At 46.5% G+C, this 576,716-nt stretch overlaps 3 protein-coding genes across 7 annotated transcripts; 1 reads left to right on the top strand and 2 right to left on the bottom strand.

Moving 5' to 3' along the window:
* Nucleotides 1-13,513: 13,513 nt before the first annotated feature.
* LOC141160833 (uncharacterized) lies at nt 13,514-78,940 on the bottom strand. Of its 3 annotated transcripts, XM_073645624.1 has the most exons (7): nt 78,738-78,865; nt 38,875-39,085; nt 31,827-31,990; nt 31,519-31,732; nt 29,462-29,562; nt 16,584-16,721; nt 13,514-13,769 (listed from the first exon to the last, which is right to left on the bottom strand). In XM_073645624.1, the coding sequence occupies exons 3-7, from the start codon at nt 31,967-31,969 to the stop codon at nt 13,682-13,684; spliced, it is 684 nt and encodes a 227-aa protein (XP_073501725.1). In that variant the 5' UTR covers nt 31,970-31,990; nt 38,875-39,085; nt 78,738-78,865; the 3' UTR covers nt 13,514-13,681. The 3 variants fall into 3 exon arrangements, with proteins under 3 accessions (XP_073501725.1, XP_073501724.1, XP_073501723.1); XM_073645623.1 differs by lacking the exons at nt 38,875-39,085; nt 78,738-78,865 and adding an exon at nt 34,711-34,853; XM_073645622.1 differs by lacking the exon at nt 38,875-39,085 and having other exon boundaries at nt 13,516-13,769; nt 78,738-78,940.
* A 33,265-nt stretch (nt 78,941-112,205) lies between these two features.
* LOC141161604 (uncharacterized) lies at nt 112,206-138,601 on the bottom strand. Of its 2 annotated transcripts, none has more exons than XM_073646641.1 (6): nt 138,346-138,601; nt 120,418-120,581; nt 120,115-120,328; nt 115,571-115,671; nt 114,291-114,428; nt 112,206-112,635 (listed from the first exon to the last, which is right to left on the bottom strand). In XM_073646641.1, the coding sequence occupies exons 1-6, from the start codon at nt 138,454-138,456 to the stop codon at nt 112,548-112,550; spliced, it is 816 nt and encodes a 271-aa protein (XP_073502742.1). In that variant the 5' UTR covers nt 138,457-138,601; the 3' UTR covers nt 112,206-112,547. The 2 variants fall into 2 exon arrangements, with proteins under 2 accessions (XP_073502742.1, XP_073502743.1); XM_073646642.1 differs by having other exon boundaries at nt 138,329-138,466.
* A 104,699-nt stretch (nt 138,602-243,300) lies between these two features.
* On the top strand, nt 243,301-484,289 carry MREG (melanoregulin). Of its 2 annotated transcripts, XM_073646639.1 has the most exons (7): nt 243,301-243,487; nt 255,694-255,768; nt 399,662-399,755; nt 409,585-409,738; nt 456,712-456,802; nt 482,216-482,379; nt 482,457-484,289. In XM_073646639.1, exons 1-7 carry the CDS (start codon nt 243,421-243,423, stop codon nt 482,556-482,558), a joined length of 747 nt encoding a protein of 248 aa, XP_073502740.1. In that variant the 5' UTR covers nt 243,301-243,420; the 3' UTR covers nt 482,559-484,289. The 2 variants fall into 2 exon arrangements, with proteins under 2 accessions (XP_073502740.1, XP_073502741.1); XM_073646640.1 differs by lacking the exons at nt 243,301-243,487; nt 255,694-255,768 and adding an exon at nt 399,432-399,582.
* The last annotated feature ends 92,427 nt before the right edge of the window (nt 484,290-576,716 follow it).

Below are 576,716 nucleotides of genomic sequence, written 5' to 3'. Positions count from 1 at the left end.
ACTGTAGCGTCGGCGTCCCTGCCTCCTGCTAGGCAGGGACGCTGTTCCCCTCACCTCTCCGCACCGTGCCCGGCGTCCTCCTCCCGCTCTGCTGGCAGCGCGTGCTCCTTCCCGGCCACGGTGCTTAGGGCGCGTGTGCGCGCGCTCCCCCTCTCTTAAAGGGGCCGCGCGCGCCGTCCTAAGGAGTCCCCGGCCAATGGCCGGAGGACTTCACCATATATAAGGCACCTCCTCCAAAATGGAGGTGCCCGAGCAATGTTGTAGCACAGTTCATCACTCTGCTTCAGCCCTCAGGTCCCGTTTCCAGTTACCTGCCAGTTACCTGCCAGTTTCCTGTCTGATACCTGCCAGTCTCGTGTCTACCTGCTACTATTCCTGCGGTCCGACAGTCTGTCTACCTGCCCTGCCAGTCTGTCTATGGATCCCTCTGCCCGTTCACCTGAGAGCGCACATCTGCTACCTGCCTGCTAGCCAACCTGGAGGCTCCGCCGTCACGTGCTGTGACCACCTGCCTGTCCAGAGACTCTTGCCCGCTCACCTGGGAGCGCTCACCTGCTACCTGTCTGCTAGCCTACCTGGAGGCTCCGCCGTCACGTGCTGTGACCACCTGCCTGCCCAGAGACTCTTGCCCGCTCACCTGGGAGCGCTCATCTGCTACCTGCCTGTTAGCCTACCTGGAGGCTCTGCCGTCACTTGCCGTGACCACCCGCCTGTCAAGAGACTGTCCCGGTCACTTGCTGTGACTCCCTGCCCGTTTACCCAGAGACTGTCCCGGTCACTTGCCGTGACCACCTGCCCATTTACCCAGAGACTGTCCCGGTCACTTGCCGTGACCACCTGCCCGTTTACCCAGAGACTGTCCCGGTCACTTGCCGTGACCACCTGCCCATTTACCCAGAGACTGTCCCTGTCACTTGCTGTGACTACCTGCCCATCTTCCCTGGGCGCCACCCACTTCCTTACAAGGACCACCCCCTTGTATAGTTGCTCAGAGGTTCCGCCTTCCAGACCCGTTACAAGGTGGAGTAATGTTTTCGGCTGGAATCATGGGGAGAGAGATTGTCGGCCCCTTTAGGATCCCTGAAGGGGTACATATGAACTCTATAATGTATGTGGAGTTTCTCAAACAGCACTTCCTGCCATGGTTCAAGAAGAAGAACCGTGTATTCCACAGCAAGATCATTTTCATGCATGATAATGCACCGTCTCATGCTGCACATAACACATCTGCATCTCTGGCTGATATGGGCATAAAAGGGGACAAACTTATGGTGTGACCCGCATGCTCCCCTGACCTCAACCCCATTGAGAACCTCTGGAGCATCATCAAAAGGAGTGTCTATGATGGCGGGAGGCAGTTCACATCTAAGCAACAGCTCTGGGAGGGTATTCTGTCCTCATGCAAAACAATTTAAGCAGAAACCATCCAAAACCTGACAAATTCAATGGACGAGACAGTTCAGAAGCTCCTTTCGAACAACGGGTTCTATGTGCAAATGTAGCATCACCTAGAATAAAGTTTTGAGTTGAAAACTGTTTGATTTCAGTTTCTAATAACCTGCTAATGCTTATAATTTCAAAAATGACCATTTTTTTCGTCTTAATTAAAATGAAAAGGTTGATCGAAGAGTGTGGGGGATCTAAGAGTGTGGCAACCCAGTAGTCAGGATTACTTTGAATTCTGACAATCTGAGGGTCATGTTGCAGGTAGTGCAGCAAGAAGGCACTCATGTGTCTTGCGCATCTAGGAGCCCCAAAATTATTGTCCGGGCTAGATGCAGCTAAAAATTATTATTAATTTTAAATCTGGTGGAGCTTAGTATAGATGGCCTAATAGAATCAGTACTGCACACTGCTACAAAGCCCAAATTATTTTCCAGCCAAGATACAGATAAAAATGATTAGTAATTTTAAAGCTTAAAATTGTTGGTGAGGTGATTTTAACAAATCATCAAGCTTTTACTCTCCCCAGGATGACACAGGGGTAGAAAAGTCGTTTCGGATCCATGATTTGTTCATCTTTATGAACGTGAGTCTGTCTACATTATCAGTGGAGAGCTGCGTGCGCTTATCTGTCAGCACACCACCAGCAGCGCTGAACACACGTTGCGGGGCATGACAAGATCTCCAAGGCGTAAGTGGCGAGCTCCGGCCATTTATCCAGATTGGAAGCCCAAAAAGAGCAAGGGTCTAGTGACACAGTCATGGCTTCAATGCTTACTTGGAGATACTCCTGTACCATCGTCTCTAGGCGTTGACTATGTGTCAGACTTCTTGTCTCCTGTGGCCTTGCAAAGGATGGGCTAAAAAGGTGGTGAAATGATTCCGCAAAATTGATGTTACGGTTTGAGTGCTGAACACTCGACAGTCCCACGGTTGGCAAGTTGGAACTGTGAGATTCACTACGTGCACCACTGGTGTTTTGTGGAAAAGCACATGTAAGATTCTGCAACAGTCTCTGCTGATACTCCTGCATGTGTGCATCCCTTTATATGGCAGGAATAATTTCTGCAAATTTACTTTTGTACCGGGGATCTAACAGTGTGGCAACCCAGTAGTCAGGATTATTTCTAATTCTCACAATTCGAGGGTCATGTTGCAGGTAGTGCAGCAAGAAGGCACTCATGTGTCTTGCGCATCCAGGAGCACCAAGTCCCTGTTGTGTTGGTGGCGAGGTAACAATCATGCTTCCTTCCTCTGTCCTCTCCCCCCAACCTCGCACAACAGAAATGTGATCCAGGTCTCCCTCATCTGATGAATCTTCCATCAGTTCGTCCTCCACTTCTTCCTGGGCTCCTGCACCTTCCTCACTAGTTTGGCTGCTACCATGCGCCCTGGTAAAACCATCTCCCCCACCCTCACATGCCTGCCGCCTTGGTGCTGCCGACCGTCTGGACCTTGCAGATGTTAGCCCTTCCGCATACAACTCCTCCTCCTCTACTTCCTCCACCTCCTCTTGTGCCACCACCTGACTCCGAATTCTGTTTAACATGTGCTCCAGCATGTAAATCACCGGAATAGTCATGCTGATAATGGCATCGTCAGCACTAAACATCTTCGTCGCCATTTCAAAACTGTGCAGAAGGGTGTATAGGTCCCTGATCTGAGACCACTCCTCCAGCGTGATTTGCTCCACCTCTGGATCTCGTTTGCCCAGGCTATAAGACAGAACGTATTGCACCAGGGCTTGTCGGTGCTGCCACAGTCGCTGCAACATGTGCAGAGTTGAATTCCACCGGGTAGGCACATCGCATTTTAGCCGGTGAAGTGGCAGGCCCAACGACTTCTGTAGAGATGTAAGTCGCTGAGCTGCGGGATGCGAACGGCGGAAGTGAGCACACAGCGACCGTGCCCTCTGCAGAAGGCCATCTAGTCCGGGATAGTGGGCTAAAAATTGCTGGACAACCAGGTTCAACACGTGAGCCATACAAGGCACGTGTGTGACATTGCCCCGGCGAAGGGCCGCACCCAGGTTTGCAGCATTGTCGCACACGGCCTTCCCTGGTTTCAGCTCCAGTGGAGACAACCATTCATGAAACTGGTTCTCCAGAGCTGACCACAACACCTCAGCTGTGTGATTCACATTTCCTAGACATTTCAAAGTAAAAACCGCCTGATGACGTTGAGCCCTACTGCCAGCATAGTAAGGAGATGTGCAGGATCCCTTCTGCGCAGTTAGAAAGCTTGTGGCATGACCAGACAGGTTTTGGGTGCAGGTGGAGGACCGAGAGGAGTTGAGGAGGCAGAAGCAGTGGAGGAACTTTGAGATAAAGAGGATTGACGCACAACTCGTGGGGACGGCAAGACTTGGACAGCAGCCCCTTGTCCTGCTGTCACCATAGTTACCCAGTGCCCAGTCAGCGACATATAACGCCCCTGTCCATGCCTACTCGTCCAAGTGTCTGTGGTGAAATGCACCCTGTCACACACAGAGTTTCTCAAAGAAATGGTGATGTTGTGTGAGACATGCTGGTGGAACGCAGGCACACCTTTCTTTGAGAAGTAGTGCCGACTGGGCATCTGGTACTGGGGCACTGCGACGGACAAAAGGTCTCAAAAATCCTCTGTGTCCACCAGGTGGAAAGGAAACATTTCTGTAGCCAAGAGCTTGCAGATGGTGAAATTCAACCTCTTAGCTTTCTCATGGCTAGGAGGAAATGGTCTTTTACTTGTCCACATCTGAGGGACCGAGGGCTTCCTGTTGTGCTTAGACGGGCTTGAGAAGTGTGTCCCCGGCAAACTGCAGGTCTGTGAGGAAGATGCAGGCGGACATGTTAGGTTGCCTTGATCCAAAGGTGGTGCTCTCGATGTCGGAGAGCGCTCAACTCCAGCTGGTGTTACCACCTCCAAAGAAAATGATGACCTGCCAATCATGCTGGCTGTTGCGGGTAAAGAGGTGGCAGGTCTGCGTCCCAAAACAGGTGTGACTGCTGTCCCCCCAGTCACAGAGGATGAAGAGGCCGCGGATGCACAAGATGTGGCAGACGGTGGTTGGCCTGGCCGGCTAGGCCGCTTTGTAGCACAGTGAGCTTCCCACTGCAACTTATGCTTCATGTCCATGTGCCGGTTCATGCATAAAGTACTCAAACTATGTATTTTTTGGCCTCTACTTAGCTTTTGCTGACAAATGTTACAGATAACACGAGTTGGGTCATCTTTATCGATCTGAAAAAATGCCCAGGCTATGCAAGGCTTAGCACCCATGGGACCTGAAGAGCCACCACAACTTGTGGTCAGATGCAGAGTTGTGTTTGAGGATGCAGTTGTTGACGTGCTTCCAGTACTACGTCTCTGTCCAGGAATGTGCAACCTGACCTCGTCGTCACTAGCATCCTCCTCCACCTCCTCTGCTCACCTCATCTCTTGGCTGACTGTGGGTTGACAGTAAGTGGGATCTCCAACCTTATCATCATCACCCTGTGTGTTATCACACCCGTCGTCCTCAGAGCAAACCTCTTCCTGCCCTGACAAAAAACTAAAGTTGTCGCTCCAATCAGGTATTTGAGTCTCATCATCGTCTTCCTCATTGTCTCCACCAACAGGAGTTACAGTTTGGGAAAAAGGGTCTACATTATGGTCAGAACCTTCTGGGTCTGGTCCTGGATCCGACTCATAAAGATTCTGGGCATCAGTGCAGATCATTTCCTCGTCTGGATTCACAGAAGCTCTGGAGCCGACCTCTGATTCCCAGGTTATAGTATGAGTAAACAGCTCTGCAGACTCAACCATCTGTTCTACCCCATACTCAGACGGGCAGCTGGAGATTTGGGAGCTGTGAGGAAGCAAGTGCGATTGGGGTGACACCTCTGAGGACTGGAGTATTTGTGATGTTGAAATTGAGGTGGAGGAGAGCCCACTTAAAGGAGCAATTGATATCCGTTGAAGCACCTGCAGTTTTTGTGCCTCATCTGGAATTTGTAGCGATTGGCGCGGCCGTAAGAAAGGGATCTTATCACATTGTCCGCTAAAATTAGTAGACATTTTAGTTTGGCTGGAAGATGGTCTTTCTTCTGCAGATGTTACTGTAGCACCCTGAGGATTCGGCTGCTACAGGGGTATTGCACCTCAGCCAGAGGTGTGATATTCCACTCCCGGGTAAGGATGGAGTGTGGAACTGAGCTCAGTAGGCTGCATGCACTACACACATCCCATTTCCGGGGGACAGACCAATGGTACTCCCACTAGAGAAATGTGCAGGTACGACAGTGTCTGTCCCTGGCTGGAGTGGGAGGGGGGGTGGAACATCCCAGTAGTGTAGGGGCAGATAGGGGGAGCAGTCTGGGTAATGCTAGGAGCTCATTGGGTGCTGGTCACCTGAGCTCACACATAGAGGGAGTATATAAGGTGGGAACCATCTTAGAACAGGGTCTTTTGTAGAGGTTTGGTCAGTCTGTCAGAGTTGAGTCAGAGAAGCAGAGCAGCTCAGCCAGCTCCAAGGCCAAGAGAGAGAGAGAGGAGAAAGAAGGACCCAGAGGGGGAAAAGAGGGAACTCCAAGAACCCAAAATTAGACCAGAGGGTGAAGAGTTGGCACAAGGGTACCGGATCCCAAGCTGGTGGAGGGCCCTAATCCTTAGCCAGAGACCGGAGGTCGTGGGCAGGATCTGCCACGACCACCCACTAAATCCACCCGGAAGGCACACCAAGAATAGGGTCAGGGAACCCAGACACAAGGGTTTTACCAACAAGAGGCCCGAGGGAGCCGGACATAGGTGGATCCCTGGTGGGGAAGGCCAGAGAGAAGGACAAGTCAGAAAGGGAGCTCAGGACCACGCTCCAGAATCACCTGGGGGTTGGCCGAGTCCAGGACCTGGTGGACGCAGCACGGCTCGGGTGGTCACTCAAGGCCGGAGTGACCAACACAAAAGCAGTAAGTAAAACCCTGAACTGCACAGCCCGACTCGGAGTCTTATTACCACTCTCACTGCACCACCACAACCACCACCCTCTACAACTGACCCCCTGAGGCTATACCCCTCCCGTTGGGGGTTATACTACCTGAGCTGCACACACACCACCAGCCTCAGCGAACCCTGCTGCAGCGGCGGCCGTAGTGACCGCAAATCAACGGGTGGCGTAGTCGACACTAAAGAACATCCAGTAACATCTGTAGGACTGCCACACACTGAGCTTGACACCCTGGGCACGGACCGGGTCACCGCCACTCGGAGACTACAACCCCCATCTGATCCGGCTCCGGGTATCCCCCAAACAACACTGGCCCAGGGGGCGCGTCATTACTGTTACTTTAACACCTACTCCACGGACACAACCTTTTTTCCCCTTCCCAACACGCCTATTCCCCTTTCCACCAGCAGCAGGCATTTTTCCACTCATTTTGGTGGTTAACTAATTCACAACTCTGGAGTTGTTTGCACAAATAACAATGGATGGGATCCGAGCAGAGCTGAGTGGCCAAACTGTGGTATTAGGCCAAAAGGATTGGCTGGGTTAGATGCCGAAAAAAATTATATTGAATTTGCAACCTGATGGAGGTCAGTATAGATGGACTAATAGAACAAGTGCCACACACTGCTAGAAGCCTAAATATTTTTTCAGAGCTAGATGCAGAAAAAAATTATATTGAATTTGCAACCTGATGGAGGTCAGTATAGATGGACTAATAGACCAAGTCCCACACACTGCTAGAAGCCTAAATATTTTTTCACAGCTAGATGCAGAAAAAAATTATATTGAATTTGCAACCTGTTGGAGGTCAGTATAGATGGACTAATAGACCAAGTCCCACACACTGCTAGAAGCTGAACTAATTTTTCAGAGCTAGATGCAGAAAAAAATATTGAATTAGCAACCTGATGGAGGTCAATATAGATGGACTAATATACCAAGTCCCACACACTGCTATAAGCCTAAATATTTTTTTAGAGCTAGATGCAGAAAAAAAATATTTTTAATTTGCAACCTGGTGGAGGTTAGTATAGATGGACTAGTAGAACAAGTCCCACACACTGCTAGAAGCTGACATATTTTTCAGAGCTAGATGCAGAAAAAAATTATATTGAATTTGCAACCTGATGGAGGTCAGTATAGATGGACTAATAGACCAAGTACCACACACTGCTAGAAGCCTAAATATTTTTTCAGAGCTAGATGCAGAAAAAAATTATATTGAATTTGCAACCTGATGGAGGTCAGTATAGATGGACTAATAGACCAAGTCCCACACACTGCTAGAAGCCTAAATATTTTTTCAGAGCTAGATGCAGAAAAAAATTATATTGAATTTGCAACCTGATGGAGGTCATTATAGATGGACTAATAGACCAAGTCCCACACACTGCTAGAAGCCTAAATATGTTTTCAGAGCTAAATGCAGAAAAAAATTATATTGAATTTGCAACCTGATGGAGGTCAGTATAGATGGACTAATAGACCAAGTCCCACACACTGCTAGAAGCTGAAATATTTTTTCAGAGCTAGATGCAGAAAAAAATTATATTGAATTTGCAACCTGATGGAGGTCAGTATAGATGGACTAATAGACCAAGTCCCACACACTGCTAGAAGCCTAAATATTTTTTCAGAGCTAGATGCAGAAAAAAATTATATTGAATTTGCAACCTGATGGAGGTCAGTATAGATGGACTAATAGACCAAGTCACACACACTGCTAGAAGCCTAAATATTTTTTCAGAGCTAGATGCAGAAAAAAATTATATTGAATTTGCAACCTGATGGAGGTCAGTATAGATGGACTAATAGACCAAGTCCCACACACTGCTAGAAGCCTAAATATTTTTTCAGAGCTAGATGGAGAAAAAAATTATATTGAATTTGCAACCTGATGGAGGTCAGTATAGATGGACTAATAGACCAAGTCCCACACACTGCTAGAAGCTGAAATATTTTTTCAGAGCAAGATGCAGAAAAATATTATATTGAATTTGCAACCTGATGGAGGTCAGTATAGATGGACTAATAGACCAAGTCCCACACACTGCTAGAAGCCTAAATATTTTTTCAGAGCTAGATGCAGAAAAAAATTATATTGAATTTGCAACCTGATGGAGGTCAGTATAGATGGACTAATAGACCAAGTCCCACACACTGCTAGAAGCCTAAATATTTTTTCAGAGCTCGATGCAGAAAATTTTTTTTTTTAATTTGCAACCTGGAGGAGGTCAGTATAGATGGACTAATAGAACAAGTCCCACACACTGCTAGAAGCCTAAATATTTTTTCAGAGCTAGATGCATAAAAAAATTATATTGAATTTGCAACCTGATGGAGGTCAGTATAGATGGACTAATAGACCAAGTCCCACACACTGCTAGAAGCCTAAATATTTTTTCAGAGTTAGATGGAGAAAAAAATTATATTGAATTTTCAACCTGATGGAGGTCAGTATAGATGGACTAATAGACCAATTCCCACACACTGCTAGAAGCTGAAATATTTTTTCAGAGCTAGATGCAGAAAAAAATTATATTGAATTTGCAACCTGATGGAGGTCAGTATAGATGGACTAATAGACCAAGTCCCACACACTGCTAGAAGCCTGAATATTTTTTCAGAGCTAGATGCAGAAAAAAATTATATTTAATTTGCAACCTGATGGAGGTCAGTATAGATGGACTAATAGATCTAGTCCCACACACTGCTAGAAGCCTAAATATTTTTTCAGAGCTAGATGCAGAAAAAAATTATATTGAATTTGCAACCTGATGGAGGTCAGTATAGATGGACTAATAGACCAAGTCCCACACACTGCTAGAAGCTGACATATTTTTTCAGAGCTAGATGCAGAAAAAAATTATATTGAATTTGCAACCTGATGGAGGTCAGTATAGATGGACTAATAGACCAAGTCCCACACACAGCTAGAAGCCTAAATATTTTTTCAGAGCTAGATGCAGAAAAAAATTATATTGAATTTGCAACCTGATGGAGGTCAGTATAGATGGACTAATAGACCAAGTCCCGCACACTGCTAGAAGCCTAAATATTTTTTCAGAGCTCGATGCAGAAATTTTTTTTTTTTAATTTGCAACCTGGAGGAGGTCAGTATAGATGGACTAATACAAGTCCCACACACTGCTAGAAGCCTAAATATTTTTTCAGAGCTAGATGCAGAAAAAAATTATATTGAATTTGCAACCTGATGGAGGTCAGTATAGATGGACTAATAGACCAAGTCCCACACACTGCTAGAAGCCTAAATATTTTTTCAGAGCTAGATGGAGAAAAAAATTATATTGAATTTGCAACCTGATGGAGGTCAGTATAGATGGACTAATAGACCAAGTCCCACACACTGCTAGAAGCTGAAATATTTTTTCAGAGCAAGATGCAGAAAAATATTATATTGAATTTGCAACCTGATGGAGGTCAGTATAGATGGACTAATAGACCAAGTCCCACACACTGCTAGAAGCCTAAATATTTTTTGAGAGCTAGATGCAGAAAAAAATTATATTGAATTTGCAACCTGATGGAGGTCAGTATAGATGGACAAATAGACCAAGTCCCACACAATGCTAGCTAGAAGCCTAAATATTTTTTCAGAGCTAGATTCAGAAAAAATTTATATTGCATTTGCAACCTGATGGAGGTCAGTATAGATGGACTAATAGACCAAGTCCCACACACTGCTAGAAGCTAAAATATTTTTTCAGAGCTAGATGCAGAAAAAAATTATATTGAATTTGCAACCTGATGGAGGTCAGTATAGATGGACTAATAGACCAAGTCCCACACACTGCTAGAAGCCTAAATATTTTTTGAGAGCTAGATGCAGAAAAAAATTATATTGAATTTGCAACCTGATGGAGGTCAGTATAGATGGACTAATAGACCAAGTCCCACACACTGCTAGAAGCCTAAATATTTTTTCAGAGCTAGATGCAGAAAAAAAATATTTTGAATTTGCAACCTTGTGGAGGTTAGTATAGATGGACTAATAGAACAAGTCCCACACACTGCTAGAAGCCTAAATATTTGTTCAGAGCTAGATGCAGAAAAAAATTATATTGAATTTGCAACCTGATGGAGGTCAGTATAGATGGACTAGTAGACCAAGTCCCACACACTGCTAGAAGCCTAAATATTTTTTCAGAGCTAGATGCAGAAAAAAATTATATTGAATTTGCAACCTGATGGAGGTCAGTATAGATGGACTAATAGACCAAGTCCCACACACTGCTAGAAGCCTAAATATTTTTTCAGAGCTAGATGCAGAAAAAAATTATATTGAATTTGCAACCTGATGGAGGTCAGTATAGATGGACTAATAGACCTAGTCCCACACACTGCTAGAAGCTGAAATATTTTTTCAGAGCTAGATGCAGAAAAAAATTATATTGAATTTGCAACCTGATGGAGGTCAGTATAGATGGACTAATAGACCAAGTCCCACACACTGCTAGAAGTTGAAATATTTTTTCAGAGCTAGATGCATAAAAAAAATATTTTTAATTTGCACCCTGGTGGAGGTTAGTATAGATGGACTAATAGAATGTTGCTATGCCCAAAAGGTTTTACTTCACTAGGTGCAGTAAAAAAATTTGTATTCTATACACAGGTCGTGTAGCTTGCAACAGAGATAGGCTACTCCACTGACTAACACACTCTGCAATAGGCCAAAAAGGATTTGCTTTGCAAGATTTACCCAAATGCTGTGAAAAAAACTTGCACAGCACTGGCACAGACCTGCCTGGCAAAAAGTGATAGGAACTGGTGTAACCTAGCCCTGAAAAAGACTGCAATTACAATTAGTCTTTACTCCCAACCTATCTATTTTAGAGCACAGGCCTGCCTGATAAAAGTCGTATGAAATGATGTAACCTAGTCCTTAAAAGGACTGCAATCACAACTCTTCCCTACTCCCAAGCTATCTGTAGATTTGTGCGAAAATTGGCTTGAAATTAACAAAGTATAGCGCACACAGCAACAATGGTGCCGTCTAACCCGCAGCTGCAGCAGTGAGAAAATGGTGGCGACGGGGAAAATGGCTGGGTCTTGTAGGGCAAGGACATGTGATGTACACTGCCAATGACACATGCCCTTGCTTGTGTGAAAAAAAGCAGTTCGCTCCGTGTGTGCGCTGCTGATAGGCTGACAGACTGCACCTCCCCACTGTAAATGCGGGAAAGAGAAAAAAAATGGAGATCTTCATTATTCCTGCAGAGATCCATCCCCTGCCCCTCCCCCCGCCCCGCTGTACACTCAAACTGCGTATTAACATTAATTTTAAGCATTACTGAGAAAAAATCCAGTTATGATTTTGGTGCACGAACAGTTATCGAACATAACCTCGAACAGCTGAATTTTTTTCAAATCGTTCGTGTTCGCCGAACGGCTCGAACACCTCCCAAAACAGCTCGAATTTGAGATTGGTGAACAGTTCGAGTCGAACACCGCTCATCTCTAGAGGAGAGTTGATCATCCATAATGGTGGAGAACCTGGATTTGGAGGAAGATGGTTGAGTAGTTATGAGGAGGGATTGTGGTAACTTTAAGCAAAAGCTTTGTCTGATGGTGTCAATCTTCAACTTGAAGAATGAGACAAAGTCTTCGGCTGAGATGAGAGGAGAGGGAGGAGGCGCGGGGGGATGGAGGAGAGAATTGAAAGTTTTGAATAGCTATTTAGGGTTGTGTGACAGCGAAGATATTAGAGATGAGAAGTATGTTTGTTTTGCTGCAATAAGTGTGGACTTGAAGGTAGTGAGAACTGTTTGAATGTGATGAAGTGCTCATTGGAGTGGGACCTTTTCCATTTCCGCTCAGCAACCCTTGAGGCCCGTAGCACTTTTTTAGTCAGGTTGGTGTGACAGGGTTGCCTGTTGAGTGGGCGAGTTGTGGTATGTGTGAGGGGGGCGAACGAATTGAGAGCTGCAGCTGTTGTGGTGTTATATAAAGTGGCAGCAGCATTTGCATCCTGCAATGAACTTATGCCTGTGAGAGGGAGAAGGGATTCAGAGAGTGAGTGTAGGTCAAGGTGCTTGAGATTTCTGTGAGGGTGTGCAAGTTTGTGGAGTGGGGCATGTGCACCTGGAGAGGAGAGGGAAGAGAATGTGAGTAGGTTGTGGTCAGAAAGAGGGAGAGGTGAGCTAGAGAGGTTAGATAGGGAACAGAGGAAGGTGAAGATGAGGTCCAGTGTGTGGCCATCTTTGTGAGTGGGGGCAGAAGACCATTGAGCAAGGCTGAAGGAGGAAGTGAGGGATAGAAGCTTGGAGACAGATGAGTGGGAGGTGTCAATGGGGATGTTGACGTCACCCTTGATGATAGTGGGGATGACAGCGGAAAGAAAATGAAGCAGCCAGGTGGTGAAGTGGTCAAAGAAGGTGGTGGCTGGTCCTGGGGGGCGGTAAACGACGGCCAGTTGGAGGTTGGAGGGGGAGTAGATGCACACACAGTGCACTTCAAAAGAGGGGAGAGTAATGGAGGGTGGCAGTGGGATATGGGTGAAGAAGCAGTTGCCTGACAGGGGAAAACCTACTCCTCCACCATGCTTGCCATTGGAATGAGGGGTATGAGAAAGATGGAATCCATCGTACGAAAGTGCCGCTGGGGAGGCAGTGTCTGAGGGGGTGAGCCAGATTTCGGTGATGCTGTGGAAGGAGAGTTTGTTAGTAGTGAAAACATCATGGATGTAGGAAAGTTTGTTGCAGGTGGAGCGAGCGTTCCAGATTAGGTGGTGAAAACCTGGTGATAGATTTCATTTAAATCGTTCGGTTCTTATTGCCTTGATCTCCTCTATATAGACCTGCCAACTTATTAGTCATTTTAGCAATTTCTATTAAAGTACTATATGCTGGAAGTATATGTATCCGTGTGTCCAGTCCAGTAGGGTTCTACAGGAGGATACAGCATATGTGATTGAATTAGAAAGTGTTTCTCGCAGGCACATATCTCGGGCGTGATTGTTGCATATTTGCATAAAAATTATTTCAAAATTAAGTTAAAAAAGAGTAATTATTTACTTTTTACTTGGTATCACTGTTTGAAGGACAGATTCATTAACAGTTTAAAAAAATTATATTCTACAGAAAATGTTTAATTTTCAAACAAATAAATGCTAAATATATCTACTGTACCAATACCCTACTGTACCATGTTTCAAGAAAATAACAATCTCAGAATTACTTGGGTAGTGAAATATGAAAATAGCCTCTTCGGAGAGGAGGCGGACAAGAATTCTAGTGGATTTAACAGGTCTTCATGTTAATTCTTGCAAGCAAGGACACAGTAGTGTTTCATATGAATGTTCATTCGGACAGAATCAGTTTCTTCTCCTAGTATGTCTCGGAATCTGTAATGATAAGGTAAATTCAGCAACAACATAGAAATGTGGAAAATACTTTACAAGGACATGTGTGTTTAGTAAACTTCAGACTGTGATATGCTGTAAATCATTACAAAAAGCATCTTTATAAATGATTTGGCACATGTACATGAGCACATGCCGGGGTTTTAAGGGGGTGAGTGATTCCTAAGTATGATGGTGCCCATCACAAATGGCTAAATTCCCCTTCTTAACATAACATCCCTAATTTTCCTTTTTTTTTGTAAGTTGGGGGCCAATTTATTAAAACTGGCGTTGCATACACCAGTCTTAATAAATGGACTCACTGGAGTACGATGTGCCTAAGTCTTTAAAAACCGCAAGTCAAAATACAATTCGGATAATAAAGGTATATACTAATTTATCTCATCATTGTTTTTGAATAATAATAAAAATATAGTATAAAAATGGGAAGAAAAGAAACCACCATGGTGTTGAATAGGATAAATAGTACAAGTACAGAAGATTAAAATATATTACAAACTACTATTGACCTCCAGGTAACATTGTGTGCATACATAAGCACTAGGGTAGGAGACTATGAAGACTTGTGAGTAAAGCTTACAAATATAAATAACTGGCCTAATGCTCTATAACAGGGCAGGCATCAGCCAGTCAAATTCCGGGGCCCTGAGCAGACAGGGGGACCCACTCACCGTCGGGCACACTGCCGCGCTATGGGACGCTTGAGCGGTGCGGTGCCGCTGCCAGTGCACGCCCCCGCTTGCTCAGGACCACAACACAATACTTACCTCTCCCCGTGCCTCCGCAGCAGCTCCGGTCTCTTTCGCGGCGGCTGCACTGTGACGTCTCAGGTCAGAGGGCGCTGTGACGTCTTTACACCGCGCTCTCTCCTGAGCCGTCATAGGCAGCACAGATGCCGGCGCTTGTGAGGGGTCCGCAGCAGCGGCAGCAGGTGAGATGTGAGGTGAGTATTTGATAATTTTTTTTATATGTATGGAGGCAGGGCCGGCTCCAGGTTTTTGTGGGCCCTAGGCGAAAGAGTCTCAGTGGGCCCCTTTAACACATACCACGATTCATGATGCACAGATACCGCAGAGATATATACATATAGTACAATGCCGAAGATTTCACTTTTTACATTACATGAGTGATATCTATTGTAAATTCTACAATAGCTCAGAAACCGGCAAATTATCTCAATGCACAGTGCAGACAGGACAATATAGTCCTCCATACAGTATTATGGGCCCAATATATTGCTCCATGCAGAATACTGGTCCCCATATAACGCTCCATACAGGATACTGGTCCTCATATAACGCTCCATACAAGATACTGGTCCATATATAATGCCCCATGCAGGCTGTCACCCCCCCATATAATGCCCCTGCAGGATGTCACCTCTCCTCCCCATATAATGCCCCATGCAGGATGTCACCTCTCCCCATCCATATAATGACCCATGCAGGATGTCACCCCCCCATATAAGGCCCCATGCAGGATTTCACCTCTCCTCCCCATATAATGCCTAATGCAGGATATCACCTCCCATATAATGCCCCGTGCATGATGTCACCTCTCCCCCCATATAATGCCCCATGCAGGGTGTCACCTCTCCCCCCATATAATGCCCCATGTAGGATGTGACCTCTCCCACCATATAATGCCCTATGCAGGATGTCATCTCTCTCCCCCCATATAATGCCCCATGCAGGATTTCACCTCCCCCACATAATGCCCCATGCACATTCAGGATGTCACCTCTCTCCCCCCATATAATGCCCCATGCAGGATGTCACCCCCCTCCCATATAATGCCTCATGCAGGAGGTGACATCCTGCATGGGGCATTATATGGGGGGGGTGACATCCTACATGGGGCATTATATAGGGGGAGAGGTGACATACTGCTTGGGGCATTTTATGGGGGGGAGAGGTGACATCCTGCATGGGGCATTATATGGGGGGGAGAGGTGACATCCTGCATGGGGCATTATATGGGGGGAGAGGTGACATCCTGCATGGGGCACTATGTGGGAACCAGTATTCTGTATGGAGCATTATAAGGGGGCCAGTATCCTCTATAGAGAATTAAATGGGGGCAAGTATCCTGTATGGAACGTTATATGGGGACCGGTATTGCACATTGCATAGATTCATCTGTTGTTGGAGCAGATATCAGCTGAAAAGGTGCCAGGTGTTCGACACCCATCATTCTCATATTCGTGGCCTATTGCCCATTAATTCTCCATTAAAGGGGTTATCCAGGACTTTTGTATTTTTTATTCTTTCTGCACAAAGAACTTACAGGCTGATAGTTTATATTAAAGGGGCTATTTTATGTTTGTAAATGGGTAAAATTGTAAAAACAAGCTTCTTTGCAATTTACTTATTATTAAAATAAATCCTCTCTATTCTCAAAACCAAAGCAATTTTTAATTTTGCAGTTTACAGTTTATTTTCTAGGTTACTGAACGCCTTTGCAATGGCTGATTTCATAGAGAGCGCTCTTGTAAGCTGTTTGCTTTTCAGCTAAAAAATATGGTTTGAAGCTGGATGAATCATTGGATCTGGCCAGCTTCATTTCCTCTGGCCTCTGCTAGCAACATCAGAGAGACCGCAGCTCGGGCCAGCAGCTCAAACCATACAGCTAGTCAGAACTGTCAATCATCACGAGCATGACGCTCCCTTGCTAGCAGGAAACCAAGTGACGGGGGAGCAGTGCCCCCCAGCAGAAAAACATGAGACAAGTACTAAAAAAAATCTATGAAATGTAATAACCAAAATGATGATAAGAAATCATGTATTTATATTGTACCTTTTAGTAATATGTATTATAAACTGCTCTGCTCTTTTTGCGTCTTTTTCTTTCAATTGCTGAAACATATAACTTGACTGAGTAAATCCAATCATTTCTGGAATAGACAGTTGAACTTTGGCAGGTATATCTGTGATACTATAAAAGAAGAATGTGACATAATTTATCAGGCAAAGTCCAAAAAAATGCATATTTTATTCAATCAATCAATCTACTGTATTCAGCAAATGCAGAGAATGTGCACTTACGCAGATTAGATGCTGACAAATTCTGCTTTAGTTATTAAATGGACTAAATCATTAAAAAATGTATGTCATTTTAGTTTTACATTTTCATTGTGGATTCTGCTCCAAAATTCACTACGATTTACAGAAAAAAAGTGAAAACCCCATTCATAAATAGCAGAAAAATGTCTATATTATTATTAAAAAATGTCTATAAAATGTCTATTTTATCATTGTTTTTCCTTCCTGCAATGCAATGGGTAAAATATGTAAAATATCCAAATAGCAAAACACAAATTTAGTAACTTATTTCAAGTAAAATCTGCAGAGAAAATGAACTGTGGGGTCTAATTTCAGTCTGTCTCTTTTCTGCTTATGGCACTGGTGAGCACAAGATATAATAGTTAGTGATGAGCGAGCACTAAATTGCTCGGGTAGTCGTTGCTCGGGTTGATCAAATTGGAATACTTGGGTGCTCGACCCGAGCAACGAGCCCAATGTGAGTCTATGGGAAACTCAAGCATTTTTCTGGCGTCTCCCCCGGAGGTCTGCAGAGGGCCAAAAATTGGCCAAGTCGATGGGAACAGTGCTCAAATGACATGGGAAAAGCATGGGGAAGACCCCTGGAAGCATTTCTGACTTCCAGGTCACTGCTGTCAACAACATTGTCAGAGGAATAACGTCACTTTTACGGACTCACAATAAAACATATAAAAACAAAACCAAAATGGATTTTCCTGGGAAATATGTTAAGGAACATGCTTTCCAGGGTAATGACTTGTATATAAGGCAAAATAAATATACAAAAGCAAAAATGCTCCTCCACACCTTGGGCTATGTACACACGTAGCGTTTTTGATGCATTTTTGCATTGCTTTCAACCAAGACAAATGCATTCACTGGGAAATGTCATTTTAACATTTTACAACCTTATCTGGCCATGTGGTGTGTGACACATCATCAGACACATGCATACAGTGCTGAAAAGACATGGGAACAGCATGGGGAAGACCCCTGAAAGCATCTCTGATTCCCAGGTCACTGCCTAAAAGTGTGCTCATCATAAGTGATCCTTGTCCCGATGTCATCTCCGCCTTCCACAAGCATGGATCCTGCAACATTACCCGTGCCCTCCCCAGTTTATTTACTGGGAAGGACCGCCTAAGCACAAACACGTGAACAAGAGAATGTGGCCAGGGACAGTATGGAGCCAGTCCACAGCTTTTCGGTGAGTTGTATTTCACCACAGCCATATTTTTTAGCTTGGTGAAAGGACTGACTTTTGGGAAACCGTAACTACTCCAGCTGTCATTTCTCCCAGGAAGTCCTATAAAGCTGCTTGCACTTGGAATGTGGCTGTTTAGGCTCGTGGAGGAGGCAGCTTTTCACAACCTCATGCCGGCGGCGGCCGGGTGTCCATACTCGGTCCCCAGCCACCACTATTTCTCCCGGTGTCGTCTCCACCTTCCACAAGCACGGGTTCCACAACATTACCCGTGTCCTCCCCAGTGCACTCACTGGGAAGGACCAACTAACCACAAACATGTTGTCAAGTGAATGTGGCCAGGGACAGCATGGAGCCAGTCCACAAACATGTTGTCAAGTGAATGTGGCTCGGTGAAAGGACTGACTTTTGGGAAACCGTATCTACTCCAGCTGTCATTTCTCCCAGGAAGTCCTCTAAAGCTGCTTGCACTTGAAATGTGGCCTTACTCGGTCCTCAGCCGCCACTATTTCTCCCGGTATCATCTCCACCTTCCACAAGCAAGGGTCCCTGAACATTACTGCTGGTACTTTTCTGTGGGAATCTGCTTGCCTCCTACCAGCCTGTAATATTTCCAGTGATCTATGGTACGACTGTTAGGGGGAATGGTTGCAGACAACTTTATTTAATGGAACGCAACCGACCCCGGAAGACTGCTGCCGAACACTTCCCGGGTGGAAAGGCAAACGACAACCAAAAGATAAACCCTTCCGTGTTAACTACACACCGGACAGGGTATAGCGGTACGCTCCATCTCCGTTTACTGCACGGAGGAGAGAGTGACCAGCGACGCACCTAACAAATATCTTAGCCCTTTGTGTTAACGCACACGGAAGGGTAAGACGGTACGCACAATCTCCGAGAACCGCAGGGAGACGTGCGTCCGTGGGAACAGCAGTATCCCTGTCTTTGATACAGGCGCTACGCCATGGGGACTGGCGCTAAAGCGGTTCACACAATCTCCAAGAACCGCAGGGAGACGTGTGACCGGACTATGAGCAGTAGCCCTGTCTTCGGTACAGGCGCTACGCTATAGGAGACGGCACTAGCGTGCGGGTGATTCCCGCTGGGTAATCGAGCACTCAGCCGGCGTGCTACCGGACTGAGCAAACCCGCTCTATTTAGCTCACAGGCGGCTCGGGGTGCAAGGCGAACCCCCTGGTTAGAGCCAGTCAGCGAGGCGAAGCTACCTGCCTACTAAAGCTATGGCTCTTTGAGCCCGGCCTGCCTAGCTAAAGCTATGGCTCTTTGAGCCCGGCCTGCCTAACTAAAGCTATGGCTCTTTGAGCCCAGAGTAAGCGTGCACACCACAAACAGCTAGCCCAAACGATCTGAGCGCACCGCCATGTTTGTGGGCAGGCCTTTTAAAGACTAAGCCCTGCCCAGCGACGCGCTATTGGTGACGTTACCCGTGAACCAATCAGGGAGTGCAGATCACCGAGTCAGGTGGGTGCCAACCCACCAATCATGATCCGCCAGGTCACGGACATGCTCAGTGTGGCGAATCCTGGACTTAGACTCCACGAGCCCTGTCTCCCTCTGCAGCCTATGCTTAACACTGCTGGGCACAAATGCCTGGGAGACAATCTGCAGGGCTTGTGGAACAGCTAGGTGTTGGGACTGACAACAATGCTGAGCAGTATCAGCCCTGGCTGGCCTGGAATGGGAGACCACAGAAGGTCCTGGACCCATTTTGAATCCAGCCCCAGACCGATGCTTAACATGGTATTAGCACTGCCCACAGTACCTATAGCGAAGCCATCCCCAATTTCCTTCTCAGGAATTCTATTTGGTAGACTGAGTAGCTGACTGAATATATTAGTTTCTCATAAAGGAGCTGAAGATATGTGGCAGTAGGTGCAAGTTTCTCCAGCCTGTTAGATATCAAAGGGTGAATGGTAGCACATTGGCTCAGTGGTTAGCACTGAAGCCTTCCAGCGCTGGGATCCTGGGTTCAAATCCCAGCAAGGACAGCATGTGCAAGGATTTTGTATGTTCTCCCCGTGTTTGCGTGGGTTTCCACCTCAGTAAAAATGGAGCCATAGAGTGTCCGGGAACCTTCCCACACACTTTTCATAGCCAGGACTACTTCTCGGCAGGGTTGGACAGTCCCACCAAAGAATCCTCGGGTGGGCCTTGGCTTCTCCATCAGGAGAGTTCATGATAGCGCAAACTTTTCAGCAGCTATGGGGCTCTTGAGCGGGGGAGAAAGGTGAGCTCTCAGAATCAAATCCTCTGGTGGGCCCAATGTTATTCAGTTTGAAATTGCTTCTCAGTGGGAGTTGTATTTCGCCACAGCCATATTCTTTAGCTCAGTGAAAGGACTGGCATAGAGGGAAACCATATCTACTCCGGCTGTCATTTCTCCATCACCAGGCTCCGCCCATTGTCACACACGACCATGCCTGGCTGTATGTTCAGCGGTGAGAGCTACAGATCAGGCTGCTCTGTTACACCTTACAACAACTCTGCAGCGCTGGGTGGTTTGTCACCTAAGCATGTTATCTTCAGCACAGCCTGTTGCTGCTTGGCCAAGGCTGTCCTGCAGTGCTTTCAGCTTGTGACTGATGTGGTCATTTCGGAGATGGAGGCTGAACAGGAGGAGGAGGTGCTGAACAATGTGATTACATTGAGGTTACATTGGCGACTCTGAATTTTATACTAAAGAAAGATCCTAATCTTTTTTTTTTACGTTATTTTTTAAGACAAATGCACTCACCGGGAAATGTAATTTTAACATTTTACAACCTTATCTGGCGTGTGGTGTGTGACACATCATCAGACACATCCTATTTCATTTATGATGGAGGGACTCTGAAAGTCACAAAGCCTATTTTTATAGGGCCATCAGGCGGCCCTTACTATTCTTAAAGGGCCAGCAGTCGGCCCTCGCTATTGTTAGAGAGCCATCAGCTGGCTATGCTTTGCTGTTCCCATTATTAACGAGTGGGACGTCTATACTGTTATTGCGTATGCAGTAACTGCAAGGGCTGCCAAAAATTCGGATGCCACCCAATACCCCTTTGAAGAGACATAGAGGAGGGTATCAGTAAAAAAAATTTTTCCCATTATAAAGGAGTGGGTCTCCTATAGTGGTATAGTGGTAATGCCCATGCTGTGACTGCAAGGGCTGCCAAAATTTGGGAAAAACCCCACTAACAATTTAAAGTCACATAGAGCAGGGCCACAGTATTGACATATTCTCATTACAAAGGAGAGGGTCTCCCATACTGTTTGCCTATGCAGTGAAGCAATGACTGCCAAAAATCTGGAGGAACTCCAATGCCCCTTGCAAGAGACGTAGAGGTCAGAGAGCCTCCTAAAAACAATGTTCCCCTTATTACGAAGTAGGTCTCACATAGTGTTTGCCTATGCAGTGAATGCAAAAGCTGCCAAAAATTTGGAGGAACTCCAATGCCCCTTGCAAGACACGTAGAGGAGGTGATAATGTAAGATATGGTGGTGAATGATATGGTGATGGAGGATGAGCAGAAGGAGGAGGACCAGAGCAAATAGACAAAATCAGGAAGCATATATCCATGTGTAGGTGTGAAGAGGTGCATGGGAATAGACCTCCTAAAAAAAGACACTGAATTTGAGTTTATGTTACGCTGCTTTCATTCGGTGGTGTTGAAAAGTCTGGCCCAATCCAGCCCTTGTTCATATTTATAAGAGTCAGCCTGTCAGCATTTTCAGTTGACAGGCAGATGCGCTTACCAGTTATAATTCCACCGGTGGCACTAAAAACCCGCTCTGACAAAACGCTAGCGGCAGGGCAGGCCAGGACCTCCAAGGCGTAGAGAGACAGTTCATGCCACGTGTCCAGCTTGGATACCCAATAATTGTAAGGCACAGAGGAATCACAGAGGACATTGGTACGGTCGGCAAGGTACTCCCTCACCATCTTCTCAAACTTTGCACTCCTTGTGAGAGTACCCCACACTCAGGGCCTGTAAGATGGGAAGGTCTGAGAAAACTGTCCTAGAACTTTGACAGTGTTCCCCTGCCACTGCTGGATTGGAGTTGTGTCTCTCTCGCCTGTACTCCTTGTTTGTCCAACGAACTGTGACCTCTGCCGCCAGCGGCCCCACACGGGACTTCTGGTAGTGCCACATTGTAGTAGACCTGTCCGCCTCGGGAATAAGAGATAGAAAGCTCTCCTTGTAGCATGGGTCTATAAGTGGCACCTACCAGTAATGACTGTCACCCAAAATTTGGAGAACGCGAGGGTCACGGGAAAGGCAGCATAGCATAAACTCAGTCATGTGTGCCAGACTGCTAACAGGCAAGACATCCGTGTTCTCACCAAGAGGATGACTGACCATGCTCTCCTTCTCCTCCTCCTCCCTGTCCTCAGGCCATCCACGCTGAACAGACGGTATTACAGTTGTGCAGATAGTACCATCTATAGCGCATGAAACTAGCTCCTCCTCCTCCTCTTCCTCATTGTCTCCCAATCCACGTTGGGATGAGATGAGGCTGGACTGTGTGTAATCACCCTGTATGGTTCCTTGCTCCATCTCATCGTGCTCCACCTGCAATGCATCCTCTTTGATTGTGAGCAGAGAGCGTTTCAGAAGACAGAGAAGTGGGATGGTGACGCTAATTATGGCGCAATCGCCGCTCACCATCTTGGTGGAGTCCTCAAAGTTTTGGAGGATGGTACATATGTCTGACATCCATGTCCACTCCTGAGGTCTTATGTGTGGAGTCTGAACTGAATGCCGACGGCCATGTTGATGCTGGTACTCAACAACTGCCCTCTTCTGCTCACAAATCCTTCCCAACATCTGCAATGTAGAGTTCCAATGCGTGGGGACATCACACACCAGTCGGTGAGCCGGAAGCTGCAAATGCTGCTGAAACACGGCAAGGGCGGCGGAAGCTGTAGGTGACTTTCTAAAATGGGCACACAGGCAGCCTACTTTGACAAGCAGATCCGGCAGCTCCAGGTAGGTTTTGAGATATCGCTGAACCATGAGGTTAAGCACATGGGCCAGGCATGGTACGTGTGTAAGCTCGCCTTGCCTCAGAGCCGCCACCAGGTTCCAGCCATTGTCACACATGACCATGCCTGGCTATAGGTTCAGCAGTGTCAGGCACATATCTGCCTGCTCTTTCAGAGCTGTCCACAACTCTTTAGCGTTGTGTGGTTTGTCACCAAAGCATATTAGCTTCAACACAGCCTGTTGAAGCTTGGCCGAGGCAGTGCTGCAGTGCTTCCAACTTGTGACTAATGTGGTCATTTCGGAGATGGATACTGAAGAGGAGGAGGTGCAGGAGCTGTAGAATGTGGGGGCAACCCTGATTGACCCAGCACCCGCAATCCTCGGTGTCGGGGGGGACGTGTTCTGTCCCAAGGTCCGACTGGGTCCCGGTTTCCACTATGTTAGCCCTGTGTGCCATCAGCGAGATGTACCGTCCCTGCCCACAAGCACTTGTCCACGTGTCCGTGGATAGGTGGACTTTCCCAGAAACTGCATTGTTGAGGGCACGACTAATGTTGTGGGACACGTGCTCGTGTAATGCGGGGGTTGGAACAATGGGAGAAATAGTGGCGGCTGGGGACCGACTTCTGAGGGTCGGCCGCTGCCATGAGGTTGCGGAAAGCTTCGGTCTCCACGAGCCTAAAAGGCAACATTTCGAGCGCAAGCAGTCACAAAATGTGTGAATTTAGTAGTGAGGCCTGGTGGGCATTGGCTGCTTTGCTGCCATGTGCCTGATCATGCTGGTGGTGGTCAGGCTGGTAGTTTTGCTGCCCCTGGTGATGCTGGCCTCGCAGGTGGTGCAAATGGCCTTTTTGGGGTTATCGGCTGAGTTTTTAAGACTCGGGAAGACCTACCAGTTGTATTGGCAACTTCCATCGTGTTGCTGTTACGGGGAGCGGTTGCCCGCTTTCTGTCTGCGGCCACCACACTGCTTCTTCCTGCCTGTTGTGGTGCTACACCTCCCTCCCCCTGTGTGCTGCTGTCCTCGCTCTGTATGTCCTCCCGGCCAGGTTGGGTCAGTTACTATATCATCCACCAGTATCATCCAGTACTGAGACTTGACCGTGTGGAAGACAGGTTGGTGGGGGTGGTGGCTAAGTGACTGGAAGCATTATCTGCTATCCAAGCAATAACCTTTTCACACTGCTCTGTGTTCAATAGTGGTTTTCTGTGGTCCCCTATTAATTGGGACAGGAAGGTCGAGAAAGAAGATGTGGGCGTTTGTTGTGGCACAATTTCAGCTAGTCAACGGCCTCGGCCTCATCCTCTGCATGCACCATCATCACCATCACATCCACTTCCCCATCCTTTGCCATGTGCCTTGCCCATTTTAAATGGAGGACAATATTTTCCACGTTCAGTACAAGTGGCTGGATTTAAACTGCAGTGATATGTGATATGTGTGATGGAAAACCACAGTTTTAAATAGCTGGCCTGTAGGTAACTATTTTTAACAGCGACCTCGTGTCAATAACTTCACTGACATACTGCAACAAAATTTCAATGGAGGCCAGAAATGGCAAAGTTTTCAGCGCAATAATATGTGATCCGTGTGACGGACAAACCACAGTTTTAAATAGATGGCCTGTAGGTAACTATTTTAACAGCAACCTCGTGGCAATTACTTTGCTGACAGACTGCAACAAAATTTCAATGGAGGCCAGAAATGGCAGAATTTTCAGCGCACTTATATGTGATCCATGTGACGGACAAACCACAGTTTTAAATAGCTGGCCTGTAGGTAACTATTTTTAACAGTGACCTCATGTCAATAACTTTGCTGACACACTGCAACAAAATTTCAATGAAGGCCAGAAATGGCAGAATTTTTAGTGCAATTATATGTGATTAGTGTTGAGCGAGCATTCTCGACACTGCTCGTTACTCGCCCGAGCATCTTACTACTCAGGATGTTCGGCGAGCATCGAGCATTTCCGGGTTACTCGGGCGGGAGCTTGGGTCTCCGCCCTGCACGTTTGGCGCTCTTTACAGAGCCAATGAACATGCAGGGATTGCCAGCCAGTCACTGTAATGCCACAGCCATGTTGTTTGTGGGCATTACAGTGATTGGCTGGCCGCACAGCGTCACCTCAAGTATTTAAAACCGGGCGCCGCCATCTTGGACACAGTCGCTTCGGATCAGACAGTGTAGGGTCAGTGCTGCAGAGTTAGGGAGAGATTTATGCTGCAAAATAGTTAGTGTAGGGTCTCTAAAGCCTGCCAAATGTAATATCCATCCCAGATATCAGGCAGGCAGGCAAGCTGTATAGGAGACGCAGTGGTTATACCAACAAACACTGCATTGCAGTCCTGTGTGCTCCTGCTGGTCAAATTTCTAGACTTAGACTAAATCCTGTTTTTTCTTTTCCTCAGTCAGACTGTACAAATATCCATCTTATTAACCTTTTGGTATCCCCCCCCCCAAAAAAAAAAAAAAAAATTGAGTGTGTCTGTGAGTGTTCAGACACAAATATATCTGTTTAAAAGAGTCTGGTGTAGGCCAGAGAACTAGAACTGTGGTTTTCCTCTTCCACCGTTCAAATCTGGGTGTTATCAACCTGCTTGCCTTTCTTCCATGAAAAAAAACAGTTTGAGTGTGTCGCTGACTGTTCAGACACCAATATATCTATTTTAACAAGTCTGGTATACAGCAGGAAATTATAACTGTGGTTTTGCAGTTCCACAGTTCAAATCTCTGTATTATCCACTTGTTTGTGTTTTTTGCATAAAAAAAAACATTTTCAGTGTCTCGCTGACTGTTCAGACCCCAATATATCTGTTTAAAAGAGTCTGGTGTAGGTCAGAGAACTAGAACTGTGGTTTTTCTCTTCCACGGTTCTAATCTTTTTATTACCCTTTCGCCATTGATAGTGCGAGTGTAAGCTATTTTACATTTACAATGGGCAAGGTGCATGGCAAGGGACATGGAACTGGACGTTCTGGTGATGGTGTGTGCAGAGGATGGGGCTGTGGCCAAGGTGAAAATGTGCCACAACCAACAGCCACATCTTCTTGCTCCCAGTTCTTGACCGAATTACTAGGGAAGCACACAACAACAAGACCACTATTGCGAACTGATCCGTGTGAACAGGCTATTAATTGGATAGCAGATAATACTTCCAGTTACCTGGGCACCACCACCTCCGGTCTGTCTTCCACACGGTCAAGTGTTGGTAGCCGTGAGTCTCGACCGCATACTCCTCCTCACCCTGATGCTCTTTCCTCCCACCATGCCGAGTGTCGTCAGACAGCAACTGATCCCACAGTGGTGGAAGAGGAGATCCCATGTAGCCACGGCCACAGGAATTTGTCACAAAATGTGGACGATGACGATACACAATTGCCACGAAGTGAGGAGGAGGACTGTGATGCGCAAGTGGAAGAGGAGGAGGAGGTGGATGATCTAGTAACTGACCCAACGTGGCAGCAGGACACGCAGAGCGAGGCCAGCAGCACAAAGGGGGAGGGAGGCAGAGTACCCCAACAGGCAGGAAGAAGCAATGTATTGGCCACAGACAGAAGGCGGGCAACCTTTCCCTGTAACACCAACACGAGGGACATTGCCAGTACAACCGGTAGGTCTTCCAGAGTCTGGAATTTTTTTAAAGACTCTGCTGATAACCCCAAAAAGGCCATTTGTACCACCTGCCATGCCAACATCAGCAAGGGGTGACAAAACTACCAGCCTGACCATGACCAGCATGATCAAGTATTGCAGCCTGGGGGTGGGTGGGTGGCATGCTGCACACTTATGTTTGCATTCCAAGAAAACAAAGCAGATGCTAACTTCTATCATCATCATCATGCTCCTCACCTTGGCACTCTCAACTCCCCTGATGGAGAAGCCAGGGCCCACCGGAGGAGTCTGGTTGTCTGGTGGGCTCGGACAATGCTGCCCTAAAGCAGGCCAGGCTAAGAAAAGTGTGGGGAAGGTTACCTGGACAAATAGGGGCGGCTGGGGACCGAGTATGGACACCCGGCCGCCCCCTGGTGGCTGGGGACCGAGTGTGGACACCCGGCCGCGGGGCGGCTGGGGACAGAGTATGGACACTCGGCCGCCCCCTGGCAGCTGGGGACCAAGCGTGGACACCTGGCCGCCGGGTGGATGGGGACTGAGTATGGATACCTCGCTGTGGAAGCAGCCATGAAGTAGTGGCCAGCTTCGACCTCCTCCAAATTAAAAGGCCCCATTTCAAGTGCAAGCAAGCTAGCAGTATGGTATTGCAGCCTGGGGGTGGGTGGGTGGCAGGCTGCACACTTACGCTTGCATTCCAAGAAAACAAAGCAGATGCTAACTTCTATCATCATCATGCTCCTCACCTTGGCACTCTCAACTCCCCTGATGGAGAAGCCAGGGCCCACCGGAGGAGTCTGCTTGTCTGGTGGGCTCGGCCAATGCTGCCCTAAAGCAGGCCAGGCTAAGAAAAGTGTGGGGAAGGTTAGCGGGACAAATAGGGGCGGCTGGGGACCGAGTATGGACACCCGGCCGCCCCCTGGCAGCTGGGGACCAAGCGTGGACACCCGGCCGCGGGGCGGCTGGGGACTGAGTATGGATTCCAGGCCACCGACGCAGCCATGACGTGGTGGCCAGATTCCGCCTTCCCATGCCTAAAAGGCCCAAGTGAAAGCAAGCAAGCAGTATGGTATCGCAGCCTGCGGGTGGGTGGGTGGCAGGCTGCATACTTGCGCTTGCATTGCAAGGAATGGGGGAGGTACAATTGAACACTGACCTGGGACAAGGACTTGCACAGGGATAGTTGCAAGTCTGCATCTTCTGATGCGGCAAGGATCACTTCTGATAGGCACACTTTTAGGCAGTGACCTGGGTGTCAGAGATGCTTCCCCATGCTGTTCCCATGTCTTTTCAGCACTGTATGCATGTGTCACACAGCACATGGCCAGATAAGGTTGTAAAATGTTAAAATGACATTTCCCGGTGAATACAATTGTCACGGTTGAAAGCAATACAAAAGTGCAAAAATGATAAAAAATGCTACTTTTGAGCATAGCCCAAGGTGTGGAGGAGTATTTTTGTTTTTGGTTATTTATTTTACCTTATACACAAGTCTTCTTTACCCTGGAAAGGATGTTCCTTAACATATTTCACAGGAAAGCACTTTCAGTTTCGTTTTTCAACGTATTATTGTGAGCCCGTAAAAGTGGCTTAATACCTCTGACCACGTTGTTGACAGCAGTGACCTGGGGGTCAGAAATGCTTCATGGGGTGATCCCCATGCTGTCCCCATGTCATTTGCGCACTGTCACTATCGTTTTGGACACTTTTTAGGCTTTCTACAGACTGCCGGGGGTGCCGCCGCAAAAATGCTCGGATCTCCCATAGGCTCGTTGCTAGGGTCGAGCACCCGAGTATCACGGTGAGCTCGGCCCGAGCTTCGAGCACCCGAGCATTTTAGTGCTCGCTCAACACTATATGTGATCCATGTGACGGACAAACCACAGTTTTAATAGCTGGCCTTTAGTTAACTATTTTTAACAGCGACCTCGTGTCAATAACTTTGCTGACACACTGCAACAAAATTTCTATGGAGGCCAGAAATGGCAGAATTTTCAGCACACTTATATGTGATCTGTGTGACGGACAAACCATAGTTTTAAATAGCTGGCCTGTAGGTAATGTGGCGCTCCTGAGGGTTCAGTCGCCACAGAGGTACTGCACCTCACCCAGAGGTGTGGTGTCTACCTTCTCTCAGGTAAGATGGGAGTGCTGCACGGAACCCCAAAACACCTGCATCCAACACTACACTGCTCCAGGCCGCCTGGAGGGGCAAGAAGCAATGTATGTTTCTGCTGAGCCCTGACCATGGCTGGAGTGGGGGAACCCAAAGGTAGGGGGAGCCAGTAGTGGGTGTGGGTGGAGGAAGTAGTTAGAGGGAGCACTTTAGTAGGAGTATAAATAGGGAAGCCATCTTATAGTGGCAGGATCAGAGTCAGGGAGCAGTTCGGAAGAACAGCTCGGGACAGTTCAGAAGAACAGTCCGGGAGCAGAGTCTCATTAGGAGATCTGCTCCACAGTTAGGGCCAGATCAGAAGGCCCCAGAGGGGAGCAGGGAGTAGGCTCTGTTCTACAGAAAGGATCCCAGGGGGTACGGCGTGTGCAGGACGACACCCGTACGCCCTGCAGAGCAGGAGGGAGAAGGACCAGAGTAAAGATGGTTAAAGTAGGAACACAAGGTATTCTCTTGTCCATAGATGTAAAAAAAAGTTCACGAAATTAACAATATGATTTGAAACAATATTAAATTAAATAAGATAAATCTAGAATGAAAAAATACTAAATCTGAAGGGATTAGTATTTTGGTAAATCTATAAAAAGTGTTGTTTTTTTTACAAACATGTATTGTGCATCTATAGAAAAGTGGACATAAAAAAGTAAAAACTTACCGTTGCTTGTCTTTTAGTGGAATGGCCTCATATAAATTTTGGTACCGACAAAGCATGTCATCTGTCGAGTTATCAACGTGCTGGAACAATGTATCCCAGACCTGCAAATATTTTAAAAAAACTGTTAGCAAAAAAAAAATGTTACTGATGTCTTTAACATGGATGAGCTGTCCACAATCCTTTATGGGGCCAGAACTTTGAAAACATAATAAGCCCCCAATAAAAGAGGCTTTTAAGGCTATTGTACAGGTCAACCCACCTTGGATCTAATCACATGCTACTTAAGTCTATTTCTAATTATGTTATTCACAAATTACCTATTAGACCTTACTTACTGTATAAAAGTTTTAGTCTGTGCTTTGATGACAAAATTGCAATTGAAAGTGGCACTGCACATGAACTGTATGGATGAATGGTGGACCCAGAGTATAATTTTTTCAGGTGTTATATTTGAATACATCAGTGTAAGAAAATTACTCCACACCTAAATCACTGTAAGAACAAAGACCCATCCAACATTAGAGGTTGTTACACAGTATTTTAGAGAAAGAATTACAATATTTTAACTAAATATCACTACAAGAGGCAGTGAATGATAACAGGAGATTTATATTATATAGGGTGATTCACTCGTTACTTTACCTGTAAAAATTGCCGTGACTTCTGAAAGAGACGATGTATCGTACTGAAATTTGGACTGTACATACTTTAGTTCATGAGAAACTGATGTTTTTAAGCAGGTGTTGAAAATAAGCACCGTTTGCATCCAAGCACGCCTGTCTGTGCCTTTACATATTGCTGAATTTATTCCGCAGGACATCTGGGGTCATAGCCTGAGTTTCTCGCTGTGTGTTCTCTCAGAGTGTCTGTAATGTTTGTGGCTTGTTACTGTACACCCGACCTTTCAAATGGCCACAAAGGAAAAAAACAGTGGTGTTAAATTAGGCCATCTTGATGGTCAGTCTCTTACTTTGTTATCAATGATGGCTTCAATACACGGTTTGGACGGTGGATTTTGACCTCGAAACTTCTTTAGAAACTCACATTGGCATCTCTTTAAGGATTCTATTTTCCAATAAGATTTCACAATGAAAACATACTCCTCCAAACTGCATCTGTACATTGTTAACAAATGATGAATCAATTTGCCAGGAGAGATACGCAAGCACCACATATAAACTACCAATGAGCAAAAAAGCGTGGAGCAAGTCTATCTCATAGTGGAGACAACCGGTGGGGCAAAAAGTTGACGAGACCACTCTGCGCGAGGATGTTTCTTGTCACTGTCACTGAGGTTCATTTCACTCTACTTCTCATGAACCAAAGTATGTACAGTCCTTATGTCAGTACAGTCAACGGACTCTTTTAGAAGTTACAGCAATTTTTTCCAGTAATGTAGAGAGTGAATCACCCTGTACTATACTAGTTTCAGTAAATGTAGAAAAACAGGGATCCGGCACTGTTTCCATACACATTATGTGCATTAAAAAGAAATGAAAAAAATTGTCAAGATTCAGCAGCTAATAACCAGTCTCGATGGTGCTCACCAGGAAAAAGTCAATTTCATATTGTAGGTAGAAAAATGGGGAACTCACCACTGCACATTAAAATAAGCTTTATTTGCGGTTCCAAACAGAGTTTGAGGAGACAAAGTGACTGGCAGTCGTTTTGTGTGTTTATCACGCTTCTTCTGAGTCAAATGCAAAATGGCTGTTAGCCAATTTGTCTCCAAAATTTGGTACTGCAAATAAAGTTTATTTTTATTGGTGACTGCCTTATTTTTATCCTTACAATTAGTATGGATTCTCCCTACATTGTATGCAATCTACGTCAGTAAAGATTGGAGATGAGAGAATTTATTTGAGTAGATTTGAATTCTACTCAAATATACCAAAAATCCGCATTTTTGAGAATACAGATTACTGTTAATTTGCTTTGCGTGGATTTCACTAAATGACGACTTCTGCCTGTGTCAAGAGGCTACTAAATGACCATCGATGGGTAAATATGGTTGTTTCTTGCTGCAAGTTAAGTGGTGTAAACCCATCTTAAATTACCTCTGGCATTACTGCATTCAGGTCATCAGACAAATTCTTGTATTCAAACTCAGTGACTGGTTCAAAAGCATGGACAGCCAAGCATCCTCTTGTGTTCAATACCCGAATTGTTTCGTTAAGAAACTTGTCTAATTTGAACCAATGAGCGGCAACTGCAACATGCACCAAATCCACAGTATCATTCTTCACAGGTAATTTCTCAGCAGGAGAGACTCTACAGACAGAGGACAGACGATTGCCAGTGCCATTTATGCCATCTAATCTTCTCATTATACAAGCATAATTTAAAAATTCAGTTTAGTACTCACATGTATGAAACATTTTTTGCCAAGGTCATTTGTTTAGCCACAGATATTTGAGATTCACTGATGTCTAGTCCCAGGACCTTTTTGAAGTGGGAAGCTAGAGGTAAAGTGTAACGTCCCGTCCCACAGGCAACATCCACCGCCATCTCAAGGGGCCGCCCATTTGTCTTTAGAGAAGAGTAGAGTACATTTAGTAAAGTTAAATGTTTATTACACTTACATAGAGCTGGTGAAATAAGTATTGTACATGTCACCAATTTGCTATGTAAATATATTTCTGAATTTTCTAATAACATAACATGTTCACCAGATGTTGGTAACAACCCATCCAATCCGCACAGGAAAAGAAATCAAACCATAGATGTCAGATGTCCATACATTAGGTATAATAATGCGAAATGACAGAGGGAAAAAGTACCTCATATGATGACACAGCCTAAACCTGGCCTGGTACAGGGGTGAATTATTCTAACCTATGCCAGATTTATTATTCCTTTGTTCAGTAGGGCCAGGGACATGAGCCATTGTTTCATGTGAGTCTGTCGGTTGGCTCTTGTAATGTTAATTTATGGAATGCCTGCCGATTACATCTTGCATCAGCCTCCTGCATACTAGTCTGCACAACTTGGATGATAACTATGAAGGCTAATTGAACAATTGATCAATAAGAGATTACCTCCCCCCACATCCCCACAATCCTGTGGGAGAATGCCTTGAATGAGAGCTGTGGAATATAAAAAGGGGCCTGCCTCTGTCTCCAGAGAGACTGTACATGACATCAGCCCAGGGAACCATGGCTCCAGTAGGTGGAATACAGATCTGCTCATCAATGAAACCCACGAAGATGCTTGGATAACCCAGGTTGGGACAATCATGTCAACTGGCTACATACCTCACTGTGCTCGGTCAGCTTCCTAAGCTTGCCGCTACCTCCTCTCTGTGGGTGTCCGCCAAAAGCGGAGTGCTACTGGTTGGGGGAGTTGGCCCTGGATGCCTCGAAGTCGCAGAGGTTCTAATCCTTGGTGAGCCAGGGGAAGGGTGAGACTCTGTTATTTGCACATCTTGTGTACTTGCTGGAACTGTACTATATGTTGTTGCTGGCTGTAGCTGGATTCATACGATACAATCGTTTTATCCTTCATCTGGAGAAGCATAGGCTATGACTGCAGAATATACCGGCGGAATATACAAAAGCTGTGGGCCAACCAAAAGTTAGGAGACAGTGGATATTGCCTGGTACGTGGGCAGTGGAGTCTTGTGGACTGGGGGCATCTCATTGTATCCATCTACACGGAGTTGCTGTAAGACTGTGAGACGAAAGAAATAAAAATAATTGCATTGTTAACCTGCCTTGGTGATTAATACAACCCACAACCTCAGATCATTATGGAGATGGGATAGTCACCATCCCTATCCCCAAAAAAAAGGTATCCCCAATGGTCAATACCTGAGGCTAAGATGAAATTGCTCAGGTATGGAAGATTTCAAGAGAAAAGCGGATGGTCTACGCTTGAGATTCCGTGACAGGGGATGCCCTGACTGGGTGTTGAGGGAAGCTTTTCATCATGCTGTAACTGTAAGCCGGGACAGAGAGGGATTACTGGTACCGAAAAGTAAAAAGAATGAGGATAACAACTTGGTCTGCCTTATCTGTACACTTGATAATGGGGCATCAGCCCTTATAGAGATCCTCATGAAACATTGGAGTATACTAAGAATGGATGATGACATCAAGTATATCATTAGCATGTTCCCCCCAGATAACGTACCGTAAAAGCAGATCGGTGGGGGATAGACTGGTACAGAGTCACTTTTCTCCCCCATCGACCAGTAAAAACTGGTTACCAGCAAAACCAATGGGATCTTTTAAGTGTGGGAATTGTGTATCATGTGAACATGTTCTAGTAGGAAAACAGTTCTGCAATAACGTTATGGGCGAAACATTTGAAATAAAAGCTTTCATTAATTGTAAGACTCAAGGAGTGATTTACAAGGCCAGTTGTTGTTGTGGAAAAAGCTATGTTGGTAAGACAAATAGGGAGTTTAGGAGGAGAGTGAGGGAACGCATAGGAAACATTCGTAACAATAGAGATACCCCACTGGCGAAGCACATCAATGAATTACATAGAGGTAATCACAAAGCTATTAAATTCATGGGTATTGACAAGGTGAAACCACCTGTAAGGGGGGGGTAATTTTGATAAAATTATTCTTCAAAGGGAGTTACGGTGGATTTTCCAGCTGGACACCTATCAACCTAATGATCTCAAAGAACAATCAATTGAACTTTTGTTGTTTAATTTAGTATCTAGTCTAGCCTGGTCTGGTCTTCTATTCTTTTCATTTCCTAAACAAACCCCCCTTCCTTTCCCCCTTCCATCACCCCTCTGCATTGTTCCTCATGCTCCATGTTTTAATTACTCCTCCCACTCTCCTCCTACTCCACACATATACATAAAAAGAAAATGAAAATTTTTCTTAGTGTCGTGCTGCTGTATTGAGCCTGCATAAAGGCATATTCGACAATGTTTATTTACTTAAGACAATCTGGGACCAAGATTGCAGTGGTTTCGGCCAAAATTGATTTGGTTTGTTTACAGTAAACCCTCTTTTATATCCAATGTTGAATCAGGTTTTTTTTCCGCATACTGTTGCTATTCTACTATTCCCCCTTTACGGCCGTTAATAGTATGTAGCTATATACTCTGCAACATACATAACTTGTGTCCCCAGTAAACTTTTAACTTTAAGTCTGTCCATTTTTGGCCTTTACTATATTCGGGTTTTAAATTGTTCTATTATCTGTAACTACTGTACATTACAATACTAGAATCATGTCTTTGATCTAGGAGACATTGGTGCAATGTCACTCTGTGCGGGTTCTTACACTATCCGGTGGTTCTAATGGCCGCCTGGAGTGATAGAAAAAGACTAGATTGCATGGTGTTAACGTATGAGACGCGGCTCTACGCTGCGGTCTAATAAGGCCGCATTAGAGTACCGGGCATGATGTGTTCGATCACGTGGGATGGTAACATGTGATACGGCCATGTGACGCGACCGGAAATGACGCGGCCATACGCCGCGATCGCATATAAAGTTGCCTGATGGCACAGCCGGAAGTCACACGGTCGCCCTTGGATACCGAGCATTATGCGATCATATGGCATGGCCGGATATGACGAGGCCAAATATGTGACCGCGATACATTTGGGCCTAGGATAGGGCGGCACTTGATGCAGCCTGGCATATTCTGTACATACACAGTGGCCAGAAGTGAGGTGATTATAATGCATGGCTCGGAAGTAAGAGTCCGTGCTTTCCATGATGCGGTCCAACGGTCGCATCATGGTATATTCACAATAGGTATATACCTGAATCTTCCCTCATGGATAATATGGTTGACCTAGAAACCAGAAATTACATCAGACACCAGTAGTTGTTGCTGGGAATACATAAAGTGGTGGATTAAATGTGCTATAGACACAACTATTTTAGAGAGTAGTGACACTAGTCAGACTTCTGATCACCTGCCACTGCAGAGACCAGTACCCATTATGACTTTATATCCCCTGATGAGTCCCCTTTATTGGGGATGAAACGCGTTGGGATTATACCTACATATAAATTATATTCTATACTGGAGTGGGGTACATTAGTCCAGATGTACCATTTTTTATAGTATAATTGTTTGGATTTAGCACTTGCACCTTAGATTAATTTGTGTCCCTGATTCCTAGGTATCATTTTATTGGTATATTAATAAAAGTTATATTTTAATTGTAGTATATATTCTCTCCTGCTGAATGCTCTGATTTATAATAGGAGAATTGTCATAGGGATGATAACCACATTGTCACCTTGCTGTATTTCTATTAGGCATCTTATTGTATCCATCTACACACAGTTGCTGTAAGACTGTGAGACAAAAGAAATAAAAATAATTGCATCATTAACCTGCCTTGGTGATTAATACAACCCACAACCTCAGATCTTCACACTTCATACAAAAGCGCTTGTTAAAGATGGCAGCTTCAAGACACCTCCTTTATGGGTAAACTAGTCACATGCATTGCTCAGGTGTGATTATGGCTAGTGATGGGCAAACACACGAACAGTGTGAGCCCGCAGATGTGACAGGAGGTAAAAAGTTTAGCTCTGGTCATAGACGTCGGCAGATAGGACTACTACACCCACCAGCCTACGCCTGCTGTCGCAGATAACAGCGAGAGCAGGTGTAGCTGATGGGGGTATTCATCTGCCAGCGCCTACGCTATAAATAATTCAGTAAAGAAAATGGCGTGGATTCCCCTGTATTTTTGATAACCAGCCAGGCAAAACTGACAGCTGCGGGCTGCAACCCTCAGCTCTCAGCTTTAGTAAGGCTGGAGGGGTCCCCGTCATTTTTTTAAATTATTTAAATAAATAAAAGAAATGGCATGGGGTTCCCTTCATTTTTGACAAACAGAGAAGCTAAAGCAGACAGCTGGGGGCTGGTATTCTCAGGCTAGTATGTGACCATGGATATTGGCCTCCCCAGCCTAAAAACAGCAACCCCCAGCCGCCCCAGAAAGTACACATCAATTAGATGCGCCAATTCTGGTGCTTTGCCCAGCTTTACCTGCTGTGGCGGTGGCAAGTGGGGTAATATTTGTGGGGTTGATGTCACCTTTGTATTGTCCGGTGACATCAAGACCATGGGTTGGTAATGGAGATGCATCTATAAGACGCCTCTCCATTACTAATCCTATAGTTATATCATAAATAAAGACACAGCCAAAATAAAGTCTTGTATTTGAAATAAAAAACACACAATTTTACTTTTTTATTTAAAAATAAAAAACACAGTTATACACACCTAATCCCCAATGCCCTCGTCTCCTGTAAGAAAACAAAAATAAAAAACAACAATATCCCTCACCTGTCTGAAGTTCTGTTCCACACTGTAATCTAAGTTTAGGATAAATAGTTTTCAACCTGGACGGTGCCAAGATGCAACTGTCCAAGCTGAAAACCATTGAGTGAGCTGCTGTGAGCTCAGCCTCAGTGACTAGCGATGACGTCAGAGTTCACCACCGTCATTGAGGTTGCATTCCCAGATGGGGCAATGAACTGTGGTGACCTCAGTGAGATCACTGCAAGTGGCCCACCTCCCTATCCCTAACTCTATGATGTTACCGCTATTCACTGAGGCTAACCTCACAGCAGCTCACTACTCAGTGGTTTTCAGCTGGGACAGTCGCCTCTTCGCACCGTCCATTTTGAAAACTATTCATCCCAGACATGGATTAAGGCATCGGACAGAACTTCGGACAAGTGAGGGATATGGTTATTTTTTATTTTTTATTGTTTACAGGAGACATTGGCTTCTGTAGATTGGGCGTTAGGTAAAATTGTTTTTGGTAAATTGAGAATCATCAATAAAGGAGTCTGTGTCATTATTTCAAATAAAGTACTTTATTCTGGGTGTTTGTGTTTTTTTTTTACAATTTGACTATGGGGTTAGTAATGGGGGCTTCTGGTTAGATTTTATAGGGAGACCCCAGGTAAAAAATTTTCTGGGTTCCCCTGTAATATAGCCAGCAAAGGCTAATCAAACAGCTGTGAGCTGTTATTAATAGCCAGGGAACATTTTGGGCTAATGGCCCTTATCCTGGCAAGTAATATCAGCCCTCAATGGTCGACTTTCCCTCTGCTGGTTATGAAAATGACGTGGAAGCCCTCACAGTTTTTTTTTTTTTTAATTCTTTATTTTCCACCTAAAGTACACTGTGGGTGCTGACTAAAACTCCCATCATTGTCGCCTGGCCGCTCTGATCTCAGGGAGACCAGGCGTCAATGATGTGAGCTGCACTCAGTACCCGGCACTCCGGCATTCAACAGTCCAGCACTAGAGCTACCAGGAGACCCAGAGGTATAAATAGTCTTCAACCTGGACGGTGCGAAGATGCGACCGTCCCAGCTGAAAACCACTGAGGAATTAGCTGCTGCGAGCTCAGCCTTAGTGACTAACGGTGACGTCATAGAGTTCACCGCCGGTCATTGAGGCTGCGTTCCCCGAGGGCATCGGGGATTAGGTGTTAGCTTAGTATAACTGTGTTTTGTTATTTTTAAATGAAAAAATAAAATGTGTGTGTTTTATTTCAAATAAAATAATTTATTATGGGTGTGTCTTTATTTATAATATAACTATAACTAATCTGTGAGCTTGATGCTACCGGACAACCCCACAAATATTGCCCCACTTGCCACCGCCACAGGGCAAGTGGGTAGAGCTGGGCAAAGCACCTGAATTGGCGTATCTAATAAATGTGCCTTTTTTTGGGTGGCTGGGGGCTGCTGTTTTTAGGCTGGAGGGGGGCAGTATCCCCATGGCCCCCTAGCAGCCTGAGAATACCTGCCCCCAGTTGTCTGCTTTAACTTGACTTGTTGTCAAAAATGGGAGTGACCCCATGCTGTTTCTTTTAATTACTGTATTTATTTAAATAATTTAAAAAACGACGGGGACCCCTCTTCTTGATAACCAGCCTTGCTAAAGCTGACAGCTGTGGGTTGCAGCCCGCAGTTGTCAGTTTTACCAGGCTGATTATAAAAAATATAGGGGAACCCACTCCATTTTTTTTTAATTTATAGAGCAGGCGCCGGCAGATGAATACTCCCATCAGCTGGGCTTTGCCTGTGTAAATTCAATGGGTTGTTTCCGACATCTGATGAGAATTTCATGTCAATAGCACCTTTAGAAATATATTTACTTTGAAAATTGGTGACGTGTTCAATACTTATTTTACCCGCTGTATGCACATGCAACAAAGATTAGACATTTTTTGTCCATTTTCATACTTTCTACTTTTACTTAAATATATTGGAGCTAGAGATGAGCAAATAAATTTGAGTGTTATTAAATTCCACTAGTTTTTGTAAAATTCCAATTCGTCAAAATGTGGATTTTTTTGTAATTCACTTCTGTACAGTTTCAGCCAGGATACGCCATTTTTTATAATCGGGATAGGCCATCAAAATGTAAAAGAATAAAAAGATTCCTTATACTAACCTTACTGCTCACCTCTCCGGCCCCTGCACTTCTCTGGTCCTAGCCGCATCTTCAAATCGCTGCCACTTGAGCTGAAATCCCTGCATGCATGCAAAAGTTCATGATGTGATGACGTCATGATGCATGTGAAGAACCCTCTCGGGCCTCATTAAAGCCAGAAGTTCTGACCCAGCGTGAGAAGCCCGAGGATTTAGGCGCATGCTGTGGTGATCTGAATATACAACAAGCACATTAAGGATGCTGGTGAGGAACAAGAGGGATGAAGAGGTGAGTGGTAAGCGGCGTTTAAATATTTATTTTATTTTTTAATTCTTATGTTCACTATGCTCTGGGATCCAGACAGAAACCAGAGCATAATGAGGGACGTTATATTTGCAGGGAGTAACTTCCTAACAAATTGAATTGCCTGGGAAAATAACTGCGGGCAGGTGAATTAGAATTTTTCCTGCTCCACTCATCAGGTGTGAGTGCAACACAGAGAGGAAAGTGAAAGAGAGCCCAGACACTAGGGAAAGGGAGAAGAGGTGACCTCTTAATCTGGACTAGCGTCACCCTGTCTTCCCCTAATGTCCCTATACAGCCTCCGCAGCTGTCGTAAATCACGTGCCTCGCCCTACTGTCCCTGGCGTAAGGCTAAAGCTGGGGGTGGAAGGAGATGAGCACTAGTTAACCTCTGCTAGCACTCTAAAGACAAAAGGAGAAGACAACACAGGGAAATAATAACTCAGCTTTAGAAGAACTCCAACAGGGCAAGGGGTCCAAAGAGGATGTGATGCTGCTTCAACCAAGTTCCAAGCAGAAATGAGTATAACTGGCGACGCCCACCTAGACACACAAGGTATATATACACCCAGACTAAAGGGAGGTAGTCACTGGGTCCTAAACACAGCCTCCTATCTAGGCAGCTGTCTGCATTGCCAAACGTGAAGACCTCCTGCAAACCACAGCAGGGTGACTGTCTGTCACCTCTGACACACCCGTGACAGTACCCCCCCTCTATGAGTGACCTCCGGACACTCAGGACCGGGTTTCTCAGGAAAAGAGGTGTGAAAAGAGCGAACCAATCTGGAAGCCTTCACCTCTGACGCTGAAACTCACGTCCTCTCCTCTGGACCATAGCCTTTCCAGTGCACCAAGTACTGCAGAGAACGATGTTGGAGACGAGAATCTACTATCCTTGAAATCTCAAACTCCAAATTACAAACAACCATTACTGGGGGCGGTGGTAGAGGTGAGGGCTCAAGAGGTTTTAAGTACCTTTTGAGTAAGGACCTGTGGAACACATTGTGAACCTTAAGGGCCCGAGGAAGTTCAAGACTAAACGCTGCTGGATTAATGATGGCCGTAATTTTGTAGGGGCACAATAATCCTAGGTCCCAGCTTCCAAGAAGGAACTTATATTTTTGGTAGACAACCGCACAAAGTCATTCACATTCAGGTCCGGACCTGGCAAGCGTTATCTGTCAGCTATACATTTATACCTGTTACCCATGGTCTTCAAATTACACAGAACACCCTCCCACACCAAGGAGACCAACGAAGCGAACCATTCCTCTTCAGGAACTCCTGAATCTCTTCCCCCACTGAAAGTACCAAACTGTGGATGATAACCATATGCACCGAAAAACAGTGACCTGCCAGTGAATTCTTGACGATGATTATTGATGGCAAATTCTGCCAGCGGTAAGTAGAATGCCCAATCCTCCTGATTTTCGGAGATGAAACACCTGAGGTATGTCTCCAAGTTCTGATTGACCCGCTCGGTCTTACCATTCGACTGAGGGTGGAAGGCTGAGGAAAAGGACAGCTGCACCCCCAGTCGAGAACAGAATGCCTTCCAGAACTTGGAAACAAACTGGGTCCCCCGATCAGACACCACATCGGAGGGAAACCCGTGAAGCTTCACAATCTCATTTATGAACACCTGAGCAAGTGTCTTAGCATTGGGAAGTGCAGGTAGAGCGATGAAGTGAACCATTTTACTGAACCTATCTACTACTACCAAAACCACCGTTTTGCCTGCAGAAACCAGTAGGTCAGTAATAAAATCCATGGACAAGTGTGTCCATGGCCTGCTAGGGATAGGTAGCGGAAGAAGAGTACCAGACGGACGGGTGTGCGAAGATGAAACCTTAGAAAGCGCGCAAATACTACAAGCAGCTACGTGTTCAATTACATCCCAATGCAACCCCAGCCACCAAAAACAACGAGAGAGGAGGTCCGCGGTTGCGTTACCACCTGGATGCACAGCAAGCACAGAGTTATGATGTTCCTTGATTACTGTACGGCGCAGATCAGGTGGTACAAATAACTTTCCTGAAGGGCAGGAGGCAGGGGCGTCCCCCTGAGCCTCTAGCCCCTCACCCTCCAGTTCAGGAAAAAGAGCCGAAATAACTACCCCTTTCTGTAATATTGGGGCAGAGTTCTCATGGTCACCACCACCAGGGATGCTCCGGGACAAAGCATCAGCCTTGAAGTTTTTGACCCCTGGACGAAAAGTGACAACACAATTGAACCTAGTAAAAATAAACCAATATATCATCCTTATAAACCACCACAAACCTCCCTATCAAATGATGAAAAATATCATTTATGAAATGCTGGAATACCGCAGGTGCTTTGGTCAAGCCAAAAGGCATAACCAGACTCTCATAATGACCTTCTGGGGTATTGAACGTTGTCTTCCATTCGTCCCTTTCTCTGATTCTAACCAGATTGTAGGCTCCCCTTGAATCCAACTTGAAGAATATCTTAGCTCCTACAACCTGGCTGAACAAATCAGGAATCAGAGGAGGAGGGTATGGATCATGGATAGGGATCAGCGAAAGCGCTCGCTCCTACTCGGTACTCGCCCGAGCATCATGGTGCTCGACAAGCTCGGCGCTCGGCAAGTATTTCTGTGTTGCTCGGGCGGGAACTCGGGTCCCCTCCCTGCATGTTTGGCGCTCTTTAGAGAGCCAATGAACATGCAGGGATTGCCTGCCATGCACTGTAATGCCGTAGCCATGTTGGTTGTGGGCATTACAGTGATTGGTTGGCCGCACAGCATCATCAGGTCTATATAAGACCTGGCGCCGCCATGCTCGTCACAGTCACTCCGGATCAGACAGTATAGGGAGAGCTGCTGATGTGTAAGGGAGAGATTTAATCATGTATTAGGTAGTGTAGGGAGAAAAACCATACATTACACATATCCATCTTAACAAACAGTCCTTTTGAAGACTAACTAATCCACCTGCAGAGATATCAGGCAGACAGTGTATATAGGCAGGCAGGCAGGGTATTTAACAGACTGCAGTGCACATAGGACAAGAGGCTCCATTCCAGTACTGCCTTCTGCTGCTGTTATATTTCTAGAAATAGGCCCAGGTCTCAGGGGCCAGGAATAATTTTTTTTGCTTCTTAATCCTCATAATTTGCTTAAAAAGCAATCCAGAGAACACCGTTTTTCTGCGCCATTTGCTTGTTGGCACTGCAGAATACAGCCAGGTCCTTTCCATATTACAGCGCCAAAAATCCAGCTATTTAAAAGTGTGTTTTCTCCGTCACACGGATCACATATACGTTGTCAGAAAATACTGCCCTTTCTGGCCTCCATTAAAAAAAATTTCAGTGTGTCAGTGAAGTAATTAATAATAATAACGTTTTCAGAAAATACTGCTGTTTCTGGCCTACATTAAATTTTTTTTTTTGGTGTGTCAGCAAAGTTTTTGACACTGGTTTGCTGTTCAAAACAGTTACCTACAGGCCAGGTATTTAAAACTGTGTTTTCTCCGTCACACGGATTACATATATGTTTTCAGAAAATACTGCCATTTCTGGCCTCCATTAAAAAAAAATTTCAGTGTGTCAGTCAAGCAATTGACACCAGATTGCTGTTCAAAATAGTTACCTACAGGCCAGGTATTTAAAACTGTGTTTTCTCCATCACACGGATCACATATACGTTGTCAGAAAATACTGCCCTTTCTGGCCTCCATTAAAAAAAATTTCAGTGTGTCAGTGAAGTAATTAATAATAATAATAATATTTTTTTTATTTTTATAGCGCCAACATATTCCGCAGCACTTTACAAATTTTAAGGGGGACTTATGTGGCACCCCAGGGGTCTGGTTTCCACAGTAATAGCAATATTACGTCTGGGAGCAGGTGGGAGGTCTCCTGGTCAGGAATCCTATGCATGCCACACCTCCTGCCCAGTCCTGGGAGGGGAAGAACTTCCCCTATAAAAAACTGGGGCTGAGGCAGGGTTAGAGAGGAGGAAAAGAGGAGAAGAGGAGTCCCAGACAGAGACATAGTCTGGTCTGGAGAGGAGCAGCTATAGGAAAGAAAGATCAGGAGCTCAGTGGGAGCAGTGCTAAAAGGAGTCAGGGGCTGGAAGCTGTAGAGCTCGCCCTGATTGAAGAGTTTTCACCGGACCCGGAGTCCGAGGCTGTGGGGACTAATCCTTACCCAGCAGCAGAAACCGACCGGCAGGGGATTTCAGGTCCTCTGGCCAAGAAACCCGAAGGCACGGTCACACGCAAGGGACCAGCACCGCCGTCGTGGAGCGGAAGCTACCAGAAGGCCCCGAGTCACCGGCCATACGGGTGAGCACCACACGGTACACTCAGGGACGTGGGCTACTTTTACCCGCCTCTAGCAAGGTAGCCAGAAGAGTACAATTAGTTGGGGAGGCCTACAACTCCGCCTGGCCAGGGGAGATCCCATCTGCTCACGGACTGACCAGGCCCCGATCGCTAGCCAGTACTCCGGGAGGGTCTATCTTTGCCACCAGTAAAGACCCTGAACTACACCGCACCGTCTCTGAGTGGTTCCTGCTACCTGCATGCTATTCTGCTACCCCCTTCAAACACGTCGGCTGCCCTGAGGCCATACCCCTCCCGTTGGGGGTTATACCATCTACGCTGCACAATCGTACCACCGGCCTCAGCAGTCTGCCCTACAGCGGCGGCCTCATAGCCGCATTCAACGGGTGGCGTAGTCGAACACCGTACCATCTTCTGCTAAACTCTGCCACTCAGCTTGACTCCCTGGGCACGGACCGGGTCACCGCCACGAGACTACTACCCCTATCAGATCCGGCTCCGGGTAGGCTCCCGCATGCGCAACGCTGCGCGACTCAGGCCCAGGGGCACGTCAACTTTGGCGTAGTCGGCAGGATTCCGTGCCCGCAACCACCGGGTACTGCGTGCCTGAAAAAGAGACTTATACTTACCTGTGGTGAAGATTCCCGCCATCCGACGCCATCTTCTACCTTCTTCCCGCCATCCGTGGAGTTTTCCCGCCATTGGACGCCATCTTCTGCCTTCTTCCCGCCATCCGTGGAGTTTTCCCGCCGTTGGACGCCATCTTGAAGACGCCGCGCGGGAAAAAGAGGGGCATGGACTCCGAAAGCGCGCGAGAACTGAAGCCCCGCCTCACGTCCGGACGTTGCGTAAGGTCCTGGAAGGAGCCCAGCAGACGCCGACGTCACAGGAGCGCGACGGAAGGTCCTCAACCCTGACGATCCACTGCGGAACCGCGGCCTACGGAAGAGGATCATCGCAAGGTAGGCCACGGTCCACTAGGGGGGAAGAGGATGTCGGATACGGAGGAGAGCTTCACTGCCACAGCCACCGCCAGCGTCGCCGCTGCTGCGGTCATGCCTTTCACCATGCCCTATATCCCGGGGACAGCCTGGCTACCCCAGTACTCAGGGGAGTCACATACCCTGAATGACTTTAGAGAAAAGCTGGATAGCCTCTTCCAGGTGTACCCCCTCACAGAAGAGCAAAAAGTGAGCATCCTGGTGGCCCAACTAACCGGGGCAGCCCAAAGGGAGGTAAAGTCCTGGCCACCTGGGAGGAGGACTGTCGCAGGGATATTAACCCGGCTGAAGGACACCTTTGATACCCGCACCTCAGCCGAGATTAAGCTTAGATTCTACGGGTGCAAACAGCGAGCACATGAGAATATAAGGGACTATGCACTAAACCTACAAGAGGCCCTGAGAGCCATTAAGCAGACCGACCCTGACGGCGTGGGAAACGAGGACAGGCTGTTGACCGAACAATTTATAGAGGGACTATATTGCAATGCCCACCGAACCCAGTTGCGGGCAATGGCCTTACAGGATCCTCATCTGGACTTTGCACAGTTCAAGGACACAGCCATCCGGGTGCTCCGAGAACCGGCACCGGGTGGCGTTGTGACCCACAGGCGCCCTACTACCGCTTACCACCAGGAGGCGGCGCCCTTGTCGGCAGGGCCTGTGGGAGCTGACGCGCAGGCTTTGAACAATGACCCGGCTCCAGACCTGCACCATCAGGTCCAAGAGCTAGCTAAAAGCGTTGCTGCGCTAACCCGAACTGTGCAGTCTTTACAGGTTTCTGCTCCAGGGAAGATCCAGCTGGCATCCGGACTGGAGGACATCCCGTGGCGTCGACCAAGGAGGACCCCACCGGCCAGAGAAAGACCCAGCGACCGATACAACGAGGACGGACAACCCATCTGCCGCCGCTGCAATCAACCCGGACATATGGCAAGGTACTGTCCTTTAAACTGGCACAACCTGGGGTAGAGGGCCAACCCCTAGGAATAAGATCACCAGGCCCATCGAACTGGCGTGACAAATACGTGGGAGGACGTCCAGTCTTGCCTGTGGTACTGGATGGCATTCCTATGAGTGCCCTACTTGACACCGGGTCACAGGTCACCACCATCCCGTACGTGCTCTTCAAGCAGTACTGGAATGACTCGGATATCACCCGCTACCCTGACGACGACTTGAGTATCATTGCCAGCAATGGTCAGCCCGTGCCACAGATCGGATTTAAAGAGATGACCATTAAAATCGGTAGAGTCGAACTGGCAGCACAGGGACTGATCATTGTAGACATTGACAAGCGCGAGAGTCACCCAAAGATAACTCTAGGAACTAATGTGATTGAAAATTGTCTTGCAGAGGTGATTTTCATTTTACAACAGGTTGCCAAGAGCGCCAGCTCCGGCCAGCAGCGAGTGCTCCAAAAAGAGATCCGGGCACTGATGCGGCGGCAACAGGTGGAACTCTCCGGTGGTGAGATAGGAAGCGTGAGAATGTGTGACCCTTTCCCTATTGCCATGCCCCCGAAAAGTGAAATGATGATTTGGTGCCGGGCAGCTATTGGTCTGAGAGGTAGAGATTACCAGGCAATGGTAGAACCAGTCTACTCAGACAGTAGGCCCACCATTTTGACGGCACGGGGGGTGGTTGATGTACGCCATGGGAGGGTGCCCGTTCGCATAATAAATATCGGGAAGAGGGAAGTGTACCTGCCCCGGTATGCTACGCTAGCCAAATTGTATACCATCAACCAAAATTCTGTACAGACCGTGGAACCCTTGCCTCCATCTCATCCAGAGGAAGGTAACGGCTCTAAGAAACCAATGGAGGACTGGTGTCGGCAACTACATTTGGGTACTGACTCCACTCCCTCACACCAGAAACAGGGAGTCTATCGGGTGGTTCAAGAGTACGAGAGAGTGTTTAGTAAACACCCGTTAGACTTCGGGCGAGTAAAGGGGGTAGAACACCACATCCCCATGGGAGACCATCCTCCCATAAAGGAGAGATACCGACCCGTACCCCCTGCACACTACCAACACGCCAAGGGGATGCTTAGAGACATGAAGGAGGCTGGAGCAGTCAGGGATAGCTGTAGCCCCTGGGCAGCTCCACTAGTCTTGGTTAAAAAGAAGGACAACACCATGAGAATGTGTGTAGATTACCGGAAAATCAACCGTATCACACACAAAGATGCGTACCCCTTACCAAGGATAGAGGAGTCTTTGGCTGCTTAAAAATCTGCTAACTTCTTCTCCACTTTGGATCTCACTAGCGGGTACTGGCAGGTTCCTGTAGCAGAGGCGGACCGGGAGAAGACCGCATTCACCACCCCGATGGGACTTAGCGAGTTTACCTGCATGCCGTTCGGACTCTGCAACGCACCAGGAACCTTCCAACGATTGATGGAATGCTGTCTGGGACACCGAAACTTCGAGACGGTCCTGTTATACCTGGACGATGTCATCGTCTACTCCAAGACCTACGAGGACCACCTGAAACACCTGGCAGAAGTGTTCGAAGCCCTGGCAAACTACGGCCTAAAGGTGAAACCCTCCAAGTGTCACCTCTTGAAACCAAAGGTGCAGTACCTGGGACACGTGGTGAGTGCTGACGGAGTGGCTCCCGACACTGATAAGATCACCGCAATTAAGGAATGGCCAAGCCCCTCCAGCGTAAAGGAAGTGCGGCAGTTCCTCGGGTTGGTAGGCTACTACCGAAGATTCATTCCCGGTTTCACCAAAAAGGCAGCTCCTATGCAGGACCTCCTGATAGGCCAGTCCAGGAAGGCCAAGAACCAGAAGCCACCCTTCAGATGGGAGAAGCTGGAAGAAGAGTCCTTCCGCCAGCTGAAGATGGCCCTCACGGGGGATGAAATCCTGGCGTACCCTGATTACAGCCAGCCCTTTACCCTCTACACCGACGCAAGTAACATCGGACTAGGAGCCGTACTGTCCCAGATCCAGCAGGGGAAAGAACGGGTAATTGCTTACGCCAGCCGAAAACTGCGACCCACCGAAAGAAACCCTGAGAATTACAGCTCATTCAAGCTAGAGTTCCTGGCAGTGGTGTGGGCAGTCACCGAACGCTTTAGGCACTACCTCGCCTCTTCCCGGTTCACCGTGTACACGGATAACAACCCGTTGACACACCTGGATACGGCAAGACTCGGTGCCCTGGAGCAGAGATGGATGGCCCGCCTGTCCAACTATGAGTTCACGATCAAATACCGGGCAGGACGCTCCAATACCAACGCGGATGCCTTGTCCAGAATGCCAAACCTACCGGACGTAGGGGAAGATCCAGAGGAACTGGAAGAAGTTGAACTCCCCGCGTTCCACCATCATGGGACTATCCAGTATTCCCACCGTGTAATGGGTAAGCAATCTGCTACGTTCAACCCCTTACCTCATTACAACTGGGCGGAAACGCAAGACAGTGACCCCGCCGTCCGACTGGTGAAGGAGATGCTGACTCAGCCAGATGCCCGCCTTGACCCAGACGCTCCGGAGGAGGCCAAGCAACTGTGGGTTGAGAAGAGTCGACTGTTCCTTTACAAGGGGAAGTTGTGCCGCAGAATGGTTAACTCCCGGACGCATGAACTGATCTGGCAAGTAGTGGTGCCAAGAAGAGACGCGGCTATGGTACTGGAGGCATACCACAACGGAGCTGGGCACTTCGGATGGAAGAAGCTAGAGTTCCTGCTGCGCGGGCGGTTCCATTGGGTAGGCATGAGAGGAACCATCGAGAGGTGGTGCAGAGACTGTGGCCCATGCAACCTAAGAAGGAAGGACCGTGCTAGCCAGAAGACTCCCCTGCAGTCCATCGTCACCAAGCAGCCGTTGGAACTGGTAGCCTTGGATCATGTAAAACTGACCCCCAGCAGAAGTGGCTATGTCTATGCGTTAACCATCGTGGATCACTACTCCCGGTTCTTGGTTGTCGTCCCCGTCAAGGACTTAACGGCTCAAACAGCAGCTAGAGCCTTCCAGCAGCACTTCTGCCGTCCACACGGATACCCAGAGCAGGTGCTGACGGACCAGGGACCTGCCTTTGAAGCGGAGGTCTTCCAGGAGTTCTGCACTCTGTATGGCTGCCGGAAGATAAGAACAACACCCTATCATCCACAAACCAATGGACTCTGTGAGAAAATGAACCAGGTGGTGATAGATCTTCTGAAAACATTGCCCCTGGAAGAACGCAGTCTGTGGCCTGAGAAACTGCCTGATCTGGTGGACCTATACAACCACATCCCTGTAGGTTCTACCAACTGTACCCCGGCTTACCTAATGAGAGCAAGACCTGGTAAGCTGCCTGTTGACCTGGATATGGGAGTCCTGACACCCGAGGACACTTCACCAGAAGCAGACTGGGACACGGAGAGGCAGCAGCAGTACCGGAAAGTACAGGAGAGCGTGGAGCGAAGTCTCTGTCAAGCTAGAGAAAGACAGGAGAAGACTTACAACCAGTATGCTCCCGCTGTTCCCCTGGTACCGGGAGAGCAGGTCTTGAAGAGGAAGAGACGGCTCCACAAGTTGGACGACCAGTGGGAGAAGGACCCGTACACCGTACTGCCCTCAAGCCATGAGAACCCGAAAGTCTGCACAATCAGTAAGGATGGAGGAGAAACCACAGCCATTGTATCCCGAGATCACCTGAAGAAGTGTCCCGAACAGCTACGGAACCCTGAAGAAGAACAAGAAGACCCTCGACCCGCAGAGGAAAGGGAAGATATGGTCAGTACTGTGCTCGGAGACTTCCCTCGGTCTTGGACTCAAGTCAATGGCGCTGTTGTGGTACCCGTCCTCACCTTCCTCCAACCAGCATCTCAAGTACCTATGGAGAAACAGGTAGAGCTGGAAGAGCAGCCGGTCCAGGAGGCAGAAGACCCCACACAAGCAGACCAGGAGGATCAACCCTCTGCTTATAGTGAGCCTGCCGTGCCCCTAGTGAGCCAAAGAGCCCGTAGACAGCTGCCCAGTTTACCTTTGACAGCCCCTACACCCTGTAGCTCAGGACCAGTCAGTCAGCTCCGTAGGTCTACTAGGGTCACTAGAGGCCAGTTGCCCGTACATTGGAGGATTTAAAGTGCTCAAACTGTTTTATTTGTATTTACCTGTTTATTGTTGCTTGTGAATAATTGTGTATTTCTAGTTATTTTATAGGTGTCCTTTATGGATTATCCGGAATCCTTTGTACATATGTTTGGAGCGTAACCCAGGAAAGGACTAAGACTGTTAAAGACTCGGGGTAGGACAGACCCCCACCTGGTTACGGCTCCCTGTTCTCTGGTGAAATGGACACCCTTGTTTTCTTCAAAAACTGCACCCGGTTGCGGACACGCCGTGACCATCCTAATGTGTTTTTCTTTATTGTACTGTTTCTGTTTATAACTTGTTATGTTTACAAAAATATGTTTAGCCCCGGAGTACTAAATTTCACTAGGGGGGAATGTGGCACCCCAGGGGTCTGGTTTCCACAGTAATAGCAATATTACGTCTGGGAGCAGGTGGGAGGTCTCCTGGTCAGGAATCCTATGCATGCCACACCTCCTGCCCAGTCCTGGGAGGGGAAGAACTTCCCCTATAAAAAACTGGGGCTGAGGCAGGGTTAGAGAGGAGGAAAAGAGGAGAAGAGGAGTCCCAGACAGAGACATAGTCTGGTCTGGAGAGGAGCAGCTATAGGAAAGAAAGATCAGGAGCTCAGTGGGAGCAGTGCTAAAAGGAGTCAGGGGCTGGAAGCTGTAGAGCTCGCCCTGATTGAAGAGTTCTCACCGGACCCGGAGTCCGAGGCTGTGGGGACTAATCCTTACCCAGCAGCAGAAACCGACCGGCAGGGGATTTCAGGTCCTCTGGCCAAGAAACCCGAAGGCACGGTCACACGCAAGGGACCGGCACCGCCGTCGTGGAGCGGAAGCTACCAGAAGGCCCCGAGTCACCGGCCATACGGGTGAGCACCACACGGTACACTCAGGGACGTGGGCTACTTTTACCCGCCTCTAGCAAGGTAGCCAGAAGAGTACAATTAGTTGGGGAGGCCTACAACTCCGCCTGGCCAGGGGAGATCCCATCTGCTCACGGACTGACCAGGCCCCGATCGCTAGCCAGTACTCCGGGAGGGTCTATCTTTGCCACCAGTAAAGACCCTGAACTACACCGCACCGTCTCTGAGTGGTTCCTGCTACCTGCATGCTATTCTGCTACCCCCTTCAAACACGTCGGCTGCCCTGAGGCCATACCCCTCCCGTTGGGGGTTATACCATCTACGCTGCACAATCGTACCACCGGCCTCAGCGGTCTGCCCTGCAGCGGCGGCCTCATAGCCGCATTCAACGGGTGGCGTAGTCGAACACCGTACCATCTTCTGCTAAACTCTGCCACTCAGCTTGACTCCCTGGGCACGGACCGGGTCACCGCCACGAGACTACTACCCCTATCAGATCCGGCTCCGGGTAGGCTCCCGCATGCGCAACGCTGCGCGACTCAGGCCCAGGGGCGCGTCACTTATACAGACAATACAGAATAAGCATATTTCATATCGAAAGGAGTGAGGGCCCTGCTCGCAAGCTTACAGTCTATGAGGAAATGGGGGAGACACAAAAGGTAGAATGAACATATATTGTATAATGCAGCCTTGATATACTAAATAGGATAAATAATACATGGACTGGTCGCCTGCCAGTATGTGTGCAGTCCTGACCGAGTCTATTGTGTGCATGGTTGGTATGAACCTGAAATTGAAGATTTTAATATGGGGGAAAACTGGGACGGACAGATAGTGTGTGGAGGCGATACGCCAGTCTAAAGAAATGAGTTTTTAGGGTCCGCTTGAAACTGTGGGTATTGGGAATTAATCGAACTGTCCTGGGTAGTGCATTCCAAAGAATTGGCGCAGCAAGCGAGAAATCTTGGAGACAGGAGTGGGAAGTTCAGATTATGGAGGATTTTAGTTTTAAGTCACTGGCAGAACAGAGGGCACGTGTAGGGTGGTAGACTGAGACAAGGGAGGAGATGTAGGGGGGTACTGAAGCATGGAGCGCTTTGTGAGTAAGCGTGATAATTTTAAATTGAACTCTATATTGGATGGGTAACCAATGCAATGACTGGCACAGGGAAGAGGCATCGGTGTAGCGGTTGGTGAGGAATATGATCCTGGCTGCTGCGTTAAGGACGGATTGGAGAGGGGAGAGTTTAGTAAGAGGGAGCCCGATAAATAGAGAGTTGCAGTAGTCCAGACGGGAATGAATAAGAGCTACAGTAAGAGTTTTTGCCGAGTCAAAGGTGAGAAAAGTCCTGATTCTGATTCTGAATTGACTCCAGATTGCTGTTCAAAATAGTTACCTACAGGCCAGGTATTTAAAACTGTGTTTTCTCCGTCACACGGATTACATATACGTTTTCACAAAATACTGCCATTTCTGGCCTCATTTAAAAATTTCTTTAAGTGTGTCAGCAAAGTTTTTGACACTGGTTTGCTGTTCAAAGCACTTAACTACAGTCCAGGTATTTAAAACTGTGTTTTCTCTGTCACACGGATTACATATACGTTTTCACAAAATACTGCCATTTCTGGCCTCCATTAAAAAAAAATGTCAGTGTGTCAGTGAAGCAATTGACACCAGATTGCTGTTCAAAATAGTTACCTACAGGCCAGGTATTTAAAACTGTGTTTTCTGTGTCACACGGATCACATATACGTTTTCAGAAAATACTGCCATTTCTGGCGTCCATTAAAAAAAATTTTCAGTGTGTCAGTGAAGCAATTCACATCAGATTGCTGTTCAAAATAGTTACCTACAGGCCAGGTATTTAAAACTGTTTTTTCTCCCTCACACGGCTCACATATACGTTGTCAGAAAATACTGCCATTTCTGGCCTCCATTAAAAATGTCTTTCAGTGTGTCAGCAAAGTTTTTGACACTGGTTTGCTGTTCAAAACAGTTACCTACAGGCCAGGTATTTAAAACTGTGTTTTCTCCGTCACACGGATCACATATACGTTTTCAGAAACTGCTGCCATTTCTGGCCTCCATTGAAAAAAAATGTCAGTGTGTCAGTGAAGCAATTCACAGCAGTTTACTGTTTAAACTACTTACCTACAGGACAGGTATTTAAAACTGTGTTTTCTCCATCAAACGGGTCACATATAAGTTCGCTCCAAACTCAGTCATTTGTAGTGAACGTGGAAGATACTGTCCTCCATTTAAAATGGGCAAGGCATGTGGCAAGGGACAGGGAACTGGACGTGATGGTAATGGTGCATGCAGAGGCCGAGGACAAGGCCGTGGGCAACCCGAAATTGTGCCACAACAAACACCCACATCTTCTCGCCTGACCTTCCTATCCCAATTTCTAGGGGACCGCAGCACACCACTATTGAACCCAGAGCAGTGTCAAAGGGTTGTTGGTTGGATAGTGGATAATCCTTACAGTCACTTAGCCACCACCACCATCACCCTGTCTTCCACACGGTCAAGTCTCAGTAGCATTGAGTCTGGACCACATATTCCTCACCATGATCCTCCTTCCTCCCACCATGATGAGTACCCAGAGAAAACTGAACCCACACTTGGACACTCTGAAGAGCTGTTCACTTTTCCATTTATAGGTTCGGGCCTCTCGCCCGGTCCACTTGAAGCAGGGAAAGAGGAGATCGCGTGTAGCGATGCCCAAATATTTGAGCCGCCACGGTCACACGAAGGCGACGGTGGGAAAGTGTCACAAGAGGTGGACGATGATGAGACACAATTGCCAGAAAGTCAGGAGGAGGACCAGGGTGCGAAGTGGAAGGGGAGGTGGTGGACGATATAGTAACTGACCCAACCTGGCAGGAGGACATGAGGAGCGAGGACAGCAGCACACAGGGGGAGGGAGGCAGAGTACCCCAACAGGCAGGAAGAAGCAGTGTGGTGGCGGCAGACAGAAGGCAGGCAACCATTCCCCGTAACACCAACACTAAGGAAGTTGCCAGTACAACTGTTAGGTCTTCCCGAGTCTGGTTGTTTTTTAAAGACTCTGCCGATAACCCCAAAAAGGCCATTTGCACCACCTGCCAGGCCATCATCAGCAGGGGTGGCAAAACGACCAGCCTGACCACCACCAGCATGATCAGGCACATGACAGCAAAGCACCCGACTTTGTGGGCCGAACCCCAGGATCCAGGAACTGTGTCTGCGGGTGGCACCATTGCTTCTTCCGCTGTTGTGGATGCAAGCCAATCCCCTGTCCATGGTGCATGCGAAGATGCCTCCTGCCCTGCACCTGTCATTGCACAGTCTCAAGTAGCAGCATCAGGAAGCACGTCCATGTTTTTTTTCCAGCGCAGCGTTCAGTTGTCCATACCCCAGTCCTTGGAATGCAAGCACAAATAAGCAGCCAACGCCCCACAGGCCACACTACTAAATTCTCACATTTCACGACTGTTTGTGCTCGATATGTTGCCTTTTAGGCTCGTGGAAACGGAAGCATTCCACAACCTGATGGCGGCGGCCGTCCTTTGGTACTCGTTCCCCTGCCGCCACTATTTCTCCCTGTGTGCTGTCCCCGCATTACACAAGCACGTGTCTCAAAACATTAGCCATGCTCTCAACAACGCAGTTACCGGTAAAGCCCACCTAACCATGGACACATGGACAAGTGCTTGTGGGCAGGGACGGTACATCTCGCTGATGGCACACTGGGTTAACATAGTGGAAGCCGGGACCCAGTCGGACCTTGGGACGGAACATGTCCTCCCGACGCCAAGGATTGCGGGCCCTAGGTCAATCAGGGTTGCCCCCACAGTCTACAGCTCCTGCACCTCATCCTCCTCAGCCTCCCCCTCCTTTTCAGCCTCCATCTCCGAAATGACCACATCAGTCACAAGCTGGAAGCACTGCAGCACTGCCTCGGCCAAGCGGCGACAGGCTGTGCTGAAGCTAATAGGCTTAGCTGAAAAACCGCACAATGCTGAAGAGTTCTGGACAGCTCTGAAAGAGCAGATAGATCTGTGGCTCACACCGCTGAACCTACAGCCAGGCATGGTCGTGTGTGACAATGGCCGGAACCTGGTGGCGGCTCTGAGGCGAGGCGAGCTCACACACGTACCATGCTTAACCTCGTTGTTCAGTGGTTTCTCAAATCCTACTTGGAGCTGCCGGATCTGCTTGTTAAAGTACGCCACCTGTGTGCCCATTTTAGAAAGACAGCTACAGCTTCCGCCGCCCTTGCAGTGTTTCAGCAGCGTTTGCAGCTTCCTGCTCACAGACTGGTGTGTGATGTCCCCACACGTTGGAACTCTACATTGCAGATGTTGGGAAGGATTTGTGAGCAGAAGAGGGCAGTTGTTGAGTACCAGCATCAACTATGCCGTTGGTATTCAGTTCAGACTCCACACATAAGACCTCAGGAGTGGACATGGATGTCAGACATATGTACCATCCTCCAAAATTTTGAGGACTCCACCAAGATGATGAGCGGCGATGACACCATAATTAGCGTCACCATCCCACTTCTCTGTCTTCTGAAATGCTCTCTGCTCACAATCAAAGAAGATGCATTGCAGGCGCAGCACGATGAGATGGAGCAAGGAACCTGTTATGCACACGCCCGGGCTGAGCGGCGTGTGCGTGAGATTGTAGTGATTCCACTGGACCGTGCCGGAGAGTGAATGCCTGGAGGGGCTTAACTAGGTATTCACCCGATCCGACCAGGGTCACACGACGGCATACGACGCCAGTGCACCAAGGAGGAACCGAGCAAAGGGACCAGGTGCTACTCCAGGACAGACCCCGGACACGGCTGTTGACCCACACAGGGGAATACAGGAACAGACTGGTAGGCTGGCACACAGACTGGTGGGTATAGGCAGGCACGACTTGTATGCAGGCAGGCGGGTAAGCAGGCAGGGGGGTACAGGCAAGCACAGCTAGAGTGCAGACAGGGAGGCACTAGCAGGTAGGAACACAGGCGGGATAGGACCCAGTACACACTGGGACTCAGGAACAATACAGGCAGAGGGGTACAGGCAAGCACAGCTAGAGTGCAGACAGGGAGGCACTAGCAGGTAGGGACACTGGCGGGATAGGACCCAGTACACACTGGGACTCAGGAACAGAGCCACAGATGTGGCGGACAAACACAGCAGAGTGAGGCCGCCCAGAGAGGTGAGCGAGAACAGGGCAGGACAAGGCCGCCTGGAGCGGTGAGCAAGAGTAGAGCAGGACAAGGCCGCCAGGAGCGGTGAACAAAGGATCAGAGCTGAGCGAGACTGATGGACCAGTGAGCAAGAGTAAAGCAGGACGAGGCCGCCTGGAGCGGTGAGCAAGAGTGGAGCGAGACTGCCGGAGCAGCGAGCAAAAGGGTCAGAGCGGAGCAAGGCTGCCGGAGCAGCGAGCAAAGGAGTCAGAGCAGGCTAGAACCGCCGGAGCGGTAAGCAAAGGAGTGAGAGCAGGCTAGAACCGCCGGAGCGGTGAGCAAAGGAGTCAGAGCAGGCAAGGCTGAGTAGGGGGGACAGGGCTCTGTTCACACGGAACAGACAGGAAGGGAAAGGCAGAGCCAGACACCCACAGGGTACTTGCAGTGAAGTAGCGAGTGGACCACAAACTCACAAACGGGAGTACAGAGACAACAGGCAGGAGTTAGGTACGAGTTCAGACTCTGCAGAAAAAGGAAAGGAACGGACATAGAGAAAAGACAGATGAAAGATAGGAGAGAGTACAGACTGGAACTGAGTGTACGGACGAGACCGACACAGGAGCGGGACACAGGAGCGGGTCTAGGAATACGGCCCCCAGAGAGGCGGGACGAACAGGCAAGGAGCGTGTTCAGACAGAACAGACAAGATACAGGAGCAGGTCTGGGTAATCGGCCCCCAGAGAGGCGGGACGAACAGGCAAGGAGCGTGTACAGACAGGCCTGGAAATACAGCCTCCAGGAAAGGCAGCAGGCAAGAGTACACAGACAGGACTCAGTTCAGACACGGGAACTGATACCGCAAGGCAGGAGACAAAGACAGGACTCAGCTCAGACACGGGAACTGATACCGCAAGGCAGGAGACATAGACAGGACTCAGTTCAGACAAGGGAACTGATACCGCAAGACAGGAGACAAAGAACGGGACCTGGCATCTTCAGAGTGAAAGCACACACTGAATGAAACACTATGCTCAGGCAGGGATAGATGGGAGCAGCTGAGCTATATACCAGGTGACAGACAGCAATAGGCTGAGGACGCACAAGGGGTGTGACCCACAGCAGGTACAAAAAGCAGGAAGTGATCGGGCGCCGCCCTTAAGCAGCAGAAACAGACACAAACAGACAGCATGGAGGGAAGCCAGAGAGACAATTCTGGACTGGAGATCAAGTGCGCGCTCTTGCACAGTGGGAGATGGACCACCATGCAAGGACGCCGCCAGGTATGTTACAGTACCCCCCCCCTTACGCCCCCTCTTCTTCAGGCCTGCCAGAATCTTCCGCAGGGAATTCGAGGACCAGTCGTTCACTTCAAGGAGATCACTTCCACTGTCCACAGGAAAAACTGATCTCATCTGGTTAGCTAGGATGCTACCTCCTATCCAGCCATCCTCAGCAACAGACGAAACGGGTGGAGTACCAGGAACAGCACACAAGGAAGTCTCTCTCTACATATTTTCAGGTGGCACCCCAGAGGGTACAGGAGACAACTGGAAGTCCTTCACCGGGTTGGAGGGGGACAGAGACTTTGGGGTAATCTCTGCTTCGAGGTACATCTTGTCAAGCTCACAGGAAGAAATAGACGGGTTATCAGGTACATAATGAGGAAAAGTCACTGTCTCTTTGTTATCTGGTGGTACCCCGGAGGATTCAGGAAACAACTGGAGGTCCTCCGCCGGGTCAGAAGAGTGCAGAGGCTCAGAGAAAACATCTGCTTCAGAGTACACTAGGTCGGACTCACTGGACGAAGCAGGCGAGGTATCGGGTACCGAGTATAGGAAAGTCTCTGTCCATTCACCACCAGGTGGCACCCTGAAGGGTTCTGGAGACAACTGGTGGTCCTCCGCCTGGTCAGAGGGGTGTAGAGACTCACGGGTAACCTCTGCTTCAGAGTACACTAGGTCGGACTCACTGGACGAAGCAAGCGAGGTATCAGATCTAGAATATAGGAAAGTCTCTGTCCATTCACCACCAGGTGGCACCCAGAAGGGTTCTGGAGACAACTGGAGGTCCTCCGCCTGGTCGGAGGGGTGTAGAGACTCGGGAGTAACCACTGCTTCGGAGTACACTAGGTTGGACTCAGTGGACGAAGCGAGCGAGGTATCAGGTACAGAGTATAGGAGAGTCTCTGTCCTTTCGCTACCAGGTAGCACCCCGAAGGGTTCTGGAGACAACTGGAGGTCCTCCGCCTGGTCGGAGGGGTGTAGAGACTCGGGAGTAACCTCTGCTTCGGAGTACACTAGGTTGGACTCACTGGACGAAGCGAGCGAGGTATCAGGTACAGAGTATAGGAGAGTCTCTGTCCTTTCGCTACCAGGTAGCACCCCGAAGGGTTCAGGAGACAACTGGAGGTCCTCCGCCTGGTCGGAGGGGTGTAGAGACTCGGGGGTAACTACCACTTTGGGGTACCCATTGTCAGGCTCACAGGACGAAGCGGACAAAGTATCGAGTACCGGGTGTAGAGAAGTCTCTCTCCATTTGTCATCGAGTGGTATCCCGGAGGATTCAGGAGGCAACAGGGGGTCCTCCACCAGGTAGTAGAGGTGCACAGACTCTGAGGTAACCACAGCTTTGGAGCATCCTTGGACATGCACACCGGTTAAAGTGGGTGAAGCATCTGATGCCGGGTGCAGGAAGTTCTCCTGTGTGGAGTCTGGATGGGCAGAAGTCTCTTCGGGCAGGAGAACTGGTGCACTACCCACGCACATTACCCGTTGGGAGAGAGGCGGGACGAACAGGCAAGGAGCGTGTACAGACAGGCCTGGAAATACAGCCTCCAGGAAAGGCAGCAGGCAAGAGTACACAGACAGGACTCAGTTCAGACACGGGAACTGATACCGCAAGGCAGGAGACAAAGACAGGACTCAGCTCAGACACGGGAACTGATACCGCAAGGCAGGAGACATAGACAGGACTCAGTTCAGACACGGGAACTGATACCGCAAGACAGGAGACAAAGAACGGGACCTGGCATCTTCAGAGTGAAAGCACACACTGAATGAAACACTATGCTCAGGCAGGGATAGATGGGAGCAGCTGAGCTATATACCAGGTGACAGACAGCAATAGGCTGAGGACGCACAAGGGGTGTGACCCACAGCAGGTACAAAAAGCAGGAAGTGATCGGGCGCCGCCCTTAAGCAGCAGAAACAGACACAAACAGACAGCATGGAGGGAAGCCAGAGAGACATTCTGGATTGGAGATCAAGTGCGCGCTCTTGCACAGTGGGAGATGGACCACCATGCAAGGACGCCGCCAGGTATGTTACAGAACCATACAGGGTGATTACACACAGCCAAGCCTCATCTCATCCCAATGTGGATTGGGTGACAATGAGGAAGAGGAGGAGGAGGAGGAAGGACAGGAGCTAGTTTCATGCACTAGTTTCATGCACCGTCTGTTCAGCGTGGATGGCCAGAGGACAGAGAGGAGGAGGAGGAGAGCATGGTCAGTCATCCTCTTGGTGAGGACACAGAAGTCTTGCCTGTTAGCAGTCTGGCACGCATGGCTGAGTTTATGTTATGCTGCCTTTCCCATGACCCTTGCGTTCTCAAAATTTTGGGTGACAGCCATTACTGGTTGGTGACACTTCTAGACCCATGCTACAAGGAGAACTTTATATCTCTTATTCCTGAGGCGGACAGGTCTACAAAAATGGAGGCCCTTGTTGCGGAACTATTAAAAAAATTCCCATCTGAAAACGCTGGTGGCAGAGGGCACACTTCGTTGGGCAACCAAGGAGTACAGGCGAGAGAGACACAACTTCAATCCAGCAGAGGCAGGGGAACACGGTCAAAGTTCTGGGAGAGTTTTCTAAGACCCTCCCATCAGACAGGCCCTGATGAGCTGGGTACTCTCACAAGAAGTGCAAAGCTTGGGAAGATGCTGAGGGAGTACCTTGCCGACCGTACCAACATCCTCCGTGATTCCGCTGTGCCTTATAATTATTGGGTATCCAAGCTGGATACGTGGAATGAACTGGCTCTCTATGCCTTGGAGGTCTTCGCCTGCCCTGCCGCCAGCATTTTATCAGAGCGGGTTTTTAGTGCCGCTGGTGGAATAACTGATAAGCGCATCTGCCTGTCAACTGAAAATGCTGACAGGCTGACTCTTATAAAAATGAACAAGGGCTGGATTGGGCCAGACTTCTCAACAACACCGAATGATAGCAGCATAACATAAACTGCAATCCAGTGTCTTTTCTTGAGAGGTGTATTCCCATGCACCTTTTCACACCCACACATGGGTATACGCGTCCTCATTTTGGCTATTTGCTCATGTCCTCCTCCTTCTCCTCATCCTCCTCCACCATATCACCAGGGTGACTGTGGCCCGTGATGCAACACCCACATAATTTTTTTAAAGGGTGTTTATGATGCCCGTAAAAAAAATTTTTGATACAGTATGTTCATGTATACCCCCCAGGGGTAAATGTTTGTCAGCCCATACACTTAGTGCATTGGCATTACAAGTATAGGAGGCCCGCTCCTTTCTAATGGGAAAAAATTTTTATGAAGCCCTCCTCCACGCCTCTTCCAAGGGGCATTGAAGTGCCTCCAAATTTTTGGCAGCCCTTGCATTTACTGCATAGGCCAACACTATGGGAGATTCTCTCCTTTCTAATGGAAATTTGTCGTTCCTTGTTTCTGTGGCCCTGCTCTGTGTGTCTTTAAATTCTTAGTGGGGTTTTTCCTAAAATTGTCAGCCGCTGGACTCACTGCATACCCTATAACTGTATAGCAGACTCTCTCCTTTCTAATGGGAACATGTCGTACTTGTTACTGTGGCCCTGCTCCATGTGTCTTTAAATTCTTAGTTGGGTTTTTCCTAAAATTGTCAGCCTTTGGACTCACTGCATATGTGGCACCCAGAGGGTCTGCTTGCCACAATCGTAGTAATACCATGTCTGGGAGCAAAACAGGAGTTTCCTGGTCAGGAACACATGACATGCAACACCTCCTGCCCCAGACCAGAGAGGGGAGGATCCTGCCCTTTATAACTGGATCTGGAGGCAGGGTTAGTGTAGTTTAGTGTAGAGTCTAGTGAGTGTCAGGAGTCTGATAGGACACGAAGGAGCAAGGAGCCAGGGACTGGAGCTGGCAGAGCTCGTCCTGGCCAAAGTACTTACAGAGAACCGGACACCGGAGTCCGAGGCTGTGGGACTCTTCAGGCCCAGCAGCAGATACCACAGGGCAGGGGATTGCAGGTCTCCTGGCCCAACAGAAGCCCTGAGGCTCAGCCACACGAAAGGACCAGTACCGCCACAGAGGAGCGAGGAATACATGGGATCCGAGTCGCCAGCCATACGGGTGAGCACAGCACGTCACACTCAGGGATGTGGGCTACAACACGATTATAAGCGAGATAGCCAAAGAGTACAGTGAGAACGGCAGGCCTACAACTCCACCTGGCCAGGGGGATTCTAGGATTGCTCCCAGACTGACCAGGCCCTCATCCCTAGCAAGTACTCCCGTTGGGGCCTATATAATTGCCACCAGTAAAGACCCTAAGACTGCACTGCAAAGACTCCGTGTTATCATTACTGATCCCGGCACTATCACCACCATCATCCATACACGCTGCCCTGAAGCTCCACTCTTCCTGTGGGGAGTCACATCACCTTGCTGCACACACCATCAGCTTCAGTGGACTGCTCCGCAGCGGCGGTTCCCAATAATCGCATTCCACAGGTGGCGTAGTCGGACTATACAAACAGATTCACATAAACTACTCTGGTTTGACCGCCCTGGGCCACGGACCGGGTCACCGCCACGGTGACTCCAACCCCCAGCATCTACAGGCCCGGCTCCGGGTACCCCACGGCCCAGGGGGCGCGTCATCTTTGGCGTAGTTGGCAGGATAGCGTGCCCGCTACCACCGGGTACTGAGCGCCTTCACAGACTGTGTCGCATACCGTGGTGAAGATTTGCCGCCATCTGCTGCTGTTTTCCCGCCATTGTCCGCCATTTTCGGGTCACCGCGCGGGAAGAAGAGGGGCGTGATCGCTGAAAACGCGTGAAGTCCAAAGCCCCGCCCCACGCACTGACGCAGCGCCAGGTCCTGGAAGAAGCCACAGCGAACGCTGACATCAGACGCGTGCGACGCCAGGTCCTCGACGGAGACCATCGCCTGCGGAACTGCGGCCTATGGAAGGAAAGAGAAGGAAGGTAGGCCACGGTTCACTAGGGGAGAGGAAGACGCCCGATATGGAGGGAACTTCAACCACCGGTGCGGCCGCTGCCGTGGTAATGCCATTCACCATGCCTTATATACCGGTGGCAGCCTGGTTGCCCCAGTACTCAGGAGAGTCGCACACCCTGAGTGACTTCAAGGAGAGACTAAGCAGTTTATTTAAAGTATACCCCCTGTCCGAGGAGCAGAAAGTGAGCATCCTTATAGGCCAGTTGATTGGTGCAGCCCAGAGTGAAGTAAAATCCTGGTCAGCCAGAGAAAAGGGGACTGTAAAAGAGATACTGGCCCTCCTAAAGGACACTTTTGACACCCGTACTACGGCAGAGATAAAGATTAAGTTTTATGGGTGCAAACAACGGGCACAGGACAGTGTACGGGACTATGCTTTAAACCTGCAGGAGGCGCTGAGGGCCATCAAACAGGTAGACCCTGACAGTGTGCGTGATGAAAACAGACTGTTAATCGAACAATTTATTGAGGGTTTACTGTCCAGCGCCCACCGAACCCAGCTGCGCATAATGGCTCTGCAAAACCCTGACTTGGACTTTGCTCAGTTTAAGGACAGGGCCATCCGTGTGCTACGGGAACCAGCACCAGGTGACGCTACAGCTCACCGGCGCCCAGCTATCACCTACCACCAGGAGGTGGCACCCTTTTCCCCGGAGCCTGTAGGAGCTGATGCACAGACTCTGGACAATTACCCATCTACAGACCTGCACCATCAGGTCCAAGAGTTAACTAAAAGTGTAGCTGCGCTAACCAAAACTGTGCAGTCCTTGCAGGTGTCTCCCAAAGGAAAGATCCAGCTGGCTTCCAGTCCAGAGGACGTCCCGTGGCGCCGACAGAAGAGGATTCCACCATCCAGAGGGAGGAACAGCGACCGCTACGACCAGGACGGACAACCCACCTGCCGCCGCTGAAACCAGCCAGGACATTATGCAAGGTACTGTCATTTAAACGAGCAAAACCTGGAGCAGAGGGCCAACCCCCAGGCATAAGACCACCAGGCCCATCAAGCTGGCGAGACAAATATGTGGGAGGACGATCGGTCCTACCTGTCGTGCTGGATGGCTTTCCAATGAGCGCGTTGCTGGACACTGGGTCCCAGGTGACCACCATCCCCTACATTCTTTTCAAATGGACTGACTCTGATATCACCCGCCATCCAGATGAACATTTGAGCATTTATGCCAGCAATGGTCAACCCGTACCTCAGGTGGGGTTCAAAGAAGTGACCATAAAGGCTGGCAAAGTTGAACTGCCAGCACAAGGACTGATTATTGTTGACATTGATCGCCGAGAAAGTCATCCCATGATAACCTTAGGCACTAATGTCATTGAAAATTGTCTTGCAGAAATAATTGTCTTGTTACAGCAGGTTGCGGAGACCGCCAGTACCAGCCAGCAGCGGGTTCTACAAAGAGAGATCAGAGCCCTGATGAAAAGACAACAGGTAGAACTGTCTGGTGGTGAGATTGGCAGTGTTAGGATGAGTGACCCATTCCCTATTGCCGTGCCCCCAAGAAGTGAAATGCTGATATGGTGCCGGGCAGCCATTGGTCTAAGGGGTAGAGATTACCAGGCCCTGGTAGAGCCTGTCTACTCTGACAGTAGGCCCACCATTTTGACAGTCAGGGGGGTGGTTGATGTCCGCCATGGGAGAGTGCCAGTCCGCATCCTGAACATTGGGGAAAAAGAAGTCCATTTGCCCCGGTATGCCACCCTAGCCAAGCTATTCACCGTCAATCAAAATTCTATAAAGAAAGTGGAACCCTTGCCTTCATCCAAACAGGCGGAGGATAATGGCTCCAAGGGACAGATGGAGGACTGGTGCCAGAAGCTGCATGTGGGCACTGACTCCACCCCTCCACATCAAAAACAAGGAGTATACCGGGTGGTCCAGGAGTATGAGAAGGTCTTCAGTAAACACCCACTCGACTTCGGGCAGGTAAAGGGGGTTCAACACCATATCCCCACAGGAGACCATCCACCCATTAAAGAAAGGTACCGGCCTGTACCGCCAGCACACTACCAAAATGCCAAAGGGATGTTACGAGAGATGAAGGAGGCTGGGGTAATAAGAGACAGTTGTAGCCCCTGGGCAGCTCCATTAGTTCTTGTAAACAAAAAGGATGGCACAATGAGAATGTGTGTAGACTACAGGCAAATTAACCGCATAACTCATAAAGATGCATACCCGCTACCCAGGATAGAGGAGTCACTAGCTGCATTAAAATCTGCTAATTATTTCTGTACTTGGGATCTTACTAGTGGGTATTGGCAGGTTCCTGTAGCAGAGGCGGATAAGTAAAAGACCGCATTCACCACCCCGATGGGACTCAGCGAGTTCAACTGCATGCCATTCGGGCTCTGCAACGTCCCAGGAACCTTCCAGCGGTTGATGGAGTGCTGTCTAGGACATAAGAATTTCGAGACAGTCCTCCTGTACCTGGATGACGTCATAGTATACTCCAAGAAATATGAGGATCATCTGAAGCACCTGGCGGAAGTGTTTGAAGCCCTGGCTAGCTTTGGCCTGAAGGTGAAGCCATCAAAGTGCCACCTGCTGAAGCCCAAAGTACAGTACTTGAGACATGTGGTAAGCACTGACGGTGTAGCACCAGACCCCGACAAGATCACCGTAATCAAGGACTGGCCGAGACCCTCTCCTATTAAGGAAGTACGGCAGTTCCTCAGGTTGGTAGGCTACTACCGACGGTTTATACCAGGCTTCACCAAGATGGCGGCACCCAAGCAGGACCTCCTGATAAGCCAGTCCAGGAAGGCCAAGAACCAGAAACCACCATTAAAATGAGACAAGCTGGAAGATGAGTCCTTCACCAGACTGAAGATGGCTCTCACAGGAGATGAGGTACTGGCCTACCCTGATTATGGACAGCCCTTCATCCTTCACACGGACGCGAGCAACGTGGGACTGGGAGCGGTGCTGTCCCAGATCCAACAAGGCATAGAAAGGGTAAGGAAGCTCCGGCCCACAGAAAGAAACCCAGAAAACTACAGCTCCTTCAAGTTGGAGTTCCTTGCCATCGTCTGGGCCGTGACAGAGCGCTTCAAGCATTATCTCGCCTCCTCCAAATTCACCGTCTTCACGGATAATAACCCGCTGACACACCTGAAAACTGCAAAACTTGGTGCCCTGGAACAAAGATGGATGGCCCGACTGTCTAATTACGAATTCACCATCAAGTACTGGGCTGGGCACAAGAATGCAAACGCAGATGCGCTGTCCAGAATCCCTAACTTGCCAGACGAGGGAGAAGACCCTGAGGAGCTGGAAGAGATAGAAATCCCCTCGTTCCACCGCCATGGGATAAAGCAGTGCTCCCACTGTGTGAAGAACAGGTGCTCTGCCAACAGAGAAGCCACGTTCAATCCACTGGCCCACCATGGATGGGCAGAAACACAAGACAGTGACCCGGCTGTCCGCCTAGTCAAAGAGTTGCTGACACAAGCTGACTCATACCCTGATTCAGATGCTCCAGAAGAGACCAAACAGCTGTGGAAAGAAAAGAGCAAGCTGTTCATCTATGAAGGGAAGCTGTGTCGAAGAACTGTCAACTCCCGGACACATGAGCTGGTCTGGCAGGTGGTAGTCCCGAGGCGAGATGCGTCTATGGTCCTGGAAGCGTACCACAATGGAGCGGGACATTTTGGATGGAAGAAGCTGGAATTCCTGCTACATGAACGGTTCTATTGGGTGGTATGAGGAAATCAGTCGAGAGGTGGTGTCGAGAATGCGGACCATGCAACCTGAGAAGAAAAGACCATGACAGCCAGAGGGCTCCCCTGTAGCCCATCATCACCAAGCAGCCACTCGAACTGGTAGCCCTGGACCATGTGAAGCTATCCCCGAGCAGGTCAGGCTATGTCTACGCTCTCACCATTGTAGACCACTACTCCCGGTTCCTGGTAGTAGTGCCAGTCAAGGACCAAACGGCTCAGACAGCAGCCAGAACTTTCCAACAGCACTTCTGACGTCCGCATGGTTACCCAGAACGTGTGTTAACTGACCAAGGTCCGGCCTTTGAAGCGGAGGTATTCCAGGAGTTCTGCAACCTGTACGGCTGCAAGAAGATCAGGACAACGCCTTATCACCCCCGGACCAACGGGATGTGTGAAAAGATGAATCAGGTGGTGATAGACCTACTGAAGACGTTGCCCCTGGAGGAACGCAGCCTGTGGCCAGAAAAGTTGCCAGACCTGGTGGACCTCTACAATCATATCCCAGTGAATTCCACCAACTGCACACCTGCTTACCTGATGAGAGCAAGACTTGGTAAGCTGCCCATCGACCTGGATATGGGAGTTCTGATGCCAGAGGACGCCTCACCAGATGCAGATTGGGATACTGAGCGGCAGCAGCAATACCGCAAGGTACAGGAAAGTGTTGAGAGAAGTCTGTCTCAAGCAAGAGAAAGGCAAGAGAGGACTTACAATCAACATGCACCTACTGTTCCCCTGTCACCTGAAGAGCAAGTCCTAAAGAGGAAGAGGCGACTCCTCAAGTTGGATGACCAGTGGGAGGAAGAGCTGTACACCGTTCTACCCTCAAACCATGATAACACCAAGGTGTGCCTCACAAGTAAGGACCGAGGTGAGACAACAGCAACAGTTTCCAGAGACCACCTGAAGAAATGTCCCGAGCACCTGCAACACGCTAAAGAAGACCAAGATATCCCTCATCCCGCAGAGGAAGTGGAAGAAATGGTCAGCGCGGTACTCAGAGAATTTCGATGGTCGTGGACACAAGTAAATAATGCAATAGTTGTGCCAGTCCTTACTTTTCTCCAACCAGCCCCTCAAGAAGCTGTAGAAGTCCCAGTAGAGTTGGAAGAACCATTGGCCCCAGAGACAGGAGATTCCTCATCAGCAAACCAGGAGAATCTACCCTCTGCTAGTAGCGAACCTGTCATACCCACGGTAAGCCAAAGGATCCGTAGGAAGCTGCCCAACCTACCAGAGGCACCTCCAAACACCTGTAGTGAGGTGAACATTGAGCCCATCACACAAGGGGTAAATACAGGGGACCAAGGTAGAGCACTAACAGAAAGTGTACTCCGTAGGTCTACCAGAATCACTAGAGGTCAGATCCCTGCTCGTTGGAGAATTTAAAGTGTAATGTATAACTGTATTATTGCAAATGTTGTATATGTGTGTATTAAATATGTTTTTTCAGTTACCCGACAGGGTCCAAAAAGACTTTCAGGTTATGGACAATGGATAACCAAAAACTTTACCTTGTAAATAGTTGCACCTATGAAGTGTACCCCTTTTGTGCCAGACCACAGAACAGAAACCCGTGGAGGTGGCTGAAGACGTGGTCCAACATCCGGATCATCAATGCCCTGTAGCCACCCCAGGGCCTCCGTGGAGGGTTTGGGACGGGTCCCTCAAACTACATCTTCAGTGGAATGGACACCTGGTTACGGATGATACCGTGACCTATAAAGACTGCAATGTTTGTAATATTCTAATGTACCTTGTTTATTGTTACCTGTTATTTTTGCAAAATATGTTCAGTCCTGGAGTACTGAAATTTACTAGGGGGGAATGTGGCACCCCAGAGGGTCTGGTTGCCACAGTGGTAGTAATACCATGTCTGGGAGCAAAACAGGAGTTTCCTGGTCAGGAACACATGACATGCAACACCTCCTGCCCCAGACCAGAGAGGGGAGGATCCTGCCCTTTATAACTGGATCTGGAGGCAGGGTTAGTGTAGTTTAGTGTAGAGTCTAGTGAGTGTCAGGAGTCTGATAGGACACGAAGGAGCAAGGAGCCAGGGACTGCAGCTGGCAGAGCTCGTCCTGGCCAAAGTACTTACAGAGAACCGGACACCGGAGTCCGAGGCTGTGGGACCCTTCAGGCCCAACAGCATATATCACAGGGCAGGGGATTGCAGGTCTCCTGGCCCAACAGAAGCCCTGAGGCTCAGCCACACGAAAGGACCAGTACCGCCACAGAGGAGCGAGGAATACACGGGATCCGAGTCACCAGCCATACGGGTGACCACAGCACGTCACACTCAGGGACGTGGGCTACAACATGATTATAAGCGAGATAGCCAAAGAGTACAGTTAGAACGGCAGGCCTACAACTCCACCTGGCCAGGGGGATTCTAGGATTGCTCCCAGACTGACCAGGCCCTCATCCCTAACAAGTACTCCCATTGGGGCCTATATAATTGCCACCAGTAAAGACCCTAGGACTGCACTGCAAAGACTCCGTGTTATCATTACTGATCCCGGCACTATCACCACCATCATCCATACACGCTGCCCTGAAGCTCCACTCTTCCTGTGGGGAGTCACATCACCTTGCTGCACACACCATCAGCTTCAGTGGACTGCTCCGCAGCGGCGGTTCCCAATAACAGCATTCCACAGGTGGCGTAGTCGGACTATACAAACAGATTCACATAAACTACCCTGGTTTGACCGCCCTGGGTCACGGACCGGGTCACCGCCACGGTGACTACAACCCCCAGCATCTACAGGCCCGGCTACGGGTACCCCCACGGCCCAGGGGGCACGTCACATACCCTATAACTGTATAGCAGACACTCTCCTTTCTAATGGGAACATGTCGTACTTGTTACTGTGGCCCTGCTCCATGTGTCCTTAAATTCTTAGTGGGGTTTTTCCTAAAATTGTCAGCCAATGGACTCACTGCATACCCTTTAACTGTATAGCAGACCCTCTCCTTTCTAATGGGAACATGTCATACCTTGTTACTGTGGCCCTTCTCCATGTGTCTTTAAATTCTTAGTGGGTTTTTTCCCAAATTTTGCCAGCCCTTGCAGTCACAGCACGGACATTACCACTTATAGGAGACCGGCTCCTTTATAATGGGAACATTTTTTTTAGGCTATGTGCCCACGATGCAGAAATGCTCAGGATTTTTTCCTGAGCGTTTCTGCATCTCCCTGGCAGAAAAAAACGCATGCGGATTGTACATGCGTTTTCCTGCCAGGGACATGCGTAAGTGAAGCGTTCTTCACTTGCATTTCCGCATGCGGGTTGACAAGCGCTTTCCATCCGATTTTAGCATCACTTGGAAAGTGCTTGTCAACTTGGTCACACTATATAAATCCATGCAAACGGAATGGATTTATATACTGTGACCGAAAGAATGGTAAACGATAAAAAATATATATATATACTTACCCTCTGATGGCCCCCGGTGTCTTGCTTCCCTCCGTTCTCCCTTGCCGGCAGCGGTACACTGAAGGACCTCCTGACGTCAGTGTCGTGTGACCCGTCACATGACTATGACATCAGCGCAGGTCCTTCAGTCCATGGCGATTTGCCAGCATGAAAGGACGAGTGCAGCGGAGGCCATCAGAAGGTAAATATAATCTTTATTTTTTATTTTATTCTTTTTTTCACAGTTTCTATGGTACCCGGGTCCGGAGGAGAGTCTCCTCTCCTCTCGACCTGGGTACCATCGGCACATTGAACGCATGCATTCCGCATGTTCTTATCTAGTGAAGCGGAACGCATGTGTTCTAATGCAAGTCAATGGCGGCGAAAACGCAGCACTTCTGCAAAATAATTGGTAGTGCTGCGTTTTTTTCCGCAATGATAATCCGCAGCGGAAATTTCCGCAGCATGTGCACAGCACATGCGGATTATCATTGGGGAACATGGCAGGCCTTCTACCATGCATTTTTTAAGCATCACTGCAGCATTTTTGCCGCTGTGGAAATGCTTGAAAAACGCATCGTGGGCACACAGCCTTACTGGGACCCTCCTCTATGTCTCTTCAAAGGGGTATTGGGTTGCGTCCAAATTTTTGGCAGCCCTTGCAGTCACTGGATACGCAATAACAGTATAGGAGACCCACTTGTTAATAATGGGAACAACAAAGCATAGCCGGCTGATGGCTCTCTAACAATAGCTAGGGCCGACTGCTGGCCTTTTAAGAATAGTAAGGGCCGTCTGATGTCCCTATAAAAATAGGCTTTATGACTTTTAGAGTCCTTCCATCATAAATAAAGCAGGAAGTGTCTGATGATGTGTCACACACCACATTGCCAGCTAAGGTTGTAAAATGTTAAAATGACATTTCCCGGTGAATGCATTTGTCTTAAAAAAAAAACCCCAAAACAATAGGATCTTTCTTTGGCATAAAAAACAGCGTCACCAATTTAACAACAATGTAATCACATTGTTCAGCTCATGCACCTCCTCCTCCATCTCCGAAATGACCACATCAGTCACAATCTGACAGCACTGCAGCACTGCCTTGGCCAAGCAGCAACAGGCTGTGCTGAAGATAACATGCTTAATGCTTAATTGACAAACCGCCCAGCGCTGCAGAGTTGTTGAAAGCTGTAACACAGCAGCCTGATCTGTGGCTCTCACCGCTGAACATACAGCCAGGCATGGTCGTGTGTGACAATGGGTGGAACCTGGTGATGGAGAAATGACAACCAGGGTAGATACAGTTTCCCTCTATGCCAGTCCTTTCACCAAGCTAAAGAATATGGCTGTGGTGAAATACAACTCCCACTGAGAAGCTGTTTCAGATTGAAAAACATTGTGCCCACCAGAGGATTTGATTCTGAGGGCTAACCTTTCTCCCCCGCTCAAGAGCCCCATAGCAGCTGAAAAGTTAGCGCTATCATGAACTTTCCTGAGGTAGAAGCCAAGGCACACCAGAGGATTCTCTGGTGGGACCGTCCAACCCTGCCGAGAAGCAGTCCTGGCTAAGAAAAGTGTGTGGAAAGGTTCCTGGACACTCTATGGCTGCTTTTTTAATGTGGATCGGCCATGCATATGCATGTTATTTCTCAAACCGCATTACAGATCAGGCCATTGTCCAACTCTGAATTCAAGAAATTAAATGCGCAAAGAAAGATGTGTGTGTGTCAAAGCACCACCGACAAGGGCGAGTTGATGTTGGAAGGGCTGCCATTGCTTCTGCAACAAGCTGCATTACAGGACTTCCTGTGAGAAATGACATGCAGGGTAGATAGAGTTTCCCTCTATGCCAGTCCTTTCACCGAGCTAAATACAACTGTCAGCAAAAAAAAGTTGTGGACTGGCTCCGTACCGTCCCTGGCCACATTCACCTGTCCACGTGTTTGTGGTTAGGCGGTCCTTCCCAGTAAGTGCACTGGGGAGGGCACGGGTAATGTTGTGGGACCCGTGCTTGTGGGAGAAGGAGGCGATACGGGAAATATAGTGGTGGCTGGGGACAAAGTATGGACACCCGGCCGCCGCCGGCATGAGGTTATGAAAAGCGTCCGCCTCCAAGAGCTTACTAGGCCACATTTCAAGTGCAAGCAGCTGTCAAAAATTTGGCAGTATAGTATTGCAGCCTGTGGGTGGGTGGGTGGCTGGCTGCCTGCAAACTTGCGCTTGCATTCCAAAGAATGGGGTAGGGATAACTGAACGCTGCAGTGGGACAAGGATGTGGACGGTGATTGTTGTAAGTCTGCAACGACAGGTGCATGGCGGGAGGTATCTTCGCATGCGCCAAGGATTACTTATGATGGACACACTTTTAGGCAGTGACCTGGAAGTCAAAGATGCTTCCAGAGGTCTTCCCCATGCTGTTCCCATGTCTTTTCAGCACTGTATGCATGTGTCTGATGCTGTGTCACACACCACATGGCTAGATAAGGTTGTAAAATGTTAAAATTACATTTCCTTGTGAATGCATTTGTCTTGGTTGAAAGCAATTCAAAAGTGCAAAAACACATCAAAAACGCAACGTGTGAACATAGCCCAAGGTGTGGAGGAGTATTTTTGGTTTTGGTTATTTATTTTGCCTTCTATACAAGTCATTACCCTGGAAAGGATGTTCCTTAACATATTTCCCAGGAAAATCCATTTTGGTTTCGTTTTTGTATGTTTTATTGTGAGTCCGTAAAAGTGGCGTAATACTCTGACAACGTTGTTAACAGCAGTGACCTGGGAGTCAGACATGCTTCCAGGGGTCTTCCCCATTCTGTCCCCATGTCATTTGAGCACTGTTCCCATCGATTTGGGCAATTTTTAGGCCCTCTGCAGACCGCCGGGGGGAGCCGCCAGAAAAATGCTTGAGTTTCCCAAAGACTTACATTGGGCTCGTTGCTCGGATCGTGCACCCAAGTATTCCAATTTGCTTGACCCGAGCAACGAGTACCCGAGCATTTTAGTGCTCGCTCATCACTAATCATGGACAGTAATTTGATTTAATTCCCGGAAATCTAAACAGGGACGTAGACCGCCATCTTTTTTCTTCACAAAGAAGAACCCTGCCACCTCGGGCGAAGATGAGGGTCTGATATGGCCCTTCTCCAGACTTTCCGCAATGAAATCCTTTATGGCTTGTCTCTCAGGGCCAGAAAGATTATGCAGTCTGGATTTGGGTAGTTTAGCTCCGGGGGTCAGGTTAATAGGACAGTCATAAGCACGATGAGGAGGCAAAACCTGACATCCCTTCTCAGAAAAAACGTCCTCAAAACCAAAGAGAAAAGCTGGCAGTATCTCCGCAGAGACAGCAGCAATGGAAACATTCAGACAGTTCTCATGGCAGTAATCTCCCCATCACGGCTTGCCAATTCACCAATGGATTATGTTTAACAAGCCAGGGGATACCTAAAACAATCAGAGTAGGGAGATTCTCCAAAACATAGCAAGGAATGATTTCCCAATGAACTGACCCCACCCTCAGTTTCACATTATGTACAATCTGAGTAAATGCTTTCTGTGCAAGTGGTGCCGAGTCAATGGCAAAGATGGAAGTAGGTTCAGCTAAAGCACAGCAAGCAATACCATGAGTTTTCACAAACTCAGCATCGACCATGCTGACCCCTGCTCCACTGTCAACAAACACAGAATTTTTTTCGATTTTGCTCTCTAGCACCACCTCTGCAATCAGGACAAAGCGGGAACTTCAGTTTGGCCAAAAATGCACCCATTGTTTATCCAACTCCAGACTACCGAGAGTTAATCGAGTCTCTTTTTGTTTAGGAATTGAAGGATAGGTCCCTACAAAGTGTCCCTTTTTCCCACAAAAAAAAATATGCCTTTTTTCTTGCGAATCTCCGGGGAGATGTATGATGTAGAGACACCCCTTAACTGCATAGGTTCATCCACTTCCTCCAGTACTGGTTCACCCCCAGACCGCTCCCTTGGCAAAGGTACACAACCCCAACAAGAAGGCGCCGGAGAAGGAGGTTGCACCCATCAATCCCAAAGGCACCTATCCAGATGTATGGCCAAAGACATGGCAGCCTCCAAGGACTGAGGGGTATCATATACAGCCAAGGCATCTTTCAACCTTTCCGTTAGCCATTCACAAAATTTACTTTTAAGGGCTGAGTCATTCCATTTGGAATCCGTTGCCCATCTACGGAATTCCGAACTATATGTTTCCACTGACCGAATTCCCTGCTGAAGGCGATGTAGCTTAGACTCAGCCAAGGCGACTCGGTCAGGGTCATCATAGATGAGGGCAAGAGCTCAAAAAAAAACCTCCACAGATTGGAGACAAACTGAATCCTGCGTTAACGAAAACGCCCATGACTGAGGATCTCCCTGCAGTAGAGAGATCACAATACCAACCCTCATTACCGGAGGAATAGGGATGAAGCTTGAAATACAATTTGGATGCCTCCTTAAACACAAAAAAACTGTCCCTACCTCCGGAAAACCTGTCCGTGAGGGCAACCTTGGGTTCAGGCTGGACAGGCCTACCTGCAGAGACCCCCACTGTAACCACTGATACTGCTGCTGAACCTCACAGCGGAGGTCATTCACCTCCAGAGACAGACAGCGTAACAGGTCTGCGAGCTCTGCAACTGATACCATACTAAAGGGAGTAAGGAGAAAAAAAAGGTGCACGCACAAAAAACACACAAAGAAAAAAAAAAATGTCAATCTTGTGTAGTTTTTTTTTTTTCCGGTTATAATGTCACGCCAGGTGTGAGTGCAACACAGGGAGGAAAGGGAAAGGGAGCCCAGACACTTGGGAAAGGGAGAAGAGATGACCTCCTAATCTGGACTGGCATCACCGTGTCGTCCCCTAACGTCCCTATACAGCCTCCGCAGCTGTCGCTGATCACGTGCCTTGCACTACTATCCCTGGCGTAAGGCTAAAGCTGGGGGTGGAAGGAGATGAGCACTAGTCAACCTCTGCTAGCACTCTAAAGACAAAAGGGGAAGACAACACAGGGAAATAATAACTTAGATTTAGAAGAACTCCAACAGGGCAAGGACTCCAAAGAGGAAGTGATGCTGCTTCAGCCAAGTTCTAAGTGTATAACTGGTGATACCCACCTAGACACACCAGGTATATATACACCCAGACTAAAGGGAGGTAGTCACTGGGTCCTAAACACAGCCTCCTATCTAGGCAGCAGTCTGCATTGCCAAACGTGGAGACCTCCTGCAAACCACAGCAGGGTGACTGTCTGTCACCTCTGACACACCCGTGACAGATTCATACAGAAAATTCATACAGAATGAATTGGAGAAGATTCATACATAATTCTGTCTGAAACACGAGTGTTACACACTACACCCACAGCACATGGGAACTGGGTCACTGTTTATTTGTGGGGTGCCAGGTTGTGCGAACACAGTAGCCCCCATGACTCCCATCCTGCACACCTTACACACCCTGAATGGGTTACACCTGGAGGAAACCACACAGGCCAAGCCAGATTTGAGAGCTGGGCTGTCATTCACAGTACTGACAGTCCAGCACACCCTTGATTCTACGGCATCTTTAGGACACCGTGAGTGGTGGAATCGTTACAGGTGTAATTATAAATAGCCTATCAAATTTGGGGTCATCCAGAGGTTCATTAGAAGTTATCATTGTGGTGGATATATCTTTGGATTGCCTCAAAATGTGCCTTAGGCATTTTATTGCAGTATAAAAGGATGTAAATTTTCAGTGGACCAGTAGGAACTTATTGTTGGCTTTTTAGTAAGGTCAATATTCAGCACAAACTCCTAATATCACTTCATTTCAGCAGGGTATGTGGGCACACATAAGATCTTGCAAATATAGAATTTAAATTCGCCCAAATAAATTGCTTGAGATATAGGCTAGTTTGATCAACCATTATTGGGACCAGCTGATCACAAAAAATAATTGCAAAATTTAAATTTCTGCCTAGCCATTTTTCTGTGCACGGACTCCTGTGGCTGCAGTAAACTCCACTATTTGGGAAGTGAGACTCACTAGTGGACCCACAGAAGGTCAGTACAGTGTGGTTTGTTTCTTTACAATAGAAAAAAGAGAGGGGTCGCTCACTGGTCTATTCGGGTGCTCTGAAGAAAAAAGTAATCTCAATTGCAAAAAGAACTTCGGCACTCCATACATGAAAATATAAGAAATATTGTATCTGGACTAATGTCACTTTGAAAAATGAAGATTTTTTGCGCATAATTTGGCCCCTCTCTTTTTTCTATTAATCATTTTTGGGATCCCGCTCCTGGAGCATTGCAGCAGGTACGTGTTCACACTATTAGAAGTTTGACAGCCTTTTTTCTGACCATGTGTCCCTCCCATTCAGTCACAGGTGGTTTTAACTAGCTCTACCAGCCCATACATTGTAGGTTAAAAGTCCAAGCAGAGACATATTGTCCATACAGGCTTACAGCCCAAGAGTGGCATATCCAGTGGTAGTGTAGCGTAGTTTCCCATCATACGAAGGTGACCTTGTCGTGGTTGATGGGCACACATAAATTGGCCAAATTATGCGCAAAAAACCTTCATTTTTCAAAGTGACATTAGTCCAGATACAATATTTCTTATATTTTCATGTATGGAGTGCCGAAGTTCTTTTTGCAATTGAGATTACTTTTTTCTTCAGAGCACCCGAATAGACCAGTGAGCGACCCCTCTCTTTTTTCTATTAATCATTTTTGGGATCCCGCTCCTGGAGCATTGCAGCAGGTACGTGTTCACACTATTAGAAGTTTGACAGCCTTTTTTCTGACCATGTGTCCCTCCCATTCAGTCACAGGTGGTTTTAACTAGCTCTACCAGCCCATACATTGTAGGTTAAAAGCCCAAGCAGAGACATATTGTCCATACAGGCTTACAGCCCAAGAGTGGCATATCCAGTGGTAGTGTAGCGTAGTTTCCTATCATATGAAGGTGACCTTGTCATGGTTGATGGGCACACATAAATTGGCCAAATTATGCGCAAAAAACCTTCATTTTTCAAAGTGACATTAGTCCAGATACAATATTTCTTATATTTTCATGTATGGAGTGCCGAAGTTCTTTTTGCAATTGAGATTACTTTTTTCTTCAGAGCACCCGAATAGACCAGTGAGCGACCCCTCTCTTTTTTCTATTAATCATTTTTGGGATCCCGCTCCTGGAGCATTGCAGCAGGTACGTGTTCACACTATTAGAAGTTTGACAGCCTTTTTTCTGACCATGTGTCCCTCCCATTCAGTCACAGGTGGTTTTAACTAGCTCTACCAGCCCATACATTGTAGGTTAAAAGCCCAAGCAGAGACATATTGTCCATACAGGCTTACAGCCCAAGAGTGGCATATCCAGTGGTAGTGTAGCGTAGTTTCCCATCATACGAAGGTGACCTTGTCGTGGTTGATGGGCACACATAAATTGGCCAAATTATGCGCAAAAAACCTTCATTTTTCAAAGTGACATTAGTCCAGATACAATATTTCTTATATTTTCATGTATGGAGTGCCGAAGTTCTTTTTGCAATTGTTTCTTTACAATAGTCTGCAATCGGGAATTAGTTTTAAATGGAACCTGTCATCAGGAAAATGCAATCTAATCTTAAAGGAGCATGTTATAAAGCAGGAGGAGCTGAGCAAATTGCTATATAATTTTGTGGGAAAATATTCAGTATCATGTGCTTTATATATTTGACCCCTTTACGACCTTGGGATTTTCCGTTTTTGGATTTTTGTTTTTTGCTCCCCTTGTTCCCAGAGCCATAGCGTTTTTATTTTTGGGCAATATGGCCGTGTGAGGGCTTATTTTTTGCAGGACAAGTTGTACTTTTAAACGCCATTACTAGTTTTACCATATCATGTATGGGAAAACAGGAAAAAATTCCAAGTGTGGGGAAATTGCAAAAAAAATGCAATTACACAGTTGCTTTTTTTTTTTTTTTTCTTTCCACGTTCACTGGATGCTACAACTGACCTTCCATCATTATTCTCCAGGTCATTACGAGTACGTGGACACCAAACATGTATGGGTTCCTTTTTATTTAAGTGGTGAAAGAAAAATCCAAAGTTTACTAAAAAAATATATATATATATATGGTGCCATTTTCCAAGACGCGTAGCGTCTCCATTTTTTGGGATCTGGGGTCAGTTGAGGGCTTATTTTTTGCGCACCGGGCTGATGTTTTTATTAATACCATTGTGGGGTAGATACAATGTTTTAATCGCCCGTTATTACATTTTATTGCAATGTTGTGGCGACCCAAAAAACGTAATTCTTGCGTTTGGAATTTTTTTCTCGTTACGCCGTTTACCGATCGGAGTAATTCTTTTTTTATATTGATATATCGGGCGATTCTGAACATGGCGATACCAAATATGTGTATGTGGGGTTTATTTTTTATTATTTTTATTTTGAATGGGGCAAAAGGGGGGTGATTTAAACTTTTATATTTTTTTATTTTTTTTAAAAACATTTTTTTTACACTTTTTGCTTGCTTCTATAGTCTCCATAGGAGACTAGAAGCAGCAACTGTCTGATCGCCTCTGCTACATAGACGATGAGCAGATCACCTCTATGTAGCAGAAATGCTCCTGTACTATGAGAGCCGACCACTAGGTGGCGCTCATAGCGATCTTTACATGACAACCATTGGGGTCTACTGCAGACCCAGGGTTGTCATGCCCACCCATCAGTGACCCGCGATGACGTGACGGGGTCACCGATGGGCGGGGTAAGTGACGCGCTTCCGGCGCGGCGCTGTTAAATGCCGCTGTCAGAGATTGACAGCGGCATTTAACAGGTTAACAGCTGTGGGTGGATCGCAATTTCACCCGCGACTGTTGGGGGCACATGTCAGCTGTAATAATCAGCTGACATGTGCCCGGTTCAGTGTTGGCTCAGCACCGGAGCCCGTGCTGAACCGGGGATGATGGCCTGGGGTGTACTAATACGCCCCAGGCCAGTAAGGGGTTAAACCTCTGCTCTTTCTTGGATTTTTGGTCCAAAGGGTGGTTATACCAGTGACTGACAGCTTTATTTTCATAAGGGTGCATACAGAGATAGCTGTCAGTCACTGACAGGACTGCCCACTGGACCGAAAATCGCAGAAAGAGCTGAGCTTTAAATGATTAAAACATAGATAATACTTTAAAGGGTTAGAAATGTATGGCTGCTTTCATTCATAAACAGTGCGCTACCTATCACCCTGATGGATGTGGTATTGCACCTCACCCCCAATAGCTTCAATATACCATTGCCAAACAGTGCCAACTTGTGTATGTGTGGCACTGTTCTAAGATCTCATTCAGATGTCAGTATTTTTGATGTAAGAGAAATATGGAATGAGTTTCATCAGTGTTTGTGATCAGAGTTTTATGAGACTTTAGTCTCAGTTTCATCAGTTCTTTTCACTGATGAGAATAAAAAATCTCCACCTTCTATCAGTCAATAAAAAACTGATATCTTAATGAGGTCTAATTCTGTATAACTCTTTTAATAGAGGCGCATGCTACTGAAAAGAAGAATGGAAGAATCCACTAGTCAATTCAGTCATACATTTCCAGGAGTAAAACTGGAAATAGTGTAAAGCAAAGTTCAAAGAAAAGATGCCCCCCGTATTGTTATTCTATGTGGAATACAAGTATTTAGCAAAACAGACATCTGATGAACTGAAAGGTATAACGAGGATTGAAATGCTTCATTCAATAGCTTACTTTCTTATTATACTTACTTTTACTTTCACGTAGGATAAAACCATATTGACGATTTCATTTGAGACTGGCATCATATACTTCTGATATATCAAAGAAAACGCCATCTTATTGTACAAGTTGACTGCCATGATGCTCTGTGCTTACTTTCGCTGCTGCTAGCTCTGGTGAAAAAATCTGTCAAATGATTCGTACTATTATTGCCATGTAGACTGTCAACTATTTAACAATATTTTTGTTTACTTTTTCTTCTGTTGAAAGACAAAGTACCAAATGTACTGACTGTACAAAGAACATGAGATAACGAAGAAGAGAGTCAGCATTTTCATGTTTTAGAACTATGACAAACTATTAGAGGTCAGCGGGTGTTCCATTCAAAGAATGATGAAAACAATTATAAATTGCAATTATTAACTAGGCCAAAAAATAGTACATCTTATGATAAATAATAGTGATGAGCGAGCATACTCTCAAGTACTCGGTACTCGCCTGAGCATCTCTGTACTCAATATGCTCTGAGCTCGCCGAGTACTTGCGAGATGCTCGGTCGGATGCTCGAGTCCCCTCCCTGCATGTTTGGTGCTCTTTAGTGTGCCAATCAACATGCAGGGATTGCCTGCCACTCATTGTAATTCCACAGCCATGGTGGTTGTGGCATTACAGTGATTGGCTGGCCGCACAGCGTCATCAGGTCTATATCAGACCTGGTGCTGCCATGCTCGTCAGTCTGCTCTGCAATCAGGCTGTGTAGGGAGAGGTGCTACTGCGCTAGGGAGAGATTTGCTTGTGTATTGGGTAGGGTAGGGAGAAAACAAGTACATTACACATATTCATCTTAACAAACAGTCCTTCTGAGGACTAATCCATCTGTAGAGATATCAGGCAGGCAGTGTATATAGGCAGGCAGGCAGTGTATATAGGCAGGCAGGCAGTGCATATAGCAGACTGCAGTGCATATAGCACAACAGGCTCCATTCCAGTTCTGCCTTCTGCTGCTGTTAGATATTTCTAGAAAAAGGCCCAGGTCTCAGGGGCCAGGAATAAATTTTTTGGATCTTAATCCTCATTATTTGCTTAAAAAGCAATCCAGAGAACACTGTTTTTCTGCGCCATTTGCTTGTTGGCACTGCAGAACACAGCCAGGTCCTTTCCATATTACAGCACTAAAAATCCAGCTATTAAAAACTGTGTTTTCTCCGTCATGGATCACATATACAATACAGACCAAAAGTTTGGAAACACCTTCTCATTTAAAGATTTTTCTGTATTTTCATGACTATGAAAATTGTACATTCACACTGAAGGCATCATAACTATGAATTAACACATGTGGAATTATATACTTAACAAAAAAGTGTGAAACAACTGAAAATATGTCTTATATTCTAGGTTCTTCAAAGTAGCCACCTTTTGCTTTGATGACTGCTTTGCACACTCTTGGCATTCTCTTGATGAGCTTCAAGAGGTAGTCACCGGAAATGGTCTTCCAACAATCTTGAAGGAGTTCCCAGAGATGCTTAGCACTTGTTGGCCCTTTTGCCTTCACTCTGCGGTCCAGCTCACCCCAAACCATCTCGATTGGGTTCAGGTCTGGTGACTGTGGAGGCCAGGTCTTCTGGCGTAGCACCCCATCACTCTCCTTCTTGGTCAAATAGCCCTTACACAGCCTGCAGGTGTGTTTGGGGTCATTATCCTGTTGAAAAATAAATGATGGTCCAACTAAACACAAACCGGATGGAAAAGCATGCCGCTGCAAGATGCTGTGGTAGCCATGCTGGTTCAGTACGCCTTCAATTTTGAATAAATCCCCAACAGTGTCACCAGCAAAGCACCCCCACACCATCACACCTCCTCCTCCATGCTTCACGGTGGGAACCAGGCATGTAGAGTCCATCCGTTCACCTTTTCTGCGTCGTACAAAGACACGGTGGTTGGAACCAAAGATCTCAAATTTGTACTCATCAGACCAAAGCACAGATTTCCACTGGTCTAATGTCCATTCCTTGTGTTCTTTAGCCCAAACAAGTCTCTTCTGCTTGTTGCCAGTCCTTAGCAGTGGTTTACTAGCCGCTTTTTTACCATGAAGGCCTGCTGCACAAAGTCTCCTCTTAACAGTTGTTGTAGAGATGTGTCTGCTGCTAGAACTCTGTGTGGCATTGACCTGGTCTCTAATCTGAGCTGCTGTTAACCTGCGATTTCTGAGGCTGGTGACTCGGATAAACTTATCCTCAGAAGCAGAGGTGACTCTTGGTCTTCCTTTCCTGGGGCTGTCTTTGTAGCGCTTGATGTTTTTTGCAACTGCACTTGGGGACACTTTCAATGTTTGCCCAATTTTTCGGACTGACTGACCTTCATTTCTTAAAGTAATGATGGCCACTTGTTTTTCTTTACTTAGCTGCTTTCTTTTTGCCATAATACAAATTTTAACAGTCTATTCAGTAGGACTATCAGCTGTTTATCCACCTGACTTCTGCACAACACAACTGATGGTCCCAACCCCATTTATAAGGCAAGAAATCCCACTTATTAAACCTGAAAGGGCACACCTGTGAAGTGAAAACCATTTCCGGTGACTACTTCTTGAAGCTCATCAAGAGAATGCCAAGAGTGTGCAAAACAGTCATCAAAGCAAAAGGTGGCTACTTTGAAGAACCAAGAATATAAGACATATTTTCAGTTGTTTCACACTTTTTTGTTAAGTATATAATTCCACATGTGTTAATTCATAGTTTTGATGCCTTCAGTGTGAATGTACAAATTTCATAGTCATGAAAATGCAGAAAAATCTTTAAATGAGAAGGTGTGTCCAAACTTTTGGTCTGTACTGTACGTTTTCAGAAAATACTGCCATTTCTGACCTCCATTAAAAATTTGTTTCAGTGTATCAGTGAAGCAATTGACAACAGTTTGCTGTTCAAAATAGTTACCTACAGGCCAGGTATTTAAAACTCTGTTTTCTCCATCACACAGATCACATATATGTTTTCAGAAAATACTGCCATTTCTGGCCTCCATTAAAAGTTTGTTTCAGTGTGTCAGTGAAGCAATTGACACCAGATTGCTGTTCAAAATAGTTACCTACAGGCCAGGTATTTAAAACTGTGTTTTCTCCGTAACACGGATCACGTATTCGTTTTCAGAAAATACTGCCATTATTGGCCTCCATTCAATTTTTTTTACACTGTGTCAGCGAAGTTTTTGACACCGGTTTGCTGTTCAAAATAGTTACCTACAGGCCAAAGTTCGCTCCAAATTAAATGATTTGTAGTGAGCGTGGAAGATATTGTCCACCATTTCAAATGGGCAAGGCACGTGGCAAGGGACGGGGAACTGGACGTGATGGTGATGGTGCATGCAGAGGCCGAGGCCAAGGCCGTGGGCAAGCTGAAATTGTGCCACAACAAACACCCACATCTTCTCACCCGACCTTCCTGTCCCAATTCCTAGGGTACCGCAGTGCACCACTGTTGAACCCAGAGCAGTGTCAAAAGGTTGTTGGTTGGATAGCGGATAATGCTTCCAGTCACTTAACCACCACCCTGTCTTGCACACGGTCAAGTCTCAGTAGCCATGAGTCTGGACCGCATATTCCTCACCCTGATCCTCCTTCCTCCCACCATGCCGAGTACCCAGAGACAACTGATCCCACACTTGGAAACTCTGAAGAGCTGTTCACTTTTCCATTTATAGATTCGGTCCTCTTGCCCGGTCCACTTGAAGCGGGGCAAGAGGAGATCGCATGTAGCGATGCCCAAATATTTGAGCAGCCACGGTCACATGAAGGCGACGGTGGGAAAGTGTCACAAGAGGTGGACGATGATGAGACACAATTGCCAGAAAGTCAGGAGGAGGACCAGGGTGCAGAAGTGGAAGACGAGGTGGTGGATGATATAGTAACTGACCCAACCTGGCAGGAGGACATGCAGAGCGAGGACAGCAGCACACAGGGGGAGGGAGGTGTGGCGCCCCTGAGGGTTCAGTTGCCACAGAGGTACAACATCTCACCCAGAGGTGTGGTATCTCACTCTCAGGTAAGGAAGGAGTACTGCCCAGGACCCTAACACCTGCATCCAACACTACACTACTCCAGACCAGCAGGAGGGGCAAGATGTGTCGCTCTCCTGCTGAGCCCTGTCCCTGGCTGGAGTGGGGGGAACCAAAGTAGGGGGAACCATGTAGTGGGTGTGGGTGGAGGAAAAAGTTCAGTGGAGCTCAGTAAGAAGTGATATAAAATGGGATGGAACATTCTAGAGAGTTCCAGTCAGGCTGAGTCAGAGGAAGAGTTGGGAGAAGGAGCTCTGCTCAGGTGGAGGGGCCTAGTGAGAGGACCAGGAGAAGGAGAGAAGGAAGGAACGGGAGCAGAGAGAAGGCTCCAGGAGTGAATAAATGATCTCAGGGGTACGGGCAGTGCTGGAGGCCACCTGTATGCCCAAATCTACCAGGCGGTGGAGGGATCGGGTCGCAGAGGGGGCTGACCCCTAACTAGTGAGAATTACAATATTCAACTAGGTAACCGGAGGGTGCAGCATTTCAGGTGCTGCAGCCACAAGCCACATCTATTTCACCGAGAAGGTGGCCATAGAGGGCCCAGGGGACAGAGAAGACATCGCCCGACAAGGTCCGTGGTCACTGGATTGGGACACTGGGTGTGAGGTGCAGGGAGACAGCCAGAAGAAACACACAGAAGGGGGTCCCGTTATGTACTCCGGAGGTACCTGAGGGTTGGCTGAAACCCTACCTGAGTAAGCACAGAACGACGTGGGAAGTTATGATCTGCAGTTGTAACCAGGAGCAGAGTGAAAACTGTGAGTAAATCCAGAAGATTGCACCCCACTGTCTCTGTGAATTATTACTGTTGCGCCATCACCCCCTGCACTACACTGCACAGCAATATAACAACAACATCTACACTGCCCTAGAGCTAAGCTCTACCTGTGGAGAGCTAAACCAACTTTGCTGCACTAACAACAACTCCAGAGGACCTGTTCCTCAGCGGCGGCTCCATTTAGCCGCATACCACAGGTGGCGTCACGAACTATATATACGAACTATAAGCCCCCTGTAATTTCCCCTTTTATTGACCGCCCTGGGTCACGGATCGGGAAGAAGCAGTGTGGTGGCCACAGACAGAAGGCTGGCAATCCCCGTAACACCAACACGAAGGAAGTTGCCAGTACAACTGTTAGGTCTTCCCGAGCAAAACGACCAGCCTGACCACCACCAGCATGATCAGGCACATGACAACAAAGCACCCGACTTTGTGGGCCGAACCCCAGGGTCCAGGAACAGTGTCTGCGGGTGGCACCATTGCTTCTTCCGCTGTTGTGCATGCAAGCCAATCCCCTGTCCATGGTGCATGCAAAGACGCCTCCTGCCCTGCACCTGTCGTTGCAACACTCTCAAGTAGCAGCATCAGGAAGCAAGTCCATGTCCTTGTCCCAGGGCAGCGTTCAGTTGCCCATACCCCAGTCCTTGGAACGCAAGCGCAAATATGCAGCCAACGCCCCACAGGCCACACTACTAAATTCTCACATTTCACGACTGCTTGCGCTCAAAATGTTGCCTTTTAGGCTCGTGGAGATGGAAGCATTCCGCAATGTGATGGCAGTGGCCGTCCCTCGGTACTTGGTCCCCAGCCACCACTATTTCTCCCAGTGTGCCGTCCCCGCATTACACAAGCACATGTCCCAAAATATTAGCCGTGCTCTCAACAACGCAGTTACCGGTAAAGTCCACCTAACCAAGGACACGTGGACAAGTGCTTGTGGGCAGGGACGGTACATCTCGCTGATGGCACACTGGGTTAACATAGTGGAAGCCGGGTCCCAGTTGGACCTTGGGACGGAACACGTCCTCACGACACAGAGGATTGCGGGCCCTAGGTCAATCAGGGTTGCCCCCACTTTCTACAGCTCCTGCACCTCATCCTCCTCAGCCTCTTTCTCCTCTTCAGCCTCCATCTCCGAAATTACCACATCAGTCACAAGCTGGAAGCACTGCCTCGGCCAAGCGGCAACAGGCTGTTCTGAAGCTAATATGCTTAGGTGAAAAACCGCACAATGCTGAAGAGTTGTGGACATCTCTGAAAGAGCAGGCAGATCTGTGGCTGACACCGCTGAACCTACAGCCAGGCATGGTCATGTGTGACAATGGCCGGAACCTGGTGGCAGCTCTGAGGCGAGGCAAGCTCACACACATACCATGCCTGGCCCATGTACTTAACCTAGTGGTTCAGCGGTTTCTCAAATCCTAGCCAGAGCTGCGGGATCTGCTTGTTAAAGTATGCCACCTGTGTGCCCATTTTAGAAAGTCAGCTACAGCTTCCGCCGCCCTTGCAGTGTTTCAGCAGTGTGTTACGATGTTAGTAGATACCCTGAAGTCCAATGGCGTGGGCCAAGGAAGAGACTGAGACAAGAGTAGTGTGAAAGTCTATTTTAAACGCAAGTGTAAAAGTGGTCACAGCAAACAGTTTATGAAGGTAAGTTCATTCCAAACATTACTTCTCAGAACATAATCTGTAAGGCACGGCCTTCATTGCTTTGTGGAATGTGAACGCTAACAATAGTCCAAGTTTACTTAGGTACAGTAATATGCAAACAGAAATAAGGATAATAAGCAGGCGTAGTTATTCCTCAGTTGATTGTGGACTCACGTAGTCAGTAGAGAAGACAAACTGGAATATGGACCTTGATGCTGAGGAATGCAGGAGGTGCAGCGGTGGAAACAGCGATGTCTTAGGCAGAGCTGGAGCCGGGTATTAAACACTGAGCAAAGATGGTGACTTTACCGGAAATGTAAAGATCCAGGAGAAGTCCTCTTCAGGAAGACAAAAGTTCAGAGATCCCAGAGAGAGTAAACAACAGCCAGCGGTTGGCAAAGTAAAATTAAACCTGGCATCCTGACACAGCGTTTGCAGCTTCCGGCTCACAGACTGGTGTGTGATGTCCCCACGCAGTGGAAGTCTGCACTGCAGATGTTGGGAAGGATTGAGTACCAGCATCAAGGCCGTCGGTATTCAGTTCAGACTCCACACATAAGACCTCAGGAGTGGACATGGATGTCAGACATATGTAACATTCTCCAAAGCTTTGAGGACTCCACCAAGATGGTGAGCGGCAATGACGCCATAATTAGCGTCACCATCCCGCTTCTCTGTCTTCTGAAATGCTCTGTGCTCACAATCAAAGAGGATGCATAGCAGGCGGAGCACGATGAGATGGAGCAAGGAGCCATACAAGGTGATTACACACAGCAAAGCCTCATCTCATCCCAACGTGGAATGGGTGACAATGAGGAAGAGGAGGAGGAGGAAGAGGAAGGACAGGAGCTAGTTTCATGCACTATAGACGGTAATACCTGCACAGCTGTCATACCGTCTGTTCAGCATGGATGGCCAGAGAACAGAGAGGAGGAGGAGGAGAGCATGGTCAGTCATCCTCTTGGTGAGGACACGGAAGTCTTGCCTGTTAGTAGTCTGGCATGCATGGCTGAGTTTATGTTACGCTGCCTTTCCCATGACCCTCGCGTTCTCAAAATTTTGGGTGACAGTCATTACTGGTTGGTGACACTTCTAGACCCACGCTACAAGGAGAAATTTATATCTTTTATTCCTGAGGCGGACAGGTCTACAAAAATGGGGCTGTACCAGAAGCCTCTTGTTGTGGAACTATTAAAAAAATTCCCATCTGAAAACACTGGCAGCAGATGGCACACTTTGTTGGACAACCAAGGAGTACAGGCGAGAGGGACACAACTTCAATCCAGCAGAGGCAGGGGAACACTGTCAAAGTTCTGGGAGAGTTTTCTCAGACCCTCCCATCGCACAGGCCCTGAGGCGCGGGGTACTCTCACAAGGAGTGCAAAGTTTGGGAAGATGCTGAAGAAGTACCTTGCCGACCGTACCAACGTCCTCCGTGATTCCTGTGTGCCTTATAATTATTGGGTATCCAAGCTGGATACGTGGAATGAACTGGCTCTCTATGCCTTGGAGGTCCTGGCCTGCCCTGCCGCCAGCATTTTATCAGAGCGGGTTTTAGTGCTGCTGATGGAATTATAACTAATAAGCGCATCCGCCTGTCAACTGTAAATGCTGACAGGCAGACTCTTATAAAAATGAACAAGGGCTGGATTGGGCCAGACTTCTCAACACCACCGAATGATAGCAGCGTAACATAAACTCAAATCCAGTGTCTTTTCTTGGGAGGTGTTTTCTCATGCACCTTTTCACACCCACACATGGGTATACGCTTCCTGATTTTGCCTATTTGCTCTTGTCCTGTTCCTTATCCTTATCCTCCACCACCATATCACCAGGATGACCGTGGTCCGTGATGCAACACACATATAATTTTTTTAAAGGGTGTTTATGATGCCCGTAAAAAAAAAATTTATACACTATGTTCAGGTTTACCCCCCAAGGGGTCAGCCCATATACTTAGTGCATGGGCATTACAAGTATAGTAGGCCCGCTCCTTTCTAATGGAAAAATTTTTTTATGAGGCTCACCTCCACGTCTCTTCCAAGGGTCATTTAAGTGCCTCCAAATTTTTGGCAGCCCTTGAATTCACTGCATAGGCCAACACTATGGGAGACTCTCTCCTTTATAATGGGAATTTGTCGTTCCTGTGGTCCTGCTCTATGTGTCTTTAAATTCTTAGTGGGGTTTTTCCTAAAATTTGTCAGCCGTTGGACTCACTGCATACCCTATAACTGTATAACAGACTTTGTCCTTTCTAATGGGAATTTGTCATTACTGTGGCCCTGCACTATGTGTCTTTAATTTCTTAGTGGTGTTTTTCCTAAATTTGGTCAGCCATTGGACTCACTGCATACCCTATAGCTGTATAGCAGACTCTCTCCTTTCTAATGGCAACATGTCGTACCTTGTTACTGTGGCCCTGCTCTGTGTGTCTTTAAATTCTTAGTGGGGTTTTTCCTAAAATTGGTCAGCCGTTGGACTCACTGCATACCCTATAACTGTTTAGCAGACTCTCTCCTTTCTAATGAGAACATGTCGTACCTTGTTACTGTGGCCCTGCTCTGTGTGTCTTTAAATTCTTAGTGGTGTTTTTCCTAAAATTGGTCAGCCGTTGGACTCACTGCATACCCTATAACTGTATAGGAGACTCTCTCCTTTATAAATGGAATTTTTCATTACTGTGGCCCTACTCTATGTGTCTTTAAATTCTTAGTGCTATTTTTTCCGAAATTTTGGCAGCACTTGCAGTCACAGCATGGGCATTACCACTATAGGAGACCCACTCCTTTATAATGGGAACATTTTTTTAACTGAGACCCACCTCTATGTCTCAAAGGGGTATTGGGTCGCGTCCACATTTTTGGCAGCCGTTGCAGTCACTGGATACGCAATAACAGTATAGGAGACCCACTTGTTAATAATAATAACAACAAAGCATAGCCGGCTGATGGCTCTCTAACAATAGCGAGGGCCGACTGCTGGCCTTTTAAGAATAGTAAGGGCCTTCTGATGGCCCTATAAAAATAGGCTTTATGACTTTCAGAGTCCCTCCATCATAAATAAAACAGGATGTGTCTGATGATGTGTCACACATCACATTGCCAGATAAGGTTGTAAAATGTTAAAATGACATTTCCCGGTGAATGCATTTGTCTTAAAAAATAATGTAAAAACACCAAAACAATAGGATCTTTCTTTAGTATAAAAAATAGCGTCACCAATTTAACCTCAATGTAATCACATTGTTCAGCTCATGCACCTCCTCCTCCATCTCCGAAATGACTACATCAGTCACAAGCTGACAGCACTGCAACACTGCCTTGGCCAAGCAGCAACAGGCTGTGCTGAAGATAACATGCTTAATGCTTACTGACAAACCACCCAGCGCTGCAGAGTATTTGAAAGCTGTAACACAGCAGCCTGATATGTGGCTCTCACCGCTGAACATACAGCCAGGCATGGTCATGTGTGACAATGGGTGGAACATGGTGGCAGAGAAATGAAATCCAGGGAAGATACGGTTTCCCTCTATGCCAGTCCTTTCACCGAGCTAAAAAATATGGCTGTGGTGAAATACAACTCCCACTGAGAAGCTGTTTCAGATTGAAAAACATTGTGCCCACCAGAGGATTTAATTCTGAGGGAACACATGTAAACACGGGGAGAACATACAAAGTCCTTGCAGATGTTGTTCTGGCTGGGATTTGAACCCAGGATCCCAGCGCTGCAAGGCTTCAGTGCTAACCACTGATTCAATGTGCTGCTGTTCACCCTCTAATATCTAACAGGCTGGAGAAACTTGCACCTACTGCCACTCTATCGTTAGCTCGTTGGGAGAAAATGTATTTGGGCAGCCACTCAGTGCACCAAATAAAATTCCTGAGAAGGAAATTGGGGATGGCTTCGCTACTGGTACTGGGGGCAGTGCTAATACCATGGCGTCGTACCATAGTTTGCTGGAAATATTCCAGGCTGGTAGGAGGCAAGCAAATTCCCACAGAAAAGTACCGGCAGTAATGTTCAGGCCACATTTCAAGTGCAAGCAGCTTTAGAGGACTTCCTGGGAGAAATGACACACAGGGTAGATACGGTTTCCCTCTATGCCACTCCTTTCACCGAGCTAAATACAACTCTCAGTAAAAAAAGTTGTGGACTGGCTCTGTACCGTCCCTGGGCACATTCACCTCTCCACGTGTTTGTGATTAGGCGGTCCTTCCCAGTAAGTGCACTGGGGAGGGCACGGGTAATGTTGTAGGACCTGTGCTTGTGGAAGGCTGAGGCGACACCGGGAGAAACAGTGGCGGCTGGGGACAGAGTATGGACACCCTGCCGCCGCCGGTATGAGGTTGTGAAAAGCTTCCGCCTCCACAAGCTTAAAAGGCCATATTTCAAGTGCAAACAGCTGCCCAGAAATCTGTCAGTTTAGTGTTGCGGCCTGTGGGTGGGTGGGTGGCTGGCTGCATACTTGCACTTGCATTCCAAGTAACAGGAAACTAAGCAGATAGTGGCCTCTATCATCATCATGGCCTCACCTCGGCACTATGAACTCTCCTGAAGGAGAAGCCAGGGCCCGCCGGAGGAGTCTCCGGTACTCTGGTGGGCCCATCCAACCCTTCCGAAAAGCAACCCTGGCTAAGAAAAGTGTGGGGGAAGGTTCCCGGACACTCTATGGCTGCTTTTTTAATGTGGATTGGCCATGCTTATGCATGTTATTTCTCAAAACTCATTACAGATCAGGCCATTGTCCAACTCTGTATTCAAGAAATTAAATGCACAAAGAAAGATGCGTGTGTGTGTCAAAGCACCACCGACAAGTGCGAGTTGATGTTGGACGGGCTGCCATTGCTTCTGCAACAATCTCAATTACAGTACTTCCTGGGAGAAATTATGGTTTCCCTCTATGCCAGTCCTTTCACCGAGCTAAATACAACTCTCAGAAAAAAAAGTTGTGGACTGGTTCCGTACCGTCCCTGGCCACATTCACCTGTCCACGTGTTTGTGGTTAGGCGGTCCTTCCCAGTAAGTGCACTGGGGAGGGCACGGGTAATGTTGTGGGACCCGTGCTTGTGGAGGGCGGAGACGATACCGGGAAATATAGTGGCGGCTGGGGACCGAGTATGGACACCCGGCCACTACCGGCATGAGGTTATGAAAAGCTTCCGCCTCCACGAGCCTAAAAGGCCACATTTCAAGTTCAAGCAGCTGTCAAAAATTTGGCAGTATAGTATTGCAGCCTGTGGGTGGGTGGGCGGCTGCCAGCATACGTGCGCTTGCATTCCAAGGAATGGGGTATGGACTACTGAACGCTGCAGTGGGACAAGGACGTGGACGGTGATTGTTGCAAGTCTGCAATGATAAGTGCATGGCGGGAGGCATCTTCGCATGCGCCAAGGATCACTTATGATGGGCACACTTTTAGGCAGTGACCGGGAAGTCAGAGATGCTTCCAGAGGTCTTCCCCATGCTGTTCCCATGTCTTTTCAGCACTGTATGCATGTGTCTGATGATGTGTCACACACCACATGGCCAGATAAGCTTGTAAAATGTTAAAATGACATTTCCTGGTGAATGCATTTGTCTTGGTTGAAAGTAATGCAAAAGTGCAAAAACGCATCAAAAACGCTACGCGTGAACATAGCCCAAGTTGTAGAGGAGTATTTTTGGTTTTGGTTATTTATTTTGCCTTATATACAAGTCATTACCCTTGAATGGATGTTACTTAACATATTTCCCAGGAAAACCCATTTTGTTTTCATTTTTGTATGTTTTATTGTGAGTCCATAAAAGTGGCGTAATACTCTGACCACGTTGTTGACAGCAGTGATCTGGGAGTCACAGATGCTTCCAGGGGTCTTCCCCTTGCTGTTCCCTTGTCATTTGAGCACTGTTCCCATCGATTTGGGCAATTTTTAGGCCCCCTGCAGGCCGCCGGGGGGGAGCCGCCTGAAAAATGCTCGAGGTTCCCATAGACTTACATTGGGCTCGTTATTCGGGTCGAGGACCCGAGTATTCCAATGTGCTCGACCCGAGCAACGAGTACCCGAGCATTTTAGTGCTCGCTCATCACTAATAAATAACAATTAACACATATGGCCTAATATCATAATTATTGCATACCATTTCAAACTAAATATAACTTCACAACCCCAAGATTCTGGTATTCCCTGTGTTAAAGAGGAATTATTTACTTAAAATATGTTAAAGTTTATTTTATTCAAGAAATATATTGAAACAATTTGTTTGCATAAAAATAGCAGGGAGAGCCCGAATAAACAATCAACAAGTGAGACTGTATAAATATATCATAGCCTAGACAACCTTATACAGTGTAAGAATTGGCAGCAGTGGTCCCATAAAAGAAACTATTCACATGTACATTTAGTTGGGTCAATTGGGATACACGATGATCAGGGTAAAAAATGCAGGTGTATGGGGATATCTAGATATCAGATCAAGTGCAGTGTAGGTTAAGTAAAGTGCATAATGCAATTGTTAACAACTTTTCATTATTTGAATATTGAGTATAACAAATAAACATACATCCACAGCAAAGAACCATTATGTAGATTCAACAAGGTTAACAAAAGGTATAATATAGAACAGCCTAATATAAAGTGCTTAGTGCAATTTTTGAAGGCAAAGGTGAATGCCCTTGTGGAAAAATCTAAGTCGGCCTAACAACCAGAGCGTTAAAGATACGTGTTAGGTAGCATATTAGCGACATAGAGAAATCAGCGGTGTTGGAAGATATTAGTACTCTGAAAACTCTACCCAGGCACTTTAGACTATTGCACAACAGTAGACCAGAAGGTCTGAAAATTAAAACGATCACTCAGGTGATTCTGGGACCAAGAGGAGGAGACCTGGGGAGAATTTTATCTCAAACCGAGAGCTGGTGTATATACAGGTTGGGAACTCTGGCCCCTCAAGGCTTGAATGAGAACTTAGGCTTTGGTTCCTTTTTGTATCACTTCTTAATTTCCATCATGGTCCCCTCCTTCTTTCCTCTCCCCCCTCCCTTTTTTCCGGGTCTGACTCTATTCACACTTCTGTGCAAGCTTTTGTACTTTTTCAATAGTTTTTATTCCTTTCCAATACTTCGAGGTGGATGTGATTTTAATTCCATTATTTTATGCATTTTCTTATTTATTTTTTAATTTTCTATAAACTCCTTAGGCATTGCTCCAATATGATTCTCAAGAATGGACAGCGAAAAGATCAACGGAGTTGCGGACAACAGCTATGATCACACTTTTTTGTATAATGTATCGATTATGTGGATCCTTGTGCCTCATTTGGAGATGTCTCTCTGCAATTGATTACTTCAGGATCCTTATCTCCAATGCAGGGTATTGCATTAAGACTGCTCTTAACATAAATTCCAATAATGGACAGCAGAAACATTGAGAGGGATTTGGATAATAGATGAGATTACATCTTCTTCTTTTAAATACATCTATTATATGGATTCTTGTCCATTCATCAAGGGACTTATTGATCCATGTTTACAAGAAAAAATTAGACTTCTTGGATATGGGTCACCATAAGCAGATAGATAGAGGATACATTCATGAATGCTCACTAACAACAGAGATGCGGATTATAACAGAAGTATCCAGTTCATCAATCCTGTGCTTTTAAACATTTGCTTACCACCTGAGGATCTTCCTATGTATGGACTGAGTTCAACAGACTCTGAGATACACTGTGTTATTAATAGGATCTTCTTAGGGATCCTCACAAAACAAGTGGTATTTTATTAATATCCATAATGTAAATCACCAGAATTTGCCTGTATATCACTTATATACTTATAAGGGATGGCCATCTTTTGGTACTAGTAACGTTATTACTTTTCTCAGTATTTACTCTATTTGCACTTTGTCTAACATCATTACCCTCATACATATACAGATTTTTTATTTTTATTTTCTCCTCCCATTTCACCAGTTCATTTGTCATCATTCATCGATTTCATACATTTGTTCATTGCATATTACCCCATGAACTTTGCATGCTATGTGCAAAAAAATGTCCTTTCTTTCTTCACTACATTTATCTGTCGTATTTCTTCATATCGCGCACATTCCCCAGTTTTGCATTTGAACCCCTGATCTCTGCATTTGCACTTTATACTAGTTTAGTTCTTTGGTCACAATATCATCCCTTTTATCATGACGTTGTCATGATCAATTTCATACATTCTGCACTTGTTCACTTTATATTACGTTATGGACTTTGCATTTTATGTCCAAAAATAAATTATTTTTCATCGTTATTAGTGTTGAGCGAACATGCTCGACACTGCTCGGTACTCACCCGAGCATCACGCTACTCGGGATGTTCGGCGAGCACCGAGCATTTCCGGGTTACTCGGGCAGGAGCTCGGGTCTCCGCCCTGCATGTTTGGCGCTCTTTACAGAGCCAATGAACATACAGGGATTGCCAGCCAGTCACTGTAATGCTGCAGCCATGTTGGTTGTGGGCATTACAGTGATTGGCTAGCCGCACAGCGTCACCTCGAGTATTTAAAACGGGGCGCCACCATCTTGGACACAGTCGCTCCGGATTAGACAGTGTAGGGACAGCGCTGCTGATTTAGGGAGAGATATAAACTGCGAAATAGTTAGTGTAGGGTCTGTAAAGGCTGCCAGAACAAACAAACAGTCCTTTTCAGGACTAATATCCATCCCAGGTACCAGGCAGGTAGGCTGTATAGGAGACACAGTGGTTATACGAGCAGACGCTGCATTACAGTCCTGTGTGCTCCTGTTGCTGAAATTGCTGGACTTAGCACCAGGTGTCGGGGGCCAGGAAAAATCCTTTTTTTTTCATCTAAATCATCCTTTTTTTTTCCTCCTTCACACTGTACAAATACCCGTCTTATTAACCTTTTGGTGTGTCCCCCCCCCCCCCCCCAAAAAAAGCGTGTCTCTGATTTTTCAGACACAAATATAACTGTTGAAAATAGTCTGGTGTAGGCTAGAGAAACAGAAGTGTTGTTTTGCACTTCCACGGTTCAAACCTCTGTATTATCCATTTTGGGCCGTTTGTATCTAAAAAAAAACAGTTTGAGTGTGTCGCTCACTGTTCAGCCGCAAATATCTCTATTTAAAAAAGTGTGGTATACCCCAGTAAACAATAACTGTGGTTTTGCCATCCCACGGTAAAAAATCTCTATTATTCAGCTTTTGGTAGTTTTTTCCGTAAAGAAAAACAGTAGTGTCTCCTGACTGTTGTGACACAAAAATATAGCTGTTGAAAATAGTCTTGTGTAGGCCCGACATCCCAGTGTGGTTTCGCAGTTCCACGGGTCAAATCGCTGTACTATCCAGTTTTGGGCCTTTGGTATCTAAAAAAAAAGCAGTTTGAGTGTGTCGCTCACTGTTCAGCCGCAAATATCTCTATTTAAAAAAGTGTGGTATACCCCAGTAAACAATAACTGTGGTTTTCCTCTTCCACGGTTCTAATCTACTCTTTATTACCCTTTTTCCATTGATTGTTCAAGTGTAAGCTATTTTACTTTATTTAAAATGGGCAAGGCATGTGGCAAGGGACGTGGAAGTGGACGTTCTGGTGATGGTTCGTGCAGAGGACGGGGCCGTGGCCAAGGTGAAAATGTGCCACAACCAACAGCCACATCTTCTCGCTCCCACTTCTTGACCGAATTACTAGGGAAGCACAGAACAACACCAGTATTGAGAACTGATCAGTGTGAACAGGTTATTAATTGGATAGCAGATAATACTTCCAGTTACCTGGGCACCACCACCTCCGGTCTGTCTTCCACACGGTCAACTCTTAGTAGCCGTGAGTCTCGACCGCATACTCCTCCTCACCCTGATGCTCCTTCCTCCCACCATGCCGTGTGTCGTCAGACAGCAAATGATCCCACACTTGGACACTCTGAGGAGCTGTTCACTGGTCCATTTCCATATTTGGGCCCCTCGCCTGATACGCTTGAAGTGGTGGAAGAGGAGATCCCATGTTGCGATGCCCAAATATTTGAACAGCCACGGCCACAGGAAGTCGACGTTGGCAATCTGTCACAAGAGGTGGACGATGACGAGTCACAATTGCCAGGAAGTGAGGAGGATCGTGGTGCGCAAGTGGAAGAGGAGGAGGTGGTGGATGATCTAGTAACTGACCCAATGTGGAAGGAGGACATGCAGAGTGAGGCCAGCAGCACACAGGGGGAGGGAGGCAGAGTACCCCAACAGGCAGGAAGAAGCAGTGTGGTGGCCGCAGACAGAAGGCAGGCAACCATTCCTCGTAACACCAACACGAGGGACATTGCCAGTACAAGCGGTAGGTCTTCCAGAGTCTGGAATTTTTTTAAAGACTCTGCTGATAACCCCAAAAAGGCCATATGTTCCACCTGCCATGCCAGCATCAGCAGGGGTGACGAAACTACCAGCCTGACCACCACCAGCATGATCAGGCACATGGCAGCAAAGCAACCGACTTTGTGGGGCAAAACCCAGGGTCCACGACCAGTGTCAGCGGGTGTCACCACTGCTTCTTCCACTGTTGTGCGTGTAATAGAACCCCCTGTTGTGTGTGCAAGGCAATCCCCTGTCCATACTGCATGTAAAGATGCCCCCTCCTCTCAGTCTTCACTTGTTATGGCAGTTTCTCAAAAAACAGCATCAACGTCCATGTCCACGTCCCACCGCAGTGTTCAATTGTCCATATCCCAGACCTTTGAACGAAAGCGGAAATTCACAGCTAACGCCCCACAGGCCACAGTCCTAAATTCGCACATTTCACGACTGCTTGCATTGGAAATGCTGCCTTTTAGGCTGGTGGAGGCGGAATCCTTCCGCAATCTTATGGCAGTGGCCGTCCCTCGGTACTCGGTCCCCAGCCGACACTATTTTGCCTGGTGTGCCATCCCCGCACTACACAAGCACGTGTCCCAAAGCATCTGCCGTGCCTTCAACAACGCAGTTACTGGGAGAGTCCACCTGACAACGGACACGTGGACAAGTACTTGTGGCCAGGGATGGTACATCTCTCTGACGGCACACTGGGTAAACATAGTGGAAGCCGGGACCCAGTCGGACCTTGGGACGGAACACATCCTCCCCACACCGACAATTGCGGGCCCTATGTCAGTCAGAGTTGCCCCCACAGTGTACAGCTCCTGTGCATCCTCCTCCTCCTCCTCATGTTCAGCCTCCATCTCAGATATCGCCACATCAGTTACAAGCTGGAAGCATTGCAGTACTGCCTCCACCAAGCGGCAACAGGCTGTGCTGAAACTCATAAGCTTAGGTGATAAACCTCACACTGCTTGTGAGTTGTGGACAGCTGTGAAAGAGCAGGCAGATCTGTGGCTGAGACCGCTGAACCTACATCCCGGCATGGTCGTGTGTGACAATGGCCGTAACCTGGTGGCGGCTCTGAGGCGAGGCGAGATCACACACATACCATGCCTGGCTCATGTGCTTAACCTCGTGGTTCAGCGGTTTCTTAAATCGTACCCCGAGTTGCCAGATCTGCTCGTGAAAGTACGCCGCCTGTCAGCTCATTTTCGCAAGTCGGCTACAGCTTCTGCCGCCCTTGCTGTGTTGCAGCAGCGTTTGCAGCTTCCGGCACACCGACTGGTGTGTGATGTCCCCACACGTTGGAACTCTACCCTCCACATGTTGCAAAGGATTTGTGAGCAGAAGAGAGCAGTTGTGGAGTACCAGCTGCAACAAGGCCGTCGATATTCAGTTCAGACTCCACACATAAGACCTCAGGAGTGGACCTGGATGTCTGACATATGTACCATCCTGACAAACTTTGAGGAGGCCACCAAGATGGTGAGTGGCGATGACGCCATCATTAGTGTCAGCATCCCACTTGTCTGTCTTTTGCAACACTCTCTGCAGAGAATTAAAGAGGAGGCATTGCAGCCACAGTATGATGAGATGGATCAAGAAGCCGTAGCGGGCGATTACACACAGCCCAGCCTCATCTCATCCCAACGTGCATTGGGGGACAATGAGGGAGAGGAGGAGGAGGAGGAGGAAGAACAGGAGCTGCTATCATGCGTTGTAGACGGTAGTACCTGTACAAGTGTCATACCGTCGGTTCAGCGTGGGTGGCCTGAGGACAGGGGGGAGGAGGAAGAGGAGGAGGAGAGCATGGTCAGTCGTCATCTTGGTGAGGACACGGAAATCTTGCCCGTTACCAGTCTGGAACGCATGGCTGACTTTATATTACGCTGCCTTAACGGTGACCCTCGTGTTGTCAAAATGTTGGGTGACAGTCATTACTGGTTGGTTACACTTGTAGACCCCCGCTACAAGGAGAACTTTCACTCTCTTATTCCTGAGGTGGAGAGGTCTACAAAAATGGGGCAATACCACAAGGCCCTTGCTGCAGAACTCTTAAAAAAATTCCCATCTGAACACGCTAGCGGCAGAGGTCACAGTTCGTTGCCCAACCAAGGCGTACAGGCGAGAGAGATGCAACTCCAATACAGCAGAGGCAGGGGAACACTGTCAACGTTCTGGGACAGTTTTCTGACACCCGCCCAGCTTACAGGCCCTGAGGCGCGGGGTACTCTCACAAGGAGTGGAAAGTTTCAAAAGATGGTGAGGGAGTACCTTGCCGATCGTACCAGCGTCCTCCGTGATTCCTCTGTGCCTTTTAATTATTGGGTATCCAAGCTGGACACTTGGAATGAAATCGCTCTGTACGCCTTGGAGGTCCTGGCCTGCCCTGCCGCTAGCGTGTTATCGGAGCGTGTTTTTAGTGCCGCTGGGGAATTATAACTGATAAGCGCACTCGCCTGTCAACTGACAAGCTGACCCTTATCAAAATGAACAAGGGCTGGATTGGGCCAGACTTCTCATCACCACCAAATGACAGCAGAGTAACATAAAGTCAAATCCACTGTGTTATTTCGGGAGGTGTATTCACATGCACCGCTTCACACCCACACATGGGTATACGCTTCCTCGTTTCGGCTGTTTAATCTTCTTCTCCTTATCCTCAGCCTCCACCACCACTATAGCACCAGGGTGCCAGCATTGCAAGTTCCTCCGTCCTTATTTTTGGCAGCTTTTGCTTGCAAGGCATAAGCAAATACTATGGGACACCCACTCCCCAATAATGGGACTTATGTTTGTAATATGCTGTACTGCATGGCTCTTGTAAGGGGCATTGCAAGTTGCTCCATCCTAATTTTTGGCAGCTTTTGCTTGGAAAGCATAAGCAAATACCATGGGACACCCACTCCCCAATAATGGGACTTATGTTTGTAATATGCTGTACTGCATGGCTCTTGTAAGGGGCATTGCAAGTTGCTCCGTCCTAATTTTTGGCAGCTTTTGCTGGGAAAGCATAAGCAAATACCATGGGACACCCACTCCCCAATAATGGGACTTATGTTTGTAATATGCTGTACTGCATGGCTCTTGTAAGGGGCATTGCAAGTTGCTCCGTCCTAATTTTTGGCAGCTTTTGCTGGGAAAGCATAAGCAAATACCATGAGACACCCACTCCCCAATAATGGGACTTATGTTTGTAATATGTTGTACTGCATGGCTCTTGTAAGGGGCATTGCAAGTTGCTCCGTCCTAATTTTTGGCAGCTTTTGCTGGGAAAGCATAAGCAAATACCATGGGACACCCACTCCCCAATAATGGGACTTATGTTTGTAATATGCTGTACTGCATGGCTCTTGTAAGGGGCATTGCAAGTTGCTCCGTACTAATTTTTGGCAGCTTTTGCTGGGAAAGCATAAGCAAATACTATGGGACACCCACTCCCCAATCATGGGACTTATGTTTGTAATATGCTGTACTGCATGGCTCTTGTAAGGGGCATTGCAAGTTGCTCCGTCCTAATTTTTGGCAGCTTTTGCTTGGAAAGCATAAGCAAATACCATGGGACACCCACTCCCCAATAATGGGACTTATGTTTGTAATATGCTGTACTGCATGGATCTTGTAAGGGGCATTGCAAGTTGCTCCTTCCTAATTTTCGGCAGCTTTTGCTGGGAAAGCATAAGCAAATACCATGGGACACCCACTCCCCAATAATGGGACTTATGTTTGTAATATGCTGTACTGCATGTGATGCGCCCCCTGGGCCGTGTGTACACGTGTGTGGAATACCCGGTGCCGGGTCTCTGGGGTCTGTAGTCTCCGTGGCGGTGACCCGGTCCCGTGGCTCAGGCTGGTCAAACCAGTGGCAGTCTTTCTTAGGTTTTGAGGCTAATTGTCCGACTGCGCCACCCGTGGATTGCGGTCAGGGAGTACCACCGCTGCGAGGCAGACCGCTGAGGGTGGTGTTGTGTGCGCAGCATAGAATGGGATAACTCCCCTCGGGAGGAGTATAGCCTCAGGGCAGTGAGTGTGGATGATAGGGGTGATGGTGCACGAGCGCAGCAGGAATGACTCAGAGTCTTTGCAGTGCAGTTCAGGGTCTTTACTGATGATTATAAGGTAGACACTCCCGGGAGTACTGGCTAGCATAAGAGGCCTGGTCAGTCTGTAAGCAAGCAGGAGTTCCCCTGGCCAGGTGGAGTTGTAGGCCTCCCCGTCTGTCTGCACTCTTCCTGGCTACCTTGCTGTAAGCGGGTAGAAGTAGCCCACGTCCCTGAGTGTACCGTGTAGTGCTCACCCGTATAGCTGGTGACTTGGGGCCTTCTGTTAGCCTCCGCTCCACGACGGCGGTGCTGGTCCCTTGCTTGTGACTGAGCCTCCGGGCTTCTATGGGCAGAGGACCTGAAATCCCCTGCCGGCTGGTTTCTGCTGCTGGATATATAAGTCCTCACAGCTTCGGACTCCTGTGTCCGGTTCCTATTGTCTTCTGCCAGGGCGAGCTCTGCTCAGCTTCCAGCCCCTGGTCTTTAGCTCCTAGCTCCTACAGAGCTCCTTGCTGTTACTTTCCCTTGCTCTCACTCTGACTCTGACTGTTCTCTGACTCACTCAACCCCGCCCCAGATCCAGTTTATAAGGGCAGAATTCTCCCCTCCCAGAATTGGGGCAAGAGGATGTTGCATGTTTAAGGGATCCTGACCAGGAAACCTCCCACTTGCTCTCCGACGTAATATCTCTATTACTGTGGTGACCAGACCCCTGGGGTGCCACACATGGCTCTTGTAAGGGGCATTGCAGTTCCTCATAATTTTTGGAAAGCCTTCCATTCACTGCTTAGGCCAGCAGTGCACAGGAGACCCAGTTGCTATAAATGGAAAAAAAGGTTTAGTTAACGCCCTCTGACCTCCATGTCATTTCCAAGGGGCATTGGAGTGGCTCGAAATTTTTGGTAGGCATTGCACTCACTGTATGCCCTATAACTGTGTAGCCGAACCGCTCCTTTTGTTACAGAAACATATCCTACAAGACATATCTGGTTGACTGGCCTGATATTGATGTGAATGGTCCCTGTTCCTCCTGCTCTTTCTCCTTTGCCACTACCTCATCCATCATTTATCACCTGAAGCTTTGTTTTAACGGGAGTCATAGAACTTGGATAGTAGCAGGAAAACATCCAGCAATCCTCGGAGGAGGTAGGATATGCGCCAAAACGCTGACCACCTCAGGCCTAGCCGCTACTACATACATGCGCTTGCATTGCAACAAAACAAAGCAGATGCTAACTTCTATCATCCTCATCATGCTCCTCACCTTGGCACTCTCAACTCCCCTGATGGAGAAGCCAGGGCCCACCGGAGGAGTCTGATAGTCCGGTGGGCTCAGCCAATGCTGCCCTAAAGCAGGCCAGGCTAAGAAAAGTGTGGGAAAGGTTACCGGGACAAATAGGGGTGGCTGGGGACCAAGTATGGACACCTGGCCACCCCCTGGAGGCTGGGGAGCAAGCGGGGACACCCGGCCACCAGGCGGCTGGGGACTGAGTATGGATACCAGGCCGCCGACACAGCCATGGCGTGGTGGCCAGATCCCGCCTCCACATGCCTAAAAGGCCCAATTTAAAGTGCATGCAAGCAGTATGATATTGCAGCCTGGGGGTGGGTGGGTGGCAGGCTGCATACTTGCGCTTGCATTGCAAGGAATGGGAGAGGTACAATTGAACACTGCCCTGGGACAAGGACTTGAATGGGGATAGTTGCAAGTCTGCAACGACAGGTGCAAGGTGGGAGGCATCTTCGCATGTACCATGAACAGGGGTTTGGCATGCACACACTACAGCGGAATAGGCTCTCCTTCCCACTAAATGCACTGGGGAGGGCACAGGTAATGTTTTGGCATACGCGCTTAATCTTATGTATAAGGCACACCAGGACAAATATGGGCGGCTGGGGACTGAGTATGGATACCTCGCTGCCGAAGCAGCCATGAGGTAGTGGCCAGCTTCGGCCTCCTCGAAACTAAAAGGCCCCATTTCAAGTGTAAGCTAGCAGCATGGAATTGCAGTCTGGGGGTGGGTGGGTGGCAGGCTGCACACTTACACTTGCATTAAAAGAAAACATAGCAGATGCTAACTTCTGTCATCATCATCATGCTCCTCACCTTGGCACTCTCAACTCCACCGATGGAGAAGTCAGGGCCCACCGGAGGAGTCTGGTTCTCTGGTGGGCTCGTCCAATGCTGCCTAAAGCAGGCCGGGCTAAGAAAAGTGTGTGGGGGGATGTTCCAAGGAGAAATAGGGGCGGCTGGGGACCGTTTATGGACACCCGGCTGCCCCCAGGCGGCTGGGGACCGTGTGTGGACACCCGGCCGCGGGGCGGCTGGGGACCGAGTATGGACACCCGGCCGCCGGGCGGCTGGGGACCGAGTATGGATTCCAGGCCGCCAACACAGCCATGATGTGGTGACCAGATTCCGCCTCCACATGCCTAAAAGGCCCAATTTCAAGTTCAAGCAAGCAAGCAGTATGGTATTGCAGCCTGGGGGTGGGTGGGTGGCAGGCTGCATACTTGAGCTTGTATTGCAAGGAATGGGGGAGGTACAATTGAACACTGCCCTGGGACTAGAACTTGCATGGGGATAGTTACATCTTCTGATGCGGTAAGGATCACTTATGATGGGCACACTTTTAGACAGTGATCTGGGAGTCAGAGATGCTTCCAGGGGTCTTCCCCATGCTGTTCCCTTGTCTTTTCAGCACTTTATGCATGTGTCACACAGCACATGGCCAGATAAGGTTGTAAAATGTTAAAATGACATTTCACGGTGAATGCATTTGTCATAGTTGAAAGCAATACAAAAGTGCAAAAACGCATAAAAAATGCTACTTGTGAACATAGCCGAAGGTGTGGAGGAGTATTTTTGTTTTTGGTCATTTATTTTAACTTATACACAAGTCTTTTCCCTGGAAAGGATGTTCCTTAACATATTTCACAGGAAAAAAGTTTCACTTTCGTTTTTGAACGTTTTATTGTGAGCCTGTAAAAGCGGCTTAATACCTCTGACCACGTTGTTGACAGCAGTGACCTGGGGGTCAGAAATGCTTCCTGGGGCGATCCCCATGCTGTCCCCATGTCATTTGAGCACTGTCACTATCGTTTTGGGCACTTGTTAGGCTTTTAAAAGACTGCCGGGGGTGCCACCGCAAAAATGCTCGAGTCTCCCATAGACTAACATTGGGCTCGTTGCTCAAGTCGAGCACCCGAGTATCACGGCGAGCTCGGCCCGAGCTTCGAGCACCCGAGCATTTTAGTGCTCGCTCAACACTAATCGTTATATTAGCTCTTTTTTTCCATTATAACATTAGTATTAGTTTATCTCACAACGATTGTATGGGTACATACTTATAACTTGCCTATAACTTTGCCTTTCTCTTGACATCATAACAAGAAAACATTTGGAGTTTAAACACTTATTTTATTAATAATGTTGCACACATATTATTACACTCATAGAAAGTGCTCCTGCATTATTTATCTTGCAGCTTATAACATTTTCTATTTAGTCACTGTCACCCTGTATTGATTGTCCATACTTTAGGTGTCGCATTCACACTATTTCCCACAATCACATAGGTCCAATTCACATCCATTATCTCTACACTTTTTTAGCACACTGACTCCATCCCCTTTTATACACAGCATTACTTGTGTCCATTATTTGTTTTATTTTTAATTAACATTTACATTTAACACTGTGCCATTCTCCAACTTTATTGGACATTGACTCCATCCCTTTAGTACACTGAGCCGCTTGTGTTTCCTAACTGTTCTATCCATAACATTGTCCTGAGATTGTGCGCTTGTGCACTCTTGGCACTCGATAACTTCCGGACATACGCACTCAGAATAGCTTTTTAGGCAGTTTTTAGTGCCATATGAGTTGTCCTAACAAACATAGTTAGGATAGGTTCACATATTGTATATGGCTGTTTTCTGCAGTAAATTCACAAGTATCCACAGTGTCTTTACAAAAAAAAAACATACACGCCCCTGCTGGTGATTTCTAAACTAGCAGCGGTTTCATGATGCATCCCCACTCCTATTATGATGCTCTATCCTCTATGACTATGACTACTACAACGTCCCTCCTAGAAGCTGAAAAGTCACCAGTGAAAATGAATATTTTCTTTTTTTAATGTATGTTTTTATGTTAGTTTAAATTTTTCACTTGTAGATTTTTCTAGTAATCCGCAGCAGATCACAACAAACCCAGCCGCATTGCAGATTTAGGCCACTGCATTCTTGAATATATGGGAATATTAACAGGCGATTTTCAGAAGTGGATTGAAAAGTCCACAAAACAGGATAATTTCCAGTCTAGAAATAAAATCGTTGACATTAGAAATAAAATATCATTCAATTTGTTGATTCTATATTCCACTGTTCAATTTTCATCGGGAAATCTGGAAGTAAAATTTGCAGAATATTCATTATTTGTTAACTTGTTCTTAATGAGGTTGTCAAGCACTTTTATATTGATGGCCTATCCTTAGGATACTGTAGGTCATCAATACCAGAACAGTGTTTAATATTTTTTTGGCTTATTTCCACTTTGCAATTATTGGTCTATTCTGTGTAAATCACTGAATTAGCCACTAAGTGTGCATAATGTACTAGGGCTATGTTGTATTTCGAGACAAAATATTAGGGTCAAATTAAGAGGTTTTCTTCAAAAAACCAGGAAACACAGTGTGAACATTCTCCTATGCGTTGCATGTATACCGACTTAGACTGTGGCTCAGTTTTTTTGATTTTTCTCTAATTTCTTCTAACTTGTACGCACAAAGGCATGGCACTCCATTTCCGTACTAGGCATTTCATTTATGTAGCTTTCCATGGCTGGCATCCTGATCTCGTGGGCCCCGATCCTGCTGTGCCCCCATCGACATTGCGGTTGTCTGACATGAGTTGAGGTTTTAATAGTAGAAGATAGGATCGTCCGATTGGGGTACGCCTTGTCTCTGTGGGATGACTTTTACGCTTCTTTTTTAAATCAAAAACAGCATTTACTAAATGCCCTATGTAATTTATATGTACTGTTACTATTTGCTTACTTACAGCAGGATATATGCTAATTTTGTTTCCATCTTCAGTTTTGACTGTTAAATGACCACAGTGTGAACATGCTCCTATGTGTTGAATGTACAGTACAAACCAAAAGTTTGGACACACCTTCTCATTTAAAGATTTTTCTGTATTTTCATAACTATGAAAATTGTACATTCACACTGAAGGCATCAAAACTATGAATTAACACATGTAGAATTATATACTTAACAAAAAAAGTGTGAAACAACTGAAAATATGTCTTATATTCTAGGTTCTTCAAAGTAGCCACCTTTTGCTTTGATGACTGCTTTGCACACTCTTGGCATTCTCTTGATGAGCTTCAAGAGGTAGTCACCGGAAATGGTCTTCCAACAATCTTGAAGGAGTTCCCAGAGATGCTTAGCACTTGTTGGCCCTTTTGCCTTCACTCTGCGGTCCAGCTCACCCCAAACCATCTCGATTGGGTTCAGGTCTGGTGACTGTGGAGGCCAGGTCATCTGGCGTAGCACCACATCACTCTCCTTCTTGGTCAAATAGACCTTACACAGCCTGGAGGTGTATTTGGGCTCATTGTCCTGTTGAAAACTAAATGATGGTCCAACTAAACGCAAACCGGATGGAATAGCATGCCGCTGCAAGACACTCTGGTAGCCATGCTGGTTCAGTATGCCTTCAATTTTGAATAAATCCCCAACAGTGTCACCAGCAAAGCACCCCCACACCATCACACCTCCTCCTCCATGCTTTACGGTGGGAACCAGGCATGTAGAGTCCATCCGTTCACCTTTTCTGCGTTGCACAAAGACACGGTGGTTGGAACCAAAGATCTCAAATTTGGACTCATCAGACCAAAGCACAGATTTCCACTGGTCTAATGTCCATTTCTTGTGTTCTTTAGCCCAAACAAGTCTCTTCTGCTTGTTGCCTGTCCTTAGCAGTGGTTTCCTAGCAGCTATTTTACCATGAAGGCCTTCTGCACAAAGTCTCCTCTTAACAGTTGTTGTAGAGATGTGTCTGCTGCTAGAACTCTGTGTGGCATTGAACTGGTCTCTATTCAGAGCTGCTGTTAACCTGCGATTTCTGAGGCTGGTGACTCGGATAAACTTATCCTCAGAAGCAGAGGTGACTCTTGTTCTTCCTTTCCTGGGGCGGTCCTCATGTGAGCCAGTTTCTTTGTAGCGCTTGATGGTTTTTGCAACTGCACTTGGGGACACTTTCAAAGTTTGCCCAAATTTTCGCACACACTGACCTTCATTTCTTAAAGTAATGATGGCCACTCATTTTTCTTTACTTAGCTGCTTTTTTCTTGCCATAATACAAATTCTAACAGTCTATTCAGTAGGACTATCAGCTGTGTATCCACCTGACTTCTGCACAACACAACTGATGGTCCCAACCCCATTTATAAGGCAAGAAATCCCACTTATTAAACCTGACAGGGCACACCTGTGAAGTGAAAACCATTTCGGTTACTACCACTTGAAGCTCATCAAGAGAATGCCAAGAGTGTGCAAAGCAGTCATCAAAGCAAAAGGTGGCTACTTTGAAGAACCTAGAATATAAGACATATTTTCAGTTGTTTCACACTTTTTTTGTTAAGTATATAATTCTACATGTGTTAATTCATAGTTTTGATGCCTTCAGTGTGAATGTACAATTTTCATAGTCATGAAAATACAGAAAAATCTTTAAATGAGAAGGTGTGTCCAAACTTTTGGTCTGTACTGTATACCAACTTATACTCTGGCTCTGTTTTCTAGCTTTGCTCCTCCTGCATTCAGCCTGTGCTTCTGAAACTAGATGTTGCAGATGTAATCATGTTACTTGATCATGCCTACATGCCGAGCCTGAGAGCACATACTGCAGAGTACAGGGAGAATAAGGTGAGGTGAGTAGTTTCTTTATTATTATTTTATTAGTCATTAATTGTGGAAGCCCCATGCTCTATATAGGGGAGCTGTGGGACCTTCATACTGCATATAAGGGATATGTGTGAGACATCATTCTGTTTGTTGGGAGATGTGGGGGCATCATATGGTATATTAGGAGCTGTGGGTGCCATAATACTGCATATAGGGGCATCATACTGTATATAGGGGAGTTGTTTGGACTATCATTCTGCTTATAGGGAGCTGTGGGGGCAACATTCTGTTTATAGGGAAACTATAAGGAACTGTGGGGACCATCATATTGTATAAAAGGAACTGTGGAGCAATCATACTTTATATAGGAGAGCTGTGCAGGCCTCATATTGTATATATTCTGTATAGAGGAGCTGTGGAGACATCATATTGTATATTGTGTAAAAAGCTTTGGCAAGCATCCAGGGTTGCGGAGCTTCATTGGAAGAAAACACATTCGCAAGATGACTTTGCAGCATTCAAACAACCAACACTCACATTCAAATCAGCCCTCACCTCCGTTAAACAGCTCTTTACTTCACAATCCTCATATCTTCCTTATCCTACAACCCCAAACAACTATTCAACACTTTTAACTCGCTCCTCCCTCCACTTCTCCCTCCAACCTCCCTCATCGCTGCTGAGGACTTTGCCATACACTTCACAAACAAGATTGACAAGGCAAGATTTTATTGTCGAACCACAACAACCCCTTTGTTTTCCAGTCCATTGCCCTTTCCCCATAACCTCCCTCTCCAACATCACTGAAGGAGAGCTTACTCGCCTTTTCTCCAAATCAAACCTCACCACTTGTGTACTTGATCTCATCCCATCCCACCTCCTCCCCAGCCTCACCCCCACACTCATCCCATCCCTAACCCACCTCTTCAACCTATCACTAACTTCTGGTACTTTCCCCTCTGCTTTCAAACATGCCACAATCACGCCTATCTCAAAAAGCCATCCCTCGACCCAACAGCTTTGTCCAGCTATCACTCCATATCGCTGCTCCCATTTGCCTCCAAACTCCTTGAGCAACATGTTCACGCTGAACATTCCTCTCATCTCTCATCTAACTCTCTCTTCGACAACCAACAAACTGGCTTCCGTCCCTACCATTTCACAGAAGCTGCCCTTACCAAAATTACTAATGACTTACAGCCAAAGCTAACAGACAATTCTCCATACTTCTCCTTCTAGACCTGTCCTCTGCCTTCGACACAGTTGACCACTGCCTCCTACTACAGATTCTCTCTTCCTTGGTGTCAAAACCTTGCCCTATCCTGGATCTCCTTATACCTTTCCAACCACACATTTAGCATCTCCCACTCCCACACTACCTCCTCATCCCGCTCTCTCTCTGTTGGAGTCCCTCAAGGCTCCATACTAGGACCCCTACTCTTTTCCATCTATACCCTTGGCATGGGACAGCTCTTAAAGTCCCATGGTTTCCAGTACCACCTGTACACTGATGACACTCAGATTTACCTCTGTGGCCCAGACATCACCTCTCTGCTGTCCAGAATCCCAGTGTGTCTATCAGCCATATCCTCCTTCTTCTCCTCTCGCTTCCTCAAACTCAATGTGGACAAATCTGAACTCATCATCTTTCCTCCATCTCGCATATCTTCCCCATCTGATCTATCCATCACAATAAATGACATCACTTTTTCCCCTGTACCAGAAATCCGCTGCCTTGGCATAACCCTTGACTCTGCTCTGTCCTTCAAACCACACATCCAAGCTCTTGCAACCTCCTGTCGCCTCCAGCTCAAAAATATTTCCAGAATCCGTCCTTTCCTCAAACCTCAATCTACTAAACTGTTTGTGCATGCCCTCATCATCTCCCTCCTTGACTACTGCAACATCCTCCTCTGTGGCCTACCTGCTAACACTCTTGCACTTCTCCAGTCTGTCCTTAACTCTGCTGCCCGACTTGTTCATCTCTCTCCACTCTACCCCCCTTTGCAAATCTCTTCACTGGCTCCCAATTGCGCAGCTTATCCATTTCAAACTACTAACACTGCTCTACAAAGCCATCCATAACCTTTCTCCCCCATACATCTCTGAACTATTCTCCTGATATATTCCATCACGTAATCTCCGTTCCTCCCAAGACCACCTCCTCTCCTCCACACTTATTCATTCCTCACTCAATCGCCTCCAAGACTTCTCCCTAATATCCCCCATCCTCTGGAATACTTTGCCTCAACACGTCCGATTATCCCCCACATTCAGATCATTCAGATGGAACCTGAAAATCCATCTCTTCAAGAAAGCTTACAACCTGCATTGACCACGCTTCCCCATCACCACCACCAGAGCTGCAGCAACCCCCCAACTTACTGTCTCCTTCCCCATCATTCTGTAGAATGTAAGCCCGCAAGGGCAGGGTCCTCTTCCCTCTGTACCAGTCTTTCATTGTTAGTTCATTTACTGTAAGTGATATCTGTATTTTGTATGTAACCCTTCTGATGTACAGCACCATGGATTCAATAGTGCTATATAAATAAATAATAGTAATAATAATAATATTGGGAAGCTGTGGGGACCATCATAGTGTACATAGAGAGCGGTATGGCACATCATACTGTATATAGGGAGGTATGGGGGCATCATACTACATATTAAGAGCTGTGGAGCTATCATACTGTATACAGGAGAGCTGTAAAGACAACATACTCTATATAGGGGAGCTGTGGGTGACATCATACTTATATAGTAAGCTGTGGAGTCATCTCATGGCATATAAGGAGCTGCAAGGACATCCTACTGTCTATAGGGGAGCTGTGGGAATATCATACTTTATATACAGATCTGTAGGGGCATCATACTGTAGAAAAGGAGCTGTATCTCAGACTCTGCTTCCTTCCCTTATATACACTGCCCTATGTAGTGTTCTACATTGATTTTTGCAAGCTGTCTGGTATGAATCAATGACATTATCTCGCTATACCTATATGGACACACACCTGTGTCTTGGGATTGAGACTGTACACTTCTATGCTTTGTGTGATCTGCCTTTTGTGCATACTGTACCTTTACTTTCTTACTTCACAGCTTGATTCCACTTCATCCATCCTGCTGCTCTTGACATTCCTGAGTGTACTCCTTGCTTTCCACGTGTCTTTCTGCATCAATGCACAGGGTCTGTGTGCCTACCCAGGCCTGAGACTTAGAGGATCCACTTCACCTGCTGAGCCTATCAGAGTTCCAAGACCAACGGATTCCTAAAGTGCACCAGCCACAACACCGTGATATGTGGACGATCTACCTGCACTGTTAATGCAACTTGCTATTCATCAACAGGAGCTTGTCCAGCCTGTGCAGGATTTGTCAGCCCATGTGATACACTGTCTAAGATACCTGAGGTTTCACAACTGGATTCTCAACACCTGCCACAGCCTAATTATTACCTGGTACATTCTGTTTTGGGAACTTCTTCACATTTGCCCACTCCTGTTCATTTTGATGGAGACATTAAGGAGTGCCGTGCTTTGTAAACCACTGCACCGTACACTTTGAGTTTCTCCAGCAATTTTTTTTCTGACCAGTCCAAAATGGCCTACATTGTTTTTTACTGCCTGGGGATGCTTTGGCATGAGCTGCACCACTGTGGGAGTGGAATGACCCTATGATGCATTCCCTACCATCTTTCCTGTCTGCCTTCCATAAGGTATTTGATGAACCGACTCATTTCCACTCTACTGCTGATTCCATATTGTGACTCAGACAAGGGACTCGCTCTGTGGGATATTATGGCATCCAGTAATGCACCCTATCTGCTGAATTGACCTGAAACAATGACACTCTTCTGGCTGTGTTCTATGTCGGCTTATCCAGTCGGATCAAAGAAGAAGTCACTGGCATAGTATTTTCTTCCTGCCTTGATGACTTGATTACTCTTGCCACCAGAGTGGACTTGCGTTTTAAAGAACGGTCTACGGAAAAAATGCTTGATTCCCATGTCTCGTATTCTGGATAGTCTTTAAAATCTCCTCCCAGAATGACTGAACTGGACCCAATGGAGATCAGTCAGAAACTAAAGGCAAAACAGGGAGAACTTTAGACCCCAGGTGAGGAAGGAGGTATCACCTTAGGATTAACTCTTTCCTCAACTAAAGATAAATTACTCTTGCCTTTGTCCATCTCCCACAGTTTCTCTGAGTTCATGGAACAAGTGCTTATTGATTCCGGAGCAGCAGAGAATTTTATGGACTTCTCTTTTTGAAAATTCCTTTAGTTCCTTTACAGACGCCCCTGAAGCTAACCTCTCTGAATGGCTGAACCATTCCAGGTGCTCATATCCAATTCCAGATAAAGAAATTAACTCTACAGGTTAGTGCACTACATGTTGAGAATGTTTCTTTTTTAGTTTTGCCACTTTCTGATGCATCAGTGTTTTTTAGGATTCCTGTGGCTATGGCTACATGTCATTGAGCAGATTACCCAGAAGGGATCATCTTTTTTTTAAAACTGCTTCCCTTTTGAATTCCTGTAGAGAATTTAATAATGATAACTACTTTTTAAAGTTTATGCCAGCAGACAGTTCAGTTTTCATTTTCTGGAGCTTACTATGATTGTATTGTGCCTCAAAAGTAGTTTTCAACCACATATGGAGTATCGGTGTAGTCAGGAGAAATTGCTCAACAAATTTTGGGGCCTATTATATCCTGCTATACTTGTGAAAATGAAAAGATTTGGGTCTAAAACAACATTTTAGTTAGAAAAATATATATTTTTTTCTTTTTCACAGATCAACGTTGTAAAATTCTGTGAAGCACCAGTGGGTTCAAGGTGTTCACCTCATGTCTAGATAAATTCCTTGAGGAGTCTAGTTTCCAAAATTGGGTAACATGTGGGGGTTTCCATTGTTTAGGCACATCAGAGACTCTCCAATTGCGACATCACATCCGCAGACTATTCCATCAAAATCTGCATTCAAAAATGTCATTCCTTCCTTTCTGAGCCCTGCTGTGTGCCCAATCAGTAGTTTTCCTCCACATATTTGAGGGGTCTAGTTTCCAAAATGGGGTCAAATTTGATTTGATCTTACACCCTCATATTGTGATGTCCCTTACCAGGCTCAGGAGGCCACGGATCATCCAAACCTACTACCCCGTCTGACCCGATTTCGAATGATCGCTGCTGGTCGGAGTGCCGCCTGAGATGTAGATCCACGAAGCAACATTGTGGAACACGTCCATATACAGCACCAAGTCCATTCACCAATGTATTTCCAAGAGGAGAATCACCTCCAGCACCACTGATAAGGTCAGTTATTGACATCTATGGAATTCTTTCTTTTTGCTGCTGCAAACACCGCAATTTAAAGGGGACAGAATCCAGCGCTACTTCTATTTTCAGCACAGCCACAGAGGAGCCAGTTCCATCATATGATAATTGAATTGCCCACTATATCTTATATCTATATGGACATTTATCTATAGAGCGAGGCAACACTGCTCTTCTGAAATAACATATATAGGATATTATCCAGGACTCTTTTTATATTTACTTTTATTTTATTCCTTCTAAACCCGGACAATCCAGATGACAATACCTTCAGTGTAATTTTGAGCTAATCTTTTATCAAAAATGAGAAATTGGTGGTCAACTTTTAACCCTTCTAACTTCCTAATAAAAAAAATTGTGTTTCAATAATTGTGCTGATGTAAAGTAGACATGTGGGAAATGTTATTTATTTTCTGTGACATAACTCTCTGATTTAAGAGCATAAAAATTAAAAGTTTGAAAATTGAAACATTTTCACCAAATTTTAGATTTTTTTCTTAAATAAATGCAAGTCATATTGAGGAAATTTTATCACAATCATGAAGTAAAATATGTCACAAAGAAAACATCTCAGAATCAGGGGGATCCGTTGAAGCGTTCCAGAGTTATTACCTCATAAATTGATACTGGTCAGAATTGAAAAAATTGGCCCGGTCAGAAAGGTGAAGGGGGTTAATATGATAAAACAAAGGTAAACACTACTCTGAATATTTGGATTTATCAAGTCTCCACTTTAATGTTTACAAGCAAGAATGCAGTAGTATTTCATATACATGTTCAGGCAGTCAGAATCGGCCTTTTCTCCAAGTATTTTTCGGAATCTGTAGCAATAAAATATATTCAGCATTTAGAAATGTATAAATGATTTAGAAGACTGTTATTTTTGCTCATTAAATTTTATATTGTGATCTATTATAAGTGTTCCATTAAAAAAAACCTTTATTATTATTATTAATTATTTGTAATGCAAAATTCTACAATTGACTGATATTCCTCAAGGGGAAGGGGAAGAAGTGCATAAGTGTCTACCACAAACGGTGAAATTCTGCTCTTTTATTAACTTTATGCTAAACCTTTTGTAAATCTTTATGCTAGTTACTGTTTTTATATTAGTAATGACCTTTTACTGTGATTATGATTCTGGATTTATAATACCTGCTGAGGACCACTGAAGTGCACCTTAATGGGGTGGTCTGAATGCGAAAGTACATTTTATCAAAATCCCTATCTATTTAATGCCATAATCTAAGCTATTTTCTAATATACTTACTTTAAAAATTCCCTATCTACACTATCTAACTGTTAATCTATTGTTTTATTTCCTGTCTGATGACAATTTGTTTGAGAGCCCCCAGTACATACTGGGCTTCTCAAAAGAAGTGTCACCAGAGCAGGGGGCAGAGGCTGCAGTCACTGACACAACCTCTTCCCCCTGCCTGAAACGAAATGTCATGAGTGACGCTGGTTTCAGGCGTGGAGAAAGTCCCTGCTCTGTCCCTGTGCTGTGCACTTTGCAATTTGCACAATGACAGAGCTTGTTCTCTGGTTGACTCAGATCTGCAGTAATGAGCCGGTAATACAGCAGCACTGTGCATGATTGGAAGTCTTCTGCTCTTCCGATTATGCACAGTATGCCTCTCTGAAGCCGGCACGCGTACACCCAGCTTCAGACGATCAATGATGCGAGGGGAAGAAGACAAGCGCATGTGCAAGGTACATATAGCGCTAGTGATAATGCTGTCAGTTGTAAGTTATGTTATGACGTCCACAGAAAGACCGGGAACAGGTAGCAGAGGTCCTGGAAGACGAAGAACAGTAGCAGAGGTCCTGGAAGACTAGGAACAGGTAGCAGAGGTCATGGAAGAATGGAAACAAGTAGCAGAGGTGCTAGAGAACTGGGAACAGATAGCAGAGGCCCTGAAAGCTGCAGGCATACACGAGAAGACTTGGAAGCATCAGGCAGACACGTAGCAGAGGTCCTGGAAAACCGTGAACAATTCGCAGACAGAAATCCGGGGCAGCTAGAAAGTCACAATACCAAGGCACAGGTTTGTGTCTTAGTATGCCCTTTATAGGCCTAGGCAGATGATCACATGGGATCATGCCAGGCCATCTGCCATGCCCGAAGTGGAGCATAACAGAGTTCAGCTGGAGTAAGGGGAGCAAAGCCCGGATCCAGGATAGGTGCGTAACAATGGGGATGCAGCGTTGGTTCAGTAAGTGAGTATATTTATTATTGTTAAAGCACCCTGGGTCCATTGAGCTCATTGATAAATAGTCAACAGTCACTTTAATATTTCTAGACCCAGAAAATGATTGTGTTATTATATGGAGCATTTGTATTATTCCACATGTGTTTCTTCTTCAGGACATGTAACAATCTATTTTACCTTATTGCAATCTTCCCAGATGAAAACTAGAAGTCCTTAAAATGACATAAATAATACAGAAAACCATGCAAATGCCCATGACACACCTTTTTTCAGTTTGTATTAGAAATTTTTCTGCTTTTTTCAAATCTTTTTCTTTAAACTGCTCACACAGATAAATGGCCTGGATAAATCCAATCATTTCTGGAATAGACAGCTGAATTTTGGCAGTTATATCTGTAATACTAGAAGAGAAGAATGTGTGCTTGTGATATAGTTTATTATGAATTGACTCTTAGCAATGGATCAATTAAAAACAGGTGAAACTAGGATGGAACTTATGTCTTATGTCTTATGTCTTCTGTATTTAATCTGTTTTAGTGTAGGTTCATACAAACTTAATTTTAATCCGAATGCTGTCCATTAAAAAATTGGCAGCACAAGAACCATTGTTATTCAATGAGGCAGTGTAGATCAGCAATTTTTTTCACTGACCGTATCTGCATGTGAATAAAATCGCAGCATGCACTAGTTTCTTCTCTGTGTTAGATGAGACTCGCCCATTCAAGTCTATGGGTGCACAAAAAGAATTGGATGAGATAGTATTTGTATAGCATCCATTTTTTATGGATACTTTGCAATTATTTAACCTAGGAAACTGTAAATGGTCTTGTAAATTATTAAGTGCTGTTGTAAAAAAAACAGATTGCATATGAACTGCTCATGTCTGTCAAGTGAGAAAAATTGTATTGAGTTTTCCAGATGAACTTAACCTTACACATATTCCCATAGACTTTAATGGCCAAGGCTACCTTTGATTGGCTTTACTATACCATGTAATGAAATAGCTGAAATGGACTTATGCGGAAGCCCACCTAGCTGCTCCTGAGGTCATATCAGCCTTTTTTGGCTGATCCAATCTTCTGCAATGTGTGATGGTAGCCATTTTAGGCACTTTGCACAAAGCAAAGCAAATTATTAACATTTGCCATGTTCAGCAGATTTCTAAAAATCCAACACAAGTTTGATGTGAATCGAATCGATTAGCTTATTTTTAAGCTTATGGGAAAATCTAGAAAGAAAACTATCTGCAAGGTTTGGTACTCTCTTTTCCCTGGTCATTACATCATGCTTTGTGAGTACAAGATATCATAATCCACTGTTAGTGTTTTGTATTCCACAGTTGAAAGCTGAATGAAGATTTTCATCTCATGTCCACGTTAACTGAATAAACTATATGATTTGAAACAAATTTGAAATAAATATAATACTTATAAAATAATTACTTCTAAAGAGATCAACATTGTGGGAGACCTATAAAAAAGTGATCTTTTACAAACCAGTGTCAGTCAATAGATAAGTGGATAACCAACAAGTAAAAACTTACCGTTCCTTGTCTTTTAGTGGAATAGCTTCATATAAATGTTGGTACCGACAAAACATGTCCATTGTTGATTTATCAGCATACTGGAACAATGTATCCCACACCTGCAAAAAAATTCAAAAACTATTAATAGAAAAACAATTACTGGAGATTTCACCATGATTGGACTGGCCATAATCTTTAATGCAGCCAAAGTTTTGATAAAATAATGAACCCCAAATATAGCAGTTCCTTAAAAAGATACAACCCCATTTGGATAAAATCACATGCCACTTGAATTTATTTCTTCTTAGATAGTTCCCAAATTACCTATTAGATCTTATTGAAAAAAGGTTTAGCCTGTGTTATGATAGCAAAAATTGCAATTGAAATTGGAAGTTCACATATTTTATGTAGATAGAATGGATACTCAGGACAATTTCTTCTGGTTGGTCCAAGAAACTCCAATCTAACACAAATGAATTCAAATATGAGCAAACTATTGTCCAACTAAATCACTGCTAGAATAAAGACCTACTGTATCTCAACATCAGTGATTGTTAAAGAAGCACTTCCATCAAAGTTTTCATCCTCTTAATATATTGCAGTCATCATATTATATAACACTGTGTACTTACAATTGCTCATTTTGCCTTTCTACCCAGTAAATTCTTATCTTTTTTCTGCTCTATGTAGAAACAGGAAGTCTCTTTTCCCTGCATTTATCATTCCTCTCTTCAACTCCTGACCCAGCTGCTCCCTCCTCCCCCCTGTGAGGAACTTTTTCAGTTACTCATGACTCATACAGGGAAAATTGACTTCTTGTTTCTACATAGAACTTAAAAGGATTCAGCTTGTCAGTTTTTAAACATGTAATGAAATGGACCTAATGTAAAGAGAAGAGTTAACTAGGTGATAGGGCAAAATGAGCAATCATAAGTACACAGTGCTATATAATATGAAGACTGCAATATTTAAGAGGATAACAATTCTAATGCAAGTGTTTTTAAGCAGTATTTTAGAGAAAGAATTGTGGGAAGTACTGGTTCTCTGGAGTATGGAGAATAAAAGCTCTATGGAGGAACCTTTGCAAAGAAGCTCTTGCAGAATTAAAAAGACTATTGGATATTGAAAGTTCCAATTAAGAGAAGTGACTACTCCATAAGTGACTGTCTGACCCTTTAAACAATTTTGGCAACATGACTTGGGATAAATGCCAAGCCAGAAATGGATCTATAGACCGTCTGTTTCGAGGTGCTTGCTCTCCATCAATGTAGAGCAGGTTGGCTGGCTGAGTGCTATGTGATTGAGACAATGTGGGGGAAGTACTGTTTCCCTTCAAAGTAAACTTGTCAGCTGATCCATGGACAGCATGTATTAGGCCCTCGCTGTTTGAACTCAGCCAGGTATGTTTGACTCTGAATAGATGTGGTGTTTCAGAGAAAAACATAGTTTAAAAACCGTTAAAGACTTGATGGACTGATGTATACCAGGGCGGCTTCTTCCCTCCCTCTACCCTGGATTGACAGGTCTCTGCCTATTCGCACAGCTAGCTAGTGACCTGTCAGAGAAGACAGTTTGGACCTGGTGGATTTTCTAGTATGTTTCTCTATGAAACACTGCATCTTTCAAAGTCAAACATACTTGGCTATGTTCATACAGCCAGTGCCTGATACATGCTGCCCCTGGATTGAGCAGAATGTATCAGCTGTCAAGTAACATTTATAGAAATTAGCTGAGTATGGAGTCATAGGCCACGGCCCCACTATCAGTATTTGGTCAATATTCGGTCAGTATTTTTTCTCAGGAGTGGGAGCAAAAATCAGGAGTGGGTGAAAAATTCAGAATTGGTGACTTGTTTCTATTATACCTTTTCTCTGATTTTTCCTCACCTGATTTTGGCTGCAACTCCTGAGAAAAAATGCTAACCAAATACTGATATCGGGGCCATAGCCTAAGAGACAATATTGTATGGGAGAAAAATAGGCCTGTTGCAAATAACTAGAGACTATTGGATACCAGTGAGAAATCATAACAAGCATCAGTGAATGATAACAGCAGAAATAGCATATCCACTGTCCCGTCAAGGCTCAGCTGTTCTCCTGGCTTCTATACTTACCTCTCTCTCCCACGTTCTCATCGCTTCATAACTCCTCCTCACTTCATAGCTCCTCCTCCTCGGGGGTGGGGCCAATAATCTCTTCTTAGTGCATAAATTAAACATTCACCTCCTCTCACTCCTGTTTATCAGTCTCACCCAAGACTCAAACTCACAATCACAGTAGACTGGCTGCTTTATCCACTGAGCTACAGCCCATATTGATAAAGATAGGATACTTTGGTTATCATAACTCTACATTGCAATGAATCCAGAAGCAGAGTATACATCTCCATAGAAATACATTGTATATATAACAATGTATTTTTATGGTGGCTGTATACTGAGGTGAAGAATAATATTTATATTGTTCCTATAAGGCTATGAGCCCATGCTCTGTAATGGCAGCGTTTTGGATGCAGCTCCACTGCGTTGCGTCCAAAACGCTGCATTCTGCATTAGAAGACCAGTGGATGGATTTATAGAAATCCCATGCTCATTGTGCTTCTATTTGATGCTGCATAAACTCAAGGCGGCGCGGATTTACAAACCACAGCACGTCAGTTTCTGCTGCTGTGACGCTAGTCTGCACTATGAAATTTCCATAATTGAATGTATTGGATGTGGTAACTCTACATGGTTTAGGGAACACATGTGGATTTACCTGCATGATTATAATGCAGCATTTTGGACGCAGCGAGAATACGCTGCGTCCAAAGTGCTGCTGTTACTGATCATGGTAATGTAGCCTAAAATTATTTAAAAAAATAAGCAATTACAAATTTTTTTTGTTTAGCATCTACTCAGGTCTTGAACTTACAACCTTCATGTGACAGATAGAGGGGAGCTTTATTATTCTGAGCCACAAGCTCTAGTGATGTAGTTAGAAGGATTTCATGTACTTGATCTGTAATGCATAGGCTGATGGAACTGATAGAAATACACTGCTGTGTACAATGTATTTATTTTTATTCTACAGGGAGAATCAGGGTATGTGCGCACGATGCATACCAGCCTGCGACACCGACGCTCCGGAATAGTCGCCGGCAGCTTCTACTCAATATGCAAATGAACGGTGGCATATTTTTTTTTCACCCAGGACTTTCCTCATAGAGGTTGGGTCTATGGTTAAAGCCTGCAAACAGATCACAAGAGAAATTGACATGCTGTGGGTCTGAAAACACATGCCACATGTCTGTTTCCACAAGTGATCCGCAGGTGCACAGAGACACATAGTGGACATGGGATTTCTAGAAATCCCATCCACTATGCTGTAACATCTGGCCGCTGCATAACACGCAGCATCAAACCTGCAGCGGGTCTGGATCGTGTGCACATACCCTAAGAGATTTTTTCATCTTATAAAAGAACTAATATTAATAATAATAATGAAAAACACTTGATAATTAAAAAAAAGTTAGTTTTAATGCGTTCATTTTAAAATAATGAACATCACAAATCAGCAAATAACATGGACATACTTGGTGTCCCTGTAATCATAACAACCCGCACAACACAGCGATCAGATTATTTACGGGGATTGGTAAAGGACGTAAAAAAAAAGTGGTGTAATTTATATTTTTCTCTATTAAAGCCATAAAAATATAATAAAACTGTAACGCTGAGGCCGTGTTCACACATAGGGTAAATGCTGAGTTCTTTCTGCTGCTTTTTTCTGCAGGTGGCCGCACCACACGACACAGTAACAATCTTCTCTGATTATGGCGTGTTTGCTGCATTTCTTTTATGCGTTTTCCCGCTTATTTGATAAAATTTTGGGGCAGATATGAAGCAGAGTTTTTAACGCTTTTTAACAGTACAGAAAAGCTTTGATTCTTATTGTGTAGTTTGGAGCGGATCCTACAGAAAACAAAAAACACAGTATTTCAATATGTGAACACGGCCTTACAGACACAAAACAGCCAGATGACGTATAGTGAAGCTACATAACGATGAGAAAGTTCCGACGGCTCTGACTGTGAATGAGGACCAAAAAATAATCCACAACTAGAGATGAGCAGGACGCACAGATGATGTCTGGCTGCCCCGGGTGATCAAAAGCTGCCAGCGACACTGGAAGATAAGAGATTCGCAGCCTCCTGTCCGGCTGCTAGTTAACAATAACCTGGACGCTGGAACAGAGACCCGGGAATCCATCTGCTCATCCCAATTGGCCTGGCTACAGCGGACAGTCTTGGATTTGAGTCTACAACCTGCAGTCTATGGAGTCTGCTGAATGACTCTCATTACCAGCACCCCTCTGACACTCCTTTTGGCGGGGGAGAAAGAAATAGTAAATGGGCGTGGATTGGGGTGTGGCCAAAATGTGCCGCTGCGCACTACACACACCACATAATGGTGCCCCTCTTTCTGTTCTTCAAAAGTTGAGAGGTATGGTAGACTATACTGTACAAAAGGGAAGGAGTATGGATTCTACATACATTATATCCAATTTAAATCAAAAAATTACCTCTGACATCACTACATTCAGGTCGGATGACAAATTGTTATATTCAAACTCAGGGACTGGTTCATAAGAATGGATAGCCAAGCATCCTCCCTTCTTCAATACTCGCATTGTCTCATCTAGAAACTTGTCTACTGTGAACCAATGAGCAGCTACACCAGCATGTACCAGATCCACAGAAGCATCCTTCACAGGTAACTTCTCGGCCGGAGCCATCCTAGACAGAGGACAGACGATTGCCGGTGTCACTTATGCCATCTCAGGCTCCCACATCAGCAAAATTAGGAAATCCAGTTTAGTACTCACATGTATGACACATTTTTTGCCAAGGTCATCTGTTTAGCCACATTAAGTTGGGATTCACTGATATCTAGTCCCCGGACCTTCTTGAAGTGAGGAGCTAGAGGTAAAGTGTAACGTCCAGTCCCGCAGCCAACATCCAGCGCCATTTCAAGGGGCTGCCCATTTGCCTTTATAAAAGGGTAGAGTACATTTAGCAAAGTTAAAATTCATTCCATATACATTATGTGTACTTAACAGAATGACATACATGCTAGTCACATACAACAATCATGTGGTAACTGTATCCATTTACATACATTGTACATTCACTTAAGTTTACTGGAGCACATTACTACAGATTTTTAGCTCATATGAGCATCATTAACCCCTTAAGGATGGGGCAATTTCTAGTTTTTGCGCTTTCATTTTTTCCTCCCCTTCTTTCAAGAGCCATAACTTTTTTATTTTTTCTGTCCACATAAACATGTGAGGGCTTGTTTTTTGCAGCATGAATTGTTCTTTTCAATTACACCATCTATTTTTATCATGGGGTTTCTTGTAAAGTGAAAAAAAAAAATCCCAAGAGTGGCAAAATAGCAAAAAAAAGTGCAATTTCGCAATTTATTATTTTTTTTAATTATTTACAGCATTTATTTTAAGAAAAAAAATGACATGGCAATATGATTCTCCAGGTCATTACAATTACGAAGATAGCAAACATACATTATTTTTGTTTTATTTAAGTGGTGAAAAAAATTTGTAAAAAATAGAGAATTTTGCTTGTGATGCCATTTTCCAAGAGCCGGAACTTTTTCAGTTTTTTGAGGCATAGAGCTGTGTGATGGCTTGTTTTCTATTCCCTTAGCTGGTGTTTATATCAATATAATTTTATGGTAGATACGATGTTTGAACACCTCTTATTTAAATTTTTTTGAGTTGTTGCTTCTGCCAAAAAACGCAATTCTGATGTTTTGATTTTTTTCTCATTACGCAATTTACCCATCAGATTATTTTTTTTTATATTTTGAAAGATCAGGCTTTTATGAATGCAGCAATAGCAAATATGCATATTTAAAAAAAATATTTCCTAATTTTTAACAAGGGAAAAGAGAGGTGATTTTTTTTTTATATTTATTTTTACCTTTCACTGTATTTGTTAGTCCCCTTAGGGACTAACTATCATCCGATTGCTTGTGCTGTATACAGAGATGCCACAGTATTGCTTTATACAGCAAAAATCTTACGCTTCTATGAGTGCCAGCCATGGTCTGACTTTTACAGGAGTACCATCATGGCAGACACAAGGATCCACCCACGGCTGTTAAATTAATTAGTCAGAAAGTAGAGTGGTAGTCAAAGTATGGTTGTTGTATTGCATTTACTTACAGAGATTTTCCCAATTTTCTTTTTTCTTGCATTGGCTATTTTGAAAAAAATGGCAACATGAAGTGTAGTTATTGGATTATAAAAATAAACTGATAAGTTGTCCCATTCATGTCAAAGTAGTTGTCCATTACTAGAACAAACTCTTCTCAATCTGAATGTTTGCCCCCACCCAGTGGAAAGAAAAACACATGTACTCATCTCCCGTGCCGATGCAGTTCAAGCGCTGTAGGCACTCGAATTCTTGTGGCTCACGTGCCTCTCAATTTTTGAACTACAGAAAGAGGGACAAATTATTTTGGTCATGCCCCCAGCCATATCCCAATCCACGCCTATTTGTCACTTCTTTCTACTCTGGCAGGAGGAGTTGTCAGAGGAGCAGTGGCAGTGAGGGACACTCAACAGACGCCTGAGACTGCAAGGCGTAGATCCAAATCTGGGACTGTCCCCTGTATCTGGGACACTTGGGACTAGAGCTAAGCAGATCAATTCATGGGACTCCTTTCCAGGTCAGTGGTACCTGACAGTTGGACAGGAGGTCGCGAATCTTTTACATTCTGACATACCTGGCACGTCTTCTGATTTGCCAGGGGTGGCGTAATGTCATCTGTGCATCATGCTCATCTCTAGTTGGGACCTATGGAGTTATTTTTTGTTTTTTTGTTCCTTCATTCACAGTCAGAGCAGCAGGAACTTTCCTATCTTTATGTAAGCTTCACTATATGATATCTGGAGTAGTAGTAAGAGCACCCACCTCTCGTCAACACGCCCACTTCCGGTTTTTGACAGGTGCCCTGCCCCTTTTTGGCACATGTCCCGCCTCCACTTCCGGTCCAAACCCCTCCCCTCTCCTCCCCATTCTCCACCCACTCTCCGCCCCTATGTGTGTCAATACCTGTTACGTCAGTTCCGTCCCCACCCCCGGAAGCAAACCCTTACCGCCCCTATGTGTGTCAATATCTGTTACGTCAGTTCCGTCCCCACACCGGAAGCAGCCCATGTTCAGCCTCTGTTACGTCCCCCATGACCGCCCACATGCCCTTCACCCAAGGTTGTAGATTAATGTGTAAGCGGCGTATGTAAGAAAAACATGTCAAGACATGTTTTTGTGAGAAAAGGCAGCCCCAGGATCCCTAGGGTTAGCATTCTGTAGTGTTCATAATAATGACGTAATAAAAGTGTTTAAAAAAATATACATTTATTGTAGATTCACTTAGAGGTATACACAAATCAAGAAATGGAAAAAGGTGTAAATAGATTTCAAAATACAACATTATACAAGCAAATCTATAGGTTACAATACATTTCAATGCTAATATTTAAAAAGTTAACCATGCGCTCGGCGACAGCGGCGCGATTCTCTGTTTCGACAGCAAACGTCCTCTAGCGGCTGGCGTTGAGGTAACGAGTACTTGTGATGGTGTTTTGAAGGGATTTGACGGCGCACTCAACATAATTTTTAATTTGTTCAGAGCGTCTCTGGTCGTATGGTGACCGATCACGGTCGAAGGTATGTTTAACTCGGTCATAGCCCTCATAAAAATGTCCCATCTTTGTGGAGTGTTCTTTTTGTGATTATTCATACCCGTAACCTTCATTCTGTCAACATGTCTGAGAGAGTGAGGCGTAACTGGGCTCTCTTGAAAAAGCTGGTGAAAGCAAACGCGTCGGAGAGAAAGCTTATTCTGAAGACCGCCGGCAGAGATTTAATCGCTGCCATCGCGGAAATAGCTCTCAATATTCTGAAAGGGCGGCTTCCTCTCAAAGAGCGCCAAAGAAAAATATTCCAAAAATGGCGTAGAGCTATAAGAAATCTGAGTGACAAAAAAGTGTCCATTCGGAGAAAACAGTATCTATTGAAAAAGTCTGGAGGCTTCATAGGGCCGCTTCTAGCTATTGCTATACCGCTAATAACGATTTTAATAACCGGTAGATGATGGAACGTGCTGAGAAAATGTAATGTACTTGGTTCCGGCGCATGAGATTAACAGACTAATAAACGTTGGTCCACCGGTGCCTACCGTGCGTCAGACGACACTCCAAAGGTTAGACGACGAAATCGGCGACATTCTACGCCGCACTGATTTGCCTGACGACGTAAAGATTAAAAAATACACTGAAATACTACAGAGAAGTTTGCTGCATGCTAAGCGCGAAGGTTTTGAACTTACACATTTAAACCTTGTGATCCCTCCTGACGGTGAACAAGCACCATCACCAGCGGGTGAAATAGAGATACGCCCCTCTGCCCCTCAGTTTGTAGATCACCTCAACCCCCGTTTCCGAAAAAATGCAGATATACTACTCAACAGTTTCTTGCAACACAAAGACATTGCTACATGGACTGAGAAAGGTGAATTTCTCTACAAAGGGACCGTCATTTCCGGCACCCATATGTTGGACCTTGTATGGAGCACTCTGCAAAGTCACGGACTAACCAAAAAGAACACTCCACAAGGATGGGACGTTTTTATGAGGGCTATGGCCGAGTTAAACATAACTTCGAGCGTGATCGGTCACCATAAGACCAGAGACGCTCTGAACGAATTAAAAATGATGTTGAGTGCGCCGTCAAATCCCTTCAAAACACCATCACAAGTACTCGCTACCTCAACGCCAGCTGCTAGAGGACGTTTGCTGTCGAAACAGAGAATCGCGCCGCTGTCGCCGAGCGCATGGTTAACTTTTTAAATATTAGCATTGAAATGTATTGTAACCTATAGATTTGCTTGTATAATGTTGTATTTTGAAATCTATTTACACCTTTTTCCATTTCTTGATTTGTGTATACCTCTAAGTGAATCTACAATAAATGTATATTTTGTTTAAACACTTTTATTACGTCATTATTATGAACACTACAGAATGCTAACCCTAGGGATCCTGGGGCTGCCTTTTCTCACAAAAACATGTCTTGACATGTTTTTCTTACATACGGCGCTTACACATTAACCTACAACCTTGGGTGAAGGGCATGTGGGCGGTCATGGGGGACGTAACAGAGGCTGAACATGGGCTGCTTCTGGGGCGGGGACGGAACTGACGTAACAGGTATTGACACACATAGGGGCGGAGAGTGTGAGGAGAATGGGGAGGGTAGGGGAGGAGTTTAGACCGGAAGTGGAGGTGGGACAGGTGACAAAAAGGGGCGGGGTACCTGTCAAAACCGGAAGTGGGCGTGTTGACGAGAGGTGGGTGCTCTTACTACTACTGTCTGGCTTTTGGTGTCTTTAAGGCCATATTCATACATACAGTTATATGAAAAAGTTTGAGCACCCCTATTAATCTTAAGCTTAATGTTTTATAAAAATTTGCGTTTTTGCAACAACTATTTCAGTTTGATATATGTAATAACTGTTGGACACAGTAATGTTTCTGCCTTGAAATGAGGTTTAATGTACTAACACAAAATGTGCAATCTGCATTCAAATAAAATTTGCCAGGTGCATAAGTATGGGCACCTCACCAGAAAAGTGACATTAATATTTAGTAGATCCTCCTTTTGCAAAAATAACAGCCTCTAGTCGCTTCCTGTAGCTTTTAATGATTTCCTGGATCCTGGATGAAGGTATTTTTGACCATTCCTCTTTACAAAACAATTCCAGTTCAGTTAAGTTTGATGGTCGCCGAGCATGGACAGCCCTCTTCAAATGATCCCACAGATGTTCAATGATATTCAGGTCTGGGGACTGGGATGGCCATTCCAGAACATTGTAATTGTTCCTCTGCATGAATGCCTGAGTAGATTTGGAGCGGTGTTTTGGATCATTGTCTTGCTGAAAGATCCATCCCCTGCGTAACTTCAACTTTGTCATTGATTCTTGAACATTATTGTCAAGAATCTGCTGATACTGAGTGGAATCCATGCGTCCCTCAACTTTAACAAGATTCCCAGTGCTGGCATTCGCCACACAGCCCCATAGCATGATGGAACCTCCACCAAATTTTACTGTGGGTAGCAAGTGTTTTTCTTGGAATGCTGTGTTTTTTTGCCGCCATGCATAACGCCTTTTTGTATGACCAAACAACTCAATCTTGGTTTCATCAGTCCACAGGACCTTCTTCCAAAAAGAAATTGGCTTCTCCAAATGTGCTTTTGCATACCTCAGCCGACTCTGTTTGTGGCGTGCTTGCAGAAACGGCTTCTTTCGCATCACTCTCCCATACAGCTTCTCCTTGTGCAAAGTGCGTTGTATAGTTGACCGATGCACAGTGACACCACCTGCAGCAAGTTGATGCTGCAGCTCTCTGGAGGTGGTCTGAGGATTGTCCTTGACTGATCTCACCATTCTTCTTCTCTTCCTTTCTGATGTTTTTCTTGGCCTGCCTCTTCTGGCCTTAACAAAAACTGTCCCTGTGTTCTTCCATTTCCTTACTATGTTCCTCACATTGGAAACTGACAGGTTAAATCTCTGAGACAGCTTTTTGTATCCTTCCCCTGAACAACTATGTTGAATAATCTTTGTTTTCAGATCATTTGATAGTTGTTTTGAGGAGCCCATGATGCCACTCTTCAGAGGAGATTCAAACAGGAGAACAACTTGCAAGTAGAGATGAGCGGTGTTCGACTAGAAGTGTTCGCCAATCTCAAATTCGAGCTGTTTTGGGCGGTGTTCGAGTTGTTCGACGAACCCGAACGATTTGCAAAAAATTTGGCTATTCGAGGTTATGTTCGATAACTGTTCGTGCACCAAAAGCGTGTCCTGCATGTCTGGCGCTATTTAGAGCACCAATCATGCAGGGATTGTCTGCCACTCACTGTAATGCCACAGCCATGGTGGTTGTGGCATTACAGTGATTGCCCAAATCGATGGGAACAGTGCTCACAGTGAAACATGAAAAGCCGGCAATTCAGCAGCGGCATACACCGGTACCCCACAATTTAGAACCGAAAGAATAGAGCTTCACACATAGATTAGATAGATAGAAACATGTCAGCCACATATATATGAAGTACAGTGACAGTGTTGCTTACTGTACTTGTCATTTAGTGTAAAGGATTTATCAAAAAAAATAATAGTGTTTTCATGCATCGTCTCTTTAAAAAAGCCGGCCGGCAATTCAGCAGCGGTACCCGACAATTTGGAATAGAAAGAATAGAGCATCACACATAGATTAGATAGATAGAAACATGTCAGTCACATATATAAGAAGTACAGTGATAGTGTTGATTACTGTACTTGTCATTTAGTGTTAAAATAAAGGATTTATTTTAAAAAAAATTGGCGTGGGGTTCCCCGTAATTTTAGGCTCTAGCGGAGGTTAAGCAGACGGCTGGGGCAGATGTTTGAAGCCTGGGAAGGGGGTAATACCCACGGAACTTCCCAGGCTACTAATATCAGCCCCCAGCGGAATACTTAGCCTTTACTAGCTATTAAAATGGGGGACCCCCCCCAAAAAAAATGACGTGGGGTCCCCCCTATTTTAATAGCTAGCAAAGGCTAGGCAGACAGCTGGGGGCTGATATTAATAGCCCAGGAAGGGTGCCATGAATATTGGCCCCCTCCCAGGCTAGAAACACCAGCCGTCAGCCGCCCCAGAAATGGCGCATCCATAGGATGCGCCAATTCTGGCACGTAGCCTCGCTCTTCCCACTGCCCTGTAGCGGTGGCAGTGGGGTAATAGGGCTGGGGTTGATGTCAGCTTATAATGCCACCTGACATCAAGCCCAGGTTAGTAATGGAGAGGCGTCTATAAGACACCCCCATTACTAACCCCATAGTCAAAGTTAAAAGAAAACACAAACACCCAGAATAAAGTCCTTTAATTGAAATAAAGACACAATCCTTTATTGTTCTAAATTAAACCATACTTACCACCACGCCCATTCCAGCTGAAGCCAACGATCTCCTGCAATAAAAGTAAAATAATAAAGCAACCTCATCCTTACTTTTCCATGGTTCCCAGGACAGCTTCAGCTCTGCTACATCGAGATGACAGGCTGGACCGCAGCAGAACGCTGCCATCCAGCCTGTCATCCCGCAGACACTGAGAAGCGCAGGCATGCTTGCGCTCCTCAGTGTCTCGCTGTGACGGCATCCAGATGAGCCGACAATGAACTCGGCTCACCTCATGCACGTCACTGACAGCGTGGGAGAATTCTCCTGCACTCAGCGCTTCAGCGTGAGAATTCTCCCACGCTGTCAGTGACGTACATGAGGTTAGCTGAGTTCAATGTATATGAATGAGCTCACCTCATGCACGTCACTGACAGCGTGGGAAAATTCTCCTGCACTCAGCGCTTCAGCGTGAGAATTTTCCCACGCTGTCAGTGACGTGCATGAGGTGAGCCGAGTTCATTGAACATGAATGAGCTCACCTCATGCACGTCACTGACAGCGTGGGAAAATTCTCACGCTGAAGCGCTGAGTGCAGGAGAATTTTCCCACGCTGTCAGTGACGTGCATGAGGTGAGCTCATTCATATACATTGAACTCAGCTGACCTCATGTACGTCACTGACAGCGTGGGAGAATTCTCACGCTGAAGCGCTGAGTGCAGGAGAATTCTTCCACGCTGTCAGTGACGTACATGAGGTGAGCTGAGTTCATTGGACATGACCTCAGCTCATCTGGATGCCGTCACAGCCAGACACTGAGGAGCGCAAGCAAGCCTGCGCTTCTCAGTGTCTGCGGGATGACAGGCTGGATGGCAGCGTTCTGCTGCCGTCCAGCCTGTCATCTCGATGTAGCAGAGCTGAAGCTGTCGTGGGAACCATGGAAAGGTAAGGATGAGGTTGCTTTATTATTTTACTTTTATTGCAGGAGATCGTTGGCTTCAGCTGGAATGGGCGTGACGGTAAGTATGGTTTAATTTAGAACAATAAAGAATTGTGTGTTTATTTCAATTAAAGGACTTTTTTCTGGGTGTTGTGTTTTTTTTAAATACTTTACTAGAAATTCATAGTGGTCATGTCTAATATTGGCGTGACCCCATGAATTTCGGGCTTAGGGCCAGCTGATAATGCCAAGCTGGCCCTAACCCCTTTATTACCCAGTGAGCCACCGCACCAGGGCCCTGGATGAGTTGGGTACAGCGCCAGAAGATGGCGCTTCTATGAATGCGCCATTTTCCGGGGTGGCTGCGGACTGCAATTTGCAGCTGGGGGGACCCAGAAAGCTTGGGCCTCCCTGCGCTGCAGATTCCAGCCCCCAGCTGCCTAGTTGTACCTGGCTGGACACAAAAATAGGGCGAAGCCCCACGTATTTTTTTTTTTAATTATTTCATGAAATTCATGAAATAATTAAGAAAAAAAGGGCTTCCCTATACTGTTGTGTCCGGCCAGGTACAAATAGGCAGCTGGTGGTTGGGGGCAGCCCGTTCCTGCCTGCTGTACCTGGCTGGACACAAATATAGTGCGAAGCCCCATGTCAATTTTTTTCTTAATTATTTCATGAACCTAGATGGTGGCCCGATTCTAACGCATCGGGTATTCTAGAATATGTATGCGGCAGACCCGGCGCAATCAGCAGAGCGGTGTTTAAATTTGGCGCCAAAATCGCTGACTGGTTGCGGCCAGCAACCGCGACCAATCAGCAAAGCGGTGTTGAAATTTGGCAACTATATCACTGATTGGTCACGGCCGGCGGTCGCGACTAATCAGCAGAGCAGGGTTTAAATTTTGCACCAATAATGCTGATAGGTTGTGGTCGCGACCAATCAGCAAAGCGGTGTTTAAATTTGGCGCCAATAATGGTGATTGGTCACGACCTCGACCATTCAGCAGAGCGGTGCTTAAATTTGGCGGCAACAATGTTGATTAGTCGCGGCCGGCATCGCGACCAATCAGCAGAGCGGGGTTTAAATTTGGCGCCAATAATGCTGATTGGTCGCAATCGCCGGCCGCGACCAATCAGCAGAGCGGTGTTTAAATTTGGCGTCAAAATCGCTGATTGGTCGCGGAAGGCAACTGTGACCAATCAGCAGAGCGGGGTTTAAATTTGGCGCCAATACTGCTGATTGGTCGCGGCCGGCAACCGTGACCAATCAGCCGAGCAGGGTTTAAATTTGGCGCCAATACTACTGATTGGTCGCGGACGGCGACCGCGATCAATCAGCAGAGCGGGGTTTAAATTTGGCGCCAATCTCGCTGATTGGTCGCGGCTGGCGTCCGCGTCCAATCAGCAGAGCGTTGTTTAAATTTGGCGCCAAGCTCGCTGATTGGTCGCGGCCGCTATTTAAATGTGGCGCCCAAATCGGTGATTGGTCGCGGGCAGCGTCCGCGACCAATCAGCAGAGCTGTGTTTAACTTTAGCGCCAAGATCACTGATTGGTCGCGTGCGGAGAGCGCGACCAATCAGCTAATCGTATTGGTGAGGACCGGGGAGCGCCGCTGCCTGGTCGGATACTTCCGTTGCGAGAAGCCGGGAGATGAGCGACTGCTCGCAGCAGAAGTATCTCGACCTGCAGCGCCGCTCCCCGGTCCTCCCTTGACACCCTAGCCGCTGATGTCCCCACAGTATCCGCATGGTGTTACAAAGATCTGGACATTTGTGTTAAAAATCGCTGATTGGTCGCTGGCGCTGCCCGCGACCAATCACCGATTTGGGCGCCAAATTTAAATATCGGCCGCAACCAATCACCAATCTTGGCTCCACATTTAAACACCGCTGTGCTGTGCCACATTTAAATAGCGTCCGCGACCAATCAGTACAGCGGTGTTTAAATATGGAGCCAAGATGGGTGATTGGTCGCGGAGGATATTTAAATTTGGCGCCCAAATCGGTGATTGGTCGCGGGCAGCGCCAGCGACCAATCAGCGATTTTTAACACAAATGTCCGGACCTTTGTAACACCATGTGGATACTGTGGGGACATCAGCGGCTAGGATGTGAAGGGAGGACCGGGGAGCGGCGCTGACATCCAATTGGTCGCGGCCGCTATTTAAATGTGCCGCACAAATCGGTGATTGGTCGCCGTCTTGACCGCGACCAATCACTGATCTTGCCGCCAAAGTTAAACACTACTGTGCTGATTGGTCGCGGACGCTGCCCGCGACCAATCACAGATTTGTGCGCCAAATTTAAATATAGGCCGCGACCAATCACCGATCTTGGATCCACATTTAAACAACGCTGTGCTGATTGGTCGCGGCCGATATTTAAATGTGGCGCCCAAATCGGTGATTGGTCGCGGTCTTGGCGCGCGACCAATCACTGATCTTGCCGCCAAAGTTAAACACTACCGTGCTGATTGGTCGCGGACGCTGCCCGCGACCAATCACCGATTTGTGCGCCAAATTTAAATATCAGCCTCATGCACGTCACTGACAGCGTGGGAAAATTCTCCTGCACTCAGCGCTTCAGCGTGAGAATTCTCCCACGCTGTCAGTGACGTACATGAGGTGAGCTGAGTTCATTGGACATGAGCTCACCTCATGCACGTCACTGACAGCGTGGGAGAATTCTCACGCTGAAGCGCTGAGTGCAGGAGAATTTTCCCACGCTGTCTGTGACGTGCATGAGGTGAGCTGAGTTCATTGGACATGACCTCGGCTCATCTTTATGCCGTCACAGCCAGACACTGAGGAGCGGAAGCATGCCTGCGCTTCTCAGTGTCTGCGGGATGACAGGCTGGATGGCAGCTTTCTGCTGCGGTCCAGCCTGTCATCTCGATGTAGCAGAGCTGGAGCCATTGTGGGAACCATGGGAAGGTAAGGATGAGGTTGCTTTATTATTTTTCTTTTATTGTAGGAGATCGTTGGCTTCAGCTGGAATGGGCGTGATGGTAAGTATGGTTTAATTTAGAACAATAAAGAATTGTGTCTTTATTTCAATTAAAGGACTTTATTCTGGGTGTTTGTGTTTTTTTTTTTAACTTTGACTATGTGGTTAGTAATGGGGGTGTCTTATAGACGCCTCTCCATTACTAACCTGGGCTTGATGTCAGCTGGCATTATAAGCTGACATCAACCCCAGCCCTATTACCCCCTGCCACCGCATCAGGGCAGCGTGGAAGAGCGAGGCTACGTGCCAGAATTGGCGCATCCTATGGATGCGCCATTTCTGGGGCGGCTGACGGCTGGTGTTTCTAGCCTGGGAGGGGGCCAATATTCATGGCACCCTTCCTGGGCTATTAACATCAGCCCCCAGCTGTCTGCCTAGCCTTTGCTAGCTATTAAAAAAGGGGGGACCCCACGTCATTTTTTTTGGGGGGTCCCCCATTTGTATAGCTAGTAAAGGCTAGGTATTCAGCTGGGGGCTGATATTAGTAGCCTGGGAAGCTCCATGGGTATTACCCCCCTCCCAGGCTTCAAACATCTGCCCCAGCCGTCTGCTTAACCTCCGCTAGAGACTAAAATTAGGGGGAACCCTACGCCAATTTTTTTTTTAATAAATCCTTTATTTTAACACTAAATGACAAGTACAGTAAGCAACACTGTCACTGTACTTCTTATATATGTGACTGACATGTTTCTATCTATCTAATCTATGTGTGAAGCTCTATTCTTTCTGTTCTAAATTGTCGGGTACCGCTGCTGAATTGCCGGCCGGCTTTCTTAAAGAGACGGTGCATGAAAACACTATTATTTTTTTAAATAAATGCTTTACACTAAATGACAAGTACAGTAAGCAACACTGTCACTGTGCTTCTTATATGTGTGACTGACATGTTTCTATCTATCTAATCTATGTGTGATGCTCTATTCCTTCTTGTCTAAATTGTCGGGTACCGGTGTACGCCGCTGATGAATTCTGAGCAGTTTGTCAGCTTTTGGACACCTTTGAAGGTGTTTTCTATGTGTTTCTATGTGTTTTTGTTTGCCAGCCATTGGTTTTAACGGTGTTCGACGGTGTTCTAAGGTGTTCGACGAACAGTTCGACGAACAGTTCCTCGAACATCCCGGTGTTCGACGAACCGAACCGAACCCGAACACTACGGGGGTGGCTCAACACTACTTGCAAGTGGCCACTTTAAGTAGCTTTTCTCATGATTGCATACACCTGGCTATGAAGTTCAAAGCTCAATGAGGTTGCAAAACCAAAAAAAGTGCTTTAGTAAGTCAGTAAAAAGTAGGTAGGAGTATTTAAAACAAGAAAATGATAAGGGTGCCCATACTTATGCACCTGTCAAATTTTGTTTGAATGCAGATTGCACATTTTGTGTTAGTACAATAAACCTCATTTCAAGGCAGAAACATTACTGTGTCCAACAGTTATTACATATATCAAACTGAAATAGCTGTTGCAAAAACACCAATTTTAATAAAACATTAAGCTTAAGATTAATAGGGGTGCCCAAACTTTTTCATATAACTGTAGCATAAATACTGTGCTTTTTGTTTTCTGCAGGTGTCTGCACCTAACTACATAATAACAATCTGCTCTGATTATTGAATTTTTGCAGAATTTTTGATGGGTTTTTGGCGCAGATGTGAAGCCTCGTTTTTAATGTGCTTTTTATAGTTGAGGTCACCGCAGTTCATCGTATGTTATCAGTGTGCACATGTGCAGGACATTTTGTGGCCTGTGGTGCAGGAAAAAAAAGACATCTCAGCATGTTTTGCCCACGGACACACGGTCTATAGAAACACACTGACATGTGCACAGACCCATTTGAATGGGTCTACTTGAGTAAGTGTCTCCAGCACATGTGAAAACTGTAACCACATGAATCAGAGACACTGTTGTGTGAAGGAACCTTAAGGGTGAGTCTGTAAAAAAATGCAAGGAAAAAAATTATTTTCCATTTTTAATCATAATCAAAGCTTTTCTTTTCTGTAGTATTAAATAAAGCATTAAAAATGCAGGTACATGTCTGCACAAAAAACGCATCAAATATGATGGAGCATGCATAAAAGAAAGGCAGCAAACATTCAATAATAATCAGAGAAGATTAAACATGCAGAAACATGCAGAAAAAAAGCAGTAAAAAAATACAGCATTTATGCTACGTGTGAACATGGATTTAATAGAGAAAAAATATCAATTACGCTATTTTTGTACGCTATTTACCAATCCCCATAAATAAGATGATCACTGTGCAGGTCATTAAGATTACAGGGACACCAAATATATCTGTTATTTGCTGATTTGTGATGTTTATGACATTTTAAAAAAGCTAATTACAAATGACATTATTGTAATTGTTTTTCATTATTTTTTAGTAATTCTATAGGAAGAAAAAAAAATTATTATTCTCCCTCTAGAATACAAATACATACATCTGTACACCACAGTGTATTTCTATCTCTATGTGTCTGTATCATCTGTTTATAGGTTTAGTGATCAAGTATAGAAAATTCTCCCAGTGATGTCACTGGAGCCTGTGGCTCAAAAACTTTAGCTCCTGCCTTCAATTATACTGATAACAATAAGAACCTTGGCATTCTCTTGATGAGCTTCAAGAGGTAGTCACCGGAATGGACTTCCAACAATCTTGAAGGAGTTCCCAGAGATGCTTAGCACTTGTTAGCCCTTTTGCCTTCACTCTGTGGTCCAGCTCACCCCAAACCATCTCGATTGGGTTCAGGTCTGGTGACTGTGGAGGCCAGGTCATCTGGCGTAGCACCCCATCACTCTCCTTCTTGGTCAAATAACCCTTACACAGCCTGGAGGTGTGTTTGGGGTCATTGTCCTGTTGAAAAATAAATGATGGTCCAACTAAACGCAAACCGGATGGAATAGCATGCCGCTGCAAGATGCTGTGGTAGCCATGCTGGTTCAGTTAATTTTGAATAAATCCGGAACAGTGTCACCAGCAAAGCAACCCCACACCATCACACCTCCTCCTCCATGCTTCACGGTGGGAACCAGGCATGTAGAGTCCATCCGTTCACCTTTTCTGCGTCGCACAAAGACACAGTGGTTGGAACCAAAGATCTCAAATTTGGACTCATCAGACCAAAGCACAGATTTCCACTGGTCTAATGTCCATTCTTTGTGTTCTTCAGCCCAAACAAGTCTCTTCTGCTTGTTGCCTATCCTTAGCAGTGGGTTCCTAGCAGCTATTTTACCATGAAGGCCTGCTGCACAAAGTCTCCTCTTAACAGTTGTTGTAGAGATGTGTCTGCTGCTAGAACTCTGTGTGGCATTGACCTGGTCTCTAATCTGAGCTGATGTTAACCTGCGATTTCTGAGTCTGGTGACACGGATAAACTTATCCTCAGAAGCAGAGGTGACTCTTGGTCTTCCTTTCCTGGGGCAGTTATCATGTGAGCCAGTTTCTTTGTAGTGCTTGATGGTTTTTGCAACTGCACTTGGGAACACTTTCAAAGTTTGCCCAATTTTTCGGACTGACTGACCTTCATTTCTTAAAGTAATGATGGCCACTTGTTTTTCTTTACTTAGCTGCTTTTTTCTTGCCATAATACAAATTCTAACAGTCTATTCAGTAGGACTATCAGCTGTGTATCCACCTGACTTCTGAACAACACAACTGATGGTCCCAACCCCATTTATAAGGCAAGAAATCCCACTTATTAAACCTGTCAGGGCACACCTGTGAAGTGAAAACCATTTCTGGTGACTACCTCTTGAAGCTCATCAAGAGAATGCCAAGAGTGTGCAAAGCAGTCATCAAAGCAAAAGGTGGCTACTTTAAAGAACCTAGAATATAAGACATATTTTCAGTTGTTTCATACTTTTTTGTTAAGTATATAATTCCACATGTGTTAATTCATAGTTTTGATGCCTTCAGTGTGAATGTACAATTTTCAAAGTCATGAAAATACAGAAAAATCTTTAAATGAGAAGGTGCGTCCAAACTTTTCGTCTGTACTGTACGTACAAGTTTAAATCACCTTGTTTTCCCAGTTAAAAAACAAAGAAATAAAAATAATAATAATTAAACAGATTTGATATTGCCATGTCCATAAAAGTCAGAATTATCATAATATAAAATGATTTAAACTGTATGTCAGATGTGAAGAAGAAGAAAAAATAGAAATGCTACATTTGTGTATTTTGGTAGTCACCTTTCCCACCAAAAAACACAAAAAACGATTAACACATGGTATGTACCCCAAAATGATGAGTAAAACTTTCAGCACAGCACTCAAAACACAAGCCTTCACACAGTTCCATCGACTGAAAAGCAAAAGTTATGGGTTTCAGAAAATGGCAACACAAAACCATGGGCGTGGGGAGCAGTGAATATTCATTCTCCCTAATCACGGGCGTACAGTGTAGCAGCAGCGCGGCTTCTGCTGCGCTCGGCGGTCATTTGTGCCCGCTACTAAAGAGCATGACTATTCACCCCCTCTCCACATCCATGGTAGTGGAGAGGGGGTGAATATTCATGCTCTTTAATAGCAGGCACACGCGATCGCCCGGCAGCAGGAACCGCACTGCGGTTACAGTTTGCGCCCACTATCAAGGAGGGTGCAGTCACTGCTCCACACACACACAGTCCTGACATGGGGAGCAGTGACTCTTCCGGCACGCCATCTCCCTTTGTGAGCGCGCATGTCAGTGACGTCACGCGCGGCTCACACAGGGAGATCTGTGCTGGCTGCAGAGGAGAACACAGCGCTGAAAGGTGAAGTAGGAGTGTTTATTTTTTTGTGTAATGGGGATGGAGGTTCCAGGCATACCAGGAGGTGGGGGTGCCAGGCATGCCAGGATGTGGGGCTGCCAGGCATACCAGGATGTGGGGCTGCCAGGCATACCAGGATGTTGGGGTGCCAGGCATACCAGGATGTTGGGGAGCCAGGCATACCAGGATGTGAGGCTGCCAGGCATACCAGGATGTTGGGCTGCCAGGCATACCAGGATGTGGGGTTGCCAGGCATATCAAGATGTGGGGGTGCCAGGCATATCAAGATGTGGGGGTGCTGGGCATACCGGGATATGAGGGTGCCAGGCATACCAGCATGTGGGGGTGCCATGCATATCAGGATGAGGGGAACCTTCCATACCAGGATGAGGGGGGCCATGCATGCCAGGATGAGGGATGCCAAGCATACCAGGATGAGGGGTGTCAAGCATACCAGGATGAGGGGTGCCATGCATACCAGGATGGAGGATGAGTGGGGCCATGCATACCAGAATGAAGGGGGCCTTGCATACCAGGATGAGGGGTGCCATGCATACCAGGATGAGGGGTGCCAAGCATACCAGGATGAGGGGGACCTTACATACCAGGATGAGGGGTGCCAAGCATACCAAGATGAGAGGGGCCAAGCATACCAGGATGAAGGGTGCCATGCATACCAGGATGAGGGGTACCATGCATACCAGCATGGAAGCTATTAGAACAGAATTATGGGATATTACCTCTATAACAGTGTCAGCAGCAGACCCTCTCCCCCTTAACAGGGCATCATGACCACATTTTTTGCTTACATTTTTTTTCTCCCTATTTTCCTCCTCTAAAACCCAGGTGCGTCTTATGGTCCGATGCGTCTTATAGTCCGAAAAATACGGTAATCGTACTGACCTGGAAAATCATATTGCTGGTTCATTTTTAACGCACAATGAATGCCGCAAGGACAAAACCTGAAAAACTATTGAAAATGGCATTTTTTCACTATTTCACACCACTTGGAATAGTTTTTTCATTTTCAGCACACTATATGTTAAAACTCATCCTACAAAAAGAATGAAAAGCCCTCATACGGCAGTATCTTCTAAGGGTATACTGCAGTTAGGGTGCTAGGTTTTTAAACATTGTGATACGTTATTTATTTATTAGTTTTTGCTTATGTAGCATCATCATATTCCACACCGTTTTACAGACATTATCATTGCTGTCCCCATTGGGACTCACAATCTAAATTGCCAATCAGTATGTCATTGGAGTATGAAAGGAAACCAGAGAACCTGGAGGAAACCCACACAAACACAGGGAGAACATACAGACTCCTTGCAGATGTTGTTCTTTATGGGATTTGAACTCAGGAACCCAGCGCTGCAAAGCAACACTGCTCTGATAGGGTGCCTAACTGTATCATTTGGTGATTTATTTTTACATTTGTTTTTTTTATTTAGCTATATAGCAAAATATATTAATACGCAAAATTATATGTGTCTCGCAGACATTGTATGACATGATAAGACAACATGCCTGTATTTAGATCTACTGCTATTAGGACAATCAGTATGCTTTGAGGCTATTGTGGTTTTGTATTTACAAATATTGTCTAATGCATTTATATAGTAAAGGGTAAGAACAAGGCATAGTAGGGCCAGTTCACATTGAGTGGGGCGCACAATTGCTCATCTCAACTTCATCAAGTCTGTGTAAGATTACATGAAGAGCCAGAGGATATGCAAAAGCCTACATCCATAAAAGATCTGTGGTTAGTTTTCCAAAATGTTTACAACCTCCCTGCCAAGTTCCATAAAAATCTGTGTGCATGTGTAGCTACTGTAGAAGAATTTATGCTGTTTTGAAAGAAAAGAGCAGTCACACCAAATATTGATTTGATTTAGATTTTTCTTTTGTTCATTCACTTTGCATTTTGTTAATTGATCAAGTAAACTACTAACCCTTCTATTTGTTAAAGCATTCTTAATTAGCAGCATTTTGTCCACACCTTACTAAAACTATTGCACAGTAGTGTTATGCTGTTATTTTATGGGGAATACAAGTATTTTGTAAAACAGGCTTACCTTATTATTATACTTACTTTTCCTTTCACATAAGATAAAACCATATTGGTGATTTCATCAGAGACTGGAATCATATACTTTTGATAAATTAATGAAAATGCTGACTTCTTGAACAAGTGGACTGCCATAATGATCTCTGCTTGCTTTGGTTGTTGCTAGATCTGATGTAAAAATCTGTTAAATAAATAGAAAAACTATTACAAACTATTATTACAGTGTCCATTTCAAAATGTTTTTATTTGTTTTGCCTTTTTTTGTAGCAAGAACAGAGCACAAAAAGTACAAAGAGTACAGATACACCAGATAACAGAGAGCGAAGTCCAGCAGTTTCAACTTATTAGGGATGAGGAGCTGCTACAATTACTTTTTTTGAAAAGGTTTTATTTAAATTTTGTCAAAAATACACAGCAAACTATACTTTAACAAAACAATCCAGTGATGCTTGATATACTTTCATATCTTTAATTTACAGAAAGTGGAAACCTTATCATGTTGGCAACTAACTCAAGCTATACAGTTAATATTCATACATTTAAAACAACGAAGAGACCAGTAACAGAACAATATATAGGTGTATAGTAAACACATCTGGTTCCATACATGTATAGAATTTTGTGAATCAAAAACGTCCATATTAAGAAAGTCAGACATATTAACCATACACTCTCACCATACACCCACAGATGTTACATGTATAAAGACTCAAATTTCCAACTCCTCAATCTATGCTTGAATGCAATTAAATTACCCTGTAACTGAGTAGTTAGATTTTGTGATAGCCTAATCAGTCAGTATTTACAGGTCATGCAAAATAGAGAGAACCAGAGTCCATGTCACTAAAAGATTGCAAATTTTATTAACCCTCCGTCACATACAATAGGCCTGACAGGCACATCTCTTTTACTTTCATTTCTCCTTCCTCACCAGATTGTGAGGAAATCCCCTCCCTCCAGGTAGTCTCCTGTCTCTAGCAGCTCTGTGAAACCTCATACCACAGTTGGATTGCAGAGCTTCAGGAGGACAGATATAACTGCGCTAATCTCTCAGGCTCATTGTATGTGAACACGTCACACTCAATAAGGTTGGTATTTTTTTGTTTTTATTCATCACAATTGTTTATTTAGCTTGTTTTATGAATGTACAGCACAAAGTGTGAGGATATTTCATAGAAATAAGGCAGATTAAAAAAGAAAGTGTGCTGCTCAGGCATATACAGTAGTTCCCTAACACATATTCCTTCTCTTGCTTCAGATTATCTGCTGAAATGGAGAGGAAAATGTACAATTTATCAAAAAACCTTGATGTTGAGGAAGTAACAAACATGCTGTTAGATGATGCAGACCCCACACTGAAAGAGGATTTAGGAGAGGAAAGTGAGATTGATTCTCATGATGAGGTGGAAGTATGTGAAGTGGATTCTGAAACAGAGCAAGATGGTGACTGTGATGAGGATGAAGATGTAGAATCTTATTATATGGGAAAAGATAAAAAAAAACAATGGAACAAGAAGCCACTCCAGAAAAAACGTAGGGAACCTCAAAATATTATTACTCACCTTCCTGCAGTTATAGGAACTGCAAGTAATGCAAAAACTGCAGTTGAATGCTGGAATAGTTTATTCACAGATGACATTCTGGACTCTATTGTCACATATACCAACCAATATATAGACATTATAAAGGACAAGTTCATCTGCAACAGAACCATCAAGGCCACAGATGAAATAGAACTGCGTGCTTTTTTGGATTATTATACCTTGCAGGAGCTTATAGGGCAAATAGACAAAGTTTGGAGGAACTTTGGAGTAAAGATGGGGATGGAATTGAAAAATTTGGCCTTGTTATGTCCATAAACAAATTCAAGCTTCTAATTCGTTGCCTTCGGTTTGACGACAGAACTACCCGAACCGAACGTAAAACACATGACCGACTTGCTCCAATTCGTGATATATTCCAAAAATTTGTTGAAAACTGTAAAAAAAGCTATTGCCCTGGGGAGAATCTCACTATTGACGAAATGCTCCCTGGTTTTCGTGGTAAATGTGCCTTTCGTCAATATATTCCATCAAAGCCTAACAAATATGGAATAAAAATGGATGCCCTTGTTGATGCCAGTAAGACCTACACTTACAACCTGGAAGTTTATGCAGGAAAACAACCAGAAGGTCCTTACTGTGTCAGCAACAAACCCAGTGATGTTGTAAAAAGACTGGCTGAGCCCTTATTTGGATCGGGTCGCAATATAACAGCTGACAATTGGTTTTCAAATTGTGATCTGATTGATTATCTGAAAATGCAGAAGCTTTCATATGTCGGAACTGTAAGAAAAAATAAAAAAGAATTGCCTACACAGTTTGTAAGTGTGAAAGGGAGACAACAGTACAGCAGTATGTTTGCATTCCATAATGGAAAGGTTTTGGTTTCCTATGTACCACAAGCAAAAAAAATTGTACTTCTTCTATCAACACTTCATGATGATGATGATGCCATCGATCCTGGGACTGAGGCACAAAAAAACCCGGAGATAATTACATTTTATAATGCAACCAAAGGGGGTGTTGATACAGCTGATCAGATGTGCTCAACTTTCAACGTCAGCAGAAACACCAAACGCTGGCCAATGGTCATATTTTTTGCTATGTTGAATTTGGGAGGTATAAATTCACAAGTCATTTACCTTGAAAACAAGCTTGAACCACTCCGTAGACGATTCTATCTGAAAAAATTGGCCCATGAACTAGTGCTTGGAGAGCTACGCAGGAGAACTATGAAAACAATCGGTATCCCCTCTCGCCTTCAAGTTCAGCTCAAAAGATTCCGCCCAGAAGATGATAGTGAAAATTCACCACCTGCACCACCTCCCAAAAGAAGGAGATGCACCACCTGCACCACGGAAAGCGGAATCAGAAGGCTTTCTAATTATGAATGTCACAAATGTCATAATGCAATCTGCCTGACACATGCAAAAATGATGTGTAATTCTTGCTCTTTGCTCTGCAAGTGTAATTTTTCTGGGGAAACTTCAGGATCTAATTCTGATTGAATATGTCTTTAATATTACTTAAGGTACCTTAAAATTAAGTTTGTTTCCATAAATTTTCTTTGTAGAGTTTTTTGACAGAGTCGAACTGGGGACTATTTGGCGGGAGTTTTGAAATGTTTGTATTTCAGAGTTATTAGTTTTATGTTAAGTAAATGGGGTTTTTTTGCACCTGATTATGTGTAGTCTCTTTTATTACATCCCTATGAAGGTCACTGATCACTTTTAGAGCACTGAAATTGCAAACATTAGATATTATAGGTATTTTTCTAGCCTGCGCCTGACAGTCACATTGTATGTGAACTCGTTAGAACCGATATTATATGTGATGGAGGGTTAAAGTACATGATTTTAAAATTACAGAAATACATATAATTTTAATTTACTAAAAGGTATACTGGGTATAATAGAAATCAGTGAACGAATCCCAAGGCATATAGGTTGATGGTTGGGTCAGGGTACAATTAATTTAGTGATCTCAAGCAGACCTAAATATATACAGTACAGACCAAAAGTTTGGACACGCCTTCTCATTTAAAGATTTTTCTGTATTTTCATGACTTTGAAAATTGTACATTCACACTGAAGGCATCAAAACTATGAATTAACACATGTGGAATTATATACTTAACAAAAAAGTGTGAAACAACTGAAAATATGTCCTATATTCTAGGTTCTTCAAAGTAGCCATCTTTTGCTTTGATGACTGCTTTGCACACTCTTGACCTTCTCTTGATGAGCTTCAAGAGGTAGTCTCCGGAAATGGTTTTCAGTTCGCAGGTGTGCCCTGTCAGGTTTAATAAGTGGGATTTATTGCCTTATAAATGGGGTTGGGACCATCAGTTGTGTTGTGCAGAAGTCAGGTGGATACACAGCTGATAGTCCTACTGAATAGACTGTTAGCTGCTTTTTTCTTGCCATAATACAAATTCTAAGTAAAGAAAAACGAGTGGCCATCATTACTTTAAGAAATGAAGGTCAGTCAGTCCAAAAAATTGGCCAAACTTTGAAAGTGTCCCCAAGTGCAGTTGCAAAAACCATCAAGCACTACAAAGAAACTGGCTCACATGAGGACTGCCCCAGGAAAGGAAGACCAAGAGTCACCTCTGCTTCTGAGGATAAGTTTATCCAAGTCACCAGCCTCAGAAATTGCAGGTTAACAGCAGCTCAGATTACAGACCAGGTCAATGCCACACAGAGTTCTAGCAGCAGACACATCTCTACAACAACTGTTAAGAGGAGACTTTGTGCAGCAGGCCTTCATGGTAAAATAGCTGTTAGGAAACCACTGCTAAGGACAGGCAACAAGCAGAAGAGACTTGTTTTGGGCTAAAGAACACAAGGAATGGACATTAGACCAGTGGAAATCTGTGCTTTGGTCTGACGAGTCCAAATTTGAGATCTTTGGTTCCAAATACCGTGTCTTTGTGCGACGCAGAAAAGGTGAACGGATGGACTCTACATGCCTGGTTCCCACCGTGAAGCATGGAGGAGTAGGTGTGATGGTGTGGGGGTGCTTTGCTGGTGACACTGTTGGGTATTTATTCAAAATTGAAGGCATACTGAACCAGCATGGCTTCCACAGCATCTTGCAGCGGCATGCTATTCCATCCGGTTTGCGTTTAGTTGGACCATCATTTATTTCTCAACAGGACAATGACCCCAAGCACACCTCCAGGCTGTGTAAGGGCTATTTGCCAAGATGGAGAGTGATGGGGTGCTACGCCAGATGACCTGGTCTCCACAGTCACCAAACCTGAACCCAATCAAGATGGTTTGGGGTGAGCTGGACTGCAGAGTGAAGGCAAAAGGGCCAACAAGTGCTAAGCATCTCTGGGAACTCCATCAAGATTGTTGGAAGACCATTTCCGGTGACTACCACTTGAAACTCATCAAGAGAATGCCAAGAGTGTGCAAAGCAGTCATCAAAGCAAAAGGTGGCTACTTTGAAGAACCTAGAATATAAGACATATTTTCAGTTGTTTCACACTTTTTTGTTAAGTATATAATTCCACATGTGTTATTTCATAGTTTTGATGCCTTCAGTGTGAATGTACAATTTTCAAAGTCATGAAAATACAGAAAAATCTTTAAATGAGAAGGTGTGTCCAAACTTTTGGTCTGTACTTTATATGCTCAGATATGGCCATTTAAAAAAAGAAGGCGGTGAAACATTCACTCATGAAAAGGACTAGAATAGTATAAGGTCAATAAATCAAATTCAAAAATGTTGCCCATGAATATGGACATGTAAATATACGAGGTAGCATTGATATAATAAAGTAAGTTGATCATGAGTATTTGTCCATGACCACAATCATCCCTTACAAGGCCTGTAATTAGGCATAGTGTGCTTGTCAAAAGATATATTCATAAAATGTATTTACCCATTTTGTCAACCCTGCCTGTGCCTCGGTTGTGATGCCCAACGCGCGTTTCGCGTTCTTGTAGCTTTCTCAGAGGGCGTGGTTATGTATAGCTTGTGTCCGACTTATATACAAGGTTGCTCAGGTCACATGACCCAGCAGCGACCAAAAATATGATTTGTTTTGATGCGTGCGCGTCACAGAGGCGGAATCCAGACCCCGCCCATCCGCCCGCAACCTCTCATCACACTCATGTGGAACGGCTGGTGCCAAGCTGCACACCATGCAGGCGTGACAGGGGCAGCGAGAAGAATACGGAGAGAAAGAATCCGACGTCTGGCGCATGCGTACATTCAAATAACTGTGATGATGATTCTCACAGACCATGCTGCCTAAAAAAAGTGCTAGGTGCTGCAAGTATAACGTATAAGATTGTTATATTAAAATATGTAGGTCAACAATACAGATTATATGCATGAGGTGCAGTGTGCTGATGACATTCTGTGTTGTGAAGTATGTAGGTCATATGTGAATGTATACATCTATTCCTATAATTGTCATATATTAGTACATCAAGAGTGAAAAAAATTATAATAATAAACGCGTGCAATTGACAAAAAGTATCAAATTTGTGTACATAGTTATAACACTTCACAGGATAATAATAATAACAAACATGTGAGCAGGGGCTGGCTGGCAAATTTTGGCCTAGGGGGCCAGCACAAAGTAGTGGCCCATGATTAGCAAACTATACATATTGGCTCTGATTCATTAAAGGGGTGGACCGAGACAAAATTTTATTTTACCGCTAAATCTCTAGCTATTGAAAGTCATACAGGTGCATCTCACTAAAATAGAATATCATCAAAAAGTAAATTTATTTCAGTTCTTCAATACAAAAAGTAAAACTCATATATTATATAGAGTCATTACAAACAGTGATCTATTTCAATTGTTTATTTCAGTTAATGCTGATGATTATGGCTTACAGCCAATGAAAACACAAAAGTCATTATCTCAGTAAATGAGAATACTTTATAACAACAGCTTGAAAAACGTTTTTAAAATCCATAATGTTGGCCTCCTGAAATGTATATTCAGTAAATGTACTCAATACTTGGTCAGCGCTCTTTTTGCATCAATTACTGCATCAAAGCAGTGTGACATGGAGGTGATCAGTCTAAGGCACTGCTGAGGTGTTATGGAAGCCCAGGTTGCTTTGACAGCAGCCTTCAGCTCGTCTGCATTGTTGGGTCTGGCGTCTCTCATCTTACTCTTGACAATACTCCATGGATTCTCTATGGGGTTAAGGTCAGGCGAGTTTGCTGGCCAATAAAGCACAGTGATACTGTTGTTTTTAAACCAGGTATTGGTACTTTTGGCAATGTGGACAGGTGCCAAGTAGTGATGAGCGAGCACTAAAATGCATGGATACTTGTTGCTTGGGTCGAGCAAATTGGAATACTCGGGTGCACGACCCGAGCAACGAGCCCAATGTAAGTCTATGGGAAACTCGAGCATTTTTCAGGCGGCTCTCCCCGGCGGTCTGCAGAGGGCCTAAAAATTGCCCAAATCGATGGGAACAGTGCTCAAATGACATGGGAACAGCATGGGGAAGACCCCTGGAAGCATCTCTGACTCCCAGATCACTGCTGTCAGCAACGTGGTCAGAGTATTACGCCACTTTTACAGACTCACAATAAAACATACAAAAAAGAAACCAAAATGGATTTTCCTGGGAAATATGTTAAGGAACATCCTTTCCAGGGTAATTACTTGTATATAAGGCAAAATAAATAACCAAAAACAAAAATACTCCTCCACAACTTGGGCTATGTTCACACGTAGTGTTTTTGATGCGTTTTTGCACTTTTGAATTGCTTTCAACCAAGACAAATGCATTCACCTGAAAATGTCATTTTAACATTTTACAACCTTATCTGGCCATGTGGTGTGTCACACATCATCAGACACATGCATACAGTGCTGAAAAGACATGGGAACAGCATAGGGAAGACCTCTGGAAGCATCTCTGACTCCCAGGTCACTGCCTAAAAATGTGCTCATCAGAAGTGATCCTTGGGCATGCGAAGATGCCTCCGACCATGCACCTGTCATTGCAGACTTGCGACAATCACCATCCACGTCCTTGTCCCACTGCAGCGTTCAGTTGACCCTACCCCATTCCTTGGAATGCAAGAGCAAGTATGCAGGCAGCCACCCACAGGCTGCAATACTATACTGCCAAATTTTTGACAGCTGCTTGCACTTCAAATGTGGCCTTTTAGGCTCGTGGAGGCGGAAGCTTTTCACAACCCCTGGAAGCATCTCTGACTCCCAGATCACTGCTGTCAGCAACGTGGTCAGAGTATTACGCCACTTTTACGGACTCACAATAAAACATACAAAAACGAAACCAAAATGGATTTTCCTGGGAAATATGTTAAGGAACATCCTTTCCAGGGTAATGACTTGTATATGAGGCAAAATAAATAACCAAAAACAAAAATACTCCTCCACAACTTGGGCTATGTTCACACGTAGTGTTTTTGATGCATTTTTGCACTTTTGAATTGCTTTCCCCATTCCTTGGAATGCAAGAGCAAGTATGCAGGCAGCCACCCACCCACCCACAGGCTGCAATACTATACTGCCAAATTTTTGACAGCTGCTTGCACTTCAAATGTGGCCTTTTAGGCTCGTGGAGGCGGAAGCTTTTCACAACCTCATACCGGCGGCAGCCAAGTGTTCATACTCGGTCCCCAGCCACCACTATATTTCCCGGTATCGCCTCCGCCTTCCACAAGCACGGGTACCACAACATTACCCGTGCCCTCCCCAGTGCACTTACTGGGAAGGACCGCCTAACCACAAACACGTGGACAGGTGATTATGGCCAGGGACGGTACGGAGCCAGTCCACAACTTTTTTTTGCTAAGAGTTGTATTTAGCTTGGTGAAAGGACTGGCATAGAGGGAAACTGTATGTACCTTGCGTGTCATTTCTCCCAGGAAGTCCTGTAATTGAGCTTGTTGCAGAAGTAATGGCAGCCCGTCCTACATCAACTCGCACTTGTCGGTGGTGCTTTGACACACACACATCTTTCTTTGCACATTTAATTTCTTGAATACAGAGTTGGACAATGGCCTGATCTGTAATGCATTTTGAGAAATAACATGCATAAGCATGGCTGATCCACATGGTGATGATAGAGGCCACCATCTGCTTAGTTTTCTGTTACTTGGAATGCAAGTGCAATTATGCAGACAGACAGCCACCCACCCACCCACACTAAACTGCCAGATTTCTGGGCAGCTCTTTCCACTTGAAATATGGCCTTTTAAGCTCTTGGAGGCGGAAGCTTTTCACAACCTCATGCCGGTGGTGGCCGGGTGTCCATACTCGGTGCCCAGCCGCCACTGTTTCTCCCGGTGTCGCCTCTGCTTTCCACAAGCACGGGTCCCAGAACATTACACGTGCCCTCCCCAGTGCACTTACTGGGAAGGACCACCTAATCACAAACACGTGGACAGGTGAATGTGACCAGGGACGGTATGGAGTTGTATTTAGCTCGGTGAAAGGACTGGCATAGAGTGAAACCATTAGAGTTGAGCCACCCCCGTAGTGTTCGAGTTCAGTTCGGCTCGTCGAACACCCATATGTTCGTAAAACTGTTCGTCGAACTGTTCGTCGAACACCGTCGAACACCGTTAAAACCAATGGCAGGCAAACAAAAACACATAGAAACACATAGAAAACACTTCAAAGGTGTCCAAAAGCTGACAAACTGCTCAGAAGACACAACTAACACATGGAAAAGTGACAAGTACATATAGTCATGCGAAAAGAAAAGAGGTGGAGGAGTAAAAGGAGGGGGAGACACAGATATAGGCATGTCATGCCCTTCTAAAACCAAAAAAGTGCGAAGCTGACACGGCCAGTCCGTTCCTGCTCGTGCGACCTCCTTGTCGCTGGGTTTGTGGCAGAGCTGAGGTGGACCCTGACGGCCAGGCCCCCTCTCCCAATAATGGTGCCTGTCCACTGGTGGGTCGAGCGAGCCCCCCTGCGGTGGAGGCAGGTCTAAGCATTTTAATTTAAATTGTCTCTGTAATTTGAATGAGTACACTTTAAATCTTTTTACAAGGATCTGTTGGAGAGCAAGTCTGATGCCAGCAGCCGCGGGAATTCCTGCTCCAGTAGAGTCCACTAAAGCTGCTGCAGTTAAAAAGCTTTTATAAGGATTGAGCTTGGCGGTCTACCGCAAGGTGTCCTACCACCAGTCCCAGCCCCTGTGCCTTGGGGTGCCTCCCCGATGCTCTTCACTGAGTGTCCCGGGGGCCCGAAGCATTTCCTTTGAAAAAATTAAGTGTCCAAACTACAGGTGGTGTAGCTTGCTTAACAGGTGGGATAATCCGCTGACTAGCAGACACTGCTACTAGGTCCAAATTATTTCTTGGGCTAGATGCAGTTAAAAATTTGTAATTAGATCTACAGGCGGTGGCTACTCCGCTGACTAGCAGACACTGCTACTAGGCCCAAAGTATTGCCTGGGCTAGATGCAGTTAAAAATTTGTAATTAGATACTCTCGTTGGATCCTGAGAAAGCATTCCATAGAGCATCCTGGCACGCCATATATTATTCTCTTAAAAATATTGGGGTAGGGGTCTAGGGGACCCTTTTATAGCCAAAATCATGGCCCTGTATCGCAATCCGTTAGCTAGGCTGAAGATAAATGGAACATTTTCATCACCTTTCATAATCACCAATGGGACAAGGCAGGGATGTCCTCTGTCCCCTCTCTTATACATCCTAGTGATGGAGCACCTGCTCTCATCAATTCGCGATAATCCCAATATTAGGTGGATTTTGGTGGGAGGCACCGAGTACAAGTGCTCTGCATTTGCTGATGATGTCCTAGTATATATCACTCAATCACATATATCCATCCCTGTTGTTATGGGTGAAATAGATCACTTTGTTACATGGTCAAATTTTAAAATCAGTGCAGCGAAGTCTGGGGCCCTCGATGTCTCCCTCCCCAAATCCATACAGGATTCCATCCAGTCCAACTTTCCCTTTACCTGGCCCTCACAGGGTATCAAATACTTAGGAATTCGTATTCATAGAGACCTCTCCCATCTATTTTATCTTAATTTTGGGCCCTTTATTGAACAACTCCATAAAGATCTTACTTCTTGGACGGTGAAGGATTTTTCCTGGTTCGGCAGAATAAGTATACTAAAAATGAACGTCCTACCTAAACTCTTATACCTCTTCCAAACCATTCCCGTGGTAATTCCCTCAAATTTTTGGAAAAGACTACGCAGTAGCTTTTAGTCTCCCCAGGATGACACAGGTGGGGCAGATGGTGGTTGTCCCGGCCCGCTAGGCCGCATTGTAGCACAGTGAGCTTCGCGCTGCAACTTATGCTTCATATCCATGTGACGGTTCATGCATGAAGTGCTCAAACTATGGATTTTTTGGCCTCTACTTAGCCTTTGTTGACAAATGTTACAGATAACACGAGTTGGGTCATCCTTAGCGATCGGAAAAAATGCACAGGCTATGCAAGGTTTAGAGCCCATGCCACTCTGCTACTAGCAATACTATCAAATGATTGGCTGGGTTACATACAGAGCATCTGGGTTTGGTTGGGGGTCCCCACAGTCTGCCTAGGCTAGATGCAGTTAAAAATTCTCATTAGATAATCAGGCGGTGCAGCTTGCTTCGCAGCTGGGCTAATACGCCCAAAGTATTGGTAGACTCTATACTAAATAAGGAAGGATTCACTGACTGTGGTGGCCCCTCCGTGGGCCGTGGCGATTGGTGGAGATTTGGTGGATGATTATAGGAGAAAGCTCCTTAATAGAGAAAGTTGGTGGATTTATACTTTACACGTGTACCAGTGGGTTTAAACATCAGACATGATTTGATGTATCATTATGAATGATCATTTATAGATTATTATTATATATGTTCCTTTTTTCTTCTTTTCTTTTTATTTTTGATTATTTACATTTATATGCATTGTTTCTATGCTATATGATTTTAACATGGTATGTGTGTTTAAATTTCTGATTAACTCAGCATTGAACAGGTGCATAGCAGGACATGACATATAAATACTACTTCCTTGCTGTTTTTTTGCTATGCAATGATTAAGAACTCGTATATATATTGTGCAGAAAGAAGGGTGAAAGTCCTCCCAGGCAGGAGGAAATTGGAGTTTCATAACACATATTTGAACTGGAGAGGTATTAGAGGCCTGCAATGGCCACAGGTACTAATGGAGGTAATCAAGGTAGGGAGAGAGGCAAGAGGTCCGGTCATCTTAGTTATACAGGCCAGGGGAAACGACATAGCTTATCACAAGAGCGCATAACTAATGGCAATAATATAACTAGACACTGAGCGCTTCAGAGAATTTTTCACAAAACTAACTATAGTATGGTCAGAGATTGTGCCGAGAACGGTATGGCAAGGTGCGTGAGACATCACGGCCATCGAACGGACAAGGCAGGTAATAAATATTCGGATGGCAAAATTTATAAGAGACAGAGGCTGTGTAGTGATAAGACACCGACAACTGGAAGGAGATAAAGCAGGCCTCATACGGCCCGACGGTATTCACTTAATGGATATTGGACTGGACATATTCCTGTCAGGACTCCAGGACGGAGTGGAACAAGCGTTAAGAGTGATGGATGGGGGTCGGAGTCCTGCATACGAGTAAGCAGGATCCTCCGTGGCCTGGAAATAGAAAGGACATGTTGGAGAGTTGTATTGTCAATGAAAGGGGGGCGTTAGGGGGCTGAGCGTCTGGGTTTGGTTAGGGGTCCCCACAGTCTGCCTAGTCTAGATGCATTTAAAAATCATTATTAGATACACAGGCGATGCAGCTTGCTTCGCAGCTGGGTTACTACACTGACTAGCAGACACTGAAGCTTTGGAGCAGACCTCTGAGTAAACATCTCTTCAGACTCAACCATCTGTGTTACCCCAAGCCATAGTGTATGTATTTTCTTACAGTTAAAAGGGGGGGGGAGACCCAACCCACCTCTAATTGACGATGGCAATGTCACGTAAAACAAAGCAAGGGGACTCCAAAAAGAGTCTCCATTTTTTCCAAAAATTTGTGGCACAGACACCACTTAAGTGGCATCAATTGCCCCAGAGTTGCTTAAAACGGTTGGTTAGAATGAGTACCGCACACTGCTACAGGCCCAAAATTATTTTCCAGACAAGATGCAGCTAAAAATTATTAGTAATTTGAAAGCTTAAAACGGATGGTGAGGTGATTTTACGAAATCCTCAAGCTGTTACTCTCCCCAGGATGACACAGGGGTAGAGAAGTCCTTGCGGATCCATGATTTGTTCATCTTTATGAACGTGAGTCTGTCTACATTCTCAGTGGACAGCCGCGTGCGCTTATCTGTCAGCACAGCACTAGCAGCGCTGAACACACGTTGGCTGCGGGGCATGACAAGATCTCCAAGGCGTAAGTGGCGAGCTCCCGCCATTTATCCAGATTGGAAGCCCAAAAAGAGCAAGGGTCCAGTGACACAGTCATGGCTTCGATGTTTACTTGGAGATACTCCTGTACCATCGTCTCTAGGCGTTGACTATGTGTCAGACTTCTTGTCTCCTGTGGCCTTGCAAAGGATGGGCTAAAAAAGCTGTGAAATGATTCCGCAAAATTGCTGTTACCAGCAGATACTGTGTTTCTGTTACGGTTTGAGTGCTTAACACTCGACAGTCCCACGGTTGGCAAGTTAGAACTGTGAGATTCACTACATGCATCACTGGTGTTTTGTGGAAAAGCACATGTAAGATTCTGCAACAGTCTCTGCTGATACTCCTGCATGCGTGAATCCCTTTCTATGGCAGGAATTATTTTGGCAAATTTACTTTTGTACCGGGGATCAAAGAGTGTGGCAACCCACATGTAAATCACCGGAATAGTCATACTGATAATGGCATAGTCAGCACTAAACATCTTCGTCACCATTTCAAAACTGTGCAGAAGGGTGCATAGGTCCCTGATCTGAGACCACTCCTCCAGCATGATTTGCCCCACCTCTGGATCCCGTTGGCCCAGGCTATACGTCAGAATGTATCCCACAAGGGCTTGTCGGTGCTGCCACAGTCGCTGCAACATATGCAGAGTTGAATTCCACCGGGTAGGCACATCGCATTTTAGTCAGTGAAGTGGCAGGCCCAAAGACTTCTGTAAAGATGTAAGTCGCTGAGCTGCGGGATGCGAACGGCGGAAGTGAGCACACAGCGACCGTGCCCTCTTCAGAAGGCCATCTAGTCCAGGATAGTGGGCTAAAAATTGCTGGACAACCAGGTTCAACACGTGAGCCATACAAGGCACGTGTGTGACATTGCCGCACCGATGGTTTGCAGCATTGTCGCACACGGCCTTCCCTGGTTTCAGGTCCAGTGGAGACAACCATTCATGAAACTAGTTCTCCTGAGCTGACCACAACTCCTCAGCTGTGTGACTCACATTTCCCAGACATTTCAAAGTAAAAACCGCCTGATAACGTTGAGCCCTGCTGCCAGCATAGTAAGGAGGTGTGCAGGATCCCTTCTGCGCAGTTAGAAAGCGTGTGGCATGACCAGACAGGCTTTGGGTGCAGGTGGAGGACCAAGAGGAGGTTGAGGAGGCAGAATCAGTGGAGAAACTTCGAGATTAAGAGGATTGACGCACAACTCGTGGGTAGGGCAAGACTTGGACAGCAGCCCCTAGTCCTGCTGTCACCATAGTTACCCAGTGCCCAGTCAATGACATGTAACGCCCCTGTCCATGCCTACTCGTCCAAGTGTCTGTGGTGAAATGCACCCTGTCATACACAGAGATTCTCAAAGAAGCGGTGATGTTGTGTGCGACATGCTGGTGGAGCAGGCACACCTTTCTTTGAGAAGTAGTGCCTACTGGGCATCTGGTACTGGGGCACTGCAACGGACATAAGGTCTCGAAAATCCTCTGTGTCCACCAGGCAGAAAGGCAGCATTTCTGTAGCCAAGAGCTTGCAGATGGTGAAATTCAACCTCTTAGCTTTCTCATGGCTAGGAAGAAATGGTCTTTTACTTGTCCACATCTGAGGGACCAAGAGCTGGCTGTTGTGCTTAGACGGGGTTGAGAAGGGTGTCCCCGACAAACTGCCGGTCTGTGAGGAAGATGCAGGCGGACATGTTTGGTTGCCTTGATCCAAAGGTGGTGCTCTCGATGTCGGAGAGCGCTCAACACCAGCTGGTGTTTCCACCTCCAAAGAAAGAAAATGATGACCTGCCAATCACGCTGGCTGTTGCGGGTAAAGAGGTGGCAGGTCTGCGTCCCAAAACAGGTGTGACTGCTGTCCCCCCAGTCACAGAGGATGAAGAGGCCGTGGATGCACAAGATGGGGCAGACAGTGGTTGGCCCGGCCCGCTAGGCCGCATTGTAGCACAGTGAGCTTCCCACTGCAACTTATGCTTCATATCCATGTGACGGTTCATGCATGAAGTACTCAAACTATGGATTTTTTGGCCTCTACTTAGCTTTTGGTGACAAATGTTACAGATAACACGAGTTGGGTCATCCTTATCGATCTGAACAAATGCCCAGGCTATGCAAGGCTTAGCACCCATGCGACCTAAAGAGCCACCACGACTTGTGGTCAGAGGCAGAGTTGTGTTTGAAGATGCAGTTATTGACGTGCTTCCAGTACTACTCTCTGTCCAGGAAGGCGCAACCTGACCTCGTCATCACTAGCATCCTCCTCCACCTCCTCTGCTGACCTCATCGACTGGCTGACTGTGGGTTGACAGTAAGTGGGATCTGCAACCTCGTCATCATCATCCTGTGTGTTCTTACACCCGTCGTCCTCAGAGACAACCTCTTCCTGCCCTGACAAAAAACTCAAGTTGTCGCTTCAATCAGGTATTTGAGTCTCATCATCGTCTTCCTCATTGTCTCCACCAACAGGAGTTACAGTTTGGGAACGAGGGTCTACATTATGGTCAGAACCTTCTGCGTCTGGTCCTGGATCCGACTCATAAAGATTCTGGGCATCAGTGCAGATCATTTCCTCGTCTGGATTCACAGAAGCTCTGGAGCCGACCTCTGATTCCCAGGCTATAGTATGAGTAAACAGCTCTGCAGACTCAACCATCTGTTCTACCGCATACTCAGATGGGCAGCTGGAGACTTGGGAGCTGTGAGGAAGCAAGTGCGATTGGGGTGACACCTCTGAGGACTGGAGTATTTGTGATGTTGAAGTTGAGGTGGAGGAGAGCCCACTTAATGGGGCACTTGATATCCGTTGAAGCACCTGCTGTATTTGTGCCTCATCTGGAATTTGTAGCGATTGGCGTGGCTGTAAGAAAGGGATCGTATCACATTGTCCGCTAAAAGAAGTAGACATCTTAGTTTGGCTGGAAGATGGTCTTTCTTCTGCAGATGTTACTGCTGCTTTAACACCTACCCCACGGACACAACCTTTTTTTCCCTTCCCAACACGCCTATTCCCCTTTCCACCAGCAGCAGGCCTTTTTCCACTCCTTTTGGTGGTTAACTTATTGACAACTCTGGAGTAGTTTGCACAAAAAATGATGGATGAGAACCGAGCAGAGCAGAGTGGCCAAACTGAGGTATTAGCCCAAAAGGATTGGCTGGGTTAGATGCAGTAAAACAATTTTATTACATACACAGGTGGTGGAGCTTAGTATAGATGGACTAATAGAATGAGTCCCACACACTGCTACAAGGCCAAAATTATTTTCCGAGCTAGATGCAGATAAAAATTATTTGTAATTTGCAAGCTGAAGGAGCTTAGTATAGATGGACTAAGAATAAGTCCCACACACTGCTACAAGCCCAAAATTATTTTCCGAGCAAGATGCAGATAAAAATTATTTGTAATTTGCAAGCTGGTGGAGCTTAGTATAGATGGCCTAATAGAATGAGTACCACACACTGCTACTATGCCCAAAATTATTTTCCAGGCAAGATGCAGCTAAAAATTATTAGTAATTTCAAAACTGGTGGAGCTTGGTATAGATGGCCTAATACAATGAGTACCACACACTGCTACTATGCCCAAAATTATTTTACAGGCAAGATGCAGCTAAAAATTATTATTAATTTCAAAACTGGTGGAGCTTGGTATAGATAGCCTAATACAATGTGTACCACACACTGCTACTATGACCAAAATTATTTTACAGGCAAGATGCAGCTAAAAATGATTAGTAATTTGAAAGCTGGTGGAGCTTAGTATAGATGGCCTAATAGAATGAGTACCACACACTGCTAACATGCCCAAAATTATTTTACAGGCAAGATGCAGCTAAAGATTATTATTAATTTCAAAGCTGGTGGAGCTTGGTATAGATGGCCTAATACAATGAGTAACACACACTGCTACTATGCCCAAAATTATTTTCCAGGCAAGATGCAGCTAAAAATTATTATTAATTTCAAAACTGGTGGAGCTTGGTATAGATAGCCTAATACAATGTGTACCACACACTGCTACTATGACCAAAATTATTTTACAGGCAAGATGCAGCTAAAAATGATTAGTAATTTGAAAACTGGTGGAGCTTAGTATAGATGGCCTAATAGAATGAGTACCACACACTGCTAATATGCCCAAAATTATTTTACAGGCAAGATGCAGCTAAAAATTATTATTAATTTGAAAGCTGGTGGAGCTTAGTATAGATGGCCTAATAGAATGAGTACCACACACTGCTAACATGCCCAAAATTATTTTACAGGCAAGATGCAGCTAAAAATTATTATTAATTTCAAAGCTGGTGGAGCTTGGTATAGATGGCCAAATACAATGAGTACCACACACTGCTACTATGCCCAAAATTATTTTACAGGCAAGATGCAGCTAAAAATTATTATTAATTTCAAAACTGGTGGAGCTTGGTATAGATGGCCTAATACAATGAGTACCACACACTGCTACTATGCCCAAAATTATTTTACAGGCAAGATGCTGCTAAAAATTATTTGTAATTTGAAAGCTGGTGGAGCTTAGTATAGATGGCCTAATAGAATGAGTACCACACACTGCTAATATGCCCAAAATTATTTTACAGGCAAGATGCAGCTAAAAATTATTAGTAATTTGAAAGCTGGTGGAGCTTAGTATAGATGGCCTAAAAGAATGAGTACCACACACTGCTAACATGCCCAAAATTATTTTACAGGCAAGATGCAGCTAAAAATTATTATTAATTTGAAAGCTGGTGGAGCTTGGTATAGATGGCCTAATACAATGAGTACCACACACTGCTACTATGCCCAAAATTATTTTACAGGCAAGATGCAGCTAAAGTTATTATTAATTTCAAAACGGGTGGAGCTTGGTATAGATGGCCTAATACAATGAGTACCACACACTGCTACTATGCCCAAAATTATTTTACAGGCAAGATGCAGCTAAAAATTATTAGTAATTTGAAAGCTGGTGGAGCTTAGTATAGATGGCCTAATAGAATGAGTACCACACACTGCTAATATGCCCAAAATAATTTTACAGGCAAGATGCAGCTAAAAATTATTATTAATTTGAAAGCTGGTGGAGCTTAGTATAGATGGCCTAATACAATGAGTACCACACACTGCTAATATGCCCAAAATTATTTTACAGGTAAGATGCAGCTAAAAATTATTATTAATTTGAAAGCTGGTGGAGCTTGGTATAGATGGCCTATTACAATGAGTACCACACACTGCTACTATGCCCAAAATTATTTTCCAGGCAAGATGCAGCTAAAATTATTATTAATTTCAAAACTGGTGGAGCTTGGTATAGATGGCCTAATACTATGAGTACTACTCACTGCTACTATGCCCAAAATTATTTTCCAGGTAAGATGCAGCTAAAAATAATTAGTAATTTGAAAGCTGGTGGAGCTTAATATAGATGGCCTAATAGAATGAGTACCACACACTGCTAATATGCCCAAAATTATTTTACAGGCAAGATGCAGCTAAAAATTATTATTAATTTCAAAGCTGGTGGAGCTTGGTATAGATGGCCTAATACAATGAGTACCACACACTGCTACTATGCCCAAAATTATTTTCCAGGCAAGATGCAGCTAAAATTATTAGTAATTTCAAGCTGGTGGATCTTAGAATAGATTACCTAATAGAATGAGTACCACACACTGCTAATATGCCCAAAATTATTTTACAGGCAAGATGCAGCTAAAAATTATTATTAATTTCAAAGCTGGTGGAGCTTGGTATAGATGGCCTAATACAATGAGTACCACACACTACCACTATGCCCAAAATTATTTTCCGAGCTAGATGCAGATAAAAATTATTTGTAGTTTGCAAGCTGGAGGAGCTTAGTATAGATGGACTAAGAATAAGTCCCACACACTGCTACAAGCCCAAAATTATTTTCCGAGCTAGATGCAGATAAAAATTATTACTAATTTGCAAGCTGGTGGAGCTTAGTATAGATGGCCTAATAGAATGATGCTATGCCCAAAACGTTTTACTTGGCTAGGTGCAGTAAAAAAAATTGTTTTCTATACACAGGTGGTGTAGCTTGCAACACAGATACGCTACTCCACTGACTAACACACACTGCAAGAGGCCAAAAAGGATTTGCTTAGCTAGATTTAGCCAAATGCTGTGAAAACACTTGCACAGCACTGGCACAGACCAGCCTGGCAAAAAGTCCTAGGAAATGCTGTAAAATAGTCCTCAAAAGGACTGCAATTACAATTAGTCTCTACTCCCAACGTATCTATATCAGAGCACAGACCTGCCTGCTAAAAGTCATAGGAAATGCTGTAACCTAGTCCTCAAAAGGACTGCAATCACAACTATTCCCTATTCCCAAGCTATCTGTATATTTCAGAGAAAATTGGCTTGAAATTAACACTGAAAGTATAGTGCACACAGCAACAGCGGTGCCGTCTAACACGCAGCTGCAGCAGTGAGAAAATGGTGGCGACGGGGAAAATGGCTGGTTCTTATTGGGCAAGGACATGTGACATACACAGCCAATGACACATGCCCTTGCTTGTGTGAAAAAAAACAGTTCGCTCCGTGTGTGCGCTGCTGATAGGCTGACAGATTGCACCTCCCCACTGTAAATGCGGGAAAGAGAAAAAAAAATGGAGATCTTCATTATTTCTGCAGAGATCCATCCCCTGCCCCTCCCCCCGCCCCGCTGTACACTCAAACTGCGTATTAACATTGATTACCAGCATTACTGTGAAAAAATCCAGTTATGATTTTGGTGCACGAACAGCTATCGAACATAACCTCGAACAGCGGGATTTTTTTCAAATCGTTCGTGCTCGCCGAACACCGCTCAAAACAGCTCGAATTTGAGATTGGCGAACAGTTCGAGTCGAACAACGTTCATCTCTAGAAACCATATCTACCCTGTGTGTCATTTCTCCCAGGAAGTCCTCTAAAGCTGCTTGCACTTGAAATGTGGCCTGAACATTACTGCTGGTAATTTTTGTAGTATCAGCGTCTCTGTCCCCTGACAGGCAGAGACGCCGTCCCACTTACCGCCGCGCTCCCTGCCCGGCGTCCTCCGGCGCTCCTGCCGCTGTTAGAACTCTCCTGTTATTTTTTTTTCTATTTTGGTCACGTGACCTGCTGCCTATTTATTCCAGCTCCGCCCTTCTGGCTTTGCTGGACTTCAGTGTTATTTGACTCTCTATCTAGCCAGGTGCTTTTGTACCTATCTCTCTAGTTCGTTTGGTCCTTTGGACCTCTAAGTACTTTTTGTCTGTTTGTCTTTTTGCTCCGCTACAACATCTGCTAGGAGGTGTCCAATTTTGTCCCAGTCCTTAGTTCTTTTAGGGACCCCTCCCTTTATTCTATAGGTCTGCGTTCAGACTAGCTGAGGACGAAGGCGGGTCTGTTCACAAGGAACAGGTCGCCCTCTGCAACATAGGGAATCAGCATAGTCTTAATGTAGGGACTGATTCCCTTTCTTTCCTTAGTTCTTGTAGCAGATCATGACAGTAAGTCCAGCCCAAACTAAACTTGAAAAGAAATCTGGGATCAGTATGGTGTCTGTTCAAGAGTTGACTCAACGCCTGCAGGGATTGTCTCTAGAGGTGGCCGATCTCCAGCAACACGTGAGTAGCTGTCCTGGAGCGCATTTTGTGGAACCAAAGATAGGACTGCCTGATATTTTTAATGGCAAACAACAAGATTTTTTTTCCTTTAAAAATGCTTGTGACTCGCCCCCTGGGCAGTGGGGCACTCAGGACCGGGCTTCAGGGCAGTGCTGGGAGTAGTAGTGGCGGCCTGGTCCCGTGGCTCAGGGTGGTCAGACCAAATGCTGTGGTGGTGTATTGGTAGGTTTTGAAAGTCCGACTGCGCCACCCGTGGATTGCGGTCAGGGAGGACCGCCGCTGCAAGGCAGACCACTGAGGCTGGTGTTAGTGTGCAGCACAGGGATAAGATAACTCCCCACGGGAAGAGTGTAGCCTCAGGGCAGTGTAATAGGATGCTGGGGGTGATGATGCAGGCGCAGCAGTAACCACACAGAGTCCAATAATGCAGTCCAGGGTCTTTTACTGCAGATCTTATCACAGACCCACCAGGAGTACAGGGTAGGAATGGACCTGGGTGTCTGAGGGCATTCGGGCGAGCTCCACTGGTCAGGGTGAGTGGGTAGGCCTACCGTTCTCTTTCTGCCCTTGCTGACTATCTCCCCCTTTAGTGGTATGATAGCCCACGTCCCTGAGCTTGCCGTGTACTACGCCTGTATGGCTTGCGACTCGGGCCTTAGGTACCTGTAGCTTCTCCGTTCTGTACCGGTCCCTCTGTGTGGCGGAGCCTCCAGGCTTCTTAGGCCAAGGGACCTAAAATCCCTCGCAGGTAGATGATCTGCTGCAGGACTTGCAATCCTGACAGCCTCGGACCCCAGTGTCCGGTGTGTAGTTCTTTTTCAACCAGGACCGGCTCCCGTCGCCTCTGTCCCTGGCTTTCTGTTCCTCCTTTGCCTCCTGGACTCCTCAGCTGCGGCTGACCTGTCCCTCTCTCCTGGGAACCCTTCTGGATGCTTAAAAAGTGGGTCCTGGTCTCTCTAACCCTGCCCTTAGTTCCAGCTTTTATAGGGGCAGCCTGCTCCCCCTACTGGCCTGGGACAGGAGGTGCTGCATGCAAATGGTCCATGACCAGAGAACCTCCCTCCTGATCTCAGACACAGCCTTACAAGTTTGTGGCATCCAGGCCTGAGGTGACACATTCCCCCCTAGTAAATTTTAGTACTCCGGGACTAAACAGTAACCACAAACACAGGGTATAAATAACAACATAACATATATACAAGAGCATTTTGTCTTTAAGGTCACGGCGCTTCCGTGACCGGGTGTCCATTTCACCCAACAAGGCGAAGTTTTTGAGCGATGTGGGGACCTGTCCAAAGCAAACCCAAAACGTTGGCCCTGGGCGTGGCTGCAAGGCGAAGCAGAGTACTTTGGACCACTCGGGACCACGCCAGACATGTTTTTCTTCCGTGGCCATCTTCGCAAGAGGCACCAGGTGCAACTATTTACAACAAAGTTCCGGTTATAAGAAGCAAAACCTACAAAAGACAAAAATATATCTCATACCCTACCATCATTATATATAAATGTAAAGCAAAGTTGCATAATAAATATAGGGTACTTAGTGAACTATTTTTGATCAAAAAAAGTATACAAGCCGTCCCACCAGCGGCAAGGTGACCCTAAATTGGGACGGTACCTATACTGTCTATATTAAAAACCTTACTGTATATCAAAGTTGAAGTAATGCATATAAAAGGGTAGACAAATAGGACCGGGTCCCAACTCCAGACCACCTAGGCCCGTGGTAAGCTACATATATACTAATCAGCTCAACAAAGGGGATGCCACACCCTTAAATTGCACAGAATGCAAACAAGACAAAAAACCAAGCAATGTGAACTGAGGTCTAAGATGGTAGACATGCAAGAAATAGGAGCATGTTCACACTAGCAAAAAGAAGCAAAACCTACAAAAGACAAAAATATATCTCATACCCTACCATCATTATATATAAATGTAAAGCAAAGTTGCATAATAAATATAGGGTACTTAGTGAACTATTTTTGATCAAAAAAAGTATACAAGCCGTCCCACCAGCGGCAAGGTGACCCTAAATTGGGACGGTACCTATACTGTCTATATTAAAAACCTTACTGTATATCAAAGTTGAAGTAATGCATATAAAAGGGTAGACAAATAGGACCGGGTCCCAACTCCAGACCACCTAGGCCCGTGGTAAGCTACATATATACTAATCAGCTCAACAAAGGGGATGCCACACCCTTAAATTGCACAGAATGCAAACAAGACAAAAAACCAAGCAATGTGAACTGAGGTCTAAGATGGTAGACATGCAAGAAATAGGAGCATGTTCACACTAGCAAAAAGAAGCAAAACCTACAAAAGACAAAAATATATCTCATACCCTACCATCATTATATATAAATGTAAAGCAAAGTTGCATAATAAATATAGGGTACTTAGTGAACTATTTTTGATCAAAAAAAGTATACAAGCCGTCCCACCAGCGGCAAGGTGACCCTAAATTGGGACGGTACCTATACTGTCTATATTAAAAACCTTACTGTATATCAAAGTTGAAGTAATGCATATAAAAGGGTAGACAAATAGGACCGGGTCCCAACTCCAGACCACCTAGGCCCGTGGTAAGCTACATATATAAATGTAAATGATCAAAAATAGTTCACTAAGTACCCTATATTTATTATGCAACTTTGCTTTACATTTATATATAATGATGGTAGGGTATGAGATATATTTTTGTCTTTTGTAGGTTTTGCTTCTTTTTGCTAGTGTGAACATGCTCCTATTTCTTGCATGTCTACCATCTTAGACCTCAGTTCACATTGCTTGGTTTTTTGTCTTGTTTGCATTCTGTGCAATTTAAGGGTGTGGCATCCCCTTTGTTGAGCTGATTAGTATATATGTAGCTTACCACGGGCCTAGGTGGTCTGGAGTTGGGACCCGGTCCTATTTGTCTACCCTTTTATATGCATTACTTCAACTTTGATATACAGTAAGGTTTTTAATATAGACAGTATAGGTACTGTCCCAATTTAGGGTCACCTTGCCGCTGGTGGGACGGCTTGTATACTTTTTTTGATCAAAAATAGTTCACTAAGTACCCTATATTTATTATGCAACTTTGCTTTACATTTATATATAATGATGGTAGGGTATGAGATATATTTTTGTCTTTTGTAGGTTTTGCTTCTTTTTGCTAGTGTGAACATGCTCCTATTTCTTGCATGTCTACCATCTTAGACCTCATTTCACATTGCTTGGTTTTTTGTCTTGTTCGCAAAGTTCCGGTTATCCAAAGTTCATAACCTGTCAGTCCATATATCTAGAAAAACTGGAGAAAACACTATTAGTTACAGGTATCAAACAGATTAAATATATACATGGTACATTTAGATCTTGCACCTATATCCTCCAGCGAGCTGGCATTTGACCCCTAGTGCTGTGGGTTGACCTCCTTAACCCACTGTCTGGTGGTGGACCAACCTGGCTTTCCCCACTATCATTGAGGGTACAGCTACTAGCTGGGTGTACAGGCAGGGCAGGCAGCTGTCTGCGGGTCCTTTGGCTTACCGCAGGCATGGCAGGCTCACTGTCAGCAGAGGGTTGACTCTCCTGGGCTGCTGGCAAGGGTTCTTCCGCCTCTGGGGCCGTTTGCTCTTCTTGTTCTTCCTGTCCTCCTGTAGGCTCCTGCTGGGTAGGCTGTAGGAAATGTAGGACGGGTACCACTATTGCGCCATTTATCTGAGTCCAGTTCCGGGGGAACTCTCCCACTGGTCATCCAGCTTGTGTAGCCTTCTCTTACGCTTCAGTACCTGCTCACCAGGTTCCAGGGGACCAGCAGGGGCGTGTTGGTTGAAGAGCCTCTCTTGCTTTTCTCTCGCTTGAGCCAGACTCCTCTCCACACTCTCCTGTACCTTCTTGTACTGTAGCCGCCGTTCCGTATCCCAGTCCGCGTCTGGGGAGGTGTCCTCAGGTGTCAGGACTCCCATTTCCAGGTCGATCGGCAGCTTACCTGGTCTTGCTCGCATCAGGTAAGCCGGGGTGCAATTTATAGCATTCACCGGGATATGGTTGTACAAGTCAATCAGGTCTGGCAGCTTCTCCGGCCACAGGCTGCGTTCTTCCAGGGGTAACGTCTTGAGGAGATCAAGATGATATTGTTCATTTTCTCACACAGTCCGTTGGTTTGCGGGTGGTAAGGCGTTGTCCGAATTTTCCTACAGCCGTAGAGGTTGCAGAACTCCTGGAATACTTCAGCCTCAAACGCTGGACCTTGATCTGTCAAGACCTGTTCCGGATACCCATGTGGACAGCAGAAGTGTTGCTGGAAGGCTCTAGCCGCCGTTTGGGCTGTCAGGTCTTTAACTGGAACCACTACCAGGATCCGGGAGTAATGGTCCACAATCGTGATGGCATAGACCTAGCCGGACCGGCTTGGAGCCAACTTCACATGGTCCAGAGCTACCAGCTCAAGAGGCTGCCTGGTGACGATGAGCCTCAAGGGTGTCTGCTGGCTGGCACGGTCCTTCCTTCTGAGGTGACATGGGCCGCAGTCCCTGCTCCACTTCTCGATGGCCCTTCTCATGCCGACCCAGTAGAACCGCTCTCTCAGGAGGAACTCCAGTTTCTTCCACCCGAAGTGTCCCGCTCTGTCATGGTAGGCCTCCAGGACCATTGCTGCATCTCGCCTTGGGACCACTATCTGCCAGGTCAGCTCGTGCGTCCGGTGGTTGACAAGCCTTCTGCACAGCTTACCCTCGTAGAGGAATAGCCTGCTTTTCTCATTCCATATCTGCTTGGCTTCCTCTTGAGCGTCCAGGCCAGGGCTAGCATCTTCCTGGGTTAACATGTCTTTCACCAGTCGAATTGCAGGGTCACTCTTGAGTTTCAGCCCAGCCGTGGTGGGGTAAGGGGTTGAACATGATGGTGGTTAAGTCTTTGTCTCTTACCCGGTGAGAATGCTGAGAGGCCCCATACCGGTAGAACGCAGGGAGCTCTATTTCCTCCAGCTCTTCCGAGTCGTCTTCTCCTTCGGGTAGGTGGGGCATTCTTGATAGGGCGTCTGCATTGGCGTTGGTTCTGCCTGCCCGATATTTGATCGTGAAGTCATAATTGGATAGTCGGGCCATCCACCGCTGTTCTAGGGCACCTAGTCTTGCATTGTCCAGATGTGTCAACGGGTTGTTGTCCGTGTACACAGTGAACTTTGCGGAGGCCAGGCAATGCTTAAACCGCTCTGTGACGGCCCACACCACTGCCAAGAATTCTAGCTTGAAGGAGCTGTAGTTCTCCGGGTTTCTTTCAGTGGGCCTCAGCTTCCAGCTGGCATACGCGATCACCCTTTCTCTGCCCTGTTGGTTCTGTGACAGTACGGCTCCCAGACCCACATTGCTGGCATCTGTGTGGAGGATAAAAGGCTGGCCATAATAGGGATAGGCCAGGATCTCATCCCCCGTGAGGGCCATCTTCAATTGGCGGAAGGACTCCTCTTCTGGCTTGTCCCACTTGAAGGGTGGCTTGTGACTTCTGGATTTAGATTGCCCTATCAGGAGGTCCTGCATAGGGGCTGCCATCTTAGTGAACCTGGGGATGAACCTTCGGTAGTAGCCTACCAACCCGAGGAATTGCCTCACTTCCTTGATATTAGAGGCGCTTGGCCAGCTCTTGATGGCTGTAACTTTGTCGGGGTCGGGGGCTACTCCCTCTGCACTCACCACGAGTACTAGGTACTGGACCTTCGGTTTTAACAGGTGGCACTTTGAAGGCTTCACTTTCAGGCCGTAGCCTGCCAGGGCTTCGAACACCTCGGCCAGGTGCCTTAGATGGTCCTCGTAAGTCTTCGAATAGACGATCACGTCGTCCAGGTAAAGGAGGACCGTCTCGAAGTTTCGGTGCCCTAGACAGCATTCCATCAGCCTCTGGAAGGTCCCTGGTGCGTTGCAGAGCCCGAAGGGCATACAGTTGAACTCACTCAGTCCCATCGGGGTGGTGAAGGCGGTCTTCTACTTGTCAGCCTCTGCCACAGGAACCTGCCAGTACCCGCTAGTAAGGTCCAAAGAAGAGAAGAAATTAGCTGATTTTAGAGCTGCTAAAGACTCCTCTATCCTAGGTAGCGGATACGCATCTTTATGGGTGATACGATTGATTTGCCTATAGTCCACGCACATTCTCATGGTACCGTCTTTCTTTTTCACCAAAACTAAGGGAGCTGCCCAGGGGCTACAGCTATCTTTAATGACCCCAGCTTCTTTCATTTCTCTCAGCATACCCTTGGCGTTCTGATAATGTGCAGGGGGTACAGGCCTGTGTCTCTCTTTTATTGGTGGGTGGCTCCCCGTGGGGATATGGTGTTCTATCCCTTTTACTCTGCCGAAGACTAGCGGGTGCTTACTAAAAATTCTCTCGTACTCCTGAACCACCCGGTAGACTCCTTGTTTTTGGTGCAGGGGAGTGGAGTCAGCACCCACATGGAGTTTCTGGCACCATTCCTCCTTTTGTTTCTGGGAACCATTACCCTCCGCCTGTGGAGATGGAGGCATCGGTTCCACAGCCCTGATAGCTTTGTGCTCAACAGCAAACAGTTTGGCAAGTGTAGCGTGCCTGGGTAAGTGTACCTCCCTCTCCCCAATGTTGAGAATGCGAACGGGCACCCTCCCATGACGGACATCAACCACCCCCCCGGGCTGTCAAAATGGTGGGCCTGCTGTCTGAGTACACGGGTTCTACCATGGCTTGGTAGTCTCTGCCTCTCAATCCGATTGCAGTCCGACACCAGATCATCATTTCACTTTTGGGAGGCATGGAAATGGGGAATGGGTCACTCATTCTTACGCTACCGATCTCACCACCAGACAGTTCTACCTGTTGCCGTCTCATCAGGGCTCTTATCTCTTTCTGGAGGACCCTCTGTTGGCTGGAGCTCGCATTCATCGCCACCAGCTGTAAAATCACAATTACTTCTGAAAGACAGTTTTCAATCACATTAGTACCCAAGGTTATTTTAGGGTGACTTTCACGACGGTCAATGTCCACAATGATCACTCCCTGTGCCGGCAGTTCCACCTTACCAATCTTGATGGTCGTCTCTCTGAACCCCACCTGCGGCACGGGTTGGCCATTGCTGGCAATGATGCTTAAGTTATCGTCTGGGTAGCGGGTTATGTCAGCATCACTCCAGTACCTCTTGAAAAGTACGTATTGGGATGGTAGTCACTTGAGACCCGGTGTCCAGCAGTGCACTGATGGGGATACCATCCAGCAATACGGGTAAGACCGGGCGTCCCGCCACGTACTTATCACGCCAATTAGACGGGCCTGATGACCTTATGCCTGGGGGTTGGCCCTCTGCCCCAGGTCGGACCCATTTAAAGTACAGTACCTTGCTATGTGTCCTGGCTGACTGCAATGGCGGCAAATCGGCTGTCCATCCTCAGTGTAGCGGTCGGCGGGCCTCCCTTTGAATGGCGGGATCCTCCTCTGTCAACGCCACGGGACATCCTCCGGACTGGAAGCCAGCTCGATTGGTCTTGACGGTTCCACCTGCAACGACTGTACGGTCCTGGTTAATGCAGCCACACTCTTTGTTAGCTCCTGGACCTGATGGTGCAGGTCTGCAGGCTGGGACAGATTTAGGGCCTGTGCATCAGCCCCCACAAAGTCTGCGGGGTAGGGCGCTGCCCCCTGGTGGTAAGTGATGGCAGGGCGCCGGGAAGCTACAGCGCCACCTGTTGCGGGTTCTCTGAGCACCCAGATGGCCCGATCCTTGAACTGCGCAAAAGTCAAATCGGGGTTCTGTAGGGCCATGAGGAGCAGCTGAGTCCTGTGGGCGCTGGACAGCAGACCTTCTATGAACTGGTCAGTCAACAGTTTATCAGTGTCCTGCACGCTACCAGGGTTAGCTTGTTTGATAGCTCTCAGGGCTTCTTGCAGGTTCAAGGCATAGTCTCTGATACTATCCTGGGCCCGCTGCTTACAGCCATAGAACCGCATTTTTATTTCTGCTGAGGTACGGGTATCAAAGGTACTCCGCAGCCAGGTCAGAATTTCCTTTACTGTCCTTTTCTCCTCATCTGACCATGATTTCACTTCCCGCTGGGCTGCACCAGTGAGCTGCCCCGTTAGAATGCTCACTTTCTGTTCTTCTGTCAGGGGATAAACTTTAAATAAACTGTGCAGTCTTTCCCTAAAGTCAATTAGGGTATGGGATTCCCCTGAGTATTGGGGCAGCCAGGCTGCTCCGGAGATGTAGGGCATGGAGAACGGCATCACCGCTGCTGCAGCCACGCTGGTGGTAGAAGGCCCCTCCGTGTCCGTCATCTTCCTCCCCCCTAGTTAAGCGTGGCCTACCTTCCGACGATCCTCTTCTGTAGGCCGCGGCTCCGCTGGTGCTGCTCCGGACGAGGACCTTGCGTCGCGTCCTGGTGACGTTAGCATCGCTCTCTCTCCCTTCCAGGACCTTGCGCAGCGTCGGTGCGTAGGGCGGTGCTTCAAGTCTCGTGCGCTATGGACGTCCACGCCCCTCTTCTTCCCGCGCGGCGTCCTGAAGATGGAGTCCGATGGCGGGAAAACGGCTGAAGATGGCGGGAAAACGGCTGAAGATGGCGGGAAACTGCTGAAGATGGCGTGAGACGGCTGAAAATGGCGGGAAACGGCTCTGGATGGCGGGAAACCTCCTTTTAAGGTACGTGTACAGTCTTTTTCAGTCACGCAATACCCGTTTGTGGCGGGTTGGTCACAATCCTGCCGACTACGCCAAAGCTGACTCGCCCCCTGGGCCGTGGAGCACTCGGGACCGGGCTTCAGGGCAGTGCTGGGAGTAGTAGTGGCGGCCTGGTCCCGTGGCTCAGGGTGGTCAGACCAAATGCTGTGGCGGTGTATTGGTAGGTTTTGAAAGTCCGACTACGCCACCCGTGGATTGCGGTCAGGGAGGACCACCGCTGCAAGGCAGACCGCTGAGGCTGGTGTTAGTGTGCAGCACAGGGATAAGATAACTCCCCACGGGAAGAGTGTAGCCTCAGGGCAGTGTAATAGGATGCTGGGGGTGATGATGCAGGCGCAGCAGTAACCACACAGAGTCCAATAATGCAGTCCAGGGTCTTTTACTGCAGATCTTATCACAGACCCACCAGGAGTACAGGGTAGGAATGGACCTGGGTGTCTGAGGGCATTCGGGCGAGCTCCACTGGTCAGGGTGAGTGGGTAGGCCTACCGTTCTCTTTCTGCCCTTGCTGACTATCTCCCCCTTTAGTGGTATGATAGCCCACGTCCCTGAGCTTGCCGTGTACTACGCCTGTATGGCTTGCGACTCGGGCCTTAGGTACCTGTAGCTTCTCCGTTCTGTACCGGTCCCTCTGTGTGGCGGAGCCTCCAGGCTTCTTAGGCCAAGGGACCTAAAATCCCTCGCAGGTAGATGATCTGCTGCAGGACTTGCAATCCTGACATCCTCGGACCGCAGTGTCCGGTGTGTAGTTCTCTTTCAACCAGGACCGGCTCCTGTCGCCTCTGTCCCTGGCTTTCTGTTCCTCCTTTGCCTCCTGGACTCCTCAGCTGTGGCTGACCTGTCCCTCTCTCCTGGGAACCCTTCTGAATGCTTCAGAAGTGGGTCCTGGTCTCTCTAACCCTGCCCTCAGTTCCAGCTTTTATAGGGGCAGCCTGCTCCCCCTACTGGCCTGGGACAGGAGGTGCTGCATGCAAATGGTCCATGACCAGAGAACCTCCCTCCTGCTCTCAGACACAGCCTTACAAGTTTGTGGCATCCAGGCCTGGGGTGACACACTTGTTTATTATATTTTCGTTTGAGACCCAGGTCCTCTGGGAATGAATCACAGAGCATTGGGTTCATCATGTCACTTTTGCACAAGGAACCACAGAGGTGGGCCTTTTCTCTCCAACCTAATGATTCGTGTTTTGGATCAGTGGAGGATTTTTTTTCTGCTATGGGGTTATTGTATGACGATCCTGATCGAGTCTCATCTGCTGAGACAGAACTGAGACGTTTGAAGCAGGGGTCAGGTGATGTTGAAAATTATTGTACACACTTCAGAAGGTGGTCTTCAGAAGTGAAATGGAATGATTAGGCGTTAAAATGTTTGTTTCTTGCCGGTCTAAGTGAAAGGGTTAAAGATCTGCTGATTGCATTTCCTGCACCTGTGACATTGCAAGAGGCCATGCAATTAGCTATACGTGTGGACAGGAGACTGCGTGCCAGGGTTAATGATGAGAAAATTCCTGCAGTGGCAGCTCCTAGTCCTCAGAGGGTCTGCTCGGATGGCGGAGACCCGATGGAAGTTGGGGCGATGTCACTCCGCTCTCAGGAAAGAGACCGCAGGTTTTCCAAGGGATTGTGTTTTTACTGTGGTAAATCTGACCATTTAATTAAGAACTGTGAGCTTCTTTTAAGCAAAGAAAAAAAAAAGGTCAGTTACGCCTGTATTGCTTGTTTGAATTCTAAGGGAGTATTTCCTTCAGGGAGTACCTTATTGCAGGAAGATTTGATTGAATTTCAGGTATTTGTGGATTGTGGTTTAACACTTAATGTGATTGATAAGGGGTTTTTGGAAAAACTTAAATTGGAATCCAAACCTTTATCATCACCTATTTCTGTGATTGCTATTGACAACACTCCTTTGAAATGTATTACTCACAAGGTTGCTGAATTTCCCCTCACTATCAATGGTATTCACCAGGAAAATTTGGATTTGGTGGTATTAAATAATTTACCTTCTCCAGTAGTTTTAGGTTTGCCTTTGTTAAAACTGCATAATCCTTTACTGGACTGGTCTACTAATGAGATTAAGTCATGGAGTCCTAAGTGCTATGATAAGTGTTGTAACGGTCGCATTGCGGCTGTGGAAAAAGGGGAATTACCTGTACCTATTCAGGATTTTTGGAAGTTTTTTTCAGAGGAGGAGTCGCAAGTTTTACCTCCTCATAGGGACTATGATTGCACCATTGAGTTTGTTCCTGGAGCTACTCTTCCCAAGAGTCGCTTATTTAATCTGACTATCCCTGAGAAAAAGGCCTTGGAGGAATACATACAGACGAGCATGGCTGCTGGTCACATTAGACCTTCTAAATCACCTGTGGCTGTTGGATTTTTTTTGGTAAAAAAAAAGGACAGCGGTTTACGTCCATGTCTGGACTATCGCGAAATTAATAAAATTACCGTACGCAATTCCTACCCATTGCCGTTAATTCCTGACTTGTTTAACCAGTTAGTGGGGGCCAAGTGGTTCTCTAAAATTGATCTCCGGGGGGCATATAATTTGTTACGAATAAAGGAGGGTGATGAATGGAAAACTGCTTTTAACACCCGGTAGGTCATTTTGAGAATCTGGTGATGCCTTTTGGTCTTACCAATGCACCCGTGTTTTTTCAGAACCTTATTAATGACATCCTGAGGCCTTTGATTGGTAAGAATGTGGTTGTGTATTTGGATGACATTTTGATTTATTCACCAGATCTGGAGTCTCATTGGCAGAGCGTACGTGAGGTATTGCAGTTATTAAGTGACAATTCACTTTTTGCTAAGCTGGAGAAATGTGAGTTCGCTGTGCAGAGAATTAGTTTTTTGGGCTACATTATCTCCAGCGAGGGCTTTGAGATGGACCCGGTGAAGGTTCAGGCTGTGCAGGAATGGCCTAAGCCTATTGGTTTGAAATCAATACAGAGATTTTTGGGTTTTGTCAATTATTACAGAAAATTCATTAAGAATTTTTCTATAATTGTTAAGCCGCTGACCGATCTCACCAGGAAAGGTGCGAATACTGTCCAGTGGACTACTGAGGCCATTGAAGCTTTTGTGTATCTCAAGGAGAGGTTCAGTTCTGCCCCTATCCTTATGCAGCCTGATGAGACCAAGCCTTTTTTGGTCGAGGTTGATGCTTCTTCGGTGGGGGTCGGTGCGGTTTTGTCTCAGAACAAGGATGGAGTACATCTCTGTGCTTTTTTTTCGAAAAAATTTTCAGAAACCGAACTTAATTACGATGTTGGTAATCGGGAATTGCTGGCTATTAAACTCGCGTTTGAACATTGGCGGCATTTCTTGGAAGGTGCTAAATTTCCGGTTCAGGTTTTCACTGATCGTAAAAATTTGATTTATCTGGATGCTGCCAAGCGCTTGAATGCCTGTTAGGCTAGGTGGGCACTTTTTTTTTCTCGGTTTAATTTTTCTCTTACTTACATCCCTGGTACCTAGAATGTTAAAGCCGATGCTTTATCTCGCAGTTTTTCTTCCATGGTTGGTACCGAGGAGGAGGAGAGCATTTTACAGGAAGGAGTTGTGGTAGCAGCATTGGACTCCGTTTTGGAAGATGGGATTCTGAAAGCCCAGGAGGATGCCCCATCTAACACTCACCATGGGAGGTTGTTTGAGCCTAGAACCTTTAGGAAAGATTTGTTTGTGGAATATCATGAGTCTCGGTTGGCAGGTCATCCAGAAATTTCTGAGACTAAGAGACTTATAAGTCGCAGTTTTTGGTGGCCTGGGTGGCAGAAGGAAGTCATCAAGTGGGTGCGTCAATGTACGGTGTGTGCTAGGTCAAAGGCTTTACATACCCCTGCTGCGGTGTTGCTTTGCCCTCTGGAGGTTCCTAGTGCGCCTTGGACGCATCTGGCAATGGATTTTATTACTGACCTTCCTGTGTCCGAGGGTTTCACTGTCATCTGGGTGGTCATGGACCGTTTTAACAAGATGTGTCATTTGGCTCCTTTCATTAAACTACCCTGCACTAAGACACTCGCTAAGGCGTTTATTAAGGAAATTGTCAGACTCCATGGCGTTCCCACCGACATTATTTCTAATAGGGGATCTCAGTGTGTGGCTCACTTTTGGCGTGCCTTTTGTGACAGGTTGGGAGTCCATTTGTCATTTTCATCTGGGTATCACCCTGAGTCTAATGGACAGACAGAAAGAAAGAACCAGGATGTTGAACAGTTTTTGCGTTGTTTTGTGGCAGACAATCAAGAGGGGTGGTCTGAGTTTCTGCCACTCGCTAAATTTGCTCTTAACAACCATACATCCTCTTCTGCTGGGTGTTCTCCTTTTTTTTGTTGTACTGGGAGACATCCGTCATTTGGTTTGTTTTCCAAATTGGTGTCGGCTGTGCCGGAGGAGGAGAATTTTTCCGGTGATTTGGAGAGAGTTTGGACTGACGTACGTTGTAACCTTCAAGAGGCTAACAAAAAGTCCAAGATGTATTTTAACAGGAAACGTAAAGACGTTTTGTTTACGGTGGGTGACATGGTTTGGTTGTCTTCAAAGAATCTGCGGTTGACGATTCCCTCTAAAAAATTATGTCCAAAGTTTGTGGGGCCTTTTAAGGTGCTTCAGGTGGTTAATCAGTCTGCTGTTAAGTTGGAGGTCCCCACCTCCTGGAAGATTAATCCTGTGTTTCATGTTTCCTTGTTGAAAAAGGCTGATGTATCGGATAGGGATGCTACTGTCACAGTTCCTCCGGTGGTGGAAGACGGCGAATATGAAATTTCTCGTATTCTGAATTCCAGAAGTCATAGAGGGAGATTACAGTATCTCGTCGCTTGGAAAGGTTTCGGTCCCGAGGATAACTCCTGGGTAGGGGCGGATGATGTCTCTGCCCCTAGACTTGTCAAAGCATTCCACAGGAGGTTTCCTGATAGGCCTGGGCCTGGAGGATCCGGAGGATCCTCATAAAAGAAGGGGTACTGTTAGAAAAAAAACTAACAGGAGAGTTCTATTTTGGTCACGTGACCTGCTGCCTATTTATTCCAGCTCCGCCCTTCTGGCTTTGCTGGACTTCAGTGTTATTTGACTCTCTATCTAGCCAGGTGCTTTTGTACCTATCTCTCTAGTTCGTTTGGTCCTTTGGACCTCTAAGTACTTTTTGTCTGTTTGTCTTTTTGCTCCGCTACAACATCAGCTAGGAGGTGTCCAATTTTGTCCCAGTCCTTAGTTCTTTTAGGGACCCCTCCCTTTATTCTATAGGTCTGCGTTCAGACTAGCTGAGGATGAAGGCGGGTCTGTTCACAAGGATCAGGTCGCCCGCTGCAATGTAGGGAATCAGCTTAGTCTTATTGTAGGGACAGATTCCCTTTCTTTCCTTAGTTCTTGTAGCAGATCATAACAGTTGCTGCCGGAACGCGCAGCTTCCCGGGTACTGTGCTTAGGGTGCGCGCGCGCTTCCTCCTTCTTAAAGGGGCCACGCACGCCGTCCTAAGGAGTCCCCGGCCAATGGCCGGAGGTCCTCTCATATAAAGGGCACCTCCTCCAAAATGGAGGTGCCCGTGCAAGGTTGTAGCTTTGTGTGTTATACTCTGCTTCAGCCTTCAGGTCCCGCTGCTAGCCTGACTACCAGTCCAGCCCGCCAGCCAGACTACAAGTCCAGCCCGCCAGCCTGACTACTAGTCCAGCCCGCCAGCCTGACTACTAGTCCAGCCCGCTAGCCAGACTACAAGTCCAGTCTGCCAGCCTGACTACTAGTCCAGTCCGCCAGCCTGACTACAAGTCCAGCCCGCCAGCCTGACTACAAGTCCAGCCCGCCAGCCTGACTACAAGTCCAGTCCGCCAGCCTGACTACAAGTCCAGTCCGCCTGGTTGTCTACTCTCCAGCCTGACAGTCTGTCTACAGTCCAGTCCGACAGTTTGTCTATGGGCTCTCTCCACCTGCTTACCTGGAAGCACCTGCCCGTTACCTGCCGTGCCTGATAGCCCGCTTACCTGGAAGCACCTGCCTGTTACCTGCCGTGCCTGCCAGCTCGCCTACCTAGAAGCACCTGCCTGTTACCTGCCGTGCCTACCAGCCAGCCTACCTGGAGGCTCCTGCCTGTTACCTGCCGTGCCTGCTAGCCCGCTTACCTAGAAGCACCTGCCTGTTACCTGCCGTGCCTGCCAGTCCGTCTGCCCGGATCACCCGTCAGCCTGCCTGCCGTGCTCATCTGCTGTACCGGTCAGTCCCTGCCTTCTGACCCGTAGGAGTCACCTGCTCTCATACAAGGTCGGTCCCCAGAGTAGCACCTGGTCCCTCTGCTCGGTCCTTCCCTGGTCACGGAGTCGATTGAGCCGCTGTACGCCCTTGTTCGGTCCGAGTTGATACCTAGTTACGCCCCTCTGGTCCCTCCTTGCACCGCAGCACAGATGTTCCACCACCCGGATCCGTAACACTTTTCTGTGGGAATTTGCTTGCCTCCTACCAGCCTGGACTATTTCCAACAAACTATGGTATGACGCCATGGTATTAGCACTGCCCCCAGTACCACTAGCGAAGCCATCCCTTATTTCCTTCTCAGGAATTTTATTTGGTAGACTGAGTGGCTGCCCAAATACATTTTCTCACAAAGGAGCTGAAGATAGAGTGGCAGTAGGTGCAAGTTTCTCCAGCCTGTTAGATATTAGAGGGTGAACGGCAGCACATTGGATCAGTGGTTAGCACTGAAGCCTTGCAGCGCTGGGATCCTGCGTTCAAATCCCAGCAAGGACAACATGTGCAAGGACTTTGTATGTTCTCCCCGTGTTTGCGTGTGTTTCCTCCTCAGTAAAAAAGCAGCCAGGAACCTTCCCACACACTTTTCTTAGCCAGGACTGCTTCTCGGCAGGGTTGGATGGTCCCACCAGAGAATTCTCTGGTGTGCCTTGACTTCTACCTCAGGAGAGTGCATGATAGCGCTAACTTTGCAGCTGCTATGGGGCTCTTGAGCTGGTGAGAAAGGTTAGCCCTCAAAATCAAATCCTCTGGTGGGCACAATATTTTTCAATCTGAAACAGCTTCTCAGTGGGAGTTGTATTTCACTACAGCCATATTCTTTACCTCGGTGAAAGGACTGGCATAGAGGGAAACCGTATCTACCCCGGCTGTCATTTCTCCGTCAACAGGTTCCGCCCATTGTCACACATGACCATGCCTGGCTGTATGTTCAGCGGTGAGAGCCAGAGATCATGCTGCTGTGTTACAGCTTTCAACAACTCTACAGCGCTGGGCGGTTTGTCAATTAAGCATTAAGCATGTTATCTTCAGCACAGCCTGTTGCCGCTTGGCCAAGGCAGTGCTGCAGAACTGTCAGCTTGTGACTGATGTGATCATTTCGGAGACGGAGGAGGAGGTGCATGAGCTGAACAATGTGATTACATTGAGGCTGAATTGGTGACGCTGTTTTTTATACTAAAGAAAGATCCTATTTTTTGGTTTCTTTACGTTATTTTTTAAGACAAATGCATTCACCGGGAAATGTCATTGTAACAGTTTACAACCTTATCTGACAATGTGGTGTGTGACACATCATCAGACACATCCTTTTTTATTTATGATGGAGGGACTCTGAAAGTCATAAAGCCTATTTTTACTGGGACGTCAGAAGGCCCTTACTATTCTTAAAAGGCTAGCAGTCGGCCCTAGCTATTGTTAGAGAGGCATCAGCCTCTATGCTTTGTTGTTCCCATTATTAACAAGTGGGTCTCCTATACTGTTATTGCGTATCCAGTGACTGCAAGGGCTGCCAAAAATTTGGACGCAACCCAATACCCCTTTGAAGAGACATAGAGGAGGGTATGAGTAAACAAATGTTCCCATTATAAAGGAGCGGGTCGCCTATAGTGGTAATGCCCATGCTGTGACTGCAAGGGCTGCCAAAATTTGGGAAAAACCCAACTAAGAATTTAAAGACACACAGAGCAGGGCCACAGTAACAAGGTACGATATGTTCCCATTAGAAAGGAGAGGGTCTGCTATACAGTTATAGGGTATGCAGTGAGTCCAACAGCTGACCAATTTTAGGAAAAACCCTACTAAGAATTTAAAGACACACAGAGCAGGGCCACAGTAACAAGGTACGACATGTTCCCATTAGAAAGGATAGAGTCTGCTATACAGTTATAGGGTATGCAGTGAGTCCAATGGCTGACCAATTTTAGGAAAAACCCCACTAAGAATTTAAAGACACATGGGGCAGGGCCACAGCAACAAGGTATGACATGTTCCCATTAGAAAGGAGAGGGTCTGCTATACAGTTATAGGGTATGCAGTGAGTCCAACGGCTGACCAATTTTAGGAAACACCTCACTAAGAATTTAAAGACATACAGAGCAGGTCCACAGTAACAAGGTACGACATGTTCCCATTAGAAAGGAGAGGGTCTGCTATACAGTTATAGGGTATGCAGTGAGTCCAACGGCTGACCAATTTTAGGAAAAACCCCACTAAGAATTTAAAGACACACAGAGCAGGGCCGCAGTAACGACAAATTCCCATTAGAAAGGAGAGAGTCTCCCATAGTGTTGGCCTATGCAGTGAATGTAAGGGCTGCCAAAAATTTGGAGGCACTTCAATGCCCCTTGGAAGAGACGTGGAGGAGGGCCTCATAAAAAAATGTTCCCATTAGAAAGGAGCGGGCCTCCTATACTTGTAATGCCCATGCACTAAGTGTATGGGCTGACAAACATTTACCCCTGGGGGGTATACATGAACATACTGTATAAAAAAAAATTCTTACGGGCATCATAAACACCCTTTAAAAAAATTATGTGGGTGTTGCATCACGGACCACGGTCACCCTGGTGATATGGTGGTGGAGGATGAGGAGAAGGAGGAGGACAAGAGCAAATAGACAAAATCAGGAAGCGTATACCCATGTGTGGGTGTGAAAAGGTGCATGGGAATACACTGTTAGAACTCTCCTGTAAGTTTTTTTCTATTTTGGTCACGTGACCTGCTGTCTATTTATTCAAGCTCCGCCCTTCTGGCTTTGCTGGACTTCAGTATTATTTGACTCTCTATCTAGCCAGGTGCTTTTGTACCTATCTCTCTAGTTCGTTTGGTCCTTTGGACCTCTAAGTACTTTTTGTCTGTTTGTCTTTTTGCTCCGCTACAACATCTGCTAGGAGGTGTCCAATTTTATCCCAGTCCTTAGTTCTTTTAGGGACCCCTCCATTTTTTCTATAGGTCTGCGTTCAGACTAGCTGAGGACGAAGGCGGGTCTGTTCACAAGGAACAGGTCGCCCGCTGCAACGTAGGGAATCAGCTTAGTCTTATTGTAGGGACAGATTCCCTTCTTTCCTTAGTCCTTGTAGCAGATCATAACATACACCTCCCAAGAAAAGACACTGGATTTGAGTTTGTTATGTTGCTATCATTCGGTGGTGTTGAGAAGTCTGGCCCAATCCAGCCCTTGTTCATTTCAGTCAGCCTGTCAGCATTTTCAGTTGACAGGCGGATGCGCTTATCAGTTATAATTCCACCAGCGGCACTAAAAACCCGCTCTGATAAAACGCTGGGGGCAGGGCAGGCCAGGACCTCCAAGGCATAGAGAGCCAGTTCATTCCACGTATCCAGCTTGGATACCCAATAATTATAAGGCACAGAGGAATCACTGTCACCCAAAATGTTGAGAACGCGAGGGTCATGGGAAAGGCAGCGTAACATAAACTCAGCCATGCGTGCCAGACTACTAACAGGCAAGACTTCCGTGTCCTCACCAAGAGGATGACTGACCATGCTCTCCTCCTCCTCCTCTCTGTCCTCTGGCCATCCACGCTGAACAGACGGTATGACAGCTGTGCAGGTAGTACCGTCTATAGTGCATGAAACTAGCTCCTGTCCTTCCTCCTCCTCCTCCTCTTCTTCATTGTCACCCAATCCACGTTGGGATGAGATGAGGCTTGGCTGTGTGTATTCACCCTGTATGGTTCCTTGCTCCATCTCATCGTGCTCCGCCTGCAATGCAAGAGTGTTTCAGAAGACAGAGAAGCGGGATGGTGACGCTAATTATGGCGTCATCGCCGCTCACCATCTTGGTGGAGTCCTCAAAGTTTTGGAGGATGGTACACATGTCTGACATCCATGTCCACTCCTGAGGTCTTATGTGTGGAGTCTGAACTGAATACCGACGGCCTTGTTGATGCTGGTACTCAACAACTGCCCTCTTCTGCTCACAAATCCTTCCCAACATCTGCAGTGTAGGGTTCCAATGCGTGGGGATATCACACACCAGTCTGTGAGCCGGAAGCTGCAAACGCTGCTGAAACACTGCAAGGGTGGCGGAAGCTGTAGCTGACTTTCTAAAATGGGCACACAGGCGGTGTACTTTAACAAAGAGCCTTCAACGTAGGAAAGTAAGCCTTGTTAAATTTGTATATTTGCCCTCCCAGCTATAGTATGTGTAGCACCCTGAGGATTCGGCTGCTACAGGGGTATTGCACCTCAACCCAGAGGTGTGATATTCCACTCCCGGGTAAGGATGGAGTGTGGATCTGAGCTCGGTAGGCTGCATGCACTACACACATCCCATTTCCGAGGAGCAGACCAACGGTACTCCCACTTAGAAATGTGCAGGTACGACCGAGTCTGTTCCTGGCTGGAGTGGGAGGGGGGTGGTACATCCCAAGTAGTGTAGGGGCAGATAGGGGGAGCAGCCTGGGTAAAGATAGGAGCTCATTGGGTGCTGGTCACCTGAGCTCACACATAGAGGGTGTATATAAGGTGGGCACCATCAAAGAACAGGGTCAGTCTGTCAGAGTAAGAAGCAGAGGAGGAGCAGAGAAGCCCCAGAGTGAGAGAGGAGAAGAAAGAGAGACCCAGAGGGGGAAACAGAAGAAAGGACTCTAAGACCCCGAATCCAATCCACGGGTGAAGAGTCGGCATCAGGGTACCGGAACCCAAGCTGGTGGGGGCAAAAACACACCCCAGCCAGAGACCGGAGGCCGTGGGCAGCGTCTGCCACGGCCACCCACCACATCCACCACGAAGGCATACCACGTGGAGGGTCAGGGAACCCAAGGCCAAGGGTCTCCCAACAGAAGGCCCGAGGGAGCTGGACCTGGGTGGATCAATAGTGGGGACGGCCAGAGAAAGGACAGAAGGAGAGCTCAGGGTCACGCTCCGGACTTGCTTGGGGGTTGGCTGGATCCAGGACCTGGTGGATGCAGCACGGCTCGGGAGGTCACTTGAAGCTGGAGTGACCGGAACATCAGCAGTGAGTAAACACCCTAAACTGCACAACCCGACTCTGTCTTCATTTACATCTATGCTGCACCACCACAACCCCCATCCTCTGCACCTGACCCCCTGAGGCTATACCCCACCCGTTGGGGGTTATACCATCACAAGTTGCACCTACACCATCAGCCTCAGTGGACCCTGCTGCAGCGGCGGCCATAGTGACCGCAATACAACGGGTGGCGTAGTCGACAATAAAGAACTTAATAACATCTGTAGGACTGCCACATACAACTGAGTTTGACACCCTGGGCACGGACCGGGTCATAGCCACTCGGAAGACTACAACTCCCATCTGATCCGGCTCCGGATATTCCCATAAAGAATATGGCCCAGGGGGCGCGTCAACTTTGGCGTAGTCGGCAGGATTACGTGCCCACAACAGCCGGGTACTGCGTGCCTGAAGAAAAGAACGAGTTTACCTCAAAAAGAAGTCTCCTGCCGGTTCCGGAGGGTCCCCGCCATCGGACCCCATCACAGGTCGATTCCAGCCGGTTGTCCGCCATTAACAGCGTTTTCCCGCCATCTGCAGAGTTTCCCGCCACTGGGAAGCGATTCCCGCCGGTTGTCCGCCATTAACAGCTTTTTCCCGCCATCTGCAGAGTTTCCCGCCACTGGGAAGCGGTTCCCGCCATTTCCAAAGGTTTCCCGCCTTGGAAGAGCGGACGCCATTATGGGCGTGCTAGAGGGTGGCGAGAGGCCACCTCCCATCGTGGGCCAGGACCGAAAATGGCGCCAAAAGTGGAAACCGCCCCCACCAACAGAGACTGTGATGCTAGAGGTGTCTGTCAGCGTGAAAGAACTGCCCCTGGAGCTGACAATCACCAAGTGGCCCCGGGACCGCCCTCGAGGTGGGAGGAGACGAAAGAGGAGAACAAAGATGGGTGCCGCCTGGAGCAGTCTAGAGCGAGCGCACCCGGAGGCAAGAAGCCTGGAGAAGAAGATCGGAGGAGCTTACCCGGAGATGGCGAGAAAGCAGAGCAGCACCGGCCCGTTGGCCAGGAGCCTGCTAGAAACAGAGGAGGGAGAGCAGAGCAGCACCGGCCCGCTGGCCAGGAGCCTGCTGGAGACAACAGAAGGAGAGCAGAGCAGCACCGACCCGTTGGTCAGGAGCCTGCTGGAAGTAACGACCCCACTAGGCCTAGTGGAGGTCCTAGCACAGCTCCCCCGAGACCGGGAGTGTGCACAGACCGCTCTGGAGGGCCTCGCACGGAGGATGGCCCGGGTGCAGCGGGAGACGTTGGCGGAGTGGAGCCGTGAGATGGCCCAGCAGACCGAGACCTGTCAGCGGAGCACGCCACCCGAGACGAGGAAACAGACCGCCTCTGAGGATGGCGCGGGAGGATTGAAGGCCGGAGACGGCGCCGAGAAGGGAGCCGAACGAGTGGAGGCAGGTAAAGGGGACGTCTATACCCCAAACCGGGAAACCGCGTACCTGCCCCAGCTCCCCGTCGCAGAGCCCGAAGTCTATCCTGCCGTGCCCGTCGCTGCAACGTCACCGCCGCAGACTAGGCCTCAAACGGGAGCCGCGACCCCTGTGACGTCACACGCCTCGACCCCGAGCGTGACCAAGCAGGAAGTACCACCAGCCTGGTCGCAAGGCCTAGTACCCCCGGGCGCCGCAATACCAACAGCGCCCCCTACCTCCGCGGAGCCCCCGGCCTGGTCGCAGGGCCAAGTAGCCCAGGGCGCCGCCGTCCTTACGGTGCCCTTTACCTTCCAGATACCCCAGGCCTGGCCGCAAGGCCTGGGCATCCCGGGCGCCACCACCACCGCGCCCATAAGACCAAGAGTGCCGCATCTGGGAGAGGACCTGTACGCCCAGCATACGTGCCCGGATGGGCAGCCATTTATATGGCCACCGGAGTTCCACCATCCCCGACTCAGGAGAGAGAGACCCCTGGATGAACCCCTGATCCCGGCTCCGAAGCCCGTTAAGAGGATCTCGCCCCCGCTAGAGGAGGCACAGTTTGAGTGGGACCCCACCGGAGAAGATCTCATGGGGTTCACTCAGGAGACTCGGGCAGCCGCAGCGGAGCGTGCAGAGTGCTGCCGCCAGCAGCTCGAGGTCTTTGAGAGGGAGCGGAGAGAGAGGCGGGTCCGGGAACAACAAGCCCAGATAAGGAGCGCGGAGCAGAAGAGCCGGGCCAGGAGGAGTCCCCGTGCAGCTCATGGTCCCCCTTCCACCGGGACTGTGATCAAGTTTAACATGCAGCATGGGTGGGGCTTCATCCGAGACCACCGCACCCCAGGCGACGTCTTCGTGACAAGAAGAGACGTTGAGTCCCACCTACCGGAAGGACACAGAGGTCGTGACCTTTACATCGGGGACGAGGTCACCTTCACCCGGCACAAGTGTGCCAAAGGTCCCTACGCCCTCCATGTGCATCGCCTGACGGAGGAAGAGCTGCGGTGTGAGGAGGAAGAGCAAGAGGACCCGGACGGGTCTGAAACTAGAGCCAAAGGTAACCAAAAAGCAAGAGCAGGAGGACGCCGTCGCTAAGGACAGCGAAGCAGAAGCTGTATATAGTTGCCCGTCGGGGCACAGTAAACTGAAACCGTAAACTGAAACCGTACTGAAACCGTGAAATTGAAACTGTTGTTGCTAATATAGTCCCCGTTGGGACCAGCAAGTGTGAACTGTTTACCTGTATTTCCCTAAATTCCACTGACCGAGGACTGAGAGCGGTCATTCCTCCCTAATACCTGGCCGAGGACTGAGAGCGGCCACTATCCCTGTATATAGTTGCGCGTCCTAAAGCGCCCCCTACCGGTTTTACAGGAAAACCAGTTTTCCAGAGAGACTGTCGCACTTTACCCGGTCACACGTTGCACAGTGACCGGAGGAGGAGCCAGAGGCGACGAGAATGTTTTATATGCTAATATATGTTGTTTTATATGTTTTATATGTTATGCAAAAATTTGTATGTTTTGGTGTTGTTTTATGTCTTTCAGCCCGAGGACGTGCTGTGATTTACCAGGGGGGAATGTAGCACCCTGAGGATTCGGCTGCTACAGGGGTATTGCACCTCAACCCAGAGGTGTGATATTCCACTCCCGGGTAAGGATGGAGTGTGGATCTGAGCTCGGTAGGCTGCATGCACTACACACATCCCATTTCCGAGGAGCAGACCAACGGTACTCCCACTTAGAAATGTGCAGGTACGACCGAGTCTGTTCCTGGCTGGAGTGGGAGGGGGGTGGTACATCCCAAGTAGTGTAGGGGCAGATAGGGGGAGCAGCCTGGGTAAAGATAGGAGCTCATTGGGTGCTGGTCACCTGAGCTCACACATAGAGGGTGTATATAAGGTGGGCACCATCAAAGAACAGGGTCAGTCTGTCAGAGTAAGAAGCAGAGGAGGAGCAGAGAAGCCCCAGAGTGAGAGAGGAGAAGAAAGAGAGACCCAGAGGGGGAAACAGAAGAAAGGACTCTAAGACCCCGAATCCAATCCACGGGTGAAGAGTCGGCATCAGGGTACCGGAACCCAAGCTGGTGGGGGCAAAAACACACCCCAGCCAGAGACCGGAGGCCGTGGGCAGCGTCTGCCACGGCCACCCACCACATCCACCACGAAGGCATACCACGTGGAGGGTCAGGGAACCCAAGGCCAAGGGTCTCCCAACAGAAGGCCCGAGGGAGCTGGACCTGGGTGGATCAATAGTGGGGACGGCCAGAGAAAGGACAGAAGGAGAGCTCAGGGTCACGCTCCGGACTTGCTTGGGGGTTGGCTGGATCCAGGACCTGGTGGATGCAGCACGGCTCGGGAGGTCACTTGAAGCTGGAGTGACCGGAACATCAGCAGTGAGTAAACACCCTAAACTGCACAACCCGACTCTGTCTTCATTTACATCTACGCTGCACCACCACAACCCCCATCCTCTGCACCTGACCCCCTGAGGCTATACCCCACCCGTTGGGGGTTATACCATCACAAGCTGCACCTACACCATCAGCCTCAGTGGACCCTGCTGCAGCGGCGGCCATAGTGACCGCAATACAACGGGTGGCGTAGTCGACAATAAAGAACTTAATAATATCTGTAGGACTGCCACATACAACTGAGTTTGACACCCTGGGCACGGACCGGGTCATAGCCACTCGGAAGACTACAACTCCCATCTGATCCGGCTCCGGATATTCCCATAAAGAATATGGCCCAGGGGGCGCGTCATATGTTTTAAGCAAAATGCAGGGATATTGTGGTCATTGGTACCAATGTTTTTGCAAACAGTGATATTTCCAACAAACTCTGCATTTCTAGAAATGACCAGATAAGGCAGAGCATTGCTTCTTGTTGGGTCGTTCATTAACTGGCCTATAAAGTTATCCTGCAACAAGCTGATGAATTTTCTCTCCTTTGCAGTTGAAGCTTAGCCATATGACCCTAGTGCAGACTTGGGCAAAGTGTGGCCAGTGGACTTGGACAGCAAAAGTGCTGGAAGCAGTGGCCAGCAGGCCGTGGTTGCCCTCCACACCTCCATCCAACATCTCAATTTTCACCAGTATCTGAATTCATTTAAACATATTAGTTCTGCTCTCTGCAACAGTCATGATCTTTTATGTGCCCTACCCCTGCCATAGAAATGTAGTTGCCTACCCCTGCCCTAGTCAATACCTGTTCAGTACCTCGGTAATTAAAAACTCCAATATTCAGTATTGTTGCAGCCTGTGCAGCCCACATCATCTCATTATGCAGCTGATTTTCCAGCTCTCCAGAGATGTTAGGGAGTCTATAGATAACATCAACAATCACTTTTGGAGAGTTCCACTCTTTGGTATTCAACACTCAATGTTTCAACATCCTCACAATCTCTCCCCCATTACCTCTGTCACACTCACTTTTATATCACTCCTAAGGTATATTACTCATCTTTTCTTATTTGATCTGTCTTTTTGAAAGAGAATAAAACAAGGTAAGTATAAAGCCCAATCATATGAAGAGTCCAACCATATCTCAGCAACACCAACTACACATCAATGTGTTCTTGTAGTAACAAGGACTCAAGCTCTCCCATTTTGCTTGTTAGACTCCTGGCATTTGTGAACATACATTTAGGTTTGCAACTATTTTCCCACATTTACTATCAGATATACTAATTCCTGATTTTTTTCGTCATAACTGTTTGTAATACAATCCACTCACCTAATCTTCTGCCTGGTCCACTTCTCCGTCCTCCATTATAATTTCACCCCTTTCAACCCTACCTACCCACTCCTTTATTTTCTGCTTTATTTTCCAAAACTTTCAATTGTGCTATTCATCATCCAAAAAATTTGAAAAATAGTAAAGAATAATACAAGGGAGGGAAAAAATTAAGTACTGGCAAACTTTGAATGCCCTTTTTCTCAACTCCTGTTTTTAACTCCACTACTTCCGAGCTACTAATTGAGCGAGACTGAGACTAAGTCCTTTGGTTTAATTTAAAGCAAACCTGTCAACTCGAAAAATGCTATTTTCATGTACAGTATATATAAGGTTAATGTGCAGAGCAGGCTGTCAATCAAAATCCAGAAGAGTGATTACTGCTGCAAATGAGCAATGACTATAGCCGATCCCTTCACCGACCCTATGTTCTTCTAGTAAGCTGGCTAACCAGGGTTTAAACACTGTTTACCTGCAGATTACACCTACAGTGATGGCCAAAAGTATTGGCACCCCTGCAATTCTGTCAGATAATACTCAGTTTCTTCCTGAAAATGATTGCAATCACAAATTCTTTGGTATTATTCTCTTCATTTAATTTGTCTTCAATGAAAAAAAACACAAAAAGAATTGTCCTAAAGTCAAATTGGATATAATTCCACACCAAACCTAAAAAAGGGGGTGGGCAAAAGTATTGGCACCCTTTGAAAAATCATGTGATGCTTCTCTAATTCGTGTAATTAACAGCACCTGTAACTTACCTGTGGCACCTAACAGGTGTTGGCAATAACTAAATCACACTTGCAGCCAGTTAACATGGATTAAAGTTGACTCAACCTCTGTCCTGTGTCCTTGTGTGTACCATATTGAGCATGGAGAAAAGAAAGAAGACCAAAGAACTGTCTGAGGACTTGAGAAACCAAATTGTGAGGAAGCATGAGCAATCTCAAGGCTACAAGTCCATCTCCAAAGACATGAATGTTCCTGTGTCTTCCGTGCTCAGTGTCATCAAGAAGTTTAAAGCCCATGGCACTGTGGCTAACCTCCCTAGATGTGGACGGAAAAGAAAAATTGACGAGAGATTTCAACACAAGATTGTGCGGATGGTGGATAAAGAACCTCGACTAACATCCAAACAAGTTCAAGCTGCCCTGCAGTCCGAGGGTACAATAGTGTCAACCCGTACTATCCGTCGACATCTGAATGAAAAGGGACTGTATGGTAGGATACCCAGGAAGACCCCATTTCTTACCCCGAGACATAAAAAAGCCAGGCTGGAGTTTCCCAAAACTTACCTGAGAAAGCCTAAAACGTTTTGGAGGAATGTTCTCTGGTCAGATGAGACAAAAGTAGAGCTTTTTGGGAAAAAGCATCAACATAGAGTGTACAGGAAAAAAAAGAGGCATTCAAAGAAAAGAACATGGTCCCTACAGTCAAACATGGCGGAGGTTCCCTGATGTTTTGAGTTTGCTTTGCTGCCTCTGGCACTGGACTGCTTGACCGTGTGCATGGCATTATGAAGTCTGAAGACTACCAACAAATTTTGCAGCATAATGTAGGGCCCAGTGTGAGAAAGCTGGGTCTCCCTCAGAGGTCATGGGTCTTCCAGCAGGACAATGACCCAAAACACACTTCCAAAAGCACTATAAAATGGTTTGAGAGAAAGCATTGGCGACTTCTAAGGTGGCCAGCAATGAGTCCAGACCTGAATCCCATAGAACACCTGTGGAGAGATCTCAAAATGGCAGTTTGGGGGAGGCACCCTTCAAATATCAGGGAACTGGAGCAGTTTGCCAAAGAAGAATAGTCTACAATTCCAGCAGAGCATTGTAAGAAACTCATTGGTGGTTACCGGAAGCGGTTGTTTGCAGTTATTTTGGCTAAAGGTTGTGCAACCAAGTATTAGGCTGAGGGTGCCAATACTTTTGTCTGGCCCTTTTTTGGAGTTTTGTGTGAAATGATCCATGATTTGATTTTTGCTTCATTCTCTTTTGTGTTTTTTCCTTGCAAGCAAATTAAATGAAGAGAATAAGACCAAACAATTTGTGATTGCAATCATTTTCAGGAAGAAACTGAGTATTATCTGACAGAATTGCAGGGGCGCCAATACTTTTGGCCAGCACTGTATGTCTGCAAGTAAATAGAATTTCCTGAGGTGATAGGTTCCATTGAAGCACATGAGAACAATTCCTGCTTCACTAAAAAGGCATACAAAACGAACAGCCCATAGGAAAAAAAAGTTTAAATAGTTGTTACACGCATGCCGCTAGGTCCAGATAGGGGCGAGACAGATTACATGAATTCTTTGGAATCCTGGGGAAACCGTTACTCAGGGCGACCATAGACCATGTGCTGCTGCTTCTCTCAGGCACACAGGGGTATTGACCCTCAGGCACAGACACATAGGTTGTTTCATTTGCTGACCAGACACACTTGACAAGAGTTCTCATAAACGGTAGAACAGTAGCATTTAATAAGAAGCCGCACAGCCAGTGCAAGTTAAGTCTTATGAGCAACAGGCTCCAGTGACAAACAGTACAGTTTCCTTAGCAGCACAGCAGTTCACAGTCTTCCCAGTAGTACAGGACAGCACAGTTCTAATGCAAAGGCACATTAGTGAATACAGCATTCTTTACCACACAGTGAGATGGAGATGGGGGGTAGTGTTTGCTGAGGGAGATGATCCCTGTGACACCATTTCTTACAGTCCTTATCTTTCTGCTTGACAATACTCTGCACTGTTAGTTCAGGAACTCTACCTGACCTGTGCTTAGCTTCACTCCTGACTTGAATCCTTTTCACTTGCAGGGGTGCTTCTGTGAGTACAGAACACACACACCACCTTTCTCTTGGCTCCATCCAGGCAGTAAACAACTTCCCCACAACCCCCCTGCGGCTTTGCTAAAACACTCTCCTTCTCCTGTGACTGTGTTAACCCCTGTAGTTGCTGGATTCTTCTGGAGCACAACACTTCCTGTCTCATGTGCTTGTGTTACTTCTAATAGTTGCTGAATGTTTTTAAAGCAACAGCACTACTTCTGCATGTCACAGCACTACTTCTGCATGTCACACTCTTCTCTCCTTTTTGAATGTTGTCCTCAACATTCATCTTAATTGGTCAATCTTAACACTTCTGAGACAGTGGTGAAAGTTGGATAGCTTTATATACAAATTGACATTGACAAATTGGTATAACATTCATAAACATTGATAACAACCTAATCTTACGACCTTTTTCTTGTAGGATGCCTGTAAGAAATAAACAATTAACACAATTAAAACAATCAGCATCTCTTCAGCTGGAGCTTTTCGTACGTCTTCAACCAGCTCTCTCTCTCTATGCTTTAACAGTTCTTTGTTTCTACAAAGTCTTTTAAGAAAAATCAAAGCATGAAAACAAGTCTTTCCAGTAGGCAACATCTTCCATACTGCCTCTTGGTGGTGAATACCACTCAAGTGGGCTTATCTGGTCCACAGGCAGAGACACCTGTTTCCAGTCGACAGTCCTTAGCACTTGACTCGGTTCACCAAGTGTCTCATACGTCAGCATCACGGGCCTCTTCACTTCTCGAGTCGACATCCTCCTGGTGGGTTGTTCCTCAGATACCACGGGTTCTTTGGTCACAGGAGTTTCTTCCACCGCACTCATTTCCCGTGCTTCCTCAGATGCTTTTGGAGCTGCCTCTGTAAGTTCATGTACTTTTCCTGAGTCACCTGTTTCCGCACGGTCTGGTAATTCCGCTCCTCCTGAGTGTCGCTCGGTCTCTTCAAGATCTGAATTGGACTTCACCTGTACTCCTGGGTGTGAACTCTGGAGCCTCAGGACTTTGTTCACTCTCCTGAGGATGGTACATCCCTCTCCTTGCCAGTCCGAGAATTACAACAGTGTGTTCTTCCCAATCGGAACTTTCAAGGTCACTATTCACCCCCCGAGCTTCAGTCTGTGGTGGTCCCTTAGTCGTTCTCGGATGTCAGTCTACTTCTAGGAAGTCTTGTTGGGGTGGGAGATAATCACAGGGTAGTAGTAAATTCCGATTAACTATTCAGGTTTTCTTGTCTCCCGTTTCCAATCGGATTTCATACACTGAGCTGTCATCAGTTTTCCTCTTTACGACCATATACGCCTTGCCTTCCCAGTATGAACTAAGTTTTCCTGGACCGCCTTTCCCATGTACATTCTTGACTAGCACCAGGCTTCCCAATGCCAATTATGCTCCATAACATTTTCGATCATAGTACTCCTTACTCTTGCTGTGTATGTTGTATGCCTCTGCCATCCGTTCCTTCCATTTCCGAACGTACTCCAAATATGTTCTGTAAGTCTCTGACACCGGAGTATCGAATATGAAGCCGATTGGCAGTCTTGGCGATCGTCCATACAATAGGAAAAAGGGTGAGGAACCCGTTGCATCGCTCTTTGTACAGTTATAGACATGTGCCACTTTTGACAGAGAACTCTTCCAGTCTTTCTTCTCACCAGCTGTTAAAGTGCACAACATCGACAATAATGTCCGGTTAAAACGTTCCACTTGTCCATTACCCTCTGGGTGATAGGGCGTTGTGTGGGATCTCTGAATTCTATAGTACTTTCCTAACTTGGCAAAAGCTGGTTCTCAAATTCTCTTCCTTGGTCATGGTGTAACCTCATAGGGAACCCAAAACTCAAAGCAAAATTATTGAAGATCTTCTCTGCCGCTGTTTGACCTGATTTATTGGTGGTGGCATATGCTTGAGCAAATCAAGTGAAATCGTCCATCACCACCAAGATATATTCGTAGCCACCCTTACACGTCTCGAGATGTAGAAAGTCTATTGAGACCATCTCAAATGGATACTTAGTTTGGATGTTGCCCATAGGTGCCCGGGTTGATGTGTTGGGACGTTTATCTTTCAGACACCTACTCTCCCTGGTCAGGTACCTCTCAATATCTCTCTGCATGTACGGCCAGAAGAAACATTCACGGATCAAGTTGGTTGTCCATTCCACTCCCAGGTGTCCCATGTTTTCATGGAGTTCTTTGAAGACCAACATACGGAATACTCTGGGTAGTACCAACTGCCAGTTTTGTCCTCCTTTACGATACAGGATACCGTCTTCACTGAGGTAGAGCATCGCCCATTCTTTAATTAAAACAGATACTGCTGGTGACTCATTGTCTCTCGTTTACTTGGAAACCGATTTTGGTCCACATAAAGTAGCATTCTACCAATTATCTGCTCTTCCCGTTGTGCTCTGTGGATTTTTCCTTTAGGTAGTTGTTGAATAGACCGGGGGTGATCTTGTTCTCTCGCTTTTATGGTAGTTTCCACCGTCAACGGACACCACAATGGTGTGTCTTCCTCCTGATAAGCTTGTACTGCTTGGGTAGTGCTCTCAATTGCTTCCAGACTGACTTCCTCCAAGCATTCTTGCATGAACTACTCAGGCTCTAATGGCATTCTCGACAATCAGTCAGCATCCGCATTGTATTTTCCTGGCCTGTACTTGATGCTGAAATTGAAGTCAGCTAGTTCAGCGACCCATCTCTGACCCGCTGCATTCAGTTTGGCTGTAGTGAGGACATAGGTCAAAAGGTTCTTGTCAGTGTATACCTCAAACTTTTGCTGATTAACCCCATTCCCAATGATCTCAAGAACTTCTTCTGGACTAGTCCAGCATCAAACTTCTCCTCTGCTTCTACATCTCTGGATGCAAACAACAGTATATCCTTCAGATCAATTGCTCTGAACAAGAAACTTTGGGGTGATTCATTATTTTTCTGTGAGAGGTTAATGAGTCGGTGGAACAATTCTGAAGTACTCTCTTCTTTATAGTGCCCTTTTAAAATAATCTACAGCTGTTGGAAGGTCAATTGACTTTTCATTTCTAGCATATTACGGAGGTTCAGTCCTGGGCTGATCGCTTTCACTACCCTTTCATTGATCTCATCTGGCTGGTAGCCTTTCTGCTTGCATCGATCTGGTGCAACAAGTTCCTATAGTAACTGACCCAACCTGGCAGGGGGACATACAGAGCGAGGATAGCAGCACACAGGGGGAAGGAGGCATAGCACCACAACAAGCAGGAAGAAGCAATGTGATGGCCGCAGACAGAAGGCAGGCAACCGTTCCCCGTAACATCAATACGACGGAAGTTGCCAGTACAACTGATAGGTCTTCCCGAGTCTGGTTGTTTATTAAAGACTCTGCCGATAACCCCAAAAAGGCCATTTGGACCACCTGTCAGGCCAGCATCATCAGGGTTAGCAAAACTACCAGCTTGACCACTACCAGCATTATCAGGCACATGGCAGGAAAGCACTCGGGGCTGAGTGGGCCGAACCCAATGGTCCAGGAACAGTGTCTGTGGGTGACACCACTGCTTCTTCCGCTGTTGTGTGTGCAAGCCAATCCTCCGTCCATGGAAAAATGCAAGCGCACAACAGGGTCTTATCCAATTAATAAATGTTACATAAAAGTATTAAAAATTGCTCACCTAGTAGGGTTGTGTGGGACACAACACCTATAAAGCCTGGACTCCAAATTCTGCAGCTTCCTATGGATATGTCAGAGATAGATGCTGGGAAAGGAAGTTGTTTATGCACTCTCTGGAGTCACGTCAAACTCCAGAGAGAGAGTATGGATAAAAATTTAGGTTTATTGTCTACGCGTTTCAGAGTCCACCGACTCCTTCCTCAGGACAACCATACATAACCTATGTATGTATATAGGCTATGTATGGTTGTCCTGAGGAAGGAGTCGGTGGACTCTGAAACGCGTAGACAATAAACCTACATTTTTATCCATACTAATGGTTTGTCGTGACTCCAGAGAGCGCAGAAACAACTTCCTTTCCCAGCATCTATCTCTGACGAATCCTCTGTCCATGGCGCATATGAAGATGCCTACTGCCCTACATGTGTCGTTGCACACTCTCAATTAGCACCATCAGCAAGCACGTCCACATCCTTGTCCCAGCGCAGCGTTCAGTTGCCCCTACCCCAGTCCTTGGAACGAAAGCGTAAATATGCAACCAACTCCCCACAGGCCACACTACTAAATTCACACATTTTGCGACTGCTTGCGCTCGAAATGTTGCCCTTTTAGGTTTGTGGAGACGGAAGCTTTCCACCACCTGATGACAGCGGCCGTCCATCGGTACTCGGTCCCCAGCCGCCACTATTTCTCACGGTGTGCCATCCCCGCATTATAAGAGCACGTGCCCCACAACATTAGCCGTGCACTCAACAACGCAATTACTGGGAAAGTCCACCTAACCATGGACAAGTGGACAAGTGCTTGTTGGCAGGGACGGTACATCTCACTGACGGCACACTGGGTTAACATAGTGGAAGCCGGGACCCAGTCGGTTCTTGGGACAGAACACGTCCTCCCGACGCCGGGGATTGCGGGCCCTAGGTCAATCAGGGTTGCCCCCACATTCTACAGCTCCTGCACCTCCTCTTCCTCTTCAGCATCCATCTCCGAAATGACCACATCAGTCACAAGCTGGAAGCACTGCAGCACTGTCTCAGCCAAGCGGTAATAGGCTGTGCTGAAGCTAATATGCTTAGATGACAAATCACACAACGCTGAAGAGTTGTGGACAGCTCTGAAAGAGCAGGCAGATTTGTGGCTGATATTGCTGAACCTACAGCCAGGTTATGTGTGACAATGGCCGGAACCTGGTGGCGGCTCTGAGGCGAGGTGAGCTCACACACGTACCATGCCTGGCCCATGTGCTTAACCTCATGGCTCAGCGGTTTCTCAAAACCTACCCGGAGCTGCCGGATCTGCTTGTCAAAGTACGCCGACTGTGTGGCCATTTTAGAAAGTCACCTACAGATTCTGCCGCCCTTGCCGTGTTTCAGCAGCGTTTGCAGCTTCCGGCATCAACAAGGCTATTGGTATTCAGTACAGACTCCACAAATAAGACCTCAGGAGTGGACATGGATGTCAGACATATGTACCATCCTCCAAAACTTTGAGGACTCCACCAAGATGATGAGCGGTGATGATGCCATAATTAGTGTCACCATCCCGCTTCTCTGTCTTCTGAAACGCTCTCTGCTCACAATCAAAGAGGATGCATTGCAGGCGGAGCATGATGAGATGGAGCAAGGAACCATACAGGGTGATTACACACAGCCCAGCATCATCTCATCCTAACCTGGATTCGGTGGCAATGAGGAGGAGGAGGAGCTATTTTCATGCGCTATATATATGGTACTACCTGCACAACTGTCATACCGTCTGTTCAGCATGGATGGTCTGAGGACAGGGAGGAGGAGGAGGAGAGCATGGTCGGTCGTCCTCTTGGTGAGGACACGGAAGTCTTGCCTTTAAGCTGTCTGGCACACATGGCTGAGTTTATGTTTCGCTGCCTTTCTCGTAACCCTACTGTCCTGGTTTGTCCACTGCACAATGTGCATAGGGTTTGTAAAAATTAGCCCTATGGGCTGAGTCATGGTTGACGAAGGAAGAAAACGGGTTTTATGGGAAGGGGGTGACGTTAACAGCAGTAGCATGAATCTGCATTTTTGGTGAATTTAGGTTGGCTTGCTGTCATCTGGAGGGATTACAAACTGTGGAGATATCCAGTCCTTGTTGAATTTAATCAGAGTAAGTCTGTCTGCATTTTCCATGGAAAGGCGTGTGCGCCTATCAGTGATGATTGCCCCAGCGGAACTGAAAACACGCTCAGACACCACACTAGCAGCCAGACAGGCCAGCACTTCCAAGGCATATAAGGAGAGGTCGGGCCAAGTGTTCAGCTTAGACACCCACTAATTAAAGGGAACTGAAGCATCAGAAAGGACGCACGTATGGTCACTTAAGTACCCCTTGACCATGTTCTTCAACTTAGCCCTCCTTAGCATTGTTACAGGCACAGATAGCCCTTGCTGTTGTGCTGGTTTATTGAAAATTGTCCAATTTGTGCACATTTTCCCCCCACCTCTGTTAGAGCTGGTGTTCGTGTCTCTCCCCATTGTCCCTTGGTGTTGAAAAGAGCTGGTACCTCTGCCACCAGCATTGTCTGAGGGTGATGTTTTCAGCAACTGATCTACAACGGCCCTCTTGAACGATTCCATTGTAAAACTCTTTGGTGACTCCAAAAGGAGAGAGGAAATTTCTCCATGTACCGTGGATCAAGAAAGGTGGCCAACCAGTATAGGTCGCTCTTGTCACCTGCACCTTAAAACATCTCCAGAATCTGACCTTTTCCTACCTTTGACACTGCTAAAACTCTTACTGTCACTCTTATTCACTGTTGTCTGGACTACTGCAACTCTCTTCTGATCGGTCTCCCTCTTACCAAACTTTCTCCTCTCCAATCCATCCTGAATGCGGCAGTCAGGGTCATATTTCTGTCCAGCCGCTTCACCGATGCCTCCATCTTGTGCCAGTCATTACACTGGTTGCCCATTTGCTACCGGGTCCAATATAAACTCATCACTCTCACCCACAAAGCTCTCCACAGTTCTGCACCGCCTTATATCTCCTCTATCATCTCTGTCTATCGCCATACACGTGCCCTCTGTTCTTCAAAGGACCCAAGACTAACATACCCCATAATCCGAACCTCGCACCTCCGTCTCCAAGACTTCTCTCGTGCTGAACCAGTTCTCTGGAATGCTCTACCCCAGACAATCCGACTGATGCCTAGCCCCCACGTCTTCAAGCGCGCTTTAAAAACCCATCTCTTTAAACAAGCCTACCACCTCAACTACTCAGTAAACTAACTTTCCCCTGTTCCCTCCTAAATATTATTCAGAATCTGCACCCTACTATTCATCTGTCTCTACACCCTCCATGCACACGATAAGTGCACTCAATACTTGATTATTGCACTTAACCATACTGGCTGATGACCGGATCATGCAACTTTATATGAAAATCCCTACTTATTATAATTGCCAGACCAGAAATAACAAACACTTTTCACCTATTTTGTCCACCCATTTCCTTGTAGAATGTAAGCTTGCGAGCAGGGACCTCACTCCTAATGTAACTGTTTAAACTGTCTTAACTTGTATTGAATTTATTTTATGCATATGTCCCCGCTTAATTGTAAAGTGCTGGGAATATGTTGGTGCTATATAAATAAAAATTATTATTATTATTATTGGATAAAATGTGATCACGTGAGGGTCTTGCCACAGACACTTACACATGAACTGTGCCATGTGGGCCAAGCTGCAAAAAGGCAAATGTTCTGTATCCCCAACAGTAGAAACAGTACCCATCCTCTCCTCACGCTGACTTGCCTCCTCCTCCTCCACCTCCTCCTCTCCAGCCCATCCAGGCAGGACAGACATGAAGCTTGGGTTGGGTGTCCCCTCTGTAGCATTACGAGTCCCCTCGGTAGCACAGAAAAACAAGTCCTCTCCCTCCTCATCCTCCTCATCTTCCTCCACATCACCCAATGTTGCCTTAGAATATTGGCTGGGCTGGGTTGTATCACCCATTGGGAAATCTGGCTCCATACCAACATGCTTCATGTCTCTCTTTGAGATTATGCAGTGATTGTTTCAAGAGACACATCAGCGGGATGGTTCTGCTGATAATAGCCTGATCACCGCTCATGAACTTGGTGCAGTACTCAAAATTCTCAAGAACCTCACAAATGTCAGCGATCCACACCCACTCGACAGTTGTTATGTGTGGTGGCTGACTTTCAGTCTGACGGACATGTTGAAGCTCGCCAACATATGATAGGTTGATTTCCACCGCGTGGGGAGGTCGCAAATGATTCGCTGACTTGGCAAATTCATGCGCTTTTGCAGCGCTGTAAGAGCAGCAAAAGTGGTAGAGGAATGGCAGAAAAGGGCGCTAATACGGTGCACATTCTCAAGTAGGTACGGTAAGTCACAGTAAGTTTTCAGAAATTTCTGAACAACTAGGTTCAACACGTGAGCCATGCATGGCACGTGTACCAGCTTGCCGACCTTTAAAGCCGCCACCAGGTTACGCCCATTATCGCAGACGACCAGACCGGGCTGGAGGTGCAGCGGGTAGAGACACTGATTGGTCTGTTGTTTTAAAGCTCGCCACAGCTCTGCTGCAGTGTGTGCTTTCTGACCTAAACAGATCAGCTTCAGCAGAGCATGTTACCGCTTTGCCGATGCGCTGCTGCACAGGTCCCAGCTTGGCAGTGAAGGGGAGGGTAATTCAGCAGAGGATGAGGAGCAAGAGGAGTGGAGAGAAGAAGTGGAATATGAAGAGGCGGAAACCTTGACAGAAGTTGGGCCCACTATTCTTGGCGTGGGTAGGATGCGTGATGTTCCAGTTTGCACCTTTGTCCCACCCTCCACCAGGTTCACCCAGTGTGTCGTTACAGAAATGTATCGTCCCTGTCCACAACAACTTGTCCAGGTGTCTGTTGTTAGGTGGACCTTCCCGGTTATGGTGTTGGTGAGAGCACGGTTCAGATTGTTTATCACGTGTTTGTGTAACACAGGGACGGCACACCGGGCAAAATAGTGGCGGCTGGGAACACTGTATAGTGGGGCAGCCACAGCCAAGAGATCATGGAAAGACAGAGTTCCCACAAGCCTAAACGGCAACATCTCCACAGCTAGCAATTTGGCAATGTGCGAGTTTAGTATTTGTGCCTGTGGGTGTGTGACTAGGTATTTACGCTTTCTTTCCAAGCTCTCAGGCATGGACAATTGGATGCTTCGCTGGGACAAGGAAGTGGATGTGGTTGATGTTTGTTGTGTGTGAGCAACCGCAGCTTGTGGGCAGGAGGTATGAGCGCCTGCTTCCTGAACAGCAGATTCTGAAGGACATAGCCCAGGCAACATGGCATTGGTTTGACCCGCAGACGCAGATTTGGTACCCTGGAGTTCCGCCCACCTACTGGGGTGCTTGGCGGCTGCCATGTGGTTTTGCATACTGGTGGTGCTCAGGTTGCCTTTGCCCTGGCTTCTGCTCAACTTGGTATGGCAGATGCTACAGACTACAATGTTTTTCTCTGAAGGACTTTCAGAAAAAAAATTCCGCACAGCAGCTGAACGCCCCCTTGCCCTAACTTGGCGCACAGCAGGGGTGTTCTTGGGAACAGTTGATCTCACTTTGGGCAAACCACGACCCCTTGGTGCCTGTGTTGATGCTACATATCCATCTTCCTCTGTGTTGCTGTCATGGCTTTGCGTGCCAACGGTCCAGGTCGAATCAGTGGACTCATCATCGACCACCTCATCTTCCATCTCATCTTCCTTTCCAGCTGACATTGTAGGCTGACCTGATGGCAACTGTGTCTCATCATCATCAGCCTCCACCTCTGGAGGCAGTAAATGACGTTCCTCCAAGTGGCTTTCTTCTGGCCGTAGGTCCTCAAATACTTGAGCATCAATGTACGCCACCTCCTCTTGTCCCTCTTCAATGCTGCACGGTGATAGGCCAGAGCCATCCAAAGGATATGTGGCACCCCTGAGGGTTCGGTCGCCACAGAGGTACTGCATCTCAACCAGAGGTGTGGTATCTCACTGTCAGGTAAGGAAGGAGTACAGCTCAGGACCCTAACACCTGCATCTAACACATACCCGCAGTGGGGATAGGGCAAGATTGCTCCTAAGGGAGAGCACAGTCCCTAGCTGGGGGGCAGGAACTATGTAGTGGGTGTGGGTATAGGAAGTAGCTTAGGGGAGCACATGAGAGGAAGGTATAAATAGGGAAGCCATCTTAGAAAGATGAGCCAGTTCAGTCTGAGGAGAGATAGAGAGAGAACAGTCTACAGTGAGAGGAGTGGAGCAGGGCTCTGCAGGAGCTTTGCTCAGGCAGAGGGCCTGAGGAGAGGCCCAAGACTGAAGAAAGAGGAGAGCGGGAGCAGGAAGGGCTCCAGGAACGGGAGAAGGGACCCCAGGGGTACAGGCAGTGCTGGAGGCCACCCGTATGCCCGATTCTACCAGGAGGTGGAGGGGTCAGGCCACACAAAGGGGACCGGTCCTTCAACTAGCAGAGAACTTTATGACTCAACTAGAAACGGGAGGCAGCAGTATTTCAAGTCCTGCAGCCAACAGTCCATATCAGTCTCACCAAGAAGGTAGCTATAGAGGACCCAGGGGACGGAACAGACGTTGCCCGACAAGGCCCGCAGGTACTGGATTGGGACACTTGGTATGAGGTGCAGGGCGACGGCCAGAGAGAAGACACAGAAGAGGGTCCTGCTAAGTACTCCGGAGATATCTGAGGGTGGACTGAACCCCTCCCTGAGTAAGCACAGCACGACGAGGGAAGTTACTGTGGTACCTGTAACTTGTACTGCAACAACCATGAGTAAAGCCCCTGAGGACTGCACTTCATTGTCTCTGTGATTATTGCTGCGCCATCAACCTCTGCACTACAACGCCCAGCATAACCCATAACATCTACACTGCCCTGGAGCTAAGCTCTACCTGTGGAGAGCCACACCATCCCTGCTGCAGTAACATGAGCTCCAGAGGACCTGCTCCGCAGTGGCGGCTCCCCTAGCCGCATACCACAGGTGGCGTCACAAACTTTATACAATCGCTATAAATCCCTTATCAATAACCCCCTTTTTATTGACCACCCTGGGTCATGGACCGGGTCACCGCCACTGTGACATTCCCCAGCATTTACCGGCTCGGCACCGGGTACCCCACGGCCCAGGGGGCACGTCAGATACGTACCAAACAGATCCTCGGAGTGGCTAAGCTTGGGGTCATATGTCTTCTGTGACTGATAATGGTGGGAGGAAGGAGAACCAGCTTCAGGATTGGATGGACCAGCCTTCTGTGTATCGACAGTAGACTGTGTGGTCGTGGAAGATTTGTTGCTGCTTGACAAATGCGTAGAGGCCTTGTCTGCTATCCAAGACAGAATCTGCTTTCGCTCTTCTGGCTTCCACACACATTTATGTGCGACGATCACAGCCCTCCCTGGGAAATGGGGTACTCGGGGCTGGGTCAGATGTTGGGGAGGCAGTCGTGGCCTGGACCCGTTCCGTGCCCAGGGCCGTCACACTCGAAAAAAGGGTTGTAATGGGCTATCAGGGTTGAGTGGTTGCTATCGACTACACCACCTGTGGTACCTGGTGAAGGCCACCAGCGCTGCTGCAGTCCTCTGAGGCGGGATGTTGTAGCAGCCGACGTTGATACTACTCCCCACAGGAGGAGCAGGGCCTCAGGGCAGAGAGGAGGATGAGGGGGGTTGTAGTGTAGGAGGTCTGGTGCTGCACGGTGCGGTGCAGAAATAAAGAGTCCAGAGGCAATAGGGGTCGACTTCCAGAGTTTTTACTCACGGTGTAGCATTCAGCTGCAAAGCTTCTCCCTGCTCCTCACAGAGTTCTGCGGTCACCAGTAGTGTTGAGCCACCCCCATAGTGTTCAGGTTCGGTTCGGTTCGTCGAACACCGGGATGTTCGAGGAACTGTTCGTCGAACTGTTCGTCGAACACCTTAGAACACTGTCGAACACTGTTAAAACCAATGGCAGGCAAACAAAAACACATAGAAACACATAGAAAACACCTGCAAAGGTGTCCAAAAGCTGACAAACTGCTCAGAAGACACTCTCTTTAAAAAAGCCGGCCGGCAAATTCAGCAGCGGCATACACCGGTACCCGACAATTTAGACAAGAAGGAATAGAGCATCACACATAGATTAGATAGATAGAAACATGTCAGTCACACATATAAGAAGCACAGTGACAGTGTTGGTTACTGTACTTGCCATTTAGTGTAAAGGATTTATTAAAAAAAATAATAGTGTTTTCATGCACTGTCTCTTTAAAAAAGCCGGCCGGCAATTCAGCAGCGGTACCCGACAATTTAGAATGGAAGGAATAGAGCTTCACACATAGATTAGATAGATAGAAACATGTCAGTCACATTTATAATAAGTACAGCGACAGTGTTGGTTACTGTACTTGTCATTTAGTGTTAAAATAAAGGATTTATTAAAATAAAAATTGGCGTGGGGTTCCCCGTAATTTTAGTCTGTAGCGGAGGTTAAGCAGACGGCTGGGGCAGATGTTTGAAGCCTGGGAAGGGGGTAATACCCACGGAGCTTCCCAGGCTACTAATATCAGCCCCCAGCTGAATACCTAGCCTTTACTAGCTATTAAAATGGGGGACCCCCCCAAAAAAAATGACATGGGGTCCCCCCTATGTTAATAGCTAGCAAAGGCTAGGCAGACAGCTGGGGGCTGATATTAATAGCTCAGGAAGGGTGCCATGAATATTGGCCCCCTCCCAGGCTAGAAACACCAGCCGTCAGCCGCCCCAGAAATGGCGCATCCATAGGATGCGCCAATTCTGGCACTTAGCCTCGCTCTTCCCACTGCCCTGTAGCGGTGGCAGTGGGGTAATAGGGTTGGGGTTGATGTCAGCTTATAATGCCAGCTGACATCAAGCCCAGGTTAGTAATGGAGAGGCGTCTATAAGACACCCCCATTACTAACCCCATAGAAAAAGTTAAAAAAAAACACAAACACCCAGAATAAAGTCCTTTAATTGAAATAAACACACAATTCTTTATTGTTCTAAATTAAACCATACTTACCGTCACGCCCATTCCAGCTGAAGCCAACGATCTCCTGTAATAAAAATAAAATAATAAACCAACATCATCCTTACCTTTCCATGGTTCCCAGGACAGCTTCAGCTCTGCTACATCGAGATGACAGGCTGGACCGCAGGAGAAAGCTGCCATCCAGCCTGTCATCCCGCGGACACTGAGAAGCGCAGGCATGCTTGCGCTCCTCAGTGTCTCGCTGTGACGGCATCCACATGAGCCGAGGTCATGTCCAATGAACTCGGCGCACCTCATGCACGTCACTGACAGCGTGGGAAAATTCTCCTGCACTCAGCGCTTCAGCGTGGGAGAATTCTCACGCTGAAGCGCTGAGTGCAGGAGAATTCTCCCACGCTGTCAGTGACGTGCATGAGGTGAGCAGAGATCATTGGACATGAACTCACCTCATGCACGTCACTGACAGCGTGGGAAAATTCTCACGCTGAAGCGCTGTCAGTGACATGCATGAGGTGAGTTCATGTCCAATGATCTCTGCTCACCTCATGCACGTCACTTACAGCGTGGGAGAATTCTCCTGCACTCAGCACTTCAGCGTGAGAATTTTCCCACGCTGTCAGTGACGTGAATGAGGTGAGCTGAGTTCATTGGACATGACCTCGGCTCATCTTTATGCCGTCACAGAAAGACACTGAGGAGCGCAAGCATGCCTGCGCTTCTCAGTGTCTGCGGGATGACAGGCTGGATGGCAGCTTTCTGCTGCGGTCCAGCCTGTCATCTCGATGTAGCAGAGCTGGAGCCGTCCTGGGAACCATGGAAAGGTAAGGATGATGTTGGTTTATTATTTTTCTTTTATTGCAGGAGATCGTTGGCTTCAGCTGGAATGGGTGTGATGGTAAGTATGGTTTAATTTAGAACAATAAAGAATTGTGTGTTTATTTCAATTAAAGGACTTTATTCTGGGTGTTGTGTTTTTTTTAAATACTTTACTAGAAATTCATGGCGGTCATGTCTAATACTGGCGTGACCCCATGAATTTTGGGCTTAGGGCCAGCTGATAATACCAAGCTGGCCCTAACCCCTTTATTACCCAGTGAGCCACCGCACCAGGGCCCTGGATGAGTTGGGTACAGCGCCAGAAGATGGCGCTTCTATGAACGCGCCATTTTCCGGGGTGGCTGCGGACTGCAATTTGCAGCGGGGGGGGGGGGCCCAGAAAGCTTGGGCCTCCCAGCGCTGCAGATTCCAGCCCCCAGCTGCCTAGTTGTACCTGGCTGGACACAAAAATAGGGCGAAGCCCCACGTATTTTTTTTTTAATTATTTCATGAAATTCATGAAATAATTAAGAAAAAAAGGCCTTCCCTATATTGTTGTGTCCGGCCAGGTACAAATAGGCAGCTGGTGGTTGGGGGCAGCCCGTTCCTGCCTGCTGTACCTGGCTGGACACAAATATAGTGCGAAGCCCCACTTCAATTTTTTTTTATTATTTCATGAAATTCATGAAATAATTAAGAAAAAAAGGCCTTCCCTATATTGTTGTGTCCGGCCAGGTACAAATAGGCAGCTGGTGGTTGGGGGCAGCCCGTTCCTGCCTGCTGTACCTGGCTGGACACAAATATAGTGCGAAGCCCCACTTCAATTTTTTTAAATTATTTCAGGAAATTCATGAAATAATTTAAAAAAAATTGACGTGGGGCTTCGCACTATATTTGTGTCCAGTCAGGTGCAGCAGGCAGGAACGGGCTGCCCCCAACCACCAGCTGCCTATTTGTACCTGGCCGGACACAACAATATAGGGAAGTCCTTTTTTTCTTAATTATTTCATGAAATAATTTAAAGAAAATTGACGTGGGGCTTTGCCCTGTTTTTGAGTCCAGCCAGGTACAACTAGGCAGCTGGGGGCTGGAATCCGCAGCGCAGGGAGGCCCAAGCTTTCTGGGCCACCCCCGCTGCAAATTGCAGTCCGCAGCCACCCCGGAAAATGGCGCGTTCATAGAAGCGCCATCTTCTGGCGCTGTACCCAACTCATCCAGGGCCCTGATGTGGTGGCTCACTGGGTAATAAAGGGGTTAGGGCCAGCTTGGCATTATCAGCTGGCCCTAAGCCCGAAATTCATGGGGTCACGCCAATATTAGACATGACCGCCATGAATTTCTAGTAAAGTATTTAAAAAAAACACAACACCCAGAATAAAGTCCTTTAATTGAAATAAACACACAATTCTTTATTGTTCTAAATTAAACCATACTTACCGTCACGCCCATTCCAGCTGAAGCCAACGATCTCCTGAAATAAAAGAAAAATAAGAAAGCAACATCATCCTTACCTTTCCATGGTTCCCAGGAAGGCTCCAGCTCTGCTACATCGAGATGACAGGCTGGACCTGCAGAACGCTGCCATCCAGCCTGTCATCCCGCAGACACTGAGAAGCGCAGGCATGCTTGCGCTCCACAGTGTCTGTCTGTGAGGGCATCCAGATGAGCCGAGTTAATGTCCAATGAACTCGGCTCACCTCATGCACGTCACTGACAGCGTGGGAAAATTCTCCTGCACTCAGCGCTTCAGCGTGGGAGAATTCTCACGCTGAAGCGCTGAGTGCAGGAGAATTTTCCCACGCTGTCAGTGACGTGCATGAGGTGAGCTGAGTTCATTGGACATGAGCTCACCTTATGCACATCACTGACAGCGTGGGAGAATTCTCCTGCACTCAGCTCTTCAGCGTGAGAATTTTCCCACGCTGTCAGTGACGTGCATGAGGTGAGCCGAGTTCATTGGACATGACCTCGGCTCATCTGGATGCCGTCACAGAGAGACGCTGAGGAGCGCAAGCATGCCTGCGCTTCTCAGTGTCCGCGGGATGACAGGCTGGATGGCAGCGTTCTGCTGCGGTCCAGCCTGTCATCTCGATGTAGCAGAGCTGAAGCTGTCGTGGGAACCATGGAAAGGTAAGGATGATGTTGCTTTATTATTTTTCTTTTATTGCAGGGGATCGTTGGCTTCAGCTGGAATGGGCGTGACGGTAAGTATGGTTTAATTTAGAACAATAAAGAATTGTGTCTTTATTTCAATTAAAGGACTTTATTCTGGGTGTTTGTGTTTTTTTTTTAACTTTGACTATGGGGTTAGTAATGGGGGTGTCTTATAGACGCCTCTCCATTAGTAACCTGGGCTTGATGTCAGCTGGCATTATAAGCTGACATCAACCCCAGCCCTATTACCCCACTGCCACCGCTACAGGGCAGTGGGAAGAGCGAGGCTAAGTGCCAGAATTGGCGCATCCTATGGATGTGCCATTTCTGGGGCGGCTGACGGCTGGTGTTTCTAGCCTGGGAGGGGGCCAATATTCATGGCACCCTTCCTGGGCTATTAATATCAGCCCCCAGCTGTCTGCCTAGCCTTTGCTAGCTATTAAAATAGGGGGGACCCCACGTCAATTTTTTGGGGGGTCCCCCTTTTTAATAGCTAGTAAAGACTAGGCATTCAGCTGGGGGCTGATATTAGTAGCCTGGGAAGCTCCATGGGTATTACCCCCTTCCCAGGCTTCAAACATCTGCCCCAGCCGTCTGCTTAACCTCCGCTAGAGCCTAAAATTAAGGGGAACCCCACGCTAATTTTTTTTTAAATAAATCCTTTATTTTAACACTAAATGACAAGTACAGTAATCAACACTGTCACTGTACTTCATATATATGTGACTGACATGTTTCTATCTATCTAATCTATGTGTGATGCTCTATTCCTTCCATTCTAAATTGTCGGGTACCGCTGCTGAATTGCCGGCCGGCTTTTTTAAAGAGACAGTGCATGAAAACACTATTTTTTTTTTAATAAATCCTTTACACTAAATGGCAAGTACAGTAATCAACACTGTCACTGTACTTCTTATATATGTGACTGACATGTTTCTATCTATCTAATTTATGTGTGATTCTCTATTCCTTCTATTCTAAATTGTCGGGTACCGCTGCTGAATTGCCGGCCGGCTTTTTTAAAGAGACGGTGCATGAAAACACTATTATTTTTTTTTATAAATCCTTTACACTAAATGACAAGTACAGTAATCAACACTGTCACTGTACTTCTTATATATGTGACTGACATGTTTCTATCTATCTAATCTATGTGTGATGCTCTATTCTTTCGGTTCTAAATTGTCGGGTACCTGTGTACGCCGCTGCTGAATTGCCGGCTTTTCATGTTTCACTGTGAGCACAGTTCCCATCGATTTGGGCAATCACTCTAATGCCACAACTACCATGGCTGTGGCATTACAGTGAGTGGCAGACAATCCCTGCATGATTGGTGCTCTAAATAGCGCCAGACATGCAGGACACGCTTTTGGTGCACGAACAGTTATCGAACATAACCTCGAACAGCCGAATTTTTTGCAAATCGTTCGGGTTCGTCGAACAACTCGAACACCGCCCAAAACAGCTCGAATTTGAGATTGGCGAACAGTTCTAGTCGAACACCGCTCATTTCTAGTCACCAGGAACGGGGGTCCGACAACCTCCGAATAATTCAAGTGCTTAATCAAGACCCCGCACCAGAGTGTTCCTAGACTTCAAACCGAGTCCTCTCCTGTCTGTGTGTGTAGATAGGCCGGGTCTCCCTCTGGACTACGCTCAGAAAAAGGGTACAGGTGGCAACTCTGCTCCTTCCGTTACCCGGTGGGATCCTCTGGGCCTGCCGGGCTTCCCTGACTAGGACATAGAGTACAAAGTCATGTGTCGGGGGCCGGTACCCCTCTTGCAGCCGCAATCCCTCTGACTAGGCCAGAATAGCAAGGACAGGTGGCGTATACCGCTCCGTCTGCATCCTCTTGGGATCCTTTTGTGGTGGAGCTACACTCCTAAGCTCCAGGCCTTCTTGGATATGGACCTTGATCGGGTTGAGACATACGTTAACTCCAACCTGCCCCTCGACTCAAGGCCAGAGTAAAAGGGTCGCGTCTCCATCCACTGCAGGTTCTTCCAGAAGCCACGTTCAGGGATGAAGATCACAATCAAAGACCTGGTACCCAAGATGGCTGTTTATTAAATATGAATTATTAAGTGTAACCTAAATGTGCGTCCTCCACCCTCACCCACTACATGGTTCCCCCTATCTTTTGGTTCCCCAGTCTCCCATTTTCCCGAGAGGGGCAGCACACTAGTGCCAATTAGCTCTCTCTGGTGGGAGAAGTGTGGTGTTGAATGTGGAGGTGGGGTCCTGACTATTTCACCGTTCTTACCTCGAAGGAGGGACACCACACCCCATTGAAGAGGTGCAGCATCCCTGTGGCGGTCGAACCCTCAGGGGCGCCACATTCCCCCCTGGTGAAACACAGCACGTCCGCGGGCTGCAAAGAGAGTAAAACCTGGTACAGTCTTTTTTATATATATTTTTCAATATAACCATCTTCTCAATATGGGAGGCACTACAAACTGCACATAATATAAAAGTATAAAAGTATAAAACCATCAAGAGACATTTTGCATAGACAGACGGGTTAAGATGCAAGTAGTAGAGTCAGTTCAGAAGCGCGAGGGACCTGTCCCAAACCCCCAACGTAGGCCCTGGGGTGGCTGCAGGGCATGAAGATCCCAAGTTGGACCTCCAGGAGAGCCACTCCAAACAGGTTTTTCATCCGAGGTTTGAGGTAGAAATAGCCGCGGTTTTACATAAAACCAATAAGGAGCACCTAAGGAGATGCAAACTATATACAATGAAAGAGCCTGCCTACTGCAAGTCCGCAGGGACAAATGTCTCTAGAAAAACTGGGAGGAAACATAGCAAACATTAATATAAACATAACATTGTAACTTCAAACAGGTTGCAGCCGCCGGGGCCGCTTAATCCACGGGTCCCCACCGGGGAAAAGACTCATTCCTCCCGACGGAGGCTGACCGGTCCTCTATTGCCAAGCGCGAGGGGGCATCACTCCTGGACACCTTATGAACATCCAGGGCATACCACCCCCGCACCCCGTAGTGCCGGGTGTATGACACAAAGTCACCCGGGAAGAGGTTCCGACCAGGGTGTCCCTTTTTCAGCCGCGGCTCGACGTCCCGCAGGCTGACGAAGACGTCTTGCTCATACTGTGGACTCCTGATGGAGCCCCATCCCGCCTCATGGTGGAAGCGGACTACTTGCCCCTCCTCACGAGGGCTTGGACGGGTTGCCTCTGACTCGCCCCCTGGGCCGTGGGGCACGCGGAACCGGGCAGTAGGGAGATGCTGGGAGTAGTAGTGGTGGCCCGGTCCCGCGGCTCAGGGTAGTCAGACCAATGGTAGTCTGCTATGTACTGATGATAATGTCCGACTACGCCACCCATGGATTGCGGTTATTAGGAACCGCCGCTGCAAGGCAGTCCGCTGGGGCCGATGGTGTATGCAGCTGGGATGGTGTGACTCCCCACGGGAAGAGTGCGGCGCCAGGGCAGTGTAGTGGATGGTGGGAGTGATGGTGGTGAGAGTCCCAGTACCGGTAGTGCTGGAGGCGCAAAGGAGCACACGGACAACAAGTTACAGTCCAGGGTCTTTACTCACAGTTCATTTGTCCCGGGTCACTTCTGTCAGCAGTGACCGCCCGAGCCGTGCTGCGTCCACCAGGTGAGGGGCTCGGTCAAATCCCAGGTAGTTCAGGAGCATGGCACAGGACCCACTTTAATCCTTTCTCTGGCCTGCCTCACCAGTGACCCACTTTTGTCCGGTCGCCGCGGACCTGCGCAGGTAAACGTGGGCCCCGTTCCCCGCTGTCCTTTATGGTGCCTTCCTAGCAGGTTTGATGAGGTGCTGCACCAATAAATGGTCACAGCCTCCGGTCTTTGGCTGAGGGTTGTTTCTCCTCCACCAACTTGGGATCTGGTACCCTTAATCTGCCTGACCCTTCACCCTGGATTCTCGTGGGTTCTTAGGGTCCCTTCCACCTTCTTGTTCCTGAGCCCTTCTGTTTCTCCGTCTCTTCTTCTCCTTTTCTGTTCCTTCCTGTTCCTTTCTCTTGGAGCTGGGATGAGCCAGAATCTCAGCTCCCCTTCACCTCCTCCTCGGCCTCTCACTAGGCCCTTCTGGAGTAGAGCTCCTACAGAGCCTCTACTCCCTGTCTTCTCCTCTCTGGACAGAACCGGACTGAACCTAGATCTAAGATGGTGCCCACCTTTTATACCTCCCTCTGACCATGAGCCCAGGTGACCAGCAACCAATGAGCTCCTTCCTACGCTCAGGAACCAACCCCTATCTGCCCCTACAGCACTGGGTGTTCCACCCCCCTCCCCACTCCAGGCAGGGACATAGTCGGTCGTGCCTGCACTTCTGTCTAGTGGGAGCACCGTTGAGCTGTCCCTCGGAAATGGGGTGTGTGTGCTGTATGCAGCTAACTGAGCCCTGGTTCATACTCCATCCTTACCTGGGAGTGGAATATCACACCTCTGGTCTGAGGTGCAATACCCCTGTAGCGGCTGAACCCTCGGGGCGCTACATTCCCCCCTGGTAAAGCACAGCACGTCCTCGGGCTGGAAAAGAGCAAAAACAGTTGGTTACAGGACATGCAAAAACTTTTTAAAACTTTTTACATTTAGAAGTGGACGACACAGTTCAATTCCCTTTATGGGACACACTTTTCTTTTCTTGTCACACTATTATAAAACGCTTACTAATACTTCTGGAACTCTTTTGACATATCACATTACTATCTAACAGTACATAAAAACTTTTCATATAAAACATTTGCAGGAAAACATTTTTACAACACATTCTTGAATCCTGGCGGCGGTGCAACTTGCGACCAGGTGTGCACTCTTCTTGTAAGTGCAGGAACTTTGGCAAACTTGTAAACGCGAGGGACTTGTTGTCCCGAGGTAGATGTGGTAGTCTTTTATATAAAACCAGTAGGGGGCGCTTTAGGAAGCGCAACTATATACAAGGGGGTGGCCGCTCTCAGTCCTCGGCCAGTTTTGGGAAGGGGAATGGCTGCTCACAGTCCTCAGCCTGGTAAAGGGAAAAGGGATGGCTGTTCTCAGTCCTTAGCCAGGTAACTTGGGATGAGGGGATAACGTTTATACAGTTCCATAACAGCAATCGGTTCTCTGTACCCTGACGGGTAGCTATTTACACAGGTACGTGGCTACTTACTAGTAGCGGTGTCCTCCATATGCTCCTTCTTCCTCCTCATATGGTTCTTCAGACCCGTCCGGGTCCTCTTGGCTCTCCTCATAGCCGCGGTGTTGTAGTTCCTCCTCAGTGAGCCGATGAACATGTAGGGCGTACGGTTCCTTTGCACCTACGTGGCGGGTAAATGCGACCACATCACCAGGGTACAAGTCACGGCCACGATGTCCCTCAGGTAGATGACTCTCAACGTCCCTGCGGGTCACAAAGACGTCGCCTGTGGTTTCTGGGCCCCTGATGAACCCCCAGCCGTTTTCCTTGTGGAATTTGACTATGGTCCCGGTGATTCGGGGACCACGGGCTGCTTGGGGGTCTTGGCGGGCCTTGCGTTTTTGTTCAGCACTTTGGGCCTGGATCTGTTCCTCTCTGACGCGTCTCTCTCGTCGCTCCCGCTCAAAGGTCGCCAGTTGCTGATGACAGGCCTCCAGACGACGGACCGCGTCTGCCCGGGTCTCTTGAGAGAACCCCATCAAGTTCTCACTGGTGGGGTCCCACGCAAATTGGACGTCCTCCAGTGGGGGTAGGGTGACCTCTACAGGTTCTGGAGCCGGTATCAGAGGTTCGCGCGGGGGCTGGGCCTTCCATGGCTGACTGCCGGTCACTTCCGCCGGCCACTCCAGCGGCAGTCCATCCGGACTGGTATGATGTGCCAATAGGTCCACGCCCAGCCATGGTATAGTGGGGGGACCTGATATGGGAGCAGCGCCCGGGGGCACTCGGCCTTGCGACCAGGCCGGGGGTCTCTTGGTGGCGTCCGATGTCAGTCCCGTCCGGGACAGGGGCGCAGGCGTAGCGATGGCGCCCGGGTCATCCAGGCCTTGCGACCGGGCCGATGACGCTTCTCGCTTTACGGCGCCCGGGGTCAAGGGGCCTAGCTGGGAGCAGTGGCGGCGCGGCAACCGGCATGGTGAGTGGGGCTGCGGGTTCCGCTGCGGGAGGCTGGGGCAGGCTTGCAGCTGCTGGGCCTGGGGTGGTGACGTCCCCTGTACCTGCCTTGGTCCTCACAGCTTCCTCCGCGACGTCGCCTCCGGTCCTCTCTCCTCCTGCGCCGTCCTCAGAGGCAGGCAGACTCCGGGGTGCGGTTGAGGCTTGTCGCTGGTGGATTCCAGCCTGCCGGGCCAGTTGTTCTCTCCGCTCGCTGAGCGCACCCCGCTGCGCTTGGACCATCCTCCTCTCCAGATCCTCCAGTGCAGCTTGCGCACGCTCCGGGTCTCGGGGGAGCTGAGCTAGGACTTCTGCTAGGCTGCAGAGCGGTTCGGCCTGCAGCAGGCTTCGGGCCAGGAGGCTGGTGCTGCTGAGGGCGTCCATCCCCGGGTGCGGTCTGTCTGGACTGATCCAGACCACCCCCTGCCCCGCAGTTTTCTTCTCTTTCTGCCCCCATGGGGGGTGGTCCTGGGGCATTCTGCTGACAATCACTCTCAGGGGCAGCCCCCCCACGTTGACGGACATTTCTACAGCCGAGCTCATGGTTGTTGGGGGCGGGCTTCCTCTTTGGCGCCATTCTGGGACCCGGCCCACGATGGGAGGCGGCCTCCTCTGGTCTTTTGGCGCGCACATTATGGCGCTCGTTCTTCTAGGGCGGGCGCCATCTTTAGTACAACAAAACAGTCTCTTTTCAGGTGCGCAGTACCCATTGTTAGCGGGCACGAAATCCTGCCGACTACGCCAAAGCTGACTCGCCCCCTGGGCTGTGGGGCACGCGGAACCGGGCAGTAGGGAGACGCTGGGAGTAGTAGTGGCGGCCCGGTCCCGCGGCTCAGGGTGGTCAGACCAATGGTAGTCTGCTATGTACTGATGATAATGTCCGACTACGCCACTCGTGGATTGCTTTTTATTAGGAACCGCCGCTGCAAGGCAGTCCGCTGGGGCCGATGGTGTATGCAGCTGGGATGGTGTGACTCCCCACGGGAAGAGTGCGGCCCCAGGGCAGTGTAGTGGATGGTGGGAGTGATGGTGGTGAGAGTCCCAGTACCGGTAGTGCTGGAGGCGCAAAGGAGCACACGGACAACAAGTTACAGTCCAGGGTCTTTACTCACAGTTCATTTGTCCCGGGTCACTTCTGACCAGCAACCAATGAGCTCCTTCCTACGCTCAGGAACCAACCCCTATCTGCCCCTACAGCACTGGGTGTTCCACCCCCCTCCCCACTCCAGGCAGGGACATAGTCGGTCGTGCCTGCACTTCTGTCTAGTGGGAGCACCGTTGAGCTGTCCCTCGGAAATGGGGTGTGTGTGCTGTATGCAGCTAACTGAGCCCTGGTCCATACTCCATCCTTACCTGGGAGTGGAATATCACACCTCTGGTCAGAGGTGCAATACCCCTGTAGCGGCCGAACCCTCGGGGCGCTACACCTCCTCCTGGCGGGTCCTGGACTTTGCAGCCTTGGCGTGCACCTCGAGGAACGGGGGTCCGACAACCTCCGAGTAATTCAAGTGCTTAATATAGCGCCCCGAGGTTTCGGCCGCTACAGGGGTATTGCACCTCTGCCAGAGGTGTGGTATTCCACTCCCAGGTAAGGATGGAGTATGGACCAGGGCTCAGTTAGCTGCATACAGCACACACACCCCATTTCCGAGGGACAGCTCAACGGTGCTCCCACTAGACAGAAGTGCAGGCACGACCGACTATGTCCCTGCCTGGAGTGGGAAGGGGGGTGGAACACCCAGTGCTGTAGGGGCAGATAGGGGCTGGTTCCTGAGCGTAGATAGGAGCTCATTGGTTGCTGTTCACCTGGGCTCATGGTCAGAGGGACGTATAAAAGGTGGGCACCATCTTAGTTCTGTGTCAGTTCAGTCAGAGGAGAAGATAGGGAGTAGAGGCTCTGTAGGAGCTCTACTCCAGGAGGGCCTAGTGAGAGGCCGAGGAGGAGGTGAAGGGGAGCTGGGGTTTTGTCTCATCTCAGCTCCAAGAGAACGGAACAGAAAGGAACAGAGAAAGAGAAGGAGAGACAGAGAAACAGAAGGGCTCAGGAACAAGAAGGTGGAAGGGACCCTAAGAACCCACGAGAATCCAGGGTGAAGGGTCAGGCAGATTAAGGGTACCGGATCCCAAGTTGGTGGAGGAGAAACTACCCTCAGCCAAGACCGGTCGTCGTGATCATTTGTTGGTGCAACACCTCATCAAACCTGCTAGGAAGGCACCATATAGGACAGCGGAGGACGGGGCCCACGTTTAACCACACAAGTCCGCGGCAGCTGGACAAAAGTGGATCACTGGTGAGGCAGGCCAGAGGAAGGATTAAAGGGGGTCCTGTGCCATACTCCTGAACTGCCTGGGGGTTGACCGAGCCCCGCACCTGGTGGACGCAGCACGGCTCGGGCGGTCACTACCTGTACAGAAGTGACCTGGAGTACCTGAACTGTGAGTAAAAGACATTGGACTGCAGTACGTTGTCTGTGTGCTCTTTCGCTCCTCCAGCACTACCGGTACTGGGACTCTCACTACCATCACTCCCACCATCCACTACACTGCCCTGGGGCTGCACTCTTCCCGTGGGGAGTCACACCACCTCAGCTGCACCCATCATCAGCCCCAGCGGTCTGCATGCAGCGGCGGTTCCTAATAGCCGCAATCCACGGGTGGCGTAGTCGGACATTATCTAAAGCACGTAGCAGACTACCATTGGTCTGACCGTCCTGAGCCGTGGGACCGGGCCGCCACTACTACTCCCAGCGTCTCCCTGTCGCCCGGTTCCGCGTGCCCCACGGCCCAGGGGGCGAGTCAGCTTTGGCGTAGTCGGCAGGATTTCGTGCCCGCTAACCACGGGTACTGCGCACCTGAAAAGAGACTGTTTTACTGTACTAAAGATGGCGCCCGCCCCAGAAGAACGAGCGCCATAATGTGCGCGCCAAAAGACCACAGGAGGCCGCCTCCCATCGTGGGCCGGGTCCCAGAATGGCGCCAAAGAGGAAGCCCGCCCCCAACAACCATGAGCATTGCTGTAGAAATGTCCGTCAACGTGGGGGGGCTGCCCCTGAGAGTGATTGTCAGCAGAATGCCCCAGGACCACCCCCCATGGGGGCGGAAAGAGAAGAAAACTGCGGGGCAGGGGGTGGTCTGGATCAGTCCAGACAGACCACACCCGGGAATGGACGCCTTCAGCAGCACCAGCCTCCTGGCCTGAAGCCTGCTGCAGGCCGAACCGCTCTGCAGCCTAGCAGAAGTCCTAGCGCAGCTCCCCCGAGACCCAGAGCGTGCGCAAGCTGCACTGGAGGGCCTGGAGTGGAGGATGGTCCGGGCGCAGCGAGGTGCACTCACCGAGTGGAGAGAGGAACTGGCTCGGCAGGCCGAGACCCACCAGCGACAGGCCTCAGCCGCACCCCGGGGTTTGCCTGCCTCTGAGGACGGCGCAGGAGGAGAGAGGACCGGAGGCGACGTCGCGGAGGAAGCTGTGAGGACCAAGGCAGGTACAGGGGACGTCACCACCCCAGGCCCAGCAGCTGCAAGCCTGCCCCAGCCTCCCACAGCGGAACCCGCAGCCCCACTCACCACGCCGGTTGCCGCGCCGCCACTGCTCCCAGCTAGGCCTGAAGCGGCGAGCGCCACGCCCCGCCCGGCGCCACGCCCCTTGACCCCGGGCGCCGTAAAGCGAGAAACGTCATCGGCCCGGTCGCAAGGCCTGGATGACCCGGGCGCCATCGCTACGCCTGCGCCCCTGTCCCGGACGGGACTGACATCGGACGCCACCAAGAGACCCCTGGCCTGGTCGCAAGGCCGAGTGCCCCCGGGCGCTGCTCCCAGATCAGGTCCCCCCCACTATACCATCGCTGGGCGTGGACCTATTGGCACATCACACCGGTCCGGATGGACTGCCGCCGGAGTGGCCGGCTGAAGTGACCGGCAATCAACCATGGAAGGCCCAGCCCCCGCGCGAGCCTCTGATACCGGCTCCAGAACCCGTAGAGGTCACCCTACCCCCACTGGAGGACGTCCAATTTGCGTGGGACCCCACTAGCGAGAACTTGAAGGGGTTCTCTCAAGAGACCCGGTCCGTCGTCTGGAGGCCTGTCATCAGGAACTGGCGACCTTTGAGCGGGAGCGACGAGAGAGACGCATCAGAGAGGAACGGTGCCAGGCCCAGAGTGCTGAACAAAAACGCAAGGCCCGCCAAGACCCCCAAGCAGCCCGTGGTCCCCGAATCACCGGGACCATAGTCAAATTCCACATGGAGAATGGCTGGGGCTTTATCAGGGGCCCAGAAACCGCAGGCGACTTCTTTGTGACCCGCAGGGACGTTGAAAGTCATCTACCTGATGGACATCGTGGCCGTGACCTATACCCTGGTGATGTGGTTGCCTTTACCCGCCACGTAGGTGCAAAAGGACCATACGCCCTACATGTTCATCGGCTCACTGAGGAGGAGCTACAACACCGCGGCTATGAGGACAGCCAAGAGGACCCGGACGGGTCTGAAGAACCATATGAGGAGGAAGAAGGAGCATATGGAGGACACCGCTACTAGTAAGTAGCAAAGTACCTGTGTACATAGTTACCCGTCAGGGTATCAGAACTGTTTTTGGGACTGTTCCCGTCTTGAAAGTGTGGTCCCCGTTGGGACAAATATTGAACTGTTACCTGTGTGCCCCTCATCCCCTACCAGGCTGAGGACTGTGAGCAGCCATTCCCCTTCCCAAAACTGGCCGAGGACTGAGAGCGGTCAACCCATTGTATATAGTTGCACTTCCTAAAGCGCCCCCTACTGGTTTTATACAAAAACCGCAACGTCTACCTCAAGACAAGTTTACTGGACTGTTGCACCTTTACCTGGTCGCAAGTTGCACCGCGGCCATGATCCAAGAATCCAAGAAAAAAAAAAAAATGTTTTACATGAGAAAGTTTTATATGCTGCTAAGTGATAATGCAAATGTTTTACAAGATGTTTTATATGACAAAAGAGTTCCAGAAGTATTAGTATGTGTTTTATAATAGTGTGACAAGAAAAGAAAAGCGTTTCCCATAAAGGGAATTGAACCGTATTGCCTGTTTCCTGATGTGAAAAGTTTTAAAAAGTTTTGCATGTCCTGTAATTTTCTGTTTTTGCTCTTTTCCAGCCCGAGGACGTGCTGTGCTTTACCAGGGGGGAATGTAGCGCCCCGAGGGTTCGGCCGCTACAGGGGTATTGCACCTCTGCCAGAGGTGTGGTATTCCACTCCCAGGTAAGGATGGAGTATGGACCAGGGCTCAGTTAGCTGCATACAGCACACACACCCCATTTCCGAGGGACAGCTCAACGGTGCTCCCACTAGACAGAAGTGCAGGCACGACCGACTATAAGATAAGATAAGATAAGATAAGATAAGATAAGATAAGATATACTTTATTTAAGATATACTTTATTTTATCCCGGAGGAAATTGCGGTATCACAGCAGCAGAACACAGATCTCGAACATGACACATATAATAACAAAACATTTGGAATGCTTTAGACATTGCTTTTCAGACATTTGTTAAACACCCCCATAGCTGTTGGAACAAACGATCTCCTGTATTTTTCCTTTTTACACCTTAGTTGTATTAGGCGATTGCTGAATGTGCTCTTCTGTTTCGCAAACAGTTGATAAAGCGGGTGTGTGTTGTTGCCCATTATAGCTCTGCACTTCTTCTTAATCCTATCCTCTACCACCTCTTCAAAAGTCCCAAGCTGTAGGCCCACCGTCGCGCTAGCCTTCTTTATAAGTTTGTTGAGCTTGTTGGCGTCAGCAACACGCACACTGTTACCCCAGCAAATTATTGCCGCAAAGGTGGCACTAGCCACAATGGATTGGTAGAATACCTCAAGCATTTTGCCACACACATTAAAAGACCTTAACTTCCTTAGGAAGTACAATCTACTCATCCCCTTCTTGTAGACCTTCTCCATGTGGCACTTCCAGTCTAGCTTGCTATCCAGGTAAACCCCCAAATATTTGAAACTGTCCACCATCTCCACATCCTGACCGTCAATGGTAACAGGTAGGCATACCTTCTTGCACCTTCCATAGCTCATCACCAACTCCCTGGTTTTCTTAACATTTAGTTCTAGATGGTTAGCCTGGCACCATACTACAAAGTCCGCAACCACCCTTCTATATTCCTCTTCGTCCTGGTCCTTCCCAATACCGCCAACTATCACAGAGTCATCCGAGTACTTCTGGAGGTGACAACGGTCTGATTTATACTGAAAGTCAGCTGTGTACAATGTAAAGAGGAATGGCGACAGCACTGTTCCCTGCGGGGCTCCGACACTGCTCAGTACACTATCTGATGTAGCCGTCCCCCACCTAACAAACTGTGGCCTATCCGACAGGTAGTCAATTATCCAATTCACAAGTCCCTCATCCACCGCCATTTTAATCAACTTTCCTCGCAGTAAGAGTGGCTGTAATGTGTTGAACGCACTAGAGAAATCAAAGAACAAAGCACGCACTGTGGTTCCATCATTGTCCAAAAAGGAATGTACTGTTTGTAGCAGAGACGCTACAGCATCGTCCACACCCAGTCCCTGCCGGTACGCAAACTGAAGAGCATCAGTATGCGCCATCACCCTCGGACACAAGTGAGCAAGTACTATTCTCTCCAAGGACTTCATCGCATGCGATGTTAAGGCCACCGGTCTATAGTCCCCCGGGGAAGCCGGGAAGGTAGTCTTGGGAATCGGCACCAGGCAGGAAGTCTTCCATAGCACTGGTACTCTCTTTGATTGTAAGCTCTGGTTAAAGAGATGCTGGAAGACAGTACATAACTCATTTGCACACACTCTGAGGACACGTGGACTGAGACCGTCAGGCCCTGCTGCTTTGCCAATGGCCAGCTTACTAAACTGGTCCCTCACGTCATTTTTGGAGACCGAGAAATGATCTATTTCACCCCCTGTTAATTTAGCTAGTTGTTCCCCGGCCTCCTCCCCCTTCCCTGCTGCTACCGCACCTTTATTGCTGAATCTATTGAAGAACTGATTCATTTCATTAGCCATTGTAAGTCCACCACCCCCCTGCTCCGACCTTGCCTTAAACCCAGTCACTAGCTTCATTCCAGCCCACACCTCTCTGGAGCTTTTTTGTGCAAATTGATTTTCTAATTTAACTCTGAATGCCTCACGGGCAATCTTAATTTTCCCCTTTAGGTCTCGCTGTATAATTTTCAATGCCTCCTTGTCCTTCCTTTTAAAAGCCAGTTTTTTCATGTTTAGTAAATGTTTCAACTCTTTTGTAATCCATGGCTTATTGTTTGCATAACACCGAATCTCTTGAACAGGTACTACAATGTCCATACAGAAGTTGATGTAATCAGTAACTCTGCCAGTAATCTCATTAACATTACATTTCTCTTTCATGGTACACAACACCTCCCAGTCTGTACAGTCAAAGCAGTCTTGTAACGCCTCCTCTGCTGCTGGACACCACTTCCTTATCTTTTTAATTGTCACTGGTTGTTTGCGGACGTCTGGTTGGTAAGCAGGAGACAATAGTATGAGGTTGTGGTCAGATTTCCCCAGGGGGGGTAATGCAGCCGATGAATAAGCATTCTTAACATTAGCAAAGAGGAGATCCAGTGTGATGTTGTCCCGTGTAGGACATTTGACATATTGATAGAACTTTGGTATTGCAGATGAGATCTTTACTCGATTGAAATCCCCAGAAATTACAGTTAGAAAGTTTGGGTGTTTAGTCTGAAGCCGGGCCATCACCCCTGACAACACATCCCCAGCAGCCTCTGGGTTCGCAGATGGTGGTATATACATCACAACTACAATAACAAGAGTGAATTCTCTAGGCAGATAGTAAGGCCTGAGGCCCACTGCTAACAGTTCAATATTTGGACAGCAATGTTTCTCCTTAACAGTTACATGCCCCTGATTGCACCATCTGTTGTTAATGTAGAGTATCACTCCTCCACCTTTTTTCTTGCCGCATCTAACTCTCTCTCTATCAGCCCGAACCATTTGAAACCCTGGTACCGAGACACATGAATCTGGGACCTCCTCATGCAGCCAGGTTTCTGTAAAGCACATGAGACTGCATTCCCTAAACTCCTTCTATGTCCCTGCCTGGAGTGGGGAGGGGGGTGGAACACCCAGTGCTATAGGGGCAGATAGGGGTTGGTTCCTGAGCGTAGATAGGAGCTCATTGGTTGCTGGTCACCTGGGCTCATGGTCAGAGGGATGTATAAAAGGTGGGCACCATCTTAGTTCTGGGTCAGTTCAGTCAGAGGAGAAGATAGGGAGTAGAGTCTGTGTAGGAGCTCTACTCCAGGAGGGCCTAGTGAGAGGCCGAGGAGGAGGTGAAGGGGAGCTGGGATTTTGGCTCATCTCAGCTCCAAGAGAACCGAACAGAAAGGAACAGAAAGGAACAGAGAAAGAGAAGGAGAGACAGAGAAACAGAAGGGCTCAGGAACAAGAAGGTGGAAGGGACCCTAAGAACCCACGAGAATCCAGGGTGAAGGGTCAGGCAGATTAAGGGTACCGGATCCCAAGTTGGTGGAGGAGAAACTACCCTCAGCCAAAGACCGGTCGTCGTGATCATTTGTTGGTGCGACACCTCATCAAACCTGCTAGGAAGGCACCATATAGGACAGCGGAGGACGGGGCCCACGTTTAACCGCACAAGTCCGCGGCAGCTGGACAAAAGTGGATCACTGGTGAGGCAGGCCAGAGGAAGGATTAAAGGGGGTCCTGTGCCATACTCCTGAAGTGCCTGGGGGTTGACCGAGCCCCGCACCTGGTGGACGCAGCACGGCTCGGGCGGTCACTACCTGTACAGAAGTGACCTGGAGTACCTGAACTGTGAGTAAAAGACATTGGACTGCAGTACGTTGTCTGTGTGCTCTTTCGCTCCTCCAGCACTACCGGTACTGGGACTCTCACTACCATCACTCCCACCATCCACTACACTGCCCTGGGGCTGCACTCTTCCCGTGGGGAGTCACACCACCTCAGCTGCACCCATCATCAGCCCCAGCGGTCTGCATGCAGCGGCGGTTCCTAATAGCCGCAATCCACGGGTGGCGTAGTCGGACATTATCTAAAGCACGTAGCAGACTACCATTGGTCTGACTGCCCTGAGCCGCGGGACCGGGCCGCCACTACTACTCCCAGCGTCTCCCTGTCGCCCGGTTCCGCGTGCCCCACGGCCCAGGGGGCGAGTCACTTAATCAAGACCCCGCACCAGAGTGTTCCTAGACTTCAAACCGAGTCCTCTCCTGTCTGTGTGTGTAGATATGCCGGGTCTCCCTCTGGACTACGCTCAGAAAAAGGGTACGGGTTGCAACTCTGCTCCTTCCGTTACCCGGTGGGATCCTCTGGGCCTGTCGGGCTTCCCTGACTAGGACGTAGAGTACAAAGTCAGGTGTCGGGGGCCGGTACCCCTCTTGCAGCCGGAATCCCTCTGACTAGGCCAGAGTAGCAAGGACAGGTGGCGTATACCGCTCCGTCTGCATCCCCCTGGGATCCTTTTGTGGTGGAGCTACACTCCTAAGCTCCAGGCCTTCTTGGGTATGGACCTTGACCGGGTTGAGACATATGTTAACTCCAACCTGCCCCTCACCTCAAGGCCAAAGTACGAGGGTCGCGTCTCCATCCACTGCAGGTTCTCCCAGAAGCCACGTTCAGGGATGAAGATCACAATCAAAGACCTGGTACCTGGCTGCTTATTAAATATGAATTATTAAGTGTAACCTAAATGTGCGTCCTCCACCCTCACCCACTACATGGTTCCCCCTATCTTTTGGTTCCCCAGTTTCCCATTTTTCCGAGAGGGGCAGCACACTAGTGCCAATTAGCCCCCTCTGGTGGGAGAAGTGTGGTGTTGGATGTGGAGGTGGGGTCCTGACCATTGCACCATTCTTACCTCGAAGGAGGGACACCGCACCCCATTGAAGAGGTGCAACATCCCTGTGGTGGTCGAACCCTCAGGGGCGCCACATTTGCGTTCCAGACCGGGAAATTTTCCCAGGATCATAGTGGATGCATCAAGCTTCTTCTGACCTGACAGACTGAGTGCCTTCTCGTGCACCACTGACAACACCACGTCCACGTCCCTTAACAACAGGCTTTTTGGGCCTTTTGGGTTTTGTTGACAGATTTTCAGATGTTGATGGCACAAGCCAAGCTAGCTGTCACAGCCAAAATAGTGAGTCAACCATGACTCAGCCCATAGTGCTAATTTTTACAAACCTTATGCACATTGTGCAGTGGACAAACCAGGACAGTATTCCTACTACAGCCTAACTACTATTTGTGATTGGAGGCCCTTGGGATGGTGGCTTCCTGCGTCAACCATGACTCAGCCCACGGGGCTAATTTTTACAAACCCTATGCACATTGTGCAGTGGAAAAATCTGGAATATACAGTGGTCCTACCAAACTAATATTTGTCATTGGAGGCCCTTTGTCACAGGTTGTGCCACATTGTGACTGAGATAGGGGATACATATTCAATAGAAATGTACTGTCAGTCACCCTATTTGGCAAAAAAACATGCCTGGCTTGTGCCACATTGTGACTGAGATAGGGGATACATATTCATTAGAAATTTACACTGACTGTTGATGACCGACTGATGGCCCTCTGAAAACTTGAATTGAGGGTCACAACTGCTATAGTACTCCATCGTAGATAATGTTTGTCAAGGGAGGCTCTTGTCATGGAATCTTCCTGCACCTATGACACAGCCCCCAGGAGTAATTTTTGGAAATACGATGCACATTCTGCACTGGACCAAGTGGTACAGTATTAAGAAGTCTTCTCTTGCTATATAAACTGGGGAATATTGACAATCAAAATCTCTGAGCCATTTGAAGAAGCTTCTCCAACCTATCCTGGAGGGGGGGCACCATATATCCTTTGTCCATTTACTTGCACAAGTGATATATTTGAGCTCTGTAGCATCGGCGTCCCTGCCTCCAGCTAGGCAGAGATGCCGTTCCCTTCACCACCGCGGTCCAGGTCTGGCGTCCTGCCGCTCCCCTGCTGCTGTGGCATGCTCTGTGCACAGCTTCCCGGGCTCTGTTCTTAGGGCGCACACGCGCGCTCCCTCCCTCTTAAAGGGGCCGTGCGCGCCGTCCTATAGTGTCCCTGGCAAATGGCAGGAGGACTTCCCCTATATTGGGCAGAGGAAATAAAATGTATAATTATATGCTTAATTGTAAAACACTGGGCAAAACTGTAACTGAAAAAGACCTGGGTGTATTGGTGGACGACAAGCTCACGTTTAGTGGCCAGTGTCAGGCAGCTGCTGCAAAGGCAAATAAAATAATGGGAGGCATTAAAAGAGGCATAGATAGATGCTCATGAGGAGAACATTAGAATACTGTGTACAGTTCTGGTCTCCAGTGTATAAGAAAGACATAGCTGAACTAGAGCAGGTGCAGAGAAGAGCGACCAAGGTTATTAGAGGACTGGGGGGTCTGCAATACCAAGACAGGTTATTACACTTGGGGTTATTTACTGTGGAAAAAAGAAGGCTTAGGAGTGATCTTATTACTATGTACAAGTATATGAGAGGACAGTACAAAGACCTTTCTACTGATCTTTTTACTCTGAGGCCTGAGACGGGGACAAGGGGGCATCTTCTACGTCTGGAGGAAAGAAGGTTTAATCATAATCACAGACACGGATTCTTTACTGTAAGAGCAGTGAGACTATGGAACTCTCTGCCGCATGATGTTGTAATGAGTGATTCACTGTTAAAATTTAAGAAGGGCATGGATGCCTTTCTTGAAAAGTATAATATTACAGGTTATATATACTAGATTCCTTGATAGGGCGTTGATCTAGGGAACTAGTATGATTGTCGTATGGAGTCGGGAAGGAATTTTTTTCCCCAATGTGGAGCTTAGTGTTAGCCACATGGGGTTTTTTTGCCTTCCTCTGGATCAACATGTTAGGCTATGGGTTGAACTAGATGGACTTAGTCTTCCTTCAACCTTAAAAACTATGTTATATTAGCCTGTCCAAGGTTGTTGTTCCGTGTGCTAACACTTGCTTCAGCCCTCAGGTCCCGCTGCCTGTCAGTCCTGCCCGTCAGTCTGCCTGTCAGTCCTGCTCGCCAGTCTGCCTGCCAGTTACCTGCGGTGCTCTCAGCCTGCTTATCTGGAAGCACCTGCCAGTTACCTGCTGTGCCCGCCAGCCTGCTTACCTGGAAGCACCCATCTGTTACCTGCCGTGCCCGCCAGCCTGTTTACCTGGAAGCACACATCTGTTACCTGTAATGCCCGTCAACCTGCCTACCTAGAGCACCTGCCAGTTATCTGTCGTGCCCGCCAGCTCGCCTACCCGGAGCACCCGTCTGGCTATCTGCCGAACCAGCCTGCCTATCTACCCGGACCACCCGTCAGCCTTCCTGCCATGCTCATCCGCTGTACCGGTCAGTTCCTGCCATCTGACCCATGGGAGTCACCAGCTCTGACACAAGGTAGGTCCCAGAGTGGCACCTGGTCCCGCTGCTCGGTCCCTCCCTGGTTCACGGAGTCGGTTGAGCTGCCGTGCGACCTTGGTCAGGCCGAGTAGGCACTTAGTCACGCCACTCTGGTCCCTCCTTGCACTGAAGCACAGAGGTTCCACCACCCGGACCCGTAACAAGCTCGTCATCCAGTTGACTAGTGCAGCTTTATTTTTCCGCTTTACAGAGTTCAGCAATACCTGAGGATCACAGACCGCACTCACTGCTACCTTCTAGTGCTCCATGTCTCTTGGTCGTTTTCTCTGTAGCCTCTGCCTTTAAATGAATTAGATAATAGAGTGAGGGCCCTGCAATATAAATAAGTGAGGGCACTCTCAAATGTACACAAGAGGGACCTCCAAAATTTCTAGAGGAGGGTACTTCAAAATGTATGTTACAGGGCCACACGAGGGCTCTCACAAAACTCATCTTTCCTGCCTTCTGCAGGCCCTCTGAACATCTGAATTTAGAGCCGCAGTATCACATGGTGGTGGAGGAGGAGGAGGAGGGTCAAGCCCAACGCTACAATGGGCACATTGTAAACTGCGATGGAATATGTATTCCACTATCTGAGTGTCAATGATGGAGGGACTGCCCAAATGTCTAACTAACAGCTGTCCCTCCAAAATGCATGTTACAGAGCCACCTGAGGCCTCTCAGGTCAAAGATCAGCATACGTACTGGTGCGTTCTAGCTGTGCTTGTAAAGTGCTAAGGAATAGCTTAGCGAAGTAAAAATGATATATGACAGAGGGACCTAGAAAATGTACAAGTCAGGGCCCTCCGAATTGTAAAAGGCAAAAAAAGCCACAACAGTATGTGTGAACAAACGCTAAAAGAGATATTTTTTTGGTTTCTCTTGTTTATTTAGCTTTATATACAAGTGATTATGCAGGAAAAACTGTTTCTTAACTTTTTTGGCCTGTTAAATGCAATTTAGGTAAGGTTTGGTAGTTGTTCTTGTGTGTCTGTAAAAGTGGCATAATACTGCGACAAACTTATTCCCAGAAACCATATGTGAGTCAGAAATACATGCAGGCATATTTTCCAGGCTCTTCCCATTCTGTTTCATCACTTTCCCATGCATTTCAGCCTTTTCCTCAGGCCCCCAGACTCCTTTGTAGGGTCCAGCAGAAAATTACTCGCATTTCCCATTGACTTACATTGTACTCGCTATTCAGAACGAATATGCGATTATTACGAAGTACTCGTTACAAGTATAGCGATTACGAATATTACGGTACTCGCTCATCACTAGTAATGAAATTAGGGTAACATAGAGTTAAAGCGAACCTATCATCAGGATTTTGCTGAGTAAACTACAGGTAGTGTCAGGTTGGTGATTTGAACTTTTATATATTTTTAATTTTTTTAATATTTTTAAAAACATTTTTTTTTTACCTTTCACTTGCTTCAATAGTCTCCATGGGAGACTAGAAGCTGTGATTATCTGATCTCCTGTGTGTAGCAGAAATGCTCACTTGCTATGAGCACAGACTGCTGGCATCCCGGCAATGACAACCGCAGGGGTCTCCTGCAGACCCTGGGTTGTCATGCCAACCCATCAGTGACCCACATTCAAGTGACACGGGCGCCAATGGGCGAGACTTATGACATCCTTCCGCCGCGACCATATTAAATGCTGCTGTCAGAGATTCATAGCGGTATTTAACTAGTTAACAGCTGCTAGTGGATCATGATTCCACCTGCGGCTGGTAAGGGGCACATGACAGCTGTACAGATCAGTTGTCATTTGCCCGGAAACAAGCGGGCTCATCGCCGGAGCGCGCATGAGGTGCGAGGTGTCCCACCTAGGATGTATGAGTACGTCCTAGGTGGGAAAGGGGTTAAAATGATACCTAGGTTGATGAAATCCATCCTCTGGTTGTTGTTTAACCTTTATTTGCAGTTTGGAGATATTTAGATTCTCGTTCTTCGGAGCGGGCTTCTGGGCGGGTCTTTCTTTGCTGCTCTGGCATTATCTTCATCATTGAGGCTTAAATGACAGGTCACTGATCCTTCAGTGACCTGCCTCCTATTTTAAATACTGCACTTGCGCAGTTTATACTTTGGCCTTTTAAAAAAAATGTAACTCCAGCAAAATGGCTCCGGCGCCTGCGTATGTGCAGTAGCATCTATCGCATGTCAATAAATGTTACTGCGCACATGCCGTGGCCATTTTGTTGGAGAAAAAAAAAAATTGGCTCCGGAAAAATGGCAAGCTATAGATAATACTGCGCATGCGTGGTCACGGCGCAATTTTACTGGAGTTAATTTTTTTTTTTAAAAGACCACTATATGAACTGAAGGTTCAGTGATCTGTCATTTAAGCCCATAAGGATGAATATGAGAACAGAGTACCTAGAAAAGACTCGCTCACAGGCCCGCCCCTGAGCATGAGCATCTCATTATCTCCAAACTGCAATCGAAGATTAAACGACAACCACAAGATGGATTTCATCAACTCAGGTATCATTTTAATCAGTATAACGGTGCCAACTTGACACTGCCTGTAGTTTATTTAGCAAAATCCAGCTGACAAGTTCCATTTAATGTTTGGGATTAGCTCATAGTGGGATGGGGTAGGTGTTAGGGAAAGTGCAAGAATTCCAGTTAGTTAGTTAAATAGGGTTTATAGTTAGTGCAACCCTGAAGAGAAGTGACAGAGTGCCCTTCTGGGGAGGTGTCCTTGAATAGGACACCGAGGCACAAACCCAGGAGCTTGAAAAGAACAGACCTAAGCAGGACTGACTCATGAGGGCCCCGAGTGTGAGGGTTCCAGGGTGCTAGTAGTGGAAGAAATATGATGTGGAACCAAGGCGCAAGTAAGGAGACTTGCTGATCAGGACTGTAGCATTGAAGCAGGGTTGTGGTGAAGTAGGACCAAACAGCGTGCCCCACTAGCCTTGGAGTAGAACTGCAGAGGAAAGACATTGAAAGTGAACATTCTTTATACTGTAAAGGAAACGTAAGACTTTGTACCTGCTATCCCTTGTATATAACCTTTACTAAATTACCACCCAGTAAAAGTTTGTGTCGGAACAGAAGTCTCCCTTATTAAACTGTAAAACACACAGTCCTGGCCAGCCCACACCACCGGCTATATGTGGCCTGCATGGGCGTGATGCTGTAACAGTACCAGTCTACACACCCAGCTACACTTTTATATAGAACACCGGGGCGTAAAAGGAGACGAGTGCCTTATCTGTAGCTACTGCCCTGTGCCATGCTACACTGGAACCATTCACTGTAATAAGACATATGTAGTTACTTTGGATTTCACATAACCTCTGCTTTAGCAGTATCTGCTTTTGCGATTCACTGTTTATTAAAATATGTTAAAAGGGGTTATCCACTAATCAGACAATGCGTTCTCAATAAAAGTGTTTACCCCCTGTAAGAAAGAATTAGGTAAGGTCCTATGGCATGTATGTGTTACTGAGTGTCATGATACTGCCACTCACTGTGTTCCAGGGATGCAGTGAGTGACAGCTCAGCCACCCTATAAATTCAGGGGCGTGGCAAGCTGTCAGCATTGTGAGTGACAGCTCTGTCATCCTATAGTATTCAGAATTTCCCTGCAGCCCACTTAGGCCAGACTTGCAGGAATTACTCTAGGTGTCACCCCCTTTCAGGGTGATTGCTTGGCCATTTAGATAGCTGGCTATGCTGGGACTATTGTAAGTCGTGGCTTTCAGCTCAGTGATGTCTTTGCTCTGTGCTCAGTACTTTGGTATTCTGATCTTTTGTTGCCGGACCTTGGATTTGCCTTTTGACTACTCATTTGTATTACCCCTCTTACCTTGATGCACCCTGAGCTTGGTTTCTAGACCCTGGAATTTGCCTTTGACTATCCGTTTGTATTATCCCTTTGTCTATGACGTACTTTTCTGGCATTTGACCTCGGACTTCTTGACTTTCGTGTCTCACGGCTTGCCAGTGGAAAGTGAATCACTTTCACGTCAAACTGAGATGGTTTTTATTTGGACTGGATCTTAGGTCCAGGATTTTGGAGTGACCAAAAGAGCCTGTGTGCGAAATGTGGCTTCCATACTCAAGTCTGGGTCTTACAGGCCTAATAACAGGGAGCTGGGAATTGCTCAGTGGAGTGTGTTGGAGCTAGAGAAAGACCGTTCATGGTGGATATTCTATGCTAGAGATGGAGAAGTGTCTGTAATACCATGGTGGTGAGACCATTTGATTTACTTTGCCTTACCCAGAGAAAGGACTGTTTTGTTATTCATTTGTGTTAAAAAAGGCTGTTTTCATTTTTGTAGCTGTAAAGTTTATGAAGGACTATATAAACTTTATTTTGAGCCTTTGCATATGCAAGTGGCTATCAGAGAGCAGAAACTCCCACATCCGGTTAAAATAATAACACCTATACTCACCTCCCGTGCAGGCACCGTTTCAGAGAGTGCTGACACTGCTGGAACAGCACCCACACCGGAGGTGAGCATAAATGTTTTCATTTTAATGGGGGCAGACATGATGATTGTGAAGAGGTTGTCCGAGTAGTGGACAACACGTTTAAACGGGTTGTCCGGACTTGTGAATTTTCAAATCGCTCACAGCGTGCTGTCATAATTCTCCACTGCCGGCGCCAGGAGCCAGTGTTCATGACTACAAGTATGATATATGTATACTCATGGCCACATTCCAACTAGCCATGCAGAGCCTTGCTCAATACATGTGAAAGTGAGACTTTCTTGCTAAACCTTGACAACTCACTTACAACTCTTTCTTTTGTTTACAGCTGGTGCCTAGGAGACACTCATTTCTGAAGATGGGAATAACCCTTTAATTTCAATCTTGAGATGTAAGCACAAGACTACGTTCACCAATCAGATACTGTATAAAATCAGCTCCCTGGTCACGGTACAACTCCGAGAAGATAATCTCACCAGATTTTGAGTTCACTATGGTAAAGTGAAAGTAAAACCTGCAACACTTTGAAGCTGTTCGTCGCCCAACTGTATTGTTTCAGTCCCAGTGCTGACCTTGAGAAAAACCTGACAGCACTCGGATTGTCAATCAGTATGGCTGCTCAGATTATAGTGTCTACGAAATGTCCACGTAAAAAAATAATCTCAGCATGCACTAATCTATTCTGTATTTCTGATGAAATTTGCCTATTTAAGTCTGTGGGTACACAAGAAAAATCGAATCCAATGCAGATTAACCATATAGCATCCAATTTGTATGGATACATTGTAATTATTAACATAGGAAACTGCACTTGGTCTTGCAAAATATACTGATTGCTGATGTATACAAATGAATGCCACATGGATGCCATGAATGACAATGCAAATGAAAAATTTTCTGAAATCCTTTTGAGTGGAAAAAAAAATAAAGGACTAAAATAGTGTAGTTGTATATATACAGCTCTGGCAAAAAATTAAGAGACCACTGCACAGTTTTCTAAAAATCACCATCTTTGCATGTCTGACAGTCATTCCAGTGTCAGTTGAATTTCAACCAAAGTACACCTCAGTCTACTTAATGTGCTTCTGAACCAAATCTTATGTAATGAGGGAAAGTATAAAAAACACTGTTGTGGTCTTCACAATCCTCTTGCAATATGACAAGCTGGATTGCAAAACAAGTGCTAGGAATAGCCCAAAACTAATTTGATTGAAAAAATAACTCTTAACCATGCCAAAGGAGTTGAAAAGAAAAGTCTTGAATGAGGAAAAGAAGGGCTCAATTCTGGCTTTACTAGCAGAGGGATACAGTGAGCGTCTTGTTGCCTCCATCCTTAAAATTTCGAAGATGGCAGTCCATTACAACAAGGTCAAGCAGCAGACAACAAAGCTACAGACCGGCAGAGGGCGAAAGCGACTCTCCAATGACCAGGATGACCGTATTCTTATTCGAATGTCACTCAGCAACCACAGGATGACATCAAGTGACCTACAAAAGGAATGGCAAATGGCAGCTGGGGTGAAGTGAACGGCAAGAACAGTTCGTAACAGGCTTCTAGAGGCAGGCCTCAAGTCATGTAAAGCTAGAAAAAAGCCTTTCATCAATGAGAAGCAAAGGAGAGCCAGGCTGAAGTTTGCCAAAGACCATAAGGATTGGACCATAGAGCACTGGAGTAAGGTAATCTTCTTTGATGAGTCTAATTTTCAGCTTTGCCCAACACCTTGTTGTCTAATGGTTAGACCTGGAGAGGCATACAAGCCACAGTGTCTTGCACCCGCTGTGAAATATGGTGGAGGATCGGTGATGATCTGAGGATGCTTCAGCAAGGCTGGAATTGGGCAGGTTAATCTTTGCAAAGGACGTATGAATCAAGCCACATACAAGGTTTTCCTTGAAAAACACTTGCTTCCTTCTGCTCAGGCAATGTTTCCCAACTCTGAGGACTGTTTTTTCCAGCAGGACAATGCCCCATGCCACACAGCTAGGTCAATCAATGTGTGGATGAACCACATCAAGACCCTGTTATGGCCAGCCCAATCTCCAGACCTGAACCCCATTGAAAACCTCTGGAATGTAATCAAGAGGAAGATGGATAGTCACCAGCCATCAAACAAAGAACTGCTTAAATTTTTGTGCCAGGAGTGGCATAAGGTCACCCAAAAGCAGTGTGAAATTCTGGTGGAAAGCAGCCAAGACGCATGAAAGCTGTGATTAAAAATCATGGTTATTCCACCAAATATTGATTTCTGAACTCTTCCTGAGTTAAAACATGAGTATTGTTGTTTCTAAATGAATAATAACTTGTTTTCTTTGCATTATTTGAGGTCTGAAAGCACTGTTTCTTATTATTTTGACGATTTCTCATTTGCTGCAAATAAATACAAATTTTTTAGCTTTGAATTTCAGAGACGTTGTCAGTAGTTTATAGAATAAAACAACAATGTACATTTTACTCAAAAATATACCTATAACGAGAAAAATCTGACAAAATGAAAATTTTGCAGTGGTCTCTTAATTTTTGCCAGAGCTGTATATGAACACCCTCTAACTAATACTTTATTAAATTACTCTCTGAATTTATGACAGCATTAAGTATTTTTGGCCACATCTAGAATTCAACATGGCACATCTATAATAGTCAATCTTTGTCCATTATTCCCTGCAGTAGCACTCTAAATCTGTCAGAATGCGAGGTCATCTCATGTGTACAGCGCCCTAATCAGGTCACCCCAGATTTTCAATTGAATTTGGGTCTGGTCTCTGGTTCCGCCAGTCCAAAACTTTGAAGTTCTTCTGGTGAAGCTATTCTATTGTTGAATTGATGGCATACTTAGGGTCATTTTCATGCTGAAAGGTGAAATTCATCTCCACCTTCAGCTTTTTTAACAGAGGCCTGAAGGTTTTGATGCAAAATTATTTGGAACTGTTCATAATTCCCTTCACCCTGACTAAAACACCAGATACAGCTGCTGAAAAAAGCTCCAAAGCCTAATTCTGCCTCCCCAAGTTTAATTGTTGGCATCATGTTCTTTTGTTGATACACATTGTTGGCTTAATGCCAAACATACCTGTTGGAATTATGGATAAAGTGCTCAACCTTGGTCTCATGTGCTTTTGGCAGTCTTGATGTAGGTTTTGGAAAAAAATAGCAGTACTTGGATGTTGGATGTTTTTCTTTGTAAGAACAGCCTGCAATCTTGCCATATATGAAGAATATGAGAGATTGTTGTCACATGCAGTACACAACCAGTCGTTGTCAGAAATTCTGTAGCTACATTAATGTTGCTGTGGGCCTCTTTTAATATTGTTTTCTTTTTTATAAAGAAATCATTTCAGCTTGGCGGAGCGAGGGGGTTCTTGAAGTTGGTGGAAAATTGTGGTGAGGGGGTTGTACATCAAGTAGATGGCATCCTCCAAATGTGTTTGGAATTTGGTAATGGCCTGGCAGAGTTTTGTGACTCTTCAGGTTGGGGTCTCTGGGGAGTCGGTGGCGTGGAGAAGATTTTCTGATGACAGAGGTGCCTCGAGCTGGTGGTTGTGGCTGTGAATAATGCCAAAAGATTTCAATATTCGGGTACCGACAGGTTTTTGGGGCTCCAAGAACCTCCTTCAACCTTAAGTGAATATTTATTGTTATGTTTGTTAAAATAAAGGCCAACTTGACCATTTAATCAAAAACAATAGGTCTGTTTTTATTTGGGGGAAAACAAGGAGTTTAAAAGTGGGGAAGTTTATATAAGGTGGTTGAAGGACAGCCTCTACAATACTTGAGTCACGAGTTTCAGTGAGGAAAACCCTTAGCCAGTCCAGTCATCATGGTCTGTACTAAGACCATGAATGTTGGATCTGTGACACCAGCCTTTATTAGATATTTCCAGAATGAGCAATAAGGAAATTGCACCATTTACAGTTCAAGGAAAAGAAGCCCCAGAATTATTTTATGGGAAATGCAAGTCTGTAGTATAGCAAACTTGTCAGGAGAACATACTTTACATACAAATGGGATTGGAATTTTTCACTCAATAGCATAACTTCTTATTATACTTACTTTTCCTTTCACCTAGGATAAAATCATATGGATGAATTCATTGGATACTGGAATCATAATCATATACTTTTGATATGTTACTGAAAACTCCATCTTCTTGAACAAGTGCAATGCCATGATGATCTGTGCTTGCTTTGGTTTTTGTTAGATCTGATGTAAAAATCTGTCAAATGAAGAGATACATTATGCAGTGTAGAAATGTTGCCCTTTTTCAAAATATTGTTATTTATTTATTGTTAGAAATAGAATAAATCACAAACAATAGAAAAATTACAAACAGTAAAAAAATGCATTAGATAAAGTAAATCAAACTTCAGTAGTTTCTCTTTTTATAACCTGTGTAGGTACACACTGTGTACGTAGGAAGTATGGTGACTGCAGGAATGAATAGGCGGGAAAAGGGTTAATGTCAGGCATGGGCTAGTTCTAGGGTTATGGGTAGTTTAATTAGCATAAGATTAAAAAAAAAAGTTACAGTTAAAGGGGTGGTACAAAATTCACATTTATTTTAATCCTAAATGTCTAAAAATTCCCTACCCTTCCCTCACTACTCACACAGATTTTTTTTACATACTTCCTATTTGATGATACTTCGTTTGAGTGCCCAAAGAGCATGGTGGATATGACTCGCCCCCAGGGCCGTGGGGTACTCGGCAGCCGGGCCTTCATGGTTCCTGGTCCTGTAGGTGTCTAGCTTCAGGTTTGCCAGGGACTTATAGTCCTCCTGGGATTCCGGTTATCCCTACTGGGTGTAAAGGGTCCCTGTAGGCTTGGACCCGGTGTCCGGTTTGTATAATGGGGTGAGCTTACTAGGCTCCTCTGCCCCCTTAGCTCCACTCTCTTTTTCTCCTCGCCATCGACCTCACTCGGGGCCCTCACTACTCGGCAGCTGGCTTGCTGCGTCTTCACCGCTCTCTGAGTGTCGGCACGCTCTCAGCTCACAGACTCACTTCTGTCTGAGCTAACAACTAACTTCTCACTGACTGACTTCTCACTGAGCTGTCTGGCTCCACCCTCCCTATACATGTCCCTAACGGGCTCCCTCTGCTGGTCTGAGATGGAAGGTGGAGGTGTATGAATGTAGAGAGGGCCTCTTGTGGAGAAGTCCATCCATGCACCCTTCTGGGTCTGCGGCACCAAAGCGTAGCAGGGCGCCACAGATACTCAAATGAGACGTCATCAGGGGGCAGAGACTGCTGTCACTGCTGCAGCCTCTACCCCCATCCTGAAAAAAAAAAGTCATCGATCGTTTCACCCGCTGAGCTAGTCCCTGCCCTACTGAGCGAGCATTGGTTGTCAATTTCGACATATGCTCAGTAGGATCTTGTCACTGTGCGATATTCTTCTTAATGTACAGTACATTGACAGTGCGCTCCCTCGCCAGCTCTGTTGAGAAATGGCGAGCCAGCAAGAGAGTGCACTGTCAGTTCACATTGTAAGGAGATAATCTGGCGCACACGAAAAACAGAGATCAGTACTGCCTCCGTCAAATCAACGGTGCCACTACAAAAAGTAAATCTCATAAAATACAAGACCTCATACTGATATGTAGATGGCTCTTAATAGAAAGGTAAGGAAAAACAAAAATGCAAAAATCGCCTGGACTGGAAGGAATTAAATAATAATGTCCTCTACATTTGGTCTGCCAGGGGAGTGGATAGTTCTATTAGGTATTTTGGGTAATAAAATATTACTGGAATACATAGATTATTTAAAGACAGATATTTATATTCTTTTTCATTAATAATCCCTTTTTTTTTTTTTACTTGTATTCAAAATTCCTAATTCGTTCTTAGGCATCATTAAGCTGTTTGTTTTTGATGTACGCATAACTTATTTATTTTCAATCATTATTATTCATTGTTGGTTTATTTAACCTAGTCCCTTATGATTTATTGTCACCCAACACTCTTTTCCTCCTTCATGTTCCATTTTTTTCTTTCTTTCTGGTGAAGATTAAGAGCTGCATAGCTTGAAACGCGTAAACCTGGTATCTTTCAGATTTTATCATGTGTTTTTAACGCACTTCAGTGTTTTTAGTTGTACTATTAAATGTTATGTTTTAATTTTCCCATTTTTTTATTCCTTTTTATGCGGTTGCTGGATTTACCTCTTTCTGCCTGCATTCATTACGCTTAGGTACCATCCTAATAATTCCTTGTACTGCACCCTCATTCTTGGCAAGTCTCACACCAGTGAGCTGATTTATTTCTCCTTTTCTTTTTCTTACCCTATATAACCCGAGCTTGCCCGGTGGTATAAAGTTCATTTCCTTCTATCAGAGAGGCAGGAGAGCTGTAAGTGCAGGATCCACTGATTGCACTTATAACTAGTGTTGAGCGATACCTTCCGATATCGGGAAATATCGGATCGGATTGGATCGGACCGATACCCAAAAAGTATCGGATATCGCCGATTCCGATACCGGAAACCAATGCAAGTCAATGGGACAGAAATATCGGAATGAAAATAAACCCTTTCTTTCCTTGTAGGTTAATTCTACATGAAGGAAAACAACTAAGAATAATGTAGAATGTATTGGGGGAGGTGGGGGAGACAATAAAGGCATAGAGGTTTAGCCCAATCAAATGGAATAGCAGGAATTAATATTTTTTTTAAGACGTTCTGAGTTACGGAAATATTGACTATGTTAAGTATTTTTATATTTTGTCAGATATTTATGTTTCACTACTTCCATGCTCTTCACCTTCTTTTTTACTTCTCCCACACTTTCTCCTTCATCATCCTCAGAATCAGCATCTTTTTCATCAACTTCTTCTTCACCTTCTTCATCTTCTTCTTCTTCACCTTCTTCGTATTATTCTTTTTTTTTACATTCTTCATATTCTTCTTATTCAACTATTATTCTTCTTCATATTCTACTTCTTCATCTTCTTCATATTCTTCTTCTTCATCATATTCTTATTTGTGACAGGCATTCCTGTAGTTGTTATCTATAAAAGTTTGAACATTACACCTTTCGTTCTGCCCGTCACAAAAGATTTACAACAGAATTTGTCCGCATTCAGTTTGGCCTGCAGCAGCAGGTCTTTTCCAGGGGCACCACGAGGATGAACGGACTCACCCCCATACACTGCTTAGTCATCATCTGCTTATAATTTAGATATTATCTTTTGCTCTGATTTTTAGTCTTATGCTTAATGTTCTTCCGCTTTTTCTTCTGCAGCTTCTTGTACTTCGGCTTCTAGGTTTTCTGTCTCTTGTTCTTCTGTATCTTGGTGGTTGTCTTCTCTTCTTTGTCCTCTTGGTCAACTTCTTCAGGGTCATCTTCTTGGTCTTCTTCGGGGTGGTCTTCAGGGTCCTCGTCTTTGGGGTCCTCGTCTTCAGGGTCGTCGTCTTCGGGGTCCTCATCTTCTTCGAGGTGGTCTTCAGGGTCCTCGTGTTCAGGGTCGTCGTCTTCAGGGTCCTCATCTTCTTCGGGGTGGTCTTCAGGGTCCTCGTCTTCAGGGTCGTCGTCTTCGGGTTGGTCTTCAGGGTCCTCGTCTTCAGGGTCCTCGTCTTCGGGGTCCTCGTCTTCTTCGGGTTGGTCTTCAGGGTCCTCGTCTTCAGGGTCCTCGTCTTCGGGGTCCTCGTCTTCTTCGGGTTGGTCTTCAGGGTCCTCGTCTTCAGGGTCCTCGTCTTCGGGGTCCTCGTCTTCTTCGGGGTGGTCTTCAGGGTCCTCGTCTTCAGGGTCCTCCTCAGGGAGATCCAGAAAGATTACAAAGAACCATTTCAAAAAGCTTGAACTTGGAAATGTAGCAGAAGGTACAAGAAGGCTGAGGAACTACCGAGGACCAGCTGACGGTACTGGAACCCAGATGGGTAGTAGAAGGTACAAGAGCCAATGGAACTACCGAGGACCAGCTGACGGTACTGGAACTCGGTTACTAAGTAGGAGGTACCTGTGCCAGAAAGCACTACCAAGGACCAGCAGACGTTGGTGGAACTTGGATACCGAGAAGGAGGCACCTAAGCCAAAGGCACTGCTGAGAACCAGCTGTCGGTACTGGAACCCGGATGGGTGGCAGAAGGTACCCATGTAAAAAAAAGTTTCAAGGCCGCGAGCCAGCCGCAGATACCAAAACACACAGTCCTACAGGGGGTGCTTGTCCTATTGGCACTATGGAACCAGCCTTCATTGCCAGATCCCGCAGCCCACATAGGAGTCACCTAAACTGCAGGCACCATAGAGTCGGCTAACCCGACCGCAACACGACAGGACAACGCATTGGAGGCAAAGTGACGTTGACACTACCCGGAAACAGCTGGCGTGCTGGAACCAGGCTGGGCAGGAGGGAGTACCCGTGCCAAAGACACTGCTGAGAACCAGCTGACGGTACTTGAACCCGGATGGGTAGCAGAAGGTACAAGAGCCAATGGAACTACCGAAGACCAGCTGACGGTACTGGAACTCGGTTACTAAGCAGGAGGTACCTGTGCCAGAAAGCACTACCAAGGACCAGCAGACGTTGGTGGAACTTGGATACCGAGAAGGAGGCACCTAAGCCAAAGGCACTGCCGAGAACCAGCTGACGGTACTGGAACCCGGATGGATAGTAGAAGGTACAAGAGCAAATGGAACTAACGAGGACCAGCTGACGGTACTGGAACCCGGATGGGTAGCAGAAGGTACAAGAGCCAATGGAACTACCGAGGACCAGCTGACGGTACTGGAACTCGGTTACTAAGCAGGAGGTACCTGTGCCAGAAAGCACTACCAAGGACCAGCAGACGTTGGTGGAACTTGGATACCGAGAAGGAGGCACCTAAGCCAAAGGCACTGCAGAGAACCAGCTGACGGTACTGGAACCCGGATGGGTAGCAGAAGGTACCCATGTAAAAAAAAGTTTCAAGGCCGCGAGCCAGCCGCAGTTACCAAAACCCACAGTCCTACAGGGGGTGCTTGTCCTATTGGCACTATGGAACCAGCCTTCATTGCCAGATCCCGCAGCCCACATAGGAGTCACCTAAACTGCAGGCACCATAGAGTCGGCTAACCCGACCGAAACACGACAGGACAACTCATTGGAGGCAAAGTGACGTTGACACTACCCGGAAACAGCTGGTGTGCTGGAACCAGGCTGGGCAGGAGGGAGTACCCGTGCCAAAGACACTGCCGAGAACCAGCTGACGGTACTTGAACCCGGATGGGTAGCAGAAGGTACAAGAGCCAATGGAACTACCGAAGACCAGCTGACGGTACTGGAACTCGGTTACTAAGCAGGAGGTACCTGTGCCAGAAAGCACTACCAAGGACCAGCAGACGTTGGTGGAACTTGGATACCGAGAAGGAGGCACCTAAGCCAAAGGCACTGCCGAGAACCAGCTGACGGTACTGGAACCCGGATGGGTAGCAGAAGGTACCCATGTAAAAAAAAGTTTCAAGGCCGCGAGCCGGCCGCAGTTACCAAAACCCACAGTCCTACAGGGGGTGCTTGTCCTATTGGCACTATGGAACCAGCCTTCATTGCCAGATCCCGCAGCCCACATAGGAGTCACCTAAACTGCAGGCACCATAGAGTCGGCTAACCCGACCGCAACACGACAGGACAACGCATTGGAGGCAAAGTGACGTTGACACTACCCGAAAACAGCTGGCGTGCTGGAACCAGGCTGGGCAGGAGGGAGTACCCGTGCCAAAGACACTGCCGAGAACCAGCTGACGGTACTTGAACCTGGATGGGTAGCAGAAGGTACAAGAGCCAATGGAACTACCGAAGACCAGCTGACGGTACTGGAACTCGGTTACTAAGCAGGAGGTACCTGTGCCAGAAAGCACTACCAAGGACCAACAGACGTTGGTGGAACTTGGATACCGAGAAGGAGGCACCTAAGCCAAAGGCACTGCCGAGAACCAGCTGACGGTACTGGAACCCGGATGGGTAGCAGAAGGTACCCATGTAAAAAAAAGTTTCAAGGCCGCGTGCCGGCCGCAGTTACCAAAACCCACAGTCCTACAGGGGGTGCTTGTCCTATTGGCACTATGGAACCAGCCTTCATTGCCAGATCCCGCAGCCCACATAGGAGTCACCTAAACTGCAGGCACCATAGAGTCGGCTAACCCGACCGCAACATGACAGGACAACGCATTGGAGGCAAAGTGACGCTGACACTACCCGGAAACAGCTGGCGTGCTGGAACCAGGCTGGGCAGGAGGGAGTACCCGTGCCAAAGACACTGCCGAGAACCAGCTGACATTACTGGAACCCGGATGGGTAGCAGAAGGTACAAGAGCCAATGGAACTACCGAAGACCAGCTGATGGTACTGGAACTCGGTTACTAAGCAGGAGGTACCTGTGCCAGAAAGCACTACCAAGGACCAGCAGACATTGCTGGAACTTGGATACAGAGAAGGAGGCACCTAAGCCAAAGGCACTGTCGAGAACCAGCTGACGGTACTGAAACCCGGATGGGTAGTAGAAGGTACAAGAGCAAATGGAACTAACGAGGACCAGCTGACGGTACTGGAACCCGGATGGGTAGCAGAAGGTACAAGAGCCAATGGAACTACCGAAGACCAGCTGACGGTACTGGAACTCGGTTACTAAGCAGGAGGTACCTGTGCCAGAAAGCACTACCAAGAACCAGCAGACGTTGGTGGAACTTGGATACCGAGAAGGAGGCACCTAAGCCAAAGGCAATGTCGAGAACCAGCTGACGGTACTGGAACCCGGATGGGTAGCAGAAGGTACCCATATAAAAAAAAGTTTCAAGGCCGCGAGCCGGCCGCAGTTACCAAAACCCACAGTCCTACAGGGGGTGCTTGTCCTATTGGCACTATGGAACCAGCCTTCATTGCCAGATCCCGCAGCCCAGATAGGAGTCACCTAAACTGCAGGCACCATAGAGTGGGCTAACCCGACCGCAACACGACAAGACAACGCATTGGAGGCAAAGTGACGTTGACACTACCCGGAAACAGCTGGAGTGCTGGAGCCAGGCTGGGCAGGAGGGAGTACCCGTGCCAAAGACACTGCTGGGAAACAGTTGGCGGTGCTGGAACCCAGGGTAAATACTAAAAACAGAGTGGAGCCAGAGGCGCAATTGGAGCAACTTTGAAATCTGTAGTAGTGTGAATGTGGACAGAGCAGGAGAAATTTCCGGACACATAGCTGGGGATCAGCTGACCTTCCTGAACCCCAATAACACTTGCGCTAGCGTTGACTGTGCAGACGGAACTTCTGAGCAGCAACTAGCGGTATTGGAGCCCAGGGTAAATACTAAAAACAGAGGAGCCAGAGGTGTAATTGGAGCAAGTTTTAAATCAGTAGTACAGTGGATGTGGACAAAGCAGGAGAATTTGCCAGACACACAGCTGGGGATCAGCTGACGTTACTGAACCCCAATAACACGGCAGCAAGTGTTGACTGTGCAGACGGCACTTCTGAGTGCCAACTGGCGGTGTTGGAGCTCAGGGATAATACTGAAAACAGAGGAGCCAGAGGTGTAATTGGAGCAACTTTAAAATCTGTAGTAGTGAGAATGTGGACAGAGCAGGAGAAATTGCCGTCCGCACAGCAGGGGAACAGCTGACGTTACTGAACCCCAATAACACGGCAGCAAGTGTTGAATGTGCAGACGGCACTTCTGAGCGCCAACTGGCGGTGTTGGAGCTCAGGGATAATACTGAAAACAGAGGAGCCAGAGGTGTAATTGGAGCAACTTTAAAATCTGTAGTAGTGTGAATGAGGACAGAGCAGGAGAAATTGCCGTCCGCACAGCAGGGGAACAGCTGACGTTACTGAACCCCAATAACACGGCAGCAAGTGTTGAATGTGCAGACGGCACTTCTGAGCGCCAACTGGCGGTGTTGGAGCTCAGGGATAATACTGAAAACAGAGGAGCCAGAGGTATAATTGGAGCAACTTTAAAATCTGTAATAGTGTGAATGAGGACAGAGCAGGAGAAATTGCCGTCCGCACAGCAGGGGAACAGCTGACGTTACTGAACCCCAATAACACGGCAGCAAGTGTTGACTGTGCAGATGGCACTTCCGAGCGCCAACTGGCGGTGTTGGAGCTCAGGGATAATACTGAAAACAGAGGAGCCAGAGGTGTAATTGGAGCAACTTTAAAATCTGTAGTAGTGAGAATGTGGACAGAGCAGGAGAAATAGCAGTCCGCACAGCAGGGGAACAGCTGACGTTACTGAACCCCAATAACACGGCAGCAAGTGTTGACTGTGCAGACGGCACTTCTGAGCGCCAACTGGTGGTGTTGGAGCTCAGGGATAATACTGAAAACAGAGGAGCCAGAGGTGTAATTGGAGCATCTTTAAAATCTGTTGTAGTGAGAATGTGGACAGAGCACGAGAAATTGCCGTCCGCACAGCAGGGGAACAGCTGACGTTACTGAACCCCAATAACACGGCAGCAAGTGTTGACTGTGCAGACGGCATTTCTGAGCGCCAACTGGCGGTGTTGGAGCTCAGGGATAATACTGAAAACAGAGGAGCCAGAGGTGTAATTTGAGCAACTTTAAAATCTGTAGTAGTGTGAATGAGGACAGAGCAGGAGAAATTGCCGTCCGCACAGCAGGGGAACAGCTGACGTTACTGAACCCCAATAACACGGCAGCAAGTGTTGACTTTGCAGACAGCACTTCTGAGCGCCAACTGGCGGTGTTGGAGCTCAGGGATTACAGTTCCGGTGGTAGAAACATGAACACAACAGAAGACCTGGATACTGTTGCCAACCAATTATTTATTCTGGAAGAGGACTGGCAAATTCATGAGAGATCCAGGCCTTGTTCATTTTGAGAAAAGTAAGCCGGTCAACGTTATCGGAGGATAGTCGCATGCGACGGTCTGTTAGTACACCACCTGCGGCACTAAAGACGCGTTCCGATAATACACTAGCAGCAGGGCAAGCTAGCACCTCCAATGCATACTGACTAAGCTCTGGCCATGTATCCAGCTTACAGACCCAAAACTTGAAGGGAGAAGAGCCGTCTGGGAGTACACTAAGAGGGCAAGACATGAAGTCTGTCACCATCTGACGGAAACGTTGCCTCCTGCTGACTGGAGCTGTCTGTGATGGTGTAGACATTTGTGGCGGCGGGGACACAAAACTTTGCCACATTTCGGCCATACTGGTCTTGCCTTGTGCTGAGGCGCTGCTTCTGCTCCCTCTTTGTGCAGAGCTTCCTCCACTGCCTCGACGCACTGAGCTGCTTTGTAAAGCACTAGCAGCACTGCTCTCGGTTGGAATGGAGAATATGATGGAATGCACCAGTGCGTCTTGGTACTCCCGCATTTTACGCTCCCAGTTCAATGGTGTTTTGAGGCTTTGTAAGTTGTCCCGGTAGCGAGGATCTAGGAGGGTGGACACCCAATAATCAGCCGTGTTGACAATGTGGGCGATGCGGCGGTCATTTCTAAGGCACTGCCGCATGAAATCAACCATGTGCTGCAGACTGCCAACTGGCCAAGAAACGCTGTCCCCTGCTTGAGGCGTGATCTCTGCCTGCTCTGCATCACCCCACCCTCGCTCTAGATACTGACTACTAGAGAATTGTGTACCTCCCTCCTCTGGACAGATGTCTTCCTCATCCATTGACTCCTCCTCATACTCCTCACAAAGTGTCCCCTGCCTAGGCCTTTGTGAGGAACCATGTTGCGCAGACTGTAGAGAAGCAGATGGCATTTGTGACTCCTCATCCTCCACCTCTTCCAAAACCTCGTCCCTTAGTGCTTGCAGTGTTTTTTCAAGCAGGCAGATAAGGGGGATAGTCATGCTGACTAGTGCATCATCTGCACTCGCCATCCGCGTGGAATAATCAACATTAACGTGGCAAATGTCCTTCATAGAGGCCCACTCAGTGGTGGAGAAGTGTGAACGGCGCGCACTGCGACTTGTTTGCGCCTGCTGCAGCTGGTACTCCATTACTGCTGCCTGCTGCTCACACAACCTCTCCAACATATGTAACGTTGAATTCCACCTGGTGGGTAGGTCACATATGATGCGATGTTCCGGAAGACGTAATCGGCGCTGCAATGCGTGATCTTGCGTTGCTGGAATGCCGCAAGTGAGCGCACTCTATGCGGACCTTGTGAAGCAGTGCATCAAGATCCGGATAGTCCCTCAAAAAACTCTGCACGACCAAGTTGAGCACATGTGCCAGACATGGGATGTGAGTGAGGTTGCCTAAGCCCAGAGTTGCCACCAGATTTCGGCCATTGTCACACACTACCATGCCTGGCTGGAGATTCGCTGGCACAAACCACATGTCGCTCTGCTGCTTGATAGCATTCCAGAGCTCCTTCGCTGTGTGGCTTCGATTCCCCAAAGAAATTAATTTTAATACGGCCTGTTGACGTTTGGCCACGGCTGTGCTCATATTGGTCACCATAACAGGTAACCGTTCACGGGTCGATGTGGAGGTAGACCGTGACGGCTCCTGCAGCGCTGATTCAGAGGAACTGGAGTATGAGGAGGAGTCAATGTGTACAGACTGGATTCCTGCAATCCTTGGAGTTGGCAGAACACGTACAGCGCCACTCTCAAGATCTGTACCCGGCTCCACAACATTTACCCAATGGGCAGTGAGGGAAAGGTATCGTCCCTGTCCATGCTTACTGGTCCACGCATCGGTGGTCAGGTGGACCTTGCTACTGACGGCGTTTTGTAGCGCATGTTTAATTTTTCCCTCCACATGATGTTGCAGGGCAGGGACGGCTTGCCTGCTGAAATAAAAGTGGCTGGGCACGTTATATTGTGGGACTGCCAATGCCATAAAGTTATGGAAGGTGTCAGTCTCCACCAGCCTGAATGATAGCATTTCAAGGGCCAGTAGTTTAGCAATGCCAGCATTCAGAGCCTGTGCTCGGGGATGGTTTGCCGAGTATGGACGCCTTTTCTCCCATGCCGGTGCTAACGATGGCTGTAGACTGGCCTGGGAGTGTGAGGATGACTGGGAAAGTGGCGCTGTGGGTGGAATTTCACTGTGTCTCTGTACAACAGTGACAGAGATTCTTCCATGGCGATCCTGTGAGGAAGCCGAACCAGCTGTGTGTGAGCTGGAGGAAGAGGCTACAACACGAGCTGAAGAGGTGGTAGGTGGCGCTGTAGGTTGGCCTAGGTCTTCAGTGTGTTTTTGTAACTCCACCACGTGCTTGGTCCGCACATGTTTCCACATATTTGTGGTATTTAGGTTGCTGACACTTTTCCCTCTTTTCACCTTCTGATTACACAGCTTGCATTTGACAAAGCAAATGTCATCTGCAACTGTGTCAAAAAAGGACCAGGCACTGCAAGTCTTGGGAGTGCCCGCTTTGGATTTTGGAAGAGCCATGCTCCTAATGGGTGCCGAAGTGGAGGCTACAGGCAACCAAGTCTGCCCCCTCCCTCCTTTTTGGGCTGTTCAGGGAATCTCTTCCTCAGAGCTGCTCCCACCACCATCCTGTCCTTCACGCCATGATGGGTCAAGGACCTCATCATCTACACCACCCTCTTCAAACAACTGCTTCTCCTGGGTAGTCTCGACAGCACAGTACGCACCAGAAAGTGGCAACTGAGTCTCATCATCAGATGCGTACTGAGGTGTGCTGCTGCCCATAGGCACTGGCCCACCCGCCTCTTCAGATTCAGAGAGACAAAACGGTTGCGCATCACTGCATACTACCTCTTCTTCAAATTCTCGAATTCTGCTTGGCTGGCCCCCTCTTTCCAAGCCAAGAAATTCAGAGAACAGAAGTAGAGATGGCTCCTGTCCAGTGCTCTCTGACTGCCTGGGCAATTTGGCAGGTGGTGAAGAGACAGATGGGTGCTCTTCAGTGCTCAGGACCTGAGAGGATCTGGAACTAATTCAAGTCAATGCGTTAGCTGCCATCCATCCGACAATGGCTTCAATTTGGTCCTCCCGCAGCAGTGGGGTACGGCTAGCTTTTACAAAGCTGCGCATAAAGGACTGTTCCCTGGTAAAACTGGGGGATGCTGAGTCACTGGTGCCCGCAGCAGGCACAGAATCCCCACGTCCTCTCCCTGCAGGCACAGAATTCTCACGTCCTCTCCTTGCAGAAACTCCACGCCCACGACCACAACCACTACCACATGCCTTACTCCCTGCCTTCTTCATCTTGGTAGACTGATAAAGATAGGCAGAAAAGTACTAAGGGCTTTGTGTGCTTATTCCTGAACAGCTGCTAAAAGGTATAAGAAACACTAATTTTATAAAGTGTGGACTAGACTTTAATATGAGCTAATGTGGCCTACACAACTGTAAAGTGGAGTATTTGGTGAACTTTATTTAGGTTTTTTTTGTCACAAAAAGACACTGGATGTGCCCAAAGATGTAATACCGATAGTGTCACAAACTTTTTGTAGCTATTACAATGTAGGAAAGCAACCTACAATGCAATAGATGAGGCTACAAAAAATAGGCTAATACTAATCTGGCTGGGGCTGCAGGGCCCAATGCTGCAGAAAGGCTCCTCTATCTACTCCTATATAGTGTGTTTGGAACCAATGTAGCTGAATACGGATGGAACCACCACACTAATAGGAGAAATCAGGAAAAATTATGAATTGGCAAAAAAGGACAATGTATAAGGCAGTGACACACACTGAGTGCACTACAACCAGATGTGGCTGAAGCACACACTACAGGGTGAGCTGCACTCACACACACAGACCTTGAAGACAGCGGTGAACAGTGCAGATGCAGAGCACTGTGCACTAGCGCTGCAAGACAAAAAAAAATTCTCTATCTACTCCTATATAGTATGTTTGGAACCAATTTAGCTGAATACGGATGGAACCACCACACTAATAGGAGATATCAGGAAAAATTATGAATTGGCAAAAAAGGACAATGTATGAGGCAGTGACACACACTGAGTGCACTACAACCAGACGTGGCTGAAGCACACACTACAGGGTGAGCTGCACTCACACACAGAGACCTTGCAGACAGCGGTGAACAGCACAGAGAACTGTGCACTGGCGCTGCAAGGCACAGCGATTTATAAAGTAGCTTGGGTAAAGCAGAATAGACCAAATAGGTAGCTAAAACTGTCCCTCAGAACAACAGCATCCTATCCCTAACTGAATTCACAGCAGAGTGAGCTCAAAATGGCGGCGGCGGCTTTTATAGTGCATCATGACATCATTTCAGCAGCCAATCACAGCCATGCCATTAGTTAAGATGCCTACATGCCTAACAGGATGTGCCCACACTTCTTAGGATCCTCATTGGCTGAATAAAATGAAACTGGCTCATTGCATTATGGGAACTTCCGATTCCGGTATACGATATTGCAAAAGTATCGGAATGCTCAACACTACTTATAACTCATTGGCATATAATTTCAACTATGGCTTTCTCTAAAACAACAAAACGGATTTCTACAAGAAAGATAAGGAATTACCGTAATCTGAATGAAAGCACCTTTACATGCATGCCATTTATTTTGGGATAGAAAATCCAGATAACAAGTTTTCTTTAAGTTCATTTTCCATTTTGTGGCAGCCAAGAGGTTATTTATAACTGGTGGTTATGTCTAATAATTAATGTAATGTGTAAAGTTGGATAATTCTAGAAACATGTAAAACATAGAAACATAGTATAATATTAGTAGATTTTTTATGATCCTTTCCTTCAGTTGTATGACCAACTTTAATCACTGAGCTGTCCATTTCTGAGCTTCATTTACCCCAAGTCTTTGATTTATTTACTAATATATTTTAGTATGTCCGACCATTTTAATATATGAAGAGCTCAACGGAAAGCAATTTTAACATGACACTTGACCTAATTAATTAATTAGTTAATTAATTAAGAATAAGCCGCAGCCTAGGACCTAGGTTTGCAGTCTGGATGTACCAGCTGCAATATATGAGGAGTGGATGTACCACCACATTTTTCCCCCCTGCTCTCTCCCTCTCCCCACCTGTGTTGGTTCAGCTGCTGCTTGTGCAGTTTTGCAAGCAATCATTGAGCATCAAGTGATTTCAGCACAACCTTCGATTACAGAAAATGAAGGATCCTCAAAATGCAGAAAATTCTGCTTTGCAGAAACAAGGATCGAATCTAAAGACAAAAGGTATTGGTAGGACTGTGCAAGTACATGTATCTACTATCTATCTATCTATCTATGTGACGCTATATTTTATGCCTCTATTATATAGCATCTTTATATAGTGCTTGTGCTGGCTTGCGTTATAGGTATACCACTGTAAGAAAATATGTGTCTAGTTGTATATATCCGATGTAATTTTCATAAAATATTCTGTTCTATTGTTAGAAATCTCTACAATATTAGACATGCAGGTTAAATCAGTAGAGAATAATCTGTTATGCCTTTGTTTTTGTAATTCTCATTAAGGCCGATTCAGCAAATTTCCTTGACAATGAATGTCACATCAGACCAAATTATTATCAATGTCATTGTATGCGTTGTGCAATATCTTTGTACCAGTTAAATTGTATCATATTAATTAGGATGATTTAAATTCTAGACTAAAAAGAAATAGTGAATTATTCCTTGTAATTTGGAGAATGTCACCAGTTGATGATGTAAATGCTGTGATGATAGTTTATTTATGTTACATGAATTACTAGTGTTAAATAAACACTGAATCTAAATTGTATCCTTGTCAGATTTACTCAATCTATGACTGTATAAGTGAATAAAATGTAGGTAATGTGACAATGAGATGAATGACCTTTACAAATGTCAGATTAATTGATTTCTTTTCTACATGGTATGGAGTTATAGTAGGTATATATATATATATATATATATATATATATATATATATATATAATTATAATATTTATGTAACACTAAAGATAATAAAAATCTTTGAAGATAAATAGTACCAGTGTTGTATGCCATACATGGATGACTGCAGACCTGTATTATTGAAGGGGTCAGAATAGACGTATGTAATGACGTAGGAGGCAAATATAGACCTAATGTCTAGAGGGAGCAAAAAGAAGAGGCTGATGCAGCATGTAGCATTGAATGGGTAGTAAAATGAATAAATAATTATGCACTGTGTGAATGTGATAGCTGGTAACACTAGACACAGCTGTGTTAGCAGATGTTACCCTATGCAAGGAGAAGCAGTAAAGGGAAGGTGTGAAGCTGCAGGGCGCAGGCTGCTGTGGATAGGGAATAAGTGAATAATTTCCAGACTAACAGACTTTTAAATTTCTAGAAAAACACATATGAGCATGAAGGTAAGAGTTATTACGGCATCCCGACCCATGATCCATACATAAGAGGAGAACAATACAATATATAAAATATAATAAAAAATTTAAAGCTGTAATTTTCCCTTTACGAACAGTGTCTGCAGGGCTATGGCAAAATCTGTGAAATTCTGCAGTATTTCTGTTTCTATTTCTTTTGGCTGATTCTGCAGTGAATAGCTGTGCCAAGCAGTCTGCACTCCAATTAGCCACAGCGATGCTATAGATCACATGTTCCTGTGATGCTGGAACACCCAGCGTGATAGCTGTGACTATATTGTCCCCATGGTAACTGTATTTCTCCAATGCATAGGGTCTTAGATGATAAAATGCAGTGTATAAATAAAATATCAGGCAAGAAACAGTTGTCCTTGACTGTAAGGTTTTAAAGTAGATCTGTCACCAGGTTTCACAATAAAGTGTCATATATTACTAAATTGATCTCTTAGACCCGATGAGGATACTGTGATTACTTTGAAAATACATGTCAGAATGACTGTATAATCCTTTATGAAACTTCGACCCTACTTCCTCCCATCTCTTCAATGTCCTTCCTCCCTGCTGCTGAGATCTAGCTCTGCACAGTGTAAGCTGCAGCTGTCAGTGAGTGGATGGAGATAGAATACACTGGGACTTATGAGCTCTCTTCACCTAGACTCTTAAAAATGTTTATCTTTAAACAGGACCTGTCATTTGGTCAAAAGTGACTAGTGTTTGCTCCTATTTTATTCCCACTCCAACCCTGAGAATTTTATTTTTTATTTTCTTAAAATCCACCACATTATTCTAGTGATATGGGCATTTTTACTTGGTGCTAAATTTAATGGGGGCATGGTGACTAGCCCAGGGGAATGGGGATGACTCGGTACCAGGGCCTTTAGCCTGGCCTTTAGGGATGTCACGGTGGTCAGCTCCCGGGCCCTTACCCTGGGCCGCTCTTTAAAAAGGGGGGGTTGATATTTGTAAAGTTTATAAAAGAAAGAGTTTGTGACGCCACCTGTGGCTTCTGGTGAGGATCACCAGCGCTGCGCAGTCCACTGAGGCCGGTGATAAGGCAGCTTGATGGTATAGCTCCCCACAGGTAGAGCTGGGCCTCAGGGCAGTATAGGAACGGGGATGCAGGACAAAGAGACTCCGCCGGGACCAGAGCAAGAACAGGGACAGGCACGATAGTCACTTCAGTACCTTTTACTGGTGGAATTTCAGGCACTCCCCTGAGCACTGTAGGGTGAAGGGTGTATGTCCGGATCCTCCCCAATGAGCAGGTTTTGGGCCTCCTGGTTCTGCCTTCTGCGTAGTAAGTTTCTGACCTGCCTGGAGCTAGGCCTAACTTTGTCTCTGTCCTGCGCTGGCTGACCTTGTGGTAGGGCCTTCTCTTGGAGTGCACGCTCCCGACTTACGGGGCCTATGTGTCTCCTGGCTCTTGTACGTATCAGCACTTTAGCGATCCTGGGACCTGTAGTTCTCCAGGGATTCAGGTTTACCTTACTGGGTCGTGGAGATCCCGGCAAGCTTCGGACCCGGTGTCCGGTAACTGATTCGGGGTGAGCTAGGTAAGCTCCTCTGCCCCCTATGTACTAACTCTCCACTCGCCTTCAGCCTCACTCGGGGCCCTCACTAGGCTACTCACACCGCAGCCGGAACACTGCTCTTCTTCGCCGCTCTCAGAGCGTCGGCACACTCCTAGCCCTCTATCCTGAGCTCTGTGAGTTCTAGTCTGGACTCACTCCACAGACTATACTGAACTCTTTCTGCAGGAACTGCTAGGCTCTGGCTCGACTGCACTGAGTCATTCTGTGTCTGAGCAGGAAACTGCTGAATCACTTTCTGGGCTGCCTGGCTCCACCTTCCCTTTGATATCTCCCTAACGGGCTCCCTCTGGTGGTCTGAGGTGGAAGGTGGACGTGTGTGAATGCTTATGAGGGCCTCTTGTGGAGGAATCCGGTAATACACCCCTCTAGGATCTGTCAGACCAAGCACAGCTGGGCTTCACATTCCCCCCTAGTTAAACTCAGCACTCCCGGTCTGAAGTACATTTTATAAAAACAGTAACAATAGGAAATATAAGCAATACTGGAACAATCTTCCCTTTATGGGAGGCACATTTCTTAAATGTTGCATAACAAAAACATTATAACATATAAAACATTTTCAGCAGTTCAAAAATGGTGCTCCTTCCGGGGAAGCACCTATCCTTGCTAGGCTGGCCCAGCCGGGTCATCAGCCGTAGATGGCGGGGGTTTGCTCTCGTCCCCCACCTTGTGGACATTCAGGGCCATGGTTATGACAGGAGATACGGGTCCTGCTGGTGGAGCAGCGGGTTCGGCCTGCTCATCCTCGGGCGCGGGTTGAACTTCAGGGACGTTGACCGGTAGGTCGGCGTTCTGCTGTTCGTCGGACATCTTGGCGCCCCCCTAGTTAACCGTGGCCTACCTTCTGGTTTTTATTCCGGTAGGCCGCAGCTCCGCAGGTGACGGTTGTCTTTAGGACCTTGCGTCACTTGCGTCCTACGTCAGTGCGTTCAGAGACGCTCCGTACAGGACCTGACGCTTCCTGATTTGACGTCGAGGCGCGGGGCGTGCCCGGGACTTCGCGCTCTTTGGCAGGTACGCCCCTTATTTTCCCGCGGTTACGACCTTCTTCTCGCTCAACGGCCCAACAATGGTGGCTATTTTCACCACAACTTTACGTACACAGTTCAAAATAAAGGCGCACAGTACCCGGTGGCAACGGGCAAAACACTCCGTCGTTGCAGCGGGCACGCAATCCTGTTCGTGACGCCAGGAGAGAATGACTAGCCCAGGGGAATGGGGATGACTCGGTACCCGGGCCTTTAGCCTGGCCTTTAGGGATGTCACGGTGGTCGGCTCCCGGGCCCGTACCCTGGGTCGCTCTTTAAAAAGGGGGGGTTGATATTTGTAAAGTTTATAAAAGAAAGAGTTTGTGACACCACCTGTGGCTTCTGGTGAGGATCACCAGCGCTGCGCAGTCCACTGAGGCCGGTGATAAGGCAGCTTGATGGTATAGCTCCCCACAGGTAGAGCTGGGCCTCAGGGCAGTATAGGAACGGGGATGCAGAACAAAGAGACTCCACCGAGACCAGAGCAAGAACAGGGACAGACACGATAGTCACTTCAGTACCTTTTACTGGTGGAATTTCAGGCACTCCCCGGAGCACTGTAGGGTGAAGGGTGTATGTCCGGATCCTCCCCAATGAGCAGGTTTTGGGCCTCCTGGTTCTGCCTTCTGCGTAGTAAGTTTCTGACCTGCCTGGAGCTAGGCCTAACTTTGTCTCCGTCCTGCGCTGGCTGACCTTGTGGTAGTGCCTTCTCTTGGAGTGCACGCTCCCGACTTACGGGGCCTATGTGTCTCCTGGCTCTGGTACGTATCAGCACTTTAGCGATCCTGGGACCTGTAGTTCTCCAGGGATTCAGGTTTATCTTACTGGGTCGTGGAGATCCCGGCAAGCTTCGGACCCGGTGTCCGGTAACTGATTCGGGGTGAGCTAGGTAAGCTCCTCTGCCCCCTATGTACTAACTCGCCACTCGCCTTCAGCCTCACTCGGGGCCCTCACTAGGCTACTCACACCGCAGCCGGAACACTGCTCTTCTTCGCCGCTCTCAGAGCGTCGGCACACTCCTAGCTCTCTATCCTGAGCTCTGTGAGTTCTAGTCTGGACTCACTCCACAGACTATACTGAACTCTTTCTGCAGGAACTGCTAGGCTCTGGCTCGACTGCACTGAGTCCTTCTGTGTCTGAGCAGGAAACTGCTGAATCACTTTCTGGGCTGCCTGGCTCCACCTTCCCTTTTATATCTCCCTAACGGGCTCCCTCTGGTGATCTGAGGTGGAAGGTGGAGGTGTGTGAATGCTTATGAGGGCCTCTTGTGGAGGAATCCGGTAATACACCCTCTAGGATCTGTGAGACCAAGCACAGCTGGGCTTCACAATGGCACACAAGGTAATACTAACGCCACGAGAGAATCTTGCTAAAGACTAAAAATTACCACTGAATAAAAAGGACCCATATCGCTGGAACTGAATAGCGGATTTAAAAAACAAATAAACAAAAAAACTGAATACTAGGGAACAGTAAGGCTATGTGCCCACGATGCAGAAATGCTCCGGATTTTTCAAGGTCTTCTACTGAATCTGTACTCTTTTCTGTGCAAGCTCTCAGACGTTGAACGCTCCAACCTTCTGAGCGGCACACTTCTAAGACTATGTGCACACAATGTGCATTTTTGATGCGGCAAATCAACATGGATTTGGCCCCAAAAATGCATTGCAAACCTTATTCCCGCATTTCCCATGAAATTGGCAAGATCTGTGCACATGATCAGGAATTTTCCTTACAGAATTTCATGTACGGAAAAAGAAGCAGCCTGTCCATTCTTTTTGCGTTCTTGCCTGCATTTTTCCTATATGACGCGCCCAGGGGATGGGGAACGACTCGGCGCCTGGGCCTTGTTGTTAGTTTTGGGGGATGCCGTGGTGGCCGGCTCCCGGGCCTGTACCCTGGGGTCACTCTTAAAAAGCAAGGAATGGGAAAAGTTATATGGGATAGGGAAAGTTTGTGACGCCACCTGTGGTGACTGGTGAGGATCACCAGCGCTGCTACAGTCCTCTGAGGCCGGTGATCAGGCAGCTTAGTTGGTGCGGCTCCCCACAGGTGGAGCGGGGCCTCAGGGCAGCGTAGGAGAAGGGATGCAGGACAGAGGGGACCCAGCCGGGTCAGAGGAAGGGTAGAAGAATAGGCACACTCACAACAGTTCACTTCAGTACCTTTACTGGTGGTGTTTCAGGCACGATCCAGGGCGCTGTAGGGTGAAGGGTGCATATGAGGACTCTCCCCAGTGAGCGGGTGTGGGGCCTCCTGTTTCTTGCCTTTTCCTGATAAGTTTATGACCTGCCTGGAGCTAGGCCTAACTTGGTCTCAGTCTTGCACCTGCTGACCTGGTGGTAGGGCCTTCTGTTGGAGATCACACTCCCCGGTCTCTTGGGCCTCCGTGACTCCCGAACCTGGTATAACAGTCAGCTTTTGGTGTTCCTGGGACATGTAGTTCACCAGGGGTTCTGGTTGTTTCTGCTGGGCGTAGAGATCCCTGCAGACGCGGACCCAGTGTCCGGTAAATGCTTGTCGGGTGAGCTGGCTAAGCTCCTCTGCCTCCTATGTACCTTGCTTACTCCACTCGCCTTCAGCCACTCTCGGGGCCCTCACTAGGCTTCACACTGGCAGTAGGCCTCGCTACTCTTCACCGCTCTTATGACGTCGGCACGCCTTAGGCTCACTAACCTGAGCTCCGTGAGTCTGGGCTGCACTGACTTTCTCACAGACTGACTCTCTGTGGACTCCAGACTTAAACTGTAACTGAACTCCTTACAGACTTGACTTCAGACCAGACTGAACTGCCTAGCTCCACCTTCCCTTTTTATAACCCTATCCGGGCTCCCTCTGCTGGTCTGAGGTGGAAGGTGGAGGTGTGTGTGTGCTACGAGGGCCTCTTGTGGAGGAATCCGTCCATACACCCCTCTAGGATCTGTGGCACCAATGCGCAGCAGGGCGCCACATATACAATGCATTGGAAAAAACTCACTGAAAACGCAAAAAAACGCATCAAAAACGCACAGAATTTCCGCAGCGTTTTAGCTGCCAAGAGGTGCAGAATCTTGCAGAAATGCTGCAGAAATTTACCCTGAGTTTTTTTGAGTGATCAATGGGGGTCTCTGAAATAGGGCCACCATGCTGAGGAGAGAGTTAAAATATAAATAATTATCCAAAAGTTTTGTTCCTCTTTAAGGTATATCAATCAATTCATATTTCTACTGCAATAACTGAGTTTTCTGAATATGAATCATCATTAAAATGCTATAAAAAAAAGTTTGTCACCATGACAATTTCTCTTTTTACTATTTTGATTTGTTTTTTTAATGCTCTAGGCATGACTATTTTCAGACCCTTTTTCTATAGAATTCTCTTTATGAAAATATGCAAAAAATGTGTGAACAAAAAATGTCTTGTTAAAATCCCTTATGAAATTGATAGCATTTTTTACAAGCCACAAACCTCCTACAAAAAAGGATGTTTTCCAGTCTTATAAAATTGATGTTCTATCAATAATAAATGCTATCACTATCAGATTGGGGTCCAACTCCTAGCACCTCTGTCAGTCAGCTACAGTGGTGGCCAAAAGTATTGGCACCCCTGCAATTCTGTCAGATAATACTCAGTTTCTTCCTGAAAATGATTGCAATCACAAATTCTTTGGTATTATTATCTTCATTTAATTTATCTTCAATGAAAAAGCACAAAAAGAATTGTCCTAAAGCCAAATTGGATATAATTCCACACCAAACCTAAAAAAGAGGGTGGACAAAAGTATTGGCACTGTTTGAAAAATCATGTGATGCTTCTCTAATTCGTGTAATTAACAGCACCTGTGACTTACCTGTGGCACCTAACAGGTGTTGACAATAACTAAATCACACTTGCAGCCAGTTAACATGGATTAAAGTTGACTCAACCTCTGTCCTGTGTCCTTGTGTGTACCACATTGAGCATGGAGACAAGAAAGAAGACCAAAGAACTGTCTGAGGACTTGAGAAACCAAATTGTGAGGAAGCATGAGCAATCTCAAGGCTACAAGTCCATCTCCAAAGACATGAATGTTTCTGTGTCTTCCGTGCGCAGTGTCATCAAGAAGTTTAAAGTCCATGGCACTGTGGCTAACCTCCCTAGATGTGGACGGAAAAGAAAAATTGACGAGAGATTTCAACGCAATATTGTGCGGATGGTGGATAAAGAACCTCGACTAACATCCAAACAAGTTCAAGCTGCCCTGCAGTCCGAGGGTACAATAGTGTCAACCCGTACTATCCGTCGGCATCTGAATGAAAAGGGACTGTATGGTAGGATACCCAGGAAGACCCCACTTCTTACCCCAAGACATAAAAAAGCCAGGCTGGAGTTTGCCAAAACTTACCTGAGAAAGCCTAAAATGTTTTGGAAGAATGTTCTCTGCTCAGATGAGACAAAAGTAGAGCTTTTTGGGAAAAAGCATCAACATAGAGTGTACAGGAAAAAAAAAGAGGCATTCAAAGAAAAGAACACGGTCCCTACAGTCAAACATGGCAGAGGTTCCCTGATGTTTTGGGGTTGCTTTGCTGCCTCTGGCACTGGACTGCTTGACCGTGTGCATGGCATTATGAAGTCTGAAGACTACCAACAAATTTTGCAGCATAATTTAGGGCCCAGTGTGAGAAAGCTGGGTCTCCCTCAGAGGTCATGGGTCTTCCAGCAGGACAATGACCCAAAACACACTTCCAAAAGCACTATAAAATGGTTTGCGAGAAAGCACTGGAGACTTCTAAGGTGGCCAGCAATGAGTCCAGACCTGAATCCCATAGAACACCTGTGGAGAGATCTCAAAATGGCAGTTTGGAGAAAGCACCTTTCAAATATCAGGGACCTGGAGCAGTTTGCCAAAGAAGAATGGTCTACAATTCCAGCAGAGCATTGTAAAAAACTCATCGATGGTTACCGGAAGCGGTTGTTCGCAGTTATTTTGGCTAAAGGTTGTGCAACCAAGTATTAGGCTGAGGGTGCCAATACTTTTGTCTGGCCCATTTTTGGAGTTTTGTGTGAAATGATCAATGATTTGATTTTTGCTTCATTCTCTTTTGTGTTTTTTCCTTGCAAGCAAATTAAATGAAGATAATAATACCAAAGAATTTGTGATTGCAATCATTTTCAGGAAGAAACTGAGTATTATCTGACAGAATTGCAGGGGTGCCAATACTTTTGGCCACCACTGTATGTAACAGAGGCCATAGTTCTCAGGCAAGATCTGAAGCCTGTAAAGAAGCACTTCCATCAATGTTTTCATCTTAATATATTGCAGTCATCATATTATATGGCACTGTGTACTTACAATTGCTCATTTTGCCTTTCTACCTAGTTACTTCTTCTCTTTTCTCTGCTCTATGTAGAAACAGGAAGTCTCTTTTCCCTGCATGAATCATTCCCCTCTTCAACTCTTGACCCAGCTGCTTCTCTCCTCCCTCTGCCAGGGACTTTTACAGTGACTCATAAAGGAAAAATAGACCTCCTGTTTCTACATAGAGCTTAGAAGGATTCAGCTAGTCAGTTTTTAATCACGTGATGTTATAGACCTAATGGAAAAGAGAAGAATTAGCTGGGTAGAAAGGCAAAATGAGCAACTGTAAGTGCACAGTGCTATATAATATGATGACTGCAATATATTAAGAGGATAACAATTTTGATGGGAATGCTTCTTTTAATATTAGTTATGCTGGGTATTGCAGTCAACATTGTCTGATTGAAGCAAACATTTGTCTGCAAAAGCGACAGAAGATTAGTACAGAGGAAATATAATTTAAATGATTATATTTAGAGTCCCTCCCTCCTCCAGTCCCGCCTTCATGCCTGTAGTATATGACACGCCCACGTGTGTGGGTTACCCGGAGCCGGGTCTCTTGTGGGATGCTGGATGTTGTAGTCTCCACGTGGCGGTGACCCGGTCCGTGGCTCAGGGTGGTCAGACCAGTGGCAGTCTTTTATATGTTTTAGGTTAATGTCCGACTACGCCACCCGCGAATTGCGGTCAGGGTGTACCGCCACTGCGAGGTAGACCACTGAGGCTGGTGTTGTGTGCGCAGCAAAGGATGGGACAATTCCCCACGGGAGGAGTATAGCCTCAGGGCAGTGAGTGTGGATGATGGGAGTGATGGTGCACGGGTGAAGCAGGAACGACTCAGAGTCTTTGCAGTGCAGTTCAGGGTCTTTACTGATGATGATAAGGCAGACCCTCCCGGGAGTACTGGCTAGCATAAGAGGCCTGGTCAGTCTGTGAACAAACAGGAGTTCCCCTGGCCAGGTGGAGTTGTAGGCCTCCCCGTCTGACTGCACTCTTCCTGGCTACCTTGCTGTAAGCGAGTGGAAGTAGCCCACGTCCCTGAGTATACCGTATGGTGCTCACCCGTATGGCTGGTGACTTGGACCCTCTGGTAGCTTCCGCTCCTCGCTGGCGGTACCGGTCCATTGTGTGTGACTGAGGATCCGGGCTTCCTATGGCCAGAGGGCCTGAAATCCCCTGCCGGCTGGTTTCTGCTGCTGGATATATAAGTCCTCACAGCCTCGGACTCCGTTGTCCGGTCGTAGTGTCTTCAGCCAGGATGAGCAATATCTGCTTCCAGTCCCTGGCACTCAGCTCCTGCTCCTACAGAGCTCCTAGATGTTGCTTTTCCTGTGTCTGCTTGTTCTTCACTCTCCCTCTGCTTTCTCTCTCTGGAGCTTCACTCACCTAACCCTGCCCCAGATCCAGCTTATATAGGGCATGGGCTCCTGACCAGGGAACCTCCCACTTGCTCTCAGACGTGATAATTCTATTACTGTGGTAACCAGACCCCTGGGGTGCCACATATACAGTGATCTGATCTTGATTCTTGCTCTCCTCCCTCTCGTCTTATCTACTGTTAAAGGGAATCTGTTGACAGGTTTTTGCTACTTAATATGAGAGCAGCATAGTGTTGGTGGCAAAGACCCTGATTCCATCGATTCCACTTACTAGGTTGTGTGTTGCAGTTTCAATAAAATCAGTGTTTTATCAGCAGGAGATTATAACTACAGGACTAGATGTCCTGTGTCTGCTAGTCAAATGATCTATGTAACCCCACTCCCACCACTGATTAGCTTACTGTCATTGTACAGTATGTCAGTATGCAGCCCAGCAAGTGATAAATCGTTAGAATCAGGGTCTCAGTCTTTACATCATGCTGCTTTTAAATTACATAGCAAAAACCTGTTGAACTACTCCCTTTAATGGCCACAAGGTTTAGAGTGGCTGTCAGCAGTAAGCAAGCCATTTGCAATGCATTTCTTATGATGCAGTGGAAAGCAATTCAGGAAGCAACACACCGTGGACATGTGCGCAAGCACTATGTGTGACCCCAACCTAAGCAATTATAAACAGAAGTAACTAAGCAGATGTGATTCTTTTCTTAGCATAAGAACCTTTATTTATTTTAAGTGAATTATGCCTGTTTAAAAAGTAATCCATCCTTATCAAACTGGCTGTGTGTATGAGTGGCTCCCCTTTTAGAATAATGTAGACGTTGTGCAGTGCAACAAGATTTTGAACAGTCTTCAGCCAGTAATCATGAGGCACTCCAAAAAGCCCATCAGATTCAGGTTGCACTCAAAGTTTCTGTCAGCTTTGACCTGACCAACAGGGTAACTGTAGGTCTCTGGGGGGATTTTTCGAGTCTACAACCTGTTATGCATCTATGGATAATTGTGGCTGCTATGCCACTTTTCATGGATTTTACCCACTAGCAGTGAGCATCTGCACGCTATGAGGATCCTCCATTGCCGAAAGCAGGAGGTCATGTGACCACAAGTGTGCAATTTGCATACTTCCGGACACATTCCGACTAAATAGTATCTGGCCTCAGTCAATACACTTGCATTGAGTGAGGCCACGCTCATCTTCTCGGCACATGGCCGCATGTATGCAAATCACATACTTGTGGTCAAAGCCTGCTGCTTCTGGTGCCAGCACTGGAGAATCCTCACAGTGCATGCATCGTGAGGATTTACAAGTCTGCAGTCACATAAAGTGACTACAGACTTGTAGCTTAAAGCCAGACAACCCTTTTAAGGACCGCTCATCAATATTAGTAAAGAGGTATTTGCACAAATCGTCTTCTGGCTTCCCTCATGATGGCATCATCTAGTGATAATGGCTAATATTACACTATTATTACAGTATAACCTCTAAGCACTGAAATACATGCCAAATACAATATGGCAGAAAAACAATGTAAAAAGTCTCATTAGTAAGGGGTACTAAGGCTCCGTTACATACAGCCTGCTTAGCTTTTTTCTTCTACTAGTATAAATATAAAAAAGTACTTTAGCACCAAACTTTGTAAAATCTATATGATCCTCAATATTGCTGAAGTAGCAGTTAATAAATGATTCCAAATGTATAATTTATGAGTTATTAAATTTTACATTTGCTTTTTTTCTAGGATTCAATCTCAATGAAGCACTCCTGGTGCCCAAGCAAATTATCAATAAAGCTCTGTGTGTCAATTCCCCAAATGGTGAGTGTGATAGCTGAAATTTTCTGTAAACTTCTTTAAAGTTTATAATGCGTGTGTACATGAGGAATAACAATTTCTGTTCATTATGACTTATATCCTGCATTTTTTATATATTTCATCTTTGCAGACTCTGTATTTAACTCCTTACTGACATACTGTATGACATAGAGTAAGCACAAGCTGGCACTTTGACTGATGGCAGCTCCCAGGATGAATAAAATTTGTTTTCTCCAGAGAGCTGCACTTTCAATGAGATGGCCCGACACCTCTTTAATGCTATTAACCTGCAGATTAATAATATTTGCAGGTTAATACATAGCTCCCAACCGTCCTTGATCCAGGGAGAGAGTCACAAATTTGGGTCTCTGTCCTGTTATTCTGAGCGGTGAGCCAATTGTCCCGCCCTGCCCTCATCAGTGTAGCATTGCACAGCGTGAGCACTGACCAATGTGCAGCGCTATACAGATTAGCGACCCCTCTTCTCTTTTGTAGCTACAAAGCACCCAGTGAGAGCCATGTTCTGAATAGAAGCTTCTATTGATGGGTTGTTTCCGACAGATCCAAGACAAAGAGCCGGCTCCCTGCTAGAAACGATGGGAGCCGTCACTCCGGTGAGAGCCGCTAAAGTATATATTTAGAAATATAAGTGGTGAATATGTGGTTGTCTATCTGGATGACATCTTGGTTTATTCATCTTATATTAGGTCACACATCTGACATGTATGTTCTGTATGTCAAAGATTCCAAAACAATTCCCTATTTACTAAACTTGAAAAATGTGTGTTTCTGGTGCAGGAGGTAAATTTCTTGTCCACTAAAGATTCCAAATAAATCACTCTAAGGTCCAAACTATTAAAGAGTGGGTGCATCTCAAGTCCCTTAAAGCCTTGCAGCATTTTCTTGGGTTTGCAAATTATTATTGGAAATGTATTAAAGATTTTCCAAGATTGCTAAACCACTGACTGACTTGACTAAGAAGGGGTAAGATGTGGTTAACTGGCAGTCTGAGTCTATCCATGCTTTCACTGAATTAAAAGAAAATTTTTCATCTGACTCCATATTAGTACAACCTAATATAGAGCATACTTATATTATGGTGGTCAAACCTCTGAGATTGGAGTGGGAGTGGTGCTTTCACAACGTACGCCATCTCTCACTTAACTTTGTCCATGTTCCTTCTTTTCACGAAAATTTTCATCAGGAGAGAAGCATTCTGACATTGTTAATTGTGAATTGTTGGCAATTAATTAGACCTTCGAGGAGTGGCATCAAAGGTGCCAAACATCTAGTCATGGTTATCACTGACCGCAAAGAGCTGACTTGCTTATAATCAGCTAAAACACTCAACCCTAGGGCTGTGATCTTTCCAAGATTTGATTTTGGTGGAACCTGGAACTAAGAGTATAAAACTCTAGACACTCCAGTAGTTTCTGTCCATTTCAGTCTGAGGACTCTGAACCAGTTCCTATTCTTGCCGATGGTATAATGATACCTTGTTTCCCTAGATCTCATAGAGGAGTTTCATAGATCCCAAGAGTTAACCCTTGGTAATATTCCCAACCAAAATTGTTTGTTCCCCCTCAGTTCCATCCACAAATTCTACAGGAATCCCATGACTCTGTTCTCGCAGGCCGCCTGGATTAATAATACAATTTCACTTGTGGCCAGGTATTTTTGGTGGCCAACTATAGTTCGAGACTTTAAGGAATATGTGCTTGCTTTTAAAATTTGTGCCCAAGCCAAAAAAAAACGTACCTGTCCCACCGGACTCCTTCAGCCCCTACCAACTCCAAGAAGTCCTTGAACCCGTGTCTCCATATATTTTATTATTGACCTCCCACCCTCAGAAGGAAAGACTGTTATTTGGGTAAATGTGAACAGATTTTGCAAGCAGTCTAATTTTCTTCCTTTTTCTGGGTTGTCTAACTTTCAAACCTTAAGTAAGTTGTTTATTTAACACATTGTACATCTACATGACATTCGAAAAATGTTTCCGATTGAGGAACTCAGTTTGTTTCCAAATTCTGGTGGGTATTCTGTTACAAAAAAAAAAAATAGAATTGTTCTTTTCAACTGTCTATCACCCAGAGACTAATGGTCAGACTAAACATGCTAATCAGACACTCAAGCAGTTTATTTCATGTTAAATCTCTGACCATCAGTCTGACTGGTTGGAAAATCTGCTTTTATGCAAGTTCGCTATAAACAATTAGTATCAAGAATCTATTAAGACCTCCCCGTTCTTCTGCAATCTTGTATATCACTCTCATTTTGGTTCCTTTTCGATTTCCGAATTGGACATCCCTGAAGTTCGAAAATCCATAGTGTAAGGCAGCGCTAGTCATCATGCTGGGGGACACCAGCCACGTTTTCCAGTATTTCACAAACCAGCAGTTTATTTTACTTCATAACTGCTATAACCGAGTCCAGTGGCTCGCCGACATATTACATATCATGTCCAGGAGCCTTTCAAGTGGCAGACAGGCCCACTTGGCTCCAGTTACAGCCTCCAGCAAAGTCACTTATAGAAATGTCCACATCAAGCAGTGCTTTACCTTTGCCGGGTTTTAGCTGCTTCAGACTTGTTCTGCCACCACTGTGGCATTACGGCTTCCCAGATGGGGGTCTCCAGCCCTCGTTCCTTCAAAGGCTACTGGTATGTGGTCTCACCTCACATCCAGCCTCTGCTTTCCAGGACCCTTGCCTTCCAAGCCTCTGGCCCTCCAAGGCTACTGGGATCGCTTACACCTAAGGATCCAGCCTCCGCCTTTCAGGCTTCACCAGGCTTCAATAGGCCTCACTAGGCCTCACACTCTAGCGGTGTCCCACACGGGAACAGGCCTCACACCTTACACACCCTATCTCAAAATTACCAGGGTTTATATATCTTCCAGTGCACACACAGGACCTGTGCTGATGTCACAGTCATGTGATCAGACCTTCTGTGTGCACAGGACCTGTGCGATGTCACAGTCTTGTGACCAGTCACCTGGGGGAGGTACATGGTCTGTCAAAACACACCCTGGACCATTACAGTAATGCCGCAAGCCGCTGCATTACATATCCCCCGCTCTGTTCAAACTTGTGGGGTTGAACACATAATATACACTATCACATTATAACCCTCAGTTCACACAGAGACCATGTACTTGACAATTGCGCTGCTCAGCCCCTGGAACATTAGTCATCGACATTAGCCCATTCCTTAGGGACCTACCATTTGTCGTTGTCACTGACTTCGTCAAGTCACATTTCCGGGTCGTAACTTTGTCAGACCTCCCCCGCTCCCAGCAGTCAGTCGTAACCTTGTCAAACCTCCCCCGCTCCCAGCGGTCAATACAGCAGTGTGACTCACATGCCCTGGTATCTAAGGTCCGGTTCGACTCCTTACTGTCCCGTCCTCTATTGGGTCGTTTGTATGGGCCACTCAAACCTGAGTTACTGGAGGTCTCACTACCTCTAAACCCATGCCCACTACTCTCAGGACATCTTGAAAGGTCCCTAACTTCAGCTGTAGCTGTTCTGTTATTTAGGGGGCTCTTTCTCTGTCTGGTCTCACAATTTCTAGACGGCTGCCACCTTCTGCCGCTCAGGCAATTCTGTCTTTCCACTTGCAGTCTAGCGAGATTCAACTGTTCTACCTCTCGCAGGTAGGTCACTCGGTACTCCATCAGCATGCGTTTATATGCAAGACTTTCTTCCGTTCCTACAGCGGAGAATGACACCATGCCGTATTTATCTGGTATCCAGTCCTGTCGATCACGTGGACTGCTTACTCTCATCACACCAGACTTCTTTACCATCATCTGCATGGCTCGGCCATTTCTCCCAATGAGCTTTCCCACCAGAACATGAGGCACCCGGATGACCTCTTCCCGCAGACTGTGAGCTTTTCTCATAAGCTCCAGTTGTTTAACGGCTTGTTCAGTCTTCAACCGGAGAAACCGCTTCTTGCGAATACATCGCCAGTGCATGTCACTTAGGATCGCCACCCTCTTCACTGTGACTTCGGTCGTGGACAGGACCAACAGCTGTTTAGCTTCTGAGGTCGAGTACACCTTACAGGCTCCCACGGCCTTCTTAAACTCTTCATGCACAGACTCACTGGTGCATTCTTCACTCAAATCCTCGGGTACATCTATGAGGCACTTGTACCCAGAGGTTTCTGTCTCACCAGTGGTCTCCAAAAGATCATCTAGCTCAGGTTTCAGGGGCAATTGACTTTCAGCTTCTTCACCCTGTATGCTTCCCCTGAGCTTACTCACAGCTACAAAGTCACAAATTTTTGTCTTGACCACTTCCATTTCATATTTATCTTCTGTTAACACTCTCTTAGCTCTCCTCAGGTCCACCTTCTCATGGTATAAGGGAGTGAGTGCAACTTGTTTGCCCTTTCTTCTCCAAGGAGGTCTCATTCACTGAGTGATACTTTGCTAGTCGACCTTTGAGCTCAAAAACTTCTTCCTCTAGCTCAGCTACTCGCCTATCAGCAGCCCATTTCTGAAGCTCTTCCTGCTTCAACTGCTCCTTTAACAGTAGAGTTCTCTCAGACCTCTCTGTCTCCAATGCGCCCACTCGGCTCTCAACAGCCAGTCTCTCAAGCTTCTCTTGCTTCAAATTGGCTTGTAGCGACTCCTTGAGCTCCTTGATCTCGGCTCCTACATCCACCGAATCATCCGAGCTCGCATTATTTGAGTAGGTATTTCTTTCATACCTCCCATCTCCAGTGGCCAACTCCTGGCCGAGGTCGGTGGCTTCTCCGATAGACTCCTCCATCTTTTTCCGCTCAGCTTCCATCTGGCTAATTCTTTCCTTAAGGCACGTCTCTGCCCTCTGGAGATTATCACAGAACGTCTGCAGCTCCTTCACCTGAGCTTCCAGACCTAGGGTCTCTCTGCGGAGATCACCATTTTCATCACGGGTGTCCTGCAGAGTGGTCTCAATCACTTGGCGCATGTGCTCTGCATCCGCCTTATCATCCTCTAGTTTTTCTTTAACTCTGAGGAGATCCTCATAGTCTCTCTTAATTTGTTGCAATTCCCCACTGCGTTCACCATATTTCTTCTTGGATTCACACAGCTTCTGGTTGAACTGTTCGCGCAGTCGTTCTAGGTTTTGTTCACGCCCAGAAACTTTATCCTGCAGTGCCTCCTTCTCAAGCTTCAACTCAAAACCTCCTCCTTGGTTTTGCGGCGGTCCTCCTTAATTTTCTGGAACATTTCCTTCCATTGGTTAATTTCCTCGTTGCTTCCCTCCAGGTCTCGCTGTAAGTTCCTCACAACCTGGTAGATTTTCTGCCGTTCAGACTCCAGGCTCCACTGGTCTGAGGACACGTTCTCCAGGTTTTCCCATGGTTGCTGCACGTCACTCTGGTACTGCTGCCTGATAGGCTCCAGCTCTTGGTCATGACTGGCCGCCTCCTCTTTCAGGGCTGTCAGATCCTGATCCTTCTGTCTCAGTACTGTACCGGAGGTTGCTACTGGCAACGTCACCTCCTCTTCTGCCTCTAAAGGAGAATCCACTCTTGAAACAAAGGCACACAGTACTACATTTTCTTTATTTTCACTTTCAGCAAAGACTACAGGAGCAACCTTTTTTGTGGCCCTTGCGCCGTCGACGACGAGAGGGGGACTCTCTCCCCTCGTCTAGCCCCTCCTGACTGACCTCTCTTTCTACTTTCATAGTGTCACTGTCAGCTATGGGGTCTGTGTCACGCCCCATGGATTGGTGGACTAACAGGTCACCTCCCACTTTGACATCAACCCCTTCTACTGGAGCTGCCCTGTTATCAACGGTCAAATCGTCATTTTTAGGCGGTACCGACCAACAACCAGTAACAAATTTTGGTTTTCTATACTCCACGCTCTTGTGAAAATCCACCCCCTTTTGAGACTCCGCCCCCTTTTGGACACCCACACCTGTAGGGGGAATTTTACAAAAAAAATCTACAATAGTCTTAGGACTCAGTTCACAACATCTCTTACCACCTCCCCGGGCACTCTGGGACAATACTGGCGCCCTCGGAGAGTTCACAGAATGGTCCACTGCCGCCATTCTATACGGTGCCCACAGCTCCTGCCGTTCCTGCACCATGTCCTGTAGACGTTTCTCAAATACCTGCTGCGGTTTTAACCGGCACTTTATTCGCTCAATAGCTTCATTTTCTTTTGCTGCTCCGTTCACAGCAATCGCGGTATACTATTCACACTAGACACTTCACCGCTTTCCCCGGAAAAAATTTCGTGGCCCCGCTGAGCCACAGCAAACCAGGTTTGAGTACGAGGACAATTTTCCTAACCCCGCCGAGTTACAGCAAACCAGGTTTGAGTGCGAGGACAATTTTCGTAACCCCGCCGAGTTACAGCCAGATGCATTAATTTTCGTGACCCCGCCGAGCCACAGCAAACCAGGTTTGAGTGCGAAGACAATTTTCGTAACCCCGCCGAGTTACAGCAAGATGCTTTACTCTTCGTGACTCCGCCGAGTCACAGCAAGATGCTTGTATCCACACTCGTCGTCCTGTGCCGTTGCCCCTAGCAACCGGGCTGCAGTTGCCCCTAGCAACCAGGCTGCAGTTGCCCCTAGCAACCGGGCTGCAGTTGCCCCTAGCAACCAGGCTGCAGTTGCCCGCGTTCACCAACCACATGTAAGGCAGCGCTAGTCATCATGCTGGGGGACACTCGCTGCACCGGGTCAATTAAAGCACACCAGCCACGTTTTCCAGTATTTCACAAACCAGCAGTTTATTTTACTTCATAACTGCTATAACCGAGTCCAACTCAGTGGCTCGCCGACATATTACATATCATGTCCACGAGCCTTTCAAGTGGCAGACAGGCCCACTTGGCTCCAGTTACAGCCTGCAGCAAAGTCACTAATAGAAATGTCCACATCAAGCAGTGTTTTACCTTTGCCGGGTTTTAGCTGCTACAGATTTGTTCTGCCACCATTGTGGCTTTACGGCTTCCCAGATGGGGGTCTCCAGCCCTCGTTCCTTCAAACGCTACTTGTATGTGGTCTCACCTCACATCCAGCCTCTACCTTCTAGGACTCTTGCCTTCCAAGCCTCTGGCCCTCCAAGGCTACTGGGATCGCTTACACCTAAGGATCCAGCCTCCGCCTTTCAGGCTTCACCAGGCTTCAATAGGACTCACTAGGCCTCACACTCTAGCGGTGTCCCACACGGGAACACACCTCACGCCTTACACACCCTGTCTCAAAACTACCAGGGTTTATATATCTTCCAGTGCACACATAGGACCTGTTCTGATGTCACAGTCATGTGATCAGAACTTCTGTGTGCACAGGACCTGTGCAATGTCACAGTTATGTGACCAGTCACCTGGGGGAGGTACATGGTCAGCCGAAACACACACTGGACCATTACAGTAATGCCGCAAGCCGTTGCATTACAATAGACAAACTAAGGCTATGTGCACACAATCAGAGTTTGAAGCAGAAATTTCCTGAGTTTTTCTGCATCTCCGTTGCAGGTAAAACGCTGGCGAAAAAAACGCATGTTTTTGACGCGTTTTTGATGTGTTTTATGATGCTCTTTTTGAAGTGTTTTCGTACATCAATGAATGTTTTTTGGAGCTAAATAAAGTTATTTGGTGGGACATCGCTTAAACTCTTGGATTACCGTCAGAACTGGGGTGAGTATATTGGTTAATTTAAATGATTAAAGAATGTGTCTGTTGTATTTCAAATAAAGTGTTTGCTCTTAGTCTGTGTGTTTATTTAACTTTTTACTTTACTTTAATTAGGTTTGGTCATGAAAGGGTTTGATTGACACCTTGTCATCACCAAACAAAAGAGCTAGGTGTAAGCTGATCCCATACACCCAATCTCATTAGCATTCTCATTCATGTAATTTATGTGGCAGCTGTGAGCTGCTATTTTTAGCCTAGGAAGGTGCCATTAGACAAACAAGGTCCCTGGCCATTATTAACAGCTCACAGCTGTTTCGTTAGCTGCTACGTCCCTATGAACAGCACTCAGCAGTGCTTTGGATGCAGCGCATTTTTGCTGCGTCCAAAATGCAGTGTTCTAATGCCTCACTTTTGTTGTCGGTACCTGTGAATCCACCACATATAATGACACTTCGATCAGTCAAAATCTGCAGCGGAGACTAGCATGTCCGCTACAGAAATTAACATGCTGCGAGTGAGTTTGGGTACGTGGCTATGGTCAGGAGCCGCTGCAGGTTTGACACTGCGTGTTTTTACAGCGTAAAACCCGCAGCGTCCATATGTTACAGCACAGTGGATGGGATCTCTAGAAATCCTGTGTACACTATGCGTCCATCAGGGGCTGTGAGTCACCCGTGGACACTGACATGCAGAGCGTCTTTCAGGACTGAAGCATGTCAAATTCCCTTGCGGAGTCGCTAGTCTCCGCAACAGAAATTTGACCACTAGAAAGTATAGAATATGGTAAATCGGTATGGTTCAGTGTACACATGTGGATTTACCTGCGTACAATAGAATGCAACGTTTTGGACACAGCAAAAAACATGCATCCAAAGCACTGCTGCGTCCGGTTTGTGGGCACAGAGCCTGAAATTTTAAAAAAAAATGGCGTAGGCTCCCTTGTCATTTTTATAACCAGCAGAGGGAAAGCCGACTGCTGGGGGGCTGATATTAGTAGCCGGGGAAGGGGACATTAGCCAACAATGTTCCCTGGCTATTAATATCAGCCCACAGCTGATTGTTTAGCCTTTACTGTCTAGATTACAGGGGGACCCCAGAAAAATTTTTACCTGTGGTCCCCCTATAAAATCTAACCAGAAAAGGTGAAACAGACAGCTGTGGGCTGATATTAATAGCCAGGTAAGGGGCCATGGATACTAGCCCCCTCCACAGCTATTAATATCACCCCTCAGCAGTCCCAAAAATGGCGCATGTATAAGATGCGCCAAATCTGGCGCTTAGCCTCAGCTCTTCCCACTGCCCTGCAGTGGTGGCGAGTGGGGTAATGGGGTTCATGTCAGCCTTGTATTGGCATCTGACGTGAACCCCAAGTTAGTAATGGAGGGCGTCTTATAAGACGACCCCATTACTAACCGCATAGTAAAGTTATTGCCACCTTTTCAATAAATACACGGCCAGAATAAAGTATTTCAATGAAATAAAAAACACACATTTTTTTTTAAAAAATGTATTGTACGCCTTGTCCCCAAATCCCTTGATTTTCTGAAAAAAAAGTAAAAAAACAAACAACCATATTCCTCACCTGCCCGCCGTCACAACACAGTGCACGATTACCACCGATTGTCCCTCGGTGATACGGGTCACTTCTACAGCAGTGACATCAGCAATCACTGATGTCACTACTGTAGAAGACAGCAGTGTATACTGACAGGAGTGTAAAATCACTCCTATCAGTATACATGCTGCAGGAGGTCACTGAGGTTCATCAGCTGAAGATCAGCTGATCAGCCCCGGTGTGCTCACCACCATTGGAACATTCTTGAGAATGTTCCCACGGTGAAGTCACGTGAGCAATCAGCTGATCGCCACGTGACCGCAGGTCCTGGCAGCACAGTACACTGTTGGGAGCGAGTGCCCTCCCAGCAGTGTACCGCCAGCTGCCGGGAGGAGAACATCGCTGGGGACCAGGAGGACACCGGGGGCGCTGGACAGGTATGTATAAGGGTTTTTTTTTATTTTTACTTTTTTTTTTTTGACCGCCGGCTCAGTTGATCCTGCAGTAAATCTCTCCTGAAGACGTCTGCTCTGGATCTACTAGTCCTGGTGCCGACTTAACTCTTTCATAGACATTCCTGATTTTGACCTGGGCTTATTTTTTCATTATTCTCCTGCCTTATGATTTTGTCCCTGTTTTGACCCAGCTACCAGACAATTCTTCTTGCCAGCTCATACCACTGAACAGCAGCTAACACTATGGCCCCAGCCTAGGAGTCCCTGTTAAGTCCTGATCCCTGAATAAGGATTAAAGGGTAAAGGTCAGGGAAACCACTGGGATCTGGAAAAGTGCCAAGCCTGTCTGTGGTTATCTGGTAGCTCTAAAGATAGTTATCCCATTACAAGACCTCCACTTCGACTCAGACACTAGCAAGGTGGAGGTGGGATACTGCAATAGGTTGGTATTAATAATGATGAGCTAGTTTAACCTTTTCAGGTTGAAGATGGACTCAAAATCCACTCCCAAACTTATTGCCTGTTTTTAGTAAAGATATTCTTCAAGCAGATGTACAGGAAAAAGTCTGCATTTTTCAAGAAAAACAGGATTTTACTGCAGGACAATGCTCCAATGCATTCAGTGAAATCTATAGTGCTTGGCTGCCATAAAATTCTTTTAGGTGAAAGAATGACAAGGTCCCTTCCTCACCTGAACCAAACCCTATTGAGAACTTGTGGGCACTTCTTAAAGGGATTGTCCGGTCAAAAGTCTGCAGTTACTTTGTGTGACTGCAGACTTATGAATCCCCCCAGTGCAGGCACTGTTCGCTGCAGGGATTCGCCGGTATGAGACCCGGTAACAGAGGGTATCTATGTGTTATACTTAAACCCAGCCACTGGGCGTGGCCTCGTTCTCCATACACTTGTATTGAGTGAGGCCGCACCTTCTAGTCGGACACGCCCACTGGCTGTCCATTTCACTTGATGGGGCGTGGCGGTGCTGAATGGACGGGGGTATATATAAGACATACATACCCTCTGTTACCAGGTCTCATACCGGCGAATCCCTGCACAGAGTGTTCTGCAGACTTATCACTTTTGACTGGACAAACCCTTTAAGGAAAACAGTCAGCTCTCCGAACTGTGCCTGGGAAGTCAAGCTCCTCAAAAAAAATCTATAATTTCCCAGGAAAAACCTAGAGCACATTTTGTACATGGGCACCACATTAACTTTATGCTGGTCACTCGAAACAGTAGCAGTCACTAGAGACATGCACAGTATCAGTCAATAAAACTTTACCTCCCAACTTTAAATGATAAGAAAAAGGGGCATACACGGAGATGTGCTTAGCATGCTTGTACAATTTTTATTTTGCGCTGTTAGAAATGTAACCCTGACAATTCCTTAATATGTACCCATACAGAAATATTGCTCCTAGTGAAGCCCATTAGTGACCCCCCACCCCACAGCATATTACATTTTTCCTGGCCCCCACAGTGCCCAACACATACAATATAATGCACCCACAGTGTCCTTGTTCCCTATACAGTATGATGCCCCTACTAAACATCCTGAACATACAGTCTGAATCCCCCAACACACTACATTTCCACAAACACAGTTTAAGTCCCCCACAGCTCCTACCACACACATTATCACCATACCTTTCCCCCACTTAGTCTGATGTGATGCCCCCTCAGACTGCCCCCCACACAGCTCTGCTACATCAACAAACACACAGCTCCTGACAGTTCACTAAATAAAGATTATTTTTTGCTAAATAAAGTATTTAGTAAAATTTTTATTATTTAAATATATTTTATGTATTTTATTCAATTTCTCAGATAGCCCCTTTAAAGGTTCTTGCCTTCAGCAGGCAGCTTAATTCTTTAAAATTATTCTTAAGGATCCTCCACCTATCCCCTATTCTGAAATTTACTCCCACATGGACCATGACTGCTGGTTCATCACTAGCCCCTCGCAAAAAATTTTCAGCCCGTTCCACAAAATTTCGAATCCTGGCACCAGGATACAGCAAATCATTTGGTTAAGGCAGTGTTGGCAACAATTTATTCTATCCAACTTCCTGATTATAGAATCCAATATATATACAACTGTCTTACCGTAACTACCTTACCACCCTCCTGGCTACTAGCTGGGCTATTCTCCCAGCTGTTAGGGAGAGCCATCTCCTCTAGGTTTGCCATTTCTGTGACTCACACCCTTGAATCATTACAGCATTTGTCAACTTTGTTTGGATGTACAGAAACAGGAGCGGTCTTTCTTTTCTTAGACCCCTTTCCACTGCTACTTACCACATTAAGCCAGCTTCATGCTTGTTCTGCCTGATCCACACTGTACACTGGAGGAAACCATCAATCTTCCTATCCTTTATGCAATGCAGCAAAAAACAGTAATGAATAATGAAAAATAAGGACAAGTTAATTACTTACAGGTCTTGAACTTCTTCTTTCATCTCCTGCTTTCAAATCCTTTTTATTTTACCTACAACTTTCCTTAAATATCACTTAGTTCAGCCTGCCCAAAAAGCAAAGCAAGATCATTGGGGCAGATGAGGGACACAGAATGCTATGGAATTGACTGTGTGGATCTAGAAAAGATATGTAGGCAATTGAAAATATCAAGTGAATGACAGATAAAAAAAATTACAGGCATGGTAAAATTTCAGGAATTGTTCTGTGGAGAGGCCGTCTGAGCCAGGTGCTACTTAGGAACATGAGCAGATAATAAGCATCACTGGTGAACTAGATATAATTGTTAATTTCCAATCACTTAGATTATCACATAATCTTCCAGAAAAGGAATTATATAATTTTTAAGAATTTAGAAAATACATTAGAAACAAACTCTCTCTCCCATTATCCCTCCCGAGAGCAATAAGTACTCTCATAGGTAATGTGACATAGAGAAGTAATGATGTTGCAGAGTGTGACTTGCAGAAGTAGTGCTGTTGCTTTAAAAGCATTCAGCAACTATTAGAAGTAATATAAGCACAGGCAACAGGAAGTGTTGTGCTACAGAAGCATCCAGGAACTAGAGGGGTTAACACAGTCACAGGAGAAGGGGAATGTTTTAGCAGAGCCCCAGGGGGGTTGTGGGGAAGTTATTTACTGTCTGGCCGGAACCGAAGAGAAAGGTGGCTTATGATCTGTATCTCACAGAAGGCAAGGGAACAGAATCCAGGTCAAGAGGGAAGCTAAACAAAGGTCAGTTAGCCTCCCAGAGCTAACAGTATGGAGTATTATCGGCCAGGAAGATAAGAACTGGAAGGAAGCCTGTCATAGAGATCATCTCCCTCATCACACCCTTCCCCCTCCATCTCCATGCAGGATAAAGAATGCTGTGTACTATTGAGCCCTTGTGAAGGAAAAGCCTGTGGTTGTGTATGCATTAAAACTGTGCTGTACTGTGCTACCGGATAATAGACTGTGAAGAAAAAGAAGTCAGCTCACCTGCACTTCTCGGCATTCTGGAGCACGGAATCTCAAGGGACCACTTGCAAACAGAGATTTAAGAAAATATTCCAGCTCCCATCATGGATAAAAAAAGTTTTATTGAAGTAATGGCAATTCCATATAAAAATTTGTAGCCATAGCAATGCGTTTCAGACGCAATATGCATCCTTTAGCAAAGCTGTATGGCTACTGAGCAAACATGATTAAATACAAAAAATACACCAATCCAAAGAAGGATAAAAAAATCACATGATTATCTGCCAATCAGAACAAGCTGATAGATGTCACATGATTTATACACACAAAATATAATCTAATATAGCAAATACAAAAAAGATTTCAGCAATTTACTATAAAAACAATAGTATAGAAATAACATACGTTCAGATGAGCAGATGCAAAGAATAATTTAAATGTTAATAGTGATACATGAGTTCACACCACAAATTGAGACCAGTGGGATACAGGTGTCAAGATTCATGATCCAGTATGCTTCCCGATTTTGTAGCCGTTTCCTTGAATCTCCTCCTCTGGGATCCGGAGTGACTCTCTCAATACCCATAACTTGAAACGAGGATACATTTCTGTTATGGTACTGTATGAAGTGCCTGGGAACATGAGACATGTTATGATTATTTGTGGAAACATTAACTACACTGCTCAAAAAAATAAAGGGAACACTCAAATAATACATCCTAGATCTGAATGAATGAAATATTCTCATTGAATACTTTGCTCTGTACAAAGTTGAATGTGCTGACAACAAAATCACACAAAAATCATCAATGGAAATCAAATTTATTAACCAATGGAGGCCTGAATTTGGAGTCACCCCCAAAATTAAAGTGGAAAAACACACTACAGGCTGATCCAGCTTTGATGCAATGTCCTTAAAACAAGTCAAAATGAGGCTCAGTATTGTGTGTGGCCTCCATGTGCCTGTATGACCTCCCTACAATGCCTGGGCATGCTCCTGATGAGGTTGCGGATGGTCTCCTGTAGGATCTCCTCCAGGATGGCACATCAATGCGAGCTGTGGCAAGAAGGTTTTCTGTGTCTGTCAGAGTAGTGTCCAGAGGCTGGAGGTGCTACCAGGAGACAGGCCAGTACATCAGGAGATGTGGAGGGGGCCGTAGGAGAGCAACAACCCAGCAGCAAGACCGCTACCTCCGCCTTTGTGCAAGGAGGAACAGGAGGAGCAGTGCCAGAGCCCTGCAAAATGACCTCCAGCAGGCCACGAATGTGCATGTGTCTGCACAAACGGTTAGAAACCGACTCCATGAGGGTGGTTTGAGGGCCCGATGTCCACAGATGGGGGTTGTGCTCATAGCCCAACACCGTGCAGGACGCTTGGCATTTGCCACAGAACACCAGGATTGGCAAAGTCGACACTGGTGCCCTGTGCTCTTCACAGATGAAAGCAGGTTCACACTGAGCACATATGACAGACGTGACAGAGTCTGGAGACGCCGTGGAAAGCGATCTGCTGCCTGCAACATCCTTCAGCATGACCGGTTTGGCAGTGGGTCAGTAATGGTGTGGGGTGGCATTTCTTTGGAGGGCCGCACAGCCCTCCATGTGCTCGCCAGAGGTAGCCTGACTGCCATTAGGTACCGAGATGAGATCCTCAGACCCCTTGTGAGACCATATGCTGGTGAAGTTGGCCCTGAGTTCCTCCTAATGCATGACAATGCCAGACCTCATGTCGCTGGAGTGTGTCAGCAGTTCCTGCAAGATGAAGGCATTGAAGCTATGGACTGGCCCGCCCATTCCCCAGACCTGAATTCGATTGAGCACATCTGGGACATCATGTCTCGCTCCATCCACCAACGTCACGTTGCACCACAGACTGTCCAGGAGTTGGCGGATGCTTTAGTCCAGGTCTGGGAGGAGATCCTACAGGAGACCATCCGCAACCTCATCAGAAGCATGCCCAGGCATTGTAGGGAGGTCATAAAGGCACGTGGAGGCCACACACAATACTGAGCCTCATTTTGGCTTGTCTTAAAGGACATTGCATCAAGGTTGGATCAGCCTGTAGTGTATTTTTCCACTTTAATTTTGGGAGTGACCCCAAATCCAGGCCTCCATTGGATAATAAATTTGATTTCCATTGATGATTTTGGTGTGATTTTGTTGTCAGCACATTCAACTTTGTACAGAACAAAGTATTCAATGAGAATATTTCATTCATTCAGATCTAGGATGTGTTATTTGAGTGTTCCCTTTATTTTTTTGAGCAGTGTATATCAGAAATATGCTCAGAAATTCTTTTTTTCAACTTTCTGATTGTGCAACCTGCATACATTTTATCACATAGATTGCAATAAATTACATATACTATGTGATCGCAGTTACAGTTAATGAATCGATTTATATGAAATAACTAAAATTTATCTGCACTGAAAAAATTTTTTGTGACTTCACATGTTGACAAAGATTACACCTGTTTTGTCCACATTTATAAAATCCTTGGCATTGCAGTCAAGTGTGTTTTTTTGGGAGATAGTGATGATCAAGCATGCTCTCCACTGCTCGGTACTCGCCCGAGCATGTCAGTACTCGAGATGCTCGGAGCTCGCTGAGTACTTGCGCGATGCTCGGGCGGGAGCTCGGGTCCCCATCCTGCATGTTTGGTGCTATTTAGAGCACCAATCATGCAGGGATTGTCTGCCACTCACTGTAATGTCACAGTCATGGTGGTTCTGGCATTACAGTGATTGCCCAAATCGATGGGAACAGTGCTAACAGTGAAACATGAAAAGCTGGCAATTCAGCAGCGGCATACACCGGTACCCGACAATTTAGAACAGAAAGAATAGAGCATCACACATAGATTAGATAGATAGAAACATGTCAGTCACATATATAATAAGTACAGTAACAGTGTTGGTTAGTGTACTTGTTATTTAGTGTTAAAATAAAGGATTTATTAAAAAAAAAAATAATAGTGTTTTCATGCACCCGTCTCTTTAAAAAAGCCGGCAGGCAATTCATCAGCGGCATACATCGGTACCCGACAATTTAGAACAGAAAGAATAGAGCATCACACATAGATTAGATAGTAGAAACATGTCAGTCACATATATAATAAGTACAGTGATAGTGTTGGTTACTGTACTTTTACTTGCGCTCTGCAGTGTCTATGAAGCATGGCATGCTGGATGGCAGCGCTCAGGTGCGACCAGCCTGTCATCTCAATGCCATCCCAGCTTGGGAGAATTCTAGTGCTCAAGCGCTGAGCGCAGGAGAATTCTCCCACGCTGTCAATGACGTGCATGAGGTGAGCTGAGTTCATTGGACATGAACTCGGCTCATCTGGATGCCGTCACAGCCAGACACTGAGGAGCTCAAGCATGCCTGCGCTTCTCAGTGTCTGCGGCATGGCAAGCCGGAAGGCAGCATTTTGCTGCGATCCAGCCTGTCATGTGAATGTAGCAGATCTGAAGCTGTCCTGGGAACCATGGAAAGGTAAGGATGAGGTTGCTTTATTATTTTACTTTTATTGCAGGAGATCGTTGGCTTCAGCTGGAATGGGCGTGATGGTAAGTATGGTTTAATTTAGAACATTAAAGAATTGTGTGTTTATTTCAATTAAAGGACTTTATTCTGGGTGTTTGTGTTTTTTTTTAACTTTGACTATGGGTTTAGTAATGGGGGTGTCTTATAGACACCTCTCCATTACTAACCTGAGCTTGATGTCAGCTGGCATTATAAGCTGACATCAACCCCAACCCTATTACCCCACTGCCACCACTACAGGGCAGTGGGAAGAGCGAGGCTAAGTGCCAGAATTGGCTCATCCTATGGATGCGCCATTTCTGGGGCGGCTGACGGCTGGTGTTTCTAGCCTGGGAGGGGGCCAATATTCATGGCACCCTTCCTGGGCTGTTAATATCAGCCCCCAGCTTTCTGCCTAGCCTTTGCTAGCTATTAAAATAGGGGGGACCCCACATCATTTTTTTGGGGTCCCCCATTTTAATAGCTAGTAAAGGCTAGGTATTTAGCTGGGGGCTGATATTAGTAGCCTGAGAAGCTCCGTGGGTATTACCCCCTTCCCAGGCTTCAAACGTCTGCCCCAGCCATCTGCTTAACCTCCGCTGGAGACTAAAATTACGGGGAAACCCACGCCAATTTTTTTTTTAATAAATCCTTTATTTTAACACTAAATGACAAGTACAGTAATCAACACTATCACTGTACTTATTATATATGTGACTGACATGTTTCTATCTATATAATTTATGTGTGATGCTCTATTCTTTCTGTTCTAAATTGTCTGGTACTGGTGTATGCTGCTGATGAATTGCCGGCCGGCTTTTTTAAAGAGACGAAAACACTATTATTTTTTTTTTTAGAAATCCTTTATTTTAACACTAAATGACAAGTACAGTAACCAACACTGTCACTCTACTTATTATATATGTGACTGACATGTTTCTATCTATCTAATCTATGTGTGATGCTCTATTCTTTCTGTTCTAAATTGTCGGGTACCGGTGTATGCCGCTGCTGAATTGCCGGCTTTTTTAAAGAGTCGGGTGCGTGAAAATCGGAGGGCACTAGTGTGTTCCAATTGCCCTGCTATGTTTTTCATGCACCCTCCTTTATACCCTGCCTGCCTGTCTGCCTATATATTCTGCCTGCCTGACATTTAATTGAGCACCGTTCCCATCGATTTGGGCAATTTGTGACCTTCTGCAGACCGCTGGGGGGGGACTGCCAGAAAAATGCTCGAGCTTCCCATAGACTTACATTGGGCTCATTGCTCGGGTCCAGCACCCGAGTATTCCAATGTGCTCGACCCGAGCTTCGAGCACCCGAGCATTTTAGTGCTCGCTCATCACTATTGGGAGAGGATTTGCCAGGGAAGGGGAAAGAATGTTTCCCAAAGTCTGTGCTCTTTTGGCTACTATCCTAATAACTGGGGAGAGAACTTGCACTAATGTAAAATCTTCATATTGTATTAGTAAGCATTGTAATACTATATTTTTGATACTATTAAACTGAGGACTATATTGAAGGGATAATGTTACTTGTTGATTGTCCTGATCCTTATTTTCTTGTAAGTGGTTCTGTCATTGAGCATTTATTTAATTTGTTCATCATACATTTCAGTGTCCATGACGACCACTAGACCACCTTTATCTGACATTCTCACAGTGATGTCCTCTCTGGATTTGAGTTCTTGATTTGCTACATGTTCCTTTTTAGATAGGTTGGATTTTCTTATGCTTGTAGAGTTCTTCTGAGTGTCATTTTTTTAATTCCTTTTGTACCAATTCCTGGAATCAATCCATAGAGTCTGTTCTGGACTGTATACGGTAAAAAGATGGATTTCGAGTTTTAAATGTATGGGAGATATTTGTCATTGTTTCTGTTTGCAGCAGTGATTCCTGTAACTCCTGTAAGTTTAGAACTGCACATTGTTCTTGAAAATTCATTTGTCGAAATTCATTGTTTATTTTGATTTGTGCAGTTTCAGAGATGTTTTCTGTGGATGTTTCTGAGAAAAAATGTTTTTTTACTGCCAAATTCCTGACAAATTTTTTTATATCAAGAATTATATTGAATAAATTCAACTTTCTTTCCGGCACGAAATTGAGACCATAAGAAAGTACTTGCTTTTGCTCACATGTAAGATTCAACTTTGATAGATTTAGCACATTGCTGGTAGAATGTTCATTCACATGAATTTCTTGCGGCGGGTGACCATACCTTGTGGATTTGCTGTGCTTGTACCCACCGCGCCTAATGCGTTTTTTGTGCGCTTTTTGTTGATTCTATAATAAGAAGAATCCTTGTTAGTAGCAGCTTCCATTTCATTTATATTCTCATCAGACAAATCTACATCAGAACTAAAACTGACTCGTCTATCGACAATGGATTTATTGTGAGCAGAAGTATATTTTAGAATGGGTTTGGGTGTTTTGGGAGATTTCTCCCACCTGCCCTACTCATATACTTGATTTAATTTGTAATCATTCACATTCCTTTGGAATTTTTTCTTTTTTCTTTCAATAATTATATTTTCCAATTTGTCAGTGTTCTCTTTAATTTTGAGTAAATTGACTTCATAAACATTAATGTTTTGATGTTCTTGAAGAGAAGCTTTCAAAGAAACAATTTCTTTATTCAGATTGATTAATTTTTGCTGCTCTTCTCTGATTATTAAAGTCATTAATTCTACAGAGCATTTAGACAATATCTGGTTCCATTTAGATACAAAATCAGTTGAATAAATTGTTGTGGGCACTTTTTTGATACGTAAGCCCCTGGGGATCATATCTTTACTTAAATAATTTTCAAGGGTTTTGTGATCCCACCAAACTATCATTCCAGATGTTAGCAATTTATTCAATGTTGCAGTCAATATGTGCTGATTCTGTGTTGGATCTAGATGAATTATTGATTGAGAACACCTGAGCCAGTTTAAGTTTTCAAGAGTTCTCTTCAAGAACATCAAAACATTAATGTTTATGAAGCCAATTTACTCAAAATCAAAAAGAACACTGACAAATTGGAAAATATAATTCTTGAAAGAAAAAAGAAAAAATTCCAAAGGGATGTGAATGATTACAAATTAAATCAAGTATATGAGTGGGGCAGGTGGGAGAAATCTCCAAAAACACCCAAACCCATTCTAAAATATACTTCTGCTCACAATAAATCCATTGCCGATAGACGAGTCAGTTTTAGTTCTGATGTACAGGGTGGGCTATTTATATGTATACACCTAAATTAAATGGGAATGGTTGGTGATATCAACTTCCTGTTTGTGGCACATTAGTATATGGGAGGGGAAAAACTTTTCCAGAGGGGTGGTGACCATGGCGGCCATTTTGAAGTTGGCCATTTTGAATCCAACTTTATTTTTTTCAATGGGAAGAGGGTCATGTGACACATCAAACTTATTAAGAATTTCATAAGAAAAACAATGATGTGCTTGGTTTTAACATAACTTTATTCTTTGATGAGTTTTTTACAAGTTTATGACCACTTATAAAATGTGTTCAAAGTGCTGCCCATTGTGTTGGATTGTCAATGCAGCCCTCTTCTCCCACTCTTGACACACTGATAGCAACACCGCAGAAGAAATGCTAGCACAGGCTTCCAGTATCCGTTGTTTCCGATGCTACCCATCTTGTATCTTCACAACATAGACAATTGCCTTCAGATGACCCCAAAGATAAAAGTCTAAGGGGGTCAGATCAGGAGATCTTGGTGGCCATTCAACTGGCCCACGATGACCAATCCACTTTCCAGGAAACTGTTCATGTAGGAATACTCGGACCTGACACCCATAATGGAGTGGTGCACCATCTTATTGGAAAAACTCAGGGAACGTGCCATCTTCAGTGCATAAAGAGGGCAACACATCATCATGCAGCAATTTCAGATATCCAGTGGTATTGAGGTTTCCATTGATGAAGAATGGCCCCACTATCTTTGTACCCCATATACCACCATACCATCAAGATACGAGATGTGCAGCATCTGAAACAACGGATACTGGAAGCCTGTGCTAGCATTTTGTCTGCGGTGTTGCTATCAGTGTGTCAAGGGTGGGAGAAGAGGGTTGCATTGACAATCCAACACAATGGGCAGCACTTTGAACACATTTTACAAGTGGTCATAAACTTGTAAAAAAATAGTGAAAGAATAAAGTTATGTCAAAACCAAGCACACCATTGTTTTTCTTATGAAATTCTCAATAAGTTTGATGTGTCACATGACCCTCTTCCCATTGAAAAAAATAAAGTTGGATCCAAAATGGCCAACTTCAAAATGGCCGCCATGGTCACCACCCATCTGGAAAAGTTTCCCCCCTCCCATACACTAATGTGCCACAAACAAGAAGTTGATATCACCAACCATTCCCATTTAATTTAGGTGTATCCAAATAAATGTCCCACCCTGTAGATTTCTCTGATGAGAATAGAAATGAAATGGAAGCTGCTACTACTAAAAAATCTTCTTATTATAGAATCAACAAAAAAAGCACAAAAAACGCAATAGGCGTGATGGGTACAAGCACAGAAAAACCACAACCTGCCGCAAGAAATTCATGTGAATGAACATTCTACCAGCAATGTGCTAAATCTATCAAAGTTGAATCTTACATGTGAGCAAAAGCAAGTACTTTCTTATGGTCTCAATTTCGTGCCGGAAAGAAAGTTGAATTTATTCAATATAATTCTTGATCTAAAAAAATTTGTCAGGAATTTGGCAGTAAAAAACATTTTTTCTCAGAAACATCCACAGAAAACATCTCTGAAACTGCACAAATCAAAATAAACAATGAATTTCGACAAATGAATTTTCAAGAACAATGTGCAGTTCTAAACTTACAGGAGTTACAGGAATCACTGCTGCAAACAGAAACAATGACAAATATCTCCCATACATTTAAAACTCGAAATCCATCTTTTTACCATATACAGTCCAGAACAGACTCTATGGATTGATTCCAGGAATTGGTACAAAAGGAATTAAAAAAATGACAATCAGAACTCTACAAGCATAAGAAAATCCAACCTATCTAAAAAGGAACATGTAGCAAATCAAGAACTCAAATCCAGAGAGGACATCACTGTGAGAATGTCAGATAAAGGTGGTCTAGTGGTCGTCATGGACACTGAAATTTATGAGCAACAAATTAAAGAAATGCTGAATGACAGAACCACTTACAAGAAAATAAAATCTAATCCTTTATCTGAATTAAAACAGAAAACACATGAAATTATTGGAGAAGGACGTGCATTAGGAGTCTTTACTCAGAAACAATTTGAATATCTAATTGTGGACCAACCTATGTTTACCTAGCCTATATGGCTTACCGAAAACGCATAAACAAATCTATCCACCCCTCATGAGACCCATTGTCTCAAGTATTAATGCGGTATCCGAACACTTAGGTGACTGGTTAGATAACCTTCTCCAACCTTTGGTACAAAGGGTCCTGGATTTCTAAAAGACTCTAAGGACGTATTAAGCCAATTGTCTACTATTACCTGGCTCAATTGCGATGTTGTATCCCTATATACACCCTCATTAGCCAACCTAGTAATGTCCTATTGGGAACACAAATTTTTATATTGTGTTGACAATCCTTTTTTTGAAAGTATACAATGGTATGCCAGATTCATAGACGATCAACTTATTATATGGAAAGAAAACATATCTGACATCCCATTATTCATAGAATATTTAAATCATAATTCGTTGAATTTGTCATTAACATTTTCTTTTTATTCAAGGCTCATTTCATTTTTGGATTTACAGTTGGAGGGGACTGAGTATGGAAGTTTCAACATCCACGTATTTTAAACCCATGTCAGGTAACACAATTCTCCACGCCAGAAGTGGACATCCAATACACACTATTAAGGCCATACCGGTAGGAGAAATGGCTAGAATCAAACGCAACTGTAGCAATTCAAACAATTTAAATAATCAAATAGTTCATTGTAAAAATAAATCAAAACAACAAGGTTATCCACAGTGGATATTAAACCGAGCAAGTACAATCACAGAAGGTGAAGATAGATCTGATTTATTAAAAGACTGACACATCCATAACAAGGATCAGAACAATCAACAAGTAACAGTATCCCTTCAGTATAGTCCCCAGTTTAATAGTATAAAAAATATAGTATTAAAATTCTCACCAATGCAATATGAAGATTCTACATTAGCGCAAGTTCTCTCCCCAGGTATTAGGATAGTAGCCAAAAGAGCACAGACTTTGGGAAACATTCTTTCCCCTTCCCTGACAAATCCTCTCCCAAAAAAACACACTTGGCTGCAATGCCAAGGATTTTATAAATGTGGACAAAACAGGTGTAATCTTTGTCAACATGTGAAAGTCACAAAAAATTTTTTCAATGCGGATAAATCTGTCATTTCATATAAACCAATTCATTAACTGTAACTGCGATCACATAGTATATGTAATTTATTGCAATCTATGTGATAAAATGTATGTAGGTTGCACGATCAGAAAGTTGAAAACAAGAATTTCTGAACATGTTTCTGATATAGTTAATGTTTCCACAAATAATCATATCATGTCTCATGCTTCCAGGCACTTCATACAGTACCATAACAGAAATGTATCCTCGTTTCAAATTATGGGTATTGAGAGAGTCACTCGTAATCCCAGAGGAGGGGATTCAAGGAAACGTCTGTAAAATCGGGAAGCATAGTGGATCATGAATTTTGGCACCTGTATCCCACTGGTCTCAATTTGCGGCGTGAACTCATGTATCACTATTAACATTTAAATTATTCTTTGCATCTGCTCCTCTGAACGTATGTTATTTCTATAATATTGTTTTTATAGTAAATTGCTGAAATCTTTTTTGTATTTGCTATATTAGATTATATTTTGTGTGTATAAATCATGTGACATCTATCAGCTTGTTCTGATTGGCAGTAATCATGTGATTTTTTATCCTTCATTGGATTGGTGTATTTTTTTGTATTTAATCATGTTTGCTCAGTAGCCATAAAGCTTTGAAAAGGATGCATACTGCGTCTGAAACGCATTGCTATGACTGCAAATTTTTATATGGAATTGCCATTACTTCAATAAAACTTTTTTTATCCACGATGGGAGCTGGAATATTTTCTTAAATAGACTGTATACTGCTGTGCTGCAAAGGAGACTGTACTGTTATTACTGGAGCCTGTTGCTCAAAGAGACATTTGCATTGCACTGGCCGTGCCTCATTAAATGTTATTGTTCTACCGTTTATGAAGACTCCTGTCAGATGTGTCTGATCAGCAATTGAATCTATTGTTTGCTTGAGAGAAGCTGTTGCCTATGGTCGCCCTGAGTAATGGTTACCCCAGGATTACAACAAATTCATGTAACCGGTCTCGCCCCTATCTGAACTTAAGCGACGTGCGTGCAACATTGGTGGCCCATATGGGGAATCCTGAGCGGGAATTAGCATGTAGACGGAGAAGAGGAAAAGTGTCTGGAAAAACACAGCAGCACAGCACCTCAACTCAACTCTGCTACACCAGTTAAAGGGGACCAGCCCTAAAGAAAAACTCACTAGCAGCAATGGATGTGGAAATACAAATGGACAGAATTAATGAGCTGCTTCTTCAGCTAACCTGTGAAGAATTGAGAACAGTAGCAGAACATGTAAAGATGTCAGTAGAACAGATTTCCAAAGCACACAACCGCAGGCAACTGTTAGCTGCCATTAATGCAAAAATGGATAAGCTGGGGGAGAAAGAAGCTGAAGACACCATGGGGATATTCCTCCAGGAACTAACACAGTTTCTAACCAGGTTGAAGTTGGAGGATGGAGGGGCGGCACCAAATATCAAAAACGGGAATCTCCGTCCACAGACTGAACTACCGGAAATGAAAGAACAATTCAAAGCCTTAATAACAGCCCGGCAGGAATCGACCAAAACCTCTGAATGGGTGATAAACTCAGACAGGACCTTTAACCTGGTCAGGTTAGGTAAATCAGAGAGATAGTCCTCTCTAACACCACAAATCACCATAAGGAAAGAATTCAAGATCCTGGGACAGATTGGAGAGTGTGAACAGAAAGAGAGACTGTCTTATAGGAACTTGTTGCACCAGATCGATGCAGGCTTACAGAAAGGCTACCTGCCAGATTAGATCGTTGAGGGGGTGGTGAAAGCGATCAGCCCAGGACTGAACCTCCGTAGTATGCTAGAAATGAAAAGTAAATTGACCTTGCAACAGCTGAAGATGATTTTAAAACGGCATTATAATAAAGAGAGTACTTCAGAATTGTTCCACCGATTCATTAACCTCTCACAGAAAAATAATGAATCACCCCAAAGTTTCTTGTTCAGAGCAATTGAACGGAATGATAGACTGTTGTTTGCATACAGAGATGTAGAAGCGGAAGAGAAGTTTGATGCTGGACTAGTCCAGAAGAAGTTCTTAAGATCATTGGGAACGGGATTAATCAGCAAAGATATCAAGCTGCAGCTGAAACTGTACCTAGAAGATCCTGGCAGTTTGGACAAAGTCCTAATTGAAAAAATGAATAAGGCCGCTAGTTTGGAGTCAGAGAGCGAAAAGAAGTTAAAGAAAGGTAGTGCTCCTAAAATCACCAAAATGAGTCATCTGAAGTTGGAGACCCCCGGTGGCCAGTCCGAAGATCATCATAGAGACCCTCCAGTGCCACCTCCGAGAGTGAACCTTAAATCAAATCACCAACAAAAGAGAGGACTGCCAGCGCTGACTGGGAGGAAGTAATAGGAGAACTGCGAGCTGAGTTGATTGAGGTGAAAAAGTTGATTTGTTCCAGGCCAGAACCGGTATCCCTCAGACCTAGGAGTGGGTGCAAAAACAGAAGATACCTGGCTTGTGAAGCGTGCTGTTCATCAAATCAGAGTACGTTGTTTGTCCACTGTCTAAGATGTGGTGAGGAAGGACATTATGCCAAGGAATGCCAATGCTCACAGTCGTTTGGGTTAAAAGACAGGAGGTTGCCAGTGCGGGGCGACTTGTAACCATGACACGGAGTAGGCCCCAGAAGCAAATCCAAATCTCACCAAACCCCAGAACGGTGCATGAGGTAAAACAGCTGCGTCAGTACTATCCCCAAGTGTCTTCCCGTCTACAACTGCTGCAAGAGAGACAGGGGCATCAGTTACTTTATACCCAGTGCAGTGGTCAAACTATGTACTCCTGGGAAGAGGATTCCTTGGTCAGTAAAGATAGCCTTATCAGTCTAATCGGTGAAAGGTGCTTTATACATTGCCAACTAGATGGACTCCTAGTAAAAGCACTGTGGGACACAGGAGCCTAAGCGAGACTTTTAAATGAAGAATGGAGAAGGTGCTACCTGCCACACACTTGCCTTCGGTCACTAAAAGAACTCTTGGGACCAGTGGAACTCCACAGCAAAGCCATCAACTAGACCGAAATCCCTTTTATAGGCTAGGTGGAAGTGACTTTCCAACTCAGGGCCACGAAGAACAGCAACACCATCAAGCTTTTGGTACCTTTTCTCGTGACCAGTGATCAGAATGTGGCAGAGAATCCTATCCTGGGTTATAATATAATCAGTGAGGTCATCACAAAACACAAGGCAGGGGCGCTGGTGCTGGATGCAATCACCACATTGCTCACCATACCCAACGCCGTGGCGGAAAATGTGATTCATTGAGTAAAGAAAGCACAGAATACAATGGACCTAAAAGAAGTCAAGGTAGGCTTGCACCCAACCTTCATCCCTGCAAACCAAATGGTGGGGGGTGAGGTATGGAGTCCAGGTAGAATCGGGAAGAAAAGTCCAGAAAAGACTGTTTGTGTCAAAAGACTCCTCAGAAATTCCAGAAGGCCTAGTTCAAAGTGAGATTGTGCTTATGATTCCTACTGGTGGGTTTGGTCAAGTGACAGTACCGGTGATGAATACTATGAAATACGAAACTAGACTGGATCTAAAGACTGTGTTAGGTCACATTAAAACCATTAAAACAGTATATCCAGCCAGTGTGAGACCAGCACAGAGGTCTACAGTGAATTCAGTCTCCCCACCAAGGAACAGGAGTTGCCCAGGGGAGGAAATTGCACAACCCACCTCGGGGTCCTGGGATCCCCCAGAACCCCTGGAACACTTGTGTGCTGAAGATCTAGTGGTAGCAAAACAGATGCTGAGAGAAGAGTGTCATGCGTTCTACAAAGATGACTCTGATATAGGCTGTATGCCATTGTTGCATTTGAAAATCAATTTTAAAGACACGACCCCAGTAACCAGAAGTTATATGTCTGTGCCAAAACCATTACATTGTGAAGTAAAAGAATATTTACAAGATTTCATCAACAGAGGTTGGGTCCAAAAGCCGAAGTTGTCTTATTCCTCTCCTATTGTCTGTGTTAGGAAGAAGGACGGTACGTTGAGACTCTGTTGTGATTACCGGGAACTAAACCGAAAGTCAGTACCTGATCGATACCTGATACCAAAGATCCAAGATATGCTGGATAGCCTATCAGGAAGCACCTGGTTCTCTGTCCTCGATCAGGGTAAGGCATACCACCAAGGGTTTGTCAAAGAGTCCAGTACACCCTTGACAGCATTCATCACACCGTGGGGATTATATGACTGGATCCGAATACCATTTGGGCTCAGTTCAGCTCCAGCAGAATTCCAGAGGAGCATGGAGACATGTTTAAAAGGATTGAGGGATGATATCTGCTAGCCGTACTTGGATGACAATGTGGTACACAGCAAAACCTTCCGGGAGCATGTTGAACACGTGAGGACCGTATTACAACGGTATCAACAACACGGAGTTAAGTTGACCCCAAAGAAGTGTGAACTGTTCAAAAGACAAGTCCGCTTTCTAGGGAAAATTGTGTCCGGAGAAGGATATACCATGGACCCAGCAGAAATCGCTCTGGGACTTGAATTAAAAGACAAGCGACCCTTTACCGTCGGGGAGTTGATGCAGATATTAGGATTCCTCTCCTACTATCGTACTTACGTTCGGAACTTCTCCAGGATTGCTGTCCCACTATACCTCCTCTTGGGTGGGACAACAGAGACAACAACACCCACGGAGAAAAAGAAAAACGTGGGTAGGACCGGGCTTAAAAGAAACAATGCTGTTGCGTCCAAACAGCCCATTCTCTGGACAGCAGACCACCAGGAGGTATTGGAAGAACTAGTAGACTATCTGGTAAAAACACCCATCTTGGGATATTCTGATTTCAATTTACCATTTGTTCTTCATTGTGACGCTTCTCAAGTTGGACTGGGAGCTGCCCTGTATCAGCATCAAGATGAAAAAATGAGAGTCATCGATTAAGGTTCTAGAACGTTGATAGACGCCGAGAAGAATTACCATCTACATTCCGGAAAATTGGAGTTCCTGGCATTGAAATGGGATATCTGTGAACGATTTAGAGATTATCTCTACTACAGCAAAGAGTTTGAGGTATACACTAACAGCAACCCTTTGACTTATGTTCTTACTACAGCCAAACTGAATGCAACAGGTCAGAGATGGGTCGCTGAACTAGCTGACTTCAATTTCAGCATCAAGTACAGGCCAGGAAAATGCAATGCGGATGCTGATGGATGGTCAAGAATGCCACTAGAACCTGAGGAGTTCATGCAAGAAGGCTCAGAGGAAGTCAGTTTGGAAGCAATTGAGAGCACTACACAAGCAGTACAAGCTTATCAGGAGGAAGACAAACCATTGTGGTGTCCTTTGACAGTGGAAACCACCATAAAAGCGAGAGAACAAGATCACCCCTGGTCTGTTCAGCAACTACCAAAAGGGAAAATCCATAGAGCACAACAGGAAGATCAGATAATTGGTAGAATACTACTTTATGTGGACCAAAATTGGTTTCCAAGTAAACGGGAGAGAGACAATGAGTTACCAGCAGTATCTGTTTTAGTTAAAGAATGGACGAAGCTCTACCTCACTGAAGACGGTATCCTGTATCGTAAAGGATGACAAAACCGGCATTTGGTATTCCGTAGGTTGGTCTTCAAAGAACTCCATGAAAACATGGGACACCTGGGAGTGGAAAGGACAACAAATTTGATCCGTGAATGTTTCTTCTGGCTGTACATGCAGAGAGATATTGAGAGGTACAGTGCTGGCCAAAAGTATTGGCACCCCTGCAATTCTGTCAGATAATACTCAGTTTCTTCCTGAAAATGATTGCAATCACGAATTCTTTGGTATTATTATCTTCATTTCATTTGCTTGCAAGGAAAAAACACAAAAGAGAATGAAGCAAAAATCAAATCATTGATCATTTTACACAAAACTCCCAAAAAGGGCCGGACAAAAGTATTGGCACCCTCAGCCTAATACTTGGTTGCACAACCTTTAGCCAAAATAACTGCGAACAACCGCTTCCGGTAACCATCAATTAGTGTCTTACAATGCTCTGCTGGAATTGTAGACCATTCTTCTTTGGCAAACTGCTCCAGGTCCCTGATATTTTAAGGGTGCCTTCTCCAAACTGCCATTTTGAGATCTCTCCACAGGTGTTCTATGGGATTCAGGTCTGGACTCATTGCTGGCCACCTTAGAAGTCTCCAGTGCTTTCTCTCAAACCATTTAATAGTGCTTTTGGAAGTGTGTTTTGGGTCATTGTCCTGCTGGAAGACCCATGACCTCTGAGGGAGACCCAGCTTTCTCACACTGGGCCCTACATTATGCTGCAAAATTTGTTGACTTCATAATGCCATGCACAAGGTCAAGCAGTCCAGTGCCAGAGGCAGCAAAGCAACCCCAAAACATCAGGGAACCTCCGCCATGTTTGACTGTAGGGACCGTGTTCTTTTCTTTGAATGCCTCTTTTTTTTCCTGTACACTCTATGTTGATGCTTTTTTTTTTGTCTCATCTGACCAGAGAACATTCTTCTAAAACGTTTTAGGCTTTCTCAGGTAAGTTTTGGCAAACTCCAGCCTGGCTTTTTTACGTCTCGTGGTAAGAAGTGGGGTCTTCCTGGGTATCCTACCATACAGTCCCTTTTCATTCAGACGCCGACGGATAGTACGGGTTGACACTGTTGTACCCTCGGACTGCAGGGCAGCTTGAACTTGTTTGGATGTTAGTCGAGGTTCTTTATCCACCATCCTCACAATCTTGCGTTGAAATCTCTCGTCAATTTTTCTTTCCGTCCACATCTAGGGAGGTTAGCCACAGTGCCATGGGCTTTAAACTTCTTGATGACACTGCGCACGGAAGACACAGGAACATTCAGGTCTTTGGAGATGGACTTGTAGCCTTGAGATTGCTCATGCTTCCTCACAATTTGGTTTCTCAAGTCGTCAGACAGTTCTTTGGTCTTCTTTCTTTTCTCCATGCTCAATGTGGTACACACAAGGACACAGGACAGAGGTTTAGTCAACTTTAATCCATGTTAACTGGCTGCAAGTGTGATTTAGTTATTGCCAACACCTGTTAGGTGCCACAGGTAAGTTACAGGTGCTGTTAATTACACGAATTAGAAAAGCATCACATGATTTTTCAAAGGGTGCCATTACTTTTGTCCACCCCCTTTTTTAGGTTTGGTGTGGAATTATATCCAATTTGGCTTTAGGACAATTCTTTTTGAGTTTTTTTCATTGAAGACAAATTAAATGAAGATAATAATACCAAAGAATTTGTGATTGCAATCATTTTCAGGAAGAAACTGAGTATTATCTGACAGAATTGCAGGGGTGCCAATACTTTTGGCCAGCACTGTATGTGACCAGGGAGTGTGGGTGTCTGAAAAATAAACATCCCAACACATCAACCCGGGCACCTATGGGCAACATCCAAACTACGTATCTGTTTGAGATGGTCTCAATAGACTTTCTACATGTCGAGACGTACAATGGTGGTTGCGAATACATCTTGGTGGTGATGGACCATTTCACTCAATTTGCTCAAGCATATGCCACCACCAATAAATTTGGTCGAACAGCGGCAAAGAAGATCTTCAATGATTTAACTTTGAGGTTTGGGTTTCCTACGAGGTTACACCACAACCTATGAAGAGAATTTGAGAACCAGTTCTTTGCCAAGCTAGGAAAGTACTGTAGAATTCAGAGATCTGATGTGGATGTCAACTCGAGAAGTGAGAAGGCCCGTGATGCTGACGTATGAGACAATTGGTGAACCGAGTCAAGTGCTAAGGACTGTCGACTGGAAACAGGTATCTCTGCCACCACCGAGAGGCAGTATGGAAGATATTGCCTGGTGGAAAGACTTGTTTTCATGCTTTGATTTTCCTTAAAAGACTTTGTAGAAACAAAGAACTATGAAAGTATAGAGAGAGAGAGCTGGTTGAAGACGTATGAAAAGCTCCAGCTGAAGAGATGCAGATTGTTTTAATTGTGTTAATTGTTTATTTCTTACAGGCATCCTACAAGATAAAGGTCATAAGATTAGGTTGTTATCAATGTTTATGAATGTTATACCAATTTGACAATGCCAATTTGTATATAAAGTTATCCAACTTTCACCGCTGTCTCAGAATTGGTCAGATTGACCAATTAAGACGAATGTCGAGGATGGCATTCAAACAGGAGGGAAGAGTGTGACATGCAGAAGTAGTGATGTTGCTTTAAAAGCATTCAGCAACTATTAGAAGTAACACAAGCACAGGTGACAAGAAGTGTTGTGCTCCAGAAGCATCCAGCAACTAGAGGGGGTAACAGAGTCACAGGAGAAGGGGAGTGTTTTAACAGAGCCCCAGGGGGATTGTGTGTAAGTTGTTTACTGTCTGGCAGGAGCCGAAGAGAAAGGTGGCTTATGATCTGTATGTCATAGAAGGCAAGGGAATAGAATTCAGGTCAGGAGGGAAGCTAAACAAAGGTCAGTTAGACTCCCTGAGCTAACAGTGTGGAGTATTATTGGCAAGGAAGATAAGAACTGGAAGGAAGCCTGTCATAGAGATCATCTCCCTCATCACACCCTTTCCCCCCTCCATCTCCATGCAGGATAAAGAATGCTGTGTACTATTGAATCCTTGTGAAGGAAAAGCCTGTGGTTGTGTATGGATTAAAACTGTGCTGTACTGTGCTACCGGATAATAGACTGTGTACTGTTGTGCTGCAAATGAGACTGTACTGTTATTACTGGAGCCTGTTGCTCAAAGAAACATTTGCATTGCACTGGCCGTGTGTCATTAAATGTTACTGTTCTACCGTTTATGAAGACTCTTGTCAGATGTGTCTAGTCAGCAATTGAATCTATCGTGTGCCTGAGAGAAGCTGCAGCCTATGGTTGCCCTGAGTAACGATTTTCCCAGGATTCCAACGAAGTCATGTAACCAGTCTCGCCGTCCCAGAAGCTAGGCGCAGCCAGCGCCTCTGTTCACCACTGCCAGCCCAGCCCTACTACCAGCCTGATACCGGTTTCCATAAAATTCCTTAAGCTAGCACCACTTGGATTACGAAGAGAGGTCCCTTTTGCTTGAAAGCACAGCCTAAATCCTCTACTCATATATCAACCAGCAGCAATAGCAACTGGATTGAATAAGGCCATCTCAGGCCGAAACATCTCAATATACTGTCGCCACCCATCTCTGGTTTGAATAAATTAATTTGATTTATGCTGTATAAATAAATTACACTTTATTACAATTATGAGAGTGCGATGAAGTAACTTTATTACATTATCTTGGGCTTACAAGCACATTGCATCTGCATCTCGACTTGAGACAGAGTGCACGCCAACTTAACCCCCTATCTGAACTTAGGCGGCGTGCATGTAACAGTATAGCCCCCGTCACACTAAGCGAGATTGCTAGCGACATCGCTGCTGAGTCACAAGTTTTGTGACGCAACAGCGACCTCAGTAGCGATCTCGCTACGTTTGACACTTAGCAGCGACCAGGCCCCGGCTGTGAGATCGCTGGTCGTGTCGGAATGGTCTGGACATTTCTTTGATCGTTGAGGCCCCGCTGGGTAGCATGTATCGCTGTGTTTGACACCTTACCAACGACCTTGTTGATGACTCAGACACAGAAACACATAGGCGTGCATCTTTATACAGATCGTTACGGGTCGCTGCATCGCTGCTGCGTCGTTGGGAAGATCTGACTGTTTGACATCTCACCAGCGACTAGAGATGAGCGGTGTTCGACTAGAACTGTTCGCCAATCTCAAATTCGAGCTGTTTTGGGCGGTGTTCGAGTTGTTCCACGAACCCGAACGATTTGCAAAAAATTCGGCTGTTCGAGGTTATGTTCGATAACTGTTCGTGCACCAAAAGCGTGTCCTGCATGTCTGGCGCTATTTAGAGCACCAATCATGCAGGGATTGTCTGCCACTCACTGTAATGCCACAGCCATGGTGGCTGTGGCATTACAGTGGTTGCCCAAATCGATGGGAACAGTGCCAACAGTGAAACATGAAAAGCCGGCAATTCAGCAGCGGCATACACCTGTACCCGACAATTTAGAACCGAAAGAATAGAGCTTCACACATAGATTAGATAGATATAAACATGTCAGCCACATATATATGAAGTACAGTGAAAGTGCTGCTTACTGTACTTGTCATTTAGCGTAAAGGATTTATCAAAAAAAATAATAGTGTTTTCATGCACCGTCTCTTTAAAAAAGCCGGCCGGCAATTCAGCATCTGTACCCGACAATTTATAACAGACAGAATAGAGCTTCACACATAGATTAGATAGATAGAAACATGTCAGCCACATATATACGAAGTACAGTGACAGTGTTGCTTACTGTACTTGTCATTTAGCGTAAAGGATTTATCAAAAAAAATAATAGTGTTTTCATGCACCGTCTCTTTAAAAAAGCCGGCCGGCAATTCAGCATCTGTACCCGACAATTTATAACAGACAGAATAGAGCTTCACACATAGATTAGATAGATAGAAACATGTCAGCCACATATATACGAAGTACAGTGACAGTGTTGCTTACTGTACTTGTCATTTAGCGTAAAGGATTTATCAAAAAAAATAATAGTGTTTTCATGCACCGTCTCTTTAAAAAAGCCGGCCGGCAATTCAGCAGCGGTACCCGACAATTTAGAACAGACAGAATAGAGCTTCACACATAGATTAGATAGATAGAAACATGTCAGTCACATATATATGAAGTACAGTGATAGTGTTGGTTACTGTACTTGTCATTTAGTATTAAAATAAAGGATTTATTATTAAAAAAATTGGCGTGGGGTTCCCCTTAATTTTAGGCTCTAGCGGAGGTTAAGCAGACGGCTGGGGCAGATGTTTGAAGCCTGGGAAGGGGGTAATACCCACGGAGCTTCCCAGGCTACTAATATCAGCCCCCAGCTGAATACATAGCCTTTACTAGCTATTAAAATGGGGGACACCCCAAAAAAAATGACGTGGGGTCCCCCCTAATTTAATAGCTAGCAAAGGCTAGGCAGACAGCTGGGGGCTGATATTAATAGCCCAGGAAGGGAGCCATGAATATTGGCCCCCTCCCAGGCTAGAAACACCAGCCGTCAGCCGCCCCAGAAATGGCGCATTCATAGGATGCGCCAATTCTGGCACTTAGCCTCGCTCTTCCACGCTGCCCTGGTGCGGTGGCAGGGGGTAATAGGGTTGGGGTTGATGTCAGCTTATAATGCCAGCTGACATCAAGCCCAGGTTAGTAATGGAGAGGCGTCTATAAGACACCCCCATTACTAACCCCATAGTCAAAGTTAAAAAAAACACAAACACCCAGAATAAAGTCCTTTAATTGAAATAAAGACACAATCCTTTATTGTTCTAAATTAAACCATACTTACTGTCACGCCCATTCCAGCTGAAGCCAACGATCTCCTGCAATAAAAGAAAAATAATAAAGCAACCTCATCCTTACCTTTCCATGGTTCCCACGACAGCTTCAGCTCTGCTACATCGAGATGACAGGCTGGACCGCAGCAGAACGCTGCCATCCAGCCTCTCATCCCGCAGACACTGAGAAGCGCAGGCTTGCTTGCGCTGCTCAGCGTCTCTCTGTGACGACATCCAGATGAGCCGAGTTCATGTCCAATGAACTCGGCTCACCTCATGCACGTCACTGACAGCGTGGGAAAATTCTCACGCTGAAGCGGTGAGTGCAGGAGAATTCTCCCACGCTGTCAGTGACGTGCATAAGGTGAGCTCATGTCCAATGAACTCAGCTCACCTCCTGCACGTCACTGACAGCGTGGGAGAATTCTCCTGCACTCAGCGCTTCAGTGTGAGAATTCTCCCACGCTGAAGCGCTGAGTGCAGGAGAATTTTCCCACGCTGTCAGTGACGTGCATGAGGTGAGCCGAGTTCATTGGACATTAACTCGGCTCATCTGGATGCCCTCACAGAGAGACACTGTGGAGCGCAAGCAAGCCTGCGCTTCTCAGTGTCTGCGGGATGAGAGGCTGGATGGCAGCGTTCTGCTGCGGTCCAGCCTGTCATCTCGATGTAGCAGAGCTGAAGCTGTCATGGGAACCATGGAAAGGTAAGGATGATGTTGCTTTATTATTTTTCTTTTATTTCAGGAGATCGTTGGCTTCAGCTGGAATGGGTGTGATGGTAAGTATGGTTTAATTTAGAACAATAAAGAATTGTGTGTTTATTTCAATTAAAGGACTTTATTCTGGGTGTTGTGTTTTTTTTAAATACTTTACTAGAAATTCATGGTGGTCATGTCTAATATTGGCGTGACCCCATGAATTTCGGGCTTAGGGCCAGCTGATAATGCCAAGCTGGCCCTAACCCCTTTATTACCCAGTGAGCCACCGCATCAGGGCCCTGGATGAGTTGGGTACAGCGCCAGAAGATGGCGCTTCTATGAACGCGCCATTTTCCGGGGTGGCTGCGGACTGCAATTTGCAGCGGGGGTGGCCCAGAAAGCTTGGGGCTCCCTGCGCTGCGGATTCCAGCCCCCAGCTGCCTAGTTGTACCTGGCTGGACACAAAAACAGGGCGAAGCCCCACGTCAATTTTCTTTAAATTATTTCATGAAATAATTAAGAAAAAAAGGGCTTCCCTATATTGTTGTGTCCGGCCAGGTACAAATAGGCAGCTGGTGGTTGGGGGCAGCCCGTTCCTGCCTGCTGTACCTGGCTGGACACAAATATAGTGCGAAGCCCCACGTCAATTTTTTTTAAATTATTTCATGAATTTCCTGAAATAATTTAAAAAAATTGAAGTGGGGCTTCGCACTATATTTGTGTCCAGCCAGGTACAGCAGGCAGGAACGGGCTGCCCCCAACCACCAGCTGCCTATTTGTACCTGGCCGGACACAACAATATAGGGAAGCCCTTTTTTTCTTAATTATTTCATGAATTTCATGAAATAATTAAAAAAAATTGAAGTGGGGCTTCGCACTATATTTGTGTCCAGCCAGGTACAGCAGGCAGGAACGGGCTGCCCCCAACCACCAGCTGCCTATTTGTACCTGGCCGGACACAACAATATAGGGAAGGCCTTTTTTTCTTAATTATTTCATGAAATTCATGAAATAATTAAAAAAAAAGTACGTGGGGCTTCGCCCTATTTTTGTGTCCAGCCAGGTACAACTAGGCAGCTGGGGGCTGGAATCTGCAGCGCAGGGAGGCCCAAGCTTTCTGGGCCCCCCCCCGCTACAAATTGCAGTCCGCAGCCACCCCGGAAAATGGCGCGTTCATAGAAGCGCCATCTTCTGGCGCTGTACCCAACTCATCCAGGGCCCTGGTGCGGTGGCTCACTGGGTAATAAAGGGGTTAGGGCCAGCTTGGTATTATCAGCTGGCCCCAAGCCCAAAATTCATGGGGTCACGCCAGTATTAGACATGACCGCCATGAATTTCTAGTAAAGTATTTAAAAAAAACACAACACCCAGAATAAAGTCCTTTAATTGAAATAAAGACACAATTCTTTATTGTTCTGAATTAAACCATACTTACCATCACGCCCATTCCAGCTGAAGCCAACGATCTCCTGCAATAAAAGAAAAATAATAAACCAACCTCATCCTTACCTTTCCATGGTTCCCACGACAGCTTCAGCTCTGCTACATCGAGATGACTGGCTGGACCGCAGCAGAACGCTGCCATCCAGTCTGTCATCCCGCAGACACTGAGAAGCGCAGGCATGCTTGCGCTCCTCACTGTCTCGCTGTGACGGCATCCAGATGAGCCGAGGTCATGTCCAATGAACTCGGCTCACCTCATGCACGTCACTGACAGCGTGGGAAAATTCTCACGCTGAAGTGCTGAGTGCAGGAGAATTCTCCCACGCTGTCAGTGATGTGCATGAGGTGAGCTCATGTCCAATGAACTCAGCTCACCTCCTGCACGTCACTGACAGCGTGGGAAAATTCTCCTGCAATCAGCGCTTCAGCGTGAGAATTTTCCCACGCTGTCAGTGACGTGCATGAGGTGAGCCGAGTTCATTGGACATGAACTCGGCTCATCTGGATGTCGTCACAGAGAGACGCTGAGCAGCGCAAGCAAGCCTGCGCTTCTCAGTGTCTGCGGGATGACAGGCTGGATGGCGGCGTTCTGCTGCGGTCCAGCCTGTCATCTCGATGTAGCAGAGCTGAAGCTGTCGTGGGAACCATGGAAAGGTAAGGATGAGGTTGCTTTATTATTTTTCTTTTATTGCAGGAGATCGTTGGCTTCAGCTGGAATGGGCGTGACTGTAAGTATGGTTTAATTTAGAACAATAAAGGATTGTGTCTTTATTTCAATTAAAGGACTTTATTCTGGGTGTTTGTGTTTTTTTTAACTTTGACTATGGGGTTAGTAATGGGGGTGTCTTATAGACGCCTCTCCATTACTAACCTGGGCTTGATGTCAGCTGGCATTATAAGCTGACATCAACCCCAACCCTATTACCCCCTGCCACCGCACCAGGGCAGCGTGGAAGAGCGAGGCTAAGTGCCAGAATTGGCGCATCCTATGAATGCGCCATTTCTGGGGCGGCTGACGGCTGGTGTTTCTAGCCTGGGAGGGGGCCAATATTCATGGCTCCCTTCCTGGGCTATTAATATCAGCCCCCAGCTGTCTGCCTAGCCTTTGCTAGCTATTAAATTAAGGGGGACCCCACGTCATTTTTTTTGGGGGGTCCCCCATTTTAATAGCTAGTAAAGGCTATGTATTCAGCTGGGGGCTGATATTAGTAGCCTGGGAAGCTCCGTGGGTATTACCCCCTTCCCAGGCTTCAAACATCTGCCCCAGCCGTCTGCTTAACCTCCGCTAGAGCCTAAAATTAAGGGGAACCTCACGCCAATTTTTTTAATAATAAATCCTTTATTTTAATACTAAATGACAAGTACAGTAACCAACACTATCACTGTACTTCATATATATGTGACTGACATGTTTCTATCTATCTAATCTATGTGTGATGCTCTATCTTTCTGTTCTAAATTGTCGGGTACCGCTGCTGAATTGCCGGCCGGCTTTTTTAAAGAGACAGTGCATGAAAACACTATTATTTTTTTAAATAAATCCTTTACACTAAATGACAAGTACAGTAAGCAACACTATCACTGTACTTATTATATATGTGACTGACATGTTTCTATCTATCTAATCTATGTGTGAAGCTCTATTCTTTCTGTTCTAAATTGTCGGGTACAGATGCTGAATTGCCGGCCGGCTTTTTTAAAGAGACGGTGCATGAAAACACTAATATTTTTTTTAATAAATCCTTTACACTAAATGACAAATGCAGTAACCAACACTGTCACTGTGCTTCTTATATGTGTGACTGACATGTTTCTATCTATCTAATCTATGTGTGATGCTCTATTCCTTCTTGTCTAAATTGTCGGGTACCGGTGTATGCCGCTGCTGAATTGCCGGCCGGCTTTTTTAAACAGAGTGTCTTCTGAGCAGTTTGTCAGCTTTTGGACACCTTTGCAGGTGTTTTCTATGTGTTTCTATGTGTTTTTGTTTGCCTGCCATTGGTTTTAACGGTGTTCGACGGTGTTCTAAGGTGTTCGACGAACAGTTCGACGAACAGTTCCTCGAACATCCCGGTGTTCGACGAACCGAACCGAACCCGAACACTACGGGGGTGGCTCAACACTACCAGCGACCACATAGCGACGCAGCAACGATCCATGTCAGGTCGTATCGTTGTCGGGATCGTTGTAGTGTCGCTTAGTGTGATGGGGCCATAACATCTCAAATAACTATGTATGGAATACTAAAAACTTATACGCTATATTTAACTCCGATGTATCCTTTGAAAAGTCAAATCACATGATAAAATGGGAAAAAGACTTGAGCATACATTTTGTTCCAGCAAATGGGAAAAAGAGAATAAATTTACTTATAAATCAAATATTAGTGCTACTCTTCATGAAAACTACTTTAAGATCCTGAACCACTGGTATTTCACTCCCATCAAACTTAAAGTTTTTGCAGAACAATCAGACCTTGTCCCGCCAGGTGTGAGTGCGACACAGAGAGTCACGCCAGGTGCGAGTGCAACACAAAGGACAAAGGGAAAGGGAGCCCAGGCACTAGGGAAAGGGGGAAGAGGTGACCTCCTAATCTGGACCAGCGTCACCCTGTCTCCCCCTAACGTCCCTATACAGCCTCCACAGCTGTCGCCGATCACGTGCCTCGCCCTACTATCCCTGGCGTAAGGCTATAGCTGGGGTTGGAAGGAGATGAGCACTAGTCACCTCGGGTAGCACTCTAAAGACAAAAGGGGAAGACAACACAGGGGAACAACAACTCAGCTTTAGAAGAACTCCAACAGGGCACACGGCCTCAAGACTCCAGAGAAGACGTGATGCTGCGTCAGCCAAGTTCCAAGTAGAAATGAGTATAACCGGCGACGCCCATCTAGACACACCAGGTATATATACACCCAGACTAAAGGGAGGTAGTCGCTGGGTTCTAAACACAGCCTCCTATCTAGGCAGCTGTCTGCATTGCTAAACGTGAAGATCTCCTGCAAACCACTGCAGGACGACTGTCTGTCACCTCTGACACACCCGTGACAGACCTATGCTTGAGAAATTGTGGACAAAGAGGTAACCTCATACTTATATTTTGGACATGTCCAAAAGTCATATCGCTCTGGAAAGAAATCTTTCAACTGTTGAAAGAACTCGATAATTCTTTAGAAGAAATCCCTCCACATCTTTATTTCCTATCTCTGGATGCAAATTTACCTCCTAAAGAAATTAGATATATTGCATTACATATATTTTCTACCACAAAGTCTCTCCTAGCCTCAAAGTGGAAATCCTTAGATCCCCGTTCTCTTCCTGAGATTATCGAAAAAATTTCAACTCATAATTTGTTTGAATTATCTCATGCCCTAAGGAATAGTGTTGAGCCACCCCCGCAGTGTTCGGGTTCGGTTCGTCGAACACCGTGATGTTCGAGGAACTGTTCGTCGCACACCGTCGAACACCGTTAAAACCAATGGCAGACAAACAAAAACACATAGAAACCCATAGAAAACACATTCAAAGGTGTCCAAAAGCTGACAAACTGCTCAGAAGACACTATATTTAAGAAAGCCGGCCGGTAATTCAGCAGCGGCATACACCGATACCCGACAATTTAGACAAGAAGGAATAGAGCATCACACATAGATTAGATAGATAGAAACATGTCCGTCACATATATAAGAAGTACAGTGACAGTGTTGGTTACTGTACTTGTCATTTAGTGTTAAAGGATTTATTAAAAAAAATATTAGTGCTTTCATGCACCGTCTCTTTAAAAAAGCCGGCCGGCAATTCTGCATCGGTACCCGACAATTTATAACAGAAAGAATAGAGCATCAAACATAGATTAGATAGATAGAAACATGTCAGTCACATTTATAAGAAGTATAGTGATAGTGTTGATTACTGTACTTGTCATTTAGTGTTAAAATAAAGGATTTATTAAAAAAAAAATTGGTGTGGGGTTCCCCGTAATTTTAGTCTCTAGCGGAGGTTAAGCAGACGGCTGGGGCAGATGTTTGAAGCCTGGGAAGGGGGTAATACCCACGGAGCTTCCCAGGCTACTAATATCAGCCCCCAGCTTAATACCTAGCCTTTACTAGCTATTAAAATGGGGGACCCCAAAAAAAATGACGTGGGGTCCCCCCTATTTTAATAGCTAGCAAAGGCTAGGCAGACAGCTGGGGGCTGATATTAACAGCCCAGGAAGGATGCCATGAATATTGGCCCCCTCCCAGGCTAGAAACACATAGGATGCGCCAATTCTGGCACTTAGCCTCGCTCTTCCCACTGCCCTGTAGTGGTGGCAGTGGGGTAATAGGGTTGGGGTTGATGTCAGCTTATAATGCCAGCTGACATCAAGCCCAGGTTAGTAATGGAGAGGCGTCTATAAGACACCCCCATTACTAACCCCATAGTCAAAGTTACAAAAAAGCACTAACACCCAGAATAAAGTCCTTTAATTGAAATAAAGACACAATTCTTTATTGTTCTAAATTAAACCATACTTACCATCACGCCCATTTCAGCTGAAGCCAGCGATCTCCTGCAATAAAAGTAAAATAATAAAGCAACATCATCCTTACCTTTCCATGGTTCCCACAACAGCTTCAGCTCTGCTACATTCACATGACAGGCTGGACCGCAGCAGAACGCTGCCATTCAGCTTGCCATGCGGCAGACACTGAGAAGCGCAGGCATGCTTGCGCTTCTCAGTGTCTGACTGTGATGGCATCCAGATGAGCCGAGTTCATGTCCAATGAACTCAGCTCACCTCATGCACGTCACTGACAGCGTGGGAAAATTTTCCTGCGCATGCGGTGAGTGCAGGAGAATTTTCCCACTTTGTCAGTGATGTGCATGAGGTGAGCTAATGTCCAATGAACTCAGCTCACCTCATGCACGTCACTGACAGCGTGGGAGAATTCTCAGCGCTCAGCGCTTGAGCAGGAGAATTCTCCCACGCTGGGATGGCATTGAGATGACAGGCTGGATCACAGCTGAGCGCTGCCATCCAGCTTGTCATCCTTCAGAGACACTGCAGAGCGCAAGCATGCCTGCGCTCTGCAGTGTCTATGAATGATGGCATGCTGGATGCATGAGGTGAGCTGAATTCATTGGACATGAGCTCACCTCATGCACGTCACTGACAGCGTGGGAAAATTCTCCTGCACTCACCGCATGCGCAGGAGAATTGTCCCACGCTGTCAGTGACGTGCATGAGGTGAGCCGAGTTCATTGGACATGAGCTCACCTCATGCACGTCACTAACAGCGTGGGAATATTCTCCTGCACTCACCGCATGCGCAGGAGAATTTTCCCACGCTGTCAGTGATGTGCATGAGGTGAGCTGAGTTCATTGGACATGAACTCGGCTCATCTGGATGCCGTCACAGCCAGACACTGAGGAACGCAAGCATGCCTGCGCTTCTCAGTCTCTGCGGCATGGCAAGCTGGATGGCAGCGTTCTGCTACGATCCAGCCTGTCATGTGAATGTAGCAGAGCTGAAGCTGTCATGGGAACCATGGAAAGGTAAGGATGACGTTGCTTTATTATTTTACTTTTATTGCAGGAGATCGTTGGCTTCAGCTCGAATGGGCGTGATGGTAAATATGGTTTAATTTAGAACAATAAAGAATTGTGTCTTTATTTCAATTAAAGGACTTTATTCTGGGTGTTTGTGTTTTTTTGTAACTTTGACTATGGGGTTAGTAATGGGGGTGTCTTATAGACGCCTCTCCATTAGTAACCTGGGCTTGATGTCAGCTGGTATTATAAGCTGACATCAACCCCAACCCTATTACCCCACTGACACCGCTACAGGGCAGTGGAAAGAGCGAGGCTAAGTGCCAGAATTGGCGCATCCCATGGATGCGCCATTTCTGGGGTGGCTGACGGCTGGTGTTTCTAGCCTGGGAGGGGGCTAATATTCATGGCACCCTTCCTGGGCTATTAATATCAGCCCCCAGCTGTCTGCCTAGCCTTTGCTAGCTATTAAAATAGGGGGGACCCCACGTCATTTTTTTTGGGGTCCCCCATTTTAATAGCTAGTAAAGGCTAGGTATTCAGCTGCGGGCTGATATTAGTAGCTTGGGAAGCTCCGTGGGTATTACCCCCTTCCCAGGCTTCAAACATCTGCCCCAGCCGTCTGATTAACCTCCGCTAGAGACTAAAATTACAGGGAACCCCACGCCAATTTTTTTTTTAATAAATCCCTTATTTTAACACTAAATGACAAGTACAGTAATCAACACTATCACTGTACTTCTTATATATGTGACTGACATGTTTCTATCTATCTAATCTATGTGTGATGCTCTATTCTTTCTGTTATAAATTGTCGGGTACCGATGCTGAATTGCCGGCCGGCTTTTTTAAAGAGACGGTGCATGAAGACACTAATGTTTTTTTTAATAAATCCTTTACACTAAATGACAAGTACAGTAACCAACACTGTCACTGTACTTCTTTTATATGTGACTGACATGTTTCTATCTATCTAATCTATGTGTGATACTCTATTCTTTTCTTTCTAAATTGTCGGGTACCGGTGTATGCCGCTGCTGAATTTCCGGCTTTTCATGTTTCACTGTGAGCACTGTTCCCATCGATTTGGGCAACCACTGTAATGCCACAACCACCATGGCTGTGGCATTACAGTGAGTGGCAGACAATCCCTGCATGATTGGTGCTCTAAATAGTGTTGAGCCACCCCCGTAGTGTTCGGGTTCGGTTCGGTTCGTCGAACACCGGGATGTTCGAGGAACTGTTCGTCGAACTGTTCGTCGAACACCTTAGAACACCATCGAACACCGTTAAAACCAATGGCAGGCAAACAAAAACACATAGGAACACATAGAAAACACCTTCAAAGGTGTCCAAAAGCTGACAAACTGCTCAGAAGACGCTTTCTTTAAAAAAGCCGGCCGGCAATTCAGCAGCGGCATACACCGGTACCCGACAATTTAGACATGAAGGAATAGAGCATCACACATAGATTAGATAGATAGAAACATGTCAGCCACATATATACTAAGTACAGTGACAGTGTTGCTTACTGTACTTGTCATTTAGTGTAAAGGATTTATTAAAAAATATAATAGTGTTTTCGTGCACCGTCTCTTTAAAAAAGCCGGCCGGCAATTCAGCAGCGGTACCCGACAATTTATAACAGACAGAATAGAGCTTCACACATAGATTAGATAGATAGAAACATGTCAGTCACATATATATGAAGTACAGTGACAGTGTTGCTTACTGTACTTGTCATTTACTGCAAAGGATTTATTAAAAAAAATAATAGTGTTTTCATGCACCGTCTCTTTAAGAAAACCGGCCGGCAATTCAGCATCTGTACCCGACAATTTACAATAGAAGGAATAGAGAATCACACATAGATTAGATAGATAGAAACATGTCAGTCACATATATATGAAGTACAGTGACAATGTTGCTTACTGTACTTGTCATTTACTGCAAAGGATTTATTAAAAAAAATAATAGTGTTTTCATGCACCGTCTCTTTAAGAAAGCCGGCCGGCAATTCAGCATCTGTACCCGACAATTTAGAATAGAAGGAATAGAGAATCACACATAGATTAGATAGATAGAAACATGTCAGTCACATATATATGAAGTACAGTGACAGTGTTGCTTACTGTAATTGTCATTTAGTGTAAAGGATTTATCAAAAAAAATAATAGTGTTTTCATGCACCGTCTCTTTAAGAAAGCCGGCCGGCAATTCAGCATCTGTACCCGACAATTTATAACAGACAGAATAGAGCTTCACACATAGATTAGATAGATAGAAACATGTCAGTCACATATATAATAAGTACAGTGATAGTGTTGGTTACTGTACTTGTCATTTAGTATTAAAATAAAGGATTTATTATTAAAAAAAATTGGCGTGGGATTCCCCGTAATTTTAGTCTCTAGCGGAGGTTAAGCAGACGGCTGGGGCAGATGTTTGAAGCCTGGGAAGGGGGTAATACCCACGGAGCTTCCCAGGCTACTAATATCAGCCCCCAGCTGAATACCTAGCCTTTACTAGCTATTAAAATGGAGGACCCCCCCAAAAAAATGACGTGGGGTCCCCCCTAATTTAATAGCTAGCAAAGGCTAGGCAGACAGCTGGGGGCTGATATTAATAGCCCAGGAAGGGAGCCATGAATATTGGCCCCCTCCCAGGCTAGAAACACCAGCCGTCAGCCGCCCCAGAAATGGCGCATCCAGAGGATGCGCCAATTCTGGCACTTAGCCTCGCTCTTCCACGCTGCCCTGGTGCGGTGGCAGGGGGTAATAGGGTTGGGGTTGATGTCAGCTTATAATGCCAGCTGACATCAAGCCCAGGTTAGTAATGGAGAGGCGTCTATAAGACACCCCCATTACTAACCCCATAGTCAAAGTTAAAAAAAAAACACAAACACCCAGAATAAAGTCCTTTAATTGAAATAAAGACACAATTCTTTATTGTTCTAAATTAAACCATACTTACCATCACGCCCATTCCAGCTGAAGCCAACGATCTCCTGCAATAAAAGAAAAATAATAAAGCAACCTCATCCTTACCTTTCCATGGTTCCCAGGACAGCTCCAGCTCTGCTACATTGAGATGACAGGCTGGACCGCAGCAGAACGCTGCCATCCAGCCTGTCATCCCGCGGACACTGAGAAGCGCAGGCATGCTTGCGCTCCTCAGTGTCTGACTGTGACGGCATCCAGATGAGCCGACAATGAACTCGGCTCACCTCATGTACGTCACTGACAGCGTGGGAAAATTCTCCTGCACTCAGCGCTTCAGCGTGAGAATTTTCCCACGCTGTCAGTGACGTGCATGAGGTGCGCCGAGTTCATTGGACATGACCTCGGCTCATCTGGATGCCGTCACAGCCAGACACTGAGTAGCGCAAGCAAGCCTGCGCTTCTCAGTGTCTGCGGGATGACAGGCTGGATGGCAGCGTTCTGCTGCGGTCCAGCCTGTCATCTCGATGTAGCAGAGCTGAAGCTGTCGTGGGAGCCATGGAAAGGTAAGGATGATGTTGCTTTATTATTTTTCTTTTATTGCAGGAGATCGTTGGCTTCAGCTGGAATGGGCGTGATGGTAAGTATGGTTTAATTTAGAACAATAAAGAATTGTGTGTTTATTTCAATTAAAGGACTTTTTTCTGGGTGTTGTGTTTTTTTTAAATACTTTACTAGAAATTCATGGTGGTCATGTCTAATATTGGCGTGACCCCATGAATTTCGGGCTTAGGGCCAGCTGATAATGCCAAGCTGGCCTTAACCCCTTTATTACCCAGTGAGCCACCGCACCAGGGCCCTGGATGAGTTGGGTACAGCGCCAGAAGATGGCGCTTCTATGAACGCGCCATTTTCCGGGGCGGCTGCGGACTGCAATTTGCAGCGGGTGGGGCCCAGAAAGCTTGGGCCTCCCTGTGCTGCAGATTCCATCCCCCAGCTGCCTAGTTGTACCTGGCTGGACACAAAAATAGGGCGTAGCTCCACGCATTTATTTTTTAGATTCATGAAATTCATGGAATAATTAAGAAAAAAAGGGCTTCCCTATATTGTTGTGTCCGGCTAGGTACAAATAGGCAGCTGGTGGTTGGGAGCAGCCCGTTCCTGCCTGCTGTACCTGACTGGACACAAATATAGGGCGAAGCCCCACATCAATTTTTTTTTCATTATTTCATGAATTTCCTGAAATAATTTTAAAAAAATTGACGTGGGGCTTCGCCCTATATTTGTGTCCAGTCAGGTACAGCAGGCAGGAACGGGCTGCCCCCAACCACCAGCTGCCTATTTGTACCTGGCCAGACACAACAATATAGGGAAGCCCTTTTTTAAAAAAATTATTTCATGAAATAATTAAAAAAAAATTGACGTGGGGCTTCGCACTATATTTGTGTCCAGCCAGGTACAGCAGGCAGGGACGGGCTGCCCCCAACCACCAGCTGCCTATTTGTACCTGGTTGGACACAACAATATAGGGAAGCCCTTTTTTTCTTAATTATTCCATGAATTTCATGAAATAATTTAAAAAAAAAATGCGTGGGGCTTCGCCCTATTTTTGTGCCCAGCCAGGTACAACTAGGCAGCTGGGAGCTGGAATCCGCAGCGCAGGGAGGCCCAAGCTTTCTGGGCCCCACCCGCTGCAAATTGCAGTCCGCAGCCGCCCCAGAAAATGGCGCGTTCATATAAGCGCCATCTTCTGGCGCTGTACCCAACTCATCCAGGGCCCTGTTGCGGTGGCTCACTGGGTAATAAAGGGGTTAAGGCCAGCTTGGCATTATCAGCTGGCCCTAAGCCCGAAATTGATGGGGTCACGCCAATATTAGACATGACCACCATGAATTTCTAGTAAAGTATTTAAAAAAACACAAACACCCAGAATAAAGTCCTTTAATTGAAATAAACACACAATTCTTTATTGTTCTAAATTAAACCATACTTACCATCACGCCCATTCCAGCTGAAGCCAATGTCTTCTGCAATAAAAGTAAAATAATAAACCAACATCATCCTTACCTTTCCATGGTTCCCAGGACAGCTTCAGCTCTGCTACATCGAGATGACAGGCTGGACCGCAGCAGAAAGCTGCCATCCAGCCTGTCATCCCGCAGACACTGAGAAGCGCAGGCTTGCTTGCGCTCTGCAGTGTCTGGCTGTGACGGCATAAAGATGAGACAAATTCATGTCCAATGAACTCGGCTCACCTCATGCACGTCACTGACAGCGTGGGAGAATTCTCCTGCACTCAGCACTTCAGCGTGAGAATTCTCCCACGCTGTCAGTGACGTACATGAGGTCAGCTGAGTTCATTGGACATGAATGAGCTCACCTCATGCACGTCACTGACAGCGTGGGAAAATTCTCACGCTGAAGCGCTGAGTGCAGGAGAATTTTCCCACGCTGTCAGTGACGTGCATGAGGTGAGCTCATTCATGTCCAATGAACTCAGCTGACCTCATGTACGTCACTGACAGCGTGGGAGAATTCTCACGCTGAAGTGCTGAGTGCAGGAGAATTCTCCCACGCTGTCAGTGACGTGCATGAGGTGCGCCGAGTTCATTGGACATGACCTCGGCTCATCTGGATGCCGTCACAGCCAGACACTGCAGAGCGCAAGAATGCCTGCGCTTCTCAGTGTCTGCGGGATGACAGGCTGGATGGCGGCGTTCTGCTGCGGTCCAGCCTGTTATCTCGATGTAGCAGAGCTGAAGCTGTCGTCGGAACCATGGAAAGGTAAGGATGAGGTTGCTTTATTATTTTTCTTTTATTGCAGGAGATCGTTGGCTTCAGCTGGAATGGGCGTGACGGTAAGTATGGTTTAATTTAGAACAATAAAGGAATGTGTCTTTATTTCAATTAAAGGACTTTATTCTGGGTGTTTGTGTTTTCTTTTAACTTTGACTATGGGGTTAGTAATGGGGGTGTCTTATAGACGCCTCTCCATTACTAACCTGGGCTTGATGTCAGCTGGCATTATAAGCTGACATCAACCCCAACCCTATTACCCCACTGCCACCGCTACAGGGCAGTGGGAAGAGCGAGGCTAAGTGCCAGAATTGGCGCATTCTAAGGATGCGCCATTTCTGGGGCGGCTGACGGCTGGTGTTTCTAGCCTGGGAGGGGGCCAATATTCATGGCACCCTTCCTGGGCTATTAATATCAGCCCCCAGCTGTCTGCCTAGCCTTTGCTAGCTATTAAAATAGGGGGGACCCCACGTCATTTTTTTGGGGGGTCCCCCATTTTAATAGCTAGTAAAGGCTAGGTATTCCGCTGGGGGCTGATATTAGTAGCCTGGGAAGCTCCGTGGGTATTACCCCCTTCCCAGGCTTCAAACATCTGCCCCAGCAGTCTGCTTAACCTCCGCTAGAGACTAAAATTAAGGGGAACCCCACGCCAATTTTTTTTTAAATAAATCCTTTATTTTAACACTAAATGACAAGTACAGTAATCAACACTGTCACTGTACTTCATATATATGTGACTGACATGTTTCTATCTATCTAATCTATGTGTGATTCTCTATTCCTTCTATTCTAAATTGTCGGGTACAGATGCTGAATTGCCGGCCGGCTTTTTTAAAGAGACGGTGCATGAAAACACTATTATTTTTTTTTAATAAATCCTTTACACTAAATGACAAGTACAGTAAGCAACACTGTCACTGTACTTCATATATATGTGACTGACCTGTTTCTATCTATCTAATCTATGTGTGATTCTCTATTCCTTCTATTCTAAATTGTCGGGTACAGATGCTGAATTGCCGGCCGGCTTTTTTAAAGAGACGGTGCATGAAAACACTATTATTTTTTTTAATAAATCCTTTATACTAAATGACAAGTACAGTAATCAACACTGTCACTGTACTTCATATATATGTGACTGACATGTTTCTATCTATCTAATCTATGTGTGAAGCTCTATTCTGTCTGTTATAAATTGTCGGGTACCGCTGCTGAATTGCCGGCCGGCTTTTTTAAAGAGACGGTGCATGAAAACACTATTATTTTTTTTGATAAATCCTTTACACTAAATGACAAGTACAGTAAGCAACACTGTCACTGTACTTCATATATACGTGACTGACATGTTTCTATCTATCTAATCTATATGTGAAGCTCTATTCTTTCTGTTCTAAATTGTCGGGTACCGGTGTATGCCGCTGATGAATTGCCGGCTTTTCATGTTTCACTGTGAGCACTGTTCCCATCGATTTGGGCAATCACTGTAATGCCACAACCACCATGGCTGTGGCATTACAGTGAGTGGCAGACAATCCCTGCATGATTGGTGCTCTAAATAGCGCCAGACATGCAGGACACGCTTTTGGTGCACGAACAGTTATCGAACATAACCTCGAACAGCCGAATTTTTTGGAAATCGTTCGGGTTCGTCGAACAACTCGAACACCGCCCAAAACAGCTCGAATTTGAGATTGGCGAACAGTTCTAGTCGAACACCGCTCATCTCTAGCTCTAAATAGCGCCAGACATGCAGGACACGCTTTTGGTGCACGAACAGTTATCGAACATAACCTCGAACAGCCGAATTTTTTGCAAATCGTTCGCGTTCGTCGAACGACTCGAACACCGCCCAAAACAGCTCGAATTTGAGATTGGCGAACAGTTCTAGTCGAACATCGCTCATCTCTACTAAGGAATAATTTATTAAAGAGTTATTATGTGGCACCCCAGGGGTCTGGTTTCCACAGTAACAGCAATGTTATGTCTGAGAGCAGGTGGGAGGTCTCTTGGTCAGGAATCCTATGCATGCCACACCTCCTGCCCAGTCCTGGGAGGGGAAGAACTTCCCTATATAAACCTGGGGCTGAGGCAGGGTTAGAGAGTTCAGAGGGAGAGTTCAGCCAGGAGGGCTGACAGGGAGCTGTGGCTCCGGCTGGGCCCAGCTCCTGGGCCATGCCAGAAGTAGAGACAGAGAAGAGAAGCAGCTATGGGAAGAAACAACAGGAGCTCTGTGGGAGCAGTGTTACAAGGAGTCAGGGGCTGGCAGCTGCAGAGCTCGCCCTGACTGAGAAGATTTCTTACCGGACCCGGAGTCCGAGGCTGTGGGGACTAACTCCTACCCAGCAGCAGAATCCGTCAGGCAGGGGATTTCAGGTCCTCTGGCCAAGAAACCCGAAGGCACGGTCACACGCATGGGACCAGCACCGCCGTCGTGGAGCGGAAGCTACTAGAAGGCCCCGAGTCACCGGCCATACGGGTGAGCACCACACGGTACACTCAGGGACGTGGGCTACTTATACCCGCTTCTAGCAAGGTAGCCAGAAGAGTATCGTTAGTTTGGGAGGCCTACAACTCCGCCTGGCCAGGGGAGATCCCATCTGCTCAAGGACTGACCAGGCCCCAATCGCTAGCCAGTACTCCGGGAGGGTCTATCGTTGTCACCAGTAAAGACCCTGAACTACACCGTACCGTCTCCGAGTGGTTCCTGCTACCCCCATCATCCACGTCGGCTGCCCTGAGGCCATACCCCTCCCGTTGGGGGTTATACTATCACGCTGCACAATCCTACCACCGGCCTCAGCGGTCTGCCCTGCAGCAGCAGCTCCTTAGCTGTACTCAACGGGTGGCGTAGTCGTCCAACATCTACCGCTAATACAGCGCCACTTAGTCTGACTCCCTGGGCACGGACCGGATCACCGCCACGAGACTACAACCCTCAAGAGATCCGGCTCCGGGTAAGCTCCCGCGTGCGCAACGCAGCGCGACACAGGCCCAGGGGCGCGTCAATTACTCCAGATGGTCCTCTTGGAACACAATTTTTCCTCCAGGTAAGAAGAGCCCATTCATATAAACTTTTTTGTATTTCTTTGTCAGATTTTACATTTTTAAATTAGATTTGCTGAATAATACTTTCTACTGTTCACCCATGGTTTAACAATACTTAGATGATCTGTTGCTATGTCTTTCCTTTTATTTTCCTTCACCTCCCCTAAACTTCCTTCTTTTTTCCCTTCCCTTATTAACCTGATCTTATTTCTTATCTATTATTTACTTTCCCTTTATACCTTTACTCCCCCCTTTTCCCAAAGCTGATTTTTTTCTTATCCCTTCCTTTCTTTCCCTCCCTCCATTACCCTTGATTTTCCACATTAGAATCTTCCCTCCCCTTGTGAAGTGTGCATTTAGATTTGGAAATAGATATGTATATGTACATGTTATTATCCATTATTACTCCCCCCCCCCCGCTCCCTTATATTGCAAAAAATCCCTAAATAAAAATAATTTAAATAAGAATCACTGCACACGATGCTGCTAGTCCATGAACGCAATAATGAGTCAAATTAATCTAAAGATACACCATTACACAATTCAAATTAATATTGCTCAATAAATTGTTATTGTATCAAAAAATGGAAGTAAGCAGAAACATTAAAAAAATTAAAGACCTGTCAATTGCTCCAAAAACTGAACTAAATACCTTGTACAACATACTTCAGCTCCCCTGATTCTGCTGCTTTTTTCCATTTTGTGCTGCTTCGCTCCATTGCAGAAATATTACCATTTATTTCTTTTGGTGCGCAGAATATGAATTCTCTGCTTGTAGACCAACTGAGCGTGTCTTCGGAGGCTTTTCTGGGGAAATGCACTTTTATCCCAGATACTGCCACTCACAACTGTGCAGCTGTTCTAGCAGTCTAGGGGTGAAAGCGCATGCCTCCAGACTGTGAAGAAATGCTCAATTAGTCTGCATTCACTGATTTCACATACTTTGGCTAAAAGCAGCAAATGTAAATATTTCTGCAATGGAGTGATGCAGCACAAAATGGAAAAGAGCGGCAGAATCAGGGGAACTTTAGATTTTTAGAAAGGTATTTAATAGTGATGAGCGAGCACTAAAATGCTCGGGTGCTCGTTGCTCGGGTCGAGCAAATCGTAATGCTCAGGTGCTCAACCCGAGTAACGAGCCCAATGTAAGTCAATGGGAAACTCGAGCATTTTTCCAGTGCTCCCTCGCCCCAGCGGTCCGGAGGGGGCATAAAAATTGTTCAAATCTATGGAAACAGTCCTCAAATGACATGGGAACAGCATGGGAAAGATCCCTGGAAGCATCTCTGACTCCCAGATCACTGCTGTGAACAATGTTGTCAGAGTATTGTGCCACTTTTACGGACTGACAATAAAACATACAAAAACGAAGCAAAAATGAATTTTCCTGGAAAAAATGTTAAGAAACATTCTTTCCAAGGTAATGACTTGTATATAAGGAAGATTAAATAACCAAAAACAAAAATGCTCCTCCACATCTTTGGCTATGTTCACATGTAGTGTTTTTCAACGGTACATTTTTATTGAAAGATTTAGCAATATATCAAACAAAGTACAATTAAAATTTTAAAACAAATGTATGTTTAAGGGTATGTGTGCAGGACCAGCATTTGCTTGCAGCGTTTCTGCAAGGTTCTGCACCTCTTGGCAGCAAAAATGACGCGCCCCCTGGGCCAGTGTTGTTTGGGGGATACCCGGAGCCGGATCAGATGGGGGTTGTAGTCTCCGAGTGGCGGTGACCCGGTCCGTGCCCAGGGTGTCAAGCTCAGTGTGTGGCAGTCCTACAGATGTTGCTGGATGTTCTTTAGTGTCGACTACGCCACCCGTTGATTTGCGGTCAATACGGCCGCCGCTGCAGCAGGGTCCACTGAGGCTGGTGGTGTGTGTGCAGCTTCTGGTAGTATAACCCCCAACGGGAGGGGTATAGCCTCAGGGGGTCAGTTGTAGAGGGTGGTGGTTGTGGTGGTGCAGTGAGGATGGTAATAAGACTCAGAGTCGGGCTGTGCAGTTCAGGGTTTTTACTTACTGCTGTTGTGCTGGTCACTCCGGCCTTGAGTGACCGCCCGAGCCGTGCTGCGTCCACCAGGTCCTGGACTCGGCCAACCCCCAGGTAATTCTGGAGCGTGATCCTGAGCTCCCTCTCTGACGTTCCTTTTCTCTGGCCTTCCCCACCAGGGATCCACTTATGTCCGGCTCCCTCGGGCCTCTTGTTGGTAAAACCCTTGTCTCTGGGTTCCCTGACCCTATACTTGGTGTGCCTTCGCAGTGGATTTAGTGGGGGGTCGTGGCAGATCCTGCCCACAACCTCCGGTCTCTGGCTGAGGATTAGTGCCCTCCACCAGCTTGGGATCCGGTACCCTTGTGCCAACCCTTCACCCTTCTGGTTGTATTTGGGCTCTTGGGGTTCCCTCTTCTTCCCCTCTGGGTCCTTTTCTTCTCCTCTCTCTCTTCTTTCAGGACTGCTTGACCCTCTACAACAGACTGACTGGTAACTGTCTGCCTGTCTGACCCTGATCTAAGATGGTTCCCACCTTATATACTCCCTCTATGTGTGAGCTCAGGTGACCAGCACCCAATGAGCTCCTAGCATTACCCAGACTGCTCCCCCCTATCTGCCCCTACACTACTGGGATGTTCCAACCCCCTCCCACTCCAGCCAGGGACAGACACTGTCATACCTGCACATATACCTAGTGGGAGTACCATTGATCTGTCCCCCGGAAATGGGATGTATGTAGTGCATGCAGCCTACTGAGCTCAGTTCCACACTCCATCCTTACCCGGGAGTGGAATATCACACCTCTGGCTTGAGGTGCAATACCCCTGTAGCAGCCGAATCCTCAGGGTGCTACATTCCCCCCTGGTAAATCACAGCACGTCCTCGGGCTGTAAGAGAATAAAAACATCAAACATACAAATTTTCATAAAACATAAACATATAAAACATCATATATTATCAGCATAAACTTTTCATATAAAGCTTTTCATAAATAACACTCTTGTTCCTCCGGCCACGGTGCAACTTGTGACCGGGTAAAGTGCGACAGTCTCTTGTAGTAAAAACAACAGTTTCCTATAAAACCGGTAGGGGGCGCCTTAGAAAGCGCAACTATATACAAGGGAAGGTATGGCCGCTCTCAGTCCTCGACCAGTGGGATTAAGGGACACACGGGTTAACAGTTCAATTTGCTGGTCCCAACGGGGACTATATTTTAACTAGCAGCAGTAACAGTTCACTGTACCCCGACGGGTAACTATATACAGTCTCTTTACCGTACTTTAACGACGGCGTCCTCCTGCTCCTTCTTTGTCTTCAGACCCGTCCGGGTCCTCTTGCTCCTCCTCACACCGCAGCTCCTCCTCCGTCAGGCGATGCACATGGAGGGCGTAGGGTCCTTTGGCACACTTGTGCCGGGTGAACGTGACCTCGTCCCCTACGTACAGGTCACGACCTCTGTGTCCCTCCGGCAGATGGCTTTCTACGTCTCTGCGGGTTACAAAGACGTCGCCGGGGGTATGATGGTCTCTTATGAAGCCCCACCCATGCTGCAGGTTGAATTTAATCACAGTCCCGGTGGTACGGGGACCATGAGCTGCACGGGGGTTCCTCCTGGTCCGGCTCTTCTGCCCTGCGCTCTGTTCCTGCAGCCGCTGCTCACGGATCCGCCTCTCTTTCCGCTCTTGCTCGAAGGCTGCCAACTGCTGGCGGCAGCACTCCACTCGCTCTGCTGCGGCTGCCCGCGTTTCTTGAGTGAACCCCATGAGGTCTCCTCCGGTGGGGTCCCACTCGAATTGTGCTTCTTCTAGCGGGAGCGGGGTTCTCCTGACGGGCTTCGGAGCCGGAATCAGGGGCTCGCACAGGGGCCTTGCTCTTTGGAGTTCCAGTTGGTAGTACTCCTGGGGCCATACAAATGGCTGCCCATCCGGGCACGTGTGCTGGGCAAATAGATCTTCGCCCAGGTGCGGCACTCGAGATGTTGAGGGCGCGTTGATGGTAGCGGCGCCCGGGTTGACCAGGCCTTGCGACCAGGCTTGGGGCACCCTAAAGGTAAAGGGCACCGTAAGGACGGCGCCGCCCGGGGGTACTCGGCCCTGCGACCAGGCCGGTGGCTCCGCGGAGGTAGGGGGCGCTGTTGGAATTGCGGCGCCCGGAGGTACTAGACCTTGCGACCAGGCCGATGGTATTTCCTGTTTGGTCGCGCTCAGGGTCGAGGCGTGTGACGTCACAGGGGTCGCGGCCGCGGCTTCTACTTGAGGCCTAGTCCGGCACGGTGACGATGCAGCGACGTGCACGGCAGGGGGAATTTCGGGCTCTGCGACGGGGAGCTGGGACAGGTACACGGTTTCTCGGCTCGGGGTAGTGACGTCCCCTTTACCTGCCTCCAGTTGTCCAGCTCCCTTCTCGGCGCCGTCTCCGGCCTTCACTCCTCCTGCACCATCCTCAGAGGCGGTCTGTCTCCTCGTCTCGGGTGGCGTGCTCCGCTGACGGGTTCCGGTCTGCTGGGCCGTCTCATGGCTCCACTCCGTCAGCGTGTCTTGCTGCACCTGGGCCATCCTCCGTGCGAGGCCCTCCAGCGCGGTCTGTGCACACTCCCGGTCTCGGGGGAGCTGTGCTAGGATCTCCACTAAGCCTAGTGGGGTTGTTGCTTGCAGCAGGCTCCTGACCACTGGGTCGGTGCTGCCTGTCTCTCCCTCCATCTCCGGGTACGCTTTCTCTGGACTCCTCTCCAGACTTCTTGTCTCCGGGTGCGCTCTCTCCAGACTCCTCCAGGCTGCACCCATCTTCGCTCTCTTGTTCCGTCTCCGCCCACATTGAGGGTGGTCCCGGGGCAACTTTGTGATTGTCAGTTCCAGGGGCAGTTCTCTCACGCTGATGGACATCTCCAGCATCACAGTCTCTGTTGGTGGGGGCGGTTTCCGCTTTTGGCGCCATTCCTTGACCTGGCCCACGATGGGAGGTGACCTCTTGCCACCCTCTGGCACGCCCATAATGGCGTCCGCTCTTCCAAGGCGGGAAATCTTCTGGAAATGGCGGGAATCGTCTCCCAGTGGCGGGAAACTCCGTGGATGGCGGGAAAAAGCTGCAGATGGCGGGCAACCGGCGGGAAACGATCCGTGATGGTGTCCCATGGCGGGGACCCTCTGGAACCGGCGGGAGACTTCTTCTTAAGGTAAATTTGAACTTCTCTTCAGGCACGCAGTACCCGGTGGTTGTGGGCACGAAATCCTGCCGACTACGCCAAAGTTGACGCGCCCCCTGGGCCAGTGTTGTTTGGGGGATACCCGGAGCCGGATCAGATGGGGGTTGTAGTCTCCGAGTGGCGGTGACCCGGTCCGTGCCCAGGGTGTCAAGCTCAGTATGTGGCAGTCCTACAGATGTTGCTGGATGTTCTTTAGTGTCGACTACGCCACCCGTTCATTTGCGGTCAATACGGCCGCCGCTGCAGCAGGGTCCACTGAGGCTGGTGGTGTGTGTGCAGCTTCTGGTAGTATAACCCCCAACGGGAGGGGTATAGCCTCAGGGGGTCAGTTGTAGAGGGTGGTGGTTGTGGTGGTGCAGTGAGGGTGGTAATAAGACTCAGAGTCGGGCTGTGCAGTTCAGGGTTTTTACTTACTGCTGTTGTGCTGGTCACTCCGGCCTTGAGTGACCGCCCGAGCCGTGCTGCGTCCACCAGGTCCTGGATTCGGCCAACCCCCAGGTAATTCTGGAGCGTGATCCTGAGCTCCCTCTCTGACGTTCCTTTTCTCTGGCCTTCCCCACCAGGGATCCACTTATGTCCGGCTCCCTCGGGCCTCTTGTTGGTAAAACCCTTGTCTCTGGGTTCCCTGACCCTATACTTGGTGTGCCTTCGCAGTGGATTTAGTGGGGGGTCGTGGCAGATCCTGCCCACAACCTCCGGTCTCTGGCTGAGGATTAGTGCCCTCCACCAGCTTGGGATCCGGTACCCTTGTGCCAACCCTTCACCCTTCTGGTTGTATTTGGGCTCTTGGGGTTCCCTCTTCTTCCCCTCTGGGTCCTTTTCTTCTCCTCTCTCTCTTCTTTCAGGACTGCTTGACCCTCTACAACAGACTGACTGGTAACTGTCTGCCTGTCTGACCCTGATCTAAGATGGTTCCCACCTTATATACTCCCTCTATGTGTGAGCTCAGGTGACCAGCACCCAATGAGCTCCTAGCATTACCCAGACTGCTCCCCCCTATCTGCCCCTACACTACTGGGATGTTCCAACCCCCTCCCACTCCAGCCAGGGACAGACACTGTCGTACCTGCACATATACCTAGTGGGAGTACCATTGATCTGTCCCCCGGAAATGGGATGTATGTAGTGCATGCAGCCTACTGAGCTCAGTTCCACACTCCATCCTTACCCGGGAGTGGAATATCACACCTCTGGCTTGAGGTGCAATACCCCTGTAGCAGCCGAATCCTCAGGGTGCTACAAAAACGCTACTCTAATTGAGAATCTGCGCACAATTGGTACTTGTCACCTGAGGAACTGCAACCCCTAAAGCATCTGGAAGAATAGTTAGGGACCACTTTGGCCACTGAAGTTGGAGTCAGATACCAGCTAGTTAGCACTTTATAATTTGTTTCCAAATTATTGTGTAGGTTAGATTACATGTATGTGAGGTATGATTGATGTGGGACTAGAGGAGGGAGATTGTTCGTGGGGCATGTGGGTTTTGGCGGCATCTTTGTTCAAAAGGAGTAAAAGTATATGGCGCAGTAGAGTTTCTTAGCAGCGAAATGACAAAACATTTCTGCGTACCGTGTGTATGTGTGCATGTCTGCGTACTGTGTGTGCGCACATGTCTGCATACCGTGTGTGCGTGCATGTCTGCATACTGTGTGTGTGCATGTGTGCGCACCGTGTGTGCGTGCATGTCTGCGTACTGTGTGTATGTGTGCATATCTCCGTACTGTGTGTATGTGTGCATGTCTGCATACCGTGTGTGCATGTTTGCCTACCGTGTGTGCATGCATGTCTGCGTACTGTGTGTGCATGTCTGCAAACTGTGTGTATGTGTGCATGTCTGCGTACCGAGTGTGTGTACATGTCTGCGTACCGTGTGTGTGCGCATGTCTGCATATCATGTGTGCGCATGACGCGCCCCCTGGGCCGTGGGGTACTCGGTGCTGGGCCGGTCGTTGCTAAGGGAGATGTCACAGTGGCGATGACCCGGTCCGTGACCCAGGGCGGTCATTCAAAAGGGGATATTTTTACAGGGGATTTATGTACAAAGTTCGTGACGCCACCTATGGTATGCAGATAAAGGGAGCCGCCGCTGTGGAGCAGGTCCTCTGGAGCTGATGTTAGTGCAGCAAAGCTGGTGTGACTCTCCACAGGTAGAACTTAGCCCCAGGGCAGTGTAGATGTAATAGGTGATGCTGGGCATTGTAGTGCAGGGTTTGATGGCGCAGATAATAATCACAGAGACTGTGGGGTGCAGTCTTCCGAGTTTACTCACAGTTGTTAAGTTCCTCAGGTTACAGGTTCTGGACTACAACCTGCCACGTCGTGCTGTGTTAACCAGGCCGGGGTTCAGCAATCCCTCAGGTAGTTCAAGAGTGCCTGACAGGACCCCTTTCTATGTGCTTTCCTCTGCCGTCTTCCTGCGCTGGCTCTCGCCCTCCTGCCCTGCGCCTCACAATCAGTGTCCCTATTCGGTAGCCTCGGGTCTTGTCGGGCGACCTGCAGTCACCTGGACCCTCTGTGGCCACCTTTTTGGCGATATAATTGTGGTTGTGGCCACTGCACCTTGCAAGTACAGCAGCCTCCGGTTCCTAGCTGAGCCTTGTAGTTCTCCACTAGTTTAGGGGCCGGTCCCCTCTGCGGCTCGATCCCTCCACCGCCTGGCAGATTCGGGCGTACGGGTGGCCTCCAGCACTTCCCGTACCCCTGGGATCCCTTTTGTTCCTGGAGCCTTTCTCCTGCTCCCTCTCCTCTCTCAGTCCTGGGCCTCTCGGGCTAGACCCACTCTGGAGCAGAGCTCGTACAGAGCCCCTGCTCCCCTCACTTTCCTCCTCCAACTGCCTTGTTTTTCCAAGATGGTTTCCTCTTTTATACAACTTCCTTTCATGCTCCCCTAATCTGCTTCCTCCACCCACACCAACTACATGGTTCCCCCTCTCTAGGTTCCCCTCCACTCCAGCCAGGGTCCAGGGACTGTGCTCTCCCGTAGGAGCAATCTCACCCTGCCCTACTGAAGTGGATGTGTTGGATACAGGTGTTAGGGTCCCGGGCAGCACTCTATCCTTACCTGAGAGTGGGATACCACACCTCTGGGTGAGATGCAGTACCTCTGTGGCGACTGAACCCTCAGGGTCGCCACATACCCCCTTGGTAAAACACAGCACGTCCGTGGGCTGGAACAGAGTAAAAACAGGGTATGTTACAGACATGCAAATTTTTAGATACATCACATAGAAGATCATTAACATAACATTTCTTCCCTTTATGGGAGGCACGTTTTCTTGAATGTTACTGGTTACGTTTTTATCAAAACATTACAAGACTTTAAAGAACATTTTTTTTCATACATATAAAACATTTCTCACATAAAACAGTTTTCATATAAAACATTTGTCAACAAGTTACAGCGCGATCTGTAACAGGGTGTCCATTCTCTTTATCAAGGTGCAAACTAGCAAACATGAACATGAGGGACCCGTATGAAAAACCTCAACGTAGGCCCTGGGCGTGGCTGCAGGGCATAGATGATCCAGGTGTTGGACCACGTCTTCGGCCACGCCAAACGGGTTTTTATTCTGAGGTCATTCGTTGTTACATAAAACCAATAAGGGGTACTTTAAGAAGTACAATTATATACAGTAGAAAGTTTTAAGGAGATCACCGTCCTCTACCTTAATGTCTTTATACCCTTACCGGGTAACTGGATAAACAAACATTAACTCTTCTGTACCCTTCCCAGGTAACTATGTACAGTTCAGTTCCATCTACTATGCTTTAGTAGTGGTGTCTCCTCCGGGGAAACACCTCATTTTTGCAGGTTGACCCAGCCAGGTCATCAGCCCTAGACTGCGGGGGCAGGTCCTCTTCCTCCTTGACCACTCTGTACACCTGGAGGGTGTACCACCTGTGCTCCCCCTTGTGTCGGGTGAAAGTGCCACGATCACCAGGGTAGTGGTTCCTGTTGGGATGTCCTTGCTCAAGATGGGACTCGACATCCCGCCGATTCACAAATATATACCGGGCTATCTGTGGATCTCTCATGAAGCCCCATCCGGCTTCCAGGTCAAATTTGACTATAAGCCCCTCCATACGGGGACTGGGTGTGACGGATTCGGTCTTGCGGGTTTGAGCTTTGGCTGCCATATTCCGGGCCTCCATCTGCTCCCAGCGCACCTGCCGGGTGTGCCGCTCCCTTTCTAGCTGCGGAAGTTTTTGCCAGCAGTATTACTCCCTACTGAGGGCTTGGGCCTGGGTCTCCTGCGGGAACCCCATAAAATTCCCCTCCCGGTAGTCCCACCGAAATTCTTCTCCTCTGTGGCAGGCAACCGGGAACGCTGGTGCAGGTGGTAGAGGGGGTCCCTGCTGGTCCTCGACTTTGTCGGAGCAGTCGTAGGTGGTACATCCGTACACCCACTCAGGTGCAGGGGCAGGTGGCTCTGGAAGGGGGTCGAGCAGCAGGTCCGTGGCATGGGCGCCCGGAGTTACAGGTTCTGGGCCCAGGAGCTGCTCTAGGGCGAACGCGCCCAGGGACGGAGGATTCTGCAGGAGGCCCAGGAGCAGGTCAGCGCTTTCAGCGCCCGGGACAGGGAGACTCCTCTTACCTGCTCCCGCGGCCGCTCCTGTGGTGCACGCTGCCTCCTGGCTCTCATCAGAGTCCGCCGGGGCTGGAACACTGCTGGTGGCACACAGCGTTCTCTGCTGCCGAGCAGCAATCTTCTCTAGCGACTCCTTCTTCCATCTCGCGACCGCTGCCTGCTGGGCCGCCTCCACTCTGCAGCTCAGCTCATGCACCTCAGCTTGGAGGAACTCAGTATCCTCCGGGGACAGTTTAGAGATCACCCCCTCCAGGGTGAGGGGTGTCTCGGGCTGCTGCAGGCCATGGGCGGGAGCTCGGTCCTGACCTCCGTCCATGCCAGCTTCCGGGTGCGGTCTGGCTGGTCTCCTGGAGACCACACCCTGTCTCCACTGTTTCTCTCCTCCTCCTCTCCCCTTTCGGGGGTGGTTCCATGGCAGCTTGCTGTCGGTCACTTCTAGGGGCAGTCCCCCCACTTTGATGGACACATCTATACACATGGCCACTGCTGCTTGGGGCGGGCCCCGCTTTTGGCGCCATTCTGGAACCCGGCCCACGATGGGAGGTTCTTTCTTGTCCTTGATCACGCACATAATGGCGCCCTTTTTTCTGGGGCGGGTGCCACATTCAGTATAGAACACAGTCTCTAGGTGCACAATACCCGGTGATAACAGGTGGGTTCATATCCTGTTTCTGACGCCAAAGATGACGCGTCCCCTGGGCCGTGGGGTACTCGGTGCCGGGCCAGTCGTTGCTAAGGGAGATGTCACAGTGTCGATGACCCGGTCCGTGACCCAGGGCAGTCATTCAAAAAGGGATATTTTTACAGGGGATTTATGTACAAAGTTCGTGACGCCACCTATGGTATGCAGCTAAAGGGAGCCGCCGCTGTGGAGCAGGTCCTCTGGAGCTGATGTTAGTGCAGCAAAGCTGGTGTGGCTCTCCACAGGTAGAGCTTAGCTCCAGGGCAGTGTAGATGTAATAGGTGATGCTGGGCGTTGTAGTGCAGGGTTTGATGGCGCAGATAATAATCACAGAGACAGTGAGGTGCAGTCTTCCAAGTTTACTCACAGTTGTTAAGTTCCTCAGGTTACAGGTTCTGGACTACAAACTCCCACGTCGTGCTGCGTTCATCAGGCCGGGGTTCAGCAATCCCTCAGGTAGTTCAAGAGTGCCTGAAGGGACCCCTTTCTATGTGCCTTACTCAGCGGTCTTCCTGCGCTGGCTCTCGCCCTCCTGCCCTGTGCCTCACAATCAGTGTCCCGATCCGTTAGCCTCGGGTCTTGTCGGGCGACCTGCAGTCCCCTGGACCCTCTGTGGCCACCTTTTCGGCGATATAATTGTGGTTGTGGCCACTGCACCTTGCAAGTACAGCAGCCTCCGGTTCCTAGCTGAGCCTTGTAGTTCTCCACTAGTTTAGGGGCTGGTCCCCTCTGCGGCTCGATCCCTCCACCGCCTGGCAGATTCGGGCGTACGGGTGGCCTCCAGCACTTCCCATACCCCTGGGATCCCTTCTGTTCCTGGAGCCTTTCTCCTGCTCCCTCTCCTCTCTCAGTCCTGGGCCTCTCGGGCTAAACCCACTCTGGAGCAGAGCTCGTACAGAGCCCCTGCTCTCCTCACTTTCCTCCTCTTTGTCTTTCCAAGATGGTTCCCTCTTTTATACAGCTTCCTTTCATGCTCCCCTAATGCGCTTCCTCCACCCACACCCACTACATGGTTCCCCCTCACTAGGTTCCCCTCCACTCCAGCCAGGGACCAGGGACTGTGCTCTCCCGTAGGAGCAATCTCGCCCTGCCCTATTGAAGTGGATGTGTTGGATGCAGGTGTTAGGGTCCTGGGCAGCACTCTATCCTTACCTGAGAGTGGGATACCACACCTCTGGGTGAGATGCAGTACCTCTGTGGCGACTGAACCCTCAGGGGCGCCACACGTGCATGTCTGCGTACTGTGTGTGTGTGTGAGTGCATATGTGAAGGATGAGGGGACAGCCTGGGCCTTGAGGTGTATATCTATATTTCTCCGCAGTATCTATGCATCATGAATTGTGGTATGTGTTAAAGGGGCCCAATGAGACTCTTTCTCCCGGGGTCCACGAAAACCTGGAGCCAGCCCTGGTTCCTAGGTCTAGTCCAACACAAAACCATAATCACCTGGTTTTGGATGATAGTTGTTTCTGTGTGAGGAATGGCATGAGCACTCCCCCCACCCTCACCCTCAACTAGATTCCACCTTGAGATTTACCCTGGCTCAAAATTGTTCTATCACTGCCAGCGCCCCGACCTCCATGGCTCGCATAGCCAGGAACACAACCGTTGCAGAAATACAGAGAGCTCCAGGAATGGTAATTTATGACCCCCTGTCAGAGAAATATTGTGTCAGAGAAGTATTAGAAATATTCTTTCCTTCTTTCTTCCCCTGAAGCCCTCCTCACCCCTCCCTTCCACCTTTTGTCCAAAGACAAGAGCTAGCGATCTACCACTTGTCAGTAAAAAAGCTGTCTCCATGTAAATCTCAGCACAAAGACCCAATTAACACACAGCTGAGAAGTGACTGGTAAAACTATAACCTGCTGAAAATGCGAGAAGATTTCCCTTGGCAAAGGCAGGGGGCAATTTACAGATAACTGTTGAAATCTCATTCCCAGAACTTCAAAGGGGGTTTAAACAAAGACTGCAGGATTTTCGACTCCAATACGAAATATGGAATAGCTAAAGTTCCATACATCCGGTAATGATGGGACCCATATTATTAGGGGAACGATAGGGATATTTTTCTGTCACTGAAAAACCCTCCATGGAGCTGTAGCGCAAAACCACCAGAATAGCAGACTGCAACTATGCGATGTGTGGTCTCTAAATGAAGGTAAAATCATAATAGAAAATATGGTATCACTTTTGGGCTGAAACAATATTTTTGGCCAGGCATGAGTTCTCATTTGAAAATTGAAATTCTTTCTGCTACGGCGTGATATAGAAAGCAGGCTACATTCCTACATATAAATATTTTGTGCTACTAGTTTTGTTTCAGCCAGGAGTCCACTGTCACGGTTGTGTCAGAGGTGACAGACAGTTGCCCTGCAGTTATTTGCAGGAGATCTCTACGTTTGGCATTGCAGACAGTTTCTTAGATAAGAGGCTGTCTTTAGGACCGAGCGGCTACCTCCCTCTTGCTAATTAGCTCTCTGGCCTGGGTGTATATATACCTGGTGTGTCTAAGAGGGAGTTCCTGGCTATATTCATTTCTACTTGTGAGACTTAGCAGTAGTGTTGAGCCACCCCCGTAGTGTTCGAGTTCGGTTCGGTTCGTCGAACACCCGTGTGTTCGCCGAACTGTTCGTCGAACTGTTCGTCGAACACCTTCGAACACCGTTAAAACCAATGGCAGGCAAACAAAAACACATAGAAACACATAGAAAACACCTTCAAAGGTGTCCAAAAGCTGACAAACTGCTCAGAAGACACAACTAACACATGGAAAAGTGACAAGTACATATAGTCATGCGAAAAGAAAAGAGGTGGAGGAGTAAAAGGAGGGGGAGACACAGATATAGGCATGTCATGCCCTTCTAAAATCCAAAAAGTGAGAAGCCGACACGTTCAGTCCGCTCATGCCCGTGCGACCTCCGTGTCGCCGGGTTTGTGCCAGAGCCGCGGTGAACCCTGACGGCCAGCCCCCCTCTCCCAATACTGGTGCCTGTCCGCTGGTGGGTCGAGCGAGCCCCCCTGTGGTGGAGGCAGCTCTAGGCTTTTTAATTTAAATTGTCTCTCTAATTTGAATAAATACACTTTAAATCAATTTACAAGGATCTATTGGAGGGCAAGTCTCATGCCAGCAGCCGCGTAATTCCAACTCCAGTAGCGTCCACTAAAGCTGCTGCAGTTAAAAAGCTTTTATAAGGATCGAGCTCGGCTGTCCACCGCAAGGCATCCTACTGCCAGTCCGAGCCCCTATGCCTTGGGGTGCCTCCTGATGCTCTTCACTGAGTATCCCGTGGTCCCGAAGCATTTCCTTTGAAAAAATGAAGTGTCCAAACTACAGGTGGTGTAGCTTGCTTAACAGCCGGGATAATCCGCTGACTAGCAGACCCTGCTACTAGGCACAAAGTATTTCCTGGGCTAGATGCAGTTAAAAATTTGTAATTAGATACTCTCGTTGGATGCTGAGAAAGCATTCTATAGAGTCTCCTGGCACGCCATATATGATTCTCTTAAAAAGCTTGGGGTAGGGGTCTAGGGGACCCTTTTATAGCCAAAATCACGGCCCTGTATCGCAATACGTCACCTAGGCTGAAGATAAATGGAACTGTAGCACCCTGAGGGCTCGGTTGCTACAGAGGTATTGCACCTCACCCAGAGGTGTGATATCTCACTCTCAGGTAAGGATGTAGTGTGGATCAGGAGCCGACACCTGCATGCATTACACCACATTGCCGTGGGGCAGGGCGACCAATATGCCCCTGAGATGGGCACGACAGTCCCTGTCCCTGGCTGGAGTGGGGGGAGGGAACACTGAGGAAGGGGAACCCTGTAGTGCAGGAGCAGGGAGGAAGCAGTTCCTGGGTGCATTGAGAAGGGAGTATAAAAGGTGGGCACCATCTTAGTTCAGTGCAGAGAAGTCTGAGCAGAAGTGGCAGGGAGCAGGGGCTCTGCATGAGCTCTGCTCCGGAGGCGGGCCTAGTAACAGAGGCCCAGGCCTGGAAGAGGGAGAAGGAAGGAAGAGGAGCGGAGAAGGCTCCAGGAACGAGGAACGAAGGGATCTCAGGGGTGCGGACGGGCGAGTCGCCACCGCACGCCCGAATCCACCTGCGTGGAGGGGTCAGGCCAAAGGGGGAGACCGGTCCCCGAAACTAGTGGAGGCAGGAAACGACCCTCAGCTAGAAACAGGAGGCTGTGACATTTTATGTGGCGCAGCCCCTCGCTACACCCGCTAGGAAGGCACCACATAGGGTCAGGGAAACTGGCGCCAAGTTTACCAAGAGGAGGCCCGAGGCAGCCGGACAGAAGGGTTGGTAAGAAAGGCCAGACAAAGGACAGACAAAGGGGGTCCTGTGAAGCACTCCAAAGTTATCTGGGAGTTGTCTGAGCCCCTCACCTGGTGAGCACAGTACGACGTGGGCAGCCGTTACCTGCAGACGTGGTCTGGATAATAAGAACTGTGAGTAAAGGCCCTGGACTGCATCACTGACTCCGTGTCATTACTGCTGCTGCCCTGCACCATCACCCCCATCCTCCGCATACACTGCCCTGAGGCTATACTCCTCCCGTGGGGAGTTATGCTACGCTCTGCTGCACCCACAACACCAGCCTCAGCGGTCTGCCCTGGAGCGGCGGTTCACTCTGACCGCAATCCACAGGTGGCGTAGTCGGACATTTAAACATCAAAACCACATAAATAGTTCCGCCACTGGTTTGACCGCCCTGAGCCACGGAACCGGGTTGCTGCCACGGAGACTACAACCACCAGCATCCACCAAAAAGGGTCCGGCTCCGGGTGTCCCAAGGCCCAGGGGGCGCGTCAGAACATTTTCATCACCTTTCACAATCACCAATGGGACAAGGCAGGGATGTTCTCTGTCCCCTCTCTTATACATCCTAGTGACGGAGCACCTGCTCTCATCAATTCGCCATAACCCCAATATTAGGTGGATTGAGGTGGGAGGCACCGAGTACAAGTGCTCTCTATTTGCTGATGATGTCCTAGTATATATCACTCAATCACATATATCCATCCATGCTGTTATGGCTGAAATAGATCACTTTGTTACATGGTCAAATTTTAAAATCAATGCAGCGAAGTCTGAGGCCCTCGATGTCTCCCTCCCCAAATCCATATAGGATTCCATCCAGTCCAATTTTCCCTTTGCCTGGCCCTCACAGGGTATCAAATACTTAGGAATTCCTATTCATAGAGACCTATCCCATCTATGTTATCTTAATTTTGGGCCCTTTATTGAACAACTCCATACAGACCACGGTTGGCAAGTTAGAACTGTAAGATTCACTACGTGAACCACTGGTGTTTTGTGGAAAAGCACATGTACACTGTGTTCCAACTTATTATGCAAAAAGTGTTTAGGAGTGATAAGGGAAGAATTTGTTTGTTTGTCAGTTAAACTCATTGATGGTGATGTGTGTCAGGGCTCTTTATATCACTGTAAGCAATTGCAGACACCTGTGCTAATTAGTTTGGCAGGTGTGTCCAATGAAAGGCAAGACTACTTAAGAAGGCTGTCTCACATTATTAAGCAGCCTACATTTTATGCCGAAATGGGAAAGAAAAAGGATGTGTCGGCTGCTGAGAAGCAACAAATTGTGGAGTGTTTAGGTCAAGGCATGACTACAATCAACATTGTGCGATGATCAGGATGAAGTGTCTTGGCAATCAAGAAGTATGTAGCTGATTCATAGTACACACGTGTGCGTGCTGATAAGGGCAAATTGAGGACTCTTTCCTACAGGCAATTACGTCAGGTTGAAAGAGCAGCGGCAAAAAAGCCTTGTCATAGCAGCAGACAAGTTTTTGAAGCTGCTTGTGCCTCCAACGTCCCCCGAACAACAAGATGCAGGGTCCTTCAGAGGTTTGCAGCTGTGCATACGCCATCCTGTCGACCTCCTCTATCCACTTCACACAAGCAGAAACGGCTCCAGTGGGCCAAACATTACATGAAAACTGATTTCAAAACTGTTTTGTTCACGGATGAGTGCCGTGCAGCGCTCGATGGTCCAGATGGATGGAGTGGAGGATGGCTGGTTGATGGACACCCCACGCAAACACGGCTACAGCGCCAACAAGGAGGAGATGGAGTAATGTTTTGGGCTGGAATCATGGGGAGAGAGATTGTCGGCCCCTTTAGGATCCCTGAAGGCGCTAAAGATGAACTCCATAATGTATGTGGATTTTCTCAAACAGCACTTCCTGCCATGGTTCAAGAAGAAGAACCGTGTATTTCACAGCAAGATCATTTTTCTGCATGATAATGCACCATCTCATGCTGCACATAAAACATCTGCATCTCTGGCTGATATGGGCATAAAAGGGGACAAACTTATGGTGTGACCCCAATGCTCCCCTGACCTCTACCCCATTCAGAACCTTTGGAGCATCATTAAAAGTAGTGTCTATGATGGCGGGAGGCAGTTCACATCTAAGCAACAGCTCTGGGAGGGTATTCTGTCCTCATGCAAAACAATTGAAGCAGAAACCATCCAAAACCTGACAAATTCAATGGACGAGAGAGTTCAGAAGCTCCTTTCGAACAAGGGGTCCTATGTGAAAATGTAACATCACCTAGAATAAAGTTTTGAGTTGAAAACTGTTTGATTTCAGTTTCTAACAACCTGCTAATGCTTATAATTTCAAAAATGACCATTTTTTTGGTCTTTATTAAAATGAAAAGGTTGATCGAAAAGTTTGGGGGATCTAAGAGTGTGGCAACCCAGTAGTCATGATTACTTCGAATTCTGACAATATGAGGGTCATGCTGCAGGTAGTGCAGCAAGAAGGCACTTATGTGTCTTGCGCATCTCGGAGCCCCAAAATAATTTTCCGGGCTAGATGCAGCTAAAAATTATTATTAATTTTAAATCTGGTGAAGCTTTAGTATAGATGGCCTAATAGGATCAGTGCTGCACACTGCTACAAAGCCCAAATTATTTTCCAGTCAAGATACAGATAAACATGATTAGTAATTTGAAAGCTTAAAACGGTTGGTAGGGTGATTTTAACCAATCATCAAGCTTTTACTCTCCCCAGGATGACACAGGGGTAGAAAAGTCGTTTCGGATCCATGATTTGTTCATCTTTATGAACGTGAGTCTGTCTACATTATCAGTGGAGAGCCGCGTGCGCTTATCTGTCAGCACACCACCAGCAGCACTGAACACACGTTCAGACAGAACGCTGGCTGCGGGGCATGACAAGATCTCCAAGGCATAAGTGGCTAGCTCCGGCCATTTATCCAGATTGGAAGCCCAAAAAGAGCAAGGGTCCAGTGACACAGTCGTGGCTTCAATGTTTACTTGGAGATACTCCTGTACCATCGTCTCTAGGCGTTGACTATGTGTCAGACTTCTTGTCTCCTGTGGCCTTGCAAAGGATGGGCTAAAAAAGTGGTGAAATGATTCCGCAAAATTGATGTTACCAGCAGATACTGTGGTTCTGTTACGGTTTGAGTGCTGAACACTTGACGGTCCCACGGTTGGCAACTTGGAACTGTGAGATTCACTACGTGCACCACTGGTATTTTGTGGAAAAGCACATGTAAGATTCTGCAACAGTCTCTGCTGATACTCCTGCATGCGTGCATCCCTTTCTATGGCAGGAATAATTTCTGCAAATTTACTTTTGTACCGGGGATCTAACAGTGTGGCAACCCAGTAGTCAGGATTATTTCTAATTCTCACAATTTGAGGGTCATGTTGCAGGTAGTGCAGCAAGAAGGCACTCATGTGTGTTGCGCATCCAGGAGCACCAAGTCCCTGTTGTGTTGGTGGCGAGGTAACAATCATGCTTCCTTCCTCTGTCCTCTCCCCCCAACCTCGCACAACAGAAATGTGATCAAGGTCTCCCTCATCTGATGAGTCTTCCATCAGTTCGTCCTCCACTTCTTCCTGGGCTCCTGCACCTTCCTCACTAGTTTGGCTGCTACCATGCGCCCTGGTAAAACCATCTCCCCCACCCTCACATGCCTGCCGCCTTGGTGCTGCCGACCGTCTGGACCTTGCAGATGTTAGCCCTTCCGCATACAACTCCTCCTCCTCTACTTCCTCCACCTCCTCTTGTGCCACCACCTGACTCCGAATTCTGTTTAACATGTGCTCCAGCATGTAAATCACCGGAATAGTCATGCTGATAATGGCATCGTCAGCACTAAACATCTTCGTCGCCATTTCAAAACTGTGCAGAAGGGTGCATAGGTCCCTGATCTGAGACCACTCCTCCAGCGTGATTTGCCCCACCTCTGGATCTCGTTGGCCCAGGCTATACGTCAGAACGTATTGCACCAGGGTTTGTCGGTGCTGCCACAGTCGCTGCAACATGTGCAGAGTTGAATTCCACCGGGTAGGCACATCGCATTTTAGCCGGTGAAGTGGCAGGCCCAACGACTTCTGTAGAGATGTAAGTCGCTGAGCTGCGGGATGCGAACGGCGGAAGTGAGCACACAGCGACCGTGCCCTCTGCAGAAGGCCATCTAGTCTGGGATAGTGGGCTAAAAATTGCTGGACAACCAGGTTCAACATGTGAGCCATGCAAGGCACGTGTGTGACATTGCCCCGGCGAAGGGCCGCACCCAGGTTTGCAGCATTGTCGCACACGGCCTTCCCTGGTTTCAGGTCCAGTGGAGACAACCATTCATGAAATTGGTTCTCCAGAGCTGACCACAACTCCTCAGCTGTGTGACTCACATTTCACAGACATTTCAATGTAAAAACCGCCTGATGACGTTGAGCCCTACTGCCAGCATAGTAAGGAGGTGTGCAGGATCCCTTCTGCGCAGTTAGAAAGCTTGTGGCATGACCAGACAGGCTTTGGGTGCAGGTGGAAGACCGAGAGGAGGTTGAGGAGGCAGAAGCAGTGGAGGAACTTTGACATAAAGAGGATTGACGCACAACTCGTGGGGACGGCAAGACTTGGACAGCAGCCCCTTGTCCTGCTGTCACCATAGTTACCCAGTGCCCAGTCAGCGACATGTAACGCCCCTGTCCATGCCTACTCGTCCAAGTGTCTGTGGTGAAATGCACCCTGTCACACACAGAGTTTCTCAAAGAAGTGGTGATGTTGTGTGCGACATGCTGGTGGAGCGCAGGCACACCTTTCTTTGAGAAGTAGTGCCGACTGGGCATCTGGTACTGGGGCACTGCGACGGACATAAGGTCTCGAAAATCCTCTGTGTCCACCAGGCGGAAAGGCAGCATTTCTGTAGCCAAGAACTTGCAGATGGTGAAATTCAACCTCTTAGCTTTCTCATGGCTAGGAGGAAATGGTCTTTTACTTGTCCACATCTGAGGGACCGAGGGCTGGCTATTGTGCTTAGACTGGGTTGATAAGGGTGTCCCCGGCAAACTGCCGGTCTGTGAGGAAGATGCAGGCGGACATGTTAGGTTGCCTTGATCCAAAGGTGGTGCTATCGATGTCGGACAGCGCTCAACACCAGCTGGTGTTACCACCTCCAAAGAAAATGATGACCTGCCAATCACGCTGGCTGTTGCGGGTAAAGAGGTGGCAGGTCTGCGCCCCAAAACAGGTGCACAAGATATGGCAGACGGTGGTTGGCCCGGCCAGCTAGGCCGCATTGTAGCACACTGAGCTTCCCACTGCAACTTATGCTTCATGTCCATGTGCCAGTTCATGCATGAAGTACTCAAACTATGTATTTTTTGGCCTCTACTTAGCTTTTGCTGACAAATGTTACAGATAACACGAGTTGGGTCATCTTTATCGATCTGAAAAAATGCCCAGGCTATGCAAGGCTTAGCACCCATGCGACCTGAAGAGCCACCACGACTTGTGGTGAGAGGCAGAGTTGTGTTTGAGGATGCAGTTGTTGACGTGCTTCCAGTACTACGTCTCTGTCCAGGAAGGCGCAACCTGACCTCGTCGTCACTAGCATCTTCCTCCACCTCCTCTGCTGACCTCATCTCTTGGCTGACTGTGGGTTGACAGTAAGTGGGATCTCCAACCTCATCATCATCACCCTGTGCGTTATCACACCCGTCGTCCTCAGAGCCAACCTGTTCCTGCCCTGACAAAAAACTAAAGTTGTCGCTCCAATCAGGTATTTGAGTCTTATCATCGTCTTCCTCATTGTCTCCACCAACAGGAGTTACAGTTTGGGAATGAGGGTCTACATTATGGTCAGAACCTTCTGCGTCTGGTCCTGGATCCGACTCATAAAGATTCTGGGCATCAGTGCAGATCATTTCCTCGTCTGGATTCACAGAAGCGCTGGAGTCGATGTCTGATTCCCAGGCTATAGTATGAGTAAACAGCTCTGCAGACTCAACCATCTGTTCTACCTCATACTCAGACGGGCAGCTGGAGATTTGGGAGCTGTGAGGAAGCAAGTGCGATTGGGGTGACACCTTTGAGGACTGGAGTATTTGTGATGTTGAAGTTGATGTGGAGGAGAGCCCACTTAAAGGAGCACTTGATATCCGTTGAAGCACCTGCTGTTTTTGTGCCTCATCTGGAATTTGTAGCGATTGGCGTGGCCGTAAGAAAGGGATCTTATCACATTGTCCGCTAAAAGAAGTAGACATTTTAGTTTGGCTGGAAGATGGTCTTTCTTCTGCAGATGTTACTGTTGCTTTAACACCTACCCCACGGACACAACCTTTTTTCCCCTTCCCAACACGCCTATTCCCCTTTCCACCAGCAGCAGGCCTTTTTCCACTCATTTTGGTGGTTAACTAATTAACAACTCTGGAGTTGTTTTCACAAAAAAACAATGGATGGGAACCGAGCAGAGCTGAGTGGCCAAACTGTGGTATTAGGCCAAAACTATTGGCTGGGTTAGATGCAGAAAAAAATTATATTTAATTTGCAACCTGATGGACGTCAGTATAGATGGACTAATAGAGAAAGTCCCACACACTGCTAGAAGGCCAAATATTTTTTCAGAGCTAGATGCAGAAAAAAATATATTCAGTTTGCAACCTGATGGAGGTCTGTATAGATGGATTAATAGAACAAGTCCCACACAGAGCTAGAAGCCCAATATTTTTTCAGAGGTAGATGCAGAAAAAAATATATTCAGTTTGCAACCTGATGGAGGTCTGTATAGATGGATTAATAGAACAAGTCCCACACACAGCTAGAAGCCCAATATTTTTTCAGAGGTAGATGCAGAAAAAAATATATTCAGTTTGCAACCTGATGGAGGTCAGTATAGATGGACTAATACAACAAGTCCCACACACCGCTAGAAGCCCAATATTTTTTCAGAGGTAGATGCAGAAAAAAATATATTCAGTTTGCAACCTGATGGAGGTCTGTATAGATGGATTAATAGAACAAGTCCCACACACAGCTAGAAGCCCAATATTTTTTCAGAGGTAGATGCAGAAAAAAATATATTCAGTTTGCAACCTGATGGAGGTCAGTATAGATGGACTAATACAACAAGTCCCACACACAGCTAGAAGCCCAATATTTTTTCAGAGGTAGATGCAGAAAAAAATATATTCAGTTTGCAACCTGATGGAGGTCTGTATAGATGGATTAATAGAACAAGTCCCACACACAGCTAGAAGCCCAATATTTTTTCAGAGGTAGATGCAGAAAAAAATATATTCAGTTTGCAACCTGATGGAGGTCAGTATAGATGGACTAATACAACAAGTCCCACACACAGCTAGAAGCCCAATATTTTTTCAGAGGTAGATGCAGAAAAAAATATATTCAGTTTGCAACCTGATGGAGGTCTGTATAGATGGATTAATAGAACAAGTCCCACACACAGCTAGAAGCCCAATATTTTTTCAGAGGTAGATGCAGAAAAAAATATATTCAGTTTGCAACCTGATGGAGGTCAGTATAGATGGACTAATACAACAAGTCCCACACACAGCTAGAAGCCCAATATTTTTTCAGAGGTAGATGCAGAAAAAAATATATTCAGTTTGCAACCTGATGGAGGTCTGTATAGATGGATTAATAGAACAAGTCCCACACACAGCTAGAAGCCCAATATTTTTTCAGAGGTAGATGAAGAAAAAAATATATGCAGTTAGCAACCTGATGGAGGTCAGTATAGATGGACTAATACAACAAGTCCCACACACAGCTAGAAGCCCAATATTTTTTCAGAGCTAGATGCAGAAAAAAATTATATTCAATTTGCAACCTGATGGAGGTCAGTATAGATGGACTAATAGAATGATGCTATGCCCAAAAGATTTTACTTCACTAGGTGCAGTAAAAAAATTGGTATTCTATACACAGGTGGTATATCTTGCAACACAGATAGGCTACTCCACTGACTAACACACTCTGCAATAGGCCAAAAAGGATTAGCTTTGCTAGATTCAGCCAAATGCTGTGAAAAAAACTTGCACAACACTGGCACAGACCTGCCTGGCAAAAACTGATAGGAACTGATGTAACCTAGTCCTGAAAAGGACTCCAATTACAATTAGTCTTTACTCCCACAATCTATCTATTTAAGAGCACAGACCTGTCTGATAAAAGTCGTAGGAAATGCTGTAACCTAGTCCTTAAAAGGACTGCAATCACAACTATTTCCTACTCCCAAGCTATCTGTAGATTTGTGCGAAAATTGGCTTGAAATTAACAAGGTATAGCGCACACAGCAACAGCGGTGCCGTCTAAGACGCAGCTGCAGCAGTGAGAAAATGGTGGCGACGGGGAAAATGGCTTGGTCTTATAGGGCAAGGACATGTGACATACACTGCCAATGACACATGCCCTTGCTTGTGTGAAAAAAAGCACTTCGCTCCGTGTGTGCGCTGCTGATAGGCTGATAGATTGCACCTCCCCACTGTAAATGCGGGAAAGAGAAAAAAAAAATGGAGATCTTCATTGTTCCTGCAGAGATCCATCCCCTGCCCCTCCCCCCACCCCGCTGTACACTCAAACTGCGTATTAACATTAATTTTCATCATTACTGAGAAAAAATCCAGTTATGATTTTGGTGCACGAACAGTTATCGAACATAACCTCGAACAGCCGAATTTTTCTCAAATTGTTCGTGTTCGCCGAACGGCTCGAACACCGCCCAAAACAGCTCGAATTTGAGATTGGCGAACAGTTCGAGTAGAACAACGCTCATCTCTACTTAGCAGGAGCAGTACTTTGTCCTCTCTGGAGATTGAGGCCGTGTGCATATTTGGAGTCATCTAAAGCTAAGCAATATCCCCCTGTTTTGTCTTCCCTTGTTGTTTATAGTGTTTAGTGGAGGTTGACTAGTGTTCATCTCCTTCGATCCCTAGCCATAGCCATACGCCAGGGAAAGTAGGACGAGGCACGAGTGCGGCGATTGAAGAGGCAAAATAGGGATGGTAGTTGAGACATGGTGACGCTAGACCAAACTAGGAGGTTTCCACTTCCCCCTTTCCCTAGTGTCTGGGCTCCCTTTCCCTTTTCCCTCTGTGTTGCACTAACACCTGGCGTGACATTATAGCCGGCCGAGCACGTTTTAAAAAGAAAAAAAAACTGATGTTTTTTTTTTTCTTAGTGTGTTTTTGGGGGTGCATTTTTTTTTCTTTTTCTTTTCTTCCTTTGGTATTGGTCCAGTTGCACAGCTTGCAGAGTGGCTGCACAGGCTGTCTCTAGAGGTGAATGACCTCCGTGGTGAGGTACAGCAGCAGCAACAGCGGCTACAGGTCGCCAATATGGGGGTCTCTACAGGTAGACCTGTCCAGCCTGAACCCAAGGTTGCCCTCCCAGACAGGTTTTCAGGAGGTAGGGACAAGTGTTTTGTATTTAAGGAGGCATGCAAATTGTATTTCAAACTTCGTCCCTACTCCTCCGGTAATGAGGAGCAACGGGTTGATATTGTGATCTCTCTATTGCAGGGCGATCCTCAGTCATGGGTGTTTTCATTACCACAGGACTCGATTTGTCTCCAGTCTGTGGAGGGCTTTTTTGGAGCTCTGGCTCTCATCTATGATGACCCTGACCGAGTTTCCTTGGCTGAGTCTAGGCTACGTTGCCTTCAGCACGGGATTCGGTCAGTGGAAACATACAGTTCGGAATTCCGTAGATGGGCAACAGATTCCAAATGGAATGACTCAGTCCTTAGAAGTCAATTTTGTGAGGGGCTTACAAAAAGGTTGAAAGATGCCTTGGCTGTATATGAAACCCCTCAGTCCTTGGAGGCTGCTATGTCTTTGGTCATACGTCTTGATAGATGCCTTCGGGATAGATGGGTGCGACCACCTTCTCCGGGGCGTTCTTGTTGGGGTTGTGTACCTCTGCCAAGGGAGTGGTCTGGGGGTGAATCAGTACTAGGGGAGGTGGAGGAACCCATGCAGTTAGGAGGTGTCTCTACATCATATATCTCCCCGGAGATTCGCAAGGAAAAAGGCGTATGTTTTTTATGTGGGGAAAAAGCAAAATTTTGTTGGGACCTGCCCTTCAATTCCTAAACAAAAGGAGACTCAATCAACTCTTCATAGTCTGAAGTTGGTTAAACAAGGGGTGCATTTGTGGCCAAACTGCAGTTACTACTTTGTCCTGACAGAAAAAGTGGTGCTAGAGAGCAAAACCGAAAAAATGTCTGTGTTTGTTGACAGTGGAGCCGGATTCAGCATGGTTGATGTTGAGTTTGTGAAAACTCATGGTCTTGCTTGCTGTGCTTTAGCTGAACCTATTCCCATCTTTGCCATTAACTCGGCGCCACTTGCACAGAAACCATTTACTCATATTGTACATAATGTAAAACTGAGGGTGGGGTCAGTTCATTGTGAAATCATCCCTTGCTATGTTCTGGACAATCTTCCCACTCTGATTGTCTTTGTTATACCTTGGCTTGTTAAACATAATCCGTTGGTGGATGGGCAAACTGGGGAGATTATTGAATGGGGAGATTACTGCCATGAGAACGGTCTTGATGTTTTCATTGCTACTGTCTCTACGGAAAAATTACCTGCTTTTCTATCTGGTTTTGAGGACGTTTTTTGTGAGAAGGGGTGTCAGGATTTGCCTCCTCATTGTGCTTATGACTGTCCTATTAACCTGACCCCCGGAGCTAAACTACCAAAGTCCAGGCTGTATAATCTTTCTAGCCCTGAGAGACAAGCCATGAAAGATTTCATTGCAGAAAGTCTGGAGAAGGGACATATCAGACTCTCATCTTCGCCCATGGCGGCAAGTTTCTTCTTTGTGAATAAAAAAGATGGCAGTCTACGTCCCTTTTTAGATTTCCAGGAATGAAATCAAATTACCATCCATGATCCATACCCTCTTCCTCTGATTCCTGATTTGTTCAGCCAGGTTGTAGGAGCTAAGGTATTTTTCAAGTTGGATCTAAGGGGAGCCTACAATCTGGTTAGAATCAGAGAAGGGGACGAATGGAAGACAGCGTTCAGTACCCTGAAAGGTCATTCCGAGAGTCTGGTTATGGCTTTCGCTTCGACCAATGCACCTGCGGTATACCAGCATTTCATAAATGATACTTTCCATCATTTGGTGGGGAGGTTTGCGGTGGTCTATATTTTGGTTTTATTCACCTGATTTTGAGACTCATCGGAGGCACGTTAAGCAGGTGCTCCAGATATTAAGGAATAGCAAACTTTATGCCAAACTAGAAAAATGTGTTTTCGCTGTTCACGAGGTGCAGTTTTTGGGGTATTTGTTGTCATTTTCAGGTTTTCGGATGGATCCGAAGAAGATCCGTGCAGTTCTTGGCTGGGAACGTCCCAGAACCTGAAGGCTCTACAACATTTTCTAGGCTTTACTAATTTTTACAGGAAATTCATCCAAAATTACTCTGTTATAGTGAAACCCGAACTGACATGAGTAAGAAGGGGTCTGATTTTTTCAAATGGTCGGATGCTTCCCTCCAGGCTTTTTCTTCCTTAAAGAATCATTTTGCCACTGCACCTGTACTCAGTCAACCCGATGTTTCTCAACCCTCTATTGTGGAGGTCGATGCTTCGGATGTCGGGGTTGGGGCTGTGCTGTCTCAGGGTTCATCCTATGGTAAATGGCGTCCATGCGCCTTGTTTTCTAAAAAATTGTCTTTAGCTGAGAGAAATTATGACGTGGGTAATAGGGAAATTTTGGCGATCAAATTGGCATTTGAGGAATGATGACATTGGTGGGAGGGGGCTGTCCATCCTATTACTGTTATTACTGATCATAAGAACTTGTCATATCTCCAGTCAGCTAAACGTCTCAACCCTAGGCAAGCCAGATGTTCCCTGTTTTTTACTAGGTTCAATTTTGTTGTCACTTTTTATCAAGGGGTTAAAAATGGGAAGGCTGATGGTTTGTCCCGGAGCTTCCCTGGTGTTGCTGACCATGAGAACCCTGCCCTGATATTACAGAAAGGGGTAGTCATTTCATCTCTTTATCCTGAACTGGACAGTGAGGTGTTGGAGGCTCAGGCGAAAGCCCCTGCCTCCTGCCCTTCAGGAAAGTTATTTGTACCATCTGATCTGTGCCGGAAACTAATCAACAAACATCATAACTCTGTGCTTGCTGGGCATCCAGGTGGTAAGGCAACCACGTACCCCCTCTCTCGTCATTTTTGGTGTCCAGGGTTTCATAGGGATGTGATTGAACATATAGGTGTTTGTACTATTTGCGCGCATTCTAAGGTTACATATACCTGTCCATCTGGAACTCTTCTTCCGCTATCTATCCCTAGTAGGCCATGGACACACTTGTCCATTGACTTTATTACTGACCTATCAGTTTCTGCAGGCAAAACGGTGGTTTTGGTGGTAGTAGATAGGTTCAGTAAAATTATTCACTTCGTCACATTACCTGCACTTCCCAATGCCAAGACACTTGCTTCTGTGTTCATAAATGAGATTGTGAAGCATCACGGGGTTCCCTCTGATGTCGTGTCTGATCGGGGGACCCAGTTTGTTTCCAAGTTCTGGTAGGCATTCTGTTCTCGACTGGGCATGCAGCTGTCCTTTTCCTCTGCCTTCCACCCTCAGTCGAATGGTCAGACCAAGTGGGTCAATCAGAAGTTGGAGACATACCTCAGGTGTTTCGTTTTCGAAAATCAGGAGGATTGGGTACCCTACTTACCGCTGGCAGAATTTGCCATCAATAATCATCGTCAAGAATCCACTGGCAGGTCACCGCTCTTCGGTGCATGCTGTTATCATCCACAGTTTGGTACCTTCAGTGGGGGAGGAGCTTCATGAGTTCCTGAGCAAGAACAATTTGCTTCATCGCTCTCCTCCGTATGACAGGGTGTTCTGTGTAATTTAAAGACCATAGGAGACAGGTATAAACGTATGGCTGACAGAAAACGCTTGCTAGGTGCAGACCTGAATGTGAATGACTTTGTGTGGTTGTCTACCAGGAATATAAGATTGAAAGTTCCTTCTTGGAAGCTAGGTTTATTGGTCCCTATAAAATAACCGCCGTCATTAACCCAGCAGCGTTTCATCTTGAACTTCCTCAGGCCCTTAAGGCCCACAATGTGTTCCACAGGTCCTTACTAAAAAGGTATGTGGAACCTCTTGAGCCCTCACCTCTACCACCACCCCCAGTAATGGTTTATGGTATTCTGGAGTTCGAGATTTCGAGGATAGTAGATTCTCATCTCCAACTTGATGCACTGGAAAGGCTATGGTCCAGTGGAGAGGATGTGGGTTTCAGAGGTGAACGCTCCCAGATTGGTTTGCTCATTCCTGAGAAACCCGTTCCTGAGTGTCTGGAGGCCACTCTTGGAGGGGGTAGGTAATGTCACGAGTGTGTCAGATGTGACAGACAGTCGCCCTGCAGTGGGTTGCAGGAGGTCTCTACGTTTGGCATTGCAGTCAGTTTCTTATATAAGAGGCTGTCTTTAGGACCGAGAGGCTACCTCCCTCTTGCTAATTAGCTCTCTGGCCTGGGTGTATATACACCTGGTGTGTCAGAGAGGGAGTGGCCGGCTATATTCATTTCTACTTGTGAGGCTTAGCAGGAGCAGTACTTCGTCCTCTCTGGAGCTTGAGGCCGTGTGCATATTTGGAGTCATCTAAAGTTAATCAATTTCCCAGTTTTGTCTTCCCTTGTTGTCTATAGTCTTTAGTGGAGGTTGACTAGTGCTCATCTCCTTTCATCCCTAGCCATAGTTATATGCCAGGGAAACTAGGGTGAGGTACGCGTGCGGCAATTGCTGAAGAGGCAATATAGGGACGATAGTTGAGACAGGATGATGCTAGACAAGACTAGGAGGTCTACACTTCCCCCTTTCCCTAGTGTCTGGGCTCCCTTTTCCCTCTGTGTTGCACTAAGACCTGGCGTGACATCCACATTTCAAAATCTAAATTTTTGTTGTGAATAGGCCACATTATCTCAGCAAATAAATACTGATTGATAATTTAGTGACAGGTGACTGACAGGTCTGTGCTTAGTGTTGGGAAACAGCTGGTTAAAAGAGGGGAAGGGTACATTCAACATGAATGGAAAAAAGCAACGTCGTGGTAGAAGGGGGACTAGGCTTGGAGTCAAAGGAAGGAAAGCATCTGCACCGATGCCCAAACTTTTTTCCTGCTGGATCCGGGGCTGGATGAAGTAGGGTCCGAATAGAATCCAGACCCTCATTTCCAGACGTTAGCTGCCAGGGGAGGAGGTTATCCTGATGAGACTCAGATACCTGAGGCGCACGCGGACTGTACTCTGCTGTCAAGGCAGGAAAAGGAGAAGGGTGACTACTAGGCCAAGGAGTGGGAGAACAGAGAAGATGACGATATGGTTGTAGATCCCAGTTGGTGTGAACCCAGAGGCACGCAGCTGAGCAACTCAGCAGCGTAGGTGGACGAGGAGGAAGATGAGGAGGTTATGTTGCAGCCTCCCACACAAATACGAAGTGATGCAACCATGACAAGCATTGCATCTTCAGCCACAACTGTGGCTGTGGACAGCAGCGGTTGCAGGTCTGATGTTCACAGGGGCGGCAAGGGTTGCCTAGCTTGGGCCTTTTTTGAGACCTCAAAGGGTGACCCAACTCACGTTATCTGCTAACTTTTTAGAAAACGTCTCAGTAGAGCCAAAAATTGCAATAATTTGACTACTACATGAATGAACCAGCTCATGTGCGATCAACATGCATTAGTCTGGGAATCTTACTGCGATAAAATGCGGATTAGCGGCCGCCAACCACCGTCCACGCCATCAACCGCATCTGCTGCTTCTTCCTCCTCCATCACCGTGGCAAGTGTTCTCACACAGGTCTCCGGCCGCAAATCCTCCACTTGTTTACCTGCTACAGTCGGGGTGAGTGAGAATCCATTAGCTATTACAGAGTGGACATGCCTGCTGTTTTTGTTTCACCGAGCACACCACATCTTTCTCAATCCACCATAACAGCTCCACCTGCACCTCATTCACAGTCCAGCAGTTTGTCATGTTCACCCTACTCCACCCTCTCTTAGCACAGCAGCCACCCATCGGTCCCATAGTTGTGATCACGTAAAAGATTATTTCCTCCTGCACACATGTCAAAGCTAAGAACTTGAACTCCTCCATATCCAATCTGTTGGCCACGAAAATGCTGCCTTTCCAACTGGTGGATACAGGCGGTTTCCGAAAGCTGATGGCCATCGCAGTCGCCCCCAGTACTAGTTTCCCAGTCGCCATTTCTCCTCTGTGAAAGCCATGTCTGCGCTAAACCAGCATGTCACAGACAACATCACCCGTTCCTTGAAAAAATCTGTCTGCCAGGGTGCATTTCACCACTGACACCTGGATGAGGAAGCATGGCCAGGGGCATTATATCTCGCTGAGTGGGCACTGGGGTGACCTCCATCTGCACCCTCAACCTCTGCCTTAATGAGACACGCATTCCAACAGTGCGGAGAGAATCCCCCCACCTCCGTACTCCGCAGCCAGGGCTCACCACAATCAGACAGTGTTTACATTAATGTGCCTTGGATATTGCAGTCATACAGATCAAGAGTTGTGGACAGCTATCCAGGTTGAGTTTGAGCAATATCTGTCTCCACTGAACCTAGAGCCAGTGTAGGCCGTGTGAGATAATGGTGTGTACCTGGTGGTGGCCCTACGCTGGAGCAATCTCACACACTTGCCTTGCATAAGTAACGTCCTCAACATGGTGGTACAGCAATTTCTCCGTGTTTGTTCCCACAGGATCATGATGTTGGAGACAGGTGTTAGCTACCTCATCCATGTTACCTGCTTCCATGATAGCTCTAGTCTCTTCACAAGAGGTCTCTCTTTACATAGATATGCAGTAATAGAGAAACAAATGGGTTTAATTCAGCGCTGCCATTTAGAAAGGATGAGGGATGCCAATCCGAGTATAAGTGGTCTGTTTAGTCAACGCATTTCGAAGTATACAATCCTCTTCCTCAGGACAACCACCATACAGGTTGGACATCTTATTGTCCAATGCTCTTTCAACACATCTTTCATGGCTGTTATGTAGGTTAAAGAAATAGACAATGTGATTATCATTTTAAACATTCTGGATCATCCAAGGTTGCGAGGGACGACGTTTTGTTCTTGCAGTGGCTGGCTTGGATCCAGGTATATTTTTCTTCCAATTAGGCTAATGATGAAGTTATCAATAGAACACGGAGGAGACTGTCGAAACGCTTGTCCAAAATTTTCCTAGCGTGGTGATTTACACACTCCCAATTTACTGGTTGCAATATATGTCCACCCTCAAAGGAGTCAGGATCTGGAATAGAATCAAAAACTTGTTTACGCACACTTGTTAAATACTTTTATAAAGCAATAACATACCCTGTTAGGTCTGAGTGTAACATCTGTGCTGGAGGAAGTGTAGACCTATTTCAGGAGCCTGACCCAATAGTATCTTGTAAGGACTGAGTCCTGTTTTCTGTGTGGTGTTGTCTTGACAGAGGACAGGGCTATAGGCAAACTATCAGTCCAAGGTTTCCCCATTTCCTCGACAGCTTTCTGTATTTTTAGTTTAAGCATACTGTTTAGTCTCTATACTCTCCCACTGATCTGGCGGCGGTATGGGATATGGAAAGCTTACCCAATACCTAGGGCTTTCATTATTTCTTGTAATACTTCCCGTGTGAAGTGAATTCCTCTGTCACTTTCTACTGTCTTTGGAACTCCAAATTGGCACATCACTTCATTCACCAGTTTATTTGCTGCATTTTTAACATTCGCAGTTGTTGCTGGCCAATGTTCTGGCCAACTAAAAAATAAATCCACACATCAAGACATATTCATACTTTCCAACTGTTGGCAGTTGGATGTATTCTACCTGCAGTCACTGGAACAGGTAAGCAGCCTTAGGTGTGTGCCTGCTTTCAGCTGGCATGGTTTTGCCAGGATTATGACAGGCACAAGTTGTTCAGCTTTGCACATATCTGGTGCCATCATCATCGTGGATGGCCGATGGGCTGCCATGACGGCCGGAGGTCTGCTAAAGACCTCCGTACTTGTCATGAGGATTCTCCTGTGAAAGCCAGCCTGTAGCTGGTGCAGCCTGTATTTAGCGCAAGCGATCAGACAATCGAGGTGCTTCAAGTCCCCTAAGGGGACTATTAATTACAGCAATAAGTTTAAAAAACAGTTTTTTAAAAGATGAAAAAAAATAAAAAAGCACAAAAGATCAAATCACGCCCTTATTGCCCCATTAAAAAGAAAATAAAAAAACTTATTTGGAATCATTAATAAAAAGTCTGATCTATCAAAATATAAAATAAATTAATCCAATCGGTAAACATTGTAACAAGAACAAATATAAAAATGCCAGCATTACATTTTTGTGGCCACCATAACCTTTCAATAAAATGCAATAAGAGGCTATATATCCATATATGCTAGAATTGCCCTCTCATGCCTCATATATAGTAATAATGCCATCTAATCCTCTCATATAATAATGTGTCCTGATTCCATAATATATACTAATAATGCTATGTCAGTTCCCCCACAAAAAAAGTTATAGTGTAGCAGAAAATAAAAAAAAATCATATACTGTATATACTTGCGTAATGCCCAGAACCTGATGAGTACACAGGCACAGTGCAGCCTGTGTACTCATCAGGTACATGACTTCATCATGGCACCTGTGCAAGGACATTGATATCTTGTGCATGCCCCTGTAGTTATGTAGGCTGGAGGTAATGCGACCTGCAAACTGGGACGTGCATCATTCCACGCTTCCATCGACGCACTTGTGACGTAATTGCAAGGCGCTGATTAGGTTGTCATGACAGTCAGGGGTCTGCTGATGACCTGTCACTACAATTTTCCTGTGAATGTCGGCTTGTAGCATAGCTGAAGTATTGCTATGTATAGCAGAAGCAATCAGATAATCGCAGTTTCAAGTCCCCTTTTAAAACTATGAACGAAATTAAAAAAAATACAAGTTGAAATCACCCCCCTTTTGCCCCATTGAAAATAAAGCAATGAAGAAAAAAAAAACATTTGGTATCGCAGCATTCCGAATTGTCAGATCTATCAAAATATAAAATAAATTAATCCGATCGGTAAACAGCATAGCAAAAAAAAGAAATCGAAAAGCCAGAATTAAGGGGTTTTTTTTGCCGCCACAACATTGCAAATAAATGCAATAAGAGGTGATCAAAACATAATCTCTACCCCAAAATGGTATCACTAAAAATATCAGCACAAGGCACAAAACATAAGTCTTCACAGAGCCCCATATTCCAAAAAATTTAAACACTATGGGTATCGTAAAATGGCAACAAAAGCAAAAAAAAAACATTGTCATACAAATTTCCCAAAAATTTTTCAGCACGTAAATTTTAAAAAAATTATACATGTTTGCAATATGTGTACTCGTACTGACCTGGAGAATCAAATTTCCAGGTCAGTTTTACCATATAGTGAACATGGTAGATAAAAAACCCAAAAAACAATTGTGGAATTGCACTTTTTTTTGCAATTTCGCAGCACTTTGAGTTTTTTCCCCATTTTTCCAGTACACTATATGGTAAAATAAATGGTGTCTATCAAAGGTACAACTCGTCATACAAAAAACAAGCCTTCATATGACTAAAGTCACGGAAAAATAAAAAAGTTATGGCTTTTGGAAGAAGGGGAGGAAAGAGCAAAAAACAGAAAATGGCCCAAGGGAGAAGGGATTAAAGATGTGTGACTATAATGACAACAGATGTATCAATGAATCTTCTTTACGTAACAAAACCTATGAAAAGAAGCTCTTCATTTTCGCCATGAGGCGCAAGAAATTATAAACTATTCTGGATTCTGTTCTCACTAGCAGATTGCCCCCCCCCCCCACAACATTATGTTGCAATTCATGATATTCGCCCCCGATATCCTCAGGCGACTGGTCTGCCCTATGTGTTCTCGGAAGAATTCTGATGACATATAAAATAGTGTCTTCACTTGTTGTGCATCACTATCTGAGAATGATGGAGGCATGTTTTGAATGTGTTTTCGTAGTTCTTGGAATTTTTGTCCCACATAGCAGGAGGTCTATTGCCAGTGTTAAAAGTGGGAGCAGCATCGGGTTTGTAAGTCCAAAACCCCATTTACTTGTTTTTAAATAGATAGATCAGTCTTGACAAGAGGCCGTGGACATCAATTGCTGAAACAGAAAAGAAAAAAAGAAAGAGAAAGAAAAGGTGGTAAAATGACTGCTTATGAGGAAGCAATCAAAAAAATGGACATATTTCAAAATTATGTACGTTAAGGAGCAGAATAAAAAAACTGCTGGGTGACTATAAGGACAAATAATGTATCAATGAAACATATTTATGTAACAAACCTGCAAAAAGAAACTCCTCATGTATGCCCTTTGAGGCAAACGGTTCCAGGTTGTAAATCCATCTGGGTTCATGTCTCAACAGCAGATTGGTAATGTCACCTTTCCAAGGGCAGACATTGACAGCTTGGGGCACCTATACAAGATATGTGTTTGGCCCCCCTCCTTTTATAGCAACCAAGCTATAAATATAATATATATATTTATATTTGTACACACGGCGAAAGTGTTGGCATCATTGAAATTGTTCCAGTAAATTAAGTATTTCTCCCAGAAAATTACTGCAATTACACATGTTTTGTTATACACATGTTTATTTCCTTTGAAACAACAGAAAAAAAAGAGAAAGAAAGGCAAATAGGACATAATTTCACACTAAACACCAAAAATGTGCCGGACAAAATTGTTGGCAACCTCAACTTAATATTTGCTTACATACTCTTTGGAATAAATAATTGCAATACATCACTTCCTATAACCATCAACAAGCTTCTTACACCTCTCAACTGGAATTTTGGACCCATCTTTCTTTGCAAATTGCTTCAGGTCTCTCCTATTTGAAGGGTGCCGTCTCCCAACAGCAATTTTCATTGCTGGCCACTTCAGAACTTTCCAGCACTGTGTTTCCATCCATTTCTGTGTGCTTCTTGAAGTATGTTTAGCTCCATTATCATGACCTAGGATGCAAACCCAGCTTTCTCGTACTGGGCACTACATTGCGACCCAAAATCCTTTGGTAACCTTCAATTTTGGAAAGGTGTCAACAATTTTGTCCAGCCCACTTTGGGGGTTTTGTGTGAAATTCTGTTCAATTGTAACGAGAGTGGTGGAACCACTGTGCCGTAATCCGAGGAGAGCCTGGAGGGGCATAACTAGGTGAATACCTGACTTTTCGCTAGAGCATCTATTGGTGGGTTTAGAATTGGCTCCAGATGGACACCTGGTGTTACACCAGGATGGACCTCGGATGCACGGCAGCTGACCAACAAGGGACAGGAAACTGGAACGGCAGGCACAGCTGGAACCCAAGAGCGGCAAGTGACGGCGGGCACGGCTGGTAAACAGGCAGGCACTGGCAAGTGTAGGCAGGGACGGCTGGTATACAGACTGGCATTGACAGGTGCAGTCATGTACTGCTAGCATACAGGTGGGCACAGGCAGGTACTGATGGTATATCAACTGGCACTGGCAGGTGCAGGCAGGTGCGGATGTTATACAGGTAGGCACAGGCAGGTATGGCTGGTATTCAGACTGGCACAGAAGATGCAGGTACAACTGGTATACAGACTGGCACAGCAGATATAGGCAGGTATGGCTGGTATACAGACTGGCACAGCAGATACAGGCAGAAACAGATGGTATACAGACAAGCACAGCTGATTCAGGCCGGTACTTTGAAAGGCACAAGCAAGGACAAGCAGGAGTCAGCAACAACAAGCGGGTACGGGCAGGTACAGACAGACACTAGTGGGAACTAGCGGGTACAAGCAGGTACTAACAATCTTGGGACCTGAGAACTAGTAAGCGTGCAGAGTAACTGACTAACCACATTGCTCAGGCACCTTCCATCAGGTGGAGGTGCCTTAAATCATAAGTGTCTCCCAGCCATTGGCAACATGCGCTGTCCCTTTAAGAGGGGGGAGTGCACTCGCTCTAAGAACAGTGCCCGAGGATTTGTGAGCCATGTGCAGACCCCGGCAGCAGCTGGAGGAAAAGGAAGTGTGGGAAGGGGGCCGCAGCGATAAGTAAGTTGGCGTCCCTGCAGAGTAGGAGGGGAGTGTGCAGGGAAGCCGGCACTACAGTACCCCTCCCTTTACTGCCTCTCTTCTTCAAGCCCATAATAAATCTCTCCAGGAGAAAAGTGGCATGGATGTTCTCCATGGGCTGCCATGACCTCTCTTAAGGACCAAACCCCTTCCAATACACAAGAGAAAAGGTTTTTCCTTTTACCCTCTTTGTAACCCGAATATTCTCTACCTTGAAAACATGTTCGGTACTGACTGGAGCTGGAGTGTTACCTGAATCCTTGAAGAAGGGACTGAAGATGATAGACTTGAGGAGAGACACGTGAAATTAATTGGGGATCCATAAAGAGGCCAGGAGCTTGAGCTTGTAAGCTATAGGATTACAAGCGCAAGAACTTCGAATGGACCGATGAAGTGAGGATCCAATGTATACGAGAGTATCTTAAGACAGACATACTTTAAAGAAAGCCAAACTTAATCCCCAGGATGAAAGAGAGGTGGGTCTAGACATCTCTTGTCTTCATGTCTCTTCATCCATTCTGAAGATTTCGTTAAAGAGGTCTTGGTGTCCTTACAGATCTTAGAAAAGCCCTTGATGAGAGTTTCAGCAGCTGGAATGTCGATGGTAGTAGACACAGGGAATGGAATATTGGGGTATTAACCATAGACCACAAAAAATGTGGATTTAGCAGAGAATTCACTCACATGATTGTTGTATGAGAATTTGGCCCAAGGCAGGAGTTCGGACCAATCACTATAGTGAGCATTGATGAAGTGCTGCAGATAGTTGGTCAGAATCTGGTTGACCCGCTTTACCTGGCCATCGGATTGCGGATGATAGGCTGAAGTGAAGTTCAAGGTGACATTTAGTAGTTTGCAGGTAGCCCTCCAGAACCGCAATGTAAACTGGACGCCTCTATCAGACACTATATGGAGAGGGAAACCATGGAGGCAGAAGATGTGTTGGATGAACTTCTTGGCAGGCACAGGAGAAGACGGGAGGCCAGCGAGTGGAGTAAAATGGGCCATTTTAGAGAAACAATCCACAACCACTCAAATGACGGAACATCGGGCCGATACAGGAAGATTGATAATGAAATCCATTGCTATGTGCTGCCAGGGAGTTGATGGTACAGGGAGAGGAAGTAACCGGTCGGTCGGAAGTTGTTTTGGTGTCTTATTCTGGGCACAGGAGGGACAGGCTGAAACAAAATCCGCAATATCCTTACGCAATCAAAGCCACCAATAATGCCGTGAAATGAGAAGAGACGTTTTCTTCTGTTAGGCATGACCAGCCAATTTGGATGAGTGAACCCACTGAAGAACCTGCTTCCTGTCTAATTCTGCAACAAATGTTTTTCTGTATGGAACCCGGGACAGATCCATCAGTGCGACAGTGACCATTTTTGAGGACTCAAGGATGTGCTGAAGCTCTTCCACCAGGTCAGAAGACAGAAAAGACCTAGAGAGTGCATCCGCCTTGATGTCCTTGTCCGCTGGCCATAAATGGAGAATAAAATCAAAATGAACAAAGAAAAGTGACCACCTGGCCTGATGCAGATTTAGTTGCTGTGCAGATTGCAGATAGGCAAGGTCCTTGTGATCAGTATAGATAATTACTGGTTGCATTGCTGCTTAAAGTAAAAAGCGCCACTCCTCCAGAGAAAGTTTTATCGCTACAGTAGTTGTGTTCTGGAGCCGAGAAGACTTTGGAGAAGAAGTCGGTAGGAGACTTCTGGGTGAGGACGGTTCTGGCACTGGAGGAAGAGGCATCCACCTCCAAGAAGAATTGCTTATTGTTTTCCGGTCAGTGCAGCACAGGAGACAAATGCTCTTTCAGCCTCCAGGATCCACAACCTGGGGCTAGCTCCTTTGTGGTGCAGGGCAGAGATTGGAGCAGTCTGAGAGGAATAATGTGGAATGAACTGGAGGTAGTACTTAGTGAATCTGAATCGCATTCAGACCGTCAGGACGAGGCCACTTCTTGACAGTAGATACCTTCTCAGGATCCATCCTTAGTCCAGTCTTAGAGATGATGTAACCAAGGAATGGAAGAGAGGTTTGCTCAAAAACACATTTTTCAAACTTGGTGTATAAATTGTTTTTCCTCAGTCTCTGCAGAACTTGGTGAACATCTCTCCTGTCTGTGGGCAGGTTGGGCGAGAACACTAATATGTCGTCCAGGTAAACCACCACATACGAGTACAGAAGGTTCATGAAGATATTGTTCACCAATACTTGGAATACTGCTGGGGCATTACAGAGCCCAAAGGGCATTACACGATACTCATAATGGCCATCTTGGGTCTTAAAGGCAGGCTTCCATTCGTCTCCATGGTGTATTCGGATCAAGTTATATGCCCTTTGCAGGTCAGGTTTAGTGAAGACTCTGGAACCTTTTAAACAATTGAACAGCTCTGATATGAGAGGCAGAGAATATTTATTTTTGACCGTTATCTGATTGAGACCCCTATAGTCTATACATGGATGAAGTGAGCAGTCCTTTTTCTTTACAAAGAAGAATTCTGCTTTAGCCAGGGAGGATGACTTCTGGATAAATCCCCTGTCCAGATTCTCTTTGATATATTCGGACATGCCTAGGGTCTCTGCCTGGGACAGAGAGTAGATACAGACTCAAGGAGGAGTGGAGCCAGGGAGGAGATCGATAGGGCAATTGTATGGCCTGTGCGATGGTAAGTAATGTCTCCGCCTCCTTTTTTAATCAAAGATATCCACGTAAGTCCAATAAGCAGGAGGCAAGCCACGTAGATTTGATGAAATAATCGGAGGTCGGGCAGGTCGAATGGGGACAAGACATCTCTCGTGACAGGCCTGGCCCTAGCGGACTACATTTCCGAATCTCCATTCCAAGACAGGCTTGTGTTTTCATAGCCATGGCTGGCCCAGGAGCAGGGGATGGGGTAGACCAGAAAATAGGTAAAGAGAGATCCTCTCAGAGTGTAACATTCCTACCCAAATTTCCAGTTTCAGAAACTAAAAGAACGGCCTTGGATAGAGGTTTCCCATTCATGGACGATACCACCAAAGGATCCTGTAGATGTTGGATGGGGATCTGATACCGTTCCACACCAGACTGTTGAATAAAATTTCCTGTGGAACCAGAGTCCAGATAGGCTGATTCATCGAAACTGATGTGCCTAGGAAACATCTACAGACAGAATCTGTGAAGGAGAGGAGTAGTCCTCACCAACAGACCATAGGCACTGGTTTCCTGGTTTTTCAGGACAGGAGGGGATTAGATGTTCCAGACTGCCGCACTAGAAACACGTTCCCTCAGCACAATGTATCTCCTGACGATGCTTGGCCATCTTCAAGTGGTCGATTTGCATGGATTCAGGAGAGGGTGTCAAGGCTGGGGCTCGCGGCATTAACAGCCTTTGAAAGGTAGGGGCCAAGCGCATATATCTTCTCTCGCGAGTCACCTCCTTGGAGTGCTCCTGAAACCTGATGTCAATCCGGGTATCCACAGACACCAGGTAGTCTAACGAGGTAGGAATATCATGACTGGCCAGCTCATCCTTGATTCTCCCAGAAAGACCCTCCCAGAAGGCAGACAGGGTACGGATTCGGAGAGCATAGTGGCCCACTGTGAGCTTACCCTGGTGCAATCTGAGGAGAGATGAAGCATCAGAGGAAATATGGCCAGGCTCATCAAAGACCTTGCAAAAGGCATCTAAGAATGCCTGGGGGTTCGAGACAAGAGGATCCCCTCTCTCCCATAGGGGTTTGAGCAATGTCAGAGCTTCGCCAGTAAGGTGGGACATGATGAGTGCCACTTTGGCTTGATTAGAAGCGAACTGGTGTGCCAAAAGTTTAAAGTGCAGCATGCATTGATTGATGAACCCCTGGCATAGAGAATTACCATCATAGCGTGGTGGAGCTGACAGACGAGGGTCCGGAACCAGGAACAAAGCTGGTACTCTGGTGATTCACAACTGAGGTCCTTGCAGCTTGAGCAGGGGTGGATGTGCCTGCAGATGTCAGTGTTTCTAAGCGGGTGGTCAGTGTGAGGAGATAGAAGAAGATTTTGTCCTGCTGCTCTTTTTTGGCGGGAGATTTCCCAGTACAGGTCATAGATAGAGGAAGCTTGATAGACTTCTTCCTCAGGTTTTTTTAAACATATATTATTATTTTTTATCGTGTATGACAAGAGCTATTATTTTGAACCAGCTTCTTTTACACTTGTGCTCAGTGGCGTAACTGGGGTCTGATGGGCTCCAGTGCTAAGTTTGGATCTAGGTCCCCACCTGCGTGTTGGTCAGATGTATACAGCATTCTAGATCCTATAAAGAAATACATGTTTGCTAGTGATGAGTGAGCACTAAAATGCTTGAGTGCTCTTTACTCGAATCAAACATGTTGGGTGCTCTAACGGGCTCCACCCTAGTAACGAGTATACTGTAATTGAAGTCAATGAGAAACTCTAGCATTTTTCCATCAGAACTTTCCAGCAGGTCTTGGGGGGTTGGGCAGGCCAATTGCTGAAATGTATGGAAACGGCACTCAAATTGAATGTGAACAGCATGGGAAGATGCCTGGATGTATCTCTGACTCCCAGTTCACTGCTAGGAACAATGTTTTAAGAGTATTACCCCACTTTTACGGAGTGACAATAAAACATTCAAAGCCAAAGATGAAATGGATTTTACAGGAAAAAATGTTAGGAAAGATATTTTCCTGTATTATGACTTGTATATAAGGCAAATTGAAAAAAAGAACAAAAAAAGGCCTCCTCCACCCCTTAGGCTATATTCACACGTATCGTTTTTGCACTCTCATTGCTTTCAATGGTGAAAAAAACATTCACCAGTAGATGTAATTTTAACATTTTACTACCTTATCTGGGCATGTGGTGTGTGTGACCTGGACAGGCACATCCTGTTTAATTTATAAAGAAGGGAGTCTGAAACTCACAAAGCCTATGCAGAAAATGGAAGAACTGCCAAAAATTAAAAGGAGGTGTGACTCCAACACACTCTGTATTAGACATAAAAGGGGGCCTCATACACATTCTTTCAAAATTGTTAAGCAGTGGGACTCCTAGACTCATAAAGCTTCTCAGTAACTGCATTTGTCAGGGCACGGGTGATGTTATGGGACACGTGCTTGTGTAAGGCGGGGACGGCACAACGGAAGAAATAGTGGCGGTTAGGGACCGAGTACGGAGGGACAGCTGCCGCCATGAGCCTCAGTGGCCACAAGCCTAAATGGCAACAATTCCACGGCAAGCAGTCTGAAAATGTGACCATTTAGTGTTTGTGCCTGTGGGTGGGTGGCAGCAGGACAGATGAAGTGTAGTCTGCAGAGCAGCAGGAATAGGAGCAGAATAGCACACTGTGCACCTAAAGTCTTGAATCTCAAACCGAAAACACTGGTTTATGTCCTAATGGGCCTTAAACAGACCCAAGGAGATGATGTCGTAGATCCACACCAGGCAACCTGTAAAACCCAATATGGAGCACAACAGATACCCAGGACAGGAGTGTAACAGCATCAATCACACATAAAACACATGACACACCAGGCATACACAAGGCACAAATATCACAAATACCATTATACACAAGAAACATACAGCACATGCAATTCAAATATTGTACACAGGTAACACAGGCATACATCATATATAGATATAATAGGACTCAACTGCTAGTGTAAGAATTGCTCCAACCCCCCCCCAAAAAGATGACCATATAGAGTATTTAAAGAGAAGAGTCTAAGTGCCACTGTTCTTCTTAATCACCCTATGGGCGCTTGTCTTTTTTCTTTCGTTCTCCTCAATCTGGCATCCTGTTCTTCCTGAGATACGGCTATCTCTTCACTGTATATAAATCTAATCTTGTTAAGACATCTGGACGTGGTCCTTAAGAAGACAACAGCATCTTGGGTAACAAGAATAGTCTTACATACAAGGAAGTCGAAGCCATATTTCAGGAACAGAGAGGATTCAGGAGAACAGGTAGACTAGGTTAAAAAATTACATATTTATGGCAAGTAACAGGTCCTCTTAAACCTGTCACTATATCACCATTTCACAAACTGCTGAACATTGCATCATCCTGAGAGCAGGTTTATGACATCAAGAGTAAACACACAGTCTTGCCCATAATCCCATAATGACTTGTAGCTATCACCTTACATGGTCTAGCGCAGTCAATCATGGGAGACTATCACAGGGACTAGAAAAGATTAGGACAGTGAAAGCGGGGGCCACTTTAGGATTTTACAGCCTACGGATAGGAGGTCAAAGCACATAGCTCATTACATATTGGAATAGAAACAGGCTTAGCTGATTGTGGTATACTACTGAAGATTTGAAGCAAATTGAAATGGTAGTCTCAGTCTGCGAATATCTTATAAATATTCAAGTAGTAGGGAGGTGCTGAACTTGCAGTGTCAGTGGAACTGTTAATTGATTGACTTGTATTATACTGCTCCTTTGTTTCTAATCTTCACACATTACAAACAAGGAAGAAAGTTTAATACTCCTCTGTCCTAAATTTGCTACGGAAGAGAAAACCTGACTCGAAGACTTGTTTGTCAGAAAAAGTGTGCTTCCGGTCTCTCCACATTCTAGAAATATAAATGCAACTGTCTACCTCAAAAAGTGTATGTGTTATAAAAAAAATATATAATTTTTTGCACACTAACTTGCTGTAATAGTCCAATATTACACCTAAACATGCTACCTGAATATATAACCTGTTGCAGGTGCTTGCTTTTGGGAATATTATTTTGTCCAGCCCTTTATGGTAAAAACCAAGTAGTGTGGGTGTTTTTTGTTGTTATTTTTATTTAAAAAAAATTATATTTTAATTTTTAAATACCTGTTTTAAATAGTCCTATTTAGCAAACATACAACCCACGACCCTCCTGCATTCTGTTGCCGCATGGTCCTTTCTGGACATGTAGCTGACGCACCCCTGGGCCTGTGTCGCGCAGCGTTGCGCACGCGGGAGCTTACCCGGAGCCGGATCTGTTGAGGGTTGTAGTCTCGTGGCGGTGACCCGGTCCGTGCCCAGGGAGTCAGACTAAGTGGCGCTGTATTAGCGGTAGATGTTGGACGACTACGCCACCCGTTGAATGCAGCGAAGGAGCTGCCGCTGCAGGGCAGACCGCTGAGGCCGGTGGTAGGATTGTGCAGCGTGATAGTATCACCCCCAACGGGAGGGGTATGGCCTCAGGGCAGCCGACGTGGATGATGGGGTAGCAGGAATCACTCAGAGACGATGCGGTGTAATTCAGGGTCTTTACTGGTGATAAAGATAGACCCTCCCGGAGTACTGGCTAGCGATCGGGGCCTGGTCAGTCCTTGAGCAGATGGGATCTCCCCTGGCCAGGCGGAGTTGTAGGCCTCCCAAACTGACTGTACTCTTCTGGCTACCTTGCTAGAGGCGGGTATAAGTAGCCCACGTCCCTGAGTGTACCGTGTGGTGCTCACCCGTATGGCCGGTGACTCGGGGCCTTCTAGTGGCGTCCGCTCCACGACGGCGGTGCTGGTCCCACGCGTGTGACCGTGCCTTCGGGTTTCTTGGCCAGAGGACCTGAAATCCCCTGCCGGGCGGTTTCTGCTGCTGGGTAAAGATTAGTCCCCACAGCCTCGGACTCCGGGTCCGGTGATAGCTTCTCAGTCAGGGCGAGCTCTGCAGCTGCCAGCCCCAGACTCCTTGTAACACTGCTCCCACAGAGCTCCTGTTGTTTCTTCCCATAGCTGCTTCTCTTCTCTGTCTCTACTTCTGGCATGGCCCAGGAGCTGAGCCCAGCCGGAGCCACAGCTCCCTGTCAGCCCTCCTGGCTGAACTCTCCCTCTGAACTCTCTAACCCTGTCTCAGCCCCAGCTTTATATAGGGGAAGTCCTTCCCCTCCCAGGACTGGGCAGGAGGTGTGGCATGCATAGGATTCCTGACCAAGAGGCCTCCCACCTGCTCTCAGACATAACATTGCATTACTGTGGAAACCAGACCCCTGGGGTGCCACATTCCCCCCTAGTGAAATTTAGTACTCCGGGACTAAACATATTTTTTTAGAAAGACATAACAGGGTATAACAATAATAATACAATAAGAAAAACACATAAAGGTGGTCACGGCATGTCCGCAACCGGGTGCAGTCTTTGAAGGAAACAAAGGTGTCCATTTCACCAAAACAGGGAGACGTAACCAGGTAGGGGTCTGTCCTGCCCCGAGTCCTTAACAGTCTTTTAGTCCATCCTGGGTTACGCTCCACTAACTGTACAAAGGATTCCCGGTAAATCCACCAAGGACTCCTATAAATTACTAGAAACACATAATTATTTACAGGATATGGCCGCTCTCAGTCCTCGGCCAGTGGGGATAAGGATTGGCTGCTCACAGTCCTCAGCCTGGTAAGGGATAGGGGATGGCTGCTCACAGTCCTCAGCCTGGTAAGGGATAGGGGCACATGGGGAACAATTCACTAATCCCAACGGGGACCATATTTTGATTAGCAGCAGTCCTTGTACCCTTACGGGTAACTATTTACAGCTCTTTATTCACGCTACTTCCCTTCAGTAGCTATGTCCTCTTTGTGCTCCCTCCTGAGGGTAGTCCTCAGACCCGTCCGGGTCCTCTTGGCTTTCCTCGTATTGGTAGTACTGCAGCTCCTCCTCGGTTAGCTGGGTTAGTATCTCTGCGACAGTCCTCCTCCCAGGTGGCCAGGACTTTACCTCCCTTTGGGCTGCCCCGGTTAATTGGGCCACCAGGATGCTCACTTTTTGCTCCTCTGTGAGGGGGTACACCTGGAAGAGGCTATCCAGCTTTTCTCTAAAGTCATGCAGGGTATGTGACTCCCCTGAGTACTGGGGTAGCCAGGCTGCCCCCGGGATATAGGGCATGGTGAAAGGCATGACCGCAACAGCGGTGGCGCTGGCGGGGGTTGAAGCGGTGAAGCTCTCCTGCGTATCCGGCATCCTTCTCCCCCCTAGTGGACCGTGGCCTACCTTGCGATGATCCTCTTCCGTAGGCCGCGGCTCCGCAGTGGATCGTCAGGGTTGAGGACCTTCCGTCGCGCTCCTGTGACGTCGGCGTCTGCTGGGCTCCTTCCAGGACCTTACGCAACGTCCGGACGTGAGGCGGGGCTTCAGTTCTCGCGCGCTTTCGGAGTCCACGCCCCTCTTCTTCCCGCGCGGCGTCCTCAAGATGGCGTCCAATGGCGGGAAAACTCCACGTATGGCGGGAAGAAGGCTGAAGATGGCGCCGGATGGCGGGAAAACTCCACCGATGGCGGGAAGGAAGCAGGAGATGGCGCCGGATGGCGGGAATCTTCACCACAGGTAAGCTTGAACAGTCTTTTTCAGGCACGCAGTACCCGGTGGTTGCGGGCACGAAATCCTGCCGACTACGCCAAAAGTTGACGCACCCCTGGGCCTGTGTCGCGCAGCGTTGCGCACGCGGGAGCTTACCCGGAGCCGGATCTGTTGAGGGTTGTAGTCTCGTGGCGGTGACCCGGTCCGTGCCCAGGTAGTCAGACTAAGTGGCGCTGTATTAGTGGTAGATGTTGGACGACTACGCCACCCGTTGAATGCAGCGAAGGAGCTGCCGCTGCAGGGCAGACCGCTGAGGCCGGTGGTAGGATTGTGCAGCGTGATAGTATCACCCCCAACGGGAGGGGTATGGCCTCAGGGCAGCCGACGTGGATGATGGGGTAGCAGGAATCACTCAGAGACGATGCGGTGTAATTCAGGGTCTTTACTGGTGATAAAGATAGACCCTCCCCGAGTACTGGCTAGCGATCGGGGCCTGGTTAGTCCTTGAGCAGATGGGATCTCCCCTGGCCAGGCGGAGTTGTAGGCCTCCCAAACTGACTGTACTCTTCTGGCTACCTTGCTAGAGGCGGGTATAAGTAGCCCACGTCCCTGAGTGTACCGTGTGGTGCTCACCCGTATGGCCGGTGACTCGGGGCCTTCTAGTGGCGTCCGCTCCACGACGGCGGTGCTGGTCCCACGCGTGTGACCGTGCCTTCGGGTTTCTTGGCCAGAGGACCTGAAATCCCCTGCCGGGCGGTTTCTGCTGCTGGGTAAAGATTAGTCCCCACAGCCTCGGACTCCGGGTCCGGTGATAGCTTCTCAGTCAGGGCGAGCTCTGCAGCTGCCAGCCCCAGACTCCTTGTAACACTGCTCCCACAGAGCTCCTGTTGTTTCTTCCCATAGCTGCTTCTCTTCTCTGTCTCTACTTCTGGCATGGCCCGGGAGCTGGGCCCAGCCGGAGCCACAGCTCCCTGTCAGCCCTCCTGGCTGAACTCTCCCTCTGAACTCTCTAACCCTGCCTCAGCCCCAGCTTTATATAGGGGAAGTCCTTCCCCTCCCAGGACTGGGCAGGAGGTGTGGCATGCATAGGATTCCTGACCAAGAGACCTCCCACCTGCTCTCAGACATAACATTGCATTACTGTGGAAACCAGACCCCTGGGGTGCCACATAGCTACTTAGCATCGTAGAATTTTAGGGTTACATTACATTATTTTTTCAACAAGATATAAATAAAACATAAAGAAATAAAGAAAGTACAAAAAAGCTAAGGTTTTGCAACTATTTTACCGGTTTAGTTTAAAAAGTGTATGCACTACAATAAATCCTGGTGTTGCTGCTACTTCCTTTCTGTTCGTACCTATGTAGCAACATAGTTTTTAAGCTTAAATATTTTTAAGTGTGAGTAAAACTTAAATAAAACCTATAAAAAAATACTAAGAAAAGGTTAAGTTTTTGCAAAACTGTTTTGCGCCAGAACAATACTGTAAGCTATTGCCACGATTTCCTTTCTATGCGTGAACCTTCCAGCTAACATAGCTTTCTTGGTTATGGTTTTTGTCAGCAGGGAAATAACTGTTTCTTTTATTCTAATTTTAAAATATTATACACAAATTTTACTTTTTGCATACTTGTTTTAACATTCGAATTTAGCAAGATTGTTGTAACTTGGCAAACAAAAATTCTTAATATACCGTTAAGTTTTTTGAGCTAAGTGAAGTTTTCTGGTAGAACACTGTGCAGAATTGGGTGCTTGTGCAGACACTCAAGGTCCATGTTATATGCAGCAGGATGTGGAGGAGGACCAACAGCTTGTGTATATGAAGGGGGTACACTAAGTTGGCAGGGGATGAGGCTGACATATTGAAAATGACAACTGCAATGTCGATGATGGCCATGATGTCCAACCCTCGGCGTATGCTTCGGAAAGTGAACTAATGGTGCCAGTGGTAATGCTGGTCAGCATGGAAAGCTGTATGTTGGAATACTTGTGGGATTACAGGTGTATCATTACCAAGCCAACAAGCAAAGGGATGGCTAGGAGAAATATGGGAGTATTTATTACTGGTTTCTGAAAGGAGGTCCAAATTAGTGTACTTGCATGATGCGGTGTGTTTCCCTCTGAAGGTGTAAGTTCAATTAGCAAAATACAAAGTTAATGAACAAAAGAGAAATCTAATCAAATCTAAACCAAATAAATATTTGGTGTAAACACTCTTTGAATTCAGAGTAGCAGAAATTCTTCTAGGTACACTTGCATAAAGTTAGGTATTTTGTAGGATTATAGTCAGGTGAAGGAGTAACCAATTATACCAAACAGGTGATGATGATCATAATTTTCATATGTAAATTGAAGCACAGTTCTTAGCTGAAACATATACTGCTGTGTAGGAGGATTAAAACTGAGTGATGAACAGTCAGTTGTGGTGAGTCTGATGTCACTGGTCATGACCATGGCAAGACTGAGCACAACAACCAGACACAAGGTTATTATACTACATCAAGGGTGGATTAAGAGTAGCCAGGGCCCCGGAAGTTTAGAAGGTGTGCCCCCCCCTTCCACACTGACAGAAATAGCGGTGAGTGTATCGCGGTGAGCACATTTTTCCCTTATATACGGAACTATATATAACATAGCGTCATACATAATAGGGCAGGGGTGGGAGATTAATTTTCAGAAGGGGCCACATGAAAGACCGTGACTGTTGTGGAGGCCGAACAATAGGCTGAAATTAATGCTGCTCAATATTAACATATTAATTATAATTATTTTTAATATTATTTGTATCACTTAATATTGAGCAGAATTAATATACTGACATAACCTATATACAGTACGAGCCCCCACATAGCCCCCTCAATCAACAACCAAAGCAATCAATCTATGGGGCCTTCATTCATGTAAACCATAAAAGAAAAGAAAAAAAAACTAAAAAAATTCTCTTTATTTTAAAAACTCAATTCATAAAGACGTTAGTGATGAGCGAACGTGCTTAGATAACTTGTTATCCCTGCACGCTCGGATGTTATCCGAGTATCTTGTAGTGCTCGAATAATACTGTATATTCGTGTCCCTGCGGCTGCATGTTATGTTTTTGTGTGTTAGACAACCACAACACTTAACAAACAGGCAATCCCGCATGTGTTGCATCTGTCTAACAGCAGATGCAACACTATATATATAGACCCTATATGGTCTGAACAGTTGTGTACTTAGCTTAATGGAGTCTTCTACCGACGCTTTTCCTCCACTTTTGGTCATTCAGGGATCCATCAGGGAATTCCTTCAATCAGGACAAGAAAAGGAAACTACAGTATAAGCCGAACTGCAATGAGAATAACAGCTCACAGGTGCAGGCAATATGCCCCCACATAGCCCCCCACATACAATATGAGCCCCCACACAGCCCCCTACATACAATATGAGCCCCCACACAGCCCTCCATATACAGTATGAACCCACACACAGCCCCCTACATACAGAATGAGCCCCTACATAGCTACCTAGATACGGTAAGAGCTCTCACACAGCCCCATAGATACAGTATGAATCCACACAAAGTCCCCTACATACAGTGACACCACACAGTCTCCCAACATGCAGTATGAGCCCCCCAACATAGCCCCCTACATACAGTATGAGCCCCCTTCATAGCTACGGTAAGAACCCTCACACAGCCCCATAGATACAGTATGAGCGCCCACATAACTCCCTTTATACACTGTGTGCAGAATTATTAGGCAAGTTGTATTTTAGAGGATTATTTTTATTATTGATCAACAACTATGTTCTCAATCAACCCAAAAGACTCAAAAATATCCAAGCTTAATATTTTTGGTAGTTGGAGTGTTTTTTTTAAAGATTTGGCTATCTTAGGAGGATATCTGTTTGTGCAGGTAACTATTACTGTGCAGAATTATTAGGCAACTTAATAAAAACCAAATATAATCCCATCTCACTTGTTTATTTTCACCAGGTAAACCAATATCAGTGCACAAAATTTAGAAATAAACATTTCTGACATGCAAAAACAAAACCCCAAAAAATTAGTGATCAATATAGCCACCTTTCTTTATGATGACACTCAACAGCCTTCCATCCATAGATTCTGTCAGTTGCTTGATCTGTTTTCGATCAACATTATGTGCAGCAGCCACCACAGCCTCCCAGACACTGTTCCGAGAGGTGTACTGTTTTCCCTCTCTGTAGATCTCACATTTTATGATGGACCACAGGTTCTCTATGGGGTTCAGATCAGGTGAACAAGGGGGCCATGTCATTATTTTTTCTTCTTTTAGACCTTTACTGGCCAGCGACGCTGTGGAGTAGTTTGATGCATGTGATGGAGCATTGTCCTGCATGAAAATCAAGTTTTTCTTGAACGATAACGACTTCTTCCTGTACCACTGCTTGAAGAAGTTGTCTTCCAGAAACTGGCAGTAGGTCTGGGAGTTGAGCTTCACTCCATCCTCAACCTGAAAAGGTCCCACAAGTTCATCTTTAATGATACCAGCCTATACCAGTACCCCACCTCCACCTTGCTGGCGTCTGAGTCGGAGTGGAGCTCTATGCCCTTTACTGATCCAGCCTCTGGCCCATCCATCTGGCCTATCAAGAGTCACTCTCATTTCATCAGTCCATAAAACCTTTGAAATATCAGTCTTAAGATATTTCTTGGCCCATTCTTGACGTTTTATCTTATGTTTCTTGCTCAAAGGTGGTCGTTTTTCAGCCTTCCTTACCTTGGCCATGTCCCTGAGTATCGCACACCTTGTGCTTTTTGATACTCCACTAACGTTGCAGCTCTGAAATATGGCAAAACTGGTGGCGAATGGCATCTTGGCAGCTTCACGCTTGATTTTCCTCAATTCATGGGCAGTTATTTTGCGCCTTTTTTGGCCAACACGCTTCTTGAGACCCTGTTGGCTATTTGCCATGAAACGCTTGATTGTTCGGTGATCACGCTTCAAAAGTTTGTAAATTTCAAGACTGCTGCATCCCTCTGCAAGACATCTCACAATTTTGGACTTTTCAGAGCCCGCCAAATCTCTCTTCTGATCCATTTTGCCAAAGAAAAGGAAGTTACCTAATAATTAAGTGTTATGCACACGCCCGGACTGACTGGCGTGTGCGGGAGTAGTGGTTCCACTGGACCGTGCCGGAGAGTGAATGCCTGGAGGGGCGTAACTAGGTATTCACCCGATCCGACCAGGGTCGCACGATGGCATACGACGCCAGTGCACCAAGGAGGAACCGAGCAGAGGGACCAGGTGCTACTCCAGGACAGACCCCGGACACGGCTGTTGACCCACACAGGGGAATACAGGAACAGGCTGGCTAGGCTGGCGCACAGACTGGTGGGTATAGGCAGGCACGACTGGCATGCAGGCAGGCGGGTATGCAGGCAGGGGGGTACAGGCAAGCACAGCTAGAGTGCAGACAGGGAGGCACTAGCAGGTAGGAACACAGGCGGGATAGGACCCAGTACACACTGGGACTCAGGAACAATACAGGCAGAGGGGTACAGGCAAGCACAGCTAGAGTGCAGACAGGGAGGCACTAGCAGGTAGGAACACTGGCGGGATAGGACCCAGTACACACTGGGACTCAAGAACAGAACCACAGATGTGGCGGACAAACAGCAGAGTGAGGCCGCCCAGAGAGGTGAGCGAGAACAGGGCAGGACAAGACCGCCTAGAGCGGTGAGCAAGAGTAGAGCAGGACAAGGCCGCCAGGAGCGGTGAGCAAAGGGTCAGAGCTGAGCGAGACTGCCGGAGCAGTGAGCAAGAGTAAAGCAGGACGAGACCGCCTGGAGCGGTGAGCAAGAGAGGAGCAAGACTGCCGGAGCAGTAAGCAAAAGGATAAGAGCGGAGCGAGACTGCCAGAGCAGTGAGCAAAAGGGTAAGAGCGGAGCAAGGCTGCCGGAGCAGCGAGCAAAGGAGTCAGAGCAGGCTAGAACCGCCGGAGCGGTGAGCAAAGGAGTCAGAGAAGGCTAGAACCGCCGGAGCGGTGAGCAGAGGAGTCAGAGCAGGCTAGAACCGCCGGAGCGGTGAGCAAAGGAGCCAGAGCAGGCTAGAACCGCCGGAGCGGTGAGCAAAGGAGTCGGAGCAGGGAGGACAGGGCTCTGTTCACACGGAACAGACAGGAAGAGAAAGACAGAGCCAGATACCCACAGGGTACTTGCAGTGAAGTAGCGAGTGGACCACAAACTCACAAACGGGAGTACAGAGACAACAAGCAGGAGTAGGTACGAGTTCAGACTCTGCAGAAAAAGGAAGGGAACGGACATAGAGGCAAAACAGGTAAAGGATAGGAGAGAGTTCAGACTGGAACTGAGTGTACGGAGGAGACCGACACTGCAGAGGGATACAGGAGCGGGTCTGGGAATACGGCCCCCAGAGAGGCGGGACGAACAGGCAAGGAGCGTGTTCAGACAGGACAGACAAGATACAGGAGCGGGTCTAGATAATCGGCCCCTAGAAGGTGGGAGGAACAGGCTAGGAGCGTGTTCAGACAGGACAGACAAGATACAGGAACGGATCTAGGTAATCGACCCCTAGAAGGCGGGAGGAACAGGCTAAGAGCGTGTTCAGACGGACAGACAAGATACAGGAACGGATCTAGGTAATCGGCCCCTAGAAGGCGGGAGGAACAGGCTAGGAGCGTGTTCAGACAGGCCTGGAAATACAGCCTCCAGGATAGGCAGAAAAGAGAACACAGACAGGACTCAGTTCAGACACGGGAACTGATACCGCAAGGCAGGAGACATAGACAGGACTCAGTTCAGACACGGGAACTGATACCGCAAGGCAGGAGACATAGACAGGACTCAGTTCAGACACGGGAACTGATACCGCAAGGCAGGAGACAAAGAACGGGACCTGGCACCTTCAGAGTGCAAGCATACACTGAAAGAAACACTATGCTCAGGCAGGGATAGATGGGAGCAGCTGAGCTATATACCAGGTGACAGACAGCAATAGGCTGAGGACGCACAAGGGGTGTGACCCACAGCAGGTACAAAAAGCAGGAAGTGATCGGGCGCCGCCCTTAAGCAGCAGAAACAGACACAAACAGACAGCATGGAGGGAAGCCAGAGAGACATTCTGGACTGGAGATCAAGTGCGCGCTCTTGCACAGTGGGAGATGGACCACCATGCAAGGACGCCGCCAGGTATGTTACAGTACCCCCCCCCTTACGCCCCCTCTTCTTCAGGCCTGCCAGAATCTTCCGCAGGGAATTCGAGGACCAGTCGTTCACTTCAAGGAGATCACTTCCACTGTCCACAGGAAAAACTGATCTCATCTGGTTAGCTAGGATGCTACCTCCTATCCAGCCATCCTCAGCAACAGACGAAACGGGTGGAGTACCAGGAACAGCACACAAGGAAGTCTCTCTCCACATATTTTCAGGTGGCACCCCAGAGGGTACAGGAGACAACTGGAAGTCCTTCACCGGGCTGGAGGGGGACAGAGACTTGGGGGTAATCTCTGCTTCGAGGTACATCTTGTCAAGCTCACAGGAAGAAATAGACGGGTTATAATGAGGAAAAGTCACTGTCTCTTTGTTATCTGGTGGTACCCCGGAGGATTCAGGAAACAACTGGAGGTCCTCCGCCGGGTCAGAAGAGTGCAGAGGCTCAGAGAAAACATCTGCTTCAGAGTACACTAGGTCGGACTCAATGGACGAAGCAGGCGAGGTATCGGGTACCGAGTATAGGAAAGTCTCTGTCCATTCACCACCAGGTGGCACCCCGAAGGGTTCTGGAGACAACTGGCGGTCCTCCGCCTGGTCAGAGGGGTGTAGAGACTCACGGGTAACCTCTGCTTCAGAGTACACTAGGTCGGACTCACTGGACGAAGCAAGCGAGGTATCAGATCCAGGATATAGGAAAGTCTCTGTCCATTCACCACCAGGTGGCACCCAGAAGGGTTCTGGAGACAACTGGAGGTCCTCCGCCTGGTCGGAGGGGTGTAGAGACTCGGGAGTAACCACTGCTTCGGAGTACACTAGGTTGGACTCAGTGGACGAAGCGAGCGAGGTATCAGGTACAGAGTATAGGAGAGTCTCTGTCCTTTCGCTACCAGGTAGCACCCCGAAGGGTTCTGGAGACAACTGGAGGTCCTCCGCCTGGTCAGAGGGGTGTAGAGACTCGGGAGTAACCTCTGCTTCGGAGTACACTAGGTTGGACTCACTGGACGAAGCGAGCGAGGTATCAGGTACAGAGTATAGGAGAGTCTCTGTCCTTTCGCTACCAGGTAGCACCCCGAAGGGTTCAGGAGACAACTGGAGGTCCTCCGCCTGGTCGGAGGGGTGTAGAGACTCGGGGGTAACTACCACTTTGGGGTACCCATTGTCAGGCTCACAGGACGAAGCGGACAAAGTATCGAGTACCGGGTGTAGAGAAGTCTCTCTCCATTTGTCATCGAGTGGTATCCCGGAGGATTCAGGAGGCAACAGGGGGTCCTCCACCAGGTAGTAGAGGTGCACAGACTCTGAGGTAACCACAGCTTTGGAGCATCCTTGGACATGCACACCGGTTAAAGTGGGTGAAGCATCTGATGCCGGGTGCAGGAAGTTCTCCTGTGTGGAGTCTGGATGGGCAGAAGTCTCTTCGGGCAGGAGAACTGGTGCACTACCCACGCACATTACCCGTTGGGGCTTCTCCGGGATACAGGGAGATGAAGCTTCAGTAGGGACTTCAAGGTTGGGGTCAGGAGGTCTCAGGGAGGACAGACCCTGGCGTGACGGCTTGCCTCTAAGTCTAGCACGTCTGGACTGCCTCTTGAGGTTGGGAGAAGTATTCCGGAAAGCGTAGTCACCCTGTGAGGATTCTGGGTGGGCAGTAGTCTCATTGGGCTGGAGGACTATTGCGCTACCCACACACATTTCCTGTCGGGGCTGCTCCGGGATATTGGGAAGTGAAGCTTCAGCAGGGGCTTCAGGGTTAGGGTCCTCGAAGACCATACGAAAGGCCACCAGGAAGGCCTGCAGGTCAAGGACGACAGGATCCCATGCTTCCCATAGGGGGGTGACCCATTTCAAGGCATCACCCGCTAGGTAGTCAATCATAAAGGCCACTTTAGCCCAATCGGAAGGAAAATAGAGAGGGTAGGCCTTAAAGTGTAGCATGCATTGCTCCACAAATGCACGACACTGTCTTGGATCCCCATAGTAACGTGGCGGATCCGCAGGAACGAGAGCTGATAGATCCATCTGGACGGTGCGTAATTCGCCTGGAACTCAGCTAAGGAAAAAAAAAATTATTTATTTATTTTAATGCATGTATTCGCTGGAAAACTTCTCAGAGAGCGAAGGCCGTGGGGCTCAACGGGAACCATGGCCTGAGCATGCTGTTATGCACACGCCCGGACTGACTGGCGTGTGCGTGTTTATGTAGTGATTCCACTGTGCCATGAACCGGAGAGTGCCTGGAGGGGCGTAACTAGGTATTCACCCGATCCGACCAGGGTCGCACGACGGCATACGACGCCAGTGCACCAAGGAGGAACCGAGCAGAGGGACCAGGTGCTACTCCAGGACAGACCCCGGACACGGCTGTTGACCCACACAGGGGAATACAGGAACAGGCTGGTTAGGCTGGCGCACAGACTGGTGGGTATAGGCAGGCACGACTGGCATGCAGGCAGGCGGGTATGCAGGCAGGGGGGTACAGGCAAGCACAGCTAGAGTGCAGACAGGGAGGCACTAGCAGGTAGGAACACAGGCGGGATAGGACCCAGTACACACTGGGACTCAGGAACAATACAGGCAGAGGGGTACAGGCAAGCACAGCTAGAGTGCAGACAGGGAGGCACTAGCAGGTAGGAACACTGGCGGGATAGGACCCAGTACACACTGGGACTCAAGAACAGAACCACAGATGTGGCGGACAAACAGCAGAGTGAGGCCGCCCAGAGAGGTGAGCGAGAACAGGGCAGGACAAGACCGCCTGGAGCGGTGAGCAAGAGTAGAGCAGGACAAGGCCGCCAGGAGCGGTGAGCAAAGGGTCAGAGCTGAGCGAGACTGCCGGAGCAGTGAGCAAGAGTAAAGCAGGACGAGACCGCCTGGAGCGGTGAGCAAGAGAGGAGCAAGACTGCCGGAGCAGTAAGCAAAAGGATAAGAGCGGAGCGAGACTGCCAGAGCAGTGAGCAAAAGGGTAAGAGCGGAGCAAGGCTGCCGGAGCAGCGAGCAAAGGAGTCAGAGCAGGCTAGAACCGCCGGAGCGGTGAGCAAAGGAGTCAGAGAAGGCTAGAACCGCCGGAGCGGTGAGCAGAGGAGTCAGAGCAGGCTAGAACCGCCGGAGCGGTGAGCAAAGGAGCCAGAGCAGGCTAGAACCGCCGGAGCGGTGAGCAAAGGAGCCAGAGCAGGGAGGACAGGGCTCTGTTCACACGGAACAGACAGGAAGAGAAAGACAGAGCCAGATACCCACAGGGTACTTGCAGTGAAGTAGCGAGTGGACCACAAACTCACAAACGGGAGTACAGAGACAACAAGCAGGAGTAGGTACGAGTTCAGACTCTGCAGAAAAAGGAAGGGAACGGACATAGAGGCAAAACAGGTAAAGGATAGGAGAGAGTTCAGACTGGAACTGAGTGTACGGAGGAGACCGACACTGCAGAGGGATACAGGAGCGGGTCTGGGAATACGGCCCCCAGAGAGGCGGGACGAACAGGCAAGGAGCGTGTTCAGACAGGACAGACAAGATACAGGAGCGGGTCTAGATAATCGGCCCCTAGAAGGCGGGAGGAACAGGCTAGGAGCGTGTTCAGACAGGACAGACAAGATACAGGAACGGATCTAGGTAATCGACCCCTAGAAGGCGGGAGGAACAGGCTAAGAGCGTGTTCAGACAGGACAGACAAGATACAGGAACGGATCTAGGTAATCGGCCCCTAGAAGGCGGGAGGAACAGGCTAGGAGCGTGTTCAGACAGGCCTGGAAATACAGCCTCCAGGATAGGCAGAAAAGAGAACACAGACAGGACTCAGTTCAGACACGGGAACTGATACCGCAAGGCAGGAGACATAGACAGGACTCAGTTCAGACACGGGAACTGATACCGCAAGGCAGGAGACATAGACAGGACTCAGTTCAGACACGGGAACTGATACCGCAAGGCAGGAGACAAAGAACGGGACCTGGCACCTTCAGAGTGCAAGCACACACTGAAAGAAACACTATGCTCAGGCAGGGATAGATGGGAGCAGCTGAGCTATATACCAGGTGACAGACAGCAATAGGCTGAGGACGCACAAGGGGTGTGACCCACAGCAGGTACAAAAAGCAGGAAGTGATCGGGCGCCGCCCTTAAGCAGCAGAAACAGACACAAACAGACAGCATGGAGGGAAGCCAGAGAGACATTCTGGACTGGAGATCAAGTGCGCACTCTTGCACAGTGGGAGATGGACCACCATGCAAGGACGCCGCCAGGTATGTTACATTAAGCACACCTTATATAGAGTGTTGATGTCATTAGACAACACCCCTCCTCATTACAGAGATGCACCTCACCACATTTAATTAATTGGTAGTTGGCTCTCAAGCCTATGTAGCTTGGTGTAGGACAACATGTATAAAAAGTATCATGGGATCAAAATACTCATTTGCCTAATAATTCTGCACACAGTGTACAGTATAGATCCACAAAAAAGTCCCCTACATACAATGACACCACACAGTCCCCCAATATACAGTATGAGCCCCCAACGTAACCCCTACATACAGTATGAGCCCCCTACATACAACATGAACCCCCACACAGCCATATGCATACAGTATGAGTCCTCACATAGCTCCCAATATATAGTATGAGCCCCCACATAGCTCCTTGCAGCCCCCAAACTCACAGGATAACAATAATCTATAGCCCCCAAGATAATATGCTATGCAGCCACTAGCAGCCCCCACGGTCACATACCCTCCGGCCCCCCCATGGTCACATAACCTGTGGCCCTCCCTTGGTCACATACCCTGCGGCCCCCCCATGGTTGCATACCCTGTGGCCCCCCATGGTCACATACCCTGCAACCCAAAGGGTGACATGCCCAAGTCACTCTCTCACAAAACAAAAAACAGCTATTTTCTTCTTACCATCACCAGGAGCTGCCAGCAGGAGGGAACAGGAAGCAAGGCAGCAGAAAACGAGCAGGGGGCAGAGCCAGCACAGAGCATCACAGGAGCTGCAGTGCAGGAGCTGCCACCCAGGAATCCCAGGGGACAGGGTCAATGTGTGTGAGTACAGCAGACGTGGGCATGCAGAGTGCGCTGTGTGTTCGCGTCTGCTTCATTGTTATGCGGGTGGCGCACATAAAATTCCAATGAGGGCAGTCTGGCCATGGGCCCCCTCGGAGCTACGGGCCCCGGGCGGTAGCCCAGATTGCCCTCATTATAATCAGCCTATGTACTACATCAGCAAGATCTCTCAATGCAAAGACTTGAAAGCTAAGTGAGCTTATAAGATTTGCAGTTCAAATGCTTTTGAAGAAGCATCAAGAAATGGGTACCATTAGAAATTCTAGGCTCAGTGATTGGGCAAGGAAACATAGTGCAGAAGATGAAAGACACATCATGCTTATTACCCATTAAAATGTAATATGTCTAGCAGTGCCATCAGCTCAGAAATGGCAGCAACCAATGAAACCCAACTATACCCATCTATTGTTCAGAGAAGCCTGGCCAAAAGTGGTCTTGATGGAAGAAAGCCATGTACTTGACATGAAAACAAAGCCAAGTGGCTCAACTCTGTGCAAAAACCTAGAAACTGGGCAACAGAAAATTGGTAGCCTGTACTGTGGACTGATAAGCCTAAATGTAAAATATTTTGCTATAGCATAAAGTAGTTTACTTGCCGAAGGGCTGGAGAGCAGTACAATAATGATATGACAGATTTTGATTTTGTTCATTCACTTTCTTTTTGCTGAAAGGTAAAAACAAGTTATTAACAAGACTTCTATATTTGAAAGCATTCATATTTTGCAAAAATTAAAGGCAGAAGTGGTAAAAATGAAGCACAGTACTATATACACTACCGTTCAAAAGTTTGGGGTCATTTAGAAATGTCATTATTTTTGAAAGAAAAGCACTTTTTTTTCAATGAAGCTAACATTAATTGAATCAGAAATACACTCCATACATTGTTAATGTGATACATGACTATTCTAGCTGAAAACGTCTTGTTTTTATTGCAATATCTACATAGGTGTATTTCCAACAAACACTACTCCAGTGTTTTAATGGCACATTGTGTTTGCTAACTGTGTAAAAAGGCTATTGGATGTTTAGAAAACCCTAGAAAACACTTGCACAAGTATGTTAGCCCAGCTGAAAACGATTTGGCTGATTTGAGAAGCTATAAAATTGACTTTCCTTTGAGCTAGTTGAGAATCTGGAGCATTACATTTGTTTGTTCTATGAAACTCTCAAAATGGCCAGAAAAAGAGAACTTTCATGTGAAACTCGACAGTCTATTCTTGTTCTCAGAAATGAAGGCTATTACATGAGAGAAATTGCCAAGAAAGTGAAGATTTACTACAACGGTGTGTACTACTCCCTTCAGAGAAGAGCACAAACAGGCTCTAACCAGAGTAGAAAGAGAAGTGGGAGGCCCCGCTGCACAACTGAGCAACAAGACAAGTACATTAGAGTCTCTAGTTTGAGAAATCGACGCCTCACAGCTCCTCAACTGGCAGCTTCATTAAATAGTACACGCAAAACACCAGGCTATCACTCCATTTTGCAACGCCATGCCATACCCTGTGGACAGCGCTTGATTGGAGCCAATTTTATCCTACAACAGGACAATGACCCAAAGCACACCTCAAAATTATGCATGAACTATTTAGGGATGAAGCAGGCAGCTGGTATTCTATCTGTAATGAAGTGGCCAGCGCAGTCACCAGATCTCAACCCCATTGGGCTGTTGTGGGAGCAGCTTGACCGTATAGTACGCAAAAAGTGCCCATCAAGCCAATCCAACTTGTGGGAGGGGCTTCAGGAAGCATGGGGTGAAATTTCTCAAGATTACCTCAGCAAATTAACAGCTAGAATGCCAAAGATCTGCAATGCTGTAATTGCTACAAAGGGAGCATTTTTTGACGAAAGCAAAGTTTGAAGGAGAAAATTATTCTTTCAAATAAAAATCATTATTTCTAACCTTGTCAATGTCTGGACTATATTTTCAAATCATTTTGCAACTCATTTGATAAATAAAAGTATGAGTTTTCATGGAAAACACAAAATTGTCTGGGTGACCCCAAACTTTTGAATGGTAGTGTATATTACAAACCTAGAAGTATACCATAATTCTGTCAATTAACTTTTGGAAATATAATACGGCAGTTACTATATGGAAATATATTTGAATAAATACATAAGCAAATGCATTAACGTTAGATATACAGGGGGGATGTGTGGAAAGGACAGGACCTAAGTTCTAAAAAAAGCTGGATTTGATTAACTGTTGTATTTATTTATTTTTTTAGATAATAAGTCATTATTCACACATAAAAATCCTGACAAAAAAAATATAGAAGCGCAAACAATGAAATATGATCTATTCAAAGTTCAGAAATTGTCAAAGTCAGGAATGGATTAGAATAAGAAATGAATTCAGCAGAATAGCACATGAACAAAAAATATTTCGTAGAACTCTTGTACAGTCTTGAAGATTGTAATCACAATCATATGGAAGAGCCCACATAGGTTGCTTGTTGAGACACTTCATTTTTCTGCAGGCTGTGTTGTGTAATATATGCATTGTTTTACTACTTGTCAAATCATTCTCATTAAATATAAATGATGATAATGCACTAAATGATCTTGTTCACAAATTGCACAAATTTAAATATAACAGAATGCAAAGTGTTTCCAAATACAATAAACTGCAATTAACATTCTGAAATATGTAAAAACATGGGGAGATAAATTTAACAAAAACATGTAGCTTGTGCCACATTTATTATGTGTTTTTTGGAACTTTTTTGCAACAGAAACAGGGCATTACAAATAGAGATGAGCGAACATTTCAATGTTCAGTTCGGTTCCTGTTTGACTAATTTGCAATGTTCGCCAAATAATTCGTCCAACATTCGTCAAACATATCAGAACCCCACTGGATTCAATTCTGAAAAAGAAAAAGAAGAAAAAAGTCAGCTCACCCACTGCAGAAGATCAAAGCGCGCAGAAACAGCAGTGCCAGTAGAAATCCTAGGAGAAAAATCCAGCTTATCAAACTTCTAAAATTGATGCCATATCCTGGGAAGGGCACGTGATTACTCTCCACCAATGAAATAGAATAGTAACCATGTGAAATACAATTAAAATGAGAAAAATCCAAAAAACGCTTAAAAACAAATGAATTATTACAATATAATTTTCTATGTAGATCACCACCCCTGTGTGGTTTCATGAATGTGTCATGAAACCACACAGGGATGGTGTGGTGATCTACATAGAAAATTATTAAACCCCTAGATGGTGGCCCGATTCTAACACATCGGGTATTCTAGAATATGTATGCGGCCGGCCGGGTGCAATCAGCAAAGCGGTGTTTAAATTTGGCGCCAATATCGCTGATTGGTCGCGGCCGGCGGTCGCGACTAATCAGCAGAGCGATGTTTAAATTTGGTGCCAATATTTGGTGCCAATATCGCTGATTGGTTGCGGTGTTTACATTTGGCGCCAATATTTGGCGCCAATATCGCTGATTGGTCGCAGCCAGCGGTCTCGACCAATCAGCAGAGCAGTGTTTAAATTTTGCGCCAATAATGCTGATTGGTCGCGGCCGGCGACCACGACCAACCAGCAGAGTGGTGTTTAAATTTGGCGCCAAAATCGCTGATTGGTTGCAGCCGGCGACCGCGACCAATCAGCAGAGCAGAGTTTAAATTTGGCGCCAATATCGCTGATTGGTTGCGGCTGGCAGTCGCGACCAATCAGCAGAGCGGTGTTTAAATTTAGCTCCAATATCGCTGATTGGTCGCGGCCGGCGGTCGCGATCAATCAGCAGACCGGTGTTTAAATTTGGCGCCAATAATGCTGATTGGTCGTGGTCGGCGACCGTGACCAATCAGCAGAGCGGTGTTTAAATTTGGCGCCAATATCGCTGATTGGTCGCGGCCAGCGCTGATTTGGCGCCAATAATGCTGATTGGTCGTGGTCGGCGACCGCGACCAATCAGCAGAGCGGTGTTTAAATTTGGCGCCAAAATCGCTGATTGGTCGCGGCCGCGACCAATCAGCAGAGCGAGGTTTAAATTTGGCACCAATACTGCTGATTGGTCGCGGGCGGCGACCGCTGCCAATCGGCAGCGCGGTGTTTAAATTTGGCGCCAAAATCGCTGATTCGTCGCGGCGGCGACCAATCAGCAGAGTGAGGTTTAAATTTGGCGCCAATACTGCTGATTGGTCGCGGCCGGCGGTTGCGACCAATCAGCAGAGCGGTGTTTAAATTTTGTGCCAATAATGCTGATTGGTCACGGCCGGCGACCGCTGTCAATCAGCAGAGCGGTGTTTAAATTAGGCGCCAAAAACGCTGATTGGTCATGGCCGCGACCAATCAGCAGAGCGGAGTTTAAATTTGGCGCCAATAATGCTGATTGGTCCAGGTCACCGGCCGCGACCAATCAGCAGAGCGGTGTTTAAATTTGGTGCCAATGTTGCTGATTGGTCGCGGTCTCGGGCCCCGACCAATCAGCAGAGTGGTGTTTAAATTTGGCGCCACTATCGCTGATTGGTCGTGGTCGGAGGTCATGAGCAATCAGCAGAGAGGTGTTTAAATTTGGCGCCAATAATGCTGATTGGTCGCGGCCGGCGACCGTGACCAATCAGCAGAGCGGTGTTTAAATTTGACGCCAATAATGCTGATTAGTCGCGGCCGGCAACCTCGACCAATCAACAGAGCGAGGTTTAAATTTGGCGCCAAAACTGCTGATTGGTCGCGGCCGGCGGTTGTGACCAATCAGCAGAGCGGTGTTTAAATTTGGCGCCAATATCGCTGATTAGTCGCGGCCGGCGGTCGCGACCAATCAGCAGAGCGGTGTATAAATTTGGCGCCACTAATGCTGATTGGTCGCGGCCGGCGACCGCGACCAATCAGCAGAGCGGTGTTTAAATTTGGCGCCAAAATCGCTGATTGGTCGCGGCCGCGACCAATCAGCAGAGCGAGGTTTAAATTTTGCACCAATACTGCTGATTGGTCGCGGGCGGCGACCGCTGCCAAACAGCAGCGCGGTGTTTAAATTTGGCGCCAAAATCGCTGAATGGTCGCGGCGGTGACCAATCAGCAGAGTGAGGTTTAAATTTGGCGCCAATACTGCTGATTGGTCGCGGCCGGCGGTTGCGACCAATCAGCAGAGCGGTGTTTAAATTTTGTGCCAATAATGCTGATTGGTCACGGCCGGCGACCGCGACCAATCAGCAGAGCGGTGTTTAAATTTGGCGCCAAAATCGCTGATTGGTCGCGGCCGCGACCAATCAGCAGAGCGAGGTTTAAATTTGGCACCAATACTGCTGATTGGTCGCGGGCGGCGACCGCTGCCAATCAGCAGAGTGGAGTTTAAATTTGGCGCCAATAATGCTGATTGGTCCCGGTCCCGGTCACCGGCCGCGACCAATCAGCAGAGCGGTGTTTAAATTTGGCGCCAATGTTGCTGATTGGTCGCGGTCGCGGGCCCCGACCAATCAGCAGAGTGGTGTTTAAATTTGGCGCCACTATCGCTGATTGGTCGCGGTCGGAGGTCGTGACCAATCAGCAGAGCGGTGTTTAAATTTGACGCCAATAATGCTGATTAGTCGCGGCCGGCAACCTCGACCAATCAACAGAGCGAGGTTTAAATTTGGCGCCAATACTGCTGATTGGTCACCGTCACCGGCCGTGACCAATCAGCAGAATGGTGTTTAAATTTATCGCCAATATCGCTGATTGGTCGCGGCCGGCGGTTGTGACCAATCAGCAGAGCGGTGTTTAAATTTGGCGCCAATATCGCTGATTGGTCGCGGCCGGCGGTCGCAACCAATCAGCAGAGCGGTGTTTAAATTTGGCGCCACTAATGCTGATTGGTCGCAGCCGGCGACCGCGACCAATCAGCAGAGCGGTGTTTAAATTTGGCGCCAAAATCGCTGATTGGTCGCGGCCGCGACCAATCAGCAGAGCGAGGTTTAAATTTTGCACCAATACTGCTGATTGGTCGCGGGCGGCGACCGCTGCCAATCAGCAGCGCGGTGTTTAAATTTGGCGCCAAAATCGCTGAATGGTCGCGGCGGCGACCAATCAGCAGAGTGAGGTTTAAATTTGGCGCCAATACTGCTGATTGGTCGCGGCCGGCGGTTGCGACCAATCAGCAGAGCGGTGTTTAAATTTTGTGCCAATACTGCTGATTGGTCGCGGGCGGCGACCGCTGCCAATCAGCAGCGCGGTGTTTAAATTTGGCGCCAAAATCGCTGATTGGTCGCGGCGGCGACCAATCAGCAGAGTGAGGTTTAAATTTGGCGCCAATACTGCTGATTGGTCACGGCCGGCGACCGCGACCAATCAGCAGAGCGGTGTTTAAATTTGGCGCCAAAAACGCTGATTGGTCATGGCCGCGACCAATCAGCAGAGCGGAGTTTAAATTTGGCGCCAATAATGCTGATTGGTCCCGGTCACCGGCCGCGACCAATCAGCAGAGCGGTGTTTAAATTTGGCGCCAATGTTGCTGATTGGTCGCGGTCGCGGGCCCCGACCAATCAGTAGAGTGGTGTTTAAATTTGGCGCCACTATCGCTGATTGGTCGTGGTCGGAGGTCGTGACCAATCAGCAGAGCGGTGTTTAAATTTGACGCCAATAATGCTGATTAGTCGCGGCCGGCAACCTCGACCAATCAACAGAGGTTTAAATTTGGCGCCAATATCGCTGATTGGTCGCGGCCGGCGGTCGCGACCAATTAGCAGAGCGTTGTTTAAATTTGGCGCCACTAATGCTGATTGGTCGCGGCTGGCGACCGCGACCAATCAGCAGAGCGGTGTTTAAATTTGGCGCCAAAATCGCTGATTGGTCGCGGCCGCAACCAATCAGCAGAGCGAGGTTTAAATTTGGCACCAATACTGCTGATTGGTCGCGGGCGGCGACCGCTGCCAATCAGCAGCGCGATGTTTAAATTTGGCGCCAAAATCGCTGATTGGTCGCGGCGGCGACCAATCAGCAGAGTGAGGTTTAAATTTGGCGCCAATACTGCTGATTGGTCGCAACCGCCGGCCGCGACCAATCAGCAGAGCGGTGTTTAAATTTTGTGCCAATAATGCTGATTGGTCACGGCCGGCAACCTCGACCAATCAACAGAGCGAGGTTTAAATTTGGCGCCAATATCGCTGATTGGTCCCGGTCGCCGGCCGTGACCAATCAGCAGAGCGGAGTTTAAATTTGGCGCCAATGTTGTTGATTGGTCCCGGTCACCGGCCGCGACCAATCAGCAGAGCGGTGTTTAAATTTGGCGCCAATGTTGTTGATTGGTCGCGGTCGCGGGCCCCGACCAATCAGCAGAGTGGTGTTTAAATTTGGCGCCACTAACGCTGATTGGTCGCGGTCGGAGGTCGTGACCAATCAGCAGAGCGGAGTTTAAATTTGGCGCCAATAATGCTGATTGGTCCCGGTCACCGGCCGCGACCAATCAGCAGAGCGGTGTTTAAATTTGGCGCCAATGTTGCTGATTGGTCGCAGTCGCGGGCCCCGACCAATCAGCAGAGTGGTGTTTAAACTTGGCGCCACTATCGCTGATTGGTCACGACCTCCGACCGCGACCAATCAGCAGAGCGGTGTTTAAATTTGATGCCAATAATGCTGATTAGTCGCGGCCGGCAACCTCGACCAATCAACAGAGCGAGGTTTAAATTTGGCGCCAATATCGCTGATTGGTCACGGCCGGCGGTTGTGACCAATCAGCAGAGCGGTGTTTAAATTTGGCGCCAATATCGCTGATTGGTCGCGGCCGGCGGTCGCGACCAATCAGCAGAGCGGTGTTTAAATTTGGCGCCACTAATGCTGATTGGTCGCGGCCGGCGACCGCGACCAATCAGCAGAGAGGTGTTTAAATTTGGCGCCAAAATCGCTGATTGGTCGCGGCTGCGACCAATCAGCAGAGCGAGGTTTAAATTTGGCACCAATACTGCTGATTGGTCGCGGGCGGCGACCGCTGCCAATCAGCAGCGCGGTGTTTAAATTTGGCGCCAAAATCGCTGATTGGTCGTGGCCGCCGGCCACGACCAATCAGTGAATCTTATTAGTGAGGACCGGGGAGCGGAGCTGCCTTTGCGGGTACTTCTGCTGCGAGCAGCCGGGAGATGAGCGGCTGCTCGCAGCAGAAGTATCCCGACCGGCGGTGCCGCTCTCCGGTCCTCCCTTCACACTTGCCCTCGGGAGATCAGCGGCCCTAGGCGCTGATCTCCCGACGGTAGCCGCATGGAGGGTAGCGGCGCCGCCGGTCGCGGTCCTTCTGCTGCTAGCAGCCAGGAGATGACCAGCTGGCGCCGGTCATCTCCCGGCTGCATCGCCGCTGACCTCCGTGCGGCAGATGAGCCGCTAACATCCGCCATCTTTTTCTGAAATCCCGCGTCGATGATTGGCCGCAGCCGGACCAGTCAGTGACCCGGGATTTCCTGGACAGAAGGACAGACAGGCAGACGGGATAAGACGATTATATATATTAGATGAATCATGGTGGATTTACAAGTTAAACACCAGATCCTCTTGGGGTTTGAATTTGAGATACTGTATGATCTTATTTATCATTATGAGTAGCTTATTCTTCATTGTATTCATTCATTTGTTGGAGGTCTGGAGGGGACCTAAAAATTGGTCAAATCGATGGAAACAGTGCTCAAATGACATGGGAACAGAGGGGAAAGACCCCTGGAAGCATCCCTGACTTCCAGGTCACTGCTGTGAACAATTTTGTCAGAGTATTACGCCACTTTTACAGACTGACAATAAAACATACAAAAACTAAACCAAAATGGATTTTCCTGGAAAAAATACTAAGGAACATTCTTTCCAGGGTAATGACTTGTATATAAGGCAAAATAAATAGCCAAAAACAAAAATGCTCCTCCACACCTTAGGCTATGTTCACACGTAACGTTTTTGATGCGTTTTTTGCACTTTTGCATTGCTTTCAACGGTGAAAGATATATTCACCAGTAAATGTAATTGTAACATTTTGCTACCTTATCTAGCCATGTGGGTTGGGAGATTTGATCAGACACATCCAGAATGAACACTCATTTGTAGCTGATAATACCATCTAGCACCTGTCCCTATTTTAAAAGCATCTAACAGCGTTATTAAAAGGGAATAGAATTTTTTTTTTCAGCACAGAGTGTAATATAATAATCCCTGACTAGATGCTTGTAAGATGCTATCCCAACTACTATAGGTCACCCTTACACGAATCTCAGATAAGAGAGGTAATATAGTACAATAGAATTTAACCAGCTCCAAAGAGTTTTTTTTGGTACGTTGCAACACCAAACTGTGAAGGAACACAAGCAGCCCTGTCTGCTTTCATCATTTTCTAATTACAGATCAACGTTAAAAATTATGAATCGGTCAACGAGTGCTTGGAAAGTATCAAGTAATGCACTGCGGAAGAGATGTATTCGACGACAATAAACAACACTCCTCTCCAGCTGATGATAGCTTGCACCTGTCCCTATTGTTAATGCAACTAATAGCGGTATCAAAAGGGAATAGAATAGATTTTTTTTTTTGCCACAGCAGTACACACTATAAAGGCAATAACATCTTGCTGGATAGGTGTAATATACGCTATCCATGCTGCAATAGCTCACCCATAAACGAATTTCAGGTAAGAGAGGTAGTATTGTAGAATATACACTGCTCAAAAAAATAAAGGGAACACTCAAATAACACATTCTAGATCTGAATGAAAGAAATATTCTCATTGAATACTTTGTTCTGTACAAATTTGAATGTGCTGACAACAAAATCACACAAAAATCATCCATGGAAATCAAATTTATTAACCAATGGAGGCCTGGATTTGGAGTCACCCCCAAAATTAAAGTGGAAAAACACGCTACAGGCTGATCCAACTTTGATGTAATGTCCTTAAAACAAGTCAAAATGAGGCTCAGTATTGTGTGTGGCCTCCACGTCCCTACAATGCCTGGGCATGCTCCTGATGAGGTTGCAGATGGTCTCCTGTGGGATCTCCTCCCAGACCTGAACTAAAGAATCCGCCAACTTCTGGACAGTCTGTGGTGCAACGTGACGTTGGTGGATGTGACTCGCCCCCTGGGCCGTGGGGTACTCGGAACCGGGCCTTTAGGGCAATGCTGGGAGTAGTAGTGGCAAACCGATCCTGTGGCTCAGGGTGGTCAGACCAGTGGCAGTGTATTTATATGGTTTGCAATGTTCGACTACGCCACCGGTGGATTGCGGTCAGAGTGAACCGCCACTGCAGAGCAGACTGCTGAGGCTGGTGTTGTGGGTGCAGCAGGGAATAGTACAACTCCCTACGGGAGAAGTGTAGCCTCAGGGCAGTGAGCGTAGATGGTGGGGGTTGTGGTGCAGGGCGTCCCAGTACTGTTAGTGCTGGCGCGGTAAGAAACACAACGACAACGTGTTGCAGTCCAGGGTCTTTTACTCACAGTTCGTATACTCCAAGCCACTTCTGTACAGGTAATGACTGCCCAAGCCGTGCTGCGTCGGCCAGGTGAGGGGCTCGGTCAACCCTCAGGCAATTCAGGAGTATAGCACAGGACTCCCTTCTGTCCTTTCTCTGGCTCGTGCCCCACCAGTGACCAAACTTCTGTCCAGCTGCCGCGGATCTATGCGGGCAAACGTGGGCCCCGTTTCCCGCTATCCTGTATGGTGCCTTCCTAGCAGGTTTGGCGGGGGGTCGCACCAATAGATGATCACGACCTCCGGTCTTTTACTGAGGGATAATTTACCTCCACCAACTTGGGAATCCGGTACCCTTATTCTGCCTGACCCTTCACCCGTTATCTCGTGGGTTCTTAGGGTCCCTTCTGCCTTCTTGTTTCTGAGCCCTTCTGCTTCTCTGTCTCTTCTCCTCCTTTCCTGTTCCTTCTTCTCCCCCTTCCTCGGCCTCTTCTCTAGGCCTACTTCTCCTTCCTTCCTCCTCTCTGGCCCCGGTCTTTTCTCTAGGCCTGCCTCTGAGCAGAGCTCCTACAGAGCCTCTGCTCCCTGTCACCTCCCCACTGAACTTCTCTTCTTCTCTCTGCCCTAGAACTAAGATGGTGCCCGCCTTATATACCTCCTCCTCTGTGTGTGAGCTCAGGTGACCAGCACCCAATGAGCGCCTACCTATGCTCAGAACCCAACCCCTATCTGCTCCTACACCACTGGGTTTTCCTCCCCCCTCCCCACTCCAGCCAGGGACATAGTCAGATGTGCCTGCATAAATATATAAATGGGAGCACTGTAGAGCTGTCCCCCGGAAATGGGGTGTGTGTGGTGTATGCAGCTACCTGAGCCCTGGTCCACACTCCATCCTTACCTGGGAGTGGAATACTACACCTCTGGTTGAGGTGCAATACCCCTGTAGCAACCGAACCCTTGGGGCACTACAGATGGAGCGAGGCATGATGTCCCAGATGTGCTCAATTGGATTCAGGTCTGGGGAACGGGCGGGCCAGTCCATAGCTTCAATGCCTTCATCTTGCAGGAACTGCTGACACACTCCAGCCACATGAGGTCTGGCATTGTCCTGCAGTAAGAGGAACCCAGGGCCAACCGCACCAGCATATGGTCTCACAAGAGGTCTGAGGATCTCATCTCGGTACCTAATGGCAGTCAGGCTACCTCTGACGAGCACATGGAGGGTTGTGCGGCCCTCCAAAGAAATGTCACCCCACACCATTACTGACCCACTGCCAAACCGGTCATGCTGAAGGATGTTTCAGGCAGCAGATCACTCTCCACGGTGTCTCCAGACTCTGTCACGTCTGTCACATGTGCTCAGTGTGAACCTGCTTTCATCTGTGAAGAGCACAGGGCACCAGTGGCGACTTTGCCAATCCTGGTGTTCTGTGGCAAATGCCAAGCATCCTGCATGGTTTTGGGCTGTGAGCACAACCCCCATCTGTGGACGTCGGGCTCTCATACCATCCTCATGGAGTCAATTTCTAACCGTTTGTGCAGACACATGCACATTAGTGGCCTGCTGGAGGTCATTTTGCAGGTCTCTGGCAGTGCTTATCCTGTTCCTCCTTGCACAAAGGCGGAGGTAGCGGTCCTGCTGCTGGGTTGTTGCCTTCCTACGCCCCCCACGTCTCCTGGTGTACTGGCCTGTCTCATGGTAGCGCCTCCAGCCTCTGGACACTACACTGACAGACACAGCAAACCTTCTTGCCACAGCTTGCATTGATGTGCCATCCTGGATGAGCTGCACTACCTGAGCAACGTCTGTGGGTTGTAGAGTCCGTCTCATGCTACCACAAGTGTGAAAGCACAACCAATATTCAAAAGTGACCAAAACATCAGCCAGAAATCATTGGTACTGAGATGTGGTCTGTGGTCCCCACCTGCAGAACCATTCCTTTATTGAGGGTGTCTTGATAATTGCCAATAATTTGCATCTATTGTCTATTCCATTTGTATAACAGCATGTGAATTTGATTGGAGTGGCTCTCCTATACTGTTATTGCGTATATGTTATAATACCCCCGGTCGCACTAAAAACTATCTCTGACAAAACGCTAGCGGCCAGGACCTCCAAGGCATTGAGAGACAGTTCATGCCAAGTGTCCAGCTTGGATACCTAATAGTTGTAAGGCACAGAGGAGTCACGGAGGACGCTGGTATGGTCAACAAGGTATCCTTCATCATCTTCCAAAACAATTCTCTCCTTGTCAGAGTAACCCGCGCATCTGGATCTGGGCGCTGGGAGGGGCAGTGTTCCCCTGCCTCTGCTGCATCTGGTTTGTTTCTCCCTCGCCAGTACTCCTTGGTTGTCCAAGAAACTGTGACCTCTGCCACCAGCATTGTCAGATGGGATTTTTTTAAATAATTCTTCAACAAGGGCCATCTGGTACTGCAACATGCAACAGAGGAGTTGGTCTCCTATACTGTTATTGCGTATGCAGTAAGTGCAAGGGATGCCAAAAATTAGGATGCACTCCAATACCTCTTTGAAAAGATGTAGAGGAGGGCCTCATTAAAAAAAAATGTTCCCATTACAAAGAAGTGGGTCTCCTATACTGTTATTGCGTTTGCAGTGACTGCAAGGGCTAACAAAAATTAAGACGCACTCCAATACCCCTTTGAAGAGATGTAAAGGAGGGCCTCATTAAAAAAATTGTTTCCATTATTAAGGAGTGGGTCTCCTATACTAGTAATGCCCATTCACTAAGTGCAAGGGCTGAAAAACATTTACCCCTGGGGGGTATACATGAACATACTGTATACATGAGCATACTGTATAACATACAGATTGTTAGAGGTAGGCCTCGAAAAATAGTTCCTACGGGCATCATAAACATCCTTAAAAAAATTATGTGGATGTTGCATGATGGTCACCCTGTTGATATGGTGGTGGAATATGAGGAAAAGGAGAAGAAGGGGGGGCCTTAAAATAGACAAAATCATGAAGTGTATACCCATGTCTAGGTGTGAAGATGTGCATAGGAATAGACACCCCAAAAATAACCTCTGGATTTGACTTTATGTTCCGCTGCTATCATTCGGTGGTGTCAAGAAGTCTGTCTCAATCAAGCCCTTGTTCATTTTGATAAGAGTCAGCCTGTCAGCATTTTCAGTTGACAGGCGGATGAGCCTATCAGTTATAATACCCCTGGTGGCACTAAACACCATCTCTGACAAAACGCTAGCGGCAGAGCAGGACAGGACCTCCAAGGCGTAGAGAGACAGTTCATGCCACGTATCCAGCTTGAATACCCAATAGTTATAAGGCACAGAGGAATCACGGAGGACGCTGGTACAGTCGGCAAGGTACTCCGTCAGCATCTTCCAAAACTTTTCCCTCCTTGTCAGAGTACCCTACACATCATGGTCTGGGCACTGGGAGGGTCTGAGAAAACTGTCTCAGACATTTGACAGTGTTCCTCTTCCTCTGCTGCATCTGGTTTGTGTCTCCCTCACCTGTACTCCTTGGTTGTACAAGGAACTGTGACCTCTGCCGCCAGCGTTGTCAGCTGTGAATTTTTTAAATAATTCTTCAACAAGGGACATCTGGTACTGCGACATTTTATTAGTCCTCTCCATCACGGGAAGGAGAGATAGAAAGTTCTCCTTGTAGCATGGGTCTAGAAATGTGACCAACCTGTAATTATGGTCGCTCAAAATGCGTGCAACACAAGGGTCACGGGAAATGCCACGGAACATAAAGTCAGCCATGTGTGCCAGACTGCCAACAACCAAGACTTCTCTGTCCCCACCAAAAGCACCACTGTCTATGTTCTCTTCCTCATCCTCCTCCTGGTCCTCCTCCTCATTCTCCCTCTCCTCAGGCCATCCACACTGAGCAGACGGTATGAATACTGTGTGGGTAGTACCATCTGTAGTGCAGGAAACAAACTCCTGTTCCTCCTCCTCCTCATTATCACCCAATCCGCGTTGAGGTGAGATGAGCCTGGGCCATATAGCATCACCCTGTATAGTTCCTTGCTCCATCTCATCAAGATTTGCCTGCAATGCCTCCTCTTTAATTGTGAGTAGCGAGCATTTCAGTAGATAGAAAAGCGGGATGGTGACTCTAATTATAGCGTCATCACTGCTCACCATCTTGGTGGAGTCCTCAAAGTTTGGAAGACGGCACAGATGTCAGACATCCGTGCCCACCCACTAATCAGCTTTTATGTGCTGAGGCTGACCTGAATACCCACAGGCATGTTGAAGCTAGTACTCAACAACTGCCCTCTGCTGCTTACAAATCCTTCCCAATATATGCAATGTTGAGTTCCAATGCGTGGTGACTTTGCACACCAGTCAGTGAGTTGGAAGCTGCAAATGCTGCTGATGCATGGTGAGGGCGGCGGAAGCTGTAGCTGACTTTCTGAAATGGGCACACACGTGGCGTACTTTCACAAGCAGCTCAGGCAGATCCGGGTAGGTTTTGAGAAACCGCTGAGCCACTGGGTTGAGCAAACGGGCCAGGCATGGTACGTGTACGAGGTTGCCAAGTTTCAGAGCTGCCACCAGGTTCCGGCTATTGTCACACACGACCTGGTTGTATGTTCAGCAGTTAGAGCCACAGATCCGCCTGCTCTGTTACAGCTTTCAGCAACTCTGCAGTGGTGTGCAGTTTGTCACCAAAGCATATTAGCTTCAGTACAGCCTGTTGCCGCTTGGCTGAGGCAGTGCTTCCAGCTTCCGACTGATGTGGTCATTTTTGAGATGGAAGCTGAAGAGGAGGAGGTGCAGGAGCTGTAGAATGTGAGGGCAACCCTGATTGACTGAGGACTCGCAATTCTCCGCATCAGGAGGACGTTTTCCATCCCAGAGTCTGACTGGGTCCCGGTTTCCACAATATTAACCCAGTGTGCCGTCAGTGAGATGTATCATCCCTGGCCACAAGCACTTGTCCACGTGTCAATGGCTAGGTGGACCTTTCCGGTAACTGTGTTGTTGAGGGCATGGGTAATGTTCTGGGACACGTGCTTGTGTGAGGCGAGAATGGCACATCGGGAGAAATAGCAGAGACGGTAGACCGAGTGCCGAGGGATGGCCGCTGCCACGAAGTTGCGGAAAGCTTGCATTTCCACGAGCCTAAAAGGCAACATTTCCAGTGCAAGCAGTTGAGAAATGTGTAAGTTTAGTGTTCTGGACTGTGGGTGGTTGGCTGCATATTTGCATTTGCGTTCAAAGGACTGGGGTAGGGACAGATGAACACTGCGCTGGGACAAGGACATGGACGTGGTTGCTGACGATGATGGTTGCAAGTGTGCAGCGACAGGTGCAAGGTGGGAGGCATCTTCATCTGCGCAAAGGACAGGGGATTGGCGTGCACAATCAGCAGGGGAAGAGGCAGTGGTGTCACCCACAGACACTGTTTCTGGACCCTGGCGTTTGGCCCAACTAGTTTTATTGCATTGCTGTCATGTGCCTGAGCATGCCGGTGGTGGTCAGGCTGCTAGTTTTCTGCCCCTGCTGATGTTGGCATGGCAGATGTTGCAAATGGCTTAATTTAGGTTAACTGGTCAGTAGTGATGGGCGAGCACTAAAATGCTCGGGTGCTCAATGCTCGGGTCGAGCAAATTGGAATACTCGGGTGCTCGACCCGAGCAACGAGCCCAATTTAAGTCTATAGGAAACTCGATTATTTTTCAGGCAGCTCCCCCTGGCGATCTGCAGAGGGCCTAAAAATTGCCCAAATCGATGGGAACAGTGCTCAAATGACATGGAAACAGCATGGGGAAGACCCCTGGAAACATTTCTGACTCCCAGGTCACTGCTGTCAACAATGTTGTCAGAGGTATTACTCCACTTTTACGGAATCACAATAAAACATACTAAAACGAAACCAAAATGGATTTTCCTGGGAAATATGTTAAGGAGCATTCTTTCCAGGGTAATGACTTGTGTATAAGGCAAAATAAATAACCAAAAATACTCCTCCACACCTTGGGCTATGTTCACATGTAGCGTTTTTGATGTGTTTTTGCACTTTTGCATTGCTTTCAACCATGACAAATGCATTCACTGGGAAATGTCATTTTAACATTTTACAACCTTATTTGGCCATGAGGTGTGTGAGACAGGATCAGACACATCAGGTTTCATTTATGAAGGAGGGACTCTGAAAGTCACAAAGCCTATTTTTATAGGGCCATCAGGCGGCCTTTATTATTCTTTATGGCCAGCAGTCGACCCTCACTATTCTTAGAGAGCCATCAGCTGGCAAGGCTTTGCTGTTCCCATTATTAAAGAGTGGGTCTCCTTTAATGTTATTGCATATGCAGTGAGTAGCAAAATTTGGACGCACCCCAACACCCATTTGAAAATTTGGACGCACCCCAATATGCCTTTGAAGAGACTTAGAGGAGGGGGTTCTGAAAACTATGTTCCCATTATTAGGAAGTGGGTCTCCCATTGTGTTTGCCTATGCAGTGAATGCAAGGGTTACCAAAAATTTCGAAGCACTCCAATGCCCCTTGGAAGAGACGTGGAGGTCAGAGAGCCTCCTGAAAAAATGTTCCCATTATTAGAAAGTGGGTCTCCCATAGTATTGGCCTATGCAGTGATTGCAAGGGCTGCCAAAAATTGGTAGGCACTCCAATGCCCCTTGGAAGAGACGTGGAGGAGGGCCTCATAAAAAAAATGTTCCCATTGGAAAGGAGCGGGTCTCCTATACTTGCAATGCCCATGCACTAAGTGTATGGGCTGACAAACATTTATCCCTGGGCGGTATAAATGAACATACTGTATAAAAAATTTTTTTACGGGCATCATAAACACATAAAATTATGTGGGTGTTGCATCATGAACCACGGTCACCCGGCTGATATGGTGGTGGAGGATGAAGATGAGGAAAAGTAGGAGGACAAGAGCAAATAGCCAAAATCAGGAAGCGTATACCCATGTGTGGGTGTGAAAAGGTGCATGGGAATACACCTCCCAAAAAAAGACACTGGATTTGAGTTTATGTTACGCTGCTATCATTCGGTGGTGTTGAGAAGTCTGGCCCAATCCAGCCCTTGTTCAGTTTTATAAGAGTCAGCCTGTCAGCATTTTCAGTTGACAGGCGGATGCGCTTATCGGTTATAATTCCACCAGCAGCACTAAAAACCCGCTCTGAAAAAACGCTAGTGGCAGGGCAGGCCAGGACCTCCAAGGTGTAGAGAGCCAGTTCATTCCACGTATCCAGCTTGGCTACCCAATAATTATAAGGCACAGAGGAATCACGGAGGACCTTGGTACAGTCGGCAAGGTACTCCCTCGGCATCTTTCCAAACTTTGCACTCCTTGTGAGAGTACCTGTGCCTCAGGGCCTGTGCGATGGGAGGGGCTGAGAAAATTCTCCCAGAACTTTGACAATGTTCCCCTGCCTCTGCTGGATTGGAGTTGTGTCTCTCTCGCATGTAATTGTCGCGCCCCGAGGGCAATGGGGTGCTCGGAGTCCGGGCCGTTAGATGCTGGGGGAAAGGGATATGTCACAGTGGCTGGCCCGGTCCTTGGCCCAGGGTGGTCAACTAAAAGGGGGGAAAGTTTATAGGGGGTTTATAGTTCGATCGTGACGCCACCTGTGGTTTCTGGTAATTTGTACCTGCGCTGCTGCAGACCTCTGAGGCAGTTGATAAGGCATCTGGGATGGAACGGCTCCCCACAGGTGGAGCGGGCCTCAGGGCAGGGTAGAGTTTGATGGTGGGTGGTGATGCTGGGACCTGTAGTGCAGGCGGAATGGCGCAGCAGGAGTAACTGACAGAGACAGGGGATTCGCTTCAATACCTTTACTGGTGCGGATGTCAGGTACGGTCCAGGGTACTCAGTAGGAAGAGTGCACTTCAGGACTTCTCCCCAGGGAGAGGGTATAAGGCCTCCTGGTCCATGTCTTCCTCTCTGTATGCTCCTGGCCAGCCTGCAACTGGGCCTAGCTTATGCGTTGTGCTGTTCCTTCACCTGTCGCTTGGTAGTAGGACCTTCTGCTGGCAACCACTATCCCTGGTAACGCTGGGGTCTTCGTGGTTCCTGGTTCTGTTAAGGGTTTAGCTTCAGGTCGGCCAGGGACTTTTAGTCCTCCTGGTATGCTGGTGATCCCTACTGGGTATAAAGGACCCTGTAGGCGTGGACCCGGTGTCCGGTTTGTATGTCGGGGTGAGCTTATGATGCTCCTCTGCCCCCTCAACTCCTCTTTCCTTCCTCCTCTTGCCTTCGGCCACACTCGGGGCCCTCAGAACTCAGCAGCAGATGTGCTGGTCGGGTACTACAGGAGGTTCATAAAGGACTATACCAAAAAGGTAGCACCTCTACAAGACCTCCTGGTAGGACAGTCCAAAAGAGGAAAAAGTCCCCCATTCCAGTGGGGCAAAGAACAGGCTGAATCCTTTGCAGTAATGAAGAAAATACTGACTGGTGAAGAAATCCTGGCTTACCCTGACTACAGCCAGCCTTTCCTGCTGTACACCGACGCCAACAATGAGGGACTGGGAGCTGTGTTGTCCCAGAAACAAAATGGAAGAGAGAAGGTAATTGCGTATGCCAGCAGGAAGCTACGCCCTACCGAGAGGAACCCGTAGAACTACAGTTCCTTCAAGCTGGAGTTCCTGGCCTTGGTCTGGGCTATCACTGAAAGGTTCAAGCATTACCTAGCCTCAACTAAGTTTACAGCTTTTACTGACAACCAAGGCCGGCGTCACCACCCGGCGCACCCGGGCAAGTGCCGGGGCCCTGGACAGAAAGGGGGGCCCACTCATCTGGGTTGCTTGCTAATCTATCGCTATGTGTCATGTGTGTGAGCGGCGCTGCCGTACTGCCCGCAGTGTCCTTGGTTACCGCCGGCCGGCAGATCCTCTTCTGGACAGCGGGGGGGCCCGCACTCACCTCGGTTGCTATGTGAGCGCTGCCCGCCGCGTCCTGGGTTACCGCCGGCAGGCAGATGCATCCTTAGCTTCCTCTTTCCTCCGGCTATTGACTGCTCAGCGCTGCAGACATCCAGCCAGATGGTGGCAGTGCTGTGCACCATCTATTCATACCGCAACTGCACTGCCTTCTGACTGGGTCCCTCCTCCGAACTCGTGCTCCTTGGAAACCAAGAGCTAGCCACAGCCAGCACACACTGCGACCGACCGCCGGTAACTTTTTCTGTGCACGTCTTACTCTTATCAATGTCTTTCTATCTAAAGATACATGATGTCACAGTGATAGTCACACGCATTATCATGTATCTATAATCTATAAACAGAAAGACATAACTTGACTATACTATATGTAGCACCCCGAGGACTCGGCTGCTACAGGGGTAGTGCACCTCGAGCCAGAGGTGTGGTATTCCACTCCCGGGTAAGGATGGAGTGTGGGACTGAGCTCAGCTAGCTGCATGCACTACACTCATCCCATTTCCGGGGGACAGATCAATGGTACTCCCACTAGGTGAATGTGCAGGTACGACAGTGTCTGTCCCTGGCTGGAGTGGGAGGGGGGGTGGAACATCCCAGTAGTGTAGGGGCAGATAGGGGAGGGGCTCTGGGCACAGAGATAGGAGCCCATTGGGTGCTAGTCACCTGGGCTCACACATAGAGGGAGTATATATGGTGGGCACCATCTTAGGACAGGGAGAGTGAGTGAGTGAGTCAGTCAGTCAGTCAGTCTGAGGAGGGCTGACGGGGAGCTGTGGCTCCGGCTGGGCCCAGCTCCAGGGCCAAGCCTGCAGTGGAGAGAGAGGAGGAAGAAAGGCCCAGAGACGCAGAGCCAGAGGGAACCCTGAGATCCCACAAGTTACCGGGTGAAGGGTTGGCGGAAACGGGTACCGGAACCCAAACTGGTGGAGGCTAATGATCCTCAGCCAGGAACCGGAGGTCGTGGTCAAGTTTTGCCACGACCCTCACCATATCCACCAGGAAGGCACACCACGAGTAGGGTCAGGAAAGCCAGAGAAGGTTTAACCACCAAGAGGCCCGAGGGAGCCGGACAAAGGTGGATCCCTGGTGGGGACGGCCAGCAGAAAGAGAGTGAGAGGGGAGCTCAGGACCACGCTCCGGAACTGCCTGGGGGTTAGCCGAGTCCCGCACCTGGTGAACGCAGTACGGCTTGGGTGGTCACTCCCGGCCGAAGTGACTGAAGTACCATCTGTGAGTAAAAACCCTGAAACTGCACCATACGTTTCTGACTCTCCTTGCTGCACCATCACAACCCCCATCATCTACACCTGCTGCCCTGAGGCCATACCCCTCCCGTTGGGGGTTATACCATCCCCGCTGCACCATCCTTCCACCGGCCTCAGCGGTCTGCCCTGCAGCGGCAGCTCCAAAGCTGCATTCAACAGGTGGCGTAGTCATCCAACATCTACTGCTAATAGACTCGCCACTTAGTTTGACTCCCTGGGCACGGACCGGGTCACCGCCACGAGACTACTACCCCCATCTGATCCGGCTCCGGGTAAGCCCCCGTGCTCGCGATGCCGCACGACACAGAAGGCCCAGGGGCGCGTCATATATATCTATCTAAGTCAACTCAGCACAGCAGCACACACACTACTACTAAGCATAGCACTGTCTGCAGTATCTTAGGAAATCCTGTCTGACTGTGTGGAATAGCAGAGAAGGAAGGGGCAGCAGGCAGGGCAGAGGTAGGCATGCCGCATGATGGTGCCTGGCTGCTCTGCAGCTGCTATAGGAGGGGACTGGAGGGCTATACGTAATGGTCTGACCCTGACCCACCATCACCAACATCCCTACCCGTTCCATTCCTTCTCTGCCATTTCTCACAGACATGGCTTCCTGTTTATACTGCAGTGTGCTGACAGGAGGAGCAATGGCAGTAATTCACCCAGTGACAGTCTCCACATAGTGGAAATGGAATGGCACCAGTGGGTCATGGTCAGACCGTGCCAGAAGAAGGGACCGGCCAGTGCAGCCACACATAGATACGCACACGGCACACCATTAAGTATAGCCCTCCAGTCCCCTCCTAGGCATGCCTAGTCTGTCTGCTCTGCAGCTGCTATAGGAGGGGACTGGAGGGCTATACTTAATGGTGTGCCGTGTGCGTATCTATGTGTGGCTGCTGCATGGGGCATTATGTGGGGGGGGACAGCCTTCATGGGGCATTATGTGTGTGGGGGGGGACAGACTGCATGGGGCATTAGGTGTGTGGGGGGGGGCAGCCTGTATGGGGCATTATATGGGGGGGGGAGTGACATCCTGCATGGGGCATTATGTGGGGGAGGGAAGTGACATCCTGCATGGGGCATTGTGTGTGTCGGGGGGACAGCCTGCATGGGGCATTAGGTGAAGGGGGGCACAGCCTGCATGGAGCGCTATATGGGGGCCAGTATCCTGTATGGAGCGTTATATGAGGGTCAGTATTCTGTATGGAGCGTTATATGGGGCCCATAATACTGTATGGAGGACTATACTGTCCAGTCTGCACTGTGCGCTGCAAGGATTAACTGGTTTCTGAGCTTTTGAAGTATTTACTATAAATATCGCTCATGTAATGTAAGAAGTGAAATCTGTGGCATTGTACTAAATATATACAGTACAGACTAAAAGTTTGGACACACCTTCTCATTTAAAGATTTTTCTGTATTTTCATTACTATGAAAATTGTACATTCACACTGAAGGCATCAAAACTATGAATTAACACATGTGGAATTAGATACTTAACAAAAAAGTGTGAAACCACTGAAAATAGGTCTTATATTCTAGGTTCTTCAAAGTAACCACCTTTTGCTTTGATGACTGCTTTGCACACTCATGGCATTCTCTTGATGAGCTTCAAGAGGTAGTCACCGGAAATGGTCTTCCAACAATCTTGAAGGAGTTCCCAGAGATGCTTAGCACTTGCTGGCCCTTTTGCCTTCACTCTGCGGTCCAGCTCACCCCAAACCATCTCGATTGGGTTCAGGTCTGGTGACTGTGGAGGCCAGGTCATCTGGCGTAGCACCCCATCACTCTCCTCCTTGGTCAGATAGCCCTTACACAGCCTGGAGGTGTGTTTGGGGTCATTGTCCTGTTGAAAAATAAATGTTGGTCCAACTAAACGCAAACCGGATGGAATAGCATGCCGCTGCAAGATGCTGTGGTAGCCATGCTGGTTCAGTATGCCTTCAATTTTGAATAAATCCCCAACAGTGTCACCAGCAAAGCACCCCCACACCATCACACCTCCTCCTCCTCCATGCTCCACGGTGGGAACCAGGCATGTAGAGTCCATCCGTTCACCTTTTCTGCGTCTCACAAAGACACGGTGGTTGGAACCAAAGATCTCAAATTTGGACTCATCAGACCAAAGCACAGATTTCCACTGGTCTGATGTCCATTCCTTGTGTTCTTTAGCCCAAACAAGTCTCTTCTGCTTGTTGCCTGTCCTTAGCCGTGGTTTCCTAGCAGCTATTTTACCATGAAGGCCTGCTGCACAAAGTCTCCTCTTAACAGTTGTTGTAGAGATGTGTCTACTGCTCGAACTCTGTGTGGCATTGACCTGGTCTCTAACCTGAGCTGCTGTTAACCTGCCATTTCTGAGGCTGGTGACTTGGATAAACTTATCCTCAGAAGCAGAGGTGACTCTTGGTCTTCCTTTCCTTGGGCGGTCCTCATGTGAGACAGTTTCTTTGTAGCGCTTGATGGTTTTTGCAACTGCACTTGGGGACACTTTCAAAGTTTTCCCAATTTTTCGGACGGACTGACCTTCATCTCTTAAAGTAATGATGGCCACTCGTTTTTCTTTTCTTAGCTGCTTTTTTCTTGCCATAATACAAATTCTAACAGTCTATTCAGTGGGACTATCAGGTGTGTATCCATCAGACTTCTGCACAACACAACTGATGGTCCCAACCCCATTTATAAGGCAAGAAATCCCACTTATTTAACCTGACAGGGCACACCTGTGAAGTAAAAACAATTATTGGTGACTACCTCTTGAAGCTCATCAAGAGAATGCCAAGAGTGTGCAAAGCAGTCATCAAAGCAAAAGGTGGATACTTTGAAGAACCTAGAATATAAGACATATTTTCAGTTGTTTCACACTTTTTTTGTTAAGTATCTAATTCCACATGTGTTAATTCATAGTTTTGATGCCTTCAGTGTGAATGCACAATTTTCATAGTCATGAAAATACAGAAAAATCTTTAAAATGAGGTGTGTCCAAACTTTTGGTCTGTACTGCATATGTGTATATATATATATATTTCTCTGCGGTATCTGTGCATCATGAATCATGGTATGTGTTAAAGGGGCCCACTGAGACTCTTTCGCCCAGGGCCCACAAAAACCTGGAGCCGGCCCTGCTGACAACAATCCCTTGACACACCTGGAGACAGCCAGGTTGGGAGCAATGGAACAGCGTTGGGTGGCCTGACTGTCAAATTATCAGTTCACCATCAAGTACCGGGAAGGTCACAAGAACACCAATGCTGATGCTCTGTCAAGGATGCCTCACCAGTCAGACACCGAGGATGAAGTGGTGCTGCGTCTTGCTGCTCTCAGTGTCAGTACGCTCTCAGACTTACTCTCTGTCTGACTCTCTCCAACTGACTGACTGACTGGCTCTACCCTCCATATATATATCCCTAACGGGCTCCCTCTGGTGGTATGAGGTGGAAGGGTGGAGGTGTTTGTATGTAGTGAGGGCCTCTTGTGGAGAAGTCCATCCATGCACCCTGGGTCCTGTGGTACCTGTGAACAGCAGGGTGCCACATAATCCTTAGTTGTCCAACGAACAATGACCTCTGCCGCCAGCATTTTCAGATGGGAATTTTTTTAAAAGTTCCGCAACAAGGGCCTTTTGGTACTGCCCCATTGTTGTTGACCTGTCCGCCTCAGGAATAAGAGATAGAAAGTTCTCCTTGTAGCATGTTTCTAGAAGTGTCATCAACCAGTAAAGACTGTCACCCAAAATTTTGAAAATGCGAGGGTCATGGGAAAGGCAGCGTAACATAAACTCAGCCATGCGTGCCAGACTGCTAACAGGCAAGACTTCCTTGTCCTCACCAAGAGGATGAGTGACCATGCTCTCATCCTCCTCCTCTTCCTCTCTGTCCTCAGGCCATCCACACTGAACAGACTGTATGACAGTTGAGCAGGTAGTACCGTCTATAGTGCAGGAAACTAGCTCCTGTTCTTCCTGATTGTCACCTAATCCATGTTGGGATGAGATGAGGCTGGGTTGTGTGTAATCACCCTGTATGGTTCCTTGCTCCATCTCATCATGCTCCGCCTGCAATGCATCCTCTTTGATTGTGAGCAGAGAGCGTTTCAGAAGACAGAGAAGTGGGATGGTGACGCTAATGGCGTCATCGCCGCTCACCATCTTGATGGAGTCCTCAAAGTTTTGGAGGATGGTACATATGTCTGACATCCATGTCCACTCCTAAGGTCTTATGTGTTGAGTCTGAACTGAATACCGACGGCCTTGTTGATGCTGGTACTCAACAACTGCCCTCTTCTGCTCACAAATCCTTCCCAACATCTGCAGTGTAGAGTTCCAACACGTGGGGACATCACATACCAGTCTGTGAGCCGGAATCTGCAAACGCTGCTGAAACACGGCAGGGGCGGTGGAAGTTGTAGGTGACTTTCTAAAATGGGCACACAGGCAGCGTACATTAACAAGCAGATCTGGCAGCTCGGGGTAGGATTTGAGAAACCGCTGAACCACGAGGTTAAGCACATAGGCCAGGCATGGTACATGTGTGAGCTCGCCTCGCCTCAGAGCTGCCACCAGGTTCGGGCCATTGTCACACACGACCATGCCTGGCTGTAGGTTTAATGGTGTGAGACACAGATCGGCCTGCTCTTTCAGAGCTGTCCACAACTCTTCAGCTTTGTGCGGTTTCTCACCTAAGCATATTAGCTTCAGCACAGCCTGTTGCCGCTTGGCCGAGGCAGTACTGCAGTGCTTCCAGCTTGTGACTTGATGTGGTCATTTCAGACATGGGGGCTGAAGAGGAGGAAGAGGTTGAGGAGGATGAGGTGCAGGAGCTGTAGACTGTGGGAGCAACCCTGATTGACCTAGGTCCTGCAATCCTCAGTGTTGGGAGGACGTGTTCCATCCCAAGGTCCAACTGGGTCCCGGCTTCCACTATGTTAACCCAGTGTGCCGTAAGCGAGATGTACCATCCCTGCCAACAAGCACTAGTCCACGTGTCCATGGTTAGGTGGACTTTCCCGGTAACTGCGTTGTTGAGGGCACAGCTAATGTTTTGAGACACGTGCTTGTGTTTAAGCAGGGGCGGCACACTGGGAGAAATAGTGGCGGCTGGAGACCGATTACCGAGGGACGGCCACCGCTATCAGGTTGCGGAATGCTTCTGTCTCCACGAGCTTAAAAGACAACATTTCGAGCTCAAGCAGCCGCGAAATGTGTGAATTTAGTAGTGTGGCCTGTGGGGGCGTTGGCTGCATATTTGCGCTTGCATTCCAAGGACTGGGGTATAGACAACTGAATGCTGCGCTGGGACAAGGATGTGGACGTACTTCCAGATGATGCTTCTTGAGAGTGTGCAACGACAGGTGCAGGGCAGGATGCATCTTCACATGCACCATGGACAGGGGATTGGCTTGCATGCACAACAGCAGAAGAAGAAGTGGTGCCACCCACAGACAATGTTTCTGGACCCTAGGGTTTGGCTCATAAAGTTGGGTGCTTTGCTACCATTTGACTGATCATGCTGGTGGTGGTCAAGCTGGTCGTTTTGCCACCCCTACTGATGCTGGCTTGGCCGGTGGTGCAAATGGCCTTTTTGGGGTTATCGGCAGAGTCTTTAAAAAACAACCAGACTCAGGAAAACCTAACAGTTGTACTGGCAACTTCCTTAGTGTTGGTGTTACGGGCAACGGTTGCCTGCCTTCTGTCTGCGGCCACAACACTGCTTCTTCCTGTCTGTTGGGGTGCTCTGCCTCTCTCCCCCTGTGTACTGCTTTTCTCGCTCTGAATGTCCTCCTGCCAGGTTGGGTCAGTTACTATATCGACCACCACCTCATCTTCCACTTCCGCACCCTGGTCCTCCTCCTGACTTTCTGGCAATTGTGTCTCATCATCGTCCACCTCTTGTGACACTTTCCCACCGTCGCCTTCGTGTGACCGTGGCTGCTTAAATATTTGGGCATCGCTACACGCGATCTCCTCTTGCCCCGCTTCAAGTGGACCGGGCGAGAGGCCCAAATCTATAAATGGAAAAGTGAACAGCTCTTCAGAGTGTCCAAGTGTGGGATCAGTTGTCTCTGGGCACTGGGCATGGTGGGAGGAAGGAGGTTCAGGGTGAGGAATATGCAGTCCAGACTCACAGCTACTGAGACTTGACCGTGTGGAAGACAAGGTGGTGGTGGTGGTGGCTAAGTGACTGGAAGCATTATCTGCTATCCAACCAATAACCTTTTCACACTGCTCTGTGTTCAATAGTGGTGTCCCCTATTATTTGGGACAGGAAGGTCGAGCGAGAAGATGTGGGTGTTTGTTGTGGCACAATTTAAGCTTGCCCACAGCCTCGGCCTCTGCATGCACCATCACCATCACGTCCAGTTCCCCGTCCCTTGCCACATGCCTTGCCCATTTTAAAAGGAGGACAATATCTTCCACTCTCACTACAAATGGCTGAATTTGGAGTGAACTTATGTGTGATCCGTGTGACGGACAAACAACAGTTTTAAATAGCTGGCCTGTAGGTACGGTAACTATTTTGAACAAACCTGGGAGTCTGAACTGATACGTAAATTGATGTGCATTCAAAATGTAAATCCATGTTCACATAAGGCCATTAGACAAAATAACAAAAACAAAGACAAAAGCTAAATACTCTAATACCTAAAAGTAAATGGATAAATCGCACAGTGCATAAAAATAATGATAAATAATAAAGGGTATTTAGTTAACATAAATTTTGATCAAAATAATGTAAAAGCCACACATTAGTGTATTTAGCAACTTCTGTGGGTTGTAGAGTCCGTCTCATGCTACCACGAGTGTGAAAGCACAGCCAACATTCAAAAGTGACCAAAACATCAGCCAGAAAGCATTGGTACTGAGATGTGGTCTGTAGTCCCCACCTGCAGAACCACTCCTTTATTGAGGGTGTCTTGATAATTGCCAATAATTTCCATCTATTGCCTATTCCATTTGCACAACAGCATGTGAAATTGATTGTCAATCAGTGTTGCTTCCTAAGTGGACAGTTTAATTTCACAGACGTTTGATTTACTTGGAGTTACAGTATATTCTGTTGTTTAAGTGTTCCCTTTATTTTTTTGAGCAGTGTAATTTTGTTCTACCTACACTACCTAATAAACAAGCAAATCTCTCCCTAGCTAAGCAGCACCTCTCCCTACACTGTCTGATTGCGGAGTAGACTGACGAACACAGCGGCGCCAGGTCTGATATAGACCTGATGACGCTGTGCGGCCAGCCAATCACAGTAATGTTACAACCAACAAGGCTGCGGCATTACAGTGAGTGGCTGGCAATCCCTGCATGTTCATTGGCTCTGTAAAGAGCGCCAAATATGCAGGGAGGGGACCCGAGCTGCCACCGAGCAACCCTGGAAATACTCAGCGAGAGCCGAGCATCTCGAGCAGTGAGATGCTCGGGTGAGCACCGAGCAGTAGCGAGCATGCTCGCTCATCACTAATGTTTGGCCATCAAGTGGGCATTGGACACTTGAAGATACTACTTCTTAGTCAGGAAGTTCAGGCTGGAGTCAGACCATACCCTATGAGGCAGAAATCTGGATGAGGCAGAAAAAGGGGAACAATGCCTGAGTGACCAGGTGGTTCCTACCTCTTTAGGATTTTAGCTTCCATGTAGAGCATAGGCCCAGGAAACTGCATGTCAATGCTGTCGCACTGTTGAGGGTCCACTGTTTGATAGCGGAAGGTGCTAAACCCCCCAGCTTTGGGCAGAGGGGGGTATGTAAGATGGCTGCCGGACAGGACCTTGAGGGGAGATATGTATCATCGAGGTTGGTAGCTTCGGTGATGTAAGCCCTTAAAAGCATTCTCCAGCACGTATAGGGCTGAGAGGGTTAGTAGGGCGTATCAGGGCCGTGTTTTACAAGCAGTCATAAGAGATGGGTGGAAATGGCAGATCACATATCCCCACCCTGGGGGCGTGGTTTGATAAATAAAATGAAGACCCAAGTGTCTCATTCCGTGTTTGTGGCTGCAGGTGTGGAGACCTCTCGTATGTTTTGCTGAAGGACACTGACCTTGAGCGGGTGAACCCGCAATATTGCATGGACTGTTTATTTTCTATTTTCACTCTGTGCCAGAAAAGACAGTCTTTATGTTTGCTTATGCTGAGCGGTTTATGAAGTCTGAATAAACCTGCCTGAACGTTTTTATGAAACCGCTTACTTTGCCTACCTCAGACGCAGCTGAGTGAATACCAAACCCTACAGCTGCTAACAAGCAAATGGAGCAGTAAAAATGGTGCATTATATTGCTTTTCACCAAAATTAGCAGGATTAAGAGCAAAAAGAATATTATCAGCCCTGATATCTAGGGCTATTGATAGGAGTTCCAGCAACAGAGAGAACGTGCAATGAACCCAATTTTGTACTAAACTAGCTCTCCACAAACTCTGCCTAACTTGTGCTATCACACAAGTTAATATTTTCTTCAGAATTAGTCCTTAGAAGGGCTGTTAGAGTAGATTTATGATAGTGGTGTGGAATCTGTTTGAAATAAATACCAATTCTCTCCCCCGCTCAGCAGCAACTCTCCCTACTTTGTGTCTTTGACCGGTAGACTGTGATGATCAAAGGGTCCCGGGTCTTATATGGCCAGCCAATCACTGTAATGCCACAACCAACATGACTTTGGTATTCCAGTGACTGTCATGCAAATCCTGGATAGTAATTGGCTCCCTAATATGTGCCCAACATGTGGGGGTGGGGACTCGAGCTCCCGCTTGAGCATTTCAAAATTACTCGCCGAGCATCGAGCATCTTGAGCACTGTGATGCTTGGGCGAGTATTGAATAGTGGCAAGACTGCTCGCTCATCATTACTGTTCATACATTCTATGCCATGGGCATCAGAAGTCTGCTCCATAGATTCACAGACTCAAGAGGAGGCAAGCATCTGCACCGATGCTCAAATTTATTTTGGGTTGGATCCAGGGCAGGACGAAATAGGGTCCGAGCAGCATCCTGACCCTCGTCACCAGATATTAACCCCAGGGAAGGAGGTGATCCTGATGAGACTCAGATACCTGAAGCTCACGTGGACTGTACTGTGCTGTCAGGGCAGGAAGAGGAGGGTGACTCTCAGGGCAAGGAGTGGGAGAACAGAGAAGATGATGATGAGGTTGTAGTTCCCACTTGGTGTGAACCCAGAGGCATGCAGCTGAGTAGCACAGTAGAGGAGGTGGAAGAGGAGGCTGATGAGGAGGCTACATTGCGGCTTCCCGCACAGACACAGAATTCTGCAATAACAACAAGCCCCAACTCTGGCAGTGACCAACAGTGTTTGCAGGTTTTCAATTGCCTAGCCTGGGTCTTTCTAGAGACTGCAAAAAATGACACAACTCATATTATTTGTCAACTTTGTTAAAAACTACAGAGTAGAGTAAAAAAAATGCAATAATTTGACTACTACATGCATGAACTAGCACATACGCGATCAACACGCGTTAATCTGGGAATCTCACTGTGCTAAAATGCAGACTAGCAGGCCTCGACAACCACAGGCTGCAAGTGTCACCGTGGCAAGTGTTCTTACACAGGTCTCCGGCCGCAGAACCTTCACTTGTTTATCCGCTACAGTCGGGGTAAGTGAGAGCCCGTCAGCTGTTACGGAAGTGGATATAACGGCTGTTTTTGACTGATCTCAGACACCAAGCACACCACATCTTTCTCAATCCAATGTAACATCTCCCCCTGCACCTCTCTCACAGTCCAGCAGCTTGTCATGTTCACCCTACTCCACCCTCTCTTAGCACAGCCCTCAATCCCACAGTTGTGGTTATGTAAAAGATTGTTTCCTCCTACACATGTCAAAGCAAAGAGCTTGAACTTCACCATCTCCAATCTGTTGGCCACGGAAATGCTGCCTTTCTGCCTGGTTGATACAGATGGTTTTTTAAAAGCGCATGGCTGTAGCAGTGCCCCAGTACCAGTTGCCCAGTCGCCATTACTTCTCTAAGAAAGCTGTGTCTGCGCTACACCAGCATGATGCAGACCACATCACCCGTTCCTTGAAAAAATCTAGGTCTGCCAGGGTGCATTTCACCACTGACACCTGGACAAGCAAGCATGGCCAGGGGTGTTACATCTCACTGACTGGGGACTAGGTGGCTGTGGGGGCAGGCGGGGAATGGGCTTCTCCACAAGTCTTGAAACCCCCAAGGCTTGCTGGGTGCTTGGGGATGGAGAACTACATCACTATCCACCAGAAGATGGAAAACTAAACTACTAAACTACTAAAGCACTAGACACCAAATCTTGGAATCCCCAAGACTTGTAGGACAAACCTCTGTATCTAAGTATCTAAAAACAGAAAAAACTAACCGGCACTTCCAAAACAAGAAATATGTGTGAACAGGTGCTTACTAGGAGCAGTCATCTCCATATACAATTAATAAACAAAGAAGCACTCTGTAACTGTTAGAACTCTCCTGTTAGGTTTTTTTTAGTTTGCTGGTCACATGACCATTTTTGCCTATTTAATCCGGCTCCGCCCTCCTGGCCTTGCTGGACTTCATTGTATTTACTACTCTTGAGCTAGCTTGGTGTTCTGTTGCCGTTCTCTGTTAGTTTTGCTAGGTCTTCTGACCTCTATGCTTTTTGTTGTGTGTTTGTCTTTGACTGCTACTATTTCTGCTAGGAGGTGTCCAAACTTATCCCAGTCCCTAGTTCTTGTAGGGATCCCTCCCTCACATCTATAGGTCTTCGTACAGACTAGCCGAGGACTTTAGCGGGTCTGATCGCAGGATCAGGTTCCCCGTTACATCGTAGGGATCTAGTTTAGTTCTATTGTAGGGACAGATCTCCTGTCTTTCCTTAGTCCCTGTAGCAGATCATAACAGTAACGTTAAGTATGCAAACATGAAATATATGAAATATGAATAGCATTACTGCTGTAGAAAATAGAAATAAATGAGAAATCTTAGCGTACCTGGGTACTGCAATAAGGCGTTTCTTAAAATACCAGAACCCTATCAATGTGAATACCCCTCTAAGGGACATCCATCTGCTTATGTGTGGGATAATAAGATCCTGCTGTATCTAACACTTCCTCCAGTGCTTCTGCCTCCTCCAGCTCCTCTAGGGCCTCCACCTGTGTCCTCAACCTCTGCCTTAATGAGACACACGTTCCAACACTGCAGAGAGAATCCCTCCCACCTCCATATTGCGCAGCCAGGGCTTACCGCAATCAGGCAGTGTTTAAATGAATATGCCTTGGATATCGCAGTCATACAGATCAAAAGTTGTGGACAGCTATCCATGCCGAGTTTGAGCAATGGCTGTCGCCACTGAACCTGGAGCCAGGGAAGGCCTTGTATAATAACGATGCAAAAATGGTGGTGGCCCTACGCCGGGGAAACCTCACACATGTGCCTTGCATGGCTCGCATTCTCAATCTGATGATACAGCAATTTTTTTGGTAACCGCACCTCCCACAAAATTGCAATTAAAAAATGATCAAAACATCATCTGTACCATAAAATGACATCATTAAAAGCTGCACCTCGCCACACAAAAAATAAGCCTTCATGCTACTTTATTGAAGTAAAGATTTAAAAATGGGTCTCAGAAACTGGCAACACAATCCAAATTTTTACAAAAATCATATTTTTTAAGCCACTAAAATACTAAAAAACTATGCATATTTTTTTTCCCATAAGTGTACTGACCTGAACAATAATGTGAATGGCTCACTTTTACCGCACAACGAGCCCCATGAAAACCAAACCCTAAAAACAATGGCACCTCACTTTTTTTGTTGTTTCTCAGTTTGTTAACTTTCCCTGCTAAAATCAAGCCCTCATATGACTATGTGTAAGAAAAAATAAAAAAAATGTATGGCCGTTTTGAAGACTGGCAAGAAAAAGTGAAAATGCAAAAATGAAAACTGTCTGCGTCTTTTAGGGATTAAAGAGCTTGTCGAGTTTTGGCTTCACATTGCGTATTGCGTATAGAGCAAACTGTCAGGATTCTTTGGTACCGATGGCAAGACCAGGCTGTCATGTGACAGCAAGTATGTGATATGCGTACTTCCAGCCACATTCCAACTAGATGTACTTGACCTGACTTAATTCATTTTCATTGAGGTCGCACATGTCTAGTCAGAATGTGTCCGGGAGTATGCATATTGCATACTTGCGGTCACGTGACCACGCGGTCTTGTTGCATTCTGATGGCTCACCTTATGATGTGAGGATCTACAAGTCTCCAGTCATGTAGAGTGACTGCAGACTTATATGCCAAAACTAAACAAACCATTTAAGGAAAGGACAGAAATATAAATATTAGATAAGGATTAGTAAATCCGCTTTAATTCAGACACCACACAGTTACAAGTATATATTTAATTAATGTATTGCAGTAAGATAAAAACTTTCTTTTAACTTGCACATTCATGTCTCAATTACGCAATATGTTTGATATGATACTAATAATTCAAGCACATCATGAAATGGATGTAGTCTTTTAAATTAATTAGAAAAAGGACTAGTAAATCAATTTTAATTCAGACAGCACATTATTTCCAGTACATATTTAATAAATGTATTAAGGTAAGATAAAAACTTTCTTTGAACTTGCAAATTCATGTCTCAATTATGCAATAACCTTGATCTGATTCTAATAATTCAAGCACATCATGAAGTGGGTGTAGTCCTTCAAATTAATATCCTCACCAGTACAATAATGTTTCTCAAAAATATTCATCAGTTATAAAATATTATAGATCCAGCAATTTCAGTTACCCTGCATACAAAACAAGTATAAGGCCTCATTCAGACATCAGTTTTTTTGACATATGAGAAATGTGGACTGAGTTTCATCAGTGATTTTCATCAAACTGTCATCAGTTTCTTAACAGTTTAGTCAGAGTTTCATCAGTTTTTTTTACTGATAAGAAAGAAAGTTCGTCTTCCTATCAATCGGTGAAAATCGGTCAACCACACTGCCCAATACCCCAACGCGTGACCAGAAGTTAAAAAGATGGCTTCCGATCATGCACAGTGCGCCTCAGAAACCAGGAAGCGTACACCTGACTTTAGAGACGCAGTGACACTACCGAAATGAGCAGCGTGCATGTGCGAGATTTGCATGAGCTGGCGATGAGGCAGGCTCATGCAAATTATGTTATCCCGCCCAGAGGGGCATGATAACATGAGAAGAGGGCTGATTAGTCTGGGGCAACTAACGCCCCATCGGCTAGTCAAAAGCCTCATTAGCATAGGAAATGAGGTTGTTATACATGCTATTTTAAAGCATTTATTTAACTGAACGATGTTATACAGAGCTGGTTAGGCAGGGAGTTTAATCACACATAGCTGAATGCTGCTGGGGTGGAGGGCATGGGGGACCTGACAAGTTCCCTTTAAGACTTTGAAAGAAGGATTCCAGGAGGTGGAGTTCTCCTTGAAAGACTGAGAATGGGTACGAGTTCTATCCCTGATAAGAATTGAACACATATGTGATTCACAAATGTTTGAGAAGGGCCTTATGCTATGTTCACATGGAGTTTTTTTAGGCGTTTAAAAATGGCAAGGTTTTTCAAGTGGAAATTGCTTTAGGAAACGCTCCTTTTTGGGGCATTGTGATATTCAAGAGTTTTGAAGTATTTTTCTTTTTCCTAAAGTGTTTTTGCAACTTTTTGGAGTAAATTCCATCATGACACATCAAATAGGGACAAAATCAAATCGTCAAAAACCTAATAAAAAAACCACATAAAAAAGCACTCAAACACAGTGAAAAAAAACACAAGTAACTTAATTTAGCTTAGTCAAAAATGCTGCCGACAATCTGTAACATCAAAAACGCTAATACTCATCATGTGAACTTAACCTTATGGTTCTTTGAGATGTCAGCTATTTTCTTGTACGAGAAAAACAGTCTGAGTTTCATCAGTGTTGGGGCTCGCTCTCACTTGTGATTAAATCGGACAAATGCAATCCGATAAAAAAATTGGTGAGTTTTTAACGCTGCGTAATTTTGCTGCATAAAAAATGCAACGTCTTACAGTTCCAGCAAAGTGGATGGGATTTATAGAAATCTCATGGCCACTGTGCTTCTTATGTATGCAGCATTAACAGACCTGCGTGCCTTCACATGTTTCAAATCTGCAGCAAGTCAATTTTTCTTGTGGGTACACTGAGTTTTCTGTGCAGAATTTCCCTATAGACTCGCATCAGGTGCGGAAATTCCGCAGGTAAAAAATGCACATGCGTTTTAACTGCATTTCCGCAACAGAAACAATTCAAAGCGGCATGTAGTCCACATCTAAGCCTGTCAATAAAGTTCTGTCAAAGCCGAATACCAGAAAGTATCAAAAACTAAGCAGCTTTTTTTAAAGCATGACACACCAGAGGCAAAAACAGCAACATAAAAAATGTGATAAAAACACATGTTAAAAAATAATACACACAAAAATGCAATAAAAATGCCAGTAACCTAATTGAAATAATAGGTGCAGAAATTCTGCAACATCAAAAACTCAACAAAAGCTCATTGTGGGAATGTAGCCTTACAGCTTTTGAAGCCTGAAGGTCAAAGAAGCAGAAAAAGACTGAACATGTACACAGCAAGTTATTTTGATATTGCAGAGCATATGTCATTTCATTTTAGCACTTTTAAGGGTGTTTTCATTGGATTTCGGGTGGAATCTGTCTAAAAACGACGTCATGTGCACATATCCTAAATCTGTTAAAAAACATTTAAAAAGTTGAGAATGAAAAAGTACTCATATGCAAGTTGTCATTCAATTGCTAAAGCTCAATTAACATCTGACTAACCTGGTCAATTGCCTGTCTGAAGGTAGTTTGTGTTATAAAACCTGTATGACTAATGAATGGGGCTGTTTATTTTTTACTTTCTGCTCTGCATGATCCTCCAAGGGAATGTTAAATCCTTGCAGAGGAGAATGAATAATGTGGAGTCCTGTATTTTTGCTGAGTTTCTCAAATTACACACTTAAGAAGCTACGTGTCAGCCGATAAACCTGAATGGTCAGTATATTGTGTATGTGAAAGAAGGCCAGGTGAATGCCTTATTTCTGACTGCATGTCTCTTTTGATTTTACATCAGAACCCATGGGTATGAAGGATTGGTTGTGTGCCTTTTGTTGCCTAAGACTTGGATGCATTGATTATCCTAAACATGAGAAGCAGCCTCTTGTAAAGTAAGTGCATTTCTTTCTTTATTTTTTGACGTGTGTATGTGTGTAAAATATAATTATTAATTTATTTATATATTTTTTTTTTTACCTATAATACAAAAAAATACATTGTAGTAGTAATACAATAAGCTGTGTGCCAGGAACATGTGATTTATTATATTCATTATAGTGCCATGTGCCCAGGCATGTAGTGCTGGGGGGAAGCTGCAGGAATAATGTTTAATTTTTTTTCTTTTTTCTTTTTCTCTTTTCATAAATAACTATTTTCTGATGAAATGGCTGGTGTGAGGGCTAGTTGTTTGTGTGTTTTGTTTTTTCTTAAATGAGATGTATTTGTTTTATTGCCACCTTTTATGGAATACATCTAATGTGTAACTATTTGGGAGTATAAGGCTATGTTCCCACAATGAGCTTTTGGTAAATATTTGATGTTGCAGATTTTCTATTTCTAAAATGGGTTACTTGCATATTTTTTAAAAAAAATATGCAGCATAAGGCTATGTGCCCACGTTGCGGACCTGAAGCATATTTTTTACGCTTCTCCCTGGCGGGAAAATCGCATGCGGATATTACATGCGGTTTTCCCGCCAGGTAGAAGCGTTTGTGAGGCGTCTTTGCATGCATTTCCGCATGCGGGTTATCAAGCACTTCTCCAAGCATCACTTGGAAAAGTGCTTGACAACTTGTTCAGAATGGTAAAAAATAAAAAAATAAACTTTATACTCCCCTTCTGATTCATTCTCTGCCCCGTCCGGAGGCTTGAGCGGCTCACGCTGTTGTGTGCAGGACCTGCGGTGACGTCATTGAGTCATGTGGTGGGTCACATGACTCAATGACGTGGCAGGTCCTTCAGACAACAGCGCGACGGAGGGAAAACATCAGAAGATAAGTATAAACTTTATTTTATTCTTTTTTTTTTTTACAGGTTCTTTGGTACCCAGGTCTGGATGAGAGTCTCCTCTCATCCAGACTTGGGTACCATCCGCACATTGATTCCGCTGCGCTTCCGCAAAATTAATGAACATGCTGCGGATTTTTGACCGCAGCATATACGCTGCGGAAAAATCCGCAGCATTGACATTGCGGAATGCCATTGGGGACCATGGGGTGCGGATATACATGCGTTTTTCAAGCGTTTACGCTGCGGAAATTCCACAGCATATACGCTTGAAAAACGCTACGTGGGCACACAGCCTAAAAAAAAAACTTATCCTCAGACCGTAGCCTAAGGCCATGGCCCCACTACCAATATTTTGTCAGTATTTGGTCAGTATTTTTCCTCACGAGTGGGAGCCAAAACCAGGAGTTTGTGATAAATGCAGAATTGATAACTTGCTTCTATTATACCTTTTCTGTGATTGTTCCTCACCTGGTTTTGGTTCCCACTCCTGAAAAAAATACTGACCAAATACGGATAGTGGGGCCGTGGCCTAAGTCTGCTTTCCTAAAATTTTAGTTTTTTATGGTGCGTGTAAATGCAAGTAACCTATTTTTACTTAATGGGTGAAGAAAATCAAAAGCTCATCATGGAACGTAGCCTAAAGCTGGAATCTTAGTAGTGTATGGCATCCAATGCAGGCGCGTCGGATGTGATATGGTAAAGACCTTCCGCTGCGAGCATGAGCAGAGTGTCAGTGCACTGTGCTCCGATCCTCTGACATGAGAGAATTGCAGCACAGGTGCGGAGGAGACGGAGAAATTATTTCTCCATCTCCTCCATGGCCTGACTGCGTTTATCGGACTGCACTGGGATGACATCTGAGTGCAGTCCGATGTTTCACATGCACCCATAGACTTGTATGGGTGCGAGTGAGCAGAGTTTCACTGCCAATCTCCGTATTTTGCGATTGTTTTCTCAGGCCAAATCGGCATGAGCAAATAATCGCTGATCTGCACTGCCCCATAGAATAACACTGGGCTGAGTGCTATCTGATAAAACATCAGATAGCACTCGGCCATGTTAAGCACTAGTGTGACCGCAGCCTTAAGGCCACAGTCCCACTATCAGTATTTGGTCAGTATTTTTTCTCAGTAGGAGACAAAACTAGGAGTGAGTGATAAATATAAAATTGGTGACTTGTTTCTATTATACCTTTACTCTGATTGTTCCTCACCTGGTTTTGGCCTCAACTCCTGAGAAACAAATGCTGACTAAATACTGATAGTAGGGCCGTGGCCTCAGGCTACATTCCCATGATGAGCTTTTGGTGCAGTGTCTTAGACTACGTTCCCACAATGAGTTTTTGGAAAGTTTATTAAAGTTGCATATTTTCGAAAAAATGCAAGTAACCTATTTTACTGAAGGGGTGCAGAAAATCTGTAACCTCAAATACTCACCAAAAACTCTTCTTGGGAACGTAGCAGTTCCAGCAAAGTAGATGGGATTTATAGAAATCGCACACCCACTTCTTTTTAACTCAATGTAAACTGACCTGCAGTGCGTGCTTCAAATCCGCAGCATATCAAATTCTCTTGTGAGTACGCTGAGTTTTCTGTGCAGATTTTCCCCATAGACTTGCGTTAGATGTGGAAAATCAGGAGGTAAAAAAATGTACATCCGTTGTTAGTGCATTTCCGTGGTGGAAACACATAAAAAATAAATGTAATCTGCCCCTAAGTATGTTACTAAAGTTTTGTCAAAGACAAATACCAGGAAGTATCAAAAACAAAGTAGTTTTATTTAAACCATGACACAAGACAACAAGAGACAAAAATGCAGCTTGAAAAAAAAACGGGATAAAAACCTGCACACAGAAAAGCAAATAACCTAATTTAAATAATAGGTGCAGAAAATCTGCAACATTAAAAGCTCATTGCTGGAACGTAGCCTAGGGGGGAGAAAAAGGTAATTCGTTCATTGTTTTTTGGGTTTTGTTTTTCAGTGTTTATTATGCGGTATTGTTGAAATAATGCTTATTATTGTACATATTGCAACAACTACTATTTACTACTGTTAAATACATGAGCTTCTGTCTCCAGCGATGGCATTATATTGCCAGTAAAGCACTGTAAGGTTATGTTCACACACACGTTGGGTTTTTCAGTGGATTTTGCTGCAGATTTTTATGCAAATTTTCACCTGCGTTTTCCAATACCAGCAAAGTCTATGAGAAACCAGAATTCTCTGTTCACACATCTTGTTTTTTTTTGCTGCATATTTTGTGCTTTGGTTAGGTTTTTGGAAAATAGAGCATGTCACTTCTTTCAGCGTTTTTTTTTCACCTAATGGGTGGTGAAAAAAATGCACCAAAAAACGTAGGTAAATTTTTTTATTTATTTTTTTAGTTTTTTTTTTTATGCCAAAATAGAATGGGCTTTTTTTTTTTTTACAGAACTTTATGTACATGCATAAATAGAGACAGAAGAACAGTGAAAAAGAATGCAGCAAAACCTACATTTTTGACGCAGCTGATTTCCTGCCAGAGAGCAGTTTTGCTGCAGATTTCTGATGTTAAAAAAAAAAAAAAAACACAACATGTGGTAACAGCCTTAAAAAAAGAAAAAAGAACCAGGAAGTTTGTGTTCACTGTGTGTGTGTAGCTGGAGCACATTTTTACTTTCACTTTGCAAGCTGACAGACAAGATTCTAAGCTATAAGAAATACCAGTTGTAAACTGTGTTATCTTTGTTCCTGAATAAATATATATTATTATTCATTGTTCAAAGTCTGGACAGTACAGAGATTAATCTGCTGCCAACAGTTATAAATAACACGATTTTAGGTTCATTTTATGTATGAGGACTTCTTTTTACAGGATGACTTCTAGTTTTAATTTGTGTTATTGGAGAGTATATAATAGTGACGGGCGAACCCTCCCTTGCTTGTGAGCTTTGACTGCAGCATCTAAGTGGTTAACCCCTTCACGACATTGGACATATCCATATGTCCACGTTAGTAGTTACTTACTGACCTTAAACGTGTGGATACATCCAGGCAAGTTAGCACACATAGGATCTGTCCACGTGCGATCGCCGCCGGGTGTTCAGCAGACATGAGAGCTGACACCCGGCACTCATTACCAGGAATTGTGCCTGCAGCGCTCCGGGCTGTCTAACCCTCTAAATGCTGTTATCAATATCAATTGCAACATTTAGAAGGCAGGCAGAGGGAGGGAGCTATAGAAACATAGCAAGGCACGAAAACCCGGCGTCTCCACCTTCAGGAGTAATCTGGGGGACAGGGATAGACTAGGGCACCCCTAGTTCTGGAGATCTGGTTAACGTCGACTGTCTTAAGGCACTTTGTGACAAATTAGTTTGTCTAGAAAATAGTTTTTATTGTGTAAAAGCTACAAAACATAAAAAAAAACCTATATAAATGTATCGCTGTAATCGTACTGACCCAAAGATAAAAGCTGCCTTATCAAACTTGCCACACACAGAACTGCATAAAAAAATCCTGAATTGCTGTGTTTTGTTCATTCTGCCTACCAAATATCAGAATAGAAAGCAATCAAAAAATGTCATCTGCCCGAAAATGGTACCAATAAAAACGTCAACTCGTCCAACAAAAAAACATCCCTCATATGACTGTCAGCCGAAAAATTGAAAAAGTATAGCCCTCATAATATGATTATTCAAAAACTTGTTTTTTTGTTTTTTTTTAAAAAAAAAAAACACATTTTAGTGTGTGACGGCAACCAAGCACAAAAAAACTGATATAAATCTGTTATTGCTGTAATCGCACCGGCCCGAAGAATAAGGTCATCTAATCACTTATCCCACACAAGGAACGGCATAAAAAATAAATAAAACCAATTCTTCACCTGCTGTTGATTTGTTGATTCTGCCTCCCAAAGATCGCAATATGGCTTGGCTCACATTTTATCCTGCATTCTGCACTGAGTGCTTATATTGGGGTTTCTGTGTAAATCTGTGAAATACATGATTCAGACAGAACCCCTGGCAGAAGATTCCCTATAATGAGGCAGATGGAGGCACTGTGGATGGACCTGTGATCCGGCACTGGCCATCTTTTTAGGCATGCATAAAAGCATGGTCCTCCATAGTTTTGTGCACCTTTAAAAAGGATACTGCTGAACGGAGTCCAGAAGGAGTCCAGAGTAACTCTACTGCCTCATTATAGTGAATGGTTCCCTCGGGGGTTTCATCTGAATCACGTCATTCAGATATTTAGATGGAAACCCCAATATAAGGGCTCAGCATAGAGTGCTGGATAAATGTGGTCCCAACATTATGTAAAATGTTTCCAATAAAAGCTTCCAGTCAATCAACAAAAAAAGCAGGTCCTCACTCAGGTCCCTCATCTGTAAATGGAAATATAGGGGGCTTCCACGTTACTGGTAGTACAAAGGCTCTGGAAAAGCACTATATAGCTTCTCACCCTCCAAAAAAAATCCAGCGAATTCTGCGCTACCAAATCAAAATGACCCCTACCTTCTGATCCCCAGTGTGCCTAAACCACATTTAGCGTCCACATGTCTGGCATTTCTGTAGCGATGAGAGCCCACTTAATTTACGGGTGCATGTCTCCAAAAGCACGAGCTGGGCATTACAAAATACTGGGCACTACAACGTACGGGCACTACAATAGCAGATTTGCAATTTTCACTCGGCAACATCCACTGCTGCTTGTTTCTGTAAAACACCCATGGAGTCAAAAGCCTCACTATACTTGTAGATAAATTCCCGAAGGGTTATAATTTCCAAAATGACGTCACTTGAGTGGGGATTCTGCTCTTCTAGCACTTAGTGGCTCTGTATTTGGAGTCTGCAAACTATTCCAGGAAAATCGGCGCTCCAGAAGGCAAAAAGTGCTCCGTCCCTCCCAAGTCTCGCTGTGTGGTTAAGCAGTACTGTGCAGCCACATATGGGGTATTTCAATGTTCAACAGAAATTGTGTGACAAATTTTGGTGCCATTTTTACCTATTTTTCCCTTGTAAAAATATAAAATTTGGGGCTAAAACAAAATTGTTGTGGTAAAAATGTAATTATTATTCTTTCACTGCTCAATTGGTATAAAATTCTGCGACACACCCGTGATGTCAATATGATCACTGCACCCTTAGATGAATTCATTGAGTGGTGTAGTTTGTAAAATTGGGTCACTGGCACCTCAGAGCTCTCCCAGTGTGTCATTGCATCCTCAAACCATAACAGTAAAATATATACTAAATTATGGCGCTCCATCTCTTCTCTGTTTTGCACTGTGCCTCAAAAGTAGTTTCCAACATGTAGTAGTTCTACTTAGTAGAAATTGCGCAGCAAACTGAGAGGTCCATTTTTTCCAATTAGTCCTTCTAAAAATTAAAAATGTGTGGCTAAAACAACATTAAGTAATTATTCTTTCTTCACAGCCCAATGGCATAAATTTATGTGAGGCAAATGTGGTGTCAATATATGATCACTGCACCCCTAAATTAATTAATTGAGAGGTGTAGTTTGTAAAATGAGGTCAATTATGGGGGTTTTCTGCTGTTCTGGCACCTCAGGGGCACTGCCAGTGTGACATGGCCCCTCAAACCATTCCAGCAAAATCTGAACTCCACTATGGCGCTTCTTCCCTTCAGAGCATTGCACTATGCCTCAAAAGTAGTTTTTGACCACTTATAGGGTATTGTGTACTCAAGAGAAATTGCGCAACAAATTGTACAGTGCAATTTCTCCTCTTACCCTTGTGAAAATAAAACCAAATTAGGGCTAAAAGAACATTCTTGTGGGAAAAATGTTTTTTTTTTTTAATTTTCACACCTCAAAGTTATAAACTGTAAAGCACATGGGGGTTCAAGGTGCTCACCACACATCTACATACATTTTTTTGAGGGGTCTAGTTTCCAAAATGATGTCACTTGTGGGGGGTTTCCACTGTTTAGGCACATCAGGTGCTCTCCACTCGTGACATGGTGTCCGCTCTCGATTCCAGCCAATTTTGCGTTCAAAAAGTCAAGTGCTCCTTCCCTTCCAAGCCCTGCTGTGCATCAAAACAGTAGTTTTCCCCCACATATCGAGTGTATGTGTGCTCAGGAGAAATTATGCAACACATTTGAGGTTCCATTTTCTCACGTTACCCTTGTGAAAAAAAAAATAAAAATTGGGTTCAATTGAAAATTTTTGTGAAAGAAATTTAAAATGTTCATTTTGTTTTCTTCCACATTCCGTTAATTCCTGTGAAGCACCCAAAAGTTTAATGAGCTTATATAAATATGGTTATGAGCACCTTGAGGGGTGCAGTTTTTAGAATAGTGTCACTTTTGGATATTTTCTGTGATATAGATTCCTCAGTCACTTTACATGTGATATGGTCCCAAAAAAAAAAAAGCTTTTGTAAATTTTGTTGGAAAAGTAAGAAATCGCTGGTCAACTTTTAACCCTTCTAACTTCCTAGCAAAAAAAAAGTTTCAAAAACAGTGCTGATGTAAAGTAATTTTGTGTGACACATCTCTCTGATTTGAGGGCATAAGAATTGTCAGTTTGAAAATTGCAAAATTTTTCGCAAAATTTGCATATTTTTATTTTCCACAAAAAAGCGCAAGTCCTAACAAACAAATTTTACGACTATCGTGAAATACAATATGTCACAAAAAAAAACCTCCGAATCCGTGGTATCCGTTTACGCATTCCAGAGTTTTATTACCTCCATAAAGTGATACTGATCAGAATCAGGGCTGGCGTCAGCACCTGGGCAAGTGCCGGGGCCCTGAGCAGGCGGAGGGGCCCACTCATGGTCTGGCACCCTGCCGGGCTATGGCCGGATGAGAGCGGTGCCAGCGCCCGCCCTTCTCCCCTGCTTGCTCAGGGCCTCGGCAGCATGATACTTACCTCTCCCTGTGCCTCCGCAGATCCGCTGTCTTCCTGCTGTGTGCTCCCTGTGACGTCTCAGGTCAGAGGGTGCGGTGACGTCTTTCCACCGCGCCCTCCCCTGAGCCATCACAGGAAGCGCAGAGCGGGACGATGCTGGCGACGTGGAGTGAGGTGAGTATTTGACTTTTTTTTTTTTTTTTTTACTGTATGGGGGGGGGGTGACATCCTGCGTAGGGCATTATATGGGGGGGGGGGTGACATCCTGCATGGGGCATTACAAAGAGAGGGGGTTAAATCCTGTATGGAACATTATAAAGGGGGGGGGGGGGGGAGACATCCTGCATGGGGCATTATATGGTGGGGGAAACGGACATCCTGCATGGGGCATTATATGGGGGGAGTGACATCCTGCATAGGGCATTATATGGGGGGTGACATCCTGCATGAGTTATTCTATGGGGGGTGACATCCTGCATTGGGCATTATATGGGGGGGAGTGACATCCTGCATGGGGCATTTATATAGGGGGGGAGAAGGGATATCCTGCATGGGGCATTATGTGGGGGAACAGCCTGCATGGGGCATTATATGCGGGCCAGTATACTGTGTGGAGCGATTCGCCGGTTTCTGAGCTATTGTGAAATTTAAAACAGATATCACTCATGTAATGTAAGAAGTGAAATTGTGCATTTTATTATACCTATATTTCTCTGCGGTATCTGTACATCATGAATCGTGGTATGTGTTAAAGGGGCCCACTGAGACTTTCGCCCGGGGCCCAGAAAAACCTGGAGCCAGCCCGGGTCAGAATTGTAAAATGGACATGAAGGGGAAAACAGGCTCGGGGGGATAAAGGAGTTAAACTACTGACATTAGAGTTATCTTAAATGCTAGACAAGAAGAGAGGGTGTCAACTGTAAAATACAGCTGGCACCTGGAAATGGCCTATATCATCACTGTGACATACCAGTATAGAGGGAGGGGGCTAAAAGGCAAAATCAGTATATGATATGAAAAGGACTCAACTAGGATAGGGAACTACGTTATGTGATAGTCAGTACACTATTAATACACAACTATCGTACAGCTGCGATTAGTCAAAAGTTGTAGCAGCTATCACCTGTATTGTTAGGAATTGACTGTAAGTTGCTTGCATATTGTTAATGATAAGAAATTTACAATCACAGACCACTATATGGGACACTACCATGACTGTATATATTGTAGGATGGCGGTTACAGGGGCTCATCCAGTAGAACAATAAGAGAAGCAGAGGAGACTCTAGAAAATCTTATTCTTGCAGTCATGTGATGAATACTAACGGTGTATGCTTTGCACACTGCTAGGATTCAGCTAGCTGCAGCAGCTTACTGAAAAGTTCCTCAAGGGTGGACAGCCTCTTCTAATATTTTTTGTAACATTATAGGGAGAATTTATTAGCTGTAAGCCAGTTGTCTGTTGGCAAAAAGGTGCAAAATATTGCGCATATCAAATTTGAGGCTTAAGTTGCATAGCTAAACACAACCACATTTGAAAATTGGGAAGAACAGCGTAGAATTGTAAAAAGTCTCAAACTTCTGCACAAAAATGTTGAATACTAATGTTTGTGACTTTTTGATGCCCAAAAACTAAAAACTGGTTCTCCCAAGACCTCCATCTCTGCTCTACACTTATATGTTCCAGAGCAAATCAATTGTAAAACTTCTCCTGAGTATCCCCCCATCCTCTGGAATTCTGTGCCCCAACACGTCCAATTATCCACCACACTTGGAACTTTCAGACGGAACTTGAAAACCCATCTCTTCAAGAAAACTTACAGGCTACAATGACCACGCTGCCACCTCACCACTACCAGAGCTGCTGCAACCTACCCAAACGCCTTCCCCATTATCCTGTAGATTGTAATCCTGTGAGGGCACAACCCTCTCCTTTCTGCATCAGTCTGTCATTGTTTGTTTGTTTATTGTAATTTTAATATTTGTATTTTTTTATAGAAGCCCTTTTCAAAAGTACAGCACAATGGAATCAACGGTGCTCTAAAAATAAATAATATAATCTTTGTTTTATTAGTAATAACAACCACATCCAGAATTACTCTGTGATCAATGAAGATGAACGAAACCTGTGGAGCTCTCCTCATGACCTGTCTCACACAGAGGCTGTGGATGATAGAATGCTACACTCCTGGATTCAGACCAGATGCCAACTGGAAAAGGACTCAGAGGTGGGTAGAGAACATTAACCCTAGAATCCGTGTCGTCTGAAATATACACTTTCACATAACCCGGGCTTCCTTGTGCAAATCATATGGAGGAACTCAAATAAATAAGTTTTTCAAGTTTATTTCAAAATTGCAAAGTAAGATATGAAAAATGCATATTTTGTAATTATAATTGTTTGCAGAAAACATCAAAAAAGTAAGTAGATGGACCTAAAAGGCCGGCATTACACATTCTATGTGATGAATCCTTTTTAGCATTTAAAAATTTTTTTTTTTTCAAATTTCAAACAAAGATATGAAAAGCACACAAACAAGGGTATATAAATGTTTGAAGTAAACTAGCTGTAGCTACATTTCTTTTCCAACTTTTCCTTTTCAATTTTATTGATCTTCCGCACAATTTTCACATGTTATCTTTTCTGAAGAATGTTCTTTAGACATTTTCTCCACAAATAGTACAGTAACGCTCAGTTTTCCTGTCTTTTTTTTTTTTTTTGTTGGACAAATAAAACAACGCTTTCGTTTTCTTTCTCCTGGCTCTGGAATTGCCTGAAAATGGAATACACCACACCATTTCATAGCTTCTCTAGTTTGCTTCAGCAAGCATTTTATGTTGCTTCGCTGCATTATGTGAAGCATTACAAGTTCATGGCAAAGGTTCTTCAAGAATAGGCGTCTCCTATCCTTCCTCCTAGCATGGAAATCGGGATGAGTTTCAGTATAAATAATGTAGGAATTAAGGGCTGATAGATCAAGTATTTTTGAAAAAATGACTACAGGGCAATGTTTTGTTTGCGTCTTGCCTGAATATTCTCCAACCATTTCATTTATCTTGTCCACACTTTCTTTAGTTTTATTATAGTGCAGGATGATTTCTGGTTTCTGTTTCCTGTCATTGCTGTCAATACTGGAATCATGATGCATGGCACTGAGTAATATAATGGATTTTTCCTTCTTCGCTTTGTAAGACACCATTGTTGTTTTCTTTCTGAAACCAAAGACACTATCATAAAGTGCTTGCTGTGGAATGTGCTTCATGACCAGAGGAATATCTTGTCGATTTGGCTTCATAGTACCAACAACTGTAAGATTTTTTTCAAGCAAAAAATTGCCCAGTTCAATATTAGTAAAGTAATGGTCCATTGTAATGTTTCTACCAGAATTGTAAATTGGTACAGCAAGTTTTTTTTACAATGTCAGAACCTAGGTCTTTCTGCACTGGAGCGCCAATTTCTTTGCCACAGTAAATAAGCCCATTCATCCAAGTTGCTCTTCCACTGTTACATTAGCACTAGGATTGTAGAGCTTGGTACAATTCTTGATAAAAATATTCCAGATGTAACTGATCTGTGCTAATTGATCCATTTCCAACCTTGCAGGACGAGTTCGCTTATCATCAAATCGAAGGCTTCTCCGAATTTCCTCATATCTATACACTGACATTGTTGCTTTGTAGTGTGGATCAGAAAGTGGCTCCAGAAATAATTCTCTGATAGGAACATCATAAGATTGTTTACAACCTGCCAGAAGTGTTAGTCCAATATAAGTTTACAATTTCTCTTTTGAGATATTTTCCAATGTTTTTTTTTTCAAGAAGCAATAAGTCTTCCTTCTAGGTTTGTACATAAAAGCACCTCATCTGCAATATCTTCAGAAAAAAAAGTGCAGAAAACATCTTTAGGGGACAAGTATTGGGGACTCCCCAACCCAGCAACCCTGACTAGAGTACAAGATAAACAAAGTACGGGCCTTTTCTGGGTTCTGTAAATATGGAGTTTCCCCCAAAAAGCGTTGTTAGGCATTTTGGTATATCACATAAAATTATATGAACAACTGGATATTACCAACAATGACATACTTGAGGAATACCTAGAGTTTCAAAATTCCTGCATGGATTTATGTCATTCTACATCAACTAAGGAATGTGCTCCTCAGACTTGTGAGGCCATCACAACACTGGACCTAGTCACAGGACAATAAAACCTTCACACTCCTTATCTATTAACTGCTAAAATATTTATAGCCAGAACTGTTTCTCTTCCATAATAACTCTGCTTTTCATCACCTGTCTTACCTATTGCATTTTTTGTGTGTCTTATTGTGTATAAATATGTGACTCTTCAGATTTTGTGGTATACTACGCCTGATGAAGAGACCTGAGTAGTCTCGAAAGCTTGCAATTTGTTACCATCTTTTCAGTTATCAACCACTGAGGACTCTCAAATTTAAATATTTTTCTATCTACTGGCTAACACGGTACAAGAATATATATATTTTCCCTATATCAAAGTAAAGTAATTTTGCAGAAAATAGCAAAAAAAGTAAGCTACGCATTCTAGGGTTAAAGAGACACAAGGGATCATTCACAGCTGTATTTGGGCTGCATGCATGAACCATACAGTTAGATTGGGTGCCGTCTTGTAGATTAAAGGGTTTTCTCCAATAATGTAATAAAATGGTCTGTCACATAATTCATAAATGGCAGCCCATTCCAGTCATGTGTCATGATGGACTGCAGTTTTGAAGACCTTCAGTTCTCAAGGCCTGTGTCCTAACTATTAGAGGAGTTATACTGTAAGCACATCTGCTGGAGAACTGTGTGACCAGAGAAGAAACAAATTTTTGCCTTGGCTGGCTGAGCACAAATGTTTTTTTTTTGTGTTCTTCACTCCAAGTCCTCCAAGCTCAATCAGCCAAGGAGAAGATTTATTTTTTCTCCTGTCAAACATTTCTCCAGCAGATCCCTCCGTTATGTATTCTTATGATGCAGTGCTTTTGTCAGTTGAGACATAGGTCTCAGGAGCAGTGTTTTTTCAGACTTCAGCCGTCAAGACATGTGACAAGGATAAGCTGCTGTTTGAAATATGTGACCAGGGACATTTTATTAAATTTTCGGAAAACGCCTTTTAAGAAAGCTTTTCCTGATATCATAGGGTGGAATTCAATACTAAATATGCAGAGACAACAGAAAGAGATGAAACTGATGTATGCATGGCACCTTAGACTATGGTAATTGTGGTGCAGTGTGGTGAGCACAAAACTGGACCACAGAGAGCACTAGGCAAACATATGGCTTTGCCTTGATTAGCAGCCAAAGTTTTGTTTTTGTTAGTCCTAATTAATGTCAAGTGACTGGCACATGAAAGCTTCAGATGCCTGTTTTGCCTGAAAATCTTGGGTCTTTTAAGTAGTGTGGCATGTTTGTGTCTTCTTCCAATGTTCTTATTGGAAGTATTTGACTCGCCCCCAGGGCCGTGGAGTACTCTGCAGCCGGGCCTCTGGTTTGCCGGGGGATATCACGGTGGCTGGCCCGGTCCGTGACCCAGGGCGGTCAGTGAAATTGGGGAATACTTTTATATGGGGTGTTTGGGATTTTTCGTGATGCCACCTGTGGAATGCGGCTAAGGGGTGCCACCGCTGCGGGGCAGTCCTCTGAGGCAGATGGTAGGGCAGCTTGTGATGGAATGGCTCCCCACAGGTGGAGTGGGCCTCAGGGCAGTGTGGGCGATGTACTGGATGGTGGTGCAGGGGAGAGATGGCAGGACGGTCCCGGAGGAAGGATGGACACTCGCACAGGGGTAAGCTTCAGTACCTTTACTGGTGATGCTGCTGGCACGGTCCAGGGTACTCCAGGTCAAGGGCGCACTTCTGGACTCTCCCGTAGGGCCTCCTGATCCGTTGCTTTACTCTCTAGGCTTCTGGAGCTGGGCCCAGCTTGGTTACTGTCTCTCTCTGCACCTGCTGACCTGGTGGTAGGGCCTTCTCTTTGGAGATCACTCTCCCTGGACGCTGGGACCTCTGACTCCTAGCCCTGGTACTGCAATCAGCATGTGGTGAACCTGGGACCTGTAGTTCTCCAGGGGTTCCGGTGGTTGCTACTGGGTATAAGGAGTCCCTGTAGGCGCGGACCCGGTGTCCGGTATATAAATCGGGGTGAGCTTGCTACCCTCCTCTGTCCCCTTAGCTCCACTCTCCTTTTCCTCTCGCCATCGACCACACTCGGGGCCCTCACTACTTGGCAGCTGGCGTGCTGCGTCTTCACCGCTCTGTGCGTCGGCACCCTCTCTGCTCACTGTGAGCTGTGTTCCTCTCTGAACACTGAACTGAAACTAAACTCTCTGTAGACTGAACTGAGCTGCCTAGCTCCACCTTCCCTATATATGTCCCTAATGGGCTCCCTCTGCTGGTCTAAGGTGGAAGGTGGAGGTGTATGAATGTAGTGAGGGCCTCTTGTGGAGAAGTCCATCCATGCACCCTTCTGGGTTCGGTGGCACCAATGCGCAGCAGGGCGCCACATTCCCCCCTAGTAAAACTCAGTACTCCTGGACTGAAGCAATTTTCAAAACAGGTTAACAATAACTCTTCCCTTTATGGGAGGCACATCTCTTGAACGTTACAGGTGTAAAAACATAATAAATATATACAAATATAGAGCGTCCTCGGAGTCTTACAAGCTAATGGTGTCCATCTCACCGGTGAAAGAACATGAGGGACCCGCCTGAAAACCCTCAACGTAGGCCCTGGGTGTGGCTACAGGGCATAGGTGATCCAGGTACTGGACCACATCTTCGGCCACGCCAAACGGGTTTTTGTTCCGTGGTCAACCAAGGGGCACTCCAGGGAGTGCAACTATGTACAGGACCGTTTTTGGGCTGCTCAGTCCTCAGCCTCTAAGTCTTTTATATATACCCTAACGGGTAACTAATGTTCATATAAATTGTCCATTGTAAGGCAAAACACATCAATAGTTAAACATATGAAAATCCCACAAGAATAACATACCCCAGGGGCAACTATTTATACTATAGGTATTTCTACTTATTCACTGAACCTGACAGGGGCCTGGCCTTTGGTGCTAAGTGTTGATCTGCGTAGTACGGGATTGTGGATGGTATCTGTGTCTGCACCGTCTGCTACCCTGTCAGTTCTATGTGTGGATAGATTGTAAAACTGCCTTAACCTCTCTATGGGACTGGCAAGTGTACCATTGGCTGGGACTTCCTGCTCTGCTCCAGCCGGGGATCCTTCTTCCGGGGAATCTTCTTGAGCAGGCTCTTCTGGGGCACTTACAGGTTCTACTTGCTGTGGAGGGTCTTCTGGCTGTTGGTAGAAGGGGATCACAGATATTATCACTGCTCCATCCAATTGAGGCCAATCTGCTGGGAAATCTCCTAATTCAGTATGTATCACTGCTTCTTTAGGCTCCTCCGGTACGATGAGAAGCACTTCTTCCTGGGGCTTCAAAAGACCTGGACACAACTTCAGGTGGCCTCTTGATACCGTCGCAGTTGTTGTTTCTCTGTCTCTACTAATTAGGCAGGTCTTCCTATTGTCGAATCTGGAGTTCAACACAGTGTAAGGTTCTCTTTCCCACTGGTCGTCAAGTTTGTGGCTTCTCCTTTTTCTTTTTAGCACAACTTCTCCAGATGAAAGGGGTTCTGCTGGTGCACTCTTGTTGTACTGTGCTTCCTGCTTGTCTCTTACCCTATTCAGACTGTCTTCGACACAGGCCTGTACTGCTCCTGTCGAGTCGTAACCCAGTCCTCAGTGGACATATCTGCATCGGGTTCTACTACACCAAGCTCCAGGTCCATGGGCAACTTTCCGGGTCTTGCTCGCATGAGATATGCTGGAGTACAATTCGTGGAACTCACAGGTATGTGGTTGTACAGATCTACCAGGTCAGGTAGCTTGTCGGGCCACTGGTTTCTTTCTTCTATCGGTAAGGTCTTCAACAGGTCGATGATGTTATTCATCTTTTCACGTAACCAATTGGTTTGGGGGTGGTACGGTGTAGTCCGGATCTTCTTACACCCGTACAGATGGCAGAACTCCTTAAACAATTCGGCTTCAAAGGCAGGGCCTTGATCTGTCAGCACCTGCTCCAGGTATCCATGGGGCCTGCAGAAGTACGCCTGAAACGTCTTCCCTGCAGTTTCTGCCATCAGATCCTTGACGGGGGCGACCACCAGGAACCGGGAGTAGTGATCCACCATGATCAGGGCATAGGAATATCCTGACCTGCTGGGTGACAGCTTGACATGATCCAGGGCCACGATTTCCAAGGGTCGAGTTGTCTTGATGGGTTGCAGGGGTGCCTTCTGGCTGCTGTAGTCTTTTCTTCTGAGGCTACAGGGTCTACAATCCCGGCACCATCTCTCTATGGAACTGCGCATTCCAACCCAATAAAACCGACCTTTCAGCAGGGTTTCTAGCTTCTTCCAGCCAAAGTGCCCCGCTTGATCGTGGTAGGCCTCCAACACCATCTGGATGTCCGTCCTAGGCACTACGATCTGCCATACCATCTCATGGGTCCTCGGGTTGACGTACCTTCGGCACAGCTTCTCTCTCTCTCTCTATAAACAGCCGGCTTCTCTCATTCCACAGTTGCTTGGCTTGTGGAGACGCGTCCTGCTCCAGGGAGGAACCTTCCTGGGTTATCAGTTCTTTGATACGGCTGACAACCAGGTCGCTGTCTTGGGTTTCCTTCCAGCTGTGGTGAGGCAAAGGGGTTAACGTCTTACAGCGATGCCTCCTTTCAGGCTCGTTGCTCGTGGACCATTCCATTACGGTGGAAGGCAGGTAGCTCAAACTCCTCCAGGTCATCCACTTCTTCTTCAGTGTCCGACTGGTGAGGCATCCTGGACAGGGCATCAGCGTTGGCATTCTTGCGGCCTGCCCGGTATTTAATCGTAAACTGGTAGTTTGACAGCCGAGCCATCCATCGTTGTTCCATGGCTCCTAACTTGGCTGTTTCCAGATGAGTCAAGGGGTTATTATCAGTGTAGGCAGTGAACTTACTGGAGGCTAGGTAGTGCTTGAACCGCTCGGTGATGGCCCAGACCAGGGCCAGGAACTCCAACTTGAAGCTGCTATAGTTCTCTGGGTTCCTCTCGGTAGGGCGGAGCTTCCTGCTTGCATAGGCGATCACCTTCTCTCGGCCATTCTGCTTCTGACTTAACACCGCTCCTAATCCCTCGTTGCTGGCATCAGTGTACAGCAGGAACGGTTGGCTGTAGTCAGAGTAGGCTAGGATCTCTTCGCCGGTCAGGATACCCTTCATCACCTCAAAGGATTCAGCTTGCTCCTTACCCCACTGGAACGGGGGGTTTCTGCCTCTCCCGGACTGTCCTACCAGGAGATCTTGCAAAGGCGCCGCTTTCTTGGTATAGTCCTTCACGAACCTCCGGTAATAACCGACTAGTCCCAGGATCTGACGTACCTCCTTGAGGCTCTTCGGCTCCGGCCATTTCTGGATGGCAGTGACCTTCTCCGGGTCCGGTGCTACTCCTTCTGGACTGACTATGTGCCCCAGGTACTGTACCTTTCGCTTGAGCAGGTGGCACTTGGAGGCCCTCAGCTTCATCCCATACCGGGACAGCGACTCAAATACCTCTGCCAGGTGCTTCAAATGGTCCTCGTATGTTTTGGAGTACACTATCACGTCATCCAGGTATAGCAGTACCGTCTCGAAGTTGCGGTGTCCCAGGCAGCACTCCATCAATCTCTGGAACGTTCCGGGGGCGTTGCAGAGTCCGAACGGCATACTGTTGAACTCGCAGAGTCCCATCGGGGTAGAAAAGGCCGTCTTTTCCCGATCCTCCTCAGCAACAGCTACTTGCCAGTACCCACTAGTGAGGTCAAGGGTGGAGAAGTAATTTGCAGACTTTAATGCAGCAAAGGATTCCTCTATACGGGGCAAAGAGTATGCATCTTTGTGTGTTATGCGATTTACCTGTCTGTAATCTACACACATTCTCATGCTTCCATCCTTTTTCCTGACTAGGACCAGGGGAGCTGCCCAGGGACTACAGATATCCCTTACTACCCCTGCCTTCTTCATGTCGTGCAACATCTCCTTCGCCTTCTGGTAGTGTGCTGGTGGTATGGGCCTGTACCGTTCTTTGATGGGTGGATGGTCACCTGTGGGTATATGGTGTTGTACCTCTTTAATCCTCCCAAAGTCAAGTGGGTGTTTACTGAATACCTGCTCATATTCCTTAACCACCCGGTGTACACCCTGTTTCTGATGGGCAGGAGTGGTCTCTGTCCCAACATGGAGCTGTTGACACCAATCCTCCACCTGGGTTCCCGGGTCATTATCCTCCGCTTCGTCTGGTGAGGTTAAACACTCCGCCGTGTGTATGGAGTTGTTATCTACTGTGTAGAGTTTGGCAACAGTGGCGTAGCGTGGTAATCTAATCTCGTCCTCCCCATAGTTTAGGAGGCGTACGGGCACCCTCCCATTGCGTACATCCACTACCCCTCTTGCAGTCAAGAGTGTAGGTCTATGCTCCGAGCTAAGGGGCTCTACTACCGCCCTGGTAGCTCCATCCTTTGAGACCTATTGCTGCTCTACACCAAATCAGCATCTCACTCATCGGGGAAATCACAATGGGTATCGGGTCTGTCACCCGTACATTACCGATTTTCACCACCTGATAGCTTTACCTGTTGCTCGTACATAAGGGCTCGGATCTCTTTCTGGAGCACCCTCCTCTGCCCTGGTCTGGCTCTGTCAGCCATCTGTTGGAGCAAGAACAACACTTCTCCCAAAGAGTTACTAACAATATTTGTGCCAAGTACCATATACAAGTCTGTATCATCAGGATTAGTCTCTACTACAATTAGTCCCTGGTCCTTCAGTTCCACTCTTCCCACCTTTACTGCCACATCCTTAACTCCGACTAGGTTAAGGGGGAGGCCATTAGAGGCATACACGGACAGGTTTGGATCTGGCGGGTGAAGTTTGTCTATGGACCAGAACCTTTTGTAGAGGACATCAGGCATGATGGTTACCTGAGATCCTGTGTCCAGCAGGGCAGGTGTCATGATGCTATCCAGCACAATGGACAGGAAAGGTCTTCCTCCCACGAACCGGCGGTACCAGTTTGATGGGCCTGGTTGGTCTACTCCTGGGTGTCGGCCCTCGGCCCCAGGGTTTCCTCGTTTAAAGGGCAGGTCCGCGTGATGTGGCCTGCTTTATTGCAGCGGTAGCACATGAAGTCTTCTGGAGGGTGCCATTGGTCGTTGGTCCTCCTACGGGGTGGCGTTGTCCTCCTACGGGGTGGCGTTGTCCTCCTTCTTCTCATCCCGGGGACATCCTCAGGGTTATCGGCTAGCAGGATCCTTCCTTCCGGCTCAGGCTCCATCTGTAGCTCATGACAGTGGCCAGGGTTTTACTTAACTGGCGCACTTCAGAGCGTAAGCTGTCCAGCTCACTAGGGGGCGCTGTTTGCATCCTTGTTTCGGCCGTTAGTGAAGGAGCGGTGTGTGCTGCATGCACTGGGGTGGCCCCACCCTGGTAACGCTGGATAGCAGTGTCTGTTGTTTCCAGGGGCATCAGGCCCTTTATAGCCATGTCCTTAAGGGTGTCAAAGGTGGCATCTGGATGGTCTAAGGCCCACCACTGTACAGTTCTGCTCTCTTCCTGGGACTTCAACCCCCGGATGAATTGTTCCGTCAGCATTTTATTTTCGTCATGGATGCTGGCTGGACTAACCTGTTTCAGGACCCGCAGGGTCTCCTGTAAGCGCCAGGCATAGTCCCGGATACTGTCCTCGGGTTTCTGGACACACTGGTAAAACCTCATCCGGAGATCTGTCTCAGTGCGGTTTTCAAACGCTGTTTGCAATCTTTCAAAAATGATGGACACTGATTCTTGGTCTGCGGCTGGCCAGGTTTTAACTTCTCACTCAGCGGCACCAGTCAATTTTCTTAACACTACAGCGGCTCTCTGCTTGCCAGTCATAGAATACATATCCAGTATGCCGCATATTTTCCTCTTGAATCCGGACAGTGTGTCCGGTTTACCATTATACTGGGGGAGCCACTTCGCTCCAGGGATATACGGCAGGGCCATAGGTATCAACGGACTTTCGACCCCTGCTGGTGGAGCGACCGCTTCAGCCTGTGCAGCGCCGGGCGCAGATTGGGCATCAGGAGCGCTAACCGGTGCTCCGGCGGCTTGCTGATCGTCGGCCATGGTTGCCCCCCCCGCCCCCCAGTGAACCGGAGCCTACCTTCTTCAACAGGTAGGCCGCAGCTCCGTTGGCGACTGTCTTCTTTCAGGACCTTGTGTCGCTCGTGTCTGACGTCAGAGCGTCCCCTGGCTCCTTCCAGGACCTGACGCTTCCTGATTCGACATCAGGGGCGGGGCGTGTCCTAGGCTTCGCACACTTCCAGCGGTTACGCCCTTCTTCTTCCCGCGCGGCAACAGGAAAAATGGCAGATATGGCGGGAAATCTTCAGGAATGGCGGGAAAACTTCACCACGGTAAGGGTTACAGTCTTTTAAGGCGCACAGTACCCGGTGGCAACGGGCACGGAATCCTGTTCGTGATGCCAAGATATGATTTGCCCCCAGGGCCGTGGAGTACTCGGCAGCCGGGCCTCTGGTTTGCCGGGGGATATCACGGTGGCTGGCCCGATCCGTGACCCAGGGCGGTCAGTGAAATGGGGGAATACTTTTATATGGGGTTTCTGGGATTTTTCGTGACGCCACCTGTGGAATGCGGCTAAGGGGTGCCACCGCTGCGGGGCTGTCCTCTGAGGCAGATGGTAGGGCAGCTTGTGATGGAATGGCTCCCCACAGGTGAAGCGGGCCTCAGGGCAGTGTGGGTGATGTACTGGATGGTGGTGCAGGGGAGAGATGGCAGGACTGTCCCGAAGGAAGGATGGACACTCACACAGAGGTAAGCTTCAGTACCTTTACTGGTGATGCTGCAGGCACAGTCCAGGGTACTCCAGGTGAAGGGCGCACTTCTGGACTCTCCCCAGTGAGCGGGTATAGGGCCTCCTGATCCATTGCTTTAGTCTCTAGGCTTCTGGCCTGCCTGGAGCTGGGCCTAGCTTGGTTACTGTCTCTCTCTGCACCTGCTGACCTGGTGGTAGGGCATTCTCTTTGGAGATCACTCTCCCTGGATGCTGGGACCTCTGTGACTCCTAGCCCTGGTACTGCAATCAGCATGTGGTGAACCTGGGACCTGTAGTTCTCCAGGGGTTCTGGTGGTTCCTACTGGGTATAAGGAGTCCCTGTAGGCGCAGACCCGGTGTCCGATTTTATATAAATCGGGGTGAGCTTGCTACGCTCCTCTGCCCCCTTAGCTCCACTCTCCTTTTCCTATTGCCGTCGACCACACTCAGGCCCTCACTACTTGGCAGCTGGCGCGCAGCGTCTTCACCGCTCTCTGAGCATCGGCACGCTCTCTGCTCACTGTGAGCTGTGTTCCTCTCTGAACACTGAACTGAAACTGAACTCTCTGTAGACTGAACTGAGCTTCCTAGCTCCACCTTCCCTATATATGTCCCTAACAGGCTCCCTCTGCTGGTCTAAGGTGGAAGGTGGAGGTGTATGAATGTAGTGAGGGCCTCTTGTGGAGAAGTCCATCCATGCAACCTTCTGGGTTCTGTGGCACCAATGCGCAGCAGGGTGCCACATATTGTAGGCCGCTTTTTCAGTAGATAATTAAGGAATAAGCTCCTTTTCAAAAGGAAATGCTCTCTATAATCTGAATCGTATCATGACTTCTGGATTTTTTATGTTTTTTCTGTGTTGAAAGGCGACAGCTTTTATTTAAAATCACATGAGTATAGTAAGAGTCACATGAAATGCTAGGCAAGTACACTGCTCAAAAAAATAAAGGGAACACTTAAACAACAGAATATATCTCCAAGTAATTCAAACTTCTGTGAAATCAAACTGTCCACTTAGGAAACAACACTGATTGACAATCAATTGCACATGCTGTTGTGCAAATGGAATAGACAATAGATGGAAATTATTGGCAATTTTCAAGACACACTCAATAGAGGAGTTTCTCTGCAGGTGGAGACCACAGACCACATCTCAGTACCAATGCTTTCTGGCTGATGTTTTGGTCACTTTTTTGAATGTTGGTTGGGCTTTAACACTTGTGGCAGCATGAGACTGACTCTACAACCTACCGAAGCTGCTCAGGTAGTGCAGCTCATCCAGGATGGCACATCAATGCGAGCTGTGGCAAGAAGGTTTGCTGTGTCTGTCAGCGTAGTGTCCAGAGGCTGGAGGCGCTACCAGGAGACAGACCAGTACACCAGGAGATGTGGAGGGGGCCGTAGGAGGGCAACAACCCAGCAGCAGGACCGCTACCTCCACCTTTGTGCAAGGAGGAAGAGGAGGTGCACTGCCAAAGCCCTGCAAAATGACCTCCAGCAAGCCACAAATGTGCATGTGTCTGCACAAACGGTTATAAACCGACTCCATGAGGGTGGTATGAGGGCCCGACGTCCACAGATGGGGGTTGTTCTCACAGCCCAACACCGTGCAGGACGCTTGGCATTTGCCACAGAACACCAGGATTGGCAAAGTCGCCACTGGCGCCCTGTGCTCTTCACATCCTTCAGCATGACCGGTTTGGCCGTCGGTCAGTAATGGTGTGGGGTGGCATTTCTTTGGAGGGCCGCACAGCCCTCCATGTGCTCGCCAAAGGTAGCCTGACTTCCATTAGGTACCGAGATGAGATCCTCAGACCCCTTGTGAGACCATATGCTGGTGCGGTTGCCCCTGGGTTCCTCCTAATGCAGGACAATGCCAGACCTCATGTAGCTGAAGTCAGTAGTTCCTGCAAGATGAAGGCATTGAAGCTATGGACTGGCCCACTCGTTCCCCAGACCTGAATCCGATTGAGCACATCTGGGACATCATGGCTCGCTCCATCCACCAACGTCACATTGCACCACAGACTGTCCAGGAGTTGGCGGATGCATTAGTCCAGGTCTGGGAGGAGATCCCACAGGAGACCATGCACAACCTCCTCAGGAGCATGCCCAGGCATTTTAGGGCGGTCATACTGGCACGTGGAGGCCACACACAATACTGAGCCTCATTTTGACTTGTTTTAAGGACATTACATCAAAGTTGGATTAGCATGTAGTGTGTTTTTCCACTTTAATTTTGGGGGTGACTCCAAATCCAGGCCTCCATTGGTTAATAAATTTGATTTCCATTGATGTTTTTTGTGTGATTTTGTTGTCAGCACATTCAACTTTGTACAAAACAAAGTATTCAATGAGAATATTTCATTAATTCAGATCTAGCACGTGTCATTTGAGTGCTCCCTTTATTTTTTTGAGCAGTGTATATTCTGAGATTCAAGAACACTGTGAAATCCCCGAGCTGCCTGCCATACAGCAATCTGAAGGCAGCAATCCAATTTAAATTGCCTTTCATGCTATTTATTTTAAATAAAAGCAGGTTAAAATCTATAAAAAAGACACTAAACCCCCCCCAACGCAAAAAGCGTCATCCTTCAGCACTCAAGAGAGGAAAAAACCCTTGTGGAGGAAACCTCTAGGGAACCATGACTGAAGGATTATCTTCCCATGGGCTTAGAAGGTTAATGCCAAAAAATGCTAATCAACATGTGTTTTTTAATTTATTTTTTTTAATTATTATTATTATATGTAACATGTACAATGGAACGTTACTGATAAAGGATGCAATAATACATAAAGTTAACCTAAACATGGTAAGCTGTCAAGTAAGACTTGAAGTTGAAGTTTGCGCTGGTGTCGGTGGGCCCCTCACCCTCACAGGCCCGACCGCGATCATTACGCCTCTGCTTAGGACACAACAGAAGAAATAACCAAATATTTAGAAATTTTTCGGTATTATTTTGAAAAGGCGATATAAAATGCTGTTTTTTAAATTTACATCCATATACATTAAATAAATTGAGAGGTACATTTACTTTGCCCATCTCTACAGCTTGCACGGTCCTGCTCAGTCACAGGCAAAAAGCATGTGCTATTTCTTTCTGGCACACTCCGCGTAAATCACATGTTAAAGGAAAATTCCAAATTTGGCGTTACAATAGTGATTCATTGCTCTCATATCGCTTGACTTCTACATATCTACTGCCATCGTAGATGCTCTAAAATGCCTCAAAAGTGACAACTCAAAATTTGGAACCCGAGCTGAAGTTAGGCATACTCATCAAACTGCGAAGACTTCAAACCACATTCATTCCACAGTTTTGGGGAACAGTGCTGCTCAGATCACATCAAGTGAACAAGTATGTTCAAAACTTGGAAGTTGACGAAGTTCTCAAATCACTAGTAAAGTTGTGACATGCAGAAGTAGTGCTATTGCTTCAAAAGCATCCAGCAACTATAAGAGTTAACACCATCACAGGAGACAGGAAGTGGTTAGCAGAGCCCCAGGGGGAATTGTGGAGGAGTTGTTTACTGTTCTGGCTGAAGCCATAGAGAAAGGTGGTGTGTGATCTGTATCTCACAGTAGACAAGTGAACAAAATTCAGGTCAGGAAGGAAGCTAAACACAGGTCATATAGACTCCCTGAGCTAAGTGTGGAGTATTATTGGGCAGAAGGATGAGGACTGGAAGGAATTGTGTCATGGGGATCATCTCCCTCATCAAACCCTCCCCCCCCCCCCCACCCTCCATCTCCATGCAGGATAAAGACTGCTGTGTACTAGTGAGTCCTTGTGAAGGAAAAGTCTGCTGTTTATGCATAGAAGTGTGCTGCCAAGAGATCTAATCTGTGCTGAATTATGCTACTGAAAAAACTGGCATTACTGTGCCTGCTTTGAGACTGTACTGTAATAACGATTGTTGCTGTAATATCCCTGAATTGCACTGGCCGTGCTTCAGATTAAATTCCACTGTTAAACTGTTGAAAAAGACTTGTCAGATGTGTCTGGTCAGCAACTGACTCTAGGCTGCAGCTTCTCTCAGGCACACGATATAGTCGCCCTGAGTAACAGTTCCCCCAGGTTTTCAACGAATTCATGAAACCAGTCTCGTCCTGTGTGAACCTAGCGGCGTGTGTGTAACAAAGTTCTTGATAGAACTGCGAGAACAGTTTGATTTATGTGAGGAACAAGCGCTCAACATTTATGGAAAAAAAAGTATATGAGTGTGATAGTGTTTGATACTCAGGAAACTTCATTCTGATAAGACACGTGATGGTGAAGTTTGTTTAAGCGGGTGTGACAACTTTCAACTCAATACATTTCCAGTAAAATGTATGAGTGGTGGAGTGGGGGTGCAGAATTATGTGCTTTGGCCTAGGGCGAATCCAGCCCCGTCAACAGCCAAAAAACATTCATCTCTCCAAGATTCTGAGAGTTTTTCCTTTAACTGAAGGCTATTTTAGAAAATGACTTGCATTGGAATTCCAATAAGTAGTTCCCTTCCCCCACGGTACAGTTTATGTAACTCCTTTATTTCTGGAGCTTCTTACAACAATTACAGTATAGAGCACTAATCCAAGCTCTGCTGTTCTCTTTCCGAGTCGGCTTTCTGTGTTGATGGAATTTGTATTATCCATAATCTTGGCTCTAAATGCATCACCTGGAGTAGAGGCTATTGTGCACCGATTAAATGAAAAATGCTGGGTGCTGTGTAAAAACAAACAAAAAAACAGCTGCTATTGATTGGGCTCGTGGAAAGTGGGGACAAAACCATGGTTGTTACCATTTGCTTTGTTACTCGGTGATAGAACACCTGTGCCAGAATTGCATTGTTGGTAAAGAAAGGGTTAGAGAATTAGCCAAAGTTTCATTGAGGGAGAAACAGACTGGCTCTTCTGTCATGGGCAGTGAAACCTAGCATCATAATAGGATTATAATCGTATTCCATTGGCCAAAAGTCGTAATCCAAATATGATATTAAAGGGAATCTGTCAGCATGTTTTACTATGTAATCTGACCGCAGCATGAGATAGAAACAGATTCCATCTATGTAACACTTAGTTTACTAAGTGTAGCAGTTATGATAGTCAAATTTTTCTCTGCTGCAGATCTAGTAGAGCTTAGTGTTTTGCTGTGTATAACCCCACCCACACCACAGCTTTCTGTGTACATTGTATAGTTACAGAAAGCTGTTGCTCAGTGCTGGGGGTGTGGTTGGGCTACCCTGCTCATGCCACATTGTCCTGGGGTGATTAGTGATGGGTGAACCAATGACTGATTGGGTTTGGCTAATTGAGCCGAACAGTTTATTAAAAATTCGGTTTTGGTGTACCCGAACACGGACCTCATTCATTTGAATGGGGGTGCCGAATATATCTGGTTTCCCGCGCTGTCATTTGCATGACAGTGCAGGAAGCACAGGCTCTGATCGGTGGTAATAGCATTACCGCGGTCACAGCGCTGTGGCATCATGCTGACAGGTGCCAGCATGATCCCACAGCTGTGACAGTGACCCACGGTAAAAAGCTTACCACAGGTCATAAGAGCCGGCTGATGTGACTACTACCACCATCAGCCGGCACCTACTGTCATAGGAAATAGAAAGTGCAGGCGCTGCTGGATGGGAGCAGTAGTATCTCACCAACGGTGCCTGTGCTGAAAGTTAAAAAAAAAAATTCAAATAAAACACATTATACTCACCTATACCTTGTCACCGATGTTCTCTGCCCCTGCAAAAAAATAAACACCATATACTCACCTTACAGCCAATCCCCGAAGCCCATGATCACCTGTAATAAACGTAAAATAATAAAGCAACCTCCTACTCCCCTGTCCGCCGCATTCCAAATAGCGAGGGTCCCACAATGATCCCATAAATAGAACTGCCACATTGTAAAATGTGACCACTCTGGTCAGCAGCCGGCAATACACTGACGCTCCGTGCCGGCAAATGAGGTCAGCGCATGCACGGTGAGTATTTTCCCATGCTTGCACTGTTGTCAATGAGTTGAACTGAGTTCATGTAACATGAACTCAGCTCAGCTCATTGACTGCACTGCGAGTCACCGAGGAGCACAAGTATGCTTGCGCTCCTCAGTGTCTGCAGGATGGCAGGCTGGATGGTCGCGTCCAGCTACAATCCAACCTGCCATCCAGATATAGCAGAGCTGGACACGTCGTGGGACACATGGATGTTCCTCACGTCGGAAAGGTAAGGATGAGGTTGCTTTATTATTTCACTTTCATTGCAGATGACAAAGGCTTCAACTGGAATGGGCGTGATGGTAAGTATGGTTTAATTTAGAACATTAAAGGTGTCTGTCTATTTCAAATAAAGTATTTTATTTTAGGTGTGGGTTAGTTTATTTTACATTTCACTTACACTATGTGGTCAGTAATGGGGGCGTCTTATAAATGCCTCTCCATTACTAACCTGGGCTTGATATCAACTGGTATTATAAGCTGACATCAACCCCAGACCTATAACTAGAGATGAGCGGTGTTCGACTCGAACTGTTCGCCAATCTCAAATTCGAGCTGTTTTGGGTGGTGCTCGAGCCGTTCGGCGAACACGAACGATTTGAAAAAAATTCGGCTGTTCGAGGTTATGTTCGATAACTGTTCGTGCACCAAAATAATAACTGGATTTTTTCTCAGTAATGCTGAAAATTAATGTTAATACGCAGTTTGAGTGTACAGCGGGGCGGGGGGAGGGGCAGGGGATGGATCTCTGCAGGAATAATGAAGATCTCCATTTTTTTTCTCTTTTCCGCATTTACAGTGGGGAGGTGCAATCTGTCAGCCTATCAGCAGCGCACACAAGGAGCGAACTGCTTTTTTTCACACAAGCAAGGGCATGTGTCATTGGCAGTGTATGTCACATGTCCTTGCCCTATAAGACCTAGCCATTTTCCCCGTCGCCACCATTTACTCACTGCTGCAGCTGCGTGTTAGACTGCACCGCTGTTGCTGTGTGCGCTATTCTTTGTTAATTTGAAGCCAATTTTCGCACAAATCTACAGATAGCTTGGGAGTAGGGAATAGTTGTGATTGCAGTCCTTTTAAGGACTAGGTTACAGCATTTCCTACGACTTTTATCAGGCAGGTCTGTGACAGTGCTGTGCAAGTTTTTTTCACAGCATTTGGCTAAATCTAGCAAAGCAAATCATCTTTGGCCTATTGCAGTGTGTGTTAGTCAGTGGAGTAGCCTATCTGTGTTGCAAGCTACACCACCTGTGTATAGAACACAAATTTTTTTACTGCACCTAGTGAAGTAAAACCTTTTGGGCATAGCATCATTCTATTAGTCCATCTATACTAACCTCCATCAGGTTGCAAATTCAATATAATTTTTATCTGCATCTAACCCAGCCAATACTTTTGGGCTAATACCACAGTTTGGCCACTCAGCTCTGCTCGGTTCCCATCCATTGTTTTATGTGCAAACAACTCCAGAGTTGTGAATTAGTTAACCACCAAAATGAGTGGAAAAAGGCCTGCTGCTGGTGGAAAGGGGAATAGGCATGTTGGGAAGGGAAAAAAAGGGTGTGTCCGTGGGGTAGGTGTGAAAGCAACAGTAACATCTGCAGAAGAAAGACCATCTTCCAGCCAAACTAAAATATCTAATTCTTTTAGCGGACAATGTGATAAGATCCCTTTCTTACGGCCACGCTAATCGCTACAAATTCCAGATGAGGCACAAAAACAGCAGGTGCTTCAACGGATATCAAGTGCTCCTTTAAGTGGGCTCTCCTCCACATCAACTTCAACATCACAAATACTCCAGTCCTCAGAGGTGTCACCCCAATCACACTTGCTTCCTCACCGCTCCCAAGTCCCCAGCTACCCGTCTGAGTATGAGGCAGAACAGATGGTTGAGTCTGCAGAGCTGTTTACTCATACTATAGCCTGGGAATCAGAGGTCAGCTCCAGAGCTTCTGTGAATCCAGACGAGGAAATGATCTGGACTGATGCCCAGATCTTTATGAGTCGGATCCAGGACCAGACGCAGAAGGTTCTGACCATAATGTACACCCTCGTTCCCAAACTGTAACCCCTGTTGGTGGAGACAATGAGGAAGACTATGATGAGACTCAAATACCTGATTGAAGCGACAACTTTAGTTTTTTGTCAGGGCAGGAAGAGGTTGGCTCTGAGGACGACGGATGTGATAACACACAGGGTGATGATGACGAGGTTGGAGATCCCACTTACTGTCAACCCACAGTCAGCGAAGAGATGAGGTCAGCAGAGGAGGTGGAGGAGGATGCTAGTGACAATGAGGTCAGGTTGCGCCTTCCTGGACGGAGACGTAGTAGTGCATCCTCAAACACAACTCTGCCTCTGACCACAAGTCGTGGTGGCTCTTCAGGTTGCATGGGTGCTAAGCCTTGCATAGCCTGGGCATTTTTTCAGATCGATAAAGATGACCCAACTCGTGTTGTCTGTAACATTTGTCAGCAAAAGCTAAGTAGAGGCCAAAAAATACATAGTTTGAGTACTTTATACATGAACCGGCACATGGATATGAAGCATAAGTTGCAGTGGGAAGCTCACTGTGCTACAAAGCGGCCTAGCCGGCCGGGCCAACCACCGTCTGCCACATCCGCGTTCTCTTCATCCTCTGTGACTGGGGGGACAGCAGTCACACCTGTTTTGGGACGCAGACCTGCCACCTCTTTACCCGCAACAGCCAGCGTGATTGGCAGGTCATCATATTTCTTTAGAGGTGGAAACACCAGCTGGTGTTCAGCGCTGTCCGACATCGATAGCACCACCTTTGGATCAAGGCAACCTAACATGTCCGCCTGCATCTTCCTCACAGACCGGCAGTTTGCCGGGGACACCCTTCTCAACCCCGTCTAAGCACAACAGCCAGCCCTCGGTCCCTCAGATGTGGACAAGTAAAAGACCATTTCCTCCTAGCCATGAGAAAGCTAAGAGGTTGAATTTCACCATCTGCAAGCTCTTGGCTACAGAAATGCTGCCTTTCCACCTGGTGGACACAGAGGATTTTCGAGACCTTATGTCCGTCGCAGTGCCCCAGTACCAGATGCCCAGTCGGCACTACTTCTCAAAGAAAGGTGTGCCTGCGCTCCACCAGCATGTCGCACACAACATCACCGCTTCTTTGAGAAACTCTGTGTGTGACATGGTGCATTTCACCACAGACACTTGGACGAGTAGGCATGGACAGGGGCGTTACATGTCGCTGACTGGGCACTGGGTAACTATGGTGACAGCAGGACAAGGGGCTGCTGTCCAAGTCTTGCCGTCCCCACAAGTTGTGCGTCAATCCTCTTTATCTCAAAGTTCCTCCACTGCTTCTGCCTCCTCAACCTCCTCTCGGTCCTCCACCTGCACCCAAGGTTTCTGTTGTGCGAGGTTGGGGGGAGAGGGCAGAGGAAGGAAGCATGATTGTTACCTCGCCACCAACACAACAGGGACTTGGTGCTCCTGGATGCGCAAGACACATGAGTGCCTTCTTGCTGCACTACCTGCAACATGACCCTCGAATTGTGAGAATTAGAAATAATCCTGACTACTGGGTTGCCACACTGTTAGATCCCCGGTACAAAAGTAAATTTGCAGAAATTATTCCTGCCATAGAAAGGGATGCATGCATGCAGGAGTATCAGCAGAGACTGTTGCAGAATCTTACATGTGCTTTTCCACAAAACACTAGTGGTGCACGTAGTGAATCTCACAGTTCCAACTTGCCAACCGTGGGACCGTCGAGTGTTCAGCACTCAAACCGTAACAGAAACACAGTATCTGCTGGTAACATTAATTTTGCGGAATTATTTCACCACTTTTTTAGCCCATCCTTTGCGAGGCCACAGGAGACAAGAAGTCTGACACATAGTCGACGGCTAGAGACGATGGTACAGGAGTATCTCCAAGTAAACATTGAAGCCATGACTGTGTCACTGGACCCTTGCTCTTTTTGGGCTTCCAATCTGGATAAATGGCCGGAGCTCGCCACTTACGCCTTGGAGATCTTGTCATGCCCCGCAGCCAGCGTTATGTCTGAATGTGTGTTCAGCGCTGCTGGTGGTGTGCTGACAGATAAGCGCACGCGGCTCTCCACTGATGATGTAGACAGACTCGCGTTTATAAAGATGAACAAATCATGGATCCGAAATTACTTTTCTACCCCTGTGTCATCCTGGGGAGAGTAAAACTTTGATAGGTTAAAATCACCTCACCAACCATTTTAAGCTTTAAAATTACTAATCATGTTTATCTGTATCTTGGCTGGAAAATAATTTGGGCTTTGTAGCAGTGTGCGGTACTGATTCTATTAGGCCATCTATACTAAGCTCCACCAGCTTTCAAATTAATAATAATTTTTAGCTGCATCTAGCCCGGAAAATAATTTTGGGTCTCCTAGATGCACAAGACACATGAGTGCCTTCTTGCTGCACTACCTGCAACATGACCCTCGAATTGTGAGAATTAGAAATAATCCTGACTACTGGGTTGCCACACTCTTAGATCCCACCACACTCTTCGATCAAACTTTTCATTTTAATAAAGAACAAAAAAATGGTCATTTTTGAAATTCTAAGCATTAGCAGGTTATTAGAAACTGAAATCAAACAGTTTTCAACTCAAAACTTTATTCTAGGTGATGTTACATTTGCACATAGGACCCATTGTTCGAAAGGAGCTTCTGAACTGTCTCGTCCATTGAATTTGTCAGGTTTTGGATGGTTTCTGCTTCAATTGTTTTGCATGAGGACAGAATACCGTCCCAGAGCTGTTGCTAAGATGTGAACTGCCTCCCGCCATCATACACTCCTTTTGATGATGCTCCAGAGGTTCTGAATGGGGTTGAGGTCAGGGGAGCATGGGGGTCACACCATAAGTTTGTCCCCTTTTTATGCCCATATCAGCCAGAGATGCAGATGTGTTATGTGTAGCATGAGACGGTGCATTATCATGCATGAAAATGATCTTGCTGTGGAATACACGGTTCTTCTTCTTGAACCATGGCAGGAAGTGCTGTTTGAGCAGCTCCACATACATTATGGAGTTCATCTTTACCCCTTCAGGGATCCTAAAGGGGCCGACAATCTCTCTCCCCATGATTTCAGCCCAAAACATGGCTCCACCTCCTCCTTGTTGGCGCTGTAGCAGTGTTTGCGTGGGGTGTCCATCAACCAGCCATCCTCCACTCCATCCATCTGGACCATCGAGCGTTGCACGGCACTCATCCGTGAACAAAACAGTTTTGAAGTCAGTCTTCATGTATTGTTTGGCCCACTGGAGCCGTTTCTGCTTGTGTGCAGTGGATAGAGGAGGTCGACAGGATGGCTTGCGCTCTGAAGGACTCTGCATCTTGTTGTTCGGGGGACGTTGGAGGCACCAGCAGCTTCAAAAACTTGTCTGCTGCTATGACAAGGCTTTTTTGCCGCTGCTCTTTTAACCTGACGTAATTGCCTGTAGGAAAGAGTCCTCAATTTGCTACATACTTCTTGATTGCCAAGACACTTCATCCTGATCATCGCACAATGTTGATTGTAGTCATGCCTTGACCTAAACACTCCACAATTTGTTGCTTCTCAGCAGCCGACACATCCTTTTTCTTTCCCATTTTGGCAGAAAATGTAGGCTGCTTAATAATGTGGGACAGCCTTCTTAAGTAGTCTTGCCTTTCATTGGACACACCTGCCAAACTAATTAGCACAGGTGTCTGCAATTGCTTACAGTGATATAAAGAGCCCTGACACACATCACCATCAATGAGTTTAGCTGACAAACAAATTCTTCCCTTATCACTCCTAAGCACTTTTTGCATAATAATTTGGAACACAGTGTACATGTGCTTTTCCACAAAACACAAGTGGTTCATGTAGTGAATCTTACAGTTCTAACTTGCCAACCGTGGTCTTTATGTAGTTGTTCAATAAAGGGCCCAAAATTAAGATAACCTAGACGGGAGAGGTCTCTATGAATAGGAATTCCTAAGGATTTGATACCCTGTGAGGGCCAGGCAAAGGGAAAGTTGGACTGGATGGAATCCTGTATGGATTTGGGGAGGGAGACATCGAGAGCCTCAGACTTCGCTGAATTGATTTTAAAATTTGACCATGTAACAAAGTGATCTATTTCAGCCATAACAGCAGGGATGGATATATGTGATTGAGTGATATATACTAGGACATCATCAGCAAATAGAGAGCACTTGTACTCGGTGCCTCCCACCTCAATCCACCTAATATTGGGGTTATGGCGAATTGATGAGAGCAGGTGCTCCGTCACTAGGATGTATAAGAGAGGGGATAGAGGACATCCCTGCCTTGTCCCATTGGTGATTATGAAAGGTGATGAAAATGTTCTGACGCACCCCCTGGGCCTTGGGACACCCGGAGCCAGACCCTTCTTGGTGGATGCTGGTGGTTGTAGTCGCCGTGGCGGCGACCCGGTTCCGTGGCTCAGGGCGGTCAAACCAGTGGCGGAACTATTTATGTGGTTTTGATGTTTAAATGTCCGACTACGCCACCCGTGGATTGCGGTCAGAGTGAACCGCCGCTGCAGGGCAGACCGCTGAGGCTGGTGTTGTGGGTGCAGCAGAGCGTAGAATAACTCCCCACGGGAGGAGTATAGCCTCAGGGCAGTGTATGCAGAGGATGGGGGTGATGGTGCAGGGCAGCAGCAGTAACGACACGGAGTCAGTGATGCAGTCCAGGGCCTTTACTCACAGTTCTTATTATCCAGACCACTTCTGCAGGTAACTGCTGCCCACGTCGTACTGTGCTCACCAGGTGAGGGGCTCAGACAACTCCCAGATAATTTTGGAGCACTTCACAGGACCCCCTTTGTATGTCCTTTGTCTGGCCTTTCTTACCAACGCTTCTGTCTGGCTGCTTCGGGCCTCCTCTTGGTAAACTTGGCGCCAGTTTCCCTGACCCTATGTGGTGCCTTCCTAGTGGGTGTAGCGAGGGGCTGCGCCGCATAAAATGTCACAGCCTTCGGTTTCTAGCTGAGGGTCATTTCCCGCCTCCACTAGTTTCGGGGACGGGTCTCCCCCTTTGGCCTGACCCTCCACGCAGGTGGATTCGGGCGTGCGGTGGCGACTCGCCGGTCCTCACCTCTGGGATCCCTTCATTCCTCGTTCCTGGAGCCTTCTCCGCTCCTCTTCCTTCCTTCTCCCTCTTCCAGGCCAGGGCCTCTGTTACTAGGCTCGCCTCCGGAGCAGAGCTCATGCAGAGCCCCTGCTCCCTGCCACTTCTGCTCAGACTTCTCTGCACTGAACTAAGATGGTGCCCACCTTTTATACTCCCTTCTCAATGCACCCAGGAACTGCTTCCTCCCTGCTCCTGCACTACAGGGTTCCCCTTCCTCGGTGTTCCCTCCCCCCACTCCAGCCAGGGACAGGGACTGTTGTGCCCATCTCAGGGGCATATTGGTCGCCCTGCCCCACGGCAATGTGGTGTAATGCACACTCCATCCTTACCTGAGAGTGAGATATCACACCTCTGGGTGAGGTGCAATACCTCTGTAGCAACCGAGCCCTCGGGGTGCTACAGTTCCATTTATCTTCAGCCTAGGTGACGTATTGCGATACAGGGCCGTGATTTTGGCTATAAAAGGGTCCCCTAGACCCCTACCCCAAGCTTTTTAAGAGAATAATATATGGCGTGCCAGGAGACTCTATGGAATGCTTTCTCCGCATCCAACGAGAGTATCTAATTACAAATTTTTAACTGCATCTAGCCCAGGAAATACTTTGTGCCTAGTAGCAGTGTCTGCTAGTCAGCGGATTATCCTGGCTGTTAAGCAAGCTACACCACCTGTAGTTTGGACACTTAATTTTTTCAAAGGAAATGCTTCGGGATGCTCAGTGAAGAGCATCAGGAGGCACCCCAAGGCATAGGGGCTGGGACTGGCGGTAGGACGCCTTGCGGTGGACCGCCGAGCTCGATCCTTATAAAAGCTTTTTAACTGCAGCAGCTTTAGTGGACGCTACTGGAGCTGGAATTACGCGGCTGATGGCATGAGACTTACCCTCCAATAGATCCTTGTAAAAGGATTTAAAGTGTATTCATTCAAATTAGAGAGACAATTTACATTAAAAAGCTTAGACCTGCCTCCACCACAGGGGGGCTCGCTCCACCCACCAGCGGACAGGCACCAGTATTGGGAGAGGGGGGCTGGCCGTCAGGGTCCACCGCAGCTCTGGCACAAACCCGGGGACACGGAACTTGCACGGGCAGGAATGGACTTGCCGTGTCGGCTTCACACTTTTTTGGTTTTAGAAGGGCATGACATGCCTATATCTGTGTCTCCCTCTCCTTTTACTCCTCCACCTCTTTTCTTTTCGCATGACTATATGTACTTGTCACTTTTCCATGTGTTAGTTATGTCTTCTGAGCAGTTTGTCAGCTTTTGGACACCTTTTGAAGGTGTTTTCTATGTGCTTTTGTTTGCCTGCCATTGGTTTTAAAGGTGTTCGGCGAACATACGGGTGTTTGACGAACCGAACCGAACCGAACTCAAACACTACGGGGGTGGCTCAACACTACTCTCAACCCGATTGCAGTCCGACACTAGATCATCATTTCACTTTTGGGAGGCATGGAAATGGGGAATGGGTCACTCAGTCTTGCGCTACTGATCTCACCACCAGACAGTTCTACCTGCTGCCGTCTCATCAGGGCTTTTATCTCTTTGTTGAGGACTCTCTGTTGGCTGGAACTAGCATTCACCGCCACCTGTTGTAGAATTACAATTGCCTCTGAAAGACAATTTTCAATCACGTTAGTACCCACAGTTATTTTAGGGTGACTTTCACGACGGTCAATGTCCACAATAATCACTCCCTGTGCCGGTAGTTCAACTTTACCAATTTTAATAGTCATCTCCTTGAACCCCATCTGCGGCACGGGCAAGCCATTACTGGCGATGATGCTCAAGTCACTGTCTGGATACCTTGTTATATCAGCATCAGTCCAATACTGCTTAAAAAGTACATAAGGGATAGTAGTTACTTGCGACCCGGTATCTAGCAAGGCGCTCATGGGGATACCGTCCAGCACCACGGGTAAAACCGGGCGCCCCCCCAACGTACTTATTACGCCAATTGTAAGGGCCTGGTGATCTTATGCCTGGGGGTTGGCCCTCTGCCCCAGGTTGGACCCGTTTAAATTACAGTACCTGGAAACGTGTCCGGGCTGGTTGCATCGACGGCAAATGGGCTGTCCATCCTCCACGTAGCTGTCTGTGGGCCTCACTCGGAACGACGCGGTCCTCCTCTGCTGACGCCACGGGACATCCTCCGGACTTGAAGTCAACTCGATGGGTCTTGACGGGTCCACTTGTAACGCCTGGACAGTCCTGGTCAACACCGCGACGCTCCTGGATTTGATGGTGCAGATCTTTGTTGTTGCGGGTTCACGGAGCACCCTTATGGCCCTGTCCTTGAATTGGGCAAAGGTCAGATCAGGGTTCTGAAAGAACATGAGGCGCAGCTGGGTCCTGTGGGCGCTAGACAGCAGACCTTCTATGAACTGTTCTGTTAATAGCTTATCTGTATCCTGCACGCTGCCAGGGTCAGCTTGTTTGATGGCTCTCAAAGCTTCCTGCAAATTTAGGGCATTGTCTCTGATGCTGTCCTGTGCCCGCTGCTTACATCCGTAGAACCGAATTTTAATTTCAGCGGAGGTACGTGTATCAAAGGTACCCCGCAGCCCGGCCAGAATGTCCATTACAGTTCTTTTCTCCTCAGCGGGCCATGACTTTACCTCCCGCTGGGCTGCGCCAGTTAACTGCCCTGTCAGTATGCTGATCTTCTGTTCCTCGGTCAGGGGGTAAACTTGGAATAAACTGTACAGCCTTTCTTTAAAGTCAGTTAGTGCATGGGGCTCCCCTGAATACTTGGGCAGCCAGGCTGCTCCAGGGATGTAAGGCAGGGAGAATGGCATCACCGCTGCTGCAGCTGCGCTGGTGGTAGTGGGCGCCTCCGCGTCCGACATCTTCCTCCCCCCTAGTTAAGCGTGGCCTACCTTCCGACGATCCTCTTCTGTAGGCCGCGGCTCCGCTGGTGCTGCTCTGGACGAGGACCTTGCGTTGCGTCCTGGTGACGTCAGCGTCGCTCTCTCTCTCCCTTCCAGGACCTTGCGCAGCGTCGGTGCGTAGGGCGGAGCTTCAGGTCTCGCGCGGTTTGGACGTCCACGCCCCTCTTCTTCCCGCGCGGTGTCCTGCAGATGGCGTCCGATGGCGGGAAAACGGCTGAAGATGGCGGGAAGCTGCTGAAGATGGCGGGAGACGGCTGAAAATGGTGGGAAACGGCTCCGGATGGCGGGAAACCTCTTTTTAAGGTACGTGTACAGTCTTTTTCAGGCGCACAATACCGGTTTGTGGCGGGTTGGTCACAATCCTGCTGACTCGCCCCCTGGGCCGTGGGACACTCGGATCCGGGCAACAGGGCAATAATGAGGGTAGTAGTGGCAATCCGGTCCGTGGCTCTGGGTGGTCAGACCAGTGACAGTCTTTTATATGTTTTGCAATGTCCGACTACGCCACCCGTGGATTGCGGTCAGGGCTAACCACCGCTGCAGTGCAGACCGCTGGGGCAGATGTAAAGGTGCAGCACTGAATAGTACAACTCCCCACAGAAGGAGTATGGCCCCAGGGCAGTATATAATGGATGATGGAGGGGATGATTCCGACCGCGATAGCCAGGAAACGGAGGCCTCTTAAACAGTTCAGGGTCTTTATTAGAACAGGTGAGACGACCCAAAAACAGTCCCAGCTAGGAGGGGGCCTGGATGTCTGAGAACAAGTGGGAAGCTGGCCCTTGTCAGGGTGAGGGTGTAGGCCTACCGTGCTCTCTGCGCTCTTCCTGGCTATTTCCCTCCTCGTAGTGTAATAGCCCACGTTTCTGAGCTTGCCATGTCTTCTCGCCCGTATGGCTTGCAACTTGGGTCCCTTTCTACTCCCAGCCTGGTAGGGCTTTGCTGGTCCCTTCTGCTGTGGCGGAACCTCCGGGCTTCTTAGGCCAGGCAACATACAATCCCCTGCGGACTGGCTATTTGCTGTAGGACTTGGAATCCTCACAGCCTCAGACACCAAAGTCTGGTAGATTAGTTTCTCTATCTGCCAGGACAGGCTCGCTTCGCCTCTTGTCCCTGTTTCGTGACTCTCCTACTGCCACACGGCCACTTAGGCTGCAACACAACTGTCTGTCCCTGCTCTGGGACACCTCTTTCTTCAGAGACAGGTTGTCTAGTTCTCTCTAACCCTGCCCCCAGTTCCAGCTTTTATAGGGGCAGCCTGCTCCCCCTACTGGCCTGGGACAGGAGGTATTGCATGCTAATGGTCCTTGACCAGAGAACCTCCCCCTTGCTCTCAGACACAGCTTTATTATACATTTGTGGCATCCAGGCCAGGGTCACACACATGCCTATATCTGTGTCTCCCCCTCCTTTTACTCCTCCACCTCTTTTCTTTTCGCATGACTATATGTACTTGTCACTTTTCCATGCGTTAGTTTTGTCTTCTGAGCAGTTTGTCAGCTTTTGGACACCTTTTGAAGTTGTTTTCTATGTGTTTTTGTTTGCCTGCCATTGGTTTTAACGGTGTTCGAAGGTGTTCGATGAACCGAACCAAACTCGAACACTACGGGGGTGGCTCAACACTACCTATAACCCCACTGCCACTGCTACAGGGCAGTGGGAAGAGCGAGGCTAAGTGTCAAAATTGGCACATCCTATGGATGCGACATTTCTGGGGCAGCTGAGGGCTGCTATTTCTGGCCTCGGAGGGGGCCAATATTCATGGTCCCTTCCTAGGCTATTAATGTCAGCCCCCATCTGTCTGCATAGCCTTTGCTAGCTATTAAATTGACGTGGAGTACCCCTATTTTTTGGGGGGGTTCCCTATTTTAATAGCCAGTAATGGCGAAGTATACAGCTGGGAGTTATTAGTAGCCTGGCAAGCTCCATGGGTATTACCCCCTTCCCAGGCTAAAAACATCTGCCTCAGCTGTCAGCTTTCCCTCTGCTGGTTAATAAAATTACGGGGGACCCCACGCCATTTTTTTTTTACAGAAATGTAATCATTTAATAATAAAGGACAATAACAGTTAGGTACACAGGCAAAGCACTGATTATATATCTCACTTATTTATATCTATAGATGGAATGATAGATAATATAAAAATAGGTAGATAGATAATAGATAAATAGGTTGATAGATAAGTAGATAGTATGATAGATAATAGATTATACTGTATCTATCTATGTATCCATATATCTATTTATCTATATAGATAGATGTATGGATATATAGATAGATATATGGATAGATTAATAGATAAGTAGATAATGCATAAATAAATATATAGATAGATAAATAGATGACAGATATATCTATCCATATATCTAGTATCTATCTATCCACATATCTATTTATCCATATATCTATCTAACTATTATCTATCCATAGATATATGGATAGATAGATAAACCGAGAGATAGACAGATATATGGATAGATTAATAGATAGATATAAATATGTGAGATATATTATCCATGCTTTGCTTGTGTACCTTACTGTTCATGTCATTTATTAATAAGTGATTGCATTTCTGTAAAAAAAAATGGCATGGGGTCCACCTTAGCTTTATTAACCAGCAGAGGGGAAAACTGACAACTGGGGCAGATGTTATTAGCCTAGGAAGGGGCTAATACCCATGGAGATTCCCAAGCTACTGATATCAGCCCCCTGCTGAATACTTAGCCTTCACTGGCTATTTAAAATAGGGGACCCCCAAAAACATTGATGTAGGGTCTTTATTTTAACAGCTAACAAAGGCTATTGCAAAAAAATTGATGTAGGGTCTTTATTTTAACAGCTAACAAAGGCTATTGCAAACAGCTGGGGACTGATATTAATAGCCTAGGAAGGGCCATGAATATTGGCCCCCTCCGAGGCTAGAATCAGCAGCCCTGAGCCGCCCCAGAAATGGCGCATCCATAGGATGCGCCAATTCTTGCACTTAGCCTTGCTCTGCCCACTGCACTGTAGCGGTGGCAGTGGGGTTATAGGGCTGAGGTTGATGTCAGCTTATAATGCCAGCTGACATCAAGCTCAGGTTAGTAATGGAGAGGTGTCTATAAGAAGCCCCCATTATTAACCACATAGTGTAAGTGAAATGTAAAATAAAGAAACCCACACCCAGAATAAAATACTTTATTTATTTGAAATAAAGACAGACCCCTTTTAATGTTCTAAATTAAACCATACTTCCCATCACGCCCATTCCAGTTGAAGCCATTGTCACTTGCAATGAAAGTAAAATAATAAAGCAACCTCATCCTTAGCTTTACGACGTGAGGAACATCCATGTGTCCCACGCACTGCTACGTCTGGATGGTAGTTTGGATTGTAGCTGGACACGACCATCCAGCCTGCCATTCTGCAGACATACTTGCACTCCTCAGTGACTCACAGTGCCGTCAATGAGCTGAGTTCATGTTACATGAACTCAGTTCAACTCATTGACGTCAGCGCAAGCGTGGGAAAATACTCCCCTCGCATGCACTGACCTCATTTGCCGGCACTGAGCGTCAGTGTATTGCCGGCTGCTGAACAGAGCGGTCACATTTTAAAATGTGGCCGTTCTATTCATGGGATCATCGTGGGACCCTCGCCATTTGGACTGCGGCGGACAGGTGAGGATGAGGTTGCTTTTTGTTATTTTACCTTTACAGGTGATTATGGGCTTCGGGGATTGGCTGTAAGGTGAGTATATGGTGTTTTTTTTTATTTTTTGCAGGGGCGTAGAACATTGGGGACAAGGTGTAGGTGAGTATAATGTGCTTTATTTTTATTGAATATTTTTTTTTTTTTTTTTTAAGTTTACTTTCAGCACATGTACCACTGGTGAGAGACTACTGCTCCCATCCAGCGGGTAGTAGTACCATCAACCAGCGCCTATGACCCACGGTAAGCTATTCACCGCGGGTCACTGTCACAGCTGTGGGATCATGCTGACACCTGAACTCTAACAGTAACACGGACTTCCCGAGCTTTTATAACCCCCCCCCATTCTACATTCACACCCATTAATAAGGAGTTGGTCCCCTCCTTTGCAGCTACAACATCTTCACTCTCCATGGAAGGCTTTTTACAAGGTTTTGGAGTTTGCCTGTAGGAATTTTTGCTATTTCATTCAGAGAATTTGTGATGTTCGATATTTACGCTGGACGAGATAGCCAGGCTCGCATTCTCTATTGGAGGCAAACAATTGTCCAAAATAATTTGCTGATTAATTAAGATTTCTATTCATTGTAACAAAGGGGCCAACGCAGAAACAACAATCTTGTTACATTATTCCTCATTTAGGAAAGCCCAGACTCGTCCATCAGACTGCCAGATAGAGAAGCGTGATTCATCACTCCAGAGACTACATTTCTTCTGCTCGAGTCCATTGGCAGCTTGCATTACATCACTCCATTGGATGCTTGGCATTGTGTTTAGTGATGTAAGGATTACAAGCAGCTGCTCGGAGATGGAAACCCTTGCTCTGAAGCTCCCACCAAACATTTTTGGTGCTTATGGCAATGTCAGAGGAGGTTTCGACTCTGCAGTTATGGAGTAAGCAGAGCATTGATGACACATTGTGTTCAAGATTATTGTAATTGTTCTAGTATTAGGGTATGTGCACACGATGCAGAAATGCTCAGGATTTTTTCCTGAGCGTTTCTGCATCTCTCTGGCAGGAAAAAACGCATGCGGATTGTACATGCGGTTTCCTGCCAGGGACATGCGGAAATGAAGCGGTCTTCACTTTCATTTCCGCATGCGGGTTGACAAGCGCTTTCCAAGCGATTTTAGCATCACTTGGAAAGTGCTTGTCAACTTGGTCACACTATATAAATCCATGTAAACAGCATGGATTTATATAGTGTGACCCGAGAGAATGTCCAAAAATAAAAAAATAAATATATACTTTACCCTCTGATGGCCCCCGGTGTCCTGCTTCGCTCGGTCCCGGCTGCCGGCAGTGAAGACTTTAGGACCTTCTGACGTCAGCAAGGTCCTTCTTCATTCAACCCCGAAGTGCCGGGAACCAAGCAGGAGCGCTGCGCGGGCCGTCAGAAGGTGAGAATATATATATATATTTTTTATTTTATTCTTTTTTTTTTTAATGGTACCTGGGTCTGGATGAGAGTCCTTTCATCCACACCTGGGTAACATCCACACATTAGACCGCATGAAAAGCGCATCAACATATACAGTGATGCGGATTCCATGCGGTCTAATGCAAGTCAATGGCGGCAAAAGAGCAGCATTTCCGCAAAATTAATTGACATGCTGCGGATTTTTTACCGCAGCGTTTACGCTGCGGAAAAATCCGCATCATGGGCACAGCACATGCGGATTTCAATTGGGGAACATTGCTGCCCTTCTACCATGCGTTTTAAATGCGTTTCCGCGGTGTTTACGCAACTGCAAAAACGCAGCGGAAACGCATAAAAAACGCATCATGTGAACTCAGCCTTATACCCCTTTTTCACATGTAAAGCGCCATGGAATAAATGGCGCTATAATAATAAAAATAATAATAATAATATCCCTCGTGGAATGTTTATTAGGTCAGAAATTTCATGAACTGACTTGCACCCGTAACTCATAATACAGGACCGGACTGATATCTGTGAGCGCTTTACAATGAGTCATTTTTTCATAAATGTTAGAAAAGTCAAATGGCATGACAAGGGAGTAGAACTTACACAACGTGACTGAGTAACCTGCATTCAATACCTTTGTCCATGTAAGGAGGGAAATTGGCTGACATCTAATTATACTCCCCTAAACACTGTACACAGGGGTCACTGGGTTTGTGTATGTGGTTGTGCTGCTGCTGCAGACTCCTTCGGATTCAGTTCTGCCATTATTCGTGTGGCACTGGAGCCCTTTAAACCCATGATGAGGAAACCAGACAAGTCTTCTAAATAAAGTGCTTTTTACTAATGATAAAACTTATGTGCAGACTGTATCAGGAAATATGCTTGCTGTTTTTCTTCTGCATAATATAGAGGTACATTCTTATTGGTTCTGGACGGCGGCACAATACTTTGTGGTGACTAATACAGATAAACAGGAGAAATTGGGTAACTCCATCTTCCTGGTACTGGGCCACATGGGTCAATATGTTTTGCGGTCACCACTGCACCCAAACTGTACTCTTGTGAAACCGTGTAAGGGACTTTTCACTAGCTACCACCTTGCTGAAATGCCTCAGCCTGGCTTACCCTGTATTGTTTCACGGATGATCTCCAGGACTGGCTAACACTACTGCTTCCTTTAGCTTTTCCAGTACTTAAGTGTCCCATACTTGCCTGCTATGAGGAACTGCTGCCACTGAAGATCTCTTGCTGACACAAGCTCCCTTTTTCTTGTTACACACACGCAACGATGATGGCCTTCCTCTGAAGGTGTCCTTTCTTCTCTCTTGCTCATTGACCATTATCTATAAACCAGGAACTAACACACAGGTACCTTATACTCCTCCCCAACTATGGCCCAGCCCTACAGTTAACCCTGTCATCCCTTACTAACAGGAACTGCAGCCTCCAGGAGGACAAAAAACATGCAATACAGTACATTTAAAAATACATTAAAGCAGGGGTCCTCAGAGGGGGTTAGTAGTGATGAGCGAGCACTAAAATGCTCAGGTGCTTGTTGCTTGGGTCAAGCAAATCGTAAAGCTCGTGTGCTCGACATGCGTAATGAGCCCAATGTAAGTCAATGGGAAACTTGAGCATTTTCCTGAAGGGCCCCCCCCACCGGAGGTCTGGAGGGGGCCTAAAAATTGATAAAATCGATGGAAATAGTGCTCACATGACATGGGAACAGCATGGAGAAGACCCCCTGGAAGCATCTCAGACTCGCAGGTCACTGCTGACCTGTTAAGACACATTCTTTCCAAGGTAATGAGATTATATATAGATAGATAGATAGATAGATAGAGATATATATATATATATATATATATATATATATATATATATATATATATAATTAGTACAGACGAAAAGTTTGGACACACCTTCCCATTTTTAAAGATTTTTCTGTATTGTCATGACTTTGAAAATTGTACATTCACACTGAAGGCAGCAAAACTATGAATTAACACATGTGTAATTATATACTTAACAAAAAAGTGTGAAATAACTGAACATATGTCTTATATTTTAGGTTCTTCAAAGTAGCCACCTTTTGCTTTGATGATTGCTTTGCACACTCTTGGCATTCTCTTGATGAGCTTCAAGAGGTAGTCACCGGAAATGGTTTTCCCTTCACAGGTGTGCCCTGTCAGGTTTAATAAGTGGAATTTCTTGCCTTATAAATGGGGTTGGGACCATCAGTTGTGTTGTGCAGAAGTCAGGTGGATACACAGCTGACATGCCTACTGGATAGACTGTTAGCTGCTTTTTTCTTGCCATAATACAAATTCTAAGTAAAGAAAAATGAGTGGCCATCATTACTTTAAGAAATAAAGGTCAGTCAGTCTGAAAAATTGGGCAAACTTTGAAAGTGTCCCTAAGTGCAGTTGCAAAAACCATCAAGCGCTACAAAGAAACTGGCTCACATGAGGACCGCCCCAGGAAAGGAAGACCAAGAGTCACCTCTGCTTCTGAGGATAAGTTTATCCGAGTCACCAGCCTCAGAAATGGCAGGTTAACAGCAGCTCAGATTAGAGACCAGGTCAATGCCACACAGAGTTCTAGCAGCAGACACCTCTCTTCAACAACTGTTAAGAGGAGACTTTGTGCAGCAGGCCTTCATGATAAAATAGCTGCTAGGCAACTACTGCTAAGGACAGGCAACAAGCAGAAGGGACTTGTTTGGGCTAAATAACACAAGGAATGGACATTAGACCAGTGGAAATCTGTGCTTTGGTCTGATGAGTCCAAATTTGAGGTCTTTGGTTCCAACCAACCGTGTCTTTGTGCGACGCAGTAAAGGTGAACGGATGGACTCTACATGCCTGGTTCCCACCGTGAAGCATGGAGGAGGTGTGATGGTGTGGGGGTCCTTTGCTGGTGACACTGTTGGGGATTTATTCAAAATTGAAGGCATACTGAACCAGCATGGCTACCATAGCATCTTGCAGCGGCATGCTATTCCATCCGGTTTGCGTTTAGTTGGACCATCATTTATTTTTCAACAGGACAATGACCCCAAACACACCTCCAGGCTGTGTAAGGGCTATTTGATCAAGAGGTAGAGTTATGGGGTGCTACGCCAGATGACCTTGCCTCCACAGTCACCAGACCGGAATCCTCCTCCTCCTCCTCCTCCTCCTCCTCCTCCTCCTCCTACTCTTCCTCCCCCTCGAGATGAGGCTGGGTTGTGTAGCATCACCCTGTATAGTGCCTTGTTCCATCTCATCGTGCTATGCCTCCTGTTTAATTGTGAGCAGCGAGTGTTTCAGTAGACAGAGAAGAAGGATGTGATGTGAATTATGGCGTCATCGCCGCTCATCGTTTTGGAGGACAGCGCAAATGTCAGACATCCATGCCCATACATCAGCTCCTATGTGCGGAGGCTGACGTGAATACCGACTGGCGTGTTGAAACTGGTACTCAACAACTGCCCTCTTCTGCTCACAAATCCTTCCCAACATTTACAAGGTTGAGTTCTATTGCATGGTGACATCGCACACCTGTCAGTGAGCTGGAAGCTGCAAACACTGCTGAAGCACGGCGATGGCGGTGGAAGCTGTAACTGACTTTCTGGGCACACATGGCGTACTTTGACAAGCAGATCTGGGTAGGTTTTGAGAAACCACTGAAATACTAGATTGAGCACATGAGCCAGGCATGGTACGTGTGCAAGGTTGCCAAGCTTCAAAGCCACCACTAGGTTCGGATCCGGCCATTGTCACACACGACACGACCATGCCTGGCTGTACGTTCAGCGGTGAGAGCCACAGATCTGCCTGGTCTATTACAGCTTTCAACAACTCTGCAGCAGTGTGCAGTTTGTCACCTAAGCATATTAGCTTCAGCATAGCCTGTTGCCGCTTGGCCAAGGCAGTGCTGCAGTGCTTCCAGCTTCTGGCTGATGTAGTCAGTTCAGAGATGAAAGCTGAAGAGGAGGAAGAGGGAGGTTCAGGAGATGTAGAATGTGTGGGCAACCCTGGTTGACCCAGGGCCCGCAATCCTCTGTGTCGGGAGGATGTGTTCCTTCCCCGGGTCCGACTGGGTCCCAGCTTTTACAATATTAACCCAATGTGCCGTCAGTGAGACATACCATTCCTGGCCACAAGCGCTTGTCCACGTGTTCGTGGTTTAGTGGACCTTCCCAGTAACTGCATTGGTAATGGCACGGGTAATGTTCTGGGACACATGCTTGTGTAAGATGGGGACGGCACACCAGGAGAAATAGTGGTGGCTGAGGACTGAGTACTGATGGATGGCCCCTGCCATGAGGTTGCGGAAAGCTGGAGTCTCTATGAGCCTAAAAGGCAACCTTTCCAGTGCAAGCAGTTGAGAAATGTGGCAGTTTAGTGTTGTGGACTGATAGTGGTTGGCTGCGTATTTGCCCTTGTGTTCAGAGGACTGGGTTAGGGACAACTGAATGCTGCACTGGGACAAGGACATGGTTGCTGACAATGATGGTTGCAAGTGTGCAGGGTGGAAAGGTATCTTCGCCTGCATCATGGATGGAGGCTTGGCACAAACGTACAACAAGGGAAGAGGCGGAGCTGTCACCCACAGACAGTGTCTGGACCCTGGTGTTCACCCAACTAGTCGGGTGCTTTGCTGTAATGTGCCTAAGCATGCTGGTGGTGGTCAGGCTGCTAGTTTTGCTGCCCCTGCTGATGCTGGCATGGCAGATGTTGCAGCTGGCCTTATTTGGGCTAACTGGACAGTCTTTAAAAAAGAGCCAGACTTGGGAAGACCTAACAGTTGTCCTGGCAACTTCCCTGGAATTGCTGTTTTGGGGAACAGTTGTCCGCCTTGTGTCTGTGGCCACCCCACTGCTTCTTCTTGCCTGTTGTGGTGCTACACCTCCCTCCCTCTGTTCTGCTGTGCTCGCTATGCATGTCACCTTTCCAGGTTGGGTCAGTGACTTCATCATCCACCACCTCGTCTTCCACGTATGCACCCTGGGCCTCCTCCTGACTTGCTGGAAATTGTGTCTCATCATCATCATTTACCACTTGCGGCAGTATTGCACTTTCCCACCGTCGCATTCGTGGGTCCGTAGCTGCTCAAATATTTGGGCATCGCTACATGCAATCTCCTCTTGCCCCGCTTGGAGAGGACTGAGCGAGAGGCCAGAATCTATAAATGGAATTGTGAACAGCTCTTCAACGTGTCCAAGTATGGTGTCACTTGTCTCCAGGTGCGCAGCATGATGAGAGGAAGGAGGATCAGGGTGAGGAATATGTGCTCCAGACTCACAGCTACTGAGACTGGACTGTGTGAAAGACAGGGTGGTGGTGGTGGTGGTGGCAAACTGACTGGAAGCATTATCCAACCAACAACCTTTTCAAACTGCTCTGGCTTCGAGTGATGTTTTGCGGCCCCTAGAAATTGGGACAGGAAGGTAGGTCGACATGATGTGGGTGTTTTGTTGTTTTCCCTCAGCAGGCACAGTTTAATCTTGCCCATGGCCACGGTCTCTGCGTGCGCCATCCGCATCACGTCCACTTCCCCGTCCCTTGCCACACGCCTTGCCCATTTTAAATGGACTATAATCTTTTGCAGCTTGCAAAAAAAATCAAGATTAATATCATAGTATTTGATCACTTCTGATGACCGATACTTTTGCCCAGTGAGAGTATAGCAATGCTATTGGTCAGTGAACAAGTGTAAATATATTTTTGACACACAAGTAGCAGACCTTAAATGGACTATAACATTTTGCAGATTGCAAAAAAAATCAGGATTAATTCCACAGTAATATTTGACCACCTTAGATGATGGACAAGTTTCTCTGCTTCCACAGTACAGCAATGCAATTCAAATTAACCAAATCTGGCAGTATGCTGCTAACAAGCAAATGGAGAAGTAAAAATAATGTATTTATATTGCTTTTCACCAAAATTAGCAGGATTAAGAGCAAAAAAGAATATTATCAACCCTGATATTGATTGGAGTTCTAGCAGCAGAAAGAACATGCAATGGACCCTATTCTGTACTATACTAGCTCTCCACAAATTATGACTAACTAGTGCTATCAGCAGGATTAATATTTTCTTCAGAATGAGCCCTTACAAGGACTGTTAGAGTAGATTTCTAATAGTGGTTTGGGATCGCTGTTTAAAATAACCGCCAATTCTCTCCTTCGCTCAGCTGCAGCTCTCCCTACTCTCTGCCTCTTTGACCATTACACTGTGACAAGCATGGGGTCCAGGGTCTTGTATAGACCCGATGACGCTATGCGGCCAGCCAATCACTGTAATGCCACAACCAACATGGCTATGGCATTATAATGACTGTCACGCAATCCCTGCATATTAATTGGCTGCCTAAAATTAGTTCAACATGCGGGGCGGGGACTCGAGCTCCCACCCGAGCATTTCAAAATTACTCACCAAGCATCTTGAGCATTGTGATTCTCGGGCGAGTAACGAATAGTGGCGAGCATGCTCGCTCATCACAAGGTGTTAGCCATCTTCTCCACCTTTTACATCCATATAATGCACCAATCAGAAGTGTTAGACCATAGCATCAAGCAGCATTTAACTATTACCTGACACACGATCAAATCGATTTCCTGGCCAACGAGCATCACATATTTAAATGGAAAGGTGACTTTTTGCATGCAGTCACATGTTCATGGAGAATGTAACGGGCAGGAATTGATTGAATCACATTACCCAATTGACAAGGATACTAGAGTTGTCATATCTTGTATAGAGGAGGGTGTTTAAATAGCGTAAGCAGTGTTGGCATGCAGTTTTACTATAACCTCATATTTGAGGGCTCAGTCCCAGCACATCAGGGCTTTGTCCCAACTTCTAATACTCACCTCTCTCTGACGTCTTTATCCCTCCGTTACTCCTCCTATTCGAGGGCGGGACAGCATCTCTATGCACTGAGATAAATTAAATTCTATTAGTTATTTTTTTCTCTTGTGATCGGCAAGATGAGCCACAGCCCACAATGATGTGGATAGGAGAATTTGGTAATCTTACATATACATAGAGATACATTGTATATGACAGTGTATTTCTATGCTCCCTGTATTCTAGACGTGAAAAGTCTTTTTTTTTTTTTTGTTTGTGTTTTTTTTTAGTACTCAAGCCCACAACCTTCAACATTACAAGCAGGAGCTAAAGCAATTGAGACACAGGCTTTGGTAGTGTCTGAGAGAATTTTGTTTACTTGATCTGTATTGCAGCCACCAAACCCAGAGGAAGAATATGCTTGTACATGGCAGTGTATTTCTATGTTTCTGTATTCTGGAGGGAGAATAAATGTATTTATTTTTTTTTCTTCCTTTAAAATTGCAAAAGAAAAACAATTACAATAGTGTAATTTTTAATGCGTTTATTTAAAAAATAAACAAAAATCCGCAAATAACATGGGCGTATTTGATGTACCTGTAATCGTAACGATCCGCACAACACAGTGATCAGATTATTTATGGGGATCGGTAAGTGCAATTAAAAAATGTCATAATTGATACATTTTTTTCTTATGGGTTTAATAGAGAAAAAATAAAAAATCTAAGACTGAGGCAGTGTTCACACATGGCATAAGTGCTGTATTTTTTTTTCTGCAGGTGTCTGCACCACACTACACAATAACAATCTTCTTTGATTATTGTGTGTTTGCCGTGTTTTATGTGTTTTCCCGCTTATTTGATGTGCTTTTAGTGTAGATGTGAACCTGTGTTTTAATGCTCTTTTAAAAATCCAGATAAGCTTTGATTCTGCTCTTTTAAAAATGCAATGGCATCTTTTTTTCCTTGAATTTTTTTTCAAGCTCCACATAGCAGTCTATAGAGGAAAAAAAACACCAAAACCGTAGAGTTCAGCAGCGCCTTTAGACTCACGGGGGCAGAGATTTCATGAAATCACATCCACTTTGCTTTGAAATTTACGCCATGTTCACATGTAGCATAAATGCTGAGTAGTTTCTCCTGCTTTTTTTGCACAGAAATTCTCCTGTGTCTAACTGTACAAGCAAAGTGGATGTGATTTCATGAAAACTGCACCCACTGTGCGTGTAAAAGACGCTGCTGAGATGTGCGGTTTTGGTGCTTTTTTTTTTTTTTTTTTTTTTTTTCTCTCTGGAGGCTTCTATGTGGCGCCTAAAATAACACATGTAAAAAACTGCTGTTACTTTTGAAGTTCAGAATCAAAACTTTTCTGCTCTATAAAAACAAAAAACACATTGAAAACGCAGCTTCACATCTGCACTAAAAACGCATCAAATAAGGGCAAAGATGCAATAACCAGAGAAAATTGTTATTGTGTAGTTTGGTGCGGACACCTGCAGAAAAAACCCCCCACAGTATTCCTGCAACATGTGACTATAGCCTTACAGGCAACAAAAAGCCAGATGTCATATAGTGAAGCTACATAAAGATGAAAAAGTTCTTGCTGCTCCGACTGTGAATGTTTTGAACAAAATATAAATCCATAGATTGGAGATGAGCAGGATGCACAAAAGACATTGCGCTGCCTTGGGTGATCAAAAGCCATACTAGTCGTCCAGCCACCAGGTACCACTGACCTGGATGCTAGACCGGAGTCCCATCAATCAATCCACTCATCTCTAGTCCCCACTGTCCCGGATACGGTGGGACAGTCCCAGATTTGGGTATATGCCCTGCAGTCTGGAGCTTCTGCTGAATTTCTCACTGCCACTACCCTGCTGACATCTCCTCCTGCCAGGGAAGAAAGAAATGGTAAATGGGCGTGGATTGGGGTGTAGCCAAAATTTGTTGTGGCATGCTACGCACACCACACACTTTTGTCCCTCTTTCTGTTCTTCAAAAGTTGGGAGGTATGTTACATGCCAATGTAGCACCCCGAGGACTCGGCTGCTACAGGAGTATTGCACCTCAAACCAGAGGTGTGGTATTCCACTCCCGGGTAAGGATGGAGTGTGGGACAGAGCTCAGATAGCTGCATGCACTACACTCATCCCATTTCCGGGGGACAGAACAACTGTACTCCCACCAGATAGATGTGCAGGTACGACAGCGTCTGTCCCTGGCTGGAGTGGGAGGGGGGGGAGGAACATCCCAGTAGTGTAGGAGCAGTCAGGGGAGGGACTCTGGGCATAGGAAGGAGCCCATTGGGTGCTAGTCACCTGGGCTCGGGTGTCAGAGGGAGTATAAGAGGTGGGCACCATCTTTAGACAGGGTCCTGTTCAGAGGAGAGTCTGTTCAGAGAGGAGCTCAGCCAGAGAGGGCTGAGGGGGAGCTGTGGCTCCGTCTGGGCCCAGCTCCAGAGCCAGGCCTGAAGCAGAGAGAGGAAGAAAAGGGAACACAAGGAAAGGCCCAGAGACGCAAGCAGAGGGAACCCTGAGATCCCACGAGTGAACCAGAACGGGTGAGGGGTTGGCAGAGAAGGGTACCGGATCCCAAGCTAGTGGAGGCAAATCATCCTTAGCCAGGAACCGGAGGTCGTGGTCAAGCTTTGGCACGACCCCTCGCCACATCCACCAGGAAGGCACGCCACATAGGGTCAGGAAAACCGGAGAGAGGTTTTGCCCCATAAGGCCCGAGGAAGCCGGACATAGGTGGGTCCCTGGTGAGGACGGCCTGTAGGAAGGACGAGAGGGGAGCTCAGGACCACGCTCTGGAACTGCCTGGGAGTTGGCCGAGTCCCGCACCTGGTGGACGCAGCACGGCTCGGGTGGTCACTCTTGGCCGAAGTGACCGGAGCAACACCTGTGAGTAAAAGCCTTGAAACTGCACCACACGTCTCTGAGCTTCCTTACTGCACCATCACTACCACTATCATCCACATCTGCTGCCCTGGGGCCATACCCCTCCCGTTGGGGGTTATACCATCTACGCTGCACAACCATATCACCGGCCTCAGCGGTCTGCCCTGCAGCGGCGGCTTCATAGCCGCATTCAACGGGTGGCGTAGTCGAACACTCTAACATCTACTGCTAAAGACTGCTGCTCAGTTTGACTCCCTGGGCACGGACCGGGTCACCGCCACGAGACTACTACCCCCATCTGATCCGGCTCCGGGTAAGCCCCCGTGCGCGCGATGCCGCACGACACAGCAGGCCCAGGGGCGCGTCACCAAGGCTTTCAAATTTCTTATTAATTGTTTCTGTCCTCAGTGTGACGCGCCCCCTGGGCTGAGCGTGCACGTGTGTGGGTTACCCGGAGCCGGGTCTCTGGGGATTGTAGTCTCAGTGGCGGCGACCCGGTCCCGTGGCTCAGGGTGGTCAAACCAGTGGCAGTCTTTTATAGGGTTTTTATGATTTAATGTCCCACTACGCCACCCGTAGATCGTGGTTAAGGTGTACCGCCGCTGCGAGGCAGACCTCTGAGGCTGGTGTTGTGTGCGCAGCAGAGAATGGGATAACTCCCCACGTGAGGAGTATAGCCTCAGGGCAGTAAGTGTGGATGATGGGAGTGATGGTGCATGGGCGTCCCAGCACTAGTAGTGCTGTATGCGGTGGGAAAGCACAGAGACAAGGTGTTGCAGTTCAGGTTCTTTACTCACAGTTCTCATCCAGGTCACAGGTAGGACCACCCGAGCCGTGCTGCGTCCACCAGGCAGGGGGCTCGACCAACCCCCAGGTGATTCCAGAGTGTGGCCCAGGACTCCCTTCTGTCCTTTCGTCAGCCGTGCCCCACCAGTGACACTACTTCTGTCCAGCTGCCTCGGATCTTCTCCTGGGAGGGCTGGGTGCCCACTTCCCTGACCCTATGTGGTGTGCCTTTCTAGTAGGTGTAGTGAGGGGTCGCACCAGTAAATGGTCACGACCGCCGGTTCTTGGTTAAGGATTAGTCACCTCCACCAACTTGGGATCCGGTACCCTGTTCTGCCAACCCGTCACCAGTAATCTCCTGGGTCCTTAGGGTTCCTTCTGCCTTCGTGTCTCAGGGCTTCTCTTGGTGTTCTGTTCCTTTCTGTTTCTGTTCCTTTCTGTTTCTGTTCCTTTCTGTTTCTGTTCCTTTCTGTTTCTGTTCCTTTTCTGTTCCTTTCTTCTGGCTCTGGCCTTCACTCTAGGCCTGCCTCGTGGAGCTGGGCCCAGACTGAGCCACAGCTCCCTATCAGCCCTCCTGGCTGAACTCCTTCTCTCCCCCAACTGTCTGACTGTACTGACTCCCCTGAACTAAGATGGTGCCCTCTCTGTGCATGAGCCCAGGTGACTTGCAACAAATGGGCTTTTACCTATGCCCAGAAACCGTCCTCTCCTGCTCCTAAATCACTGGGTCCCCCCCCCCCTCCCCACTCCAGCCAGGGACATGATCTGTCGTGCCTGCATTACTGTACTAATGGGAGCACCGTTGAGCTGTCACCCGGAAATGGGATGTGTGTGATGCATGCAGCTAACCGAGCCCTGGTCCACACTCTATCCTTACCCGGGAGTGGAGTATCACACCTCTGGTTGAGGTGCAATACCCCTGTAGCGGCCGAACCCTCGGGGCGCTACAAGTGCTCTTAGTATCTTGGTGACTGTCTCTGGCCTCCGACTAGGGTTCTTATTAGCTGCGAGGGATATGTGCTCACACAGAAACAAGTAGCAGCAGACCACAAGCAGCAAGAAGCTACAAGACTATTTGTGGGAAAGGGACCTCGGCAGTTATGTAAAGAAGGCAAGGGCCGGGGACAGAGGATACTGGGTAGTCTTCTGCTGCAACTTGATACCTTTTAGTATTGTCGGATTTAGTGAGAATAATGTTCTCTTATAAAATCCAGGCACCAACCAGGCTAGGAGACCAAGCTAGTGGCGATGGTCCATCCTCAACTCCTGTCCTTTGCTGAAAACTATTATAAGCATGGACCATCTAGCCAAATCTTATGAGTTTTATATAATCTATGTATGTGTAAGTTTTATTTATGTATGTATGTGTGTGTATGTATATATATGTATGTATGTGTGTGTGATATATATATATATATATATAATGTTACATATTTTTTTACAGCAAGTAAACAGGCAAAAGCAGGTGGGAACACAGTAATGCTGTAGGCAATATTCTGTTGGAAAATTTGAGTCATGATGTTCCTATAAATGTTACTTTGACAGTTGCCACACCACATACCTAAACATGAAGACTGAAGACAAAGTAAACCCTTTGCTGACCAGAGTATTCTTTAATGGCGATGACTTAGAACAATATGCCCCGTCATGCTGGGAAAAAAAAATTGTACATACAGGAATGGTTTAAGGTATATGACAAAGAATGCAAGATGTCACTTGGCCCCAGGATTTCAATTCTATCAAGCATCTGAATAAAATTGTGGAGAAACGCGTTCCATGCTAGCTGTTGTTTTATGGAATTCACCAAGTCAAAAAAGACCTGCTAGATTAATAGTTGGGAAACTTACTGAGGTGGCGCGTGGTTTGTTTGCTTGTTTGTTTGTTTTGTTTTTTGTTTTTTTTGAAGTCCAAAAGAAAAGGAGTAAAAAGATGGCAGACCTGATGCCATGTTATGGTGGTAATGGGATAACAGGGGATCTTCCTATCTACCACTTTAACAGCTTAGATGATTCTCTTGCTAGTGACTGTGACATCTAAGGAGTTCAGCAGTTAGGATTAGAGCTATCTCTGAAAATGGCAGATGCCCGCTGTTTAAGGCTACGTTCCCAAGATTGAGGTTTTGGTGAGTTTTTGACACTGTGTATTTTTGCTGCATTAAAAACGCAGCGTCTTTACAGTTCCAGCAAAGTGGATGGGATTTAAAGAAATCTCCTGCTCATTGTGCTTTTTTACTCAGTGTAAGCTGACCTGCGGTGCGTGTTTCAAATTCGTAACAAGTCAATTTCTCTTGCAGGTATGTTGATTTTTATTTGCAGATTTTCATCATATACTTGCCTTAGATGCAGGTAAATATCGCACAAACTTGTTTAGTGTGGTGGAAATGCAGCAAAAAAGCATGTAATCCGCACCCAAGTATATCAATAAAGTTTAGTCAAAGCCAAATACAGTACCATGAAGTATCAAAAACAAAGCAGCTTTGTTTAAAGAATCACACACCAAAAAGAGATAAAAAAAAAAAAAAAAAAAAATGCAATGTTAAAAAAACGCACACAAATGTAATGAAAAAACGCAAGTAGCCTAATTTAAATAGATGCAGAAATTCTGCAACATCAAAAAGCAGAAATCGCTTTAGGTTAACGGCTCGTGCACATGACAGTATTTTCGATTTGAGTGCAATCCGATAAAACATCAGATCGCACTCAGACTAATGTCTGGGGACAGATACATATCCAAATTTTTAATTATCTTTTTTGAGTTTTTGCCAAGGAAAAAAATTTCAGTATACCAAAGTTGCATCCAATATCTGATCCTAATCTGACCAATTTTCTCAGATGAGAGAAAATTTGTCATGTGACCCTAGCCTTACACTGGCGTATTTTTCTTAAAGTGTCGTTTTTCCTATATTTAATGAAGAATTTTGTAATCCTTTTTTGTTGATGCTTTTGCAAGCTTTTTTTCTTTTCTTTTTTTTTCATTGGGGGAGGGGGTTCGCCTTCACATGGACTTCTTTTGTAAAGTATGGAGCATCTTCCAACCACTTTATTTTAACCACTTGGCATGTTTGGAAATCTGAAAATATGAACAGCAAGTCGTTTTTGCATTGAAGTGAAGAGGAAAAAACTTTTGAGTTGAGAGCATTTGCTAGCACAGTTTGCTTCTTTAACTTCCTACCTATATGTGGCATAAATGTACGTCACATGTTGTCAAGGAGTTAGAGGTAAACTGATCTCAGAAATTTATTGCATGCCTTACATGATATGCCATGAATGTCTGACAGATATGAGTCCCATCTCTTGGACTCTCACCTATCTCCTACTTAAAGAAGTTGCCCAGTACTTTATATTACCCCCCCCAATGTATCCCCAGGGGCCCCTAAGACTTTTTGTAAATACATTCCATTGCTGATACTGCCTGTGAGCGGCGCTATCGGTGGCCTCTCACAGGCATCACGTGACCCCGCACTGACATCACAACAAGTGAGGCGTGACTCAGCGCTGGGGTCCCCGCGGTGGCTGCTGGGTAGTGGGCAGGGTTACCCCCTGCGTCACACCCAGCATCCACCGCGCACTTTCCCAATGAATGGGGAGAGGCAAAGCGCGCGGAGGATGCCGGGTGTGACGTGGGGGTAACCCCGCCCACAGCCTGGAATCCACCTGGAACGCGGAAGACAAAGACCCCCGACTGCAGCCAGCATTTGTTGTGACATCAGTGGATGTCAGAGCCGGCTGCAGCCAGGGGTCACGTGGTGCCTGTGAGCGGCCAGTGATAGCGCCGCTCACAGGCATTATCTGCAACGTAAGGCAATTACAAAAATCTTTAGGGGCCCCGGAGGGATACATTGGGGGGGGGGGTAATATAAAGTACTGAACAACCCATTTAAATTTTTAGCATGTGTACAGGGAATGTAAAGCCTCGTTCAGCCATCCATGATTTTTCTGGTACATAAAACACGGACTGTTCATCAGTGTTTTGGGTCTGAGTTTCATCAATGTTTGGTCAGTGTTAGTGTTACTTTTTACCATCATTGTTTTTTCAGTGATTTTATTTATTTTTTTTTTCATTTAGAAAGAACAAATAAATTACAAAGCTTCCCCAAGCCATTAAATGTAACAGGCAGCAAGTGGATGATTACACACTGATGCCATCCGTGTGTCTGTGATTTTCACAGACCCATAGACTTGTATGGGTATTCATGAGTCCATAACTCACAGGTCCGCAAAAAACACGGATGTGTGAACGTTCCCATAGATTCTAATGGGTACATGTTTTATCTTTTGAAAAACACAGAACATGTACAGTACGTGACCTAACAGCTGGTAATCAACTGGAAAAAAATTGTTTTTGTTTTATATCAGAATAAAAGAATGCAGAAAAAAAGCATTTTTTTTTGTGTTCCTGTCTGAGCATTTATTTGCTGCCTCACACAGAATGAACCAAAATAATCAAAAACCTTTAAAAGTCGCAAATTTTATTAGATAGTCTTAAAAGTAATAGCACATAGTGAGAGAACAATGTTGACATTTCTAATTTCAAAATACAGGGTTGTGTATTGGATGTGGATCTCCTCTTTTGTCAGCTTACTACAAATAATGGTATTTTCTTTGATCTCCTTCTAGGAATGGCAAAAACTCAACTATGAAATTTATACTCTAAGGCAAGCAAGAAGAGAAGTAAGATCAAGGTGGAGACGGATTCTGGAAGACTTGGGTATGTTTGAAAAAAATATATATATTTTACAGATTCCTTGGAAATCAACTCCATTTTGTTTCCAAAACCAAATCTTCCACCATCACACCTGAATTATGCTGGTCACTTTTGTGCATCAATAATGATACTGCCTCTCAGTTAACTTCCGTTACAGGTGTATTGATGATCTGGAAGCTATCATCCGAAAGATAACCAGATTGGGTTTTTGTGGGTGTTTTGCATATCACGATCTTTATTATGATAATAAAATAAGTTTTATCTTGCAATTTTCACACATGGGCTATTTTAGACTCCTCCTTCCTGTCCTTCCGGGAAGAGTTTACATCATGGCTCCATATTATCAGAGGCAGGATTACAATATAAGGTAGTGCCTCTATTTACAGCCGAGGACAAAGGTTCCATTAATCACAATAGGTGAAATCTCAGCTGACCCTGCTGCCCCTCCACCACAATGACCTTTGCACATGTGACGCGCCCCTGGGCCTGTGTCGCGCTGCGTTGCGCACGCGGGAGCTTACCCGGAGCCGGATCTCTTGAGGGTTGTAGTCTCGTGGCGGTGACCCGGTCCGTGCCCAGGGAGTCAAACTGAGCGGCGATGTAACAGCGGTAGATGTAGGACGACTACGCCACCCGTTGAATGCAGCTATGGAGCTGCCGCTGCAGGACAGTCCGCTGAGGCCGGTGGATGGATGGTGCAGCATAGATGGTATAACCCCCAACGGGAGGGGTATGGCCTCAGGGCAGCAGATGTGGATGATGGGGGTAGCAGGAACCACTCAGAGACGGTGCGGTGTAATTCAGGGTCTTTACTGGTAACAACGATAGACCCTCCCGGAGTACTTGCTAGTGAACGGGGCCTGGTCAGTCCTTGAGCAGATGGGATCTCCCCTGGCCAGGCGGAGTTGTAGGCCTCCCAAACTGACTGTACTCTTCTGGCTACCTTGCTAGAAGCGGATATAAGTAGCCCACGTCCCTGAGTGTACCGTGTGGTGCTCACCCGTATGGCCGGTGACTCGGGGCCTTCTAATGGCTTCCGCTCCACGATGGCGGTGCTGGTCCCACGCGTGTGACCGTGCCTTCGGGCTTCTGGGCCAGAGGACCTGAAATCCTCTGCCGGACGGTTTCTGCTGCTGGGTAGGAGTTAGTCCCCACAGCCTCGGACTCCGGGTCCGGTTAGAAATCTTCTCAGTCAGGGCGAGCTCTGCAGCTGCCAGCCCCTGACTCGTTGTAACACTGCTCCCCACAGAGCTCCTGATGTTTCTTGCTATGCTGCTTCTCTTCTCTACTCTTGTTCTGTCTTCTTTCTCACTAACCCTGCCTCAGCCCCGGGTTTATATAGGGGAAGTCCTTCCCCTCCCAAGACTGGGCAGGAGGTGTGGCATGCACAGGATCCCTGACCAAAGGACCTCCCACCTGCTCTCAGACGTAATATCTCTATCACTGTGGCAACCAGACCCCTGGGGTGTCACATTCCCCCCTAGTGAAATTTAGTACTCCGGGACTAAACATTTTTTTTTTTTTTTTTTTTTTTAGAAAAACCTAACAAGGTATAACAATAACAATACAATAAGAAAAACACATAAGATGGTTACGGCGTGTCCGCAACCGGGTGCAGTTTTGAAAAGCAAGGTGTCCATTTCACCAAAACAGGGAGACGTAACCAGGTAGGGGCCTGTCCTGCCCCGAGTCCTTAACAGTCTTTAGTCCATCCTGGGTTACGCTCCAACTATGTACAAGGATTCCCGGTAAATCCACCAAGGACTCCTAAAAAGAACGCCGGAGAGTTCCACCTGTTGCCGTCGCATCAGTGCCCGGATCTCTTTCTGGAGCACTCGCTGCTTGCCGGAGCTGGCGTTCTTGGCAACCTGCTGTAGAAGGAAAATCACCTCTGCAAGACAATTTTCAATTACATTAGTTCCTAGAGTTATTTTTGGGTGGCTCTCATGTTTGTCAATGTCTACAATGATCAGTCCCTGTGCTGCCAGTTCGACTCTACCGATTTTGATGGTCACCTCTTTAAATCCGATCTGTGGCACGGGCTGGCCATTGCTGGCGATGATACTCAAGTCGTCGTCAGGGTAGCGGGTAATATCCGAGTCATTCCAGTACTGCTTAAAGAGCACGTACGGGATGGTGGTGACCTGTGACCCGGTGTCCAGTAGGGCACTCATGGGAATGCCATCCAGTACCACAGGCAAGACTGGACGTCCTCCCACATATCTGTCGTGCCAGTTCGATGGGCCTGGTGATCTTTTTCCTGGGGGTTGGCCCTCTACCCCAGGTTGTGCCCGTTTAAAGAACAGTACCTTTCCATATGTCCGGGTTGATTGCAGCGGCGGCAGATGGGTCGTCCGTCCTCGCTGTATCGGTCACTGGGTCTTCCTCTGGCCGGTGGGGTCCTCCTTGGTCGACGCCACGGGATGTCCTCCGGTCCGGATGCCAGCTGGATCTTCCCTGGGGTGGAAACCTGTAAAGACTGCACAGTTCGGGTTAGCGCAGCAACGCTCTTAGCTAGCTCTTGGACCTGATGGCGTAGGTCTGGAGCCGGGTCATTGTCCAAAGCCTGCGCATCAGCTCCCACAGGCCCTGCCGACAAGGGCGCCGCCTCCTGGTGGTAAGTGATAGCTGGGCGCCTGTGGGTCACAACGCCACCCGGTGCCGGTTCTCGGAGCACCCGGATGGCTCTGTCCTTGAACTGTGCAAAGTCTAGATGGGGATCCTGTAAGGCCATTGCCCGCAACTGGGTTCGGTGGGCATTGCAATATAAACCCTCTATAAATTGTTCAGTCAACAGCCTGTCCTCGTTTCCCACCCCATCAGGGTCGGTCTGCTTTATGGCCCTCAGGGCCTCTTGTAGGTTTAGTGCATAGTCCCTTATACTCTCATGCGCTCGCTGCTTGCACCCGTAGAATCTAAGCTTAATCTCGGCTGAGGTGCGGGTATCAAAGGTGTCCTTCAGCCGGGTTAGTATCCCTGCGACAGTCTTCCTCCCAGGTGGCCAGGATTTTACTTCCCTTTTGGCTGCCCCAGTTAGTTGGGCCACCAGGATGCTCACTTTTTGCTCTTCTGTGAGGGGGTACACCTGGAAGAGGCTATCCAGCTTTTCTCTAAAGTCATGCAGGGTATGTGACTCCCCTGAGTACTGGGGTAGCCAAGCTGCTCCCGGGATATAGGGCATGGTGAAGGGCATAACTGCAGCAGCGGTGGCGCTGGCGGGGGTTGAGGCAGTGAAGCTCTCCTCCGTATCCGACATCTTCCTCCCCCCTAGTGGACCGTGGCCTACCTTGCGATGATCCTGTTCCGTAGGCCGCGGCTCCGCAGTGGATCGTCAGGGTTGAGGACCTTCCGTCGCGCTCCGGTGACGTCGGCGTCTGCTGGGCTCCTTCCAGGACCTTACGCAACGTCCGGACGTGAGGCGGGGCTTCAGTTCTCGCGCGCTTTCGGAGTCCACGCCCCTCTTCTTCCCGCGCGGCGTCCTTAAGATGGCGTCCAATGGCGGGAAAACTCCACGGATGGCGGGAAGAAGGTCGAAGATGGCGCCGGATGGCGGGAAAACTTCGCGGATGGCGGGAAGAAGGTAGAAGATGGCGCCGGATGGCGGGAAACCTCCACGGATAGCGGGAATCTTCACCACTGGTAAGTTTGAACAGTCTTTGCTTTTCAGGCACGCAGTACCCGGTGGTTGCGGGCACGAGATCCTGCCGACTACGCCAAAGTTGACGCGCCCCTGGGCCTGTGTCGCGCTGCGTTGCGCACGCGGGAGCTTACCCGGAGCCGGATCTCTTGAGGGTTGTAGTCTCGTGGCGGTGACCCGGTCCGTGCCCAGGGAGTCAAACTGAGCGGCGATGTAACAGCGGTAGATGTAGGACGACTACGCCACCCGTTGAATGCAGCTATGGAGCTGCCGCTGCAGGACAGTCCGCTGAGGCCGGTGGATGGATGGTGCAGCATAGATGGTATAACCCCCAACGGGAGGGGTATGGCCTCAGGGCAGCAGATGTGGATGATGGGGGTAGCAGGAACCACTCAGAGACGGTGCGGTGTAATTCAGGGTCTTTACTGGTAACAACGATAGACCCTCCCGGAGTACTTGCTAGTGAACGGGGCCTGGTCAGTCCTTGAGCAGATGGGATCTCCCCTGGCCAGGCGGAGTTGTAGGCCTCCCAAACTGACTGTACTCTTCTGGCTACCTTGCTAGAAGCGGATATAAGTAGCCCACGTCCCTGAGTGTACCGTGTGGTGCTCACCCGTATGGCCGGTGACTCGGGGCCTTCTAATGGCTTCCGCTCCACGATGGCAGTGCTGGTCCCACGCGTGTGACCGTGCCTTCGGGCTTCTGGGCCAGAGGACCTGAAATCCTCTGCCGGACGGTTTCTGCTGCTGGGTAGGAGTTAGTCCCCACAGCCTCGGACTCCGGGTCCGGTTAGAAATCTTCTCAGTCAGGGCGAGCTCTGCAGCTGCCAGCCCCTGACTCGTTGTAACACTGCTCCCCACAGAGCTCCTGATGTTTCTTGCTATGCTGCTTCTCTTCTCTACTCTTGTTCTGTCTTCTTTCTCACTAACCCTGCCTCAGCCCCGGGTTTATATAGGGGAAGTCCTTCCCCTCCCAAGACTGGGCAGGAGGTGTGGCATGCACAGGATCCCTGACCAAAGGACCTCCCACCTGCTCTCAGACGTAATATCTCTATCACTGTGGCAACCAGACCCCTGGGGTGTCACACATGCTTATTAGACATTTCAGTACAAACGATAGTAGTGGACAACCCCTTTAATAGGCTGACCATTCCTGTTCTGTATAGATCACTTTCAGCTGTCTTCTCATTATAAACATGGGCAGAATTACAATAAAAGAAAACACATTTGTTACAGTCAGCCTCTGACCAATGAACAATACACAGTACACCTTTACTCTTTTCTTTCACACAGTAGTGGCACAAATTCTTATTGCTTACGGTTACTTCAAAAGGCACAATTTGGCAGTTGGTTGGAATACTACAGTAGATTCGTATTAATCCACACAAGGTAGAATGATTGCTTCACATTAGAAAACTAAGTGAATACGTAAACAGTGCCTGGAGATCTCCGGATCCTCTTTGCTTCACAGGGGCCACCACGAGGACTGTTACTTCGCACAGGCTTCAATGGACACATTCATTTTCCTTCAGATTCTAGGCGGTTACTCCTCCTAGTTCCGGTCCTATTTTCCAGAGCCCTACTGTAACCAACCAAGCACTGCTACCAAGAGGCCCAATTCTAATCCAATCCCTGATCCATTCCAATGATAAAAAAAGTCAATAAGAGTTGGTACTGGAAACTTAGCAATGTACGGAGCTGTGGTGTCCTGGCATTCTATGTAAAGGAGTGGAGAAGCTGTCGACACCCTTACTTGCAGATCTTATTGATATATAATGCATTGCACTGTTCTAAATGTGTTTTTCTGTTTTGTGGTTTGCATACACTTAGGTAGCCAGTGGAAAGGGCTAACTATTGGAGATAGCCTGTGGTGGGAGATGTTAAGGGGACATAAGAACCAGGTTCCTGAATGTCAGGCAGATAGGGAAGAGTATTGAGAAATGAAAGGACCTATGGTCTTGTTGCTCACAGATCTGCATTGAAACAGTTGTGTATGTGCCATGAAGGGGAAGAACATATGTCACGGGTGTGTCAGAGGTGACACAGTGGCCCTGCAGTTGGTTTACAGGAGATCTCTACGTTTGGCATTACAAACCTCTCTTTAGAGTATGGCTGTCTCTAGGACCCAGCGGCTACCTCCCTCTGGCTAATTAGCTCCCTGGTCTGGGTTTATAAATACCTGTTGTGTCTGAGAGGGAGGTGCCGGCAATATTCATTACTACTTGTGAATCTTTAGCAAGAGCAGTACTTCGTCCTCTCTGGAGCTTGAGGCCATGTGCGCATTTGTTTGGAGTCTTCTAAAGCTAAGCAATTTCCCCCTGTTTGTCTACCCTTGTTTTCTATAGAGTTTAGTGGAGATCGACTAGTGCTCATCTCCTTCATTCCGCAGCCTTAGCCCTATGCCAGGGAAAGTCCGGTCGAGGCACGCGTGTGGCGATTGGCGAAGAGCCAATATAGAGACGGTAGTTGAGACAAGGTGACACTAAACCAGACTAGGAGGTCTCCACTCCTCCCTTTCCCTAGTGTCTGGGCTCCCTTTCCCTCTTCCCTCTGTGTTGCACGAAGTCTTTCCCACACCTTGCGTGATACCATATCAGATAGCATGTTTTGAAGGAAACAAGGACTAAGTGAAGGAAAATTTCCTTAACTCAGGCAAGGGTGCCTAAAGCAAGGACTAAGTGGCAGAAGGATCTCTTATCTCAGGCAAGTGTGGTCTACAGCAAACATTATCTATACTAGACCAGAAACTAGTGTGAGGCCAGACTTGAGGGTCATAGAGGAGAAAATGGAGTTCTCCTACTGGGAACTAATAATGCCGTGGCACACCAAGGAGAATATGGACTTTGACAGTAGTAGTGAGAAGTCATAGCTACGTATCTCAACCACAACCAGTGTGGTCCTTACAAATAAACTGGAAGTTGAGACTAGCTGTGAGGTGCCGTAGCGACACACTTCAACCCATATTGTCCTCACAAGGGAAGATGGAGGTTCCCATAATGATTTGTTAGACTTGTGTGACATGTAATGTACCGCCACATGTAATCGTGAAGTTCCTGCCTCTAAATTGTGCAGACGAAGTATTCATTAACAGTTGAGCCTACTATCTGGTGTACATACTAATCATAAAGTTGTTCACTAAAGAAAAGTTTATTTATGGACTCTGTTTTCCATCATTCATCTTTCTCATCTGGTCTTGGCCTGCTATGTCGAGCGGCAGAATGAGGTCTGCAGATATGTATCACAAAGGTAACAGTAGCACACACCCAGCCAGGACCACCATTTTCCTGTAGCGTAGCAGGACGCGGATGTGATGCACTTAGGCAACGGCTGCTGCCCCATTAAACCTATACACTGGGCATCTAGCTGGAGCTGGCAAGAGGTGATTGATGGAAGTACCAGCTATAGGGCCCCACCAATCTAACAAATATTATAACAATAGATAATCAATATCAAAGTAGTAGACCACGCCTTTAAAGATGTTTGTCCCAAACAAATTTGACACACAAAAGGCTTTAAAATGATAGTATTTTGATGCTAAAAAAACAATTGTACTTGTGACGAAACGGCAACAGGGAGACCCCTGCCTCCCGCCTGACGTCACAATTACGTCAGACAGAGCACGTGGTATGGACCTGCCTTCTGCACCTACGTGACGTTCCGCATCCCCTTGAGGATGTGTAAGGTCAGATTGGTACATTTCTGCACAGACACCCCCTGTCCGCACAGGTACACGGAGGCACCAGGAAGTGAGAAGAGGAGGCCCACTCAGTCACTGACATGGCACCACACTTGCCCACAACCCTGACAGGCTGAGAGGCTCCATTCGCTAGCTCCAGTGAAGCACAGCCTGGTCGGCCTCGCAGAGCTGCCACAAGTTTCTATTTGATATAACAGACTTATATAGGGCTAGAAACCAGCACGGTAGCGTGTTCGTTGGACCGAACAAATGATGTGAGGCTCGTGGATCGATATAAAAGAACAGCTCAAAATTAAATTATATATTTAATCGCCTTAAGGGCACACTAAACAATACACTATATACATAAGCCTATACACCATACACATTGGGTACTGCGCAAACAGGGCAAAACGTGCGCGTCGGGGCTGCACTGTGGAGCAGATCTTTATCAAGTCATCGCATTAGGTAAACAGCTTTTTCACTCTAGTCTTATACACAAGCAACTTGCTTTTATTAGCGCGAGGAGATAGCTGCGCGCAGCATATTGTTTGCTTATGTGTCATGAGGATATGGCTGGTAAATATATATATATATATATATATATATATATATATATATATATATATATATATATATATATATATATATATATATATATATATATATATATATATATATATATATATAGCAAGCTGGTGTGGAAATCTAGAGAGGCTATAGACCTCATACTTTACATGTTATGAGGAACTGGTGACAGCAAAGCTTTGATTATCTGTTTCTAATTATATGTGTGGTGACTTTTTTCCCCTCAATGGTGATCATTTGCGATATTGACTTCATTTAGTCTTAACTTGGATTTACTGCGTAAAGTAAATATCTCATTGTAGAGGGATGATCCACATTTAAATTCTTTTTCAGCACATTTATACCTCTTGTGCAGAGTATAGTTTAATTGCACCTAATATCATAGAAATGTATTAATGATTATGCCCCAGTGTATTTTTTTTTAGTTCTTTTCTGTTTTAATACAAGTTTTTTTTTTTAAAGAATTAATAATAAAATGTATATTTTATTCAAACATATGTGTGTCACTTCTTAAACTCATTGGATAGCAGTACCCAATGTGTATGGTGTATAAGCATTTGTAATGTTGAAGTGCTAAACAATATATTTAAGGATGCTTTTTGAAATCACTATATACATAAGGGTTATACATACACAGTGGTCAGAGTTACAAATACAAAAGTATGGTACAACAAGTCTAAGCAGAACTTAAGAGTCAATTACCAGTTTAGATGGAAAGGCCTGGCTTGTGGGGGAGGGCTGCCACATGGGAGGTTGTGGATCCTCACTTGGTGAATGGACTTTTCCCACACATCTTCATGTCATGACCTCCCCAGGAAAAAGGGTTTCTGGAGTACTTAACCCCTCTGGATCACTCCAAATCCAGACTCGTGGCTATGCCCAAATCTCCTCCCCTGGTCTCTCTTAGCTAAGAGACTCCCAAAACTAAAATGGGCTATACCTCCTTACTGGATGCTCCTAGGGAACCGGTTCTGGTGTCAATGGACCCAGCCGGGACCCTGCTACGCGGGGATACCAAACACCAGGGTCCTAGGGGCCCCCGCTAGGCTGTGCCGGGTATCTCCCCATCCGGGTACGCTGGACTGTGTTTAAAGCTAGGGTGACATTCCCCATTCCTTCAGGTTTCCAACAAACTATTTTGTGTATCACTCGGATGTATCGTTTTCCCATAATTCGCTGTTGAATTTTGTTTCCTGAACAAAGAAGCACATGGCGTAGGGGGAGGGAGGGACAAATCCTGTGCAGCTGCTGGTGATTTTGTCACTCACATTTGTCGGCCCCCTTCTTTGCAAGCTGCAGTGCATTCAAAAGTGTTGGATTGCACTGTACATGGAGATCTCTGTAACCCTGCTAATAGTTCACAGTGATTGACATGGGATTACCTTGAATATCTTCACAGTACTGCTCACCCAAAATAGTGTATATATTATGAGGATGATGAATGTATACAGTATACATGCTTATGCACAGTGGTGTTTTTGTTTTTTCCGTTGTTGCCATTTTCACATTGGCCACTATCTTTCAGCACAAGAAGCTTTCTTATCTGACCAGATAACATTACTTCATCTTTGGTGTTAAAGAGTAACTGTTTTTATCTCCTAAATCAGGGTTCCCCAACTCCAGTCCTCAAGGCCCACCAACAGGTCATGTTTTCAGGATTTCCTTAGTATTGCACAGGTGATGTAACTATTGCCTGTGCAGGTGATGTAATTATCACCTGTGCAATACTAAGGAAATCCTGAAAACATGACCTGTTGGTGGGCCTTGAGGACTGGAGTTGGGGAACCCTGTCCTAAATCAATAGGACATATGCAAATAAGCAACTTTGTAATTTAGGTTATCAGAGAAATCTCCTTCGTTCTCCTGAAATTTTTTCTCTTCTTTCAATCTTGATTTACAAGTACAAGCTGTAAAATCTGTCTGCAGTAAATACAGATTTTTCCATTACTGAGACGGGCGATGACAGTTGGTGCTCCTAAGATGCTATGGAGAGGGAAGGAGCTAGAGGTGGTCAGACATTCTGCTGCAAGTTCTCCTCAAATGACAGTTACACCTTAAAGGCAGAAAGGTCTCACACATTCTAAGAATTGGCCAAATCCTACTGCCATAAATTTCCAACATTATGCTTCACTGTGCTATAGTAATGCTGCCATCTCTTGCCCCCAGCGATGTCTTCTTTCCTTGTCTCTTCATGTACATAACTTGCTCAATTGCACATGATCAAACCTAATTGTGTTCGTAATACAAAATGGCGCTGAGAGAGCTTCCGAAATTCGTTTTGAGTCGATGTGCTCTGATAAAATCGGATTAACTGAAAGTGCCTCTATTGCTGTGGAAATACTTTTATTATGCTGTGAAGTCTGTCAACACCCCAAAGCATAATAAACAAAAAGGAGCTTATGATTTTTTTTTTTTTTTCAAAACTCCTTTATCACCTGTCCTAGGCCCTTATCTGACTCCTTAAAGGGAATCTGTCAGCAGTTTTTGCTATCTCATCTGAGAGCAGCATAATGTAGGGAAAGAGAAGCTGAATCCAATGATGTGTCACTTTGTGTCAGAACAGCTACACCTAGTAAACTATCAGAGCTTTTATATTTAGAATGAAGCAGAGCTGGGCAAGCAGCAGTGAGCTGGTAGGTAATCAGCTCTCTGCTGGGAGCCTTGGGAAGGGTTCCCTTTATAGACCCCAGCGGACTGACTTTAGCTGCCAGTTATTAGTTTGTGTCCAGCTAGTGACATGGGTTCTCTGACTTGGCTCTTGTGTTTTGTTTTGTATCTCTCTTATTCTGACTCCGGCTTGTATTTTGATGACCCACTTGTCTCCTCATTTTGTACTTGACATAACTTCTTGGCTTTGACCCTGATTGGTGGCCATTCCTGCCTCTGGTTCACACTCCCGGACAGCAGCCCTTTCGTGGAAGCAATAAGCTGGATCCCGTTGAAAGACCAGATTGCTGTACAGGGGTTAAAGGGTGGTTAGTTTCTCTGGAATCTGCAAGATGGGGTGGCTTGTACCAAGGCTGTCTGATGTAGGCTTTTTGAGATTGTGGCCTCTGACAGACTTAACAACACCCTGATCAATGCTGGACCTCTGATATGAGTTCATTTCTCTTTCAATACTTTCCAACAACTACCTAACAATGAGGTAGTAACTTCCTATGGCCACTTAAATCCTTCCATCATGGGTGGCCCAATAGTTAATCCTGTCCGCAAGCTGTTACAAGCCACAAAATGGATAAAAGAACATACAACACAGGTCAATGCATTGCTATGAGATACTTAGCAGGGGTGCCGAAAAGCTTCTCCACTCCTTTACAATATGAGCAATAACCAGGGTTGCCAACTTGACTTCTATATTTTTTCTGGACAGCTTATCAAAAAATCACACAGAGAATACTTTTTATGGACATCTTGGAAAACCATAATAAATCATTGATTGTAGTAATACAAGGGGATAAAGGGTCATAATTCTGATATAGAGACCATCAGCAGTATTCCCAATGAACTGTAAAATGATAATAGGTCAAAATATTCAGGCTTTAAAAAAATAAATCATGGACGCCTTACTTTTTTTTTATGGACGTATAAAAAAAGTGGCCAATTTGTACGGACTGTCCTGGATTTTCTGGACGATTGGCAACTGTAGTTTTACGTTATGATTGTTCTGATGAATGAAGCCCAATAAACATTATACTGTACAAACCAGACAAGGGAAATGGTGGTTTCTTTGTGGCCCATGACGCGCCCCCTGGGGCCATGGGGTACTCGGTAGACAGGCCGGTCCTTTTCGGGGTAGTCACGGTGGCAGTGACCCGGTCCGTGGCCCACGGGCGGTCAAATAAAGGGAAAGTAAAAGGGGAATAAAGTTTTTAGGATAATAATGTTCGTGATGCCACCCGTGATAGCTGGCTATATGGGGCCGCCGCTGCGGTGCAGATCCACTGGAGCTGATGCTGACACAGCAGAGTTGGTTCAGCTCTCCACAGGCAGAGCTAAGCTCCAGGGCAGGATATAGTGATTTTTATGAGGTAGATGTTTGTTGGTGCAGTATAGTGCAGGGCTGGTAATGGTGCAGCAATTATTCAAGGGCACAGTGGGGTGCAGTCTTCAGGTTTTACAGTTGTTCAATTCTCCAGGTTACAGTTACTGGTGTATAACCACCCACGTCGTCCTGTGTCCTCCGGGGTAGTGATCCAGCAAACTCTCAGGTATCTCAGGAGCACTTAGACGGGACCCCGTTCTATGTACCTTTCCAGGTCGTCTCACTGCGCTGGCTCTCTCCCTCCTGCCCTGCGCCTCACACCCAGTGTCCCAAGCCAGTGGTCGCGGGCCTTGTCGGGCGACGTCCTCTCTGTCCCCAGGGACCTCTGTGGCCACCTTTTCAGCGATTTAGGTGTGGAGTGTGGTTACAGCACATGTAATACTGCAACCTCCGGTTGGCTAACTGAGACTTAAAGTACTCCACTAGGCTGGGGCCGGTCCCCTACTGCGGCCTGATCCCTCCACGTCAGCGTGAATTCGGGCGCACAGATGGCATCCTCACTCGACTGTGCGCTCTCTTAGGAGCAATCTCGCCCTTCCCTACTGAAGTGGAGCGTATTGGATGTGGGTGTGTGGGTCCCGTGTAGTGTTCCCTCCTTACCTGAGAGTGGGGTACCACACCTCTGGGTGAGATGCAGTACCTCTGTGGCAACTGGACCCGCAGGGGCGCCACATTCCCCCCCATTTAACTCAGCACTTCCACGGGCTGGAACAGAGTAAAACAAGTATTTTAGACATACAAAAATTTTTGGAATGCATTCACATAGAAGAACATAAATAACTTTTCTTCCCTTTATGGGAGAAACTTTTCTTGAACGTCACAGGTTACTATCATTATATAAAACTACTTTAAATAACATTTTTCTTCACACATAAAACATTTCTCAGCAGGCTGCAGTGAGATCCCTTACTGGGTGTCCATCTCACTGGTGTCAATGCAAAGTGGGGGGACCCGTCCACAACAAACCCCCAACATAGGCCCTGGGCGTGGCTGCAGGGCATAGCTGATCCATTTGTTGGACCACGTCTTCGGCCACGCCAAACGGGTTTTTGTTCGGTGGTCTTTATAAAACCAATAAGGAGCACCTTAAGAAGTACTAACTTTGTACAAATAAAGTTTTTGGCTGCTCACCGTCCACAACCTATAAGTCCTTGTACCTCAACCGGGTTCACTAAACAAATAAACAAAAACTTTTCAAACACACAAGATTATATCAATGCCCTTCTGGGTAACTATTTATTTACAGTTTTTGATTTTTAAATGAACAAGTCAGTCTTAATAGTGGTGCCCCTTCCAGGGAAGTGATCCACCAGTAGATGGCCCAGCCGGGTCATCAGCTCTAGATGGCAGGGGCATGCTCTCCTCCTCCACCACTCTGTGAACGTGGAGGGCATACTACCCACGTTCTCCGCGGTGCCGGGTATAAGTAACTTTTCTCACCAGGGTAAAGATCCCGTCCTTGGTGTCCATGCTGTAGGTGGGACTCCACATCACGCCTATTGACGAAGAGGTCCGTGGCTAGCTGAGGCTCCTGGATGAAGCCCCATCCTCCCTCCAGGTAAAACTTCACCACGGTTCGCTCGGTGTGGGGACTGGGCTTGGCCAGCTTGACTTTGCGGGCCAGGGTCTCTGCCTGCATGTTGCTGGCCTACATTGCCTTCCGCCGCTCCTGACGCTCCCGCTGCTCCGCTGCCAGCTTTCGGAGCTCCCGCTGGCAGTACTCCTCCCTCCTGAGGGCCTCGGCTTGGGTCTACCGCGGGAACCCCATTAGGTCGCCCTCCGGGTTGTCCCATCTGAACTCCTTTCCTTCCTTGCAGGCAGCCAGGGGCGTGGGCGTGGGCAGTAGAGGGGCTCCCTGCTGGTCCTCAAATTTCGGGGACCAGTCCCAATCGGTACGCCCGTACACCCAGCCGGGTGTAAGGGCAGGTGGTTCCTCCAAGGGGCCTAGGAGGGTATCAGTGCTGTCGTCGGCACCCTGGGCAGGGGTGTTGTCTTTACCTGCTCTCGCGGCCGCTCCGCTACTGCGCGTCGCCTCCGGGTCCAAGACTGGCTCGGCTGGGGTGCTGGTGGTAGGGCTGGGGGTGATCAGCTGCCAGGCTAACTTTACCAGCAGCTCATCCTTCCACTGAGCGACAGCGGCCTGCTGGGCTTCTTCCATCCACCGGCCCAGCTTCTGTACCTCGGCGCGCAGGAACCCCTTATCTTCCAGGGGTTGCTTGCCCAGGACCCCCTCCAGGTTGAGGGAGGAAACTGTTGGCTGCTGCCACGGGCGGGAGTCTGGTTCTTTCCTCCGTCCATGGTGCCTGCCGGGTGTGTTCTGTCTCCACTGCCTGGGGCCCCGCCCTGTCTGTAAGGTTTTTCTCCTCTTCTCCCCTTTCTGGGGTGGTTCCACTGCAGCTTGCCGTCGGCCACACCAGGGGGCGGCTCCCCCAGACTGATGGACGAGTCTATGTACATGGTCGCAGGTGCATGGGGTGGGCTTCACTTTTGACACCATTCCGGAACCCGGCACACGATTGGAGGTTTATTTTCGTCTTTTAGCACACACATAATGGCTCCCGTTCTTTTAGGGCGGGCGCGGAATTCAGCATTAAACACAGTCTATATGCACACGGGACTCGGTGTAACGGGTCGGTTCATCCTGCTAGTGACGCGCCCCCTGGGGCCGTGGGGTACTCAGTAGCCGGGCCGGTCCTTTTCGGGGTAGTCACGGTGGCAGTGACCCGGTCCGTGGCCCTGGGCGGTCAAATAAAGGGAAAGTAAAAGGGGAATAAAGTTTTTAGGATAATAATGTTCGTGACGCCACCCGTGGTATGCGGCTATATGGTGCCGCCGCTGCGGTGCAGATCCACTGAAGCTGATGCTGACGCAGCAAAGTTGGTTCTGCTCTCCACAGGTAGAGCTAAGCTCCAGGGCAGGATATAGTGATTTTATGAGGTAAATGTTTGTTCGTGCAGTGTAGTGCAGGGCTAGTAATGGCGCAGCAATTATTCAAGGGCACAGTGGGGTGCAGTCTTCAGGTTTTACTCACAGTTGTTCAATTCTCCAGGTTACAGTTACCAGTGTGTAACTGCCCACGTCGTCCTGTGTCCTCCCCTCTGGGGTAGTGATCCAGCAAACTCTCAGGTATCCACCTCCTCTACCTAGTTCCACCCTCCAGCTAGGGACCAGGGACTGTGCTCTCCCTTAGGAGCAATCTCGCCCTTCCCTACTGAAGTGGAGTGTATTGGATGTGGGTGTGTGGGTCCCGTGTAGTACTCCCTCCTTACCTGAAAGTGGGGTACCACACCTCTGGGTGACATGCAGTACCTCTGTGGCAACTGGACCCGCAGGGGCACCACACCCACCCTGTACAATCTATACAATGCTTTATCTCCCTGTTTAGTGTAACTCTCCTGTGACCTTCATTTTCTCTCAGTTTAAGCCGATTTCTAAAAGTGAAGGAAAATCCACTAAGGCCTTGGTCGCAAAGAGGTTTTCATAAAGATTTCTGTCACATGGTCTAAGGTTGTGGGAGTGTATGGGGTCTGTGAAATTGTATTTACATGCATTTAAAACCCAGCCGCTACTCAACTGCATGTAACCTTAGCAGTGTAAGACCAGGAGAGGGAGGAACCACAGGTGGGTGACTGGAGGCTAGCTGGCTCCCCGACAAGACACCTGACAGGACAGCATGATTTATTAAAAATCATATTAAACTTTTTTCACGTTTCTTGCACTATGGAGGTGTATGGCTTGGAATGCTACAGTAGAACATGAGATTTGGAAATCTTTTCGATAGCACTGTTCTTCCCTTAGTGAAATGATGTGTGCAGACTTGAGACCCCGCCTATATGTTCTTTGTTTGCAGGCTCACGCACCGTGCTTTGGTGAGACGTCTTCCACTGACTGCGTTATACTGTGGAAACACTCCTCTGTACAGGCACGATTTTCATGGCTCTTCTGCAGCCCCAATAGGTTGCTCACACACCTTACTTGTTCTCTTTTGACTCTATCCTGGTTGCTGTTATCCTGGTTCTAATCTTGCCAGCTGACTGCTCTCCATTACACTGATGCAGTTTCATGTCACTCAGTTTCTGATATTTTTGAGAACCGTAACCATAGATCTGCAGCTAAAATTACTGTCAGAGAAACCTTGCTGTCTGCTAGGATGCCACTTTGCATGAGTTTCTTTCTTATCTTCCTTCAACCAAAGAACAGCAGGGACTCTGGCCTTTCTAAACTGTAAAAGCTGAACAGCGCCTCTTTGCTCTGTTTCTGGTGTGCACTCCATCTGCTGAGGCCTTCATCACACTGCAAGAGACTCGGGTTAAAACAAATTAGCTCCAATCCACAGGATAGGTGAGAACTTGTTCATTGGTGGAGGGTCCAATCGCTGGGACCCACACAGATTAGCAGAATTGGGCACTTTTATGCATATTAGAATAGAACGGCAATGCACATGCTCCACCACCGCTACATTCATTTGCTATAGGGCTACTGGCCACTGCAATCAACTTTGTTGCGGCAGATTTGTAGAGAATGAATGGCGTGACGGTGCTGTGCCAATTTATAACAGAGAAGTTCAATTCAGGTATAAAAGTTATCTGATCTGTCAATCGGTGTGGGTGTTATGTTCTGCTACCAGAGCTAAGGAAAGAGAGGAGATCGGTCCCTACGATAGAACTCAGCTTAATCCCTATGATGTAACAGGGGACCTGATCCTGCGATCAGACCTGCTAAAGTCCTAAGCTAGTCTGTACGGAGACCTATAGATGTGGGGAAGGAATCCCTACAAGTACTAAGGACTGGGAGGAAAATGGGACACCTCCTAACAGAAATAGTAGCAGACAGATGAACAAACAAAATATATAGAACATAGAGGTCCGTAGACCAAGCAAACTAACAGAGTTAGATACAGAGCACAGGCTAGCTAGAAAGTAGTTAAACAATGAAGTCCAGCAAAGCCAGAAGGGCGGAGCAGGATTAAATAGGCCAACAAGGTCATGTGACCAGCAAAGGAAAAAACCTAAGAACAAGGTTCTAACAGTGGGTCCAAGCTGTGGGACACTCGCCAATCAACGTGATCACCTATCCTGCTAGAACTTGTTTTTACTGGACAACCACTTTAGCCCCAAAGCTCTAGCAGACCTGGAGTGACTTGACATTAGCAGTCATGCAGACATACAGTGGGGGAAATAATTATTTGATCCCTTGCTGTTTTTGTAAGTTTGCCCACTGACAAAGACATGAACAGTCTATAATTTTAAGGGTAGGTTAATTTTATCATTGAGAGATAGAATATCCAAGAAGGATCAAGAAAATCACATTGTATAAATTAGATAATTTTTTTTGCGTTTTGCAATGAGATATAAGTATTTGATCTCCTACAGACCAGTTTAGACGCTCCTAATCAACTCGTTACGTGCATTAAAAACCGCTGTCTTAGTCACCTGTATAAAAGACTCCTGTCCACAGACTGAATTAATCAGACTCTAACCTCTACAACATGGGCAAGACCAAAGAGCTTTCTAAGGATGTCGGGGACAAGATCATAGACCTGCACAAAGCTGGAATGGGCTACAAAACCATAAGTAAGATGCTGGGTGAGAAGGAGACAACTGTTGGTGCAATAGTATGAAAATGGAAGAAGTACAAAATGACTGCCAATCGACATTGATCTGAGGCACCATGCAAAATCTCACCTCGTGGTGTATCCTTGATCATGAGGAAGGTGAGAGATCAGCCTAAAACTACATGGGGGGATCTTGTTAATGATCTCAAGACAGCTGGGACCATAGTCACCAAGAAAATCATTGGTAACACATTACGCCTTAAAGGTTTAAAATCCTGCAGTGCCCGCAAGGTCCCCCTGATCAAGAAGGCACATTTGCAGGCTCATCTGAAGTTTGCCAATGAACACCTGGATGATTCTGTGAGTTATTGGGAGAAGGTGCTGTGGTCAGAGGAGCCAAAAATTCAGCTCTTTGGCATTAGCTCAACTCTCTGTGTTTGGAGGAAGAAGGATGAGTACAACCCTAAGAACATCGTCCCAACCGTGAAGCATGGTGGGGGAAACATTATACCTTGGGGGTGCTTTTCTGCAAAGGGGACATGATGACTGCACCGTACTGAAGGGAAGATGGATGGGGGTCTTGTATCGTGAGATATTGGCCAACAACCTCCTTCCCTCAGTAAGAGCATTGAAGATGGGTCGTGGCTGGGTCTTCTAGCAAGACAATGACCCAAAACATATAGCCAAGGCAACAAAGGAGTGGCTCAAAAAGAAGCACAGTAAGGTCATGGAGTGGCCTAGCCAGTCTCCAGGTCTTAATCCCATAGGAAACTTAAGGAGGGAGTTGAAGCTCCGAGTTGCCAAGCGATAGCCTCAAAATCTTAATGATTTAGAGATGATCTGCAAAGAGTAGTGGACCAAAATTCCTCCTGACGTGCGCAAACCTCATCATCAACTACAAAAAACATCTGACTGCTGTGCTTGCCAACAAGGGTTTTGCCACCAAGTATTAAGTGTGGTTTGCCAGAGGGATCAAATACTTCTTATTTCTCACTGCAAAATAATAAAAAAAAAAGTATCTAATTTATACAATGTGATTTTTCTTGATTTTTTTTTTTTTTTGGATATTCTAGCTCTCAATGTTAAAATTAACCTACCCTTAAAATTATAGACTGTTCATGTTTTTGTCAGTGGGCAAACTTCCAAAAACAGCAAAGGATCAAATGCTTATTTCCCCCACTGTACATGCAAATCAGTTTGATCTCTGACCACAATGCATGGAAAGTCCTCGGCTCTCCCGACGGGAGCATGACTGTTTCATATATTTCTATGAGCTGCAAATCGTGAGAGCTGCAGCCAGTCTGTACATTGTGGTCCGAGATTAGATTTTCATGGATGTCTGCATGAGCCCTAACTCATAGCATAAACAAGTGCACTGCACATGTGCTCTGCCTAGAGTTGTCTCTGTGTGAGTTTAGTCTCATAGAAACAAACCATCATGGATCAGTATATAACATAGTAGTAGTAAACATATCAATAGATTATTACATAGGGGCTGGTTATGATCCTAAATATACAGAAGCATTAATAGCCATAAATTAGTCCCCTTAACATGAGGCTGACCCCAAGTTTTTTACCCTCTTATTGCAGTTGATAACAGATAATGCTCCCAGTCACTTAGCCACCACCACCACCAGCCTGTCTTCCACACGGTCAAGTCTTAGTAGCCATGAGTCTGGACTGCATATTCCTCACCCTGATCCTCCTTCCTCCCATCCTGCAGAGTGCCCGGAGACAACTTATCCCACACTTGGACACTCAGAACAACTGTTCACTTTTCCATTTGTAGATTCAGGCCTCTCGCCTGGCCAGCTTCAAGCGAGTCAAGAGGAGAACGCGTGTAGCGATGCACAAATATTGGAGCAGCCACGGTCACACAAAAGTGAAGGTAGGAAAGTGCAATTACTGTCGCATGAGGATGAGACACAATTGCCAGAAAGTCAGGAGGAGGACCAGGGTGTGGAAGTGGAAGACGAGGTGGTGGATGATATAATAACTGACCCAACCTGGCAGGGGGACAGATAGAGCGAGGACAGCAGCACACAGGGGGAGGGAGGCATAGCACCACAACAGGCAGTAAGAAGCAGCGTGGTGGCCGCAGACACAAGGCGGGAAAGCGTTCCTCATAACGCCAACACAACGGAAATTGCCAGTACAACTGTTAGGTCTTCCCGAGTCTGGTTGTTTTTTAAAGACTGCCGATAACCCCAAAAAGGCCATTTGCACCACCTGCCAGGCCAGCATCCGCAGGGGTAGCAAAACTAGCAGCCTGACCACCACCAGCATGATCAGGCACATGGCAAAAAAGCACCCAACTTTGTGGACCGAACCCCAGGGTCCAGAAACGGTGTCTGTGGGTGACACCACTGCTTGCTCCGCTGTTGTGCATGCAAGCCAATCCCCTGTCCATGGCGCACTCTCCACTAGCACATTCAGCAAGCACGTCCATGTCCTTGTCCCAGTGCAGCGTTCAATTGTCCCTACCTCAGTCCTTGAACCGCAAGCGCAAATATGCAGCCAATGCTCCACAGGCCACACTACTAAATTCATGCATTTCGTGAATGCTTGCGCTCGAAACATTGCCTTTTAGGCTTGTGGAGACGGAAGCTTTCCGCAACCTGATGGCGGCCGTCCCACGGTACTCTGTCCCCAGCCACCACTATTTCTCCCGGTGTGCCGTCCCCGCATTACACGAGCACGTGTCCCACAACATTAGACATGCCCTCAACAACGCAGTTACTGGGAAAGTCTGCCTAACCATGGACACGTGAACAAGTGCTTGTACAGTCCTTGCCCACAACTCACTGACGGCACACTGGGTTAATATAGTGGAAGCCGGGACTCGGTCAGACCTTGGGACAGAGAACGTCCTCCAGACGCGGAGGATTGACCCAGGGCCCGCAATCAGGGTGGCCCACACATTCTACAGCTCCTGCATCTCCTCCTCCTCCTCCGCCTCCATCTCCGAAATGATCACATCAGTCGCAAGCTGGCAGCACTGCAGCACTGCCTCGGCCAAGCGGCAACAGGCTGTGCTGAAGCTAATATGCTTAGGTGACAATCTGCATAACGCTGAAGAGTTGTGGATGGCTGTGAAACAGCAGGCAGATCTGTGGCTGACACCACTGAACCTACAGCCAGGCTAGGTCGTGTGTGACAATGGCGAGGTGAGCTCACACACATACCATGCCTGGCCCATGTGCTTAACCTCATGGTTCAGCAGTTTCTCAAAACCTACCCAGATCTGTTGGATCAGCTTGTCAAAGTACGCTGCCTGTGTGCCCATTTTAGAAAGTCGGCTACAGCTTCCGCCGCCCTTGCCGTGCTTCAGCAGCATTTGCAGCTTCCAGCTCACCGACTGATCTGCGTTGTCCCAACGCGTTGGAACTCTACATTTCAGATGTTGGGAACTATTTATGAGCAGCAGAGGGCAGTTGTTGACTACCAGCATCAACAAGGCTGTCGGTATTCAGGTCAGACTCCACACATAAAACCTCAGGAGAGGACATGGATGTCAGACCTCTGTTTCATCCTCCAAAACTTTGAAGACTCCACCAAAATGGTGAGCGGCAATGACGCCATAATCAGTGTTACCATCCCACTTCTGTCTTCTGAAATGCTCTCTGCTCACAATCCAAGAGGATGCATTGCAGGCTGAGCACGATGAGATGGAGCAAGGAACCATACAGGGTGATACCACATAGCCCAGCCTCCTCTCATTCCAATGTGGATTGGGTAACAATGAGGAAGAGGAGGAGGAAGAACAGGAGCTAGTTTCCAGCACTATAGATGGTACTACCTGCACAACAGTCAAACCGTCTGTTAAGCATGGATGAGCTGAGGACAGGGAGGAGGAGGAGGAGGAGGAGGAGGAGGAGGAGGAGGAGGAGAGCATGGTCAGTCATCCGCTTGGTGAGGACACAGAAGTCTTGCCTGTTAGCTGTCTGGCACACATGGCTGAGTTTGTTACGCTGCCTTTCCCGTGACCCTCACGTTGTCCAAATTTTGGGTGACAGTCATTATTGGTTGGTGACACTTCTAGACCCACACTTCAAGGAGAACTTTCTGTCTCTTATTCCCTTGCAGGACAGGCCTAATAAAATGGTGCAGTAAGAGAAGGCCCTTGTTGCGGAATTATTAAAAAAATTCCCATCGTTGGACATCAGTTCGTTGGACAACCAAGGATTACAGGCGAGAGAGACACAAATGCAATCAAGCAGAGGCAGAGGAACACTGTCAAAGTTCTGGGACAGTTTTCTCAGACCCTCCCATTGCACAAGCCCTGATGCGCGGGGTACTCTCTCAAGGAATGAAAAGTTTCGGAAGATGGTGAGGGAGTACCTTGCCAACCATACCAACGTCCTCCGTGATTCCTCTGTGCCTTATAATTATTGGGTATCCAAGCTCTACACGTGGCATGAACTGTCTCTCTACGCCTTGGAGGTCCTGGCCTGCCATGCCACTAGCGTTTTATGAGAGCGGGTTTTTAGTGCCGCCGGTGGAATTATAACCGATAGGCGCGTCCGCCTGTCAACTGAAAATGCTGACAGGCTAACTCTTATAAAAATGAATAAGGGCTTGATTTGGGCCAGATTTATCAACACCACCGAATGATAGCAGTGTAACAAACTCAAATCCAGGGTCTTTTTTTGGGGTGGTCTAACTCTATTCCCATGCACCTCTGTCTTCACACCCAGACATAGGTATACGCTTCCTGATTTTGTCTATTTGCTCTGGTCTTCCTCCTTCTCCGCATCCTCATCCTCCACCACCATATGTACCATATCAGCATATCTACGTCTCTCTTGCAGGGCCGGTTCCAGGTTTTTGTGGGCCCTGGGCGAAAGAGTCTCAGTGGGCCCCTTTAACACATACCACGATTCATGATGCACAGATACGGCAGAGAAATATATATGTATAGTACAATGCCAAAGATTTCACTTCTTACATTACAATAGCTCAGAAACCGGTGAATCGCTCCATACAGAATACTGGCCCCCATATAACGCTCCATACAGAATACTGGCCCCCACATAATGCTCCATGCAGGCTGTTCTCCCCACATAATGCCCCATGCAGGATGTTGCCTCTCTCCCCCCCCCCCCCCTTATAATGCCCCATGTGTGACGCCCAGCTGCGCTTGGTATCACAGATCCTGGAAGAGTGCATTGATGGATTCCTCCACAAGACGCCCCCATAACCATTCACACATCTCCACCTTCCACCTCAGACCAGCAGAGGGAGCCTGTTGGGGATATATAAATAGGGAAGGTGGAGCCAGGCAGCAGTTAGTCTAGACTGGAGTCGACTGAGAGCCAAACCTGTTGAGAGAGTTCCTGCAGTAAAGAAGCCCGAGGGAGGTTAGTCTGCAGTGGAGCACAGTCCAGACTCAGTTGTAGCTCAGAGTAGGGAGCGTTAGGTGTGCCGGCGCCATAAGATCGGTGAAGCGTGGCAAGCTGCCGTTAGTGTGTATAGCCTGGTGAGGGCCCGAGTAGGCCAAAGGTGAGTGGAGAGTTAGTACATAGGGGGAAGAGGAGCTTACCTAGCTCACCCCGAAGAATTTACCGGACACCGGGTCCGAAGCTTACCGGGATCTCTCTGACCCAGTAAGGCATAACCGGAATCCCTGGAGGACTACAAGTCGCAGGATCGCTAAAGTGCTGATACGTAAGAGAGCCAGGAGACACATAGGCCCCGCAAGCCGAGGAGCGTGTACTCCAAGGAAAGGCCCTACCACAAGGTCAGCCAGCGCAGGACAGACAAAGTTAGGCCTAGCTCCAGGCAGGTCAGAAACTTACTATGCAGAGGCAAGAAACAGGAGGCCCTACACCCGCTCATTGGGGAGGATCCTGACATGCACCCTTCACCCTACAGTTCTCCGGGACGTGCCTGAATTTCCATCAGTAAAAGTTACTGAAGTGACTATCGTGTCTGTCCCTGTTCTTTCTTTGACCCGGCTGGGTCTCGCCTGTCCTGCAATCCCCGTACGCTGCCCTGAGGCCTAGCTCCACCTGTGGGGAGCTATACCATCGAGCTGCCTTATCATCGGCCTCAGTGGACTGTGCAGCGCTGGTGATCCTCACCAGAAGCCACAGGTGGCGTCACGAACTTTAATAAAATAAACATCTATCAACGCTTTTAAAGAGTGACCCCAGGGTACGGGCCCGGGAGCCGACCACCGCGACATCCTTAAGGCTAAAGGCCCGGGTAACAGAGTAATCCCCATCCCCCTGGGCGAGTCACAAGCAAGATGTCACCCCCCCCTCTCTTATAATGCCCCATACAGGATGTCCCTTCCTTCCCTTATAATGCCCCATGCAGGATATCACAACCCCCACCCCCCTCCCTTTATAATGCCCCATGCAGGATGTCACCCCTCCCCTCCCTTATAATGCCCTATACCTCTATTCATTAAAAAAAAAAAAAAAAAATCAAATACTCACCTCACTTCTCCCCAGCTGCCGCTGCTCCAGACTTCATCGTCGCCGGCGTCTTCCCGCTCTGTGCTGCCTGTGACCGCTCAGGAGAGCGGTGTAAAGACGTCACTGCGCCCTCTGACCTGAGACGTCACAGTCAGAGGACTTGGAAGAGACCGGAGCTGCTGCAGAGGCATGGGGAGAGGTAAGTATTGTGCCGGCTGCCGGGGCCCAGAGCAAGCAGGGGGTGCGGGCACTAACACCGCTCTCCTCCACTCACAGGTCCCATAGCGTGGCGTGGTGCTCGACGGCGAGTGGGCCCACCCGTCTGCTCAGGGCCCTGGCACTTGCCCGGGTGCTGACGCCGGCCCTGGTCTCTTGCAATGGGCATTGGAGTTCCTCCAAATTTTTGGCAGCTGTTGCTTCATTGCATAGGAAAACGGTATGGGAGACACACTTCCTTTATAATTGGAACATTTTTTATTTTACTGAGACCCTCCTCTGTCTCTTCAAAGGGGTATTGGGTTGCGTCCAAATTTTTGGCAGCCCTTGCATTCACTGCATATGCAATAACAGTACAGGAGACCCACTCGTTAATAATGGGAACAACAAAGCATAGCCGACCGCTGGCCCTTTAAGAATAGTAAGGGCCGCCTGATGGCCCTATAAAAATAGGCTTTGTGACTATCAGATTCCCTCCATCATAAATGAAGCAGAATGTGTCTGATGTGTCAGACACTACATGGCCAGATAAGGTTGTAAAATGTTAAAATGACATTTTCAGGTGAATGCATTTGTCTTGGTTGAAAGCAATGCAAAAGTGCAAAAACGCATCAAAAACGCTACGTGTGAACATAGCCCAAGGTGTAGAGGAGCATTTTTGTTTTTATATATTTATTTTGCCTTATATACAAGTCATTACCCTGGAAAGGATGTTACTTAACATATTTCCCAGGAAAATCTATTTTGGTTTAGTTTTTGTATGTTTTATTGTGAGTCCGTAAAAGTGGCGTAATACCTCTGACAACATTGTTGACAGAAATGACCTGGGAGTCAGAAATGCTTCCAGGGGTCTTCCCCATGCTGTTCCCATGTCATTTGAGCACTGTTCCCATCGATTTGGGCAATTTTTAGGCTCTCTGCTGACCGCCGGGGGGGGAGCCGCCGGAAAAATGCTCGAGTTTCCCACAGACTTGCATTGGGCTCGTTACTCGATCCGATCACCCGAGTATTCCAATTTGCTCTACTCAGGCAACGAGTACCCGAGCATTTTAGTGCTCGCTCATCACTAATAAGCATGCAAGAAAGTAATCCGGGCCTCACACAAATTTCATCATACATCCTCAAATGGAGCATTACTTCCACCTAGTGGCATAAATGACTCAGAGGACACACACACATGGCACATATACATACCTCCATATAGTTCAATGCGGTTTGCGTATCCGTAGTTACTACTCAAAATTTCAACAGCGTTTTTTGTTTTTTTGTGTTTTTCTTCCAGGTTTCCAGAAAGAGGCTGAATCCCTCTTGTCTGTTACTAAGCAAAGTACTATCAGTAACCCTAAAAATATGAAGAAGGCAATGGAGCTTCTCCTGCGACTTGCGGATGATACAACCATCTTCCCAGCTGGGTGGGATTTGCCAGAGAGATACCTCTATATAATGGTAACCTCGTGCTACCAATAGTGATCTACGACGCTGGAAATAACAGAGGAATTCTAACTGTCTGTTTCCATACACAGGACCGCCTGATCTGTCTTGATGCAGTGGAAGATTTCCTTAACATCGCCCACAGGAGATATCCTAAAACGCATGAGGAAACCGGATCTAAGAGGATAAAGTGATGATCCATTTGCACGGCCTTCTGCCCGAGCTCAGAACGTTTTGGATTCAAGTGCTGATCTGAATCAAAGAAAACTTTTCAGTTTGCATCTTGCATAGAAATGAGTCTTTCCGTACTATGGATGCAGAATCCTTATTACTCATCCCAGGATTTTCTGTCTGTTCAGCAGATATGACATCAATACTATTTACTAACTGAAACTACTTTACTTGTTGCCCCCGCTGCTGCATTGCTGGCATACTTGCCGCTAACCTCTAAGAAGCTTCCATAGACTTAACACTTGTTAGTCTTAAGAACTTGCTGTTGTTTGAAAATGTGTATTCCAAATATTTTAGAAAAAAATGTCAATCATTTCTGTTTCATTGATACGAGGCCAGAAACCTTTACCACACAAGTGAGTTTTTACCTTCTGATTGTTCTTCCTGGTATCAGAAGATCACACAGTTGCAATTCACATTAAGGAAACTTGTACCTAAAAACAACTTTAATATGTATCACCTTATCTTTCTGAATTATATTTATAGAGCCTATGGTGGACTATGTTTTATCCTACCTTTACATCCAGCTTATCTCAGCCGGTGGTCTATAAAAGCTTTCAACATACCAAAAAAAAAAAATCTGTAATGTTTACCCTATGGTTATAGATAAGGGCGCAACAATAATAGGTGCAGCGAGGTCTGGAGGGTTCATCTAACAAACTGCACATCAGGCAGAACTAACATTAGTTGTGTCTTGCCTCCCATGTGTAGGCTCGTGAAGTTGACATGTTCAGTTCAGGTGTCGGAGGTGCTCCCCTGCAGGTACAATACTCCTTATGCTCTTCAACAAGTCGCCAAATGGATGAATGTTGCAGTGGTGAGCACTCTTGTCTGATTAGCCTCATGCACTGTGCTGTGCTCTTCTGGAGTGCAGCACTGTGGGTGCATGTGACGGTTTTATAAAATATGCTGGATGGTGACATCTGTGTTGCTTGCTGACTGTATGCTGTGCCTAGAGGTGTCTATGGGGTATTGTAGTAAAATGTGCCAATGCCAGCTGATTGTATGCTGCATAAAGGGAGTGGAAGGTTCTGTAATAAAGTATGCCAGCTGAGCACTGGCTAACGATATGCTGTGGAGGGCAATCCAGTGCAAAGTTTCACTGGACCCTTTATGACGCAAGTTACACCTAGTTATAGATGTTGAAATTTTTTTGAAGAAGCATTTAATCACTGCCAAAAGGTAAAGTGGACGCTCTTAATCATGATGTACATGGCTAAAGAATAAGGATACCATGCTTTTTAGCGATTCATTGTATACATTTACAATGCAATGGAAATAATTTTTATTTTAATGGTTGATGATGATCATGGTAAAGCTGCAGAAATCAATGACTACGTTTTAGGTGCACATCACCACTTCAGATCTGGCAAAGTCTTGAGGTATAGTCATCTGCTGCAAACCTCTTTAAAGTTACTGTTACAGCCATGAACAAGGCCCTAGAAACAATTTGTTCTAATTATTATGTTCTTGTAAGTGTTCGCTAAACTGCCCTAATTATTATGCATATATTTAGGACATAATATTGTAAAGATTCTACTTGTTGTGCTTTGTAGATATTTTATATTTCTTCTATACAGTTGTGTATTAATTAAAGAGTCAATTAACTAAAGTGTGACCATTTCCTTACTGAGATTTCTTTGTTTCCCAAGGTCAGAAAAAAGGTGCCAAATCTGTAATAAAGCTAGTGTTTACAGGAGACAATAGTGTTTGTGTTTTTATTTTTTGTCGATCTGTTTTGCTTTTGAATACAAGATCTTCATGAGGTGGTGAGTTACATAGTGTATTTTAGTGCTGAGACTGCACACAAATTCATAAATTATTCCACATGCAAATAAGAAAAGTGTACTTAAGGATATACACCACTAGAGGGTCGTTATGTGCTATAAGACTTGCAAGAACTTGTCAAAAAAAAAGGAAAAGGTCAGTATTGCTAATTACTGTAAATAAGCATATGTATGCACTAAAATAAATTACAACACTCCACCATGCCTTTCCATGAGTATTGTGATATCTAAAACCCCTATTTAAAGGGAATGTGGCATTAGAAAATTTCCTATGATTTAAATCAGATTTTTATGTTTTAAAGGGATTGTCCAGGCTTGGGACAAAAGACTGTCTAAGGCTATGTGCCCACGATGCAGAAATGAAGCAGAAAATTTCTGCAGCATTTCTGCATCTCCCTGGCAGAAAAAACGCATGCAGATTGTGCATGCATTTTTCCTGCCAAATACATGCGGATTTGAAGCGTTATTCACATGCGTTTCTGCATGCGGATTGACAAGCGCTTTCCAGGCGATTTTAGCATCACTTGGAAAGTGCTTGACAACTAGGTCACACTATAAAAATACATGCAAACAGCATGGATTTATATAGTGTGACCGTAAAAGAATGTTTAAAAATAAAAAAATAAACCTATACTTACCTTCCGATGGCCCAGCGTGTGTTGCTGCGCTTTTTCCTGGCTGCCAGCTGATCGCGGAACACTGCACTGAAGGGCCTGCGGTCACATGACTGTGACGTCACCGCAGGTCCTTCAGTCCTGCCCGCAAGCACAGGGAAGGAGACCGGGGGCTGTCGGAAGGTGAATATAATCTTTATTTTTTATTTTATTTGTTTTTTTTACAGATACAATGGTACCCAGGTGTGGATGAGTCTCCTCTCCTCCAGACTTGGGTACCATCCGCACATTGAAATGCATATAATCCGTGAGTACAAATGTACTGACATGGATTATGTGCGTCTCAATGCAAGTCAATGGCGGCGATTACGCCGCGCTTCCGCAAAATTAATGAACATGCTGCGGATTTTTGAGCGCAGCATAAACGCTGTGGAAAAATCCGCAGCATGGGCATTGACAGTGCGGCTTGTCATTGGGGACCATGGGGGGCGGATTACCATGTGTTCTTGAAGCGTTTACGCTGCGGAAATTCTGCAGCATAAACGCTTGTAAAAAACACATCGTGGGCACACAGCCTTATGGTGGAGACTAGACTTGTCCAGTTCTCTCATTTCACTTTTTTGATGGAAGCTGGACGAGTCTACTCTGGACGATTAGGCAGTCTTTTTTCCCAACACTAATTGTTGCTTTTTATCCTTTCCAATTTTTTTACAATACTTTACACTATCTCTTTAAAAAAAAGTCAGGCCCTTAGACCAAATAAGAGTTCTAATTCATGTTTTTTACTGAATATACAAGTGTGCTCAAAAGTTTACATACCCCGGCAGCATTTTTCCTTTCTTGGCCTTGTTTCAGAGAATATGAAGGCTAACAAAAAAACTTTTTCTCCACTCATGGTTATTGGTTGGGTGAAGCCATTTATTGTCAAACTACTGTGCTTTCTCTTTTTAAATCGTAATGACAGCCAAAAACATCCAAATGACCCTGATCAAAAGTTCACATACCCTGGTGATTTTGGCCTGATAACATGCACAGAATTTGACACAAATGGGTTTGAATGGCTACTAAAGGGAACATCCTCACCTGTGACCAGTTTGCTTGTAATCAGCGTGTGTGCATAAAAGCTGAGTGAGTTTCTGGGATCCAGACAGACTCTTGCATCTTTCATCCAGCCACTGACCTTTCTGGATTGTGAGTCATGGGGAAAGCAAAAGAATTGTCAACGGATCTACAGGAAAAGGTAGTTGAACTGTATAACACAGGAAAGGGATACAAAAAAATGTCCAAGGAATTGATAATGCCAGTCAGCAGCATTCAAACGGTGATTAACAAATAGAAAATCAGAGGCTCTATATAAACCAAACCACCGTCATGTAGACCAACAAAAATTTCGGCCACAACTGCCAGGAAAAATGTTTGGGATGCAAATAAAACCCACAAATAACATCCGCTGAATTTCAGGAATCTCTGAAAACTAGCAGTGTGGCTGTTTCAAGATGCACAATAAGGAGGTGACATGCCCCCTGGGCCGTGGGGTACTCGGTAGCCGGGCCGGTCGATGCTGGGGGATATCACAGTGGCAGTGACCTGGTCCGTGACCCAGGGTGGTCAATAAAAGGGGAAAAGTAAAAGGGAATAAAGTTTTATAGAGATAATGTTTGTGACGCCACCATTGGTATGCGGCTATATGGGGCCACCGCTGCGGTGCAGATCCTCTGAAGCTGATGGTGACGCATCAGAGTTGGTTCAGCTCTCCACAGGCAGAGCTTAGCTCCAGGGCAGGATATAGTGATGCTATGAGGTAGATGTTGTTGGTGCTGTGTAGGGCAATTATTCAAGAACACAGTGGGGTGCAGTCTTCAGGTTTTACTCACAGTTGTTAAGTTCCTCAGGTTACACTTTCTGGATTATAACCGCCCACGTCATCCTGTGTTCACCAAGGAAGGGGTTCAGCAGCTCTCAAGTATTTCAGGAGTGTTATGTTCTGCTACCAAAGCTAAGGAAAGAGAGGAGATCTGTCCCTACTATAAGACTCAGCTGAATCCCTACGATGTAACAGGGAACCTGATCCTGCGATCAGACCTGCTAAAGTCCTAATCTAGTCTGTACGAAGACCTATAGATGTGGGGAGGAAATCCCTACAGGTACTAAGGACTGGGAGGAATATGGGACACCTCCTAACAGAAATAGTAGCAGACAGACGAACAAACAAAATAGATAGAACATAGAGGTCCGTAGACCAAGCAAACTAACAGAGTTAGATACAAAGCACAGGCTAGCCAGAAAGTAGATATACAATAAAGTCCAGCAAAGCCAGAAGGGCGGAGCAGGATTAAATAGGCCAACAAGGTCATGTGACCAGCAAAGGAAAAAAAACCTAACAGCAAGGTTCTAACAGTACCCCCCCTTCTAAGAGGATCCTCCGGATCCCCTAGGACCAGGCTTATCAGGAAATCTCCTGTGAAACGCTCTGATAAGTCTGGACGCGGAAACATCATCTGACCTCACCCAAGAGTTATCCTCGGGTCCGAAACCTTTCCAGGCCACAAGATACTGCAAACTACCTCTATACCGTCTAGAGTCAAGGATGCGAGAAATTTCATATTCCCCGTCCTCCACCACCGGAGGAACAGAGGCAGAGGCGTCACCATCCGACACGACAGCTTTTTTTAACAGAGAGACATGAAAGACCGGATTAATTCTCCAGGAGGTAGGAACCTCCAACCTAACAGCAGATTGGTTGACAACCTGAAGCACCTTAAAGGGCCCTACAAACTTGGGACCCAATTTCTTAGAAGGAATCCTCAACCGCAGATTCCTAGAGGACAACCAAACCATGTCACCAACAGCGAACAAAACCTCCTGTCGTTTCCTATCAAAGTAGTCTTTAGATTTTCTGTTGGCCTCCTGAAGATTACCACGCACATCCGTCCAAACTCTTTCCAAATCACCGGAAAAATTCTCCTCCTCAGGCACGGCAGATCCCAACTTGGAGAACGACCCAAACGACGGATGTCTCCCAGAACAACAAAAAAAAGGCGAACAACCAGCAGAAGAAGATGTATGATTGTTCAGAGCAAATTCGGCAAGTGGCAGAAACTCAGACCACCCCTCTTGATTGTCTGCCACAAAACAACGCAAGAACTGCTCAACATCCTGGTTTTTCCTTTCTGTTTGGCCATTAGATTCAGGATGGTATCCGGACGAAAACGACAAATGAATTCCCAACCTGTCACAAAAGGCACGCCAAAAACGAGCCACGAACTGAGGACCCCTATCAGAAACAATGTCAGTAGGAACGCCATGAAGTCTGACAATTTCCTTGACAAAGGCCTTAGCGAGAGTTTTAGCGCAGGGCAGTTTGACGAAGGGAACCAAGTGACACATCTTGCTAAAACGGTCCACGACCACCCAGATGACAGTAAAACCCTCAGAGGGGGGAAGGTCAGTTATAAAGTCCATAGCCAAATGTGTCCAAGGAGCACTGGGGACCTCCAAAGGACAAAGCAACCCCGCAGCAGGAGTATGTGAGGACTTGGATCTAGCACATATAGTACATTGGCGCACCCACTTAATGACTTCCTTCTGCCATCCAGGCCACCAAAAACTGCGACCCACCAGTCTCTTGGTCTCAGAGATTCCGGGATGACCTGCCAACCGAGATTCGTGACACTCAACAAACAAATCTCTCCTAAAGGTCCCAGGCACAAACAACCTCCCATGAGGAGTGTTAGATGGGGCATTCTCCTGTGCTTTAAGAATCTCATCTTCCAAAACGGAGTCTAAAGCAGCTATCACAACACCTTCTTGTAAAATGTTTTCCTCTTTCTCAGCACCGACTATGGGAGAAAAACTGCGAGACAAGGCATCCGCCTTAACATTCTTAGTACCAGGGATGTAAGTAACGGAGAAATTAAACCGCGAGAAAAACAGTGCCCACCTAGCCTGACGGGCATTCAGGCGCTTGGCAGCATCAAGATATATCAGATTTTTATGATCCGTAAGAACCTGAACGGGAAATTCCGCACCTTCCAAGAAGTGGCGCCAGTGTTCAAATGCGAGTTTAATAGCCAATAATTCCCGATTACCAATATCGTAATTCAATTCAGTCTCCGAAAATTTTTTGGAAAAAAAGGCACAAGGATGTAATCCATCCCCGTTATCCTGAGACAATACTGCGCCAACCCCCACAGAGGAAGCATCAACCTCAACCAAAAACGGCCTAGTAACATCAGGCTGCATAAGGATGGGAGCAGAGGTGAACCTCTCCTTGAGATACACAAAAGCTTCAATGGCCTCAGAAGACCACTGAACAGCATCAGCACCTTTCCTGGTGAGATCAGTCAGAGGTTTGACAATACTAGAAAAATTTTTTATGAATTTTCTATAGTAATTGGCGAAACCCAAAAACCTCTGTATCGATTTCAAACCAATAGGCCTAGGCCATTCCTGCACAGCCTGAACCTTAACCGGATCCATCTCAAAACCTTTGCTGGAGATAATGTAGCCCAAAAAACTAATTCTCTGTACAGCGAACTCACATTTCTCCAGCTTAGCAAAAAGCGAATTGTCCATTAATAACTGTAATACCTCACGCACGCTCCGCCAATGAGACTCCAGATCTGGCGAATAAATCAAAATGTCATCCAAATACACAACCACATTTTTACCAATCAAAGGTCTAAGGATGTCATTAATCAGATTCTGAAAAAATGCAGGAGCATTAGTAAGACCAAAAGGCATAACCAGATTCTCAAAATGACCCACAGGAGTGTTAAAAGCAGTCTTCCATTCATCACCCTCCTTCATGCGCAACAGATTGTATGCCCCCTTAAGGTCAATTTTAGAGAACCACTTGGCCCCCAATAACTGGTTAAACAGATCAGGAATCAATGGCAGTGGGTAAGGATTGCGTACCGTAATTTTGTTAATCTCACGGAAATCCAGACAAGGACGTAAACCACCGTCCTTTTTTTTTACAAAAAAAAATCCAACCGCCACAGGAGACTTAGAGGGCCTAATGTGACCGGCGGCCAAACTTGTCTGTATGTATTCCTCCAAAGCCTTCCTCTCAGGAATAGTAAGGTTAAATAAACGACTTTTAGGAAGAGTCGCTCCAGGGACAAATTCAATAGAACAATCATAGTCTCTATGGGGAGGCAAAACCTGCGATTCCTTCTCAGAAAAAACTCTCCAAAAATCCTGAATAGGAACAGGCAATTCTCCCCTATCCAAAGCTGCAATACGCCCGTTACAACACTTGTCATAACATTTATGGCTCCAGGATTTAATTTCACTGGTAGACCAATCCAGTACAGGATTGTGAAATTTTAACCAGGGCAAACCCAATATTACTGGAGAAGGCAAGTTATTCAACACTACCAAATCCAATTTCTCATGGTGAACACCATTAATAGTGAGAGGAAATTCACTGACCTTGAGAGTAATATTCTTCAAAGGGGAGCCATCCACAGAAACCACAGCAATGGGGGATGATAAAGGTTCAGGTTTTAAATTGAGTTTTTCCACGAATCCCCCATCAATTACATTCAATGTAGACCCGCAATCAACAAACACCCGAAATTCCATTAATTTTTCCTGAGCAATCGTGGAAGCAGCTAAAAATATACCCTTGGAATTTAAACAGGCAATACGGGCGTGACTGACCATTTTTTTTTCTTTCTTCATACGAAGCTCACAGCCTTTAATCAAATGACCAGATTTTCCGCAATAGTAACACAAGCCTTCTGAAAAACGACGATCTTTTTCTTGAGAGCGAGGTGCCACCGATCCAATCTCCATCGGTTCACCACTGTTAGTACACACATTATCATAACCAGAAACTGACATAGCAGAGGATTTGCTCTCATTAACCCTAGCACGCAGTCTCCTATCCACCCGTATAGCTAATTGCATAGCCTGTTGTAAATCCTCAGGTGTAGGATAAGCAATTAGCAGGTCTTTAACCCTTTCACTGAGCCCAGCAAGAAATAGACTTTTCAGAGCAGAATCGTTCCACCCTGTTTGAGTAGACCAACGACGAAAATGTGTACAATATTTTTCTACAGTACCAGATCCTTGTTTTAGACGTCTCAACTCAGTCTCAGCTGATGCGACACGGTCAGGATCATCATATAATAGTCCTAAAGCAGAAAAAAAACTATCCACTGATCTGAAGCATGTATCACTAGGTTGCAAAGAAAAGGCCCACTCCTGAGGCTCTTTGCGCAAAAGTGACATTATGAACCCTACGCGCTGGGATTCATCCCCAGAGGACTTGGGTCTCAAACGAAAATACAATAAGCAAGCATTTTTAAATGAAAAAAATTCTCGATGTTCACCAAAAAATAAATCCGGCAAACATACCTTAGGCTCCAAGAAATATGCTCCAGGACAGTTACTCACGTGCTGACGGAGCTCGGCCACTTCCAGAGAGAGTCCCTGCAGGTGTTTAGCCAAATCCTGAACCGACACCATGATGGAACAAAAAAAAAAAAAAAATCTTTCCTTAGAGAATTTGCAGGCTGGACTTACTGTTATGTTCTGCTACCAAAGCTAAGGAAAGAGAGGAGATCTGTCCCTACTATAAGACTCAGCTGAATCCCTACGATGTAACAGGGAACCTGATCCTGCGATCAGACCTGCTAAAGTCCTAATCTAGTCTGTACGAAGACCTATAGATGTGGGGAGGAAATCCCTACAGGTACTAAGGACTGGGAGGAATATGGGACACCTCCTAACAGAAATAGTAGCAGACAGACGAACAAACAAAATAGATAGAACATAGAGGTCCGTAGACCAAGCAAACTAACAGAGTTAGATACAAAGCACAGGCTAGCCAGAAAGTAGATATACAATAAAGTCCAGCAAAGCCAGAAGGGCGGAGCAGGATTAAATAGGCCAACAAGGTCATGTGACCAGCAAAGGAAAAAAAACCTAACAGCAAGGTTCTAACAAGGAGTACTTAAGCGGGACCCCGTTCTATGTTCCTTTCTCGGTCGTCTTCCCTGCACTGGCTCTCACTCTCCTGCCCTGCGCCTCACAATCAGTGTTCCAAGCCGGTAGCCTCGGTTCTTGTCGGGCGACGTGCAGTCCCCTGGACCCTACGCGGCCACCTTTACAGCGATGTAATTGTGGTGGTTGGCAGCTGCACCTTGCAAGTACAGTAGCTTCCGGTTATCTAGCTGAGCCTGATTGTTCTCCTCTAGTTTAGGGGCCGGTCCCCTCTGCGGCCTGATCCCTCCACGTCCGTGTAGATGCGGGCACACTGGTGGCTTCCTGCACTCCCCGTGTCCCTGGGATCCCCTCCATCTCTGGAGCCATCCCTCTGCTCCGTCCTCTCTCACTCTCTCTCCTGGGCCTCTCAGACTAGGCCCATCTCCTCTCTCTCCTCTCAACTCCTGCTCCAAGCACTGGAGCCAGAAGCCTGGACCTCCTACACTGCTCTCCTGAGCAGGACTGGCTGTTTCAAGATGGCTCCCCTTCTTATACTCTTACTGTCTGTGCTCCCCTGATCTTCTTCCTGCACCCACACCCACTACATGGTTCCCCCCTTCCAACCAGGGACAGGGCTCAGCATCGGATCAGTGCATCTTGCCCCTCATGCTGGTCTGGAATGGTGTAGTGTTGGATGCAGGTGGATGGGTCCTGTCTAGTACTCCCTCCTTACCTGAGAGTGGGGTACCACACCACTGGGTGAGATGCAGTACCTCTTTGGTGACTGAACCCGCAGGGGCGCCACAGAGGCACTTGAAGGAAAATGGGCTGCATGGTCGATTCGCCAAAAGAAAGCCTTTACTGCACAAATGCCACAAAGTATCTCACCTACAATACGCCAAACACCACAGAGACAAGCCTCAAAACATCTGGAACAAGGTAATTTGGAGTGATGAGATCAAAATTGAACTTTTTGGCCACAACCATAAACGCTACATTTGGAGAGAGGTCAACAAGTCCTATGATGAAAGGAACACCAGTCCTACAGTAAAGCACGGAGGTGGGTGGCTGATGTTTTGGGGATGTGTGAGCTACAAAGGCACAGGAAACTTGGTTACAGCGGAAGGAAAGATGAATGCAGCACGTTATCAGCAAATACTGGAGGCAAATTTGCACTCCTCAGCCTGGAAGCTGCGCATGGGACATACTTGGACGTTCCAACAGGACAATGATCCAAAACACAAGGCCAAGTCGACCTGTCATTGGCTACAGCAGAACAAAGTGAAGGTTCTGGAGTGGCCATCTAAGTCTCCTGACCTCAATATCATTGAGCCACTTTGGGGAGATTTTAAGCGAGCAGTCCATGCCAGGAATTTACAGGAACTGGAGGCTTTATGCCAAGAAGAATGGGCAGCTTTACCATCTGAGAAAATAAAGAACCTCATACACAACTACCACAAAAGACTTTAAGCTATCATTGAAGTTAGAGGGGGCAATACATAGTATTAAGAACTGGGGTATGTGAACTTTTGATCAGGGTCATTTGGACAATATATGGCTTCACACAACCAATACCAATGAGTGGAGAAAAAGTTTTTTTGTTATGGGGTATGTAAACTTTTGAGCACAACTGTATTTCAGTAGTCTCATTATCATCACGGGCAGGAATATGATATCAGATAATACCTTTATACAGGTGTGGATAACACTCGATCCACCATTCACAACTTGCCTCCCCATCAATTGACCGTGATCTATGAGCTGATTAGAGCATGCTGAGATTAGAAGGTCAGAAAGCTTCTATTCAAAAGAGCCAGGTGAGTCAGTCTTTTGCTGTTAGGCTGTGTGCCCACGATGCGTTTTTCAAGCGTTTACGCTGCGGAATTCCCGCAGCGTAAACGCTTGGTAAACCTTCCCCCATGGTCTCCAATGCAATTCCGCACTTTCAATGCCCATGCTGTGTATTTTTCCGCAGCGTTTATGCTGCACTCAAAAATACGCAGCATGTCCATTAATTTTGCGGACACGCAGCGTAATCGCCGCCATTGACTTGAATTAGAACATTAGAACGTGCCAATTCCGCAAGACTGCATCTGTACTTGCGTAATTGGCGCGTTCTAATGTGCGGATGGTATCCAAGTCTGGAGGAGAGGAGACTCTCATCCAGACCTGGGTATCATAGAATCTGTAAAAAAAAGAATTTAAAATAAACTTTATTTTTTATACTCGCCTTCCGATGTCCTCCCGGTGTTTTGTCCATGCCGTCCGGTCTCTTGCACTGCTCGCGCTGTTGTGAAGGACCTGCCATGACGTCACGGAGTCATGTGATCCATCACATGACTCAATGACGTCACCGCAGGTCCTTCACACCACCGCAAGTATTGCAAGAGACCGGACGCAGCACAGATGACACCGGAAGGTGAGTATAATCTTTTTTTTTTTTTTTTTTTTTTTACCATTCTTATTCTTTTTTTTAACTATTACTTGGTTACGCTATATAAATCCATGCCGGTTGCATGGATTTATATAGTGTGACCAACTTGTCAGGCACTTTTCCAAGTGATGCTCAAAATCACTTGGAAAACTGCTTGAAAAAACGCATGTAAAAACGCTGAAAAAAACGCTTCTTTCTGGCAGAAAAAACGCATGTAAATCTGCATGCGTTTTTTTCTGCCAGAGAGAGGCAAAAACGCTCTGCATCAAATCTGCTACGTGGGCACATAGCCTTAATGTCCATCTACCTAACAGAAAACACCAAAATAAATGAAGGCAAAGAGACAACTATAAGACCCGAAGTTGAAAAAATGCCAATACTTTAATGAAATACATATTAAAAATTACATATAATAATCATAAAAACAAGACACACCACAGATGAAAAAATGGTGGGATGCCTGGACCCATAGTGTATATAAGCTAAAGGCTATGTCATCCAAATAACCAGCATAAATACATCATTGGTAATCAATATAAAACATGATAAAATATCACGAGCAACAGAGAAAGAGGTGTATGTATAAATATATTTATCACAAAGAATAATAACAATCCAAAATTAATGATAATAGGTAAATAACCTCTGTTGATCCAATATCCCAATACAGTCACATATACAGATATATCAATGCCCAAAAGGACTATACACAAAAATAAGATATAACCATAGTTACCAATGAGCTCAGGTCAGAGGTCCAAGCACCCCCCACGCACCCGACGCGCGTTTCGCACAGGAAATGCTTCGTCCAGGGGTGATGGGATGCTGGAATGGGTAAGTATATATAGGGATCCCTAGCTAATGACGTTGGAATTCGTCATTATATGCACCTGCGTCGTCCTAATTAGCTACCCAGACGCTACCTAGCCCGTAATTACTGTTGCCAAGGGTACCAGTGTGCTGTTTTCCTACCGCAGAGTAGCGTTGTATCCGTCGCGTGCATCATGCACCGGAGCTTCCGGGTTGAGGCACCGCTGAAAAGAAAGTTCTTCCCGTCACGTGACACAAATGGTCACGTGATCGGGACTGAATCATATGATTCGTGTCATACCCTATTCAACGCATGCGCAGTAACCACCATTATAACCCAGGCACATACAATTCCCAGAGATACAAAAAAGTGGATATAGCGATCCAAGAAGAATAGATCACCACAGAAATAGATGAAAGTAAACAAGAACGAAGCAAATAGAGTGAAGGAATGAATAAAATAAAATAGACATAGCAGAAAAAAGATAAAAAGAGGACAAGTATTCTTTAATAAATAAAAACCACAGCCAACATGACGAAAATAATAAAAAATAAAAATAATAATAATAATTAAATAAATAAGAATATAAGTGTAAAAGTGACATGTACTATAATAATGGACATAAAGTGACCAGTGAAATAGTGAAAAATGGATAATGAAAAAGGTAATATAATATATATAATTACATATAATACATATGTGTGCACGTGCAAAAATAATGAAACCATAAAGCGACATGTGCATATAAACACATATACAATGTGCAAAACCATAATAAAAATATGGAGTGCAGAAGTGTACCAAAGTACCATATTGACATTAATTAGGCATATAAATACAAAGTGACATGTGCAAAGTAAAAAGACATGTGTATAAGTAATACAATTCCATGATAATAACAAACCCATTGCCCCATGTGAATTAGGTGGCATAATCAATCCATAGGGTACAATATATATCAAAACCCATATACACAAATACACACACACACACACACAGACACATACACACACAGACACCCACACACATATACTGCATATATATACATACATACATATATATATATACATATCCACATATACATATATACATACACATAAAAACACATATACATACATATATACATATACACATACATACATACACACATTAACATTATGAAAAGTACCTCTTATACAAGGAACAATATGTGCTGTGCCCATATATCAATATCAAAAAATATATTATGAGCACAAATAATCCCGACGTAATACCATAGACAGCCAGGAGACACACAAAACGATAGAAACAGCACAAAGGTGCATATAAATAAATCAAATAACCGATATAAAATATCCATCGCAAAAAAGACCTAGGGATCCCAGAAACCCCAAAATAAAAACAACATACAAAGAAAAAGGGGGATAAAAAAGGAAAAATAAAATATAAATATAAAACCAGCAAGATACAGGACTCAGGTCAAAAGGTGGAAGAAACCTACATGAAGGTGCGAGGAAATTCAGAGAAAAGGCACAAAGCTATTATGGTCATTGAGACCGTAGGGGGCTATAGTATTCAGTTTATAAATCCATTTTGTTTCTTTCTGGGCCAACAATTTCTTCCAATTACCCCCTCTAGGGCTCAAAAAGACACGATCAATACCTCTAAACACCAATCCACTTGGATCAGAATTATGAGTCACTTTAAAGTGGCGCGGAATCGGTTTTAATAGAGATAGGTCCTCCACTTGTCTGGACCCCTCAATGTCCAGGACATGTTCACGAATACGCCTTCTAAATTCACGTGTCGTCATTCCTATATATATCAGACCACAGGTTACCATAAGGGACCTGGGACAGAATTTATTTTTGGCTCAAAAGGTCCTAAATGAGGATGTTCACCATGTCATAAATGTGTCGCCTGTAAGAATGTGGATACTACGGATTCCTTCCTTGATTCCAAGGGTTTAGGATATAAAATCACTTATAACATCAATTGCACTACTAAGGGGGTCATTTACCATGCCACATGCCCCTGTGGTCTGATATATATAGGAATGACGACACATGAATTTAGAAGGCGTATTCGTGAACATGTCCTGGACATTGAGGGGTCCAGACAAGTGGAGGACCTATCTCTATTAAAACCGATTTCGCGCCACTTTAAAGTGACTCATAATTCTGATCCAAGTGGATTGGTGTTTAGAGGTATTGATCGTGTCTTTTTGAGCCCTAGAGGGGGTAATTGGAAGAAATTGTTGGCCCAGAAAGAAACAAAATGGATTTATAAACTGAATACTATAGCCCCCTACGGTCTCAATGACCATAATAGCTTTGTGCCTTTTCTCTGAATTTCCTCGCACCTTCATGTAGGTTTCTTCCACCTTTTGACCTGAGTCCTGTATCTTGCTGGTTTTATATTTATTTTTTATTTTTCCTTTTTTATCCCACTTTTTCTTTGTATGTTGTTTTTATTTTGGGGTTTCTGGGATCCCTAGGTCTTTTTTGCGATGGATATTTTATATCGGTTATTTGATTTATTTATATGCATCTTTGTGCTGTTTCTATCGTTTTGTGTGTCTCCTGGCTGTCTATGATATTACGTCGGGATTATTTGTGCTCATAATATATTTTTTGATATTGATATATGGGCACAGCACATATTGTTCCTTGTATAAGAGGTACTTTTCATAATGTTAATGTGTGTATGTATGTATGTGTATATGTATATATGTATGTATATGTGTTTTTATGTGTATGTATATGTGGATATGTATATATATATATATATATGTATGTATGTATGTATATATATGCAGTATATGTGTGTGGGTGGGTGTGTGTGCATGTGTGTGTGTGTGTGTCCTGTGTGTGTGTGTGTGTGTGTGTATTTGTGTATATGGGTTTTGATATATATAGTACCCTATGGATTGATTATGCCACCTAATTCACATGGGGCAATGGGTTTGTTATTATCATGGAATTGTATTACTTATACACATGTCTTTTTACTTTGCACATGTCACTTTGTATTTATATGCCTAATTAATGTCAATATGGTACTTTGGTACACTTCTGCACTCCATATTTTTATTATGGTTTTGCACATTGTATATGTGTTTATATGCACATGTCACTTTATGGTTTCATTATTTTTGCACGTGCACACATATGTATTATATGTAATTATATATATATATATATATATATATATATTATATTACCTTTTTCATTATCCATTTTTCACTATTTCACTGGTCACTTTATGTCCATTATTATAGTACATGTCACTTTTACACTTATATTCTTATTTATTTAATTATTATTATTTTTATTTTTTATTATTTTCGTCATGTTGGCTGTGGTTTTTATTTATTAAAGAATACCTGTCCTCTTTTTTTCTTTTTTTCTTTTTTCTGCTATGTCTATTTTATTTTATTCATTCCTTCACTCTATTTGCTTTGTTCTTGTTTACTTTCATCTATTTCTGTGGTGATCTATTCTTCTTGGATCGCTATATCCACTTTTTTGTATCTCTGGGAATTGTATGTGCCTGGGTTATAATGGTGGTTACTGCGCATGCGTTGAATAGGGTATGACACGAATCATATGATTCAGTCCCGATCACGTGACCATTTGTGTCACGTGACGGGAAGAACTTTCTTTTCAGCGGTGCCTCAACCCGGAAGCTCCGGTGCATGATGCATGCGACGGATACAACGCTACTCTGCGGTAGGAAAACAGCACACTGGTACCCTTGGCAACAGTAATTACGGGCTAGGTAGCATCTGGGTAGCTAATTAGGACGACGCAGGTGCATATAATGACGAATTCCAACGTCATTAGCTAGGGATCCCTATATATACTTACCCATTCCAGCATCCCATCACCCCTGGACGAAGCATTTCCTGTGCGAAACGCGCGTCGGGTGCGTGGGGGGTGCTTGGACCTCTGACCTGAGCTCATTGGTAACTATGGTTATATCTTATTTTTGTGTATAGTCCTTTTGGGCATTGATATATCTGTATATGTGATTGTATTGGGATATTTGATTAACAGAGGTTATTTACCTATTATCATTAATTTTGGATTGTTATTATTCTTTGTGATAAATATATTTATACATACACCTCTTTCTCTGTTGCTCGTGATATTTTATCATGTTTTATATTGATTACCAATGATGTATTTATGCTGGTTATTTGGATGACATAGCCTTTAGCTTATATACACTATGGGTCCAGGCATCCCACCATTTTTTCATCTGTGGTGTGTCTTGTTTTTATGATTATTATATGTAATTTTTAATATGTATTTCATTAAAGTATTGGCATTTTTTCAACTTCGGGTCTTATAGTTGTCTCTTTGCCTTCATTTATTTTGGTGTTTTCATAGGTTAATTTGGCCCATTTGATTCATTGGTGTTTATTTACTACCTAACAGAAAGTAGAAGTGTTAAATTAGGCCAGGTTGCAAGTATGAAAATTGCACAAATTTAGAATTTTATTTCTATACAAATTGTATAGAAAGTATGTACATTTAACATAAAAACCTGATTCCTAATCCCAGGAGTAGGACCGGTGTGAAATTCCTTGAATGCCTCTTCACAGCAATTCCCACATTGGTATGGAGACAATCTCCAGCTATTATTGCATCCAAGACAAATGTGGGACTCATTGCTGAAGATGCTAGATCTCCATTCTAACTTCCATTGCTCGACTCCAGCCTTTGTTCTCAATGTGGAGACCACATAAGCAATGCCATGAAGAGGCTTTCACAAGGAAATGTCACACCAGTCCCACTCTTGAGATTATGGTGTGGGGGGCATAATATGCTGTAGTTGGATCCTTAGTCTTCATTTTGGGTACATTAATAGCTCGATACTACATTGCTTCGGTGGTGGATAAAGTGGTACAGTCATTTATTTAAAGCAGTGGTGGGGAAACTTTTTTTTCTGCCAGGGGCCATTTGGATATTTATAGCATCATTCGGGGGCCGCACAAAATATCAACTTGAAATTTATCCTGTTATATTTGGTCAAACAATTACGGTAATTCACCCCTAATGTGAAGAAGGCTGGAATTATTATTATTTATAAGTTTAGCGCCATTTATTCCATGGCGCTTTACATGTGAAAAAGGGGGTATACATAGCAAAAACAATTACAATAATCTTGAACAAAAACACCACGGCGACTGCTACAGAAGGAGAGAGGACCCTGCTCACAAGGACTCACAAGTTACAAGGGATGGGTGAGGATACAATAGGTGAGGGTAGAGCTGGTCATGCAGCGGTATGGTGGAGCGAGGGTTACTGCAGGTTGTAGGCTTGTCGGAAGAGGTGTGTCTTCAGGTTCCTTTTGAAGGTTTCCACGGTATTCGAGAGTCTGATGTGTTGGAGTAGAGAGTTCCAGAGTAGGTGGGATGCACGGGAGAAATCTTGTATGTGATTGTGGGAAGAGGAGATAAGAGGATATAGAGCAGGAGATCTTGAGAGGATCGGAGGTTGCGTGGAGGTAAGTACCGGGAGACTAAGTCACAGATGTATGGAGGAGACAGGTTGTGCATGGCTTTGTATGCCAAGGTTAGGGTTTTGAACTGGAGTCTCTGGGCAATGGGGAGCCAGTGAAGGGATTGACCGAGAGAAGAGGCCGGGGAATAGCGGGGGGACAGGTGGATTAGTCGGGCAGCAAAGTTTAGAATAGATTGGAGGGGTGCGAGAGTGTTAGAAGGGAGGCCGCAGAGCAGGAGATGGCGAAAGATTATGAGGGCATGCACTAGTGTTTTTGCAGATTCGTGGTTGAGGAATGTGGGGATTTTTGATTTGGAGTCGGCAGGAAGTGGAAAGGGCTTGGATATGTGGTTTGAAGGAGAGATTAGCGTACAGGGTTACCCCGAGGCAGTGATCTTGCAGGACTGGGAAGAGTAGACTGCCATTCACTTTGATGGATGGGTAAGATGGGGGGTTGAGTGAGATGGGGGAAAGATGATGAATTCAGTTTTATCCATGTTAAGTTTTAGAAAACTAGCAGAGAAGACGGATGAATTAGTGAATAGACATTGTGGGATTCGGGTTAGTAAGGAGGTGATATCAGGTCCAGAGAGGTAGATCTGTGGGTCATAAGCATAGAGGTGATGCTGAAAGCCGTGAGACTCTGAGTTGTCCCAAGCCAAAGGTGTAAATGGAGAAGAGCAGGGGACCTAGAACTGAACCTTGGGGGAAACTGATAGGGCTCGAAATGAGGAGGTGGTTTGTGAGTGGGAGACACTGAATGTCCTGTTAGGTATGAAGAGATCCAAGATAGGGCCAAGTCAGTGTTGCCGAGAGATGAGAGAGTCTGTAGTAAGAGGGAATGGTCTACTGTGTTGAAGGCAGATGACAGGTCCAGGAGGAGGAGGACAGAGTAGTGTCGCTTGAATTTGGCGGTTAGTAAGTGGAATGTTCAGTGGAATGCAGTTTCAGTGGAATGATATGGTCAGAAGCCAGATTGTAAGCAGTCAAAGAGGGAGTAGAAGGAGAGGTGGGAGGAAAGTTCAAAATGGATGTGTTGTTCCAGTAGTTTTGAGGCATAGGGGATAAGTGATATGGAGCGATAGCTAGTCAGAGAGGATGGGTCAATGTTTGAAGCATGAGGGGAAGACACCAGTTGTTAGTGACAGGTTGAAAAGGTGGGTTAGGGTTGGGATGAAGACTGCAGTAAGGTTAGGGATGAGGTGGGACGGGATTGGGTCAAGTTCACAGGTAGTGAGGTGTGACTTGGAGAGTAAAGAGGAAAGTTAATCTTCCGTAGTGGTGGAGAAGCTGGTTTTGGAGGAGGAGGATTGAGTAGATATGAGGAAGGGCTGTGGGGACTTTAGTCAAAAGTTTTGTCTGATGGTGTCAATCTTCTGCTTGAAGAATGATCCAAAGTCTTTGGCTGAGATGAGAGGAGAGGAAGGAGGCTCTGGGGGTTGGAGGAGAGAATTGAAAGTGTTGAATAGCTGTTTAGGGTTGTGAGACAGGGAGGATATGAGAGATGAGAAGTATGTTTGTTTTGCTGCAGTGAGTGTGGACTTGGATGTAATGAGGGACTGTTTGAATGCGATGAAGTACTTGTTGGAGTGGGACCTTTTCCATCTCCGCTCAGCAACCCTGGAAGCTCATCTCCATTCTTTGGAGTTGGTGTGCCAGGGTTGCATGTCTGTGCGTGGTTTGGTATGTGTGAGTGGGCGACCGAATTGAGAGCTGCAGCTGTTGTGGTGTTATATAAAGCGGCCCAACATGGGGTGTGCAAGTTTATGGAGTGGGAATTGTGGACCTGGAGAGGAGAGGTGTAGCATCGGCGTCTCTGTCCCCTGCTAGGCAGAGACGCCTTTCCCCTCACCTCTCTGCTCCGTGCTCGGCGTCCTCCTCCCACGCTGCTGGCAGCGCGCGCTGCTTCCCAGGCACTGTGCTTAGGGCGCGCGCGCGCTTCCTCTCTCTTAAAGGGGCCTGCTCGCGCCATCCTAAGGAGTCCCCGGCCAATTGCCGGAGGATCTCCCATATATAAGGCACCTCCTCCAAAATGGAGGTGCCCGAGCAAAGTTGTTTGCACTGTGTCTTCCTGTGCTTCAGCCCTCAGGTCCCGCTGCTAGCCTGACTTCCCGTCCTGCCTGCCAGCCTGTTATCCGCCAGTTACCTGCCTGTTACCTGCCTTGGCTATCTGCCGCTCACCTGGGAGCGTCCACCAGTTACCTGCCTGTTACCTGCCTTGTCTGTCAGACCGCTCACCTGGGAGCGTCCACCAGTTACCTGCCTGTCACCTGCCTCGTCTGTCAGACCGCTCACCTGGGAGCGTCCACCAGTTACCTGCCTGTTACCTGCTGTCTCTGTCAGCCCGCTCACCTGGGAGCGCCCGCCAGTTACCTGTCAGTTATCCGCCTCGTCTGTCTGCCCGCTCACCTGGGAGCACCTGCTTGCTTTCTGCCAGCCTGCCTGGAGATCCTGCCGTCACTTGCCGTGACCTCCTGCCTGTCTACCCAGAGACTGTCCCCGTCACTTGCCGTGACCACCTGCCTGTCTACCCAGAGACTGTCCCCGTCACTTGCCGTGACCACCTGCCTGCTTACCCAGAGACTGTCTCCGTCACTTGCTGTGACTACCTGCTTGCCTTCCCTGGGAGTCACCCGCTTCCTTACAAGGACTTCCCCTTTGTATTGCAGCTCAGAGGTTCCACCTCCCAGTCCCGTTACAAGAGGGTAGAGAATATAAGTAGGTTGTGGTCATGAAGAGGGAGAGGTGAGTTAGAGAGGCTAGATGGGGAACAGAGGAGGGTGAAGATGACCACTGAGCGAGGCCAAAGAAGGAAGTGAGAGATAGAAGCTTAGAGACAACTGAGAGGGAAGTGTCAATGGGAATGTTGCAGTCGCCCATGAAGATAGTGGGGATTTTAGCAGAAAGGAAGTGAAGTAGCCAGGTGGTGAAGTGGTCAAAGAAAGTGGTGGTTGGTCCTGAGGGGCGGTAAATGACAGCCAGTTACAGGTTGGAGGGGGAGTAGATGCGCACACAGTGCACCTCCAAAAGAGGGGAGAGAAATGGAGGGTGGCAGTGAGATTTGGGTGAAGGAGTAGTTATATGACAGGAGAAAACCTACTCCTCCGCCATGCTTGCCGCTAGGGCGGGTGTGTGGGAAAGGTGGAATCCACCATACGAAAGTGCAAATGGAGAGGCTGTGTCAGAGGTGGTAAGCCAGGTTTCGGTGATTCCGAGGAAGGAAAGTTTGTTAGTAATGAAAAGATCATGGATGTAGGAAAGTTTGTTTCAGACGGAGCGAGCGTTCCATTGAGCTTCTGTTAGTGGGACTGGGGAAGTGCGTGCTGGGCAGATGGGTATTCGGTTAGAAAGGTTGCGAGAGTTTGTGATAGATCGTGGATAGGAGGTGGAAGTGACTTTAGGGATGTGGTGAGGAGTATCAGGATTTGGAGAGATATCACCGGCAGTGAGGAGGAGCAAGGAAAGTGTTAGCAGGTGGGAGCAGGAGAGGGCATGAGGTGGCTGTCTGTGCTTGGAGACACAGTATTGAATGTTGAGGAATAGTTCTGAGGAGGAGGTGAGATTGATGGGGAGGATGGAGGGAGAGATGAAGAGTTCATTACTATGTGTAGGGATTAGGGAGGTTAGTAGAAAGTCGAGGACTAGAGGGGAGAGAGTGAAAACAAACAGAAACATTGTTTACTTTGACTGTGTATTCAGTTTCCTTCTGTTCTCTTCAAGTTCAATTCAGGTCTAATACATGCATCACACTTGTCTGATACATTTGTGTGATACACACTGGGCAGACTACCATTGCTTCATTTTGGTGCGACTGTGATGTTAGGTGGTATTGATGATACTACTTGCAACTGTTTTTCCAGATTTGCGTTGGTCTGGAGCGCAGGCGACTCTTTGCAGTGAATTTTGTAAAGAACTCGCAGCAGTTCTTTCTGAACACAGATGTATATTACACTGCAGATCTCATGACTTCTCACATAATATAGAACTTAAGCAGGGTGCGATCTTCTGTATACATCATATAGGAGACACCGGCATAAATATATCACAGAAGGGGCTGGGGCAGCCATACATCAAAGGAGGGGCTGGGGCAGTCATACATCACAGGAGATGCTGGGGCATCGTCGTTGATGGAGGAGAGCAAAGCGTGTTGACAGCACACACAAAATGCAATCTGACCCAGGCATTGTCCAGGGTCAGTGTATAATTCTATATGGTGTGCGCCGCAGCATTCTGTAGTGAACCCTGCGTGCATGCTTACCTTGACTGGAGCAATTAAAGGGCCAGTGGCAGCACAACGTGGCCTCCAGCCCAAGCACTGTGGTCCCCGAGAGTCTGCCTGAGGGCCACAGAAAAGGACAGTTTCCACCTGAAACGCATTGAAATGTTCATTGTCTACAGCCAGGCCCACAGATATAATCGTATCTGCTCCAACCCAGTAGACAGGGATGAACTCTTAACTCATCTTAAAAATACATTTTTAAACCAAGGCTACCACCCCACCTCCACTGATGATAAGATCATTAGAGCCACAAGGATCCCTAGAAGTCAATTGCTTCAATATGGAGAAAGAGGAAAATATTCTTGTGCCTCTGGTATAGACCTACAGCCCACAGCTTGAAGTGCTCAGAAAAACTGCCAAGAAAAAGTCAGTACATCCTACACAAAGATGACCGGCTAAAAATAATATTCAAAGACCCTCCCCCTTGCTATGCTACAAGCAACCCCACATTTTAAGAAATATCAGAAGCCCTCTGATATTTAAGGAGATACCCCTTCGGACCATAACCTACTTACATTCTCTGCCCTCTCCTCTCCAGGTCCACATTCTCCACTTCACAAATTTGCACACCCTCGCAGAAATCTCAAACACCTTGACCTACACTCACTCTCTGAATCCGTCCTCCCTCTTACAGGTATAAGTTCCTTACACGATGCAGATGTTGCTGCTGCTTTATATAACACCACAACAGCTTGTGGATTGTGAGCGCTCTCGGGCAGAGTCATCTCTCCTCCTGTACCAGTCGCTGACTCATTTTGTTCAAGATTATTGTGAGTATTTTTGCTATGTATACCACTTTTTCAAATACCTGCAACATGACACCTAAGAGTCATGATAAGATCCAAAAAGAGTCAATAGTTTTAAAGATAAGCACAATTTTATTGAATATTAAACATACAAATACAGTAAAAGAACTGTGATCATTTGAACATCAGAGTAAGAGGAAAGTTCCCCATAAAGTTTTAAAGCGAGGTCCAGATAAAGGTTCCACAGAAAATGCAGTGCAAGTCACAGATGAGCAGGGAGGAAAAAGGAGAGGGGAATCAAAGAGCCTCATAAGCTACAGAGTACTCAATATCTGCCATATACCCTACATCACAGTTGTACCTATAAATTGCATACTGCATATATAATATTAAAGGGACTCAGAATATAGGCAGAAAACAGTTTATATTGTTAAAACATGAATTTCATGAAACATGCTATGAGTGCCAAGTCCCAGGTTCAGACTCAAAGATAGTTAAACACATTACTAGTCATAGAATGGAGAAATCTCCATGTCACGTTTACCTACCCTGCGTGCCTGCACTGCTGATTCAGAATCCCGTGCCCCTACGCACGTTTCAGTGCATATAGCACCTTTTTCAAGGGGAAAGTGACCTGGTGGTGTTAGTGGAGTGTGTTCATTATATGCTGCTAACGCAGCTGTGTAATCAAAAGCCGGACCAAATTAGCGCGTGTGACAAAGACATGTGACAAAGACATAAGCTCCATATAGGAGGTCATACATGTGTATCAGAGCATAACATATAGGCATCAACGTACACAATTGCACATGTCAAATTGAGATCCCCTCATGTGTTAAATATTCATACATTAGTCACATATACATGGTGGAAATAAATGTTCAAATAATCACACATCAGGACAAAATGAGTCAGAATCTTCATCTCATTTTTCTGTTTCTGCCTCCCAAGATAAAAGGTAATGCTGTTTATAGGTATCTCTGCTCCACATCAACTCTTCAGATAATACATCACAAATAGCGTGTAGGGATAGACCAATGTAGGCGTCACTCCGACATAAAGTGCAAAAAACTAAAATGAAAACAAAAAAACACAACAATTAAAAATAAGAATGTTAAAAAGTCCAATGGGAGAGGAGGGATCATACTAAATGAAGAATGATAAGCTAAGTTTCTCATTCAGTCCCATGGGTGTCACGTCACTGTGTCAAGTGTGACACTCCAGCGACACTCCATTTGGGCAAGGAGGCGTTTCATTTCGCCTCCCCTGATGCCACAGCGGACACGGTCAATGCCCCGGACCCTGAACGAGGAGGGATCACAACCATGAAGGACTCGGAAATGTCTGGGTATAGTCTTGAGACCCGATACATCCAGGGCATCCCTGGCTGCCAAGATGTCTCGTACGTGCTCCCTCGTACGGATCCTGAGCTCCCTGGACGTCAGGCCAACATAGATTAAATTATAGGCACAAGTGGCATAATACACCACATAAGTGGTACTACATGAAATATGGTGAGTAATCTTAAATTGTTTAGTGCCATCCGATGATTGAAAATCATGTGCCCTAATCATATTCCTGCAGCCTGCACAATCGCCGCACGGAAAAAAGCCCTACCTGGGACCCCTGGATCCGAAAGGGGGAGCAGGCCTAGCCACATAATGGCTCCTAACTAGCATGTCCCTGATGTTTCTATTACGCCTTGAGGTCAGACATGGTTGGTCAGACAGAGTGGCGGCCAACGTGGAGTCAGTCCTCAAAATGTTCCAATGTCTTTCCAGGATACGGCGGATGATGTTCCACTCAGAGTTGTATGTCGATATGAAACGTATGGAACTATCCATCGATTTCCTTTCCATCTTTTCACTCAGTAAGTGCACTCTAGGGGTATTCTTGGCTCTAATGTAACCCCTGTTGACGCATCTCCTGCTATAGCCCCGAGAGAGAAAACGTTCTCTTAAATCAGAGGCCTTGTTCTCAAACCCGGCATCAGAGGAACAATTTCTCCTCATCCGTAAAAACTGGCCAGTGGGTATGGCCCTAACAGTAGAGGGGTCATGTGCAGAGGATGCGTGCAACAGGGAATTTACGGACGTTTCTTTACGAAAAACGTCCGTTACAATATAGCCATCCAGTGCAGTACTGAGTTGTATATCCAGGAAATTGATGGATTTTTTATGATATTTATGTGTGAGCCTAATGTTGGAACCATTGCGGTTCAGCCCGGCCTTGAATTCACTGATCCCGGACTCAGGGCCTTGCCATATAATCAATAGATCATCAATAAATCTGTACCACCACTGCACATGGGAAGCGGCAGGAGCGCCGACTCCGAAAATCTCCCTCTCCCAGAAACCCAGGAAGAGATTAGCGTACAACGGCGCACATGCCGCGCCCATGGCAGTGCCACGTTTCTGAAGGTAGAAACGATCTTTAAAGGTAAAGAAATTGTGCGTCAGAATGAACCGCAATAACTCCAAGAGAAGGTCACACAAAGATCGGTCTAATCCACTCATACCCAGAAAGAATTGGGTGGTTCTAAGGCCATCATTGGGATCGATACAAGTATAGAGGGACTCCACGTCGGCCACCACAAAATACATGTCCGACTCCATGCAGATTCCGTCCATTTTAGCCAGGACATCCATAGTGTCATAGGAGGGCAAAGTCTCAACCATAGGGTGCAGGTAATGTTCAAGGAAGTTACATATTGGGTCACAAAGCCCTCCAATGCCAGAGACAATAGGACGCCCTGGTGGTTCATGCACTCTCTTATGGACCTTTGGCAACAAGTAAAAAGTGGGTATCTTGGGTTGGTTTGCCAAAAGTCCGTCCAGAATGCATTTGGGAATGGTGCCTCGCTCAACAGCTGTCTCAAGGATATTGAGTAACTCCCTGGTGTAAACCAAAAGTGGATTATTAGGGAGTACGGTGTATGTTTCTTTGTTCCTTAGCTGTTTAAATGCCTCCTTTTCATACAGGTGGATGGGCCAGATAACGATGTTTCCCCCCTTGTCAGCTGGTTTTATAACAACATCCTTCATTGCTTGTAATTCCTTTAAGGCCTTTCGTTGTAGTTTAGATAAATTATCCCCCCTCATTTCATTGGGGATTTGCCGAAAATCCTCCATCACCATCCTAGTAAAAATCTCAATTTGTGGACACAGTGACAAGGGGGGAAAAGTCGTAGATCTGGGAAAAGCAGATCTTGGAAACCCACCTGCATGATCCGGGGTCTGCTCCTTCAACAAATCCTCAAGGGTCAATAAAGCCTCAAATTCCTCCTTTGTAGTAAAGCCCTGTTCAGTCCTTGATTTGTTATGAAGTTTGTGCAATAGCAATTTTCTGGAAAAAAGATGTAAGTCCTTCATGGCTGTGAAAAAATTAAACCTATTAGTAGGAACAAAATTCAGGCCAAGGCACAACAGTTCCCGCTGTGCATCAGACAAAACGTGAGATGACAAGTTGATTACCTCCATATTGCTACGTGTTTTCCTCTCACGTTGCTGAGGTATGGAATTTTTCTTTGTTATTACTCTTTCCTTGTTTAGGTTTGAGATGTTTTAAAATTTGTCTAGTTTCTGGCAAATCACCTCCTCTCAGGCTCTCATCACATGATGAGGTAGATGAAAAGGAACCGGATCTACTCATGGCTGGCCCTGTTTTTAAGTTTGGCCTTCTCCACTTATAGACATGTTTATTCTGAAAATCAGTTACGTCTCGCTGATATTTTTTAGTTTTAACAGACAAAATTTCCTTCTCCCATTTCTTGATATCTCTATCTATTTCCAGATTTAATGCTGCTAATGATTCAGTGGTGGATAACTTCTGAAGTTCCTCTTGTATTGAGTCAATCTCCCCATTTAGATCGCTTATGGAGCCCTCATTCGATTTAATGAGGAGTAGTGTTGAGCCACCCCCGTAGTGTTCGAGTTCGGTTCGGTTCATCGAACACCCGTGTGTTCGCCGAACTGTTCGTCGAACTGTTCGTCGAACACCTTCGAACACCGTTAAAACCAATGGCAGGCAAACAAAAACACATAGAAACACATAGAAAACACCTTTAAAGGTGTCCAAAAGCTGACAAACTGCTCAGAAGACATAACTAACACATGGAAAAGTGACAAGTACATATAGTCATGCGAAAATAAAAGAGGTGGAGGAGTAAAAGGAGGGGGAGACACAGATATAGGCATGTCATGCCCTTCTAAAATCCAAAAAGTGAGAAGCCGACACGGCCAGTCCGCTCCTGCCCGTGCCACCTCCGTGTCGCCGGGTTTGTGCCAGAGCCGCGGTGATCCCTGACGGCCAGCCCCCCTCTCCCAATACTGGTGCCTGTCCGCTGGTGGGTCGAGCGAGCCCCCCTGTGGTGGAGGCAGCTCTAAGCTTTTTAATTTAAATTGTCTCTCTAATTTGAATGAATGCACTTTAAATCCATTTACAAGGATCTATTGGAGGGCAAGTCTCATGCCAGCAGCCGCGGTAATTCCAGCTCCAGTAGCGTCCACTAAAGCTGCTGCAGTTAAAAAGCTTTTATAAGGATCGAGCTCGGCTGTCCACCGCAAGGCATCCTACTGCCAGTCCCAGCCCCTATGCCTTGGGGTGCCTCCTGATGCTCTTCACTAAGTATCCCATGGTCCCGAAGCATTTCCTTTGAAAAAATGAAGTGTCTAAACTACAGGTGGTGTAGCTTGCTTAACAGCCGGGATAATCCGCTGACTAGCAGACACTGCTACTAGGCACAAAGTATTTCCTGGGCTAGATGCAGTTAAAAATTTGTAATTAGATACTCTCGTTGGATGCTGAGAAAGCATTCCATAGAGTCTCCTGGCACGCCATATATGATTCTCTTAAAGAGCTTGGGGTAGGGGTCTAGGGGACCCTTTTATAGCCAAAATCACGGCCCTGTATCGCAATACGTCACCTAGGCTGAAGATAAATGGAACTGTAGCACCCTGAGGGCTCGGTTGCTACAGACGTATTGCACCTCACCCAGAGGTGTGATATCTCACTCTCAGATAAGGATGGAGTGTGGATCAGGACCCGACACCTGCATGCATTACACCACATTGCCGTGGGGCAGGGCGACCAATATGCCCCTGAGATGGGCACGACAGTCCCTGTCCCTGGCTGGAGTGGGGGGAGGGAACACTGAGGAAGGGGAACCCTGCAGTGCAGGAGCAGGGAGGAAGCAGTTCCTGGGTGCATTGAGAAGGGAGTATAAAAGGTGGGCACCATCTTAGTTCAGTGCAGAGAAGTCTGAGCAGAAGTGGCAGGGAGCAGGGGCTCTGCATGAGCTCTGCTCCGGAGGCGGGCCTAGTAACAGAGGCCCAGGCCTGCAAGAGGGAGAAGGAAGGAAGAGGAGCGGAGAAGGCTCCAGGAACGAGGAATGAAGGGATCCCAGGGGTGCGGACGGGCGAGTCGCCACCGCACGCCCGAATCCACCTGCGTGGAGGGGTCAGGCCAAAGGGGGAGAGCGGTCCCCGAACTAGTGGAGGCAGGAAACGACCCTCAGCTAGAAACCGGAGGCTCTGACATTTTATGTGGCGCAGCCCCTTGCTCCACCCGCTAGGAAGGCACCACATAGGGTCAGGGAAACTGGCGCCAAGTTTACCAAGAGGAGGCCCGAGGCAGCCAGACAGAAGTGTTGGTAAGAAAGGCCAGACAAAGGACACACAAAGGGGGTCCTGTGAAGCGCTCCAAAGTTATCTGGGAGTTGTCTGAGCCCCTCACCTGGTGAGCACAGTACGACGTGGGCAGCCGTTACCTGCAGACGTGGTCTGGATAATAAGAACTGTGAGTAAAGGCCCTGAACTGCATCACTGACTCCGTGTCGTTACTGCTGCTGCCCTGCACCATCACCCCCATCCTCCGCATACACTGCCCTGAGGCTATACTCCTCCCGTGGGGAGTTATGCTACGCTCTGCTGCACCCACAACACCAGCCTTAGCGGTCTGCCCTGTAGCGGCGGTTCACTCTGACCGCAATCCACGGGTGGCGTAGTCGGACATTTAAACATCAAAACCACATAAATAGTTCCGCCACTGGTTTGACCGCCCTGAGCCACGGAACCGGATCGCCGCCACGAAGACTACAACCACCAGCATCCACCAAAAAGGGTCCGGCTCCGGGTGTCCCAAGGCCCAGGGGGTGCGTCAGAACATTTTCATCACCTTTTACAATCACCAATGGGACAAGGCAGGGATGTCCTCTGTCCCCTCTCTTATACATCCTAGTGACGGAGCACCTGCTCTCATCAATTCGCCATAACCCCAATATTAGGTGGATTGAGGTGGGAGGCACCGAGTACAAGTGCTCTCTATTTGCTGATGATGTCCTAGTATATATCACTCAATCACATATATCCATCCCTGCTGTTATGGCTGAAATAGATCACTTTGTTACATGGTAAAATTTTAAAATCAATGCAGCGAAGTCTGAGGCCCTCGATGTCTCCCTCCCTAAATCCATATAGGATTCCATCCAGTCCAACTTTCCCTTTGCCTGGCCCTCACAGGGTATCAAATACTTAGGAATTCCTATTCATAGAGACCTCTCCCATCTATGTTATCTTAATTTTGGGCCCTTTATTGAACAATTCCATACAGACCACGGTTGGCAAGTTAGAACTGTAAGATTCACTACGTGAACCACTGGTGTTTTGTGGAAAAGCACATGTACACCGCGTTCCAAATTATTATGCAAAAAGTGTTTAGGAGTGATAAGGGAAGAATTTGTTTGTTTGTCAGTTAAACTCATTGATGGTGATGTGTGTCAGGGCTATTTATATCACTGTAAGCAATTGCAGACACCTGTGCTAATTAGTTTGGCAGGTGTGTCCAATGAAAGGCAAGACTACTTAAGAAGGCTCTCTCACATTATTAAGCAGCCTACATTTTCTGCCAAAATGGGAAAGAAAAAGGATGTGTCGGCTGCTGAGAAGCAACAAATTGTGGAGTGTTTAGGTCAAGGCATGACTACAATCAACATTGTGCGATGATCAGGATGAAGTGTCTTGGCAATCAAGAAGTATGTAGCTGATTCACAGTACACACGTGTGCGTGCTGATAAGGGCAAATTGAGGACTCTTTCCTACAGGCAATTACGTCAGGTTGAAAGAGCAGCGGCAAAAAAGCCTTGTCATAGCAGCAGACAAGTTTTTGAAGCTGCTTGTGCCTCCAACGTCCCCCGAACAACAAGATGCAGGGTCCTTCAGAGGTTTGCAGCTGTGCATACGCCATCCTGTCGACCTCCTCTATCCACTTCACACAAGCAGAAACGGCTCCAGTGGGCCAAACATTACATGAAGACTGATTTCAAAACTGTTTTGTTCACGGATGAGTGCCGTGCAGCGCTCGATGGTCCAGATGAATGGAGTGGAGGATGGCTGGTTGATGGACACCCCACGCAAACACGGCTACAGCGACAACAAGGAGGAGGTGGAGTAATGTTTTGGGCTGGAATCATGGGGAGAGAGATTGTCGGCCCCTTTAGGATCCCTGAAGGCGCTAAAGATGAACTCCATAATGTATGTGGATTTTCTCAAACAGCACTTCCTGCCATGGTTCAAGAAGAAGAACCGTGTATTTCACAGCAAGATCATTTTTCTGCATGATAATGCACCATCTCATGCTGCACATAAAACATCTGCATCTCTGGCTGATATGGGCATAAAAGGGGACAAACTTAGGGTGTGACCCCCATGCTCCCCTGACCTCTACCCCATTCAGAACCTTTGGAGCATCATTAAAAGGAGTGTCTATGATGGCGGGAGGCAGTTCACATCTAAGCAACAGCTCTGGGAGGGTATTCTGTCCTCATGCAAAACAATTGAAGCAGAAACCATCCAAACCCTGACAAATTCAATGGACGAGAGAGTTCAGAAGCTCCTTTCGAACAAGGGGTCCTATGTGAAAATGTAACATCACCTAGAATAAAGTTTTGAGTTGAAAACTGTTTGATTTCAGTTTCTAACAACCTGCTAATGCTTATAATTTCAAAAATGACCATTTTTTTGGTCTTTATTAAAATGAAAAGGTTGATCGAAAAGTTTGGGGGATCTAAGAGTGTGGCAACCCAGTAGTCATGATTACTTCGAATTCTGACAATATGAGGGTCATGCTGCAGGTAGTGCAGCAAGAAATCACTTATGTGTCTTGCGCATCTCGGAGCCCCAAAATTATTTTCCGGGCTAGATGCAGCTAAAAGTTATTTTTAATTTTAAATCTGGTGAAGCTTATTATAGATGGCCTAATAGGATCAGTGCTGCACACTGCTACAAAGCCCAAATTATTTTCCAGTCAAGATACAGATAAACATGATTAGTAATTTGAAAGCTTAAAACGGTTGGTAGGGTGATTTTAACCAATCATCAAGCTTTTACTCTCCCCAGGATGACACAGGGGTAGAAAAGTCGTTTCGGATCCATGATTTGTTCATCTTTATGAACGTGAGTCTGTCTACATTATCAGTGGAGAGCCGCGTGCGCTTATCTGTCAGCACACCACCAGCAGCGCTGAACACACGTTCAGACAGAACGCTGGCTGCGGGGCATGACAAGATCTCCAAGGCGTAAGTGGCTAGCTCCGGCCATTTATCCAGATTGGAAGCCCAAAAAGAGCAAGGGTCCAGTGACACAGTCGTGGCTTCAATGTTTACTTGGAGATACTCCTGTACCATCGTCTCTAGGCGTTGACTATGTGTCAGACTTCTTGTCTCCTGTGGCCTTGCAAAGGATGGGCTAAAAAAGTGGTGAAATGATTCCGCAAAATTGATGTTACCAGCAGATACTGTGGTTCTGTTACGGTTTGAGTGTTGAACACTTGACGGTCCCACGGTTGGCAAGTTGGAACTGTGACATTCACTACGTGCACCACTGGTATTTTGTGGAAAAGCACATGTAAGATTCTGCAACAGTCTCTGCTGATACTCCTGCATGCGTGCATCCCTTTCTATGGCAGGAATAATTTCTGCAAATTTACTTTTGTACCGGGGATCTAACAGTGTGTCAACCCAGTAGTCAGGATTATTTCTAATTCTCACAATTCGAGGGTCATGTTGCAGGTAGTGCAGCAAGAAGGCACTCATGTGTGTTGCGCATCCAGGAGCACCAAGTCCCTGTTGTGTTGGTGGCGAGGTAACAATCATGCTTCCTTCCTCTGTCCTCTCCCCCCAACCTCGCACAACAGAAATGTGATCAAGGTCTCCCTCATCTGATGAGTCTTCCATCAGTTCGTCCTCAACTTCTTCCTGGGCTCCTGCACCTTCCTCACTAGTTTGGCTGCTACCATGCGCCCTGGTAAAATCATCTCCCCCACCCTCACATGCCTGCCGCCTTGGTGCTGCCGACCGTCTGGACCTTGCAGATGTTAGCCCTTCCGCATACAACTCCTCCTCCTCTACTTCCTCCACCTCCTCTTGTGCCACCACCTGACTCCGAATTCTGTTTAACATGTGCTCCAGCATGTAAATCACCGGAATAGTCATGCTGATAATGGCATCGTCAGCACTAAACATCTTCGTCGCCATTTCAAAACTGTGCAGAAGGGTGCATAGGTCCCTGATCTGAGACCACTCCTCCAGCGTGATTTGCCCCACCTCTGAATCTCGTTGGCCCAGGCTATACGTCAGAACGTATTGCACCAGGGCTTGTCGGTGCTGCCACAGTCGCTGCAACATGTGCAGAGTTGAATTCCACCGGGTAGGCACATCGCATTTTAGCCGGTGAAGTGGCAGGCCCAACGACTTCTGTAGAGATGTAAGTCGCTGAGCTGCGGGATGCGAACGGCGGAAGTGAGCACACAGCGACCGTGCCCTCTGCAGAAGGCCATCTAGTCTGGGATAGTGGGCTAAAAATTGCTGGACAACCAGGTTCAACACGTGAGCCATACAAGGCACGTGTGTGACATTGCCCCGGCGAAGGGCCGCACCCAGGTTTGCAGCATTGTCGCACACGGCCTTCCCTGGTTTCAGGTCCAGTGGAGACAACCATTCATGAAATTGGTTCTCCAGAGCTGACCACAACTCCTCAGCTGTGTGACTCACATTTCCCAGACATTTCAATGTAAAAACCGCCTGATGACGTTGAGCCCTACTGCCAGCATAGTAAGGAGGTGTGCAGGATCCCTTCTGCGCAGTTAGAAAGCTTGTGGCATGACCAGACAGGCTTTGGGTGCAGGTGGAAGACCGAGAGGAGGTTGAGGAGGCAGAAGCAGTGGAGGAACTTTGACATAAAGAGGATTGACGCACAACTCGTGGGGACGGCAAGACTTGGACAGCAGCCCCTTGTCCTGCTGTCACCATAGTTACCCAGTGCCCAGTCAGCGACATGTAACGCCCCTGTCCATGCCTACTCGTCCAAGTGTCTGTGGTGAAATGCACCCTGTCACACACAGAGTTTCTCAAAGAAGCGGTGATGTTGTGTGCGACATGCTGGTGGAGCGCAGGCACACCTTTCTTTGAGAAGTAGTGCCGACTGGGCATCTGGTACTGGGGCACTGCGACGGACATAAGGTCTCGAAAATCCTCTGTGTCCACCAGGCGGAAAGGCAGCATTTCTGTAGCCAAGAGCTTGCAGATGGTGAAATTCAACCTCTTAGCTTTCTCATGGCTAGGAGGAAATGGTCTTTTACTTGTCCACATCTGAGGGACCGAGGGCTGGCTATTGTGCTTAGACGGGGTTGATAAGGGTGTCCCCGGCAAACTGCCGGTCTGTGAGGAAGATGCAGGCGGACATGTTAGGTTGCCTTGATCCAAAGGTGGTGCTATCGATGTCGGACAGCGCTCAAGACCAGCTGGTGTTACCACCTCCAAAGAAAATGGTGACCTGCCAATCACGCTGGCTGTTGCGGGTAAAGAGGTGGCAGGTCTGCGCCCCAAAACAGGTGTGACTGCTGTCCCCCCAGTCACAGAGGATGAAGAGGCCGCGGATGCACAAGATATGGCAGACGGTGGTTGGCCCGGCCGGCTAGGCCGCATTGTAGCACACTGAGCTTCCCACTGCAACTTATGCTTCATGTCCATGTGCCGGTTCATGCATGAAGTACTCAAACTATATATTTTTTGGCCTCTACTTAGCTTTTGCTGACAAATGTTACAGATAACACGAGTTGGGTCATCTTTATCGATCTGAAAAAATGCCCAGGCTATGCAAGGCTTAGCACCCATGCGACCTGAAGAGCCACCACGACTTGTGGTGAGAGGCAGAGTTGTGTTTGAGGATGCAGTTGTTGACGTGCTTCCAGTACTACGTCTCTGTCCAGGAAGGCGCAACCTGACCTCGTCGTCACTAGCATCTTCCTCCACCTCCTCTGCTGACCTCATCTCTTGGCTGACTGTGGGTTGACAGTAAGTGGGATCTCCGACCTCATCATCATCACCCTGTGCGTTATCACACCCGTCGTCCTCAGAGCCAACCTGTTCCTGCCCTGACAAAAAACTAAAGTTGTCGCTCCAATCAGGTATTTGAGTCTTATCATCGTCTTCCTCATTGTCTCCACCAACAGGAGTTACAGTTTGGGAATGAGGGTCTACATTATGGTCAGAACCTTCTGCGTCTGGTCCTGGATCCGACTCATAAAGATTCTGGGCATCAGTGCAGATCATTTCCTCGTCTGGATTCACAGAAGCGCTGGAGTCGACCTCTGATTCCCAGGCTATAGTATGAGTAAACAGCTCTGCAGACTCAACCATCTGTTCTACCTCATACTCAGACGGGCAGCTGGAGATTTGGGAGCTGTGAGGAAGCAAGTGCGATTTGGGTGACACCTTTGAGGACTGGAGTATTTGTGATGTTGAAGTTGATGTGGAGGAGAGCCCACTTAAAGGAGCACTTGATATCCGTTGAAGCACCTGCTGTTTTTGTGCCTCATCTGGAATTTGTAGCGATTGGCGTGGCCGTAAGAAAGGGATCTTATCACATTGTCCGCTAAAAGAAGTAGACATTTTAGTTTGGCTGGAAGATGGTCTTTCTTCTGCACCTACCCCACGGACACAACCTTTTTTCCCCTTCTCAACACGCCTATTCCCCTTTCCACCAGCAGCAGGCCTTTTTCCACTCATTTTGGTGGTTAACTAATTCACAACTCTGGAGTTGTTTGCACAAAAAAACAATGGATGGTAACCGAGCAGAGCTGAGTGGCCAAACTGTGGTATTAGGCCAAAACTATTGGCTGGGTTAGATGCAGAAAAAAATTATTTTTAATTTGCAACCTGATGGAGGTCAGTATAGATGGACTAATAGACCAAGTCCCACACACCGCTAGAAGCCCAAATATTTTTTCAGAGCTAGATGCAGAAAATTTTTTTATTCAATTTGCAACCTGATGGAGGTCAGTATAGATGGACTAATAGACCAAGTCCCACACACTGCTAGAAGCCCAAATATTTTTTCAGAGCTAGATGCAGAAAAAAAATATTTTTAATTTGCAACCTGATGGAGGTCAGTATAGATGGACTAATAGACCAAGTCCCACACACTGCTAGAAGCCCAAATATTTTTTCAGAGCTAGATGCAGAAAAAAATTATTTTTAATTTGCAACCTGATGGAGGTCAGTATAGATGGACTAATAGACCAAGTCCCACACACCGCTAGAAGCCAAAATATTTTTTCAGAGATAGATGCAGAAAAAAATTATTTTCAATTTGCAACCTGCTGGAGGTCAGTATAGAAGGACTAATAGAACAAGTCCCACACACTGCTAGAAGCCCAAATATTTTTTCAGAGCTAAATGAAGAAAAAAATTATTTTTAATTTGCAACCTGATGGAGGTCAGTATAGATGGACTAATAGACCAAGTCCCACACACTGCTAGAAGCCCAAATATTTTTTCAGAGCTAGATGCAGAAAAAAATTATTTTTAATTTGCAACCTGATGGAGGTCAGTATAGATGGACTAATAGAACAAGTCCCACACGCTGCTAGAAGCCCAAATATTTTTTCAGAGATAAATGAAGAAAAAAATTATTTTTAATTTGCAACCTGATGGAGGTCAGTATAGATGGACTAATAGACCAAGTCCCACACACTGCTAGAAGCCCAAATATTTTTTCAGAGCTAGATGCAGAAAAAAATTATTTTTAATTTGCAACCTGATGGAGGTCAGTATAGATGGACTAATAGACCAAGTCCCACACACCGCTAGAAGCCCAAATATTTTTTCAGAGCTAGATGCAGAAAAAAATTATATTCAATTTGCAACCTGCTGGAGGTCAGTATAGAAGGACTAATAGAACAAGTCCCACACACTGCTAGAAGCCCAAATATTTTTTCAGAGCTAAATGAAGAAAAAAATTATTTTTAATTTGCAACCTGATGGAGGTCAGTATAGATGGACTAATAGACCAAGTCCCACACACTGCTAGAAGCCCAAATATTTTTTCAGAGCTAGATGCAGAAAAAAATTATATTCAGTTTGCAACCTGATGGAGGTCAGTATAGATGGACTAATAGAATGATGCTATGCCCAAAAGATTTTACTTCACTAGGTGCAGTAAAAAAATTGGTATTCTATACACAGGTGGTATATCTTGCAACACAGATAGGCTACTCCACTGACTAACACACTCTGCAATAGGCCAAAAAGGATTAGCTTTGCTAGATTCAGCCAAATGCTGTGAAAAAAACTTGCACAGCACTGGCACAGACCTGCCTGGCAAAAACTGATAGGAACTGATGTAACCTAGTCCTGAAAAGGACTCCAATTACAATTAGTCTTTACTCCCACAATCTATCTATTTAAGAGCACAGACCTGCTTGATAAAAGTCGTAGGAAATGCTGTAACCTAGTCCTTAAAAGGACTGCAATCACAACTATTCCCTACTCCCAAGCTATCTGTATATTTGTGCGAAAATTGGCTTGAAATTAACAAGGTATAGCGAACACAGCAACAGCGGTGCTGTCTAACACGCAGCTGCAGCAGTGAGAAAATGGTGGCGACGGGGAAAATGGCTTGGTCTTATAGGGCAAGGACATGTGACATACACTGCCAATCACACATGCCCTTGCTTGTGTGAAAAAAAGCACTTCGCTCCGTGTGTGCGCTGCTGATAGGCTGACAGATTGCACCTCCCCACTGCAAATGCGGGAAAGAGAAAAAAAAATTGAGATCTTCATTGTTCCTGCAGAGATCCATCCCCTGCCCCTCCCCCCGCCCCGCTGTACACTCAAACTGCGTATTAACATTAATTTTCATCATTACTGAGAAAAAATCCAGTTATGATTTTGGTGCACGAACAGTTATCGAACATAACCTCGAACAGCCGAATTTTTCTCAAATTGTTCGTGTTCGCCGACCGGCTCGAACACCGCCCAAAACAGCTCGAATTTGAGATTGGCGAACAGTTCGAGTAGAACAACGCTCATCTCTAATGAGGAGTTACATATATCCTCTAGAGCAAGCTGATGATAGGGCCTCCCAATTAGTCCTAAAAACCTCATCAATAGCCTGAAAGGAGGGAAAAACCTGAACACGTAAACCACGTGGTATCAAGCCTTTCGCAACATATTTTTTGAGGAAAGATTTATTCCACCATAGGCGGATAGGTTTGTTCAATAATTCCTTCAATTTAGTGGTAAGATCCCTCCTCTCCACATTGTTGGAGTTTAAAACCAGGTTGGAACCGTCATTGAAGACCTCGTTGATTTGTTCAGCCCACGCTAATTCACGTGTTTTGAAGTCCATGAAGCCTAAAAACCTAACTGTGAAAACACACAGAATAATTAAATAGAACCAAAAATAGTTGAGGACAACAGCTTTCATTATGGATCAAGACTCATAAATTCTAATACCTACAACATGACACCTAAGAGTCATGATAAGATCCAAAAAGAGTCAATAGTTTTAAAGATAAGCACAATTTTATTGAATATTAAACATACAAATACAGTAAAAGAACTGTGATCATTTGAACATCAGAGCAAGAGGAAAGTTCCCCATAAAGTTTTAAAACGAGGTCCAGATAAAGGTAGTACAGAAAATGCAGTGCAAGTCACAGATGAGCAGGGAGGAAAAAGGAGAGGGGAATCAAAGAGCCTCATAAGTCACAGAGTACTCAATATCTGCCATATACCCTACATCACAGTTGTACCTATAAATTGCATACTGCATATATAATATTAAAGGGACTCAGAATACAGGCAGAAAACAGTTTCTATTGTTAAAACATGAATTTCATGAAACATGCTATGAGTGCCAGTTCCCAGGTTCAGACTCAAAGATAGTTAAACACATTACTAGTCATAGAATGGAGAAATCTCCATGTCACGTTTACCTACCCTGCGTGCCTGCACTGCTGATTCAGAATCCCGTGCCCCTACGCACGTTTTGGTGCATAAAGCACCTTTTTCAAGGGGAAAGTGACCAGGTGGTGTTAGTGGAGTGTGTTCATTATATGCTGCTAACGCAGCTGTGTAATCAAAAGCCGGACCAAATTAGCGCGTGCGCGCCATCACAGACACCGCATCGCGCACAGCATCCGAGATATCACAATGACGCGCGGGGATCAGAGGGTGCACTTCCCCCGGCCCCGTGTGCGCGCGTCGCGTGAATGCCGGAGACTGAGCGGCGGCAGAAATGTGCAGGCGCGCATGCGCAGGTCCAGCAATGATGGAGAACAGAATGAGGGTCCCCAGATAACGCTATAGTAAGTATATGCATATGAAGAGTTTGAAAACTGTATTCAATCCACAGAGCAGAGTAAGGACAGAAGACAGGTATACAGTGAAAGGGGGACACAAGGAGAAGAACATTATATCAGGTCATTGGTGAACAATGGCAATCAAGATAGTACTATTTGAGTGGAGTATGATTCCAGCAATAATAAAATAGATGCTAAATACACATCCAGCCCTCAAGGATTCCATTCATCACCAACAGTACCTACTTCAAACTGCCCCGAGTGTAGTGACAGTCACGGACAAATGACACAGACATAAGCTCCATATAGGAGGTCATACATGTGTATCAGAGCATAACATATAGGCATCAACGTACACAATTACACATGTCGAATTGAGATCCCCTCATGTGTTAAATATTCATAAATTAGTCACAAATACATGGTGGAAATAAATGTTCAAATAATCACACATCAGGACAATATGAGTCAGAATCTTCATCTAATTTTTCTGTTTCTGCCTCCCAAGATAAAAGGTAATGCTGTTTATAGGTATCTCTGCTCCACATCAACTCTTCAGAAAATACATCACAAATAGCATGTAGGGATACACCAATGTAGGCATCACTCCGACATAAAGTGCAAAAAACTAAAATGAAAACAAAAAAACACAATTAAAAATAAGAATGTTAAAAAGTCCAATGGGAGAGGAGGGATCATACTAAATGAAGGTTGAGAAACTAAGTTTCTCATTCAGTCCCATGGGTGTCACTGCGTCAAGTGTGACACTCCAGCGACACTCCATTTGGGCAAGGAGGCGTTTCATGTCGCCTCCCCTGATGCCACAGCGGACACGGTCAATGCCCCGGACCCTGAACGAGGAGGGATCACAGCCATGAAGGACTCGGAAATGTCTGGGTATAGTCTTGAGACCCTATACATCCAGGGCATCCCTGGCTGCCAAGATGTCTCATACGTGCTCCCTCGTACGGATCCTGAGCTCCCTGGATGTGAGGCCAACATAGATTAAATTACAGGCACAAGTGGCATAATACACCACATAAGTGGTACTACATGAAATATGGTGAGTAATCTTAAATTGTTTAGTGCCATCCGATGATTGAAAATCATGTGCCCTAATCATATTCCAGCAGCCTGCACAATCGCCGCACGGAAAAAAGCCCCACCTGGGACCCCTGGATCCGAAAGGGGGAGCAGGCCTAGCCACATAATGGCTCCTAACTAGCATGTCCCTGATGTTTCTATTACGCCTTGAGGACAGACATGGTCGGTCAGACAGAGTGGCGGCCAATGTGGAGCCAGTCCCCAAAATGTTCCAATGTCTTTCCAGGATACGGCGGATGATGTTCCACTCAGAGTTGTATGTCGATATGAAACGTATGGAACTATCCATCGATTTCCTTTCCATCTTTTTACTCAGTAAGTGCACTCTAGGGGTATTCTTGGCTCTAATGTAACCCCTGTTGACGCATCTCCTGCTATAGCCCTGAGAGAGAAAACGTTCTCTTAAATCAGAGACCTGGTTCTCAAACCCGGCATCAGAGGAACAATTTCTCCTCACCCGTAAAAACTGGCCAGTGGGTATGGCCCTAACAGTAGAGGGGTCATGTGCAGAGGATGCGTGCAACAGGGAATTTACGGACTTTTCTTTACGAAAAACGTCAGTTACAATATAGCCATCCGGTGCAGTACTGAGTTGTATATCCAGGAAATCGATGGATTTTTTATGATATTTATGTGTGAGCCTAATGTTGGAACCATTGCGGTTGAGCTCGGCCATGAATTCACTGATCCCGGACTCAGGGCCCTGCCATATAATCAATAGATCATCAATAAATTTGTACCAGCACTGCACATGGGAAGCGGCAGGAGCACTGACGCCGAAAATCTCCCTCTCCCAGAAACCCAGGAAGAGATTAGCGTACAACGGCGCACATGCCACGCCCATGGCAGTGCCACGTTTCTGAAGGTAGAAACGATCTTTAAAGGTAAAGAAATTGTGCATCAGAATGAACCGCAATAACTCCAAGAGAAGGTCACACAAAGATCGGTCTAATCCACTCATACCCAGAAAGAATTGGGTGGCTCTAAGGCCATCATTGTGATTGATACAAGTATAGAGGGACTCCACGTCGGCCACCACAACATACATGTCCGATTCCATGCACATCCCGTCCATTTTAGCCAGGACATCCATAGTGTCCCTGACATAGGAGGGCAAAGTCTCAGCCATAGGGTGCAGGTAATGTTCAAGGAACTTACATATTGGGTCACAAAGCCCTCCAATGCCAGAGACAATAGGACGCCCTGGTCGTTCATGAACACTCTTATGGACCTTTGGCAACAAGTAAAAAGTGGGTATCTTGGGTTGGTTTGCCAAAAGTCCGTCCAGAATGCGTTTGGGAATGGTGCCTCGCTCAACAGCTGTCTCAAGGATATTGAGTAACTCCCTGGTGTAAACCAAAAGTGGATTATTAGGGAGTACGGTGTATGTTTCTTTGTTCCTTAGCTGTTTAAGTGTCAAAAGTGTTTAAGTGCAAAGTGTCATGGAATAAATGGCGCTATAATAATAAATAATAATAAAATAATAACAGCTGCAGCTCTTGATTCGGTCGCCCCTCTCACATATATCAAAGCTTGCACAATCAATAGGCAACCCTGGTACACTAACCTGACTAAAGAACTGCGATGGGCCTCCAGGGTTGCTGAGCGGAGATGGAAAAGGTCCCGCTCCAACGAGCACTTCATCGCATTCAAACAATTCCTCACTATGTTCAAGTCCACACTCACTGCAGCAAAGTATACCTACTTCTTATCTCTCATATCCTCCCTATCTCACAACCCTAAACAGCTATTCAACACTTTCAATTCTCTCCTCGGTCTCCCAGTGCCTCCTCCTTCTCCTCTCATCTCAGCCAAAGACTTTGACTCATTCTTCAAGCAGAAGTTTGACACCATCAGACAAAGCTTTTGCATAAAATCCCCACAGCCCCTCCACATATTTACTTAACCTTCCTCCTCTAAACCAACTTCTCCACCATCACAGAAGATCAAGTTTCCTCTTTACTCTCCAAATTGCACCTCACCACCTGTCAACTCGACCCAATCCTGTCCCACCTCATCCCTAACCTTACTCCAGTCTTCATCCCATCCTCTCTGTCTAGCTATCGCCCCATATTGCTTCTTGCCTATGCCTTAAAACTACTGGAACAACAAGTCCACTTTGAACTATCCTCCCACTTTTCCTCCTGCTCCCTCTTCGACCGCTTACAATCAGGCTTCCGACCGCATCACTCTACTGAAACTAGCCTGACTAAAGTCACCAACAACCTACTAACCGCCAAATCCAAGCAACACTACTCTGTCCTCCTCCTCCTGGACCTGTCATCTGCCTCCGACACAGTGGACGATTCACTCTTACTACAGACTCTCTCTTCTCTTGGCATCACAGACTTGGCCCTATCTTGGATCACTTCATAACTAACAGACATTCAGCATTTCCCACTCACACACCACCTCCTCATCTCACCCCCTATCTGTCGGTGTCCCTCAAGGTTCAGTTCTAGGGCCCCTACTCTTCTCCATCTACACATTTGGCCTGGGAAAGCTCATAGAGTCTCACGGCTTCCAGTATCACCTCTATGCTGATGACACACAGATCTACCTCTCTGGACCCGATATCAACTCCTTACTAATCAGAATCCCACAATGTCTGTCCAGTATCTCATTCTTCTTCTCAGCTAGATTTCTAAAACTTAACACGGATAAAACTGAATTCATCATCTTTCCCCACCTCACTCAACCCCCCCATCTGACCTATCCATCAAAGTTAATGACTGCCCACTCTCCCCAGTAACACAAGCTCGCTACCTCGGTGTAGCCCTGGACTCTGATCTCTCCTTCAAACCACATATCCAAACCCTCTCCACTTCCTGCTGACTCCAACTCAAAAATATCTAACGGATATCTAACGGACTCAAGTTCAAGACCCTAACCTTGACATACAAAGCCATCCACAACCTGTCTCCTCCATACATCTGTGAACTAGTCTTCTGGTACTTACCTACACGCAACCTCCGATCTTCACATGATCTCCTTCTCTACTCACCTCTTATCTCCTCTTCCCACAAATGCATGCAAGATTTCTCCCGTGCATCCCCCTACTCTGGAACTCTCTACCCCAACATATCAGACTCTCCACTACCGTGGAAACCTTCAAAAGGAACCTGAAGACCCATCTCTTCCGACAAGCTTACAACCTGCATTAACCACGGCTCCACCATACCACTGCACAACCAGCTCTACCCCCACCTACTGTATCCTCACCCATCCCTTGTAGATAGTGAGTCCTTGCTGGCCGGGTCCTCTCTTCTCCTGTACCAGTCGCTGACTCATCTTGTTCAAGATTATTGCAAGTGTATTTGCTATTTATATCCCCTTTTTTACATGTAAAGTGCTATGCAATAAATGACAATTGGAGGACGAAATAATAGAGGTTGCTTACGGTTCTTTGACACCACAATATCTCCCCCTAGTGGTAACTTGATAACACTTTTTGGATTTCCTTTCACCTTTCCAAACTGGGAAGCTCCTGTATCCTTCTATTATTTCGTCCTCCAATACTTGTATGCCGATGCCTTTTTAACTTAATTTGTGTTCGTCGTTATGTGTCTTTATGCTGTTATATAGATTATGACATCTCAAGAGGAATTCTATTAATACTTCTCAGAATTTTCCTTATAAGCAATTAAATAACCAGCTATCGTATCTTACATGACTCTGCAATATATTTACTGTTTGACTCCCCTCTTTTCTTTTTTGTATATCCCCTCCCCCTTCTCCTTAGTTCTGATGAATGTCTAACTGAGACCGAAAACATTTAACAATTTGGTGAATACAAAATAAAAACTGAATTTTCTTCAAATTACCTTGAGTGCCTAGTTACTTTCTCTGAAGATGCTACATGTGTTAAAGGAAATGTTTGTGAAGTATTTCACCCGCTATCTACTGTATGTAGTTCCCACCCCCCCACACACACACCAGATGTATCACATGTCACATGATCCCCTGTGATAGATCATGTGATAGTTCACGTGAAATTAATTTGGCACAATATTAATATATTAATTCTAATAATTTTTTTTAGGCTGTGTGCCCACTATGCGTTTTTTAAGCGTTTCCGCAGCGGCAATTCTGCTGCAGAAATGCTTAAAAAATGCTTGGTAGATGGTCTGCTGTGTTCCTCAATGATAATCCGCATGTGCTGTGCACATGCTGCGGAAATTTCTGCTGCGGATTATCATTGCGGAAAAATACGCAGCACTACCAATTATTTTGCGGAAGAGCGGCATTTTCGCCGCCATTGACTTGCATTGGAACGCATGGAATCCACATCACTGCATCTGTACATGCGGATTCCATGCGTTTCAATGTGCGGATGGTACCCGGGTTTGGAGAAGAGGAGGCTCTCCTCCGGACCCAGGTACCATAGAACCTGTAAAAAAAAGAATAAAGTAAAAAATAAATATTATACTTACCTTCTGATGGCCCCCCGGTGTCTTTATCCGATGCGTCCTGGCTTGCCGGCAGCTCGCAGTAGACTAAAGGACCTGTGGTGACGTAATTTAGTCATGTGACGGGTCACGCGACCCCTGACGTCGGCAGGCCATCAGAAGGTAAGTATATATTTATTTTTTATTTTTTACGATTCTTTTACGGTCACACTATATAACTCCAAGCCGGTTGCATGGATTTATATAGTGTGACCAAGTTGTCAAGCACTTTCCAAGTGATGCTAAAATCGCTTGGAAAGCGCTTGTCAACCCGCATGTGGAAATGCATGTGAAGAACACTTCACATCCGCATGTCCCTGACAGGAAAAACGCATGTACAATCCGCATGTACAATCCATATGCGTTTTTTCTTCCAGGGAGAGCAGAAACGCTCAAAAAAAATCCGGAGCATTTCTGCACTGTGTGCACATAGCCTTACATTAATTGTATGGCTTAATATTGAGCACACGTAGCCATCAAAACACAGCAGGAGGCCGCACGTAGCCATCTGTACACAGCAGGAGGCCGCACGTAGCCATCTACAGTACAGACCAAAAGTTTGGACACACCTTCTCATTTAAAGATTTTTCTGTATTTTCATGACTATGATAATTGTACATTCACACTGAAGGCATCAAAACTATGAATTAATACATGTGGAATTATATACTTAACAAAAAACTGTGAAACAACTGAAAATATGTCTTATATTCTAGGTTCTTCAAAGTAGCCACCTTTTGCTTTGATGACTGCTATGCACACTCTAGGCATTTTCTTGATGAGCTTCAAAAGGTAGTCACTGGAAAAGGTTTTCACTTCACAGGTGTGCCCTGTCTGGTTTAATAAGTGGGATTTCTTGCCTTATAAATGGGGTTGGGACCATCAGTTGTGTTGTACAGAAGTCTGGTGGATACACAGCTGATAGTCCTACTGAATAGACTGTTAGAATTTGTATTATGGCAAGAAAAAAGCAGCTAAGTAAAGAAAAACGAGTGGCCATCAATACTTTAAGAAATGAAGATCAGTCAGTCTGAAAAATTGGGAAAACTTTGAAAGTGTCCCCAAGTGCAGTTGCAAAAATCATCAAGCGCTACAAAGAAACTGGCTCACATGAGGACCGCACCAGGAAAGGAAGACCAAGAGTCATCTCTGCTTCTGAGGATAGGTTTATCTGAGTCACCAGCCTCAGAAATCGTAGGTTAACAGCAGCTCAGATTAGAGACCAGGTCAATGCCACACAGAGTTCTAGCAGCAGACACATCTCTTCAACAACTGTTAAGAGGAGACTTTGTGCAGAAGGCCTTCATGGTAAAATAGCTGCTAGGAAACCACTGCTAAGGACAGGCAACAAGCAGAAGAGACTTGTTTGGGCTAAAGAACACAAGGAATGGACATTAGACCAGTGGAAATCTGTGCTTTGGTCTGATGAGTCCAAATTTGAAATCTTGGTTCCAACCACTGTGTCTTTGTGCGACGCAGAAAAGGTGAACGGATGGACTCTACATGCCTGATTCCCACCGTGAAGCATGGAGGAGGAGGTGTGATGGTGTGGGGGTGCTTTTCTGGTGACACTGTTGGGCATTTATTCAAAATTGAAGGCATACTGAACCAGCATGGCTACCACAGCATCTTGCAGCGGCATGCTATTCCATCCGGTTTGCGTTTAGTTGGACCAACATTTATTTTTCAACAGGAAAATGACCCCAAACACACCTCCAGGCTGTGTAAGGGCTATTTGACCAAGAAGGAGAGTGATGGGGTGCTACGCCTGATGACCTGGCCTCCACAGTCACCAGACCTGAACCTAATCGAGATGGTTTGGGGTGAACTGGACCGCAGAGTGAAGGCAAAAGGGCCAACAAGTGCTAAGCATCTCTGGGAACTCTTCAAGATTGTTGGAAGACCATTTCTGGTGACTACCTCTTGAAGCTCATCAAGAGAATGCCAAGAGTGTGCAAAGCAGTCATCAAAGCAAAAGGTGGCTACTTTGAAGAAACTAGAATATAAGACATATTTTCAGTTGTTTCACACTTTTTTTGTTAAGTATATAATTCCACATGTGTTAATTCATAGTTTTGATGCCTTCAGTGTGAATGTACAATTTTCATAGTCATGAAAATACAGAAAATGTTTTAAATGAGAAGGTGTGTCCAAACTTTTGGTCTGTACTGTATACACAGCAGGAGGCCGCACGGCGCCATCTATACACAGTGGGAGGTCGCACGGCGCCATCTATACACAGCGGGAGGTCGCACGTAGTCATCTATACACAGCAGGAGGCCGCACGTAGCCATCTGTACAGAGCAGGGGGCCGCACGTAGCCATCTATACACAGCAGGGGGCCGCACGTAGCCATCTATACACAGCAGGAGGCCGCACAGCACCATCTATACACAGCAGTGGGCCGCATGTAGCCATCTATACACAGCAGGTGGCCGCTTAGCCATCTATACACAGCAGGAGGCCGCACGTAGCCATCTATACACAGCAGGAGGCCGCACGTAGCCATCTATACACAGCAGGAGGCCGCACGTAGCCATCTATACACAGCAGGAGGCCGCACAGCGCCATCTATACACAGCAGGGGGCCGCACGTAGCCATCTATACACAGCAGGGGGCCGCATGTAGCCATCTATACACAGCAGGAGGCCGCACGTAGACATTTATACACAGCAGGAGGCCGCACGGCGCCATCTGTACACAGCAGGAGGCCGCACGGCGCCATCTGTACACAGCGGGAGGCCGCACGTAGCCATCTATACACAGCAGGAGGCCGCACGTAGCCATCTATACAAGCTGGAGGCCGCAGAGCGCCATCTATACAAAGCAGGGGGCCGAACGTAGCCATCTATACACAGCAGGGGGCCGCACGCAGCCATCTATACACAGCAGGAGGCCGCACGTAGCCATTTATACACAGCAGGAGGCCTCACATTGCCATTTATACACAGCAGGAGGCCGCAAGGCGCCATCTATACACAGCGGGAGGCCGCACGGCGCCATCTATACACAGCAGGAGGCCGCACGTAGCCATCTATACACAGCGGGAGGCCACACAGAGCCATCTATACACAGCAGGGGGCCGCACGTCGCCATCTATACACAGCAGGGGGCCGCATGTAGCCATCTATAGACAGCAGGAGGCCGCACGTAGCCATTTATACACAGCAGGAGGCCGTACGGCACGATCTATACACAGCACTAGGCCACACGGCGCCATCTATACACAACCGGAGGCCGCACGTAGCCATCTATACACAGCAGGAGGCCGCACGGCGCCATCTATACACAGCAGGAGGCCGCACAGCGCCATCTATACACAGCAAGGGGCCATACAGCGCCATCTATACACAGCAGGGGGCCGCACGTAGCCATCTATACACAGCAGTGGGCCGCACGTAGCCATCTATACACAGCAGGAGGCCGCACATAGCCATTTATACACAGCAGGAGGCCGCACGGCGCCATCTATGCACAGCAGGAGGCCGCACGGCGCCATCTATACACAGCGGGAGGCCGCACGTAGTCATCTATACACAGCAGGAGGCCGCACATAGCCATTTATACACAGCAGCAAGCCGCACGGCGCCATCTATACACAGCAGGAGGCCGCACAGCGCCATCTATACACAGCGGGAGGCCACACGTAGCCATCTATACACTGCGGGAGGCCACACGGTGCCATCTATACACAGTGGGAGGCCACACGCAGTCACGCACACACAAACATATACAAACATATACAGTACATACACGCATAAACACATTTGAAACACAAAAAAACATATAAACAGACATCACACAATGATATCTGCCTGCATACACTCACTCACTCACACACACTCACACACACACACACACGCTCACACACTCACACACACTCACACACACACTCACACACACACACTCACACACACTCACACACTCACGCACACACTCACACACACACACACACACTCACACACAATCACCATCCCTCGGCTCGGCTCCAGTCCTCCAGCTCCACTCCGGTGCAGCAGTGCAGGCCGGGCGCGCACTGCGTGAGATCACACTAGCAGGCACGGCTGAGCACAGGGCCGTGTCTCCTAGCAGTGACACGGCCGGGCCAGCACACAGGGAAGTTAACAGGTGCAGTGCTGGCCCGGCCGAAGAAGAAGCAGCGGTTGTGCGCCGCTGCTGAGGGAGCGGTCCGGGGGCCCCCCACCACTGTCTGCCGGTATGTGCCGCGGCACCACACATATTATAATTAGGGTAATCTGGCCATGGACCCCCCGGAGCCCCGGGCCTCCTGGAGCCCAGATTGCCCTCATTATAATCCGCCTATGGTTACACCTACCGATGGGAGTGTCTTGTATGGAAGTGCAGCCTGCAGTATGAGGTGTCCACCCCAGTAGGGCGAGTTGGAAAGAGAAGGACCGCCCAGTGAAACATGACAAAGGAAGATAGGAGGAGGTGACATAGAAGCAGGATGGAGTGCTTGAGAAGCCTCACCCAGTGAAAGGTAGAGTAGTGACGTAGGACGCCAAGCGGAAAGGAGGCCAATGCCATTTGTCAGTTGGAGGTTGGAGAAAATGCAGCCTCTCAAGGTCAACAGTCAGGAGTTGCCAGGGAGCATGGCGGAGTGAAACCATTCACACCAAGGAGCGGAGAGGGGTGTAGAGGATCCGGGGCTGGCTAGCTGCCCCACAAAAGAATCATGGTGCCTCCATAGCACAAGTTCACACTCCAAGCCAGGACCCCCACCTTCATGTAACGTGCTGGAGTATAACAGATGAGTACCTCACCCACGGGTACCGCCCAGCACAACCTTACAGATACACCAAGAGGGACCAATCCTTGCAATATGAATTGCAAAACCTGCACTCATGTAATAACCACAGACCTGATAAGATCCGCAATGCACAGCAGGACTATAAGATTCCTGGGGCATTCACATGTTCCTCTTCCAATGTGGTGTTACTTAATTTTGTGCACTATTTGTCCTACTGGGGATCTCTATGTTGGAGAAACAGGACAAAAACTGAGAGCAAGGTCTCATCGCCACACGATTATAGACAAAAAAAATGATCAACCGGTGTCTAAATATTTCTGTAGTCCAGGACACAACATTAACAATATGAAAGCTGTTATGTTAAAAGGCAACTTCAAATCACAAAAACACCAAAGGGTCTGTGAACAAAAATGTCTTTGATACCCTCTACACAGGACTAAATCTGTCAAAAGGATTTATAACTTACTGCAAAATCTGAAGAATCTGCTCCAGAGACAGTGAGGGCATCAAGTCTCTGATCTTACATGGATATTGGAACAATAAAACTTTCACAACACTTATCTAAGCTAATGTATGATTCATTCTCTGAGCTTAGTTTGTTTGTTTTTTTAATGTCCATTTATTATGCCATGACTCTGCTCTTTTTGTATATACATTTGTGTTTCTTCAGATACTTTGTTATATCTTCCCTGATGAAGAGACCAAAATAGTCTCAAAAGCTTGCTTTGTAACATCACTTAGCCATTAAAAAGTAACAAAAAGAAAATATAACTACAAGATTACGATTTTGTATCTGGAGTTTAAATCAGGTTTTCAGCAGAGGGCAGTGTTGTATACTAAATCTGAACACAATCAGTGAGACTTTACTGTAGGACAATGTTCATTCTGTATGTAAGAAAAGTAGGAAAAATTGTGTAAATTTGGAACAGCGAACAGGAGGGTGAAGCAACAAGTATATAAGGTGATGGAAGAACCCAAGACAGAGTGGAAGAAAAGATCATTCCAAGAAGAGATTATTGGGTCAGTTAAGACAGCCTAACCTTTGATAGGTGTAGGTGAGGTGTGATTAAAAAGGTGTGGATACTTGGCTCAGGGAACCTGTACCTGCTCGCCTACTAACCCTGTCTTTCAATAGAGCTGTGAGTTTTTCATTGATCATGCACAATGACAATCTCCTTTTCATTTCTGAGAAATCTGGTCCTGGCTTCTTCCAAGCTCAGGGAATAGTTTGCTTGATAATTAAAAATGAAGGTTTGAGCATGTTTGGGGACTCCATGATATGTTTGTTAAGTTAGGCTTTCCAGGTTTTTTTGACTAGACTGTGGCCAGTGATAGAAAAAATAAGGGAGTGGACCGTGATTTATAATCTGCATACTTTTGGGACTAGCCACCAACATGACCACCTCTGAAACAGGAGAGAAATTGAGGAATGGGGACACCCTTCGCACTTCTGGCTGGAGTTAAGTATCATCATATCAGAACCTTGTAATTAGTTTGAAAGGGGTTATCCAGAACTATAGTTGCTAACTACCTGCATGTTGTGTCCGGCTCTCATGTCTGCCGGCATAGCGCTGTCACAGACTGCTCCTGCCCGCAATTCAGCAGCTTCTGCTGACTTCACGCCAACAGAGCAGGGGCTTCTCATCCACTCTGCTCTGTTGATGGGGCATGACTGCCGACATCATGCTGATTGACAGCCAGCTACCCGCTGCCTAACTGTTGGGAGATGGCTATCAATCAGCATGACATCAGCATTCATGCACCATCGACAGAGCAGCCTGGAAGAAGAGCTGCTCTGTTGACATGGAGCAGCTGAATCGCTGGCAGGGGCAGTCAGTGACCGCTCTTAGCTGGTTCCGTGAAGAACAGGAAGGTAGTTGCCTCTGTTAGCAACTACCTGCCTTTTAGTTTAAGGCCTGTAGTAAAAAAATATAATAGTCCTGGACACGCCCTTTGAGGAGGCTTTGGAAAGTAGAGGACTATATTTGAGTTCTTTCTTCATCTGTTAAGGAGGTACCAAAGTCAGACTCCTAGCAAGTAGTGTAAGTGATGAGCCGCCTATGAGAAGTATGGGTTAGGTGAAAATAAAGTAGTTAGATGGTGCCAACCAAGTAACGGTTTTGTCAGCAGCATTGGTTAAACACTGTGAGAGATATCAGGGGATGATCTTGGCTGAAGTAAAATGGAGATGAAGTATTTCAGTTGTAAGTACTGAAAAATTCCCCCAGAGGTAGGTTGAACTTCAATTGTAAGATATTGTTACACAACTGATATTAAATCAGTTGTGCAACAATGGAAACAATAACACCTACAATTAATTACACAACAACAATAGAATTAAAGGTAACACATTTATTAAATGTAGTTAAAAACTGAAATAAAAATAAGGAGAAAAGAAAAGGATCCAACACTTGGAAAGACATACAGACAAGGGGTACCAATATATCAACATTAAATGTATGGTAGTATAAATAACCCTAAATACATAGACAATATATAGTAAAGAATGGGTTATCAAACCCATCCATTAAAACAAGCTCAACAATCAAGAAATAAAAAATGCTGCCTAAATATAATCAGAATGAAAATATTGAAAAATAATTTAAAGTGACAGTTAATAGTTTAACATATGATAAATAGTTTAACATATGATCGCTCGTCAAAGCCCACAGTGGCGAAACGCGCTTTAGGAAGTTCCATACTTGGGGTACTATCTGCTCAGTAACAGGTACTTTTCAATTTACTTTTGCTGCCTTAATACTTTTCCATTGTGGTTCTGTTTTTGGGACTTCACTTGGCAATCCTTTGATTGGTTTGGTCCAATCTCTTCATTCTTCTACATATCTGCTATGTCATGGTTACAACATGTATCATATGTTAAACCATTAATGTATTTATTTTTTATTTATTATGCACTGTCACTTTATTTACTCTTCTATTTTGACCCTTTGTAAGACCATTATTTATGTGCTTATGCACAGATGAATTGTTTTGCACTGTCACTTTACCTAGCTATGTGAGCCATTACTCTTTACTGGTGGAGTTGGTACATTGTGTATCTTCTGGTGTGCACTGTCACTTTAAATTATTTTTCAATATTTTAATTCTGATTATATTTAGGCAGCATTGTTTATCTCTTGATTGTTGAGCTTGTTTTAGTGGATTGGTTTGATAACCCATTCTTAACTATATATTGACTATGTATTTAGGGTTATTTATACTACCATACATTTAATGTTGATATATTGGTACCCCTTGTCTGTATGTCTTTCCACCTGTTTGATCCTTTTCTTTTCTCCTTGTTTTTATTTCAGTTTTTAACTACATTTAATAAATTTGGTACCTTTAATTCCATTAAAGGGGCTGTACCAAGTTTGGAAGTTATCCCCTATAAATATGCTGGGGATAACTTCCCAATCACTGGGGGTCCCAACCTTTGGACCAGAACCAATCTGATCTGAAGTGCCCCGGTCGATCATACGTGCCTAGACCCCATTCATTCTCCATGGTGGAAATAGCCAAGCACTGTGCTCATTTGGTCTTCGCCACCCCCATTAAGATTAAAAGGAGCAGAGGTGTTCATGGGGAACCACCACTCTATTCACACTCTCGGGATCGATAGGGGTTCCAGCTATCGCAAACCCAGTGATCAGGAAGTTATCCCCCATCCACAGGGGATAACTTGAAAAAAGCCCTTTAATATAGAGTAAATGATGAACTCTTATTAAACCTGCAGCAGTCCATCAGCCAATGGGGGTGGAGTCTGCCCAGAGCAGCTTGTATATATATGTTTGCGTAAAGTAAGCACATTTTTTAAGCATGGGGTGCCACGAATTTCTACTTGAATTTATGAACTTTTAACTATATGAGCACTGTTACCTGTGCATTTGGAAGCAGTTTGTGGACTTCATTGCTGTATTTTTCCTGTAGAGTTGCCTGCGTGTTGAGCCTGCAGTTACGGTGAGAAGATCACTCTACATTGCCTAAGACTCTGTTGCCTATTTTGGTCGTGAATAGCCAACTGTCTACCTATGGTTATATAAACTCATAGCCTCTTGGAAGATTTTTGTCACCATAAGGCTTGTTGCCTTTTGTAAAATTCTGTAACCACCTAACTTCTTTGTGAGTAATGTTGTTATTGAACTGTCTTTAGTGTTCTCCTGCATTCCTTATGCAATCTCTAAGTAGACTCCACCACCAAAGACCATTGTTTCATATATATTTAATAAGGAACCCATCATAAAAGCTCCTGGAATAGAAAAGAGACAGGAGGTTTCAGCTAGTGTTTGCACATTTGAAGGTGTGAGGATCTTGTTCTGCCCAGCCATTCAAGAACTCAAAATTTAGAGTAATATACTGAAGAGTAGAGATGAGCGTTGTTCTACTCGAACTGTTCGCCAATCTCAAATTCGAGCTGTTTTGGGCGGTGTTCGAGCCGTTCGGCGAACACGAACAATTTGAGAAAAATTCGGCTGTTCGAGGTTATGTTCGATAACTGTTCGTGCACCAAAATCATAACTGGATTTTTTCTCAGTAATGATGAAAATTAATGTTAATACGCAGTTTGAGTGTACAGCGGGGTGGGGGGAGGGGCAGGGGATGGATCTCTGCAGGAACAATGAAGATCTCCATTTTTTTTTCTCTTTCCCGCATTTGCAGTGGGGAGGTGCAATCTGTCAGCCTATCAGCAGCGCACACACGGAGCGAAGTGCTTTTTTTCACACAAGCAAGGGCATGTGTCATTGGCAGTGTATGTCACATGTCCTTGCCCTATAAGACCAAGCCATTTTCCCCGTCGCCACCATTTTCTCACTGCTGCAGCTGCGTGTTAGACGGCACCGCTGTTGCTGTGTGCGCTATACCTTGTTAATTTCAAGCCAATTTTCGCACAAATATACAGATAGCTTGGGAGTAGGGAATAGTTGTGATTGCAGTCCTTTTAAGGACTAGGTTACAGCATTTCCTACGACTTTTATCAGGGAGGTCTGTGCTCTTAAATAGATAGGTTGTGGGAGTAAAGACTAATTGTAATTGGAGTCCTTTTCAGGACTAGGTTACATGAGTTCCTATCAGTTTTTGCCAGGCAGGTCTGTGCCAGTGCTGTGCAAGTTTTTTTCACAGCATTTGGCTGAATCTAGCAAAGCTAATCCTTTTTGGCCTATTGCAGAGTGTGTTAGTCAGTGGAGTAGCCTATCTGTGTTGCAAGATATAACACCTGTGTATAGAATACCAATTTTTTTACTGCACCTAGTGAAGTAAAATCTTTTGGGCATAGCATCATTCTATTAGTCCATCTATACTGACCTCCATCAGGTTGCAAACTGAATATAATTTTTTTCTGCATCTAGCTCTGAAAAAATATTTGGGCTTCTAGCAGTGTGTGGGACTTGGTCTATTAGTCCATCTATACTGACCTCCATCAGGTTGCAAATTAAAAATAATTTTTTTCTGCATCTAGCTCTGAAAAAATATTTGGGCTTCTAGCAGTGTGTGGGACTTGGTCTATTAGTCCATCTATACTGACCTCCATCAGGTTGCAAATTAAAAATAATTTTTTTCTGCATCTAGCTCTGAAAAAATATTTGGGCTTCTAGCGGTGTGTGGGACTTGGTCTATTAGTCAATCTATACTGACCTCCATCAGGTTGCAAATTAAAAATAATTTTTTTCTGCATCTAGCTCTGAAAAAATATTTGGGCTTCTAGCAGTGTGTGGGACTTGGTCTATTAGTCCATCTATACTGACCTCCATCAGGTTGCAAATTAAAAATAATTTTTTTCTGCATCTAGCTCTGAAAAAATATTTGGGCTTCTAGCAGTGTGTGGGACTTGGTCTATTAGTCCATCTATACTGACCTCCATCAGGTTGCAAATTAAAAATAATTTTTTTCTGCATCTAGCTCTGAAAAAATATTTGGGCTTCTAGCAGTGTGTGGGACTTGGTCTATTAGTCCATCTATACTGACCTCCATCAGGTTGCAAATTAAAAATAATTTTTTTCTGCATCTAGCTCTGAAAAAATATTTGGGCTTCTAGCAGTGTGTGGGACTTGGTCTATTAGTCCATCTATACTGACCTCCATCAGGTTGCAAATTAAAAATAATTTTTATCTGCATCTACAGTACCTCTGAAAAAATATTTGGGCTTCTAGCAGTGTGTGGGACTATTTGTATTAGTCCATCTATACTGACCTCCATCAGGTTGCAAATTAAAAATAATTTTTTTCTGCATCTAACCCAGCCAATAGTTTTGGCCTAATACCACAGTTTGGCCACTCAGCTCTGCTCGGTTACCATCCATTGTTTTTTTGTGCAAACAACTCCAGAGTTGTGAATTAGTTAACCACCAAAATAAGTGGAAAAAGGCCTGCTGCTGGTGGAAAGGGGAATAGGCGTGTTGGGAAGGGGAAAAAAGGTTGTGTCCGTGGGGTAGGTGTTAAAGCAACAGTAACATCTGCAGAAGAAAGACCATCTTCCAGCCAAACTAAAATGTCTACTTCTTTTAGCGGACAATGTGATAAGATCCCTTTCTTACGGCCACGCCAATCGCTACAAATTCCAGATGAGGCACAAAAACAGCAGGTGCTTCAACGGATATCAAGTGCTCCTTTAAGTGGGCTCTCCTCCACATCAACTTCAACATCACAAATACTCCAGTCCTCAAAGGTGTCACCCAAATCGCACTTGCTTCCTCACAGCTCCCAAATCTCCAGCTGCCCGTCTGAGTATGAGGTAGAACAGATGGTTGAGTCTGCAGAGCTGTTTACTCATACTATAGCCTGGGAATCAGAGGTCGACTCCAGCGCTTCTGTGAATCCAGACGAGGAAATGATCTGCACTGATGCCCAGAATCTTTATGAGTCGGATCCAGGACCAGACGCAGAAGGTTCTGACCATAATGTAGACCCTCATTCCCAAACTATAACTCCTGTTGGTGGAGACAATGAGGAAGACGATGATAAGACTCAAATACCTGATTGGAGCGACAACTTTAGTTTTTTGTCAGGGCAGGAACAGGTTGGCTCTGAGGACGACGGGTGTGATAACGCACAGGGTGATGATGATGAGGTCGGAGATCCCACTTACTGTCAACCCACAGTCAGCCAAGAGATGAGGTCAGCAGAGGAGGTGGAGGAAGATGCTAGTGACGACGAGGTCAGGTTGCGCCTTCCTGGACAGAGACGTAGTACTGGAAGCACGTCAACAACTGCATCCTCAAACACAACTCTGCCTCTCACCACAAGTCGTGGTGGCTCTTCAGGTCGCATGGGTGCTAAGCCTTGCATAGCCTGGGCATTTTTTCAGATCGATAAAGATGACCCAACTCGTGTTATCTGTAACATTTGTCAGCAAAAGCTAAGTAGAGGCCAAAAAATACATAGTTTGAGTACTTCATGCATGAACCGGCACATGGACATGAAGCATAAGTTGCAGTGGGAAGCTCAGTGTGCTACAATGCGGCCTAGCCGGCCGGGCCAATCACCGTCTGCCATATCTTGTGCATCCGCGGCCTCTTCATCCTCTGTGACTGGGGGGACAGCAGTCACACCTGTTTTGGGGCGCAGACCTGCCACCTCTTTACCCGCAACAGCCAGCGTGATTGGCAGGTCATCATTTTCTTTGGAGGTGGTAACACCAGCTGGTGTTGAGCGCTGTCCGACATCGATAGCACCACCTTTGGATCAAGGCAACCTAACATGTCCGCCTGCATCTTCCTCACAGACCGGCAGTTTGCCGGGGACACCCTTATCAACCCCGTCTAAGCACAATAGCCAGCCCTCGGTCCCTCAGATGTGGACAAGTAAAAGACCATTTCCTCCTAGCCATGAGAAAGCTAAGAGGTTGAATTTCACCATCTGCAAGCTCTTGGCTACAGAAATGCTGCCTTTCCGCCTGGTGGACACAGAGGATTTTCGAGACCTTATGTCCGTCGCAGTGCCCCAGTACCAGATGCCCAGTCGGCACTACTTCTCAAAGAAAGGTGTGCCTGCGCTCCACCAGCATGTCGCACACAACATCACCGCTTCTTTGAGAAACTCTGTGTGTGACAGGGTGCATTTCACCACAGACACTTGGACGAGTAGGCATGGACAGGGGCGTTACATGTCGCTGACTGGGCACTGGGTAACTATGGTGACAGCAGGACAAGGGGCTGCTGTCCAAGTCTTGCCGTCCCCACGAGTTGTGCGTCAATCCTCTTTATGTCAAAGTTCCTCCACTGCTTCTGCCTCCTCAACCTCCTCTCGGTCTTCCACCTGCACCCAAAGCCTGTCTGGTCATGCCACAAGCTTTCTAACTGCGCAGAAGGGATCCTGCACACCTCCTTACTATGCTGGCAGTAGGGCTCAACGTCATCAGGCGGTTTTTACATTGAAATGTCTGGGAAATGTGAGTCACACAGCTGAGGAGTTGTGGTCAGCTCTGGAGAACCAATTTCATGAATGGTTGTCTCCACTGGACCTGAAACCAGGGAAGGCCGTGTGCGACAATGCTGCAAACCTGGGTGCGGCCCTTCGCCGGGGCAATGTCACACACGTGCCTTGTATGGCTCACGTGTTGAACCTGGTTGTCCAGCAATTTTTAGCCCACTATCCCAGACTAGATGGCCTTCTGCAGAGGGCACGGTCGCTGTGTGCTCACTTCCGCCGTTCGCATCCCGCAGCTCAGCGACTTACATCTCTACAGAAGTCGTTGGGCCTGCCACTTCACCGGCTAAAATGCGATGTGCCTACCCGGTGGAATTCAACTCTACACATGTTGCAGCGACTGTGGCAGCACCGACAAGCCCTGGTGCAATACGTTCTGACGTATAGCCTGGGCCAACGAGATTCAGAGGTGGGGCAAATCACGCTGGAGGAGTGGTCTCAGATCAGGGACCTATGCACCCTTCTGCACAGTTTTGAAATGGCGACGAAGATGTTTAGTGCTGACGATGCCATTATCAGCATGACTATTCCGGTGATTTACATGCTGGAGCACATGTTAAACAGAATTCGGAGTCAGGTGGTGGCACAAGAGGAGGTGGAGGAAGTAGAGGAGGAGGAGTTGTATGCGGAAGGGCTAACATCTGCAAGGTCCAGACGGTCGGCAGCACCAAGGCGGCAGGCATGTGAGGGTGGGGGAGATGGTTTTACCAGGGCGCATGGTAGCAGCCAAACTAGTGAGGAAGGTGCAGGAGCCCAGGAAGAAGTGGAGGACGAACTGATGGAAGACTCATCAGATGAGGGAGACCTTGATCACATTTCTGTTGTGCGAGGTTGGGGGGAGAGGACAGAGGAAGGAAGCATGATTGTTACCTCGCCACCAACACAACAGGGACTTGGTGCTCCTGGATGCGCAACACACATGAGTGCCTTCTTGCTGCACTACCTGCAACATGACCCTCGAATTGTGAGAATTAGAAATAATCCTGACTACTGGGTTGCCACACTGTTAGATCCCCGGTACAAAAGTAAATTTGCAGAAATTATTCCTGCCATAGAAAGGGATGCACGCATGCAGGAGTATCAGCAGAGACTGTTGCAGAATCTTACATGTGCTTTTCCACAAAATACCAGTGGTGCACGTAGTGAATCTCACAGTTCCAACTTGCCAACCGTGGGACCGTCAAGTGTTCAGCACTCAAACCGTAACAGAACCACAGTATCTGCTGGTAACATCAATTTTGCGGAATCATTTCACCACTTTTTTAGCCCATCCTTTGCAAGGCCACAGGAGACAAGAAGTCTGACACATAGTCAACGCCTAGAGACGATGGTACAGGAGTATCTCCAAGTAAACATTGAAGCCACGACTGTGTCACTGGACCCTTGCTCTTTCTGGGCTTCCAATCTGGATAAATGGCCGGAGCTAGCCACTTACGCCTTGGAGATCTTGTCATGCCCCGCAGCCAGCGTTCTGTCTGAACGTGTGTTCACCGCTGCTGGTGGTGTGCTGACAGATAAGCGCACGCGGCTCTCCACTGATAATGTAGACAGACTCACGTTCATAAAGATGAACAAATCATGGATCCGAAACGACTTTTCTACCCCTGTGTCATCCTGGGGAGAGTAAAAGCTTGATGATTGGTTAAAATCACCCTACCAACCGTTTTAAGCTTTCAAATTACTAATCATGTTTATCTGTATCTTGACTGGAAAATAATTTGGGCTTTGTAGCAGTGTGCAGCACTGATCCTATTAGGCCATCTATACTAAAGCTTCACCAGATTTAAAATTAAAAATAATTTTTAGCTGCATCTAGCCCGGAAAATAATTTTGGGGCTCCGAGATGCGCAAGGCACATAAGTGCCTTCTTGCTGCACTACCTGCAGCATGACCCTCATATTGTCAGAATTCGAAGTAATCATGACTACTGGGTTGCCACACTCTTAGATCCCCCAAACTTTTCGATCAACCTTTTCATTTTAATAAAGACCAAAAAAATGGTCATTTTTGAAATTATAAGCATTAGCAGGTTGTTAGAAACTGAAATCAAACAGTTTTCAACTCAAAACTTTATTCTAGGTGATGTTACATTTTCACATAGGACCCCTTGTTCGAAAGGAGCTTCTGAACTCTCTCGTCCATTGAATTTGTCAGGTTTTGGATGGTTTCTGCTTCAATTGTTTTGCATGAGGACAGAATACCCTCCCAGAACTGTTGCTTAGATGTGAACTGCCTCCCGCCATCATTGACACTCCTTTTAATGATGCTCCAAAGGTTCTGAATGGGGTAGAGGTCAGGGGAGCATGGGGGTCACACCATAAGTTTGTCCCCTTTTATGCCCATATCAGCCAGAGATGCAGATGTTTTATGTGCAGCATGAGATGGTGCATTATCATGCAGAAAAATGATCTTGCTGTGAAATACACGGTTCTTCTTCTTGAACCATGGCAGGAAGTGCTGTTTGAGAAAATCCACATACATTATGGAGTTCATCTTTAGCGCCTTCAGGGATCCTAAAGGGGCCGACAATCTCTCTCCCCATGATTCCAGCCCAAAACATTACTCCACCTCCTCCTTGTTGGCGCTGTAGCCGTGTTTGCGTGGGGTGTCCATCAACCAGCCATCCTCCACTCCATCCATCTGGACCATCGAGCGCTGCACGGCACTCATCCGTGAACAAAACAGTTTTGAAATCAGTCTTCATGTAATGTTTGGCCCACTGGAGCCGTTTCTGCTTGTGTGAAGTGGATAGAGGAGGTCGACAGGATGGCGCATGCACAGCTGCAAACCTCTGAAGGACCCTGCATCTTGTTGTTCGGGGGACGTTGGAGGCACAAGCAGCTTCAAAAACTTGTCTGCTGCTATGACAAGGCTTTTTTGCCGCTGCTCTTTCAACCTGACGTAATTGCCTGTAGGAAAGAGTCCTCAATTTGCCCTTATCAGCACGCACACGTGTGTACTGTGAATCAGCTACATACTTCTTGATTGCCAAGACACTTCATCCTGATCATCGCACAATGTTGATTGTAGTCATGCCTTGACCTAAACACTCCACAATTTGTTGCTTCTCAGCAGCCGACACATCCTTTTTCTTTCCCATTTTGGCAGAAAATGTAGGCTGCTTAATAATGTGAGAGAGCCTTCTTAAGTAGTCTTGCCTTTCATTGGACACACCTGCCAAACTAATTAGCACAGGTGTCTGCAATTGCTTACAGTGATATAAAGAGCCCTGACACACATCACCATCAATGAGTTTAACTGACAAACAAACAAATTCTTCCCTTATCACTCCTAAACACTTTTTGTATAATAATTTGGAACGCAGTGTACATGTGCTTTTCCACAAAACACCAGTGGTTCACGTAGTGAATCTTACAGTTCTAACTTGCCAACCGTGGTCTGTATGGAGTTGTTCAATAAAGGGCCCAAAATTAAGATAACATAGATGGGAGAGGTCTCTATGAATAGGAATTCCTAAGTATTTGATACCCTGTGAGGGCCAGGCAAAGGGAAAGTTGGACTGGATGGAATCCTATATGGATTTGGGGAGGGAGACATCGAGGGCCTCAGACTTCGCTGCATTGATTTTAAAATTTTACCATGTAACAAAGTGATCTATTTCAGCCATAACAGCATGGATGGATATATGTGATTGAGTGATATATACTAGGACATCATCAGCAAATAGAGAGCACTTGTACTCGGTGCCTCCCACCTCAATCCACCTAATATTGGGGTTATGGCGAATTGATGAGAGCAGGTGCTCCGTCACTAGGATGTATAAGAGAGGGGACAGATAACATCACTGCCTTGTCCCATTGGTGATTGTGAAAGGTGATGAAAATGTTCTGACGCACCCCCTGGGCCTTGAGACACCCGGAGCCGGACCCTTTTTGGTGGATGCTGGTGGTTGTAGTCTTCGTGGCGGCGACCCAGTTCCGTGGCTCAGGGCGGTCAAACCAGTGGCGGAACTATTTATGTGGTTTTCATGTTTAAATGTCCGACTACGCCACCCGTGGATTGCAGTCAGAGTGAACCGCCGCTACAGGGCAGACCACTGAGGCTGGTGTTGTGGGTGCAGCAGAGCGTAGCATAACTCCCCACGGGAGGAGTATAGCCTCAGGGCAGTGTATGCGGAGGATGGGGGTGATGGTGCAGGGCAGCAGCAGTAACGACACGGAGTCAGTGATGCAGTTCAGGGCCTTTACTCACAGTTCTTATTATCCAGACCACGTCTGCAGGTAACGGCTGCCCACGTCGTACTGTGCTCACCAGGTGAGGGGCTCAGACAACTCCCAGATAACTTTGGAGCACTTCACAGGACCCCCTTTGTGTGTCCTTTGTCTGGCCTTTCTTACCAACACTTCTGTCCGGCTGCCTCGGGCCTCCTCTTGGTAAACTTGGCGCCAGTTTCCCTGACCCTATGTGGTGCCTTCCTAGCGGGTGTAGCGAGGGGCTGCGCCACATAAAATTTCAGAGCCTCCGGTTTCTAGCTGAGGGTCGTTTCCTGTCTCCCCCTTTGGCCTGACCCCTCCACGCAGGTGGATTCGGGCGTGCGGTGGCGACTCGCCCGTCCGCACCCCTGGGATCCCTTCATTCCTCGTTCCTGGAGCCTTCTCCGCTCCTCTTCCTTCCTTCTCCCTCTTCCAGGCCTGGGCCTCTGTTACTAGGCCCGCCTCCGGAGCAGAGCTCATGCAGAGCCCCTGCTCCCTGCCACTTCTGCTCAGACTTCTCTGCACTGAACTAAGATGGTGCCCACCTTTTATACTCCCTTCTCAATGCACCCAGGAACTGCTTCCTCCCTGCTCCTGCACTACAGGGTTCCCCTTCCTCAGTGTTCCCTCCCCCCACTCCAGCCAGGGACAGGGACTGTCGTGCCCATCTCAGGGGCATATTGGTCGCCCTGCCCCACGGCAATGTGGTGTAATGCATGCAGGTGTCGGGTCCTGATCCACACTCCATCCTTACCTGAGAGTGAGATATCACACCTCTGGGTGAGGTGCAATACGTCTGTAGCAACCGAGCCCTCAGGGTGCTACAGTTCCATTTATCTTCAGCCTAGGTGACGTATTGCGATACAGGGCCGTGATTTTGGCTATAAAAGGGTCCCCTAGACCCCTACCCCAAGCTTTTTAAGAGAATCATATATGGCGTGCCAGGAGACTCTATGGAATGCTTTCTCAGCATCCAACGAGAGTATCTAATTACAAATTTTTAACTGCATCTAGCCCAGGAAATACTTTGTGCCTAGTAGCAGTGTCTGCTAGTGAGCGGATTATCCCGGCTGTTAAGCAAGCTGCACCACCTGTAGTTTAGACACTTAATTTTTTCAAAGGAAATGCTTCGGGACCATGGGATACTTAGTGAAGAGCATCAGGAGGCACCCCAAGGCATAGGGGCTGGGACTGGCAGTAGGATGCCTTGCGGTGGACAGCCGAGCTCGATCCTTATAAAAGCTTTTTAACTGCAGCAGCTTTAGTGGACGCTACTGGAGCTGGAATTACCGCGGCTGCTGGCATGAGACTTGCCCTCCAATAGATCCTTGTAAATGGATTTAAAGTGTATTCATTCAAATTAGAGAGACAATTTAAATTAAAAAGCTTAGAGCTGCCTCCACCACAGGGGGGCTCGCTCGACCCACCAGTGGACAGGCACCAGTATTGGGAGAGGGGGGCTGGCCGTCAGGGTTCACCGCGGCTCTGGCACAAACCCGGCGACACGGAGGTGGCACGGGCAGGAGCGGACTGGCCGTGTCGGCTTCTCACTTTTTGGATTTTAGAAGGGCATGACATGCCTATATCTGTGTCTCCCCCTCCTTTTACTCCTCCACCTCTTTTATTTTCGCATGACTATATGTACTTGTCACTTTTCCATGTGTTAGTTATGTCTTCTGAGCAGTTTGTCAGCTTTTGGACACCTTTGAAGGTGTTTTCTATGTGTTTCTATGTGTTTTTGTTTGCCTGCCATTGGTTTTAACGGTGTTCGAAGGTGTTCGACGAACAGTTCGACGAACAGTTCGGCGAACACACGGGTGTTCGACGAACCGAACTCGAACACTACGGGGGTGGCTCAACACTACTGAAGAGTGCACTTAGTGCATCTTGTAAGATGTGTATGAAGATTTCCACCTATTGTTATGTTGCCAAGTTAAGTTCACTGTAATAATCCTGAGAAGTTTTCTTTTGTTTCAACTGGACAAGATATTTGATGAGCGAGTGTTTAAGGACTAGTCACATTCATACCTAAAAGCTTGAATGAACTATACCATAAACCAGATCAAAATACCATGCCAAATCTTGTCTGTAGTGTTCTCGTAGTGAGCCGTTTACCACAATATGGATTATATTTTGATAATATTTCTATCTTTTCCAATGCATCTGCAGGTAACAGGTACCACAATATAGCCAGACGCTGAGACTAAAGCTCTAACCCCTCTTGAATCCATATGTTAGTGGGTCACAGCTGCTATGACTAGTGGTGGTTTATCCACCTTCCAGTCACACAATGAAAGTGGGTAGATGGAGGAAAAAAAAGCTCAGGAGGGTCTAGACTGCTGTGCCATTTTGAACTTGTGGTTAGAATTATTATAGGTCAAAAGTTGAACAAAGTTGTCCTTCTACAGTTCTTATCTTCCATTGTTATTAAAGCAGAATTGAGCCTCCATCTGTGTGGTCCTGTTACACAATGACAAATGACCAAGCCAGGAGGAGGGATTAGAAAAGGCTGAGGAGCTCTATATAAATCAAGTCAAACCGCTTACTGCTACTAGCCAGGGATAATCAAGATCAAATGGAGAGGACAAATGTGACAGGAACTTTAGTGAGGAGTCTGTTGATGCCATTATTAATAGACCACATGATTGGCACTGTTATGGAAGTACTTTGTGTTGTTAAAGTCATTAATTTTGATTTTAACATATATGTTTTGTCAGCTTTCTATGAGAGTAAAAACATCTTGTAAAACCCCTACATGGATACTATACAGGTATCTTAGCAATAAGATGCGATCTAAGGTATAAAACTATAGATTGTATCGCGCAGAAAAAAAGGGCAGTGAATAACTCCAAGAAACTAAGAAATAATGGTAGAGAGACCTATTTAAATATAAAAAATATCAATTTTTATTACATAAATCAAAAATAGGCGAAATAGTTTTTGTCTCTTTACTGCCGCTTTTGCATTTTTATTATTTTATTCATTATGTTTCGTTGGGATATGCGATAGCTATATCAGCTTTGTACCTTAATGTGGGGACCACCTAGTGGTCCAAGCACATCATTACCTGTAATTCCCTGAAACATACATTTTGTGCATTTTTACTGCTAGTAACATTTAGCCATGTTTACATTCATTTTTTGCTACCCAATTACTTGCTGATTATATATTTTTTTGTCCTTGGTGCTTTCTCTTTTTGTGTCCTCACCATTGATCCACTATTATATATATTTTATTGACAACAACTATTTCACCTAATTTTCATTTATGTAATAAAAATTGATATTTTTTATATTTAAATAGGTCTTTCTACCATTATTTCTTTGTTTCTTGGGGTTATTCATTTCTCTTTTTTCCTATAGGATACTTTCAATTGGGAGTTCTCCGGCAATTGAGGGACTATGGTCCACTCTATTGTCCATAGTTTTGGTCTTTTGAAGTTCAATAAAACTAAAGATTGTATAGCAACTGCAAAGCATGGGTGGCATCATATATGCAAGTAATGTGCAGTGGTGAAGTTACAGTGGTAACTTGTTCTGGGCTCATTATCAAGTAACTAGAAATGTCCTTGGCCAACTCATTCTTGTTCAATCAATTTTTTGGCTGGCTATACACTTAAAGAAGTTGTTCGCTATTTGGATAATTCCTTCTCATACCCAATGCTTGACCCCAATAAAATATAAAAGCTTATACTCACCTCCCGTGCCGGCGTCATTCCAGCGGTGTCAGCACGCACTCTCCCTGTGGCCCTCGTGCGGTGTCGTTACTGTCCCCGCTTTCTGTTGAATTGAACATGAAGAGGAAACCGGGGTGCAGCTGCAGCCCGGACTTCCTCTTCATGTTCGATTTGTCCAAACGTGGGGACAGTGACTCTAGAGATGATTGGGCGCCAGGGTCACGTGTCGCAACAACATCAAGAGAGTCCTGGGGAGAGCGACTGATGACACCGCTTGAACGGCGCCAGCACGGGAGGTAAGTATAGGCTTTTTTTATATTGGGGCCAAACATTTAGATCAAGAAGGGTTGTCCAAGTAGTGGAAAAAACATTGAAGGCTAAGTTCACACTTTGCATAGACTGCACTTTCATATGCAAAGGACCACTACAAAATATGTATACTGTGTGGTATAAGAACACTCTCAAATAAAGAGACAACTTTACAATAAAAATAACAGCCCATGAAAGTATCAACAGTCCTCCCATGAACGGAAATGTGTGCAGCAAACATCATGAATCAGAAAAGGAAGAGGAGATCTCATATCACAGGACGGTTAGTAAGAGTCTGATGGCAAAATATTGACTCATCTTTGGGCAAAAATGGAATGTTCAGATAATGTCCCAAGGTTCACATTAAGGCCTCAGACATATAAGGGTCAACAAGGGTGATTGCCCATTGTTCTAAAATAACACTTTCCAAACATGTTTTATACTGTTTGTTACAAAGTTAATGGGGAAATACCAGACCTACAGACATATCATATAACAGCAGGATACTCTAAACCACAGCAGCAAAATGTCCAGCGTATAAATGGTAATTTTAGAAATTTCCACTCTCTGAGGATAAAAAAAAAATATTACAGTCACAAAACTGTGACATGATATGGATTGTGGAAACCCATCCTAACGGAGACATACTATTTTCCCCATGTTAGGCTGATCAGGATTAGTCTTGCTCCTGGAACCTCTAGCTGTAATGGTCATATAGAATCATCTGTTCTAGAGAAAATATGGCCAAAGTGCTACCACATCACCCACATGCAGCCCTGTGGTTGCCCCTGTCTAGCCTGCAGACTGGGGCAGCGAAAGTATAGTTTATGTTCCGGGGGTACTGGCGGTGCTGGAGGGCAATTCTGGGGTTCTATGGCAGTTTACACCTGACCTGCATAGATGTATAGATACTGTACGACGCACACTGTGTCACCCAACTGCTGAGGGAATCCTCAATGTGTGCACGCCTTTCTGCCAGTACTGGCTCCATTGTTCTCCTGCTTCCCACTAATAATAAAAAATAATCTTTTAATTTATATATCACCAACATATTCCACAGTACTTTACAATTCAGACAATTTACAACATTATTGGCACTGTCCCCATGGGGGCTCACAATCTACATTTCCTATTAGTATGTCTTTGGAGTGTGGGAGGAAACCCACGCAAACATAGGGAGAACATACAAACTCCTTGCAGATGTTGTCCTTGGTGGGATTTGAACCCAGAACCCCAGCACTGCAAGGCTGCAGTGCTGCTAACCACTGAGCCACTGCAGCACACAGAATATTCATCTCTATGCTGCCTGAACAGCACATAGTGAAGACCCCACAATGCTGCCTGAGCAGCAGATACAGTGCCTTGAAAAAGTATTCATACTTCGTGAACTTCTCCACGTATTTTTCACTTTACAAACTTAAATGTAATCCCTACCACACAAACACAAATCTATAAAGTCCATTTAAACATCCATGTAAGCATACTAAATGGCCCAAATATCTTTTCTACTGACCCAAAGTGTGATTTTGGAACTTGGAACGAATATATGTCACATGAGCATGTGGCCCAAATATCTTTTAAGTTGAAAAATGCACATGCATATTAATTACCGTACATAATCATAAGTATAAACTCAGCCGTAAATACCTCCCAGACAGCTACACTAAATGAAAAAAAAATAGATTTTTTTTCATACATTTACACTGTGTTCCAAATTATTATGCAAATAATATTTCCCCAGATTTTCCCAAATTACCTATATGAATTGCAGTCATTGTAATTTTCCAGTCAAATAACTATTAGAGTACAATTGAAAGGTTTTTGTACAAACTGCCTATGATAACAGTATATTTTTAAAAAAATAAAAAACTCAAACTGTACTCAAAATGCATGTTCCAAATTATTATGCACAGCAGAGTTTTCAACCTTTTCATTTTAATAAAGAACAAAAAAATTGTCATTTTTGAAATTATAAGCATTAGCAGGTTATTACAAACTGAAATCAAACACATCTGCATCTCTGGCTGCTGTGGGCATAAAAGGGGACAAACTTATGGTGTGGCCCCCATGCTCCCCTGACCTCAACCCCATTGAGAACCTCTGGAGCATCATCAAAAGGAGTGTCTATGATGGCGGGAGGCAGTTCTCATCTAAGCAACAGCTCTGGGAGGGTATTCTGTCCTCATGCAAAACAATTGAAGCAGAAATCATCCAAAACCTGACAAATTCAATGAATGAGAGAGTTCAGAAGCTCCTTTCGAACAAGGGGTCCTATGTGCAAATGTAACATCACCTAGAATAAAGTTTTGAGTTGAAAACTGTTTGATTTTAGTTTGTAATAACCTGCTAATGCTTATAATTGCAAAAATGACCATTTTTTTGTTCTTTATTAAAATGAAAAGGTTGAAAACTCTGCTGTGCATAATAATTTGGAACATGCATTTTGAGTGCAGTTTGAGTGTTTTATTTTTTTAAAAATATACTGTTATCATAGGCAGTTTGTACAAAAACATTTCAATTGTACTCTAATAGCTATTTGACTGGAAAATTACAATGACTGCAATTCATATAGGTAATTTGGGAAAATCTGAGAAAATATTATTTGCATAATAATTTGGAACACAGTGTATTTTATTAAATGGTTCTCAAGAGGTTTTCAAATGTTTTATTCCACATTGCATTTTAATGCAATTTGACTTACAAAATCCAATAAAAAAAAGCAAAAAAACAAACAGCAAGTAAACAAGTATAGTGTCGATTTTGAACCAGTTTCAAAAAGAATCTGCATATAAGAAGTGACATGTCATTTCTTTTTTTCAAGAAAAGGTTTTCAAAACCACATGAAAAAAAAGCTATATGAACAGTAAAGCGGATTGGCCCCCCATTCTGTAATAAAGTCTCTTGCGCTGCTCCCCATCATATTATAATGTCACAAATCCTGGACCCCACCAAGGTCCCCTGTCCTAGCCCCTTTCTTTAATAATGTCCCCTGTCCTGGCTCCTAACAGTAATAATGTGCCTTGTCCTGACCCCTATCCTGTAATAATGTCCCCCATCCTGGACCCTTTGTGTAATAATGTCCTCTGTCCTGGCCCATTCCTTTAATAATGTCCCTTGTCTTGGGACCTATCCTGTAATAATGTCCCTTGTCCTGGGCCCTATCCTGTAATAATGTCCCTTGTTCTGTGCCCCATCCTGTAATAATGTCCCTTGTCCTGTACCCCATCCTGTAATAACGTCCTCCATCCTGTAATAATGTTCCCCATATTTTAATAATGTTCCTCTATCCTGTAATAATATTCCCCACGCTGTAATAATGGCCCCTGTCCTGGCACTTTTCTTTAAAAAGTCTCCTGTCCTTGCCCCTCTCTTTAATAATGTTCCTCATCACGTTCCTCACATATTTTTGAAAAAAAAGAGTATTCTTCATACCTGTCCTTGCTTTCATGGCGAGATGTGTCCTCTTCACCCTCCATAGCTGGCACCGGGGGGCGATAGTGCATGGCCAGCCACCGTCAGCTGCCAGCCTCTGATTGACCAGCAGTGTGTATAGTGATTGTGATGCAAAGAGTTGGTGGCTCCCTTCACCACAATACATTTGAGCTGAAGGTGCATCTGAGGAAACAGCTGCAAAACAGTTACATGAGAGTTGTAGCTTTAAAGTATTCTCATGTTCGTTTGTTTTATGGCTAAAACTTTTATATACAGTGTGGGCCATTTATATGGATACACCTAAATTAAATGGAAATGGTTGGTGACCATGGCAGCCATTTAGGATCCAACTTTATTTTTTTCAATGGGAAGAGGGTCATGTGACACATCAAACTAATTGAGAATTTCATAAGATAAACAATGGTGTGCTTGGTTTTAACTTAACTTTATTCTTTCATGAGTTTTTTACAAGTTTATGACCACTTATAAAATGTGTTCAAAGTGCTGCCCATTGTGTTGGATTGTCAATGCAACCCTCTTCTCCCACTCTTGACACACTGATAGCAACACCGCAGAAGAAATGCTAGCACAGGTTTCCAGTATCCGTTGTTTCAGATACTGCACATCTCGTATGTTCACAGCATAGACAGTTGCTTTCAGATGACCCCAAAGATAAAAGTCTAAGGGGGTCAGATTGGGAGACCTTGGTGGCCATTCAACTGGCCCACAACGACCAATCCACTATCCAGGAAACTGTTCATGTACGAATGCTCGGACCTGACACCCATAATGTGGTGGTGCACCATCTTGTTGGAAAAACTCAGGGAACATGCCATCTTCACTGCATACAGAGGGCAACACATCATCATGTAGCAATTTCAGATATCCAGTGGCATTGAGGTTTCCATTGATGAAGAATGGCCCCACTATCTTTGAACCCCATATACCACACCATACCATCAAGCTAGGAGATGTGTAATATCTGAAACAATCCAACACAATGGGCAGCACTTTGAACACATTTTATAAGTGGTCATAAACTTGTAAAAAACTAATGAAAGAATAAAGTTACGTTAAAACCAAGCACACCATTGTTTTTCTTATGAAATTCTCAATAAGTTTGATGTGTCACATGACCCTCTTCCCATTGAAAAAAATAAAGTTGGATCAAAAATGGCCAACTTCAAAATGGCCACCATGGTTACCACCCATCTATAAAAGTTTTCCCCCTCCCATATACTAATGTGCCACAAACAGGAAGTTGATATCACCAACCATTCCCATTTAATTTAGGTGTATCCATATAAATGGCCCACCCTGTACATGTAATAAAGTTCTGATCTATTCTTGTAACATATTATGAATTAGATTGTATTTTTGAATTAGATTGTATTTTTGTATACATGCCAAATAATAGCAATAAGAAAATATTCGTATAGCACATAATCATTGTTTAGGTAAGGAACTAGAGTTTAACATCCCACCACAGTGAATCAATATTGCAAGATCTCCCCTTGAGAAAGCTACACACGAAACGCACGTCGGGGCAGTGCTGGTGGGCTCAACTAATCCTCCCTCACCATGGGTAAGCAACACCACTTATAATCTATTTCCTTTGTCTCACCCTATGTCTATGGCTATTTGGTCCTTTACTATACATGGTTTTCTGAGACTGGCTGTAAAGCTGTAATGCACATTGAGTGCTGCTTGACATGTTGAATTTATTCTCTTCATCCTTATGTGACACATGTATTCAATGGTAATTACTTTTAAAGCAATTTTTTTTTAATAAACGATTCTTTTAATTTTATTGGTAGTTTATGGTTACTCCACTTTTCCTTTATTTTGTTCATCATGCCAAATAATGCCTATAAAATCGTTCAGCTGATTCACAGGTATTACGCATGAGGAAGGGGGCGTATACCCCCAAAATGTTGCGTCCCATGACGCCATGTAGACTCTCGGCATGTCAGTTAATATAAAGTATGTGTCCAATGAAGTCAGCCATATAAGAGTAGTCTGTGTATGGAGCTTATTGAAGATTGCCTTATGCACCCTACATTCATTTTGTATTAACACCTTACGTCCTTGTTTATTTGCAGCAATTTTGCAAAATTATCAGCCAAAAATATATGAAATAAAAGGAACATCAGGTGAATACACCCTTTGACTTAAATGCAATCCTGAACAATTTTTTCAGAGAAATGTTTTTTTTTTCTATCGCAGCCACACGTTCCATAAAAGTATAAAAGTACAAAGCAAATATTTTTCAGTAAGATCCAAAAGACCAGTGATATTCCATGAGCCTGGGGCTGAAGTAGCCGAAGATTTATATGAATTTTTCCCATAAATCCTGGCTGAGTTTTCCTTTCTCTTTGTTTGAGCAGTGTAATTTACTGGCAATGGTGGAAACTATTCAGCGCCCTCATGACATCACCATGTGCAACATAACTAGCCTCTATTGCTCATGGGCTATTGTAAATTAGTATGGAGCGTGACAGCACAAAATAGCTAACAATATTTAGGGAAGGATACGAGCGGTCCATAGAGGGAAATCTATCACATAAAATCAGAGGCTTTGTGAAGCTTTTCAGGGACTGTTTTGTCTGTCCCTTGAAGCGTATCAACATTTATTTATTTCATTGAGGGTGACGTGGGGTCCCCCTAGTTTGACCTCCATCCACATTAAATGTGAAATAAAATGAAACAGCTGGGGAGGGGTTTGGTACAGCTGCTATGAATTAATCGCCTCTTGCTCAGCATTCACCCCGTCCACTTCTCTGGTTTTTCCCCGTTTTTTTTTTAACTGTTTCCAGTAATGACAAACAGATGCTCTGCCTTTTGTTCTATTGCTTCACCGACAGTAACGTAACCCTTGCAGCTGATGAGTGCATATGACATATACAAAACTAAATAACATAAACTGATAACATCACATATGAGTTAGTGTGTAGGTTGTTTTTGTTGTCTTTGTTTTAAAGTTGTACATCAGCAAAGAAGAAGCATATCGAGCTCCATAATAAAGAGGTTATCCAGGACTAGTGTTGAGCCACCCCCGTAGTGTTCGAGTTCGGTTCGGTTCGTCGAACACCCGTGTGTTCGCCGAACTGTTCGTCGAACTGTTCGTCGAACACCTTCGAACACCGTTAAAACCAATGGCAGGCAAACAAAAACACATAGAAACACATAGAAAACACCTTCAAAGGTGTCCAAAAGCTGACAAACTGCTCAGAAGACACAACTAACACAAGGAAAAGTGACAAGTACATATAGTCATGCGAAAAGAAAAGAGGTGGAGGAGTAAAAGGAAGGGGAGACACAGATATAGGCATGTCATGCCCTTCTAAAATCCAAAAAGTGAGAAGCCGACACGTTCAGTCCGCTCCTGCCCGTGCCACCTCCGCGTCGCCGGGTTTGTGCCAGAGCCGCGGTGAACCCTGACGGCCAGCCCCCCTCTCCCAATACTGGTGCCTGTCCGCTGGTGGGTCGAGCGAGCCCCCCTGTGGTGGAGGCAGCTCTAAGCTTTTTAATTTAAATTGTCTCTCTAATTTGAATGAATACACTTTAAATCCATTTACAAGGATCTATTGGAGGGCAAGTCTCATGCCAGCAGCCGCGTAATTCCAGCTCCAGTAGCGTCCACTAAAGCTGCTGCAGTTAAAAAGCTTTTATAAGGATCGAGCTCGGCTGTCCACCGCAAGGCATCCTACTACCAGTCCCAGCCCCTATGCCTTGGGGTGCCTCCTGATGCTCTTCACTGAGTATCCCGTGGTCCCGAAGCATTTCCTTTGAAAAAATTAAGTGTCCAAACTACAGGTGGTGTAGCTTGCTTAACAGCCGGGATAATCCGCTGACTAGCAGACACTGCTACTAGGCACAAAGTATTTCCTGGGCTAGATGCAGTTAAAAATTTGTAATTAGATACTCTCGTTGGATGCTGAGAAAGCATTCCATAGAGTCTCCTGGCACACCATATATGATTCTCTTAAAAAGCTTGGGGTAGGGGTCTAGGGGACCCTTTTATAGCCAAAATCACGGCCCTGTATCGCAATACGTCACCTAGGCTGAAGATAAATGGAACTGTAGCACCCTGAGGGCTCGGTTGCTACAGAGGTATTGCACCTCACCCAGAGGTGTGATATCTCACTCTCAGGTAAGGATGTAGTGTGGATCAGGACCCGACACCTGCATGCATTACACCACATTGCCGTGGGGCAGGGCGACCAATATGCCCCTGAGATGGGCACGACAGTCCCTGTCCCTGGCTGGAGTGGGGGGAGGGAACACTGAGGAAGGGGAACCCTGTAGTGCAGGAGCAGGGAGGAAGCAGTTCCTGGGTGCATTGAGAAGGGAGTATAAAAGGTGGGCACCATCTTAGTTCAGTGCAGAGAAGTCTGAGCAGAAGTGGCAGGGAGCAGGGGCTCTGCATGAGCTCTGCTCCGGAGGCGGGCCTAGTAACAGAGGCCCAGGCCTGGAAGAGGGAGAAGGAAGGAAGAGGAGCGGAGAAGGCTCCAGGAACGAGGAACGAAGGGATCCCAGGGGTGCGGACGGGCGAGTCGCCACCGTACGCCCGAATCCACCTGCGTGGAGGGGTCAGGCCAAAGGGGGAGACCGGTCCCCGAAACTAGTGGAGGCAGGAAACGACCCTCAGCTAGAAACAGGAGGCTGTGACATTTTATGTGGCGCAGCCCCTCGCTACACCCGCTAGGAAGGCACCACATAGGGTCAGGGAAACTGGCGCCAAGTTTACCAAGAGGAGGCCCGAGGCAGCCGGACAGAAGGGTTGGTAAGAAAGGCCAGACAAAGGACACACAAAGGGGGTCCTGTGAAGCGCTCCAAAGTTATCTGGGAGTTGTCTGAGCCCCTCACCTGGTGAGCACAGTACGACGTGGGCAGCCGTTACCTGCAGACGTGGTCTGGATAATAAGAACTGTGAGTAAAGGCCCTGGACTGCATCACTGACTCCGTGTCGTTACTGCTGCTGCCCTGCACCATCACCCCCATCCTCCGCATACATTGCCCTGAGGCTATACTCCTCCCGTGGGGAGTTATGCTACGCTCTGCTGCACCCACAACACCAGCCTCAGCGGTCTGCCCTGGAGCGGCGGTTCACTCTGACCGCAATCCACGGGTGGCGTAGTCGGACATTTAAACATCAAAACCACATAAATAGTTCCGCCACTGGTTTGACCGCCCTGAGCCACGGAACCGGGTCGCCGCCACGGAGACTACAACCACCAGCATCCACCAAAAAGGGTCCGGCTCCGGGTGTCCCAAGGCCCAGGGGGCGCGTCAGAACATTTTCATCACCTTTCACAATCACCAATGGGACAAGGCAGGGATGTCCTCTGTCCCCTCTCTTATACATCCTAGTGACGGAGCACCTGCTCTCATCAATTCGCCATAACCCCAATATTAGGTGGATTGAGGTGGGAGGCACCGAGTACAAGTGCTCTCTATTTGCTGATGATGTCCTAGTATATATCACTCAATCACATATATCCATCCATGCTGTTATGGCTGAAATAGATCACTTTGTTACATGGTCAAATTTTAAAATCAATGCAGCGAAGTCTGAGGCCCTCGATGTCTCCCTCCCCAAATCCATATAGGATTCCATCCAGTCCAACTTTCCCTTTGCCTGGCCCTCACAGGGTATCAAATACTTAGGAATTCCTATTCATAGAGACCTCTCCCATCTATGTTATCTTAATTTTGGGCCCTTTATTGAACAACTCCATACAGACCACGGTTGGCAAGTTAGAACTGTAAGATTCACTACGTGAACCACTAGTGTTTTGTGGAAAAGCACATGTACACTGTGTTCCAAATTATTATGCAAAAAGTGTTTAGCAGTGATAAGGGAAGAATTTGTTTATTTGCCAGTTAAACTCATTGATGGTGATGTGTGTCAGGGCTCTTTATATCACTGTAAGCAATTGCAGACACCTGTGCTAATTAGTTTGGCAGGTGTGTCCAATGAAAGGCAAGACTACTTAAGAAGGCTGTCTCACATTATTAAGCAGCCTACATTTTCTGCCAAAATGGGAAAGAAAAAGGATGTGTCGGCTGCTGAGAAGCAACAAATTGTGGAGTGTTTAGGTCAAGGCATGACTACAATCAACATTGTGCGATGATCAGGATGAAGTGTCTTGGCAATCAAGAAGTATGTAGCTGATTCACAGTACACACGTGTGCGTGCTGATAAGGGCAAATTGAGGACTCTTTCCTACAGGCAATTATGTCAGGTTGAAAGAGCAGCGGCAAAAAAGCCTTGTCATAGCAGCAGACAAGTTTTTGAAGCTGCTGGTGCCTCCAACGTCCCCCGAACAACAAGATGCAGGGTCCATCAGAGGTTTGCAGCTGTGCATACGCCATCCTGTCGACCTCCTCTATCCACTTCACACAAGCAGAAACGGCTCCAGTGGGCCAAACATTACATGAAGACTGATTTCAAAACTGTTTTGTTCACGGATGAGTGCCGTGCAGCGCTCGATGGTCCAGATGGATGGAGTGGAGGATGGCTGGTTGATGGACACCCCACGCAAACACGGCTACAGCGCCAACAAGGAGGAGGTGGAGTAATGTTTTGGGCTGGAATCATGGGGAGAGAGATTGTCGGCCCCTTTAGGATCCCTGAAGGCGCTAAAGATGAACTCCATAATGTATGTGGATTTTCTCAAACAGCACTTCCTGCCATGGTTCAAGAAGAAGAACCGTGTATTTCACAGCAAGATCATTTTTTTGCATGATAATGCACCATCTCATGCTGCACATAAAACATCTGCATCTCTGGCTGATATGGGCATAAAAGGGGACAAACTTATGGTGTGACCCCCATGCTCCCCTGACCTCTACCCCATTCAGAACCTTTGGAGCATCATTAAAAGGAGTGTCTATGATGGCGGGAGGCAGTTCACATCTAAGCAACAGCTCTGGGAGGGTATTCTGTCCTCATGCAAAACAATTGAAGCAGAAACCATCCAAAACCTGACAAATTCAATGGACGAGAGAGTTCAGAAGCTCCTTTCGAACAAGGGGTCCTATGTGAAAATGTAACATCACCTAGAATAAAGTTTTGAGTTGAAAACTGTTTGATTTCAGTTTCTAACAACCTGCTAATGCTTATAATTTCAAAAATGACCATTTTTTTGGTCTTTATTAAAATGAAAAGGTTGATCGAAAAGTTTGGGGGATCTAAGAGTGTGGCAACCCAGTAGTCATGATTACTTCGAATTCTGACAATATGAGGGTCATGCTGCAGGTAGTGCAGCAAGAAGGCACTTATGTGTCTTGCGCATCTCGGAGCCCCAAAATTATTTTCCGGGCTAGATGCAGCTAAAAATTATTATTAATTTTAAATTTGGTGAAGCTTTAGTATAGATGGCCTAATAGGATCAGTGCTGCACACTGCTACAAAGCCCAAATTATTTTCCAGTCAAGATACAGATAAACATGATTAGTAATTTTAAATCTGGTGGAGCTTATTATAGATGGCCTAATAGAATCAGTGCTGCACACTGCTACAAAGCCCAAATTATTTTCCAGCCAAGATACAGATAAACATGATTAGTAATTTGAAAGCTTAAAACGGTTGGTAGGGTGATTTTAACCAATCATCAAGCTTTTACTCTCCCCAGGATGACACAGGGGTAGAAAAGTCGTTTCGGATCCATGATTTGTTCATCTTTATGAACGTGAGTCTGTCTACATTATCAGTGGAGAGCCGTGTGCGCTTATCTGTCAGCACACCACCAGCAGCGCTGAACACACGCTCAGACAGAACGCTGGCTGCGGGGCATGACAAGATCTCCAAGGCGTAAGTGGCTAGCTCCGGCCATTTATCCAGATTGGAAGCCCAAAAAGAGCAAGGGTCCAGTGACACAGTCATGGCTTCAATGTTTACTTGGAGATACTCCTGTACCATCGTCTCTAGGCGTTGACTATGTGTCAGACTTCTTGTCTCCTGTGGCCTTGCAAAGGATGGGCTAAAAAAGTGGTGAAATGATTCCGCAAAATTGATGTTACCAGCAGATACTGTGGTTCTGTTACGGTTTGAGTGCTGAACACTTGACGGTCCCACGGTTGGCAAGTTGGAACTGTGAGATTCACTACGTGCACCACTGGTATTTTGTGGAAAAGCACATGTAAGATTCTGCAACAGTCTCTGCTGATACTCCTGCATGCGTGCATCCCTTTCTATGGCAGGAATAATTTCTGCAAATTTACTTTTGTACCAGGGATCTAACAGTGTGGCAACCCAGTAGTCAGGATTATTTCTAATTCTCACAATTCGAGGGTCATGTTGCAGGTAGTGCAGCAAGAAGGCACTCATGTGTGTTGCGCATCCAGGAGCACCAAGTCCCTGTTGTGTTGGTGGCGAGGTAACAATCATGCTTCCTTCCTCTGTCCTCTCCCCCCAACCTCGCACAACAGAAATGTGATCAAGGTCTCCCTCATCTGATGAGTCTTCCATCAGTTCGTCCTCCACTTCTTCCTGGCTTCTGCACCTTCCTCACTAGTTTGGCTGCTACCATGCGCCCTGGTAAAACCATCTCCCCCACCCTCACATGCCTGCCGCCTTGGTGCTGCCGACCGTCTGGACCTTGCAGATGTTAGCCCTTCCGCATACAACTCCTCCTCCTCTACTTCCTCCACCTCCTCTTGTGCCACCACCTGACTCCGAATTCTGTTTAACATGTGCTCCAGCATGTAAATCACCGGAATAGTCATGCTGATAATGGCATCGTCAGCACTAAACATCTTCGTCGCCATTTCAAAACTGTGCAGAAGGGTGCATAGGTCCCTGATCTGAGACCACTCCTCCAGCGTGATTTGCCCCACCTCTGGATCTCGTTGGCCCAGGCTATACGTCAGAACGTATTGCACCAGGGCTTGTCGGTGCTGCCACAGTCGCTGCAACATGTGCAGAGTTGAATTCCGCCGGGTAGGCACATCGCATTTTAGCCGGTGAAGTGGCAGGCCCAACGACTTCTGTAGAGATGTAAGTCGCTGAGCTGCGGGATGCGAACGGCGGAAGTGAGCACACAGCGACCGTGCCCTCTGCAGAAGGCCATCTAGTCTGGGATAGTGGGCTAAAAATTGCTGGACAACCAGGTTCAACACGTGAGCCATACAAGGCACGTGTGTGACATTGCCCCGGCGAAGGGCCGCACCCAGGTTTGCAGCATTGTCGCACACGGCCTTCCCTGGTTTCAGGTCCAGTGGAGACAACCATTCATGAAATTGGTTCTCCAGAGCTGACCACAACTCCTCAGCTGTGTGACTCACATTTCCCAGACATTTCAATGTAAAAACCGCCTGATGACGTTGAGCCCTACTGCCAGCATAGTAAGGAGGTGTGCAGGATCCCTTCTGCGCAGTTAGAAAGCTTGTGGCATGACCAGACAGGCTTTGGGTGCAGGTGGAAGACCGAGAGGAGGTTGAGGAGGCAGATGCAGTGGAGGAACTTTGACATAAAGAGGATTGACGCACAACTCGTGGGGACGGCAAGACTTGGACAGCAGCCCCTTGTCCTGCTGTCACCATAGTTACCCAGTGCCCAGTCAGCGACATGTAACGCCCCTGTCCATGCCTACTCGTCCAAGTGTCTGTGGTGAAATGCACCCTGTCACACACAGAGTTTCTCAAAGAAGCGGTGATGTTGTGTGCGACATGCTGGTGGAGCGCAGGCACACCTTTCTTTGAGAAGTAGTGCCGACTGGGCATCTGGTACTGGGGCACTGCGACGGACATAAGGTCTCGAAAATCCTCTGTGTCCACCAGGCGGAAAGGCAGCATTTCTGTAGCCAAGAGCTTGCAGATGGTGAAATTCAACCTCTTAGCTTTCTCATGGCTAGGAGGAAATGGTCTTTTACTTGTCCACATCTGAGGGACCGAGGGCTGGCTATTGTGCTTAGACGGGGTTGATAAGGGTGTCCCCGGCAAACTGCCGGTCTGTGAGGAAGATGCAGGCGGACATGTTAGGTTGCCTTGATCCAAAGGTGGTGCTATCGATGTCGGACAGCGCTCAACACCAGCTGGTGTTACCACCTCCAAAGAAAATGATGACCTGCCAATCACGCTGGCTGTTGCGGGTAAAGAGGTGGCAGGTCTGTGCCCCAAAACAGGTGTGACTGCTGTCCCCCCAGTCACAGAGGATGAAGAGGCCGCGGATGCACAAGATATGGTAGACGGTGGTTGGCCCGGCCGGCTAGGCCGCATTGTAGCACACTGAGCTTCCCACTGCAACTTATGCTTCATGTCCATGTGCCGGTTCATGCATGAAGTACTCAAATTATGTATTTTTTGGCCTCTACTTAGCTTTTGCTGACAAATGTTACAGATAACACGAGTTGCGTCATCTTTATCGATCTGAAAAAATGCCCAGGCTATGCAAGGCTTAGCACCCATGCGACCTGAAGAGCCACCACGACTTGTGGTGAGAGGCAGAGTTGTGTTTGAGGATGCAGTTGTTGACGTGCTTCCAGTACTACGTCTCTGTCCAGGAAGGTGCAACCTGACCTCGTCGTCACTAGCATCTTCCTCCACCTCCTCTGCTGACCTCATCTCTTGGCTGACTGTGGGTTGACAGTAAGTGGGATCTCCAACCTCATCATCATCACCCTGTGCGTTATCACACCCGTCGTCCTCAGAGCCAACCTGTTCCTGCCCTGACAAAAAACTAAAGTTGTCGCTCCAATCAGGTATTTGAGTCTTATCATCGTCTTCCTCATTGTCTCCACCAACAGGAGTTACAGTTTGGGAATGAGGGTCTACATTATGGTCAGAACCTTCTGCGTCTGGTCCTGGATCTGACTCATAAAGATTCTGGGCATCAGTGCAGATCATTTCCTCGTCTGAATTCACAGAAGCGCTGGAGTCGACCTTTGATTCCCAGGCTATAGTATGAGTAAACAGCTCTGCAGACTCAACCATCTGTTCTACCTCATACTCAGACGGGCAGCTGGAGATTTGGGAGCTGTGAGGAAGCAAGTGCGATTGGGGTGACACCTTTGAGGACTGGAGTATTTGTGATGTTGAAGTTCATGTGGAGGAGAGCCCACTTAAAGGAGCACTTGATATCCGTTGAAGCACCTGCTGTTTTTGTGCCTCATCTGGAATTTGTAGCGATTGGCGTGGCCGTAAGAAAGGGATCTTATCACATTGTCCGCTAAAAGAAGTAGACATTTTAGTTTGGCTGGAAGATGGTGTTTCTTCTGCAGATGTTACTGTTGCTTTAACACCTACCCCACGGACACAACCTTTTTTCCCCTTCCCAACACGCCTATTCTCTTTTCCACCAGCAGCAGGCCTTTTTCCACTCATTTTGGTGGTTAACTAATTCACAACTCTGGAGTTGTTTGCACAAAAAAACAATGGATGGGAACCGAGCAGAGCTGAGTGGCCAAACTGTGGTATTAGGCCAAAACTATTGGCTGGGTTAGATGCAGAAAAAAATTATATTCAATTTGCAACCTGATGGAGGTCAGTATAGATGGACTAATAGAACAAGTCCCACACACAGCTAGAAGCCCAAATATTTTTTCAGAGGTAGATGCAGAAAAATTTTTTATTCAGTTTGCAACCTGATGGAGGTCTGTATAGATGGATTAATAGAACAAGTCCCACACACAGCTACAAGCCCAATATTTTTTCAGAGGTAGATGCAGAAAAAATATATATTCAGTTTGCAACCTGATGGAGGTCAGTATAGATGGACTAATAGAGAAAGTCCCACACACTGCTAGAAGGCCAAATATTTTTTCAGAGCTAGATGCAGACAAAAAATTATTTTGAATTTGCAACCTGATGGAGGTCAGTATAGGTGGACTAATAGAACAAGTCCCACACACTGCTAGAAGGCCAAATATTTTTTCAGAGCTAGATGCAGAAAAAAATTATATTCAGTTTGCAACCTGATGGAGGTCTGTATAGATGGATTAATAGAACAAGTCCCACACACAGCTAGAAGCCCAAATATTTTTTCAGAGGTAGATGCAGATAAAAATTATTTTTAATTTGCAACCTGATGGAGGTCAGTATAGATGGACTAATAGAGAAAGTCCCACACACTGCTAGAAGGCCAAATATTTTTTCAGAGCTAGATGCAGATAAAAATTATTTTTAATTTGCAACCTGATGGAGGTCAGTATAGATGGACTAATAGAGAAAGTCCCACACACTGCTAGAAGGCCAAATATTTTTTCAGAGCTAGATGCAGATAAAAATTATATTCAATTTGCAACCTGATGGAGGTCAGTATAGATGGACTAATAGAACAAGTCCCACACACAGCTAGAAGCCCAATATTTTTTCAGAGCTAGATGCAGAAAAAAATTATATTCAATTTGCAACCTGATGGAGGTCAGTATAGATGGACTAATAGAATGATGCTATGCCCAAAAGATTTTACTTCACTAGGTGCAGTAAAAAAATTGGTATTCTATACACAGGTGGTATATCTTGCAACACAGATAGGCTACTCCACTGACTAACACACTCTGCAATAGGCCAAAAAGGATTAGCTTTGCTAGATTCAGCCAAATGCTGTGAAAAAAACTTGCACAGCACTGGCACAGACCTGCCTGGCAAAAACTGATAGGAACTGATGTAACCTAGTCCTGAAAAGGACTCCAATTACAATTAGTCTTTACTCCCACAATCTATCTATTTAAGAGCACAGACCTGCCTGATAAAAGTCATAGGAAATGCTGTAACCTAGTCCTTAAAAGGACTGCAATCACAACTATTCCCTACTCCCAAGCTATCTGTAGATTTGTGCGAAAATTGGCTTGAAATTAACCAGGTATAGCGCACACAGCAACAGCGGTGCCGTCTAACACGCAGCTGCAGCAGTGAGAAAATGGTGGCGATGGGGAAAATGGCTTGGTCTTATGGGGCAAGGACATGTGACATACACTGCCAATGACACATGCCCTTGCTTGTGTGAAAAAAAGTAATTCGCTCCGTGTGTGCGCTGCTGATAGGCTGACAGATTGCACCTCCCCACTGTAAATGCGGGAAAGAGAAAAAAAAAATGGAGATCTTCATTGTTCCTGCAGAGATCCATCCCCTGCCCCTCCCCCCACCCCGCTGTACACTCAAACTGCGTATTAACATTAATTTTCATCATTACTGAGAAAAAATCCAGTTATGATTTTGGTGCACGAACAGTTATCGAACATAACCTCGAACAGCCGAATTTTTCTCAAATTGTTCGTGTTCGCCGAACGGCTCGAACACCGCCCAAAACAGCTCGAATTTGAGATTGGCGAACAGTTCGAGTAGAATAACGCTCATCTCTATCCAGGACTGTGATAATAATGTCCATTCCCTAGGAGAAGTCATAAATATCAGATAGGAGGGGTCCAGCATCCCTTCATAAGCTTTTTGCAGGCCCTGCGACTCCAAGAAGTAAACAGTGTACGTTGCCTGAACATCATAACTTTGTATTCTGTGTTAGGGCGGCTGCAGACGAGCATATGAGAAATCACCCTAGATTCAACCAGAAAACTGGGACCAAGTTCAACTAACTTTCATCCAATTTTCACCCACGTACCATTCTTGTGTCTGTTTTTTACATCCGTTTGCCATCCGTCTTTGTCATACAACTACATAAAAAAATGTACACGATGAAATACAGTTTTCTAGGTTTATAATAAAAATGTATCTGTCAAAATCAGATGGCACTCTGATGGTCCATGGGGGATCTGCTTTTTTCAGACACCCATAGATTCAAATGGGTGAGTCGGTGAGTCTCATCCTAGACACGGAAGAAAGTAGTGCATGATGCTATTTATTGCTAACGGACAATCTGAACGAGAAAAAAAATCATTCATCTGAAAAGCAAGCCATATTGATAACATTGATCAGTGAGCTACCCGTGTGCTATCCGATTAAAAATCAGCACATATCCGATTTATACGCTCGTCTGCATGAGCCCTAAAGCCATTCTGTGGTGATAGTTTAAAGGGAGCCAGTCACCAGGTTTGCCACATATGAGATACGGCAACCACCTTTCAGCCCTCATATACAACATTTTATAATGCTGTATGTATGACCCCAATCTGGCCTGCGACAAAAGAATTATACTCATCTGGGGGGCGGTCGGGTCCGAGGGGTGTCGCTGGTCCTGGTCCGGCCCATCCCTTCTTCTTTCGATGCCGTCATCCTTATGTGCTTCATGTGGATGACGCGTCTCTACGTCACCCACACAGGGTCCCCGGCATCATGCTCCTGCGCAGGCGCTCTTCAAGTACTGCAGTGCGCATGCGCTAGGGTCTGATCTTTTTCAGCGCATGCGCATTGCAGTACTTTGCTCTGCCCTCAACAAGGCAGAGAAGTACGCCTACACAGGAGCACGATACCAGCATACAGTACTCAGTACTCTTCCTGGGTCTATCCAGTACTACATAATGTCCCTGTGACTGTTACCAAAAGCCTCTCATTTCTTCATACAGTCATATGAAAATGTAATAGTCACACTCAATGATGCTGTAAGGCGTCATGGTCCAGGGACCTGCAAATCAAAACATATTTTTGCTATTTCACATTCATTTTTTTCTTCGCTGCTGTTATACATTATAACTTTCCATTGACACAGCCATATGAGGCATTTATTTCTTTTACTCACTTATATAGCGCCATCATATTCCATAGCTCTTACAGACATTTTCAGCACTGTCCCCACTGGGGCTCACAATCTAGATTCCCCTATCAGTATGTACACTGCTCAAAAAAATAAAGGGAACACTTAAACAACATAATATAACTCCAAGTAAATCAAACTTCTGTGAAATCAAACTGTCCACTTAGGAAGCAACACTGATTGACAATCAATTTCACATGCTGTTGTGCAAATGGAATAGACAATAGATGGAAATTATTGGCAATTATCAAGACACCCTCAATAAAGGAGTGGTTCTGCAGGTGGGGACTAGAGATGAGCGTTGTTCTACTCGAACTGTTCGCCAATCTCAAATTCGAGCTGTTTTGGGCGGTGTTCGAGCCGGTCGGCGAACACGAACAATTTGAGAAAAATTCGGCTGTTCGAGGTTATGTTCGATAACTGTTCGTGCACCAAAATCATAACTGGATTTTTTCTCAGTAATGATGAAAATTAATGTTAATACGCAGTTTGAGTGTACAGCGGGGCGGGGGGAGGGGCAGGGGATGGATCTCTGCAGGAACAATGAAGATCTCCATTTTTTTTTCTCTTTCCCGCATTTGCAGTGGGGAGGTGCAATCTGTCAGCCTATCAGCAGCGCACACACGGAGCGAAGTGCTTTTTTTCACACAAGCAAGGGCATGTGTGATTGGCAGTGTATGTCACATGTCCTTGCCCTATAAGACCAAGCCATTTTCCCCGTCGCCACCATTTTCTCACTGCTGCAGCTGCGTGTTAGACGGCACCGCTGTTGCTGTGTGCGCTATACCTTGTTAATTTCAAGCCAATTTTCGCACAAATATACAGATAGCTTGGGAGTAGGGAACAGTTGTGATTGCAGTCCTTTTAAGGACTAGGTTACAGCATTTCCTACGACTTTTATCAGGCAGGTCTGTGCTCTTAAATAGATAGATTGTGGGAGTAAAGACTAATTGTAATTGGAGTCCTTTTCAGGACTAGGTTACATCAGTTCCTATCAGTTTTTGCCAGGCAGGTCTGTGCCAGTGCTGTGCAAGTTTTTTTCACAGCATTTGGCTGAATCTAGCAAAGCTAATCCTCTTTGGCCTATTGCAGAGTGTGTTAGTCAGTGGAGTAGCCTATCTGTGTTGCAAGATATACCACCTGTGTATAGAATACCAATTTTTTTACTGCACCTAGTGAAGTAAAATCTTTTGGGCATAGCATCATTCTATTAGTCCATCTATACTGACCTCCATCAGGTTGCAAACTGAATATAATTTTTTTCGCAATCTAGCTCTGAAAAAATATTTGGGCTTCTAGCAGTGTGTGGGACTTGGTCTATTAGTCCATCTATACTGACCTCCATCAGGTTGCAAATTAAAAATAATTTTTTTCTTCATTTAGCTCTGAAAAAATATTTGGGCTTCTAGCAGTGTGTGGGACTTGTTCTATTAGTCCTTCTATACTGACCTCCAGCAGGTTGCAAATTGAATATAATTTTTTTCTGCATCTAGCTCTGAAAAAATATTTGGGCTTCTAGCGGTGTGTGGGACTTGGTCTATTAGTCCATCTATACTGACCTCCATCAGGTTGCAAATTAAAAATAATTTTTTTCTGCATCTAGCTCTGAAAAAATATTTGGGCTTCTAGCAGTGTGTGGGACTTGGTCTATTAGTCCATCTATACTGACCTCCATCAGGTTGCAAATTAAAAATAATTTTTTTCTTCATTTAGCTCTGAAAAAATATTTGGGCTTCTAGCAGTGTGTGTGACTTGTTCTATTAGTCCTTCTATACTGACGTCCAGCAGGTTGCAAATTGAATATAATTTTTTTCTGCATCTAGCTCTGAAAAAATATTTGGGCTTCTAGCGGTGTGTGGGACTTGGTCTATTAGTCCATCTATACTGACCTCCATCAGGTTGCAAATTAAAAATAATTTTTTTCTGCATCTAACCCAGCCAATAGTTTTGGCCTAATACCACAGTTTGGCCACTCAGCTCTGCTCGGTTACCATCCATTGTTTTTTTGTGCAAACAACTCCAGAGTTGTGAATTAGTTAACCACCAAAATGAGTGGAAAAAGGCCTGCTGCTGGTGGAAAGGGGAATAGGCGTGTTGGGAAGGGGAAAAAAGGTTGTGTCCGTGGGGTAGGTGCAGAAGAAAGACCATCTTCCAGCCAAACTAAAATGTCTACTTCTTTTAGCGGACAATGTGATAAGATCCCTTTCTTACGGCCACGCCAATCGCTACAAATTCCAGATGAGGCACAAAAACAGCAGGTGCTTCAACGGATATCAAGTGCTCCTTTAAGTGGGCTCTCCTCCACATCAACTTCAACATCACAAATACTCAAGTCCTCAAAGGTGTCACCCAAATCGCACTTGCTTCCTCACAGCTCCCAAATCTCCAGCTGCCCGTCTGAGTATGAGGTAGAACAGATGGTTGAGTCTGCAGAGCTGTTTACTCATACTATAGCCTGGGAATCAGAGGTCGACTCCAGCGCTTCTGTGAATCCAGACGAGGAAATGATCTGCACTGATGCCCAGAATCTTTATGAGTCGGATCCAGGACCAGACGCAGAAGGTTCTGACCATAATGTAGACCCTCATTCCCAAACTGTAACTCCTGTTGGTGGAGACAATGAGGAAGACGATGATAAGACTCAAATACCTGATTGGAGCGACAACTTTAGTTTTTTGTCAGGGCAGGAACAGGTTGGCTCTGAGGACGACGGGTGTGATAACGCACAGGGTGATGATGATGAGGTCGGAGATCCCACTTACTGTCAACCCACAGTCAGCCAAGAGATGAGGTCAGCAGAGGAGGTGGAGGAAGATGCTAGTGACGACGAGGTCAGGTTGTGCCTTCCTGGACAGAGAGTAGTACTGGAAGCACGTCAACAACTGCATCCTCAAACACAACTCTGCCTCTCACCACAAGTCGTGGTGGCTCTTCAGGTCGCATGGGTGCTAAGCCTTGCATAGCCTGGGCATTTTTTCAGATCGATAAAGATGACCCAACTCGTGTTATCTGTAACATTTGTCAGCAAAAGCTAAGTAGAGGCCAAAAAATACATAGTTTGAGTACTTCATGCATGAACCGGCACATGGACATGAAGCATAAGTTGCAGTGGGAAGCTCAGTGTGCTACAATGCGGTCTAGCCGGCCGGGCCAACCACCGTCTGCCATATCTTGTGCATCCGCGGCCTCTTCATCCTCTGTGACTGGGGGGACAGCAGTCACACCTGTTTTGGGGCGCAGACCTGCCACCTCTTTACCCGCAACAGCCAGCGTGATTGGCAGGTCATCATTTTCTTTGGAGGTGGTAACACCAGCTGGTCTTGAGCGCTGTCCGACATCGATAGCACCACCTTTGGATCAAGGCAACCTAACATGTCCGCCTGCATCTTCCTCACAGACCGGCAGTTTGCCGGGGACACCCTTATCAACCCCATCTAAGCACAATAGCCAGCCCTCGGTCCCTCAGATGTGGACAAGTAAAAGACCATTTCCTCCTAGCCATGAGAAAGCTAAGAGGTTGAATTTCACCATCTGCAAGCTCTTGGCTACAGAAATGCTGCCTTTCCGCCTGGTGGACACAGAGGATTTTCGAGACCTTATGTCCGTCGCAGTGCCCCAGTACCAGATGCCCAGTCGGCACTACTTCTCAAAGAAAGGTGTGCCTGCGCTCCACCAGCATGTCGCACACAACATCACCGCTTCTTTGAGAAACTCTGTGTGTGACAGGGTGCATTTCACCACAGACACTTGGACGAGTAGGCATGGACAGGGGCGTTACATGTCGCTGACTGGGCACTGGGTAACTATGGTGACAGCAGGACAAGGGGCTGCTGTCCAAGTCTTGCCGTCCCCACGAGTTGTGCGTCAATCCTCTTTATGTCAAAGTTCCTCCACTGCTTCTGCCTCCTCAACCTCCTCTCGGTCTTCCACCTGCACCCAAAGCCTGTCTGGTCATGCCACAAGCTTTCTAACTGCGCAGAAGGGATCCTGCACACCTCCTTACTATGCTGGCAGTAGGGCTCAACGTCATCAGGCGGTTTTTACATTGAAATGTCTGGGAAATGTGAGTCACACAGCTGAGGAGTTGTGGTCAGCTCTGGAGAACCAATTTCATGAATGGTTGTCTCCACTGGACCTGAAACCAGGGAAGGCCGTGTGCGACAATGCTGCAAACCTGGGTGCGGCCCTTCGCCGGGGCAATGTCACACACGTGCCTTGTATGGCTCACGTGTTGAACCTGGTTGTCCAGCAATTTTTAGCCCACTATCCCAGACTAGATGGCCTTCTGTAGAGGGCACGGTCGCTGTGTGCTCACTTCCGCCGTTCGCATCCCGCAGCTCAGCGACTTACATCTCTACAGAAGTCGTTGGGCCTGCCACTTCACCGGCTAAAATGCGATGTGCCTACCCGGTGGAATTCAACTCTGCACATGTTGCAGCGACTGTGGCAGCACCGACAAGCCCTGGTGCAATACGTTCTGACGTATAGCCTGGGCCAACGAGATTCAGAGGCGGGGCAAATCACGCTGGAGGAGTGGTCTCAGATCAGGGACCTATGCACCCTTCTGCACAGTTTTGAAATGGCGACGAAGATGTTTAGTGCTGACGATGCCATTATCAGCATGACTATTCCGGTGATTTACATGCTGGAGCACATGTTAAACAGAATTCGGAGTCAGGTGGTGGCACAAGAGGAGGTGGAGGAAGTAGAGGAGGAGGAGTTGTATGCGGAAGGGCTAACATCTGCAAGGTCCAGACGGTCGGCAGCACCAAGGCGGCAGGCATGTGAGGGTGGGGGAGATGATTTTACCAGGGCGCATGGTAGCAGCCAAACTAGTGAGGAAGGTGCAGGAGCCCAGGAAGAAGTGGAGGACGAACTGATGGAAGACTCATCAGATGAGGGAGACCTTGATCACATTTCTGTTGTGCGAGGTTGGGGGGAGAGGACAGAGGAAGGAAGCATGATTGCTACCTCGCCACCAACACAACAGGGACTTGGTGCTCCTGGATGCGCAACACACATGAGTGCCTTCTTGCTGCACTACCTGCAACATGACCCTCGAATTGTGAGAATTAGAAATAATCCTGACTACTGGGTTGCCACACTGTTAGATCCCTGGTACAAAAGTAAATTTGCAGAAATTATTCCTGCCATAGAAAGGGATGCACGCATGCAGGAGTATCAGCAGAGACTGTTGCAGAATCTTACATGTGCTTTTCCACAAAATACCAGTGGTGCACGTAGTGAATCTCACAGTTCCAACTTGCCAACCGTGGGACCGTCAAGTGTTCAGCACTCAAACCGTAACAGAACCACAGTATCTGCTGGTAACATCAATTTTGCGGAATCATTTCACCACTTTTTTAGCCCATCCTTTGCAAGGCCACAGGAGACAAGAAGTCTGACACATAGTCAACGCCTAGAGACGATGGTACAGGAGTATCTCCAAGTAAACATTGAAGCCACGACTGTGTCACTGGACCCTTGCTCTTTTTGGGCTTCCAATCTGGATAAATGGCCGGAGCTAGCCACTTACGCCTTGGAGATCTTGTCATGCCCCGCAGCCAGCGTTCTGTCTGAACGTGTGTTCAGCGCTGCTGGTGGTGTGCTGACAGATAAGCGCACGCGGCTCTCCACTGATAATGTAGACAGACTCACGTTCATAAAGATGAACAAATCATGGATCCGAAACGACTTTTCTACCCCTGTGTCATCCTGGGGAGAGTAAAAGCTTGATGATTGGTTAAAATCACCCTACCAACCGTTTTAAGCTTTCAAATTACTAATCATGTTTATCTGTATCTTGACTGGAAAATAATTTGGGCTTTGTAGCAGTGTGCAGCACTGATCCTATTAGGCCATCTATAATAAGCTTCACCAGATTTAAAATTAAAAATAATTTTTAGCTGCATCTAGCCCGGAAAATAATTTTGGGGCTCCGAGATGCGCAAGACACATAAGTGCCTTCTTGCTGCACTACCTGCAGCATGACCCTCATATTGTCAGAATTCGAAGTAATCATGACTACTGGGTTGCCACACTCTTAGATCCCCCAAACTTTTCGATCAACCTTTTCATTTTAATAAAGACCAAAAAAATGGTCATTTTTGAAATTATAAGCATTAGCAGGTTGTTAGAAACTGAAATCAAACAGTTTTCAACTCAAAACTTTATTCTAGGTGATGTTACATTTTCACATAGGACCCCTTGTTCGAAAGGAGCTTCTGAACTCTCTCGTCCATTGAATTTGTCAGGTTTTGGATGGTTTCTGCTTCAATTGTTTTGCATGAGGACAGAATACCCTCCCAGAGCTGTTGCTTAGATGTGAACTGCCTCCCGCCATCATAGACACTCCTTTTAATGATGCTCCAAAGGTTCTGAATGGGGTAGAGGTCAGGGGAGCATGGGGGTCACACCATAAGTTTGTCCCCTTTTATGCCCATATCAGCCAGAGATGCAGATGTTTTATGTGCAGCATGAGATGGTGCATTATCATGCAGAAAAATGATCTTGCTGTGAAATACACGGTTCTTCTTCTTGAACCATGGCAGGAAGTGCTGTTTGAGAAAATCCACATACATTATGGAGTTCATCTTTAGCACCTTCAGGGATCCTAAAGGGGCCGACAATCTCTCTCCCCATGATTCCAGCCCAAAACATTACTCCACCTCCTCCTTGTTGGCGCTGTAGCCGTGTTTGCGTGGGGTGTCCATCAACCAGCCATCCTCCACTCCATTCATCTGGACCATCGAGCGCTGCACGGCACTCATCCGTGAACAAAACAGTTTTGAAATCAGTCTTCATGTAATGTTTGGCCCACTGGAGCCGTTTATGCTTGTGTGAAGTGGATAGAGGAGGTCGACAGGATGGCATATGCGCAGCTGCAAACCTCTGAAGGACCCTGCATCTTGTTGTTCGGGGGACGTTGGAGGCACAAGCAGCTTCAAAAACTTGTCTGCTGCTATGACAAGGCTTTTTTGCCGCTGCTGTTTCAACCTGACGTAATTGCCTCTAGGAAAGAGTCCTCAATTTGCCCTTATCAGCACGCACACGTGTGTACTGTGAATCAGCTACATACTTCTTGATTGCCAAGACACTTCATCCTGATCATCGCACAATGTTGATTGTAGTCATGCCTTGACCTAAACACTCCACAATTTGTTGCTTCTCAGCAGCCGACACATCCTTTTTCTTTCCCATTTTGGCAGAAAATGTAGGCTGCTTAATAATGTGAGAGAGCCTTCTTAAGTAGTCTTGCCTTTCATTGGACACACCTGCCAAACTAATTAGCACAGGTGTCTGCAATTGCTTACAGTGATATAAAGAGCCCTGACACACATCACCATCAATGAGTTTAACTGACAAACAAACAAATTCTTCCCTTATCACTCCTAAACACTTTTTGCATAATAATTTGGAACGCGGTGTACATGTGCTTTTCCACAAAACACCAGTGGTTCACGTAGTGAATCTTACAGTTCTAACTTGCCAACCGTGGTCTGTATGGAATTGTTCAATAAAGGGCCCAAAATTAAGATAACATAGATGGGAGAGGTCTCTATGAATAGGAATTCCTAAGTATTTGATACCCTGTGAGGGCCAGGCAAAGGGAAAGATGGACTGGATGGAATCCTATATGGATTTAGGGAGGGAGACATCGAGGGCCTCAGACTTCGCTGCATTGATTTTAAAATTTTACCATGTAACAAAGTGATCTATTTCAGCCATAACAGCAGGGATGGATATATGTGATTGAGTGATATATACTAGGACATCATCAGCAAATAGAGAGCACTTGTACTCGGTGCCTCCCACCTCAATCCACCTAATATTGGGGTTATGGCGAATTGATGAGAGCAGGTGCTCCGTCACTAGGATGTATAAGAGAAGGGACAGAGGACATCCCTGCCTTGTCCCATTGGTGATTGTGAAAGGTGATGAAAATGTTCTGACGCACCCCCTGGGCCTTGGGACACCCGGAGCCGGACCCTTTTTGGTGGATGCTGGTGGTTGTAGTCTTCGTGGCGGCGATCCGGTTCCGTGGCTCAGGGCGGTCAAACCAGTGGCGGAACTATTTATGTGGTTTTGATGTTTAAATGTCCGACTACGCCACCCGTGGATTGCGGTCAGAGTGAACCGCCGCTACAGGGCAGACCGCTAAGGCTGATGTTGTGGGTGCAGCAGAGCGTAGCATAACTCCCCACGGGAGGAGTATAGCCTCAGGGCAGTGTATGCGGAGGATGGGGGTGATGGTGCAGGGCAGCAGCAGTAACGACACGGAGTCAGTGATGCAGTTCAGGGCCTTTACTCACAGTTCTTATTATCCAGACCACGTCTGCAGGTAACGGCTGCCCACGTCGTACTGTGCTCACCAGGTGAGGGGCTCAGACAACTCCCAGATAACTTTGGAGCGCTTCACAGGACCCCCTTTGTGTGTCCTTTGTCTGGCCTTTCTTACCAACACTTCTGTCCGGCTGCCTCGGGCCTCCTCTTGGTAAACTTGGCGCCAGTTTCCCTGACCCTATGTGGTGCCTTCCTAGCGGGTGGAGCAAGGGGCTGCGCCACATAAAATGTCAGAGCCTCCGGTTTCTAGCTGAGGGTCGTTTCCTGCCTCCACTAGTTCGGGGACCGCTCTCCCCCTTTGGCCTGACCCCTCCACGCAGGTGGATTCGGGCGTGCGGTGGCGACTCGCCCGTCCGCACCCCTGGGATCCCTTCATTCCTCGTTCCTGGAGCCTTCTCCGCTCCTCTTCCTTCCTTCTCCCTCTTGCAGGCCTGGGCCTCTGTTACTAGGCCCGCCTCCGGAGCAGAGCTCATGCAGAGCCCCTGCTCCCTGCCACTTCTGCTCAGACTTCTCTGCACTGAACTAAGATGGTGCCCACCTTTTATACTCCCTTCTCAATGCACCCAGGAACTGCTTCCTCCCTGCTCCTGCACTGCAGGGTTCCCCTTCCTCAGTGTTCCCTCCCCCCACTCCAGCCAGGGACAGGGACTGTCGTGCCCATCTCAGGGGCATATTGGTCGCCCTGCCCCACGGCAATGTGGTGTAATGCATGCAGGTGTCGGGTCCTGATCCACACTCCATCCTTATCTGAGAGTGAGATATCACACCTCTGGGTGAGGTGCAATACGTCTGTAGCAACCGAGCCCTCGGTGCTACAGTTCCATTTATCTTCAGCCTAGGTGACGTATTGTGATACAGGGCCGTGATTTTGGCTATAAAAGGGTCCCCTAGACCCCTACCCCAAGCTTTTTAAGAGAATCATATATGGCGTGCCAGGAGACTCTATGGAATGCTTTCTCAGCATCCAACGAGAGTATCTACTTACAAATTTTTAACTGCATCTAGCTCAGGAAATACTTTGTGCCTAGTAGCAGTGTCTGCTAGTCAGCGGATTATCCCGGCTGTTAAGCAAGCTACACCACCTGTAGTTTGGACACTTAATTTTTTCAAAGGAAATGCTTCGGGACCACGGGATACTTAGTGAAGAGCATCAGGAGGCACCCCAAGGCATAGGGGCTGGGACTGGCACTAGGATGCCTTGCGGTGGACAGCCGAGCTCGATCCTTATAAAAGCTTTTTAACTGCAGCAGCTTTAGTGGACGCTACTGGAGCTGGAATTACGCGGCTGCTGGCACGAGACTTGCCCTCCAATAGATCCTTGTAAATGGATTTAAAGTGTATTCATTCAAATTAGAGGGACAATTTAAATTAAAAAGCTTAGAGCTGCCTCCACCACAGGGGGGCTCTCTCGACCCACCAGCGGACAGGCACCAGTATTGGGAGAGGGGGGCTGGCCGTCAGGGTTCACCGCGGCTCTGGCACAAACCCGGCGACACGGAGGTGGCACGGGCAGGAGCGGACTGGCCGTCTCGGCTTCTCACTTTTTGGATTTTAGAAGGGCATGACATGCCTATATCTGTGTCTCCCCCTCCTTTTACTCCTCCACCTCTTTTCTTTTCGCATGACTATATGTACTTGTCACTTTTCCATGTGTTAGTTGTGTCTTCTGAGCAGTTTGTCAGCTTTTGGACACCTTTGAAGGTGTTTTCTATGTGTTTCTATGTGTTTTTGTTTGCCTGCCATTGGTTTTAACGGTGTTCGAAGGTGTTCGACGAACAGTTCGACGAACAGTTCGGCGAACACACGGGTGTTCGACGAACCGAACCGAACTCGAACACTACGGGGGTGGCTCAACACTAGTGGGGACCACAGACCAAATGTCAGTACCAATGCTTTCTGGCTGATGTTTTGGTCACTTTTGAATGTTAGTTGTGCTTTCACACTCGTGGTAGCATGAGACGGACTCTACAAGCCACAGAAGTTGCTCAGGTAGTGCAGCTCATCCAGGATGGCAC

The sequence above is a fragment of the Phyllobates terribilis genome, unplaced genomic scaffold (assembly GCF_046119375.1).
Source record: "Phyllobates terribilis strain yellow unplaced genomic scaffold, ASM4611937v1 Scaffold_9__5_contigs__length_417890890, whole genome shotgun sequence".
NCBI classification, from domain to species: domain Eukaryota; kingdom Metazoa; phylum Chordata; class Amphibia; order Anura; family Dendrobatidae; genus Phyllobates; species Phyllobates terribilis.
This window is presented reverse-complemented; position numbering and strand designations above follow the sequence as displayed.

What these genes read in the sequence shown, in the direction of transcription:
- MREG (XM_073646639.1), top strand. Translation starts at nt 243,421, where the DNA reads ATGAAGGATCCTCAAAATGCAGAAAATTCTGCTTTGCAGAAACAAGGA. An exon ending in GTGTGTCAATTCCCCAAATG is followed by an intron (nt 255,769 to 399,661) that starts GTGAGTGTGATA and finishes ATTTTACATCAG; the next exon opens with AACCCATGGGTATGAAGGAT. An exon ending in ACGGATTCTGGAAGACTTGG is followed by an intron (nt 456,803 to 482,215) that starts GTATGTTTGAAA and finishes TTTTTCTTCCAG; the next exon opens with GTTTCCAGAAAGAGGCTGAA.
- LOC141160833 (XM_073645622.1), bottom strand. Translation starts at nt 78,848, where the DNA reads ATGGCAGTCAACTTGTACAATAAGATGGCGTTTTCTTTGATATATCAG. An exon ending in TATCCTACGTGAAAGTAAAA is followed by an intron (nt 31,991 to 78,737) that starts GTAAGTATAATA and finishes TCTTCTCTAAAG; the next exon opens with ACAAATGGGCGGCCCCTTGA. An exon ending in CCACTAAAAGACAAGCAACG is followed by an intron (nt 16,722 to 29,461) that starts GTAAGTTTTTAC and finishes CTTCTTTTATAG; the next exon opens with TATCACAGATATACCTGCCA.
- LOC141161604 (XM_073646641.1), bottom strand. Translation starts at nt 138,456, where the DNA reads ATGGCAGTCCACTTGTTCAAGAAGTCAGCATTTTCATTAATTTATCAA. An exon ending in TATCTTATGTGAAAGGAAAA is followed by an intron (nt 120,582 to 138,345) that starts GTAAGTATAATA and finishes CCTTTTATAAAG; the next exon opens with GCAAATGGGCAGCCCCTTGA. An exon ending in CCACTAAAAGACAAGGAACG is followed by an intron (nt 114,429 to 115,570) that starts GTAAGTTTTTAC and finishes CTTCTCTTCTAG; the next exon opens with TATTACAGATATAACTGCCA.